General features: G+C 39.5%; 1 protein-coding gene and 2 long non-coding RNA genes across 5 annotated transcripts; 2 read left to right on the forward strand and 1 right to left on the reverse strand.

Moving 5' to 3' along the window:
- Nucleotides 1–30,707: 30,707 nt before the first annotated feature.
- NFIA (nuclear factor I A) lies at nt 30,708–387,028 on the reverse strand. 3 transcript variants are annotated; one of them, XM_081306357.1, is made up of 13 exons: nt 386,835–387,028; nt 386,021–386,078; nt 380,128–380,659; nt 203,309–203,374; nt 152,574–152,648; nt 136,076–136,193; nt 130,019–130,146; nt 109,778–109,906; nt 87,855–88,033; nt 85,536–85,701; nt 66,354–66,445; nt 31,594–38,239; nt 30,708–31,448 (listed from the first exon to the last, which is right to left on the reverse strand). In XM_081306357.1, the coding sequence occupies exons 1-12, from the start codon at nt 386,936–386,938 to the stop codon at nt 38,222–38,224; spliced, it is 1,665 nt and encodes a 554-aa protein (XP_081162483.1). In that variant the 5' UTR covers nt 386,939–387,028; the 3' UTR covers nt 30,708–31,448; nt 31,594–38,221. The 3 variants fall into 3 exon arrangements, with proteins under 3 accessions (XP_081162483.1, XP_081162481.1, XP_081162482.1); XM_081306355.1 differs by lacking the exon at nt 386,835–387,028 and having other exon boundaries at nt 386,021–386,653; XM_081306356.1 differs by lacking the exons at nt 66,354–66,445; nt 386,835–387,028 and having other exon boundaries at nt 386,021–386,778.
- LOC308655925 lies at nt 289,381–306,238 on the forward strand. The gene is made up of 3 exons (XR_014023541.1): nt 289,381–289,493; nt 292,434–302,199; nt 303,101–306,238. It is a non-coding gene; the product is annotated as an uncharacterized lncRNA (long non-coding RNA).
- A 55,406-nt stretch (nt 387,029–442,434) lies between the features above and the next one.
- LOC308655926 lies at nt 442,435–477,421 on the forward strand. The gene is made up of 3 exons (XR_014023542.1): nt 442,435–442,503; nt 462,765–464,516; nt 477,300–477,421. It is a non-coding gene; the product is annotated as an uncharacterized lncRNA (long non-coding RNA).
- The last annotated feature ends 99,295 nt before the right edge of the window (nt 477,422–576,716 follow it).

The following is a 576,716-nucleotide window of genomic DNA, read 5'->3' on the forward strand; positions in this document are numbered from 1 at the left end:
CCATAACTCTGGGCTGGGGGTGAAGCAGAACATCATGGTCAGTGGGCACACAGAAGGAAACAACTCAGGACATGGCAACCAAGAAGGGGGCAGGGAGAGGGAGGGAGGGAGGGAGGGGAGGGAGGGAGAGAGAGAGAGAGAGAGAGAGAGAGAGAGAGAGAGAGAGAGAGAGAAAGAGAGAAAGCTCTACTCACCAGGAACAAAATATAAGCCTCAAAGGCACACCCCCACTCCCAGTAACCAACTTCCTTCAGCCACATTCTACTTGCCTATAGTTACTACCTAATTAATCCATATTAGTGGATTAATCCACTCACTAAGCCATCAAATTATACCTTTCATAATCTAATCATTTCACCTTGGAAAATTTTGCATTGTCTCACTAGAATTTGAGAAGGACACCTCATATCTAAGCCATAAAACCAATGAAGATACTGGATTGCACTTTGGAGCCTTGTGATACCTTGTGATCTTTGGTATTAGAATCAATCAGTTCATTGACACACTAAGATGACATGAGACTTAGAGAGATGCCCCGAGGAAGAGCAGCACCAATCTCCCCCTCTCAGGCTGTCTCTGGGCTACACATGTTGAGTGTGTGCTAGTTGCACAACTCTGTGGATGTGCTGAAACCCATTGGATTATACACTTTCAATGGGTGAATTGTATGGTATGTTAATTATATCTCAATAAAGCTATTATTTTAAAAACATGACTTTAGTCATTCAACTGTTTAAAGGACAAGTTTTCAAGAGAGGACATCAGCACCACTATTAGATTCAGACACCTGGGTCTTCTCTCCTGGGTCCCATACTTTTGAGCCCCGCCCCCCAACCCACTTTTGACACTCTTATAGCTGTACTCTCCCCTCAGGTTGAGATATCCATGAGGTCAAGGTGATGTAATCACCTAGGCTCCTCATTCTCTTTTAGAGGCCATATTATTGATTCCAGGAACTTTGAAGTTTCTGCTCAAATGGCCCAGCTTGCTTTCATAGATAACACAGCCACTTCACTTGCCCATCTCTTAGAGGTAATGGCAGGCAGGTGTATATAATCCTAATGGTAAGGAGTTGTCTTTGCACTGAGAGGGGTGTATAGACAGAACTTGGATATACAGGTTGAGATGTCCAGGAATGTGTACATGATCCTTCTATATTGGTCCGAGTTGGAGTAGGATGAAAAACAGGTTACTCATGAGCTAGGCACCTCTGTCAGCACTCTTATTCCAGGTCCCTTGTGTTTTGGGACATGCAAGCTATGATGGAGCAAGGTCTAAAACTAGAATGTGTGCATCAGCCTACCCTGGTACTTTCCCAACATAAGTGCATTACTTCCATTTCAGAAATTAAATAATGTCTTACTTTTTTCATTTAAAACACATTATCTCATTTATTTCTTACAGTAAAGTGGGCACTGTTATCACCCCAGCTTTTCTAATGAGAATACCGAAGCTTGAAGAGGTTAAGTAAATAGCTGAGTCAGAATTTGGTCATGGGACAATCTGACAAAAGCCCACTGAGCCATACTACCTCCTAGGAATGCCTGGCTCATAGATAAGATTGTGTTAGCAAGAAACAGGCCTCTTTTTATCTTCTAACAATTCAGAGAGTGATACAATAAAAAAAAAAAGTGGAGAAAAAAAGCATGCCCTCCAACAGAATAGTGACTAAGTCCCTTTCATTCAAACAAGACCAGATAGCAAAGAATGTACATAAGTATTGTAATATGAATCACATTGGAAGAGGACATTTTCATTTTCTCTGCAGCCTCAGGCAATGGGTTGTCAGTTATTCCTTCTAAGATTAATCTTTCTGCATCAGAGATATGGAGATTAAGGGTTCAGGGCATGATGACTTATGCACAGATGAATTTGATTTTCTATATGTTACTAAAAATTTGGTTCACAAAGCATTCCTTCCATCTGAAATCTCAGCGCTCTGGTTACTTGAAACTTACTGCTGTGCCTAGGGGTGGTTTTCTTAAGGTTGCAAACAAGACCTTCCAATTTACCAGCTCAAACTGGTTTTATAACAGCTGACTCAATTCTAGCATGGATTCAGCTAAAAACTATTTAGAGTAAATAAATCTGAATGAGCATACACCATGATTAAGTGACATTCTCCTTTTACAGATGGGGAAACCAAGGCTCAGAGTTCTGTAGGATGTTGAAAGTGACAGGAATCAAATTATTCCCCGGACCCTACTTTGCAGGTCATGTCCAGCAATTTATAGGTAGAGGGCACTGCTGTCTTCGTGCTCTCATGTGGTTTTGATGTTAACCTAGGACCTGTGCAGGAACAGAAGCCACATGGTGGATGCTTCCCAGCTTCAATTCCTCTATCTCCTTCTCCCAGAAGTAGTACCCAGATCTTCACTTGGAAGAGACTCCCTTCCAGGGCTCAGCTGCCCTCTCTGAACAGTTAGGCCTCTCCCTTCCCTCCAGAGGAGCCCTGGCTGCTTTTATATGTTCCGTGTAACTATTTATTTAGGCTGGCCATGTGACCTAGGTGCGTAGTGTGTGGAACAGAAGCCTGAAAATACTGCTGTGGGGTTTGCTACCAAGAGAGGGAGTAGCCAGAAAAAGGGATGGGAGCTGGGGGAATGGGGTGGGTGGGAACTGACCCCTAGAGAAGGACAGAGCAGAGAGAAGGACAGGGACAGAGCCATGGCAATGTGACCTCATGATCAAGCTACACCCCAAACTGGTTCTTTAGCTTAATTAGGATCGCATGCTATGATTGGGGAGCATCTCTCCTTAGTTTGCTTGTAAGAAACTGAAGTTCAGAGAGCTTGAGTGACTTTTTGGGTCCCCACCCTAGACAGATGGACACCTTTGCTTCAAGTCCAGGGCTTCTTCAGTGTTTCTAAAGACATACAACAAATAAGAGTAAGAGCAATGTTTCTTTCTCTTCATCTGGGATAAATAAGCAAACCCACACTCTATGAAAGAAACCCACATCTTCTATGAAGATGGGGCAGAGGCCAGAAGAAATAGAAATGAACAATAAAGTCATTGTAGCAGAAAGAGTTGTGCCAAAGCCAATATACCACTAGAATTGGAAATTGCCAATCTTGGGCATTCAGAATAAGTCCCATTAAAAATGTTGATTGATTTGTTAGAAACCAGGGAGGCCATTTTAAATTTTTATAATTATTTGAGACCTCAAAATATTTCCATGATATGCCAACAACTGTGGAGCCAACAAAAATTTAATTAAAAAAAAGTATAAAATATGGCCTTTAGAACAGACCTTAAACATCATTTCATTTTTATCTTCTAACAATGGGGAGTTCTCTTTATTGCATCACTAGTAGATGGACATCTGCTTCTGTTTGAATACCTCTGTTGATGGAGATCTCACTACCTTATAAAGTAAATTTAAAAAATTGTTCTTTTTAGTTATACATGACAGTAGAAATCATTTTGATATATTTATACGAGTTTGGAATATATCTTATTCTAATTAGGATCCCAGTCTTATGGACTACACGAAGGTGAGATTCACTGTGATGTATTCATATACACATATAGGAAAGTTATGTCAGATTCATCCCACTGAGTAATTTTGGCTTTTAAACTATAATGTAATTTGATTTAATGAATGAAAAAAATTAAAATACACATTAGCAAAAACAGGAATGTTGCAGGATAGTACTTTTTACATAATTTTTTTTCTTGATATTTCCTATTGTTCTGTAATAAATGTTCCTCCAACTGACAGGCAGCACAAATGTTGTGTTTTCTGGCCAATGTAGAATGTAGAAAAATAATTTAATTTCATGTCTTCTGAGTTTCAAAAGCCTAAGTCAGGACTTAGCAATACACAGATGTAAAGCCAGACTATTGTGCCTTGAGAACAAAGTAAGAACAACAAAAAGATACCCTTGATGGTGAAGGTAAGAGTGTGTGTGGTGGTGGGGGGTGGGGAGGCGGGGGCAAGGAGCGAGGAGACAGGGCTGCCTGGGGAAGCAGGCTGCAGCCTGGGTGAGCCGGGACAGCAGAAGTTCCAGATCAATTTGAAGGAGTCAAGGGCCCGATGCCCTTTGCTCAAGAGAGAAAAGGGAAAATAGGGCAGAGTAGGAATGGCTAGGTGGACTGTGGAGGGCAGATCTGTGTCATCCTGCAGACCTTCCCAGGGCCCGAGTGGTGTGGGCAAAGGGATGTTTCCTATGCCTGGAGACAGGGAAGCAGGTGGCATGTCGCTCTGTTGTTGTGAGCTCAGCACATCAAGTGTTAACATCTAAGTTAGCCCATAGAAAGGAACGTGACCTCCCCACTTCCCTCTGCCATCGTCGTCATGGTGCTGTGTAGCACCCTGAAAGAAAACACATTCTCAAAATATTGACCATTTGTTGCTTTTTGGCTTCCCCAAACCAAACTTCTTTCTGGAAATCCTTAGGGGAGTTCACTCCCTCTCTCCACTGCTGGTTTCCCTGTTAGAGCGAAGGCAGGTGATTCGTGCAGGATGCCTTTGTTTGTTATTGGATGAGGCTACATCTTGACCAATTTTTCCAACTGCCTAGCCTTGCCTTGTTTCTGACAATTTTCCAAGTCAATGTGCTATCCAATACCTTCCAAAGAATTCCTGTTTTAAGTTAGGCAGAATCTGTTTCTGTTTCTTGCAGTTCACAGATACAGAAATTTGTGCCAGGGAATATGTCTCAGCCTCTTCAAGTCAGAGAAACTCTATGGTAGCAATCTGTGGTTGATCACATTGCCTTGGTGAGGAGCTGAGGACAGTGATCCATCTTTTAGGATTCAGAAACAGGAGCTCATGTTCCCTAGTAGCAGAACCTCTCATTTATCTCCTGTGGTCCTGTGGAAGAAGCACAGAAGAAATGCAAGGCAAGTTTCAGAGCAGCACATAACTACTGTCCTGGGACACATATCCATCTGTGTGCAAGATGAACTATTCAAGGGCTATGGAAAGGGCCTCCTTCTAATGACCCAGGGAAGTCCATTAACAAGAGAATGACAGGGTTGGGGGCATAAGTTAGTGGTAGAGCACTTGCTAGCATGCACAAGGGTTCTGGTTTGATCTTTAGCAGAGAGAGAGAGAGAGAGAGAGAGAGAGAGAGAGAGAGAGAGAAAATATGACAAGTTAAAATCCCCAAATTCTCAATTGAAGGCATACATTAGCGCTCAGGAACTTTCTATGTATTGCTAAATGAATTTCCAATCTTTAAAAATACAGCTGAGCTGGGCACAGTGGCACACGCCTGTAATCCCAGTGGCTCAGGAGGCTGAGGCAGGAGGCTCAAGAGTTCAAAGCCAGCTTCAGCAATGGTGAGGCACTAAGCAACTCAATGAGACCATGTCTCTAAATAAAATATGAAACTTTTTTAAAAAGTACAGCTGAGAGAATGGAAAACCAAAAACAAAACAGTGGACTCTGAGCTTTGTAGAGTTACATTGGTTGAGTTCACAGCCTTGTCGTGCCTCTTTGAAGAAAGTTAAGGCATTGATAAGGTAAGACTTGCAGTGAGGATATATGAGAACATTGAGTGAGTTCACTGATGTTCTTGTTCCAGCCAAAGCAGCACTCCTCCTTCACTGCTGCCTGTGATTTTTTTTCTTAAAGATACTGTCACTCCCTTTCTCCAAAGACTAACACTGATGATGAGGAAAAGAAGAGGGAATGGTAAGTACTGGGGAATGAAGTTGATCAAATTATGTTGCATGCATGTATGAATACGGCACAATGAAGCCCACTTTTCTATATAATTAGTATGCAACAATAAATTATTTTTTAAAAAATAAAAATCGAAAAAGAATTAAAACAAGAGTCATGCCAAAAGACGGATCTGTTCTGTTTACGATCTGCACTGTGGCATACCTCCCTTGTCTCTAGGATCTGACCTACATACCTGTTGGGGAGGTGGGGAGTGAAAAGTCAAGGCTGGGAGCAGAAGGCAAAGATAACAAACGATTTACAAGGTTTTGTTAATTTACACCTTCAAAGATCTGGGGAATATGCGTGGGGATGAACTCTGCAGGCTCTTGACTAGGGCAGAGGAACATAATTTTAGACCACGTTGAAGTCGTTGACATGGATGCACTTAGCAGAGACTCCAGATTCTGTTGCTAGCTCGGAGCAGCTGGGAGTAGACACCGTTGTTTGTTCAGTTGGTTGACAGAATTCTGGACTCATTGGTGGCCAACATTAAACAGAGTTGAGATGTCATAAATTCCTTGATATCAAGGAAAGGAAAGAATCCAAAGACTCCAAGAGATAGGAATGCTGGAGTGAATTTATCATGTGCACTTACCCTCCCACCCCCTAACCATGTCTCCTGGGAAGAGTCAGAGGACATCCCCTTTGCCAAAGTCTTGAGAAATCCCCTCATGAGGGGAACACCAGCAACCACTCTCCAGGGCCAAGGGCAATGAGGAGAGATGAGGTGAACAAAGGCTCCCTGGATTCAGCTGGAGGGGAGGGCCCAGGCCTCAGAGCCCACGTGGCAGGTCTTCAGGGCAGAGGGAGGGGTTCAAGGGGGAGTCCTCCCTGTCCCCTCCCTGGACACATAGGGCTTTAATCCCGGCACTGATAACTCTAGTCCAGAATTCTGAAGCTGAGTGAGTGAAACCAAGATGACAGAGTAGCACTGTACCAGAGGCCCTTAGGATAAAGGTCCAACCACACAACGCCGCCGTGGAACTCAACTTTTGATAGTTTACAAAGCCGAACGCGACCGAACTCCTCCTTATCCTCCAGTTCCGTCCTGCTCCACCCCTCCCCGGCCTTCCATAAGGCTCTCACCACACTGACCTGACTTCACTTCCTTCACCCCACCCCGGTTCCCCACCTCAGGATTTTCATAGATGCTATTTACTAGACTTCAAATATTTATTCTTTTCTCAGCTCTGGCCTGGTTAACTCCACTCATCCTTCAGGTTTCTGGAAAAATAGCCCTTTTTATTAGGCCTATTTTTTAAATACTTTATTTGTTTTCTCCTATAGCTGTTATCACAGTGTTAACTACATTTTAATTTTCTATAATGTCTGTCTGCTCATGAGCTTAGGTTTTATGAGAGGAGGGGTCATTCCTGCCTTGTTCTTGAGTGCCTGCTCAAAAATTATTTGCCTCATGGATGCAGTTTATATGCTATTTTGATTGGATTTCCTCATTTGTAAAATGAGGAACATCTTTATATGTCAGTAAATATATATCTATAAAGGCATTTTTAATGACACCATAGTATTCTGCAGTAGGCATGAGGACAATAATAACTGCAGTTCTTTATTTGAACATTACTACCTTCCAGGCCCTCTTAAAAGAGCTTCTCATCCTCATGGGGTGTAGACATTTGTATTTCTATTTTAAAAATGTGGGAATGGAGGTAGAGAAGAGTCAAGTAACTTTTCTCAGAGTCTCATAGTTTGTGTCCTGTGCACCCAGCATTTGATACAAGGCATTTTAACTCTAGGTCTATGCTCTTAATCTCAATGTTAGGTTGCACAGAAAATTCCACTTCAATTAATACCCTTATTGACATGCATTTAAGTAGTTTCTAACTCTGGGTCATTACTGATGCTGGAATTCATCCTTTGATCTAAGCTTCCCACCATTTTTCATTAGCAGCATGAGAATATCTCCAAATCTACAGGATAAATGGGGGGGGTGGTATTTCACAAATAAAAATATAGAATATCAAGTTAGCATTGCATTCCAAGTGTAGTAACAATGAGATACTTCTGCCATAGTTTAAGTATGGTCCACACAATTTCTGCAACTTACACTAAAAAATTGTTCACTGTTGATCTGAAATTCAAATTCCAGATTCACTGGGCATCCTGTGTTCATCTAAGGAAAAAAGAAATACTTGATTTAAATTTTTGGGCCCACATTTCCACAATTAGTCATTGTGCAATAATTAATGAAACAGGAGTTGATTGCCAGAGACTGTAACTATAAAAAAGGACACATAATCCCTGACATCAGCTAGTGCACTGTCTAGTGAAGAAAACGGACCCACAGGTAAATCTCAGATAAGGTGGCAAGACAGCAATAAGACACACAGCAGATTCAATGGCAGGCAGCTAATACCATGGGCTCAACTCTTAAAGGGTGAAGAGAATCTAGTCACCTTAAGGCATGGTAGGGTATTTCACCTGACATGTGTCTATATATCAAATACTCACAAGCAATAGAGATACATGGGTGACCAGATGCAGTTGCTGTCCAACTGTGAGGCAGAGAGTGATGAGAAATGAGGAGCTGGGGAGGGAGGGAAGAGCTGAGTCATGAATATAGTTCTTCTTTTTTTAAAATATATTTTTAGTTATAGATGGATACAATACCTTTAGTTAATTAATTAATTTTTATGTGGTGCTGAGGTTTGAATCCAGTGCCTTACATGTGCTAGGCAAGCGCTCTATCATTGAGCTCCAGCTCCAGCCCATATAGTTCTTCTTTTATGCAAGGTTACTAAATAGAACAAGATTTAAAGAAGGTCAGCGCCAGGGACATCCTTATCTTGTCCTGATCAGCTACCACCTGTCTTCTCTGTCTCACCTTGGTGTTTGCTCCTCCACAAACCTTTTCCAACCACCCTTGATGGCTTAGGTACCTCTCAGGGATGCTCTTGGTCCCTGACCATGCTTTATCAAAGCACTGACCACCATGTGTCAGAAATACCTGCCCACTGCCCTCCACACCAGCCTTCCTGGGGTCAGGAATAAGTTCTTCAGCACCTCAACTTAAAACAATATTTTGATTTTCTTTGAATCCTCGATATTTGCACCATAGGTGGGTGCTCCATCAGTCTTATCTACCCAGCCCGTGTTCTGTACTACTCGATTGCATTCCATCTCTACACAGTATCTCCATTGCCCAAAATCTACTGTCAGTAGCTTCTCTAGTGTTGACAGGCTTCAGTTAATTCCAATGAACTTTCTTTCCTAGATCCTTGTCATTGTCCCTATCAGTCTTCCTGCAGCAGGATAACTTCTGCTCTTGGAATGCCCAGTGAGAATGCCTTCTGCTAATGACTTCCTACACAAGGGTCCTGGCAGCAGGGGAAAGTATTTGGAATGTCTAATGGCCTCAATTTTGACTCTCTCTTATGTCCGTGTCTTCCCTTCTAAGACTTTCCCCTCTCAGACCATTAATTAGACACTTAGGCTTGCTCAGATCGCTGGGGCCACTGTAGCATATAGGTTGGCTCTCAGGGGTCAATCTTACTTCCCTCACTTCCAATTTCTACCATTTCCACATAGCAGGTATATCCTTGCTATCTTCAAGTCTGTCTAGCCGCTAAACTTGTTGGGATCTTTCTTGGTCCTGGATAATTCTGCTCTATCTTGTTTGTATGTTTTTGTTTTTGGTACCAGTGATTGAACCCAGGGGCATTTAACCTCTGAGCCACATCCCAAGCCCTTTTTATTTTTTATTTCGAGACAGAATCTCTCTAAATTGCTTAGGGCCTCACTAAGTTGCCGAGGCTGACTTTGAATTTGTGATTCTCTAGCTTCAGGCTCCCAAACCACTGGGATTACAGGAGTGCACCACTCACCTAGCCTCTGCTGTCTTCGCTTCTCTCCATATGGATCCTGCTCTCTGCTCCTTGTTTGGCCCCTTCACTGTTCTGCATTTGGCATCCTCTGTGTCTCTTCAGGGTCTTGGGTTTCTCTGGTTTAGTCGTGAGCATTTTGGAGTCAGGAAAGCCTGGCTTGGAATCTCATCTCAGTCCACATTCATTTTATTTTTTGATATAACCCACCAGAGTATCTTGTGATGCCCGACTAGGTTAGCTCCCTTTGTTGACAGATGATAAACACTGGGCATAGAAGGTTACATAATGTCCTCGAAATTGCCCAGCTAGTGAGGGGGTGCCTGGGTTTCAAATTCTGGTTTCCATGTTTCTCAAACCCACATTCTTCCTGCCCCTTGGCCTCCCTCAAGCACAATGAATTCCAGTTTCCTCCTCTCTAAAATCAAGTAGTAATAGGTTAATGAGAGCTACTTCTTGAGATTGTTGCTAAGATTAAACAAAATTATGCCAATGAGGCACCTAGCTCAGAGCCTGATAACTGTGCAAGAAATGCTACCTTCCCTCCTGCCCAGTCCTTCTGAGTAGACTTTCCTTTAGCCAGAGAGCAGCACGAGGAAGCATCAGCTGTGTCGGGCCACACAGGGCAGAGCTGCTTTCCCCACCATCAGGCTGAAGTGGGCCCCTTAGAAACACCTTCAATCCTGCAGGATGCCCTGGGACCTGCTCCTATTGCTGGGAGGCTAGGTTTTCAGCAGCCTGCGGCAGCCAGAGAGAGGTGGCTGCTTATGGATGGAGCCACTATTTTTTTTTTTGGGGGGGGACTTTTTTTGGGGGGGGATAAATCTCCTTTTTGGTATTCCTTATTTCCCCACCCCATCAAAGTATGCCCACAGCCCAGCCTTGAGTTACGAGGACATAAATCTCCATCACAAATTTATTGCCATCATTTATCAGCTCCTGTTGTTCAATGGCCAAGTAGTTAATTTTAAAATGAAGTGGGGCTGTTTTCATTAATACCCTTGCATTAACTACCTATCAAAACACTCAGAGACAATTAATACCATGTTGCCGAAGTACTGAACCAATAAATATCTCCAGTCTTGTCTTGACTCTGGCAGATAAAAGACATTAGACTTGTCCCCTATTTCAATAATATTCTCCCATTTTCTTTCTCCCCATGGTATTGGGGACATTTACACTTAAGAACTAGGTTAAATAGCTGGATCAACTCATAACATGAATATAAAAGGCTGCTTCATGACACTTAAGTAATGCCTTCAGGGTACCGGGGCAATGAGAATGTGCCTGGAGAGTAGATGGAACATCTCTGAAGATGATACATCATTCATACCAATGCCTTTTGGCTTCAAAGACTCTGGGGAAAGCAAATGCTCTTAATCTGCTGGAGTCTAGAGTCTGGGTTGGTCAGCAGTCTGAGCAGTGAGTAGAAGCTGGAGTTCACATTACTCCTAAACTCAAAACCTTTGTAGAAGGAAAGTTCTAGATTTTGAAAACTCTGGAACCACATCAGGGATTCAGAGCATGTGGTAATTTGTTATTCTACCAAGACATGACTTTATACCTCATGTCAAGGTTGCTCTGTGGAAGTGACTTCTCGTTCTGAGGGACACTGCATAATCCTCCTGGTCCACGGCATCTCATCCAATCGTTTTTTTCTCCACCATTGACTGTAGGCCTACTGTGTGCTAAACGCTGCTCTAGGCCTTGGGGATGGAGCATGGCACCTCTGCTGTCTTCTCCATCTGCGGGGAGCAGACTCACATGTCCTTTATTATTTTCCACGTGACAGCATCCTTTACACAATGACTTTTAGGAGGTCATGAAAAATCGTTCTCTTTAAGCAAAATGGTTCTGAAAAGAAATCCAGGTGGTGCATTAAAATTTTTTTATTGCTTCCCCCCCTCTTGTTGCTTAAATAATATGTTCACTGTGGCAAAAATTAGAAACTATAGGTAAGCAAAAAGAGAAAAATGAGCTCCCTCCCTCCCACCACCCAGAGATCACCGCAGTTAACCTTTGTCCCCCAACGCACACATACTCTAGAGCCCAGTCCTCCCTTTTACATTTGTCTACCACATTTGTTTTGTAAAAAAAGAATAATTATTCTTTGTATAATTGCCTGCCTCTCATTTCCTCATTTTGGGCTACACCATCGCACAATTTCTCCTAATAAACATGTTTCCATAACTACCAGCTGTGTGCCCCTCTGCACAGGTATTTTAAGAACACACGATCCTTGGTTTAACAAGGCCTCCATTTTTTGGATATTCATTTTATTATTAAAAAACTATGATTTTGTTTGTCTAGCAGTGTTTATTACTGTGGACACCCCTAATTATTCCCTGGGATAAATTAATTGAAGTGAAATTTTTAAGTCAAATAGCTGCACATTTTTGAGGTTGTTGACATATGTGGCCACACTACCCCCAAAATGGTTCTACTTTATATTTCCAGATAAAGGCCTATGAAGACCCACCAGCTTCCCACACTTGAGTTACAGAGAAGTAGACTGCAGTGCCCTCTTGTCCTCCTTCTTCCTCCTACTGCCCAGAGCACCCCTCCCTGGGCCCAGCACCCACTCTGCCTCAGCCCAGAGATTTCCTCTAGCAGTTGTTCTCTTCCTCTGTGGGCTCTTTCCACAACTGCTACGGATTGTCTCTGGACAGTTCCTGTGTTGGAGGCTTGGTCCGCAGTGTGGTGGTGCAAGAGGTGGTGGGGCCTTTAAAAGTGGGTTCTAGTGGGAAGTTCTTAGGTCACGGGGGGGGGGGGGGGTGCTGTCTTCAGAAGGGATTAAGGTTGTTTTTGTGGGACCTTGAACTCATTTTTGCAAGAGTAAATTTTTCTAAAAGCCAGAGGCTGGCCTCTGAAGTGTTCTTGGCTTCCTGTGTGGCACTGGGATCTCTCCCTCCTGCGGGCTCCCACCATGATGCCATCTCTGCCCTCACCAGAGTCCAAACCAATGGGGTCACCTGATGTTTCAGCCTCCTCCAATCTCATATATTTTGTTATAGCAACAAAAAAATGGACTAATGTAACAACTTTTGAAAATATGTTTCTTGCATATTAAAAGAAAAAAAAATTCCTTGATCTTTGTTATGGGCTCAATTGTATCCTTCAACCCCAAATTCCTATACTAAAGTCCTAACTCCCCGTACCTCAATGTGAATATCTTTGGAGACAGGACTTTTAAAGAGGAAATTAAATTAAAATGAGAGTCTTAGGGTAGGCCATAATCTCATTCAACTGTTGTCCTTATAAAATGGACATTTGGAAGCATTGAGAGGCCAGGGATGTGTCTGCACAGAGGACAGGTCATGCGGGGATACAAGAAGGCAGCCATCTGAAAATCATGGAGAGGGACTGACGAAGAAACCAAGTCTACTGACACCTTGGTCTTGACTTTCAAACTCCAGAACTTCAAAAATAATAAAAATAAAATTCTGTTGTTTAAGCTATCTGGTCTGTGGTATTTTGTTATGGAAGCCCTTGCAAATCAATGCAATCTCATTTTGGAAAACTTCCTACTACTGTCCCAATACACCCAACACCTTGATGGTTGTGCTCATGTGCTACATTCTCTTGCCCCTTCTCATGCCACAGCCCAATCTGGCTTCTAACTCCACTTTGGAAGATAGACAGCTCCAACTAAGGTTACCAACCACCTCCATGATACCAACCCAAAGAACATCAGGCCCAGCATGTCCTGCAAATGTAGTTGCTATTGCTATTAAAAATATTTGAATAAGAGATGCCAGCTCAGTCTGCCAAATTAGGAAAGAGGATAACGAACATATCCACATAAGTCCTTCCAGAGAGTTTTGCACTTTTCAAAATATGTGAAGAATAGGCATACAGATTTTAGATTTATTTAGAAAATAGGATAGGCATAAGTGTCCTAGATGATTTGGGAAATACAATGTGAGGTCTTGGTTAATTTTCATCAGGTCTTGTTTCTTCATGCAGTTGTTGCTTGCATGCTATGGGTCTACAGAACATTCTCTGTACAATTATTTTGAGTCTGTCTTTCTTCCTTTCTAGGTAATATTATAATAGTGCCTCCTCCAGCTGTACTCAGGCTGTTGAAAAGGAGCATGTAGTTCACAGGTCTTCCTGATTCTCCTTTCAGCTTCCATACACTCAGGTTTGGGGCCCAGTTTCTGGGGATACCTTGACCTCCACAAAGATCAAACACTGGCAGGTCAATAAGCAACCCCAGCATCATGAGCCTGGTGCCCACACGCCCCGACCTGGCCTTTTTTACCTTATCCTTAGATGTCCCAGGTGTGGCCACTGAGGGCTCCTCAGGATTTGGCAGTGATGCAAAATGCCATTCAGAAAGAAGGATGAGCCTTGCAGTGACCGGCAGCAAGCACCTGGCATAGGCAAGCGTGGGAACACAGAGTTGTCTCTTTCATCAGCTGGGTGTTGTTTTCCTTTATAGAAGGAGGGACTTTAAGTGACCTTTCATAGGCTCAGGGAGAGGTGGTTCAGGGCATCTGAAAGCATATTTATGGACTCAAGGTGCAGAGGCTCCCTGACCTGCTGGCACAGAGTAGATGCTCTCTGATGACCAAAGAGGAAGGAATTCAGATCCTCCTTTAGGGTGTGGGTTGTTTCTATCACACTCCTATAGTTACCTGGGGCCAGGTGTGGCAGGTGGGGTTGGTAGGAGGTGGAGGGACTTTCCTTGCCAACCCATCAATCAAACTGTGTCTCCCAAGAGCCACGTGTCAGAGCCTAAAGGGAAGAGGACAGTCTCAGCCCAGCTGGCATCAGCCTCCTCTTTGAAAGCTCCTCCAGTTCCCAACATCACACCTGCCTCTGCAGCTTCCCCCCTTTCTCAGGCTCACCTGCTTTTCCATTGCCTGACCAAATTTCTCCTGGCATCCTGCTTCTTGACATCAGTAGTTCCAATAAACTGGTTTTTGAAAAAAGAATATATATATATATTTGCATTCCATAGTAAGGATTTAGAAATGTTCCTTGCCTTAAATTGAGAGGGGAAAACAGGCACATAGTGAAAAATGCCAACAATAACAGAGAGAGCTATGGCAGAAAAAAGCACAGAGCACTAGCCGGGTTTGAGCTCCTGAGGGCAGTCTTCCAAGACCTATGCCAAGTTCTGAGTTTCAAGTTTTAAGATTTCCAAGTTTCAATCTCAACCTTGTGTTTCCCCCTGAGCCTCAGATATTTAACCACCAATTGTCTATTTGACTTCACTGTCTCACATGCATCTTGAGCTTAAAATGTCCAAAGTTCAATGATTAATCTCCCACACCCTAAATTGACAGGCAGTAACACCCAGGGCCCTGTCACTTGTACTGCCACTGCAGCCCCCACCCAAGCCTACTACAACATCCACCTCATCCCTGGTCCCCAGCGTCCGCTCTCCTTCTATACCCAGAGGATTTCTCTTCCAAGCTTTCAAGCTCAGGCACACAATTAATTTTTCAAAATGTATACTGTCTAGTATCTTCAGTTATAAAAGCTGTCAATTTCAGGGTCACCTAGTCTACCTCAAGTACCTTCACTCTATTAATTTTTTAGATTATGAGATATAACACATATATAGGTGAGTACAAAATAAATCTACAACTTGACGACTTATCCTATGCAAACACTCTCCCTAATCCTCTCGATGTGGTGAATTACTTTGATTTGTGAATGCTCAGTTAACTTTATTGGAATGAAACCAATATGGTCATACTAAACGCTCTTTTACTATAACACTGGATTTGATGATATTTGTTTTGTTTTTTAAAGTTAGAATTTTATATTATTATTCTATATAGTTCATAATGGATACAATTTTTTTTTCTTCATTTATTGCCTTCAATGTGTTGCTGAGTCCACCCCAGGGGCAGATATATTTATATATTCAGAAGAAAAATATATATATATAACAACCAATAATAAAATAATTTAAAAAAAAAATATATATATATAATGTATTTATGTGCTTCTGAGGATTAGAACCTAGGGCCTTGTGCATGCAAGGCAAGCACTCTACCAACTGAGCTATATCCTCAGCTCAGATAACATTTGGTTTTAGGAGTTTTATATCCATGTCCAGGAATGAGATTAGCTTGTAGCTTTCCTTCAATGTCCTTTTCAGGTTTTGATATTTGGTAAAATAATTAAAAGAGTGTCTCATCTTCTGTTCTCTAAGAGTTGGGAGCTATTTGCATTCCCTTCCTTCTGTGCCTGGTGATATGGTTGAAGATATTAGGGCCTGGCACTTTCTTAGTGGGAAGAATTTTAACTGGTTTTCATTGTGATAAGACAGGTCAGATTTTCTATTTCACTTTGTGTTGGAATCTTTAAAGAATTTGTCTATTTAGTTGGTATTTTCTAGTTTATCGGCATAAAATTAGTTCACGAACTTCTCTTATGATTTTTAATGATGACCACATCTATAGCTATGTCCCTCTTTTCATTACTGAGATGGCATATTTGTGCCGTGGACCAGTCTCCTTAGGGAGTCTTCAGTTTTATTGTGTTTCAAAGTACCAATTTATAGCTTTATTAATTTCTGTTGTGTGTTTCTGTTTTCTTTCATTACTTTTTCTCTTTATCTTTTCTATCTACTTTCCTTAGGCATATTAGTGGCTTTGAAATTTGTGTTGAATCTTTAATGCAATGATTTCAACCAATTTGCTAATGTGTGCGTTCCATGTTGTAAAATATAGTATCATTTAGCTAAATTTCTTAAATTTTTAAAATTTTATTTTTAACTGAAGTATGGTTAAATTTATTTCTCTTTGATGAAGTGTCTGTTCAAATCTTTTGCCTGTTTTTAATTTGAGATATTTGTTTGTTATTGTTGAGAGTTGAGTGCTCTTTATATATTCCAGATACAAGTTCCTTGTCAGATGTATGTTTTGAAGTAATTTTTCTAGTCTATAACTTATCTTTTCCATCTCTTAGCAGTGTGTGACAAGTCAAAGATTTTAGTTTTAATAAAGGCCAATGGATTGTTTTTTAAATAGATCATGCTTTTGCTGTTGTACCCAAGAACTCTTTGCACAACTTAAGGTCACAGAGATTTTCTCCTATATTTTATTCTAGAAGTTTTATAATTTTAGGCTTTACATTTCGTTCTATGATCCATTTTAATGTAAATTTTGTACAGAGAATGAAGTATGCATACAAGTTGTTTTCTTCCTCCTTTTCCTCTTGTTCCTCTTTTTCCTTCTCTTCCTCCCCTTTCTTCTTCATGCCAGTGGACAGCCCATTTTTCAGCACTGTGTGTTTAAAAGACTTTATCTGTTTGCACATTTGTGACAAACGAGTTGACTGCATTGGTATGGATCTGTTTCTGGACTCTAGTCTGCTCTATTGGTCTTGGTATGTATTCCTTGCTAATACTGCACTGTCTTGATTATGGTAGCTTTAAAGTCAGTCAGTCTTGAAATCCAATGGAGTGAAACCTCCAACTTTGTTCCTCTCTTTTGAAAGTATTTGGTCATTTTGCCTTTCCATATGAATTTTGCAACCAAACTACTGATATGCACACACACACAAAATGATTCTGGGATTTTTATTTAGAGTACATTGAACTCTACAGATAAACTCATAGAGAACTGGTATCTTAACAATATGGAGTCCTCCGGTCCAAAAATATGGCATATGTCTCCACTTATTTATTTTCATTTCATTAACATTTTGTAGTTTTCAACATGCAGATCTTGAACACATTTTATTAGATCTGTACCTAAGTATCCTGGGGAGGGCATTGTAAATAGTACCTCAAAAAATGAATTCCAATCATTCATTACTGCCATTAATATGATTGATTCTGAATGTTGACCATGTTGCTATTGTGGATTGAATGTTTGTGGTTCTCCCTCTAAATTCGTATGATGAAGTGTTAATTGCTCAATGTGGTATTTGGAACCCTGGCCTTTGGGAGGTAGTTAGGGTTAGATGAGGTCATGAAAATGGGGCCTTCATGCTGGAATCAGTATCCTTATAAGAGGAGACACCAGAGAACTTGCTTGCTTTCTCCATGGCATATGCACAGAGCGTCCTATAAGTCTATAGTGAGGTGGTGGCTGCCTACAACTCGAGAGGAGCCCTCAGAGTGAAACCCAGCTCACTGGTGCCTTGCTGTTAGGCACCCTAGTTTCCAGAACTTTGAGAAATAAATTTCTGATTTTTTTTTTTTTGTGTTTGTTTGTTTTTGTTTTTTGGTGCTGGGGATTGAACCCAGGGCCTTGTGCATGTGAGGCAAGCACTCTACCAACTGAGCTATATCCCTAGCCCTAAATTTCTGATGTTTAAGCCACCCCGTCTGTGGTATTTTGTTATGACAACCCCAGCAGACTCATACCCTTGCTATTCTCATTTATTACTTCTAAGAACTCTTTTTTTTTTTTTTTTAGATTTTTTGAATTTTCTTCAGAGACAATCATGTAGCCCGTGAAGAAGGACAACTTTCTTCCCTCTTTTTAGGATTAGCGGCAGTGACATGCAGAGCCACACGGGACAAGGGCCTGAGGGAAAAGTAAAAATCAGTAAATCCAGACCTGTTTATTTAAAATTTTGATATTTTGTCATGAATGCTTTTTTAAAAATGTTTTTTAGTTGTTGGTAGACCTTTATTTTATTTACTTATTTATATGTGGTGCTGAGGATGAAACCCAGAGCCTCACACAAGCTAGGCAAGGGCTCTCCAACCCTGTTGTAAATAATTTTACATTAATTGTTTGTTTTAGAATGTTGCATAAAAATATTATTTCTATTGATTACTGAGTGTTTTTTACACCTTCTTAAATTTTGCACCCTAGGCCTCACTTGCTGTGTTCCAGCCCTGGCCCTGGGTCTACTCTGGATTGTTGGGAGCCAGAGTTCAGGGGTCCTGTTTATCATCCGGGAAGGGTAGGGGATGAGCAGCTCCTATTCCACCAGGGGCCTGGCCTCCAGCCATGACCTTTTCTTTCACCTCAGCTGATATGGACTGAGTGAAGAGGTTACTAGGAAGGAATGGTGGTGTGGTCCTCCTTCCAACCTAAATCCCATGGAGTAATCTCTCTGTTCTGATGCAGGATATAATTTCATCTACTTAAATAAAACAACTTTTATAAATGGTGCACACAGAAAAACAAACAAACAAAAAAAAAAACCAAAAAAACAACAAACGAACAACAAAAACTGGCACAGGGTTCTCAATTTTGGTAGCAATTGTTATCATCTTTATTATTTTTGTATGACAACTTACAGGTATTATTTATGGCTTCTCCTCATTGCTACAGGAAATGCAATAATTTTTCCTTTATCATTCCCAATGAGGGAGTCATTGTTTGTGTCCCAGGTCAGGGCTCCCTGACTACTGCTAACTAACAGCTGGAGAAAGTCTGTGATGACTGTAAAAAATGTAACTGTATTTCGAAAGCTGACTTTAATTTTTGATTCTAAGCTCCCAAGGTGTCTTATGGCAATCAATTTCACTAGGCACTTTTGGGTAGATTCAGTCTAGTTGGTGATTTTTGTCAAATTTAGAATGATGGGTCTGTTTAGTCAGTTATTTTGCTGCTATGACTAAAGGACCTGACCATCACAATTATAGAGGAGAAAGAGTTTATTTGAGGGCTCATGGTTTCAGAGGTCTTATTCCATAGAAGGCTGGCTCCATTCCTCAGGGCTCGAGGTGAGGCTGGACATCCTGGAGGGAGAGTGTGGCAGAGGGAAGCAGCTCATATCATGGTGATCTAGAAGCAGAGAGATATACCCAAAGCCACTCCCCAATTCCCACCTCCTGTAGCCATATCCTACCACTTCAGTTCAGGGGATTAACTCACTGATTGGGCTAAACTCTTACAACCCAATCATTTCTCCTCCAAACCTTCTTGCATTATCTCACATGTGAGCTTTTGGGGGACACCTCACATCCAAATCATAACAGGGTTCAAGTTCAGTTCAAAATCACCTCTGGTCTCCCCTCTCCTTTCCTCTCTGGAGTAGATTCCAAGGCCAAGGAGCCGGGGACAACCACAGCTGGGCAGTAGGGGTGCAGAGTCCAGCCTCCCCTACTTCTGGTTCTCGTATTATCAGGGATGCCGTGGTCCTTCTGGGTCTCTTCTCCTGGCAGGATGCTGCCTGAGGGCCAGTCTGCCTGGGGGCACCTCCAGCTCCTGGGCAGTCCCAGGCCAGTGAGTCATATGGAAGCACCTCTTCCTTTCTCTTCCCCCACAGGCCCATTCCTGGTGCCTCCTTGTTGTGCACGGTTTGCCCCACACGTGCCCGCTCTCTCAAGGTCTGTGTCTCCATGGGCACCATGGAGCTTCTCGCTCTTTTTCCCTGGGGACTTTCCAGTATTTGTTTCTCCTCCTCCCCTGCCATCCTCTCCCCACCCTCCTATTAGGACACGACATGGGTGAATTCCCAAAAAAGATTTCTCTCTCTTCTAAAAATCCCTCCTACCCAGAGCCCATTTACCATTTCTTCTCTGGACAAGGGAGGAAGAGAATTTGGCCTCTTTGGGAGCCTGGGTGAATTGGTTGAGTTGTACAACAGAGCGAGGCAGCTCTCTCTGAGCTGAACGTGTAAGACACCAGGTCCTGGGTTCCATTATGGGCACTGATTGCAGCACACAGTTCACTGTCAGTTTATAGATGCCTCTTCTTTTTCAGGGGAGGGGGGAAAAGCAATGGGAAGCCCCAAGGGGACAGATGGGAGCATGTGTCTTTACTCCTTCTGGAATCTCAAGTGAGAAAAGAGTTTAAAGGAACTTAGCTCAGTGCCTGGCACGTGGTCTTTGTGAATGCAGGCCAATTTACAGTGATAACAATTTAAGGTTTGCTCTTCTTGTTATAACAGATCTGGAGGGAAAAAAGAAGAAATGCTGGGTTCTCCCAAACCAGAAGCTCCAGAGTCACCCCCTGCACTGCCTCAAGGAATCATTAACATTTTGTGTGTGTGTGTGTGTGTGTGTGTGTGTGTGTGTGAAAACTTCTACCTAATTAATGTATTGGAAATTCCGCCTCAGTACCATGGATGAAGGCAGGAAACCGAGAAAGTAGAAAAGGGCAAAGTGGTCTTTTGAGAGAACCTAAGAAAATGGAAGTCCGGTGTGTTCTGTCACTTGGACCTCCTGTAAAGAAGTGTGAAGATGAAGAGATGCTACCTGTGTGGCTGAGGGGCTGGCTGTGTGCCACACAGCTCCAGGTCCTTGGGAAGGACCCTGGCCTAGGCTGGCCTGGAGGGAGCAGAGCTGCCCACTCTGGAACAAGACAATGAGGCCTGGCCAATGAATGGCAGCTGAAGTGAGCCAAATGTGCCCAAGGCCAGAGAGCCCTCTTGTGACTTCTGGGGTAGGCAAGCAGGGTCACTTCACTGCAGGGAGAGGCAGGAGATACTCAAGACCGATTCCCCCATGCAGAGGCAGATTCAAGCACATCATCTCTTTCTCCATTTCAGTTTCTCCAAATCATCCAGGAGAAACTGAACCTCTGTTTTCTGGCTGTATAACCTCGGTGTTAGTTTTATTTGTCTACTTGCCTGGATCATGGGACACCGGGCTATCTGGTTAAGCATTATTTCTGGTGTGGCTGTGAGGGTGTTTCTGAAAGAGATTAGCCCTTGAATGGCTGGGCTGAGTCTCCAGTGTGTGTGGGCCTCATCCAATCCAGTCAGGGCCTGAGTAGAACACAGAATTGGAGGAGGGCTGGATTTGCTGTCTGCCTCGGTGCTCAAGCTGGGGAACCCATTTTCCTTTGCCCGTGGAGCTCTTGATTCATGGACCTTCACACTCACACTGGAATCTACACCAGCCCGTCCCAGCTCTCAGGCCTGTGAACTGCATCACTGGCTCTCTTGGGTCTCTGCTTGCAGAGGACAGATTGTGGGACTTCTCAGCCTCCATAGTTGTGAGAGTCAATACTTTATGATACACCTCTTTGCATATAGGTATGGATGTAGATATATAGGACAGAGACATTGATATATAAAGGTATCTGTCTTATTGGTTTTGTTTCTTTAAAGATTCCTAACTAGGGGCTGGGGTTTTGGCTCAGCGATAGAGCACTTGCCTCCCACATGCAAGGCCCTGGTTTCGATCCTCAGCACCACATACAAACAAACAAACAAACAAATAAATAAATAAATAAATAAATAAATAAATAAATAAGATAAAGGTATTGTGTCCAACCACAACTACAAAAAATAAATATTAGAAAAAAGAATCCTAATACAGTCGATACTAATCTCAGCTCCAAACTGGATCCTGACAATACCACACTCTTCAGAGAGTGTGAACCTCCGATCTCCTCTTCTGTGCATTGGCAAATACCTTGCTCTCTCTGCAGCAACTGGGGATTTGCCCTGATTTAACAAGAAGGGAGCTCCTGAAAGACGACTCCCCACAGTGTCACAGACGTGACCGTGTCCTCAGGGGTCATTCTTCCCACTCACGGCCCACGCTCCCTGTAAATGGCACCCAGAGTAGCCAATGGTTCAGTGGATGATACACGTGCTGGTCACTACTTTCAAAGACAAGTTTTTCTCTAAAGTTTAGCATACTCACATGGTATTAAAGTTATTCAGAGCTTTCCTTAATTGTTCTGAAAGCACTTAAGGGTTGTGAGGTGACTACAAAATGTAATCATGAGCACTTTTGGGGTGTAAATATTTAATAGCATTAGTGGATAGTATTTCTCTTAAAATGTATTTTACTCAGCTCTTTGGGCTCAGAAGAGGCTTCGTGGTTCACATTTACTAACAGGGCGAATTCCACCTCTGTCTTCTGATTTCTTCACTAACTGAACATAACTAGTAAGATCTCCCTGGCCAGGTTACTAGGAGGATGAATGATTAAATGAGGTGGCCCAGTGATGTAAGAAAAGCCCCCATTATAGTGCCAATGCCTGGGCTACAGAGCCGGGCATTTAAGTGATATAGGGGTACATGGGGTGCAATCCATTAGCCAGTGTTGCTTTTGTGGGAACAGGTCAAATTCCTTATGTGAACACCTTTACCAAGTAGGAATGAGAATAAAATAATGTATGAAGTTAGAAAGCACTTCAAAGATCTGCATGAATAATTTAAATATGTCATTGAAATGTGTGTGTGTGTGTGTGTGTGTGTGTGTGTGTGTGTGTGATGGGTGGGGAATGTATCAAGATTTAAGGGAGAACCTTTTTTAAATTTTAGGGCAATTATTTTAAAGCAATAGTCTGTGGGCTGTGTGGTTTGTTAGATTCTAGGGATTATTGCTGTTCCTGGTTCATAGCTGACTCAGCTCAAGTCCTACTGAAAGCCCAGTTGGGAGGTGATTGCTAAAGGGAAGAAGTGGAGTGTATTGGCTGAACTGTCCACCTACCCCCATACCCCTAAATTCCTGTTTTGAAGACCTCATACCCACCACCTCTGAATGAATTTGGAGCTCAGGCCTTTAAAGAGGTGGCTAAATTAAAATGAAGCTGTTTGGGTGGGCCATTATGTAAGCTAACTGGTGTCCTTGTAAGAAGAGGACATTCGGACACATAGACACCAAGGCTATGTCCGAACAGAGGAAAGACCAGGTGAGGCTGCAGGGAGAAGGAGACTATTTGCACATCACAGAGAGGGACCTCAGAAGAAGCCAATCTGTCAACACCTTGGTCTTGCACCTTCAGCTTCCTGAGACATAAGAAAACAGATTTCAGTTGAAGCCACCCAGTCTAGTGGGGCTTTGTCATGATGGCCTTGGCAGACTAATAGAGACCTACAGGCGGACCTTCAGTGAACTTCTGGAAGATTTGTTTGCCGAGTAGCAATCTTTAGTCTGGGCCAGTATTTACCAGCAAACCAGCACCCTCCAGGATCCAGGCTCAGGGAAACAAGCAGAGAATAAATGGCCAAGTAGATAAGAGTCAATGGAAGGAGAATCAGCCTCACTTCCGTGGGGAACCCAGCCAGACACTGTTGGTGGAGAATGGGCTCCCTCCTTCCCTCCCTCTGTGGAGCAACCTTTCAAACCTATTCTCATAAATGTTAGTTACAGTGCCAGGTTCTCCTGGAACGTCCAGGTTGACTACTTGAGACCGGTGTGTGCAGATTATCTGCTTTCATTGATCTGCACGTCAGAGCTCGAGAAGGGTAAGGATGATTTAATGCCTATTTTCAAAGGATGAAGGATCTTTTTTTGTAGCTTTTGCCAAGGAGCAGACAAAGGAAACGGGCTTCACCTGTAACAGGAGGGGGTCTGTGTTAGACTGGAGGGAGATTTATCAGGCAAGGAGACTGAAGGCAGTCGAGTGAGTTATGGCCTCTCCTTACCTGGAGATCTTCAAAGTAAGATATACTTCTCTGTGACAGGAGCAGTAGGGTGGCGTGGGGTGGGGGTGGGATTCCTCACTGGAGGCAGGGAAATGGACTCCAGCGACCTTTGAAGGTTGAGTCTAGTCTTCTGAATCTAGGATAAACTAAGATGGGAATATTTATGGTTTTGACATCCATCATGAGAATAAATCTGAGCCTCTGCTGGAATTTGAGGAGAAAGAAGATTCCGGAAGCCTGCTCTGGCTTGACCACTCTTATCAGTCAGGGTTCCAGCAGGAAACAGATGGCACATTCAACTCTAGGTAATTTGAAAGGGGTTTAATAAAAAAGACATTTGCAAAGGTGTGGGCAAGATGAAGAGAGATTATAAGGGATAGAGCTGAGCTCCAAAGCTCTTGCTACTCCATGTTTGAAGGGGTAAGGGGAGAACAGTTATCAGAAACTAGAAAGAGAAATTAGTGGGCAGAGAGCCATCTTGAGAGGCACTACCTCCTGCTGTGGAATTCTGTCAGCTAGAGAGGACACAGGGAGATGGCCCTGGAAATAAACACCCTAATGTCATTCTCCTGCCTCCCACCAATCTACTCTCAGGGCTTTTAATTTGTTGATCCCAACTGAAAGCTGGAGGTTAGTGGAGCCCACTGAGATGGTCCAAATGGGCGACTTCCTGAACTCAGGAGAGGGGTCAATCTGGAGAGGTACTTCCAATGCTCCCCCCTTCACAGTATGGAGTGCCATCCACATGCTGAGCTGGGTGCTGGGAAGAGGCCAGTGAATCAGACTTCTGTTTGTGTCCAATTGTGATTAACACACACTCTACTCTTTAAGCCTCTGAATGTTTGCATTTTAGGGTCTCGTGTAGGTAATTATTAAAATTCGTAAGAAAGGAATGTTACTGAAGCTTTCTGTGCCTCAGTATCCTCACGTGCAAATGCAGTAACAGTCATCTCTTCTCCATGAGCTAGAGCCTGGAAAGCACTTAGAGCAATGCAAGATGTCCAGTAAGGGCCCACTCAGTGGGTGTCACTGTCCTTACTATGATTACCATTATTAACGTGAACACCATCCAGCCCGTCTCTTCAGCTCTTCCTCATCCTAGAAGATCTAGATTGTACACCACTTCCCAGTGGCACTCAGCTATGTTTCGAATGTGTCCCCCAAAGTTCATGAGTTGGAAACTCCATTCCCAAACTCATATGTGAATGGCATTTGAAGGTGGGGCCTTTGTTTGACAATGAGAATCAGATGATCACGAGGGTGGAGTCTCCATGGCTTTATAAGGAGAGAGATCCAAGCCAGCACCCTGGCTCCGACTTGCCATGTTATGATGCAGCAACAGGGCCTTCATCAGATGCCAACGCCGTGTTCATACTTCCCAGCCTCTAGAACCATGAGCCAAATAACATTCTAATCTTTATAAATTACCTAGTTTCAGATACTCTGAAAACAGACAGACACTACCCATCCCTCAGGTGTAGTTCATCCCCAGATGACCTGGCACAGGGCTGTAGTCTGATTATTTGTTTGCATATCTTCTTCCTCTACTAGATCTGCACTTTTTTGGGGATGATCTTGGACTTATCTCCTTTGCCAGCCCTGAGAGCTGGCTCATGGGAGACACTCAATAAAGTTTATTGAGTTTATTTTTGAATGACTTTCCATAAGGAGCTGTTATGGTTTAGATATAAGGTGTCCCTCAAAAGCTCATGTGTGAGTCAATGCAAGAAGATTTAGAGGTGTAATAATTGGTCATGAGAGCCTTAACCTAATCAGTGAACTAATCCCCTGATAGGGGTTATCCGAGTGGTAACTGAAGACAGGTAGGGTGTGGATGGAAGAGGTTGGTCGGGGTATGACTTTAGGGTATATATTTTGTCCCTGGTGAATGGAGTCTCTCTCTCTCTCTCCCTCTCTCTCTCTCTCTGCTTCATGGTGCTGTGATCCCAGCTGCTTTCCTCTGCCACACCCTTCTGCCATGACGCTCTGCCTCATCTTGAGCCCTGAAAGAATGGAGCCAGCCTTCCATGGGCTGAGAACTCTGAAACAGTGAGTCCCCACCCCCCAACATTTTCCTCTTCTAATTGTTCTTGTCAGGTCTTTTGGCCACCGCACAGAAAAGAACTGACTAAAACGGGAGCTTTTGTACCTGGAAAGGAGTGTGACCCAGGCCAGTGTTCAGAACCCAGGACGGAAGAAGTGGTAACACACATGAGCAGGATGAAGTGACCTTAGGGCCAACAAGGATCCAGCCCTGAGGACGTCACAGAGGCTCGTCAGAGGATTTCTTCTTCGTGGACTTGCAACTGACTTCTGGGTCCCAAAAGTACATCCTCTCAAGGGAAGGAGGGTGACTAATAAGCAGGAAGGCACCAAAGGAATTTTATGTGATTTTCCCATCAGAATTACTCATCTTGTTCTCATTTAAGATGGAAACTGGCTTTAAAAAAAAAAAAAAAACTGTCCGCAGAAAGGGGCAAAGAAAGACGGATTTTATGTCATTTAGCAGGCTGTGCTTTAGCCTCCACTTTCCCTGTTGGGGAAAATAAAATCAGCTGGGATGGGGTTAGTGGAGAATAGCTCCTGCAGCACCTTTTTCTTTGGCCCAGTTATTTTGCCCACTGTTTAAGAGTCAGGGCCCAAACACAAGGGGGAGTCCGTTGGTCCATCCCATGAACCATATATGCCTTGGGGTTGCATTCCATAGGGTCAACTTCCAAGGTCAGGAATATGTTTCCAATTTAATACTAGAACATGTTGAACAATGTCATTGGGATGCAATATACAAAATCATAAGTAAAGCTCTTTAGAATAAATGACTCAGTTTCTGCAGCAAATTATTGCAAGGAAATAACAAGATGGGGGAGCATTCTGTAGATTCAAGGACTTAAGATTTATATGAACCACCTAGTGTATGAATCTTATTTGGATCTGTATTAGACAAACTATTAAAAACTGTAAGAGAGTTGAAAGCATTACTTTCAACTCAATGTGTTACTCAATGTGTTACTTGATGATATCAAAGAATTATGGTTAATATTTTGAAGTCTGAAGTGTACTTTGAATGTACATAAAAAGTCATTGTATTTTAGAGATATATTCTTATATATTTGTAAATAAAATAATATTATACTTGAGATTTGCTTCAAAACAATCTGAAGGTAGTTAGGACTGGATGGGGTGGAGTGGGGTGCAGAAGTTGATTACTCGTGATGGATAGTAGGAACATATGAGTTCATCTGACAGGTTTTTCTATTTTGTACATGCATGGTATTTTTCCATAATTAGAAACAAGTAATGTGATAGTAGAAATCAATTTGCCCTTTGTTTGACCAGAATTCCCTGTAATAGGATTTAAAATACATACAGAGTGTGCCAGATGGAGAGCAAATACGGAGTGGGTGACTATGCTTTGGAGATGAATTAGAAGCTATTTCATTCCTCAAAAATCAAGGGACATCCTGGTTCTTCCTAAAGGCTGATGGGACCTTCACTATTCAGCCATATTCTTTGAGCAAAGAGCCAGAAATTGAAGGGTTAAAGCAATAACTAACATCATTTCTCTTGGCCTAATTTACTTTTCTATATGAATGATGGCTCCTGTCAATCCTGTTGAGGAAAATAGGAACCAGCCAGGTATGGTCCTTCTAGCTGGGTACTATGCAATCTACTCTTGTGCCAATGCTTGTATTTGTATTTCCTAGCACATTTTCATCCATGTTCATTAAGTCATTTGGATCTCTCCCTCAAGGGAGGAAGAGGTTACTGTACTCATTTTACAAGTGAGGAAACTGAGACTCAAGAAGGAATAATAACTTACTTAAAGCTGTGTGGCCTCTAAATGGTGGAAGTGGGACTCAGGCCCTGTCCTCTGGTTTCAAGTCAGTCTTCTTTCACTATATAATACTGCCCTGCAGAGTGTCAGGGCTCCTCTCCTTGGGGATGAACCAAATAGTAATAGTTGCTACGTCATTGATAGTTGACTGGGTATTCTACACATTAACTTCATTTAATCCTTTTAATAATCTTATAAAGCAGGTACTATCCTTATTTCCACTTTACAAATAGGAAAATTGAGGGCCCTCATGTTGCAGAACTATGAGAAATTTTAAGCCTAATTTGTTTGGTTTGAGATCCGGGACTCTTTTTTTTTTTTTTTTTTTTTACTTCTTCCTACTTAGTTGAGGCAGGTGTTAGGTGAAAGGTTTCAGAATTCACCCAAACAGGGGTTGGGGATTTAGCTCAGTGGCAGAGCGCTTGCCTAGCATGCGTAAGGCCCTGGGTTCGGTCCTCAGCCCTGTAAAAAACAATTACTAAAAAAGTATATAAAAAAAAAGGATTAAAAAGACCAAAAAAAAAAAAAAAAACAAGGTAACAGCAGAATTCACCCAAACAAGTTATGAAGATGACTATAAGGAAGGGTTATACCATCAGTGTAATGAACGAATGCCTTATCTCGACATTTTGGAATCCTTTATTTAGTTAGAGCACTCACATAGCATTGAAAACATGCCAAGGCCACTGCTAAACCACTGAACAAATTTGAACTCATCAAATATCCACAGCAACTCCTTTAGGTAATTAAGTGTGGTTATAGTTATTCCCATTTTACCAGTGGGGAAACTGAGGTGCTACGTGTCAACACCATAGAGCTAATAAAGTGCAGAGCTAATAAAATGCAGAGCAAGGACTCAATCTCAGTGGTTTGCTACTAGAGTCCATGGTTTTGATCGCTACATGGTGATTCTCACTCCTCCCCCTACTTCACACTGCCTGTCCTAGAGTGTGGCAGTACAAGCGTGGTTTTGGTTCGCTTTAATTCCAAATTCTAAGCCTTAAATCATAAAGACCAAAATGAGGTACTGGCCAATTTGGTCCAGCTTAAACTGCAAGGCATGTATGTGTGAAATTGCTCAATTCACTTGAGTCAGAAGTATGTTCTAAGGGCTGACTACACCTTTTTCAGAGCTGCAGTAGGAGAGGAATTATTAAATTTAATGGGATAAATCACCTACAGCACTTGGCATATGAAAGAGTTCAAAACGCACTATTAATATCCTTATTAATCTCTGTGACCTGCTCACTTCTCTCCACTCCACCTGGGACTCCATGGCCCTCTCACAGTGCATCTCTCTGAGTTGCAGTAGCTCCTCAAGGGCCTTCTCCACTCAGCCCCCTGCGTTCACCACACAGCTTCCTTCTCTCCTCACATTAGTCTGCAATAATGTTCTCTAGCCTTGGCTGAGGGCCGACTTTCCTTCCTGGTCCTCTTGGACCCAGGCATGGCCATGTGACTTGCTCTGGCTAATGAAATGTGAGCAGAAGTGGCAGGTGTGGATTCCAGGTGGGACTGTTCAACAATCCCCTGTGTGTCTTGCCAATGCATCCAGCTGTTTTACACCGGGGGTCTGAGAACGACGAGGGCCTGTGCAGAAGCTCCAGGCGATGCTTGACAGATAGGCAGAGATGAAAACCTTTATTGTTGAAAGTCACAGAGATGTTGGGCTTGTTTGTGTAGTGGCACATTTGGAGCCTAATCTGACTGATCCATATTTGATACAGCTCTCAGAGGGGGAAAAGTCCTTACGTGCTGCAATGTCTTGACCTCAGTATCAAGCTTCATCTCGGACTGCATTTCCCTCCTTTCTCTGGTTCAGTCTTTCAGTCCCTAATAGGTGTCAAGCTCCCTTTGACTCCTCCCAGAGAATTCTTCCTCCCCTCTTTGGCCTGGTTCTCATCATACAGTCTCATCAGGCCCACACCTCCTCTGTAGCCCTCCTTACAGCTACCTGCTTCCCTCTACTGCGGTGCTTATTTTGTGCATTAGACTACATTCTTGCTAAGAATCAATGCCCAGTCTTTATTTATTCGCTATTTCCGGCCCCTGGCATAGTTTTCCGCATACAGTAGGCACTCAATAAGTATTTTTTTGAGTAAACAATGGAATTAATATATTATGGAGACAATAGGATGGCAGCTGGAGCCAGAATTCTTGAATTTGAATCCCACTCTGCCTATTAATCTCTCTATGCCTCATCTGTAACAAGGGGATAAAAATAGTATCTCTCTCACAGGGTGGCGGTGAGGCCTAAACGGATTAGGATGCACGTGCTGCTTATTTGCTTCCTGTCTCTGTCTTCCAAACTCACCCTTTTGCTGCTTTTGGGGGTTGGGACTGGTATTCCTCTCAGTATAGTTTCCAGACTCCCTGCCGGGTGGCTATCACTAGATGCGGCCAATGGAAGGCCCTGGCAGGCACCCGGGAGGAGTACGGAGAGGTGGAAAGGCTTCCTCGGCCTCAGGTCCTACTCACAATGCAACAGTCTCAGAGGACAGTTGTACCCATGGCCTCCAGCTCCTTTCAGCACCAGCTGTGCCTTGCCTCCTCAGAAGTTCTGGTACTCTTGACCTTGTCCCCCAGGGTGGTTCTAGCACCATTCACCATGTTTCCTCAGAGGTCTGAGTACCAGCCATGTGGCATCCCATCCCTCCTCAAATGATCCAAGTATCAATGGTGTATACTCCTCAGTGCTTAGGTTCTGGTGACCCACTTTTGGTTGGTAGCTCCATGGTTGGTGGCTATGCTCCATTTTATTAACATTTAGGCTAGGTTAGAGGCCCCTGTTGGAAAACCTAGGGAACCCTATTCCTGATTCCTGATTGGGCCCTAACTGATGCCATACAGAAAGCCCTTAGAACAGTTATCAGGCACATGCTAAGTACTACGTGGGCAGGGAGTCCTATATTTGTCCTACTAGGTGTAAAACAACACTACCCATTAGAACACTGATAAGGACACTATTTGCCAGCCAGCCGTCAAGGCTAACACAGATCCATGGTGCAAAAAAGACTGTTTCTGGGAGAAGATTCAGCATACACCATAACTGTCACTCAACGACCCAGGCATGGTGTAAAGCAAATGACAACACAGCTTCCATAGCATTAGCAATTTTTTATTTTTCCTTTTTTGTTGCATAGGAAATGCAGTACTTGCTTCCAGTAATTGTATTGTAATGTGAGAAGGTGGTAGCACTAATGGTTGAATACAAGAGTTAAACTAATCCACACCAGCTCAAAAACCCTGTGGAGATTTAGTTGAATAAGAATGGACGCCCACAGTGATTCTCAACCAATTACAAATTTTCACAGAACACAGTAAAACTAAAAGGGTAACTATGAGAGTCAATACAAATATACTAGAGGCACAGGGGGCCCGGCTCATAAAAACGAATTTTAGACCAAGTTATTAACACGGGGGGAGTTCAGTTTCACAATAGATTTCTTTTGCCACCACTGGAAGTGTTTAATCTCCTCACCCCAACAATTTGAAATGAAAATCAGAGGTATTTTGAGTGGACAGTTTCCATGTGTGGTGGGAAAAGTCTCCAGTGGACTTTTTCTGGGGATAGGTCAGGGCGGGTAGGGGCACCATGGACTTGCCCTTGGGTATCTTCCCAAGGACCTTCTGGAAACCCGTGGACTCCTACTCTATTCTGTGAGTGTTTCAGTGGCAAGGCTACCAAATGCCTTTGTGGTCACAGACTGTGGTCTGAAACTAGGGAGAAAAAACGGAGCTGGCAGCTCTTTTACAGTTTCATCCCAATGTGGCCAGAGGCCTTATGACCTTTAATTGAGATATTAAAAAAAAAATTAGACTATTACCAAGAAAAACACTAAAATTAAAAAAAAAAATAAGGTGGAAGTGTAACCGATGTGACTCTGCAATCTGCATTTGGGGTAAAATTGGGGGTTCATAACCCACTTCAGTCCAATGCATGAAGTATGTTATGTCAAGAGCTTTGTAATGTTGTGAACAACCAATAAAAAAAAAAATAAGAACAACACAAATACAGTCAAAGATAAAATAATACTTTTGTCATTTTGAGAAACTGAGCATCAAGCAGCAGGAATGATGTCCCAATTTGCTGGACACTGTCCTTGAACCACTGTAGAGATATGAAAGTTCACATTGTATAAGCAGAGGGGTGTTTTCTACCAGAAGGTGCTCTGGTTAGATCAGAGGGAGCACTGTCACCCTATATTTCTGTGGTCCAGACACATTTTGTAAATTTTGGGTTTTGAACCAAGTTGCTTAATGAGTCCATATGGGAAACTTAGCACACAAGGAAGGTCTTAACCTCATGGGCTGGCTCAACTGTAGGGGGGGGTCCCCCTTAACTTTCTGAGCATTACTGGGATATTTTACCTATACCCCGTGCCCTTAGCATCTGTTTAATGTAACCCTTTGGGGAATAAAAGTATGACTTAGGAGGAAAATAAGATAAAATTTATTTAATTTGGGAAGCAAGTCATTTCAAATTTAGAACAAAAAAGTATATTTTAAAAAAATCCCGTGTTAATAGCAAACTTCTTTTTCTTATGAATCGGGCCCAAAGTTTGTACAGAGTTTTATTTCTGAAGAAAATATTGCAACTGTGCATGAAACTAAATAGCCATGTGATTTCTTAAAGTTTTTTTTTTTCTTTTTCTTTTTTTTCCTTTAATGTGAGAAGGTCTGGTGTGAAGACAGATCAAGCATGGGTACCTGGCCGAACACTGTCCATTGAGAAAATGTTTCTGTATCAGCATAGCTTCCAAAGGGTCAAGGAAATGTCCCTCACTTGGAAATGTTCTCAGAGTGGCTTCATAGCAGAGTTCTTGAACTTCAAATGGTAGTTTTGAGACAAAAATCTTGCCAGGTACTGATTTCTGAAACCAAACACCCATGCTTGCCCCTAGGAAAAAGAAAAGAAAACAAACAAACAAACAAACAAAAAAACCCCGAAAACAAAACACAAGTAATACTGAATTTAAGTCAATGTATACCTCCAAAATACTGAAAACAACCGAAATCAAGAAAAGACAGAATTTGCGTTCTCAGTGAAATACCTTTAAACCTAGCTGACAAGAACCAAGTCAGAAAAAAAGACTAACATAACTTTGAGTAATATTCATACAGTTCACTAAGCATTATGGATAGCATGCATTAATATTGTACGGTTATTTTACATCACCTATACCAGAGGTCCTGACTGACAGACAGCGAAGGCTACCGGTGTAGAAAAATCTTACTTCAGAAGAGCAATATAATACAGATTTCACAGGCACTACATTTTAATATATCAGGTATTATGCTGGTTTTCTTATATTTCTTTCTGTCCTAAAGCTGGCATTATAACAATGACCAAAAAGGCAAGGATTGAAGTAAACGGAAAGTAGATACCAAAGTTGATATAGTTTTTTTTTTTCTTCAGATAGATTAGTGCATAGTTCTCATGCAGATAAACACTGCTATGCATTTACACTGTTGGAAAGCAGAGTGAATTGAGCCCAAGTTGTCACATTTGTGTAAATCATTTTGTCAGCCTGTAATAGCACCATGTAATGGATTTGCATTAAACATTAAATTGATCTCAGAATTGGTGACACAGTATTCACTACAGTTAAGTGCTATGGAATAGCTTCAATGTTACCTGCTATATATCAAAGCAATTTTCATCCCACTGCTTTTTTTTTATTGGAAAAAATAAAAGGGAAACATACATGACACTAATTAGACAAATGCACAGCCTTGGACGTGGAGAAGGCAGAGCAGGTGGACTGTCAGACAATAAGTACATGCATTGACTTCAAGACAAAATGGCCTCGGCAGCCAATGGGGATGAAAGCTGTGCCCACGGGCGGAGCAGCTTCTGAGACCACCTAGGACAGGTCTGGAGGGTGGGCTTCGAGGTGCCCCGACGCTCTCCTTACATTACCATGCCAGTTGTGTATTACATGTGTCCTATGGAGGCCTGCCACCCAGAAACAGAAAGAAAGGAAAGAGAAGCAGAGAGAGAGAGAGAGAGAGAGAGAGAGAGAGAGAGAGAGAGAGAGAGAGAGACCACCACCACCACCACTGTGGACAAAGATATTTCCAGACATGGATGTAAAGTATGTTAGATGACATTCTTAGAAACCACTCCCCCCAAAAAACAGTCACAGGGGAACAAATGTTTTTCTTAATCCAGATTTCATAAGTACTTCCTGGCACGGTCACTATAATAGAATCAAAGCATGCGGGGATCAGGGTTTGAAAAAGTGAAAGACAAGATTTTCTGAGATGGGTCCTGCATATTCCTGTGGGCTGACTGAATGAGTGACTAGAAAGTTTGGGTCCTTCACACTTCGACTGTCAGAAAATGAAGAGCACAAGCTTCAAGAGGTGTAGCCCCGCAGGCCACCCAGGAGCCCACCCGGACCTAGGCCAGGGTAGGGAATGAGCTGACAAGAAGTAACTGTCCTGCCAGGGGGTGAAGAAACAGAAAGCTCAGAAGGACGCAAAAGGCTGGGGATGGGGGACAGTGAGTGGCAATAGGGGTGGGCCTCTGCCCTGGAAGGATCAGAAAAAAAGCCTTTGATGGTAGCAAGGGAAGGGGCCAAAAGAAAAAGTACATTGATAAATGATAAGAATTAGTGTTTGTGCCTCTGACTTCAGTTCCCAAAGAAAAAAACATGGAGTCACTTGAGGGACTATCTTTGCCAATCTTGCTAATGCCATTTGATGGGGAGAAAATTCAAATGTGTCTCAGAATGGAGGGCTGGGCCTTCAAATGCTGATAGCTCTCAAGTCTGTCTGTCTGCACACCCCAGGTAGCAAAGTCTTCCTCAAACATCTTTGCTCAGCTTTTAATCTAAAAAGCAACACACTCCCGATTGTTGGTGTTTCTTTTTTCCTGCTTGATCACACTGAACTACAGTTTCCTGCTGCTTTCTGGACAATGGAACATGAACAAAAATGTAACTTAGTGTACTTAATACTTAACCCCTGTTTGTTATCACCCTAGACTGCCTCCCTAATGTTTTAAAGCCTTTAAAACATTTTTTTCCTGCAAATCTGTTCAGAGTTCCCTAATTTTAGCTTCATCAAACTTAATACAACAAAATACCTTCAAAAATACAGCATACCTGTAAAGTCCATTTACAATGGTTTTTCAGTAGACCTATGCTTCTCAAGCATAGGAATATGCTATACCATTGAGAGAAAAAAAAATAACTGTATTTAAATACTTACAAAAAAAAAACAGGAAACAGGAAAGTTTTAAACTTAAATCCAGTTCCCAAAGGGGGGGGGGGGAGAAAAGCAATTCTATGAACGCTGCCTTTATAATGAACAATCAGAAATTTCACTAGGCTAATTTGACAGAAATTTTTTCCTCATTTAAACAACATTACAAAAGTCCTGCATTATAAAATAGGGTAGAATAAATCAGTGTAATCAATAAAACTATACAACAATACAAATTACATATCTTCTGAGTGGGCAGTTTATTCTCTCTCTTTGCAGTCATGACTACAACATGCGCACTAAAAACAACTAGAACTGCCCAAACTATTGCTTAGTTTGTTTTGTTTTAAAAAAGGGTGCAATTTTATTGTATATACAACCAATTTACTGGTAATACCTTGGCTTATTGCAAGGTTCTGACAAAATGTTTGTCTAGGCTTTTTTCCCTTCACTGTGAAGCACTGAAAGCTGCTATTTTTTTTCTTTCTTTCTTTTCTGTTTTTTTCTTCCTTTTTAAAAATTTTTTTTCTTTTTTTTTTTTTTTAGTGCACATATGTCATAATAAAGTAATGCCCAGCTAAGTGCTATAGGGGAAGGCAAAGTATGCTGGCTGGCTATAGGAAGTGACACCGTACACTGACAACCACACCATACAACAGCGCCAAACAACTATTCAACCACTTATCAGACACATATGAAAATCCAAAATGTTTTATTTTATTTTTTTTTCCTTAAATAGAGATAACCAGTAAACAATTTTCAGAACTTGGAAGTTTAAAAACGTGCATATAAAAATGGGCATTATATACTTTTTATTGAATGTGGATTGACTGCAGTCTGCTAAGAAAAATGGGGTGTGGGAGCTGAAGAAAAAGGAAGTTGTCTTTTTTTTTCTTTTTTTCTTTTTTTTTAAGGCTTGCTTGTGAAAGGAACAGTTGTAAAAACAAAATTGCTTGAAGCAGGGTCAGCTTAGTGCTTCACAGTTTGACTGCTTCTCTAAGAGGAGCCCTTCCTGCGCACGTGCATTCAAAAATCACAAAAAGTACAAAGACAAACACCTAAAACACACTGCGTCAAGTGCAGCACTGACTTTGGTCAAATTAAAAAAAAAAAAAGGAAAAGGAAAAGAAAAATTAATAATTGCTAAGCTTTTTCTACATGATATAAGCAGGTATTGCATATTTTCATATATCGGGGGGGGGGGAAATAAGGAAGACTCCAAATAAATTGTAAAATGCAGCAACATCCAAAATACTGACATTCTAAGCATCTATAGATCTCAGCAATGCACTGCCACTGACCACACAGGACAATAACGACTACTCCTATCTGCGGGACAACTGACTTTCTATTGAGTTCTAGATGTTGAAACTGACGATGGCTGACATAAAAGTCACATTTACAAAAAGTGTCTCCAAATGCTTGATGAGGGAAAAACCCCTTTCAATAGAGGAGCATGTGCAACAATTCCACAAATAATCGCTATCCAGGGCAAGGCACATTGATATGGAATTTTTTGTTTTCGTGCAAATTAAGGAAAAAAAACAAAACAAAACAACATTGTTGGGGGGGGGGAAGATGAGGAGCAAAGTGTCTTCCCAAGAATTTCAGTTACTTGATTGTATAGGACAGTAGTAGAACCCTTCTGAAGGGCTGAAAACAAAGTTTAAAGGCAAGTGCCTAGAGGAGGGTTACCATATTGTGTCTTAATGCACTCTACTTTATCCTACATTAACTATATAAAAATTAGTTACTAACACTAGAACATGCAGAGACTTCCTCTGATCAGCAGGGCCGCCAACCAGAACGTTTATATATGTATAGTTTAGGGAACCTTCTTGAAGTTGCATGGGAAGCAAAGGGGTGCTTCGCTGTCTGGTAGAAAAATCACTTGCACTTTTTCTTGTTTTTGTTTGTTTGTTTCTTTTTTTCTCTTTTTTTTTCTTTTTTACATAAGATACAGGACATTTGGGGGGTGCAAACTTTGTTTTTCCCTAACAAGTGCCCTTGATCTGAATGGGCACCAGCATTTGTGTCAGTATTGGTTTCATTATTATTATTATTTTTTTCCCATAGCCCAGTTCAGGGACGCAAAGGTCTTTAAAACTTCTGGACAATCTCTGGTACCATGAGGTGTCTGATAACTGATAAATCCTATGTTGCCAGATACATGTAAAAATCTTCAGAATTGGCATAATTCATTATAATGACTTCTAGCTTATAAAATTAACAGATACCATGATTTCATTTTAGTTATGTGCTTTGATAACAGAAAATAATTAATTAGCATTTAATGTAGTTAACATATTGTGGTAAAAGCACCATTAGATTTGTTTTTTTGTTTTTTTTTTTTTAAATTTTCCTTCAGTTTTTAAAGGGATACAAGTTTAACAATAAAAAACATAAAAAGCAAAAATAGCTCCCCTTTTTTCTTGCAAGGCTGTTTTTTACCCCAATAATTTAGAGTCCTGGGGTGGAAGGACTTGAAAAACAAAAATAGAATTTTCAACAATCTCTATCTTACAAAGATATTTAGCTATCCAATGAAATTGCACTTTACTCAATTCAAAATTCGATTGTTTTGATTGATTCCTGTCAGTTTCTGTCAACACAGACCATCTTCCCCATTTCCATGTGAATTTTTGTGTCATTGTTGAAATTGTTGAAAAATGTTGTTGTTTTTAATGTAAGTGCAGCATTTCAAAACTTTTAAAAAACTGAATAGTAGTAGTAGTTTGCCATTTTCGGAATTGTTCTGCAATGTGAGTGGATTCATTGTCCTTGCGGGCCATGTTATATACTTAACTGCTGACTGCTGAACCAAACCAAACTAAAAGAAAAATAAAAAAGGAACATAACTGCATTTTCTTTTTCCAATATGTTACAGAAAAACATTGCCCTTTGACTGTCCCGTAAGTTATATATTGCAGATCTCAGCTACTACAAAAGATTTAGTTCTCCATGTGCCTCTTGAATGCTCAAGAAGGATCACACCTGTGTGGGTAAATTCATGAAATACTGTGAAACAGCCAGGCTCTGTAAGGAAAGTGTGTTACAGCAGGAAGTCAGTGAGCAAGGGTAGTCCTCCGCTAGCCACATCACCTAATGCTCACGCTACCACGGAAACACTCCAAATGTTACAAAGCCCAACCATTTCCAGCACCATATGAGAAATTACAACAGTCCCTAAAGTATTAAAAAAAAAATCCCAAAAGGTTATGGCCTTTGCTGTTTGACCATAATGCTTGCTGTTTCCATGTACAAGTTGATTTGAATCGGTTTTTCTCCCCTTCTACTGACAGTGAAGTTGTAACCGCGCTGGGTTGAGGTTGCGTCCATGTTACAGAGTTGAGAAGGGGTCAGGTGGTCTGTCTGGTGGATGGTGGGACGCTGCAACTTTTATCCCAGGTACCAGGACTGGAAGACAAAAGGAAGAGTGCAGTTAGAAGGGCAGTTTGTGTGGCTGGGGTGCAGCTCACTTACACAGAGCTTGACTGGTGTGTGTGAGGCCCTGGGTTTTATATCCTTGTCACAAAAAAACAGAAGTCCAGTTTGCAAAACAGCCTATTTTAGAAGTTGACCATCTTGTTTCTCATTCAGTTCTCATCCTGGAATACAGAATATCTTCACCCAAGAAGAGCTGAGTGAATGGAGAATGGGAGAAAGAAGAGGTTTCATGGGGTAATGAATGGCTAGGTGATTTGGATGATTTTCAGTGTCTCCTTCCAGTGAGTGGGCACACATTGGGTGCCCACAGGGTGACTGCAGCATTCTTTAGCAGGCACAGGTGTTAGTAACAATGCCATGAGTGAGAGGAGGTAAAGGGGGAGAAGCCCTTGGTCATCTCCTGGGTAATTTAGGGAAAGCCACTCATTTCTCTTACTCTCTCCTTCTTCGTATGTGTGTGAGGTCGACTTCAGGAAATAAATTAAAGCTCCTTTCAGTCCAATATTTAGAAAATAATATTTTTAGAAAGGACACATAATCATCAAAAAGGAGCAAGACTTCGCCTTGGTAACTGCCACTAGGTCCACAGGGTAAATGAAGCTATGCTTTTGTCCCTTCAGCATTTAAAGGTCTCCATGTCTGGGCCCAGCTACCTTCTCCTTTCATGAACCCATAGATGATCAGCTTGGAGTCATACTCCAGTAGGACATTACTTTATCTGCTGGCATTTCTTTGTCAGCAAGGAAAGTTAAGTTCGCTAAACAAAGTGACCAAGTATAGACTAATATCAGAGTCTTAAGTGAATTAGAAAGTATATGGCCTTTGCCAACTTTCCTCCGGCAATACCCTGAAAAATTCACTACATTTGTCATTAGTCACTGAAAAGTGCCTCAGAGTGGGTCATGTGTGGATGATTCAGTCAGGTGAAGGCCTGGCTTTGTCTAAGAGATTCCATTAGGTAAAGTCAGGACTGGCTGAAGAATGGCTAAAAAAAGAGCTACCTGGAGGTTGGTGTAAGATTTCCTGGTTACACAAACTACCTTTGATTTCCAGAGGAATTTAAAAACCCTCAGACTAAAGTGAACAAGTGCTCATCATTTGATGTTATTCTTCATCCACATGCTTTGAGGAAAACAATAGAGCCTCTTGTGTCCTGAAAGGAAATCATTCTGGCAACTACACATGGCCTACATCTAACTAGACCAAAGAAAGAAGAGGGAGAAAAGAAGGAGAGGGAGTCAGGCCCCAAAGTGTTTTTATTTTTAGTAGGCCTCTCCTAAATAGCGGATGCTGATCCACGTTAGAACTGCATTCACACTTTAACAGAACACTCTCAAACTCTGAGTGCGGCAAACAATGCTCACAATTTCTGTTTGCACACTTTCTAAGGCAGTTGTAAAATTCCAGACTTCTTCAATGTGACAGACCGGTTAATTCTTAAAGCAAAGGCCTGGGACTCAAGTGAGTCGGCAGGGGGAGCAGTTTTCCATACCACTGTCTCTGGACGAGACCTCAGGGCACTACAAAGATCTGCAGTGCCTCTGCACTTCTCTTAAAAAGCAAAGCAAAAAAAAAAAAAAAAAAAAAAAAGTTTCTTCACACATCTTACTATTCAGTATGTGCCTTGCCGACAAGGTTACCCCAGAGCAGCTCTGTAATCCTTCACTGAAATAGGCTTTATTGATTGCTCTGGTCTATTGTTCTCTTTTCAAGTCCCCCAAGTTCAAGTTCATCCTGGTGTTACATCATGTCTGGTTGCTAAGAGCAACCAGACAGACCCAGACGTGACTATCATTAGCAAGAAACCCTCCGCTCTCCTCCCACCAACCTTCCAGTGGTTCTGACGTAGCAGGCCCACTGCAAACACATTGAAGTATTTATTCTGCCTAATTTATGACCTACACAGCAAGCAAGACCCCCACTCCAAAAACCAACACTGTTGTATATTTAATTAATCTGTCTTTCTCTGGCACTTGGGAAAGTTAGACAAAGGACTAATTATTGTGTTTCACTCTCCACGCTTTTCTTTTGGGGGGTGAATATTTGCATGGGAAAGAAAACTACAAGGCCCAGCTTTGGGCCCCTCCCCTTTTTCTTTTTGCCCTATTGACATTTCATGAAATACTTTAGCTGCTTAAGGGAATTAGGAAAAAAAATGCGATGTGAATGTTACTCCTTCTGAGTTGGTATTCAGTAACACAAATCAACTCATGACATGTTTAAATTTAAATGCTAACCACACACTCTCAGAGTTACTTTAAAGGTTAGTTTTTAATCAATAGAAGTTGCTGACTCTGGGTTTTTGAGCTGCATGCTGCAACTCTTGGGCTTTTGTCTAACGTTAAAGCTTGCGAACTTTCTTTCCTTGAGATGATTTTAGCAATGATTTGCAGACAGAAGGCTATTGTGTTCTGACCAGCAACATGTCAATAGAGGAGCCAAGCTGCCCTGTGGTGGGGTGTCAATATGACTCCTGAGGCAGGGGTTGGGGGTCTTTAATAACCCGTGAAAAAACCTTAATTAACCCTTTCAGGCCCAAACCAAAACCTATTCTTCAACTTTTTTACTCCTGTAATTTGACCATTAGTACTTATTTCAACATCACACTAATCTTCATGACAATTAACCCTGCTACTTGACCAGGATCTTCCAGAAGGGGAAGTCAGGGAAACCACACCAGGAACCAATCTTTCTTTCTTTCTTTGGCAGAAATAGCAGATAAACAGTTCTAATAATAGTAAATTCGTCCATTTCACCAAATTTCCTAATGATCAGTTTGCACTTGAAGATTCTCATAATCTTTCTGTGACGAGTGTGACAGTCACACATGGATTAGCCTCTTGACTTCTGTGAACTTCCATGAACTGCAGAAACACCAGATGGACAAGACAACTTTTGGAAAAGCCTATTTTCTTGTGTAATATTTTCTTTTAATTTTCATTATGCAAGCAGGGAAAGTTTCAAAACATTCATTGAAGAATGATTCTGCCTATTTTCTTCTTGGGCCATACAGGAAATATATAAAAGAAATCTGAGATTGTTAAATTGTTGGGATTGAATAGCAAATCACTGGGAAAATGTTGACACATTAAACAAAATTCATTTATGGAGATTCAAAAAATTGTCTTCAGACATTTACTGACATAAGCTTAGGTTTCATATGGTTTCTGCCTTCATACTTTATAGCCCCTTAATCTATTCTACTGTAGCCAGATGGACTACAAAGGAATCTCTGTCCCTTATCTCCTGTGAGTTGCAATATTACAATACAATATCGGATGATGTTATCTTGATACATTTACATTAAGGAAGTAAACACAGAGCTTTGATCTATTTTTTCCCCTCAGGAACATTCAGCTACAGTTGTTTTGGAGGTCCATAAATCCACACTCCCACAAAGTCTCTGGTTGGGTACAATTAGTCAGTTACATTCCCAATGCCTACAGCTTGTGATGTACTGGGGGTGGGAGGGGGGAACTGTCCTCTTTCAGTGTTCAAGGTGAAACATCAAAAGAAATCTGCAGTCCTGGACAAGAGCTCAGCTTTCCTTCTCTCCAGTCAGATGAAGAAGTAATCTCATCAGGTTGGAAAGTGCTGACTAAGGATTTAATAAAGTGCCTGCAGATGTGGCGTCTCTAAGGTATTCAACTCATGTAATGCAAAACAGCTCCACGCTGAATGTGCTTATAAAATTTCATTTAACCATTGCAGCGCAACATTTTTTTTCCCTTCACAGTTCTCTATGGAGTTTTACCACACCTCCCGCCCCTTAATTTACAGTTCGAATCCCATTCTGCCTGAATTCTGGAATACTCACAGTATTTTAGGAACCACAAACAGTATCTATCCGACTGCATCCTAAACAGGAAACCTGGAACGGCAGGCCAATCTAACAGTGCCAATCTGTTTCATTTCTTATGCCTCATGGAGAGCAATTAGGACACTGAGACCATTTTCCAAAGTTGGGTCTTGAGGGTACTGAAGACGAGGTGGGTGAAGCCAAGGGACTCAATTCCTTAACTAATGACACACATTCCAATGTGCAACTTCTGAAAAAGCCTTTTATAGCTTTTCACAGAGAGGACAGGATGCACATTTTAAAAACAAAAAGAAATATGTCTGTCTGAGATAGTTATATTTTCACTTGAACCAAAAGGGGAAAAAAAAGATAGGGTGCTGGGGGTGGGGGTGTGTGTGTGGAACAGACTGTGACAGGGCAGAATCTGTTTTTCAAATTAAAAAGTTAAACAAAAGGCCTCAAGGGCAAAGTTTAACACTGCGGAAGGAGGTTGTTAATGTGGAATCCAGAACTGGGTGTGACACTTTGCTTTCTTCTCCTGGCAAGGTGGGTTATTTAAGGACATTTACACACATAAAACGGAAACACAAAAATACAGGGAGCTTCTCCCCCACCTCCCAGGCTCAATTCCCCACCGACCCCCAAAGAGGATGCTGCTAACTAAGACTGCATGAGTCACAGTCACCATTTTGCCTTTTCTCTCAAGGCTAGCTCTGCTGGGTCACACTAATCCAGTTAGCTATTTTTGGCTTCCTGCTCTTATTTGGATGAACTAAGCTCACTACTGATTATGAATGAGTTGTCCTTGGCAAACCAGTCTCAAACCTGGTAGTCCCCTCTCCCCGCTCCAATACGATGGAAGTAAATTGGGCCTCGGAGTAGGCTTCTCCCATTAGTATCAATCACTTGGGAGCATTAGTCACTCATTCAGTGAGCATTTAGGGCTGATTGTGTGCTGGGTGCTAGAGATACAGGCTCTGGGGAGTCTGTGAATAAAATACATATGGTCCCTGCTCTTGAGGATTTTATTGTCTAGCAGGAAGAAGGGGCTGGATTTTAGACTTCCATACTCTTCCCAATACCAGAAATCTTGCTTTCCTCACAGTAGGAGCTTTGTAAACTGAAGAGGCTGATATGTACTGTCAGAAGGACTCAGACTCAGGCCCACTCTTCCCACTAACTCCCTGTGTGACTCCAAGTAAAGCAGGCCCTGTTCCCGGGAGCCCAGAGGATGGCTGTGAGGACCATTCTGCAGTTGGATGCAGAATGTGAGAGGAAGGTGGTGGCTTCCATGAGTTCCTTCTGAAGAGAGTGGCAAGCTATTCTCAGGTGTTAGTTATTGGTATTGCCAGCCTTGGGCTTTGATCTCCGTGGTCATTTTTCTTGTCTGATTTTATTTTGTTAATTAAAGAAAGCCTGTTTTCAATAACTCTAAACCAAGACTTGTTTATTGTACAGGAAACTATTAAAACATTAATGGGCTGTGAGTGGCCCTGCTCACCTTAGTGGTCTTATCTTTCCACCACTTGTACTCAACACTTGTGCCCTGTTAAATTTCTTTTAGATCCCCAAAGCCAAGTGCTTTCTCCCTGTTGGGCCTTGGAACATTCTGAGCCTCTTCCTTGGCTTTTCTAGCACTTTGCTCATCCTTGGGTTCCAAGTTACATGTTCCTTCCTCTGAGAGGTCTTCTTAGGGACTTTACCCACAGGGTTCACCTGTCATGGTGGCTGGACTAGAATAACCTGTTTTTTTCCTTAAGAAAGATGCCTCCCTTCTCAGGTGTGGCATCCCCCGTGTCCGGCACACAAGGTGCCTGACAAACACCACTGAATAAGCAAGGAGAAACATGCTGCATACAACTTCCCAAAGCCAGGCATCTCTCACCTAAGGAGGGTAAAGCAAGGCCTCTAGATGAGTGACTCCTGGCCTGGTACGGCCACTCACACCACATGCTCATGCCTCCCCAAATAACAGGCACTCTCTCTGGAGAAACACAAGACTCCACAAGCTGCCCCAGGCAGTTCCGACGGAGGAGCTGCTGCGCGGGGCCTGAGCATGGCCCAGTGCGTCAGCAGCATGTGCAACAGTTCTGTAACATGGACCGCTGCTTGCTTGCTATGAGCACAGAGCCGTTGTCCAAACCACCGCTCCCTGGAGAATGGCTGTGCTGCTCCCAGCCAAGACCTCCGTTTTGGTTCAAACCTCAAGATGGGAAAACACTAATCTTTTTACCCAATAAGCCATCCGGTACCTCCAAACCTTGAGAGCACACACAATCCAATTATGCAGACAGTGTTCCAAGGTCGGAATCTTTCACCATATCCCAGGCTGCCCCGGTGTTCCTTACCACCAAGTCAATTTTTCTTTTGGTCTCCCTTTATGTTTTCATTGATTAATCTTTTACCTCAGGAAACCAAAGACTTATGGATTAAAAATCGTACTATGACCCACTGGCATGGCTCTGAAGACTAACTGGAGGGCTGTGTGCATGGTGCAAAGATCTAGAACTCTGAAGTCCACATTACAGGAAGACTAGCGCCAGCACTGTTATGGGTTAGTTAGATGACCCTAGGGAAGCTAGTCAGCCCCTCTGAGTCTCAGTTTTCCATTCTATGAAATGGATATACCAACTTTACCCATCTGTGGGGATTAGATGAGATGATACCCGGTTAGGGGCAAAGACAGAAAACCAGAAAGCTTAGTGTTTTCCCATCTTGAGGTTTGAACCAAAACAGAGGTTCTCTAACTATAAAATGGGTCTGGGACCTTAGGATCCCCCTGAGACCTAAAGAGAACCATTTTCCTAGCAAAGTTATCGCTTAACAAGGCACTTTCTCTTATTTAATGATATAATTTATTAGTTAAAAGTAGCAGCTGCGTCAGTTCCCTTTCCCCAGTCGCAAGAGAAAGTTCTTGAGAAAATAAAAATCTGTCTTTAATTGCAGTATTAAAATCAGAGCGGCGAAACCAACAGCACAAAAGGAATTGGCTCAAGTTTATGAAAGGCATTTGGGCCCTTGCCTTGCAAGGCTAACTGAGCCTCGGAGGTTGGGGGTGAGGGGGAAAGGGGAGGGAGGGAAGGAGTAGTCAGGCAACCAAGTGGGACAGAAACAATCCTATTTTGGTTTTTGTTAGTGAATGGCATACTACATAGATCAGAGACTTCTTATAAAATACAAACCCCCACTGTACACAAAGCACAGGAAAATGTGAGGAAAAAAGGGAAAAACTAAAAGCAGCTTAGGGTGTGTTAACGCTGCTATTCTGTCAGCTTAAAGAGTATTTTATGCTTGATCAACAGCTCTTTTTTATTGTGCTTTTCTTTCATTCATTCAAGACATCAAAGCCGGGCACCACCAGCGTACCTGCCCTTCTGGAGCCGCTTAGGAGGAGGTTCTAATGAAGCCCGACTCTGGGAGCCGGAGACCCCCGTGGACACGGCAGTTCAAAGGGAATATTTCAACAATGATTACATTTTGTAAATCTTTTTATGAAAGAGACAGCTTATTTCCTGCTTTTTCATGAAAAATAGATTCTGTCCATTAAAGTGAGCCCGCGCCACGGAAGCTGCCTGAGATCTGAGGTGCAGCGTGGAGATTAAGGGGACAAGGACCCGATGAACTCGTCCAGTGCGCCCATCTATTGGGCCAGGATGGCACTGCCGGATGTGCTGGGCGGAGCCCAGACAGTGCGCTGGATGCTGGGCTGTGGGAGAGGCGGTGACAGCGGGGCTGGGTGGTTGTCTTCTCACCTTGGGCCTTGTGTTTATGATCCGTTCTTTTTTAACTTTTTTGACTCCACAAAGGCCAACAAGATATCAAGAGGCATCAGGCTGCCCCTTCTATCGCACAAGCGCAAGACCAAAGACTTTAGTTATAGATTCATTAAATGCTGTATTTTCATGCCCTGAGATGGGACGAATTCTTCTCCGTATGGGAAGTTGGCCATAAAAAGCTGGCTCTGCTCTCAAGACACAATGCTGGCTTCATTAGTGCCTAATGTCTGCCCCAAAGGCAAAAATAAAGGAGCGGCCCAGCCCTTTGTAAGTTTTGATTTCACATTAAAATCATCTTTTCCCTAGGTTTTTTTTTTTTTGGCAGGGAGAACACTGTGGGGAGTGGGGAAGGAAGGGAATATGGTTTCCTGGGGAGCTATGAAATGAAAAAAATGTATGTTTTCTACACATTGGATTCCAATTTTAATTAAATGCCTGTTGTCTAACAAGTGCAGACAGTCACACTTGGGGTTGGCCCAACGGTGGCCCAGGGAGGTAACCTTTATGTTTAAAGAGAGAGGCGTGGGAGTGGAGGTCGGCGCTCAGCAGAGCGTAGCCCCATTATAATAATGATTCTACTGTGTGCTTCCTCACTCCTGCTCTTCCCAAACATGGCTCAGGTCGCAGCGGATCCATCATGAGATCCGACTGTTTGCACTGTGCAGGTAGATACAGTCCAAAAGGGGAAGAACAACATTACCGTGGAAAGTCCAGTGGCTTCAGAAATTCTCCAAGAGACACCCTGTAATAGAATTCCAGAAGAGCCGCTCCCTTGCCAGAAACAGATTCCCAGTCTAACCTTTCCAGCCGGGGAGACCTTCCACACGCTGGGCAGCATCTGCCCCTTTGGGCTTCTTCACCCCACTGCCCCCACCCCCACACCCCTTCCCCCACACAAAGGTCTTTGCTTCTTCTGTACTTTAACCCTTCTCTGTGCCCTGTCCCTGTCCCTCCCTTTCCTTCCTCCTCCAAGTCTCTCCTGCCCTCCACACCTGTGGCTGAGCTGCCCATGAGAATGAGGTCAGACCCTTGCCCTCTCAAGGAGTGTCCAAAACCGACAGTCCTTCCCGGTCCACTCACGGCAAGGAGAAGGCAGAGAAGGAGAAATGGAGCTGCCAGCAACAGCCACCTCCCTGAGCAGCCGGAAGAGGCTTCCATAGTGAGCCATGGAAGTTAGGCTGGGAGGCGGAACCCGGCAGAACGTGGAGGAAGCTGTAGCACGGCAGTGATCAGATCCATGAGAACAGAGAGTGGGGGACTGCCGGGCATGGGTGCTGGACCAACCCCAGCCCAGATCCTGGTGCTGTGGGGCCCAGCACCTCCTGAGACCTCTCTGGTTGTACTACACAGATTCCGTTCCTTTACCTTTCTTCACCTTGCTTTAGATTCTTGGTTGTCTGTGACTCATTCTCAGTGTTAGATGTGTCGCCAACTGGGGTGAAACTGGGCATATCCCTCACTGAGGTTAGAGTGAGCATGACCAAGGGAAAAGTCCGATCATGGGCTCAGAGACCTAAACCCTGCACTGTGGGACATCAGGGGTCCAATTTAACTTCTCTGCACACCAGGCCTCAGTATCATACCAGTTATACAGCATCTGAGGGAGGAAATAAAACGCAAAATGGCTTTGAAATATTAGCCTAAAATTTAAGTAAGCAGCATCATATGGGAAGCACCACTGTGATCTGGATGGGGGGCTGGAGGTCAGGGTTTCATCTGAGCCACAATTTTTCCGTAGTGCGTCCCTGAAAGCCCAATCCAGGAACTGGTGAACAATGCTTTCCTCCTCCTCCTGAAAATGTGGTAGGATTTAGGTTTTAACAACAAGACTTGTCTTTGTTAAGAAGTGACTTGCAAAACAAACTTACATGGGAGAGTTGCAGTTTCAAATGACGGTATTTTTTTTGTTTTTAATGCTGAAATAGCAAATGCTTTTTATGTTTGGATTTATTTCCTTCTAAATTTGAAGATTAAATTTACAACCAAGCAATATTCATTATTACAAATAATTAGATTCTTTCTAAGTATCTCCAGGATGTAAGTGGACGGTATCTCGATGGAGATGGGTGGGTGCAAGGTGAAGTTCCTGCAAACCTGCACCCACAGTCTCTTGAAGGGTCTTACCAGTGATTTGGACACGTATGTAACATATGTGATTGGTACAGCCACTTGGCTTTCCTGGAAGGGATTTGCTTCTTGGAGAGAGGTAATATCATTCTAACACAGAAAATTTAATTTATTTTTTACCTTTTTAGTAATGACTTTTGAGATGGAGGAGATCATGCAAGCAAAAATTGTTGAAGACAGATTCAAGAATGTGTTTTCTAAAATCAAGCATACAAGCAAATTTGTTCTCTCTTGGTTTTTGATAAATTCCATTTGGTTAGTGCTCTATCAGTAACTGAGATATAGGAATCCACTCAGAACACACACACACACACACACACACACACACACCACATAGTGCTAGTGTGGAATAGCCCTACACTTCTACTGTCGCTTTATTATCATTTAATAAAACCAATTAGGAATTACATGACAGTCATATGTTTATAAGTTCTTCATGATCTTTTCCCCTTGTTAAATGACCATATGGATAGGAGATCCTATTATTTATTTTGCCAGAATGTGGCAGGTTCAAATGATATAGATTCACTTTCATTCTGATTCGGCAATCACAAACATCCTGCAGACATGCCAACTTGTGCTCTTCTAGAAGACAGTTCAATTAAAAAACACTTCGAGATTTTTCTTTCTGTTAAAGAAGTGAATCATCTGAGCTAAAATATGACTTCCTGTTTGACTGCATCAGCCTTTTTGTATTGTTCTCCAGGAACACGTTTACGAGTTCAAGTTCAGGTTTAAACTAAATAAAACACTCCTCAGGAGTTTATAACTGAGCCTCATTTACATGTGCTCCTTCTGAACTCTGCCGGCTCAGTATGCCAGTTTCCAAGGCTTGGTGAAGGAATGTTTTACAGTTGGAATCTGGACTGCTTTCTCAGGCATTGCAGACCCCTCAGAGGCTGCGCTGCATGGAGCTCTAGTTGGTATTAAATGTTTCTTCAGATCTACCACAGAGGCAAGCAAAGAGAAAACAGGGCAGGAGCCAACAGAACTGGACCTTCTCAATTTTCCCTGTAAAGCTTTTGAGTTAACATTATACTTAAAAGGTGAGCCATGGATTCTAGAGGTATATTCTAGACTTCCATAGCCAGTGTGATTTCAAGTTTTACTTCAGTTATTTTCATCTCTTCATGGATGTGGCCAATGCACATTTATTGTCTTCAGATGTAAAAACCAGGGTTTGCTAAACTCTTTTTCTGCCTTTAAAATGAAATTGAAAAGAGCTATGAAGAGAAATGCTCCCAGCCCCAAAGCGATTCCATGGTATGTTTACCAAAACCCTCAGAGATTTGTGAGGTCAAAGAGAGCTCAGGATTGTCCAGTTAATAAAGGTGGGCCAGAGAGGAAGAAATGGTTGTTTTGGGTCTAGAAACAGGATAAGCCAAAGGAGGGATTCTGGGCACCCAAAGGGAAGTAATCTGGGTAAAGCTCATTTCCTTGTTGGTTGAGGCTGAGAATCAATCTCATCACTAAGCAAGGGTCCAGAAATTCAGAGAAGCTAGCCATGGTAATGGAAAGGCAGTAGGGAAAAAAAAAAAAAAAAAAAAAGACAATGGACTCTTTCTCTCAGCTTCTTTCTGAATCTGAGTTTATCAAGCAAGACTGGATACATCGCTGACAAACTGGCCAAGCTAACAGTAATTGTTCCCTTAGGGCAGTGCCTAAGGGGAGCCCTGGTTTTTACATCTGAAGCATCTCTTTGTACCAGAGCAGCTCTGCCCTGCACATGAGCATCCTCGGCCAAAGCCCACCCCTTAGGTTGTAGAGCTCGCAGTTCTCAGGTTCAGCAGCTGCATTCCACAGAGTGATATGAGATGACTTCAATAAATGGCTGGAAAATAAACGCTGCTATGGGGTTCAGAGAAGAGCCACACAGCTGAGGGTGGAAGGGCTCAGAGTCCACGGTGAATCTAGATCTCAGTTTGCACCTCTGTTGAGAAGGGATTAAGACCAACATCCTAGCTTGGTGGTGGAGAGGAGGAAATGAAACAATATATAAAAGTGTTCTATCTTGTGACAAAAATCAGTTCCAGGAGGCCAGAGCTGATGCTTTGTTTTTGAAGTGAAGGGAAGGATTCCTTTCTGCCTTGGGGAAGACAGAAATCTCATCTTTATATGCCAGCTCAGGGACTTTTCTTATCTTAGTATAATAACAGCACAAAGCATACTGGCTCTATGCTGGGATTCGATTCCTTCCCCCTGCCCCCCCCTCCATTCCCTGAACTCAGTCTAGTTCAAAGGCTGAAAACGTCCAGGGGTTCTTAAAACCAAATTATAGGCAAATATGCTTCCAAATCAAATCCTTTCTATGAACATGAGGAGTTTCTTCTGTGGAAAAAAAAAACATGAATAAAAGTGGGACTGATTAGATGATGTGCTGAGAAGCAGTGACACTGGATTCTTTTGGGGCATCAGTTTAGATATGGTGATTGGGCAAAATCAGGACTCACAGCTCTTAGTCTCAGTCTCAGTCTCAGTTTCTCAGTCTTTACCCAGGACCGATTGACCAATCTACAAAAATAAGATAATTTGCAGGTAACATATTCTCCACATTGGTCAAATCCCAAATGATTTTTTGTTAATATTTCTCTTTCATAAATATTGAAATAATTTTGGTTCATTCTCCACTGCTCTTTGGATCCCTGTCATTAAGGGTTACTGTTAGGAAACAAATCAAGCATAACTGCCAAAATAGTTATTATTATTAATAACAAATAATAGCAACAAATAATTTTAACAAATAATAGTAATTATTTTTAAAACAACTCTGGAAAATGGTGGATGGGAGGTATTTGAAACTCAAATGGTTTGCAGATTTTCCTAAGGATTTAATTTATCCATGTGGATCCTAATTGTTTTGAAGACAAAATAATTTGATATTTGATAGTTCAAAAACGTTCTGCATTTCTTGATGTGTAGGTAGGTAATTCATATCTCATATTATTTAATTTATACTGGATCTTTTGGTAAAATAGTAGTCTCATCCTTCTATAATTTTATTTAAGTAACAGAAGGCACCAAATTTGGAAACATGCTCGATTGATAGAGCTCTCTGGAAGGGAGTGGATGAAGAGAGCAAGCTATTTCTTTGAAGCAAATTAGGAGTGGCCTTCTCTTTCAACGTAGCTTAGATTTAGCAGGTGGTTGGAATTTCCCATCTTACTCTGGGGCTTAATTCTGTAGTTGGTTCCTATACAAACCAAGCAGCCAGAAAGGGGTGCAAGGAGATAGTCCACATTTGACAGTATTGACCCCAGGGCTGAGAAGCATTAGTGAATTCCATAAGGAGTTTCATCCAGCAGCTCTTGGTTTACAAAGGTCACTGTGATGCAAAGCCCAGGGGATGAGCCAAGCAAATTGTCTTCCTGGAAGATGGTGGGGCAGGGGAAAGGGCAACCATGATGCTACTAGGAGGGTAGTGTGAAGAGAATCTGGTCCATCTTTAGACTTTGGCAGAAAAAAATATTGGGGTAGAGGCCAACTAAGAGATGCAGCATGGCTCTAGCTGAATGGTAATGATGTAACAAAGAGTAGCATTCAGCACTATCCAGATACCAGAGAGAACAATTGACAGATATTAAAATCATTATAAGATGTGAAATTAGATCTCTCACTGCTTCATTATCACTATATTTCATAATATTTGTCTAGAAAGGCACACAAAGCCTATCAGGTTAAATTAATCCTAATGATCAATTTTAGTTTTATTCTAATTAAACAATTTCAATTTAATTAATGCAAGCACAGAAATTAGTCAAAATTACAAATGTAAATGTTGAACTTTAAATCAAAGGTCCTCCCTACTCCCTGGCTCATGCAGAAGCACTTTAAAGTGCTTGCCCATGAAGGTGGATGAGAATTTTAACCTTTGTCTGCACTGTGAAGGACAGAAAAAAAAAGTGCAACCAAAGAGACAGCAGCACAGGCTTCCCTTTCACAAACACACACACATGCGTGCACGCACACTCGATACCATGAGGTAGTCTATGCACATCTGAATATCAAGCTTTTGTTCCTCAGGATTCCAAAGCACTGGGATCAGTTTAATGGGTACTGGACTTTTATAGAAGACTTGTAATAGAAATCATGCACTTATTTGGAGGTGCTACTTTAGCAAAGTGATAAGAACTTTATTCCAAAATGCACTAAAAGCAATATCAGAAAGATGACAGGGTCCAGAGCAGATAATCTTTAAGGAAATTACCAGCTTCAGCATACATTATTCTTATAACTTCAAAAAATACTGGCATCTTAAAATGGATTTGAAAATAGTATGGGGTACATGTGTCTGAGTCATCCTATAATGACATTTAAAGAGTCTTTCTCCCCCTTCATAAAAATCCACAGTAGATGGAATCCAGAACTCTAAAAATATGAGGAAGAAAAAGATCTGGAAAAATGAACTTTTTTTTTCCTTTTAGGGCATACAAATCTGAAAGAGAAATACACGTTGCTTTCCTTCTCTTTTTTATATTTAAAAAATTTGTACTGGTGAATCATACTGAATACCAGATCTGTACTTCTCCCAACTCTTAGTCTTAGAAGAAAATTTTATGTTATCACTGTTATCAATAAGATAGTCACAACTTCTTTTCCCCAAAGGAGGCCTTCATCCATGGTCTTCAATCTTGTTCTTGATTGTATACGAGAATTATCTGATAGCAATCAAGTCACTATTACTGTTTGGGGACAGTATAGGAGAACAGCAGAGTCATTTAATAATATAGTTGATGAATATAATAATCATCATTAAATTTAGTAGTGATAGTGGGATTCTCCTTACCTTTGCTAATGATCATGGACAATTCATTTTTGGACTGCCAGGGGTAGCAATGGTTTCTGAAATATTAACTTCTACCCCATGGGAATGACACTTAGCCCATCACATTTAATTTCTGACCTTCACTGAACAGCATGATCCTAATCCCTTGATTTCATAATCTTAACTAGGAAACATTAAAATATGGATTGACTCCAGTTGGCAGGAATCTTTATGTTCTTTTCACTAAAAAAGCTATAAATTCAATGGCTGACCTTTTATTTCCAGGTCACAAATGACACCCACTCAGTTTTGTCCGTTCACATAGGATTTATGTTAGGGTCTACAGGTATAAGCCATGAAAGTTGAACTTTAATGAAATGTCTTTCAAAGATGTGCACTTAACCAAAAATTTTCCACAAAAAAATTAGCAGGTGGCCTTTTAAAAACAGCTATTATATCCTCAGGTTCACTGCTCACTTCGACTAAATCTATTTTCACTTGTAGTAAGTTTCTCCTAATATCATTTTTCTGGGGCTACAGATTATGTTTGTGTGTGGAAGATAACAATACCTTAGCTCCCAATTTAGGTTTCCAAACTGAAAGATTTCTGAAATGCTTTCTTTACCATCACCATAATTCATCTACCTCCAGCTGAAAAACGTTCCTGTCCTTTTTCACAAAATCAATTGTATTGATGGGAGGCATTCTGGGTTGTCAATCAGGGAAATGTGATTTGATGGGACCCCAAAGCAGCGAGATAAGGACAGGAATAGCAAAACCTGCTCAGGCCCACACCATCAGAGTGAGATCAATGCTTCCCATAATACTCTTCCTGTCATGTAGCACCCTAACTGTCACAATTAATAATGTGGAAGCAGCTGATTAACTTAAGTAAAGTGCTCTCTGCTGTGTAAACACATAAAGATCTATGAGGTGGGGGGGGCAGGGGCAGAAAAGAACAAAATGTCATTTTTATTTTTCATGTGGACACGTTCTCACTTTCCATTCTTCTCTTGTAACAATTACTGTACCCAGCCCCTCTGACAGAGTCAATAAATTGATCTGGGTCTTGATGCAGCAGCAAGACAGGCTGATCTGATGCATCATTATCTGCCATAGGAGTGGGGGTGGGGCGGGGGTGCACCCAGGTAACAGAGGGCCAAGGGGAGGGAGTCTGGAAAGGTGAGCCAGCATGGCCCTAGGTAGGTAATCAGCGCTTGACGCGGAGCTTCTGGAATAGGCAGTTGCTCACGTGGTGTGTGTTGGTGTGCATGCGATGGAAAGGGGAGAGAGAAAAAGAAACCGCTGACTTCCACTTGGCTGAAGGATGCAGCCTAAGTGATATGGTATGCACCACTTATTTGGGTCCCTGCGGTATTTCTGTCACTCACACAGATCTGCAATTCAATGAGGATCACCACCCCATTAGGGCGATCATGTCAGTTGTATACCTGACAAAATAAACATTCAGAAACTGTGCTCCCAGGTTCAAAGCTTGGTTTTGCACTGGGATTTGTTCCCTTCCTCTCTCACCAGGCAGGCATAGTGTTTAATTGTTTTTTAATATGAAATTACACACAGAGACTCCCCGTATGCCATTCCTTGGTGTGTTTGTCCTTAAGTGGAGAAACTACTGCTGTTAGTTGAGCTTTAACTTGCTCCTTGGGAGAATGCTAAGCATTATCTTAATAAATAAATATCATTCATTGTGGCTAATGAGAGAATTCGTGGCACAACGTATGGAAAACAGATGTGGGGGATGCAGCAAGAGGAGGCTCAGCTCAAGAAGGGAGTGTTTGGGGGAGAGGCTGGGGTTGTGGCTCAAGTGGTAGCGTGCTTGCCTGGCATTGGGTTCGATCCTCAACACCATATAAAAATAAAATAAAGATATTATGTCCACCTAAAAAAAACTTAAAAAATAAATATTAAAAAAAGAAGAGGGTGTCCTTTTCAAATGAACAGTCCCCCGTTTCTTCTCCCCCAGTCATAGGACCCTTGTCTTGAAGATGAAGGAAGTACCTCTATCTTATCTCCAGTGCTCACATAAGTTTGATTTGAGGAGAAATGAATCAGCAGCACGCAATGGCATCCCACATACTAGTACAGGGTGTTGGGGCTTCACTTAAACTCGATCGAACCTTTACACAACTCTAAGTGGAATGCAGAAGTTAATTCATAATTTTAGAAATGTGACATCTGAGGTTCAGAAAGGGTCCAAATGACCTCAAGTTTTTTCAAATTTGGATGTGCCTTGCCTGAAAGCCTATAATTTCTCCACTGGGTCATACCACCCAGGACTTCGTGACCACACACCTTTACTGCTTCTACAGCCTGTGAAATCCTACCTCTGGTAAGTGTAACACCGTGCCAGGTTAAGGTGTCTTCACATATGGAGATCCCGCTGTGCCCTGCACCTGTCTTTGGCTCCCACAGAATAAAGTCCACGTGCTTCACCACTGAATACAGGCATACACATATTCATGGGCGCACCCTGGTCTAACCTTCAGACCCACCACTCAACGTCTGTTGCCATTTATTTAAAACACTGACAAACACACGGAGCAGAGAAGAGTTCTGCAAATGTTCCTTTGCAGGTGCTGTTCCCCAGGGGGAAAGAAAGGGTCCCCCACCAAGTATATCTGTCACCTTGAAAACCAGCTCATGTGCCTTCTCCAGTAGCACACCTTCCACCATCTTAGGGTTCTCCCCAGTTAATGAGCTACTCTTCTCACCCACATGTAGATTACACCGGTTTCAATGGTCTCCCTTATGGCCCTCACTGTACATGTTTGCTTTTCTCTCTAGAAGCCTGTGAGCTATGTATGGAGGGAGTGGATTAAACACATCTATGACTCCCCTCCCAGCTTAGTGAGGTGCTAGGAATATAGAAGGTGCTTAATAAATTCTGGCTTCTTCCTCCTTCCTAAGATCAATCACAAAGCTAGCAAGTGGACAAGATGAGCTAGGAATCTGGTATTCTGACTTCTAACCCCAGTGCTTTTCCCACGTGATCAAGATGACAGGCCCCTATCATGGCCAGTTCCCTTACTAGACCTCTCCAAGGAATTGTCCTTCCATTCCCTAGTCCCATTCCTTCCCCATAACACATATAAGCACAGCCAGGGTCACTGCAAGTGGAAGGGGGACTATGATGACAGGGGCAGATGCTGTGGGCCACAGAACTGGTTTTAAATTTCCCTCGACTGTGGAAGGCCACTGGGGAGGGCAGCCTATGTTGGCCTTGAAGGACAGCACTGTGAGGGCCTGAGGTTGACCTCATTGCATCGTGGCACATCCAGACTCTGGGGAGGAGGCAGGGCGCCAGGGCAAGGAACACAGAGCTGGGACAGCCTGTGTTAACCCAGGTCCCGGCTTTACGCACGCAGCCAGCCACTTTCACGAGCTCTGGTGATTCATCAGTTAATGAGCACTGCTCCGGGAAAGTGAGAACCAATTAGGAGTGTTAAGTTATTTCATCTCTGCTTGAAGGAAGCACTGTGAGACCTTGGGAGAAATCTTTATGCAAATATTTTTTGGGGAGAAGTGTTCTGTGGAGTGTATGTTAAGTGAACCCCACTGGAAGGCAAAAGGTGTTTCCCAAACAGAGAGGCCAACGATCAAAAATGTGCCTACATCCTCAGTCAACAACCAGGACAGTAAACAGGAGGGCAATGAGAAAAGGGGACATCGAGGGTCACCGAGAAATCACAGGAGGTCATCCCTGGATCTCATTTTAGACAACAGGCCCTGGCCTTGACCCTGTGTGTGTCCCTGGGACCTTCAGGGTCTTAGGCTCATCAGAAGCCCTGGGAAGCCTGTGTCCAAAGGGACCCCCGAGGCTGAGCCTTTCATAAATATAAACAATCTGTCCTTTAGAGCAGGGGACCTTTGGTAAAGCCGGTTGCTTAGGCCCAGGGTTCACAAGCAAGGACTCCAGGGCAAGAGAAGGCCACCTGTGCTCACTGCACCCTCAGGCCAGGCGGCTCCTGTCCTCTGACTCCCCTGACTCCAGCTCAGCAACACCAGCCTCTTTTCTTTTGCAAAGGAAGCATCTGGTTCCAAGTCAAAGAGAAGAACCCCAGAACCTGTGGCTGACTGTCGGATCAGCACCAGGAGGGCGCGCAGAGGGCACCCTTTCACAGTGCGCTCCGTCACAGAGCCTCAGTTCTCCAACTCGGCCTTCCCAGCATCCATGTTGACCCAAACCCCCTCTCCTGGAACCTGTGTGCACAACAGCCCAGCAACTGTGCCCCCATCTAGGCTGCAAACAAGGCTGAAAAGAGGTAAGGCTTCACTCACCCACACAAGCCTATATCACCTAGACATGGTGAGTGTGTGGAGGACAGGCACCATGGGAAGACAAGAATTCAGAGAGAAAGGTCAAGTGCAATTATGGACATTGAAACGTGCATGGAACTCACCATGGGTGGAGAAAAGGGACATGGCAGACACTGTCAGCCTGCTCATTATCTATTGCCCCTTCTTCCTTGGCAGGATTTTGTTTAGGGAGGAAAGTGTGACCAATATTGGGTAAATGGGTAATGATTTAAGTCAATCAAAATAAACTTGTGCTGCTTTCTCCAAATCCTTTGTAGCTAACAATTAAAATTTGATCTGTTTTTTTTTTTTTTTTTTTTTTTTGCCAATGAGACCTAAGTAGAATTTTGTTAGTAGGTTACTGAGGTGGAGTACAGCAGGGCCTTTTTTCTTGATATTAGAGGAATAATGGGGTATGATATGGGTATGAGGTCTGGTGCTGCAGCAGCCATTTTGCAAGCAGAGGAACCAAGCCTGTGAATGAAAAGATAACATGCTAAGGATGATAGAGCAGAATGTTAGTACGAGCGTGGGTTCCTGCTGGCATCCTGTAGCAGTTGAAACAGTGCCAATAAGCACTCACAGATTTCTTATTATGTTGGAAAAATAACCTGATTGGTTTAAGCCATCCTTAATTGGTTTTTCTCCTAGGAGTTAAATGCTATTATTGCCTTCATTTCATAGATGAGGAAGCTGAATTTTAAAGGAGAATGTACAGAAGATCACTCAGACAAATGGCAATGCGAGGATGTGAAAACAGGTCTACCCTATTCCACAATTCCCTTTTTCCCTATTCCCCTCAAAATGACTTCTTCCCCTGGTCCCCCAAAGAAATCAGACTGTGAGCATCAAGCACATTTCCCTTATGCTCCTGAAACTTCCACACATCAGAAGCATCATCATCAAGATGATCGGAAGGTTAGAAATCTGAACGGGGGACCCTGCAGTCAATACTACGTTTCTCTGAGTTCCCTGCAAGGCTGTCACCACACTGTGATCTAACTCCTGTCAGTTCTCTACAAGACCCACAGCTTCTTTCTTCTACCTTTCCCCAACTTCATTTTCTCTACCTGCCCCACCATCCATAATCCCAGGACCAGTTGATTGGCCAGATCCCACAGTACGTCCCTTAATTCTTACACCCATCATCAATTTGCTTTAGCTAAGAGGTTTCCCCTTCTTCTTCTTCTTCTTTTTTTTTTTTGGATTATAAACAAAAAGGCTAAAAACCAAACCAAAGCATATGTTCAAAGGTAACAGGATTATAGTAGAACTGAGAGAGAGGGGCTGGGGTGTAGCTCCATGGGAGAACACTTGCCTAGCATGTCTAGAACATTGCTGCCAAATTAAAACTTGAAAAACAAAGGTTCTGTTTATTGAAAGTCTTATTTTAAGAGTGTCTCCTAGCTTGCCAGTGAGTCAGCCACGGGGGCATGTGAAGAGAGCGTGTGCAGCACTCAGGTTGGTGTGGGAGACGGGGAAGCTGTAGGCTTCACTCCTCGGGCAGTAGCAGGAGCGAGGGAAGCAGACTGCATGAGCAGCTCATCCCTGCACAGTGTGGCTCACCATTCAACAACAAAGATAACCAGGCACCACCTCCACAGAAGTTCCCTTTCCCGTCAGATTCTGGGGGCACTTCTGGCCAGTCCTTACCACTCCCAGAGATGCCAACCCCCTTGGGAAGACTCTTCTTCCTTGGGGTGCATTTAGCTTAAGGGGAATACCGAAAGACAGATGTGCCCAACTTCACCAGGTGTTTGGGGGTATCTTCAAGGCAAACACTCAAAGGGACAATTCACAGGGTTAAGAACTTGAGAGGTTTTGACCTAATTTGCCAGGGGGTTTGCTTTAGACAGTAAGTAGGTTCTGCCCATGATGTGCTGGAAAGCTCACAGAAGTCCTTTTCTGACAGGACACATGGAATCAGAAACCAGAAGTGGGTTTGTGTTCTGGCTCTACTACCCCATAGCTATTCGGTCTTCGGAAGTCATTTTTCCTGTTTCAACTTTGCTTCCCCCACCCTCTCCCTGCATGATGGGGATAACAATAATATTTCTACCCATTAAGGCCAAATGAGAAAATATTCTGTGATCCAGAAAATATCTACTCAATATAATAATTGAAACTAGCACGTGTGAAGCCCTGGGGTCACCACACACACAGACACACAGAAAAAAAAATTTAAAAAAAAGAAGAAGAAACTATCATTCACTGAATGTTTAACAGGTACTAAGTATTTACTTTTTTCTATACTAACAGAATTTAAGTCTCAAAACAACCATATGAGGTGTGTATGTATGTGTGTATGTGTAATAATTGTGTATTTATTGAACACTGTTTCACAGTTAAGAAACTAGGCTAGAAAATTTAAATTACCAAGAAACAAAACAAAACAACAAAAAACAAACCAAAACACCACCATCAATGACAACAACAAAAATAAAATACACATCATCCTGTTTCTAAGTCATGGAATAAAGCCTCTATCAAGATCTGAAAATAAATCCCGGGTTCTTAGTAGCTGTGCTATTTGGTCTCGGACAGAGGCGAGCTGTTCTCACAGATGCAGACTAATGTCATTAGAAAAGGTCTTTTTCCAAAGCAAGATGAGAGGATAAGTTCAGCCTTGATTTGACAGATGTATGGACTGATAGGAAACTGAGGCAGCTCTTAAAAAAAAATCAAGTTCAGTATCATTGCCACTGGACCCAGGGAGTATTGGGCCTAATTTCAATGGCCGGATTCCTCGATGGAAGAGTCATTCTCAGACCATCTCTTTTTGTTTGTTTGTTTTGGTATTGGTGATGAAACCCAGAGGTACTCTACCACTGAGCCACACCCCCAGCCCTTTTAAAAATTTGGTTGCTGGAACTTGGGATCCACCTACCTCAGCCTCCTGAGTTGCTGTCTATCTCAGACCATCTTAAAGAGAAAATGGTCAGTCATCTTTCACAGTAAACAAGAAGGACGCAGATGGGTATTTGGGAAAGAGAGTTTTGGAGACAGACTGGTTCGAATCTCAGTGACCTTGGTTATCATGGGACAAATTCACTTTTCCAGAACTTAAAAGTTTCCTTATCTGTAAAATGAGCACAGACATGGGCATGGAACCTGGCACACATGGACACTTAATACAGAATACCAACTTGGCCACTAAGGTTTCAAATTTTCTCACAGTTAAGAGCAAATGGAATTGTATCTGCTCCTCCTCTCCAATCCTGGAGGATCTTTCAGCTGTGTGGGCTTGTAACTGAAATGAACAAATTCAATTCTAACTAGATGGTGGGGCTACATGGGGAAGAGAGACACTTTTTTTTTTTTTTTTCTATCTCTCTAAGGAAATCTGAGTTTCTTGGTTTTGTCCAGCTGATCCTTGCAGTTCTGTGTGGTGGTACCTAACCTCCCACAGGAAGCGGGCTTAGGGAGGGTGGGAGACGCAGAGGCTTCAGCTGAGACATGATCTCAGGTGAGCATGGTGTGGTGGGTGAGAATGTGGCACCCATGGGGCCTTTCTTGCAAAAGAGGGGTGAGAGAGTTCCTGGCTGAAATGTCTGCAGTAGAAAAGGATTCTAGTTTTATCTGCTTGGTCCAGAGAAGACACAATTGAACTTATTTCTTTTCTTAGCCTGGACTAAAGTTTCATGACTGAATGGCAAGAATTAAAAGCAGGGGATTTAAAAGATATAATGGACAAGAACCATATCAGCAGACCAAACTTAGACAGGGGCAGAAAAAGCTCTCTGAGCTCTTTTGCCCTTTCTGTTCTTTGGAAAGCCTCTTGGGCAAATCCCTGTAGTGTTGGTATCACACTGTACAATTAACAGTGTTGTCAGTACTGTGGTTTCTTTACATCTGTTTCCTTCACTAGGCTCTGCACAACTTGAAGGGAGTTGTGATTCCCTGCATTTTGTAGGTGTTGGGGACACAGTAAGCAATGAATAAACATTAGGTGATTAAAGAAAGGAGTTCCCGGAAGAGTTCTGCAGATCTCCCTAGCTTAGGTTTCAGGTTTGGGGAAACATGGCACACAGAACGGCAACAGAAGGAGATGAACTTCACCTCTCCACCTCCTCACATTCCTTGGGTACCAATGTCCAAGGTGGTATGATGGGTGCTAGGAGCAACGGGCAAAGCAAAAGGCTGCTACCTGCATAATTTAGCGCTGAGGGGACCTCTCAGATCAGTGGATTCCCCGGACACTGAAGTGTGAGGTTGTTCATACATTTGTAAATTTCAGGAGGCAAAGGCAGTCACAGGACTGGTGAGTCAGGCGGCTACATGATTTATTAAGCAAAGGTTACAGCACCTGTGCCTTTTTGTCAACAAATCAGGCCCATGCCACACGGAGCGATTCTTCTAATAGCCCAAATGGTAATTTGGTTTTAAATAGCATTTCAGATACCACAATTCTTTGATACAGAACAGTGATAGATTTGGGTGTTAGGGAGGAAATGCCTGTTTTTAATATTGTTTGCACTCATTTTTCATTTTAAAGAATTAGTCCTCATTGGAGTTCTGCAGGTTAAGCATTTTATTTGAGCATTCTGATTAAAGTAGAACCTGAATCAAAATGAGTTCTTTGCTTGGTCCTCCTGTGTGGGAACTGGTATTTCTGTTTATTACCTGATGATGAAATCCTAACATTTTTTTCTCTAAATAAAAAATGTCTCTTCTTAATGGCTCTTGTTTTCAGAGATCAGATTATATTATGGGATGCAATGGGAATGGCCACTGTCTTTCTGTTTGAGACCATGGCGTGTTCTCTGTTATTGCACCCGATCCCTCGGTGGACAAGGCAGGGTGTATTAATAGTGTCCAAAGTTATAGAAACACTTTCATGGCCATACTCTTTGTGGTGTTAGTATCAACCGTCATGGAGAAAACGGTCGGTTTCTCAGGACTGGTGGTGCTTGGAAGGCCGCAGGGAGGGAGGTAGCTGCCTGTCCTGTTGGTGAGGAGCTTCAACATGGAGGTGGAGGAGGAAGATGAAAGGCAGTTAAAGAGCAGAGGTGGCGAACAAGCCAGGCAACAAATGGGACAGAGGCCTTGCCAGGGATGCCCCACCCCAGCCAAGGCCAGGGTAAGATGAGCAGTGCCACTGGCAGCAGTGTGACAGGAACGCAGCTCAAGGCAAAGCGAGGGCAGGTGACGCTACCCCAGTGAGGGAGGAATTCTCTGGAGAAAAAAATAAACTGCAAGAGAAGGAGGAGAAAAAATGGCTTTCAATTATCCATGTTGTCTTTCCCCACCAATCATTACAGATGATGAATAGGTGCAATAAAAGCCAATATTCAATTCTTCCAATTTACATGGAAAGAAGGCCATAATATATTGTTAAGGGGAAGAAACAGCAGGCTACCGAACAGTGTATATACTAGGATCTCATTTTTGCAATATTATTTGTATGCATAGAAAGGGTTAGAATGGATTTATATAGAAATGCTAACAGTAGGACTACAGGTGATTTTTATTATTTTTCTCATCTGTATTTTCCAGAATTAACATGTTTCAGGACTGTAATAAGAAAAACTCACCATTTTAAAACTTTCTTGTAAATCGTTAAGATTCAGTTGATGTGTGCAGAGTAGCCACTCTGTGCCAGGTGTGAGAATTTGCACTTTTCTCAGTCATCAACTGTTTTGCATTATTTCAGACCCTTTAGAGGTAGGGGGACCTTTAGAATTGATCTAATCATTACTTTTTAAAAATGGTGGTGAAATATATCCAAGCTTTACCATTGAGACCATTTTTACATGTCTGGTTTGGGTCACTTTCACACTGCAATGCAGCCATTGCCATCTTATCTCATAAAATGCAAACCCCAACCTTCAAATGCTAACTCCCCATTCACCCATCCCTCAGCCACTAGCAACTACCACTATACTCACTGTATCTATTAGTTGACCACTTGAGGTACCTCAGGTAAGTAAGACCATAGAGCACATATCTTTTTCTTTTCTTTGTGTGACTGGGGATTGAACCCAGGTCCTTGTGCATGTGAAGCAAGCATTCTGCCAACTGAGCTATGTCCCCAGCCCCTAGCATGTATCTTTTTGAGACTGGTTTATTTCTATTGTAAATGAAATAAATGTCTTCAAGATTCATCCACCTTGTGGCATATGTCAGTATTTCCTTCCTTTTTAAGAATGAATATTATTCCATGTCATATATAAACCATATTTTAATTATCCATTCATCTGCTGATGGAACACTTAGGTTGATTTTATCTTTTCGATACTGTGAATAATGTTGCAAAAAATGTGATTGTACAAATATCTCTTTGAAACATTGCTTTCAATTCTTTTGGGTACATACTAATAATGAGATTTTGATGTGGTTTCAGATATAAAAGCAGAGAACATGCCAGTAGTTTTCCTGAGAATTGAGTGTCAGTCTCTGTTTGAATATCTCCAGGGAAAAGTGCTCCCAAGCTTGTGAGGCAGTGTGGTACAGTGGTCAGAGAGCATAGGACTTGGAGTCGGATAAAACTGGGTGCAAATTTTTGTTTCGCTACTTATGTCCTTGGGAAAATCAACAATCTCTTAAAGAAGAGGTTTCCATATATATATATATATATATATATATATATATATATATATATATATATATATATATATATATAAAGTGGAGGTAATCTATCCTATTGGGTGGCTATCAAGATTTGTTGGATAGTGAACCTAAAACATTTAGTACACAGAAAATGATCAGTAAATATAACATACAATCAAATACACTTGTTCTTAAGAAAGGCCTTAATATTAACTAAAAGCCTGCTTACAATGTCTCTGCACTAAGTTCCCCCTTATAGGGGAAAAAAAAAACAGTACAGAATATGTCTTATATAGGATGACGCTTTAGGCATTTTAAGAGCTCTCCGCTGGGAACTGGTCTTTGGGAGAAAGAAAGGCCATTTTATCTTGCATCTCTTTATGGACTAAAGTGAAGAATACCTCTTCTGCATTTAGAAAGCTCAAGTATCTCCAATTTTTACTGCTCCAGAGTTAGGAAGATAAATTTTGCTTTCCCAGAAAACTCCCCTGTGTTTCAATTAATAAAAATTCCGTGCCTTCTAACAAAAGTATCAGTACAGCAAAAACACAGCATGCCTAGGAAATTACTAATCTGCAGGTCATGTTCAAATTTTGTTTTTAAAAATTCCTGTGAAAAAGAGTTCCTTCTTGGAACTAATGTCCTTCTGAAAGGTAGCTTGTATTTACTATTTTATTATTTCTCTATACACAAGTATCTAACACCAAATAGTTCCAGAAAATAGTTTCTTTTTTTTTTTTTTTAAAAAGTGTTAATACATCTTAAAAATTAAAACATGTAGAGCACACAATTTTTACCGCAAGACGTATCGTATCTATATCTATGGGAAATTGACCATTCCATTAGCATAATATCTTATAAGACATTTGGGAATGTCTTTCTTCAAGCCAAATGTGGCAGGTGTCACTGTGGTAAGAAGCATTTAAGCTATTGTCCTCCTGAAGCCAAATATTTAACGGAAACCAAAAAAATTCAGCCAGATGCCAATATTGGGTCTCTATGACATCATCCATCCAGATGCGTGGAAAATCTGGATTTTTAAGAATTGAATTTTTGTGGTCAGCATCACACAGACTCAGTCTCAGGGTTAAATAAGGCATTTGAGAAACAAAGTGATATTGTAATATACCACATTTTAATTAGAAATAAATTGAATGGAACAAAGGATACTACTTCAGTGCTGTGAATCAAAGTGTATATAAAAGTTACTATGTAAAATACAGACAGGACATTTCAAAGCTGTATTTTTAGGGTTTTTAATGAAGTAACCTGAATACACTAATGCTCTGAGAAAAGGAAGTATTCATCCAACAGAGAGCCACAGGCCACAATTCTTCACCTCTCCTGCACTTGAAAACACATAGCCAATAGCACTAAGTCAAAGTATGTTCTATTTTAAAGTTTTCAAGGTAAACATTTAACTTCAAATTCACCAGGAAAACATTTGAGTATTTGAAGGTTTGGGGAAGTAAGCAAATAACTGAAAGAGTTTTATGGGAGGAACAGAATAGGAGACTTTAATCCCAGAAACCATGTGCAAGCCAGTATCAGAAGAAACAACAGAGGTGGGAAATTCAAGCGTTAACCCCCCCCCCCCCACTTCCTCCAGCTCTCCCTTTTGGCTGGTGCTGTACTTCCATGGGCCTGCTTAGATGGAAGGAAGGCTTCAGAGGCCATGAAGTTGAATCTGTTCTGTTGACACAACGATAAACCAAAGTCCTATAGACAGGGAGCAAATGGACCCAGAAAGGCAAATCTATTATGGTCATAAGCACCTGGCTATAATTTTACAAACAGATGAATAGTTACAAATTAGGCATCTGGGGCTCACATACCCAGGCACATGCACAAAATTGCTCAGATAATATTTCAAACACCACATGAAGAGCCTTACAGAGACAATACTTTCCTTGAGTCAGCTATGATAATATATGGTCACATTCTAATTAGGAAATCAGTGTAGCTTCTTTTAAAAACTTGAATCTAATTCTATTTCACAAAACTACAAACATGTCCTGGAACTCAAAAATGACCATTGCTTCCAAATTCACAGCAGCCATTCCAAAACTTTTTAAAAAGAATTCTTCACTTTTACCTATACCACTCCCAAACACACCCGTCTACTGACAGACAAACTCTGGACCTCATGCACATGCCTCTCTCAATTGCTTCCCTCCAGAATGACACTATGTCCTCCCTGCCCCGCTCCCTGCACCCCAGGGCCAGCAGCCACTATTCCAAATGCTGATTTCTGGACCAACACCAGCAACTTCATATGGCTCATCAAGCCTGTCTCCTCTTTCATTTAGAAAGCTTGCCAGGTTCCTGGGGACCCTATACTGAATACAGAGGAATGGCTGGTCCCCCCACTTCCAGCATGCACTCTGATGTCTCTGCAACCAGATTGTGTGGAGCCCACTTCTGTCTGCTTGCATTTAGAGAGCCATGAACTCTTTGATGGGAGCGGGGGAGGGGGGGCACCGGCCACCTCACCCTGCACAGCAAGGGCCGTCATGGCACTGACGCCCTCCTCTTGTACACCCTGAATACCACAAGCGAAACCTGCAGGCACATTTTCTAGGATTCCTGAGAACACAGGGAACCATGGCTGGAGGGCTGGGAGGGATGGGGTTACGGGGAGAGGGGCTGAAGTGGGGCTGGGACGTGCAGCCCGGTGTGCCAGAAGACAAGTTAAAATGCACCTGATGAATAATACAAGCTGCACCACATACAGAAAAGATGAGAGCGGCCCACCTGTGTCTGTTGAGGGATATTTACAAAGCTTGGATCCCGTGGTCCAACACTGACGAATCGGTTTGCGGGGGAGGTGCTGGGTGTCGAGTAGGCTGTGAAGGGAAGGGACACATGCGTTCAGGAAGCAGCACGAGATTGCACACACAAACAACACCAAAACACACAGTCTCAAGCCTAGGCAGCTGATTAACAAGAAATGTGCGAACGCTGTAGCTAGCACAGGGCTCCGGCTAGCGAGGGCATTTTAGACAGTCCAAAGGGTAGTGGGGGACTGGCTCCCAATGCCTGCTGGGGTTCATCAATGTCAAATCAGTGCTTGCATGAGCTGTTCTCTCCTTCCATCTATGCATTAGAACACGTAGGACATTTGCCAGGTATTCTTTCTACATGAAACACAAGCTCTGGGGTTAGAAGGAGATACCCTGATCTTTAGAGCACAGGGAGAAAGAAATTAGGGAGGAAAGGGAGGAACATAGTTCATTTACAAACTTTCTTTCCATGCTGTTACACTCTTGAATGTCATTAACTGGTTCTGGGCCTTTACATGGAAGAGAAGTCCTTATAGGAGGAACTGGTGGGTTCTCCAGGAGGAAGGTGGAAAACCATTTGGACCAAGTTGCCCTTCTAGGCCCAGTGGAGTATCTAGAATATTTATAATGCCCAAAATGTGCTTAAAATCTTCACATTGGTTGTCTTCCCTTCCTAGCTGCCTTCTGTCAGGCACAAACTGTCCGACCTGGTGTAACTGAAGATAGCCCACAGGGACCTCAGGTGCCACACTTCATTCTGCTATCCTTTCCACAAAGGATACGTGAGAGTTTTCTTGTTGGATGGTATGTTTATACTTAAGAGTGTCTCTAGTGAGTGGCTTTGGTGTCTCAGCTCAAAAATCTGAATGTACATTTTATTTTCTGGTGTCTTGTAATTCACTTTTTATACCACAAACTGCAAGGATTTATTTCGAATGCTTTGTCTAGTCTAGAATCTCTAGACGATTGCTTAAAATAATTCCAGAATTCTTAACAAATATTTATGAAAGGCCTATATTTTTTTGGTACTACTGCTAGTACACACATCTAAAAGACAAAAAGGATTTAGACTTTCTAACTTCTGCCCTTATTGACATGATCTGCTTCTCTTACTTTAATTTTCTGTTTCTCAGAAAACTGCTCATACTTCTTGTCCCCCTTGTTAAACACATCAAGGGATAAAATTCCCACAAATGTGATCCAACTTCCATGGGTCATCTTTGTTAAGAGCTAAGCCATCCAAATAGATCCGTGACGGTCACGTGGACATGGCTGTGGTGGTGTTAAACTGGACAGAGGAGCATAAGGGCCCTCTGATGTGTGTATTGTAGGAAACTTTCTGTTGTGACAGTATTTGTCTTAGGAAGATTTATCTAGTAGTGACTTTGTATTACATGATCTAAATGTACGGTGTTTGGTGAATCTACTGGGGCCCCTCCCACCTTATCCTATATGTCACACTAGTGTGAACAGAGTTGAAATAGCTCTGCCATTCTATAGGTGTCCCTCTCTCACTGGTATGGGGGAAATTTCATTTTTGAAAAGCTCAGTAGAACACTCTAAAAAGACCCTGACTTTGCTTCGATGCACTTTAAGAAACATCAGCAAAGTTTTACATTGAAGGTGATGGACCATAACCTCCCAGTAGTGTATTCACCCGCTGCTAGAGCACAAAGGGGATGAAGGAGAGATGAGGAGGAAGCCAGTAGGTGACATGACCTGTCAAACCTGTTAGTGGTTAGAGAAAAGGTGCTCTTTTTCAGACATGAGTAGATAGGTAGGGTGAAAATGTATGAAAAGCAATGCAGGGTGTGCTGAAGAACCAAGGCTGAGTGATTGATGACAGATGCTGAAATGGGAGCCCCCAGTTGGATGGTATTGGTCAAATAGCATGCCTGAGCTGGCTGCTTACTCTAGGCATAGCAGAATTTCCTGTGATATTTTTGCCACACTGGTGACATCATAAATGAGTACGCCTATGGATCCCAGCATACACACCACTTGAGGGTGTGGGGACATTCTTTTATGAAGACAGATCTCTGTTGACCATAGCAAGCTTACTAAAGCTGGAGAGGTATTTGTACTGCACCTCACTATCTATTTTTTCTTGACCCCAATTTCATCATTTGAAAGAAGGTTCAGCATATAAATAATTTAACTACCCAGGATCATGATGATGCTAAGTAAGTATTTTCCTTTCTTCAATCATGGTACACAACTTGCAGTCTTGGTTTCAGAACATCCCAGAAAGCCTCTAACTCTTGAGGACCACTAAAGCTACTCCAAAGGTTATTCTGGTTATTAAAAAAGACAGCAGTGGCTGGGTGCATGTCTATGATCCTGGTGGCTTGGGAGGCTGAGGCAGGAGGATTGCAAGATCAAAGCCAGCCTCAGCAACTTAGCAAGGCCTGAAGCACAAGACCCTGTCTCAAAATAAAAAAATAAAAAGGGCTGGGGATGTGGCTCAGTGGTTAAGTGCTCCTAGGTTCAATCCCTGGTACAAAACAAAACCAAAAAACCAAAACAAAAGAGCAGTGGTGAGAGAGATGGCAGTATTTGCATTTTTTAAAACAGGGATATGACAACTACAAAGATCTGGGAAACTTGGGTACCTAAGTCATAGATTAATGCCTTGGAAAATTTACTCTGTAGAAAGTGAACTTCTGGGAGTAATCAGGGACATAGGGAAAACAAGGGAAGGAAGGAAGAAATTCTGACTCATCTTCCATTACGATAGTGACAGTAGGCAGGGTGCTCACCTCTAACAGGATGTAGATCCAGAAAGACATGCCATAAATTGAATCTGATTTTCTCAAAGAAACTGTGGAATTAGGGAGTTACAGTATTGAACAAAACCTCAATTTAAACTTTTTACTAAAACAACCACATACACCTTAGTGAACTGATTCTACATACATGGTTAAGAGCTTCCGACATGAATATAATATCAAGGAAAGGCGACAATGTAGCAACTAATTATTTACAATCGTGTTTACTAGGATAGTATGTCATTTTCAAATCCTTCTTAATTGTAATTCTTGCCCTATTTATAAGAGCAATAATCAAATGTTGCAGGAAGAGCTGCAAGAAATCATGAGATCTGAAAAATATACATACTTTTTTTTGAGATGTCTGTAGACATTTTTGAGAATTTTGGAGGGGAGATTTAGGGGCAATTGATAACTTTTTGGTAAAGTAAACAGAGAAATAAGTTTGGCCATATAATCTCATTGTAAAAGTCCTCATGGCAAACATGAGTGTTAGAAATCAAATCATTGGGCTGGGGTTTCAGCTCAGTGGTAGAGGGCTTGCCTATCACATGTGAGGTATTGGTTCAATCCTCAGCACTACATACAAACAAACATAATGAAGGCCCATTGACAATTAAAAAATATTTTTAAAAAAGAAATCAAATTGTTGATTATTTGGCTGCCTCTAAAATAGAAAGTATTTTAGCAGTATTTTACCTACATTTATAATTTCCTATGACCCATTTTCCTAACAGTATGAAAGAACATCCCTATAAGAAGATTCTACCAGCTTTTATATTAGCACTAATATAATCATATTCTCTCATCCCCCCCTCTCTCATATAGTTCTACACATTATCCAAGAGTCTTAGTTTGGCCTTCAGCACAATAGTAAATATAAAAATCCCAAACTAGAATTTGATACCATGTTCAGAAAAATCACACTACCCCTTTTGTATGCATTGCTAATCCAGGAAGATCAGTTGGGGAAATGGTTCAAGAACAACTCTCCATAAGCACTAAAGAGTTCTACAGGGCCTCTGAGGGTACTGAGATCTGTCTCCAGGGAGGGACATGGTGGGGTAGAGAGGGAGAGTAGGGGAGGTCCCTGAAGCACTGTTCCTTAAAACTCTGCAGGTGTTCCTGGGAGCACATGGTCTCAGTGTCCTCATTAGTGGACACATTGACTGCCCGTTAGCCAAACAGAACTCCAGTTGTTGTTCTTAGCGTGCTGGTTTCTTTTTTCTGTTTTTTTTTGTTTTTGTCTGAATAAGAAGGAATAAGGTTGGGATTAGATAAAGAGAATGAAGTGAAGACAGGGGAATAGGAAAGACAGTAGAATTAATTGGATGTACATTTCCTATGTTCATATAGAATACATGGCCAGTGTAACTCCACACCATGTACACTCACAAGAATGGGATCCTAATTAGACTAAGTTATACTCCATGTATGAATAATATGCCATAATATACTCTACTGTCATGATATCTAAAATGAACAAATGATTAAAAAAGAAGGAATAAGGAAAGTATCTGGATAAAGAAATCACAATATTTCCAGTTGAATTAGTGTTGAGTCTGTAATAGTCTTCACTCAACAGTCATATCTGGTCATGTCATTAAAAACTTGGTCAATGCATTTTGTTAACAAAAACAAATTTGGTGGAGAGGTACTAGGTATTGAACTTGGAGATGATTCACTACTGAAATACATTCCTAGTCCTTTTAATTTTCTTATATTTTGACAAGAGTCTTGATAAGTTGTTGAGGCTAGCCTTCAATTTGAGATCCTCCTGCCTCAGTCTTCTGGGGCACTGGGATTACAGGCGTGCACTACCATGCCTGGCAGTCAGTGTGTTGTGAATGGACATGCCTAGCAGTTTTCCATTTTTGGAAAAAAATATGACTAAAGAAAAAGATATTAAGATATTAAAATATTTGTAGCATTGTCAAATGATGTTTTCTATTAATGAAATCACCCAAATCTGGTAAACTAGAATCTGGGAGTCTGCATTGCTTGTTTTGAAAATAGGCAGTTTGAAAGGTCTAGTTTAGCAATCACTAAAACATGTGGAACCAAGGCAGGCAGAAAAGAGAGAAAAATCTAGATTTCTATGCAGAGGATAACAAAAGAAGAGTTTCCCTTTGAATGAAGACCTCTCCATGGGTCCTCTCTCAGGCTGCCCCTGAGAGGCTGCCCCTGAGAGGCTGAGTGGAGGTAGCAACTTCGGCCACAGGCAGCAGGGTGGGGTGGGGGTATGAACGCAGAGAGAGGCACCTGGGCAGAAATACAAGAGACCAGGTGAGCACTGAGGGTCTGGATTTACTTCAGACTGGAGAAGTGATGAAGTCCCCTAGACCCTGGTGGGCTGGCCTAGTCACTGATGCCAAGAAGAATGAGAAATTTGTCTTATTTTATCAAAGACTCCAACTCCATGGAAGTAGTGAGCCACTCTCTTCTTCATTCCCTCAGACTCCATAAGTGCATCAGAGTGAAATGTTACTACACTCACATGTTCTCTCTTGTTCGCCAAAAGACCCGTATGCCAGCACTTGTCATATGCCAGCCTCTGCTCTGAGCATTACCGAGGTGCGGAGGTGACTAAGATACACTGCTGTCCTCAGAATGTTAGAGCCTACTGGGGAGACGCAAGTACAGAAAATGAGAATGTGAGTGTCTCAAAGTAATATAAATAAAAATCTGTGAGGTGCTTAAATCAAAATCTGTGAGGTGTTAAAAGATAGCAAAGTGATAGCCAGCAGGAGGAACAGAACAGGCTTTGTAGAAGAGATGGAGCTGGCTTTGAGACAGCTGTAAGGGAGGAGGGGCTGACATGCTCCCAGGAATTGGAGGTCACAGAGGAGGCAGCACCAGTAAGGGAGCAAGGCAGGGAAGGGGGCTTCGATGGCTAGGGAAAGAAGGAAAGATGGGACCTGCGAATTACGTTTCACCAAACAGCAAGGGAAGGCAAAATTTTAAGGACCATAAAATTTAAGATTCCAACACCAAGGAAGCAGTGAGCATCCACTCTCTTATCAGAGAGTGATGATAAATATCAGAGGCCTGAATATTTGAAATAAGAGCAGGGAGAAGAGGCCTGCTGAATTTAAGAGGAAGAAATAATTCATAAAGCAAGCAAAGACAGCAAATTTGGATTCTAAGCACCCAGACACCCTCCTATCCACGTTCTCCTTCTGATCTTATACAACAACACACGTTTCATGTGTTCCCTGTCTTCAAAAACCCACAGGGGGTCACCCTCCAAAAATAACTAGCCAAAATTCGATTTCACTCAAAATAGATTTTGCTCCCCGCCCAGAAATGTGCTAGTCAAAAGTCATCAAAACAAGTTCAGGAACACAGACTTAAAGAGAATCCTGTGTATCCAAACTGCAGCCTTATTAAATGCTCATCAGTGATACTTGACAGTGAAGGGAACATGTGTGGAGAGCATGTTTCAGTCTCAGACTTCGAGATGACTAAATACCTAATTGAAATGGTATCCCAAATCTTTAGCTGCACTGTCATGTTCTTTTTTGGGGGTGGGGAGTGGGGGGAGGCCTATGAGAAAATTTTCATTTCTCAAAACTAAAAACAAAAAAAAAATGCAGAAACTGTTAGAAAATAGATTAGCTAAATTTCTGAAGGAAACCACTTACAAACAAACTCATTTAGGGACTTGAACAGCACTATTTCCTGCAAGGTCACAAAAGAATGCTGGAGAATACTTGAGCATTTTTCCTTCAAAGAGCTCTGTCGGTATTGACTAGCTTACAAGGCCTGGGTTCACATTATCGATGTCATTATATAGCTAGGGAATCACACATGCTAAAGCCTGGGAAAGCATAGCCGTTGAGGAGCCTTTTGAAAACACAGCTTTGGCTTACACACAAACCAGTACCCAGAGATTCAGAAATCATGTGATGGAGTGGAGGTTGTGGTGTTCTCCTCCAGATGTTTGGAATCCAGAAGATAACCACATCAAATTTCTATTATTTTGATCACATCTGTGCAGTCAGTTACCTCATTCTATTATCTCTGCAAATCTTTAGTCTTTACAAACAAGTTACCGACAACAACAAAGAAACACAGGCCTTAGGGCATGGAATTAAAGCCTCCTTATCGCTAGTAAATTATTATAGATCCACATACCTACAAGCTTCCTTCCTGAAGAGCTAATGAATCCTAACTTTAATACATTAGCATTACTTAACATGAGATGGTAACAATTTGCATGGAGTTCACAAGAATCCTGAGAAGAATCAATTCAGCCAGGTGGCTGGACTCTGCTAGCATCTCTACCTGTATTAAGGATTCTCAGAAGTGGGACTCAAGCTATATATCATGATTTGGGGTAAAATGGAGAAAGGGAGGTACAAGACATTTCATGCCATTGTATGCACACCAAGAGAAGGGACCAAAGCAACTTTTAAACTGGAGACGCTTTGACCTTGTTATTAATATCTGTGCACTAAGGAGGGACTTCACAGTGAGGGTTTCACATACACACTCTATTCAGACTGCCTATAATGTTCTGTTTTCATATTAATTTTTAGAGGATAAAAATACAGCTTTGTTTCTTTCTATTTCAATTTATTTCTGATGGCTAATCTAAATCCTATAACTGTCATTTATTTTTATGAGTATGTTGTCTGTTATTTCAATTGATAGAACATATTTATTGATCAGAAGCAAGCACATAAATAAGTGGGCACAGGTGAAAGTTATATTAAGTAGCCACAGGGAAGAGACCCTGGATTCAGCTAGGGTTTGCTAAAAAAAGAAATTCAGATCGATATATTGGCTCGCTCTTTCTTGAAAGGCTTCTGCAGCCTCCCAAAAGGCAGTGTAACTCTGGAAACTTACTTCTGGGAATTTATCCTCAATAAGCACTAAAAATATAGATAAAGATTTATGCTCAAGATGTTCATTACAGCATTACTTATAAGAGCAACAAATGAGAAACAACTTATAAGTTAATGCTTCATCCATACATTGGAATACTTTGCAGCCATTAATAATGTTTCAAAGTAATAGTTAATGACATTACAACATGTTTATAATATGAAATAAAATCACTTTACAAAAAATATATACATACACATACACACATACTCAATATCACAATCAATTATGATTAAAGCATATACAGAAAATGATTGGAAAATATGCATGATAAGTCATTGGAAGAGTGGAATTATGGATGATTTAAAAATATCTTCTAATCTTAAAATAATCATAAAGAAATCTGAAAGTCTCAAATATTATGTGTGTATACATACACACACACACACACACACACACACACACACACACATGCAGTGAGATGTAGTCAATAGAACATAAATTTGAGAACCAGAAAATCTTGGATTGAATCTGTTTGCTCTCTTACTGGTTAAGCCAGTTAACCTCTCTGAACCTCTCTATGCGAAGAGTTTGGCATAATAAACATTATTTACTCCAATTTTCCTAGCCCTTTACCTCTCCGTGAATGTTTAACAGACTACCCTATCTGTGGGAGCAGTGCAGAGGCTTCTTTGACAAGATGAGAAACCCCTGAATTTCCCTATGCTTTGTATTAAAAAAAATTGAAAAAATGTGAAAATCATTCTTTCGGAGATTATTGATTCCAAAATGTGATTACAGGAATTATACCTCCAAGATATCTGCCTCCTAACAATTAAAAAAGATAACACTTAACCCTCTTAAGGGTTAGCATTATCAGACTCACAAGCAACTTGTAAGGGTGTAAATTGCACAACCTTTTTGAAAGGCAGTTTGGTAATTGTCTCAAGAGAAATGTACATATCATTTGCATTAGTAATTCCAGTTCTAGAAGTCTGTCCTAAGGAAATTATAGAGTTGGAGAAAAAAATAAATCTCAGGATATGCTGGAAGCATATTCCCTGGGTTAGAACAAAGAGATTAACCTAGCAGGGACACAGGTGTAAATGGTTGAAAATTATTTTCTGACTTATTTTGAGAAAGAAAAGGTATATAATGCTAATTAGGAAAACGGCATACTAAATATTATATGCACTGTGATCACAACCATTTTATATATGTGTGTACACTAAAAAAAGATGGGGAAAAAGATAGTAATATTAATTGTAGTTGATTATGGAAGACTATAATTTACTCTTCTATATTTTCCAACAAAATGTCATACATTACCTTCATAAGAAAAAGTCCTAAAACTCATCTGTCATCTGAAAAAGTAGAAAACTAAGACTAACACCAGGCTTGAACAGGTCATGGTGTCCCAATGGATGTCGTCACCTGTTATCCTGCTCCCTTGGAGTCATTCTTTCTTTACAAAACTCATCTCTTAATCTCTTTTTTCCTGCCCTGGTTCCCGTGTCTTTCATCTAATTCAGTGTACCCAAGGGGCTGTTACTCCTGAAATAGTTAAAAAAAATGTTTTTTATGGAACGTCTTAGGGCTTTCAAAGGAAATCTGCATGATGTTACACCTCTAAACAGGATGCTATCCTGGTAAAGCAGAAAGCACTGGGCTTCAGATTCTAACAGACTTGGGTTTGAACCTTGGCTCAGTTTCAGTTTCATCTTCTTTAAGAGGGTTCACAATTCCAATTTTGCAGTTACAATAACAGTGGTACTTTAGTTAATGCATATGAAAATACCCACCAACATGCCTGATTTCCAATAATGCTTTTTATTCTCCCTTTGCACATTAAGCTATTTTAAAATGGAGCTGTACACAAAATAAAAAATGCTCTGAAAAGTCTTCATAACAAATTATGATTGAAGATAGTACATGTTACGTTTGTATTCAATGGGTTCCTAAAGCAGGGCCTGTGACCAAATAATGGCTACTGTGAATGAAAATGCTAACCTCACACTGAACTCTCTGCTTTCAAGGAGGGGAAAAGAATATTATTCTTTACCAGAAAGATCACACATTTTTGCTCTCTTACTCTAAGTTCAGTCTATAGCTAAAAGCAAGATGTATGAAAATTGCCAAGGATTTTTACAGAGCCCTCTATGTGTGAGTATGTGATTTTGGTCACTGTTAACGACTGAGGTATAAACAAGATGATTAGGCCACAAGGCAAATACTATAAGAAATGAAGAAATCATTTTGTTTAATATAGAAAGGTGATTTCAAATTTAATATCCTTCATTTTCATTGGGTAAGGCACGAAAAATTATCCTTCTAAAACTTCATCCTCTTCCTGCAGTCAGCAGCAGTTACCAGTTTCCGGCCCTCTACGCAGTGAACTGAGCATGTGCAGCACCCCCCCAGCACACACCTCTTAGCATTCGCCTTTGATGACTTCCTATAACTCAAAGATTATCCCATGACTTCAGACACACCTACTTCTTTATTTTAAAGAGTTTGCAATGTATAACACATTACATTACATTAGTATATATTTAGGTTATCAATATTTCATTATAATTGATGTTACTATGAATACTTATGTACAACTTTGCTTATATGTCCAACTATATGCATGGTGAACACTTAAAATTTATACACACAATTGTAAATTGTATGGGTAAACATTTAATACTTGCTATAATATCTGTATATAATTACATTTATGTATGTTTGTGTGCATGCATGTGTGTGTGTATACACACTAAATTGTCCTCTAAAGAGGTTGAACCCATTTGTAGTGCTCTAATGGTATAGAAAAGTTCCATATGTTTACCAATTAGCATGATACTTTCTTATCTTTGCTAATACATGAAAATCTTTCAAATTTTAATTTGTATTGTTCTTACATTACACAAATATTTTAAATGTTTTCTTTTGCTCTGACTATATCATTTTCTTGTATTTCTATTGGATTGTTGGCCATTCTCTTTCTGACTTTAAAAAGTATATATCAGCTGAGAGCAGTGGCTCATGCCTGTAACCCCAGCCACTCAGGAGGCTAAGGTAGGAGGACCCAAAGTTCAATGTTAGCCTGGCCAACTTAGCAAGACTCTGTCTCAAAATAAAAAACACAAAAGGGCTGGGAATGTAGATCAGTGGTAGAGCACTTGCCTATCATGTGTAAGACCCTGGGTTCAATGTCTGGTATCACACACTCACATGTAATGTTTTATATATTATATATTTACATTATATATTGATTTACATATTATAATGTATAATATAAGTATTAGGTATGTGTGTATATATATATACATGCACACACATATAATATATACACACATATATATTATATATAACAATATATAAATCAATATATAATATATAAATAGGCATATTTTATATATTATATTGACTTATTATATATATATTTTGGGTATGTTGTATATGTATTGCATAATTTAACCTTTTGTCACATATGTTGCTAATTCTTTTTCTACTTTACCTCCTGCTTTCAACTTTGTTTATGGTGGGTTTTTTTGTGCATTAATTTTGGACAGTTTTAGAGTAGAATTTATCACAGATGCTGGGTTTCTATATTCTTTAGAAAGGCCTTATTTTTCTTCAACATTATGTTTTTTAAATTGTCCTACATTTTATTGTGGTATTTTGTGGTTCAGTATTTTATTATATTTTTTGTTCTAGTGGGAATTTATTTTGGAGTAAGGATTTTTTTTTCCAGACTGCTAATCATTTTTCCCAGTACACTTTCTTAAATCCCTTTCCCTCCTCTGAAATGCCACTCTTATCACAGGATAGAATACTCTGTGTATTTGGGTCTCTTTCATGACCCCGAAAATATAAAAAACTAAAATATAATGCAGAAGCAGCACTGATAAAAGGATTAAAATCAATGCGGAAATAGAGCAAGGCAAACTTTGCTTGCACTGCCTGAGATGGGACATTGACTTTGAGCTGGTAAAATTGATGGTGTTCTTAGAATTGTTCCATATCCTGTCTGTGGTGTTGATGTATCTATGATGTTATAAAAACTCATAGAACTGTACAACCAAGATAATTTTATGAATGTAAATTTAAAATTAACAAAGAATAATGTCTAGACATCAGTAAGAAGACGTGTTTTGTGAAAAGAAACCACGAACTTATTTCTTTCTCATCCTTTCCTTTTCTTTCCTTCCCTCCCTCCCTTCTCTTTCTTCTTTCTTTCTTATAATCTACTACTTGTTCTATGAACAAGGAAAACATTGTCTTTATGTCTCTTTAAATTTTTTTTGCTTTCTTTCTTTGCCTGCTAAGAAGACATACTTTCAGCAAGAGAAACCAATTCATACTAAAGTATAAATGACTGCCAACATCTTCCTCTATTTAGAGTTTACACTTGGAGTGGGAGGAATTTGGGGGGGGGGAATTCAGCTAAAGCAAAGATCGTCGTGCCACAGCAAAGCATAAAGACTCCAGGTTCAAGGTTGCTGGATATGAATCATGCCTCTACATCCCCTTTCTGAGTGACTTTTAGAAAGTTACCTATCTTCATTTCTAGTCCTTCTCAAGGGTAACAAGAAAGTTTATTTTATGTAATTAAAACAAGGATGCAATGAGATAATACATGTAAAAAACATTCTTAGAAGTGCCAGAGGCATTAGTAAAAGTTAACTACTTCATTGTTGCTGTTAATTTCAGGCATGAGCAGACAGTTGTGGCTTCCCACATAACCAGAAACCTGGTCACTGCTTTGTCACAGTCACAGTATGAAGCAGTATGAAGAGCATAGGATGCCTGTGTTTGAGTCTCTACAACTACCATAAAAGTATAATTTTGGGTAAAGTAGCCTCCATTTTCTTTTTCTTGTTTTCTCTTTTTCTTTTTTCACCCCAGGGATTGAACCCTAGGGATGCTTAACCACTGAGATACATCCCCAGCCTCTTTTGTATTTTATTTTGAGAAAGGGTCTTGCTAAGTTGCTTAAGGACTTTGCTAAGTTGCTGAGGCTGGCTTTGATCTTGCGATCCTCCTGCCTCAGCCTCCCAAGCTGCTGGAATTACAAGCATGCACCACCACACCCAGCTAGTTGACTCCATTTTCCAGTCTGTTTCCTTGTCTATAAGATTCTGACCTCACAGGAGTTTTGGGAAGAATGAATAAGATAATATATGTGTGAAAAGCTTTGCTAACCTAGAAGCATCTAACATGTTGATTATACTAGAAAAATCTCCATTCCAGCCACAGATTATTGTTATGTTCTTGGTTAACACACTCACATTCATTTATATAGTGAACCTGTATAAGATTCATTGGAGATATAAAAATAAATAATAAAGGTAACTTGCCATTATACGCTCCTACAGAATCCTAGTTTTTTAAAAAATTAAAAGTTCATAGTGAAGTAGGCATGGGCACAAATGTTTATGAGTCTTTTATGCATTTTTAAATTGAGTTTTTGTGTTCCCAATTAATTAAAAAAGAAAAATATGCACATTTTATCTTCCATTATAATTCAAAAGCATTTTTTTCTTTTCATTATAATTCTAGGCTATGATGCCAATCTTCATTTCAGAAAAAAAAATATGGAAAAGTCCATTTTTATAGTATGATCTTGGTCCCAAGATACCATATAAAACTGGATCATATAGTACAATTAACAAAAACTATCATGTTGTGCATCATCATGCCACAAATAGACCTAAACATAAAAAAAGATTTTTTTCCTATTCTTGAGATGTTGTCCTCAGGACTCTTAGAGAAACTCATTTACTGTATTACATATTTGAAAAGGAGTCCCTTATTAATTAATGAGATGATACACACTGAAAAACTTGGTAACCAGGTCAGTAACCTGCACAGTATGCTGCCATAGGCAAGATGCTCCTGTGATCAGTCTCAGCAATGTCTAACAGGCATCTCAAAGGTAACCTGGTTTCCACCCTCATCCAGAGCTGCTCCTGCCATCTTCCTATCTCAGTTTATGGCAACTCCATCCTTCCAGTTGCTCAGGTCAGAACCTAGCAGTCATCATTGATTTCTTTCCTTTTTTTCTCAATCCACATTGAATGCATCAGCAAATCCTGTTAGTTCTACCTTTCAAATATATCTGGAATCCAACCACAGCTCACTGCCCTGACTGCTCCCACACTGGTGCCGGTCATCAGCAACTCTTGCCTGTAAGATTGCAACAGTGTCCCATCCACCCTGGCCTCTTTCAGTTTTCTGCACTGTATCTACTGGTCCCTAACTTACAAATGTGCTTATATTTTGATTATTGTTTGTCCCTTCCTGCTGGAACCCAAGTTCTATCAGGGCAGGAAATTCTCTGTTTCACTCACTTTGGTATCTCTTGTGCCTGGAATAGTGGCTGGCATGTAAAAGACACTCATTATATTTATTGATAAGAAACAGCTTCTTAATGGGTCTCCTTGCTTTCATTCTTGCCCCTGGCCATCTATTTTCAACAAAGCCTTTTGAGTGTTTCTATTAAAATCCAGCCAGCAATACTCGGTCCTCTGTTCCCCATCTCACTGGGAAGAAATGTCAAAGTCCTGACAATGATCCTACATGATCTGCACTCCCAGCCTGCAATTGCATCCCCACTACCTCTCCACCCTCCTCCAAGGCTTGCTTTGCTCTCCCTATCCTCACCTCCCTCCAACTTACCAAGCTGTCTCTGCACTGATTATTCTCTCTGCTTGGCAATCTCTACCGGCCTCAGTCTCCTGGCTCCCTGCTCACCCCTTCAGCTCTTTGCTCCAATTTCTCCTTCTCTTACAACCTACCTGCCTTTTACACTCACTGTTTTGTTTGTTGTCTTTCTTTCCCTCTAGAGAATAAAAACTCCAAAGTCAGCATTTTTCTCTCTGCTACTCTTTGTGGAAGCCTAGCACCTAAGAGAGTTCTTGGCACACAGCTGTCGCTCTACGAGTTTGGGCTGAATGAAGGTTGGTGGTGGTGTTCTCTCACTGGGCCAGAAACCCACAGCGGCAGCTCCCAGTGAAGACGGGACACTCTCAAGCTGCTCTCACAGCTGTGCCTCCTATTTTTCATGACATCCTGGAGTCCTGGCATAGTACATCAACCTTTCTCGAAAACACATGAATAGTGTAAAAGTTCTCCTTGAGAGGGAACAGAACTGTCATTTCCCTATACACTTTCCTGCCTTTTTTTTTTTAAGGCACCGGTAAGGATTTTTCCCATTAAAATGTATTTATTTCATAGGCAAATTTTTCCCCCCAGATCAGCCTTATCCCTGTTTTTCTGGCCACAGCTGCAAAGTTTAGTATTAGTGCCAGAGGCAACTGATTAGTTAAAAAATATATGCTCTGCCCTAGGCTGGCAACCACTTGTATTTCATTATAAAAGGATATTAAAAATGATGCCTTGGACTTCTGTCTACAGCATGGTACAACACATCTGTCACCTGGTTCATGCTAACACTATGCTTATGAGAGTGAGCGGAAGTTGGTATTGTTCCCATGAGCAGATGAGGGAGTTGAGGCCCCCAAAAGTTGGTAATTTAGGAGACCCTTGGCATGATTTCCTATTTTTTTTTATCTTTTTAAAAAATCTTGTTTTATTGTAAGTTGTCTCAAACCCTTCCACAGAAAGGCTGTCCTAGGTTATGTGACTGATGTTTCTGAAAAAGGTTTCAATTCTGGACACTCTGTTGGCCTGTGGAACATCTGTGCTTAATGCCCTGTCACGACACTGCTGCTCATCAGAATGGGAGCTCTAATAAACTGACAGAGATAAACAGGATGCAACCATCTTGTGATTTCAGCTTCTAATAAAGCACATGATTTATAAAATTATAGTTTTCACCCTATATTCTTATCTAGTGGAAATCCAATTTTAGACCCCATCTCAGGTCAGTTTCTGAAGAAAAGTTTTTACCTTTTCTTAAAACACCAGAATGTCATTCTACTAAATAGCTTTAAAGTCACATCCCTAAAAGAATCTTTCCCTGAAGCCCCAGACCCAGACCTCCCTCCTACACCACCAGGGTACTCCTTTATCCAATGTTCCCTCTGCACCTGTCTATTTACCAGCTGCATCTCTCAACACACCCACATCTTACAGCAGGATTTAATCACCTCTGTATTCCAAGAAGCTCACACAGCCTTGGCGCATGAGAGATGTCAATGCAGGATGGCTGAATAAATGATTGAAAGACGGTAGCTATTAAAGATAATGTTAAGGGGGATGTTACACTCCCGATATGGACTCCATACATTCTTGGTTCCTCTCCACCCCCCTCACATACTCCAGACTGTTGTGCTATGAAGTGGAAAAATAGATGTGACCAGTCCTGCTCCTTCCTTGCTTCTTTCTCCTAAAGAGACAGGTGCTGGAGGGGAGCGTGCAGCCACCTGTACCTCCAAGTCATCAGTTTTATATGGGAGGGCGGACCCCATGGTGGAAGGCTTGTGGTGGTCTGGTATTTCCAGGGATGGGTAGATATGTGGGTGTAATTTGGGAGCTCCATATCAGGACACACATTTTCCCACAGTTAAAGCTAAACCCTCTAACACTGAAGTGGTATTCTATATTCCATCTAATTTTGCCTTGCATTTTATTTATAAATTGGTTCAGATATAAGGGTGTGAGAGGTTTTCTTTCTGTTTTTTGTTTGTTTTTCCCAGTGGGGGTCCTTAAATGCCCTCCCAGGGCAGACCTGTAGGCTTTGAGATTTTTTATGTGAAAGGCTTCTCTGAGGCTACAAATTACTGCTATGACTCTCTTATTAATAAAGTAGAAAATGGCAAGCGATATATTGCTGGGAACAACACATTCCTGTGAATCCAACATGCTCACAAGGGCTAACATTTGTGATGATAAAAACTTCTCTGCCATCCGTAGACTTCATTTTGTTGATATTCCTAGAGTCATCTGATTCAGAGAGTATCTGATTCCCTATATCAAACTCAGAGACTCTCCCCTGATCGTTTCCCTTTCTCCCAAACCTTTAAATGTCACTCTCATTAATGCAACCACATGAGCTAGAAGTGCCAAGACCCCCTCCACCTTCCCTCATTCAGAGTTGACAAAAATGTGTTAGGGTGAGTGGCATCTTCCTGTAAAAGGCGTTTGCTACAGCTCACGGAGTGGAGTCCAGATCCCTGGACCCAAAGGTGTCAACTGGATCTAGCAGCTGAGAAGCTTCTTTGGGTCCTACAGACATCCTTCGTCACTACTCACTAGGGCCTTCCACTGGGGAACAACTTGGGCTGATGATAAAATACTCCAACTTATTTGGGGGAGCATTTATCAGAGTTAATTTCACACAGTCTGTCAGATAAGGTTTCAGATAAGGAAACTGCTTTACAGAGAAACAGCTAATAACTGGAAAGGTGGGCATCTGAGCCCCTATCATTTAGATACCAATAGCCATACTTTGCTATTTCCATTCCTGTATAGTGCCAGAGCTGGGCCTCATCCCCTCACTGGAAAACTCACTATGAAGTATGAGACACTAGTAGTAGAGGTGAGGACACTCTATATGGAATAGATGGTATATTACTATTAGTGTTTTTTTAATTTTAAAATTTTTGGTACTGGGGATTGAATCTAGGGGTGCTTAACCACTGAGCCTTTTATCCCTGGCCTTTTAAAATTTTGAGACAGGGTCTCACTAAATTGCTTAATGCCTTGATAAGTTGCTGAGGCTGGCCTTGAACTTGTGATCCTCTTGCCTCAGCCTCCTTAGTCACTGGGATTATAGGCATGCACCACAGCACCTGGCTACTACCAGAGTTTTAAAGGACTGTGGCACTGTCCTGCACAGTTGGAGAGAAGAGGAACAGAAAAATGGTCTTCAGGGATGTGTGAGGACACATAAGTATGTGGCCACCCATCAGTAAGCTGATATCCCCAGTAAGTAGATATAAGTAGAGTTTGGGGACAATTAATTCTCTGGCTTATTAGCAGATGCTACATAAACACAATGAGCAGGACACTCCCATGAGCCTCTGCTTCCCAGAAGCTATTTTTCTCAACTGAGGTTTCAGGATCCATAGGACAATCCCAGCTTCCTTCCCTTGTCATTGGACACTTAGGGTTTATCCTCTTGTTGACAAATGTCTCACTGAACCACCTCTTACCAAGAGAAGTACATCTCCCCCAAATTGCCCCCACCCATCCTCACTCTTTTTGTTATAGAAACAGAATTCACACAGAATGCCACTCACTGCTACATTATCCATATGATTAAATACTAGATGACCCAAGGTCCAAGAGGGACTCTAGTCATTCTGGATTCAGTGTCCCCAGAATCAACTCCATGAACATGATCTAAACAGAGGCTCATATTTCCTGTTTCACCCTTTTTCTTCTGTATCCAGTATCATTATGATTCCAACACTGGATGTGAGAAAGCTGAGAGGCCAGGACTCTTCATTCACTAAACTGAACTGAGTAGCTGCCCAGTTCCAGTGTTGTCTACAAAACATCCTGCCCCCTACTCTTTTCCACTCAATTCCTATTATTTTGCTAATCAAGTTCTTGACCTTAACACTCCTTTCCTAGTCTGTTCTTATATATCTTTTCTCCAGTATATTCTCCAGTCTCGCTTCCTTTAAGGACACCCCTGAAAGCTCTCCCTAGGGTCATGGACACAGTTCCAACCCTTTCCTATATGCTGATCCCTCTCTGAAGCATTAGGGAAGGTGCTCATCACACCATCAATCAAGGGCAGGCCATCTGTCACCTGGAAACTTCAGCCATCATTCTCTTTGTCATTATTCCAGGCACTAATAAAAGCCACATTTGTGTGTTTAAGTTATTTCTAGCTCCTCCATCTCTAAAATATCAAGAAAAATATGGAGAGTTGTTCAATCTCTAGTTCATCAAATAATCACTCCCATCATCTAAAAAGGTTTTGAAATCCTATATTCTCTGATCAAATGGTCCCAGACTGTTCAGAGAAGAGCCAAGAGTTCTCTTTCCATCTAGTTCTACCTTCTATTTCCTTCCCCTGCCAAGCCTGGCCATGCAACTACCATGGCTTCTAGCTCTGATCTTCTGCCAGGCTCTTCCTCTTGGCACTGTTCAATGTACACACCTGTGAATTGACACTTTGATCTAAACTTCCTTTCCTATTTGATGTGTAAGGTATATAACTTTTATATCTCATCAAGTGCATATCTCTTGGACCACAAGTTCCTGGAAGGCAGGGCTATACAGAAAAATCAGGAACTTTTTGCTAAGAAGAATTTATGCAAGTAGATGTGATTTGGTGCTTATGGGCATAGCATTTAAAGCCACTCGAATTATACACCAAATTTAACAGCTTGTGTCTAGATCTCAGTCCTGGACATGCAATTTCATCATCTTATCCACCCACGTGTTCAGTTGTTTCTACATCTGGTGCAGTTGCTGGGAGTGGTGTTCACTTTGACTCTGGCCTTGATTCTGCAAGTTCAGGCTATGACTATGGCTGGGATCTGCACCTACTGCTATAGTCTCTACTGCAAGGGACAGAGCTGAGGTGTGGATTCAAGTGCACACAGCTAGATGAGTGACCGGCGCCTTGTCTCAGCAGTACTTACTTGGTGAGGTGGGGGAGGCTGCACCTCCTTCTGCTGACGTAGTTGGAGGCTTCGTGTCTGGCACCGGCAGAGGCACAGGCCTGGCCATTGGTGGTGGTGGTGGTGGCGGCAACATTGGGGTGGGAAGGAATGGGTTGTGCACCTTGCCTTGGCTGCTCCCATTGGGCTGCAAGGGTGGAGAAAAACACATGCACATACACACACACAAACAAAAGAAGAAACAAAAGATGTCAACTATTAGCTGCTTCTGAAAATAAGATTCATTAGGCACCTTCTAGGTAAATGACTAAGTATTCCAGCTGCCTGAATTCTTGCATGATCACATCTGGATGAAGAAGTGCTCGGTTCTGTTTGTTCTTAAGGCATTCCACAAAAGTGCACTTGGGCATAAATACCGCTGTATCCCAAACTTCTTTCTTGAACTACATTGTCCTTTTTTTGCATTTGACTCCATAAAATAATCTGCTAATGATCTGTATTTGTCAACTTTATTTTCACTTTTTAAAGCTGGCCTTTTATAACATATAATAAATGTGTTCAGTGAACATACATATTTTCTTTTACATATTGCATAATACTAGACATAGAAAGTTTAGAATTTAGCTATCAAAATTTTGCTAGATTAAAATATCACTTCCAGTTTTTATTTAAATTATATAAGTAAATGCTGTAAGAATCATATTTCTTTGTTTGCCTCATGTTAAAAAAAACAAGTAACAATTCTACGACAGAAGAAAGTTTCCCTCTGAAGCAAGCAATACAATCTATTTAATTTTCAAGTTTTTCAAAATAGCTCCATGAAGAGACCTGCCTCAAGCAGGTCTTTGATCAAAATGCAAAACTGGGCAGTTTGTATTTTGACAGCTATATAGGATGATGTCAGGACTATTAAAAAATAAGTTAGAAATGGAGAAGTCAGTTGCCTGGTGCTGAAGATCAGATCCACTTTTCCCCTCACAGTTTCCCAAATGGCCTTTAGACTACATTTTTAAACTTCATTGACACTGATCAACTAATAGTAACAGCTCATATTTAGGCTGCAGTCCCACACCAAAACTCAGCTGACAGAGGTCCTGGTGTTCCAGGCTTTTATGTGTAAGCTTCATAATTCTGCAGAGGCAGTTTCATTCCACCATCAACATTCACTGATATATTTAGGATTGTTCCTCAAATACTATCTTGTCTGACAATCAGAATGCTACACTTTCTTGCTAGCAACTTGCCTGTGTATTATTTCTGAGTGGACTGAAAGTCCTTAAGTGAATGGTTTAGAGTAAGCCAAGCAAATGAATATACAAGCAAAAAGAAAAAAAGGCACCATATTGATTTGTTGTCTAGACAGAAATGTATCTGCTAACACATCAGCAGACATAAGTCAAAGCTGCCTGTTCTGGCTCAGATATGCAGAATCAGGTATTTCTGCAGGGGGAGAACATCAGTGATAGAACAGTGTGACATAATATCCTAAATGGAGCAATAATAATTATGGCTAATCTGTGGCTTCATGTATGGCTACTACAAGAAAAGGAAAACCAAGTCTGGCTTTATGCTGGTATTATTTATTTATTATTATTGTGATTATTGGCCTTGGAATGAAGCTATCCACTGTAAACATTTAATTCTCTATTAGTAATGCAATCTGTGATTTTAAAAAATCACTTTTACATTTGGAATGTTATTTCAAATTGTGGTTGTTTGGTTTATTTGTGAAAAAAATGAAAACATTCATTTAAAGCGATTGAATATGGTTTAGCTTTATACAAAGATAAGTGGGGAAGATAACTACTTGCAGAAATAACAAACCATAATAAACTGTGCTTCTAGCATCTTGAGTTCAAGTACTGGTCAACTTGATCTAAAGTGTTACAAGACTGTATTTTTAAAAAATATCAACTATGTTGATCTGAAACATCTGTCCCTCTCTGCCCCCTACCTCTCTCTACCATCCCAAATCATTACTTAAAATTATTCACTCTTTCTTTCTATTTTGTTAACTGTATGAGCCCTGGGGTAAGAATGCAGGAGGTGAAATTATCAGCCCTTGAATGTAGAAGGTTATATGGTTCACCCTCAAGATGATTTATATCCATAAACTTGACAGTTGCAAACTTAACACAAACACTGTTTTTAAACCCTGGCCAATCACTCTTAGAGAAAGTTAACTTTCCCACAATCTAGAATAAATATGACATTTGCCTGCAGTCAGTCAGCGCAATGTTAAAGCACAATGTCCTCAAGGTCCTGAGGTCTCCCCTTGTTATTTTTAAATTCAGTTAACATTTCTAAAAGAAAATGGAAAAAAAAAAGAAGTTTCCTTACATTGAGGAACCCCACCTGTCCAGCTTGCTGACCAGCGTCAGGGCAGACAAGTTGGACAAACTCTTTCAGCGTCTCCTGAGGATGGTAGCGGATGGCTGGGTGTGAGAAGTAAGGCCCAGGCTGCTGGATAATGGGTGATGTTGGAAAATGAAGAGTCGATGGTGTTGCATGCGGACTTGCTGTAGGAAAAGAAAACACGAGTGTTAGGAAGGGAGAGACTTGCTTTGCCACAGCTGAACCTGATTTGCCTCCTTTTCCATTTCTTCTCCTGGCCCAATTCAGGGTTCTGCTCATGTGGCTGAATTTAACACTGGATAGGTCTGATAGATTTTCTTCCTTGAGGCTCTAAGACAAACATGGAAGCTAGATTAGGGGAGAGTTTAAAGCTGTCTTTCTATTTTCAGAGGACATGAGTTATAAAGGCATTAATAATCCTTGGTGAAGATGAAGATTATTCATTACTTTAAGAGCCTTTTTAATGAAGCAAAGCAATAAAAATGTATTTGGTAGATTAGACCTGATTTAACTGACATTACATATGACAAATTCTAGTTTGCACATATGGATCCCCTTTCACGCTGAGCTATCCATAGACAATAATTCATTGTTAAAGCTCTTATACCCCTTTCAAGGAGATTTCTAGGGACTAATTCAGGAAGAAATTTTTTGAAGTCTATAGTAAATGATCACTTAATGAACCCATGCAATTTGGGTGCCTCGCTTTAAGTGGAAAGTTTATGTCACCTTCCTTCCCACCACCACCATTTTGAAGACAAACACAGAAATGCATAAATGTCACAACTGGGGAATGCACAGGCCGAGCAGGCAATGACCCCTGCTAAAATGTTGGTCCTCTGCCCATAAAAACTGATGAAAGACTCAGACGACTACTACTCCCTTACATGTGAACCCTGATAAATTTCATTTGTACTAGAAGATTAGATTAAAATACTTATGTTTTTATGTGCGATGCTTAATAATTTTTTTCTAAGAGAACTTTGCCCTTGAATTAGAAGGATGATTGATAAAATCAGCTGGAGAATAAGACCTTTCTAATACTAGGAATGGCACATTCTCTATTAGTAGAGCAGGACACCATTTCTATCACTATGTCCCTGGCACAGCTGAGGGCTGCCTCAAGGAATGCAGATTGTGGGGGATGGGTTCACTGTTCCCTACTGGGATCTCCTTACAATTGGGGCATTTTCTAATTAATGACAGAAATGGCTAAAACTGTGGTTCAGAGTGGTATCTGTTGCTCTTTAAAGAGTGGATATAGAGGACTAGAGTAGAAGCAAGAGTCCAGTCCATCTTACAGCTGATCTGATGGAACTCTCACATTCATACAACTTCATATTTACAGGCCCCTACATGGGCTCAAGAGTTAAAGTTGAGTCAGAGTAGATGAAGTTTTTCCCTTATTCAATCGAGGACATCTTGAATATAACCTCTTGGAAACAAGAGCTTTCATTTTTTTTCCCCTCTAAAACTTAACTCTTTCCCCAGCCATCTCTATCTTATAAACAGTGTTTCCATTTACTTAGCTGGTCACTGTTATATCCCCAAAACTCAGTCTGGCACTCAATAAATACTTGTTGAGGGTACAATAAGTGGCCAAATACATGAGTGGTACAGAAATTAAGAAAATAACCATTAAGTCTGCTAAGAATGAAACTTGGGTCTCTTCACTTGGTAAAGAGCCAGGATTCTTGTTGAAAAGTTGGTAAAAGTTAAGACTACATACAATGAATAAGAAATATCGGAATCCCTGGAATCCATTAAAACCCAGAAGCTAAAAGCTGAATGGCTCTGGTTAGTTTTTACTTTGGAAATTGTAGTACTGGCTTTAAAGAACCAGGAAATTTCTTTCCCTGTCTAATGTGATACAATTGCCCTTGCCCATAGCAAGAAACTTTGACCTACAGCGTGCACTGGACTGAAGAATTTCTGGTAAAGGAGGTAAGGTGGAATTTCTCAAACTAGGCTGGGAATATACTGAAACTAACAATGACACACTCAACTTTTGCAGCATGTCAAACACACAGGTGGCAACACCATTGTCAAAAGCCCCTAGGAGGCTGACCTTGATGATAAAGTGGCATTGCCTCAGGTGTTCAACGGAAACTGATGAGTGACTGTGAGGTTAAGAAACTGCACTGGCCAACAGAGAATACTGCCCAGAGAAAAAATTCACTTGAGCAAAGATCAGTCAGATAAAAGTTAAAGAAACATGACAGAAGAAACTATTCAATAGGGCCTCGGAATTTCCCCATTGATTGTTAAAAAACATCCTTGCTCTCATTTTGATGTTCAATAGGTAAGATAAAAACATAAACAACTTCAATTTAGGCTTTAGTTTCTTTATTATATTTCACTAGAAACAAAATTTTTCACTGTTTCCTTATGACATAGTTCAACACAAACCTAAGAATATACTTAGTACTATGTGGAATTCTGTAATGACTGTTTTATTAGGATCAATTAATTCTTAATTAATTCCAGGAAATAATCTAGCCTGTAGTTTCAAATAGATAATTGCAGAATCTGTATTTTAAAGGGTCATTCTTTTCAACCTTTACTTTCTCATGCTTAGGACATTTTGGTTCAGCTACCAGTTTGCTATAAAACTCATGCAAATTCAAGATCCTAAGCTTTAACTTCTTTTACTTTTTACAGAGCTGGGAAATGAAGCCATAGTTTTATACATGCCAGGCAAGGGCTCTACCAGTTAGCTACACCCCCAGTCCATTTTATTGTTATTCGAGGCAGGGTGTTCCTAAGTTGCCCAGGTTGGCCTCAAACTTGTGATCCTCCTGCCCCAACCTCCTGATTAGCTGTTATTATAGGCACATGCCACCATGCCCAGCCTGAACTTTAATTTCTTGAAACCGAAAATAATTGTGTTACAGGCACCATAAAGATCTGTTAATTATTATTAAATATCTATTATTTTTCTGGATAACCTGATATTCACCTTCTACTAGAAGCTCAGAATTAAGACTTCAATGTCTAAGTTTTTCTTCTTTCCTCTCTATTTTCTTGTTTTCTCTCTTTATTATAGATTTGATATTTTTAATGTACCTAGATTTTTTATCTAAGTCGTCTCAAATTATTTTAGAAAGAGTCACTGGGGTTAAATCAATCGAATTCATTAAATGTATTCTGAGATGGCCAGTTAGGGCCCTATGGAGAGAAGCTACCATTAGGAATCTGGCATGATGCTAATGGAATGCAAAAAGAATGGTATGAGTCCAATTTTTTGATGAAGAAATACATCTCTTATGGATGTGTGTGTGTGAGAGTAGTTGACACAATAAAAAATTATAGCACATTATGTAAATGCATATTTAGATCCTTTAAAATGTGCATTATTTACTTGAGAGTCAATAAAGGCTTTTCTCAAGTGGTTACAGTTTATTACAGTGCATCCATCTGTATCCATGTTGATGTTAATACAGTTTTGTGTATTAAAAGACCCTACAAAATTGGCTGCTTCTGGGGCCTAATACTCTTAGTACCCTAGGCCAGGAATAGCAGGGTGACAGAAACACTTCACTCTGGGTAGCTCTCACGACTAGTTTAACATTTAAACTAGCAGCCAAAAATGGTTCAAAGCAACTGCTTAGGCTTTTCACAAAGAATACAAATAAGATTTGTATTGAGAAGGAAGGGAATCTGATCAGGTTTCTTTGGTTGGAATGGCACTGCCTACACAGTCTGAACGAAGTAGCCATGATTAAAGAAACAGAGAACCAGAATTTCCCAAAGGGCATAGTGTTCAGTTATTTATTACAAAATGATCGTATTACTGAGTACTTAGAAAAAAAAAAAAGCAGGTCAGGCAGGTTGGTTTACTCATTCGCTCTCTACCCCCATCGGAGAACCCCCTATTCTTCAAAATACTCTTTGGTTTTGGTTTGGAGGGAAAAAAGCTTAAAATTCAGCACAACTATATATGTATATATTTGTATTTTTTTTTTCAAATGTAAAAACGCTTCCTTCTTTTGCAGAATTGATTAAGACTGGGGAAGGACAAGGTCAGATTCACTGCTGTATTGTTTTGTATGTTGTATATGATCCAACAATGATTCTTGGTCTGAGAGTTCACAATAAAAGAGAAATGTAGACTCATATTCCAGTGGTGCTCCCAACAGGAGCTGGAACTAGTCAGAACACACAACAGGAAGCTGTATAAAAGAAGATGGCACAAAGGAGAATGGGGGGAGGGGAAGGGGGATGGGAATAGAAAAGACAGTAGAATGAATCGGACATAACTTTCCTAAATTCATACATGGATGCATGACTAGAGAATCTTCACATCATGTTCAACCATAAGAATGGGAAGTTATACTCCATGTGTGTATACTGTGTCAAAATATATTCTACCGTCATGTATAACTAAAAAGAACAAATAAAAAATGTATTAAAAAAAAAGATGGCATTGGAAGGGTATGGCTGGATAGGCCTAGAATCTTTGACTTTCGTGGGTTTTCTTTCTTTCTTTTTTTTTTTTTAATGTAATCTTAAGAAAGAAAAGAGATAGAAGAAAGTAGTCTCTTCTAACCATTCCCAGTGGTTTCTCTCAAGCTCAACCTCCAAAAATTCTAAGAACCCTACCACATTTTTCCTAGAACCAAAATTTCATGGGTTGAAATATGTTCTTCTATATAACCCTGACATTGCCTTAATTGCTTCATTCCTTGTCTATGTTGCAGATTCTCACAGATTGGACAGATACTTGGATTCTTTTCACGTCAGCAGTTGCTCTCTGGCACCAGACTTTAAATTCTAGTCTCTCTTCTTTGGGAAGCACTACAAAAAAGCTGTCCAGAGGCAATGCAAACAATAAACATGAATCCTCCTCCCAGTGCAGCATGCTCTTAAGACAGCGCTACCCACAGGCTTCATCTTTCACTAGAACACATGATCAGCTCCCAGGTCCTGGCATCTGCAAAAGCTCACAGTCTTCCCATTAATCTGTATGTAGTTAGTGGCAACAGTGAGATTCCAAACTGTCTCTCTTAGCACTGTCAAAAAAAAAAAAAAAAAAAAAAAAGCCTGCAGCAGAAAGATGTCCTTTACACAAAAATAACCATTTCTAGAGTAAAAGGTGACACAAATGGCTCCTAACTACTCATATTTAGAAGTAAAGATTTTAACAAGGCAAAAGGAGAAGAAAATGGAAGGAAAAAAAATCCCACTTGCAAAAAAAAGAAGCCTTCCATAAGGGCAAATGGAACTTGAATTGTTTGGGTTGTCAACTACTACAATGCTTTCCTTTTTCAGAAATTCAAAACCACACTATACCATACCATGACAGCCTACCTAAAGCTGAGAAATCTATCTTAATGGTCCATAGCTATAATTTATAAATCATGCATGAATCAGGCCTGCCATTTATGAAAGCTGAGAAGTTGGGAGTTACGGGATTTATTTTAACAGAGACACAAGGGAAGAAGAATTGGCAATGTTTTTCAAATCTCTAAGAGGTGGAGTCTTTTCTCAATAACAAAGCTTTTGACTCAAGGCAAGCTAATGTTTTCCCAAACCACTTTTCCCAAAATACTTAGTCTGTATCTTTAACATCATTAAGATGTATGTGAAAGGACCTGGGTATGTCAACTGAAAGAAACAGATGATATTATGTGATGCTTTACAAAACACTAGTAGTTTTACATTATTGCTACCAGAGGAGGTAACTTTATGCTGCAGCAGGTTTCCAAGATGGTTGATATACTCTGTTCCATTTGAATTAAGGGGACTTTCTAACTGAAGATCAAATTCCAATGTCTTTTGAAAAAGCAGATCTCCCCTCCCCCTAACAAAAAGAGACCAAGGTCTTTTAAAATTTTTATCTAGATCAATTTTAGCTACTTAAAAACCTTTGATGTTAAAAGACCCTGACTTCTAGTCTAGACCATGTTGGCAAACATTTTCTGTGAAGGCAGAATTGTACACTATTCAGACTCTGCAGGTCCTGCGTGGTCTTTGCTGCAATTATTCAACTCTTTTGCTATGGTGCAGAAGCAGTCATGAACATTTAATTGATAGATAAGTATGACTGTGTTCCAATAAAACTGTGGGCATAGTTTGCCAGCCTCTGTTGTAGACCCATATATTTCCTGTCCTCTTTCAACACCTGCCACTCTGCATTAGGCACCTGACTGTCACTGATGATCACCTTTTCTCCACCAAATGATGCCAAGTTCCCTGAAAGCGTTTCTTCTGAAGCCCCAGATTCTTAAAGTTTCCAAGCCAATCAGAGTGTCTTCTATTCCTCCACTCACTCTCCAATGTAGCCTTTGGCTGTGGCTCTTCACCATTATTTAACATGCCTTGGTCTGTGCTAGTAACTGCACCCATGTGTATCAGTCCAAGTTAAGCATGAGTTAGAATAATAGTGTGGTATGATATAAGGACCATGGGCTTTGGAATCAGATAGACACGGTGTGAATTCCACCTCTCCCACTTACCAGCTGTGCCTTCTTTTAGTGTCTGAGCTTTTCTCTCAGTTTTCCATTTACATAATAAAGGCTAATAATGTCTCATAGACTTACTGTGAAGATTCAATGAAACCATATGTAAGGTTCACAGTGTAATTTCTTATCATACAGTTAAGTAGTCAATAAATAGCCTCTTTTATTGGTATAACTATCATAGGTAAGGATGGGGGTAGGCCATGAATAAACTGGAATTTGTTCCTGTGTGCTAGGACCAGTTCTGAATGCAGAGAACATGACAGGGTGGTAGGCGGACCAGGGTTAAGGAATGGTAGAGTATGAGGTACCTGTTGCTTGCCTGTCTCTTGGACAAAGGAATCCACCACTATTGGTGAAAAGGTATTAGTATGAGTATAACATGAGGGTATTAAAAATAATTCCACAAATGACAAAATGCAAAACCAAAGCAATAGCAGTAGTCATGGAAACCTAGACACAATGTAAAGATTCTTTGCTGATCAAACATATTTGAATCCGTACTTTTGCTTACAACTCAGATGGAGAGACAATTAGCAGCTTAGAACTGTAGAACCATCTCCCTCTGGATACTTTTCCACTTAGACCCACAGTCCTTGAGGATCTATTCTGACCATTCATCCTGACCTCCCACGGTGCCATGTGGAGGTCTGCCACCCAGGCACACTTCTGGCCAAAATAGATTCTGACCATGGTCGCCCCAAATACAGACACAAGGGAAATCTCTGTCATTTCCCTTGAAAAATTATCAGTGATCTAACTCATGAATAATAAAAGAAGATTTTCAGAGGATCTGGAGTATTCTTTTAGTAAAGCTTTCTGACTAGATAAAAGACCTGGTTTTGGTGCAGCTTCTGCTACTAACTGGCTTACAAATGTGTACAAATTCTCTTGCCCTTGGCTCTCTCATCTCAGAATACAAGGTTGAAGAAAAATATTCGGGAGGTTTGCCTAGTTTTAAATTCTAGTGGAAAGCATACAATTCAGTCTCCAGGATTTTATTAACAAATGACTCCATATAATTGATTGATTGTAATAAAATCTAAAAGATCTGAAACAAGGCAGCATGTGCTTTTAAATTTATTTTTAAAAATGTTTCTGGGATATCAAGTTATAGGGTCTATCTGGACTCACTCTTGAAGATACTTTGGCTTTGGGAGGGCTATAATATTTAGAGCTTTGAAAGCCCCGGAGCATGGTTGTTCCAGCTCTGTGAGACAGAGCCCCAGTCTTTGTCCTGACAGGACCTCTCTGAATTGACCACATTCACGCACTAATTGCCTAAGCTGCATGATGGCTGATGTGTAATGTGTTCAAACACCACACAACAGCTGTGGTTATTGCAAATATGAAGAGTGATAATTTAATAGGCAAAGTTGACAAGAATCCAGTTCCATGATGGGAACTTGAACTTCTACATAATATGCAAGTGATATTGTGAGACAAGAGATGAAGGATGAAAAACAAATCAAAACAATTATTTGAGAAAAATCCAAGCACCATAGATTGGATGATTATAGAGGTTAACAGAAACAGGCAGAGAATCCTCCAGGGACCCACTGGAGGAGCCCTGGAATAACAAACTCCAGTCCTGTAAAAGACAACTTCAGACCTGTGCCGATGCTACAGCCTTGCGGACAATGACTAAGCACTGGGATCTATCTCTGCTGTTTGCAAGTCCTTCCCTACATTAAAAAGGCCAAAAACAAGCAAGCAGACATAACATCAGAATAAATATTAAAACATGGGGTGATGTGCAGCATCTCCCTCCACCAAACGTTCAGGTTTACGCCAGGTGTGGTGGTGCACGACTGTAATCCCAGCAGCTCAGGAGTAGGAGACAGGAGCATTGCAAGTTCAAAGCCAGCGTCAGCAAAAAGCAAGGCACTAAACAACTCAGTGAGACTCTGTCTCTAAATATACAAAAAATAGGACTGGAGATGTGGCCCAGCGGTCGAGTGCCCCTGAGTTCAACCCCAGGTACTTCCACCAAAAAAAAAAAAAAAAAAAAAAAGTTCAGGTTTACATTGAAGTTTAAGCCCCTATTTCTGAGTGACATGCCTCAATGTACTTGATTTCAATACTTTGAGGCACCAGATAGCTCATTCCTTCTGCTCACCTGGACAAAGTTATTTAGCCTTTCCAAACCTGCACTCCCTTACCTGTAAATTGAGCTCAGCAGCACCATTTTAAAAGACCTTTGGAGGATTAAACATATAGAGGTACCTGGTACAGAGTGGGCTCATTCAACAAATGTGCCAAATTTAAAATATCTTTCTGAATTCACATCATAGGATCTGAGGATTCCTACTGTTGGTACATTTCGGACAAGGGGATGAAACATGAGAAGAATCTTCCAGCGTGTGAAGCTGTGAGGCCAGGTTTTTCTCCTAGCCTGGATATCAACAAGCCGTGTGCCAGCTGCCTCCATTCCTTTCCTCTATTCTAGAATGGAAACATGCATGGTATGGTTTTAGAGTGCAACTATTCTGGACTTACACTCATTCCTTCTGCTCACCTGGACAAAGTTATTTAACCTTTCCAAACCTGCACTCCCTTACCTGTAAATTGAGCTCAGCAGCACCATTTTTAAAGGCCTTTGGAGGATTAGAGTAAACATATAGAGGTGCCTGGAACAGAGTGGGCTCATTCAACAAATGTGCCAAGAATCTACTGTGTGCTAAACACTATGCTAGACTCTGAGTTATTTATTTTTCTTAGGATTGCTTTAAGAATACCTTAAGAGACATAAAAAGGAATCAGGATCATACAGTACATTGAGGCACCAGATAGCTGTGAATCAAGAGCTGAACTGTTTTCAAGTTACCTTGCAGGCCCCTGGCATGAACAAATGGTCATTTTCTAAGCCTGCATTTTACTTGTGTTCTGCCAGTGCTAACTGCAGTCAGGAGTCAGGCTAGTGAGGAAGCAGAGCATTGCCCAGGCACTCGGAGCAGCCTGGCTGTTGGCTCCTGCAGTCCCTTGCCCCTTCTTCTGGAAATAGAGCTCTAATGTTCCTTTGGAAAGTTTTCCTTTCCTTGGCCTCAGTCTATGTGATTAGGGTAGACTTAACCCTAGCCCTGGTTCTGTGGGTGGGTGAGTTACCCAAGCTACACCAATGAGGCAACCATTATCTTTTATGTTTATTTCTTAAACATAAGGCTTGTTTAAGAAGTGAGTGAGGGGCTAGGAATGTGGCTGTGTGGGAGAGCACCTGCCTGGCATGAGTGAGGCCCTGGGTTCAATACCTAGCACCATAAGAAAAAAAAAAAGAAAGAATACAAAATGAGCAAATAACCCAAACCAGGCCAATCAGAGGCCTAGGTATCCAGGAGTAGGCCCTTTACTAGACCTATTGTAAAAAGAAGGTATTCCTTCCCTCCTTAGAATTGTTAAATTGGTGGGATCAAGCCTGAGCCATAATCTGGGAGATTTAACTTGCAAATGATGTTCACACAGGGCAAAGAGAAGGTATCATCTGGGCACCTTGATCCATCCATCTCTACCTGAAACCATATACCTAGACATTTTAGTACCTAAACCAATCATCCACTATCTTCTTTAAGGGAGAGGAGCGATGGCTAAGCATTGGTAGGGGTTCTTTCTCTTAAAAGAGTCCCTCTTAATACATCTCCTGTTCACTATCTGGTATATAACAATATAACAACTCCTAAGTGTTACTCAGGAATTTGGGGCTTCCAGAAGACCTAGAGATATCCCTGATGGATGCCAAGGTTTCCTAACTTAGTATTGTATACTCCTATTTTTCTTCAGAGCATAAAAATCTTTTGCCTTTTACCAAATTCATATCAAGAGTCAACAGAAGATACCCAACAACCTGACATATAAATTCAAATCTCCACCAATACTTCCAGTGCCGATGCTATATATCCTTCAGTCTTCCTGTATCCTTCTCACTCCTGTGACTCTCAACACAGGAGTCATTATTTGTGCTGCTCAATTTTAAGGGCAGATTGGGTTTTCTTGACCATCAGGGCTGGGCACAATGCTTGGCAAATAAATGCTCAATAATTATTTGCTGAATCGCTCAGCCCTTTGGCAAGAGCCAGGCTGGGTGTGGGCTTGTGCAAGTGAAGCCTCTGCCATGGCTACAGGGCCACCTGTCATGGGAGGTGGACACTTGCTCCCTGGGGAGAATCTCTGACCACACAAGAGCAATAGGATGGAGTACCTGCACTTGTTCACTTCCTGAGACCACACCTCCTCTTCCAGCCACAGGTGGCTCCTCCCCAAAAGGAGAAACACACTCTACTTCTAGATCAATAGGAGCAGGTGGAAAGGGAGAATCAGGGACCGTGGTGGAGTGAGTGAAGAATTAAGGGTGTGGGGATTCTTTCAAGAGAGACAATTAACATTTACTGGATTCTTGCTGCATACCAAGACCTTTATTATATAGGTCCTTTTGCTTCCCCTCCCATTAAGTCTGTCCAGTTTTGTGCAGGTGGCAAAACAAAGGTCAGCAGAGGATAAATGACTTGCACAAGTTTAAACAGACCCTGAGGAGCTGGGCAAGACTTGAATTCTACTCTGGCAGATTCCACCCTGGGCATTTCTCTGCACTCTTATGCTCCCATTTAAATCATATTTCCTTTCAGAATTTTTTTTGTTGCTGTTGTTCATAGGCCCCTTCTTACTGTAGTTGAACCTGGAGGCTCTGATGTTCCTCACAGTGTTTTGCACATTAAAGAAACTGGTGGGCAGAAAAAAAAGCAACTAACATTTACTATGAAGAAATGGCAAATGACGAGTGTAAGTTTCCTGTAGAAATATACATTTTAAAAGACACAGGGGTGCACATGGGTAATGAAACACACTAGTTTCCATAACACAAAAGATGCAGCCTGGGAGGCAGACTCCCAGTGATCTGATTCCACACAGATCACACATTGCATTCCCACTTCCAGCGTCAGGGCTGGCCCCTTGTTCTACATGGATGATAAGCTGGTGCTCTACAAGCACTGGCAAGCCACAGCTTCATGCTGCAGTAATTTACTTAAGTTTAACATGATTTATGATTCTGTCAATAGGGGAGGTTGAAAACCCTGCATTGACACTTAAATGTGAGCTTTATATGTAAAATAGCAATTGCATGTGTGTGTGTGTGTGTGTGTGTGTGTGTGTGTGTGTGTCTGTGTCTGTGTAGGCAGAGACAGAAACCATTCTGCATAAGATACAAGTTCAATCTTAAATTTTTATTTTATGCAGAAAAAAGGAAAACAAATAATGAAAATAAACGCGGAATCCGCATGATTAAGCTAAACCAGAAATGGATTTAGCAGATTACGTGAGCTACACAGCCCAAGTGTCCGGCTGGGAAGTCCCATCAACAAGGGGGTTTCTAAGCAGTCTTGCTGAGAACCACCTCTTTCACTGAGCATGAAGACACAGGTCCATGTTATGTGCATGTGGTGGTGGGGAGTGGAGGGGCTGTGGCTATGTGTGTGACAGAGAGAGAAAGGGACAGGGAACTCCGAGGGGGAGCAGCTTCCTCTGTCAGAAAGAATTTCAAAGCTGGTCCCCTTGGCTCAACAAGCTGGTCTCTTTAGCACCCCACCCCCCACCCCAGGGGCCTTTGCCTCTTGAAGAGATTAAGGAGCCAAGTGGTCTTACTGCTCTAACCTGTCCCTCCCCAACAAAAACCACATTCACATGATTCCACTCCAGAGGAGCTCTCTTCAGAAGTTTGCTGCAGGGATGACAAATTAACCCAGCAGGGTGTCCCACACATCTATCTTAGTACAAATTATTAGTGTAATAGAGCTTTTAGTTATGCATTTATCTGGTAATTATTGAACGGTTACACAAAACCAAGCTGAGCAGCCATGGCCCTTTATGAGCCTGGCTCAGTGGGTGGCCTTACAGTTAATTTAGGATGGTTCTCCACTACGCAGTTCACTTGCAGACAAATTAGCTAAACAGCCTTCTCCTTTAAATATTTTCCATGTCACAGTGAAACTCTTTACAATACAATAAAGGTACAGTTTTAATTACACGCTTCCTGACTTTTGTTTAGTTGTAGTTTTAAAACATTTGCTGGCACTGTTTTTTCCTTTGGCTGGGCAGTAATAGCTGGTTGTAAGTATCTGGCTAATGAATTTAATAATTTCCTGAACTGGGACTTAAAGAGGCTGTGCTAAAATGCTGCATTTCCTCTTTGCCGTCCAGTTACTTCCAATCCCATGGGCAATGTCTCCCATTAAGCTGGGCATTGCACTTCTGCTAACCTTGACCCATGTTCCCCAGTCTTCTTGCTTCTCTTTCCTGAGCTCCTCAAAGATGGGACTTGTTAAGTCTCTGATGCCTGCATTTGAAAATCAGTTCTGGCAATTCCTATTGGAGAAAGACAATGTAATGTTCTCCCAAATGACATACTCCAATAATAAACACCTTGCATCTGTCTGTTGGCGGATTATTTCAGCGCCTTGTTAGCAACAGGTATTTAATTGCTTCTCATTTTCTTGAGATGATTCAATTGCACTAAACCAGGAGAGACAAATTAGATTCAGTTGAGCACCAGCATGTTCTACAACTAAGTTAAATGCTTTCCTAAGCAGCAAAAAAGTTTGCAGATAAGATAGGAGAAAGCTGAACAAACCTACCACTTGGGGTCTATGTCAAGGGCAGGGTATCATGGTTAAGGCAACAGGGAACATTCCTTCCTGAGGGCTCTTTGGACAGAAACACTGACAAGGCCACAGCAAATATTCTCTAAACAAGGGACCAAATAATTTTCAGCTCATTTTCTCTAAATACCCATTAAGGTAGAGACTCTTAATTAAAACTAAAGAGATACATGTGGATCACTCAAACATGCCACCAAATACATGAACTTGAATATTTACTATGATGATGATTATTTTCATCATCATCATTATTATTACACAAGAGAGATGGAAAGAACTCCATGTTATCCCAAACTTTTTCTCCATTTCAATCAAACCCATGTATGAATTCATTTATTCAACAAACATTCACTGAGTGCTTTCTTTACATGAGGACAAGACTGAGGGATTCAGGGATGAACAATGGAGTCATGGTCCTGCCCTCTAACCATTACTGGTGCCTCCGAGTTGTACCTCTCCTGTCTGGTCCTCTGTTTTTGTCTATGAAGAGTATGAATCCACCCTCCTCCAGCCATTCCTGGTGACCTCAACTTCCTGGAAGGTGATCTTAATGCTCATAATTCTCCTCAGTATATTTTTCTTGGCCAAACTGGGAGATATTGTTAACTTCAGACCCTCAGATGTTTCACCATTAAGAGCAGGATCCCTGTTTGGGCCAGGAGGATCATGGACTTAGAGAGGTTTATGGAGCTTATAAACTTCTGACTACCTCTCTAAACAGAAACCAGCATGACTCTTTGAAAGCTGCACAATAAATCTTTGGTTTATATGACTATTGTTTTAGTATATTTTATGCATATATCATCAGAATCGGGACAATTTTACTTCTAAACTTCCTTTGTGCATGTGTGTGTGTGTGTGTGTGTGTGTGTGTGTGTGAGTCTGTGTATGTGTGTATAATATTTTATTATTTTTATATATATTTATGTGTATATATATACATATATATATGTATGTATATATATATATATATATGTGTATATATATATATATATATTTTCCTCTCACAAAGAAGTGGGGATTTAATCTCATGCTCACATTTTCTAAGTCTCAATTTCTCAAGACTTAATTGCCTAATAACATGACCTGTCTGCTGCTGGTCTGTTCTGCATACTCAGAAATAGAAGGCAAACTCTTTGAAAATATAAGTTGAGTTGCATAATTTTGGGCTCTTGCAGTGTCAAATGCCACTGCAGTTCTCCACTAGCGTGCCCGGCCCCTTGTTTTCTACAGGTGAAGTATCATTTTTTCTGAAATATTTGGGACCAGGAGTTTTTCTGATTTTGGATTGTTTTGTATTTTGGAATATTTATATAGACTTTACCAGCTGAGTATCCCTTATCCAAAAATCCAAAATCCAGAATGGTCCAAACACTGAGCACCAACATGACGCTCAAAAAGTTCCATATTTTGGAGCACTTCGTATTCTCAGAATCAGGCTGCTCATCTTATAATACAACTGCTGGTCTTGTCCTCTCATCCACCAGGAGTCAAACACTCTGAGGATGGAATCCAAACTTCTGTGTTCATTCTATTCAGCAATTAGGACAGCACCCACTTGATCAGAATTTGAGGGAAAAATTAATGAGTACCAGAGGTAATGGGAGTTTACAATTTAATTTCAATACTGAGAAAAGCCAAACTGACCTCAAAAATATTCTTTGAAGTGATATGTACCTCACAGAAACCCTGCATTTACCAGGAGCAAGAATCATGAGCTTAAAAAAAAATAGCTAAGTGATGTCTTTATGACTGCTATAAAAAAACTCAGTGTGATAACACAGGTTATGTCATGATTATCAAAGATCTAAATGGCCATGTTATGTCTTTGACTAATAAAAAGTATAAAAACAAACTGATTGTTAAAAATAAATGCAGTTTAATTTCTTACAATGGGGATAACAAAGTAGAAAACCACTGAAATGGTAGAAAAGGCACAAAATTGGAGACTTAATTCTTGGTCTCAGTTCTGACAAGCTTAGATTCTTCATCTGTAAGAGTCATGTGAAATATTTAGACTGTTAACTAATATATTTTCACTTATCAATTCATTTATAAAACTAATTTTATACACAGTGGCAATATGTTCAGTAATATACTTTGTATACAACCAGAGATATGAAAAATTGTGCTCTATATATGTAATAAGAATTGTAATGCATTCCTCTGTCATATATAAATTTAAAAAAAGACATTAAAAAAACCCCTAGAATGTAGACTTTCAGCTTTTGCAGCTAGAAGCAATTTTTGGCATAGTACTAACCCTGCTATATAAGATTCTATCAAAAGTAACAGAATGAGCTGGCAGGTACTTCCCCTGCCACCAGCCTTCCTTTCCCTTCTTTCTGCCTGGGATGCAGACATAAGGCAGGAGTCCAGTATATACACTGTGAAAAAATGACCCATGGAACCATGGTTGCTTTGGTCCATTTTGTGTTACTATAATGAAATACCCGAGGCAGGTACTTCCTAAAGTATAGAAGTTTATTCAGCTCCAGATGCTGGTGGCTGGAGGATTCAAACAGCATGGTGTTGGCATTCTGCCTAGAGTCCCCCGGTCCTGTCATAACATGGCAGGCAAGTGGAAATGGAAATGGGCTGTGTGTAGATGAGCACATAAGTGAGCAAAGAGGCAAGAGACCAGGGAAGGTACAGGCTAGTTGTTTTTATAATGGCCCACTCTCTTGGGAACTAATTCACTCCTCTCAGACCTGACCCATTCCCAAGAGAAAGGACTAATCTATTCATGGAGTGGAGCCTCTATGACCTAATTACCTCTCACTAGGCCTCACCTCTTAAAAGCTCCATCACCTTAACACTGCTGCACTGAGGACCAAGTTTCCAGGACATGAACTTTTGGAGGGCAAACCTATCCAAAGTACATTAGCCCTGGGTCATATACTTATTTTTTTACATGAAATAAATGCAACACCTAATTTTCTTAAGTTACTATTTAGTCAGATTTTTCCTTTACTTGTAGAAAAACATGTTCATAACTAACAAAGAAAAGGCATTTGACCAGAAGATTCCTGGAGCCCAATCCTTTCCATTATTTTCAATTCTGCCTCCCAATATATGATGGGAGCTCCTACTCATTTCTAAATCTCCAAAGCACAGTTACTTAGTGCAGAGCATTTAAATAAAACAAGTACCATTCATTATCCTATTGTTTTTGAAAATAGCAAAGACTTTAGGCATAAAGATAAGTTTCAGGAACTTAAAGTTTCCAAGAAACTTTAAAATATCACTGATGATTACTCCAAATAATTCTCAAAAGGAGTTTGACATTCTAGCTCATCAGGCAAACTTATAAGTCTTGAAAAGACAAAGGGAAAAACAAAGGTATTTTTTCCAATTGCCAATTTTCCAATTGTCATGACTACATACTTGATGATGGTTACAATATTAAGTAATGGTACAAGGAAGTCTCTGAAAGGCCTATCTTTCAGCTCAAAGTGTCCAGCAAATGTAACAATAGATAATGACACAGGAATGCTTTTGCTGAAATTAAATAACTTCCCCCATCCCAGGATATTCCAACACGTTTAACCCTTTTACCTAATTCTAACCACATAGAGAAACAGGTGGCAAAGTACTGTTCCCATGGTACAGATGGTCAAATGAGGCCCCAGGTTAAGTGATTTATCAAAGTTACAAAAGAAAGCCAACTACTAGAGAAGGGATTAAATTTAAGAGACCAAGTGCCTCTATCTTTATAATAATGATCAGAATAGCATGAACTAAGTCCAACTAAAGCTTTTAGTATCAAAGCTTTACTTAATCTTTCCGTTTTCTTTTTGCAGTAATAGGAAATGAACCCAGGGTACTCTAACTTGACCATACCCCCAGCCCTTGTGTTTTTTATTATGAGACAGGGTCTCACAAGTTGCTGAGGCTGGCCTCAAACTTGCAATTCTTCTGCCTCAGCTTTCTGCGTAGCTGGGATTATAGGCCTGTACCACTGTTCCCTGGCTCATTTTGCAGTTCTCTGCAGATGAAAGGCCATAGCTCTTCCCCATCTTGGACATTAGTTACAAAGAAATACTGCATAAACTGCCACACATTTTCACCTTTGGTTCTTCTGACGCAATGAGAACCTATAGGGTGGTAGGCTGGGAGTGGGGATGAATGTCTTTTGTATGAAAATTCAATTTGACTACTTTTCATCCATCCAACTCACATACCCACTGGGTGAGCACAACGAAGATAGAAAATGTGCAGATGAAAGACCTGGAAGTTCCAGTTCGGGAAAGTGACCCAATATGAACATTAACTAAGGAAGCAAGACAAGGCTGTGGAATGAATGTGTGGACCTAAGGAGGGTGAGTGGATGGTAGTGCTGCAAAATGGGCTTCATGTCAAAAGTAGCATGGGTTGAGTTCCCTAATCTGAAAATCCCAAACCTGAAAAGTTCCAAAATCCTAAACTTTTTAAGCACCGACATAGCACAAGTGAAAATTTCACACCTGACTTCACATGATGGTCACAGTCAAAACACACTTAAAACACTGTGTAAAATTACCTTCAGATACGTGTGTAAGAGGTATATAAAACATAGATGATTTCTGTGTTCAGACTTGGGTCCTATCTTTAAGATATTTCATTATGTATATGCAAATATTGTCAAATCTGAAAGCTCTAAAACCTGAAACCCTTCCAGTCTCAAACATTTTGGACAGGGGATACCGAACCTGTACTTGGACCAGGCTCAGGCAAAATGTTGATCGATGAAGGTAGTGAAGACAGCATGTGTCTGAGAGCATGGATGAAAAAGGATTAACTGCTTGCACAACCAGTATTCATGGACCACTTCCAGATGCTGTACAAATGTCTATAATTATGTGGCTTCTTTTACTCCTTACATACACCATTCTTTCAAAGTAGAGATTAGGATCTCCAGTTTATAGATGCAGAACCTATGGTTCAGACAGGTAAAGCAAAGTGTCAGGTTGCATAGTTGAAACAAGTGGTGGCAGAGGATTCAAATACAGGTGCATATGAGTCTCTGAGCTTGTGTGCTTAACTGTTGCTACAAACTGGAAGTCTGTGTCCCCTCGAAATTTGTGTGTTGACATCCTAAATACCAATGTGATCGTATCAGGATGTGGGATCTTTGGAAGGTGATTAGGCAGAAGAGTGGAGCCTTTGTGGATGGGATCAGGCATCCATGAAAGAGACCACAGAAAGCTAGTTAGTGCCTTCCCAGGAAAGATACAATAAGAAAACAGTATTGAGTCAAGAAAGTGGATCCTCACCAGACACTGAATCTGCTGGTGCCCTCATCTCAGACTTCTTGGCCTCCAGCACTATGAAAAATAAATTTCTGTTGTTGATAAGCCACTTGGTCTATGGAATTCTATGACAGCAGCCCATACAGCCTAAGATGGCCCTTATGCTGTATTGCCTCCCTTTAAGATCTTATTTTTCTGCCTTTGCAATCTCAAGAGAGAGGATTCCTTTGTAAATAGCTGCCACCATATTTCCAAATATAGCTTATATATACAGTGAAAAATAGGGCCATCACGTGTGTGTGTATGTGTGTATGTGTTGACCTTGCTTTGCTCTCTGGAAATACTGCCTCCATCTTTAGCATAAGAAGCATCTGCAGTTATTGCTTGCTGACTGTTGCTTTCCTGGTCAAGGCATTCCAGGGAAAGATGTTAGGAAAGGCAGCAGAAGTCTTGCAACCTGGTGCTAACCACGGGTGAATTTACTATGTGGCCCTGGGCAAAAGTGCAGTAAACAGACCTGGAGCCCACTCTTGTGTCCTGAACCTGATAAAGGACACATTCTTTGTCGTGTGTTCTTTTTCTTTCTTCTTCTTTCTTCTTCTTCTTTCTTCTCCTTCTCCTTCTCCTTCTTCTTCTTCCTCCTCCTCCTCCTCCTTCTTCCTCCTCCTTCTTCCTCCTCCTTCTTCTTCCTCCTCCTTCTTCTTCTTCCTCCTTCTTCTTCTTCCTCTTTCTCCTCCTCCTCCTCCTCCTTCTTCTTCTTCTTCTTCCTCTTCTTCTTCTTCCTCCTCCTCCTCCTCCTCCTCCTCCTCCTCCTCCTCCTCCTCTTCTAGGGGCACACTTTTCTTCAAGACCTTTTTTCAAGTTTGACTTTCTGGTTTGTCATTTCTGGTTGTGGTAACTCTACAGATGAGGCATCAGAGGCTTCATTCTCCATTATAAACACATGCCACATCTATTCCACAACGAGCCACTCAGGAAGACTCTCCCTTCTCAAATTTGGCTTCATCTTTCTAAAACAGTAAATCCTAGTCTCAGATGGGGTGTAGGTGCACACATGAGCCTTCTGACTGGCACAGAGGAGGATGAAAGGGAATATAGTACCTGTAGAGGGTACTTCCTAAACAAGGAGAGGCTGAATTTTAATCTTGTAAAACAATACCCTAGCCAAAATTTAAAAAGAAAGTCTCCTGTTATCCTGTCTCAGCTGTGATTCTTGCCACAAAGTGCAACTGAAGAGGGTCAGCACAACCACTCCAATGCTCTTCACAGACCACTAAGGAGGGGGCAGTGAGAATGGGTACCTGAGCAGACATTGCAGAAAGGAGAACCAAGGATGCTGGGAACCACCTTGAATTCTGGTGAAAACAAAGAGTCTTTGGTATTCCACAATTCTTCAACTGGGTGTCTTTCTCTTTTCCTCACACACAATTTTATGAACAGAAATAGAAGATCTAAAGCTGGGTGTGCTATGGGCTAACATGGTCCAATCGGGTTCAACCCAGCATGGGCCACTTGTTAGCAAATGTGCTTAGCCATCTAACATGAAGAAGTTCTCAAGGAGATACCTTTGGATAAGTACTAGAGAGTTTCAATAGTTTCTACAAGAATAGTTTTAAGCTAAGACACACATGGTAGGCCCTTTTAACATTTACTAAACAATAATATATGTATATTGCTTTATGCTTTTTGAAGAATCTCCAAAAATAATGTTTTATTGTAGTTTCTATATAAGAATATGAGGCTGGGAGAAAAGGCTCATTCTACAGTGTTCTGTCCCCATTTTATTGAAGAATGAAAATACGTGAATCACCCAGAGGTAAGTAGAAAGGCAAAGATGCAACTTGCCCTGCTCTCCTGATTGCTCTTCCCAGTCTTCATTACCTTTGCCTGGAACCTTCACCCACATAAAAATCTTTTAAGATTGGACTGCAAATCTCTACTTTTAAATCTCATAATTGATACAAAGTTCAAAGAAATATCCTATTCCACATCATCTTTGAAATGTTTGTTTTCTTACATGCTTCTCTCCTGCCCTAAATTGCATGTCCTGTGAGGACAGGAACCACTGATCTCCAGTGTTTATACAGTGACAACTACTCAGCAAGTCCTTGTTTCCTCACTGAATGAACAACCCTCCATAGTTCTCTCCGGTGAATTCTTGTAGAAAATTTTTACTTTAACATCAATTTAGCATTTGAATATGTTAACATGACCATTGAAAGTGAGAAATAACACATGTCTTATCTCCCTGGAACCGTAAATATCCTTACTTGAAAGAGTTTAGTATCTCTGATTCCCCACTATGGTTTAGATGCTCAATGAATGTTAATGATGAGAATAAAATTGCAATGCTACATCCCTTAAAGAGGCTTATTCTAGCACTGTATAATCCAATTTAGATGTGGGTTTTCCAGATATATACACTCACACATATATTGTAAGCATCTCTGATTATACTACAGACACACAAGGTAAAATTATAAAAGGACCTTGAGAAAGTCCTCAGTGATCACAAAGTGTTTAAAGATGAAACAAGTAAGTTTTCATAATTGTTGATGAAGCGGTTGCTTCACATCACAGTTACAGTGCTCACTTTCCTCCATTCAGTCTCCCTATATGCATCCCACAGCCCTCTCTACTGCTGTATTTATCCCTAAGATGCACAGAGTATTCATAAAGGGATTCAGATTTGTGGGACTAACACTAAGATTAATGCAAGAAATATCAGTTTCCTCAGGTGTATGTCAAAGTAGACAAGAGACCATAACTTTCTAGGATGCTTTATGATACCAGCTGGTAGGTCACAGACCTACCTAAACGAAAATCGGATGGAAGAATGCAAACGTGGTTACAATTATTCATACTCCTACTGTGGGAGTTTCATAAACAAACTAATAAATATTTTCATCTTGCAATAAGATCAAGTTAAGTGATTTGCTGACATTCTCTTGAGGTTTAAGGCTTGTCTTTAATGTGAAATACAAATCGTATTTCTTGTGGACACATTTTAATAATAAACTTAAAAGCACACAAGACAAAAATAATGAAAATGTTGCAATGAAAACCAGACAAACTATCTACCACTTCAAAAGGAGTGAATGAAGACCTCTCGTCAACACCCCAATGCAAACAACCTCAACACAAAATGCCACATATTGAAATCAGGTTTCATGGAAAGAGAATCAGCAGGGATAGAGGCGGGGAAGCTATTACTTGAAAACAGGTAAATGGCCTCATGGAAATATACTCATCTAACATGCACAACACACACACATGGCCTCTCAAACAACTTGGGGGGCAGATTTAATTTTGGTTTGATTTAAGCTACTTTCCACCTCTTTGCAAAATCCCACTAGCAAGAAAACAGGTTTGGACCCTTTTCTCCTTAAGAAAGTAAGGAATGGAGATTTTAGACCAACTTTCTTTGGTCCCTCAAATTCCAGGCTTCCCCCAAGATAAGAAAACGGACCACAGAAGCATTCTGAGGGAGCCCTCACCGCATCCCACTTGGCTATTCTGGTTTCACAGATACCACACAAGTACTCCCCAAGGGTCCCTGTGGAGCGGCTCACCTCTGGGTCCTGTGATGACTGGTCGGTGATGCTGTGTGAATGCCGTTCCCAGGGAGGAGGTCTGCGAAGGGGAGGGGCTGCTGAAACCAGACTTCTCCGACTTCTTCAGTGTGGTTGGAGACGGCATTCCTGGCAAGAGGTATTAATTGGTAAGTTTGGTTCAATTCATGGATCGACAGCCCAACAGCCCGTGCAACCTAAGAGACAACTCTTACAGGATTAAATTGGCAAACAACAAAGAAAGGTTCTACTTGTGAGTGGAAAATTTATTTTGAATGCTTTGAATTTGTCACAGGAACACACCGGTGACAGAATCACCCTCTGATAAGTGAGTTTGTAATTGATTTCAGTTTATTCTACTAACTCACAGTCCATTTGCTGATTACTGATCCTCTTTATAAAGATTCGGTATAGTCTGGGTCTCTGTAGGTGGTGGAATCTTTAAGACATGGGGCCTGGCAGGAGTATTTGGGGGTGTGCCCTTGAAGGGGCTTATGGGATCCCTGTCCCTTCCTCTTGCTCTCTGTAGCTTTCTGGCATGAGATGAACAGTTTGGCTCTTCTGTATACCCTTTGCCTTTGCTATCCGGTACCCCCATCACAGACTTAAAAGCAATGGGTCTGCCTGATCATAGACTAGAACATTTAAAACTGTGAGCCAAAACAATCTTTTCTCTTCATAAGTTGATTATCTCAAGCATCTGTTATAGTATCAGAAAGGTGACTAACAAAGGGTTCAACTTTTCCAGTGTTTCCTAAAGGTTGTTTTGTGTGTCTGTGACCTCCAGGACCCTTAGGAAGGAGGCTACCTAAGCACACAAAGACCTCACATGCAACCATTTTTGCCTTGTCAGTTACCTTACTTCAGCCCCAAAGCACTTTCTCCACATTTTAAATAATTTAGCTCTTTTAACATAAAAATGCCCTCAATAATAGCAACTCTGTTATTCATTCAATGAATTATTAATAATAGAAAAAAGAGGAGATCAAAGTAAAAACCTTAAATGCCCAACAACTGGGGACTGGTTAAATAAATACGGTATAACCAATGCAAAGAATACTGTAAGTGAGTAGTGACACACAGAAGTATTTATTATATAAGATTAATTGAAAAAAAAAAGAAAATTACAAAACAGGATGTTGTACTATGACATCGTTTTAAAAGGCAATGCTATACACAGAGGAAGGAGTAGGAGGAAATATGCATAAACTGTAACAGTAGTTCTCCCCGTGTTAGTTTGGGTGGTTTTCCTTGACTTCTTTTTGTTCACCTGTCTTTTCTATGAGAAGTATAGATTACTTTTTAAAAAATTTTTATTGCCTTTTAAAATAAATGACAGTGGAATGCATTACAATTCATATTACACATATAGAACACAATTTTTCATATCTATGATTGTATATAAAGTATGTTCACACCAATTTGTGTCTTCATACATATACTTTGGATAATGATGTCCATCACATTCTACCATCATTGCTAACCCTCTGCCCCTCCCTTCCCCTCCCACCCCTCTGCCCTAACTAGAATTCATCTATTCCTCCCATGCTTTCCTAGATTACTTTTATGTTAAGAAAACACAGTAAAAATCTTGTTTTTTAATTGTTTTTTTTCTCTATACTATCTAAAGTTTTCATAGAATTTTCAGCTTAAGAAATGTTTTAGAAAGAAAAACAAGGAGAAAATAGCCTCTTGTAATTACTGGATTTGTAATGTTCTTAATGTTCTTAGCAACCACGCTGACACACAACTAGAGGCATCTATCCATTTGGTAGGGTGCCAATTAAAACAATAAAATTTTGGATATAAAATAGAGGAAATGACTTCTAATCTCTACATTGCAGGACAAATTTGGGGTCTCTTAAGTTTCTAGCATAAAAATGGTCAGCATGTGTCAAAAAAAAACTGAATTTAATTTTACTTTTACATGTGTTGTTCTCTATTTATGAGCAGAGACTTATCTGGGTGAAATGGAAAAAAAATAAAAAAATAATGACCATTAGTATGTAACTGATATTGAGTAATTTCTAGGACCATGCACTGCGCCAAGAACTTTACAGGCATAGATATGTCCAGAAATTTAGTTCATTTGATCTATGTCTAAATATGTCCTTGTTATTTCTGATCACATATTTCCTTAATGCAATTCTACAACATGACCTTCTAGTATGACTACTTTCAAAGATTCTAAAGAGAGGTAGCGTTTGTTTTGCCCCTCTCTATGTTTAAGACATCTATATATCCATGTCAGAAACATACCATGTAGTTAAAAAAGATATTTAAACTACTTAGTACAGATCTCGGCTTTAATGTGGCTTTACCAATTGATGTTTAGACAAAACAAAACTTGGGGTTCTGACCTCAGAAAAAATAAAGTGCAAATTGTAAACATGTTTGCATAGACATAACACAGAGTGAGTGGTGTGTGATTTCATATTAATTTGACACATCTAGCTCAGATACTTTCTGAATCTATATCTATGTGATTTGAATTAAAAACAAAGTCACCAAACCAAGTAGTTTTAGGTATATTTGTAGTCTAAGTTGAGGTATCATCATGAAATTAGGGAAGAAATTTCAAATAAAAAATAATTGGAATAAAAGCTACCAAAATGCAGATAAACTTCCAACTTCTTCACAACTCTTTTACAAGCCAATTTTCAGCTGCTTGCCAGTCCACTAATTTAAATTCAGTCAAATGCCTAGATTATATGTCATGAAACTGAGATAGAAATAGAATAGAAAATGAAAAATGTCAAAACTTGCAAGTTGGCTATGATTTCAAACAGTGAAATTATCAATGAAATTTCACATATGAACTAACCTTATTGAAGAAAGCAAATGGTTTGACTCAGAAGTAGTCATTTTGTTTGAAATGTTCATGTTTCTCATCCATGCCATTCTAAATTCTGCAGAAATATTGGCATGATTTTAATCCAGTTTACTCTTTCAAAGGAAGAATTATAAGTAAAATTTGGGCAATGACAAGCATCAAGTATGATCAAGTTGGTAAATGAGCTTAAAAAGAGCAAAATTTAAATCTTCCTTGAAAGAGTTAAAGTGGGAAGAAGCACTGTTGGCATGCAAGAGCAACAAGCCAAACTATGTCTAATCTTCTAAATTTATCACAGTCAAGTAATATGAAGCCTGAGGCTGTCATGAATCTCAAAATTACTTTGTGTTTTCAATTTTTAAAGACTTGTATTGAGCACATTTCCTTATTATATACTTTAATATTTTCTCTACATGCATAATGTATGTTTTGGTTAATTTGCTTTGTATACTTAATTGACCAGATGAAATTTCAAAATGCTAGTAAACTGCTCTATGTTAAAAGCTAAAGAACATTAATCTTGTCTTTTATTTTTGAAATCAAATTTGGCTTCTGTACATTACTTTAAAAATAACTTCCTTGTTAAAATTTCTTTTGTCAATTATCTATGAACAACTGTTACACAATTACTGGATGAATTAATGACTGATTGGCTTTCTCTTGATGAATCAAAACTTTAGTTTCTATGCATTTTCTAGGAGCAAAAGATCTTTTTAAAAAAGAGAATATAGATAAAGTAATGCTACCCTTTTCTGGACCAGACTAAATGCCACTTTGAAGTTCAGTAAAGAAAAGTAAAGAATTTTATAGAATCAGAAGCAGAAATACAGCATAAATGTTTTGTTTCAATGGAATATTTCCTTCTTTTGATTGCTATAAAAATGCAATGGTGGCAAAAGGAGAGAGGAGATCGTTTTCAATAAGCATTTTGGCTTGTCACTGGTTTTCTAAACATCGAGACTTCCTGAATTTCTCTCCAATTTCTCTTCCTGTATTTCTCTCCTGTTTGCCATTTTTCTAAGCTGCCTGAGTCATTCCAAATTGTATTCTGTACCAAACTGCAAATATACATAGAAATCTAGTAACTCAGGGGCTCTGATCCCTAAAGATAGTTAGAAGTATGAAGCCCAACAAGAACACTTTGGAAATACAGGTCATATATTCACAAAGATTTCAGTAAATTAATTATTAATATTTATGGTAGTCAGAATTCCAAGATGACTCTCCCTGTTGTGCATACCTTGTATAATTCCCTCCCCTTGCATATGCAAAGTACTTGGAAATGTTGTTTTCTGATTAGGTTTTATTATACTGCAAGGATGAAGGGACTTTTGCAGATAAAATTAAAGCCCCTAAGGGGCTGAGGTTGTGGCTCAGTGATAGAGTGCTCGCCTAGCATGTGTGAGGCACTGGGTTCGATCCTCAGCACCACATAAAAATAAAATAAAGGTTAAAAAAATGTAAAAAATAAAAAATAAAAAAATTAAAGCCCCTGATCATTTGACCTTGAGTTAAGGAAAGGAACATGGTCCTTGGTGGGCCTACCCTAATCAGGGGGACAATGTAAAAGAGGAATTAGAAGTCAGAAAGATGTTTCTTCAGAAATTGAAGAGTAAGCTAAGAGAAACTCCCCCAAATAAGCAATTCTATACTTCAATTTTAAGTTCAATACACAAGCAGACAGGAGAGGACCCTGTATCCTGCAAGGTTGGTTCCTGGTGACTTTGGATATTCCTTTTCCATTGTCAATATGGGATCCCCATTGACCTACCTACCTTTATGACTCTTATTAGAACAACTATCACATAGGATCTAAAGACCTCTAGAAGCCTTCATGTTGAGTGGCTCCCAGAGAGCTAGAAGGCAACTGATGAACTCATACCCAATTTCCAAAAACCAGACTGAGAATAATAAAATCTTCAAATTGTGGTTTTACATTTCATCTCAGGGAGATGGGTATGATTATCCTTCCTACCTGTAACTTAATGTTGCAGAAGTTGGATGGAGAGGTTAAGCAACCTGCCCAAGATCATGCAGCTACCAAGTGGTACTTCAGAGCCAGGCTGTGGCAACTCACTGAATTTGCAGCCTGGACAAACTTCTGATGGTAGCCTTACGAGACCCTGAGCAAGGGCCCAGTTAAATCAGACTTAAGGCAATTATTAATATTTTAGGACCATGGTTGACTGTGGGTAACTGAAACTACGGAAAGTGAAAGCATGAATATAGGGGTTCTAACTATAATAAGGACAGCAAAGGATCCACTGGCTTTGACAACATGGATGTTTCTGACAATCTTGGAAAACAACCTCTAGGAGAGCGAGGCACGTGGAAGGTAGGATGGAGTGATTTATAAAATCCATCATGGGAAGTGAGGAAGCAGGGAAATGGTGTAGTCAGCTCTTTGATCAGACTAGTGTGTAGAGAGCAGGAAATAGGGTGGTGGCTCTAGGGAGGAGGGAGGCCAAGGAGAGCTTTGTGAAGGGGAAGGAGGCCAGTGTGCCTGAATGTGGATGTGCACTGTCCAGCAGGTAGGCAGAAGGCAATGCCTGGGAGGAGAGAGGATGCTGAGCAAGAGAAGCCCCCCAGAAGGTGAGAAGCCACAAAGTCAGTGAGTGGCAGAGCCAGGACTTGAACCAGAGTTGCCAAGGCCCCTGCTCCTTTCATGTACCACTCTTCCAAGATGCCTGCTTCTGAAGAAAAAGAAAAAGTAGTACTTATCTGCCTTATTGATATTAACCTATCACGAGCTGGTTTAAGTCTGAGCTTAATAATGATACTTACATTATTATCATTTTGTGCAAGTGTTCCAGTCTCCATGATCCCAGCTGCCATGGTGAGTGCTCTTCTTGCGTGCAAGCACTCAGACTTCCCTGCCCTGCCCTTCCAAGCCCAAGTGTGGGGAACAGATAGACTCGTGTCTGTCAGACTAATGGGCTCAGCATAAATTCCAGTGACATTTCCCAAGCCCAGGATGAAAGGCGAGTATCAGGACCATATTTTGCAAGTCATCCACCACCAACAGATTTATGCTCAAACACATCTCTTCCAGATGCAGAAAATTCTCCCAGTCAACAACAGGACCTTTCTAGAACCATTTCAGCTACCCCTTGTGATTAGCTTATCTTTGACCCTCGTGCTAAATAAAAGCAGTGATTGGGTAGAGTAATCGCCCAGCCACAGGATCATTGTATTCCTGGGGGTATAAACACATGCTATGAGGTAGAGGGAGGAAGTTGAAGACACAGCACTTTTCTTAGATTTGTGTCCTAATGATAAAATCCATTAACGTTCACTCTAATGTCATTTATTATAATTAACACACTTGACAATAAAAAGGTAAAACATTCAGACTATTTTGACTTTTAGCCTTTGTCAGTGAATAAAAGTGTTCTAAAATCATTTTTATGATGGAGAGAATAAAATGCAAGTTAATAAAGCTTCTGAGGTTCATGCTTCTTGCTCTGCATGCAACCACTTAAAAAGAGTTGCAAGGAGCCCAAAAAGAATTGCCACATCATAAAGAAGTTCAGGTAACCTAAATGGCTTGGTGACACAAGTGATTCCTTCAGCTTTTAAAAAAGGAGAGTATGGAGTAAAATGATGGGATTATTTAGGAGGAAAGAAACGCTGAATTCTCTAATGTATTCCAAATGTTCATTTATAAGTGAAAATTTACAACCCAGAGAGAATAAAGAATAGAAATGAGGAAAATGTCACATAAAAATCCAGTTTCTAGGCCAACAATAAAGTTAATTGACTCTTTAGAGGACTTCCTCTCTCTTCAAGGTAAACAAATACCCCAGTGACAAAACTGAAATAAGAAAATTGTGTACTTCCAAGAGCCTGGCGATTCCCCAATGAGCACATCTGCCCTCCCCTTCCCATCTCCACTGGCCCTACAAGGAAGGGAAGGATTGATTTTTGGCTCAAAAGAGCAATCACACATATTCACAGAAGGTCTAGGGTAAAGAAAAAAATTTTGAGAAAAATCAACTTTCTTTACACAAAAATAGGTAACAGCACAATATTTCATTCATTCTACTTAGATATCTAGCTGAAAAAGTGAACAACTCCACCATACATTTATTTGTTTGGTTTACATCTGTATTGACCAATAGGGGAGCCACTAGCTGTGGGTGACTACTTAAATTTAAATGAATTAATATTAGATAATTTCAAAGATTCAGTTGCTCAGCACAGCCATGGTTCAAGTGTTCAATAGCCATATGTGGCTAGTGGCTACATGATTGGACAGTACAGATAGAGAACATTTCCACTACTGCACAAAGTTCTATGAACAGCTCTTGTCTATGTAACACCAAATAATTTTCAATTTTTGGTCCTACTGGGCAACAGTAGGCAAACCTTACTTTTGTATCTTTGCAATGTTTAGTCCTTTTTTTTTTTTTAGGTTCCAAAAGCAAACATTATGTACTATACAAATATAGAATTGTAAAAAGGGGGAAAAATGGAAGTCTTTTCCTCTCCATCTCCAACAAGAGTAGATAATCCAGTGCCTGAGTTTTGTAGATATTTTCTTGGCATGTAACATTATCCTGGATGATGTGAACTTAAGTGTTTATTTAAATATGTTCCTTTCTGTCTCTTAAAGCATTATCAAATACTTGGATTTTGAGAATCCAACTGGTGAAATTTAATTTGAAAGATAAGTAGTCTATGGTGATCTGTGTTTGGGATATGCTGGCCCTGGAACTCGATTAGTCCCAATGTTCCTTGGATACATGCAAAGCACCTAACACTTTATTTAAAGTTAAAAAAAAATGTGAAACTGATTGAAACATTTCATAAGGGAAAAAGAATATCATTTTAGGCCTCTTCAAATTGCCTGAACTGTGAAATCAAGTAATAAATACTAGAAAAGGTTCTGTCAGCTAGAATCTAGGCTTGGTGTAGTCAGCATTTTCTTGCTAAACCTTATTATGGCAAAGCATTTGATTTTTCATCTCTGCACTCTGCTCATCCCCACAAATAAACGATTTTGACCTCCACCTGTTACTTAGTAACATCTGCCTGCCATCCTTCAGTAGCCCTATTCTTTGCCTTCAAAGGCCTTTGAGTGGCTGGGAAAGTGGGAGGATAGAGTTGTGCAATGAACTGAGCTGCTATCACTTTATAACTATTCAGTAGTTCACAGTTCAAGCTAGAAGCTGCACAGCAAAAGAAAATGGCTTTTTAAAAAAGACAGTGCCCGTGGATGCTGGAAGGGGGCAACACATTTCATCATTTGAACATGAAAGTTTTTCTAGGAAGAGGTTTTCTCTTAAGCTGTTACTTAATGCAGAAAACTTCTAGACCATTCCTTATAGTAAAATCTCTTAGAGCTATCCCTTCATTTTAGATAGATGAACCCAAAGGTTATTTCCAAGCTTAAAAGTACTTCCAGTTCAAGTAAGTACATTACCCTGATATTTTGCAAAATGATATGAACAACCCACCTCAAATACAGTTTCATGGATACAAAAGAACTATACTAATATTAAACATTATTAAACTAAACTGAAAGCAATAAAAGGGAAATAATCATGCTGCTATAAATCATACAAATAGATATATGTCATTGTCCAAAACAGTGTCTGACAAAATAGTTTGCTTTTTTTTTAAACAACAATGTCATATCAGAAAAGAGTATTCTGTGTAAAGTTGTACTTCTAATGATTAATGCTACGTTCAACAGAAGAGATGGTGTGTAATTATGTTAAATACTTATCTGAGAGGGATGAGCAGGATATTTCTGCTCACTGTCATTCTTTGTGACAACATAATGATAGATCCATTTACTTATGAGTGCAATTATTAAAAATCATGCTGTTTTCCTAAATGTCTTCATATCTTGGAAATATTTTATTAAAAATTACTTATCTGACACTAAGGGTAGATGCTTGGCAGAGTCTTCTTTATCAATTAAACAAATGAATTAGTTCCATTCTATCCATGACTCTGTTGTAGGTCTTTTTCAAGTTTGGTGAAATTTGGAGCTAATGATTCATCCATTTTTCTCCTTGTCTTTCTTGTCCAAATTTTAAAGTTTGGTTTTCCTTCAAACTAAAAACTGCTCATGGCCGACATTTTCTCTGGAGTCATGCTTTAACACTTCTTTTTCAAATTCACACCTTTTTTTTCCTTTTGGAACCCAACACAAGGATCCAATTTTAAACAGACAACTCCATACAGGCCAATCAGAATGGCTTACTAGCTACATACCATCTTTCACAGCTTTTTCTACTCATGTGATGAACTTTATTTAGCACCTGAGAGGAAAAGGTCTTCATAAAAGATAAAACCAAGAAAGCAAAACATGATCGGCCCTGCAACGAGGTGGCTACCTCCAAATCAAAGGACTATTTCCATGTGTCGAAAGGGAAAAATTAGGTTCCTCTTTATTTTTTCCCCTTCACTCACTAGCTCACAAATGGCAATTGCTACCAACACTGTCTTTGAATGTGAAAGACAACCCAACATGGGTATTGGATTGACGTTATTTACTAGACTACTCCCACAATGGAGAGTTGATTATGTCCCTGCTTTTAGTCAACTCTCAAGTAGTCTGAGTCGCAGATAATGACATTTATGATACATTATGTTTCTCCCAAAGTCTCCAAATGTGTGGCTAGTACAAAAACTTATATGACCCAATATAAGGGCTATGTGTTACAAAGATTTCTTTTCTTTTAATTTAAAGGCCTGTTAAGGCTTCAGCACTGATGGACAAACTCATAAAAATATCAAGCACATCAAAAGGATAAAAATTACTAGTTAAGTCTTTTGAGGATAAAATTTCTGAAGGGGGAAAAAAATCACCCACTGGAAGAAAGAACTCAAAATTAGAAGCAGGTGTCGCCATCATGAAGTGATAAATATCAAAGAATAACTGGCCCTGAAAGGCATTCCTAAGCATCCTTTACTACTTTTAATCCTTACACATGTATTGACATCAGAACATATAAGTGCTGCTTATATAAATTCCTAAAAAGTGTCCAAACATGAGAGATCCTGCACAGCCACTCAGATAAACCCTCCCTTCACCTGGGTTCATGCCACGGCTGAAAGGCAGATGGCAAATTCTGCTGTGCCCCAATACTCACTAATCTGGGAAGCTAATCATTGTGAAGCGATTTCCATATTGGACTAGCTAACGTAGCAGAATAAACTGACTACAGAGGATGCTTCTGAAGTGGACACTAAGCTGCCATCCCTGGAATTTCTTAGGACTTGAGAGCACTTCCAGCCAGTCAAATGGGAATGTCAAGAATATGTGTGTTTCCTCCTGCACAAAGTGGAAGAACTCTAGAGATGGGAATGTTTGTTCAAATAATAATAATGATGCTGGGCCCCCATTAAAAGGTGGAATCTTAGAGCATTTAATTACATCCTGAAGGTCCATAGCTGTGTTAACCATCTCCAAAAGGGGCTGGAGGTGCTAGACCACGAGCAGTTTCTCACTCCCAACAGACCAGAGAATCAAGAGCCACAGTATTCTGCATTTAAAAATCCAAAGACTTCAGAGAAGCTGCTAATTGATTAATAAGAAATTTGGGTCAGTAATACTTTTATTTTGAAGAGAAGCCAAAAGACTGTATATTTAGTGGGTTTCATCATTTTAATTTTTCATTAAGTTTAAGAGACATTTCAAAATAAAGTAACTTTTTCATTTTTGAAGTTTTCTCCCATTTGAGAGACATATTTTGTGATTCAGTGCTGGAGGGAACCAGCTCTCTTTTGGCACTTAGTGTGCTGTTAAGGAATCCACCAGGAAATAGTCCCTGATTTATTACATCAGTGCGAGCATTTCTCGTCATCTTCTAGGATGTAATTCACCCATCCTCTTGAAATGGGTGCCATGTCTTTGATTAACTGATGAGCATATGATGTACCTAAAAATCCATGGTTAGATAGTGTTGAATAAATAGGCCTTGTCATAATCCTCTGCTGAGCAGGAAAGCAATTGGGACTTGCAAGGCTCCACCAGAACCTGCTCACAGGCCAGGCAGAACAGCTATGGACTGCAGGCATCAGCCTGGACCAACGGCTTCTTTCTTCCTTCCTCTCATTCCCCATGTAAAGCCCCTTACTCTGGAGCACTAAAGAACTCCCTTACTGAAAACATCAATGGCCAAAAAAAACTTTAGTCCCACATAAACTGATGTGTTACACTTTGGATCCAGGGGTCAGAATACAGCCTGTTTGCTGGAGGAGGGTGGCACTGTCTTGGACCTTCCCAGGGATTTCCTGGCATGGCAGCCTCACACATGCTTCCTGTGGGTCAGGAAAGAATAGGCTGATAGGGAGAAGAGGTGGGAACAGGGGCAAGCTCTCACTGCCCTGAAGCTCCAGCTCTTCTCAACATACGCAGAAGAGGACTGTGGGGAGGTCAGTGGATAAACTGCCAGCTTGATGATGCACCTGGCACTCTACATGTTGAGCCAACATCCTGGCGCTTGTCTGTCCAGCTACCCTCCTGCCTTCACAGGGCTGTAAGCTCTTTGAGGGCAAGCACCATTTGGCTTATTTTTACATTTCCTGTATCACCTTGCACAGGGCTTGGTGTATAATAGATGCAGCTCTATACAATAGGCTTTCAGTTAAATTTTATAGAATATTAATTCATATAGTACTTTAGAGTTTTCAAAGTATTTACATATGTAATAAATGTATATGTATGCATAATATTTCTTTAAAGTGTTATGGTTTATTAAGTATAGACTTTACATAGAGTAAAAATACCCCACATATAATGGCATGCAGAGTACTTTGCACACAGATAGTATTCAATAAGTGGTAGTTCTTATTTTTACAATCATCTCTTTTCATCTTTTCAAAGCTAAGAGTTAGAAGGCAGTGCTGTTTTGTTATCCTCAATGTTTACATATGAGGAAGCAAAAATTCAGACTAATTTGCTAAAAATCCCTGGCTTGCTCATGGTAAGATATGAGAATTATAGATTTTTTTTCCCCTTAATTTGTACTCTTTTCTCTTTAGAATAATTCTCTTTTCCTCTTATTATCTCCTCTCCAGCAAGCCCTCAGAGATTATTGTGATTGAAATGAAATTTGCTTTCAAGCTCCTCCCTACCATAGCTGCCTCCCAGCCATACCATGAGCCAGCACTTTGCTACCTCAGCCACTGGGCTGCTGCTGAGGATGGGGACAGGAGCAGGGCAGGAGGAAGATTTCACATGTAAACCTAACATCTAAGCTTTATCTCTTTCTTCCTTCCATTCTAGAATATTTACACAGCCCCATTTTCAAACATGAAATTAAAAATTTGGAGATTTGGGTAATTTATTTATTTATACAAGACCAGCTGAAAGGCAGCATTTGTTTTCCTGGGAGCCTCCCCATTTGCAAAATTGTGCATCTGGGTTCTCTGATGCAAGTACAGCTACACTCATTCCCTCAGCAAATGCATGCAGCTCTCTGCTTTCTGAGAGCTTCATCACATTCAAAGGACAAGATAAGACATGTGTGGTTTCCATCTTATTATTTATTTATTTATTCAACAAATATTGATTGAATGGTTACCATGTTGCCAGGTACTGTAATAGGCTTTGGGAATAAAAACAAAAATTTTGTTGATCCTGCTTTTATCAGATATGTGAATAGGACACACACAACATAAAAGCACATGTGTATATGAAAATAGTTCTTTTCTTCTAACAGGTAATGCTTTAGACTCTAATTACAAGAGGTTGTTTTAAGCCCAGTTCTAGTGTTAAAAAAATAGATTTGATAAAAAAATAGGGCCATTTTTGAAGAGTGGTTAGAGTGCTCATTTTGTAATATAAATTTACTGTTGTAACCCCCTTTTTAGGTGAAATTTCTCTCATAAAGAAGGGTCATTAACAAACAGGTCCCTTGTTACTGAACCAATGCTCCCTGGCACACCAGTCTCTAATGAGCAGGTGCCAATACTAAAGACATAATGGAAAAGAATATTGTCACAGAGAGATGCTTTCCCACTGCTGCATAAATGCAGAAGAAAAGCCAAGACATTGATCTTATGGCAATGTTCTGTAACAGTGACCATTCCCATTACGGCAGGAGATTGTGGGAGATTTAATCATTTTCCCTAATATATGCTAGCGCAGCAGAGTGTCCATGATCAATGTACTACCGCTACCAGGCTGCTGCCTTTTTATTGGCACTGATAATGGGCCTCCTGTGTGTCTCAGCCAGAAGTCCATGTTGGTCAACTTCCTCAACTCTCACAACTGATGGATGACGGTGGCAGTCAAATTCAGACTGGCAGAGTTGTGAATCCAAGGGAACCTGATATTTGATTTTTTTTTAAATTATAATGAACTAACACAAGTCTGCAAAATTCAGCTGTGATCCTAGTGGTTGAGACATTGAACCCTACCTGCAAATGCCCTGGGCTACTGGTTGACCATATGTTTACCAAATACTCGTCTACAGGTGCCTGCCTTTAAGCAATTTTTTTTTAAATGTATTTCTTTACTTAATAATTGTGATAGGAACAGAGGGCATACTATTAAAGTACTTTATTTTGACTTCAAAAATGAGAACAACTTACTCTTTGAAAAAAATTTTATCTCTGAAAGAAGTTTATCCCTGAAAATATTTTTTTAAAAAATTAACTACAACCAGAACCGGGGTTGTAACTCACTGGTTGAGCGCTTGCCTCACATGTGTGAAGCCCTGGGTTTGATCCTCAGCACCACACAAAAATAAGTAAGTAAATAAATAAAAATAAAGATTAAAATAAAGACTACAACTAAATTTTACTATTTATTTATACTTATCAAATTTGACTTTAAAATGTTCATTGAACTGCTGAAATTTCCAACATTTTGGTTAATGAAACTCTGTTAATAGTTTGATAATACCAATATAATTATACCAGTATAATTATAAAACAATATAGTCAGACTATGCATATTAACTATAATTTAATACATTAGAATTTTGAATATTTTTGTGCAGGAGAAAATTTAAGTAGCCTCTTACTCCTGCATTCAAACACAGTACTAAATTTCACTCTAAAGTGCTATCATTTCATGTCTTTATTTTAAAAAACAATAAAAAATTAGCTATATTTCAGACCTGCTGCAACTGACACACATGTTTGTGCCTAATTCAGATGGAGTCTCAACTCTGGAAGTGGGGCCACCTGGTAACCCGGGAAGCCCACAGGACCCTTGGGAGAAGCCTTCAATTTCAGGTACATGAAGAACCTGAGGAAGGTTCACAGGACAGTCAAGGAGCTACCTTGCAACCAAGGAAGAAATATGTATGAAGAAAATTCAAATTTATACATAACAATTAAAAGGTTGGGATATCAAATCTTATGTTCAAGCATGTGAGCATTTCTCAGTTGGGTTACAATCAAAACCCAGTTTAACTGCCATCTTTTTAGGAAACTGTCCCCAACTCTTCAGCCAGATTTAACACTGCTTAACCTTGTCTGCTTCCCACTACTGTCAGCTGGGTGAGCTCTGTATCCCCAGTAATCCCGCTGAGGATGGTTCACATGATCAGAAGATGTTAACTTTACAAAGGACTTTGGCTTTCAATACACCATTTGATTTTCCTAACTTTGTGAAAGAAACGGGACAAAAACAACAGTGGGTAATGTTGGCGAGTAATGACTAACACTTGAAGACAGTCAGAGGTTTGCCCTTGGAGACGTGCCCTTGACAGAGTCATCTTTGTATCCACTTTAGGATGTGCACATAGTTGGCACTTACTAAAGATTCAATGACTTGGCTTGATTTGAATTATAATGATTAGGTGACTATCCATTCTTCTTCATGCAGAGGCACTGAAACTGGAGGAATATGAGAGAGATGAGAGAATTTTCTTTCTGATAGTGAGGAATCTGGTTTCACTTGTGTACGATCTTCTCTAATCTGCAGGAAGATAGGTCAGATCTCAATTTTTCTAGAAGAGCTTTAAAGACACTCACACTCAATCTTGGGAAGAAGGTCAGGAGCATAGTGTTTAATGTTCAGTGGCTTCCAGAGAACCCACCTGGAAGCTACCGTGGGCAGCTTCTGTCAGTACTTTCCATACCTGAGTGTGCAGAAGCATCGCCTACAGCTCTTGTTGAGATTCTGCGGTCCAGGTGGGGTCTAAGATTCTGCAATTCTGAGAAACTCTGTGTGGTTCTCAGGTACAGGTCCTCAGATGACCCTGACTGACATGGGTCTAAAATGTCTTATACAGGTGTTCTTTACACGTGTGTAAGAGAAAATGTGAGCAGTTTCTTGAAAATCTTTGACATAAGTAAATCAGAGAGGTGATCTAAACTACAAAAAAAAGTGTTCCACACAAAGTTTACTCTTAAGATTCTTGACATAGGGGGCTGGGGTTATGGCTCAAAGGTAGAGTGTTCGCCTAGTTCACATGAGGCACTGGGTTCGATCCTCAGCACCACATAAAAATAAAATAAAGATACGTATTCAACTATAACTAAAAAATAAATATTTTTTTAAAAAGATTCCTGACATAGTTCATCATAAAAATTATCATTAAAATTATCCTAAAAACAGTTATATTTTTACTGACAAATAATTGTACATATTTATGAAATAAAGTGTATATATACACACACACACACACACACACACACATTGTGTAATGCCCAAATTAGGGTATTTAGCATATCTATTATAGTTATAATTTCTTTGTGGTAAGAACATTCAAAATCCTCCCTTATAGTTATTTTGAAATGCACAATATAATATTTTTAACTCCTGTCACTCTTCTGTGCAATAGCACATATTTCTATTCTCTAACTTGATTTTGTACCCTCTGGCCAATCTCTCCTCCATGCTGTCCTCCCCCTATTCTTCCCAGTCACTACTAACTATTATTCTATGTTGTAATAACTTATTATTATTTTTAAAAAGTCTGATTCATTTAAGGGAACACCCTTTAAGGAAATACAGTAATACAGTAACACAGTTTGATATACTACTACAGGTCAACAGGTCCTTGGCTAAGCCTGAGACATCATTTTACTTTCTACTTGCTAATAACTGGCTTCAACTGAAAGCCTGCAGATCAAAAATATAGTAAATATTGACGCAGAAAGGATTACTGGTAGCAAATTCTGCTTTTAAATTTATTAAGAGCACCCAAAATTCTCTGCCTCATGACTTCATTCATTTAATCAATTAGTATTTGTTGAGAACCTATTATGTGTTACATACTGTTATGAATAGTAGTGATACAGTAGTGGAAAAGACAGACTAAGTGCTACTCTTATAAATCATATATTCTAAACAATATTAGACAACAACAGTAGAGAGAAGTGTGAAGAAAGGAAAGCAGTGTATGGATTATGAGATGAGTGAGGGAGAATCAGTAGATATTTTAGATTGGTAAGAGCCTCCATGATGAGGCATTATTTGAACAAAAACCTGAATGCCAATAAACATTTGATATCATAGATGAAAATGGTAGATATTTCACTTTGTTAACAGTTGCTTATACATAGTGTTCTATGTGCATTCAGTAGTCCAAATCCCTTCCCGGGCTGGGGTTGTATGATAAGGTTTGGGATAAGAAAAATGGAAAAAAAACTGGGGATTTGCAGCTCTTTCTGATGAGTTATTTATTGTTTGCTTTTTAAAAAAAAATATGTTTTTAACTTAAGTACAAGTCCAGGACAGGAGACTTTAACATGCAAGCATAAACATTTATGGTAAATGAGATTATTGAGTATAGAAGACAAAATTTACACTCTGAGGTCAGATTTGGTTTGAAATATGGCTTTTGGATCCACAAGTTGACTATCTGTGTGGGTTTGGGCAAGACACTTAACCTTTCATGATTCACAGTTTTCACCTACAGAGTGGCAGAATCATTAAATCTTGCATATTTTAAAGGAGGTTACTGAAAGGAAAACTGGTACACAGTAGGTACTCAATTGTCACTAGATTTTTACCAGATATATGAAAGCATCACACATAGTGTCTGACTTAATACAGGCTCCTGCTTATTGGCTTCCTTCCTATTTACTTGCATTATCGGTTTCTTAGCAAGTTTTCATTTGTACAGATAAACAAGAGTTGATGGTATATGCATTTTTGCTTGATAGAATTTCATAGGACTCATTTCATCAGTGCATGATTAGCTTCAAAGCTTTCGAATCCAACCCATCTTGGAGATAACTGGGAAATGAAACTAAGTGGAGGGAACAAACGCAGCATTGTAAGAGAAGCAAAAGTCAGCCCGAGGTTGTCTAATGTTTTCAAACTAACATCATCTTTAATCTCCTGTGCCCTTCTTCCCAGATAATAAGAGCTGTGCACTAAAAGTGCTGAGATAAACTAATGGGGAACAGGATACTACAACAGACGTTTGAAACAGCCCATGTAATTTACTGCATGTCTGGTTTGTTTTACTTTCCAAAGTCTTCCTGTTACTCAAGGAAAAGTGTCTCCTCTGGCAACCTTCGGCCCTCTGTTGGCCCAGGAGTCCTGGAAAGGTGGTGGAGGGCAGGTACCCAGATGCAGAACTTTGAGGGGTGTGAGCACAGGCTGTGCTTCCTGTGTTGCATCTGAAGTATGGACAAAGTTTCCTTTGTACTTGAGAGAATTATCCCAAAGTAGGCAAACCAAGAGGCTGCCAGTGCATTCGCATATACATAATTCTCAACATATTTCTGAATGTAATTTACATGAGTGAACCACTAAAAGCCTCCTACTCAATTAACTGTACCCCTGGGGGAAAGCTATGCAGGCCCAGATCAGTGTGGGAACAACATAAAGGTGTTCTCTGTGCCAAAAAGGGGATTGGGCTTGATGGAAAATCCCCCAAAAAGGACCATCTGGCAGCATAAATTATCCATTTAAAATGGCTGGTGTGAGTTAATGACACCAAAGTCACCATGAACATGTGCAACATCCTTCAGTTGAGTTTTAATGTCCCCTCAGGCCCTGTTTCAATTATGACTTTCTATGCTGAATATGGCCAAATGTAAATTTATCCATGTCCCCCCGCCCCAGCCCCCACAAACATATACCATGAATTGCATTTTTATTTAATGAAATGAAGACATACAATGGACAGTCAGCCCAGGAATATAATTGGGGGCAGGGTGGCGGGGGGTTCTAGAAGAAGAACAAGAAGAGGAGGAAGAGGAGGAAGAAGAGGGGATGAAATATATAATTATATTCCACTTTAAGAGGATTCTGTCATTAAACTTGAGTTAATGACTACAAAATATATAGGTATTGAGATTAAAATGTATGATCCTATTTTTGAATCATAATGTGCAGATAGAAATAGGAATTATTCTAAATAAAAGAGTCACTGGGTCAAAGTACTCTCCAGTGAACCGACCCTCATGGTCTGGAACCCACCCACCCATAGCAGTCTGGGTAGGGGAAGAGAGAACAGCCCCAGGTGAAGAGCTGTGAGCACATCAACACATAATGTGGCATCAGTGGGCACGAAGTGCACGGGTGCAACACTCAACCACAAATGGACAAACCTATATACTTGATTCTGATTTTCACTGAAGCAGGTAAATTGGCTAGGACTAATTAGCCTTTTAAAAAGAGTTCAAAGAAGTTTTACATCTTTTAATTTTTTAATAGCACATAAACTTTTCATTGGCGCTGTGCTGAGGTCATGCTGACGATGCAGGTAATGGCAACGAGCCGTCAGCGTTTTGTTCTCATTTAGGCTGGCTTTATTTCGTAGTCACTTTAGGCAACTGACGTGACTGGAAGTGCAGAGAAAAGCAGAGGTGTGACCTTCATAGAAGAACCACCACACTGTGAGCGCTGTGCTGGTATTAATTAGAGAAAGAAGGCACTGGAGGCTAACATCATATCCCTGCATGTCCTGAACCACTGGGTAGTGGTCTGTTCGTGTGCCTGTTTCCCACCCTTGATCACAAAGTCCCTGAAAGCAGGAGCCACAGCCTCCCCATGTTTCCTGGAGTTCCCAGAAACTGGCATGGTGCACTGTACAGGAAGATCCAGGGAACATTGCTGAATGAGGGAATGCGCTCAGTGGGAGGGTTATATGGGAAGCGAGGCAGAGAGAAATGTGGGCAGTTTCATAAAGGCAGCAAGATAAAAGACTCTGAGCAGTAGGGCCTCAGGTTCTTAAATTTGTTTTTAATCATGCACAAAAACGAACTTGTGGAAGGAAGGATGCACTCCTGTGAATGTTAAAACTTGTGCAGATGACTGTAACTACTACCACAATCACAGTGCAGAAGAGCTCCATCATCCCCCAAATCTCCCTTCTGGTACTCCTTTATAGTCAGACCCTCTGAGGGTTGTCTTTTGAAAGAATGTTGGGGAGGAGAGGAGAGAAGTAGGATTTGAAGATGAAGGGGTTAGTTCAAAGGATTTTCTTGGTGCTTGTCTGCTCTTGCAGGGAATTGCTCTGAGACAGGAGTGAGGAAGGATGGTCAGAGAAGTTTTTTCCATACTTACTTTGCACTGGGTATAATTCTTGGATGGATTATGCATATTACCTTACCTAATCCTCAAGAGCACTGAAACAGCTATTATTACTGTCAGTTTATACAAATGGGGACACGGGCTCAGAAAGGTTAGGTTAGTTGCCCACAATCACATAGCCAGCAGGAGCTGAAGTCAGGATTACACTCTAGCTGATTCTAAATCCCTGAGTCTCTCCTGCATACCCATTTGACTTGTCGTGGTGGCTTGAAAGGCACTGGAGAAAATCTCTCCTCACGCACATCAAGGTCAGACATTGATTAAGGTTTCAAAAAGCTTATGCTGTTAGAATCATTCATATTACTCTCAAGACTCCAGAGCCAAGACTAGACAACCCCAGGAGGCTGAACCAGCAGTCATCTGCCTGGGTTAGTACAGATGGACATAAAGATAGCTGTTGCATTAACAAAATGTTCACAATGATATCCAGTAATAGAAAAAAACATAACAAAGTACCCTTATTTTAGAACTCCAAATGTAACTGGCAGCCCAAAAACTCATTCCTCTCCTCCCTAGTGTTCCCAACCTGATTGAAAAGTAGATAGCTTTTATCACGATTACTAAAAAAATAAATTTAAAAAATTAACCAAGAGGTATGTAAGTATAAAACAAAATCACTGTATTCCCAGCTTCTTGGGAGAAGGAGGCAGGAGGACTCCTTTGAGCCCAGGAGTTTTAATGCCTTCTCAAAACAAATGGACAACAACCACCACCTCCTAAAAAATACAAAAACAAAAGCCAATGGAATGCTGGATCATAGTGTGGCTGAAGACGTGCGCATAGAAAAGCACACACCACTCCCACATCAGCGGAGCTGCTGCTGATCCGGTACCTCGGATCATGATGCAAGCACATGCTCACGTTATACAAGTATACCACCCAGCATCTTCTCTTCTCTCTCATACACGGCATGGGAAACCCTGCCTCCCCACCTGCTTACCTGGCTCCACTTCATGCCACCCACTGGACTGGCTGCCGCTGCCTGGGGAGCGTCCTTGGCCTGTGTAGAACGGCTCCTCACCAGGACTGTCCATTTCATCCTCCACAGACTTCAGGCGCTTCGTGGAGCTGAAAGAACAAACACATGCGTGTTTACAAGCAATCCAAACCACCTTTCTCTTGGACATGGCCTCTCAGGTTGAAAGAAGGCCAAGGGAGGAAGCAATTGGGCAAGTGTGCATAGTTCTAGAACTCTCTTTAGGCTCTTGTTTAGTTGGGTGAGTCACTGGAGGTGGAACAAAGTCTGGGGTCTGTGTTGTTCCAAGTGTCTGCGTTCGTTTTTTATTGTTCCTTAAGTTGCTGCTGCCCATCCTGTGCCTTTGTGCTTTGAGGAACTGGTGGCTGGCTCCAGCTCCTGCCTCCACCTGGAAGCAGTAAACCCACATGTTTCCTATCTCCACGGGTGGTGGCTGGGGTTGGCCATCTGCAATGTACCTAGACATCGATTCAGTCCCTGCTGGATCCCCAGAAAGGGTTTTTTAAAAATCAGGGCTCATAATCCTTTTGAAAAAGCTTGGACTACTTTTTTTAAATTTTTTATTTTATTTTTTTTTTTTTGCACATTTTCTCATCTTCAACTTGGATTTGTTCATTCAAACAGTATTTACTGCACAGCTAAGTAGCCTGGGTATTGATCCAGACACTAGAGCAAAAATAGTGAACTGCAAAGATAAAACACGAGGAAGGACTGTACTATCTCATGAGAATGAAGGACATGGACAGTACCCTGGTGACTTTTATGCCATTCCAGTACCCAGTGATTACTAAAATGAAGTTTTATTCCATCAGGGTAAAGACTTCTGTTTTTTGGAGAAGTATGACTGAGGAATTTCCAGAATGCATCTCATTTTCTCCATTTGAAGGGCTGGATTTTTTCTCCCAGGGTAAAACTTCAGGAGTGAAAAAGTAGTGACACATAACCTGCTTCTGTTCTTGTTCTAGCTGCCTCAGCAGAGGGGGCCACCAGCACAACGATCTTATACCCGGTAGGAGAGCTCACTGGGGAACCACCTCCTCACATGTCAGGGTACAGAGTTGTTCATGGGCTTCATTCACCGTTCACTCACTGTGTGCCTCCTATGTGCCGGGTGCTGTGCTAGTGCTGGGATACAGGGAGGAGCTGGACAGGGCACCTGCCTCCATGAACAGAGACAGAGAAGCAAACAAAACTGCTCAAAGAGGTATTATGAGGGTCCACATATAGAAATGGGGGTCATAGTGGAGGAAGGAAACACTGAGACTCCTGGAGGCCACCGAAGGCCTTCCAGAGCAGATGGCTCCTGAGCTGTCTCTGAGTGTTGAGAGACCAGGAAGAAGAGGAAAGTGCAGGGACAGGCCATTACATGGCTGAAGCACCACTGGAGCAGCCTGATGGTTCTGGAATATTGACAGCATCCCATACCCATTTGCATACTGCCATTTTCTCAAGCCCCATAAGTTTCCTTTAATCTTGACATCCCTTAACATCCTTCCTTTGCCTCATGACACCCTCACGATCTGGAAACCTAAGGGTAAACATCTGGCCCCTCAAGGGCCCTCCTGGACCTGGCCCATACCCATTCTCTTTTGTGCCCAGGTCATACAGGTGACCAGATGCTTCAAAGATATCCCCCAGGAGGGAGATGTGTGTCAGGCAGAAGCAGCAGCACACCCAGCGTGTCACAGTCAGAACGTACAGCTGCTTGCAAGGCAGAGGCTGAAGGAGGGGCACAAGGGAGTAAAGGGTGGAGGTTACAGAAGGTATGGTGGGTCTGGACTTCATCCGAAAGCAATGGATTGTCCCTGAAGCCCTGTAGGCAGGGAGTGATACTGGAGTCATATCTTACAAAAGTGACTGATAATTGTGCAGAAAATGGACTTAGAAAGGAAAAGAAGGGCATACAGTATAGGGTCATAAAGACAGTTAGGAAGTTTTGCAAAAAAGTCTGAATTTGAAAATGTGGAGGGCCCCATGTAGGCAAGAAATTCTACTTATTAATGTTGGCATTCCTGCATTCTAAGCTGTTAAGTTCTATTCTCATGAAAGCTAGACCACAGGAACAATACATGCTAACTTGGTAACCAAAGGAAAGGCTTTTAATAGCTCATTCAATGTTCTCTGTTTAGCTTTACTTGAAGCTCAGTGAAAAATAGCCACTTGAAGAACTTTTCTATATTTCATGTAACTATATCTAATAGAAATTCTTTATGAGAAGGTACACTCAAAAAAGCCCCTTCCAATTCTGAAAAACCAGAAAAATCTGGTCTTTCCAAATGAATTTCTACTGTTTTCTTTCACTAGAAAATACAAATTACATAACATGTTGCTTCCCCTTCTTGTCTTGACAACCAGGAAACTCAGGGCCAGATTTAAGGGAAAATTCTTGGTTGAGGGTCCTGATATAATAATCTCACCTATTTTTCCAGACAGGTTGTGGCTTACCTTTCTATATGTAATATTACCTGTTGGATTGGGGTTAGGGCTATAGCTCAGTGTATAAGCACTTGCTTAGCAAGTATGAGGCACTGGGTTCAATTCTCAGCACCACATATAAATAAAATAAAAGTCCATCAACAACTAAAAAATATATTTTAAAAAATTACCTGTTGATTTTGACATTGAAAGCCATTTGAAATTGTTTTGAAAGGAGAAAGAAAAACTTCCTTATGCATCCTGACAAATAAAAAGACACGATCTGTATGTTCCAATGGGACTGTAAGATCTGCAGGGAAACTGATTATCTTTTTATTAATATTATTTTTAAATCTCTAGTGCCCACCGCAGCATCTGGTTATCAGCAGATGCTCCAAAACTGCTGCCTTGGGCTAGTTGCTTAGAAACTAGCCATATGAATACACATGACAAGGATCCAAGCATCATGACTCAATGGTATCAATCCCAAAAGGCCAATTCCATTGTTCATCATTCTCCTGTTATTAATATTTTTCAGAGTTTTTAAAGCTTTTCACTTCCTTGACATGCTCTAATTTCATACCCATGCAGGTATGAAATCCTCAAAGCAGAAGATGTTGCAGTTAGTTATCTGACACCTTAGTTTGAAAGCTAGGACTTTCAGGAGCTGATTACAAGATAAACATCTGGAGAGTAGATGTATGGAAAGGAGGTGAGAAAAGATCTGAGACTGAAGAAAGGCAGCAATACCCGACAGGGCAGGTAGGGGATTTCCAATGCAAAGTTTATGGATTTCACACACTTGATAGTTTATCTCAATGAAGCTCCTTAAAATTATATACATATTTTATCCTGGTTTTAAAACTATCTTTTCTATGATTTTGGAGATGTCTCCCTGAAGCAATGCAAAAGCTACAGAAAATACGCATCAATGTCCTTTACTTATTTATTTTTAGTTTTAGAAATAAATTTGTCCTTGATTTTTTTTTTTTTTTTGCTCTTTCCTTTCTAACTCCACTGATTTTATCCTCCCAGAAACATCTGAGGAGAACAGAAAAGTACCAGTAAGTTCTGTTCATATAAGGGAGAATGATGTTCCCCAAAGGAGGGGTCACCTCTCTTCTAATATGTGAAATTTGTTTCTGTGTTCCTAGAAATTCAACCTAAACATTAAGGGGAAAGTAATATTTGAATTCCTAATATTTCCTGAATTCTCGCCAAAAGGGAGGCCTTACTTTATATTCACTGTATGATAAAATGCCTGTTTCTTGAGTGTCCACAGTACCCTGAGAACTGAACATTTCCATTCACTAGGCAGTCTCTACCACCAACTAGGCTATGAAACTCCTAGGAGTTGCCTCTGTACTCAGAGTGTTGAGGACAATACCCTTGGGGCTTACTAGTGAGTTAGATACTGCTCTTAGGGGGACTTAAGAGTCCAGATCGGGAGCAAGACAGTACATACCTCAAAGATAGCAGCAGTAATTCAAGATAGCAAATGCTAAGCATCAAAGAATGGTGCAGATGCAGTGGTATTCAGTGTGAAAAGGCCAGTTCCGTAAGTTCCAACAGAACCCCAGTTTTAATGTAAACCGTGCCATCACTGTGACCTTGGGCAAGTTATTTAACTTCTCTGAGCTTTGTGCTGCTTCACTGTTTAAGTGTGATACTGTCTATGTTGTAAGCCAATGATGAAGATTAAACCAGATCAGGTATGGGAGGCACCTAATACTGCACCTGTGGCAGACCAATTAATATTGGCACAGCTTGGACAAACATTGATTGATTGATGAACTTTTCTATATGGAAATCTGGGATAGTCTTCTGGGCACATTTTCTAAACTGTACACAGATAATTCTGCAGAGTCTATGTATTCAAAGAATTTTTCTAAAAAAATCATCCTAGGAAGAACCTAATGAGAGTAAAACAAACATATTACTGAGTTATTAACTACTGATGGGGTTTATAATTAGCTCCTTATCATGGTTAGTTATTTGCAGAATATGAGAATGACACTAGCTTTTTAAATGACATTAATAACCAGCTTTCCACTCAGAGAGTCACAGCAAAAGATAATAAAACATAGCTGGAGAAGTGTGCGGATGGATGCGAGGTGAGGAACACTGGGAGGTACATGGGACATGTGCAGCACACATATGAAAAACAAACAGCCCATAAACTTTTAAATTAATCACTGCCCACAAGTATTTGCAAAGCTTTTTCATGTTGACTGAGAGCAGTTACACACAATGTCTCTTCCCTCAGCAAACATTCAAAATCCTCAAAGTGTATTAATACCCAAATGTACTCACGATCTCTTTCTTCTATTATAAATGCACTTTGGATTTGAGAATGATTTTTTTTTCCTAAGGAGCCGATACTACAGTGAATTAAGGGGAACATTTAAATAACATCAAAGACGCTGCTGGGATCTGGTTCTATTTAGCAAATAACTGTTTCTTTAACTGCCTTCACGGTATTAGAAATGGCTAAGTTGACTTTTTTAAATTAACAAGGTTTAAAATGCTGTATATAAAGGCAAAATAAGAATATTTACCAAGGAAAATTTCTATAATCTGGGCATTGTTTTAAATCATAAAACTCTGGTCTTGCTTTAGGAAAACTATACCTTTGACAAACATTTTTCTGCAAAATACACAAACATGAAAGACTGTTCTGCACCGTTCTTTCCTTGTCACAGTCCAGTGCTAAAGCCAATTTGTAAAAGAATATTGTGGGTTTAATGCCTAATCCCTTCCCCTCTGGTACAGGTTATCTAGAGACAACAGGATCTGCAAAATGCTGCATTTGGATTTTGGCTTTGTGACCCAACTTAAGGAGCTCAATAACCCTGCAACTGGGATCAGGCTGTGCTCTTCTGCTTCACCTTTTTAAGGTCTCCTGGAACATCAGAGTCTGTGGCCTGGTCCCATCCTGCTGCCCAACTGCATTTGCTTTTATTACCTCACACCAGGATATCAAATAGGTTTCTCTTAGGGCAACCCCAATGGACTGGATTTGAGACCTTTGGAGGCTCAGTAGGAACAGAACAGAGACTGAGCTGTACTATCTGCTATGGGAAAGGGGACTAGGTCTGTGTCACCAGAGTCCACTTCCTCACAATAAGCCAAAGCCCACACCCTCCTCTTCCCTGGTCAAGTGTGCCCTTCCTTTCCAGGGAAAATGCTTACGTTCATTACCCGCCCTCCCTCCGTGTCTTCCTCGTGTTCTCACATGACCCAGAATTCCATCCCTTTCTTCTCCTTTCTCACCAACCCTAACCAACATTCAGAGCTCAGCACAAGTCATACCTTTTGGGCAAAGCATTTTAAAACTCTTTTAGCCCATGACACAAAGTTAGCTCAGTGTTTTCAACTGTCCGGTAGATATGCAGGTATGTACACATGTAAATATGTATATATTTTTTTCTGCTTCACATGTGTTTGCCTTGTCTCCCCAATGAGACTGACAGCTTGCTGGAGCTGAACCCACTTCTTTGGTATTGTCTATTATTATTGGCACATTGCTAAGTGCCAAGCAGGCCCAGAATTAAATTCAAAGTGTGCAACTATGTGGCATAACTTCTTTAAGAGCCACAGAATTACCTCGTAGAGGATGTGCTGGGTAAAGACCTCCTCATTGCTCCTGGACTCATGCTGTAGTACGAAGAGCTTTCCAAATCTGAGAGAGAAAAATTGGGGCCAGTTCCTGCAGCTATTGGTGCTAGAATGAAAAAAAAAAAAGACAAAAAACAAAAAAGAAGAAACATCAGTTAAGTTCTGTGAAAAGAAGATCAATGAAAGTCTATTCCACTGTTTCATTTAGCACCTTTCCTTTTTGCATTTATCTCGGAAGCTTATCCAAAATAATAAGTAATCAACCCTGACTTCAAAGGAATGTTGACAATAAAAATAGTGTACACCAGAAAGGCATGTTTTTTCCTATCGTACCTTTCATCTTTTCTCTTTTTGATATAGTCAACTGTCACCAGTGTTATAACATTCCTGGACGCTTTAAACAAAAATGCTTCTCTGTGTTTTGGTCTTAAACTTTTCTTGAATGAATGAAAACAACATTCCCTATGCTTTTCTAACTTTGATCCTGACAATTTTTCCTCATCTATATTTTGGAATTCTGCTCTGAACTTTGGTGAGAGCAAATTTCTCTCTAGGCCACCCATGCCCAATGTCTTACGAGGTAAAATGTGCAACTCTTCCTTACTCTGGGATCACCTCAGCACCCCGCCTACCTCCTCACACTCGTGTTTGTCCTCCCTGGTAACTTATTGCCCACACCACAGTTTTTGTAACTAAAGCTTTACTGATCACTAGCATACTGTCATTTACGTATCATCTGTGATTGCTGTGCCACTGTAATATCAGAGGACATAGCTACAACAGAGACCATGTGGCCCACAAAGCCAAAAATATTTATTATCTCTCCTCTTATAGAAGAATTGGCCAAGCTCCGGTTCAATTTTGATAATATGTGGTTTTCAAGCTGATCCTCACTGAGATGTGATCCTCTGTATTTGTAAAAATGTCCTTTAGATGCCTTGTAAAAAATTTAGTGAATAAATAACATCTACCAATCCTATAAAACAACTTACTGTGAAATTATCATGAGACTACCTTAGTGCAAATAATCTCTTTTTTCAAAGATTATGCAAAAGCAAGAAAACAGACCCATATATTATTGTACATTGCACAGCGTTAATCCCTTATATGTAGAAATATAAATAAGTATAGGATAATATCCATCAGAAGAAAGAATAATTTAGGACATCGTGAACCAGGGATTTTCATAACCGAGGGCCTGTGCTGGATGAGGAGGGTAACTGTGTGAACAATATGGTCCCTCCATAAACAGCTCTAGAGGGAAAGTCTGGCGGATTAGTTTAACGACAATCTGAAGTCCTCTGACAGTTACTCCTAAAGTGATATAGCTGCAAAGAAGAGGGTGCCTAACCTAGCTTGGGACTAAGAGGTTCAAGTGAATAAAAAGGCCTCGAAAAATGTGATGCTTGAGAGCAATGCTGATAAGAGGAGGAGGCTCTATGCAATTGGGAAGAAAAGAGGGTTTCTCAGTAGAAGAAACAGCATGAGGTGTACAAACTGTTCACTGGATTTCTGACGTCCTCATGTGATCCAGCATGTAAGGCATGGAGGGGAGGGTGTGGCTGAGACTGGCTCAGGAGGGCTCTGGCAGACTTCTTTAAGGAGTGTGGATTTGAATCCAGCACATTCCCAGGTTTGTAAGCTATCAAGCATTTACCCTCCCCACTGTGAGTAGAACTGCTGGGTAATGTTGTCAAGCACCTGACATAATCCCTGACACCAGGAGGCAGCAAGTAAGAACTGGTCAAATGGACTTGCAGCTGCCAGAGTTTTACCCACTGACCAGAGGTAATGGGTGGGAATGCTACCACCAAGTTTGCACTGACAATCTTAAAGTACCACTCTTTCAGAGAGATGGAGGGTGGCTGAAGAATAGACTCAGTAAAAACAGAGAGGCCACTGGTGTCTTTTAAACAAGGTAAGATGGGCACGGGGTCTCAACACAAAGGGAGAAAAGGAGCCTGATGTAAGTTACTCAGAAATTAGAACCAAGAGAAGGTGCTGACTGTTGACTGTGTTGTAATAATGGGATTATTCCCGGGATCACTGCTCAGGAAACCGGATGAAGTGTGGTGCTGTAAGGAAACCGTGGAATCCGACGGTATGAGAGCACTTATTTCTAAGAATAAACACTGTGTGGTTTGATAATAGCAATAACCAAGCCTTAGTCACAACTGTCATTACATAAGAACAGTCAGTGTGAAGAAGTGGAAAACCCTGAAATCCACATATGCTTTTTGATATTCGAACCCACCTCAATGACAGGCTCTTAGGGAGGGAGGGCTTTCGTGCAAAATCAAATGACAATAAGTGTAAACAAAGTTCTAATTAATAATGTCACTCCATAATTGTCTTTGTATATTAAATTCATTTTATTAAATTCCTATTCTAGCTCATGGCATTTTATGTTTGTTTTGTGACTGCCCTGAGCCTCCTAGAACCCAGAGAGTCACACCTCTCCTTAACTAACAAAGAGTCGGGGACAAAGCCCCTCAGTGACAAAGCCCTGTAGTTAGATTTTCACAAATTTCAGAGTGGAGCTGAGGCCTCATCTGGGTGGAGAAGCTGCTTCATTCCCAAGTGTGGAGGGAATAGCAAGATCTTCTACAACCTGGCTCTTGGAAGGAGAAAGAAAGAGTGAGATGTGAGAGAGAAGGTCTGACATGGACTAAGGGGAGAAATTTCAAGCCCTCTACCTAGTGGTGAATATCAGCAGCACTTCTATTGAACTCTTTACCTACCCTAGAAAAGGTTCTTTTCTTTCAATTACCTTTTAAACATGTGAATAGGTGAAGGAACAAAAATGCAATGTGAATATGGTAGGCCCACCTCAGACAGATGAAAAAACCCAGTATGCTCACATAAGTGCTCCTTAGCTTGTCCCTGTCTTTACTTCCTGTGAGCCACTTAGTGCACTGTAATGGTAATGCAGGAAATGGCACTAGGTGGCCCAGCAGCGTGGTGCTCCTGCCCAAACGGCCTACTGGGTTGCTGGCGGGTAACTGAGTGCTTGGCAAACTGGTTTGTGCATGTCTTGAATTTTAAAACATCACTAAGTTTCTGAAATGAGACTGAGTTTCACAACCTGGGTTAAGTCACCCTACCAATACACAGACACAACTTTGCCTTCTTCAAGGGTCTACACAAGGGAACATAGCCCTGTTGTTGCCTTTGTGTAGATGTCATGTGGAGGGTCAGCCCATAGGGATGGATTTTGACTCAGTGACGCCGTTCCACCAAAGAGAAGACTCACACCTGAGGGTAGGAGTCCCTGTCAGAGTGTCCCTGCACTGGGCTTGGCATTCTCAGTGTCTCCAACCTGGATATAGGAGAAAGAGCCTCTGATGGGTCACACATTCCAGAGGTAGCTGCAGGCAGGCTTCTCTGAGTACCTGTAAGGCCACATTTTGATGGGCACTTTATTTACTACTAAATTGAATCCTCAAAACAACCTTCTCAGGAAAGTACATTTTCTAAATCAAGAGAACTAAGCCTCAGACTGAGGTTAAATAACTTGCCCTCTGTTAGAGAAAAGCAAAAGGGAGTCCGTGTTATAATTTAAGCATGTCTGCCCAGGGCCTTTCCTACTGCACCACACTAACTCTTCTATATAAAAACTGTCTTCAATGTAAGATAATAAAAAAGGCCTATGGTGTCTCAGTCCCTGAAATGTTTACGACTAAGTGGAACACTGAAATAACACCTGAATATCTAACACAACGTTGAACATGCTACATCTCACAGGAGAAATGCAAAGAATGTGTTGGGAAAATTCAGAGGAATCACTGATCCCACTGGCTTGTGAGATCAGAAACCGGTTGACGCTGGGAAGATTGGGCACTTATCCAAAGCCTTTGAAGGTGTGCAGATTTAGAGACACACAGGAGATAGGAGAGGCTTTCTAGGTAAAATGATGAAGCATAAGTTTGGAGATAGGAAGTAGAGTGCGTGATCTGTGGAATCCATGACAGTTTCTGAGCAGGTAAATAGTAATGGTTGAATGTGAGGAGCAGTAGCAACAGTATACAGACGGCATGAAAAAGGCTAAAGGTTCTAGAAGAAGGGAATATTGATGCAGGCACCCTAGTGAGAGGGAAGGGAGGCCAAATCTATGCTGTCCAGAAAGACAATAGACTTTTTTTACGATAGATACCTGATACTGCCTCCAGATAGTCAGCAGGCCTAAAAGACTTGTTCCTAACTGTACACTCTGAAAGGACATAAATAAATGATTGTATTGTTTTAACAAATATATCAATAAGATGTATGTAAAACAGTGCACTTCTTAGCTCACAGTGGCATTTTATCCTCTTTTTGCAAAATTAGGGAACTCATAAAATTTGTGAAGAGTTAAATGACTTGTCCAGTGTCAGTTAATTTCTGGCTGTCCAGAATATCACATTAGACTTCTGTGGCTAACAACTAACTACCTTCTGGTGGTTACAGAGATTATGTGGACTCTGCCAATTGAACATGGGGACACTAGACTGACCGCAAAAGCTTCATCCTGTTCTCCCATACATTGTGAAATCTGATTTTGCTGCATTGGCACTTGGTGATAGGCTTTATCATTTTTAAAACTCTCAGATGTAATATTTTCTTCCTAACTAGAGTGGTTTGCATTTTGAAGGCTCTAAAGATAGACACCATGTAGGATTAAAACAAAGTGCTAGTCCAGTACTGTGAGAGATTGTGTACAGTCCCATGCTTTCCAGTAATCCCCTGCCTAATTTGGTTAAGTCATTGAAACTCTTGGGTCTCATAATTCTAACAGTAATTATGATAAACATGAAAAAGTACCATTGTCACCATCACCCACCACTGTTACCATCATCACCATGGCAATTTATTAAATACCAGTTATAGGCCAGATGCTAGACTAAAATTTTGAGTATATCAACCCATTTAATCCTTCCACCACCACTAGGAAGGAACTGGGGCAAAAAGAGGCTAAGCAACTTTCCCAGGTCATGAGGTCAGAGGCCATACCACATGACCTTTAATCTTGCAGATCCTGGAGCTGCTTTTATGTTCCTAAACAGCTCACTGCAGTTTTGTGTACACAGTTGATGATCAATAAATATGCTTTGAATTAAGGAAAGTAAATAGTTATTCTCCTCTTTTGCCCCCTTAAACCTTAAACCATGCAAAAATGATACTCAGAGTTGTACAAATGGGTATAAGGAGTGGGGACGAGCTCCACATTTCTTAAGCATTATTGCAATGATTCTGGCCTGAAGTTCCACCAAGGAGTTTTTCTTAAAAGGTTAACTTTTGGAAATTGTATCTTTAGATGTTATTTCTAGTCATGCATCCCCCTCCTGTTGTCAGTAGAACATTCTGTGTCATTTCTTAATAAATGGTTTGCTATTAAGGAATCATTATAGTAATGTGGGCTATTGGAAGAGAGGGGTTACTTTAGTAGCCAACCCTCTTAATGACCTGCTCCTCTGTACACATTAGTAGCTGGATAAGGTTGTGGTTATTGAACTTCTGCCATCCACCAGAGACAATCTGCTCAGGCTTGCATTGTTGGAAACAGAGGAAAATGGAAGAAAAATTCTATCCAAATTTTCAAGTTACTCTGCCTGGGAGATGACGTGCACTGGGTTTATAACTTGTCCAACAGGAATCATCTGGGAGCATTAACTAAATGACTATTGTGTCCAGCCTATTGCTAATGGCACCTGTCCTCTTGGGCTGCATTCAATAGGATTCAATGCATATCCATGAAGCACTTTCAAGGCCCAGGCATGGTTCCAGAGCTCAAGATACGCCAGTGGACAAGATATATGAAAACTCCTGCCCTTGTGGGGTTTACATTTTAGAGAATAATCATCATCACTGTCCATCCCTCAAATCTGCATGGCCATTAAATAATATGGAATAACGGCAACAGATCCCTTCCCCAGGAAGACTATCAGGGTCTAGCATTCAATTTACAACTTATAAAATAACTGCAAAAAAAATTGAAGTGTGTTTTTCTTCTGATTACATAATTTAAGACATTCATTGAAAGCTTGTGCTTTGAGTCTGGCAGGGATGGGGGGTGGGGAGTCCAATGGCAGCACAGAGTTCTATGGGCCCAGAACAATTTAGTGTTGTTTTGCATTCCGGTGGCAAAGATCTTGTAAGAAAGTCCATGTCATTGGCACAATAGGAGTGAACATGGGAAAATACTTGTTCTTTCCATCAAAGGCAGAGTTGTAAAATGCATAATGCTATGAAAACTCAAGCAAATCTGGAATCATCATTAAAGCGAATTAACTTGGAAAGTAATTTATGGCAAGAAAATCCAACTCCTTTGTTATCTTCCTTTTACTGTAATATGCTTCCTGAACACTGCTTATGAGAGAGGGCTTTTAGAAAGGAAAAAAAAAAGTATAGTAAAATTAACTCATTTTATCAATTTGTGTTCTCTGCCAGAGTTTCCTGACTGTGGCTACAAGGGGCTGTAAAACTGATGAATTTGCATGGAAAAAGAAACCAGTGTAAGTAATTTGTGTAAGAGGTAACACGGACATAGACTGCTATAATTCAGACACCCTGCAGATAGCAGACTGCTGCAGTGTGAGCAGTTATGGGTTAGAAAAATGACCACACTGCAGTCAGTCTGACTTGAATGGAAATCAATCATAAAGGTACTTTCTCTGCAGCTTCTACGCCACAGTCTTCAGCAACTCCTTTGCCAAGCAGATTTCTGGTCTGTAAACCCTGTGCTGATCTCCTCTTTCTACCCTTGCTTTCTAAAAGATCTGACCAAATGCGGGCCAGGAGTATGGTTTTCCAAACAGGAACATAAAAGAAATACACTGAACTAAAACATGGATTTCCCTCTTGTGAAAATGAGCTTGCCTTCTATTAAAAGATTTAAGCAATGCTTTTTATGAAATGTAACATTAGGTGCCAAAAGTCAGCAGAATGTTTTTAACCCCATGAAGGCATCTGCTAACACAGACCACCATGTTCATACAACTACAACTTGTGGATACAAGGAGTGAATGTGTGTGTGTGTGTGTGTGTGTGTGTGTGTGTGTGTGTGTGTGTGTTTTGCCAGGAGGGGAAGAGGGAGTAATTGTTATTTTGATAAAATATTTCCATTTTATTAAAATGAGAACAATTCACTAATATCCTCTTCTGCCCCACTCCACATCATGAAGTTGGTTTATCTTTGACAGATAATTATTGTGAGTTTAATTTGTAAACCAGGCATAGTCTGGCACTTTATTGCCATAAAGAAAGCTCAGTCTTGGGTCTCAAGAAACTTAGATATATGGCCTAGAGGAAAGAACTTCCTCCTGCTTCCTTCTATATTCCTCTCAGCACACAGCATAGGTTGCTTCATATACTACACATGCAACAAATGTTTGTTCAATTGAACTACAATCATATGAGCTTGTTAATGAAACATAGCTAAGAATTAATACTTATTGACCTTTTATTACATGACAGGCAATGTACTAGGTGTTTTACTTGAGTGATCTCATTTCATCCTCACAATGCCCCTATGGAATATGTATTTGTATTATTATCACTTACAAATAAGAAAAATCAGCTGTGAGGTTTAGTAACGTGATCAATATCATACAGCTAAATAAGTAACAGAACAGGGATTTGAATGCAGGTATTTCCTACATTATCTGCCCAAAGAAATAGTGATAAAACCCACATATCTGGTCTCCCTGACTTTTCTTTGTCATGAACTACTAGGCAGAGGAATTGAATGACATTCAAATAGAAAAATAATTATCTCCTACCACCTAAGTGGCAAAAGTTCTATGCCATCCTCCTCCTTCTCACTTCTTTGTTTTTATGGGTCTTTGGTGTGAGAAGTGTCAGCTAGTGCTCCACTGGACATAGGGCCCTGACACTTGGTCTAGTGGAGCAGTCACGGAGGGGTGAGCAATGCTGAGTGATCTCCTGCATTAGTGGCTTCTGCCTTTGGGACTGAAATTGATTTTCTGCATTTTAGAGTATCATCTCATCTCGGCTTTTGGTTGAGGTCAAAAGTAGTACCCGTTTAGAATATAGCCTTAGCCACAGGATTCAGTCTTCCCTGAAAGGGTATGGATTTGATGACCTAAGATGTCTTTTCACCATGATGATCTATAAACCAGGGAAGGGCATCTACCCATGAGCCCCTTTGCCAAGAATACCCTGGGGACTATCTGACTATTAGCTATTAGGAAACAAACTATAACAACAGAGCCCCTTCCCAACAACATAGTAATCCAACTGTCTACAAAAATAATCAGTTTTCAGCATTTTCAAGAAGAACTGTTTTAACTTTTAAATCACACTTAAATCAAATCTAGGTTTACTAGAAAGCACTTTGTCAGTAATAACCTCCAGAATTATTGTTCATAATATGAGTAAAAGAGAAATTTTAAATACTTTAGAACTAAGTACTATTTTTAAAACTCTGATACAAATAGTCAAAACCTGGAAGGCCGTTTTAAAAAGTTAAAATTGTGTCAGTATTAGATTGAGAATTTTAAAGTACTTTGTTACCTAATAGAAACCCTTGGAGAGTAGCTTCCAAAATAATGCTGAAATAAAGGCACTGGATAAAAATGTGAAGAATAAGAATTTTCTGGCTTCCCACAGCAGATGTAGGGGCAGATGAAGGGTAGGATTGGCATGCTCTTGTTCTATTAGAATTATTAGCTCTGAAGGGGTCACTATGATGTCTTTTTCTAAATAGAACATAATACTAAAATTGTTCTTTTTAAACTTATATGCAGGCATATTTTTAATAATAATGCTGGCAGCGGTCTGTTCAAGGATCTGCTCTGAGCACACAGTGAAATACCAGGGGCAGAAGCTTCATTCAGGAATGGTCACAGTAGTTGCCATTATTGAGCATTTACAATACATCAGACATTAGATAATTTCTTACTTAATCCATATAACACTCCTGAGAGTTATTACTATTTCAGCAGGCAGACTTAGTCGCCTCACTCAGTTGAGACTTGAATATGCTTTGATTAACTAAATGTTTATAACCTATGAGGAGGACACAGCTCAAGGAGTTAAATATTATCCAAAGTTGTGTAGTTCATAAATGGCAATGTTTGATCCCTGACTCTATATCCTGAACTATCTTGTGATACCCTGCTGCCATCTTGAATATGGACTTTATATGTTATACATAGGAAGCATAAACAATGGATTACTTGGAAAAGATTAGAAATAGATGAACATAGAAATAGACACCATGACAACCAATTTGTGTGTTCATCAGGTATCATGTGTTTGCTTTTCCCTAGGTCAAATCTTTATAATAAGAGTATTCACAGTCTAGTAGATTTAATGGGAGCTTTAGCTGAGAACAGAGAACAGAGAACAAAAAGCCCTCAAATCCTGCCGTGAGAACCTTCACTGCCGGCTTTAACCAGAAAGGTGGTAGGAGTACAAGGGTAACAAAAGAGCCAGACCTTCACAAACAGCATCACCAGAAGCCCTGCTGACGTCATGAGCTCCTTCCTGCCCTACTTCTAATTTCAGCCAGTACAGTGGCCCATGATACAATGGCCAGGCTCCTATCCAGCACAGGAATAATGCACATTTCAGTTGGCAGGGCCAAGTCAGCTGAAGACAGCATCAGCCTAAGGGTGCGGCTGCCTCTCACTCTCCATGGGTGAGGAGGGCAGGAGAGGAGAAATCATGTTTGGCCACCCGTATTGTGAGCCGAGACTCAGAAGAAAGGGTAGTTTGATGTAATGATCCATTACTGCCAGGCCATTCCATTGGCTGCCAGCTTGACTAGCCAAGTATTCATCCCAAATATGTCAAGGAAAAAATCATACAACAAAACATCCTTCTGAACTAATTTAATTTCAATATTTATTTTGAAAATTTATTGAATTATAGTAAAGGAAACTCATTCAATTAAGCCAGTCAGACTGATGTTTTTCCTTCTAAGAGTGTGGCAACATTTATTATTGTGTCTCTTTATGAGGGGTTGACTAAAAGTAGAAAATGAAACAGTTGCAATGCCATAATATATTCAGAATAAGGTGGTTTGGACAGGAAAAATGCAATATATATATATATATATATATATATATATATATATATATATATATATATATATATATATGGTGCCAATCAGCATTTTAAAAACTGTATACTGGAGATAAACATCATACTTTTTTAAAGGGCTATCCACCCTTTTGTGTGCTATACACCATACCCTCATTCCAGAAGAGAAGAGGTGCCACTGACTTCTACAGAGACAAAATGTGTTATGTTCATTTTAAAATTACTAGTAGAGCCTGCTATTGACCATCTAATTATGCCGAGTTCCATTTATAAACATAGCTAACCACTAAGTTTATGGAGACTTTTTGTGCTGCTTTAATAGGATATTGATCGAGAGCATAGTTTGAGTGGACTGCCATTGAATTGTGTAATGGCAGACAAAAGGCAAGGTCACAGCAACTGTTCGTGCTGGGGCTGCAGTCTATCTTTTATTATCATCTTTTTGTTTCTTCCTTTAATGCTCAAACCCAAATGGTTTCATTCAAAAGAAAATCTTGCTTAAGAATACAAATTATTTTAAAATTAATTTCCATGCCACAATTCACAGCTACCGTGTTACTTAACAGAGGAACCAACGGGCCACTTGCTCAGACAAGAAAGTTTCAAATCTATCCCACTTTAATAAAGATCTAATGTACTGCAAATATTTAAATGGCACCCCCAGAGGACCGGACGTCTGGAATTTCTTATCTGAGACCCATTTCCTCCTTAGGTCTTCTGTGTAAGAACATTTTGTATTTTCAAGTTTGGGCTTGTTCCTACCAAAGAGTTTCATTTTCTTACTGTGCCTTGCAGCTGAGTTCACTCTGCTTCAGCCACGCCATCATGTCAGGCTAGACTATGGCCAATCATTAAGCTGCTGGCCTGAAAATCTACGTGTGTGGATATGGACCCTTGAAGACATGCCAAGGACTTAGAGACTTAAGAAGGAATTGTTAAAATGTACAGCATTTGGATCTTCATGACGATTCCTGTGTGAAAATCCAGAGTGCACATTTCCAAGGCAGAAAACAGCCACTAGGGTGCCACCTCATGCCAGGCTGAGGCATATGCCTGGTTCCATTCACTTCTACTCTCATTGACAAACAACTCGGGAATCCTGAAGTCCACCCAGCAGCCGGGCTTTGTGGCAGGGCCAGGACAATTCAGCTGCTGGATTTTAATAGATTCGGCAGCAGTGCAACAGGAACCAAAAATCAGTCTGGGTAACTGAGAGTGGTTTTCACACCCAAAGACGCTAAGGCTGGCCACAGTGTACTGAGAATCCCCAGCTTTTCAAAATTCCAGGGCCATGAAGTCATCCTTAGCCACGAAGTTTACTTAACCCTTGCAGCCAGCTTGGGTATACAAACCACTGCTAGAAAATTAGAACACACCAGGCCAGAGTCACAATGGCCTGTGTGTATTTGTGGTTTTCCTCTTTTCCAGTGAAGTATTTAAGGTTTCAGAGTCACTCCACCAACTTCAAGTAAAATAGAGTCAGCACTTTAGAAGGAAATGGCAATAAGGAGTGGAGTTTTGGGGAGAACTTTCTGAGTTCATAGTAGCAGGGGTATTTGACAGCCTCAGAGCACATACTTTGAGGAAAACACTGGCTGCAAAATAAACAAAAGAGCTGAGAGCTCTCTAAGCGGCATGACTTAGCAGCAAGCAGAGTGAGCTCTTTGTAGCAACTTGAGGGAAAGAGACCAATCTGAAAATGCCTCTAGAAGGCTTTGTTTGAGGATGCAGCATCATGTAAGAGCCATCTCAACAGATGGTTCCTGTCTCCTTCCTCCCAGTATTATGCTAAAACAACAGGAGTGATTCTGAACCTCGCGGCTAGCACGCACCACCTCTCCTCCCCTCCTCCCTCTGGCACCATGTCCAGTGGTCTGAATTCTCCCCTCCCAAGGGGCAAGGTAATAAAGCAACTAGATCTAGTGTCTGATGGCCTTTCCACAAAGGGGGAAAGAAAGCAAAGGACAAATACAGAGTTATTTTTATTCTGTGGGACTTTCTTTGTGGCAGTAACAGATCTCTCCTTTTTATGCCTTTCATGGACTTTAGATGATAATATCAAAAATTAAAGGGTGGTGGGCAGAAGGCAGGGGTGAGCTGGGAAGCTTCCGTCAACCAGCAGGAATCCTGATGGGTACAGTTTAACGTCAAGCACCCTGGCTGCCTGGTCCTCACCTCTGAATCTGTGAGGCTAAACCAAGAGCCTTCTCTGCCATTGCCACCTTGGTAGTAACACTATTACAAACAGCAAACTTGGCACATGGTTATTTCAGAGTCCTCATGAGGAAACACTGAAATAGCACCTTCCTCCTCTATTACAGTTAAAAGGAGGAAAGCTAAAAACAGAAACTAACTGGAAACCTGGGGAAAGTAAATATTTATATTTTCAAATGTAAAACTGAATACTAAGTAGAAAGAATGTTTCAAGGTAAAGCTATTTTAGCTGGGATTAGGGGGTGAAGGAATGGATGGGGCTGGGACACACAGGAGGAGGTTAAGAAATCGGCAGCACAGGGGAAGAAACTCTAAGACATTAAGGCCACTGACAACATCCAGGTGAAAGGCAAAACTCCAGAGAGAATTAAAAGATGGTTAACATGAAAAGGTGGAGCATGGCATTTTGGGGACAGTGAAAGTATTGCCCGTGATACTGTAACAGTGGATACACATCCCTATACATTTGTTGAGACTGGTAGAAGGTATGTGAAGAAAAGCACAAAAGTGAACCCTAATGTACAACTGTGGGTTTTGGTTTATATTTATGTGTTAATATTGACTCATCATTTATAAGATATAGACCATACTATTGAAAGTTCTTAGGGGGAATTGTTGGGGGAATATAAGGAATTTCTGTTAACCTAAAACTATAAACCTCAAAAAACAGCTCTAAAAAATATAAAGTCAAGGCTGGGGACTTAGCTCAGTAGTAGAGTGCTTGCCTACTATGCACAAAGCCCTGGGGTTTGGTTCGCCAGCACTGAAAACAAAATTAATCAATATAAAATCTATTCATCAAAAACAAAATCATACCTAAAAAACATATCCAGGAAAAAAATATTAATTATTTTAGATTTTTTGGTTCACATAAAAATAGCTTTAACCGTCTTTTTGAAACGTACAAGTTAATAAACTAAAAGTTTATCAACTCATTCAGAACTGATTACTCAATAAAAGCACAGACTCATTGGATTATATTTAGTTCTGTAATGCAGTTATAGGAGAGGTCATGACAAAAATGCCTGCAGTCAGCCAGCTGAGTTCAGCAAAGTAAAAGGGTGAGATGCTTAACCTCTTGAGCATCACGGTCTCCTTCACCTGTAAAAAGGGACATTGACACCAACCGTGCAAAGATTGAATGAGTGAGTGTTTATCAAGTGCTTAGCATGATGCCTGGCACCTGGTGTGCATTTGAGAAATGCTAGCAACTATAGTTTTTCATATTGATATAGCATCATGTTCCAAACAGGACTACCATCATGGGTTTAATCAACTTATGTGCCAATTAGTTTCTATTTCGGGGATGCAGAATGTACCTCAGCCCTACGCTTCTGAAAAATGTGTCCACTAGCAGCTCTGAAATGTGGGTGCTGAAGGCAGAGGGCAGTGCTGTGAGGAGTGTTAAAGATCCCAACACTCTCACATGGCTTGAGTGCTAAGTCTTTCAAAAAGGTGTGTAGGCGAGGAAACATGAGCTTGAGGATCCCTATCCCAGCAACCAAGGCAATTTGTAAAATATACCCTGACAAACCTAGATTAAAGATCTACAAGGAAGAGGGGGTCTCTGGAATACAATTGACCAGTTTGGCCTGAAGCCATGATTTAGCTGACACAGCCCCGTTCCATTCTTGCCAAACAGTTTCCGTCAGCACAAGGCCATGTGTGAGTGAGTCCCAGAGCGATTACACAGCAGTGTGCAGAACTGAGAAGCAGGAGCTGAAGGATGTTCAGGATGCCAGACATCAGCTACAAAACCTACATGGGGACAGGAAACAAATCCAGGTCCCTCTGCAAATTCAATCCCAGGTCTGTTCAAACCCTCTGGCAATTGTAAAGGCAGGTTTAGAATTCACTTGGCAACCATGTTATCTTAGACTGAATGGAGGTCTAAGCACGTACTGACACACTTTGGGAAATACAACCTGAAAGGGAAGCACAGGAAGTAGAAGAAGGATGAGATGCTGGGGATTATTCTGAGCAGAGTGGACCTTCTACAATCCTAGGCCTGAGCAAATCAATGGTAGTGAAGACTAAATGTAAGCATGACAGCAGCTAGGGAAGAATAAAATGGTCTAGTGCTCCAATCTTAAGAGTCAAAAGGATCTTTTAACTCTTTAATATTTGGATCTTGATAAGGATTCAATAAATGTATCTTCCTATAATGCTATGATGGCAGGTATGCTCTTCACATTGTATTATTAAACTTATAAGAAAAATGTAGAATATTAGTCATTTTCAAGAATCTTTCAAAGTTAAAATACATATACACATGCATTGTTATTTGTCTATGACAAAGAGCTAGCTAATCAGATGTGTGATAAGTAGGTACATATTCCCTCCACGTTAACAAAGCAACCTTGTCTCTACTTACCTGGTGGGTACTTTAAGCATACTTCAGTAAGACAGCTGCAACTTCTCTGTCTCAAGTGCTAACCTGATGCTCTGAAGGTCTCATTCCCTAGGACTCTGATTTTCCTCCACTGGAACACCTCAGTATCAGCCTGGGTGTCCCTAGCCCCCTGAATTCTAACACCTATAGTTATCTTCCCACTAGAGTCTATTAGACTCACACAGTAAGTTTTTCAAGTTCCCTTGGGCCAGACTAAGAGTACAGATTCCAGCATTTCCTAAAAGCATTCACCTACTGTTCGATTCAGGTAAAGACTTAAATAGATCCTCAATTTAGCTCATCTGTAAAAATGGAGGCAATTTCATATCTGAAAAGTTTATTGCAAGAATTAACTTACGTAATATACACAAAGGTCTAGAACAGTGCCTGGCAGATAGTAAATGCTCAACAGTCTTGGATTCTCCTCTACGGCCATGCTCTATCCTACCTTCTTAAGACTCTTCCAGCCTAGGAATGACTAAAATAAGAAAAAAACAGAATCTGGGCTTAGACGATCAAGATGGCTTGACTTGCCTGACCTGAAGTCTAATGATGGAGTTGATTGGCTTATTTGATCAATCTTGCCATCCTATAACACAGTGAATAAGGGGTAGGAACTTGAAATAATAGTATGTATGCTCGCCAGATATGGTGGTGCACATCTGTAATCTTAACAGCTTTCGAGGCTAAGACAGGAGGATCATGAGTTCAAAACCAGCCTCAGCAACAAGTGAGGCACCAAGCAACTCAGTGGGATCCTGTCTCTAAATAAAATACAAAATTGGGCTAAGGATATGGCTCAGTGGTTGAGTGCTGCTGAGTTCAATACCTGGTTTAAAAAAAAAAAATGTATGCTCACTCTACCTCATTCCACAAAGGACTTGATATCAATTGAAAGCAATTTAAACAATGTTAATTTTCTCTACAAGCAGTATTTTGAATTAGGTGTGTGTGGGGGGGATAAAATTATTAATATTGGATATTTTTCCCTATTGGGACCTAGAGTATCATAGTAATTGTAGGCAAGCTTTTATTTTTTTATTTTTATTTATTTTGGTACTGGGGATTGAACCCAGGGGTGCTTAACCTCTGAGCCCCATCCCCAGCCTTTTTTATTTTTTATTTTGAGACAGGTCTCTCCGAGTTACCTAGGGTCTCCCTAAATTGCTGAGGCTTGCTCTGAACTTGTGGTCCTCCTGCCTCAGCCTTCCAAGTTGCTGGGACTACAAGTGTATACCACCAGGCCCAGCATAGGCATGCTTTTAAATAGAAACAAAGAGATGTTCTTGAGGGAATTCAACTTGGCAAATGTATACGTATGTGTGTAAGAGGGACAGATAGACAGATTCCTATACTTTTTTTGGACTATCTGATTATGTCATAGCAAAATCACAATCAATAGGCCTTTGATCAACAGACCAGGGTGGTGACAGGTTCTCTTCCCTCACTGTTGTTAGTCATTATTGACAAACTGGTAATGATCATGCTGTATTCTGTCACTCATACTGAAGGCATTAGCATTGTTTAAAGGTCAGAAACAAATTCTTTTAAAATGCAGAAGTTCTTAGAAACCAGGGAAGATTCAGAATTTTTTAAAAATTAAGTTTGTATTATATACTGGGGAATCCATAAAATTTCAGTCCTTTCCCATAATGCCTCACATTAAAAAAATTTTCCTGATTTAAAACAAGGGATTTCCAACACACTGCAAGGCAAAAATAATGAGAAGAACAAAAAGTGGGTTCTCAAAGATTTTTATGTCTCTAGGAGCCTAGACAGAAAGTAAACACAAATTCAAGGCAAATCTGTACCAAATCAAAGCAAAATTACACTTACTCTGTGACACTCTTACTAGCTCAGTCACACTGAAAACACCTGATGTGACAAAACTGTCCTGGAAGCCCAAATGTCCTGCGGAAACAAAAATAAAAGAAAACAAAGTCATAAATAGAAGACATTTGACAACAAAACTCTAAATATTACTTTCATTATGATTAAGAAATGGGCTGCCTAATCTCATACATGGCTGCCTGGTTAGTTCATGTGGGTGGGCACAGTCATTTGGTTATGAAGCTGGCTTTTGGTTTGAATCTAGAGGTTGTGGAAAGCTATGACACAACAACTGGGTGATTTTTGAGATGGTTAAAAAAATTCAGCAGGAAATCTTCATCAAGACAATTTAAGAGAAATGGTTCCCGTGAGTGACCCCTGAGGCCTGAACAATTGGGATGAAACAGCATACCTAAGGATCAGTTAGGACAGCCAAGTTCTAGAACAGTTTTGAAACATTATTCTCTCCAGAAACATCTGATCAAGATTAGTTATCCATTCATTTAAATCAAATAAGATCTAAGGATGTTCCTTTCATTTCTACAGGTACTAAAGGGAGAATTGTTTTTAAAGCCAGGATGGAAAAAGCAAGCTTAAACCACATAATGCCCAAAACAATTATTTTGTGCACAAATAAAAATTCAGATTTGTTTAGAGAATAAGAGTTAATGCTTTTTGTGAAAAGAAATAAAATGGTTCAAAACTGTTTCATCTTTATATTTTGTGTCTGCTTCTTTTTTTGTTTTGTTTTGGGGACTAGGATTTAAACCCAGAAGTGCTTAACCAATGAGCCACATCCCCAGTCCTTTTTCATATTTTACTGAGAGACATGGTCTCATTTAGTTGCTTAAGGCTTTGCTAAAATTGCTAAGGCGGCTTTGAACTTGCAATCCTACTGCTTCAGCCTCCTGAGCCTTTGGGATTACAGGCATGTCACACCATGCCTGGCTGTCTGCTTCGTTTTTGCTGAACGTAATTAATTTCCTTTGAAATACCTGATATTATGTCTATCACCAATTATATAATTTTATGGTATATTCAAAAATATAAAACATAAAAATGGCAAGAAACCCATATTCTATGGCATGTAGTTTCACTCTCTGCCTCTAATAAAAGTTTCTGATTCTAAGAGTCTCTCAGAGGTAGAAGTCTATTTGAGAGATCAATCTGTGAGGTCAGCATAATCTTTACTTGCTTAAAATCTGGCTCAGACAAGAACTTGTTGGCAAAGGATTCTTGAAATAGCTGTTTTGGCCATAAGAAACATACATTTTAGAAATTCAACATAAGAAACTAGACTAATCTGAAAATATAACAATCCTTAACTAAAAAGTGAGTATTTTTTTTTTAGTTTTAGATGGACACAATACCTTTATTTTATTTATCTACTTATTTTTTATGTGTTGCTGAGGATCGAACCCAGAGTCTCACATGTGTGAGGTGAGTGCTCTACCGCTGAGTCCCAAACCCACAATATCTTTATTTTATTTGTTTATTTATATGTGGTGCTGAGGACTGAACCCAGGACCTCACATGTTCGAGGCAAGCAATCTGCCACTTAGCCATAACCCTAGTCCCTAAAAAGTGAATTTTTAATGAAAGATTTTCTATATTACTTAGAAGAAGCAAGTTTACCTATGGCACAGTTTACGTACCAATAAATTTATGAACTATCAGACACACAAATGTGAAAAAAATTACCATGTTTTAGAGGATTATAAATGGATCTATGAGTTCTTCTTCTGCTTTTTATGGTATTTTTGTATGTAAGGAAGATTTTTGCTCAGATTTAAAGGAAAAATTCCATTTAACATTTATATCAAGCACACACTATGTGTTTGTGTGTGTGTGTGTTTGTGTGTGTGTGTGTGTGTGTGTGTGTGTGTTGTGTGTGTGTTTTGCTAGGGATCCAACCCAGGGCCTCATGCCTCTGGAAAAGTGCTCTGCCACTGAGCAGTGAACTTAGCCTTATATCTGGTACTTTGACTAGAACAGCTCTAATTTTTAGAATATGGAATAATTGTAAACTTCTTTATAATAAAATGGCAAAATTTCACCTTAAATTTGCTAAGAAGTTTCATCAGTCAAAATAACTCACATCCAGGCATTTGGTTGGCTTTTATTTGGTAAATGCCTGAGGTCTGCCTCTTGGATTAAGAGAACTGAGAAATAAAAAAAGATAGTAAATTTTTTAAAATTCCCTAAAGAGGTCTTGGCAAAATAGACCATAACACCTCTTTCTTTTTAGGACATTGTTAAGATCTCATTTATCCCAGAGATCATAACAAAGGAAATCCAGTCACAATGTCCACTAAAGTTGACTTAAAACACATATAACAAAGAAATTCATAGCTGAATAAAGATCTAGTTTTGTCTCCAGCCCTTGCTTATCTCTTTCTTCTTTACTTGACTAACGGGCTGATACTTGTTTCAGTTCCAACCTCTGAAATCCCTTATTTTAAGAAAGAATTAAGAAGAATTTTTTTATCAAGTGAATATAAACACAGGTACCTTAATCCTGCCACCAAACAAGCAAGGAATGTATTTCAAAGACTAAGTCGAGTTTGATACAAGAACTTGGGCGGAGGAGCCCTTGTACTCATCCATTCAAACTCACCCTCACCTGGGTGTCTCTTTTCTTTGGTCCACCTCTTAAATGTTGGTATTCTCCAAGGTCTGTGTTCATCTGTGTGTGTGTGTGTGTGTGTGTGTGTGTGTGTGTGTGTGTGTGTGTGTGTCTTACTAAATTATTTTATCTACTTGCATGACATCAGCAATCAGTTTAGACTGTGATAGTTATGGAAACTAGATTAATGTTTGATTTTTCACCACTGTATGTTTTATGCCTAAGACAAAGTAGTTAGTGAACATTTGCTGAATGAGTGAATGACTCTCTGGCCAAGGATGCTCCAATCTTTATCTTTTGCCATGATCTCTCTTCTCGGTTCCAGATCCATAAATCTAAATATCCACTGGACATTCTATCCAAATGGTCCAACTTATATTGAGCCAATCTATATTGGAAAACTATGACAATCAGCCATGCAAATCTTCCCTTCAACTAAAGAGGACCAGGGCAGGAAAGACAATGTGTTTAGGTGAAGCTTCTGGTCAAGAAGGTGCCATGGGTTTCACTAATGAGAAATGCCTGGGAATGTTCTATTGTTATCGTTATGGTTCACAGTTTTGAAAGATTAAGTACACATAGAGTTAAAGGGTAGCATTATTTGATGGGCATTATAGCCAAAAGAAAAAAAAAAGAAAGAAACTTCTAGCCTTATACTTAAGCTAGGATATTGTGTGATCCTGAGAAAGTCACTGCAAAAATAATGTCCTCTTTCTCCTACTGGGAACTTGTCTCTGCAGGGTATCTTAGCAGTATGTGTGTAACTTCCAAGGTAAGACATATGTGAATGGTTAATGATCAGAAAAACTAAAATTAGAGTACAAGAATTTCACAAGTGCCTATGTAACCACATCTTTACAGTATTATCAAATTATCAGAGAGTGTGGGGCAGTTTATAATTTGTCCCAGACAAAGGGTCTGGTTGAACCATCCACATAGCTTTAAGTGACTGCAAAACTGGTTTTGTCCCTTCACCAATTATTTGGAAACCTACTGATGAACTCTGTAAAAAGGCAGCCATGAGATGTGAAACCTAAGAAATGATGGAAAAAGTGATGTGGCTAACATAGTTACTAAGCAAACCTGAGCAGATTAATATTTCATTCTCACTGACACAAACCAAAGCATAAAAATGACTTTCAGGGAAATTACACTAATCTGGTTGCTCTCTTTTATTGCAAAGTGAGAGAAAAGTGGAAAGGAAAATGAAAAGGTAAATTCAAGCAGTTGAGAATTTAGATGTTATTAGCATTAAAAGATCCTCAGTTAGAAAGCTGATTAAACATTTCCAAAAGGTCCTAAGATTTACATTTTGAGTAGGGCCTCTCAGAAATAAGCACAAACATATACTTTTGTTAAGTATGCCTTCAATGAAAAGCCAGAGTGCTGGATGATCTCTCTCTATTCTGAACTGCCCATTCAGGAGCAATTGTATAGGAGATTGCAATGTGAAGCAGATCCTTTTCCATTTTATATAAAATGGCTAAAAAGTTCATTCACTGAAGTCTTGTTCAATGAATTCCCAATTAGAGTACAGATTCAATGCCCTGAGTCAGTCACACTCAGTGGGGAGAGAGGAGACATTCTGGGAGAGGCAGAGATGTAAAAAGCTAAATTCTTTCATGGGTAGTTAGGAAAAGCAGCTTTCTGTGCCACAATGATATCAGCAGTTATTATGGAAAATGTCATTACATGGGAACCAAATCTCATTTCACAGAGGGTGGGGACAGGGTGGGGGGGCTGAACATCTATCTACCTTTTAACAGGCAAGAAAGGAAAAAGTTAGATTTGCAGAGAGACAGGTAACCTTGCAGAACTGCTCAAAGGTCGGAGAAGAGACAGCTGGGAACAAAACATCCAAAGTACTGGCCATTAAACAAAGTTGGAGTGCCCACTACGCAGAGTTAATTTTGTTTTTTGCCAGGTTAGAGACCAAACCCAGGGCCCTGCACATGCTGGGCAAGCGCTAGACCTCTGGACTACATGCCCACCCCAGAGTTAATTTTGTGTCTGAGGAGGAGAGTTTAAACTCAGGGCGGTATGTTTGATTTTACTGTTAGGAAGCCACGGGGCTCTCAGCTCCAAGTCATCAAATCTCATCTGCTTAATGGATGTAGGTGAACTGCAATACCCAGGTCATTTCATCAAATAGGACCTCTCTCTCTCTCTCTCTCTCTCTCTCTCTCTCTCTCTCTCTCTCTTTCTTTCTCTTTCTCTCTCTCTCTCTCTTTCTTTCTCTCTCTCTCTCCCTTTTTTCCCCTTGGGAATTGAGGTTCTGTCACTAGTAAATAACCTGCCCAACACTGGACCTTTCTATGCTGTGTGCCTGGCTGTTCTGAAAAAGGGCTCCCTCCTTCTTGCACCATGTATATTCTACTGGGCTTCTGCACTGCCTGGGAGGAGCAGGCCCTGGGCTTATTAGGCCTCCCAGACCTTGCGTTCTCATCGTTCTAAAGAAAAGACTCCCATCAACCAAGCTCCTCCTTGGGATCTTGATTTCTCCTGTAAAGTCCCCAGTGGCTTCTAAGCCACCTAAAGGAATGTGGTTCCTTGTCTTCCCTCTTTCCCAGGTCAGTATATTTTAGATGTGCTCAATAAATAATGTAAAGTTGTGGAGGACTTCCACTCTACTTATTTTATGTCACTAGCTTCTTTCTACCTTGACAATTACTTGTTCACATGTCTCAACTCCACTCCTACAACAAACCAGGAAGGCAGGGTTACGGTTCATTATCTTATACTGTCCATAGGGCCCAGCTCAATGCCCTGTTCTAGGTGGGGAATAAATATTCGTTCAGTGATTTCAGATGAGTGATTTGAGGTATCCTTATTTGGTGGCCCTTGAAGGCACGATGTAAAATATTACCTCACCTATATAGTGACATGTGACTTTTATGCTTTCAATTTGGAATGTCCTAGAAAACAGGATTTTTACAGGTTAATGGGAATATGTTTCTGTTGATTCATGAAGAAACAATGCTAAATTTTTGGTTTGATTTGTGATTACCTACTGACTAGATGATTTTCCATTCACTGGTGACACTTGAGATATTTCTTATTTTTAGAATAATTCCTTATAATAAAATTGCAGAGAATTCAGACATCTACTAAAAAAAGAACATAGGAATAATAAAAAATTCATATATATTCTGTTTCTGAGATTAACCTTTATGATGATGGTGAAAAAAATCATTTGGTGTTCTGTTTACAGTAAACATGAAAAGATTGACATATGGTGTTGGACTGACAAGAACGCTGAACTATTTCTATATCTATCAAGGAAGTTGTAGAGAATTTCCCAAGAATTTGTAGAACAAAACCATGATATTTTTCAACTAATCATATGGATGAAGTGTTTTCAGTTTATCAGATGCATAAATGGACTGTTACAAATGCATCTGTGATACCGTTACGATTGTTATCCTGCTTCATCAGAACACATTAAGGAATTGTCACCACTATGAAAATAATGTCCTCACCGCTGAAAAGAGAACGGGGCCAAAGAGGGTGGAGAAGTAGGTCTCATGGGTCCTCACACCCTTGTTCTCTTCACCACTTCCTCCCTTGTTTACCTGGCTAGACTGCTGCTCCCCAGTTTCCTGGCTACTCATTTACTATCACTCAATGCAGACACCTCATCTGTGTTTTTGGTTGGTTGGTTTTGCCATCATTTCTCATTCAGCAATTTCTGCCATTTCTAGACAGTCAATATTTGGCTTACTGTTTTCACCCAACAAATACTTCTCGAATGTCTGCAATGAGGTCAGCATCCTCCTAGGTCCTGGGGATATAAGAATTAACACAGGTTCTTACTCTCAGGTCCTTGTATCTGCAGTCAAGAAAGATATTCATGCCAAGATTTTCAGGAGTGTGTTTACGTAAAATTGTGTCTTTTTACAATAACTTTATAGGAAAACATTAGAAGCTAACAAAGACTATTATAATATCCTGTGTGCCAGGTGTGCTGGTTGTTCACAAGTACCCATAGTAGGCAGCTAAAAAACGTACTTCCCAGCCTGTCTTCAAACTAGGTGTGGCCATAACTAGGAATCAAATACAATCAACTTCTACCCACTTCATACCTGAAAGAAAATTCCCCACCCCCAAAACCCTCTCTTCCCTTTCATGAGATGCACTTTCAACCATGCAGACAAAGGCAGTGCCTGTGGGGTAGCAGAGCAATAAGGCAGAAGGAACCTGGGACCTTGAGTGACAGCATAGAATAGAATCACCCCAGCAACTCAGGCTGCTCATTTGGAAGTATTAATGTAGAGAAAAAAAATATATTTTCACTGGGAGTGGAGGCATAGCCTGTAATCCCAGCAATTTTGGAGGCTGAGGCAAGAGGATTCCAAGTTTGAGGCCTGTCTCAGCACCTTAGCAAGTAAGACCCTCAGTTATTTAGCAAGAATCTGTCTCAAAATAAAGCATAAAAAGGATACAGCTCAGTGGTAGAGCATCTTTGAGTTCAATCCCCAGTGCTGACAAACGAAAAAATTAAAAAAAGGTTTTGATGTACTTTTAAATTTTTATTACATTTAAATAAATATTCAGATATATGTATTTGTTTGCTTTTTTGCTATAGTAGCTTAGCACTTATCTTAACAAACATCACAACTAACTTTTCCCTTTTGAATCTAAAGTCACAAATTAGCAGCTTATAGGTCCATACCAGTCTGTAAACATATTTTGCTTGGCTAACTCAGTACTTACTAGCTATAAAATTGTTGCACAGGAACACTTTTCAACTGAACATGAGCAAAATTTACCACATTCCCTAATACTTTTTATTCTATTTCACTTATTTAAATAATCTATGAGATGCTCGTAGGCATATAGATTTGTGATGCCTGCCAGGGATCTTCACACTTTAATTCACTAGCATGGTAGAAGAAGTATGGGTGGGTGGCTTTAATCTAGAAAAAAAGCCACCCAATCATATTCCTTGAGAATTAAGTTTAGAAAAATCTAGCCTGGAATATACCTTTTGAACATTATCTTCTAATGTGACCCAAATGAATACTTTCTATGTTAAAGTCAAAATGTTCTAACTTCTTTTCTTCATGTTTTTCTGATATGTTCCTTCTATATCAGGTTTCATATCAGTGTCTCCAAGTTCTATGGAATAGTCCCCTGAAATTCTCCATTTAAAACAAAAACAAAAAGCAAATATGCAAGTATATGTGTGTGTGTGTGTGTGTGTGTGAGTGTGTGTGTGTGTGTGTGTGTGTGTGTGTGTAAAATCTGAGAATTTCCAGAATAAGATAAATTTGGAAAACATTATCTCACTCACTCTTGGAAAAATGACAAGGAACTTTTACATTTTAAAGCCTCTGAGAATTCCTGCAATATACAAACTAACTTACTACAGCTTAGCTCACTACTTCTTCAATAATCTGACAGGGATAATGCCTTTTTGGGCACAAGTTTTGCAGCACATGGTTTGTATTGCTCCTTTTCCTCTTTTCCCCATTTGGCTTAATGTGCTGGGGGAAAGTGGAACCTGAACCCATGGAGCTGATCAACGCTTTTAATGTATAGCCCAAGCATTATCCACATCTTCCCGTGCCACCCTTAACAGATCCACATTAGAAAATGGATCAAGCCAAATGGCAGGCACCCTAAAGTTAGGCTCCTATCTGAGTTATATGGAATAGTCCACATAATAATCATTGGTGGAATGAAACAATACATTTAAAAATGTATCTGTAGAACTTCTCTGTGTAGTATTAATTTTCATCAAAAGTATAATTTATTCAGCATTAACTATGTATTTGGCATCCTGCTAAGCATTTTAACCACATTAGCCCTAATTCTTACTGCAACTGTGTGGTTGGCAAAATCATGATGTTCTAAAAGGGAAGTTTAAGCAAAGAGAGATTAAGTGACTTGATTAAGGTCACACAGAGGATGGTAGAATTAGTATTAAAATGGAGATATTTAGTTCTCTTTATACAATATATGGGTATGTACAAAATAAGTTTTATCTTATTTTAATGTATCATAGAAACATGCATTTATTATTTGAACTACAAGTAGAAATAGGTTGTTCTATAAGTAGACCCAACTACATATTGGCATTGTAGAAGCACACAGAAGCATTTACTTTGGGGAATTGTTTTCAAATAAACCATTACAACAGAGAAATTTTATCATCACGTTAGAAGAGCTGTTTTAACATAGTATGATCAGTATTCTATAAGTTTAGTCTTTTAAATGTTAATTTTGATAATTTTCAATGCACTATAAACTTAAAAATTACTTTTTAATTAACCTAGTTTTGAACTAAAAGTGGTTTTTTTTTTTTTAAAGAGAGAGTGAGAGAGGAGAGAGAGAGAGAGAATTTTTTTTTTTTTAATATTTATTTTTTAGTTCTCGGCGGACACAACATCTTTGTTGGTATGTGGTGCTGAGGATCGAACCCGGGTCGCACGCATGCCAGGCGAGCGCGCTACCGCTTGAGCCACATCCCCAGCCCCTAAAAGTGGTTTTTAAAGCAATGTTATAATTATGTTCTGAATCAAAATTTTCTATAAACTTGGACAGTAACAACTGGTATCCTACAGATGGATCAAACCATTTGTAATAGCTTTAGATTCTGCCATAAACCCCTACATATACTGGAGGAAAAAAATAAGGAAATTTATTCCCTGACTACAACAGAAACTGTTTACCTTAAACGAAACAGACATGAAACTGGATTAGCCGAGGGCACCCTGGTTCATGGATGTAAAACAGCAAAAAACCTTAATGGCCCACTGCTGCTTTCTTCCTTTTTAGGTTTAATTCACATGACTGTGAAACCACTAACAGAGCCCTGCTTGCTAAACCACCTGAGGACACATGTAATGACAAGGAAAGAAGATGACCAGAGGCCATGTGCTAATTTTAAGACACTTAACAGTGATTTTGGTTCACCAAGCAGGGAAAAAAAAATCATTGATGGACTAAAGCAATACATTAAAAAAAATACTTTCAATTACATTTCCAACACTACAGAAAAGAACTAAATATATAGGATACACACACACACACACACACATATAAAGTATATATATATATACACATATATGTGAATACATATATATATATATATATATATATACATGTAGGTATATGTAAAATCAGTTAATAACTTAAAGCACAAAATGCAAAGGCCTTTCGTCTTTTTGGTTATTTGCTTTTTGCTCACTTACTCTGCAATTACTTACTGATGCATAATTCACACTGTTCATTACAGATTCTATATTATACATTTCTGTAGAAACTATGGCAAGTCACAAATGATGTAGGCCACAATACTTTGATGTTTGCTGGCCTAGCACAAACACAAAGTATTTTAAAGGTACCAGAAAATTCTTTGTGAAATATAACAGAATGAATTAGACTGTTCGGGCCATGTCGTGTTAGCACAATGGAAGAACACTTTTAAGACTTTAAAGTCATGTAATGCAATTCTCGGCTGGATTTTTCTTGTTAAAAAGAAGTAGAATGGCAGTGATTGGAAGAGAAAAGGGCCAATATTTGACAACAGAAATCAGCATAACCTTTTAACTGCAGCAGCCATGGGTGACTGCCCTTCGACCTTGGAAGATTATGTGGGATTTCAATGACAACAGCTGGAAGTGAGCATGTGTGAATAGAGAATACAGATCTGAGGCCTGGTACAAAAGACTGCACAATCTCTGGCCAGATCAGAGTGCTGATTAGAAATTGTTTCCTGGTCCTGGCTTAATAGAGTGTGATCCTGAAAGTTGGTGGGGTTTTTTTTTCTTTTAACAAAATTCTTCCAGCAAGAAATGATGGTAGATTCCTTGTATACCTCTCCTCAGCCCTTCCAACCTTCTGGACTTTCATACAAAACAGCTCCATCTTTCTTAAGAACATAGTTATAAGCAAAATTTCATTTTCCATGTTACTTTTCAAGACAAATTTCTTCACGTTTTTGAATTCTTTCTCTGAATTTTAAAATAAATTTTAAATAAATTTTAAAATAAATTTTAAAGGATCTGACACAGACAGACACACATACACACACACACACACACACACACACAGGGTTCAAATGAAGACTCATTGAAAGTAGGAACTACATCCCTCTCGTCTTTCCAACATGACCATTTGCATAGATTATAACATATGGCAGGTCCTCAGTATATGTAGGATGAATGAACACTGTATGCTTATCCATTCACTCTTTCCTCTCTCTTTTTTTTTTTTTAAGATATTAAGGTAGAGTCTTGCTACTACACAAACATGTAATGATTTCACTTTTTTCTTCAGTCAACTTCATATATACATTATCAATTTTTATTAAGTACTTAGGGGTGCTCACCAAACAAGAACATATGAAAAAGATGATTAATTACTTCCTTCAAAGTTAAGGTAACTTAACCTAGTAGAAACAGAGATGTGGCTGCTTGGTAAATGTGGTCATTTCAATCCATAAGCTCTCAATGAATTATATGCCTTGTACTGATGTGCATGTACTGACGCAGATGCCCTTTCACTTTACATAGGATCCCCAAGCTTACTGACATCGCTCTGAAACCACCAGAATGATGACATGGTTACAGAAAGGACTTGGGGTTATGACTCATTTATGTTGTTTTGGTTTTACCATACACTATATCTTACCTTCCACTGCTCTGGATTTTGCTAACTCTTCTAGCTCTATATTTTGCTAATTATTCTAGTTTCTATGTCAAACTAGCACCTACTTGGCTTCAGTAGAAGGTGGCCTCTTTATGCAAATAATAACCTGAGTGGGGCAAAAGCCAACCTGGCCAAGTGGTAAGGGATAAACTGAAGCTGGTAAAACTATCTTCCAGTCTGCTTACATCCTTCTACAGCAACTCTAGATGTTATTTCAAACATGCCACGAGACAGGTTGTTTTTTCAAAACAGACCAAATCCATTTGCTGTTTCAAAATTCTATAAACAGAGTATTAAGGCATTCAATTCCCAGAGCAACTATATGGGTGTTGGCTTCAGTTTCATGGGAGCTTCTGCCAAACTCACATATTTGTGAAACTATTGGTTTGGAGTGTTATTTGCAGCTTAGGGCAGAATGATCACTGCTTGTGATCTCAGCTCACTTTAAGGACTGGGTCTTGCTGGTGACAGGTACACATGATAAATGTTCCAGAAGGCTGACCTAATTTCCGTTGAACTGAGTGTTTTGCTAAGAACATTCCCTCAAAGTGTCAGTTTGCAACTGAGATGCAAACCTGCCAGTGTCCATTACCTTGCTTGAGAAACTACTTAAAATGAAGTTAGTTTTGCCTCACTTATCAAACTTCTCCAGAATTAGCTTTGAATTTATGTAAATCATACACCTAATTTAAAGATGCAATTATCAAACATAACATTTCATAGTTTTTATTAGTTTGTGATTAGAAAACAAACAAACAAACAAAATGCCACCACTCTGGGCTAAATATAAATCAGGATAAGCCTGCAATGTATTTGTCTTTTCTCTTGTAAAGGGATCATACGACAAATGTTCATTTATTTAATCATTCAAAAAAAATCACATTTTCAAGGTATTATTATTTTTCATATAATAAACTAGGAGAAGAAATATTATGAACATTAGAATCTTAAGGATCCTCAGTCCAAATTTCCCCATTTACAAAATTGCACTAATATCTGTACCTACCTCATAAAACTGGTTCTTAGGATTAATGAGATAGTACATTTAAAATACTAATAAAGGGGTGGGGCTGTGGCTCAGTGGTTGAACACCTGCCTTGCACATGGGAGGCACTGGGTTCGATCCTCAGCACCACATAAAAATGAATGAATAAAATGAAGGCATTGTGTCCATCTACAACAAAATAAATAAATAAATAAAGTATTAATAAAGAATCTAGAACAGAATATGTCCCCAAAATGACAGATATTATAAATTATAAATATTTTCCCTATATCTTAGATCTTGAATCATATAGAGGATTTTTCATAGAAAAAATCATTCAGGAATAATCATGGTTTTTGACATGGATTGCTACATAATGTTGATATTCAAATAAAAGTTGTGTGTATAAATCAAAATATTGATAACAGAATTTGAGTGTATTTTTAGTAAAAATATCTAAAGCAAGTGACACAAACTTATTTAAAAAGATGTAGCTCACTTGCCCAGTATATCTGAGGTCCATCCTGAGCACTACATAAACAGACACAAAAAAACAAATCCTCTGATTATTTTAGGTTTTTCTTAAAAAGAGAGGGAGAAAAATAGTATTTAGTCTCTAAATTATTTTTAAATAAATTGGGCACAAGTTTCAGGAATCTAATTCCTAAATATACTCCTATCACCTATAAATATATTTATAATATTTATAAAAATAATAATTTATAATTTCAAAAATAACTTTAAATATAAATCTTGCCTATTCTCTAAATGGATATTGAACACCTACATGAACAAAGCATTATCCTAAGTATACAGATATAAATTTTGATCTTATGTTTTGGGGTTATGACTATTGATACTCTAACAATGGACTTTAGGTCAATTTTCTTGCAGCAGATCAAGTTTTATAGAAACAACGAAAAATCACTCTTTGTTGTTGTCAGTTTCACTTATTTTTTTTAAAGAATTTGGTTTGCTGAAAATTCCTGTTGGTAACTAAATGTGCCATATTGTCTGCTCTAGAAAACAGGTATTTAGAAATCTAATTTTGTTTTTCACATAAAAGATACTTACACTATTTAAATAGGAAATGCTTATGATGGTATTAAAAAGCACGAGAAATAAATAATTATTATTCACATCAAATGAAGAACTACCCTTTTGAAAAGAACTGCTCCTTTTCCAGGCCTGCACACACCAGCTCCTGACTTCAATGTAAGTGGAGAGCCATCAGAAAGCATCATTAAAGACAGGGTCTTGATTCCTTATAGCCTTAAATCAATGCTAAGAGAATTTGGCCTTTTAAGCAGGAGAATGATCGACATGTTTCACTTTACTGACTTTGATCACTGAAGCAATTTGTGATGCAGGTCATTTCCCTGATTTTAGGGAACAGAACCTTTGTTAAACTCTCAGAATGGACCCCGGATATCTCAGACTCAGCTCGAAGGCAGCACGCTCACGTTGTTCTTGGAATTAGTGTGGTGCTTCTCATCAGGGTTATCAGCATTTTGAGGGAAACTATTTCCAGTGTTCAGAACTACCTGTTGAGGACACTTAGCGTCCCTAGACTCCACTACTGAATGCCAGCAACACCTCTTAGTGACAACCAAAAATGCCTTCACACATTTTTGAACATGCCCTCAGAAGGACCATACAGTCCCTGGGTGAAAACATTCTGAGTGCATGAACACTGCCTCACAGACCTTATTAGGTATTTCATACTGAAGAATCTTGCCCACCAAGACTTCTATCTGTGTAATCATGACGTAAACTCTTATAAGCCAAGGGGTGATTAGGATGATTCTTTTGAAATAAATACTCTTCCTTCCTCAGTCATGTCCTCTACCCTTATCAAGTATGTAGCTCGGATTTTATAATGAGAACTTGTGTTTTTGAAAACTGGTTGTATTTGAATTACTATCTTGGAGGGAAGAGCTTTGAGACACATGGTCTATAGATATGAACAATACATTTTGAACTTTTTGGAAGAGTCTGTATTTCAAATATTGGTTCATTGATCTATATGTATGTGTCAGCATGTTGGCCAAGATGTCCTGAACTCATGTGGTTGCTGAGCAGATGTTCCTTGTATTAATAAATTCCCAGGAATTTACTCACACAGCTTCTTGTTTGTTTAGAGCAGCATTATGGCACCTAAAAGTCCACAGATTCTATGGAAAAATGAAATAACATTAAAAATGGAAAAAAAGTATTCATTCTGTTCTCTCCTATCAATGCAAGAATATAGGTGAAACAGGAAACACAGGGCCAAAATGATCTCAAGTTCCATTGGTAAAACCAAATGAGCAACCTCCTGAAAGCAGACAGAAAAAAACCTAAGCAACAACAGGCCGAATGCTGCCAACCAACCAGGAATTCCAATGAGTGCCTTTGTCTCAGCTGCTTGTTCAGAAGTAGGGCAGCTTGTGCAGCTCTGTCTAGTTTTTTTTTCCCTCTAATCATCAATTTGGTATTTTATTGAATTTCTTTCATTTTTCCAAAAGTAAAAGCCAAGTGCAGCTACCACCACTAGGTTGCACAGAAGTTCTTCTGCTTTGTGACTACCAAGGGGTGCCCCCCTTGGTTCAATTCCTGTCCCTAACATCAAGAAATCTATACAACCTTCCACCATTGTAGGTAATCACAGACCATATGGGAAGCCCTGTATGTGTGTGTGCATATGTCTACATACGTGTGTACACGTTAAGCTTAGTTTACTCCTTAAAAAACCCACACAGAGAAATAAATGCACTTTCTTGTCAGATGTCGGCCGGCCGTGAGGGGCATATGAAACACTCTTCACTACCTTCGGCATTTCTGACACTCAGTGTTACCATCAGCAACAATGCCAGGGAGGACATGATTTGTGACTAATGTGAATGTGGAGCCCTTCTGGCCACAACTGGTAAAGTCAATAGTATTCTGCTTTATTTTACAGTAAATCCTTTGAAAACAAGTCAGTAGGCCCAAAGGCTAAATTCTAAGGTTCTGATTACCATCAAAAGTGTTTTCACTAAATGTGGTTTGTTTCTTAGGTGCTTTAATTATAAACCTACACTTTTCTCTACAGTCTGATTTACTCATTCAACAAACATCTGTTGATGCCAACCTATGAACCAAGTACAGATGGTAAACTCAGAACAAATATCAACATACTTTGTGTCCTCAAGGGCTTAGTATAGTAAAAACATCTTTCAAGGCAGATGTAGCAGGGAAGACTTGATTCATTCCCAGAATCCCATCAAATGTTACCACCTTTTGGTATAATTTCTGTTTCCTTACAGCATCATAGAACTCTAAGTGCAGGTCTCAATAAGTGCTAGTGATTGCTTGGGGGAAGGAGATAAAGGTGTAAGTCAAAGGTATGAGGAACAATGAAGATGACCCTAGGATGGCCTGTCTGCATATACTGGGGGCAGAAAACATGGTAGATCATTGCTAGGTGTAGGAAAGAGAAGGCCAAAATTTGGAGGGTTTAGACATAAACTTTGAATGAATAATGGTCACCCTTGAATCATAATTTATTGAATTATTTTAGTGGAATATTTTCAATTACAATTTATTATTTATTCTAATTTCAGACATGGGTCCCACTCAATGACGAGCTCTGTGACCTGAAAGAAGTTAATTATGCTTTTATTAATTCATCCAAGAAACAACTGTTGAATCTCTATCTTGCTTCAGGCAATATGGTAGGACTAGAGATGTAAGTCTTTGACCTTGAGGTGCCTGCAGTGCAGTGGGGGAAGTAGGCCAATGTGGAGACAGTTATGGTACAAGGTGACAAGGGCTCTGGAAGTGAAAGCAGGTTGTGGGAGCAGCAGGGGAGGGCTCAGGAAGGCTTCTGGAAAGAGCAGCGGTGGCCTGCACAAGTCCCCAAAGACCTGCTGGATTATTTATATAAAAAGGAGAAGAGGCAAGAGTTTCTTTGTGGGTGTACCAATAAAAATAAAGTGATGTGAGGTAATATTTACTGAGTGCTCACTCTGAGCCAGATATTCATCTCAGCCTTTTCATGTGTAATTTCCTGTAATCTTCAAAGTGCTCTGAGGGAGCACCTTGTTTTACAACTAAAGTACAGGGTTCAAGCAACTCACTCAAGGTCACACAGACAGTAACTGGCAGAGCTGGGATGTCAACTCAAGCAATCTAAGGGAAGAACTTGTGTTCTTAACTATGACACTGTTCCCACATTGCATGTTGGTAAGAAAACCAACTCCATTCCCAATTTTCCAAGAAATCTCCGTACTGCTTTCCATATTGGCTGTACCAATTTGCAGTCCCACCAGCAGTGTATAACCCAGCTATCCCTCTCCTCGGTCTATACCCAAAGGATTTAAAAACAGCATTCTATAGGGACACAGTCACATCAATGTTTATAGCAGTATAATTTATAATAGGTAAACTGTGGAACCAACTTAGATGCCCTTCAATAGATGAATGGATAAAAAAGTGGCCTAAATACACAATGAAATATTACTCAGCAATAAAAGAGAATAAAATCATGGCATCTGCAGGTAAATGGATGGAGTTAGAGAAGATAGTGCTAAGTGAAGTCAGCCAATCCCAAAAAACCAAATGCCGAATGTTTTCTTTGATATAAGGAGGCTGATTCATAGTAGGATAGGGAGAGGGAGCATGGGAGGAATAGATGAACTCTAGATAGGGCAGAGGGGTTGGAGAGGACGGGAGGGGGGCATGGGGTTATAAATGATGGTGGAATGTGATGATCATTATTATCCAAAGTATATGTATGAAGACATGAATTGGTGTGATATACTTTGTTTACAATCAGAGATATGAAAAAATGTGCTCTATATGTGTAATAAGAATTTTAATACATTCTGCTTTCATATATCAATTTTTAAAACCCTCAAAAATTAAAAAAAAGCAAACCAACTCCAGAGGTCCCAGCACTTGGAAAGGGCTCAGAAGAGGACAATATGGTTATGCTGACCATTGTTATCATCAATGTATATGTACAAATCCCTGACCTGCTGATATATATATACAGATTTTTTTCCCATCAGATGATGAAACCTGTAGATTCTGCCCAAATTGAAACTCCATCTTTATAGTCAAAGGCAAGTGTCCTTCTCGATATGTTGCTATGTGTCTGGACTCGAAACAAGGCCAGCCTCAGCAACTTAGATCCTTTCTCAAAATAAACAATAAAAAGGGCTGGGATATGGTTCAGTGGTAGACTGCTCTGGGATTCAATCCCAAGTATAGCAAAATCCCCAGTATGGCAAAACAAGAACAAAAATAAAAACTAGGGAAGTGTCTTTCACCAAATAACACATTGGAAGGGTTTTTCTTCCACATCAAGACTACTAAAACCATGATCTCTCAAAACCCTCAGTATCACTTAACACCATCCCCCTCCCCTCTTCCTTTTCCACATTACCATGCTTTTGATCCCTCCTTGTGCATTATTTAATTTACTGTATTTAAGTTTGTACTCACCCGTATAAACGTAAGGCTATACCAACTTAATAGTGAAAGCTGTGAGAGAAACTTACGAAAAAAATGTTTTGGGTGTTAGTTTGATTTGTTGGTTTGTTTTATTGTTACTTAGCATCAAAATGAGACTCTGAAAAAAATAAGCCTTATTGTAAATTAGCCCCAATGTGAATTTTCTTTCCAGGTCAAAATATTAAGGAGGTAGTCAGCAGTAAATGACAAAGTGCCACTAAGAACCATAATTTAGGAGCTTATCTCTCTTTGCCAATCAAGTTAGGTAATAAAGAATTCTAATGAAGAGCAACCCTGGAGCAATGTTGATACCTGTGTTTTCGCCTGAGGGCCCCTTAAGGGATGTGAATACTGTACTTGCAAAGGCCTAATGTGTATAAAAGATGAGGGAGGGTACAAATAACTCCATGGGTATGATTAACCTCCCTTAATTTTACTTTCCACTGCCCAAAGAGCTTGCCAACTTGACTGTGCACCCACAATACCACATGGCCAGGCCTGTTGTTATCAGATATGTGAGGAGGTAAAGCTTTGATGCCAGTCATATCCGCGACTCTTCTCCACTACATGACTAAGGACTTCACGTAAGTTATGTGGCTACTCTGGGCCTCAATGGATGCCCATGCTTTTTAAAAATAAATAAATAAATAAACACACACACACACACACACACACACATTAATTGCAGATGGATACATGCCTTTATTTTATTTACTTATTTTTATGCAGTGCAAATGATCAAACTCACACATGCTAGGCAATTGCTCTACCACTGGGCTACAATCCCAGCTCTTCATGTTTTATTCTATCTCTGGAGTGAGGATTAAATTAAGTAATGTGCAGACTCCAGCACAGTACCTGGCCAAGTTTACAGCCACAGGAGATCAAGGCAGTGGGCCCTCTGTCCTAATACTGCTGATGCAATTCCTAGTCACCTAAGACTTCGGGGTGACTCTAGAGGACTCTTACCATGAGCATAGATGCCTTATCATTTTATAATATATATATATATATATATATATATGTTCATTTTATGATACTGAAATGCTAAAAGGAGGAAAAGCTCACAGAAACTCAAGCAAACAGTAACGAGTATAGTCTGATAAATTTGAAGAGAACTCCACATATGCTTACAAATGGATGGATGAACTATTGATGTCATAACATATATACACTTTGATTACTAACCGGAATTCAACACAGGTTAATTCTTCCCTTACCTTAATTCAATGGTTCTCAGCTAGGGGTGATTTTGCCCAGAGGTGACATTTGGCAACGCATGAATACACTTTTGATTGTCACAACTATGTATATGTGTGTGGATATTCCTGGCATTTACTGGGCAGTGGCTAAGGACACTGAGTGCTGAGAAACCCTGACCTGATTTTTACTAAAACATTCCATTAAAAAAATATTTCCAGGAAATAGCCATGCAATTCTAACTGAACACGTACTATTCATTAATTTATTCCACTAAAACTTACTAAGGGCCTACAACTTGCCAGAATTGTGTTAGTCTAGAGACACAGGATGAGGACCAGGTACCTGCCTGCCAGGAGCTTGAACAGGCAGATAAGAGCAGATATGCCCTTGGGGGATCACCACAAACTGGAGCACTTGTGTACCAAGGGCAGTGGCAGCACAGAGGAAGTAGCAGTGAGACCTCACAAAGGCGGAGACACTTGAGTTGATGTTTGAAGGAGGTTCAGGAAATTCAGAGGAAGGAAGCAAGAGAGAAAAAGGAGAAGAAAATGGGAGGGGCAAGGAGAAGAGAGGAGAAGGAAGGAAAAGGAAGAACAAAATGAAGGCAAGTGGCACTTTTGGCTCCTGGCTGGAGCGGGGACTTCTGGGAACAATGACCAGGCTGGAGGGTCTGGAAGGTCCCTTCTGCACAGGGACACTACTGGCACTGGGGAAAACCCAGTTCTTTATTGTGTTGGACTATCTGGAGCTTCACAAGGTATTAGCCTGCCTCCTTTTACATTCTCCATCCTGCACAGGCTGAATGGCAGCGGGACACCTCCTTCCTGGGCATTCAGAGGTGCACTGCCTCCACACTGAAGCTCATTTAAAGCACTTGGGGACTCCCAGAAGTGTTAAGCTTGCATTACCAAGTCCAGAATGAGGGTGAAGATGGTAGCCCTGGAGGGACTGAAGCAGGGTCTGCCCCCTCCATTCCCATCTCCTACTGCCATATCTCGCCCTTGCCATGATGGATTTGCATAGCACACCTATATCACCAGAAAACATGGCCTCCAGCCCAGCACACTAAAGAGAGTTCCCCAACACAAAGAAACACAGAATTGATTAACATTTCACCTGAGATGCTTCCTGACTGAGCAACTCCAACTGGATCTTACTTGGCAAAATATCTGTCACAGAAAAACTCTCTGGGTACTCTTAAAAGCCAAAGGCTTTAAAAAGAGACTTTCACTGTATTAAAAAAATGGAAAAAAAATAAAAAGAAGCAGCAAGCCACTATTTCTACTTCATGCAATTGTTCTATAAAAGAGAATATTAAAGGTAGAAGAAAATATTCATCTAAATTTCTATACCTTAGTTTTACCTCTTATTTTTATACCTCTGTAAACTGATGAGAACCCAATCTTTATATACAGAAACTTCTGTGCAAATTTTCCCTTTGTTGAAAGCAAGTGAAAAAACAAAGAGGGAGGGAGGGGAGAGAGAGAGAGAGAGAGAGAGAGAGAGAGAGAGAGAGAGAGAGAGAGAGAGAAGGAGAGAGAGAAGGGAATGAAAATATGCCCAGAAACATGAGAAAAAAAAAAAACTTGAGCAAGGAATAATCATATATAGATCCATGAGCTTTTCCCCCCCAGGGAAAGAGGGAGCCCACATTTTGCCACAAATGAAAGACAAAAGCAGGGACTTCTGGGAACAGTGACCAGGCTGGAGGGTTTGACACTGAAGAAAGAGAGAAGACTCCACAATTCATAGGAGGCAGGCAATATACATTATGGTCTCTTTACATTCAATTCTGACAAACCCCCTCAATTAAGACTATTTGGTGCTGGGCGCCACATAATTAAATAAGATACACAGAGTCACAGCTCAGATGAAGCAGCAAAGGCTTTGTCAGGGAAATTACAAGAAAGAAGAGGAGGAAGGGGTAAATTCTACAGAGTATTCACAGAGAGAGTAAACAGTTCCTCTCTATCTCTTCTAATGATTGTTGTGTAAATGGAAAATGGTTTTTCAGCTTGGCCCTGCAGTGGGTCCCTTAACAACAAAGTGAATTTCTTCTGGCTTCTGCAGAAATGCTGGGACCAAGAGCTTTACATCAGCATTGATTCTCAGTCACTCAGAATAACTAGGCTGAGGTCTACTTGGAATCTGGCACACAATGATACCACCGGCACTCTTGAATTAAGGCAATAGCGACAGCCACAGCAAGAGCAGGACCACCAATGGGGACCACTGATTGAAGACTTACTATGCACTTGAAACTAAAGCCACCAAAAAAAAAAAAAAAAAAAAAAATTGAAGTCAAGACACTAACTTCTAACTTCTTTGCTTCCTAATCTAGAAATCTGAGACAGAAAGTTTAAGTTATTTGCTTGAGGTCACATGATGACTTAAGGACAAAGCCAGGATGTAAACCTAAGTGATTCCAGGCCTATCTTCTTTATACAGGGGCCACTACCTAGGCTACCTTGTATTCCCTATAAATGTAAGTCATTATTATTATTATTATTATTATTATTTAGAGAGAGAGAGAGAGAGGGAGAGAGAGAGAGAATTTTTAATATTTATTTTTTAGTATTTGGCAGACACAACATCTTTGTATGTGGTGCTGAGGATCGAACCCGGGCCACACGCATGCCAGGCGAGCGGGCTACCGCTTGAGCCACATCCCCAGCCCTATTATTATTATTATTATTATTATTATTATTATTATTATTATATCTGTGTGTAAAACTGTTACTAGCTCCAATAGCTCACTAATAAAAAACAATTCCATTTTACATACAGCTATTAAAGTATAAACCTGGATTATACACACCTGGGATGCAAGTCTCCTCTCACCCATTTTAAAAATAATTCTTTGCTCTTTCCTGTAGTATAATAATGAGACATCAGTCATTTATATTATCAATGATGATGATGCTATCCTATGGATTTTTCCACTCATTTAATCGTTTGATTCAAGCACTAAAATAGCAAAGTGGAAGAGAACTCGGGTTCTTTGTTTTGTTCATAGACTGTCACTACCACCTGCCTTCTACCACTACCACAAAAAAAAATGAGATCCCCTTCCTTTCTGTCCCCCCCTGCACATACAGATAACCAGACTGCTACTCCATTTTTCCAGCTTAAAAATTTAAAGCTAATAAATTCCAAGTAGGACCAGGTTATTCTGGTAGACTTGCCCTTCATCTGGTTCAGCTACAGAAGGGAATAATGGTCTGTCATAAAGGTAAATTCATTACTAAGAGATAATATCATCATGCTCCTACTGCCTATTTTCATAGCCAGGTGAGCTCTCTCTGAACCCTGTACCTCAACTCTCTGGGGAGCAGTTTACTGCTGACACAACAACAACAACAACAACAGCCACTTACATTTATAGGGAAGACAAGTCAATCTATATTTCCTAACCCCTGACAAAGAATAGCTCCCAGTTCTACTTCAGAGGCATCAGTTATCATCACAAAAGGCTGAAAGAAATCTGAAGTCTTTACAGATGCCTGCAAATGGTTCTGCCAAAGGTTCGTGAAAGTTTAGCTATCACAAGCAGGTGACTCAGTTGCCAACCTCACTGTGCTAAGGAAACACCCACAGTGTTACTCCAGAGTAACTTAAAAACACGAGAAGGAAGCCTACTCATACTTAGGTACTGGACACTAACTGTATGGGCTGCTAGCTGATTCACTTGATCACTCCACTTACTTATCCAAGTGACTGATTACGGTGTTTTTTAAAAATCACATTTTTTTTTTTTTTTGGTGTTGGTTTGAGAAGTTATTTGAGTCTATTCAGGCTGCTATAACAAAATACCATAAACTGAATGACTTATAAACAACAGGAATTTTCTTCTTACTATTCTAGAGGGTAGAAATCCAAGAACAAGGTCCCAGGGTACTTGGTATCTTGAGATGGCATTATTCCTCATAAATGGTACCTTCTAGCTGTGTTCTTACAAAAGGGGTTGGCTAGCTCTCTGGGATCTTTTTTTACTTTACTAATCCTCAGGGCTCAGCCTTCATGATCTAATCACCTACCCAAAGGCTCCCCCTCAAAATACCATGTCTGTAGGGGTCAGGAGTTCAACATATGAATTCTGGGAGACACAAACATCCAGGTACAGGTACTATAGAATGCATAAACCCTTCCATCTAATGCCATGCCCCTGAGACACTGCTTTAACCTAAAATGGGTAACCTGTTCTCCACTTATCAACCCCATGCTTTCTAAACTGCTGTATGGACAGGACTCGGCAGGATACGATAGAGAGAGGCAAGCTGAACTAGAAAAGGACTGTCCCCCAAAAGACACTAGAGCCTAGTGGTTCCCAAACATGAGGATAAAACAACTCCTCTTAGAGCATAACTGTCTTCCATAACCTGAAATGAAAGGACAGACAACGTTTGGCTGTGTATGGACTTGCTGACCCTATAGAATAATTCCTCCAGGATTCTAGGCCAGGATGTGACTGCCATGTGTGTGAGAGGTTGGATGGTCCTGGCGAAGACAAACCTGATTGTGCATGTACCTAGTTACCAATGATGATGAGTGCTAAAGAGGAAGTGGGTGAGTGAGAGGAAGGTTTCCAGAAATAAGAGGTGAGTCAAACAAGAGGTGAGTCAAAGTAGATTCTATACCAAATCCTACAGTTCCTACCCATGAGTTTGAGGGTGATGGCAAATGGCTGAAAAGCAGGCAGGCAGACAACCAGGGAGGTGAAAAGCAAAACGGATGAGCATGAATCCCTAAAAATAATCAGGAGAAAACAGTTTCTTGCTAATGGGAAAGCAATACTTCGGAGCCAGGCCCTGTGTTTGAATTCCAGCCTTACTCCCTCCGCCCCACCCCCCACCCAGTGCCAGGGATTGAACCCTGGGGCTTTGTACATGCTAGGTAAGTACTCTATCATTGAACTATGCTCCCAGCCCTCCAGACCTACTCTTCCACTAACTGAACCTCAGAGTTTTCATCTCTTAAATGGGACTAATAATGTCTCTCTGCACATTAAATATGAGGGCAGGCCCGGAGGGCAGAATGGTTTTCCTTTTTAATTCCATCCCACTACAGGAGCAGTTCATGCTGGGTTTGGCCCCAGGCTGTGTGTAGCAGAAATCCTAGTCCCAAAAGCTTAAATGGAGACTTACAAAATCTGTCCTGGCTCCCAGGTCTTCAGGGAGATCACATCCATATCCACCTTTCATAGGCACATAGCTATGTAGTCTCCAAAGTCTAACCTGTGACCTCTCTGGTATTACTCTTATTTACTGCTGCTCCTCAAAAATGCAGAGACTGCAGTCCAGCTCATGGCTATCCTGCATGTAATGAGCTCCCAGAGGCACATCTGGCCTGCTGCCCTATGGGGCACAGTAATAAGTTGCCTCATTGTTAGCCTCTGCCCCATAAGAGTTTCCAAGAGTTTGTGGTTCTTTCCATCTTTGCCCACCCTCTTTTTTACATTGCCTTTGGCTCTCTATCTTACTATTTTCTCTTACTCATTCTCTATCATATCTCCATTTTCTTTCTTTATTTTATTTTTGATTAACACACATTAATTGTAGGTACTCATGGGGTACAACATGATGTTCCAGTACATACAGACATTGTGCAATGATCAATCAGGGTAATCAGCATTTCTATCACCTTCAACATTTAGCATTTCTTCATAGCGAAAACATTCAAAATTCTCTCTTCTAGCTATTTTGAAACACAGAGTACATTTTAGTACAAAGGAACATAGGGAACTTATTCCTCCTATCTAACCATGACATACCTGCTTTTCCTACCCTTCCCTCCTTTCTCTCCCATGCCCACCAGGCATTTAAACATTCACAGCATTTCCAGATGTTTGTCTGTTTGCCCCTGACTTCCTCTACGTTGTACTAGTTTTTTGTACAGCAAGAATTTTGGTAAGGGACAGTAAGTGTCCAATTTGAAAAGCTAATAGAATCTGCTTTATTGTGATAATTATGGTTACAACTACTATTTAATTAATACTCTAATATTTAATTAATACCCTCACTTGACTCTTGCTGTGTGACAAAAGTACTACTACTGTTCCTGTTTACAGATGAGATTAGGGACCTGGGCAAAGCTGTTTCTTTTCATTGGGTTTCTTTCTTTCTTTTTGTGGTGCTGGGGGTGGAACTCAGGGCCTCACTCATGCTAGGCATTAGCTGGATATTTGTAACTCCAAGTTCAACTTTCCTTTCCTCATTTGCATATGAGGAAGGAAGTACAAGGCAGTCCCACATTTCAGTTCAGTTACTCCCCAAAGAATCAGCATCTCAGGATTTATATGTATTACAAACAAGAATCTCTTGGAATATTGGGAACTTTTACCTGTCCAAGGCTGCTAAGGATCAGATAGTAGGTCAAATGGCAACTTTGGCCCCCTCCTACAGCCTCCCCAGGGATACTCCCTGAAGTTCCACACTCATCCTTGTCGATCATATTGAAAAACTATTCCAATTCTGAACTACCCCTCTTTTCTATTTTTTCCTCAAACCTATTGACAAGCTCTTTGAAAAAAAAAATATCTACTAATTCAAGGTAAAGAAATAACCAAAGGAATTTTAGGTTAACAAAACTAATGTACAGCATGCTTTTGCTTTAGGAGACAACCTCAAATAAACTGAGAATGGAGATAACACAGTTGAATGATGTTGCCAGGATCTCTTAGCTGGATTACTGTAGGAATGCTCTAACTGGTTCCCTTTGGTTGCTCTTGTCTCCTATAGTATTCTTGGAACAGCACAAAGAACTCCTGTTTCTTCTGTGCTAAAATCCTGCAAATGATATCCACGTCACTGCAAGTAAAAGCCAACATTTTACAACAGCCTCAGTGCTCTCAAAGCAGCATTGGCATCGCCAGAACCTTGTTAGAACAGCCAAATTCTGATGGGAGGCTCTGGTGCTGGTGTCCAGCTATCCGTGTTTTCGGAGGTCATCCTGGTTCTGGTGATGCTGCTCAAGTTCAAACTGCCCCACTCCCAAGCCCTCACCTGAGCGCTTCTCCTCCTACGCTACTTGTTCACTTCATTCCATCTATGACTCTTCCCCAGATATCTGCCTGAACCATCACCCTCACTTTCTTCAGGTCTCAGTTCAAATGTTAACTTCTTAGTAATGTGTCAGTGTCCATCTTCTTTAAGACAAGAGCCACTCCTGACTCCCCACGATTCTTCCTTTCATACTTTGTCTCTGTGGCAATTATCAACACCTCATACACTATGGGTTCTTCTGATTTATGTTTTAATTCTCTGTCTGCATCAACCAGAATGTAAACTCCTTGAAGGGCAGGGCTTTTAGGGATTTTATTCACTGATGTTTCCCATAAAACTAGAACGCTGTCTGGCACAAAGCAGGGCTCAAGAAATATTTGCTGAAAGCTGAGGAAAGAATCCTTATGTTCTGCCAGTTAAAAGCCAACTGGCCTCTATGAGGTATTCAATCTCTCTGAGCCTCAGTTTCCTCATCAATAAAAAAGGATTAAGAAAGATAAAAAGCAGACATAGAGCACAGCTCATTTAGTTATTCAATTAACAGCAGCAACTGTGATCATCAGAATAGAAAAAATCATTTCAATATCATTAAAACCAAATGAAGGGCAACGGTCTGAACTTTTAAAAGCATTATTATGGTTTGACAACCTTGGGAGGGGGTACAAGAGACACATTCCCCCTTTTAAGAACAAGTTGTTGAAACTAGAAATAATCTTCCTACACTGAAATCATTTTCCAAAAAGGCAGTATTTTGATGAATTAAGAACAAAGGAATTATAAACATTCTACTTAATTATTCTTCAAAAATAAAATTCATATTGAATAGGAAAGATATTGAAAACTTAGCTTTTTTTCCCAAAATATTGCAATAAAATGTTTGGGAACATCTAATAAAACTAATATGCAGCTGTATTTTCCTGCCCCCAAACTAATTTGTGCTGATTACAAGACAGGTCACAAGGTCTGCATGCTTTATTTTTGATGCATTCATTATAATTGTTACTATGGGCAAAGACTAAACACAAAAAATAAAACATCCTGTTGGAGAATGATTTACCCAACACACACCACATGTTTTCTTTTCTATCATTAGTCTAAAGGGGATTTCCATAAAAACAAAATTCTTAGAAACTAAGCTTTCACTCGTCATTGCTGCATATTCCCACTTAGTCACTGTCCTGGGACCTCCCAGTTGCTCTCCGATGAAATCAATCTGAAGTTGTACACTAAAATAATAACTGCAGCTATGAATTAAGTCTTTGGAGAATAAAACTCTCCTTTCATGATATTGTTTTTAATAGTAGAGAATCATAATAATCAGCTTCACAATTTGTAACCATTACAACATTTCATACAGCATCTACTATGAGCAAGAGTTTTTCTGGACCACGTAGGGTGAGGGGACCCTAGAGGTACCAGCCCATACCTCCTTCTTAGGAACAAACAAAGTTATAAGAGGAATTCCACTCATTGCATGAGAAGAGAACTGTTTTCAAAACACATAGCTTCACACCTACCATGTCTCACCTGTTAATAACACATTTGGTCCTAAGCAACGGTAGTGTACCCAAGTGATATCATAAATGGGAAAGTCCTTTCTCAGAGAAATACTAAGAACAAGACCCAGAGAAAAGGTCACCATGCCAGCAATGGCTTAGTGCCCCCAACAAGTACCTAGGTGACATGATTTGGACAAAACCTAGCCATGTTTTACCCCCCTTTAAGAGTGAAACTGCTTTTAGACAAAAATCTAAGTCAATCATTTCTATTTGGAGACAAATTTAATCAGTATGTTCCTGCCCCACCTACACTTCTCATTCTAAACCTGATTTTTCTTTAAACAACAACAGACATCATCCATGCCTAAAGGAATCTTTAAGCAACTGGGAAGATACTCAAGAAGGATTTTTTTTGGTACCTTTAAAAATAAGCACAAGAGGAGGAAAGGAGAGGTGCTGGGGAATGAAACTACCCAAAGCAGGTTGTATTTGTGTTCAAATATGTAACAATGAATCCTACTATTGTGTATAATTATACGCACCTATAAAAAATTTTTTTTAAAAAGTAAGCACAAGGGTAAAAAGCTGCTTTCCCTGTATCCAGGTGAGAGTCTTCCTAAGAGTTTCAGTTTCTACCCTTTGAGACCAACACTGCTTGTTTATTCTGGAAAGGATATGGATCTAGTCCTTAAGCAAATATCAGTTCTTGAAAAACATCAATTTCAACTGTCTGTGGCTCAGCTTTAATAAAAAATCTAGCTGTAAGAAATATTTAAAATCATTTGAAGATAATGAGACCTACCTACTTACCTAGATTTTATAAATTGAAAGATAAAAAAATTCTCTAGTTTTAAAAGTTTTCCTGATAGAGTAGAAGGAAGTTACCTTCATAGATCACTCAGAATTATTTTAATTGAGTTACAAATTTGCATTGGGTTCTCAGCCTCTAGTTGGTGGGCCCTAAGAGAAGCTCTTACCAAACCTTCTGCCTCTACTTCGGCCATGCTGACTGCTACCGTGTCCCTCGGTGTCTCCCTGTCTGAGTTCTCTGTGAGAAAGTTATGTTAGAACTAAGTGCCAGGGAGAGTGCTCTTGCCTTGAGGTACTGGCCTTTACTTTCTCATGGATAATGAGAACCACATAATCAGTCCTGTATGGTTCTCTTGTTCCTTTTGCTATCTGGAAATTTGGAACCAAACTTATATCTCAAAGTCATTGATCATGTAGAATTGTATGGTAGAGTCTTTACTCAAGTTTTTCTCTGATTTTACCTTTCTACTTTAATTTCTACATTTCTCAAGACTCACTTTTCACTTATTTTTTCCATTTTACTATTATCTAATTTTGTAAGTAACCAATATTTTAAATATATTTACATATACATTTATGCTTATATCCATTACTGTTTATATAAATTGTTTATATATATATGTGTACACATATATATAATATACTCATGTATATTTGTATGTAAGGCTGATAACCAGAAAGATTATATTAGAATATTTTCATGAAAAAGAACCATTACAATAGAAATGAAATTGGTTGTCCTAGATTAGTCATCTCGGAGGATTATTTTAATGAATTCAACAAATCCAATGGGCTATCCATAAACATTTAGAAATATCCATGTTCAATGGGACTTTCTATAACATTATTTTATCTAATAAATATTTGGAGTTCTTTAGCTTTAATTTCTAAATGGCCTTGTTCTTAATATTTTTCTTATGTGTCAATTTTTAAAAATTCAATATGCTTAACACTCGTACTCTAGGGAAGTAGGCATAGATCAATGTGAATATCATGTTATTTTAATTAGAAGATCTGCAAGAGACCCCGTGAGATAATGCATAGGAAAGTGTTTTGCAAAACTCCAATGTACAATATCAATGTTAGCTATTATTCTATTGCTCATAGGATATAAAATATGATCAAGAAGAACTATATTTTATTGGTAAGCATGGCAATGCTGGAAATGTACAAAATAACTGGAAATAAGGTGTAGGTGTGTGTGTGTGTGTAGTGTGTATATGTGTATGTGTATGTATGTGGGATGCTGGGGTTGAACCCAGAGCCCTTTGCAAAGCTAGTGCTCTACCACTGAGCTACATCCCACTCCCACCCCAATTTTTTAAAAATGTTATTCTTAGTACATTTGCTTGTTGAGAGGTCTAGTCTCCTCATGGAACTGAGGTTTGTATAAGCTCCCTAGACCTGGCTGGGACTCAACAAACTAAGAATATACTCAAGAACCCTCATATATTTGAAAACTCTTTTGATCTCATGAGTATGGGATTCAATATCTAATTTTAAAATATTCTTCATATGAAACAGAAATTAAAGCCTTAGAGATGAGAAATATTCTTAGTGGAAGCACTAGCCTATTTGCTCTGATATTAAATACAACTGAGCTAATCACTAATAATCCAAGAAGCACAAAAAAGAAGACATTAACCAGTCTGTGTTCCAAACTAAGGCGAGGTTAAAAACACAGCATTGTAATACAAACACAGCTTATAAGTACAACGTGTGTACCTACTGTTCTGCCATTTAAACCTCGAGTTGCCATACAAACAAGTCTATCTTGAGGAAACAGACTGAGTAATTTTCCATTTGGACTGTCAGAGATTTCACAAAGCACTTCAAACTTGCAGAAGTCTCTGTTGCCAGACATTTTTGTCAAATTTGTTATCAACATTTCTCCCCATTAAGATTTCCCTTTAACAAAAAACGCTTTTCTTAAAGGTTGGGCTTTAAGTGAAAGTTTCCCTGGAGATTAAGTTAAAAAGAAAAATTAAAGAGGCAGTGGCCCCATTTGGGGAATGTCGGTTTTAGACTCACTTCTCCATAGTCAAAGACAGACCCAGATCAAGATTTCCAACACTTGAGTCTTTTCAAAGTTCAGAGGAGAGTTCAAAACATTGGAAAGAAAGGTAAAATACTCATCAATGAAAAGATCAAGATGCAAAATTGCTACAGTGGCAGTAAACTGTGACAGTGACTTGAGGAATCTTTAGAGCCATTAGATATTGGAGGGGAATCTGTGAGAGAAAGAAATTTCATCACTCAGAATGTAACTAGAAAAGATCATGTCCTTTCAGTGTCTACAAAAGCACTGGAACAAATGCAAGAACAATTATCAAGCAATGAACAAGAGTTCTATTATACTGTTATTTTAGATATGCATGAAAGTATAGCTTCACTAGCTCAGATCTCAAAAATTTCAAAATACCTGCTCTACAAACAAGCAAGTTTGTAGAGGAAATAAATCGGATCTTATTTTCAAATTAATACAAAACAAAAAAAAATCCACTTCAAACAGAAAGATTTTTGCCCAGTGTGCTGTAAGTTATCAATAACTAAAATAAAGTGCAATTTGGTATTAAAATATTTTCTAAAAATTGTTTTGTTTTTGCACATTAGCTATGGGTTAAACACTTTTTCTACATTATCTCATTTAAAACTCTTAACAGTCACAAGGCATGTACTGTTATTATCTCTAATTTATAGAAAAGGAAACCCAAGGCTCAGACAGGAACAGTTACTTGATACAATATCATAGCTAATTTGTGGCTGAGCCAAGGATGAAAGCCAGTTTTCCAGGTTCCCGATCCAATGCTTTTCTGTCAACCTTCTGACTGGTTGAATGCTAGGATAGGGTTAAGGCTCAAGCTCAGGTGACAGTGAGTCCATGGCCACGTGTGTACTCATAGTCCTGATTACACCGCAAGGCGTATGGAAGAGAGTGCAACACAGGTGCAGACTTGTGGACATTCCTTCCTAGGATCTACTCCTTTTACCTTGCACTGGTCAGATCACAGTACTAGGATATTTTCTGAGCTCACCATAAACTTTCAGACCCTGCTGTGCCTTTGGTGGTACTGATTGATTTGGAACATGCTTCTCCCTCTACCCTCCTGCATCTCCTTCTCCACTAGTTGAGATCTAACTTCCCACTACCAGTCCCCAAAGTCCAAATTAAAGCATTTCCTCCTCTACAGCCTCAAAGCACCTTGTCTGTTTCACTTTTAACAGCACTTGGCATATTTACCCTACATTATTATTAGGCACATACCTGCCCATCACTTGCAGAAAAAAAAAGCCTGGCTCTTACAGACTGCATCCGCAATATCTTTGTATCACCCATGTGTCTTTAAACAGCACCCTGAACACAGCAGGCACTCAATAAATGTTTCATGTAGAGTTAAAAGAGAAAACTCAGGTACTACTACTGCAATGCTTATATCAAAGAAAGGGCTATTCCCAAAGGATCTCGGGAGTATTTCTGCTCTCTCTTCTTTTTGAAAGGATTTTTTTCAGACAGCCTATCACCATTCCAAGGAAGGTAATGGGGCTATTTTTCTGTTTAGGAACCAGTGGTTTAAGTAATGTAAGCTATGGATCAGTGGTTTGCAATGATGGGGCTGATCGAAAGACAATCACACTCAGCACTGCTAAGGTTAATGGCATTGCCTCTTATAGAGGAAATATAAAAGTGGAAGATAGGGAAGAAACCAATAAAAACATTTACACACACCTTTAATGGTATGCAGAGTAGGACCCACTTAAATGAATACCAACTAATGAAAACATCTTGAAAAGAGAGTGATTTTGAGAGAAACCTTTTATCTACAGGTCCTATATTTATAGAGCAAACCCTTTAAATGAATACAGGAGGAAAAAAAGAATTAAACTGGTAATTGTTGTGATTCATTGTGGTTCATATAACTTTCATCGGACCAATGAAATAAATGAGCCATTTAACCAAAGGAGGCTCTTCCTCACCAATTTATGTCACACATGTCAGTAAGAACCTCCTCAGAAGGCACCAGAGAGCAAAAACCAGTCATGGGAATGACTGAGCATACCCATTCTACTGCACCTCTAGCAGGGCACACTGGGAATGGGAAGTGAAAGAATTCAGTTCAATAAGGAAAACACATGAAAAGGCAAACATGCTCTTCCAACATTAGATATTTCCTTTCTATTAAATTGGTGAATTTTTTTTTCTTTTTAAAAGAGAGTGTTGGTACCTTGAATACATAGGTATGGGGTGGGCAGGGATTTTGATGAGGGAGTAGAAAAGGAGGTTCAAAAGCAGAGATAAGAGATGAACTCTGAAAGTCCTTAAATCTTCTTTCTAAAATATTAGAAATTGGGACTGGAGTTGTAACTCAGTTGTAAAGTATTCATCTAGCACGTGTGAGGCACTGGGTTCAATCCTCAGCAACACATAAAGATAAATAAATAAGATGGGTATTGTGTCTTCTTACAACTAAAATTTTTTTTTTTTTTTTTTTTAGAAAAGAATGTTGTTTAAAAAATACAGTAGAAATTGTCAGGTATTGAAATTCTGTGCTCAACAGACCTTTAAGACCAGTGTCTTAAGAAAGCAGACATTTCCTTTTAAGATTATGAAATACAAATAACAACCGCTAGAGACAACTGTGTTCTTGGGACCCCTGGCATCTAACAAAATGTCTCTATTAGAGAACTACGAATATTCGTGGTTCAAGACTGCTTTGTCTCTGAACTGAATGTCCCCCAAAAGAGACGTTGAAGGAAAAGTCAATTAAAAGCAGATATAAATGTCAGTGGGATTGAATATGCTCATTGCAAATAAGAAAAAAAATCTGGGGATTCAAGGGAGTTTGAGAATAAATAAACTTAAGTCAATCTGAAGTCAAACATGGATATACTAACAGAGTCTAAAAAGATTCCTCAAATGTATTCTGGATTAGCTGCAATATCATTGTTAGAAATTGTGGGTATTTATTTAGACTCTTTGAGACATTTGTGGGTGCTTACATTTTAAAAAAAAATTACCTTGGAACACCTTGGATTGCCATACTAGTTCTGAGTAGAGGGCGAGAGTGGTGTGCCACAGTAAACACAGAAATGATACCTCTAGGTATCCTTAGGACTGTAGGCACAGAGGTGAAATTGTGTAAATCCAAGCAGTAAGTATGTTCCCCTACAGAAGGAAACACTTATTTCCCATGCAAGAGCTTTTCCCATTCAACCTGAAAAAGTGTATTGCTGGGTGGAAAAAAATGCAAAGTATATCATCAGCCTCCTAGTATTTTTCAGGCGACCAGAAAGAAAGGTATCTGAAGGCACTTTATAAGCAATCAAGCCAATATACAATGAGCTACTGTCATAGTTCCTGATCATTGGGAATTCCTTCATTTCTATCTCTGCTCTGCATTTTAGATGAGGAAACTGAGGTGTGGAGAGATTAAGTCACTTTCCCAAGGTCAGTTACAGTTAGTAAGTAGTAAAATCAGGATGAGACCTTTTATTTTTGTTTTTTGCAGTGCTAGGGATTGAACCCAGAGCCTCACACATGCTAGGCAAGTATTCCACACTAAGCTGGAACTCAGGCCACGGGTGTGAATACATGGAAAGCATTTCATAGCTGGGAAAATGGGAGTCAAGGCTCTGGCCCAGGTTACCCATCCTCTTCTATCATTCGTCTGTCAAAACTCCAAGTGGAGGACTGCACACATCCTTTCAAAAACATTCTCCTCCAGTAAGAGCAACTATAAAACTCATCGTTACCCATATTTTGCATCTCATAAGACCATAAAGAAGAGAACAAGACAGAGAGACACTGTGACCTATATTTATGTTGGAAACAATACCAGGTGGGCCCTGCCTTTCTTTTCACAGGTTTTGCTTAAACTCTAATGCAGCTGGCTCCTATTTGACTCTTGTCTCCCTTGGCTCTGCTCAACCTCTCACACTGCAAAAATCCTTTCATGTCAATCGACTTTGCCATGTGATGAGCATTTCTGCCACACTCTGACGAGTGACACCCAGCTCTGTCTTGTACAAAATATTCCATCTGAGTACTGCTCTTAGGGAAGCTTCTGACTGTGGGCAGATGAGGATGGTGGTGGTGATAAGAACAGAAGACTATCCAGTGTGGAGCCTGAAATCCTCCTAGACCCACCAAGTCCACCCTTTCCTCCATGGCTGGCAGCAAACTTCTCATGCCCTCCTTCAAAACTCTCCAGCAGTCTGAGGGCCTCCAGGTATCAAAGGAACACATCACAATATAGCAGGTAAAGCTTCATGCTGCTTGAGCAGACACGTAAGTGCTGGATACAGGGTTCTGCAGAGGAGATGGGTGGGAACCACACGCTCTCAATGGAAGCCCAGTGAACGTGGAAAACATCAGATATCGTCTTATCAGCAGCAGGCTTCTGTGGAGAACCTCTGCTGCACACACAGTGCACCAGGTAACAGGGACACAGTAAAGCACAGTAGAGTCCTTGTGCACTTACAGTAGACATTATTTATGCACCGTTATGGGGGAGATAGGCACTGTGCTAAGGAGAAAATGGTGAGTGAAAAAGACACAGTCCTCGCCTTCATGGGGTTCACCATCCACCAATGTCTGCCTTTCAGGATTATTCCAAGAATCATACAAATAAATGTAATATGAAAAGTACAATAAATGAATACAAAATTCTAAACAAATGACTTGAGTAAACTTCACAACTTGAAGGTAAGTGGAAGAAATGATTTCAATAACCTTTTAAGTAACTTTTTGATTTCAGTTTATTGAATTTTGGAGAAACAGTAAGTCTAAGAAAGCAGAGTAATCATGTGGTGGAAACGCGAGGGCTGGACATAGAGGACCTCCATTCTACCGCTAATCGGAGTGTCATCTGAGGCACATTGCTTTACATCTCTGAGCTTCCTCAGTCCTGTCACTGACACCTGGAACAGTTTCGGGCCTTCAGCAGATGTTTAATAAATAAATATTGGTTGAGTGAGTGAATGTAAAGTGAAGAGTTTTATAGTTCACTGTAAACTGTAAGAAATTGGAGATAAGAACAGCCAAATGATAAAGATGCATGAAACGTGCTGATACCCTGAACGGACCTCACTGCTAAATAATGTCAAAGTGGCCAGCAGAAAAACGTGGGATTCTAACTGCTCTAAATACTTTCTCATTGCACCTCTCGGATTTGAATTTTATTATAATTTTTAACTCAACAAATGGCCTTTTCCGAGTCTGGCTCCGAAGGCTAGTAACCTAGCTAGTGAATCCACCACTGCCATTCTAACTAAGCCTTCTCTTCAATATTTACAGAATAAAAGGCCATTTTGGTTGGAGCTTTGAGCACATTAGAAGCTGACAGCTTGGAAATGTCATTCTCAAAGCAAGGACTTTTCACATGCGTAGAATCCTGGCTCTAACTACCCTATAAATGCAAATACAAATATCCTTGACCAGAAAACCTTGAGCATCATGTTCTAAGAATGTTAGTGAGATTACATGAAGTTCTTTTTAACTGTATTAGTTTCCATCTGACATCTACTAAATTGAATTAGAGTAAAGTGGGGAAGGCCTAGGTTCGAAAGGTGGATGCCAAAGAAGTCACATTTTAATTTCATCTCCATCTCTCATTTACGGAGGCTTTCTAGCTGTCAGCCAGGCAGTCAGCAAGCTTCACTCCAAGGGAAACACGCTGGGTGACTGGCCATCCAAGAATTAAACATGATACGGACTGGTGTATTAGAAACAGTTCCTAAACACTGTGCCTTAACTAAATGCAGCCTCCCATGCTGGGTCCTCAATGCCCCCAGGCCTCTACTCATCATGTTCCTTTTGTTTAACAAGGATCTTGCATCTTCCCTCTCCCACATTCAGAAAATGCAAATCTTGTTTATTATTTTATCAAGAATACTAGAATCTGTCCATTAGGAAAATACCCTTATGGTGCATTTCTTCTTTGAAACGGAGATCTCCAAGAACATAAATTTACAAAACTCAAGAAAAAAAGAGATAGTGAAACTCCTCTGCATTTAGCACTAAACTAACCTGGAGAGACTCAGAGAAGACAGGAAAAGGAGAGAAGAGAGAGGACCACAACGGTTACAGCAGTCAGTCCGGTGTAAGTGCTTTCATGAAGAGTTGGTTACAATCCACGTGAAGTTGTTTATGTGTTCTGAGACATTAACTAGGTGCACCCTCCCCACCCCATTTTGGGACACCTTCACCAAAGTCAGCGACACACATAATCCCTCTGTGTGTGTGTGTGTGTGTGTGTGTGTGTGTGTGTGTGTAGTATGAAAACACAGAGAAAATGCAGCCTGTGGGGCACAGGGCGTGGAAGAGAATTTTGTGTGGCTGGGAGATCTGTAAACTAAATCAAGTCAGCAGGTGTGGGAACTGAGAGCCAGAGGGAAAGACAGCTGCAAGGACTCCCAAAACCAAGTAGAAATCCTGGGGTGTGCTTTAGATTCCCTTGGGTTGTGCAAGGGTGTTTGGAGTTAATTCTAAGGACAAGAAGGCCCTAACATCTGGGAGCAACCATACACTTCAGAATTCAGTTCAAGTACCTAATAAGCTCTTCTGTGAACACATGTAGCCTCAGCATTGCTGCCTCCCGCTTGGCCTTTATCACTTGCACCTACTCCACCACCTGCCCCAAACACAATCCAAATACCTCCAGGAGTCCACAGCCACATTTATTCAAATACCTACCTAAACATCCTTCACTAGAATCTGTACATGATGAGCACTGGGTCTACAGCTCATTTATGTATATTCCCACACATGGCATAGGGGTTAGCACATATATTAACAAATATTAGTGATTAAGAAAACATGAATTGGAGGGACAGGGAATAACCTATGATTATATATTATTTCCCTTTAAAAGACTTGAAACTCCTGAGAGCAAGATTCATTCATCTACTCATCCATTCACTTCAAAAATATTTATTGAGAGCCGGACACTGGAATAAAACAAAAACATTAGTTTCTGTCCAAAGAGTATACAGTGTAGAATAGGGGTCTCCTCAAAATGCACATTAACGGTACCCCCCACAAAACACTGGGACTTCCTTTTCTATTTATTTTGAATCTTCTAGAAAATATAAATAATTAAGTCTAGACTGGGGGTATAGATCAGTGGTAGAATGCTTGACTTGCATGCATGAAGCCCTAGGTTTGATACCCAGGGCACTGAAAAATTAAATAAATGATTAAATATATAAATAAATCTTCATCATACTATCTCCCTCTCTGGGCACCTGTTTCAGATGGTCATATGCCCTCCACAGCATGTGAAGCACCTCAAGGAAAGGGAAGGTGGAATTCTGCAGATCTTCTCTTACTGGTTTTAACTCCAGCATATTGTAACATATTACTGTTTTCATTTGCTGGTGTCCAGTTAAAAGAACTGATGAATTATCTAGTTTCAACTAATTAACTGTTTCCACTACTACCTCTATAATTATATACCACTATTATATATTATTATACATTATAACCTAGTGTACACTGTATGTTATATATTATTATATGACATAATTATATGTTATTATAAGGCATGTTATTCTTTAAGTTTTTGAATTTCCTGGGTTTGGGGGACAGGACACATAGAAAATATACTGAAAAGCAAACAACATAAATTAGTTGAGATGATTATATTTGTTGCTTATAAAGCTTTTTAAAACTTTCCAAAGCACTTAACTATCCATAATTGCATTTGGCCTCAAAGCTCAACCATGAAAGATGACACAACTCTTTACCTTGCCTCTCAATTGTTGTTGACCATGGGCATATGCCTCAGCATCCCTGAGCTTTTTCTTCCTCACCCTCTACCTCTTAGAACTATTATGGCAAGATAAGATAACACACTCAAATGATGTCAAGCATGTAATGTATTTGACTACAATCAATTTTCTTGCCTCTCCTATGCATGCATAGAAAGAATCCACACAGAAAGAGGTCTGAGCCCCTAAACTCACATATTCTACACAATTCCATATTATCCGGCTGTCAAACTTTGTTAGGAATCCTGTATTCCAAAGTTAGGCTTTCCTTGTCAATTTCTGTGGGCAAGTGCTGTGTGAATCTACTTTCAGCTGCCTTCAACATTTGACCTCACTATCAACTCTGCTTAGATGGATCTGAATTCAACAATATCCATAGAAAGAATGAATGAAAGGAAAACAGAGAGGATGGGCAGCCCTTACACACAATCAATATTTTTTTTTTTTTAGTTGTAGATGGACACAATACCTTTATTTTATTTATTTTTATGTGGTGCTGAGGATCAAACCCAGTACTCACTTGTGCTAGCAAGCGCTCTACCACTGAGCTACAACCCCCACCCACATACAATCAATCTTTACTGGCTCTTACTGGCACCTGCTTTTCTCTTTCCACTCCTCTAAGAGAAAACTAAAGGCTCTTAGTCATAGGTCAGTCTGTAGCAGAGACTTTTGTATCTCTCATAATCAACATCAAGGACACCTTGCAAAAATTTTCTCTCGTGGTGTCATTTCTCAAAGTATTCAATATACCATCCTTATTAAGTAATTGATAATCCATCTCTTCCTCCACCTTTTATTGAATTAATCTAAACTATAACTGCCAAATAGGGTATCTGTAAGGATAAGAGAACCAGTGAGTCTGAAAGCATAGAATCAAAAGCAAAACTCTTTTGCCTCTGTAGCCTTAGGGGGAAGGCTGCATAATTACTCTAGGGGGAAGGATGCATAATTTCTTTTCAGATTTTTCTTTCCTTTGGCTTCCTTCAAAGACTACAAGTTGGTAACGAACCATGCTAAGGTCAAATCTCATGCTAAAGTTTCCTTGTTACAGTTCATGACAGCGGTCACCAAACCCACTATAACTGAAAGGACATACGTGTGAATCTGTGTTGCTACTTTTAGAACTGGCTAATGCTCAACCAATAAGGTGCCTCATTTCCCCCCCTTCTATCATGAGGATCTTCCTTATAGTTCAAAGCTGTAACAATGCATTAAATTGAAAAGCTTTCAGTTTAGACAGCATTTGCAATTTTAAAAGAAGATAAACCTCTCTATGGAGTTAACATGATCTGTGGATGTGGGACATGCTAGGAATCAGATATCCTAATGAACTTTGTCTTGCTCACTTGAAATGGAGAATTAACCAATTCTTTTAAATAATTCAGAAATCTAAAATGAAAGGGATGAAGTAAAAATTTCTACTGTGCTGCACAAAAATGGGGATTGGAAATAAACATTTTATGTTTTCAATAAAACTACATTCCTGCATCTTTTGCAATTGAAACACTTTCAAATTTACTAGCAACCATAATTGTTTTATGCCATCTAACAAACATAATGGCATTTGCTATAAATACCTTACAACTAATCTCTTTCTATACTCTCCACCTCCAGGAGAAAGATCAAATGAAAATTTAGTCCACTGACTAAAAATAGCCACTAATGAACCACATACTCACAATATTTGAGACTGTAGAACAAGAGAAAAGAATGTTCATTAAAATAAGAATGTAATAATTTTTCCATAAAAATGTTATTTTGCCAAAAAAAAAATTGAAACAAGGACAAGATGTCTTCTAGCACAAGGTACACATCCACAAGGCAATAGAGTTATGAAAGAGAAGCCTGACTACGTTCTACTGAGTATCTGCTAGAGGAAGTTGCATGTGCTGGGCATTTTCTACGAATATACATAATGCAAACATTCACACATGCAAATACACAATTCTAAGGATACAAGTAAGCATATGGGCACAATAGGGCTGAGGCAGATATGCAGGAAGATGAGATGAGGAATAATGAAGGAGTGCCAATCCTAGATGACAGAAAAACAAGAGGAAGGAAAACGAAATAACAACTGTTTGAACACATAAGAAAACAACAATAAAAACACATTTTCCAGGGAGGTGATACCAGGAAACAAAGATCCAAGAATTTCAATTATTTGCCTAAATTTGTAAAATCAAGAAGTTAATGGGGCTGTAACTCAGTGGTACATTGCCTCCCTTGCACGTGTGAGGCACTGGGTTCGATCCTCAGCACCACATAAAAATAGATAAAGGTATTGTGTCCATCTACAACTAAAAAATATTTTTTTTTAAAAAAAGAAGGAGTCAGAGTTTGAATTTCACTCTTTCTATAATAATACAATGTAATGGTTAAGCAACCAGACTCTGGAGCTGGAATGAGTTTGAATAGCTTTCTATCTCTGGATTATAGGCAGGGAATTTAAATTCCTTGTGTTTTAATGTCCTCATCTGGAAAATAGGCACCCAATAGTATCTATCTCCATAGGATTATATTAGGAATAAAAAAGATCACAAATATAGAACTCATAGATCTCTTCCTAAAACGAGCCACTCAGATCATCTGCTACAAAGATAATGGTTATCTGACAGCCCCACTTGCCACTCCTCTGGGTCCAGTACACATTTGAACTCCACACTTCTTCCAGGCTGATGACTGAGGAGGAGGAGGATGCTAATGCAGTCCTGTTCCTATGGGACACTGAACACTTCTAACAGTTGACTTTGGCTCAGGGAATCTTCATCAGCCTGGCCAAAACTTTCTTATAAGCTCCCTATTGTCTGAGATTCTTTCTACCTAATCCCAGCCTTCCCCCCTCCTTTACTAGGTGTCTGAACTGCATTGCAGTCTGAGGGTTCTCCCAGCCTACTCTTGCCTTCTTCCCGTTATATCTCATAGGTGTTGCCCCAATATCTCTTGTACATCTAATCCCATCAGAACCTACAACTCTTCAAGGATTCAGACTGATGTACTAGTATGATATATTATCATGAAAATAACAATCTTTATTTTTATCATTATCTGGCTGTAAATCCCAATAGAATTTAACTATATTTTCCAAAACTACCTTTCTTAAATCTATGAATATTATTCTTTCTTAAAAGTAGAGGATTCAATATCAGACCATATTTCTCTAATATTTTCAGATGAGTTTTGTCATCTCTAGTGAAATACTGTCAATTACACATGAGAACACATGACTTGGTTTCCATGCCACACAGAGCATGAGAAATATAGCACCTCTGATTTTCAGGTTTATCTGGAATACTTTTTCTCTACTTCTCCTCTGAAAGTGGAATTTCCCAGCGATCTATTATTTGACTTTTTTTTCCTATTTTTATCATTTTTATGAAGCAAACAGTCTGCCAATAACTAGATGTTGTGACTATACATCCTTCCTTATACTTGCTTTGGGAGAATGACTCACATATCATCCCAATGGCTTACTCAATTAATATCCCACTAATTAAGCTCCTACACTTACTCGAACAGGTTGAGTGACTCTCAACTTTCTGTATTTTACCTATTGACCATACCTGACAAGTGGCTTATTGTTCCAAGAAAACTACTGGGCTAGATACCAGGAGATGCCAGAGGAATGGAATTTAAGCAGCCAAGTCACGGGAACTTGGGAGTACTCTTTCCAGATTTCATTTTTAATGGGTTAGATTCCAGTGGTTTGACCCTTTGTGATCAGTGAAATCATCACAGACTAATGAAACCTTTCTACATGCTGCTGCTACTGCTACCTATGTAACCTTCATGGGAGAGCATGGAGGACCAGGCCGGGTAGCCAGACAAAATACAAGACTTGTTTAGACAAACAACAAATACCTTTTTGCCTAAGTATATCCTACATATTACGTAAAGATTATTCATTGTTTTTATTTGAAATTCAAGTTTCACTTGGCATCTTGTATTTTCTTTTACTAAATCTGGCAACTATTAAAAAAGCAAAAACAATCTTCACAGTAAATGTTCTTGAGAACTGGGGACTTAACAATTCAATGGTGTCATGAGATCAAGGTTAAGCTGAAACCTCAACAATTTAGACCTTCATTATGAAACAGGAATCATTTGCAAGAGTGGGTATGTGAAGCCAACTAGTCCACACAAGTAACCCAGCTGTTAGCAAAATATGCACAAGGGAAAACTTTGGGGTGTTCAAACATATATTGCAAAGGGCAGACCAGAGAGTCCTATCTCCTCAACAACGTGATGAATTAAGACTCTGTCTACAATGCCACCCTGAACTCTACCCTTGCTTTGCCTACCTTGGGATACTTAGTATCTAGTACAGTGACTCTCACATCACAGGGGCTCAGGGCATACCTACTGCATCAATAAACGAATGGTTTTGGAATGAGTATAGCACATCGCAGCATATCAAAGATTTACCTAGTCCTTTCCTTGGCCTATAAGATCCAGTTTGGTGTGACTTCCTGCTACCTCCTACTGCAGCTCCTCCTCCCTCATTCATGCCCCTCAAGCTAGACCAACCCCTGACTGGTCTTCCAGCATGCCTCAGGCCTTTTATACTTATTAGAACAAAAGTCCCTAATATTAGCAGAATTTACTACTGAATAGACAGGCCTCAGCTCAAATGTCAATGGACCAGAAGGGCCTTTCCTGAACCCTTGCAGAATAGCAGTACACTCTCCACTCTTTATGCCCTCATCTTGCTATGTTTCCCTTCATAACATTTAGTATAACTTGGCATACTGCATGTTTATTAGTTAGACTATGTCTGTCTTCTCCTATGAGAAAGTAAGCTCAAGTAAAAGCAGGATTTTGTATGTTTTGCCCAGTGAAATGCCTAAAATGATGCCTGCTTCTTACAGTGCACTTGATAAATATCTGTTGAATGAATGAATGACCATTTATTTTCCCTCTTACTAGACTGCCAGGTCCTTAAGAGCAGGATGCCTGATCCATCTCTGTGTTCTCTCAACACATTCAACAAACACATGGTCCCCACCGACCCAGTATATTCTTAAAAATTATCTGTTGAACTGCTTATGAGAAAACTGAGGTACTAGTCTTTAAGTGACTTGGACAACTGATTTCCCCTAAACAGATGCTCAGTGTCAGGCTTTTAATGGCAACTCTTCTTGCTAATCTGACCTATTCAGAAGCTGTGACTTGGCTTCTTCTTGTTCATCTCTGAGTTTACAAGCGCTGCTTGCTGAGAAGCTCTCTGGTTGCAAAATACCTACAGAGATCTGAGACAACACGGACTCCTTCATGGAGAGATTGTTGGAAGGCTATTCCTGTTTTGCTGGGCCTTGCCACAATATCCTTTACACTTCTCTCTTTTGGATATTCTCCATATGATGCCTGTGGATAAGGCATATGAGACTCCCTTGTTCCCTTTGGGTTAAAATCAACCAAGTATAGAAATTAACAACTGAGATGGAGCAGAGTAATCTGCAGTAAATACCACTCCTCCCCCGCCTCTATTTGAGACATCCCAGTAGATTTCCTTAACGACAAGCTCATGCCAGGGGAGCAGAGTTGCCAGGAGCTGAGCAAAACCTGAAGAAGAGAAAAAGAATGAGGAAGCTGGAAGGAGAAAAGGTGCCAAAAATCCTTGTGGCCACATGAATTTTTCTAGCAGACAACTAATCAATCTGGATTAGGGACTCCAAATCCCCAAATAAATTATTTATATTACATTCAGCTTACTAATATTATCCACAAATGGATAACTCCTTCCAAAAAATAATATGCATGCTTAAAAACAACACATTCCTATTCAAATATCAAATCAGAAATGACCCTATTATTTGTAGCAAGGAAGGCTCATATATTATTCCTGACTCCAAGTAACCCCCTGATATTTCGCCATGCTGAGTTTTAATTGATGGGGAAGTATGGGAAAGTGACTGTCAGAAGTAGTCCTTCTAAGGTGGCATTGTCAAAGGGACCTGTCACACTGGCACCAGGCATAGATCACAGAGAAAACAGCGATGGCAGATGGAGCTGCAGCCAGCACCAGGTGCACCTTCCACTGCACTATGATTTGATGACGGCTCCTTGTTTGATTTCTTTACTGTTCACGATTCAAATACCTCACGAATTGTATTGCTTCCTATTTTCATATTTTTAGAATCCAGATCTATGGATATAATTGTATGATCTCATGTAAACCATAAATAAACACACAAAAATATTTTTCTACTTGGAGTGTTATATTCAATGAGCACTCCTGAGTCTATCTAGTCTGGATCAAGAGTCACAACCACAAATGATTTGAGAACCAGAAAGAAACTCACTTTGTTCTTCTTGTATGTGAGGGGCTGGAGATGGAGGAGGAGAAGATCTTTAAAATAGATCATTAGCCACTCTATTTCAAAACTTGAAAATGAGGGGGACAGGGTTTAAAACAGTCCCTACTTTGGTCACTAGTCAACCATGCTAAAGTCTGGCCAGCTAGTTATCCTCTATGGGAGGACAATAAAATGCCCACAATAGCCCAGGAGTGGTAGCAATGGCCTGCAATCCCTCTGCTTGGGAGGCTTAGGCAGGAGCGTCACAGGTTCAAGACCAGCCTCAGCAACGTAGTGAGATCCTATCTCAAAATAAAAAATAGAAAGGGCTGGAGATGTAGCTCAATGGTCAAGTGCTAAACTGGTATATGTGAGGACCTGAGTTTAATCCCCAGTACCACACACAAAAATAAAAATACCCATAATATCTCAGGGTATAATTATTTCTTTAAAATTACTATAAATCTCACCTGTCCCCATTTTTCTGTTACAAAGGCCCCTTAACTACCCAGGATTCTGTGTAAACTCAGCACACACCATTGCATGGTGGAAGCACACGGGGGAAGCCCTCAGCCTTACCCATACCCCATCTTTCACAAGGCGAGACTCATGGTGTTCCTTTGTCTGGAGGCCTTTCTAAGGAGTCTCTGAACAAGGATGGGTCACACCTGCTAACAATACTTGATAGAGCAGATTCATCTATTTTCAAACAGAAATTGTAGATCAAGCCACATTCTAGTTTCCTTGTCTCTTAAAGAAGAGAGACTGGCTCCATCACATTGCTGAAAATTCATCAGTTAGAATTTAATTACACTGAGCTGGAAACCAGAAGGCATTTAGGTTTTAATGTCTCCCTGAGTTGGGACCTTTACATATTTTAGAATATTGATCATTACTGTTATTGCCGCTATTTTGGTGGTCACTCTACTGTGTCTGTTCCTGCAGGGTTTTTTGAAAGAACACTGCAGAGAATAACTGTTGCTAGGTAATTGTAAAAGAAAGTCATGCAAATTATAAAATATTGATAGACTGTATTTACAAGTCAATGGTGCTAGAACACTCCTGCTTTCCCAATAAAATGAAAACTGTAAGGCTGCATGGCCTTCGACATTCTTAAAATGACCCAACTAAAATAACACGTTAATCAAAACAGCTCCTAAAACAAGAGTCCCTTCAGCAGTGAGGACTTTTACATTTTGGAATTATCAATTTTATTCTGCCTTCCCACTGTTTATTAATATTACAATATGACATTACAGTATATCTACTATATATTTGAGGAGATAGTAAAAAGCAATTTAAAACACTAAGCAGAGGGTCTGCATCTTTAAGAGCATATTAACAGATAAAATAATGTTTATCCAAAAGAGAAATAGAGGCTTATAGCTTTCTTATCTCATCCCCAAATTATAAAGTGAATCACACATATAAATCTTAAGTCAGGAAGTCGGTAGCCTTATAAGCTATTTTTTAAAACATTAAAATATTCAAAATATGCACAGAACAGAATTAAATGAAAAACTAGTGAAATACTGACAATTATGGTTGAATACAAGAACATTCCTGGTTTATTTGGCAATATTTAATAATGATACCGAGTTTAACAATTCAAGACAGGAATGACATAAAAAAAGACAGTGAGCATGAAAGCTAGATCCAACCAATATTCCAGAGCGATTTTCAAATTGGCAGGTAGAACTGGAAATTTTCAAAATCTGGGGCAAGCCTCATGATTAATGGCTTTCCACTGATTGCAAAGGCCCATCTGAAGGTTGATGCCACCAACATATGCACAGCTATCAGACAAATGAGGAGGAATGAACACAATTAAAACAGAAGAAGAAAGTAACCCAAGTACCAACTTTGGTTTCTTATTATAAACCTCACACTTTAAAAACCACTAAGATAAGTTTATTATTGGCTGGCTAAGCAGATGATTAGAGATAGTAAATGCCTGTGAACACAGCTGTTCCTTGCAAGGAAACCTTACATTTTTTAGTTAAGGGCAGTCTCTCACTGATGATGGTGGATCCAGTGGGGAGCATGTATTCAGAGTGCCAACGCTGGCCTGTGCTGTTGCCTTGCACACTAAATGCACATGGCCCTATAGAAGCGTGCCTTACCCGGACACAGAAAGGTATGCCTGTAATCCCAGCAGTTTGGAGGCTGAGGCAGGAGGATAACAAGTTTGAGGTCAGCCTCTGCAACTTAGCAAGAACCGGTCTCAAAATAAAAACTAAAAAGGGCTGGGATGTGGTTCAGTGGTTAAATGCCCCTGGGTTTAATAATAATAATAATAATAATAATAAGAAGAAGAAGAAGAAGAAGAAGAAGAAGAAGCATGCATGAATAAAGTAGGAGGGCTGCTCCGTGAGCTTTCCCTCCCTGATGACTGACCTGATGCACCACAGAATGCAAGCTCTGGAGGTCTGTGCAGAGGGCTTATAACTATCGAGCCAGTGCTTCAAATGTTCAGTCCCACAGCTATTTTTAATGGTCACCTAAGTACATCATGGGAATCCACACAGGTGGATTGAATAAATGTACAAACTCAAAATCCAAAAACTAAGACGTAAAGCCTTCATGAGCTCTTAAAAAGCTAGAGTTGAAGTTTCGACAATAAGCCTAAGGATTAAATAAATGATCCTCATCACAGCTGGGAACTTCATCTGCACTGCATTCCCTTTGATAAACTAATATGGCACTATTCATTTGCTGACCACACCTGCTCACGGGAGAGCTTACCTTGATCTGCAGTGGCCATACTACCTTGTGCCTAACTCTGGCATATTTATGCCCATGTGTCTGTATAGTTTTCCCCACATCCCAATTACACTGTCAGCTTTCCCAGAGGTTCTTTATTTATTTACCTTTTTCCTCTTAAAAAATTTTTGCAACTCAACATTGAGTAGACAGTCAAAAATTAGTTGGGGATAATGACAACACATTCATCTATTTTTTAAGTTTATTCATTGAGCAAGTTAAGTACCAGATACCTTTTTAAGTTCAAGGCAAAGAGCTAGCTGCTGTACGAGACTTGTTTTTTAAAAAACGATTTTTTCATGAATCCTACCCTTGATCAGTTTATAGTTTTTAATAAGCCTGATTCTACTTGGTTTCTGGGTTTCTTTTCTTTTTTTTTTTTTCTAGAATCTCCTTCTAGAGGGCGCACTCTGAAGGTTCCAACACCTCTAAGTCACTTCTGCAGTTTACTAATTCTCAAACTCACGGCAGACAAGCAGAGTGTGAGGACAGAACCGAATAGTGATATTGCTGTGGCGTTGTGGGGATTATGAGGATTTAGGAAGGAAATTTATGTTCTGACCCCTCAGAGCAGAGTAGGTACCTACAAATGATGTCTCTCAAAGTCTTGGTTTATTTCTGACACCATACCCTTTCACTCCAAGGCTCCCAGCTGTTGGCCTCCCGAAGATGTGTGCTCATTATGTTTATGACAAGCTACAACTGGAGAGCAGTCCTGGATATCCTTGGTTCTTATTTGAACCAGGCACTGTGCTGTTGCCCATGCATATTCTCATTTTAGTACTCAGGAGGTGGGTTCTTTCAGTATTTCAATCTTACTTACAAGAAAACTGAGATTAGAGAAAAAGTTCACTCAGTCAGCTAACCAGCTACTTATTTAATCTGTACATTACATAGGTCTGTTTGACTCCAGAGGCAGAATTTTTAACCACTGTACCAATTTTGAGTTTCAGAGATTCTCACATTTTATCTGGGCTTCAAATAATTCCCTTGAAATTCCCATTTGAAAACAAATCTGGACAAAGATTTGTTTTCCTTTACAGTTAGGTCTTAAGGAACTTCAAGTAAAGAAAGCAAAATTTCTACAGGAAAAAAAAAAAAAAGACTAGTTGGACAGGGAAGAAACAGCTGCATCCACTTTAGGTAAAGTTTCATGGCCTCATTTTACAGTTTGGATGGAACGGCATGTTACCATTTGTCTGTTCAGTCTCCGTGGTTTACTAGGGGAAAAGCATTCGTTTCCCATTACCTTTCTCAAGAGCTGGGATAAAAGGATTATTTTCCCATACATATATGGATTTATATGGAAGGAGTAATGTGTTCACTTCATCTGAAGAGCAGAGTTTGTCACTTCGTCATCCAGCAAGATTCCAAAACTTCATAGAGCTTTGTTGATATACCTATAAGAGTTCCCGCTTTCAAATCAAAAGCAAAAACAAACAGAACTCATCTTCACAACCTGGGGAAATGAAGAAGGGGGAGCACGGGCTTGTTCAAAGCAATAGAAGAGCAGACAGTCATCTAAGGCCTGTAAATACCTTGCCAATCTTCATTTATTCCCTTTAAGGATTCTGTGTCTATAAGGAAGACACAGAGAATAAAGTAATTTTTTATCCAGTAACTTCACCTGAGGTGGACAAGGGGCAGATGGAGGAAATCGAGTATGCTGATATTTCTCCAATTGAGGTTGTTCAAGACAAAGCAGCTCCTATTTCTTTTTCTTTGAAATACGTATAAATTTGAAAGGTAGGAATCTGTTACTTTATCCCTTCCATGTTAATACTTTCTTTGAGCTTGCATGATCTCCCCAAAATGGTACCATGAATCCTTGGGGTAGCACCAAATAATCCAGGGTTAAAAGCAAACTTGGCCAGTATAGCCATGCCTTTGGCCTAAAAATCCAGGCTTGATCTTGGTTGCTTTTTGGAATAAAAACGCACAATATCAGTATTGCAGGCAGCTCCAGAAAAGCATGCCAGGCTCTCCTGCTCTCAATTTATATTTGCATGTGAACAGCTTGTCGGCCATTTTATGAAGACAGATGAATCGCAGGCCTGCTAGAGGGGCAGCCAGACCAAAATACGTGAACCGCACGCCCCTAAGCCTGCGAGGTCCTCAAAATGAAAATAAAACAAGTATCTCTGAACACATACTCAGGAAGATTATGTATAAATACAGTCCATCATCCATAACTCAAGTTGAAAATAAAGAACGAAACTAGTCTATAAAAACCACTCTTTAAAATGTCAACAAAAAAATAATATGTAGCTATTTATGACATTGAAAACCAACATTCAGAGGTCTCCCCCACCCCTTTAAAAAAAAAAAAATGCCTGCTCTAAAAAAAACATGTTTGATAAAGAAAATATCACCAAATACCAGGGTTGGGACAAGTAGATCCAGAGATTTTACACTTAATGCTAGAGCCCAGTGACAGAATAAAGAATTTCACAGGTGCAGGAAATGAAGCATATTCTCGGAAATCAGTGATAGGCTATCTGATGTGGTAAGCAAGTGCAGTCCTCCATCCCACAGTTTACCTATCTTTTCCAAAAGATCAGATGGAAATCAAAGTGGAAAAATGTACAGGAAAACAAAAGGAAGACAGATACAAGAAAATGAGGACATTTGAAGTAGATGAAAAACAAAGTATGGTGGGATTACAGGACAAGAAAAGTGGTAAGAATAATACCCACTCACTGCCAGCATATTTCTTAGGACACAGTCTACCAAAAATGGCATGGTAAGCAAGTTACATATGTTATCTTATTTAATTCTTCCATAGACATTTAATATTACCCTAGTTTAGAGAAATAAATCCATAACCTGAGAGGTTTCACATCCTATTCAACATTACAGAGGTAAGAACACCATTTTGGAATTTTATGAGATGGTATCTGTGAAAGCACCTCACAGAATGTTTAGCATAAGAGAGGGACTATTAGTTCACTTCTGTTTTCATTCAAACTGATGTTTTTCTCAATTTAAAATTCTAACCCAGGATGGTCTTTATTATACTTAAAGTATATGTTAAGTAGGCATTTTATTTTAATAAAGTTTTTGCAACTGGAAGTTGATGTATTTGTGCAATTGAGGAACTTCAGACTCTCCTATACCCTTACTCTTTCATCCTTCAATTACACACATCTGATAATTCGAAGTGGAAAAATCCTTCAAAAGTAGAGAGATGATTTCTTCAAGGAAAGGGTTGAGGTCTTAAAAGACTTCAATAGTACTTTCCCATGAATGACTTTAAGTCACTAATTAAGATCATTCTGCATTTGTCACTTGAAAAGGGAACTAAAATGACACGAAAAAGCCATAGTTTCCCCTTTTTCACTGTAAAAGCATCAGATTTGGTAAAGCAACCCTATCTCTTGTAGTTTAATTAGGTGCCAGTAATCATCTTTCTTGAGAATTAAGGTCCTCACAGTACCCAGACAGTGTTGCCTGGTAGGGCTGCCAGGCTGTTAGGGTGATCCAAGAACGAGGAATTTGCCCTTGTAAAAGAAATCTCTACTTGAGTGTTTTTCTGAATCCTCAAAGTTGTTCCTGCCATGGGCCACCTGTAGGGCAGAGCCCAGAATCCAGGTGCGGGGCCAGCTGCTGGCTGCTGTGCACTCTGATAGAACAGCCACAGCCCACACAACTTACCATTTTCTGGCTGTTCCTTAATGTCAGCATCACTTGGCTGGCTGGGACTTTCAGATTGACTCGAATCTGAAAAACATAAAAATACAGCCAAACATTACAGGGTCTGTGAGGGAAAGTGGATCAGGGGTGCCCGGCCTCCTTAAAAGGTTCAGCCTATACACCAAGAATGGGAAACTAGAGAAACAACATAACAAATGAGAAGAGGAAAGATGGAAAGATAAACAGGGGCAGGGCAGGAGCCAGTGCCGGAGCCAGTGCCTTTTGAGAGGACTCTCAGTTTCTTTTCCACCTCCACTGGCTTTTGCTTGGTGCCAGATCAGAGCTCGACACTCTTAAAAGCCATCTCTTATAGACAGACCGTTTGCAAACCACTCTTCTCCATTATTTATACACTGGAGTCTGATAAAGACTTCATCCTTCATTACACACATCTGAAGCTTGATCCAGAACATAATAAAGTGTCAAAACATATTTTGAAACTGGTATATAAAAGCAACCCAAACAACAGTAACAAGCTCTGTTGATATTTAGCTCTGTATTGCAGCAACAGATTATGCAGACTAACACCATTCAGTACCAGAGTTCTAATATTCTAGCACACGCACTTGAGATAACTGTATAACTCAAAAAGGGCTTTCTGAAAGTACACGTTTTCCTCTGATGTTAAAAGTACTGTATTCCTATTGCACTGATGCATTAGGTAGGTCCTAAAGGGCTTTATTAGCAAAAACAGATTCCTGCACACCTTTATAAAATTAAAACAATTTCTTCTTTCATAATCAGATTTTAGAACTAAAAATTTTTAATTCAATTAAATTAATTTCTTAATAGAAATTTAAAATAAAGTAACATTTAGTTTTAAAATTAGATTAAAACTAAATTAAAAGAATTGCATAGAATTAGAAGCAAGCATATTTATAATGGACTTGGGAGTGAGGGAGAAAAATCAAGAAAAAATATTTCATAGGGAAAATTTTTTTATGTGAAGCACTTTTGGGGATTTAAGATAGTTTAAAACATTATTTTAAAACCAATGTACACAAAGTCTTTAAAACAAAATTTCAAAACCTTTTATAATCTGTGGAAAGGCTGGATCCTGACTTTACATTGACTTCACAGGGTTAGAATCAGGTCTCCGAAATTTTGACCACGTTTCAGCAAGAAGTTGAAAGTAAGATCGAAAGTTCATGGCACTTAACTGTGATTAAACTGAAAATGTTACTTCTGTTGCAACAGACATATAGTATCACCAATCTTTCTGGGAGATATTGCACAAAGTGACTTTAGACTAGAAATGCTAATTTATTATTAAAACAAAGACTTCCTGCTTTTAAACAAATCAAGATTTTAATTCTAGAAAAGTACTATAAAGAACATGTATATTTTGAAATTTTCAGATAATCTTAACCTTGATGATTACATCCAAAAAAAATGTTTATTTAAGGGTTCAAATTACAAAAGTAAAAAGGCAAATTTTTATTTAAGTCTGGCAAAATGACAGTTTTAAATTTTCTTGTAACAACTGTGTAATAAAGACAAAAACAAAAGTCATGATTTATCAAAAAATTTTAGAGGGAGGAATCCTTCAGAAAAAAACTATAAAATTAAATACAAAGGCCTGCACTAAAAATTGGAAATGCGAACAAATTTATATTATAATCACATTTGAAATTTTAATTGTTAATATTACACGTAGAGCATACAATTTTTTAAAAATCCCATAATTTCCTTCTTTTTTCCTAAGGAAGGGTCCTATCACTTTGCCATTAGAAATAACAAATTAAATATTTTAAGAAATAATTCAGCATATTTTAGGAGAGACATGCCTCCATTATTTTTGTTCTAGAAAGTCTTGAATGATTAATATCTGTACCCAAAATTAAAGCAAAATATATAATTTCATTTTAAGAGAACTAAAGTTCTTCTGGATCAAATCCCCAAACAGGTATATAAAATTTTGCCAGATACAATGTTTTCTTTGGAATAATACTAGGAAATATAATTCTCTATCTGATAGCTTAGCCAACATTCTACTTCTAGGTGTAAAACCTTTACAATTAATTGCTTCTCCATGAACAAATGGAAAACATCTTTCATCTCCATTAATTTAGATATATAATAGTGAATGACTTTTCTAATATTTATCCAATAATGTTAAGACAAAAGGAATAAAGAGAGACCCAAGTCTTTTTTTTTTTAATAATCCGAAAGTAGACTTCTTTGTTCTTTTCACTTTACATTTATTTACCTTTATAGAAAAATAACAAAATGATAGAAAATATGACACAGCAATAAAAGATTAATATTAGGTATGTTTAAAGTTAGTTTAAAAATTCCAAAGCCACAGAAAAACAAGCAAATCAACAGTGAAGGACTGAGTGGCAAAAATGTTCAGAATTGGTCTGTAAGGGGCCGCGGCGCTCTCGTGAAAGCTCAGTTACAAACACTGGAGGAGGCATCTAGCCAAACTGAAAACAGAATGTAATTTCTTAGTTTTTATTCAAGAGCTAGAGACACTGCTATTCACCCAGCGGCTGCATACTAAAGTATCCCATCCTGGTAAGGGTTAGGCAAAGCCAAAGTTCCACCAGAAAATTTGAATGATCTAAAAACGTCAGTAACTTTCTATCCTGCCCATTTAATACTGTCTCCTTTTTTGAACCACCAGGGAGCAAAACTACCGGATCCTGTAAGTATCCTATGCTGAGGATGGACACATGGGCACTTTTTCTGATACAGCAAAAGGTCATGGATGCTGTTAAGAATGGAGCCAATCAGATGGCCAGAATCGCAAATGAATTTCTACCCATACATAATTGATACAAATGAAAAATCTCCTTCTTAAGCATTTGCATTAAAATACTATCAAGAAGGTTAACAATTAATTTACTTTTCTATTTTATATACTTGGTAGAGACCCGTCAGAAGCCAATGCAACTTTATATCTTACTATTCTGGATAATCATGCTGTGGTTTGTTGACTCCAATCACCTCTGAAATAATTAGAGGCCCCAGGAAACAAACAGGTGCATAAGATTAGATGCCCCTCTTGTATCTGAGGCCCTGGGACAGTGAATTTCTCTTGTTCCCTAGTTGAAAGTCAAAAGATAGATAGATAGATGGAGATATATAGACACACACACACACACACACACACACACACACACACATATTTGGTGGTGCTGGGGAACCCAGGGACTTATACATGCTAGATAAGCAGTCTACCAACTGAGCCATATCCCCAGCCACCCCCGAAAAGATTTATATTTTACAATAAAGAGAGTATTCCTTAAAGTGTATTTAAATGATGGAGATGGAAAAGCTATTGTGAGGAAGTACATTAGGATTATCAATTTTTTTTCCCATCTAGGGATTTGTTTTTTGTTTAAAGAACCTTAGACTTCAACCTAACCTTGAAAAGCGATGTTTCTTTTGGTTTTTTAAAAATTTATGAGCAGAAATTTAAACCTAAAATAGACAGCGTTTGCATATAGGAGGCTGGGTTAAGACCTCTTAATTGGACTGGTAGCCATCCATCTATGCATTTTTATGGCGCCTAGCTATATTGCTAGAGTACTCAGACAAAGTTCACTATCAATATAATCACTAGGGAAAGGAATAAAATAAATCATAATGTCTACAAATCAGTCTCCCCTTCTTGTACTAAGCTTATGCAGGACAAGAGCAGAAACCTTGTGCTAGATTTGCTACTTAGGTACATATTGGGGCACGGAACCTCACACAGCACTTCTCTGGGCAAGGCAAGGAATGGCAAAGACATGTGGATGCAATAAAACTATTGCGACAAAAATGCAGGTAACACTTCCTTCTATTTTATGTTCTTTAAGCAAAAAGCATAGATGGAATATTGCTAAATCTTCTCTGTCCTTGACCTAGAATAAAGCGCTTTCTCCCCTGCAGTCCATCTTTCATCGTCCACAGAGCTCACATGGTTCGACTGATATAGGTGAACTAAGGTGATTTTAAATGATCTCCTATGAGAACCTGAGCTCCTAAAGAAAAGAATTCCTTCCTCTTTTTCTGTTGCCTACAGTTCCTCCGACAGGGTGCCTGGCCCGGCCACAGAGTTCAATAACTACTGAACTGATGAATTTTCCATTGTCGTTCAGCTTTCTACCACTGAACCACTGCCAGCAACACTGAACCACTGAAAAATATACTAATCTCACACTGGAAAAGGGAGTGTGGAACTTAAAAAGAGGGGAAGAAAAGGCCTCTATCTCTGTTTGACATTCCCCTCCTTGGAAGCCAGCAGAAGAGGTGAGGTGCAACCCTCCAGTTTGTGGGTGATTCGGAAATCTTACAGTGTTTGAAAGTTGCAAACAGTCATTTCCTATGACCCCCTGGCCCACAAACCACAGAGGCTGAGGCAAGGACAGTGTTTGAGACACAGGAGGCCCTCCAGAAATGTACAAGGGCTAAAATGACGGATGGCAGGACTATTTTGTGCATTCACAAGACACAAAGGTTAGGGAAAGCCCCATCCTGGGGTGTCTGCAGAGTGCCTCGGAATCCTAACCACTGCTATTGTGAAGAGCCTGATAAAGAAGAGCAGACACTTGGTGGTGAAGAATCTGCCCCCCTAAACACACCAGTGTAATTCCTATTCAGTCCCCATGTTATCAACAAAAGTCTATGGCCATAAGGCACAAATTCTAGTTCCACTAGAAAGATAATTTTGCCTGAGTTTCGCCTAAGTTTCCCTACACCCCAAATGGTTGGGCTAACGAGGTCTGAAAAGCCTTTGTTAGAATTTTGTGCCCAGTCTGAAATTTCCCAAACTAAATGATATGAAAAACAACAACAACAACAACAACAACAACAACAACAACAAAAAAAAAAAAAACAGAAGTCACCCAGTCATGAAAGTATGTTAGTCAAGTGAAAGAAAAAAAAGTGAAAATTTTACTGGAAAGAGTTGGGATTGTTTATAGTGTAAAAAATAATGATAATAAATAAAAGGCAAAGAAAGAATGGATACTTCCTTGCAAATTAATGAAGAGTTAGGAGAATTCTGGGGGCAAAAGGAAATAAAGAATAAGGGTAGTGACACTCTGTGATAAACAGTTATCCTGGGCAATTGTAGCCCTTGAATATGTTCAAAATTTAGATATGTTTTTGTGTCTTATGGTTTGAGAAGATGAGTACTTTGCAATAAAGGCAGATCAAAGAATTCGTTTTTCTACATCCATTAAGTTACAATAAATAAAAATAATATTTCTGATTAATAGTGTAAGGTTTAGAATTATTCTATTTTGATCACGTACTATTCTACCATATTTATTACAGTAAAGAAATCTAGAAAAGCAAATTACTATGAGAGTCACATTTTGCTTACTGATCTCACAGTTGCTGTTATTCAAGAGATTATTGTTGTAATGTTGATAACATTCAGGAATATTTTATATTTTTTCCAGTAAGACCACATCCTTAAAGACTAATGTCAGAAGAAATATTTGAAAAACTTTATTTGAGAATTCAAAATGTCAGGGTACAGGTGTGCATACGTATATATAATTTGTAGCGTAAGTGTAAACACTGATGAATAGAAGACCACCAGCCAAATATAACATTATTCATCATGGTCCAATGAAGAAAAGACAGAAATCTGTAATACCATCCTAAATCTGGACCGCCAAAAATATGCAATTATTATTAGCATTTCTAGATACTAGATAAAATCCTTTATACACAGTGAATAACCAAACCGATATTTCAGGTCAATTAATGTACATAACTGTGGGTCACCTAATGAAAAATTAATATGCAATGACCTAGTTCTTAAAACAGAAAAATTATGAGGCAGGTTATACCATTTAAGTTTTCTTTATGTTTTCACAAGGAAACAGTCCATGGTTCTTCAAATGGAAAGTCTTATTTTTACATTTAAAATACAAAATTTAGTCTCTACCACTTCACTAGCAATCCCAAACTGCAGGTCTACGTGAGAACTGCAGTAATTAAAGCATGCAGAGCAAGTCCTTCTTTGTCCAAGGGAGACAGGGAGATGTGGCCTAGGAAGTCCTAGCTCCAAAAGAACTCAGCTAGTTTGCACACGTGGGACTTGGCGGAGAGGAAAGGCTGTATTCATGCAGCAGCCACTTGGAAGGGGTCCACAGGACCACCCGGGGGCTGCCAGCTGCTCTGGAGCTTCACCCCTTAGCCACACCCATGTATGGCATTTTCAAGGCCTATTTAAGATTGTTACATAACCTACTTTACTATAATTTTCTTTCTTGAAAGTATTCTTTTTGTAATGCCTTTTTGAACAAGAAATTTGTGAAATATTAAATTTGCAGGAATTAGATTTTTTGGCATTAACGCTGGTATTCAAGGCCCATCTGTTTAGTGGGACTGTGTATCAGGATGGGACTGTTTAGGTTGAAGAGTGATTCAACTGTCTTATCACCTACTCATAAATGTGTTAGTTTTCTATGTGCACAAGGAGGTTGCAGAATGATACACAGTTTTAACACGCTAAGAAAAAAAAAATTAAATGGCGTAACTATTGTGAGATGACAGTGAGGGGGACTCATTTCTAATCTTTAAAAATGCTAAATTCAGTCACTCTTAGAGTAAAGACAAAATGACTCAATCCTTAAGCCTTTGGTCTTCACATCAGGCTGATTTCAAGGAGTGATCAGCTTTGTCAAAGTTGGTGATAATAGAAGATATGCAAGCACGATACTTGGACTACATTTATCACTTCTCACATTTTGTTTGACAAAATGTTTAGACCATGTTTTTTTTTTTTTTCCCCCATTAGAGGGGCTGTGTTGACTTGTGATGGTGACCTGCTGATTAATTTAGAACTCAAGTAGCTAAGGCGACCTGGTCATCTACCCACTCCAATGTAACACAGACCTACATAAAAGGCCTTTACAGTAAAGTCATCACATATCAGAATTGTGCTCCACTTCACCCTTTTAGTCACTTTTTCACCATTAAAATGAACCACAACACTAGGTCTTGGGATATAAATATACTTGAAGACTATTCATATAGTCATTTAGATACAGCAGAAAATGCTTCTATACATTTTCATGTTATAAAATAAATATATCAAATAAAAGTGATACATAACTGAATTATAATCTGTATGTATTATTTGCATGTAGATGTCCATAAAGTAATCTATTAAAATAATCGGGGCTGGGGATGTGGCTTAATGGCAGAGTGCTTACCTACCATGCATGAGGCTTTGGATTCCATATCTAGTGCTGCCAAAAATTAAAATACTAAAATGCCCTCTGTTGAGAGTAACCATGCCATTAAAGTTCAGGTAGCACCATAAGTAATAACTTTGTTGAAATTGTATTCAGTATTGAAAGGAGTATGAAATGGCAAAAAGATAAGATCCTAAAATTTTCATCTGTATAATTTAATTACACTAGATCTCACTTTCTTCATCTGTAAAATGGGAACACCAGTGATCATTTGCCTAACTTAACAAGATAGTTTATGAATCAAATAAAATAAAGCAAGAAAACCTGGTTTTGAAATTTATAAATGGACAAAAAGAAACCAGTTATCTCTGCCATTCACATTTTCTCATCCAAACAACTTTTTCATTTGCTTTTAAAAAATCAACCCCAATCCACACATGATGTGATTCTAATATAAAGCATCCACATCACAGACCTGGTTTTAAAGAAAAGGTTCTTAATTCCCATATACTGGGAAAGAGATTATCTCTGATAATGGAAATGTAAATCTCAGCTTGCTGTTGTTTATTCCAGACAGACATTTGTGTGTTAAGTCTGTTTATCAGGCAACACTTTGTCTAAGCCAGGAAGTAGTCAGTCTTTGTAACAAGATGTATGCAAATTAATTTCCCATGAGTCTCTGCAGCAAATTGTAGCAGGAAAAAAAAAAATTCCTTGTTACTTTACCAGCAAGCAGCTACCTCAAAAGTAGAATAGGACAGAGGAAGACCATGCTGATGAGTTTAAATGAGTCCTAAACATGTGCTCACAGTCTGTTGCTCTTTAGTCTAAGCAGACGTGGTGCATTACATCTGTTTATCAGACAACACTCTGTCTGGATATTCAGGCTTTGGAACCTGTGTGAAAATAATCCAAGAAAGTAACCTGTCAGTGGCAAGACTCCAAACCTCCTGCCACTTTAAGAATCTCTACCAAAGGAAGTACCCCCCCAAACCTTGGAAACTTAAAAAAAAAAAAATCCAGCTCCAACTTTTTATCCACTTTCTATCTGAAAAAAAACTTTTCCATTTTCATTGTATTCTCTAATGGTATGACAGATTCCTGTCATAATAGTAAACTTTATCATCCAAATTAAACTGATAAATACAATATTTACTAACAACACCCTATATAGTAACCAAAGCCAGGAAGCTTTTAAAATAAAACAATAGAAGAGTATTTATTCTCTACTTCTATTATTAAGGTATCCTGGAATCTTCTTTAGTTTAGTCCTAAAGTAACTATTTTTTTAAAAATCTATACATGAAGAGTTGAACAGTGTATTTCTTTTCTTTTAGCCTTTCTTGTTGGTTTTCAACCGGGTTTGAAAATCTCACCAAAGGAACCAAATTGGTTTAGCTTGTCTTCCTAGACAAAATAAACACTTTAGGACTCTACTTGTTTGTATTCTCCTCAGTGGCGCCTTATGCATCAGCAGCTAAAAACAAAGAAACTTTTTAGCTGCTCAGACAAAATGCAGAAGCTTCCCAAACAAGGTGGGGGAGGGGGCGAGAGCCCAGGGAGGGTGGGGTGGAGGAGTGTGCAGCAAGTCTGACAGTCCATTCAATATAGGGATGATGGCTATAATGCATCCAGGGTCCCCTTGCTAATTAAATATGCATTGGCACAGTTTTGATCGATGCAAGCCATGGATCAGATGACACACCTGCAAAATCTTGAGCACAGAGCTCCCAGGAAAAGGGAAAATACAGTCTTGTCTCCTTATCTTTGTTTTCAAAGGCTCTCAATTTCTGTGCTTAGATATCTAATTTAATTCTCTCACCCCTCAGCAAACTGGATTAGGGAAGTCAATACTGCCTTTGTGCATCGACAGGAAAACACAGCTTTCCTTTTATTCAATTTAGCTATGACCTTTAGACAAAGATAATGACAACTGTCTAAAAGTAAGGTTAAGGCCTCAAGAAGACCCTCAGAGCTAAGGCTCCCTAGGAATTTTGGGTGACAAGGTGGTGGGGTTTACGGTGACATTTTCCCTCCTGGTCAGGATTTAGTGGTGTCTGGTATAATAGGGACAGGAAAATAAAGGGAAGAGATTTTAAACCACGGATAAAATGATGAAATTCTCAAAAATCAACTGAGCCCTTTTATACACATACCCAAAATAATTTGGTGAGAGGACAGAATGAGAATGACACAGTAACAATTTGCCCCCAAAGTAGAGTCACTTAATAGAAGGTTGAAGATTCTGTGGTTGGGTAAGTCAGGAAGGTTTTTTGGTTGGTTTGCCCTCCCCACCCCTGTGGAAGCATTTGAGAAAACAAGTCCCACCACTGCTGAAAGAGGTAACTAGAGATTTTGGACAACTCCGGGATTTTCTGCAGGGGTAGCAATGTTGACACCACTACTGTAACCAAAGGGGAAGTGATACTGGATCATTCTCCTAAAACGGCACAAGTTCCCTTTTAATTTGGGGGGTCTACTGATTGCATTTATTCATCTATTATTTCACTCAGCTTCCACTATGTGCCTTGTGTCCTATGTACCTCCTGATACAGAATGGAGAAAGGCAGGCCCGTGCCCTCAAGGAGCTCACAGTGGATCAGCATGATTACAGAACCAAGATTCTGTGCCATCCCTTCTTGACTGAATCCTGTCTGCTGATGAAATTAAGGTAGAGCAACAAGTTATTGTGCACCTTTGTAGTTGCCTGTGTTCTTTTAGTGTTAAAAGCAATTGGTTTCATTAAATGTATCCTCAAAACAATATTTGTAGGAGCCTAGATCCCAATTGTTAGTGGTAATGGTTAGAGATAGCTTTTCTAGTGAGACAGACAGGTTTAGACAGAGTTCTTTTAAGTGAAATATTGGACTATCACTGCAAAATTAGCATTGTTGGAAGTGGTGTCAATTATCAAACTAAGTTTAAAAAATAAGACTTTACTCCTCAGAAACAATTTCATACACAGTTTTTGAATGCTAATCCTGATCAGGCCCAGTGTCCTCCTTTTTACAGAAGTGACAATTCTAGCAGAGGCAGCTGTGGTACAGTGAAAAGGGCAAAGGACTTGGTTTAAGAAAATCTGGGTTTGAGCCCCTTCTTTGCCATTTCCTAGAACTGTGGAGCTGGGCAAGCCCCTTCACCTTCCTAAGCCTCGATTTACTCATCTTCCAAATATCTGATCCTCCAGACTCTGAGAACTGAATGGCATGACTTAAAGCACCTTGTAAAATATGAGGCACTGTAATTCTGAAACAGGACATTACATAGGATCAGGTTTTCTAAAATATATAAACTACTTAAAGAATCACAATGCCTATTTTTATTTCTTGTCTTATTTTTACCTGCAGATAGCGTAGTGTCTTGAATATATAGATCCTAAGCCATATTTGTTAAAATGGAATTGAAAGAAGTGAAACAACAGCTCTTCTGAGGCCATGAAATACAACAGGCCATATCTTGGGAGATGTCCACAGATCTTTTGGGGTGGATTTTCTGGCGTTGGGGAGGCTGCCTGGCTGGAGGGTGTTGTACTCCATGTGGTGAGGATAGAGTGTAAGGGTGTCAGAAAGCCTGCTTTCTGGTCCTGAATTGCCCATTTTTTTTCCCCCTTGGACATGTAAATTCTCACCTCTCCAGGCTGCAACAGCTACAAAGATGAAGGTGGTTTTGTATCCTGTGAAAGTTATCTCCAGCCCTGGAGTTCTGAGTTTGAGACAGATCATTAGCAATGGCGTTGCGGATCTGTCAGCTGCATTTAAGGCTGGGACCCTCACTTCATCCAAAGGGATTGGGTGCTATTAGCTTATTTGCTGCTGACCATAAGCACAGTCAGAAATAACGTGAGTGCAAGAGCCATTATAAGTCAAAGACTGTCTCTACTTATAAATGACTACAAATAGCCCACGAAGAGTTGTAAATGTTTATCTGCAGTAACTGGGCCAACGCCTGACCACAGAAGCCCACAGTGTTTTCTCTTTATAACTTGACCTATCCTGTCATCTAAAACATTAGAAAATGTTTTGTTCTAACAGCTACTGAATAAAGTATCCTTTAAAGAACTTAGTGTAGGTGAAAGGTCCTAGAATGTGGGGTAATACTTTTTGTTTTGTTTTGTGGAGGTGAGGATCAAACCCGAGGCCTGTATATGCTAGGCGAGTGCTCTACTACTGAGCTACAACCTCAGCCCCTAGGACAATACTTTGAAGAACTATTTCAGATTAAAACATCTCAAGTGTCTATCTTTAAAGTAATGTGACTTCATTTTCCACTTTGACAATAACTTTCCCTAATCATTTGATTTTTTTAATCTATAACAAATATGCACAAATATAGAGAGTTACTGGTTTGGTCAATCCAAAAACATTCCTCAAGTTTCCCAGAGTGAAGCTCGGGTAAAATCTGAACATTTCAAAATGTACTCAAGCTTCTTTCAAGTGGAAATAGTCACATATTTTTTGCTTCTATATCCTTATGATAGATAAAATGATTTAAATGATTTCAGTGAATCATTCTACTTTTAGGAGTTTCCGTTTGTAGTCTATCATGGCTTTCTTCCTGACATATGCAGTGCTAAGTTATTTAAAATTAATTGCAGTACAATATTTTAAAATTTCTTCACATGGTGCTAATCTCCAGTGCTTTGGATGTTTGAACCACACTTGGAAGCCATCAAGTCCTGTGTATCCTCATAGCAGTTGAACATGCTGAAAAGATTAGACAGTGATTCTCCAGTGAACTTTAATCTATAACCAAAGCTAGACAGGATTATAAAATTTCAAAAATGTGTGAGTTGATACAAATGAGAAAACTGCAAACATTCCTTATAATAAGGGGGAAAGATAACCCAAACACATGATTTTACTTATTATTAGGTCTGAAATCCTGAAAAAAAGCTTTCAGAAATCCACCACTGATCTGGGGATACCACACACTCATTCCCTCACCTTCATCTAAAGTTCATTTTATATGGCGTTCTGGCTTTCATTTTAGGATGCAATCTCCTTTTTTCTCCCTGGGACTATGTTGGGTGGGAGATAAAAGTATTTTCCATCCCAGTAACTCAGTATGGATGAGTAATTTGCTCAGTAATAATCCTAAAATTAAATTGTCTGCCATACAATGCCTCCTAATAGTTTGTGTAGGATTAGCCAAATGAACTATCTTCAGGATGTGATTTTTTTAAAGCTTCTTTTTCATCAACTAGATTTATTTTAATAAAAAGTCATGTTTACTAGGAGGTCTTTCTCTAATATAAGTACTATTTCTACATCTCTCCTCAGAAAACAAGTGTAAATGGGTGATTGGAACTTTGCTTCACTTTTCAAAAATCAGCCCAGATCCCTCACTCCCAAGAATGACTCATAATTAACCTTTCTTAGGAGGAAGAAGCTTGTTATTTCTCAATCAAATATTTATCATCACCTGTGGTCTGCAAAGCACTGTGAGATGTTGCTCAGTCCTGAAGGAGCTTATCAGGCGCACTAAGAATTTCATTCACTCAACTCTGTCGTATTTATAAAAGTGTACGCCACTTGTTCTCTAAGAGTAGTTACTTCCCATCGCCTCCACTGTTGGAAACATGGAGTTTCTACAAGTTAGACCCCTTTCCAGAGTCAGGCAGCAATGGGAGGGAGAGGCAGAGATTGCTATAAGTCAGAAATGCCTCGTTTGTTTTTTATTCAACAAAAATCACAAATCTCCCAATCTGGAGTTTCAGATATTTTGGTCATGGTGGAGGCACATGCATGAGCAAAAGCTTATGAGAAGGTGAGGGACCAGCGTGGAAAACAAAAGCGGGTGGCTAAGCATGCCCACACTTGCACGACCTTACCCACACCCACCCCTGCTGGGCTCCAGGGCGATGCCTACACCCCACAGCATCAGCCCCAATAGAGCACTGACCTGTGTTCAGGGTGAATTCAGTATCACCTCTACCTTTTCAGGTCTGCAGTCTTAAATAAGCCAAAAATCAATAGAGACTCAATCATGTTTGATTGAACTCTATGAATGTCCTTCCTCAACTCTGTCCTGTTTGTTTATGTTAATATATATATATAGTTTGAGTGGAAAAAATAAAGTCAAAGGAAAAATGATTTAAAAAAAGAAAGTAGTGCAGGCACTGCAGCACATGCCTGTAATCCCAGTGGCTTTGAAGGCTGATGCAGGAAGATCGTGAGTTCAAAGCCAGCCTCAGTGATGGCGAGGCGAGGTGCTTAGCAACTCAGTGAGACCCTGTCTCTAAATAAAATACCACAAAGAGCTGGGGATGTGGCTCAGTGGTCAGGTTCAATCCCTGGTACCAAAAACAAAAGAGAAAGTAGTATCAAAAGACATAGTATCCTTTGATCCTTTGAGCAGGTGACATAAATGTCACTCTTGAAACAAGATAGGAAATTTTATTTGCTACAGACTTGGGAAAATATTCAAGTAAAAATCAGAATTTATTCCGGAATTAAAGATGAACTCATATATGGCATAGTGTCTTTGAGCTACCAGGTTGGTTTGGGAGATGGATGAAACAATAACAGAAGAATTTTTTTTTTTTTTTTTTTTTTTTTTTATGTGGGCATCATCCAATTTATTGAGGATCCAAACAGAACAAAACAAGTCAGAGAGCTAGGACAGCCTTCTATTCTTGGGCCTCTGGGGCTTATGCCATAAGCCTCCTCCCCATTTCCAAGTTTCAGTCCTATAACAGAAGAATTTAACGTGGAGATGATCAAAAAGAAGGACTGAACGCCCTTTTATCATTTCCTTTGATGCTATCACCTCCAAAAGCAGTACACAATTCCTTAAGGAGGATTTTCCCTTTAGTAACAGCTCTGGTTTGCATATGGTCTGTCCTCCAATGATTCACATGTTGGAAGCTTAGTCCCCAGTGTGGCAGTATTGGGAGATGGTGAAACCTTTAAGAGGTGGGGCCTAGTGGAAAGTACTTAGGTCACTGAGGGTGCTGTCCCTTGGAAAAAATAATGTTGTTCTTCTGGTACCCTGGTTGCCTGGCCCCTCCCTTGTCTTTCTCTGACTTTTTGACTTATCACATGACATCTCTCTCTCTCTTGCATATTATCGTGTAATGCAGCTAGGGATCCTCTTCTCAGAACTGAGACCATTACTGTTTGGCATTCAGACCTGTGAATAAAACTTAACAAAATCTTTTCTTTATAAGTTACTGGCCTCGGGTATTTTGTTATAGTAATGGGAATGGACTAACAGTATTTGGGGACAGTATTTTCTTCTTACTTTTACCCAAATTATTTCAAAGAATCATCAAGTTGGCTTTCATTTTCTACTTTATACTTTAACAACTCATCTAATGATTTGATTTACTTATCTTTCTTCTCTAAATAAAACTCTTGTAGAAAGGGGAAAAAATTAAAGTCTTAGTCAACAAAGCTGCAAGTCTATCTACAAAACAGCCTCATGTCTACACCACTACAAACATATGTCCTCTCAATTTTCCTTACTATCACACACATTATGCTTTAATACCACCACGCTAATATTGTAGGGACATGCTTAAGACTTCCCAGGAGAAGACTTTAAACAAACATATTTGTAAGGTCTTTCATTAAAAACATTAGGCAAAAAGAAAATTTTAAATTAACAGAAAGAGTAACATTTCATCAGCAGAAGAAAAATAAATTATTCAAATTGCACACACTGACATCATAATGAATAGGAGCACGTTCTTAGGAACCTTATTGAGGAAAGCTGGTATTTATACAGAAATTGGGAGCAAAACAAAACAAAAAAGAAGAAGATCTTATCCATTGCTTTTCCTAACCCAATCAAAACTCCCTATTATGGCACTCCAGAGGCACAAGCTCTCCATTTCCATAAGGAAAGAAACCAAAGAACAACATTCAAAAGTCCCAAGACTCTTTTTTTTTTTTTAGAGAGAGAGTGAGAGAGGGGAGAGGGAGAGAGAGAGAGAGAGAGAGAGAGAGAGAGAGAGAATTTTTTAATATTTATTTTTTAGTTCTCGGCGGACACAACATCTTTGTTGGTATGTGGTGCTGAGGATCGAACCCGGGCGGCACGCATGCCAGGCGAGCGCGCTACCGCTTGAGCCACATCCCCAGCCCCATTCCCAAGACTCTTAAGAGAAGAAATTCTTGCCGAAAACATCAAATGTTACTCAACATTTTCAAGTAACCATGATATGTCAAACAGACCACATGATGCAAGTACATTTAAATATAAGTTTCTATTTCTGTTTTTAAAATAAAAAAGATCAGAAATCTGAATCTGGGAAAGCAAATCTCTTGCAGGTTTAGAAAGCACAGACAAAACCTGGCAAAAGAAAACACTCTTCACCGCCACCATCTGCTTTCTGGCACACGGAGGAAACTTACTAACAGCAACGTTTTCTTACATTAGAAAACCCACTAATTAGTTTTGTTGTAATAAGGAAAATAACCTTCGCAGGGAGGCAGGTCGCCAGCTCGCCTTCTTCTTGCTGCTCCGGCCCCTCACGTGAGGCCTGTGGCATCCCCTGTGAGGTCAGCCTCCAACTCCCCTCTGCAGGGGGACTCCATCCCCCCTGTTTAGTCTAGATAAGCATTCACAAATGTGAGAGCAGCAGAGGAGAAGCCTGGAGGCATTTGGCTTCACATCCTCCCAGAACTGATGGTTAGAAACCTGGGTCTCACTCACCTCTAAGTTAAGGCCACTAAGCTAGGTTAGCTCTAGGTTTCCCCTAAAATTCCTCAATTCTTTGAGTTTAAATCTTTTTCTTTTTTCCCCCTAAGAGTCACACATCCCAAGAAACTAATGATCACAAAAAGACTAGATGGAACTTGGGATGTCACCAATAAACCGGAAATAACTTTGGAAATATTGTCATCGATGTACTGACTTAAATGTTACAAATCATTTAGCAACCAAAGAAATGGAAGCTACTAAAATTCCTTGATCATCTACTCCAGCTACTCAGTCCACATAACTTTGTTATGTGCCTTTGGGGTGCCAAGTCCTACAGTGTGGACTGGAGATGGAATGCCAGAAGGCTCACCAACTCTGTATCACAGGACATTTGCAGGCCGGGGTGGATATTCACCCTCAGAAGACCCACTGACCAACTGCAAAACACAACACGGTATAGAAGAGCAAAGAAGCTACCGTGGAAGAGAGAAGCTTACTTGCCTCACTGAGACATTTGCTTAAAAATTTATGTGAAAAGAAAACAGATGGGCACAAATATTTTTCTGAAAACTGATGTGGAAAATAGATGTCCTATCCTTAGAAGTAGTTGGGAAAGATGTCTGAGGCCTAAGTGGCCTCTGCCCTGAGCAGACAAATTCACGACTGCAAAAAACTCACCTCTCTCATCCCTTTGATTTTGTTTTCTATAGACTCCAATTTAGCTAAGTTTAAAACCCAAACTGCAACACAGGATCATCTATTGCAAATTCAAAAGTTCCACTGCTTAAGGAATGAATGATGGACTATGGCAAAGTTTAATTAACACTCTGATATTGCACAGACAGGCCCATACAATTATTCTCAACTGTAGAACAACAATATGTTGATATATTCACTCATCTTAAGGACAAGTGCCCACTGGGTTTATTAACTCTCAATTGTCATTAAAATACATTAATTAAAACTGTAACACTTGGCCCAATGCTTTCTATCAAACATTTGAAAAGATTTTGGTCAATTTGTATAGTTCTGGTTTTGCTTTCACCCTATTTACATCAACACCCTTCTCGGGCAAAGTAATTATGTCCTTTTCCCATTCCTGTTATCTCATTTCTATAGCACAGATCTCTCTCCTGAAATCAGAAGGCTATCCAGTGCAGAAGAGGATAAAGTCAGAATCCTTTTCCTTGTCTTGGCAGAATTAATCACTCTTTCCTCTGGCCCTCTTCACCCTGGTGACTGAGACTGGAGCTCTGAGCCTATTACATTTCTGTGTGTCTAATTCCCATGTGCATTCCATTGCTGACCAGGTGTGAGCACTTGAAGGCACACTGCGTGCACAAAGTAAATGTTCAATAAGCAAGCCTGAGAGGGGATCAGAGGAAGCTGGGCAAGACTTCTCAGCAAGAGCCACTCCAGAGATGGCTTACAGACTTACCTCTTTAGAGAAAGAAAGTCCAATCTGGAAGAAAAGCTAGTTTTTCTAAGGAAGGCTAACATTCCTGAAATGGCTAGACATATGGGAGCAACTTCCTTCTGTCAGAGATGGAAAACATTTTACCTAATATTCACAATAACCTTATAAAATAATGTAATATGTGAAACATAAACCATAAAAATTGGAATCTAAAAGGAAAGTGGATTATTCAACTTATAGGACAAATCTGACAATTTGAAAAACTTTTAAATACATTTTCTGTTTCTATAGTAGGAGGAACAAGGTGAAGCTTAGAATTAATTTTTTGTTTACAGTGAATCTGGTTAGATCCTTCCCAAAGAAAATTCCTAGGTATGTGATGCCTGGCCTCATATCTATGGCTGCATAATCACCATGTTTAGACTTATACATCAATAAGGCTGCTGTCACGGGGAGGAGAACAGCAACCAAGTAAGTAATGAGAAGTGTCATTTAGATAATTACAAATATAATATGGAAAGCTTCTTTTGGTTTTCATTCTAGCTTGTATCTAAGAATATGGACCTCAAACTGTGTTGAAAATGTCAGCTGGTGACCCACTCCAACCTGTAGTCTACTTGCCACATGCTATTTCCTTCAACTGAACTGCTTATGTCATTGGCTTCATAAAGGCACAATTTCAAATACTTTAAATTTCTTTTTAAAAATATCTAAAGTTGAGAATGCCATTTCCAAAATTAACCAAAAGTTCTGAAAATGGATATTTTTATATATCCACATGGTTACTGGATGCTATTTATTAACAGACTATATTTCAAATATCCATAAAGTGATGTGATTTTTATACAGATGATAAAATAACATAATGCATGCTTTCAAGGCAGGTCAGTACCTATGAAACATGATGAGGAACTAAGAATAAAGATTAAGGAAATACTATTAAGTATTCAATAATGCAATGAGAGAGAGAGAGAAAAAAAAGCATCACTTAAAAACTAAAAACTTCATGTCCAGAGACAACGTTCCAGCTTGACAGAAAGTGGTCACTCCTGAGCTACCCCAAGGCAGCACAGACAAACCAATTCCCGCTTTATCTCCTAAATATGCGATCCTCACCCCTCTGGGTAACTGGAGTAAAACTCAGCTAAAGAAACTGGGTTTCCCTCTGGCTCAGTAAACGATCAGCCCTTGAAAACTAAAAGTAAAATGTATTTGCAAATTCGCTACAATAGGTGGCCTGTAATAAAAACAACTGGTTGTCCTTTCACTACAATATTTGAATGAGCTCTAAAGTTGGAAGGCTTTAATTTTTATTTACCAAGTATGTAAAAATGGTGCAACTTTCTCTCAAGCTTTGTGATTCTCTTCTAGGCCACCATAAGTATACACATACACAGTCACACCCAAGCCCACAAACAGCAATTATCAATTGACTGTCTGGTTGTATTTCCCTCTTGATTAGAAATAAAAGAAATGTAGAATCTGGGTTCAGAGAATTCTTATTTTCTGATTTAAGAACAACACTTAGGGACTAAACAGTACGCCAAGCTAAGGACTAGAAGTGCTTCCTACAGAGCTTACACTTGGCCTTCTTGGGGGCAGACTAGCAACAGCCACATGGGTGAATGTGGGACGCCTGAGTCCCAATTCAAAATCAACTACAGGGGGACAGGATGGGGAAAGGCTGGTCAATGGGAACTAAGTCACGGTTAGGAACAAGAAGTTCTGGGGTGCTACTATATAGCAGGCTGGCTCTAGAGAACAATAATGTTCTGTAAATTTCAAAAAGCTAGGAGAAAAGATTTTTGCAAGTTTTCACCATAAAGTAATGATAAATGTTTGAGGAGATACATGCTTAAAATGATTTAAACATTACACAATTACACGTGTATTGAAATATTGCATGGCATCCCCACTAATCCACAGAGTTTTTATGCATCGGTTAAAAATACATTTTTTAAAAAATAAAAAAGCAACTACCAAAAGGTCTGTATTACCAAAGATTTGTATCACACAGCAAAGAGCCAAAGCTATTTCTGGGACATGGAAACTCCATGACAGTAGGACGTCTAGGATCCCTGTGTGATGCCAAGAAAAGAGAGCCACTTTTTTTTTTTTTTTTTACCCACACCAGCAACTGTCAGTCAGGTTCCTGGGTGACTACAGACCAAAACCTTCCACCAAAACCCAAATCTGAGTGGGGAGTCTGTTTTCATAGTGGAATCCAATCAAAATCTACTCTCTAAAGTTTCTGAGTCTCCTAATGTCACATACTTGTAATGTGACCACATTTCAAACTGTTTACCCATCACAACAAGATCTGAATTACATATGGCATGTCTCCTGGCTCTGTTTCCTTTATTATATGTGTGGCTTCATCTTTCTAAGTTCGGACTGCTATCCCATTTTAGAAGGTCAGGAGAATGTGATGCATGATGCAAATGAATTTCAAGCCATCGTATGATATCTATGCTTGATAATTTTTCCTGGGTTTACACCAAAAGAATCCCTGCATACTGAAGATTAAACATTTTTTTTTAAAATGCTAGAACACTGAGCCCTCCTTTCAAACAATTCAAAGCACATTGCTGACACAGCAACACTGTGGCCTCAGAGAGACTGTGGGAAATGTCAAATTTATGGTCCTGGGGGTGATTGGTGGATGGTTTTGTGGTGTGTATGGTGTTTTGTTTTGTTTTGTGTGTGCTTTTTCTTTTCTCTTTTGAGCCTCTGACAGAAACAGAGCTCTACAAACTTTCTGGCGACCTCCCAGGAAAACAGAAGGAAGCTGTACCCCGTACTTCCCCCTGGGATCTAATGAAATATACAGCCTCTGGGCTTCTTTCAATTTGGACTTTCAGATTGCTAAGCCAGTGAAAAGGGGATCCTAGCTGTCACAAACGTCACATGGTCAGGGTCACCTGCTGCTCGGGGTTCTCATGCCAGTTGTTGACATAATAAGCACCCCTTACACTTTAATTACAATTCACAGTGTGCAAACTATGCAATCTGCTTTAAGGCAGGCTTGTCTTTTAAATCAACGCTAAAATTCTATTACTAATATGGCAATGAAATGTAGCAGAGGAAGGGTGTGTCCAGATGACTAGTTTTCTGCTGATATCTGCCATTTGAGGGAGAGATGGCAGCATTTTCCAGAATATAAAATGGTGTTGCTCCCTCTTATTATGGGAGATGATATTTTTACCCTGATATCTGAGCAGGCCACCAAGATGTAGGACAATGTGCTAAACAGATAGCATTTTTACATTTGTATAACTATCATAGTTTTTTGTTGTTGTTGTTGTTGTTGCTGTTGTTGTTTCTCCACATGGGGCACTGAGCTATTCTATCTAGTATCTTGCCTTCCAACAGGACTACACAATTGTTAAAGGACAGGGAATTTCTACTTCCCTCCTCTCTTCCCCTTTAAACCTAGGGCAGTGCTAGAGATTCTAACAGGAGCTTAACTAAGTTGTGTTGATGCTCTATCATTTACTGGACCCTCGTATTTTGCTAACTACGGATCCTGCAAGCTATACTCTTGCAATCAAAACATGAAAGGTCATTTTAGAACACAGCCCATTTAAAAGAATATGACAATATAGGGAGCTGTTTAAAAAGTGCTAACACATAATTATAGTCTACAGTTTTCTCCAAAAACAACAGTGGAAATTAGTAACAATTCTATTACAGAGACCTACTATAAACTAGGTGGGCTAACCTTTGAATGAACTATCCCAGCACTCTGGGAATTGCAATCTCATTTTCAGTGCCACAAATGACGTAAGATGTAACACATGAAATAAACCATGTAAAGTGCTTAAATGCTGCTGGAGTCTTACTCAAGCACCTCAGTTGAGCTCCACTGTAAAGCAGCAGTACAACCAGCAATGTCAAATTAAACAAACAAAAGAACTCCAAACTTCCAGACAGAGTAAATAGATTAAAAATGATAATAATAAATAATAGTAACAATAATACCTATCCTTGCCTTAATGAAAGGATGTACCCGATTACAAATGCATGGAGAGGTCACCTTAGTCAACAATTGTTCATTATTGTTTTGGGGTGCCAGTCAACACCAAGATATAGTCAACAATTGTTCATTATTGTTTTGGGGTGCCAGTCAACACCAAGATAAACCACCACAACAAAAGACAAAATTTATTTTATTTAGATATGGTTATTCTAACACAGGGGGCACATACCTCTTCCACTGTCCTCTCAAAAACAGCAGTTTCTCTGGGAAAACTTTCCATACTTTGGCTACTGGGTTTCATATTCTGTTTCTTATTTGAACACTTTCAGTCCTCACCTGGCTCTCTGCCATCCCCACTAAACCACTTGACCTCTAGTTGCACAACAGTCCCCATCTGTGAGTCAGTCATTCTCAGGAGACAAAGAGGGGCTCTGAGAAGTTCAAGTTCACCATGGACATCAGCATTCAGCCTCCCACTGTGCTCCAATTTTGATATAATAGTTTATATCATGTTCTCCAAAAGGTAATCTCCAACAAGTGCCAGCTCTGGTCCCTGTACCTGATCGGGTACCCAGGCCCAACTGGAAACGAGACCCTGACTTGTTTTTCCTACAACAAAGTTCTGATACTGGAACCCAAACGATCACGTGGAGCCCGGAGACCTGCTGACAGACTTCTCTGGTTGCAGCCACTTGACAGAATAAGTGTCACCTTCTCATGTACTCTGCTTCTTGGTTTTGCTCAACTTTGGGGACATTTATCCTCTCAGTTAGACCTCCAGGTTGTGTACTGCTCCACTAAGTCACCAGCAAACGTCTCTATTTCGACCATTTGGAACCTCCTTCTGGCTATACCTAACCACCTTAAGGAATTTCCAAACTGGGTCAACCTCAAAATATATCAGACTCCACTTATTAATTTCAGGTCTTGGCTCTTTATACACCTCACTTTCCAGAATATATAGCCCATCTACCAATTCTGTCTTCTTTTCCTTGGAAGGAAGGAAACAGAAATTTTCTTAAAACTCTGTAAAAAATGTGAATAAGAACTAGAGCCGAAGCTCTCTATTCAATACTATTAGAGTTAGATAATTAGTTATTAAAAAAAACCTTAGTAGATTTTTTAAAATATACCCCTTAAACATTTTAGATTTGACACATATATGTACATCCTTTAGCCAATCTTTTTAAGCCAAGACCCAACTTTAAGAATGAGTTTTAACTGGAGCTCTGTAGCATCCTTGTTACATAAACTGCACCTATAAGGTATAATATAAGATTTTCAGTTTCATCTGTATAAAAGGCATATTTAAAGATGCTTCTAAAATAATCTAGGCAAAGACAGTGTTTATATTTATACAAGTTCCTCTAATCTTTTACAGTAGTCTGTCTCACATTTAATCTGACAGAAATTTTTGTAACTCGCCTTTCCTGTCTTTCTAAAGTACTGGCTTAGTGTCATAGGAAAACAAACAAACAAAAAAACCTTTCTTTTTCATTTTGTACTTCAATGAAATTAGTTCACATAAATTAAATTAAATTAAATCAAATTAAATTAAATACCATTATCAATATGAGTGTAAGCCAGTCTGGGAATAACACAACTGACATCTAGTAAGCACACAACTGGTAGAAACTAAAGTGCTAGGGTGTGCTAGCTGGCACTGGCCATGAGCACTCAATGTGCTACAGGTATTAGTTGGCATATATAAAGAAAACAACTATATTTCTTAGTGTCGAAAGCTGGTTAATACTGAGCTTCTACTACGAGGGTCATAATTCTAATAGTCACTAAGTGAGTATTATGAGCAGGTACAGCTGCTGCATACATCATGCCTGAAGTTGAATTTAGTGTTGAAAAAGACATCTTTCCCAACATTGTAGCAAAGCTCCAGTTTTTAATATTATTAAAAAAGTTAAAAATAATTAGAATAACTTCTCATTGGAGCTACTATTTAAAATGGTAACTGAGTCAATTCTTCTAAATGCCTGCCATAAAAGACTTAATATTTAAGTTGATTCAAATGTATTTAAAGAGCAAGAAAAATAATTTGACAGTTTAGCTCATTTTCAAATTCTAAACTCTATTTATATTTTTGTTATTTCGGACCACTATGAGAACACTATTATTTATATCGTCGTTTAAATCTGTGATGGGCAAAACATTTTTTTAATTAGAGACACTGTCTTAATTGAAAATTAATTCCCATTTTAACATCAGTTAGTTTGACAATCAAAAATAATCACATAGGGCTGGAATTGTGGCTCAGTGGTAGAGCACTTGCCTAGCATGCATGAGGCACTGGGTTTGATCCCTGCACCACATTAAAAAAAAAAACTAAGTAAACAAAATAAAGGTATTATGTCCATCCACAGCTAAAAATAGTTTTCAAAAATCACATAAATTAGATGGTTGTGAATTTTTAGCATTTTATGATCTTCAGGTTAATATAATTATCATTTTTATAAATGATAAATTATTTTATAAATAATAGTGTTTAAGATTACTCTTTCAGCAGCAAAAACCATTACTTTCAACCTTCTGTTTATTATTATCAATGTACTTATTATCAGCTACAAAACAAGTGTACTGCATAATTGTGTACATATGTGATGATAATGACAGTGACAGCAACATCCAGCATTTACTGCCTGCCTAAAAGTAACAACAATGGCCAAACTACAAGCTAAATGATTTACACACACCCATAACTTTCTCAGCAACTTCTGCAGAGTAAATATAATTATCCATTTCAGGTTCAGGAGACTGAGACAGAACTAAAAGAAAAATCTGGAACTCAAAAACAGATTGACTCCAAACTTAGGTTTTTCCACTTCAACAAGTCTGTGTGTGTGTGTGTGTGTGTGTGTGTGTGTGTTATTTAAAGTAAACCAGAGATCACAGACTTTCCTTTCTAGTGAAATTTTATTTGTACAGATGTGTGTACATGTAGACACACATGTGCGTGTGTATGCGCGCGTGCGCCGCACACACACACACACACACACACTTTAGTTAAATCAATTACATATGCAAAAGAAAAGTGAGCCAGGGCTAAGTTATTAAAAGAAGCCTTTGAAGCAAGGAGCGATGATGTGTGAAAGACATGCCACAAAAGTTTATTTAAACAAAGAACAAGTACAGAGGGATGGAACAAAAGTGAAAATAAGGGAAATGAAAGCACTCCATCTCTTTTCTGTGTATACAGATTTCTCATACATAGCAAAGACAGAAAGAGATGCCTGGAATTTATGGAACATCCAAAACTGAAATGAGCTCCATCAAACTAGAGTTTGAATGAACCAAATCCACACTGATTCTCAATGAGGTTTTCTATGTTAAACACAATGATTTTAATCCTAGGAAGATCTTTAATATTAAATGTAATTTCTTACTTACAAGGACAAAATTTCAAGCTAAGATTCTTAAAAATATTTTATAGTATCTTTCTCAGTGGAAAGTTATAAAAGCAAAATCTCTGATTTCACTTCAGAATAGAGATTAAAAAGTCTTTTTACTTTGCATTCATAATGCTCTGCAGAACATTTCAATATCCCAACGTACATTTCAATAGACACTAAACCAATCCAGGTTTTTCTTACAATTTAAATTTTTGTCTGTTTATCTTAATTAAAAATGAAAAATTCAGCCAATAACACAGATTATATTAATGACACATAACTATCCAGGTCATATGGAACCTGACATGGTATTGCCTGAAATAAATATTTCCTTTTTAGCAAAACAAAAGGCAACATTTAAATTGCCCTTGGGAACAGAAAGAGTGGCCAAAAAGTTGTAAAGGAGAAAGGTGGAGTTGCTCCTTTAATCTGAAGTTAAAAATAATTTTGTCAGCTTGAATTTAAACAGATATTATTATAAAACTCTTCTAGTGACTTCATGCTTATAGAAGGCACTACTGCCTTTGGATATCAATGGAAGCACATTTCTAGCACTTATATTATTACAAACACTGAAAATGGCCTCCAGAAGCTTTTAGCAACATACTTTTTGTCTTGTTTCCAAAGAAGCAATCCAATTAAAATGATTATTTTCAGCACAGAGGACTAGGACAAGGAACTGCACCTTTTACTCAGCATCTTTCAAACACTATGGCAAAGGATATAGGAAAATACATTTGAAAAGATCCACATACTTTCTGTGTACTTGTATTAACCAAGCATAATTTACAAATATTTTTCTAGAAAAGAAATTGTGTATTTTGTTCTGCCCCTTTCAGTAAGAATCCACACATAATGAATCCAACCTCTTACCATGCTTCCTTACTTTAACTATTTCATAAAAAATTGGGACCTTCAAACTCATCAACAGGAACATGGTAATGAATACCATGATACACTTTAGATTGATACATTCCTTCCACCTCCTAAGTCACAATTCCCACATTCAATAGCAAATACTATGCTAAGCACACAGAAGACACTTAATAAATGTATTGGCCAAATTAATTTTCTTATAAGAGAATTATTTTTTGTTTGCTCTAAATGTAACAATTGGTTAGTAAATGTTTTGGTTTATAGAATAGAACTATTTCCTTATGAGAAAAATTTATTAGTTTATCAAACTTCTGTTTAAAATTTTTTCCTTTATTATTTCTAAAAACTGAATTTGTGGCCATTTTTTTTCAATCAACAAATATTTATTAAGCATCTTTGATAAATTGTGCTTTTAAACGGCTTACATTATGATGCTAATCAGATTAGAAAGTAAAAACTTAGTGTTTTATACTTTCAGGATGCATGTCATGTACAAGATGAATGCCTTCCTTTTAAGATATCTGAATGGATCACCAAACGACTACTACTTTTCTCATACAACCCAGATAAATAATTAAAAGGAGATATACACAGATTGGTTGCATACTTAAGAGTCAGAATCAATTAAAAACAAAATTGTGTGTGTGCTCTTCCAATAATAATCACTTCAGGGACCATGATGCTACCTTTCTGTTTGCAAAACCACTGTGGTCTGGTTAGAGCCTTGATGTTATTTCTCCAAGAATGTTTAGCAAGTGGGTGTGTACAGAGGTATATGGAATTTGGGATGGGATTAAATTGGCAATTTTTCAGTTACTAATACTTTTATAATTAAATGCTTTATAAGTTTCTTATAATACCTAAAAATGATCATCAAATATGTATTGAGCACACCTAAAGTGGATGGTTCTTGTTTAAGTTGGTATTTAAGTCAGGATTGCAGTTGGATATCTTCCACGCTGAAGAATTCAGGACTGATTTTAAAAATCCCCTTTATTAATGATCTCAAGAGTTTTCCTATGCAACTTAACAATAGGCAGCAGTCTTGCGCCAAGCAAAAGAACAGAGCCTAAGAAAGATGCCACAGTTAGAGACACAAAGGATCATAAGGACAGGTGGTTACTCTTAATTTAGGTCCATGAGGCAAGTCAAGTTTGGGGATTCCAGACAGTCTGAAACTCTCCCTCTAAAGGCTGAGTTTTAATATCAGGAAGCTGATCTGTGCATAACAAAGTTTGGGTTTGAAGTTTTCCAAAATCCATGTAACCCTATCTTGCATTACTATGCAGACAGGTCATAATTATTCTCAACATTATAATTTTCCTTCATTTTCACTTGAATCCACCACCATATGCTATGGTTAATGGTGCAAAGATTTGTCTCCCAGTTGGAGGAGAGCTAGTTAAGGTCAAACTTTTTTTTTTTCCTGCACCTTGTTCAGGGAACTGCAGACTAACATTTGCTTATCACCCTATACAACTCCAAGAATTTTTGAAATTCTCAAAGAGGAAAGTTAGCCTATAATGCATTCAGAAACAATGATGTAAGATAACATTCTCACCAAAACCCAAAAAGTTCAAAACCAGGAAACACTTATTATCAAGGAAGTCATGAGGATACTTATTCACTCTCCAATTTAACGGACTCGAGAAAGTTCTTAGGATTATGTGGGCAGTAGACTGTTTCTGGCCCTGAGATTAGTACCCACCTCTCAAGCTAAAAACATTGTCCAGCTGTGAAATAAATGATGGCTGGAAGGAATAAAATGGTGGCAGCACACTAACTCAGAGGCTCAACGTTTTGTAGGCAGCAAACAGATATTGCAGTGAGGCAGGACTGGTGACCAGATGTCAGTATGAGCCTGAGGGCACCTTTTCACTCCTCTCCCCCAGGATTCTGCTTTCTTCTCCCACCCATTAAGGGTGGCACCAAGAGTAATTACAGCATGGCCCAAATGGACTGTGCCAGGCAGGCAGCTGTAACACCTGTCATTAGGTCTGCACGATGTTAACAAGAATCCAGAAAGTAGCTTTAATGAGCTGTACCTGCTACAGACAGAGCCTAGTGTGGTGCTGTGTGTGTCTTGAATGCTCCAAAGACATTCCTCCCCCAGCGCTGGGCTGAACACACACATTCCAAAAGTCCATTCTTCCGAGGGCCACCTCATATCTGGGAATGGATACTGCACTCAAGCGTCAGTTCAACCATCTGCCTGTCTGGAGATATTTATCAGTGTCAGGGTGATGAACTTATGATGTGTCATGACACTTTTTTCATGGACCTGTAGCTTTAGCAAGCTCCTTAAGACAAGGCACACACCAAGAGGCATAGACACAGAGGACAAAAGAAAGGATGGATGCACAGAGAGACAAAGTGTGAAAACTGCTCAATGCTTACAAAACTTATCTATTGTGAGAGAAGCAGTAGAAAAAGTACAATGGTAAAGAGACTGGAAGAGTCCTCATTTTGGTTTACTGTCAACATTGACAGACAAAGGGAATGATTTCAGGATTCCTGAGCATCTAAGATGCTAGCCTATAAAAATGGTCCTGCAAAATGCTTGTTTAATATAATAGAAGCATTGATATTCTAAGACACTACATCGACTAACTGAGAACCGAGATGGACCAATGAGCTAACTCATGTAAAGAGCTCAGCACACAACGTCTAAGACAGAATGGGGACTCAGTGCATGGTAACGACTATGACACCTCCGGTTATGGTGATCGATAAGGGAAGCTGGACTGGCAATTTACAAAGTGTCCTACATGGATCAGTCATTCTACCTTTAAAAGGGACACAATGGACAATGACACAAATACAGTTGCTTCCAGATTTTTTGGAGTTGTAAAAGAATCTGACAAGTCATTTTAGTCTAATCCTTTCATCTTTCAGAAGAGGAGACCGATGTTTCCCCAAAGTTAATATTACCTGTATTTAAAGTTGTGCAACTCAGAAGCCACATGCCCTAAATGATTGGCAATTTTTTCTCTCTGAAGAGATCAATAATACATAGCTCCAATCACCTCACACTATTGTATAAAAATGTAGCAAGAGTCTTATTTTAAGTATTTTGGCATAAAAGTTTGATATAAATTAAGAAACATTATTCTTTCCAAATAACATTTTTGGAGATATCTGCTATTAGTGCCACTAAACACCAGCTTACTACTACTACTACTAAATTTGTGTCTTGCCAACTTGAAAGATCCTGGGAACACTAATACTTCTAAAGAGAGGTTCCAGTCCCTCTTTTTACACAGCAGTATTATTAGCTCTTCACATCAGGATAACTATATTTATATACTAAAGAACTCATGATTCATACATTCCAAGATAAAACAGTTCACTTCCAAATGCAAAGTCTGTCTTCAAACTGTGGACACAGAGTGCCACTAGAAAACAGCATTTTTAGTTCACCATAACAGGTTTCTTTATTTTGATTATTTGGGGTATACGTGGGGTTTACAGGACTTTAGTTTATGAGGTTCACACAGGGCTCAGCTGCATTTAGCCTGGAACTTTTCACATGGTTTGAGCATTAACCAGGAATTGAGTGGTTTATAGATCATCCAAAAGAATTTCTGTCTTGGAATCTTGCTGTAAACTCTTAAGTATTCAAATCCTGAATAAAGTGATATCACAGAGTGTCTACAGATTTTTAGTAATTTCTATTTTCTTATTTTTGCTATTTTAAATGAAAACTATGAAGTAAATATAGGTACAGTCTCACAATCCGAAGTTTAAGAAAACAAAAAAAGAAATAAAAACTTCAACATCTTGATATTTATAGAATATTTTACAGTTTACAAACGACTTTCACAGACATGAATGTTCCTGAATGCTAACCACTATCCTGCATAGGACATGACTAGATCAATGATTATATTAATATTATCTCTGACTATTCACCTTTGTAATTATATGTATTGTAACTGAAAAATTTATGAGAAATAAGTCAATTATTAATAGAACTTGTTTTGTAAACAAAGTGTTAAATAAAGCCACTTTGACAGCATTTTTTGTTCCCTAAAGAACAAAAGCTTGGACCAAAATAAATGGAAAATATTTTGGTGCCTACAATTAGGACTTTCAGCTTTGAAAATTTACTTTGTATTTATGGAAATGTTTTCGGGGGATGTTATAATGAAGTTTTACTGTGTACACTACGTTTAAAGATCTAGCACAATAAATGGATACTTACAAAACAAAAGCTACACACCTCAATTTAATTCTTCATACACAGTTTATTAGATTTCAGGATGGTATTGTAACTTTAGCTAACAAAAAAACCATCCAAATAGCTGGGTTTCAAGTCACCTAAGAGGCCAACCATCTCACCTCATTTTCATGTATGAAATTTATTAAATTCATGAAATTTGCTTGTATTTTGAAGACTCAGATTATCCCAGACATCTTTCTATACATAATGTGTATTTGAGCTGAAGAGCCTAGTAAAGGGACCGGGAGTCCTCCTTACTTCAATTGACTGAAAGTATTTAATGAAGAAAAAATTCTTTTAATCTCTAATACATCCCAGACAATAGACTGCAATTCACATCTCTCAGTCCATTTGTAAGTGACCATTTAAATCTAGACAGGTAGAAATAAATTTGAGGATTACTTCTTGAAGCCCATTAGGCACACACATAGGAAAAAAAATGCATATGTGAAGCAAAATATGGCACTTATAATGAAGGGGATGGTAGTCTTTTGTTTGAGAAAAAATTCAAGATTTGGGCCTATAGCCAGAACTCATGAATAATCTAGGGTTTTTAAACAATCAATTATGAAAATCACTAAAACACTGTCACATTATTTGAATGCCACTTAAAAGGAAACAATACCTACTCTTCTGAGAATTTCTGACCCAAACCCAGGTGACTGTAGTGCACTAGATTATCGAAGACCACCATTTTATTTATAATTCATAACTGCATAATTAAACCCACATATTCATTCAAGGTTCACAACAGCAGAACCCTGGCCCTCCCGCTTCACTGCGCACTGGTGCTGGGCGAAGGGTAGCAGCCTCTCTCACCTATCCTGGCAGACCCAGGCCTCTGGCTGTGAAGGAAACCACAATGTGGGGAGGAAAGCCTACCAGAGAATGAAAACAGAAAGTGTCTAAGGCCTTGGCAGAAGGACACTAAATAAAATCGAGAGTGGTGACTCATGTTGGCAGTGAATCCACCTCAACCCCTTCAAAGCCTTTGGCAAGAGTCCTCAGAGGAGACCCCAGCCTTTTGCCAAGCCACAAAACACCACAATTATTATCGCAGCAGTCATCAACAAAACAGATTTTGTAAACTGACTTGTTGGCACATAGATTAAAGAAGCTATAAAAAGGAATAACAGCTGTTTGGGTTGCCCTATGCAAAAAGCTACTATATAGAAAGTAAATTTTATATCTCTATACATACTTGGGTAGACACAAGCATACACACATGCCCCATGTACTAATTATGCATGTGTGCTGTGTAGAAAGGGGTAAAACACTACACATTCCACTCCATAAATTTTAAACACAAACAACCCTTTCAAATAGAAATACTTACACTGGAAGGATTAATAGATAAATTTCCTAAAGAAAAGATTTTGTAATTCACTAATCTAAGAGTACAGACTGTGGCAAAATGAATAGTTTCTCTTAAAATACTGAAAAGTACTGTGCTTTTTACATAAGCACGAATACTGATGAATTCTTTGGGAATTTGCAAAAATATTCCTTATTCTACCTACATAAACATTACCCTGCTGGCATTTCCTACTCTAAAATTTAGAATTATCTCATGCTTCAGGCAATCTGAGAAAAATCTTACTTGCTTACATACTCAGGGATGTAATCTGTTATGAATAAAGTCGAAATTGCATATTTTTACATGGTGTATTTTTTTAACATTTGCTACAACAGTATTATTCCCCTGAAGAAGTAATAAATCATCAATGAATGTGTAATAAAAATAAAACAAAAAAAATGACAAATCCTAGTCAGTACTATTTACATATTTAAAGCTCAAAATGTACTATGATTTATTGTAAAGAGGCCTGAACCCTTGATTTTTAATTCAAAAAGAAAGATTTTATTCAGGTCCTTTTCACTAACTTTCAGTAAGATATGTAAGAATTATCAAAAGACTTTTAATTAAACTATTTTACTTTTGTGATATCATATATCATTACAAATATCCTCTATAAATCTGTACCAAGGGATCAGCTATGCAACTTTCATATCATGCATTTACCCGTTAACCTCTAAATGCCTCCATAGCTCTCTGTTGAAATTTCTAGTTCTGAAGCATCTTAATGGACATTGATCTTTTGCATTGAAGGATGCAGAGTTCAAATTTCAGTACTGTCAATAACATTTGGTTTCACCTACTGAATGATTAGGCCTTGGTTGGCAATTGCTTACTGTGAAAGAAAAGACTGGAAAATGAACACACAAGAAGCTTAGATGGCTGCAAACATCAGTAACTAAATAGCAAGAGAAAATCAGTTCCAAAAGAAAGGGAAAAAAAAAAGGGAAATAGCATGCAAGCAATGAAAAAAACATCTAAGGACCAACAAATCCTGTCAATAGCCTTCCAAAAACTCCAACTACACAAACTCTATTACTATAACATTATCACTAGCGAATTCCACTCATTGTTGGCAAAAAAACAAAACACCACTACCTTCACAGCAACCAGTTTTTTTGAGTAGCTACTTGAGCATTAAATAAACTGCTATATCAATGAAAAACGATCTTTAGGAATGGAGGTCTCAATCGGAATATAAACCAAATCCACAGCTGATAATAAACAAAAGCCCTGTTTAAGGAATTCACTGACTAAAGTAACTGCCTGGAGAAGTCAAATCATCTGTATATTTTTTTGAAGTATCACAGAGAAAATTGTCAACAAGTTGTAGAAATAGATTTGCTATTAAGTCATTCTTCCAAATACCACAAACACTATACTTTTTCCACTTAGCTTAATATCCATTGTTTATACCATTAACCAAATCACCCAGACAAAACTGCACAGGGTTTAAACAAAATTCTGTCTTCTAGGTTTTGTGTTTTAAGTTCAAACTGTTCTCCCATATTATCATTTCCCCTGTTTCTTCTGTCTACCTTGGAGTCCAAGCACATTATGCAGCCTGCACAATGAACCAACATGCCAGAAGAAGTAGTCTGCTCCACCTATCCAAGAATTTTAAAAGCATCCAAGTGCACACACACTGTCTCCTGTGTAGCCTGGGGATCCCTATTGAGCTCATGCCAAGTGTCTGAAAAGTTGGACCCTGCATCCGGTATTTACACTAAGCTAAAATTCTAATCAGCACTAACAGCAGTATGTTTTAATTCACCCTTATGATTTTATTTCAATCTGCTAAGTAGCACAACTGCCAGAAAGCAATTGCTATAAACTTAAGTAAACAAATGCAAAACTAAAATAAATCTTAAACCTGTTGTATCTAAAGTTTGTGCCACTTAAGGCAAGCAGTACAAAAAGGCACAGCCCCAAAATCTTGGTTCACATTTTTCGATCTCATTTAAAAGGCTCTTTGCCTTGTCTACTCTGCCCCCCACACACACCAAAGAATTATTTGGTGCATATTAGATAAGGTGGAGGAAATGGCCATGCTATTTTACGGTGGTTCTTTCACCTCACGTACTCCCCTGAATTGTCTTCTGCCAACCATGTGAAACAAGTAGTACACGGTGACTACTTGAATCTCTGGATGGCACGACAGCCACTCGTGCCAAGGACAGGGTGCCAAGTCTTGCATCTTCGGGTTGTTTATTTTCTCCCCCTTCTTGTCAGGTGGCAGTGGTATGGGGCAGGGACTGGCAGTGGGGGCTCTGACCAGGGCATTCTGAGAAGATGGTCCCCATTTTGAACCTGCTCCCGTGCGCAGCCCTTGGCAGCCATCTTACAGCTTGGCAACCATTTTGAGAATCGCCTGGCAAGCTCTCAAGAGTCCTTGACACCCTTTACACAGAGCGCTGGTTAAAAATCATCTGCACCCAACAATGCCAGTGATACCAGGTAGAGTGACCCCTGGTACGTCTTGCAGCAGAACAGTGTGCAATGTCTTCACCGAAGTAATGACATCCCCATTTCCTTATCTGATGTGCATTCTGCAAGAGCAGCTTAAAATCTGGCTCCTTAACCCTTTAGCAGACAAGCTCTTATGAAATAGTACTGGAGGGACATCCATAAGTGGGAAAGTGAAAGGTATAAAGAAAGAAAGATGCACAAAAACAGCCACAATATATGCCACAATGTTCCCAAGTCTGTTGGAATTCAAGACAGAAAGTAGAAGTGAGGGATGCTGTTGTCAGTCACATGCCAGGGGTAACATTCTAGAAAATGACCATGTAGTTTCAGGGACTGTGTCCCACTTCCTGTTTTATGAGCTCATGGAAACTCTCTTAAGGAGACAGGTGGTCAAGACTCTCCTTGGGTAAGGAACTATAGAAAAAAAAAAAGAAAAAAATATATATATATCGAATTTTTAGAACTAGCCAGAAGAAAAAAACTTGTAGATACTGATTATTCCAAAACTAAGACCTGTTAATATTCATCCTCACTCTTTCTCCTTAATTTTCAATGTTTCTAACTCAATAAAAAACAAAATAGGGGCTGGGGTGGTGACTCAGTGGAAGAGTGCTCGCATAGCATGCATGAGGCACTGGGTTCGATCCTCGCACCACATTAAAAAAACAAACTAATGTATCCACCTAAAAAAACTAAAGATACATAAATAAATAAATATTTTTTAAATATAAGTTTTATCCTTGAAAACACTTATTTTTTAAAAAATATTTTTTTTAGTTGTAGATGGATACATTACCTTTACTTATTTATTTTTTATGTAGTCTGAGGATCGAACTCAGTGCCTCACATGTGTGAGACAAGCACTCCACCGAAAACATTTTGATGTCTAAAAATCTGAAATAAAAATGGTAATTGTGCATTGCTGTGACTCTGATTTCATTACCAGCCCTATTTAGTTTTGTAGAGGCTGAATTCACCAAAATGACACTGGCTGAAAATTTTAGACCATAGAAAAAAGAAAAAAGACAATCCAGTAATATAAAAATATCCTTTTCCATACTAAAATAAATAACTCCTGAATGTACAATTCAATATCTTCCCTTCAATGTTAGGAATACATTACTACCTAATTGTTATAAAAGGAAAGACTTATAGTAAAAAGATCATATTGCATATGGTTTTATGAAAAAAGTTAAATGAGCTAATCTTTCTATGAGCCGACTATTATAGATAAATCATTAATCTGATGATAAAACCTAAAAAATTTTGAATTTTGTGATAGTCAAAGATAAATATTTGAAGTCATTAAAGTCCCCAGTCAAATATTTAAGTTTCAGTGCCTCTTTGGGCATGATGGATACCTGGTTTATATTCTAGCTCCAATTGTGGTATAATTCATAGTGGTACTAAAAAAAAAAAAAAAGTTTAATGCCATGCACTAATAACAATGCTTATACTCTGCAGTGATTTTAAACTTGAAGACTGCATTTTTTTTCAATTCAGAAAATATTTTAACACAGATAATACCATACCAAGTGAAACAATTAATTAAAGCATGTTCAAAATTAGAACATTACATAGGAAGACATTATGCTGAAATGGATCGGTCTAGTCTTTATACTATTAGATGTCTCTTCATTGAATGACAGTATTTGCAGTGGTATGACGTCAACCAAGCTGGAACAGTTTGGAATGCATTGATAAATTGCTCTATCGATCCTGTTCTGCTTCACTTACCATAATTATAGCACAGTAATGGAAGGCATGAATGATATATTTTCACTACAGAGGAAAGCCCAGAGTTTGCCTGTTTCTTTATGAGATTATACCAAATCCTTTCAATTAATACAGCATGATTGATTCCTAACACTGTCTAAGGATGAGGCCTGATACTAATGTTCTTTCTGAAATATTATTGTTCAGCTATTTGACAATTATTTCAAATAAGTGTATTTGGTGTTCTAAAGATATATAGCATTTGCTTCTCTGTAAGATACTGTTTCAACATGATGTTATGGGAACACTTTTATTCCAATCAGAAATCTACTTTTGAAGACTTGAAGACATCTTACAAACACAATATTATCATCTTATATTCATTGGACATGCCAGAAGGTACCTCAAAGCATTTCAAGAATAATTATATAATAAGAGTTATTATACTGATAATGAATAAATTTTAGAATAGAACAAAAATAGGTAACTAAAATAATTTAGAAGAGAAAATTAATGTTTACTAATCCAGATAGCAAGAGATTCAATAGAAAGAACTCAAATATAAATTTAATTGATATCACTTATAATGATTATTCATTATCCCTAATTATTCAATATGCATAAAAGTCACCATACAGTTTTAAAGAAACCTAAATCTTCATTAAAACTATACAAGCATTATAGCAGACATTATGCCATTTTATTCTTTCTGATCTTGCCATTGTAAGGTATTACTAATACAAGACTGTGGGTTTTCCCAAATGGATACATTTAAAATTAAAAGTGCCATTCCATGTCATGCAAAAGGAATGTGAGAAATTCCAAAGAGGAAACAACCATACAACCGGGTCTTAACAACTTAGAGCATGATACCAAATGCTTTTTATTTTTAAATATTTGTTAATGAAAAGATCTCATTTTTTTTTTGCTTTTGTCGTTTAGAAGATAAATATGGTAAATTTTTACAAGAATAATCAATTGGCAGAAAAAAATTTCCCCCAACTAAATGGTGTAAAAATTGATCTATACATCCCTTCTCAAATGACAAAAGCTATCCTGGGAATCAAATGTAATCCAGGAGGGCTGTGACAGCTACCAACCTTCCCTGACACATTATAACGTCTGAAGCTCAGACACCAAAGGTTTATATCAGAAAAACTGCAGCACAGAGCGGACAACTCAAAACCAACTATCGACCATGCTATTGATTTTTAGTGGGGAAACCAAGAAAGGAAGGGCACCAGAAAAGATAGAGTTTCCCTTTTCTCTTCTCATCCCCAACTCAGTGGGCGGCCAAGCTTAGGTCTTCTCCGGCTTGAGTCTTGCATTGCAGCTAGCCAGGATGTCTGCCTGAGATCATTCAAGCTGAAAGTGGACAATCTGCTGTGGGGAGCTGATTCTCCACTGACCTGCAGCATAACCTAGCTCAGACACAAGTGCAGCTTCTTGACAGAGGGTATAGGAGGAGACAAGGGAACACTGGAAAAATAATATATATGATTGCTATTAAGATGATATTTGACAATATCCCTCTGTATAAGCTCACAAATTATGCTTGACTCAACAACTGATAGGTAAGCCAATCATACTTGAAATGACTTCCATGTATCTTTTGGACAAAGTGTTATAGATAGATTTACTAGGAATTTAGGGAATGAACCATTCTCTAATTTATGAATAATTAGTTTGGAATTTAGGGAATGAACCATTCATTCCCTAAATTCCAAACTAATTATACATAAAAGTCCAAATTAATTTTTTAAAAGCTCACTTTTCTCCTTTCACATAAATTAACATGGAATGGGTCATCAACAAGCTGAAAGGTAACAAAGCAAAGTGCTTGCTTTAGCTCCTTGGGGTCTTAATCACGTAATTTTGAATTGGTTGAGGATCATTTAGTTGGATCATTATAATCATATCTTACAAGTATTCTGCCATTTAATTTGTGAAATGCATGACCACAGAGCGTGTACAAAGAAAGAATTATTAGATGCATTCATTTTATTACTAAATTTAGAGATGGTTCACAGCCATTCAAAAATAATAACAATAATAATAATGATTAATAACAATGCACTTCCATTCTGACTCACAGAACTGTCTCAAGGGGTTTTACAGCTGTTCACTAATTAAGTCTCATACCCCCCCTTACTAGGTAGATGAGTATTGCTATGCCAATTTTGCACCTGGGAAAGCCAGGGCACAGCAAAGTGGTGGGGAGATCAAGACCCTAGAGCAAACCCCAGGATGACAATGAATGTTGGAACTTACAGGATAGTCCATCTTTTGAAATTTATATTGGAAAACACAAATTTATATATGAAAAAACCACAATAGGTTTTACTTGTTTGTTCGCTTATTTACTTTTACCTTGTCTGCCCAAGATGAAACCTTATTTTTATGTGATGCTAAGATTTCAATCCAGTGCCTCACACGTGCTAAGGCAAGTGCACTACCACTGAGCCAAAACACCAGCCCCTCAATTTTAGTTTTAATATACTTAAGTACACAATATTTTGCCCCTTATAGGGACTTAGTTATCTACCAGTCAATTGTCAAAATAATTCCATCACTGATGTAATCCAGTGATACTGAGCTTCTCATTATTATCTTTGGTTTAATAAAACTATCTGGAAATTATAATAATGGGCATATATTTTGTAGAGCTGTGAAAAAGACTTGAAGTATAACTATGCAAGTCTGAGGGTCTCAATAATACAAATTAGAAACTACAACATCACTGTTGTAGGGGAAAAAATGCTTTGAACTCACTTATTCAGTCAACACTGGGGACAGGAGGAAAGAGATATCTACTATGTCTGTGTCTGTGTCATGTTTTAGATACAAGGGACACAGCAATAACCAAGAGATCAAAGTGTGGCCCTCTAGCAGCTTACACTGCACTGGTATGAAGAAGGAAGATTCTAGGCATGCAATCGTGCATTCCTTCAACAATCATGAACATCGAGGCACCATGATAAAAACATAAAAAAACACTGACTTTGGCTTTAAAGAAATTATTTGTTTTGTTTTCTTCTTCCAAATTTTAATTTTCTTGAGATATTCTCACTGGTGGCAAGCAAAAGAGTAACTGCCACAGCTGCCTGGGTTTGGACACAATTAGAGAAACAGGCCTTATTAACCTATGGATATGCACATAGCCCCTCCACTGTGCCACTCACACATGCAGGTGACCAGCAGACACCCTGAGCCATTCTAAACTCATAGACAACTGGGAAAAGAAACTGCAAAAATAAGTAACAAGAAAGGTCCTTTCAAGGAAAATCCTTTCTAGCACCATTTAAAATATATGCAAGTTAAGCTCTTCAGCCAAGGAGTGGCTTGAAGGTGTCTAATGCTAGCCCTCCAACTTTGGCCTCTGCTAGTTTTGTCAGCATTTTTGTGTGTGAGGATCATGATTTGGGATTTGGATTTGATAGAATACGTTCTCATAATCACATCAAAGAAGTAACATAAAAATTATTTAAAACACCTGCCATAAAAGCATAGAGCACATGTTGTTGTCTATTATTTTGTTCAAAGACATCTTGTGCCATATGTTATGGGATCTTAATACCAGTACCCTCAAGATACGGCCTCCGTTTCACACCTATTCAGCTCAAGAACTCTCTTGGATGACTATTGTGTCTGTCAATTCTAATAGAATAACTGCTCCCATGCTGACAGTCACCTAGAAGAACAGACTTCTCCCTACCCTCTCCCTATCTCTTTTAAAAAGATGAATTATTTGTGAAATGGTAAGTGTATGTTGAACTGGATACAGATCGTGTGCCCATTTCAGGCCACCTTTAATGTGCTCTGAATCAGCAGTAGACATTAAGAGCAGCCCCAATGTTCTGTCACAAGTCAGGTTTAGAGGAGGAAAAGCAGCTCAGGAATCATGTGAATAAGAGGACACCATTCCCGCGATCTACACTGTCAGGGTGGAGAATGTATCTCAGTGGTAGAAAACACTTGTCTATCATATCCACAGCCCTGGATTCAACCCCCAGCATCTATCTATCTATCTATCTCTCTCTCTCTCTCTCTCTCTCTCTCTCTCTCTCTCTCTCTCTCTCTCACACACACACACACACACACACACACACCCCAACACTATAAAAAACCTAAACTGACACAACAGCAAAGCTGTCTTCCATTGAGTAGAGGGAACTCAGTCTTCTTTCTTGCAAGTCATAACTCCCCTCCCCATCACTATGATGCAGTGATTTCATTTATCCTTCATTTATCCTTGAGAAACTCAGGTCCTCCTGTGGATGCTCATCATCACAGTTACGACTTCCCTTTGTGAGGATGGCATCCTTCTCCAGAGTGGAGTCCGCTTGACTCAGATCAGGATGGGAGGAAGGGACTAAAACATGAAGCCAGGGGAACCAAAAACAGACATCAGCCAATACGGCCATCATGACTATATTTTGAGGAAATAACCTAGCTGTTAGCATCTTTAAAATCAGAACAAACAAATGGTAAAAAATGGTCAGTCTTCTTGAGTAACTTGAAAGTCATCAGCTCTCAGAAAATTAAAGCAGCACAGCTAGAAAAATGGGAATACTGGTGGCCTTATGGTCATGAAAAAAGCACAGTCCCTCCCCACCCCAAAAGTGATTAAATTCCGTATCTACTACTGGGGTTAGAGACAGCCGCCAGCTCTGTCTAAGGAACTCATTTCTTTACCTGGCGGTATTCACTAAGGGCGAAACGGGAGGATAGAGACAAAGAAAAGAACAGTCATTCTACTCAGAGGATCTGGCAGTCAGGGAACATAGGAGGGAGTCGTAATGTACAAAATGCAGGATGGATCAGCATCAGCTGTTAAAAACTGCAAAATGGGAATTACAGTCTAAGCTGCTTTTTCATTAAGAACTTTGAAACAGGCCCTTAGAAGCACTGGAAAGAAAGGTCATGGTCTCCCTTTCCCTCTGACCAAATTGTTCAAAATGAGAAACAGTTATGAGTTCTACAGCTCCCTGTACATTTACCTATCGATTCTTAGTAGAAAATAATAAATTATGCCAAGCAACTACTGAAAGCCATTTAATGGAACTGGCTTTGGGGATACCCTGACCCATAGTGGCATACCCTCCCAAGAATAGATCTTTTGGTATCCCAGGAGGCTGCTGGCACAAGAGCGAAAAGGAAATGATTGACCCCTACTTAAATGAATTCAGTTCACTCTTGTGAGCCTCTTTGAAGTGATTACTATCATCCCACTTCTATAGATGAAGAGAATTTAAGGAATTCACTTATGAAGTCTCAGATTTCAACCACCTCAGTCCAATTCTAAATTCAAATATTCATTTTTCTATTCAGCAAGTATTAAGCACCAACTAGGACATTTGTCTTCTGCCTTCCCCAAGTTCAGCAGATGCTCTTCCTTGGGCTCCTTAAACACCTGGAGTGTCACCACAGTATTTTTCAAATAGCACAACATTGTGATGATCAAATCTCCCAACTCTCTTCCAACCCCTACAAACAGGATTGTTGAAAAATAAGTTCTATGGGATCTCTGCCTCCAGATCCTCTGGTGTTTAGGAGGACACCTAAACACCTTTAGTTCCTGTGCGCAAGGGTTAAGAACAGGCCTCCTTAACAGTTCTTTCCAAGAAATTACTATGCACACTCTAGTTTAGATCACATAAGCTCTTTTCTGGGCTGCCTGTCATTTCCAATATGAATGCATAGGTTAGACAAGACCTTAAGAGACAATCAGTGTCTGTGGAAAACCACGAGGAAGAGGGAAAAAGAAAATTAAGCTGGATGTGATGATTCATACCTGTAATCCCAGTAACTCAGGAGGCTGAGAGAGGAGAATCACAAGTTCAAAGCCAGCCTCAGCAAAAGCAAGGCGCTAAGCAACTCAGTGAGACCCTGTCTCTAAATAAAATACAAAGTAGGGCTGGGATGTGGCTTAGTGGTTGAGTGCCCCTGAGTTCAATCCCCAGTACCTCCCCCACAAAAAAGGCAGCACTCTAGGGCCCAGGCACAATATAAGGAAATTTAATATGTGGTATAAGAGCTTAGAATTTACTTGGGGAACATGATATGAACTCCATTAAAAGTTTAATAATGACAGACTTTTAACAATAAAACAGAAGCAAAAGAATAGTTAAAATGAATAAAAACTATTTGCCCAAGGGCTGGGGATGTCGTGCAGTGGCAGAGCTTGCCTAGCATTCACAAGGCCCTAGGTTCAACTCCCAGCAGAGGGGAAATTGTCCAATGAACTTATGAGCAAGATCTCAGAATAGTAAAATCAAACTGCAGTGACTTGTGTATCCTCAGACAGCTTCTTAGAGATGGGCTCCAGATGGATTTTAGGGGAGAAAGATTTAGATAAAAAGGAGAAAATACTGACAGCTGCAGCAAGAAAAATTGAACTCAACTTGGAAGAAACATGTTTTAAGAAAAGACCCCTGAACCCCTGTCACAAGAGTATTTTTTAAAATCTCTGTGCATTAATTTTTGTCACAATTAATGGAACTAATATTTACAGGCCAGCAAGTTTGAAATATAGTACCAATAAAAACTTTTACAACTCTGGAAATTTCTAAAATTGGTCGTCTTAAAATTTGTAGCATAGGCAGAATACTGGATGATGCGGTACAGTAAAAACATTTTATTGGCATTTCGTGGAGATGACCTGCATAATTCACTTGTGGCTTTGCCACTTGCAACATGTCATCCCAAACTCATGGCAATAAAACTTTTATGCAATATTGCTTTACTATGCTTTACATAAATATCTACATTTATAATATAGATATAGCTTAATTTTCCCTCTTAGTTGAAATGGATCTAGCTCAAATCACTCAGAGGAATATTTGTGAATTTAGACTAATTAGTGGTTGCAGAATGCCTACAAAATATAAGAGCTATCCAAGGACATGCAGTATCACTCAGCTATAACCTACTCAATATTCACTTCTATGAATGTATAAGCAAAGCAGGGGGAAACAATTAGAAAAATAATGAATCGCTATTGTGTTTCTTGATCTTTATGGAAGTGCTTATGTCTTCCCAATTCATTAAGTTCCTTTTTAGCATATGAGACTCTGTTTTGAACCTTTGATAAGGAGATTGAAAACGTAGGCTCCAGCCTCACACCCATCAATGGTTACCTAATGATAGTAACTTTGAAACTCAGTTTCTTCAAGTATAAAATGGGGGTGATGCTACAGGCTGCCTTTTTTTTTAAAGTTATACATAACAGTAGAATGCATTTTGGCATATCATACATAAATGAAGTATAACTTTTTTATGGAGTATATACTCCATAAATTGAGTATAACAATTTTTCTGGTTGCACATGATGTAGAGTTGCACAGGTAATGTAATCATATATGCACATAGGGTAACAAGTCCAATTCATTTTACGATCATTCCTATCCTCATGCCCCGCCATCCTTCATTCCCCTCTGTCTAGTCCAAAATACCTCTATTCTCACCCCATCTCCACTTACTGTGATTTAGCATCCACATTATCATAGAAAACATTCAGACTTTGGTTCTTTGGGATTGGCTGATTTTGCTTAGCATAATATTCTCCAGTTCCATCCATTTAATGGCAGCGGCTACAGGCCTTCTTAGAAAGCAATGCTGTTGTTTTTATCTTGTCTGGGTTGGCTATAAGCAAGCCTGTATTCTGTACAATCTTCTTAAAAGCTGAGCTGTTTTGTATCTTTCTGGAATACAATTACACCAAGTCCTAAACATATAATAGAACCTGAATAAATTCTTTTTAAATTTTTTAAATTTGTTTTAGATATACATGACAGTAGAATGCACTTATGCACTTTGATATATCATACATAGATGGGATATAATTTCTCATTTTTCTGAGCATACATGTTGCAGAATCACATTGGTCATGTAGATATACATATATATAATATATATAAATAATGTCTTCTTCATTCTACTATCTTGCCTATCTCCACATCTCCTCCCCTCTCCTCCTCTCCCTTCCCTCTACCTAATCTAAGGTAACACTATTCTTCCCTAGTGCCCCCTCACCTTATTATGAATTAGCATATTAGAGCAAACATTCGGCCTTTGGTTTTATGGGATTGCCTTATTTCACTTAGCATGATATTCTCAACTCCAACCATTTACTGGGAAATGCCATAATTTTACTCTTCTTTAAAGTTGAATAATATTCCATCAAGTATATATACCACATATTCTTTATCCATTCATCTATTGAGGGACACCTAGGTTGGTTCCATAATCCAGCTATTGTGAATTGTGCTGATATAAACATTGATGGGGCTATGTCACTATAGTATGCTGATTTTAAGTCCTTTGAGTATAAACCAAGGAGTGGGATAGCTGGGTCAAATGGTGGTTCCATTCCCAATTTTCTGAGGAATCTCCATACTGCTTTCCATAGTGGTTGCACAAATTTGCAGTCCTACCAGCAATGTATATCTTTTTCACCACATCCTCACCAACATTTATTGTTGCCTGTATTCTTGATGATTGCCATTCTGACAGGAGGGAGATGAAATCTTTTTGATTTGTATTTCTCCAATTGCTAGAGATGTTGAACACTTTTTCATATTTGTTGATCAATTGTATTTCTTCTTCTGTGAAGTGTCTGTTCAGTTCCTTAGCCCATTTATTGATTGGGTTATTTGGGGTTTTTGGTAGTAAGATTTTTGAGTTCTTTATATATCCTGAAGATTAATACTTTATCGGAGTTGCATGTGATAAAGATTTTCTCCCAATCTGTAGGCTCTCTCCTCACATTATTGTTTCCTTTGTTGAGAAGCAGCTTTTTAATTTGAATTCATCCCATTTATTGATTTTGATTTTGCTTCTTGCGCTTTAGGAGTCTTGTTAAGGAAGTCAGATCCTAGGCTGATGTGATGAAGATTTGGGCCTATATTTTCTTCTATTAGGTACAGGGTCTCTGTTCTAGTGCCTAAGTCTTTGATAGACTTTGAGTTGATTTTTGTGCAGGGTGAGAGAAAGAGGTTTAATTTCATTATAGGCTATCTTTTCTCCAGTCAATGTTTTTGGCAACCTTATCTAGTAAGAGATAATCATATCTATGTGGGTTTGTTTCTGCGTCCTCTATTCTGTACCACTGGTCTACAAGTGTATTTTGGTGCCAATACCATGCTGTTTTTGTTACTGAAGTTCTGTAGTATAGTTTAATGTCTGGTATTGTGATGCCTCCTGCTTAATTTTCTTGCTAAGGATTGCTTTAGCTACTCTGGGTTTCTTATTTTTCCAAATAAATTCTATGATTGCTTTTCCTATTTCTGTTAAGAATGTCATTGGGATTTTAATAGGAATTGCATTAAACCTGTATAATGCTTTTGGTAGTATGGCCATTTTGACAATATTAATTCTGCCTATCCAGGAGCATGGGAGATCCTTCCATCTTCGTAAGTTTTCTTCAACTTCTTTCTTTAGTGTTCTGTAGTTTTCATTGTAGAGGTCTTTCACCTCTTTTGTTAGGTTGATTCCCAGGTATTTTTTTTTCAGGCTAATTTTGTTGTTGTTGTTGTTGTTTTTAATTGGTTGTTCAAAACATTACAATGCTCTTGACATATCATATTTCATACATTTGATTCAAGAGGCTAATGTTTTAATGGATCTGAATTTTACATATTTATGATTCTGTATCATTTATAAGTTTAAATAAAATATTGTTATATGATTGCAAATAATTTATTGACCTTAATCTGAGCATAACATCTAATTAAATTATACCCTAATTCATAAAACTTTATTTTTATTCCTGAAAAAACATTAAACATTTATCAGCTTTAAGCTGTGACATCAAATGTGTATAATTAAACTTTATATCCAGTCACTGTTTAGTTCCAATGTGCCAAAAAAAAAAAAAAAGAATCTCTAAGAAATTTCAAAGCTGTTTTTCCAGAAAAAGTTATTTAACTATAAAATTATCTCAGAAACATAGAACTTCATGAATATCAAATTTGTTAAAAGGAGACTTAAAACATATATTTCAACAAATAATAATAAGCACCTACTATCTTCCAGCCAGTGGGCTTCTGGCTAGAGCTGCAATGAGTTTCATAGTCCAGTAGGGGTTACTAATAGCTACAGGATAGTGTGACAAGTACTGTGGTAGAAGGAGACAAAGCTTCTGAGAAAAGATAAGTCCCTGACTTTGCAAGCAAGTGTCCAGAATGTTTCCCAAACAATAACAATGCTTACACTGAGAATGGCAAGACGGGCTGGAATTTTCCAGGCTGTGAGGCCATTTGGATGGAGAGCTTTCTCAACAGGACTAGACTATGCAATGGTGCCATACGGATAGCGCAGCTCTGGGGCACTGGTAAAGAACAGCACCTGGGGAAAGGAAGCACTTCCACAGAGTGAGCTCTGATAGCTGGAGCATGGTATAACAAGTGTGAAGGTGGTGCAGAGTAGACTCTATATAGCAGGTGCTAGGAGGTCAATGAAGGGAGGCCAGCGAGGGAGCGATAATTCCTCTTTGGAAAGATCACCCTGGCAGTAGTGTAATGAAAGAATGGATGTAAAGGAAAGAATGGAGCAAAGAGAGGAGGCTATAGAGATAGTCCAGGCTAGAAATAATAACAGTCTAAAGCAAAGGGAAGTGTGGGGCACGATGGGAATTGATTTGCATGCTAATAAGAAGGTAGAGTTGGCAGAAATTGGTGGCTGATGAGACAGGAAACATGAAAGAGGAATAAGAGATGGCTTCTAGGTTGTGATTCGAGAGGGATAGATTAGAGGCAATGCATTGATTTCTTTTCATATAACCCTCTTAATTCAGAACACCATCTTCAAAAGACCTTTTTATCAAATTGCCAAAGTATTTTAAGGTTATTCCTATATATTTTCTGTTTTTTATTGCTTTCTTAAAGGAGATCTTTTTTTCCCATAGTTTCTAATTTTTCTCTCACTAAAACTTATTGCTCTGGGGTCTTTGTTTTTTCATAGATATTCTGCTAAGTTTTCCAATTAATTCCAAGTGGTTTGGGATGAACTTTGTCTAAGTAGATAATTCTGTCATTTTACAAATAGGGATAATTTTTGCCTCCTCTTTTCTTATTGCTGTAACACTCATTTCTGATTAATGCATTACTACTTTAGCAAAAAACAGTAAACAAAAATGGTAAGAGTCATCTTTGTTTTATTCCTGATTTAAGTGGGGACAACTCTAATATATCATAATTCACTGTGATTCATTCTTTTGATAGGACATATAGTTTTATCATACTATGGAAACTGCTTACTGGTTTTCAAAGAGTTTTTAAAAGTTGGCAATCAGTGTTATATTACATCAAATCCTTCTTGTACCATATGATTTTTGTTTTATTTATTTATTTATTTATTTTTGGCACTGATTGAACTCAGGGGCACTCAGACACTGAGCCACATCCCCAGCCCTATTTTGTATTTTATTTAGAGACAGGGTCTCACCGAGTTGCTTAGTGCCTTGCCATTGCCGAGGCTAGCTTTGAACTCCCAATCTTCCTCCCTCAGCCTCCCAAGCTGCTTGGATTACAGACATGTGCCACTGTGCCCAGCCCATGTGATTTTTAATAATGTTTTTAGACCTCAATTCTAGTAGAAAATTCAACATTTAAAGCATTTCTCCAGAAAATTAAACTAAAAAGCTAATAGATGAATGTTAGAGAGGAAAAAAAAGACACATGACTCTTGAGTCAATCACACTTTGATCTTCCATTAATCGTGCTTAAGATTTTTAGCCCTTAACGTTGTTAGGTGCTTAATAAACAAATTGATAATTTCTTATTAAGATGATGGTTAGTTCAACATTCCATTTTTTAATTTAATATGCTTGTATAGTTTAAATAAACCAAATATAATGTTTAAAAATACATTTCTGAGGATCTTGTCCAGGGCAGCAATGATGTTTGGGGGGCCTCTGTGTATGGGAAAATATTTAAGAGATGGGATAGGAATTTCACTGTACTATAAATGTATCACAAAATTTCAGGCATAAATATGGGTATTTCCCAAGAATATCTTTTAAATGATATGTGTCTTAGTTCAGTGAAATGGTCAAACTTATTTGCAGAAAGAAATTAAATCTAATAAAGGAAAGAGTCATGCAGCATTTTATAGCATTTTTTTTACTCTGCTCCATTAATGACATTTCAGACAATTCAGACAAAACACATTCATTTCTTCCTTCGTATTTAAAAGAGTAGAAGAATTTTTGTATTATTTTGGGGAATATCTGCATTCTGGGTTGTTAATGGATTCTTATGAAGTTCTTTTAACATTGAAATAATTAATCTTCAAGGTACAAATAATTAACAGCCTTTTCCCCAGTTATTGAGCTTATTCTTGTACACAGGTGTTTTTAATGGAAAAATTTATATCCCCAAATAAATGAAGAGATAATAAATGTTCAGGGACAGAGCTATATAACATGGCTACCTAAGGTGGAAAGCTCACATCATGAGAAGAAAACCTCCATCAGAGAAGATGCTCTTCAAGCTTCTTTTGGATTTAAAATTATGCTAAAAATCTTTCTGTATGCATAAGAAAATAAACTGAAAGCCAACTATTTCCTTTTAGCAGAATCCAGAAAAACAAGCAATGAGATGAATATTGTAGAGATTTAGAATTTTAAAGGTGTCAAAGGCTCAGTCTTACAGTTTGTAGAATGTTAAAGATTTTTTCTCTTTGAACATTAGCCCTGTCACATTTTGGCCATTATTATTTGAACCACACCATCCATTTCTTTTGAACATCTTTCTTCAGGGTAAGTGCTCAATACTGAAGCCTGGTCCAAGCCAAGGATGCACAGATGGGTGGATACAGCTGCAGCTCCTCTGACAGGCTGTAAAAACCCGCTGGGACACTTTCCCCAGCTCTGTCTATCCATCTTGTGAGCTGGTGCAACTCCACCTTGCTCAGGGCTTTGTTGAGTATGTCACAGGACTTTGGCCAAAATGTTACAATCCGAATGGGTCTTATTAATGGAATGAAAAATGGGCTCCCAGAGCACAAATCAGCACAGATCACATGTTTTTCCTGAAATGACTGACAATTCTAATCAAAAAGAACATTATAATAGGGTTTTTTAAAAAAAAAAAACCCTCAGAAATAGTGTATTCAGACTCTCTTCAGCAGGGTGAATGAGTCAAGTTACTCAATAGGATCCATTCAGACTGATTAAATTGGAACCAAGCCAAAACAGATCTTCAAGATCTGAGAGATAGTGGTCATTGAGCCAGGAAGAGGGAACTGGCCTCAACTGAGAATATACAGACCACAGTACTGATGGGAAATAATAAGCTGGACAGTCCAAAGGCTAGCACAGAGATTTATAATAAAGCTCTAGACGTAAATCATCATATCTCACCTTATTTAAAACATAGGATAATTAAACTGAAACACCTGCTTATTCTCCCAGCAGAGTCCATTTAAAGATTTTAATTAGGAATAGATCAGAGTTTCTATTCTGAAGTTTTATTTACTTATTAGTTACTTTGTCTGACTTTCAAAAAATGGTTAGAGATGATTCACAAACATGTTAAATATACCCATACACATACATATAAATTTCAGGCCACAAAAGAAGAAAAATATGAACCCAAACTGCAAGATTTAAAGATGCAAAGTGTGTGTGGGGGGGGGGCAGGGGCAAAATCCTAGGCTGAAATAATCTGCTGAGGTTTAGAACTAAATTTATCTTAGAGTTCCTTGGGAGCCAAGGCAAAAAGGGAAATAAGATATTATATAATTCTTTTGTTCTGATCATAGAAGGCATAGCATCTTTCCAGAGTAAAACTTTCTCTGTTGTCACTTTTAAAGAGAACAAATCAGCCTTCAAGATTCCAGCAACAAATCATGCCTATTCTGCACGATTCCTGACCTAGATTGCCAAAGATTACGAAATCAAGCTTGATAAATAAATTATGAAACTGCTCAACTAATTTCTAAACTAAACAGAAAGGGAAAACCAAATGAACAAACGTTTCCAAACATTGAAAAGTTAAAACCACCCAAAATAAAAATTGAAACCAGTGGCAAATAAAGCCAACCCAAATCTCAGCGAACCAGAATCACAAAACCCTGTCGCTACAGGCTTGGGAATAAAATGCAGCTTGTCAGTCAAAGTGTCTATCTATGGCATATGGGTAAAGGTTTCAGTCTGCTATCTCCAGGCTCATCTTATGGCAGTGGTTCAACACCAGTGAATGGTGCTTTAAACAAAGGAGAGCTCATTCAAAATGGGCATTTGTGAGTTACCGGTCAGTGTCGCCACTTCGAAGTTTGTCTGAGTGAAAACTATTGGCATGGGAGAAATGAAGTGCAGCTCCCAGGCCTTTGGAGTTTCCTAAGTGCTGAAAAGCAGCCGGGAGGTTAGAGCTGGCTGGTCAGAATGGCACACTTGGCTGAATGCACAGCCAGGTGGCTTGGGCATATTGGCAAACAACTGGCAACCTGCCCAATACATATGGCTTAGATTGCTTTGCTCTTCCCACGAAGCCTTCTTAGACTCTTGAGCAAGCATTCGTTTTAGAACAAAATAAATCTGAATGTTAAATAAAATCTTTTAATAATATCTGTCTGATGTAAAAATTCTTTTACCAAAAATAAAAATAAAAATATGGTATGAGGTTGTTGCCAAATGCATAAATTAAAGCATTTTTTTTGAGGGGGGAGCCTTAGCAGATCCTTTTCCAATTGCCTTTGAACTCAATTATTTGAAACTTTCCATTTCACAAGGTTAAAATGACCCCTGAAATCCCTGGGAAATAGGGTTAATGTAACATTTAGGGAAGGCTGCCAAGGGGTCAGGTGACCATGAATTCTTAATGAATACATAAAAATACAAAATTAGTAGAGCAACAATGAAAATGAACACCAGATACATTTTATCAAGGAACATTATTAAATTTTGATTGACAGATAACACTGAAAGGTGTTAGTATGGTCTATCATGTAAATACATATCTGGAGACTTGTTAAAACACAATCTTTAAGTGCTAACTACTGAGGCACATGTTATCCTAGAATTCACCAAGAGGCTCTTTAATGTTGATAGCATGATGAAAACTTTAGGTTTAATAATCCCAGCTGGTCACTAATCTCCTATAATGCTACTATAGAACCACATTAAATATTCCACAAATACTGTTTTCCTTCTGGAGTTGGGTTTTCCTTTGTCACGTGTGTTTGCTGGACATACAGCATTTCATTTTCATGTACTGAGTATCTTCAAAATATTAACAACCGGGAGCTGTATATGTGGCTCAGTGGTAGAGCACTTTCCTAGTGTATGTGAGATTCCAGGTTCAATTCTTCAGCACCCTTCTACCCCCACCACACACAGTATTAACAACTGATACATTAGCTAATTAGATTACACAGAGTATTGTCAGGATCCTGTTCCAGTTATAATAATTTTTAAATATATGTTCATGGTCTCTTAAACTTGTGAGCCATTTATCTAATAGACTGAGTTAAACCTTCTGGAATTACTATAGTCTATCCAGTAAGAAGATTAGGGTTGGTATTGTACTGGGTGTGTGTATGTGTGTTTTTAAAGATATTTAGATCAGTAATAGCTCAAATACCAAAATAAATTCCTCTCTCATACTAATGAAGACTTCATATACTCATGAATCTAAAATTTCTTATATAGATGAAAACATATACATTATGGTAGAAAAAGAATCATTTGTGCTTATTTAGAAAATACTGACAATGTCAATCTTAGATGAGAACAAGCAAACTTCCTTTTTGTGAGAAAAAATAAAATTTCCTGCAACAGTTGTTCCATCTGTTTCTTATGGAAAAAAAAAATAATCTAGGCACAAAAAAACTCATGCAATGCCTTTACACTGAATACTTACTTTTGAGTTTTAGGTTAAAACCTTTCAATCAATTCCTTTTCACAGACTCCCCCCATGTGAGGGTAGGGAGGGGGAGAGAGGGAAAAAATGAGGGGGAGGGAGGGAGACTTGTTTTGAGGAATGGGGCAACTTAAATCACAAGCATTCAATGAATTCCTATGTCATAAATCTGGAAAATATTTTTAAAGTCCGTTTCTTGGTAGAAATAACAGAATAAAAGAGCTTCATTAACAAAATCTTTCTAATACTCACAATTAGAGGGTGAAAGGAATGGAGACCTTTTTAAAATGGAATTTGGACCATATGAAATGACCTTTGTAACACCATATTTTCAACAGTCTCATCCTCTCCTCAATCAGCAAGTAGTAGTACCACTTAAAGCTTTATTAGAACATCTTTTTGCCGACTTGGAAGAGCTCCAGGCAACTCTGTCTTCCAAGGACACAGTCTGAAGTCCTTAGAGTACATTGTAATGGACTATATGGAGAACAGAGGAGGTGAGACAATGGAGCCAAGCACACTGCCTCTGGGACAAAGTCCACAGTCAGTGAACACTGGTACTCAGTGGGGACAGGAACATACTACTTTTTAAGAGCTCCAGATGAGCAGAACAGTCAGAAGAAAGGTGATGTTTATACCAAAGGGCCTGAAACAGAGTAAGTTTCTTCACTCAAATGTACAGAAAGACTAAGGGGTATATAATTTTTTTCCAAGTGTGATATGGAAGGTTAATGGAGGTTAGAAGAAAAAAAAAAAGAGTTCTACTAACAAATAAATTTGGCCACTGCTAGGTTAAACAAAGTTACCAGACCTTAGACCCTTTAATTTATTATGTATACCATGACTCTCCAAGAGGGACAACAGTATGCATATATATTTTAAACTTATTGCATAAAACAACAACAAATTTTTCCATGGAGTATGGCATAAGACATAAGTATTATGAAACATTTTGATTAGTGTTGATTTAGAAGTTTTAAAAGTTAAATTTAAGTAAAAAATTGTTTAAAATTAAAATGAAAAGTTTAGTTCAAAATTAAAAAAAAAACTAATTTAGAATCTTAAAAAAAAAAACTAATTGAATTTCTTTGAAATTTTCCCTATTTTAAACTCAGCAACTGACCTTTCTGTTTTCTCTCTTGATAAGGAAAATGCTATTCTATCAGCCTAAAAGTCCCTTCCTCACCCACGAAGTCTCCAACTCAAGCTTTTTCCTTCATGTTAGGCAGGAACCATCTGGTAGCCTGTAAGTGGAGAGGCCAGTTTTCAAACATGCTGGTTTTTGAATGTGAGCTTTAATTACTTAAAACAAAATTTAAGGTTAATATTTCTAGGAGGTTTCTGTAATTATGTTTTAGTTGGTCTCCTCAGAAAACCTAAGACAACCTTGATTTTGGTGGTAAAATTGGGTGATGAGAAAACGTGAATTTGAATAAACAGAAATACAGAATAGGGGTGGAGAACAATAATTATTTGTCTAAATAAAATTACTGTTTAATACCAAATGAGAATCCCATACTCTGAGACAAAAAAAAAAAAAATTAGAAGAAACAATTTTGGTATTATGTGGAATCTAAGAAAAAAGTCAAAAAGTAAAGGAAAAAAATCTCAATATAATTTGAAATGTTTATCTTACAGTTCTAAAAATTAGTTAATTTGGGGAATTTAAAGTAACCTCATTTTATATTCTAAATTCCCTACTTACCAGACTTGAAAAGCTAAGTTTGTACAGGTACAGCATCAAAATCCAAACTGTCTCCTGGCAGAAGTGGAGGGAGAAGTTCTCCGGCTCAGAGCTGCGTGGGGAGCCTTTCATAAAGCTACTTCTGAAAAACTGACACAAGAATATGTTTGGATCACAGCTTATTTTCCTGGTAAACATTTGTTCTGTTTTATTTTTGCCTCTGGACTCTGCCTATTTCCTGCCCAAAGACTAGTCTCACCTAATGGTAATAAAGAATTTAGTTCTTGGTTCAGACTCCCGAAGAAAATGTCCTTTCAATAGGGCAATTTTATTTAACTTAATTTTAAAAGAACTGCTGTTAAAAAAATTCCAGTTAAAAAGAAAAATTAAACAGTTCTAAAAATAAACAATACTTGGTTAAACAAATACACAGATTTAAAGCATATGGGTAAAAATGAATGTTAGTATAAACATGCAGCAACGTTTTTTCCCCTTCAAAAAATCTCAGAGCAGAAACAAACAAAAAAAGTTATTTGGATTTAAATTGTGAGTCCGTTTTAAATAAGTAATCATCTTTTTTACTCAAGAAAAAAACATTTGTATAGCCTCAGAAATCTGCTTCATTTCAATCTTTGTGTAAAACTGCACATGAAAAGTATATTTATAAAAGAAATACCAGACTTGGAATTATTTATGTCATTGTTGCACATATATAATAAATGAGAGCTCACTGGAGATAGATATATATTTCTGTCCTAAAACTTATTCTAAAAAGTTTTCATTTCTAATTGAATCACATTTTAAAGTTAAAAAAAAAACTTTTTTCAATATAATTGAGTTTTTCCCATACTTTTGCAAAACAGGATCTAGCTTTTTAACAGATGTGCTCAATTTTAAATATTCCTGATTAAAGTTTTTAGTAAGTTGTAAAATACATGTTCTCAACTCAGGCTCCATTCTCTTCTCCAAGTTAAAGGAAGACTGTGAGAACTGAACCCTTCAGCTCTTGTTAACATTTACCCCAAAAAGGAAAACTAGAACTGTATGAATCTGCATTCGACAGGTGCTTCAGGAACGAAACAAACAGGTTGAAAATATAGAGAGGAAAAAAGACAAGATACACAGACACCCAGCTGCAAGACTCTGAATGGTACAACAGAAGCCCGAGACATGAAATGCTAGTCACTTCACTTTCTTTGCAATCGGATACCCTTGGTTTTATATTTAATATTTTACATCATTGCTATGAGAATGTTCTTTGAAGGTATTGCTTCAGCCAACTAAGTTAAAAAAGATACATAAGAAGAAACACATGAAACTTTTTAACTCCTTTGTAACAAAAAAGAGCCCATACGATCCATTTCTACAGTAAAATTTAAAACAAGTCGATCATTTTAAAAACTTCTTGTAGTGATGATATTTGATGTAACTTTCAAAAAAGTATCTTGTTTTAGTGAACATTTTGAATTAAAATGTTGTACCGAGTTCAGAGTGCTTTTGAAGCCCAAAAACCAAATGTTCAATTTTAACAAACCAACAATGTCTGTTCATTTTGCCCAAACCTTTTCAGCTTAAATATTCACAATGTGCCATTATTACTGAATCATTATCTGCCTTTAGCTCTGACAACAGCATCATACGGGCTATGAAAGGCTCCTTTCTTCTCGTGATTAGTCCCTAAAACATTTCCTCATCTTACAGTGCTTTTCAGCTTCCCAGAATGCATTGCTCAATTACAGTGCTGAAATTAACTGTATGCCACTCTTATTTATTGAGAAAAGAATAATCAAGTACTCCAAACCATGTCATGGGTTGCCCAATTTTATATCAAATTTCAAGAAATAAAAATATTAACTCTTTCATGATGTCAAATTTTATATCCACCATTTATATTTAATTTGGGGGTTATGTCTTACAACAGAATCAAAAGTTTGGATTTCTAATGTTCTTTGTAACGTACAGCTTTTATAATAAATTCTAAGTGCCTATGGAAGGTTTGTTATTTTTAAAAATTTATGAGTATCTTAAAGTAAGTTTTCATTGGGGTCCTTCTTAAAATCAATTCTTCTTTGCTTAGCAAAGTCAGAGTTCCAGTTACTTCTGCTTGCACTATGTGGAACTGTTTCAGAAACTTATTTCTGAAAGCAGGAAACAGACATAAATGAAAGCATTGAAATTAAAGTTCCAATTTCTCAGTAATTTTGTTTATACCACTAGATAGCACCTCTTCCTCAGTAATAATAGTAATGTTATTAAGAAGAGAATTTAATTTTTTAACATATGCTCTTCAAATAACTGTTCCTCTATTATTATTTGAACTCAACATTATGAATTAAATTTTCCAACCTTCAGATATTATTGTTTTTGTTTTGAGAAGCTATCTTCAAGTACTTAGTAAATTTTAAAATAGATTTTAAAATAGATTGCATATCAAATACTACAGTTGAAATATACTTAAAAGATGTCTTAGGTAAACAAAAACAAAAAGCACAGAAAACAATGAGTTAAAAATATGACTGTACTCATATTGTGAATACATGTATGAAAAGGAATGGGACTATGTAATACATGGATCTTTATTTATTTGTTTTATACCTTTAGCCAACAGAAGATTGTAAATAAAAACACTTTTTAAACCTCAGAGATACTTACTAACCCATGCATACATTAATCATTCATACCGCATGATTATTGTTCAGTATTTTCTGCAATAACAAATTGGAGGGTGTGGGGGTTATTGTGGGTTTCAGCAAACCACATTCTATTTAGGCAAAGCCAAGTATTAAAGAAAGGCCTAACTTGCCAAACCAAGATAAATACATGCCATTATTATGATTACATAAAAGCCACTGTTCTCAGCATTACAATTTCTCTTATAATTGGCACTATTATAATTAAATGGATTCATATGTTTACAATTCTTCTTTGAATTGTAAAGTGATTTAGCAATGATAGTGTCTCTAATTTCTTTTAACTATACTGACAAACTTCACTTAATCAGTGGTCTAAATACCACATTGCCACAATAAATTAGGTAAATACCCAGTAAAGCTGAATTGCTATTGAGTTTAAGTATGTTATAATAAGGTAGCAAGTAACTTCTTCAAAGCCTGTTGCTGGACTAGCCCTCAAACCCACAAATTGGAGAGGATGGAGCAAAGCATGCCAATGCCATTTAAGATATTCTTTGGTGGACAGGGAAGCAACATAGGGAAAGTACATGTGTACATGTACAAACACACATGTATACTAACAGGGTTAAAACCCCATGGGATTGGAAAACAAACAGGAAGTGACAGATGATTACAAAAACTACAAATACTGATATTGTGGGTTTCATAGTCCTTCTTCTTAAAACTCAAGGAATCCTGCACTCATTTTTCACGACCCGGGACACAGAGGCATTAAATATACCCTGTATTACTGGAGAATATCAATGGGACATGCCATAATTTTACCTGCTAGCCCCAAATGGAAGCTATTGTGCTTCATTATATTATTTAAAATAATGTATGACAGTTGATATTTTCTTAAATATAAGATAGTTATAAGCTTAATAACTGGATTACTAATACATGTTTAGAAATAACTGAAGTTAGTAAACTGAGAAAAATATTCAAACAATGATAAAGGGTACAAAGGAACAGTTGATTAATTCTGTATCTGTTAGCTTTGTTTAAAAAAATGTATTTAAAGCACAATTTAATATTGCTTTTTTATAAAATGACCAGTAAATAAACAATCATAGTTTTGCTATATGGATATTAATGCCACATTAATTATTATAGAAAACTTGCAAACAAATTCATTATCCATCACAGAACCGATTTCACAAATAATGGTAACTTATATATATATCATAAAATACAACAAAGTTACTAAAACAATTCTGTAGAAGAATACATAGCATGAAAAGGTGTTTATGAAACAGCATTAATTTTTTTAGAAAGATTTCAAAACTACACATACACACATATTCAGAAGACTAAATCCCCAAATAGTAAAATTTTAATAATTATTTTTCATGGTAAATTTATTGTCTTTTCCTCTAGATAATTTTATCTTCTTCTTTTTACTAGAATATATGTTACAAATTTCGTATCAGGACAGATAAATTATGTAATATCAAACAGAAATAAGGTTTTGTTGTTTTTAAAAATAATATGAAAAAAGACACTTGTGCTCTAGACCTTTAAATCACTTCTATGAAATTTTATCCCAATAGTAAATGGGTTTTAGAAAAGTTAGCATTACTTTGTGCGTGGTAGTATTAATTACCATTTCCTAAATTGTATTATATTTCCAAATGCTACAAGGAAAAGAAGTCTAGAAGACCAGTAGATATGGACTGCTATTAGAATACTTCTGTGAAATTCTTTTTTTAAAAAATCTTACCATAAGATTCACACAGAAAAATGAAGTAGAAAAAATTTAAAAACCGTCAAGAAGCACACTGAGAGCCAGAAAGATTATGTGGTTTTACCCAAAGGATACATAATTTAGTTAACACTCCTAGTTGAAAAATATATGATTACTGGATTGGGACTTGTTCTTTCCTCGATGGTTCTTCAACTGACTTCTTTGTAGAGTTCATAAGAAACAAGTAAAATTAGTCAGTAGTAATTTAAAACAACCCAAGTATAATGAATACATAGAAGTAAGGCAAAACATGCTTTTTTTTTTTTTTTTTAATGTTCTAAACGATGAATGAAAGCTCAAAGCTGTCTGGTTTGGTTTCCAAGTTTCAATGGAGACACCAAATTTCCAGCCAAAATTGAAGCAAAAATTTTTTAAATCCTCTAAAAATGCAAATTCCTTTAAAAAAAATGTAAAGATGGCTTTAGAAAAACAGCAGTTCCACCACAAATACTTTACAATGCAGGCTCCCTGCAAAGTTGTGGGACACCATGTGAACTGGGAAAAGAGGAGCCAAACAAGTATTTAATAGTCATAATTTTTGATGTTTGAACATTGACAAAATTAACTAAATTTCCTTGTCCTCTCACACTTATTCCCCTGGATAAAACAGCTAATAACTACAAAAACAATATCTAGATATTTACTCTTTAAAGCAATGAAAAAATACTTGAAATACAAAACTTTCTTGAACATCATAGTTGTTCAATACTTATACACTAGATGAATGCAATGGATGGATGAAATTCAGGGCAAATTTACAGAAATCATTGGGACAGTATAATGCATGTAAGAATCACACTGGACATCTGATTTGCATTCAGAAGTGACCACCCTGTCGAGGTGAAAACCACCACTAAATCTGACTTTCAGTGGTGTTATGTCTCATTGACAGTGTTTCAAAAACAACAGATATGAACATGCTCCAGATACAGAAGAACTATCTATTTAAAAGTAAACAAACAAACAAAAAACAAAAACACCTTTCCAAGTGAGGCTGGAAATTGTAATCAAGGCAAAAAACAAACAAACAAACAAAAAAAAAAAAACACCAAAAACCCACTACTTCCACTCACAAGGTCTGAATATTTCAACCTATGTATTGAATCATGATGGGTCAATCCAACAATGATGTAGAAATTTACTAAGAGCCTATATTAGAGTTCCACAAACTGGTGCCCAGCTATTTAGCAATGTCTTTTATTGCTAATTTTCCCAACTGTAACTAAAATATTTCAATGTAAAGTCAGTCTCCCATGGCTTTTATGATCAACCTGAGTCTTCCATGGATACCTCCACAACACACACACATACATTCTCTCTCTCTCTCTCTCTCTCTCTCTCTCTCTCTCTCTCTCTCTCTCTCTCTCTCTCTTCCCCCCCCCTCCTCTCTTCTCCTCTCCTCTCCTTTTCCTTTACCCCCTCCACCACACACTTTCACAGGATAAAAAACAGGAGGAGGGAACTAATCTTTTGAGCAACAGCAGAGTCTTCATGCCTGTTATGAAAATAAATAAAATAACCCTCCCCACTTCCACCCCATCCACCCAAAAAATCTGAGGTTAATAATCTATGGTATATTCCACACACTATGATTAATCTTGTGCTCCCTCTGGTTTGTCTGATGAGGGATCTAATGGACAATGTGTCCTGGGCACTACCCTGATGGGGTTGCTGGGTTCCTCCAGTGCTCCATTTAAAGTGGTAACTCTAATAAAATACCCTTTTAATAACATACCTTATAAAACCTTTTATGCCTGGTAATTGTTGATAGATCAAACAACAACACCATTATTAAGTTACAATATTCACATATTTTAGAAATTATGGTAAAGTGAAAAGCAGAATTAATTAATTGTCAATCCCTGGTTTGGATCATTGATTTCCCATTGTTGAATACTATAAGGTGTCTCCAGGGAGTGCAGGGTTCATGCAGTCTCAGTTTCCATTGGGTAAAATATAAAATGAACTCCACTCACTATACAATAAAATTTCAGTGAATATCAATATTGATATTTTTATCTTTGGACAAATCAAAAATGCAAGCATCAGGGTCATCATTAGGATCATATTAAACTTTTGGGTCTTCTCTCTCTTTTGGAAATGATGAAATCCATGGCCTCTTTTTCCAGAAAAATAAATATACTTCAAACATAGGCCACTTTATGCATCAAGTAGGGGATTCTCATATCTCTTGATGTCAGTATATGAACATTAGGCAAAGAACCTGATTTTCATCAGAATACCCTCAGAACTTCAAACACATCTTACAACTGTAAAATATTCAGAAGATGCAGAGGCAAAAAGTGAATCATCAATGCATTACCAAAAAGAAGTGGTACCTCAACTATAAAACATGTCTCTGCATATTTAGATATATGTGTCCCTCTGTTTTAATTACATAGCAACGGTGGTAAACATCCTTAGAAAGTGATACTGAAGTAATGAAACACTCAATTACTCAGGAGATTTCTGTCTTAAGCTCTTGATGAACAAAAAGGAAAACAGGATTCATCGAGTATCTTCTATGTGCCAGTAATTGTGTTACACATTTTTTAGGTATTGTCTCATTTCTTCTTAATAACAATGCCATTATATAGATATCAACATGGTCCTTTTTAGAGTTGAAGAAATTGAACTTAATGGATAATAAGCAGCCTGCCTTAAGTTCTTATGTGGTGGAGCTCAGGGTGTATAATGTCCAATCTTAGGCCCATGCTCAGCCTGGTTTATAAACCAGAAGTGAGATTTATTCTCATTCTGCAGTAAGACTATAAAGAAACCTTTCCCCTCCAAAGTAAAGGTTAATCGTGTATAGAGTTGTGAGACAAATATTTCGTATCTTCTTTTGACCTGTGCCTGCCAAAGTTCCATTTCCCAATCTTGAGCTTTTCCCAACAAGATCCAGAGGGACCTTCCCCTCCTGGCTACAGTTCTGTCATGGGTTATTAACCAAAACTTGCACTTTTGAACAGCTCTTGGAACACAGCTGAGGGAATGCCAGAGAAAAAAAATACAGATCACCTGTCCTAACCATAAATTTCATAATTACTCATAGTTCTCTTCCAGGCATAATTATGCACATTAATAGAGGTCATACAGTAGATACTGATATTCAAGAGTTTCATCAATCCCCTTTCAAGAGAATATATATACAGTTAAACAAAATAGAACAGTAGAGATAACTGCTACATGCTGATACCAGAAATCATGAATGGATTCCATGGATTCCACACATTAGTTTCAGAGGCAATTCATTTACCTGAGCAATCAGCTGTTTTGCTAAATTGATCAGTTTTTCAAAATAAAATTTACTATTCAATCTGGCTGAAACATTGAAGCCTCTTCATTTCAAGGGCCAATTGCGACAACTCCTATGCTCTGCCATGACACTCCATCTGCCTGTGGCTCAAAATAAGGAGAGACCTTTCTTTGAAATTCCTATAGCCACTTAGATATTCTTCGCATATACTTCTTTATTTGGAGGTTTTGGTGTGGGAGATAAAAAACGAAACCCACAGTACTGAGTTGGTAATCCCAAGAGCTATGCAGATGTATCTTTTAGGAAAATATGATGTGATGACAGCACTGGATGATGACACAAACCCCAAAACTCTTCAAGAAGTACAAACCACATATTCACCCAAACTACACACAGTGGTGCTCAATAAAGGCCCAAGTTTCTGATGGAGGGAATGGGTAAGTAAACTAAACTCCTATGAAAAGGTTCAAATGTGCTAGACATCACCATCAGCACCATCCAAAGTTCATAACTGTCAATCTTTCTCCTAGTACTTTCTATCATCAGCCATCAAGGGGAATTACACTTTTTAAAACTTTTTTTAAAAATTACACTATTTTTTAAAACCCATCAAGAATATGAAGGGTTTACTTATTCAAAGCAAGCTCTATATGTACTGACCACATGTGCCTAAGTTTGGGTCCTCATGCTTTTCTGTTCAGAGTTCCAGTTTGGGTCAAAGGGCAGAGTTTGATGTTGAGTCATCGTAAAAAGAGGAGAACAAGTGTTAAGATCCTTACACTGGCATATTGCTGAAGTTAATAAACAGTTATTTTGTATTTACCTGTTTTGCACAGGAAATACAAAAGAGAAGTCATTTATAGGTCAAATAGCATCATCCTATTTCACTGCATCTTGATAGATATGAAATTATTTATTGCACCTACCTGAATAAGTTACATTTCTATGATAATGGTGAGGTTTACTTTAAAGGTCTTTTATGTTTAATGGGCATGACTGGAAAAGACCTTTTACCAATCACTTAGAGCAAAAAACTAAATTTTTATCAGCAGGGCTAGTTTTGGTGTTTGATCTAGTCTTTGATTTTTTTACCTAGTCTCCTAATAAAGTTCCCATCTTTTTCCTTCAATGGTGGAGGATTTAAATGCTTCTGTTTTCAGAACAGGAAAACTTGGAACATGCTTATCAAAAATTTACAGGATTACACAATCAGTAATTGCACGGACACGGCCCCATTAGAATTTTCCAGCTGCGCTACATATAATGGAAATATTCCTGTAAGCAAAATAAAAGATTTTATACCTCAAAGAACAGTAGAATCATTTCAAGCAGTTTGAAAATCTTGAAGAATCCATCAAATGTATTTTTAAATCTCTTCATTAAAAATACATTTTAAAGCATTGCTAAAAATTCTGTTTAGATCTTTTTTTCAGCTTTAAAAGAAATTTATGGGCTGAGAAATACCTGCATTTTAGTAAATATTTCACTGTTGGCCATTTCTTTTGTTAAAGACTCCAGACATCTGGTATCAGGGAGGTGGAAAGTATGTAATTTAACCTTTGTTGTGCTTTACAAACTTGGAGTCATTGTTGTTGTTATTATTATTAACTTTTAGGGTAACTCAGAAGTAAGGCCTATTTCACAAATCAGTGATTCTAAGCAAGCATGATATATAACTTCAGTGCTGCTTGCTATATGGTCTACTGAGGTACTACACATTACGTATTCATAAAACATCTTCAATTTTGCTACACTGTCAAATATGATATAACACCAGACAGGAAAGGCCTCGGAAAGAAGTTTTTTATTGGTAGTCATGATGTTTGTTTTGTTTTTTTCTTTGGTAGTAGGATTGAACCCAGGGGTATTTTGTTACTGAGGTACATCCCCAGCCCTTTTTATCTTTTTATTTTGACACAGGGTCTCACTAAGTTGTTTAGGGTCTTACTAAGTTTCTGAGGCTGGCCTAGGACTTGAGATCCTCCTGCTTCAGCATCCTGAGGCACTGGGATTGCAGGTGTGCCTGGCCAGAAAGAAGTCTTAGTACAAAATACTACAGAGGCAAAACCTCTGATCTGGTAACAGAGATACTGTCCTGAGTAAGACAAATAACAGCTTAATAATTTTGGAGAAATCTTTTAAATTCTCAGAGCCTCAATTTTGTCATCTACAAAACAAAAAGTGGTAAAAGAGATAATGGTCGTAATAATAATAGCAAAAGCTTTTCTTCCTCAGTAAGTATAAAGCACAAATATTATGTGAAACATCTTGCAAGCCATTTATTATTAGCCTGACTTCTATCAGCCATACACCACTCTTTGGCTTCTAAGTTTAAATTTCATCACTGATACTCTACATCATATATTATCAAAATTATTATTCTACTGAAATTTTCTTCTTCCTTTTTTTTTTTGTTTTTCTTTTTTCTCTTGCAAGGACTGAAGGTAGAGCTCCCTTTAACTTAAGTAGTTGAACCCAAAATGGAAAAGCAACTTGAAGAAAGGAATATCCTGGTAAACACAAATGAGCCCCCTCCAAACTAGGAGGGTCGAATCTTCTCTGACACAAGTCATGAATTTACATCTCTTAATTACCTGTGCACTCAGGCCTAGGGGTAGTGAGGAAATGACATCCTTCATGCACTTTTAAGAAAGTTGTCCAACCATGGCCACTGTTCTGTGGGTTTGGGTTTGATTGGGGAGCATTTCCAAATTCCCATACTTCTGATTAAATTCAGTGTTGATTATTTTTTTAATTATATATACACACACTCATATATATATGCATGTGTGTGTGTGTGTGTGTGTTTTAGTTGTCGATGGACCTTTATTTTATTCATTTAGTTATATGTGGTGCTGAGAATGGAACTCAGTGCTCACACATGCCGGGCAAGCACTCTGACACTGAGCCACAACTCCAGCCCCCTCAGTGTTGCTTCTTAAGTCACCTGAGTCAACAATTTGGTTCCCACTTTCCTGACATACATCCTTCTCTGCTAGTCTTGAAAGGAACAACCATGTCCCTAACATGTGCCTGATGCATCTGCAGTACTTACACTGTTTGAATAGAGAAAAAAAACACACTTGCATGAGCACTTGTGCATGTGTGCATGTGCTCACGCGTGCGCGCGCGCACACACACACACACACACACACACACACACACACATCTGCTATGTGCAGTGTGAAAGGTCAGGAGCAGCCAGGAGAAGTTGAGCAATGTGCACTCTGACCATTATTTCAAGTCACTGGATTGCAAGGCAGTTGGTAAATTCTGGAGAGAAAAAATGATTTTACTTTATGAAATCCCTGCTGTCCTTTTCAAGGAATTTTACTCAAGCAATAATAAATACTCCACGTATAGTATGTGATATCAAGGGCATCTGATCCAGGGAAAACAGTAAAATAAGATCACTATGGAGCTGAGGTTCTTCTAACTCAAGTTCAGTTTGGGTGGAAAACCATGCCCATGTGCCGGTGCAGATTTAAATGGCATATCACCAACTGGAGATGAAAACAGAAAAGGAAAAAAACACAGGCCCTGTCATGAACAGGGTGACATATACTAGCTCATCCTTGGAGACGTGGACTCACAGTCTGTCCCACATGAACACTTATCTTCACAACCCTCGTCTCCTGTTGACATCGAAACATTCACACATAATCTATATCAGGCACAGAGCGCCTCTAACTCAAATGGTATCCAAGTCTGGAGAATCAAGACTGATACATTAGTGGACTGAAATACCAACAGCCCACCAGAAATTTTTAAGGGTCTGAATCAAAGTATGTGAAACAGTTGGAGAAGTCAAAGTGTTTTCATATGCTATATAAATCAAACATGGGTCATTTTAAATTTAAAATTTCATCATTGCTATCCTCTAGGTTTTCTGATTTTTGTCTTTTTCTTCTGATGCAGTCACTGCAACTGATCCAACTGCCTGACACAAGAAAGCATAGCTAAGTAAGGGAAAACACTGGAATGGGCAAAGGAATAGTTGAAGAGAAGCAATCGTGAGGCTCCTCACATGTGTCTGCCAGACCACTAATGGTGAGCAGGCCACAGTGTGAAGAACCGGGCAAGGCTGCACACTTTAGTAAAAAGCTAATGCAGCTGCCAAATTGAAAATAAGTATGGTCTACTTTCGATTATCCACAAGTGGTTTAACCACAGGGCCTCCTTCTTCCTACAGCTCAACCTCAGTCTGGGCTGCAACCCAGACTTGGAGTAGGGTGGGGGTCTGTGAGTCTGAATGTTGTGTCTGTGTCGGAAGGTGTGGTCCCGGCTACACTGAACTATGAATTTCCTTTTATGAAACAAGCCACAAAGTTCTCCTTTACCAATAAGGACAACTAAAATATACATATGAATGAACATCATTAATGAAAACTATGTTTGTATCTTTTTTTTAAGTTGTAGATGGACACAATACCTTTATTTTATTTGTTGTTTTATTTTTATTTGGTCCCAGGGATCGAATCCAGTGCCTCATGCATGCTAGGCAAGTGCTCTATTATTGAGCCACAACCCCAGCCCTGTTTGTACCTTTTTTAATACTGTATAAAATATCTTTAAAATACATAAGCAGATGTTAGCAGATGATAGAAAACTTCATATATGTTATTCATGCATCCATTTTCTCAGAAAGCTTTCTGAAGTCCTTATCATATTATCTCCTGGACAATGTTCTGAACACAAAGATGAAGATAATTCAGGATCTCCCTCATGGGGCTCACAGTCCATACTGAATAATAAACACCTAGAATTCAAAAGTCATGTTTTTCTAAAATCTAAAATATCTTCACAGATTAATACTGCACTGTCCTTGAAGCAAATTTGGCAACTCTAAAGAATAATGAGCTTTAGTGTGTATAAAAAGTAACATACACGAGAATTTTCAATGGGGTAAAAGGTGAAACTTTAGCAGTAGATGGAATCTGTCTTTAATGTTCTGTAGTCTCTTGTGCCCCAACCTGCAGGCTTATCTCTCTTTCACAAGCAGACTTCTATGTTAACCATCATCTTTCCTTTAAACCCTCCCACACACAAACACTTTTTCCTACAACTATGAATCCAACAATCTGAGACATTGTAAGTGCATAAAACCAATGAAGACTAAAGCCTCTAAGGATTTTCCCATTTTTTGAAAATGGGAAGCTTATCCAAAATTCTCTGATAGAATATGTAAGAGAAAACATGTTTAGTTGAGGGGTATGTTCCTGACAGACTATAATGATTCTAGGTATCTATAAATTTCATTCTAAGAGAGAATTGTTTAACTCTCAACAAATTTAGTTCATTCACTTACAAAAACGAAATTCACAATAAGATTTTAAAAGTTTTAAGAGGATTAAATGAGGTAATTCATGAACACATGCTTTTAAAAATCCGTTATTACTATTTTTCATCATCATTACCATTAATATCATCATTACTAAAAAAATCATAAGTTGGCAATTTGTTTCTAAACTGTGACCAACAGCTAATTAAAAAAAAAACTCAAGAAAATCATGGAATTAAATGTTCTAAATACTATTGAAGCATAGTCAGGTATCAATGACTGGGAAACATAGTTTTATTGTACAATTCTTTTCTTCTCATTTAAAAAATGGGTACTGTTTCCCACACCCCTTGGGCTAACACACAATTCACTGCAAAGCCCCAGAATGTAGTAGCTACAGAGACTACAGTTACTAGGAGGCATCTTCAGGATCTCAGAATGTTGCAGTTCACTCACCCAGGGAAGAGGGAAGAAGGTTATACTGAGACACCCATAAGCCACAAAAGTGTGCAAACTTCCTTCCTAATACAACATACTCCCTGTGATCCATTTCCTTACTTGAAATTTATTGCTATAAATACAGAGCATGAAAAATGTGAGATGTTGCCAGTTCAGCCATCACTTTGGCCCCAATCCTTTGCTAAATTTATGCATTTCTCGGGTTTGTTTAAATGCCAAAGAGCTAGGCAAATTGGAAGAATATTACACTCTTCTCTTCAGTAAAGAAGTCCACCTGAGCACTGTATGCAGATGGAAACAGGGAACCAAGGGAAAAAGGATAAAAATGTTCACTTTGCAGATGAGAATAGCAAGTTTGAAATGTTTAATCAGGATGGATTACAATGAGTGTATCTCTCAATACAAGTGATCTTTGGAAATCTTGCACATTTCTCAATGCTATATCCATTTTCCCAGTCTTGTCCAATAATGGATAAATTTAACAGAACAAAGTATGACTCAGCATGAGAAATGTCAAGAGATGCATAGGTCATACTATAAATAAAGATATAGCTCAACAGAAAACAGTCTTTCAAGATTCAGGTCCATGATAAATGCTATAAAAATTTGCATGTGCTTAACAATCCTTCACCCTCTCATGTTGAAGTCTCCCAGTCCATGTTTGAAGTTTGTGATAGTAATTTAAACTGTAAGGATAAAAGGTCTGGGGGTGGGGGAAGCTACATTCAAAACTGGACTGGTTGAAATTATGTTTTTTCCTGAATTCAGAAGGTCCATAGCACAACAACACTGGGTTGCCCTCTACCACAGTGACAATGTAAAGGGTTCTTTTGAGCTCACTTCTTTTCCTTTCCAGTCTTTTTCTACTTGAGGAAAACCACATTTCTTACTGTAGAGATGAGAATGCTAGGGCTAGTGAACTCAAGGGCATCACATCCTCCCTGGGACTCCATCATCTTGTGTCGACCAGGGTTCCTGACTACCGTCGATTTCTGTCTACAACACCTGCCTGGACTTAGTGTGAGAGGTTTTTGAGAATAGATATATTTTATTATAATAAATATAATAAAATATCTAGCATCATACTAACCCTTATTAAAGAAGTCTTAAATAATGGGCTCCAGTCATGTTTATTAAAATTTTTAGATCATATCCAATAATGAAGCTGATTATGAATTTTATAAACATTAACAATGGAAGGAAGAGGCTGGGGTTGTGGCTCAGTGTGGTAGAGTGCTTGCCTGGCTCATGTGAGGCACTGGGTTCCATCCTCAGCACCACATCAAATAAATAAAATAAAGGTGTCACATCTGTCTACAACTAAAAAGTATTTTAAAAACAAAAGGAAAAAAAAAAGGAAAGAAATGCCAGAATAATCTTGTTAATCCAAGTTTAATAGCAAGTCACTTCCCATGTATAAGGTCCTGTGCTACAGACCTCATGGGCAATGTCTCACTGGAGACTCCTAATAACCCCAATGATAGACGTATGCTGCTATTCCTATCATACAGACAGCCTGCTGTGTCTTGGAAGACCAAGTAGTTTGTCTAAGGCCACCACACATAGCTTCAAACTCAGATCTTCTTGACTCTAAAGACCAAGTATCTACTATGTCAAACTGTTTTCCTTTGAATTAAAAAAAAAAAAAAGTTTGAGTTTGAGTCTTTCCAAATCTAACAAACAAAACAAACACCAAGACAGAAATGCCACCAGAATGATCTTTTCTTCTTCACGTTCTTAACTATATATTTCTCCCTCCCCTGTTGCAATAAATCTAAGCCTGGTATGGATCATACTTTTCAAAGCTCACAGCTCTTAGAAGAAATAACAGAAAGAATGACAAACTATACAGAACAGCTTATAGCAGCATTTTCAGATGCAAGAGCTTACTGATGTATAAGAACAAGAGTACAATCATGTTGTGCACAGGGGAAAAACAAAAAAAGTAAAAAATGATCAGTTATAGGAAAGGGTTCAGAGTAGCTAAGTGGCTTCTCTTAGCCAAATATTAAAGAAAGGAAGCACCTGACATGCTCCTGCAATGTGGTAGGTCCACTGGGAGGTGGCAGTTCTTACTTTTTTAGAAGTACTTCACACATTGCAGATACTGCTTTGCCTTATCTGTTTGTGAAAAGCCACGTTAGAGAAAGGGAGAGAGGAAAAAAAGAGTTAAAAAGAAAGAGAAGGAGGGAAGGGCTGGAGGGATGGAGAGAGGGAAGGCTCTGTGCATTCACAAGGTATACCATCCATCCAGCTGAGACTTCATTTCAATCCTCTATTCCCTTTCCTTAGCAACAACCCACTACAAACACCAAATAGGAAAGTCTACATTTTACCCCAAATGTAACTTATGGGAAATCATTAACATGAATATGTTCTAATTAAAAACAACAACAAAAACCCTTGATCTAAATAAGAAGGGGCCTGTGCCTGACAAACTCAAAGGGTGGCGGGGACAGAAAGCAGTGAAGGCAATGACCACACCAGAGAAGGCTTTTCATTCATGAATGGCTTTGCTGTTGATGCCACACAAGTCCCACTTCACAGTGGAGAGAGTCGCAGGAATCCATCTGGGCATGTCTGGACAGTGCTTCTGTGGTTAAAGAGGAGTGCTTACAGCTACACATATCCCTGGACATCTCCCACACTTCAAGCTATCAAATGAACTCCAGATGTCCTAGGAGCATCCAAGTTTGTGATGAAGCCACCAAACTAGGAAGTTGGGAGGGAAACATTATAGGATGAAACCATGAAGTTAAAAAAGATGAAAAAGAAAGATAATAGTTTCTGGCTGAACAATTTAAAATCACCTTGTGGTCTTGTTCTTAAAAACTATGAGGAAAGAGAAAATGCGGATGTAGATAAAATGGGTCTATTGTGTATTACTCAGGAATAATTTCCCAGTTGAGTGTCTACTTGAATTTGAGAAAAATAAAATGGCCAAGGATAAATATCAGTTCTTCTTCAAACCAATAATTCACTAACCTTTATTTCAAAAAAGTTTCCAGTCCATCTCAGCTATCAAACTCTGAACCAAATTCACAGAACCAACCCCTCCCAGCCTCTCTACAGCCCAATCCACTGCTGATGTTCTTTGTTACAATGACCTTCTTCACAATGACTTGACCTGTCTGTTTTCTAACTCCCATTAGTCTTGGATGTATATCTAAAGACCTACAGAGCTCATTTACTTTTTCATGGTAGCACTTCAGACCCACAGAGATGTTGGTCCCAGTGCATACTTTTACAAACTGGGGGTGGGAGGAAAATGGGGAACAAAATAGTTCTGAAAGACAAAAAGGGAAATAACAGTTCTAAAACCATCTTCTGTCTTTTCCAAAGTTAGTACCCAGTGAATCTATAATTATCTAGGATTCACCTTCTACCTTTCATTTTGTGTTGTTTGTTTGTTTTTGGTACCAGGGACTGAACTCGGGGGCACTCAGCCACTGAGCCATACCCCTGCCCTATTTTTGAATTTTATTTAGAGACAGGGTCTCACTGAGTTGCTTAGTGCCTCGCTGTTGCAGATGCTGGCTTTGAACTTGTGATCCTCCTGCCTCAGCCTCCCAAGCAGCTGGGATTGCAGGCATGCACCACTATGTCCAGCTTATAGCTTGCATTTTTAATATGCTTTTTGATGAAATTTGAAGAAATTCCATTTGATCAAAGGATGCACAGGAAGGGAGACAGTGTGTCTCTGTGGCTACCTGACAAGAATTACCAAAGTTGGTGAAATAAACTCTTCAGATTAATCATGATTATGACCCAAAGAGTTAAAATGTCAGTTGTTAGTTTCAGGGTAAAGTTCATGGAAGTTCAAGCATTCTCTGTCCTGGTCAACACAGTGAACTGGTCTGATCTGAAGACTTGCTCACAGCCAGGGTAGCACCTGGAGTTTTCTTCCCAACAATGGCTGTTACCAACCATAAAAGCTTCTCAGAAACTCTGCATCCAATCTGATAAGAGTCCATGTACTTGCAAAAAGACTAATTCCATATTCATAAAAAATATTTAAAAATAAAACTCTTTTACCCATGAAAGTTCTTAAATAAATGAGTTTTGTTTCTTAAACAATGCTGCAAAATAAGAAGAAATACCTTATCATAGGGCACTTGTTGAATACTGTAAAATTGTGAGTCTACATCAAATACTGTGACCCATATCAAAGCCGAAATCATGTTAAAAACAGCAGCCCACTTCTGATCTCTCCAGCTGATTCAACAAACCTCTTGGCCCTGCCTGTTTGATAACCAAGAGTTCGAACACTGTCTAGTTATACAACTTTCTCACTTTCCTACTTTCACTTTTTAAAAAGAATGATACTGGATCCAATAACTAGATCATCAACAGGAGTTCCAGATTTGCATGATTCTAAAATTTTCTATATTTTAATACCATCTCTGCTATGCCTTAAAGAAAGCCCTGCCTCTAAGAACTAACGTTTTAAACAACTGTTGAGGCAGTTGTGTTTTATGATAAAACATGCCTTTTGAGCCAAAAAATTCTGATCAATGGTCTGCCAAAGAAACGGAGATGCTCTGTATCATGTAAGCCAAGGCTTATTACAGCTCTTAGGCAATTCAGTGATCAAGACTATCTGGGTTCAAATCCACTTGTATAACTTATACCCTAATAGTATGACCCACTCCTTTGTGCTTTTGGTTCCTCATCTGTAAGGCGGAGATACTAAGAGTACTTCTTCACAGGGTTTGCCATTAAGGACCTAAGTGAATTGACAGCAAAATCGATCTATAATGGACAACAGCTTTAAATTAAGCAATGTGTCCTAGAATTTGTCTAGCACTATACTAAGCCCTCTCAACAAAGAAAAATACATTTGAGTCAACAGAATACAATCCCAGTGCCTAGAATGGTGGGTGCCAAGGAAATAGTCATTAAGCGCATGGATGTGATCTTAGAGAAAAAAGCTCAACCTAAATGTTTTCAATACTATTGCATATATATCAGAGGAATGCTCACACAAAACAGAATCACAGGCAACAGTCATCCTCAACTCGTCATCCCTGGTAGGCAGGTTGAGTTCCTTCTGCTGAAGTGAAGACCAATGTCCAATCTCTAGAGAGTTCCCTTATATTTGGTAACAACACTGACACAAGAGAGACAAGGTAGACTAAGGCAAATTCACTACAAACATCCACAGCTAAAAATTAAATCATATTTTAGTGCATTTTTGCTGCTTTGTCTTTGTAAGAAATAAAGATGGATCCACATAAAATGACACTCAGTGAACCTTGCATGAAAAGGCCTTCTTATTTTTCTTATTGTAGATCCTCCCACTAGGTCTCATATTAGTTATATAAATTCCAATCCACCTGCTAATTGGCTCCACGTCACTAATCAAAACTTAGGTTTGATTCTGATCCTTTGTGCCTATGCCTAAGTAGATAAGAATCTTAAGACAAGGGACTAATCAGAGGTTCTTCTGGACTAGATCTACTTCAAGAAGGCCACAGGAAATGAGGGCATTTTGAGGCAGGTGGCCAGGGTGGAGAAAAACTTCTGTTCTCTTTCATCATTTCATAAATCTCCAGGAAGCTGTCAACAGAAAACACCCTTCAGAATACACAGGAGAGGGAGTCAAACAACACCTGGGAAGAGAACAGTGTAGCTCTTTGGTCAAAAAATAGTAATCATGCCCCACAGCAGATACACCAAAAAGTCTACCCTGAAACATGGGGATAAACGGTCACATAGTCCAATGAGAGCCTGGTGAATGGCACTGACCTTGGTAGGAGACCAGCATTTCCCTTAATGTACCTTCCCCATTTAAAAGCCTGACTACCATGAAAGTTTAAAAAAACAAAAAAAATCTTTTTTTTTTCTTTAATTCAGTCTGAACAACAGTTATTGAGCATTCACTGTTACAAAGAACTGTCACAAGCACTAGGAAAACACAGTCCCAGTATTCAAGAAAACACAGCCTGGTGTAGGGGATGAATTCACACACAGCTAACGACAATGTAAGGCCAGACTTGAATACCATAAGGCAACGTAAACCATTTGCAGTGGGTAAAGGAGGAGGAAGAAGGCTAATCAAGGAAAGCTGGACAGAAGCAGCCGGTGCTCCCAGCCTTATTCCGTAAAAGATCTGAGGCAGCACAAAGGATAACCAGGACTTCAACAGCCAGAACAGAAACTGGGCAACATAGTTGAACAGCATAGTAAGAGAAGGTGGACACATTGGATACAAAAGATCTCTTTTATAAATTGGGGATGGAGGAGGTAGGCTCATGTACCTCTATGCTTTAATTTTAACAGGTACCTTTAAGCACTTGAAGTGTGAGCCCTTACACTTTCTCCTGATTGATAATATCAATGATGGGTTCAAAGGATTCTTGAGCCTATTCCAGTATAAAACCTGCCTGCCTACAGTGTCTTTTCCCTGGCTTGACTCCTTCACTTAGGCAGGGCAGGCTTTAACATGTGGCTCATGGGGGAAAGTGAAACCACAGACACCAATGGAACTCAGAATAAAAAACACATTTTGAAATAAAATAGAGGTTAAACTCTCATACCAACAGACCTTGCTTGATCAGCAAAAATGTAGGTGTTAACAGGAAATCACTATATTGTGTAATCCCCATTTCACCCTCGACAAAATTGCACTATAATTCAAAATAAGTGAAGCAACAATTGGATGGATGACCAGTTTTTGTTGTTTACATAGTTTAATGTACAAATGTGCAGTTTCCATGACTTTCAGAATGACGTGATTTACATGAGGTTCTAACAATAAATAAACTTGAAGTGCTGTATATAGTTAGCATATGGTGAAATTTTTAAGCAAAGCTCTTTCTTCTACTCCCTAAAAGACATTTAAAATATTCTCCCCGTTAGGGTCTTTGCTTTTACATTACACCCTGCTAATTCTCCTCTTATGTAAATATAAAATTTTTGTTTTATAAATAAAATGTAAGGATGGAAAATAAAACAAAAAAACATGTTCCTTACACATTAATGCCACAATAATCAGTAACAAATGCACATAGACTTTACAGATATTTATAACTTTGCCATTTTAAAAGTTAGTCATGGATACCAGAAATACTTATATTACCATGTAATAACTTATGGCATTTCTATAGACCTGGTATGCATCATTCTATTTTAACCACCTGGCATGTCAGAATATCTTAGATAAGATTAACAGAATTATTTGTAATAAATCTAAAAAACATACCTTCTGTGGAACATACACAAATAAATCCTAATACAATAAAATATTCTCTTGTCAACTTTCTAAAAACTCTTCCATACGAATCTTATATATGGAAAGATTTCTTAGAGTCTTAGGCAACACATTTTAACCAAAGTTAAAGTCGTGGGGGTTTTGGGGTTGTTGTTTTTTGTTTTAGAATCTGTTCCCAAATTTCACCAGTGTTCTCCTTCTTTTTCACTTACTTGAGATTTATTTAAAAGAACCCTGATAAAGTTTATGACCACAATTATACTATAGGGAGAGAACACTTTAATTCCTTCTTACCAGAAATAGGAAAACATGTGAGAAGCAAAATCTCAACCTGCAGTTACCAATAGCACCTACCCTCTAGAATATTGGGGCAATCAGCAAGTCTGCAGTGCTTTCTAAATCATGGTGTGACAACTCCCAGGATGGGAAGCCAAGGGAGGACAAGACTACATACAGTTCAATACGTAAAACCAAGTTAAAGAACACACTGGAATCTGAGTATTTTTTAAGTTGTTTTATATGTGATATTTGTTCATTAAAATCATCCTGAAGAAATACTAGCATTCGGTTACTTTACAGAGTACTCTTAGCCCAGAAATTGCTACTGGAGCTATTTGACAGTTTTTATTTTGAGCTACATTTCTATTCACACCTGCTACAAATCTTTTACCTGAAATACTTTGTGTGGAAACTCATTAAAATGCTCTTGTAAAAGAAGAGCACAACACCATTGCCTTCTCTTTGTCTAATGGCTCAGGACCTTTCTCTCATAAATTCATTCTAATTAAATTATTCTCAAGGTGCTCTCTCTCCTGCAATCCTTATGTAATTGGACCTAATATTTTCTCCACAATTGATGTTACATTAAACAGGCTTTTACTACCTGCTATCCTAATGACACCCACCCTTTCTTTTCCCTCCCTTCCTCCTTCTCTCCATCCCTTCTCTTTCCTTCCCTTCTTCTCTCCTTGCTTCCTGCTGCCTTTCTTTTAGTTCGAAGAGACAGGAATCTTACCTGACAAACATTATTTCAAGAGTTTGCCTTAAGCTTTCATCAAGTTCTTTACAATTTTCTTAATGTGATACATAAAACACACAAAGACTCAAACAAGTCTCTCTCTTTAAGCACCAGAAAGAGCATTATGTTTTAAAGCTCAGTGGAAGAAAGAAAACAGATCAGTTGACAGGCCATAAGCCAGTTTTATCTCAAGGCAGTGATGCTATAGAGGAGAGCTTGTGTCAATTAAAATCAATACAATAATCTTACAAAAATTACAAAAATTATCAATAATCGCTGTGTTTTCCACAGATGTAGTAAAATATATTGATTCTTTAAGCTATCAGGATGTATCTTCATGTGATACTTAAGGTAACAACAACAACAACAAAGCCAAATCTGAGAAAGTGCATGAAATCTTAATAAAAATCCTGGCTTGTGTTGCAGATTCTCATCAGAATTGCCTATTTTTAAATAAAATGTAGAGGGAGTCATCGTTTTCCATTTCACACTTTGTTGTGTTTCAGCAACCCTATGGAACAAATGGTAGTTTTACAAGAAGTGAATCATTTGGAGTTGAAAAGATCATAGAGGGTAGAATTCTGTCACTTTGCTAAAGTATGTAAATAACACGTCTGGAGCCACAAGAGAACTGTCTTCAATGTGTACTGCTGTCTTCTATTACTGACATTATCATTGTTCAAAATATCACTAATAGCATTATATATATGATTAAAGTTTGTGGAGTCTTCTTGGTTTGTTTGTTTAGCTTTTCTTCATTTTTTGTCATTATTTTAGTATACATTTAATTATATGGTTGTGATAACTCACTGAACTAAGTACATAAACAATCTACAGCACTCTTTGAAACACAGTTAAATGAATATGTCTTGTCTACCAACATGACTGACATCTTTTCAGGGTTTATGATCCTTTTTCATTTTGGAGATTCCATACATCACTTTGCAGAATGATTGTTGACCAACAGATCAAATCATGAGAGTGACTCATATTTTAAGAAATGCTATAAAAAGGTCAATGGTGGGCTGGGGTTATGGTTCAGTGGTAGAGTGCTCCCCTAGCACGTGTGAGACCCTGGGTTCGATCCTTAGCACCACATAAAAATAAATAAGTAAAATAAAGGTATTGTGTCCAGCTACAACTAAAATTTTTTTTTAAAAAAGGTCAATTGTTTAATATCAGTATTTTCTGTAAAATGTATCAACTAATTTTTTCTAGAAAAATACACTCTTTTTTCTGTGACATGTAAAATGTGATGACTAATTTTAACTAACATTGATTGGATCCTGTTAATATTCTATGAAGGAAATTCTAGGTGTTTTATATAAATTAACACATAATATTACTATCCCTCTCATACAGATGTAAAAACTGAGGCACAGACAGGTCAAGTGCCTTGCAAAGGCATTGGAGGCATGTCTGTAGTCCTAGGTACTCAAAAGGCTGAGGCAGGAAGATCACTGGAACCCAGGTGTTCAAGGCTAGCCTGGAAAACACAGCAAGACCCCATCTCAAAAAATAAAATAAATCTCTCGGTCCATTTTGCCAAGAGACAACGTTTCCAACCTGGCTAAAGTTGAAAATATCCCTGGTTGTCACCACTTCCAATGGTGAATAGGGGTCAACAAAAAATGAACTGTAACATTCTAGTTCAACTTTATAAACACATGCCCAAAACGTACTAAAAGTACATGTTGAGCATTCCTAATCCCAAAATTTGAAATCCCAAATGCTCCAACATCTGAGACATTTTGAGAACTGATATCATAAGTGGAACATTCCACACCTGACCTTATATGATGGGTCACATCCCAATGCAGATGCACTATAATTATTGTATGAAATAACCTTTAGGTTTTGTGAATAAGGTGTACATGAAACATAAATTAATTTCATGTTTAGTCTAGGGTCTCTTCCCTAAGAAATCCTATGTGCAAATCTTCCAAAATTCAAAATACATCCCAAATCTGAAACACTTCCACTCCCAAGCATTTTTGATAAGGGATACTCAGCCTATATATGCAAAAATAAATAAATACTTGGAGGTTACAGTTTCCAGTATCTAGAAAGCTAGAATTATAATAAATCGGGGAGAGGGGGGGAAGTTGCATATTTTTCCCAGAGAGAAAGCAATACAACATGTGTAGTTTTGAGTCAAACAGATCTGGGTTCAAATCCCATTTTTTTATTGTACACTAGATGTGTTACTTTGGAAATGCTATACAAGTAAGCCACAGAAAGCTCACTGCTAAAATGAGGATGTCAGAGTTGCTGAGTAACAGAGAAGGATGAGAAGAGAATGAGAGGCACAGGTAAACTGATTTGCGTTTTGTTAGAATTTTGTAAATGATGGATAAATGGTAGCTATTAATAGAGGATCCCCTCAACCAGCAGTATGTAAGACCTACTTCTACAGGATTTTGTTGTACTGCTTTCCAGGAGGGCTCAATCTAATCCCTTTTCAAACATTCAAATGTAAACACAGAGTCATATATATGCACAAAGAGAGGACAACACAAAAGAAATGCACATACTAATTAACACCACTTCACATGGTCTAATCCTAAAGTATAACTATGGCTCATATCAAACAAGCTTCATTTCTAAAAGTTTTACACTATGTTTAAGGGATAGTAATATTCACTCTTTTTCATCCTAGAAGACTGAGGGCATAAATGGCAATCTAAACGAGCCAGGGAAAGCAGGAACATGCTCCTGATTTTCAGAATTCTAATCAAGGGCTCCAGTCACATTTCCTCAAACCCTTCTCCTCCCTACAAATAGGGGCTATTTTTACTTCAAAATGGGAGTTGAAAACATTTGAGAATAATGTGTTTTGTTTTGTTTTGTTTTAATAGGGAAAAGCCACTTTCCAACCCATTCCTAAGGATGGCAAACAAAATACTTCGGAGAGATGAAGGAGAGGATGCTGGGGTGGTGAGGTCCCTGCCTTTTAAGCAAGCCAGCCAGCAAACACAAATGCATGCAATTTGAAATTTTAATTAGGGTGCCATGTGCTGGTGACATATGGCGACACACTGACAGCTGGGCATCCAGGTTCAGGAACAGACCTGGGTTCTGAAGTCACAGTTGGCAGAAGCAAAGTTCTCCGCTTGTGCGCTAGGTGCTAGCATGCCTGGAAAGTGCTCTGCCAACACCACCCCACTCCACAGCACTGCCTTCCTGCCGCTCACAGGCATGGCCTGCCAGAGGTCCACGACTGTGACTCAGTGAGGCTCAGACAAAAAGACATAAAAATCTAACCCCAGACCCCACACTCGGTGTCCAGGCCAGAACCTGTTCACAACAGCAAACATGGCCATTGATTTGGGTGACCCTCGTATGTTCATTCCAAATGGTCTTTGCAGGCGGCGCCCTCTCTGTGGCTCGAAATATACATCAGGGCACCACCATCAAAAACTCTGCAGCCTGCTCTAAAATCCAAAGGAATTAAGCTCTTCTATAAAGCTAAATATGATTTAAAAGTTAGATTTACATAGATTAGAAGTTGAATCATGCTAGCAAGGGATCAAGCTTGAAAAAAAAAAACATTTTAGGACAACTTGTTATGCATTAAAGGTCAAGTTTCCTAACTTTTTTCTTCTACCAGAATTTTTTTCCTGCTATGAATTAAACAGTGGTCAGTTTGACCTTCGAAGCTTAACAAGTTGCCTGAAAATGTCTTTAAATGGGTTAATGAATTGCCTTGTGGCTTTTTCATCTGCTTTTCCCTTACCCCACTGTGACTATTTACTCTATTTGAAGTGGAAATAGTCTGTCTGCTGTCCTCAGGAAAGCCCAGGACCCACAGCAAGCACAATAACAAGAAGCCTCTTAGCCAAACCATGCAATATTAAGAGAATCTTTATTTGGATCCTCTCTACCTGCAGACTCCTGAAATACAAACTTTGACTGTAAATAACTAGAGAAGTAAATAAACATGCCAATTTGTACCCTTCTGTGGAAAATTGGAGTTTGTAGCCATCAAGCAATGAAATTTTTCTGGAATATTATGAATATGGGGTCCAAACCCTCATCTCTTCTTTGCATTACAAATACTGCTATCAAATCAACCAAGTGAATTTAAGGTAGAACTCTCATTGAGATAAAAATTCAAAATTCATTAGCTTGATTGAAAGTCATTTTATTGCTTCTCTCTGCTCAATTACACACACACACACACACACACACACACACACACACTCCGTTAAAGTTTTAGAGTGCAATATAAGAAATTTCACCTTTTTTATTTTATTATCAGTACTTTGAGTACGCAGAGAAATAGATTTACATCACATTTTATTCTGCTTTATGTTAATTTTTGGATAGCAGCAGAATAAGCTGGAGATTAACATCAGCAGTTACAAGCTTCAGACAGCACTGCTGCAAGCTGGAGAACACAGATACTAGAGTGTACACCTTCCAGTTGTAAGCCCATTAACTAGTTTGGACAGCAAATATGCATCTGCACATAGCTACTCAAAAAAAATTGTTTTCAGCATGCTGTTACAAAACAAAAATATAGTAACCACCCCTACATATTAGCAGGAACTCTTTGAAATAAAATACCACTGGTCAGTCACATTGCCTTCCAAGTTTGTTCTACACTGAGAAATGTACCAAAATATACCTATAAGAACAACAGGGGGATGGGCTGTGGTTGTGGCTCAGAGGTAGAGTGCTCACCTACCATGTATGAGGTACTGGGTTTGATCCTCAGCAACACATAAAAATAAAATAAAGATATTGTTATAGCTAAAAATAAATATTAAAAAAAAAAAGAACAACAGGGGCAAAACCCACACTGAGGAAATATACTCTTAATCCTCCTCCATATATTTCAAACTTATCTCAAATCAGTTTTTAATTAAAGTGAAGAGTTCTTTACCTTGAAAAAGAGCTCCACAGCCATGATCTAGGACTCACTAAACAGCACAGATTATTGTGTTGAGGGATGCTCACTTTGTGCCATGCTAGAATGCTCTATAAAGTTCACAGAGATTTCTTTTTCAAATCAAGTATGGGATATTGATTCCCAACTCTAGGTTTTCAGCAGCATATCACAGTTATTATTTTCTCAGAAGACACCACTAAATTCTTTAAAACAGACCCACAGCACCTCCAGCACATCTACAAAACACACTTAATTTTCTTCCTAAAATTAAGAACTTACAAAAATGTGAACAATGACATTTAAAATACATTGTACAATCAACACTAGCAGAATCTGAATCCCGATGTGAAAAAAATAAAGCCAAATCTAACTACAATATCAAATTTCTATTACAAAAAAAAATCAGTTACTCTGTAAGAAAACACAGGCTCATTAAGAACTGTTAAATATAGCTATTTATTTTGCTTTATTTCTATGGGAAATTTTTTTCAGACACCATAACCAGACTAAAATAAACTGAAGTTGAACTTCTGGTACCTGGAAAAATTTTATAAAGGGGTAGCATTTAAAAGAGATATTTCTTGAGGTCCTAAAAAATATCCATGGTTAATTAAATGTAAATTTTCATTGAATCTTTAATAGAATAGAAAGTTTGTTATAAAACATTTGCAAAGAGCAAGCATCACCTTTGAATAAGCTAAAACTGTTAGAGGATAAAAGAATTTATAAACCTAATACAAAAGTAAATTTCTCAAATCCAATTTAAATATGGATAAAATGGTAAGGCATCAAATTACATTTTAAAATGTCTTAGTTTTTAGGGACACAATATAATAAAAAATAGGAAAAAGAATATATAGAGGAGAATACAGAAGAAAGATCAGAAGAACAATATTGTTTAGGGGGGAATAATTGACTAGATTGTAATACAGAGGATTCAAGCAAAGGTTTAGATGGAAGACTATGTTCCTTGGGCTGCATTTCACATACAAATTGCATGCACTGATCATTTTCTTATGTGGCTGAGAGGATATTAACTAGCAGGGGAACATATTCATAATAGCATAAGACCCTACAATCAGAGCAGTTTTGATAAAGGAAACTCAAAAGAGCAAAATTACCATTCCAAAAACTACAACAGAAAAGGGAAGTCTGTAAATATATACCTGGAATGCCTGAATTAACTGGAGATACTTCAGTACAGAACCCTGGTTATCGTTATTTAAAATGTGGTAACAGAAGTAAAAAAACAAAACAAAACAAAACAAAAACATGCAGCAAGAGATGGTGACAGAAAGAAATCAAGGTCTGCAAGACTGACTTCTCAGAAGGTTACAAAAAAGGGCCACGATCTTAAAGAGACTAAGAAACTTATGATGGCTCCTAGGCTGTGTACTCAGGTTATCTCTGAAACTGAAAGGAGCTCTATATGGTCAGAGTATCTGGATTTAATCCAGATAAACTCATTAAACATTTTTGAGAGCCCTAGAAATTAAGATCTGTGAGCAACCTGTCAATAAGAGGCCAAGAACAGGGCATTTTTAATTAAAAAGAAAAGTGATCAGCGTGGGATAGTGGAGAGGGCACTGAGTTCAAATCATCTCCAGTTACTACATCCAGGACCTTCACCTGCAGGACAGTGGGGTGGACATGAGCCCACCACACTTCCTTTCAGCTCTAAAAGTCTTTCTGCTTTGTCTACTTTAAGAGTTTTTATAAAAATCAAGATGAGCACTGTGAAAATCATCATTTTTTAAATAAAGAAACTATTATCAGAATTTACAGTTGATGTGAAGAAGAGAGGGAGGAATGTCTCAACTGCAAGAAGGTGGGCTAAGCACAAATGATGCCTTGCTGCTGGTGTTTGCAGAGAAAGAAGCCACTCTCTGTTCACTCACAGAGAACCCTCCACAGCAATCTGAGACATGGTATCAGTCAGAGGACACATACTTTAAGAATTCTAGAATGTGACAATAGGTACTATTGTCCACAATTGACTTGGGGCCAAGTGTTGTGCTAAGCACTTTACATGGCTTACTTGTCCAATCCCCACAGCAACTTTATGAGGCACAGGCCTTTATGACATTTTAATAGATGGGGGGAAAGTGAGACTTTAAAGTTTAAGACCAAGGTCACCTAGCTAGTAAGGATTTGAACTTATATCTCTGATGGACACAAAATTATCGTGTGAATCAAATTATTTAATTATCAAATCAAATCAATCTTGTTCTTCTTAACCACCACATTATATGAAGACTGCTCCTCTGTGCAAAGCACTTCTTCTATTTTAATTAAATTAATCATGCCAATCAGTTAATTGGGTCAAAAAGTTAAGTTGACTTTGCATGTACGTAGACAAATCCCTGAGTAAAAAGATCAGCATAAGAAGACATAGCTTAAGTACCTGCATTGGAACTATGCATCCTATTAAGACAAGAGACTCACCTTTTGGTATTCCCAGTAAAAGCAATGAGAACAAAATGGGGACATTTTTAAAAGGGGAAAAATTTTAAAGGGAAAGTCTTTATGTTACAAAATGCATGCATTAACCACCAGAACTGATTTCTGGGATCTGGTGGATCTGCAGGTTGTTCAGTAAATACTGGTTTATCAGAAACAAAATACGAGTAACCACAGATGATGATCCTACCCCACCCCCGACCTTTTATTTAAACAACTAATGGACAAAACATTTGTAGAATAACACTGAAAAGTACCTACTATACATTTTACAAGTAGAGGAAAAATTATTAATTTTGACTACATATTAGAAGTCACTTGTTTCTGTTATACCTAACTCAGGAGCTATTCTATCTTTTGGGAGGGGGGGCTTGGAAGTCATTAGGAAAAAGCAAATCACCAGAGTATATTCCAGCTCTCAATAGTTGCAACTTCACCTGAGAGACCTAAATAGAAAAGTTGAGAACCAAAAAATGATCCTTCTTTTAGTGCCCAATGATCAAAAAGAAACACTAGAATTCATAGAGAAGCTTCTTTTCTAATTGTGCTTTTCGGCTCCCTTTCCTACGCAACTAGTTTGAATAGCAGAGATAAATTTTCATAAGCACACAAACACTTTATAAATTAGTCCAAACCAAACACGTGGCCACTTGCTAATGCTGGTAGGTTTTGGAGGCACATTCAATGATAATAGCATGTCTCCCTAACACACAATACCAGAGGATCTTTGACCATTTTTTAAAAAATTTTTTAGTTATACATGGACACAATATCTTTATTTTGTTTATTTTTAAGTGGTGCTGAGGATTAAACCCAGTGCCTCACATGTGCAAGGAAAGCACTCTGCCACTGAGCCACAACTCCAATCCGACAACTTTTTTGGTTTCAACTTTTTACAAGACTAATCTGAAAAAAACCCTAAACATAGGATTTCAAGAATCTGAGTAAAACTTTTCAAGAGTGATTAACATAAATGTTCAAATTTTGAAATGGAGATTAGGGGCAGGTATGGGGACAGACAAGGGCAAAGATGCCAGATGAAAATTACCAACACCTCCTTGGAATGGTAAATGTGACACATTCCCATGGGTGATTTATGGAATTTCCTCTTTAGATCAGAAGTACCTCCCAAACCACCTCAGCATTTCCAGTAAATGAAGTAAAAAATGAAAATATACACAAATCCCTTCTTATTTTAACATTTCAAACCTCAATAAAAGCTCCATTCCACATGGTGGCCTAAAATTAGACAGTAGACTAAAGAAAGAGAAGGAAGTTTTTTATTGGGTTATTTTTAAGATGCTTCAAAGCTTCTTTGGTCCTTTTTTTGTTAAGTCTTAAGTCACACTTTGGAAAAAGGATATAGATCCTGCAGGGCAAACTGAACTCCAAACGCACACACTCAGAAGAGTGCTAGGATTACTTGGCCTCAAGAAGAAAATGTTTGGTTTCCTAATGACTTAGCAATATTTGTCAACCAAGGCACAGTGAAATATACTCCCATTTGGGGGGAGCCAGGATGGGGCCAGGGGACAGAGAGGGGAGGAGAGGGAGCTTGATTTGAATGCCACTGGGTCACCAGGTTGAGGAGGGACCAGAATCTGAAGATGCTCATCTCAACGCCTCTCCAAGGTTTCCCAGCGCAGCTACTCCCTAGCACAGAAGCTGATGGGAACAAAAACCTTCAGCACCATCTCCTGCCTAATTGAATCGGGGCCTGTAATGGGAGGAAGCTGTTTCTCAGAACTGAAATAAGTGGTGCTGGGAAAAGGAGAAGGCCAACAAACCAGCTGGAGACAAACAGAATTGGTGGAACAGGCACCCGGATTCTCCAGGGAGCAAATCCCGTTTAGCATTTATCCACCCAGGTCACGGTGAAGCCTGTATCGTAGCAACTTGCGACTTTAAACACTACTATTCATTTGGTCATTAGTTTCTCTTGGTTCCTTTCACTTTCCTGTATTTTTGATAGCCAAATCCTGAACAGAAAGCAGAGACTATGAGAATGTTGTCAAATTTCAATAATGCTCAAGGGGGGAAAAATCACCAATCTCCTAATGGTTTGGTCTAACATTCTTTCTGGAGTTACCCAGTAACAGATTAATGTAGCTAAGCACTGTAACACTGAGCTGAAGTACTAAGAAAACATGCCTGAAATTTATAAGTAGGCCTTGCTTGCTTGCTTGGGAAAAAAAAATCCCTCATTTTCACTGCCAGTTTCTTTATTTATTTTTAATTTATCGTGGTGTCAAAACCCATGTCTGGTCTTGGAAAAATTCTGGCACAAACTTGGCTTTTTATAGTCCCAGACCATTAAGATTACAAAACCTCAATTAAAAAACTGCCAGAAGAGTTAGGGGGCTCACAGGAAAAAAATGATACAAAGACTGAGGGAAGAAAAGGAGTTGGTGTTGCAAGAAATCCAGTCTAAGTCATGTAACCAGAACCCTGAAAGCCAGAGTAACTGAACAGAGCCCACGTTAGGTATGTTCAACTCCTATTCCTAACCCAACTTCCCACATGGTTTGATTCCAAACTTCAGAAGTCAGAAAATATTTTTGGTTGTTATTGTTTCAGTGGATGCCCCAAATTGGACACAATTATATCCTAAGATGTGAAAATGATAACATGCACAACAAACTCTGAAGACAGACGAGCTACCACTCTGCCCTACTCACAATTAAAATGTGAATCATTCTTGTGATGTAACATAAAAATGAGACAAGATATGTTTATCTGTTTTACAAGCAAAAGATAAGAAGCCAGAGACAGGGAACTTCAAATCCAAATTCTTACAGCAGCCCTACTCTGGAAAAGGAAGGACCTGGCCTGCAGGAGTGGTCCTGTGTTCCAATTCCTGCCTAGCACAAGGTGGTAGCACAGGGGTGGAAATCTGGCAAACAAGGGACTACCCCAAGGTGCTGTGGCAAGAATTGATCTTAAGTACCAGAGAAATGGAACTTGTTCTGATGGAGGCAGTGTCACGTGGTGACTAAGACTCTGGCCTCTGGAATCACCTGCCTGGTGCCACCTCTCTAGTCAGTAAAACCACGGTGAAATACCATCACCTTGCTCAATGGGCAGTCTGAGAGACTCAGAACACTACTGTTTGCCTGTTTGCCACACAGTAGCATTCAATAAATGCTATTATTATTATTATTATTATTTGATATCATTAATTTAATTTCTTTCATCCATTGATTTAATATCATCTTTAAAATTAAATGGCATTATAATCAGAAATAACAATATATGACATTTTCCCTTACCCTAAAACTATAAATGTAAGCTAAAGTTCTCAGAATCCAAGATGTGATACAAACCCAGTCCCTCCATCAGCCAGCACTTAGCAATTGCCTCATATTCAACGTGCCTGGTACTACTGTCAGCTGGTCAGAGGTAAGAAGATGGGAAGTCTTTCTAGCACAGGCAAATTGTGTGCAACAGCACAGCAATAGTGAACTCACTCACTTGAGTCTACTTATTCAAAAGCTGGGGAAGCAGCCTATAGCATATCTTTAAGCCACACCTTGAAACCCACCTTTCAGGCTGGCAGGTCCCGAGGCCATGTGCTCCCCAGGTAGACAGCAGAGAGGTTAGAGGGACAAGCTGCTGTCTGAAGGCCTGGCCCCACCCAAGATGGGCCCGAACCTACAGGGCTGGTGGCCTTCATCTATCACACCTGCTACATCTGTCGCCTCCACTCCCTGCCTGCCTGGACTGGCCAAGGCTGCTGCTTTCTCTGATCCACAGAGAACCACTCTCTCCTGGAGCCCTCAACCTGCTCCACCTCTGACTTCAGAATTTTGACTTCATCACAAACATCTGCTTGGTCCCTTACTTCCCTGAATGCCCAACCAGCTATGATGCCTCCAGATTTTCAAGGGGCATCAAATTGATCTTTTTTTTTACATTTATAAAATATCATTTTCAAAATTAGTCCATTTAATAGGTTATGACTATCCTTATTCTATAGATGAGGAAATACGCACTGTACCTAAATAATTTGCCCCTGGATGGAATCAGACAAACAGGGCTTTGAATACCAGCTCAAATTATAATTCATATGACCTTAAGTCATTTATTTAACTTGGAAAAAATACAAAGTAGATACGATAGCAATAGTTAATGGGAAAATGATGAATAAAACTGTCCCCAACTATTAATGAATGAAATTTTCAGATATATTGCATAGTTGATTACTACTACAGAAGAATAGATTTCTACCACAATGCCCTTTATTAATTTACAGAATTCACCTACGTGAAGATGATGACGACAATGATCATAGCACAGAGTTCAATAATGTGCCTGATGTCAAACAGCAACTGAGAGCAGGGTGAGGATTTGAACCCAGATTAACAGGTGATTCTGCCTTACGATTCAAGAGTGAATGTATCAACTCACAGGGGAAAAACAAAAATTTTTTTTCAAGCCAAAATAAAAAAGAAAGAAAAGAAAAGAAGAAAAGAAATCTCTAGTATCTTGTTCTTAGTTCCCAGTATATATCTTGCTCTGCAGTACACCACACAATAGACGCTTTTGTTCAGCTCGGCAGGGCTATTTATACCTTGTAACTCTGGGTGCTTTTGGGGACTGTGTTTTTCCTCCTCTGAAATCTAAAGATGGTCATGAAAAAAAGTTCAAGGATAAGCTAACTATGTTTCAGGTCACCAACTGGCCAAACCAGACCCACCATCTCTGGGAACACAGACTCCACCTCCACCAGGAAGGAAAATAAGAAAGGTGCTCCGCCTCCCCAAGCAGGGGTCCTCTTCCTGATCCCACAGAGAGAACAGGCACAGTCCACTCCCACTCAGATCCACCTCAACCAGAGACAAGGACACTGGGCCGAAAAGAGTCAGCCATGTTTATTTTATTTATTTATTTAAGGTACTGGGGATGGAACCCAGAGCCTCAAACATTAGGCAAGTGCTATACCACTGAACTATCTCCTGGCTCAATAATAATGTACTTTTTACCATTTGGGGTGAAAGGGTGCCCGGGATCAAATCAGGGATTTCATGAACACCAGACAAGCACTCTATCACCCCAGTCCTTCAACCCTGGTTTTCAGCAAGCACAGGACATTTGAAACAGGAATATCTAAATAATTATGAAATCTTCCAGGCAGGGAAGGCATTAAATGCTTTTTAAAAATCTCACACACAGGAATAAGACTCAGAGGCAAATCATGGCAATCAGTACCTCTCTACTGTTGTAGATAAGCAGGCACAGAGGACCGGCCAGTCTGTGGCACTGAATATGTGGAGGAAAGGAACAGATCTTCCCGAGACTGTTCTCTGACACCGCTGAGTGAGTGGGTGGCAATACTGAGTCTAAAGAAGTGCATCTCCATGCTACCACCACAGCTCCTCACACTTCCCCAGGAAAACAAACTGACTCACAGATGCATTGATTTCTGAGTTGAAATATAAAATGGGAAGGGTAATTTTTAAATTACTAAGGCAGTTTCAGCAGTCAGAGAGGCAGGCAGCCAAGGTCGCTGCTAGCAACCTGGGCAGCACACCATTTCAACTCTGGAAACTTCTGTCCTTGGAGGCGGATATCTCCGTATGGATGCTAACACCGAAAGGGACTCAGCCAGGTCACAAGGATCACAGATCCCATTTCAACATGGCATAATGATAACAATGGTGGTGGTAGTAGTTGTGGCACACCGTCGTTAAATGCTTACCATATGTCAAGCACTTTACCTGAAGTATCTCACTTAATTCTGATCACCACCTTATAAAAGTTTTATGACAGGTGACATGCTACCAATAAAGCAAGCAGACTTACTAGGATGAAGCCACTCTTTACAGAATCTTTCTAGGGCTGCCAGATATTCTGAAAGCAAACTGTACCACTACGGTCAGCCACGGTGACTTGGCAAGGACAACACATATGTTCCAACAGCAAGAATGGATGAGATCCGAGCACTGACATTTAACAACTGTGTGACCTTGGACACACTACTTAACCTCTCTGTGGCTCAGTTTCCTTCTCTATAAAATGGAAGTGATAATGGCACTGCCTCAGAGGGTTGTTGCAAGAATTAAATGAGCAAGTATGTGCAAAACACTCAGGGTCTGATGCATTAGTAAAAGAATTACAGAGTTACTAGCTGCGATTGTCTTTTTACTATTTCTAAGGAAGAGGTTTTACCTAAAAGGAAACTTTAATCTGACTCAAATCCTACTTTCTCTAAGGTGTCTTCATTGTCTGTTAGGAGAGGCTGTTCCTCCTGCTTCTCTGATTTTAAATGTTCTATTCACACACTAATAAAGTTCTTGTCACAAATGACTAGTAGGTAATGCACCTGTTAACATGTGCCTTCCATTGCTGAATGATTTGCAACTTAAATCAGTTGTCTACCCACTGCCTCATACTGGGCCTGACATGGTAGGAATGAACCGTAATGGCAGCAAAAATAGTAATAGTTAATATTGGTGTGATAAAAGCTTTACAATATTAAATTATATTTAACCCATTTTATTCCATCATCCCAGATGTAGAACACCTACCTGTAAAAACTTAAGAGTAATAATATATAAAAAAATATTACATATAAGCTCTAGATTATAAAGTCCAATCCATTTTAATGTACACTGTGTCAATTTCACTGAAATATGACAGAAGCAAAACCACGGGACTTAATGGATCTATATTAATAGATTAATCTTTCCAGTAAACATACGATGTAGGCACTATTCATACATCCTAGACTCTAAAAGTGAGAAGACAGACCTGTAGAGTGGTAGGAGGGCCTGCTGCAGTTGGTGAGGCTGGTTAATGGCAGACTCAAGTACAGGAGACTGTCCTCCATAGCTCCACCCTCTGCACCGATGTGCTCTCTCAACGGAAAACTGAAAGCATTAGCTGAAGAAGGTCTTTTAGAAGTCTCCTGAGTATTGGTGATAAGTTATAGGATTCCTCACTGAAACTTAAGGTAAATGATGTATTTTAGAGTACTCCCATTTGCCCAACATTCCATTCCCAAAGCAATTAGGTACCATACAAAAAGTACAAAAGATAGTAGTTAAATATGACTCCCTGTGCTTATTAGGGTAGAGATAGAATGGAAAATAGTAATAAATAAATAAAAATGAATAATCAAATGAATCAACAAGAGTCTTTCAGATTGTTATAAGAACTATTGAAAATACAACAGGAGGGCCAATCTTTAGAGTACTCCTCTGGAAAGAGATCATTTGAATTGAGAACTGAAAGAGTATGCCATCCACAGCAGGGAACCAGGAAAAATGCATTCTAAGCAAATAACAGGATATCATTATTTGGCAGGTTCCAAAAATCCAAAGGAGACCAGTATGGCTGGGAGCATCCAAGGAGTCTGCGGAATAAAGTGAGGCTGGACAAGTGAGTGCAGAAGCCAGATCATACAGTGTCTTTGTGGGCCATGACAACAGGGTTGGATGCATGCATGGAAGCCACTGCATGTTTTTAAGCAGAGGGGAAATATAAACCACTTTAGTTCTTGGAAATGCTACCCCAGATGCTATGTAAAGGAGCAATGGAGGAAGAAAAGGGAATATGCAGGATTACAGAAGCAGTTTGAGTAAAGATAATAGTAGCTAGAACTAGTGGTAGTCCATTTTTTTTCCTTTTGGTTGAAAAATTTCACACACACACACACACACACACAAAATGGAGATGTGTTTTATACTTATTCCGGTTGTTTATTCAAGTTCAATTTCTAACGTCTTTAGAGCCTAGAGGAATCTTAGATCTCTTCTGTAATGACCTCATTGCACAGATGTGGTATAGAGGACATCCATGACTTGCTAATGTCATACACAAAAATTAACAGCAGACTTTAGTCAAAGTCAGACGTCACAGGACAAAGGCACAATAAAACAGGTAAGTTGACAAAAGTTTTCTGTTGCTCCGAACAAGTCTGCTAAAATTCCCACATGTGGAATTTGCAACTCTCCTTAGATTTTAAAATCTTTTCTTGGTGGTTAAATGTCACATTGTTTTTCATAACGACACATAGATGGAGCCTGCAGGGTTAAAAGAATGCAAGTGAAGTCAAGTCAAAGAACAGGGTGCTCTGTCTGGGAAAAGTTCATAAAAGTAATTTTTAAACTCCTCCGTTTTCCTTCAGCTACTTCCTCTGGGTTTCAGTGCAAATTATACCTTACCCTCTAGGTTGCATTTTGCCATTTTCCTCTCGTTTCCCTAAGAAAGCTCTCGAAAGTGACAATGCGTTTGTCAAAGAGGCCAGTATGAAGTTCCTGTGAGTTCCTGCTCTCTTGGAGCACGGCTCCTATCACACAATAATGTGTTATTTTGTTGAATTTTGGCATCCATCTAGCTTGTTTGGTCAGAAGCCAAAAAATTAGAGTGTGTCGGTCCACCAGTTTCTCAGCAGAGCAGCTCTCTTCTCACCCAGCGAGTGTGCTGTACCCTTGGCCTCTGGCCAAGAAGGGAAATCCATTTTACATAAAGAATGCACAAAGCTCAAGTGCTCAGAGACTTTTTACCTACTAAAATAACTTTATGGACAAATGCCAGTCTGCTAGACACATTCTGCAGGAACATTTGGCATGCAAAACAAGGTAAAGCACTCGAGGTGGCAAGGCTCTGGAGGCGAGGAAATGGCCGTGCGTGCCCTCGTGGCGCATCACGTGGCCCAGCCCGGCGGCCTGATTGGCTGCGGCCCGGAGCTCAGCCGCCATGTAAGGAGCGGCACGTCGCCCTTCGCCGGCTGCTTAAAATGGCGGCCGGAGACCACGGGGCGGCCTCTCTCGGCCTCCGTCCCCGCCAGCTTTTTGTTGATGGTGGTTTTGTTGTTTTTGTTTGTGTTTGTGTTTTCATAAACCTTGCGGGTTTGAGTAGAAACAGATTTCTCACGACTTGCTTCTCCGGCTCAATTTCACAGTTCGGCATACACTCAGGCTCTGTCAAAAGCTTGACAGTGTTCCAGGGAAAATATTAACTGTAAACTTTCCAAGAGGAATTAAAGGAGCAGGCAGGAACGTCGGAGGAGGGCGGCCCGCCTCGGGACGCAGCTCCCCGGGCTGCACGTGCACACGCTCTGGGAAGCAGCACGCAGCCGGCGCTCAGATGACCTCTGGAGTGGCCCCACCTCGCCGGTCGGTGGGAAGGAAGGGGGAAAACAGACGCATCCTCCTGGGCGAAAAGGCACGGAGGTCCCCCTCTCCCTCCCAGGCCTGACCAGTTGAACACTGCACACTCTGATGTATAAATATTTGCCTCTGGCTAAAGTTCAAGCAGCCCTGTGTGGCTGCCAGACACAACAGAAAACCAACATCCAAGGGAAAGTGTTTACTGCAGTGGTGGCCAAAGGAGCAACTGCCAGCAGAAGGTCGTATCTGATTGGCCTGGCCTGGCTGTGGTGTTATCATAAAGCACCTGGCCACCAGCCACTGGCCACCCGGGTGCTCCTACCCTGTTAGTAATGACCATGTTCTTTAATGCACAGCCTGGCCACAGTTAACACAAGGCCAGAAGACCTACTGATGGCTTCACAAGTGTTCCTCCAGAGCAAGGGGCAGGAATGAGCCCAAACCAGGCAGCACAACTGTTACCACTACTGCAAAACAAGTGTTTGCTCCTCGAGACTCCCAAGGTACGGCCTGTGACCTGAGAGGCCCACTTCTCAGGTGCAGGACCCTTTACACATCTCCCCATTCCCATCCCTGAGTATTCTGCACTTAAATTCTTCACTGATTATTGGACAAATTGAAGCACTTTGGGAAAATCTTGAAAGAAAGGAAATTAAGAGAAACCTTTTGGTAAGGGGCTACAAGAAGATATTTAAAATAAATTCAGGCATCCTTCAATTTCTGTCCTCATCACTAAACTCTGCAGTGTGCCATTTTACCAGTTCTATAATTCTGAAATAAGAAAAACTGGCCATCAAAAGATTAAGATCTCTTACTGGGATAAAGGAACTGAATGAAAAAAAAGATCCTGGAAGAAAACCTTTTCAGAAAAGTTATGACTTCATAGTTAATGCTAAGCATACAGCTGACAGGGCAAAGCCTTTTCATGGTTTTCAGTATTCAGGGAAGAGTTTGAATACAATCAAGATAAGTCATAATATTTTTAATCATTGTCATCCATAAAACATTTCTATCTTCATAAACAGTAATGCACAAATCGAACCTTTCCTTAATGCTGCAAATGAAATGAGTCTGTGTAGGTGAACTGGAAAGTCACACAGAAAATAAGACAGAAAAATCAAGGAATGAAGATAAGAATTCCTTTTAAGTAACTTTTTTTTTTAATATTATGGAACGATAATTTAGGTAAAGCAAGCCAAGCTGTTATGTTTTCATCTGTTCCAAATAAAATACGCATTTGCTTAATTGAAACATTTGTTGTTTGTGGAAAATAAAGATTTTACATCCGTACACAATTTAGAGTTTCTAACTTTGAAAATTCCTCAAGATCCTGAATCTTGATTATTCCTAGGCTTAAGGAAATTTCTAAATTTGCATTTGTTGAGAAACTAAAATCATGTATCAAATAATCCTATTTTCAATTGCTTGTGAAACTTTCGACAACTACATTGATTTTGTCTGATTCTTAACCAAATGCGCCACTCAGTTTGATTTGTGTTTGACATCAGAAGCCCAGGACTTATAGTATGAAGTCCAGCTTCCAAGAGATCACAGCAAATCATGAGCAGGGAGCAGGGGGGGGGGGGGGGGGGGATCACAGAGGAATGTTCTGTTCCCAGCTGTGAACAAGACAGAATTAACTCTGAGGCGCTTCCTCCTGCTGCCCTGGTGAACAGAAAGGTCAAGATGGTTAGCTCTTGTAGTCTCAGTATGAACCGTCAAAACAACATGTGTGTTAAAAATAGATTGTCTATAGGCAACCAAAATACAAATGCAGAAATAATTTAAAGTAAAAATAGTTTTAATATATTTAAATTTCAAGTACTTTCAAAGGCTGTAACCTGAAACCAAGGAGAAAAAGGACAGAGCAATACGTTCCCAAATGCACTAGCTTTACAAACTCTTAAGTCTTAAAATTTAAAAAAACAACCAATCTGACCCATGGATGACACTTTGTTAAGAAATTCCTTGGATTCGCAAGTAATTCATTGGGAATTAAAGCACAAGAGGCAAATTTACCACTTTTATTTGTTTATATTTTGATAACTGCATTTTTCTCAGCCCAATTTCTATGGAAATAAAAATACTGTTTACTACCAGAGGAATTCCTTTATCTATCAGTGGGGAATAGAGTTGAAATATTATGAGGTTTTTTTTCAATGCAATGAAATAATCAAGACATTCCAAGGTGGTATGATACATCAATTCTATCACAATCATGTTTTTTTTAAAAAAATGGGATAACTGCTGTTTTATATGTAAGTAGATACTTAAGACATATCACAGGCAGCATGTTTAATAAAGTCTGGAATTTGTATAATAAAATGTTAAAACAATAATAAAACTAAACTAGTGATGAAAGTAATTCTATCTTACAGACTTTCACATTGAACAAAAATGTATCTTCTAAATAAAAATATGATACAAATGTAAATATTCCTTTTAAAGCTGCTGAATGCATCCCTTTACTAGGAAAGGCTTAGCTATGTTATTTGCAATTCCCTCATTGCACCACAATGTACATTACTGTCTGTAAGCTCTAATTTGGCATGGCGCATCATTAATGACCTGAATGGTGGCTGTTTCACACATACATATTTAATTACAACAGCTGAACAAATTACATATTTATGCTTTATAAAGGGGATTGCCAGTCTAATTCATTTGCTATGCATGCAGGTACAGGACTCCATCTGCAACAGCATCTGCACAACAAGAGCTGACAATTACCCATTGTACAGCCAGTAAGCATATCTGGGGAAACCTGTAAGGGAGGCAGTGGTATTAACTATTTCACTGCCTCAGGTCCTGGCCCCCCCCCCAGGTCAAAATCTGTCAAAACCCTAAGCAGTGACTTATTTAATAATAAAAATCATATCCCTTAATGAATGACAGCCTAGCTATGGAAGAGAATCAGCCAACCCTCTCATTCATGCTAACTTCCAATGAGTTTTAAGATGAAAGTGACAAACAGATTTTAAACCTATATTACAGTGTGGTCGTAGTTTGGCGTCTTATGGTGAGCAGACATCTTACAGAGTTAGATTTGCAGCCCCAGAACTCAAGCACTGGTCCTTTAATAGCCCAATAACAGCTCCTGCCAAGGGCCAATGGGGCTTATCATCAGCCACTGGAGAAGTTAAATCTTTGTTACCATACTCCCAGCACACCATGTACCTGGGTGCTTTATAAAGGATGGGCCTGAAGCACTTCTCTAAAAGAAAGCACACTCTGAGCCCCTTTTGAGAGTCCCAAGACCTCTGCTGAGCGTTCTTATCATCAATGTACTTTCCAGCTAAGCCACAACTAAAAGCTGCTGCTGTTTCTTTTGGTAATAAAGTCCTACTCACTAGTGCTGCAACCGCATCTTAAATGGCTGTAGGACTTTCCTATGTTTAATTTAATATATCCAATGAGTAATATAAATATTCTGGACCATCACTTCTACTTCAAAACCCAAAGAGGAAGAATTAAGAGTCAGCCAATCAATAGTGAGGTTTCCCATTATCGTTTAAGGCTTTTGCTAGGCAATAAAGAGGCTCCATGGTGATGGCCCCTAAAAGCTCCTCACGGCGTCTTTGCCTCCTCAGGCCGCAAAATCAAAGCATGAGTCAGAGGTGTGGGTATTTTTAATGTCCCCTCTTGAGTGATGGAGTTCAAGCCAGGGGCTAACTGGGGTGGGTAGGGTGAAGGAACAGAAGACCCTGCATTACCCTGGATGGCCAGGGACACAGTCAAGTACTGGCTGCTTGCTGTGTGACACCTAGGAGGTATGCAAGTCCTAAAGAAAGGATACCAACATGCCCTCTCTATTTCTACAATCCCTGAGGCCCAAATTCACATTATGTGTAAAGAATCCTGATTCAGGTGCTATCAGCCACCTATGAAAAGAGTAGACCTTTGGTTAGAAAATTAACTCAGAGTGATAGAGCTGAAAATCTCTCTAGCCTCATTCTAAAGGCCAAAGGACCTTTAAGAGGGCCAGTGCTTGGTCTATTGGATATAAATCCAAATCAGCTTTCACCAGAAAAAAATCTCTGCGCTCTCAAGAGGGAGGAACAGGAGATTCACTCTCACCCTGGTGCCAGATGGAAGTTACCAGCTCTCTCTGGGCCAGAAACCAAGCCAGGAAGAGCCTCCACTGGGTTTGAATTCTCTTACCCTTGACTTCCAAAGTGTCAGAATACTTGAGAATAGGCTTTCTGAGCTGTCAAGATAACACTCTTCAGATGCTTCTCCTAAAGCAAAGCGATGCCCTCAAAATTCTACCAGCACCTAGCACTCCAGCAGATCCAAAACAGGGGGCCCAATGTGAGCAACACGAGGACTGCACATTGCTTCCTACCTGACCAAAGCTTTTATGAAGGATGCTGCATTTGAACCCTGCGAGGCAGCTATACCAGCTTTACAGATAAGAAAACTGAGGGCTGGGGATGTGGCTCAAGTGGTAGCACACTCGCCTGGATGCGTGTGTGGCGCTGGGTTCGATCCTCAGCACCACATACAAATAAAGATGTTGTGTCCGCCGAAAACTAAAAAAATAAATAAATAGATATTAAAAAATTCTCTCTCTCTCTAAAAAAAAAAAAAAAAAAACAAGAAAACTGAGACTTGGAAAAAATTAAGGGATTTGCCTAACACAGCTAATCTGGGGCAGAAAGAGGACCAGAGCCCCAAATTGATTATAAATCTTGTCTTCCTCCTCTGAGAATAATCTTAGTTTCACTGTCTCCCTGGTGCTTTGCTTATTTAACAAAGCTGTCAACACCCTATACCTGAATCCCCAGCCCAGATGCATCTTTACCAGCGTGGGTGCTGCCTTTCTGGCAGAAACTATCAATGGCCTTCCCACAAACTACTCACTAAGCCCTGGAGGTCAGTGCAGCTGGGACACACCTGCTTTCCACTCTCAGGCATAAACACTTGAGTCTGTCTGCCTCCAGGCCTTCTCTGTCCCTCTGTCTGTGGGGCAGCAGTGCAGGAGAGCAATCACACTTAAAAGCCACTCTCAACCAAGGAGGGAAAGAACTGCCTCTCAGCAAAATCATCACAAGTACATTGTGCTGACCCTTGGGGGATACCCAGAGAGACTGCACCCCAGTTGCTCTCAGTGATAACCTGCTCACTACACTTAGAGGCTTACTCTCACTACATATCCTGGGATTATCTCCCAAATGAACTACTTGCACCTAAACATCCATCTCAGAGTCTGTCAGAAAACCCAAAGTATAAAAGCAAGGATTATCCCTATTAGCAGTGAGAGCCTGGCTTCGGGGGTCACTGCTAACTGTAACCTCATACCAGTGTTCCACCTCAATCAATTTGTTACCAGGAAGTCATGTACATGGTTTGCATTGTCCTTCTAAACCATGGATGATTCCCACAAAGCAGCAGCCCTACCGTGGTCCCAAAGGCAAATGCTAAAGATACCTGGCTTCAAATCCTGATTCTGCCCTTCAGTTATGGGTTCTTCAGCAAGTTTCTTAACCTCAGGGATAAGCAGTTCCTCCTACATGAATGGAAAATAATGGCTGCTATATCATGATAGGATTGTGGGGAAAAAATAGGGTGTTTTTACAGAATCTAGCATATAGCCCAAATGCTTAACAAAAGTTCATCATCATCATAATATAGAAGTTAACTATGAGGCCCAAAGGATGCCAGTGATTCATCAAATGGCAAGGAGGAAAAAAATTCTCAGGTAACTCTGTTGTGTTGTTTTGTTTATTCTCAAGCCACCTTTAGTTAATCAAGTGCAATTCAAAGGCTTTAACACTCCTCTCCTTTGCTTGCACAGTGGTATCACCCCAAAAGTTATGGGTGACACTCAGCACTGCCCCCCGACCTCAGTCATGGCTGCTGGCACCTCAGCTGACCTTGGCAACTTCAAAGCACAAAGCCATCATCCACTGCACTTCTGTCTGATCTCTGGTGATCTAGGGGAAGTGGGCAGAGGAAATAACCACGGACCCACGTAAGATAAATGAGCTCTTGTAAGGTGCCATATACCGATTCATGCGCTGGAAGGAAGAGATGAATTGTGTCTTGAAGGAGCTGATTTACTATCTAAGGATAAAGTCTCCTATAGATCTTCATTAAGAATGCTAACTTCCCAAGGTTGATTTGCAAGTGTGGCTACTGCATGGGACAAAAGACAAAAAATAAAGTTTGCAAATGTCAAGGTCTTACAGAACCAATGATAGGGATGGTTTATCAAAGCTCCTCTTTATTCAGGATGGCTCAAAGTTGAGGAGGGAGATCATGGAAGGGGAATCTGACTAGCTGAAAATCAGGAGAGACTCACCTACAACATGGTATTCCAAAACACACACACATACACAAAATACAACACAGGATAGAAAACTATAAACACTAAGCAAAATATCGCCCAGCCTTCTTTATGATTAAGAACCCACCTAGGATCTAAGCACACCATGGGGTTGATTCATCATGTTCAGCTACTTTATCTTTAGAGCACTGATAACAATGGTTGTAAGAATTAACAAGATAATATACAAAACATCAATTGGTAAATAGCAAAGTGTTACGCAACTAATTTTTTAAGTAGGAATTATTATAACAGTCATCATGAATTCACTAAATACTGTTTACAATGTATATAGAAGGTGTAGGAGAGAATAACTACCCAATGACTTACACTTAAAGCTATTATTGAACTAATTCCTGATAGGCTTCTTTTTCATAAGTGCAGAGAGCTAAATATGGGATGGGGAGAAATAGTCACTTCTACTTTCCTGTTTTGAGTATTCCCAGTAATTGCCAGAGTTCCCTATAGAGAATTCAAAGGGTTTGTTTTTGCCAAGCAAAGAATGACTATAAAGCAAAGAAACAAAATAAAACAACTATCTTTTGAATAGATTTTTCTCCAAAAATCGGTCTACTGCAAATATGATTCTGCTTGTGTTAAAAATGTGCACGTTAGTGAAAAAAAAAGAAAAAATTGTGAAAAGAAAGAATATATACTTATAATTTTATAGTAGACTTTGAATAGTAACATCAGGGTTAATTTTATTATTCATCTATGTATTTTGTGTCTTTTTCCAGATTTTCTATTATTAAAAATTTCCCATTTATAATAAGAAATAGTTTTTAATATCAACACATATTATATTTAAAAAAAAAACTTTAGAAGGGAGAAAATCCACTCAGCCAAATGTTTTATCTTCTGGTATTCCAAAATCAAAACAGATTTTATATCTATCCTATAAAGTACCTACTGAGATAGAAGGAGGAGCCTGGTAGAACTGTTTTATAAGGTGATTTCAAAGGCCTTCACCATTCTGTGATTCATACCTGCCCCCCACCCCCGCCATCCTACAAAGTTTATGGTCCAATTTAAAATGATAACATTTGGAAAAACAAAAATGTCAAAATTTAAAAAAAGGAAAAAAATTAGCACCTAGGAAAATGACCCTTCTAGTAGCCCTTGGCCAGCAGCCAGGAAACTACTCCCCACAGTGACACAGTGGCTGGATGCAGGCTCCTAGGCAGACTCTGGCTGCCCTCCTCAGCCCCATGCTGAAGGAACACAACTGCTGGAATGCACCCCGTTCTTCCCAACAAGCACTTTCCATCTCCTTCCCTGGCCAACACTTTGCTTCTCGATTCTCATCCTCTGACCCTCTGACATAACCTTGTTCACAAAGTTAGTCCTAAACACTTTGTATTTAATTCTACTGCAAACCAAGCCTTGTGATTTTTCACTCCCCTCTCTCTACTGGACTAGGAGCTCCTTGATAGCAGGTGTGTGGGTGGCACACAGTAGGTGTCAAAAACTTATCAAATAAACAAGTGAGGAAATGAGTGGATATGCCGCTGTCACCATGGAGGAGACTGAAGCACCTGCAGAAGGCAGTCATGAGATGACACATGATAATAAGTAAAAGGAAGAATCCTCTGCAGAAATCCTGGCCAACCAGCCTCAGGATTCCTCTGAGGTGGGTCCATTTTTAAATACCATCTTTTTGGGGGAAAAAAGGGAGGGATAAGGCATCACAAAGATTTAGAAAAATCATGACTAAATACCACCTTAGTACTCTTCCCTGACAATTATAACGGTAGAAAACAACCACGACAATCAATAATAATTTTTCCCATTTGTAGTTTATACATATCTCATAATCTCAAAATCATAATAAACATCCGCACAGAAAAGCTTAGTTTAAAAGTCAACTATGAATAATGTTTTGATGGCTGAGTTTTCATATGCCATGTTTTAAGATATCTGTTTGAAACTCTTTACAATGGCATCGGAGAGGAGGTCACACTACCAAGAGTACCAGGATTTAAACATGTTCTTGCTACAAAGGGTGCTCCTCACTGCACACCAGGATGCTCTCAAAAGAACAAGTCAGGTCCTATTGGGTCCCACAGAAAGTTCACCCCAAAAAACCCACATTTACAATTCAAAGTCTGACTCTAGTTTCACTGGATGTGTCTCAGGCTAGTAAGACAAGACGACTATCTTCTCATCCTTCTACCCCAGGCACCTACCTCAGTGCCTGGCACGGGGTGGTATTCCAGGTATATCAAAAGGAGCCCAAACAATCTGTCTTTCCACATCATCATGTGGAATCAAAGACAGGAAACAGGCTCCTTTTCTCTTTCTCAGTTTTCAGAGCAAAAGCAGGTCCTGGCTACTCACTAGTTTTGGACCCTACGATAGCAGCTTCATTTACGCACTTCCTCCTGCTTACCAACTCGCCCCAATGCCAGGTGTAACCAGGAGTAACAAATTCTTCTAAAAGATGCATGCCATATCTCTGCCCTTTGCACTGGATTCATAATTGCGTGTGGAATTCCCCAACCCATTCCATTAAAAGTCCATTTCATTTTTAGACCACATGGAGAGCAAAAGAAACCATCTGCTACGTGAAATGGGTGTAGGCATGCATATAGCTTTCAGGGCAGGTAGTGCTGCCTGGGAAAAGCCTCCACAACAGCTTTGCCACCTAGCCTGGCCTGCTGAGAGTGCATGTGTTTCAAAATTGAGGAAGGCTGGGAACAGACCCAGGGCAGGGCTTCTATGTCCACAGAGAGCCAGGGACCTCTCCACCTGCCTAACGCCCTCACTTCTCAAGTCATCTCTTCAAGAGACCCCACGTCTGAGGAAGAAAAAGATGTGAGGAAAAAAATCAAAGCAGAAAGATAATGTAACAATGCTTCAAGTCCAGAAAACGACAGCATCCCAAAACCATCCACTTCTCTCATCAGCGCGACCCTCATCGTTTCTCTATTCACAGAACAGTATTTGTTGAGAGCTGACTGAGTACCAATCACTATACTGAGGACTTTACATCCATTACCTCACTGAACTTAGGTATGACCCTCATCCCAGCTGTACAGAACAGAAACTGAGGCTGACAGAAGGTGCCTCCTGTGCAAAGTGACATTGCTGGAAACCGGCAGAGCTGGGCTAACTATAAACCTGACATTCCCCCATGGCACACCCCACCGTCAGACATCTTTACAGCCCTGAATAGAGGGGCGAAGGAAAGCAAACCAATGGGAATAAGGAAGAGTAAGGAACTGATTGACAGCAAATACAATTACCCCTTACTCTTCCCTTTAGGGTAGATTTGAGGTCCCTATAAATGGAGAATGACTACTTTTTCACTCAAATGCAAATACCAAGAACATCAATATTGATACCACCCTTCATTTACAGAATATGCATCTTCCAAAGAACTCAGATAAATTACTGCTCTATCGTCTTCACCATACATCTGGGAGATGACAAATCAGACTGGAGAGTACAGGAGAAATTAAGAGAAATCTGAAGTATGAAGAAGTTAAGTGACTTGCCCACAGTCACACAGTGAATGAACCAGGGCAGCATGCCAGGGCATTGACTTCCTGGGTCCTTGCTTATTTTAACGTATTAGCCAATACAATTCTTGGACGTCTCACCTAGCAGACTTTCAAGTTTCCTACCAAGAGGCCACCATTTTTTCTTTCCTAGATGATAAGTGAACTTTTGAGAGGTACCAAAATGCACAGTGGAAAGAGCACCAGCTTTGGGGCCAGCCTAATATCGAGGGAGCTTACGTCCCAGGCAATTAGCGGGTATGAAAGTGTGGACAGGCTTTATAAGCGCTTGGGATTCAAGTCCCTCATCTGTAATTTGGAGGTGACAATTCTTGCCCTCTCTACCTCATGGAGTTGTCAGAAAAACTAAAGGAGAAAATGGAATGTGAAGGGTTCCTTATAAAACTGCAAATACTGTACAAATATAAAGGATTATTATTTTTGGATTCAATAGACTTTCTCAATTGAAGGAAGCCCTGAGTAGCTGGATGGTCAAGTTATGTTATAAATAACCAAGAAAAATGTTCTAATTCTCGAAACAATTTTACCAGGCTGCTCTCTCCCATGAAAGGACACTGGTTGTAAAATGAATTAAATCAGCACTCTCTGCTATCTTCAGGACATAAATTGTTACTAGCTGAGGACAGGTGGGGGAATGGCTATTTTCAAAGGCATACAACCTCTGTCTATAAAAAGCTGACCTTCCCTAGTCTAGAACACCAGGCATGGGGCAAGGTGGAAAAACAAAGGGGTTGCCTGCTGGTGTTATGACAAGAATCATCCAGCATGGACTGCCTTGTCTCCAACAGTGGTTGGAAGAGCTCACAGGCTGAAGTCAGCTTCTTGCTAAATATTTCAAGGATGCTAATGGACCCAGAAGATCAGCTGTGCTGTGCATCAACAGGCTGCCTTTATCCTAAAACCAATTATAAATAAAACTCCAAATATGGTCTGCTTTAAATATGTATTTAAAAAATATATATTCCCAATCTCCATGCCATCCATAACCAGCAGGCATCTGACTTATCTAAGACTCACTTTCTCTGGGGATGATGCAGTCCTGTGCTCTGATGATCATTTGCCATCAGAATCACAGCTAGTATAGCATTAATTCTAATAACTTCTAAAGGTTCCTTTCTCCTTAGGAGGCAGAAATTCACTGCCAAACACACTGCTCCCATTCACAAGATTATTTATGGCACTGATAATTGAATTCCGGTCACATGACTAAGGAAGACTGGGTTGAGAGGGGAAAGAACCCAACCATAATTTCTAGAGAGATCTATAAATTACTGCTTTTCTCCCCTGGAGGTGGAAGTCCTTGGAGCTCTATGGATTCTTCCCTAGCATTTATTCTAAGTTAGGAATAATCACACCAATTCCTCTCTCTGGGCTCAGTGACAAAGCTCCTACAGGAAACCCTTGAAATTATTCTGCATCAGCCCCTCAGAACTCATAAGGGGGTTCATAGAAAATCTGCCCCCTTTCTCATTGACCAAATGTTGCTGTCTCTGTTATAGCACACAGTTCCTAAGGGCATCACAGATTAGAATTGAGTATAATGGTATAATGGTATTCCACTGCTCTCTGTCCCCCAAAGCAGACACAGCACTCAGCCACAGCATTATGGGCATGGTAGCCAGACGGAGGCAGGTTCCCACAATCCTTCTCAAGTTGATCAGCTGGGCATTTCCTTCATGATTTTTAAGGAAGACCTACCAAAAGCCCTTCCTAAATAAGGAGCTTCTCCTCCCAGATCCTAAATTCAATGCTTTTACAATGATAGGGGCTTCAATGATTCAATGGAGCCTGCATTCCAGATAATATTTATCTCTTTTTATCCCTTGGCTCAAGCAGAGAAGAAATGTCACTAGAGTTACTTGGTTACTTCCAAAATATTTTCTAATTATGCTTAAAATACAAATGCAATGAATAATGTCAGTCTAGAAGGTACATCAAACATTTTTTTTTCTCCTCTAAGAAATAAATGCCTTCTTAAACAGATCACATTTCCATTTGCTCGGCTTCTTGCTTCAAGTAGACGGGCTAAACAACGTCACCCTATTGTAATACTTTTTAGCCTTTAGAATAATTTTAGCATATAAAAAAATTCTCTGTGGTCCCTTTTATTTAACAGCTTCTGAGAACACACAAAGAATTTGATAAAAGATTGAGAAGAAAAGAAACTGAGAGGGTAAATAAATCTTCCCAGGGTACATAACCAATTTGGAATCCATTTTAAGGCCCTTTGCTCTAAATATGCACATAAGCAGGCATGTAAGCATGTCTGTGCACATATGCACATGTGTGTGCATGCATGCATACACACACACACATACACACACACACTTACTCTCTAGAGAAAGGCAAACTGCACTAGCAACTTGGCCTACACACCTTCTATCCTTTGGTACTGAAGGAAGAATGTCTCTTATTCTATTTTTATTTTTTTATATGAAACTGAAAGTCTAATAACTGTTTAAAGAAACCAAGTCTGCTTTTTTAGAAGCTTATCAAGACCAAACACCTTTGTGGGTGCTCCATCAGTGATGCTGGCCTAGCTTTGTGATAAGTGTCCAGCCGTTAAGAGGGCAGTGATACTCATTCTTGTTCAGTTCAGACTATCTTCTAAAGTTCCAAAGTAAAGAAATATTTCCTATCCCACCCCATGAAGAACACAATTTTGCAGGGAGGTTCAACATGTTGCTGACAGTTATCCTTGTCCTGTAGATAGAGAATGGACTGGTAGAGGGGAGAGCCTATTCCCAGGCTAGAATACGGGACTGCTATAGTCCTCAGCATGCAGAAACCCTACACTGGCTTAAAATACAGGGAAATGCCAGGTGCTACATGCTAGGCTGTTAGCTACCTGTCAAGGCCATTTATGAGCATGGTGGGTTTCTGGGCTGACCTCAACAATGGAATCCTTGACCAGAACTTGCCCGGGAGACTTCCAGCTTCCTGGAGACCAGCCCAGGCTATATTCTGTGCTTATCTTCATAGGCATTCCTCATCCCCTGCCTAGGTAGAAGGAAGCTCTGGAGAACTGCTCTGAGTCAGAATGGCTGTTAACCTATCCAAATGCCGCCTCCATTTTAGAAATCCTTAGGGGAGGCAGGTGTGAGATTTATTCTTTTAACCTCTTTTAGGTTATGAATGCCTTTGGAAACTTGATGAAAGTCACAGCTGATGGTTTTCAGAGGCTGTACTCATATAGCTGTGTATGAGACAGGATTTCCAGGACAGCTCTACAGGCCCAGGTGAGGAGACCCAGAGAGTGCCTACCAGTTCAGTGAAATTCAGATCACCTGACTTATGCTAATTGTTCCCATGCCTTCCAATATAAATGAGAAACACCTAAAGAGTACATGGTAAGAGCAATGGAAAAATCTACTCCCCTCCAAAAAAAAAAAAAAAAAAAATCACAGTGTTACGGCAAATGGAATACATAACACAATTTTTATTTAAACCCCAAAGAGGAAAACCAATCTTTCCTGTTCAAATGATCAAAAGAAAGTTGGTGTAGTCAACTAATTTGACTCAATGAATATTTATTGAGCAGCTACCTTGTGTAAGAAGGCAGGATCTGCAGAAGACACCAATGAATCTAAAAACTGATGCTATCTTTTGCGAATTCCAGACTAAGATGGGTAGAAAAAAAGAACAAGAGATTATTGACATCACAGACCATGTTACAAAACTTTTGGTTTCTCAGGTAAGTCGTGTCTAAAGAAAGCCAGCTTTTAGTAAACGTCCACTTAACACTACAAAATACGCAAATAACCTTGAACACAAGGCAGAAAAATACAGAGCCCAATCCCACAGCAGGCAAGGTTGGGGATCCTGAACCCCTTTCTACAGTCAGCTGGGCAGTCCTAAAGAGAGCAGGGAGGGTTGGCCTTGGAATGCAGACTGAGGAACAGATGGGATTCCCTGGATAAAGACCATGGGGAGGATGGAAAGAAGAGAAGCATTCCTGGAGAACCAACTGAGAGAATGCAGGGTAAGCGGCATCCCTGAGACAAAAGTAAGACATCAAGCCTGAGGAGCAGGAAAAAAGGAGTGAATATTTAGAATCCGCTCTTTGGTGCTAGTTATACAAGCTGGGGGAACCAGACTGAGACCTTCTACGCTGCTGCTTAAGCTTCCAACAGCTGGGGGGAAACTTTCAGGAAAAACTTTTAGTATTTTCTGAATGCTTTCAAGATCCACTTAAAACTTTTTTTTTCCTGCTTTAAGGAGGAATCAACTGAAGTTTACAAATTAAAGGTCCCCTGAAATAGAGTTAGGGCTAAGTTTAACAAGTTGTTATACATGCATTTAGGCTTCCCCCAAACAGAGGCCTGATACAAGCAGCAAAACATTCACAGGTTGGTTCTTTGTTTTATGAAGGCTCATCTTTTCTCCAACAAAATTAGGATAAAACAGACTTTGTTTTCTAAACAAAGTTGGGGCCTTCCATAAGCAAAGGAAGCAAGTCTTGGTGCAGGAGAGAAAATGCTGATAAGTCAGTAAATGAAAAATATTTAGTAGCTATAACCAGAGACTTGAAAAAATTGTGCTCTATGTGTGTAATATGAAATGAATTACATTCTGCTGTCATATATAACAAAATAGAATAGATAATTTAATAAAAAAAGAAAAAAGTATTTAGAAATATATATATATATATATATATATATATATTTAATAGCTGTTTATAATTAAGCTCAAAAAACAAAGCTGTGGGCTCATAAGAAAACATACAGATTGCTATAGCCAGGGCTTAACTTCTCAAACCTTAGAAAAGAAATATGGAACCTCCAAACCAGAGGCATGAAACAGTTGTGGAGTATCCCACACAGATTGACATTTAAAGAAAATAAGTAGAATTTTTCATTGAATGTCTTCAAGCATCAAGGTCATAAGAAAATGCTGGTGTCTGTAATCTCCATATGTCTCCAGTTTAACAAACTAAAGCTATTCTTTAAGGGGATTTCAAACAAAGGCTCACCCAGCTGTATATTTATTATGAGTTAATGTTTAAATAATGTTCTTTTGCTTTTATTTAATCTTTCCCCATCATAAAAATAAAAGGGCAATTTACTGTAGTATTTTTCATGTCAAAAACTATTACCTTGTCAACTCTGTCTCTCAATTTATACCTAGAATATACATGCATACACTAAGATAGACCATTTAGGCAGAAGTGGATGTCCCTGAAATCAGCTGCTTTAGAAAAAATTATGTAAACATAATCAATTCTTGCAGTTCCACAAAAGCACTAGTTGCTAAGGATTTTACAAATGGCATTTGCAATATTGATTAAGGGCTTTCTTGTCCTATATCTGTATAAGTCTACAAGCCTGTATGATTGTTAATGCTCCAATATCTAACACAAATATATTTGCCTAACTTATTTTGAAATATGAACATAAAGTAACGGATCTTTTCATGAAAGGCCCTGACAACATCCCCTATTAATACACTCAAAGCCCAGACCTGTAAGCCCTCCAGTGGTCCTTTATCCAATCCATCATGCACATGCAAGGTTTCAACTGGCACAAACCCTTCATAATCTTATTAAGTGTACATCAAAATGTTTATAGGCAGAGAACACCGAAATAACCTTCAGGAGTTTAGCTAGAGGTTTTGTGAGGCAAACCCAGAAATATATTGGAGATAAGGAGAAACTACAACATGCTTTTGAAAGCTTGGTGGTCTATAGAGGAAATGAAATAAAAAGAACATTAAAGGGATCCTAACACCTAAAACCTGCAAATGTTTTAATGGGAAATAACACCATTTTTGGCACAAAGAAATAACAACAGGATTAATAGTTTTAGATTTGTTCCTTCTACTAAAATCCTTTTTCACACTATTTCAAATGAATATGTGAGGGATTGATTTTTAAACCCATGTAAATTCTTAGAGACAATGCAGACTGACTTAATCAATAAAATCTACAGACATTGATGCAACCCAGCTGAAACACTGCTACCAAAAAGCATAGCATAAAAATCACTCCATGGCTCCCTTTGTACACAACAGTGATATGACCTTAATAAATATTTCATTCCTTTCACTGAATAACCAAGCATCAAGATAGCAAATTTTAATAGCTATGAAATAATATCATAATGACTCTACAAAGAAAATGCCTCCTTTAGAGAACAGCATCCTTATTCTAAAGGCTAACTTCTAGTCTTCATTTCTCAAATACATTCCAAATCAGTACATAATCATAAATGAGAACACTTATCTATTCCTTTCCACATACAGATTGATATATTGCTTAAAGGGTTTCATAGGGCACTTTCTCAACTACAGCATCATTAGAAAAGTCATATGGGAAAAGGTGTAAGTTCTTCGAGTACAAGAACATTATCTTTCATCCCCACACAAAGTAAGAGCTCAATAAATACTCCTGGATTGATGTCTGCTCAGGGAACAGCCAACAGTGATGTGGAGGGACAACCCATAGAGTGACTCCAAGGGTTCTCCCAGGAGTTAAATTAATAGCTATGAGTCCATATCCTGGAAGTACTTATGGATTGAATCCTTGCTAAGCATATTATCATATATTTACCCACATTTAATTCCATCTGCTATTTTTCTTCTCAATTACCCAGTGAATCTTATGTTTCAAGGGAAAGAAAATGAGTATGGAACACAGAGCAGGATTCAAAGCTCAACTCCAAAATGTTCTAACTACTGTCAGGCATGGTGGCACACATCTGTAATTCCAACTACTCAGGAGATTGATGCTGGAGGAGTACAAATTCAAAGCCAGCTTCAGCAACTTAGAAAGACCCACAGCAACTTAGGGAGATCCTGTCTCAAAAAAAAATAAATAAATAAAAAGGACTGGGGATATAGCTCAGTGGTAAAATGCCCTGGGTTCAATCCCCAGTATCCAAAAACAACAACAACAACAACAAAAGGTACTGACTATATACCTTATGCAAGTCACTTAATGCAAAGATTTGTTATCCTCGAGGAATCAGGAGTAAGAAATAATACCTTTTCCTTTTATAAGATTATCACAATGATTATTTTCATTAATCTGGCACAATATCTCTCACATTATAGGCATATACTAGGGATGCAGGTGTAGCTCATTGGTAGAGCACTTGCCTAGTGTGATGAAGCCCTGGGTTTGATGCCTAGCAAAAAAAGTATAGACTAAATGGAAATATACTATATTTTCCCATACAAATATATTACCTTGTTCTTTTTTCTTATCTCTATAATAGTTCTCTATTAAAAATAAAACAATAATTACAAATTCCACTATAAAGTATATTTTGACATAGCATCTGGACAATATTTTTATATCTTAGGTAGACTATTTAGAATACTGGATGGTTCATATATCTATATTTAACTGCCTAAATAATTCTAAAAGCTTGTCTAAGCTTAGTTTCACTGATAAATTCAGTTTCATCTTCTGCCCTAAAATTTAAATATGTAAGTATCCTTGTACTATTAGGGGCTTCATGATCTTGCTGAGCCTGTCACAGTGATATACTGGAGTCAATGTTGTTAAGGTTTCCAAGCTCCTGGGTCCTCAGAAGGTGGACAGACCCTAAGTCCATAGCCCTATCATATTGAAGAGTCACCTTTCCAAATATTTGGATTTCTTTTTATTATTATTAACATGGAGATCATGAAAACACAAATTTATAATCCCAAGAAGAAATGATCAAGATCATATTGGCAGAAATATTTTCTCTCAATTTATCCATACATGGTGGCTTGAATTTTCCAGGGACATGAGAGAACAACTGACTCAGCAGGAAGATGCAAAAAGGTGTAAGCAAAACTACTACGCCTGAGCTGATGGACAGCAGCCAAACAGCCATGGCTCCCCCTTAGTGCATTCTGAGCTGTGATTAAAAGTTCTGCAAACTTCCATAATTAACTAAGTACATACTTAGTTTATGAACATTTCAACTATACACGTACACATAAAACACTTTTAGTCAGCTTAAAATGGCTGCTTTGGTAAAGCATTTTGGAAGAGAGTGTCCCAGTGTTTGAGTTACATACACAGATAAATAAAGACGGAAAAGATTTCTTTCTAACAAAGGTTATAAAAATCAGATGACAATGATTTACAAGCAGAGATTTATTTCAGAATAAAAACAAGGGAAAGTATAGTTTATCCATAGTTAAAAAGCATGTATGGGAAAACTTAGCTAATACAGTATAATGTAGCAGAATAGAAAAAACTTAATGCTATGTTCTTTTCTAACTTCTCTAATAAAACTCTACAAATTTACTTCTTAGAAAACTTTATATACTATTTCCTCAATAGTTTTGTTGGCCATGACCTCTCCTGTACCTATTATATGTAACCATTTACTATTTAAAAAAATGCTCGGGCCTCTCCCACCCCCACTTCCCATCCAAATGATGCTCTTACTTTATAACCCTCCTATCTGAGATAGGAGATCTGGGATACACAGTGGAGGTGGAAAGGTCTTCAGGCCCAGCAGTGGGTTTCAGGCTGTGTTAGTTGCTGTGCCAGACAGACACTGTTCACCAGTAAATGCAACAGCCATTGACAGTATCCTCGCTGCCTCCCACATACACCCTGGAAAGCTGGCTGTTCATTCCCCCAACCTCCTTGCAGCCAGAACGACTCAGTGTTTGCCAATAGATCATGAAGAGATGTCTTCTGTGTAGTTTCTGGAAAAGTTTTAACTTTCCTGATAAATAGAGCAAATAAGACCAGTTCAACTTATCTCCCCTCATCACCCTGCTTTGAATATACATATGGCAACCATAAAATGACGAGCATTTAAAAAATCACCCAAAAAACATCAGGACAGAAAAATGGAAAGTGTCTGGATTCTCGTTGGTGTTAGTGAGCAAATAAAACATTACTAGCTCTTATGTCTGGACTCATTGTTATGTAAGAAAAATAAATCTTTGTTTAAACCACTGATAAGCTAAGATTTTTGTTTCTTGCAGCCAACACCATTCAGCATTCTAAGAATATAGCTGAAATTATTTAAAACATTCTTCGATTCACATAAAAATCCAGCCAGGCATGGTAGCGCATGCCTATAATCCCAGCAGCTCTGGAGGCTGAGGCAGGAGGACTGTGAGTTCAAAGCTAGCCTCAATAACTTAAAAAGGCTCTAGGCAACTCAGCAAGAACCTGTCTTTAAATAATAATATTTTTTAAAAGAGCTGGGATTGTTGCTCAGTGGTTAAGACCCCTGGGTTCAATCCCCAGGAGCCCCACACCCCCCAAAAATCTGGATTTCCAGATTCTGTGGTGGGGGAATTTAAAACCTGAGAACATAGGATCTAGGTTCTCACACTGCATCAACTAGTTATAGCTATCCGGCCTGCAGTGGATCATCAATGGGACATGGGTACTACATGTCCACAGTCTACCTATAGTCACCTAGCTGCTTTGGGCACTGAATTTGAGACCCTAACATACAAAAATATATACTAGGCTCTGTGAAAACAAGGCACCAGCCAGGAATGATGGCACATGTCTATAATCCCAACCTCTCAGGAGACTGAGGCGGTATGATGGCAAATTCAAGGACAGTCTTGGGTAACTTAGCAAGATCCTGTCTCTAAAAAAAAAAGAAAAAAAAGTGTGTGTGTGTGTGTGTGTGTGTGTGTGTGTGTGTGTGTGTGTATATATATATATATATATATATATATATATATATATGGCTGGGGATGTAGCTCAGTGGTAGAGTACTTGCCGTGTATACATAAGGCCCTGGCTTCAATCCCCAGTACTACACACACACACACACACACATATACACACACTCACACACACATACACAGCACCATTATAACCAATGAAATATCTTCTTTTTTGCTGTTTAGAATCTAGCTATCCAACATAGACAGTCATGGACTCACTTATGAAAGTGTATTTTTTTTCACAACTACTGACTTTTTCAATAGGCACACCAATTTTGGTTTTGCTTCCATAGCATACCTGCACAGGGAAGACACCATTTCACCAAAGAACAACACAATACTAGTTAGGGTCAAGGACTACATGATGGTGAAGACAATAATAACAGCTACTCTTCACTGGGACTATGAAATTCTAGGCAATGTGCTAAATGCTTTATAAACACTATGATAACAGGCCTTTTAAAAAAAATAGGTGCATCTATTGCTTACGTTTTAAAATAAAATGAGTCTCAAAAAAAGGAACAGATCCAAAGTCACACGACTAACAGTAGAGAGAGAGAATCTGAATCTAAGTCTTTCTGACTCTAAGATACATAACTCTTAATCACAGGTTACATTGTGATTCACCAGGTAAGATGAAGTAACTGATTTTTAAAAGAAATATTTCATAAAATATCTTAGATCCTTCATTTTATTCCTATGTAACTATATTTCAAAATGAATAGTATGTCAAATATTTGATTTCTAATGCCCATTGGTATAAGTCTGGATTCCTGTATAGGATTTTTTTTTTCCCAAAGGCACTTCCTTCTTAAGTGTAACTGAACTGATACAGTAAATTCTTGAGATTCAAAAGTGACTCATTTCAAAGCTCCACACATTAGCAGCTGGTATTATTCAATCTGAGATTTAAATTTATAATGTACTCTTGATAATGTACTCTCAATACATTTTTCACTTCTCTATCTCTTGAATGACACAAGATAAAAGATCTTTAAGGTATAAATATTTTATATAAACTTTCACTCTGTTTTTCCTCAGCCATTTTCCATTTGCAAACACTAGACATCATGCAAAAAAAAAAAAAAAGATTGAAAGAGTATTATAGATTATGTTGGGGTCACTGAGAACTGCTTATCCATTCTGCTGTGGCAGCAGATACCCAATGAACAGCCCTTGCTGGCTAATCCAAATGTTCCACCATAAGTGGGGTCTGGTCTGAAGTACTGTTTCTCCATGGGGCAGACAGAAGACAGGAAGGGAATGAGTTCCCAGTACCATCTATTGTGGTAATCTAAGTCTGTACAGGACATTGGTATTGCCAATGGGACCCTGGTGCTGAGATGCCTCATTCGGACCAAAGGGCAAGGACACAGCCATCCCACCCAGAAAAGCCAAGGCTGCCTTACACTCAGAACTCTAGGCTTAATCTTGGTTCTGAGTCTTTCTTTTTGTACTGGAAAAATGAAAAAGATAACCCATCAAAGATTTTCAAACTATCTCCACAGACAGATCCCCCAGGGCCTTGCTCCTCAAATATGATCAGTGCACATCTAACATCTCAAATGTTTATTCTAAATGCAATCTCTGGTCCTAGCACATACCAACCTGTATGTAACAAGTTTTCCAGGGAATTCCTTGTCCCAGGGTCCAAATGGGACTTCCTCTGGAAAAAAGAACAGGAAAGCCAAAGCTAATAGGCTTCGTACTTATTCCTCTTAAAAGAAAAAAAACAAAGGAAAAAAATATATATACATATGACTTCTCCATGGATTCAGAATATCTGAAACCACTAGATAAAATGATTTATAAGGTCATCCATAACTGCAAATGTCCATATGTATGAATTTACAAAATTGCTTCTCATTTGCCACTCTCAGGACTACTTGCTTTCTATAACATCTCCTCCTGAAAAGACATCATCCATAATTTATAACTCATATTCTTATATCTAGACATTCAATTTAATCTTTTCCTAAAGATGTTATTGAGAACATAAGTTACCATAGTGTGAATATTTAAAGAACTATTTAGGAACATAAGTATATAGAATATGTCTACATGCACATATAGAAATAAACATAATATATATAACATACACATATATGTATATCTTTACACACCTATGCCTATGTACACAGAGTGTGTGAGCATGGCTCACACCACCATTCAATCTCAATCTCCTTTAACAGTGGCTCCATGTCTTCCTTGACTGTCCAGCTATCAGCTAACACCTCTTGTTTGTTTCCCTTTCAAATTCAAGCAGTTATCTACTACAACTTTATTGGTTGCTCTGGAATGAAAAGTCAGACTTGTGTGTAGAATGGAAGTTGCTAAATCTCACTGCAGGTCTCTTCTGTGTATAAAAATCATGCATTTCCATGCCTGAGCCTGATAAAGTCCAAGTGGATAACCAGAAGTTGGCTGTACCTTTTTCCCCTATTGTTCCATGTTATTTCCAAATATTTAAAAAAAAAAAACTGTAGGTACATGAAGTCTCACTGGAAATGGCTATAGAGGAAAACATGCACTTTTTATTTTCTCAGTTCTCCACATCTCTGCAATGCAAATAGATTTTTATAATCTTTTTGAAAACTCTAAGAAGCATGAGCTGGTGCTGTATCAGATGGCAACCTTTGGAGAACAGGAGAAAGTTCAAGAGGAAAGTGAAAGAGATGTTCCATAGTATGTGCAATGGTATGCACTGGTGAGTTTTCATGGGCCACTGAGGCAGCCCCCAAAGCTGGGATAAGACAGAAAGGTGTAGGCCAACGCAGATCTAGTTTGAGTTCCTGAGAGATGGTGTTAATCTCACTCAGTCCTCCTTACCATGTCCTCAAGGCAACACAACTGAAGAATGCTCAGCTCCCAATTCTTGTCTCCCTGTGAGACAAGAAAGTCTCTATAGATCACACAAACAAGCATTCTCTGGACTAAACCTACACAGAGAAAGCTTAAACATCCCATTTCAAAGTCCAATGACACTCTGGCATGGTTCTCAAAATGTGGCATGTGCCACAATACTTAAAAAACTCCTTGAAAAGCAGATTCTGGACCCTACCTCTAGAGTTTCTGATTTCCCATGTCTGGGAAGGGATTGCAAATTTGCCTTTCTAGAAAGCTACCCAAATGATTGCACTGCTGCTGGTCTTGCCATCACATTTTGAGAAGCACTGCCCTAGGTCAAACCCTTACTTCAAAGATAAGACAAAAGGGGACCGGAGTCTACAGTGATTTGGCCAAAAGCACAGAGTGGGTGCTGGGGAAGCAGAGATTCCAGGCCCTCTCTCCCGTCTCCCAGTTCAGGGCACTTCCATCAAAGAACAGCTCACACTGACCTGATGAAAGGTATCCAAGGAATGTCTTTATCTATAAACAGAGATTCTCTCTGCCTTTACTTATGTAGCATTTTAAAATTTCATCTACGTTATCCAATTGTATTCTCATAACAACCTGATAAGGAGGGAGAGCAAAGATCCACATCTCTATTTTAGAGATTAGAAGATTGAGGCGCAGAGTTGTTAAACAGTACATCCCAAGCCACAGAGTTAGTTAAATGCGATGACAGATACTCTAGCTCTTCCAGGTGCATTCTGAGGCCCTTACAGCATGGATGTCCCAGAAAGCTTGTGAGAAATGCAATATCTCAGGCACCATCACAGCCCTACTGAACCAGAACCTGAAGCTTAACAAGGTCCCTCGTTGATTCATATGCGTATTAAAGTTTGAAAGGCATTGATACAAACCGGCCCAGAAACCAGGTCATCAAAATCCAAGATCAATGCTTTCCTTTCCCACTTTTTTTTCTCTTATTCTCTGAAACATTTTGTTTTCCAACATGGCCTAATTGAGAAGTTCACCAAAAAAATTCTAACCAAGTAAAGGACACTTATTTGTCCTAAAAAATATTATTCTAGGTTAAGTTACCTTTATGACCAGTCTTCTGTAGCCCTTTTCTTGACTGATGTATAGACCCCTACGAAAGGAATCCTCCGAGAAGAAGATGGGGGGAAAAAAACCAAACAAACAAGACAGTGATCAATGGATTCAATTAGTTACAGTATAATTCTACCATCATGAAAAAAGAACAAGATGCAATGCAACTATTCCAGGGTGGCTAAAATACTTTACCCAGAAAACACACCATTTCTTTCCCACATTCTTCACCTATTAAGTTCAGGAAACCCCAAAACAGATACTCCTAAGACTCCTGAGAAAACAACAACCACAGTTAATGTAAGGCTCCTTATAACTCTAAGTATTTAAATACTATTGCAATGATCTAGGCAAAATGACAACTGTACCTCTTCACACACAGGAAGTGTTAGGCTGACTGATTTTTCTAATGATGGCAAATAAGCCCTCTAGAAACATATAGTCAACTGAGAATTCTCCGTGGTTACTGTGAGACCACAATTTTGAAACATGCATGCAGGACTTTTCCTTCAACTTTTCAAATCAACTCCTTCTATCGAGGTTTTTGTTAAACAGAAAGGAGAAAGCTGAAGTGGCACACTTGTGAAAAGTTGACTAATTCAGCATGGCCAAATGTAATTGAAAAGCATTTTTTTTAATCTATATTAATCCTAGACATTTAGATGAGTAAATATAAACACCTAACGAAGTTTTTTTTAACTGTTGTTCTTGCTTTTGGTAATTTCAGTGTTGCTTTCTGCAAACACATGATTAGTTAATCAGAGTAGTAAGGTGCCCATCATGACACTAGAACACAGAAACAACCATTTCTAATACCTAAGTAGACCAGTATATTAAGTAGAACCATCTGCAATGTAAATATTATTATTTTAAAAAGATGTGCATCTATTTAAAAAAGCCTTTTCCTAGTTTAAAAATAATTTTAAAACAATGTAGTGGGCTACAGATGCAGCTCAGCAGTAAAGCACTTGCTCTAATGTGTACGAGGGCCTGGGTTTGATCCCCAGTTCCATAAAAAATAATCATAATGTGGTTAATTAATAAAGCTGATTAAAAGAATTCACAATGTTAGTCTTATTGTTTTCAAAGATGAAAAAGCTTTTCTGCCAAGAGTCAATTGTCTCTATTTGCTTCAGGACAATAAAACCTGATTAACTATGATCCACCTACTCTATCTAAGATAATTTGGCCTAGCCATACCTTTAATTCTCCTTCTATTTCTTATAAGATTCACAAAGCTGTTAGTGGTTTATCCCTCTGAAACCTGGGGATTCATGTAAATAACTTTTAACAGTGGGATCACACATAACAATTTACAGAGCACTGTGGCATAATGCAATTCAAAGTTGGGCTTGATTTAAAATGTTTAAAGTCCAACCACAGTGTCAGTCTGCCCAGAGAAATCTCTTATAAAAGTTTTCACACTCTGCTGGGTTAAGAGACAGTGGGTATTAATCCTATGGCTTCTACACCAAGCTTCCTTTTTGTGGTCAGCAGAGAAGCTATGTGGTTGGTCTGAAGGAGTCCAAAGTCTTTTTTCTGTGTTAAAACAAGGGAAAGTGGGCCGGTGACAGAGTAAAAGAAAAACCACAGCCAGCTCACTCTGCTGTAGCTTTTCCCTTAAATGTGGCCTAGAGCTATTCTGCTTTCCAAAAAAAGGTTTAATTTAAACCATACACTGTGCTGCAGGCTGCCACGTTTCCAAACTCAACATTCCTTTCTAATCTGTGCACTTCAGAACCAACGTACTCTGTTTCCAATGGTACTCAGACGTGCTTTAATAAATAAAATATCACTGCCCATCCATTACTTAATTTGATAATAATACGCCCTTTTTTCCCTTCCTCTATTGACATTATTCTAAGTGCTTATTCAAGTGTGTTGAACTGTTGTAAACATCACCTCTAAAAAGCCAGTTCTGTTCTCTTTTGGGGAGTGGAAGAAAAAGAAAAGAGGGAGCTACCAAGTGAGAGAATTTAGGAATATTAGCAAGTGGTCCAGAGCTCAAGAAAACCACCACTTTGTTGAAGAGGGTGTATGTGTCCAAAATAGCTTATTAACTTCATGCTAAAAATCAACCAAAAGCCAACCCCCCACAACAGAAAAGATTTGTTTATTCCATGGAGATGACAGTAGAGCCTGCGTTGTTATTCAGAATATTACCAGGAAAGACAACAATCATCATACCCCCGGCCACAGAACGGCCATATGACCAACATGAGTCACTTCGGCCATCGGTGTGGCTGGTGCTGATCGCCACACTGGCCACAGTGAAAGCATGAATACTCCACAGCTGGAGAGCTTTAATTTTTTTGCCTCAGTGTATTCACTTGTACGTTCATTAAGAACTGCAACCCCAGCAGGCAGCCGCACGAGGTCTTCTATGTGAGTTGCCATGCTCTATTATACATGACACTTGTCAATTAAAGAGGAAACCCTTTTAAAGCAAACTGAAGTTAAGCTGGTACTTTCTTCAACATCTGATTTACCGCTGCTGTTATCGTCCAAAAAGAAGTTTGTTTTAGAACAATGATAGCAGTAGTAATCCTCCTATTTTGGTAGTGAGGGATTTAAACACATTCAGGGCACTGGGGACCAGTCAAAAGGTTCCTTTCAACAGAACTATGTATTTTCAGTAGTAAAAGGAAGGTCTCACTGATGGGATAACTGCCAAGATTGGACAATTTTTCAGCCTAACAGTTTAGAGACTATCATTTTAAACTACCTGGTATAATACAAATTTGGCACAATAGATCAATGCAATGAATTCTCTATAGTCAGTAAAATGCTTTCCCAAATAATGGAATCCATTAATAATGATTACTGTCCCGGTGCCTTTGCCACTAAAGTAATGCCCAAAGCTACATCTCAATGGTCTCTAATAAATACATATAAGTCCCACAAAAAGAACCTAATCATAATAAGACAAATCAGCGCAGACTGCCATTAGAGTGCAAATTACAAAGTCATTATGTGGGAATAACTCATTTTCAAAACTTATTTTACCTGGTAAAATACACTTTTCCTTATCTGTAAAATGGGGCTTAGAGTAGTCGTGTCTTAGGTTCCTTCCAGCTCTAGGATTCCTTGAGGATTTAAAGTTTTCTCAAGGGTTTTAATTCTTAATGAAGTCACTTTAGGACTTTTACCAGCACACCAATAATAATTAATGTCAGTATGAGTCCATGAAACTTTTGCAATGAAACTTTAATTTAGATTGATCTGAAGGGGAAAAAAAAAAGTAAGAGAAGATTTCAAGTTCAGATCTCTAAAGTCAGCCATCCTTTGTTTCCTGAAATTCTGAAAGCAGTATCTTCGGAACATACAATTGCAAACACAGTGCTAGAGCACACAACTTCCTGGAAATGTAGGTGGGTGACTCAGCATGTATGAAAACTCTTTTAAGAAAATAGACCTTTATGCTATTCTTAAAAAGAAAACCTCCAAAACTCAGAAATATATTTCAATTATATTCCAGCTAATAATGATAATGAGTATTCCTTGTTTATTCTATGGCCATCACGATAAAAAAAAATTCTTTGTAATGAATTACTCTTATTTACTCCTCATGACAAATTATTGTTATCCCCATTTTACAAATGAGAAAAGCAAGATTTATAGAGATTTAAGTAACCTCTCCAAGGTGACCAAACTGACAAGTAACCAAAAAAGTTAAACCCAAATTAGTCAAAACTCAGAACCTAAGCTTTTTAGCAGTAGTGTAGATACTGTCTTTGCTTTTTAAATTGCATGCATGTGATAATTTGGTTATATTAGGCTGCTTTCTTCAAAAGCCCTTTATTTTTGTGTGATGTTGACTACTTAAAGTACCACAGATCAAGTCTCAAGATTAGTTTATATGCAGATTATTTACCAGTAGATCTTTACTCTATTTAGATGTATTTGTTTTAAGTTCTCAGTTTACAATATTCACCAAAACCTGAATTGAGATGAAATAAAAAATTCTTTTGAACTTGAGAGTGAAGTATCAAACTGGCTTTCAATTGTTTTTAACGAATTTTCCAAAATGTTCTTGACTATGGGGAGGAAATGTAACAAGGGCCTTTGGTAACTCCTAACTAGGAAGCTCTTTTCATCTGACCTAAAAGGGAACAATTAAAGACGTGAACTGCAAGTGCAAACAACAACCTGAAGCTAAGAAACAGCAGCTCAACAACTCAGAATAAACCAAGCCTCAGGAGGATAGTGCATGCCTGTGATCCCAGCTCAGGAGGCTAAACAAGAGGATTGCAAGTTCAAGGCCAGCCACAGAAATTTAGCGAGATCCTGTCTCAAAATAAAAAACAAAAAGAACTAGGAATTTGGCTCCAAGGTAAAGCTCCCCTGGGTTAAATCCCTAGTGTTTTTTTAAAAAAAGAATAAACTTATCTACAAACCTTGGACCATCACATGTCTAACAAGACAGAAAGATCCAGGAGCTATTTTTAGTATATCAAAACACATTCAGCCTGGAGTTGTGGCTCAGTGCTCACGCACTTGCCTCGCACCTGTGAGGCTCTGGGCTCGATCCTCAGCACCACATAAAAAATAAATAAATAAAAATAAATATATTGGGGCCGGAGTTGTGGCTCAGTGATAGAGCACTTGCCTGGCAATTGGGAAGCACTGGGTTCAATTCTCAGCACCACATAAATAAATAAAAATAAAGATATTGTGTCCATCTACAACTAAAAAATATATATATTTTTTTAAAAAAGATAGTGTGTCCATCTACAACAAAAATTAAAAGAAAAAACAAAAACAAAAACACTGACCCGCAAAACAACGGCATAAGTTGACTCAAACATCAATCAATTCATTACACAAAAACTATTTCACACGTTTACTGAGATGGTTCAGTTGTATGTTCAGTTACATGGTTCTGTTTGCTTTAAAAATAAGAAAACTAAGTAATAATTAACCCATGAAGTTTGTCTGGAGCACAAAAGTTTTCAAAACATGAAATAAAAAATAATAGTTGAGGTTCCTGATGATTAAATAATTGTAAAACTGTAGAATTAAAGTTACTGTGAAAGGGGTCACCAGCTAACCTGAATCTCAGACTAAGACCCTTATTTACTATAGCTGCAAAAAAAATAACATTATAAAGAAATCACTACAAGAATTCTAAACACTTAGAGATCTGGGAGGCAAATACTGGAAGCAGGCAGCTCATGCAACATACCTAGTAGGGAACCGTGGGATTACGGCAAACTAGAAAGTGCTTATGCCACAGAAAAACATTCAAGTTCAAATGTTTGAAAACACTATGCTGGCAGCTCTGAACCCACAGAATACTGAGGCACCAGGCCTGAACCCACACACTCATTTCATTGATCAGGGAACTTGTTTTCAGAGAAACAAAGTGACTGGCCTAAATTCACAGCCTGTAGTCATTCCCCACCTTAAAGAACTGGGCCAGGATGGAGAAGAGAATCTTCCAATTCTCTACCAAGGGCTCACTTACTGAACAAACCAAGGGCTTACATTGGGCTAGTCCCTCTGGTGAAAGCAAGGCCAGAAAGACAAATGATTTAAGATCTCTGTCTCACTCTCCTTAGTGTTAGAGTAAGACACAGACCAGGAAACAAATGTTACAACACAGCAGCTACACTTCAATGATCCTGTGTTCTCAGGAACTGCAGCAGGAACACAGAAGGCAAACAGAAGCCACTTTAGGGGATGCAGTGCTCAAATTTTAAAGTGGCCAACCTTTGTATGCATGTACTACTATGTCACAATGTTTCAGGACTTTTTTATATCTTCAAAGAAACACATTCCATGTAAAGGAGAGAGAGAGAGAAAAAAAAAAAGGGTCTCAGATCATGACACTCTTGGAAAGTCTTAGCTTGAGAAAACTTTAATAGCCCAGTTATAAATCTTCTAAAATGAGAATGTATAATAGAAATACTGACAGACCTTTAATTATGGCAGCACTATGGAGCTTTGTATAATAAAGCCCACATATTTTCAGCTTAGATCATTATTTATAGGATACCTTGGAAAGGATTTTATTTACAAGTGTCTGCCTGAATCAATGAGGTGAAGTTTTACACAAGGAAAGGAAGTGCAAAGTACACTGTTTGAAAAAGCAGGGATTTACCTCCTGGGGTTCAGGAGGCCCAGGGACCAGGGGTTTCAGGCAGTGAATGATGATTTTGACTCCTCCAGTTTGTATAAAAGGTTGAAGTTCAGTCTGGCGCAGTGCAGCATTCCACAAGACCTGCTGCCTCTTTGGGCAGGCGATTAATCTCATGATCGATAGACCATATGATTAGGCACTAATAGCTGATAGGAGGAGAGAATAAACAACCATAAATTTGCTTTGTACCGAGTAATCCAAGTGTAAGCAGGGTCGTTTAATGGCCACATAGGGTCATGTTACCTAAGGGGCCATATGGAATAAAAATGGAAGATACATACATTTTTAAAGATCTTCAATTATTATTGAGGGATAGGGATCCAGGGTGGGATGATCTGAGCAGCACCTATTAGTTTTGTAATCTTTGCACAAGATGCCAAGGTCTCCACATTCCAAGAGAGGAAGGCGATTGCGGAAAGAGTAATAGAAAAGTCCCATTGTTGAAATAATTCCTCTATAAGCACCATCATCAACCACCCTCCGTATAGCTGAAGTGGCCTTGGGTGGTCCAGATCATCACTAGTGTGAACCACTGGAATCTGTGCCTAGAGGAGAAACTAGAGGCAGACAGCATTCGGGGCACAGAGCAGCACTGCGCCTGTCTCAGCCAGAGCAACTGCTGAACTGTTTAATTTCGCCTTTGCATGCAGATCACTGCTCTGAGGTCCAGGGCCGTTTCTCAGGGTGTCATGAACTTCCAGTATTGGGAATGGTTGCGCGACATAAAAGCTGGGATCCAGGTCATAAATCTCATTCTTTCTTTTCTCCTTTTCTCTGGCTTCTTCCCTTTCTAAGATTCTGACCTCCTCCATCAACCCCTTGAAAGAAAGAAATCAATCAACCCCAGACTAAAATGAAAACCTGAGCCCTTTCTGCGCATTGGACGGTTTTTTCCCCGTCTGACAAAATTCAAGAAACTCTGCAAAATGTCCATTCCCCATTATGTGTATCCTTCTCTCCACCCTATCCTGAGCCCTGGAAGCAAAAATCCCTTAAGCTCTTGCTATCAATGACCATGAAAAAACACAAGGAAGACACTTTGTTAGTCTAAATGGAATGTGAGAGAAAGTAACTGTTGGATAAAAAAAGAACATCAACTGGTCTTACACTGCAGTCTCAGCCCCACAGCCAACTACACAAATCTCTTTTCTTTGAAAACTATCTGGGAAACAAATCCCTCCAACCACCCTCTCCACTTCTGAATTGCTCCTCCCAGCCCCCACTTCTTCACCCCTGCCTCCCCAGTCTCACTGATATGGTCTTTGTTATTTCCAAGCCTTGGGGGAACAACTGTTCACAACCCTTCCTTCCAGTCTAATTGTTCAATACAGCTGATAGTTCTTGAGTCCACAGAAGAATGCTGGATTGGCTCTTTGAGAAGAAAGCAGGCGCTTGAGACACTCTGGGGTTTGTTGAGGGAATTTTTTTGGTCGGAGTTCCCAGGAAGCTGGAAATTCATTCCCTTCAGAAACAAGCATTTTCAATATTCCCAAAGAAGTTCAGACTTACAAGGTGTTGCTAAAGCCAAGTCAGATGAGAATTTTAAAGTTTGCTCCCCCAAAAAAATATCTTTTCCATTTATATTTATTCCAAGAATTTCCCCCTCAGAATTCCTGAGTTGGAAGATATTCTTGGCCAGGTATGGTGGACCACAAAAGGATGCTCCCAAGTGCCAAAGCACAAGGATGCTCCCAAGTGCCAAAGCACAAGGATGCTCCAACATCCAGCCACTTGTCTGCTGACACTTTTTAGAATAAGACCAGCCCTGCTGGGGGCCACCCATTCTAACTCTCAGTGAGGAGGAGGCAGTTGCCCAGGAAGGAAACCAACTAGGAGGCCAAGACAAGTCCCCCAGCCCAATATGCTCAGTTCACAGGGGAGGGATATGGAACACAGGGACAGAAAGGGGCTTGGCAGAGAACACAGAGCCGATCCATGCTGCATGGATCAGTGCTCTTTCATCTGCACCACCGACTCTTCAAGCAGGTGTATGTATGGTTTAAAGGTCTTATCTAGTAACAAGTATCAATTTTTGGCCATCTCTGAAATACTCAGAGCATAGGGAAGAGACTCTCAGTTTCCTTTTTACGTTGTTCTGAATTCTTTCCAGAAGAAGAAAGAAAATCTCCTTTGAAGTCATAAGGAGACTACAGATCTAACTCAGATGTTCTGCCCTGAAGGAGGTGACTGCCTGTCAGCTGTCCTCATGGAAACCTAAAAGGGCCCGTTGCCAGTCTGGTTCACAGTAATAACAGTAATCATAACAACAACTATCATTTCCTAGGCAACATAAACTAGGACACTTACAAAGTTATTTCTAATTGTCAAGTCACTTCGAAAGCTCATAGTGCCTCCACTTTCCAAAAGACTGAGATGAAGAAGCTCCAGAGCAACTCACCCAAAGTCACAGCCCATCAACACCAGAGACAAGACTAGTATCACACCTAACTGACACAAAAGTTGATTAGTTTTTCATTAGTTTATGCTGTTTTACACACTGGCTTAATGACTTAAGGGTAAAATTGCCCTAAAGCTCTCAGGAATTAGTTGGTATCACTACCAATAGCTGGCCCTTTTGGTTTACACTTTTCTGAGCATAAAAGTAATAAAACACTATAAAAGCAACACTGTTCTCTCATGGATACCAAAGTCTTATATCACTAAACCAATCAGAAACAAAATGAGTCAGTTCTAGCAAAAGCACTAAATACAGACTTTGTTTAGCATATAAGGACCAAAAGGACCAGAAGAGAGACTAAATATTTTTTTGAAATATTTTTAAGGCAAAAAAGAGAACCTAGTATGCACCATACTTTGCTAATTTGAATTAAAAAGGAAATGGTTCAATATCCCAATTTTTTTCCTATTTAGATGCTTTGGTATCAGCCACACCAAAGATAATTCATCAACAGTACCCCTTCATCTTCCCATTTTACTCTGATATTGATGCTCTGTGAATGGATCTGCAGGTGACTTCTTTCTTTTCCAGTTACTGTAAGTTATGCTTTTTCCATTTCTAAATAAAATGTACCCAAAGAGTAGAGTTTGGGATATACATATCCAAATGATGTGAGCCTCTGAAATGACCCCCATCTTCCTAGAAAGGTTCAGATACATAGATTTCAACAGTTCCACTCATTAATAGTTTTAAAACTTTTTTTAAAATATTTTTTGTTGTTGTTGTAGTTGGACAAATACCTTTATTTTATTTATTTATTTTATGTGGTGCTGAGGATCAAACCCAGTGCCCTGCAGGCGCTAGGCAAGTGCTCTACCACTGAACTACAACCCCAGCCCCTCATTAGTAGCTTTCTGTTATTTCTTGGAGGTATGGAAATTAGCTAGGCTCCCAAGCAGACTCCCATAGTGAGAAATCTACTAGAAGGTGATAAGATATAAAGCACCAGTTGGGAATTAGCTAGACCAAGGGGATAGAAGGGATGAAAGGGTGTCATCAGAGGCCAAGGAGATGAAAACACTGAGATCCAAAAGCAAAAAACACCAAATAGTCCATGATTGTTAGAAGGCAGGAGGTATTCAGAGAGGTAAACAGGGGCCAGGATTTTTAGGCGGCCTTGCAACAGTGACCATTCACTCATTTCACAAATGCTAATAAGCACCTACCACATACCAGGCTTGATGCTAGGCCCTGGAGATTCCAAGATGGGTTGGCAACATCTCGGGATACCTGTTATCACCACTAGTCAACAATGAGCTGTAACTTAAGCAGCTGGTTAATGTCCAGTGTGTGAGTGTGCTATTGAGTGTGTCATGTAAATTGGAATACAAGAAAATGCCCCCTGCTTTTCCTGATCAACCTACTAAATTAAACTATTCTCAACCGGAGAGGAAGGACTCACTTGCATCGGTAGTAGACTGAACATTAGTCAACTCCCTAGGATAATGCTGGACTTCTGCCCGCTTGTCAATATTAATTGCAACATGTACAGATGCAACCCTATGTTCTCCCATTTCACCAATTTCAGCTGTCACACCAAGGTACTTTCTTAATCCAAATAAGGTTTCAGGGTACACACTTCAGTGCAGCTGAGACTATAAAAATTCACATGGTATCATTAAGCACTACTAGGTTAAAAAAACTAAATGAAAATTATATGCTTTCCAACAATATAGAAAACCCAATGTCTATTTCCAAAAGGGGCGGGGGGTGGGGGGCAATCTGAATGCTGTTAAAGGTGGTGAAATAATTTTTCAGAAACAACTAAACGGGACTCACACTTTCCCACATAATAGGAACCTACTTTTAAAATAATAATAATAAAATAAAACATCTCAATACCAGGACTTTACTCCATTACAGTAACCTTAAAAGTTATTAAAACACAGAATATTTTTATGACTGAAACTAATTTTAAGACTTTAAAGATTCATTTAGGCATTCAACTGGATTTCAAACATTCAGAACCTACCTGGTTTATGGGAAGATTTATGGTAACCCTGAGGCAAGAATGGTGTGGAGCTTCAAGACTATATTCACTTGAAAAGAACCATCCTTAAGACCCACTGACTCATAGGTCTGTCAGTGCCCCAACAATGTGAAATACAACTTGGGCAAGCCACGGATTGCCAGTCCTTCCTGAACCCAGCCTTGCCACACTCCAGTTTCAACTTCTACTAAATACTTTTCTAAGTGAAATTAAATAAAATACACATAAAACTATTTTTTAAAAAACTTTAGAGAACAGTGAAACCATTCATTAATACATAAACTTTGATTAGGTGTCTTCCCTGTGCCCAGCAGAAGCAGTCTCTGTGAAAGGCAGACCATTTGGAAGGGGACGTGGGGAATACTGGGAAATAAGCACATCCATACAAATGTAACAGGAATGATGCAGTCATAAGTCACTCACACAGAATCACAAGTGAGTAGCATCAAACAAGCCCATGAGAACCCAGGAAGGCTCCTTGAAGGAGGGGTTTTTCAACCAAGTCTTGTGAAACAAATGGGAATTATGAAGCACATTTTTAAGTACTTATGCATAAGTAATTAGGCTTTGCCAAGTTAGCAATATTTGCATTTTAGAGTGATCTCTGTTGAGTTGGATTTTGCAGAATGGGAGAAACTGCTTCATTAAACCTGCTTCCTTAGTGGCTCAGCTCAGGGATCCCAGAATCTGACAAAGAATGGCTGGATAACAGTGTCTGCCTAAGACGTCCCCATGTCCTAGATCCCAGAACCTGTGGACATGACAGAAAGGACAGTGTAGGCATGATCAAGTTAAACAAGCTGAGATGGACAGAGTATCCTGGATTATCCAGGTAGGCCCAATGAGGTCACCACCAAGTTCCTTGCAGAAAATCCCGAACATGGGAGAAAGAAGCAGAGAGCTGAGTGATGCACACCAGCCTCCAGATGAGATGCTGCAAGAAGCAAGACGCAGGTTCTCCTGCAGACTAAAAAGGAAGCAGCCCAGAGATGCCTTGATTTTCCCCAGTAAGATGGGTTTTAGACTCCCCCTCCCCATCAGAACTACATGAAATTAAATTTGCATTATTTTAAACCACAACATTTGTGATAATTTGTTATAGCAACAAAAAGAAACTAAAACACAATGATACAAAGAAGAGCTGAGTAAAGTCAGCACTGACTTGACCCCACCAGTCCAGGGCACCAGGATGTGACAGAGAGACAACAAGGCAGTATTCACTAATAAAGAGTTAATCTGCACACATAACATTTAAAAGATGAACCACGAGTGGTTCATCTGGTTTATATCACTGAGAGTGAGCGGTCATCTATGGCCCAGGGAATTAATATTGAAGAGCTGTGTCCATACCAACCCCCGGGCATCAGTTTCTGCATAACTCACTACTCCAGAGACACCTAAACACATGCTCATGTATGAAAAGAAGATGACTGAGTGCCAGGAAGACAGGGATTCACTGTTACATCTTTAGCACCTTAGAACAATGTTCGGCACACAGTAGGTGCTCAATATACTTAGTGAATCTGAAGATAAAGCTTAAAGAAACTAGTCATCCAATATATGTTTCTCCCAGACCCTACAGATTTTGAGAAAACACTCTCCTCACAATTGCACTGGTTTTAGCCATGCTGTGCAATGTGTAACAAAAAGGACAGAACAAAAATTCAGAGGGAAAAGCCAGTGAAGTCAAATTATATGGTCAAACGTTAGCTCCGTGTTTCTACTCAGCTTGGGGGAAACATTAATTTCCTTGAGAGTTCTTCTCCTTGGCTTTGCTGAAATGGCACAAAATAGGCAGAGGTCTGACTATCTTAGATTTACTATTAATGCCACAAGCATTTCAGAATAAAATATCTACAGGCAGATCTGGAAGCCCCTTAGTTGAATGAAACCTCATGGGCTTTGGAAATATTCCAAAGGACTAAAAGGGAAGGCAGTACCCCACTTAAGACAGAGGAGGAGAGGGCCCAGCAGGGACTAAACTGAGGCAAGCCAACACACATTTCCAAGAGGGCACTGTGTCAGGTGCACCCTGTGGCTGGGTCACATTATTCTTCTGGTTTATTCTGCTAAAGAAGAACCTATTGGAGGAATTAGCTAGCTTAGGGCTCTGGGCTAATGGATGCCACAAAGAATACAAACACCCATCCACTCTCTCAAAGAATGCTCCCTGAGTATCTATACTATGCAAGGCCCTAGTAGTTGGTAAATCAATATATAAGATAGGCTCCCATTACTACCATTCTCAGTGTTCACAATGAGGACACTAAGGCTGAGAAGTCTTGAAGTTTCATAAGTTCATGGGGCTAGGTCTGGCCAAGTAAGAATCTAATCCAAGTACATGCAAGAGTCTAGGACCCATGTCCTTATCTACAAATATCTAAGTGCCTCTGCTCCATAAGGACCCAGCATCTAAGCTTAGAAAAGCTCATAGCCAAACCCCAAATAAGGTCAGACCTCAACACACACACACACACACACACACACACACACACACACACAACTCTGGGAATAGATATGAGACAAAATTTTTCTGCAGAGTTACCTGCCACAGAAACATAAAAACATTATTTGAAACCCTCTAGAATAGTGGCTCTTACACCTAAGCACACATCAGAATTACCTAGAGGACTGGTTTCAAATTGGACCCTCTTCCTCCTTCCTCTCCCAGAGTTTATTTAGTAGGACTGGAGCAGTGAAGAAGAATTTGAATTTCCAACAGGTCCCCATGCAATGTTCATGCTGCAGATGATGTCAAGGATCACACTTTGAGAACCACTGACCTACAAATCTGCATTATAAGATGATAAGATTTTTGTCTTTTCTGTTTGCTATATTTAGAATAATATAATTGACAAATAATATTAATCAGAAAATATTTACTGAATGAATGAATCTGCTTTGTATCTGGTAATGGTGAGTGTTCGACCAAATTTATTAGAAAGTACATAAATTAAGCATAAACAAGTTCTCACTGTGGTGTAGGAAAATATCCCATGACGAAGGACCTCAGCACCTTCATGAATATTCTGACATATCCTGTTTGCTCGGTGGCATGATGCCAACGTATAAGTACTGTTATCACAACCTTTCTCAATCACAGTGACACGGCACGCTCGAAAGAACACAGAGCCAGTGCCGATTCTATACTTACTAAGCACAGATCCCACATAGCTACTCTTTGTGGCTGTGTGTCTTGTTGCAAGTTCCTGATCTAGTGAAGCTTCGATTTCTCCTCTATACAATGGGTTCTCGGGAGCATCAGAAATAACATATACTTAGGGTTAAGCTATGTGTCAAACACAGGGTGAGAATTCTTAATTGGTAGCTATGATCAACTTAATCTCAAACACGTTTGCCCAGGTCATCACAGAAATCTTGATCTTCAGTAAACACTCAGCATTATTTAACAAATATTTACTGAGAATGCCACTGACTCTGAGGGCCATGTTGGGTTCTCAGATGTCACAATGAGTAACAGGTTTTAAAATGAAAAAAAAAAAAGTCTCCTCCCTAGATTCTTGCCACCCAAAAGGGCTTGTTCTTCTAAAAATCCTGTTGAGGAAAGGACCCAAACAGCATTCTGCAGGAGTTCAGGGACAAGAATCGACACGTGTCATGCAGAGAGGTGAAGCCAGGTGTTCCTCCACTCTGTGGAGGCATGAAGACAGTTGAGTCAACATCCTACTTGCTCCTGGGCAAACAGTCGCCCCACAAGGGAGCTACTGCCCACTGTGAATGTATCAGAAGAGGAGCTGCTTTGACTGTAAGCCACAGAAGTGGCGTTTCATCCAGGCTCTGAGTCCCTGGCACAGGCATGGACACCTTCCACATGCCACGAGTGCTCTGCGTCTTCCTGCCTCTCTACCTGAAAAACCAAGAGCACACATCTTGCCAAATACCCCTCTGTCCTCAAAACATTTCACTGGAAGTCAGTGTGCTCTACGAAGGTTTGCATCAAGTCATACACTCAAGAAGACGGCAATGGCAAGGACAGGAACCAGAGAGCGGAAAGTAACCTTTACAATTTCACATCCCATGTTCATTCATAACATACAAGACTTAGAAAGGTACCCATTTGGACTCTTGGGAATAGGAAAATCCCAAAACCATAGTTTACTATTTTCAAAGGAGTTTCAATATGGGCAGAAATCAAGAATACTGTTCTTCAGGCTAAGTTTATATCCTGAAATATGCTTCTTGTAAGAAATAATTTTAAAATGTGGAATCTAAAATTAAGCAAAAATAACATACAGTATGTTCAGCTTTGAAATTTGCCGGGACTCAGCCAAGTTTACCATAAACAGAAGGCAGAATTGTCTATTTTTAACTTTACAGCCCTTGGGTGATTAAAATTTTGAGCCATAATAAACAACTTTTTTCTTCTTTGCAACATAATTTCTCATTTTGAAATTGCAGTCTTTTTAGTTGTTTAGGAGATATGGATTGAGCACTTCATGTTTTTAAATTCTTTCTTAAACGGAAATTTCTTGCAGAGACTAAACGCATGCATTAGCATGCCAAAAGCACAAATTAAAAAAAATTTTTTTAAAAAGAAAAGGAAAGAAAGGAATTAAAGAAAACTTCACCAGGGCCCCAAATTCAATTGCCTCTCATCTTTCTCTTTTAACAATGAACATCTTTGGTGAATTGCCTTTTAGGAGTGCATCTCAGTAACAGATTCCTTAGTTCTGCCTATATAAGTCAATCTTCCCCAAAATACCTTACCATCACCTGGCAAATTATTTGGCAATTTGGCATTTTTGCACACCTACTATGTCAGCAGAAATCTATCTTCCCATCAGGAAAGACACTGCATATGCAATAAACCAATGGCCTTTGACACGCCAGTTAATTACATCGGTTAGCTACAATCTCCTGTGCATGATCACTGTGTTAATGAAACGATTTTGGTGTGGAAACGAAACAGGTAGAGACAAGTAGATCAGGAAATAGAAGGGATGTAGAGTCATATAAAATGTCAATGTGCTGAGTCACACAAAACTTAACCTTGGCCTGCAGAGAGGATATAAAATTTTTCCTTCTGCTGTGAGAAATGTTAGTATTCTTTTCATTCCGCATTACTTAGTGCTAAGTCATTAAGAAAGAACTCTTCAGAAATCACCAGGTTCAATAGTATTGCCACACCATCGAGGATGATTAACAACTGAGTTAGTGGAGATAAACCAAAGACCAGGCCCCATAAGTGGTAACTTTAAACATTTCCCACCACCATCACCCCATGAGGTGAAGGGACCCAAGACAAGGTCAATTTCTGGTCTGGACAGTAAGGTGAAGTGCAGTGACAACCACTGGTTTTCAAACCTAAAAGGAAGAGCAGATGTTGGGAAAACAAGTCAGGCTGTTAACTCGAGGTTTTGTTTCGTTTATTTTTAATATTGAGTGGGGGTTTGAGGCTCCAGTAGAAGACAACTACTGCCCCACCCCACTTTCACCTGACCCTTAACTACTGCAAATTGTCACTGAGGTCATCTAAGGAATCTCCTCTCCAACTTCACAGCCTGCTTTCTTCAATGCCCCTCACATAATAGGGTTTCCTCACCCATTAGCATCTGGGTCTCCATTCTGTTGGCATTCCTCTTCACATTTTATACCCAAAACTGGGCAAAAACTCCAGCTGTGGTCAGACCACAGCCCAACGCGGCATTAGCTTTTTAAATGGCAATGCCACACTGCTGCCCCTATTAATCTTGTGGTCAACATACACTTGGGTTGTTTTCACATGAACCGCTGTCAAATTAGAGTTCCTCCACCCTGCTTTTGTATAATGAGGTTTCCGATTCGAAATGCAGGATGGCCCATGCCTAGCCTGTCTATGCTTAAAAGAAAATGGGGATTTTCTTTCCGTTTTCATCTTACCAATTCTTCTCCAACAGTGCCAGAATGCCCAGAGGTAATAGTTTTGGAAAGAGTTTTCCCATGCTACATTCCAAAACAGTAAAACAGTCTGAAAATGTGCTTATTCCTTTCATCACTGGATTCTCCCTGTGCCAGGCTACTTTAGAAATAGCATTTTTCCTACAGAAAATATGTAAAGCCACTGGGGCAAAAACCTACACAGAGAAAACAACATAATTTCTCATTAGTCTTAGAACAATATAGGTCTACTGTAAATTGTTTTATTTCTTATTCTGAAGCGCAAAATTTGCATTTTATAGTGTAAATTCATATACTGGGCATTTGTCTTCTCCCACCCACAGCCCCACCATACACACAAACACACAAACACACACAAACAAACACACACGCACACACACACACACACACACACACACAAACTCAACCAGATATTATTTACCAACATCCTAGAGGCCAGTAAACCGTTTAGTTTTTTTTTTTTTCTATAAGAGTAGTATGGAATGCTGATTGCATTTACTCAGCTATCAGTATGTAACAAGCTGTGCAGCCTTTAGGGCAGGGCTATAGAAGAGTGTAAAGGAAAGAGTTATTTAAAAAAAAAAAAGGTTTACTGGCCAATTTTCAGTACTTATCTCAGCTTTGCAGCACCACTGTCTGGCTGTCTCAGGGTCATATAAGGATTCAGAGTTTAGAGTGAGTGGTCTCAAGGCAGTTACTTCCTTGGATATCCTATCATCATTTAGTGAGTATCATTTTGAGCTTGATGGAGCCTAATGTGTGGATTTCCACCAGGTCATGGATCGGCAGGGAAAAGTTATTTTACTGAGTTTTCAAAACATCCTGCTAATTCAACCCATTAGCAGATACCAAATTTTTTTTTTTCCTGTAAAAATCCCTAAGTATAAAAAGCAATTGTATATTTCCACGGAAGACGGCAGGAGTAGAAATATGCTTAACCTGATGCTTGTCAATGTTAGAAATGAGAATGAACTTCTTAATAGTTAAGCTCATGACATAGTCATTTAAAGAAGAATGGGAATACATCTGTTCGGGGTAATTTAGATGTAGCTTTGCCTGAAGGCAGGAGGAAAGACAAGATCACTTCCCAACGACTGTATGTGTTCATTAACGGGCACCAACGACTCAGACTAAGACAAAAGAGAATATTGTGAAATCTCACAGGGAATGCTGACATGCATCAGCTACTAACTCCCCAGACTAGCTTTCAATGCAGTTACCCTAACTTTTCTCCTTACTTTCTGGTCTGTAAAATACATAGCCAGACACCTCGTAGGTGAAAGAAGACGTCTTTGAATAGCACCATCCTGGAACTAGAGTCAAGTACAGGCCTTCTTGCTCTACAACATGACAAGCTACTTAGAGTCCTCCCAGCAAATGCCAATCCTGCCAGGGTCCTAGTGCCTGTAGCTCTACAGGTGGGATTCCGGGATACACTCTAAATATTTTTTTCCCTTCATTTTGTCCTCTGAGTAAACAAATGAGTTAAGAATTATTTCTGTTTTGCAGATTAGGAGTCTAAGGCTCAGAGAATTTAAAATGACTAATTCTTTATTAAGGAGTAAGACAGCCAGGAATTAACCGCATATGTGTCAGACCACAGAGACTCTACCTCTAAGGGAGTAGCAGTAGATCATTACATTTTGAGAAATAATTTTTGTTTTATTAAAAATGAGTGAAAATCCAGCAGCTTGGGAGGCTGAGGCAGGAGGATCACAAGTTCAAAACCAGCCTCAGAAACTTAGAGAGACCCTGTCTCAAAATAAAAAAATAAAATAAAAAGAGTTGGATAAGTAGCTCAGTAGTTAAGCATGGAGGGGTGGGGTGGGGTTGGGGGTTCAATCCCCATTACCAAAAAAAAAGAAAAGAAAAGAAAAGTGAAAGTATGCTCAAGTTCTTTACCTCTCTGAGCTAAAAATTTTCCAAAATCACCTTTCACTCCAATTCTGTTTCCTTAAAGAGAAGAAGGAAGGAAGGAAGAAAGGAAGGAAGGAAGGAAGGAAGGAAGGAAGGAAGGAAGGAAGGAAGGAAGGAAGGAAGGAAGGAAGGAGAGGGGAGGGAAAGAGAAAGAGTGAGGGAGAAATGTAGGGAGAGAGGAAAAGGAAGAAACAGAGCTAACAAAATAGTGTTTAATTTTTATATGCTAATTAATGCACAAATAACATCTATCACAACTGAAAAAGATCTCATGGCTTCTATATTTCTTCCTTCTAACAAGCAAGAGGATAAAATTAACCCTGACAGATGACTCCAGGGACTTAGGCTTACAGCTGTGGGCAACTAAACTACCTATGCCTGAGGCAGGTGACTCTTAATGCAGAAGTTTGCAACCCTAGGTGCACACCTGCAATCACTGAGTGAGCTTTTAAAAAATACTAGTGTCGATCCACCCTGGGTGACTTGTAACAGGCAGCCAAGTCTGAAAACCAGGGTCTTAAAGCAATGAAATAAGGGTTGAAAGCAATATAAAATAAAGTTCATTTAAAATTCATCCAAGGATGCAAGAACCCAGGAGGGAAAGACACTTAGTATCCTAGTAATTTATATGACAAAAGCAATTTTTAAAAGTTATAAACACATCTGCACTAGTTTTCTATCCTACTGCCCCCAAGGGTCAGGCCAACCCTGAATTCCAATTCTGACTCCTCTATGTCAAGGTAAAATTCACTTAGCCTTTGTGAATCTTTTTCCTTGTCTATAAAATTAGGTCAATTGTACCAATATTAAATTGTATCATTGTTACCAATATTAAATTAGATAACAAGATATACAAGATGGTTAGCATACAACACTTAATAAACGTTTCAACTTACTATAAACTCAATTTGGCTCCTCTAGACTCCAAATAATTGACTTCTGATGGTTGGGTCACCATTTTTCCCAAAATCTACCAGCTTCTGTCCTCTTGGCATTTTTCTCTTAAAGTTACCATGATCCATAGATTATGTACACAACATTTACACTCATAATCTAACTCTGTAAAGCCACTCTGTGGCTGGAGGTACAGTTCAGTGGTGGATCGCTGGACGAGCATGCTTGAGGTCCTAGGTTCAACCTCCAGCACCCACAAAAAAAAAGAAAGAAAAAAAAACACTCTTAAGTGGAAGTTCCTTTCAAACATGAATCATTTATTATGTGCCAGGCTTTGTATCAGGCATTCTACACTTCTCTTCAAGAAAAGTTTATTCAAGAAAAGAATTATTTCTCTCATTTATGGAGGATGAAATTGAAATTCAGAGGTGAGGTGACATGCATGCACTTAAAAAAAAAAAAAGAAAGAAACTGGTAGGGGAACTTGCTAGAATTTGAACTCAAGTCTACCAAACTCAGACCATGATTGTATCCTATCATGTAAAGATCCATATAATATCTTGTGCATGGGTTAACATGCCAAACCTTGAAAGATTTAAGTATAATCTGTATTTTTATATTTAGAAGAGCACCATAAAACTAACTTCTAAGTCATTATTGAAATTTATCCCATTTCTATGTTTAGCAGTGGGTGTTAATTCACCCCTCATAAGTGTTAGAAAGGGTCTATGGCCCCTCCCCCAGCTCTTTTATACTATTCAAGCTTTTTATTAGCCCTAATGTTGATTGCCTTCCCAGGACATCTACTAGTTTGCGTATAATTTGTCTAATTAAATTTAAAGCAGAGATGTTTCAGGGAGCACCATTTCATCATTTCCTCTTATACTCCATGCTGTGGACTTTAATGAGGACCTAAACCCCATCTTAACTCAGCCTTAGATTCAGCACAGATGAGCTGTGCTTGTTAAGACAGTCTTTGCTTGTCAGGAAAAATAGCTTTATTAAGGTCATGGAATTCAGAGAGTTTGATTAAAGCTAATCAAGAAAGAAAGCCAGGCTTCGGCATGGTGAATCAAGCCTCAGTACAACATGTTTAACATAACTTAACCTAGCCTATCTGTTGAAAGTAGACATAAGAAAGATCAGATTTCCCAAAAGAATGCATGGACAAATGCAGGCACATTATGTGCCGTAATATATCTTCTGCGTTTAAGTTGAACAACTCTTTCAAAAAGCAGTGTATATTTTAAGCCACATGGATGCAAGTGGGGGATTGTGATTTTTTTTAATTGCCCTTAACAAAAAAAAAGGGACAATATTTTTATATTTTTTTAAGTTTTAAACTATGTAATCTGTGGGTATATCCAGCTAAGAATGTCATGCAGATATTTCTGTCTTATAATCTAAAACTTGGGTTTCTAGCTTATTAAACCTGGGTGAGTGTCATTAGCAGATGCGATGCTAAGGCAGCCAAGATTTACAATATTTTGGAACACTCACCCTCCCAAATCGAGACTATGATATTGGTTTACTTCTAAGAAAAATCTAACAGGTATCAGGAAGGAACAGTGGAAACCTAGGAACCTGAAGACATGAGTTATATCCTGACTAATTTAACTGAGGCTCTCTGGGCCTCAGTTCTCTTAAGAACCAAATGAGAGATGTTGACCTAATAGTTTCTTTAAAGCTGAAAGTCATAAAATGCTATTAAAGTCTACTGCAGCCTTCACACCATTTTCCTCCTAACTTAAAGCAATATATTAAAATGAAGGACCATCATATTTTGTTACTCAACACTAAAATGTGTGAATTCCAATTAAAAAAAATAATGGTGGAGAATGGATGGCTGTAAGGCCTCAAGGAGTTTCGAAAATGAGAAGCAACTGTCCTGATGATCTGTTTTCACTTTGTCAATATGACTGGATGTGCAGTTTTGGGAAACATTACTAAAACACACGTGTGTGCTCATTCATACACACACTTCTTTTTTTAAAAAAAAAAAATCCTTACAGCAAGTTCATGACACTGATTTTAGCTAGTCTCTATGCTAAGTGCATGATTATCTACCATATTAATAACTACTTAATAACCTAAGTCATCAAAGAATCTTGAAGTGGTCATAACTGGGAGACTCCAAGTCATATTTACATTATGTGTAGTTCCAATAGGGAATAAACTTCATGAGATTTGCACTCAAGATTTCAGGGTCCCGTGGAGTAAAAAAGAACATGAGAAAACAGTAGACCTTGCCTTTCATGCTAGCCTGACTCACCGCCTTCTTCTGATTTACTGGAGGTAATGAAATACAGAGGCTTAGTAGGAACAGAAGAGAGCTGTGCATAATGGGATTTAAATAATCTGATTTTCCTAAGAAAAGAAATTGAGAAGCAAAGAGATAAAGGATTTTCAGCACACACATACACACACACTCACACATACATTTCTTTAAAGCACTCTATAGTTACCAAAGTACTCTCATTGTCTCCTTTAGCTATCATTTAATCATTTATTTATAAAAACCTACAAAAGGCAAGAAGGGCAGGTACTTTTATTTCAAAAAAAATTTTAATAGAGAAACAAAGAAGTTAAATGACTTCAGCAACTTCTTGTACTTAATTAATAACACGGCTGGAACTAGACTCCAGGTCTTCTAAATTCTAGTTTAATGCTGTCCCCATTATATGATGCTGCCTGGTTACATTCATTCTTTTTCACTCAACAAATATTTATTGAGGGCCAGTTATATGTCAGGCACTGTTCTAGTCACAGGGAAAACAACAGTGAACAAGACCAATAAGTTCTCTTCCTCATAAAACATTCTAGTGTACACATGCATGTATTTATGACAACTACAATTATATATATATGGCTTTTCATACACTTTTCTATACCAGCCAGTTTATGAGACTCATTAAAAATTAAGATCACATATAAATATTTATTATATTTTAAGAACTGTACTCATTAGGTCAACACAGAACAAATAAACCCTAGTTACTCCTGCCTCCCTTCCTTCCTCATTCCTCCACACAGCTAGCCTTTTAAAACAATCTAAATAAATAGCCAAGTAACATCTATTTGAGTTACACACTGGTTCACATGCTGAGAAGCAGGAAAAAAAAAAGGCTATAAAAGTCTTTAGAAAAAGGAGAGGTTCAAAATTATGGAGGGCTTTTTTTAGGGATCATTTTAGGCACACACACACACACACACACACACACACACATACACACAGAGAGAGGATCTTACAGCATGCACATGGACATCTTGTTTGGAAAAAGTTTGTTCTTTTTTTTTCTTTCTTCTTTTTAATCTACACAAAGCACAGTCTTAAAAGCCTGAGGGGAGCAGTGTCTGCTCCCCATCTCTAGTTCTGTGGCTGAATGAAAGATGGACAGGAAATTAACGCAGTGGTAGGGAGTTGCTTGCCAAGACCGAACTCTGAAACAAAAGACCCACTATTGTGTAAGAAAACCTGACATCTACACCCTCAGCCATGTTCTCAACTTCAGTAACCCATTAGTAGGGTCTATGATTTGTTGTAAGTTTTTAACATGTATATTTAAAGTGTTGTGTTACTTTTCATCTTCCAGCTTCTCTCTAAAAAAGAAACAGATTTTAGTTTCTTTGTTCCTCTCTCCCTTCTTGCTCATTGTTTGACTGTCTTGCGAGCCAGCCACAGTTAAGCAATGAATTCACTGGTTGCCTTCTTTTACCTGCCATGCCAAATGCCTACTCCCTTTGCAGCTTACAGGATTTCCGTGGCTACCAAGTTACCTGGGGTTATGACAGGACCTTTGTTGCTTTGAGCTGATGTTATAGAGAATGTTCTTTTCTTGAAAAACTGGTGAACTTCACATTGTTGGTATTTTCTCATTTCTAATAGCCTTTTTATTTTAAGGTTAATATCACTAAAAGATGATGGAAGAAGCTAATGATCTAAGAATTTAATATCAAACCTAGTGCTGCTCAGGTGGATCCCTAGATCTGGATCCATTTATAGGATGAGATTAAAAGGTGAAGTTTCTTTTAGTAATAGTAATACATTGCCTTGTTTGACATTCAGTGCTAAATCCTCAGAGAACTTTTCTCAGGGTTTTTCCTGGCTCTTTTTTTTTTTTTTTTTTTTTTTTTTTTGGTCCAATGTGACATAACTAACATTTGGCAATATCTACACTTCCATTCTCAAAAGGCAAGTAGGATTTCCACCATTTCTACCAACTGGTTTACCTAAATTTAATTGCTTTTGAGGAAGTGTATAAAATTGTGACCCACCAACACAAAATTATGTTCTATTTAAATAGGTGCCATTAAAGCCAGAAGTGGGAACAAGTCACCGAAGTATCAGCTGTAGAAGTTTTCTGGGCACATTCCAAAAGTCTACATCTGCTTGGCAACAACTCAGAAAAGAGATATGGTTACTCTTTTAACAGTAACAGAGCTTTCCCAGGCTTGAGTGTATTAAAAAAAAAAAAACAGTTTGCTCTGTATCAAAAGAAAATCCAACCAGATCTGTAAAAATCACATACTTACAAATTATTCCCCATCAACTTAAAAATTATTGCCATAGATGGAACTAAAATCATCAATGATGTGGTTATCACATAGCATCTTATTCATGTGGTTTGAGAGTCCAAGTGGGAATCTTTTTTTCCCTTTTCTTTTTGCAACATAAACACTTAAGCATTTAGTGATAAAATATTAAAAGCTTGAGGCTCCAGATCCAGTGAGTACAAGTTGCTGATATAGCATCATATACCAAGGAAAGGTGTCAAGTATGTTAAAATATGGCTCCAGCTTAGACATCAGGGGCTCTATTCTTTCCCTAATATGCTTGCCTTGTTCCTACTGTCCACAGTGAAATGTGCACATCAGCACTAAAATGCATCCCCTTAAAGTCCAGGGAGGAAATCCAACACAGCCACGTCAATGAACAAAGCAATTGTCACATTTGTTCATCACAAACAACAGATCTAGACACTGTTTTTAATTATAACATTAATTGATCTTTTGTCACCACTAATTAGAGTGATAGCATCACATTTAGTTATTTTACTAGGAGGAGTTGACTTTGAGTTGCTGGAAAATGCATCACCAAGGAAGAGGTGAAATGAGCAGAAAACAGAGGATTTAGAAAAACAACAGTCATATTAAAGAAATGCTTTACCATGGTCAGTTGCATTTTTATATTTTAATCTTGTTCCTTGTGAGAAAACTTCATTTGGTCTCTTTGCAACGAGAGTTCATACTGGTATTATGTAAAATGTTCCCCCACTGTTGGGAAATTATGGACAAGGAAGAATAGGTCAATGACCGGAAAAGCTACCTTTCATGCCTTGAGAGGAAAAAAAAAACAATCACATGAGCCTGTCATAGCCCTAGTCTGTAATAAAAGTAAGGGACTTTAATGGGTATTTTAGTAGAACCACTTAAAATTAAGTGATGAATTGGAATGGGAAAAGTTATTCCAATAAAAGCAAACAAATTAACTAACCTGACCTTGGTCCACATAAAAGATTCATTTTCTTAATGGAAACAAACTCTTTGAGTCTAGCTCAGGTTTAACCACTGAAGTGTATGTAGAACCTAAATTGAGCTATACAAACATACCCTGAAACTCAGGTGTACGTGCACAAGTAGGTAAGAGTCCTTATAGCTGTGGGATATGCCACTGGCATGGTCTAGTGTGCCCCACTTCTGCAATGATTACCACATGAGTCAGAAACCTGTTAAGACCCAATTAACAAAAATGCTATGCATCACTGATGCGTGTTTTGTCCAGAGCTTAATTCCACCGTTTTCCTAAGTAAATTCTGTCTTTTCTATTCATTAACTTTCTCTTCCCTTGGGTACAAGTAGCAATTTCTCCTATTTTGTTTAAAAAGGTTACGGAAGATCTGAAAGCTACAGGACAATGGGTATATCTTTTTTGTCCAGTGCTCAAAACGAATAAGATAACATGGGTCTTCATTAAACATTTGGTACTTCTAATGCTCTAAAAACACGAGTCTTTCTGATTTCACTAGCAGTCTGAAATATAACATCAATGTTAGTCCAAGTAAACTGGAAAGAGGATGGTCTTTTCCTCCTACCTCTATAACTAAAATTGTTCAATTACAAAGTAAAATTGATTACTGAATAAATCAATCTGAGAGATTAAGATAAGCTTAGAATCTAGGCTGGTAGTCAAGACTATTATGCCTGAAGCAAAGACACGGAGTTTGGCTCTTTGGGGTAGGAGGGAGACAAGGAAGGGTCTTCACACCAACCTAAGAACCACCACACTGGCTCAACTCTCTCATCTACCTAATAGGGCTCCCCAAGGGAGAATCCTCTGAGGGACTAGGAATACCTCCCAACATCCCTAGCTTCATTTGATATTTTTAACATATTCATCATTGCTACACTCCCCTGGGAAAATGTACCTAATATGAAAATAAAGCAAAGAACCAACCACTTCAGAGGAGAATGCACAATGCCTGTATTTCTGTGTATGTATTTCATTCACCTAAAAACTCTCCTACAAAACCAAATTGTAGGGATTTAGAGATGTGGCTGAGGGGTAGAGTACGTCCTAGCATGTGAGAGGTCCTGGATTCAATCCCCAGCACCAAAAAAAAAAAAAAAAAAAAAAAAGTTTGGATTTTTATCTCAATTACTCTGTAAAAGGATAGCTGATATATATATAATAAGTTAATTCTGGGACAGCTGGGCTATTTCATTTCACTTAGAAATGACCTTAATTTAATCTTATACTTTTAACATTTAGAAGATTAAAAAAAAAAAAAAAAAAACACGAGGTAAACACCACCACATGCTGAAAAGAGCACTACTCTTCTGGGTTTATGACCTTAGGAAAGTCATTTCACCATCAGGGCCTTATTTGATGCGTGTTTTGTCCAGAGCTTAGGGTACAAGGGATTGCATTAACTGATCGCTCTAAGATATCAAGGTCAAAAATTCTCTTTTATGTAAGTAAAATAATTAATTCCCATTTCATGCAGCCCAGTGCCCTTTTCCAAAAACATATAAGGGGGGTTGTATTACACGTTTATTTAAGTGAGTTTTTTTTTTACCTCAAATATAATAAAGTTCATCATTTTTGACTGGCTCTTTACTTTCCTGTGGACTACCTCTCACTATTGCCATTGCTGTTTCCCATCATTACTTATCAAGTTTATCAGGAGCTCAATGCAATTGCATTTTTAGACCACTCAAAATAAAAGCAAATTTGGGTGAATTTTTAGATTTGCCCCCCAAAACTGGCAAAATAAATGTGGCCTAAAGTCCAATACTCAAATACTAAATAATAGGCAGTTTCATCTAAAATCACTCTATTCAATGAAAGTCGACAGACCTTAAGGATCAAGGATTTGCTCAATGCAAGGAAGTCAAAGACTTGCAAAGGTCCCTGCCCTTGAGGAGTGCCCATCTCCTGAGAAACAAGACCTGCTCTGGTGGGTAAGTGGGGCATACAGAGGATCTTCTTCAATACCCCTTCTGTTCCTAAAAGGTCCTAAAGACTAAAGGGCAAGGTGCTCGTGAACAACACTTGGTCTTATTATTTAAAATAAAGAAAATAAAACAAAAAAAATGTAACTGCTTTAACATTTATGTTTTTTAACTTTTAAAACATTTAAACTATACTTATTTTTTTAAAGTTATCTCACTTAAGAATACTGCATCCTCTTCTCCATATTTAAGGGCACAATTATTTTTGCTCAACGTCCAGGGTATCAAGACAATGCAGAAAATACTGCCAACTTTAGTCAGACACAAGATCATTTACCAGGTCTTATGGACAAGACAGCATGGTCTAGAGATGGCCAGGTATATAAGAATTCATGGTGTTTGGGAAGCCCTCCCCAAAAAAGCTAATCAATTTAATCTAGAGGAAGTTCTCTTAAATTTTTAGAATAGTAAAATTTTTTTTTAAGATTTGACAATACTCACTGACCCCTTTTCCAGAAATAAAAAAATGCACAGGTAAACTCATCAACTAACACATACCACAGATTAATCTGTTTGCTACTTTTATTAAGGGTTTGAACAACGACATCCTGATAATGGGTTGATGAATCAATCAGGAAGGGATGAAACTAAGGTATGTATAGTCTAAGTTCTCTTAGTCCAGACCTCCAGGATTCAGAGTTCAGCTGCTGAAATCATAGTGAAATGCAATCAATAGGAAGGCATGGGATGGTGGGGATTTGTGTGTTTGCATTTTTATTTTCAATAACATGAACTAAATATGGGATGACACAGACTATACTGGCAGCAATGGTTGCAGACATACCTGTGTGTGGAAAGAGAATTCCATCAACTCTGTGATCCTCTGCGGTAGAACTGGGACCAATGAGAGATGTTAATGGGAGGCAGATATCAGCTAAATCAAAGAAAGCATTTTCAAACAATCTGCATTATTGAGACAGAAAAAAAAAAGTTGTTTTATTAGGAAAGGAGCCCTCCTTCAACTTGGGAGGCAGTGGAGTACACTGTAAAAAGATGGATCTGGCTTTCAATTTCAGTTTTGCCTCAAGCTAGACACATAAGCTGAGGCAAGTTTCATTGTGCTTATATAACTTGGTTTCCTCATCTGTAAACTGGAGGTTATAAAACACACACTCATAAGTCAAATGAGATAGCAATAAAGGGCCTACTCCAGGATCTTGCAGATAACAGGTATTCAACATGAACTCCTGCCAACCTTCATGCATCCTGAACCCCAAATTTCTCTCTTTTGCCTGGAAGTATTTAAGCAGAGATTGGGGTGTCATGTAAGAGGTTCCTAGAGGAGGGCAGTTGGACACTGATGACCTCTACTTTTTAGGTGTAGTGTTTTGCTTACAAAACTGTGATGTTATATCTTCTGTATTTTGGGTATGGCTCAAAAAATGATTCACTTTCACCTATCTCCCTTCTTGGAGCAGCCACCTGAAAATCAGAAATGAATGCTCTTATTTTTCTCCTTAGGTACAGTATGCTTGCTAGTTCATTCCACTGTATTTCAAAGAATTCTCCATAAGCTCTTAAATGCTTCCATATGACACCATATTCTACAGGTAACCTGAGTTCATACCATTCCCCAAACACAAGCCCCTATAAAACTCTAGAGGATCTCTGTGTGCTCTGAATAGAATTTGTGTAGCTTCCAAATCATTTGGTCTTCTCCAGATAGCCTTGTTGTTCCCAACTTGGTTATCAAATTCTTTTATCAGCATATTTTAATCAAAGCCTTTCAAAACAGTCTGAGGGTTAAGAAATACCATAGGTCTAAATGAAAAAGGCAAGAGGGCAAAATGTAACTACCAACTGGGACAAAAGCAAAGGGCTGTTCCGACTTTGCTTTAGAATATAACACGGCGGAAGCTACTGTCATCTTGGGAAGAAAAAAAATGCCAGCTCAAATGTCACATGCGAATAAATTATTGGCTGTTCATAAATAACAACAACAAAAAAGAGAGAGATTCGAGTTTTATTTCTAACTCCTGCGTTTACACAAGATCTTTAGTTAGAATTGTTTGGGAGGGCGAGGAGAATCTCTCTTTTGTCAAGCGATCGTTGTCTGTCACTTACAAATTTTAAAAATAACATGAAAAATTGGAAAAGGAGGAAGAGTCCCTGGCTCCCTGACTCCCAAGGCAGTGCAGACTCGCTCCTCTAGTGGAGAGTAGCAGAGATGATGGGTGTGATCCAGTGTCCCAGCTGCTCGGGAAGCTGCCGGGGGGGCCCCTCCTGTCATTTCAGAAACCTTGCTGCACACAGCCACATTCCGAGCATGGCCACCTGGATTTTCCTCCTCTCCTGGAGGGAGGCCAGGTTTACCGTGGCTCCATCCACTGCTGCTCCCTGAAACCAGAAAGGACAGCCTCCACACAAATGTCGCCACCTTATATGCAAGTTGATTTCTCCAATGGGGCAACAAATAAAAGGGAAGAAAAACTAGCTGCTTTCTCCCACCCATCCCCGATTATATCTCCAAAGGTAATCACTGTTTCTTTCATTATTATTTTCCTTCAACCATGACAATAAACACTTTTCAGAAAATAAGTCATCAGTGGAAAGCTATTCAAAGAATTTTACATTGATAGCACTACAAATGTGGAACTGGAAGGAACTTTGTTGATAATTTGTTCTGAACTTCTCACTATTCAAATACTTGGAATGCCTGCTCCTCTGCCTGTCAAAATAGAAAATCTTTAGAAAGATTCATAACACAAATCTTCCTGTCTACTCCAGGCACAATTTTTCCTTCCTTTGCAAGCCCGTATCCCATATACGACACATTCACAACACTTTTCAATGATAATGTGTCTCCACTGCCAATCCTTGAAAACACCCTGAGCACAGGACCCAGGCCTACTCATCTACAGATGTGTAAGGCCTAGCTAAATGGCTGGCCCACCCAAAACCCTCACATTTGACTTGGGTTAAAGACTCCTAAAGGCCAAAAAGCTGAATGGCTGGCCAATGCTCACACTTGGGTTAAAGACTCCTAAAGGCCAAAAAGCTGAATGGCTGGCCAATGGCTGGCCAATGCTCCACCAGTACTTTTCCTCCTTCCACACTGACTCTCCATACAAACAACAACAACAACAAATGATGATCCCAATGGCTCATTAGTTAATTGTCTTTCAAAACCCAATTGTTCCTCCTACAACACTGAAACAACTCCGCCAATAAGGTACGCAGATTCAGGAAAAAGGAATCTGTTTTGCCTAGGATTAAATAATTTGATAAAAAGCTAGTAAAACAGAAAGGTTTACACATGCAAATCTGCCCTTGCACCCAATTTCAATGCTCTTATTTTCATGATCTATATTCCTGCTCTCCAGATGGACCATCAGCTTTATGCCAATGCCAGCAACAGCTTGTGTATTGTTTGTTTAAAACAAAGATGATGGATTAAATATCATATGCAATGTGAGGAAAGAGGTTAAGGCTAATATTCCTGTTCTGAAATATATCATAAACCAAGACCATGTAGCTTTTGCCCCTAGTGGATTCATATAAGTAAAGATTTAATTTTATTTTTCAGAGTCATAAGAGGAAGCACGCATTCATCTAGAATATGGAGCCTTTCCATGGCTCCAGATTTATTCTTGTTCTAAGGCATCATTACCCTCCAAATTATACAGACTTATGTCATTTCACTGAAACACTCATTCACCCATCACATGCCCAGATCCAACAGTAACACTTTTGTTTTAAAATTATGCCAAAATGAGCAAACTTGAAATTCTTTCACCTATATTTGAGTACTCTGCAAAATGTCTTTAATCATCTCAAGTAAATTCCAACAAAAAAAAATCTACAATTTCAATGCAAACCATATAAACCAGAGAAATCACAGCAGAGGCCTCTTTCTGTAGCCTCTGTATTATTATATAAAGTTGCCTTCAAAGTAGCTGCCAGTAGGGTGAACTCTCATCTCAAAACCTGCCCCACTGTGTAGCTTTCCTACCTTGGTTACGGGTTACAACCTGAATAATTTTATGTTGTTTCCACTAAGAAAACAATTTAAGAAGGAAAAAAAATATATAAGCCAAGATAAAAGAACTATACAATATGGAAAGATAACTCCGTAAGGGGATTCCGATGATAGGATAGCAAATAAGTAGATTATCATCAACAGAAGAATACTGATTAGGGTCAGGAGTCTCAAGGGAAAGATGTAGAAGAAGAAATCAGAGATAGAACTCTCCATTTTTCCTGAATACCTAGAGATGTGTTAGTAGAAATGAGGAGCCCACGTGGAACAGTTAGAATGCAAAAGTCTAATCCTGAACAGTCCAAAATATTAGTTTCTGGACCTAAAGTTGTATTCCTTTGCCATTCCTACCTTATTCAACCAGTCAGGTTGAAACTTTTTTAAGACTGGAATTTGGCCCTTCCCAGTTGCACCACAAAGAGAAAATATTTAAAGAAAGGAGTTTTGCAATTCCTATGTTTGGGATAAGTGATAAAATCCACAGTGCCACCAACACTGTTTAGTTGCCAATTCAATGACAAACATTTTATACGTCAGGACAGAATGCAGGTAGATTGTGTGTCTAATGAGACCCTCAGCCCTATGTAAACTCTGGAATGCATGCAAGTTTACTGAAATCTTTAAAATGTGACCCTCATAGCAATTTAACTTCCAAAAGCCCAATTAATCAAGTCTTACTGCACTATAACCATTACTCAGTATATAATATTCGATTGTCATTTTCTCTAGAACACATAAGCATATTAGTAGACTAACAGGCACATATACAAGCATCCAAGACAAATAAAAAGAAGCTATAATACAGAATGTTCCCATTAGTAATAGAAAAAAAATAGCTACAAATACATCATAGGTAAACAGGAAGAAACATTAATAAATTTAACATTTGAATACAGAAAAAATCTCATAATCAAGCAACATGCATTTTATGGTAGAACCTGAAAGCTAAAATTTGGGTTATATGGAAACAATGATCTCTCATAGCTATATCATTCTATGAATCTTTGAGTCTATATTTGTTTGTTCACTAGACTTTTTTATTGTCATGGAGGGTCACTCCATCTTCCCTTTAGACTCTCTTTCCACCTATGCAACAATAAAAGTTGAGCAGAACACATAATTATGTGACTTGAGGATCAAAAGAAAACAGAAAAGGAGGCAAGTGCAGTAGCGTATGCCTGTTATTCCAGCGACTCGGGAGGCTGAGGCAGGGGGGATCACAGTTTAAGGCCAGCCTCAGCACTTGGGGAGACCCTCTCTCAAAAAAAAAAATTTTTTTTTAAAAATACATATATGTAGGGCTGGGAATAGAACATCAAATGCAGAACTTGAGTTCAATCCCCAGTACCAAAGGGGTGAGGGCATAGGAGGGGATTCTACCCCAGTCCCACATGGTCCAGCTAGTGAACACAATGCTAGAGGCTGCACTAAAATGTTTCCCAATAGGTTTGGTTAAAATTCTCCTTCCTTTGGATTCCTTGGGGATGGGGGATAATCACACTACTGAAAGTTACCAAAAATGATGGCACCTACTACTATAATTTCCTTCGCAATCCTATTTAAGAACAACAGAAAGATTCCCTTTTCCCCCCCCCCATTAAATAAAGAACACAAATTCTTTGTGTCACAAAGTAAATTCTATTTGTGCTAAACGTATAGTCACCATTTCCTACTAATGAGGTAAAAACTGATTCCAGATGAGTAGAAAAATGTTTTAATTTTCACTGAAAATTAATTCCAGGGCAAAAACATAAGGACACTTTTAAAGAAATCTATGACTCTGATGATTGATCAACTTCTAGTTTCTTGCTTACATATTTTACTTTCTGGAATGTTTTTGGAGGCACATCAGCTTTTGATAATACAGTATTCTATTGCTTTCTCAGCGTATAAGTGCTAATTTCTATCTAGAATCCAAGGAAGAACTTAAATGTTTTCTTGCCCCAAAATATTTTTTTTTAAAAAAGCAATAAAATAGCAGTATAAAATATTACCTGAAAAAACAAGAGTTCAAAAAGTCCTGGGAAAAGCAGAGTTAAAGACAATCATCTAATCAACCTTAACTCACACTAGAATATTTAGCTATTGCATCATTTGCAGTACACAAGTCACACGCTGTCCTCAGTCCCCTCCATTGAGTAACAGACAATGCAATGCTTTAAATCTGATTTCCTAATGTCCTGGAGGTCAACTTGAGAACTTACAGTTTGCTAATATACTTACTAGAAACTTATTCAAGATTTTTTTTAACTGTCTGATATTTTGACTAATAGATAACTGCTAACAAAATATAATTCCCAGGCCCTAATTAGACACAAAATACAAAGTCATGTTTTAAATCTGATACAGAAAGTTACAAACTTACAAGCACCTTATGGCCTACAACACTCTTTAACTCTTAATTTTCAATGTTTCCACTTTCTTTAAACTTACAATCAGCTAAAGCTAAAGTGTTTTAAAAGTAGCTTGTGTAAGAGCTGGGGTTGTAGCTCGGTAGTAGAGCACATGCCTATAAATAAATAAATAAACAAATAAAGGCATTGTTATGTTATCCATCTACAACTAAAAAAAAAAAAAAGTAGCTTGTGTGAGAGACACTTTTAGCTCAAAATGGACTGAACTTTAGGTTGTTAAAAACTTCAAAAACCCAATCTGAAGACAGCCTAGTATGTTACAGTGGTAACTTTTTTTTTTTTTTTTTGGTAGATGGACACAATGCCTTTACTTATTTATTTGTTTGTTTATTTATTATTATTTTTTATGTGATGCTAAAGATTGAACCCAGTGTCTCACACATGCTAGGCATGTGCTCTGCCACTCAGCTACAACTACAGCCCCCTTGGTCACTTTTAAAGGCATTTTCAAAACGATTTTAGAGATGGGACCAGAAACAACTGCACTGCTTTCCAAAGGCTTCACTTCAAGCTTATCACTCTTTTGATGGCAGCTCTGTGTTACTGAAAACTGTCACTGTCATGGCAGACATGAAATAAGTGGACATAAGAACAACAAAACGGCCAGAGTTTGCCTGGAATGCTCAACTTTGTGTAGCAACAGACGTTGATTTTGATTCTAACAATATTTCCAAACAATCTTTAAATCTGGCAGACAGAAAGAATACTAATCACCTAGATAAATGTGTTTCTTCTCCATCCTGGAGATGTGCCATAAGAATATATCAAGTTTAGCAAGCTTATGTGAGTGGAGTACTGTCCCACTCGGCATTACTTATTGAATTTCAAATTGTTTTATTAGGATGTGGGTACAGACACTATGTAAAACTCTACAATTAAGTTAATTCAATCTTGACATCTCATGTAATTATAAATATTACAGAGCACACCAAACCACCAGTATACATCACAAAATTTGAGCCCAAGAAATCTGATTTGACCTATAGAAATCATAAAATTAAGGTAGGAGGCGGAATCCCTTCTCCTTGGCCTTGAGCATCCAAACATGCTTCCTGTATAGATTAGGTTCCCTTTGAGATGTGAGTACACCCTACATGTAGAGAGTGAACTACCAACCTTCTATATAGGAGGACTTCTTCCTTCAAATGCTCATTTTTAAAACAATATCCACATTGACAAGACATAGATAAGATGAGCAGAGGCAAGACTGTTATAATCTGAGGGCATTAAACACAAATATCCACTTACCAGGTGTACACCTGCCCCAAGATTACTAAGTCTTCGCGAAAGTTATATTCTCTCCACAATATATATTTCTTCCTCCAAAATGAGGTAAGCAAACATTATCAGGATTATTTATTTTGACAATAATCTAATGATGGATTTTTGTCAAAATTCAAACTTCTCAGTTTCTTTAGTCTGAGTACATGCAAATATTAAGCAAGAAATATCACAAGTTCTTTCAGTCATACAAATTATTTAATAAGCACCCATGCAATCTATGCCAAATGAAAATGAAGGCCACAGAGCCATGCCAACTTCTCTGATTAATGTGTCCTTAGCTTACATTTCCATACAGTTTCTCTTAATTAAAGACAAACAGAAATTTCCTCTCACTAAACATTTTTAGGTTCAAGTTTACTTTCTAGAGCCCTTTGTAAAAGTGTATATCATTTGTTTTGCTGAGTAACTGAATTACCTCATATGATAAAGCCATTAATTATGTGGACCTGGTAACAAAGGAAGAGCACTTGGCACAGAAACAGAGACTACAGGGTCCACCAGTGGGCTGGACATTGGGAACTGGGGAAGCCAGATTTTCAGTGTCACTAGAGGGAAAAAATACATATGTAAAAACTACAGTCATCAGTTCTGCAACCCAAATATTTAAGATTTCACAAAGATTATCTAATAAAAAAGGTTTGCATACATTATTTATTTCAACTGAAGGTCATAATCTATCTGAAAATTAGCCTGAATAATTTCCTGCCTGTATTTCAAAAGGAAAAGATACCAATGGTGTCTTTCATATTCTGTACACTTTTTTTTCAAAGAATGCCGAGTTGTTTTTCTAGATCAAAGTGATTTTCCTCTCCCCTGGATGTCTGTAGCAACTGCTTCCTCTAATTCTTCTGGGCACATAACCTTTGGTGCTAACATCATGCAGTAGTGAAACAGCACTGTATGGACTCAGACGGACCTGGATTTAAATGCTAGCTTTACCACCCTGACACCCTGTGTGACCTGGTGGCAGGCTGTTCTTCCTCCCTACAAGAAACTCAGGCCACTCTCCCCTTACAGTTCTGGCATAATGGCCTTGCTTCTTTCAGTCTCTGGGATACATGAACACACACACACACACACACACACACACACACACACACTCCTAAGTTTTTGCACCTGTTGTTCTCTCTACTTGGAAACTTAAGGTGAATGTGGGCTCATCCTTCTCATCCCCCTCAAAAGCAGGTCCCCTCACTTACTCTCCATCACTCTGTTTATTTGCTTTAGAGATTCACCCCATATGCAGAAATTATTCTGTTTAACTACCCTCAAACTGTTTCCTGCCACCAAGTGTAAACTCCACGACATAAGACTATCTGTACCCTGCTAATATTGTTGCACTCCCGGTATCTAACACAGGGCCTGGAACTCTATGGGCAACCAATAGTAGTTGACTGAACAATAAACTACCTAAAATAGTATTGACTAAAAACATCATTGTATATTCAGTTATTTCCTCCAGTCAGATGCCCAGAAATGATAGGGCTGATTTTGATTCTCTTTCCCTTCTTCAACCAAGAGAAGTTTCACAGTTTGTGCCCGAGTGGGAGGTGCCTTAGGAACTGTTGTCCACTCGTATCAAAGATCATAGGAACTGAGGATAGATTTGCTCCCATCACTAAGCTCTGAGCCTTATGCCCAGCAGGGACGCAATAAACATATTAAAGAGCCTTGATACCCAAATGATAAACTGCAGTCTTCCAGGACATTAAATTAGCAAGTAACCATTATTAATAAAATATATGATGACCTCTTAAGTTAGTATCAAAAAAGCAATAAGTAAAAAGAAAATACAAAATTATAGAAAATACAAATTAAAGAAAACACAAAATTATATATATGCTATATACATTAACATAAAAATTTTGCCTACCCATGAATCCATGAACATGTATGTGTGTGTTTATTCATATATGATATATATGTATATATATTCTTCACAGTATTACAGACTTGAAAACAAAGAATTAAGATAGACAGAAATTAGTTCCTAGACACAGGAACTAATTTTCAAGAGGGAAAAAAATGGTAATAGAAAGACCAAGTGAATCCTGTATCACAACCCTAGCGATTCATTACAAACACTCTTCTCTCTGGGGCTCATTCTTCCATCGCTGTGGAGGGATTTATATCCATAACCTCCATTAACATTAATGGAAGGTAGCCACATAATTTTACCAGAAGTCCACTAGAGAATCAAACCTATAAGAGAAAAGGCTTTCATTTATTAAGTTTATAAAGAATTCCTAGTATAACACAAATAGTCATGTCTCTGTTAACTGCCCTGATGGGTACATTCTTGCTAGAGAGGGTGAAGTAGAACAATTAAAGTAATTCTACTATACTCACAGAAAATATAGTTCATAAAGCTGTATGAACTATACCTCTAATACCTTCCACTCTCAACAAGAGGCTAGCTTTGACGCCCTACAGTAATTTTGAAAGCAAAAAGTAATTTTAAAGTATTTCTTGTCATTAAAAAAAATAAAGCATGCTTTAAAATGGAATGTTCTAACAAAATACACTCACACATACAGGAAATAAGGAATTTACAAGCCAACACAAGGTCATTATTTAATTTTTAATTAGGTTTCACCTAACAATGGAAAACTAAGTCTTCCTTCATCCATTTAACAAAATACTCATTTAGAATACTCCACGGTTTAGAAAGCTTCTAAACAGATGTCTAAAATGAGAATTCAAGGCTCAGGAAAATATGAAACTCACTTTACTCTGTTCTCAAGTGATCTGATAAACAAACAGCCTCGCCCACTGCAGTCATCGTTGATAATTTATTTCTAGAGTCTGACGACTATATGGCAATTCACTTTGCTGATGAAATACATTCTTTATTTGGGTGGGATGCTCACAGATACCAACTTAACGAATGTCATTCCCGCAAGATAATAGACCATAGAGAAGATGCATGCCAGGCAGTACTGCATCAAAAAACCACTTTTCACCTATCAGAAGATGCCTTAAAAACTGACGGGTGTTTATCAAATTCACAAACCTCTTTCCCACTAGGCAAAGTTCCAGAGCCAACTCCATTTCTTCGGTAAGTTCATCCGGACTTTCCAATATCCATATTGCCTGCATATTTGCAGTTAGTGAAAACCCTTACTTTTGCAATTATTTATAGCAGCACTGACAGTGGCAGAGATGTCCTGTAAAGGTATTTTTATTTTGTTAATTAACTAAGGGTCTCACTTTCACAGAATACAAGGGCTTCCTCGAATCCATAAGATAATTTTACTGGTAAGTAAAGAATTCTCCTTCTCTAGGATTATTTGGGGATCTCTGATTTGGGCTTTGCTTTTATTTTCATGAAGTTGGTTAGAGCTGAAGAGCCCTAGGATGAGAAGAAATTAGCATCAGACTTAAACTCTCCTAAGGGAGAAAAAAGGGAAGTCCCAAACAAGGGTAAGACAGAGATGTGACAGACATTCCTCAGATCACATGTGAAGGGGAGGCAGAATCGAGCCACAAAGTGAAGGAAGGGAAACAGCAGGGAGAACTGTGGTCATCATCTTTTGTACGTTCAGCAGTTTCCTACTTTAAGTTCATCAAGGTAATGTGAAATTTTAAATGTACACTTAAACCAAACTCCAAATATGCCAAGGGATAACGTGTTAAAGGGACCATATGTGAACCTTCTTACTCTTTGGGGAAAGAGTAACTGGGAAACCCTTTTAACTTTACTCATGATGTTGGTGAGCTCCTCACAGGTAGCCTTGCTCAATTGCTGGCACAGAGAAAATGGTGTGTTCTTGCTGATGAGTGAGAAGGGAAGACAGTACACACACTATACACCCTGCACTCTACCTCAACCCCATGCATTTAGCCAGAACACACACTGCACACTCCCAGCTCACTGCTCTGTCCATGCATGCCCTGGGACAACCCCTAAAGCACTGCGTTCACACCAGCTCTTTCAGAGAAGTTCTCCTTATCCTCAGCTCGATATCAGTCCGGTTTCCTCTTGGTTGCTGTGGGTGCTCTGTAGTTCACAAAGAACATACCACTTAACATGTTCTACCTCTTCCCCCCCAAACCTTGAGCATCTGGGAGGAAGGAAAGTTTTTGCTTTTCTCCATTATTCTATCAATGTGCACCCTGTTACCTTATTTCTGTTGAGTGATTAATATGTATTGCTGAATGTTTGAAACAGGTACTTCTATTTACACTAAAGCATTTGAGCTTCCAGTCTGAATACAAGATCAATTTTCTCCTGATTTTATTAAAATACCCAAATGTGGTGCGTGAGACAAACCATTTTTAGTCTCTTGAAGGCACTCTCAGATTGCATACTATGAACAAGGTAAATATAGAAAAGTGACAAGAAAAGTGATAAAAGTCACCATGCACACCATGTCCAGCCTTATCAAAGATAAGCCATTAAAAGATAAGAAGAAAAGTCCAGGACTTTCTCCTAAGTAACTCTGACATGACCTCAGCTTCCAATAAAGATCAAATATTGACAATGTAACAGTTTAGCCAAACTTGAAAGAAACATAAACCTGCTTTCTCATTCTCTCTTTCCCTCCTCCACCCCCAACACACAAAGTCACTGAACTACACCAGAGTCCCAGAAATGTACACTTTTAAACTTAAAAGGTGGGGGGAGTGATAATTTAGAAATCGTTTCCCTTTGAAAGGAGAAAAGAGATAAAAGAAATATTCATTTTTTTCATACAGGTCTTTTTATACACACACACACATACGCATGTATAACTGTTATTAACAATAACAAAAGCAATATATACATTTTGTTAAGTACTGTACTGAATTAGAAACCATATTTTTTGTTTTGTTATTGTGATTTTATTTATTTTTTATTTTTTAATTTGTTTTAATTAGTTACACATGACAGTACAATGACCTTGAGACATTATTATTGCTGTGTGTATATATGTGACTGCATGACCAATGTGATTCTACAACCTGTACACTCAGAAAAATAAGAAATTATATCCCATCTGATTCAAATGTATCATATATTTTTTTCAAAAGTGCTCTTGCCACTTCTTATACTCTATTTTGTTTATCACATCACTTGGGACTTAGGAAATAAATACCACCATGGTTTATCATGTTGCACTGAGACAAGTATGAAGGCTACAGTTCCACTGTACCCAACCCTGCTCAGCTCTTTTTTCCAAGACTCTCTAAATGTAAGTCTCAGAACACTTACTGAAACATGACATATCTGTGTTCAAAAACCCTATATGATTTCCCATGGCCTGAATACTTAAACTAGCACTCAAACCCTCCCCCATGTGAATCTCTGTTCTAACTGAATTTGTAGCCAACCTGATGGAAGCACACACTGCATGCTGCTGCTGCTGCTGCTGCTGCTGCTGCTAGCTGCTGCTGCTGGTCACTCAGGCCTGTCCTTGCTTTCTAGCCCTTCTCTCTGTTGGTCTCCACCTCTAATTCCCAAAGATCCTTCAGTACACAATTCAACTTCAGCTTTACCTAAGACATTTTCTAGGAAGTCACAAACCATAAATTCTCCACTACATTCCTACAAAACAGGTTTTTATTTGGTAGTTATATGTCCCCAAGAAGAATGCAAATTTCTTTCTTTCTTTCTTTCTTTCTTTCTTTCTTTCTTTCTTTCTTTCTTTCTTTCTTTCTTTCTTAAGTCAGGGTCTGGCTATGTTGCCCACGCTGGCCTCAAACTCAATATCCTGCCTCAGCTTCCCAAGTAGCTGGAATTACAGGTATGTACCCCATTACCTGATCAAGAATGCATATTTCATAAAGCTAGGACTACACTGTATATCAAAGATGAAATCCTCCACCAAACCTAGAATGATGACTTGTATACAGTTGGTACTCAATATGAATTAGCTCATTATGTCAAAGACAATAATTTATTAATCTTATAAAGTAAACTTTTAAAATATATTTAAAGTAAAACTGTAACAAAGAGGAATAAGCTATATCCTACAAACATATAAAGCTTTTTCAAAAGATGGGGCTGGGAGTTTAACTCAGTGGTAGAGTTCTTGCCTAGCATGTGTCAGAGGCCCTGAGTTCAATCCCCAATGCTCCCCTCTCAAAAAAAAAAAAAAAGGCTTTCCAAAGGTACATGATTTTTAAAAGAAATGTCATCCCAATCCTATTTCTTGTCACAGTTTTAAGGCCAATAAAACATTGGAAATACTATCATAAATTAAGGAATTAATTTCAATTCCTCAATCCATAATTATAATATTAACAACAAATTCTGCAGGTGGCACTTTATTTCCGTATGCATAATATAATTAATGCAAACTCATTGGTAACAACTGTTGCATATGAAATGCACAAATATCACACCTATAAAAGTGAGTGCAGTTGTTTTATGGGTTAGTATGAAAACTTCATCAATACACTGAATGCAAACATGTCCCTAATTTTAAAGGAGTCTTTAAAAAGATAGTTTATTAGTCACCCCATAAGAAATTAACTGCATTTGGGTGGCCATTAAAAAGGAAGTTTTTTCTGGGCTGGGATATAATTCAGTGGTAGAGCCCATGCTTAGCATGCACAAGGCCCTGGTTCAATCCCCAGCACCACAGGGGGTAAAAAAATGAAAGGAAGTTTTTTGACTTTTTTCTATCTTCTGATAAAGATGTGAGCTCTCACATACATACCCAACCACTCTATAAAAGCTACCTTTAACATAGCCTTAATCTTCCTTAATCTTCAACAACAAAAAGACAAATAGAAGATACTGAAAATACCTGGATAACCTCAAAGAGACTAGCAAATACTAAAAAATGTTAATTGACCATTGATAACTACAGGTACATTTTAAAAACTGGTACATTTACAAACTTCTACATCTGTACATATACACACACAGACACACACACACATGCAGCCCTTCATCATAAGACCAAACAAGTCATGTTACTCTGTACAAATACATATAAATGATACCACAACCTTGATTTTAATCATTTGTTCGCACTGATTTAGGAACCAAAGTGTAATATGTTTGTTTTTTTTATTTTGAGAGTATACAAAAGATGGAAGATTCTAAAAAGAATGGAAAAATACATTCTTAAAGAAATTGCAAACACTTGTTTTTAAAATGGCACAGATCAACCATGCTAAAGACATACTCAAGCTGCCAATTTTTGGAGCATAGTTTTTAAAAAAAAATCTTTCTATTTTGGACAAATAGGATTAAGCTTCTTAGACAATTCTTTGTTGTTTTGACTTCAACAATTTATGCAAATGAGATGTTAATTAGTGTAATTGTGACTTAAATTATGCTTGTGTAAACCTCTCCATTGGTAGAAAAGTGTGGGAATCTACACAACTGGTATTTAAAGTAGCTGTACTAACTCACTTCTGAAAGCCCAGCATAGCAAGATCACTTTCATGTCTTTACAATTTGTTTTTATGAGGTGATAACATTTTTACAAATACCATCATTTTTGGTTTTTTATATTGTAAGTGACAGTCTGACATTTTACAACTGGCTTATTGAAAACAAGAATTGAGCACTCTAGCAGTAACGGACATTAACTGCTGAATAGAGATTCAGATGCTAATGAGGTGAGAGGGGCTCCAGAAAGTTTTGATAAATGCTACACACACTCTAACTAGCTGTGAATGTGAGTTGACAAAGAGCATCTACACCAGGGTTCAATAAAATGTAACCCTTTAAATTAATCATACTGGCAGTATTTAATAGAATGCACAACAATCTCCTTTTCTGTTGGCTATAAAGCTGGAGAATGCAAAGTCTTCACAAATGAATGTTCCCACATTCCCCACTCCACACTGCTACTTTCATTTGAACATCTACAGCTGTTTCAAAAGTACTTACTGTAAATAGCAAAGTATAAGCAGATTTCAGGGTCTGACTCTTTCACAACATGGGATGTAATTTTTTTTCATTTTTACACCTAAATTTAAATAAAAACTCCTGAGGAAGAAAAAAACATTAACATCTGAAAGCTGGATACAGACCCAGCACACAGTAGGTTCTCAATAACGTCAGTTATTGTTATAGGAAAGATCTTGTAACTTACAAAAAGAAAAAAAACATCTGCTCACACAGGAAAAAAATAAGAAAATTCAGGAAGCAAAGCAAACATTCAGTCTTCAAATCTACAAACTTAAAGTAGGCCTTTGTTCTTCAGGGACTGTGGGGAAAACTGTTTCATAGCTTTTGTGAAGAATTCTTCTTATATTGAAGGAAAACAGTTATATCCTATTATGTGAAACGCCATTGAATCCTAGTCCCACAAATGTTAGAGAACTTGTACTTATTTTATTTATTTTTCGATGCTTATACTGATCAAAAATCTTCTACTGAGTGCAAACTTAAAGATTTCAACAGACCACAGTTCAAGAGATCACCCTTACACTTCTTAAGCAAAGGCAGAACATTAACATGTTATTTCTTCTTAAAGTGACAATCCCTAATATCCTTTTTGGTTTTTGCCAATTTTAATCTTGGCAGGAAGTAGAAATCTGTGCACTCAGCAACACTGCAAAGCTTGCTGGCTGTCAAAATTATGTCTCAGCCAATGCCTGAGTGGTATTCTTGTCATTTCACTGTGGTAAGAAAGTTATCAGTCTGACATATAAAGCCTCTAAAAGTAGCAATTTATGCCAAAATGTAGACACACTTAGCCACCACCTAAATTTCATTTTTATAACTCCAATTATTATAACTTCCCCAATTTATAAATATACATACATACATGTATATTTATAAATTATACATACACACACACACACATATACACACACACAAAGAATGTGTAGTTATAGCTTCTAGGATGCTTCAAAAAATTTCAAAGAATAATTGACTCAAATAGCTTTAGATTAAAAGACAACTAGATTTTTGAAAGTATACATTTATCTATACTGGTTCATATATATATACATATATATATACACACACATAAATATATTCATATATATATGTATACATACATACCTATATGCGTATATATATGTATATACATATATATATACTCACACACACATCTTTGATAATATTCTTTTGTGTAGGTACTCTATATTTTTTATATCATTTTATCCCAAATAATCTCCACATGAACTACAAATTTCCAAGCCAACAAACTAGTCACTTCTCACTAGACTGCATAAAAATGAAACTTTCACCCTTTAGTGAGCACTGGTTGCTCTTTTTGACTTTTTAAAAGAGTAAAAGCTCGCACTTAAAAAAAAAAAAAAAAAAAAAAAAGAACAAGTAGAGAAATGTGTGCTATGGTTTAGAAATGGCCATTTAGCCAAATTGCATACCTGTGCTGTGTCAGCGCCAGGCAGAGTCATCTCATTCCACTGGTCTAATGGATGGCAATTGAATTTAATTAACAAAACTCCTTTGAGTTAGTTTCATACTGTGCAGAATGTAATGGAATCCTCTCCATCCCACTTTCTCTCTCTCAGTGTCTCTCTCTCTCAACTAAAGAACGTCCTTAACTGCCATCTACTTCAGGAATATTAAAGGCTATACATTATATCTAAAAGATATAATGCAGTCATCGCCTTTCTCATGACTTAAATTTAGTTACTAAATTATATAACATAAAATAATTAAAAAGATACTTTGATAGTGATACACAGTATAGATTCAATTACCACAATGTCTCCATTAAAGGCATTTTTATAGCATGAATACAATGCAAATCCTCTTTGTGGATCAATACCAGAACATAATTCTATTCTTCCTTCTAAAAAGGAATTTAACCATTATAAATCATCTTCACATGAAAATGGTAAAAAAGGTATTCCTTTGAAAGTGTTCTGCTAATTCCAATATATTAAAAAATGATACTTTCAGTATTACACCCATTTAAAAACTATATTTTAGCAATGTTTGATATACTGATCCACAGAAAACTTGTTTACCATTATTTTTCATGTTTATTTAAATCCCTGACACTAAATTCTGAGAGACATTTCAATTAATTAAATAATCTCTTCTAAATAAAATCAACACACACACACACACACACACACACACACACACACACAAATGCTCCTAAGGGATTCTGAGTAAATATTACTACTCTGCCTAACTTTTGCCTGGCTGGGCACTCCGAGACAAGTTCCTATGATTGATTATTGTGGTATCTCTGAATCTTTGACTTTGAACCATAACCTTTTTTGCGAACAATGACAGTTGGGAACTACCATTTGCCATCTGTAGAGATGGAGGGGGGAAAAGGACTTCTTGTACATTAATCAACCAATTAAGAACAGACTTAAACAAAACACTAAAGCATAATAAACCCCTGACTGCTTAATAGCTTTCTACTTTTAATAGTTGTCTTCCTGCAGGCTGCTCACAAGATTAGGAGTAATCTATTCAAGTCTTAACAAAAATTGCATGAGAAAAAGGGAGAAAAGTAACCCATCCAAACCACACATTTTAAGCTGTGAAAAATGATACTTAAGGGTTCTGTTCAAATCAAAATTTAAGAAACTGATCCACATAATAGGGTATCTCAAAAACTTCAAGTCAGTACAAATACGTTAACTCTTTTCCCTGAATACCTAACAGCATTACTGCATACAAATGAGCCTGATTTTGAAATTTTAGATTACTATATTCTTTAAGAACACCATTTGCCTATTAATTAATATGTACTACATTACTTAGCATAAGTAACTCTTATAGGAGAATTCTGAAGTTTCAACTACTGGTAACATAAACCAAACTACAAGATACTTAGACTAATGGGAGCGGGAAATAGAAGTAGGTAAGATCTTGCCACTTGCCTGATTAAAATGTACCCAAAAAAACCTACTATTTAAGTAATTAGCTTATGAGGCCCCTCAGTACTACTGACTATTAAGTAAGGAAGCCAACCTTGGAGAATTGTATGTCAAAAAAAAAAAAAAAAATGTAAGAGGCTGGAGTTGTGGCTCAGCGGTAGAGCGCTCACCTGGCATGTGCAAGACCCTGGGTTCGATACTCAGCACCACATAAAAATAAATAAGTGAAATAAAAGTATTCTGTCCAACTACCACCAAAAAATAAATATAAAAAATGTAAGGCATTAATTTAATCATTCATAAATTTAAAAAAATTTTTACACAATTAAAAAAAAGAGTCATGTTTGCCCACTGTTGCAGATAGGCATTGTAACACCAATCAGAGGTCTTACCCTAATGCAATGAGAGGGGTCAAAGACAACTAAAAATACTTCTGAAAAAAATGTGTGAAGAGGGCTGTAGCTGTAGCTCAGTGGTAGAGTACTTGCCTCGCACATGTGAGACACTGTGTTCAAAACATAAAAACTGGAATCATAGAAATGAAATGTCATTACCTGCATTTGATATAATTATGCACACAGAAAATACAGAGGAATGTGTAGGCAAAAACACATAAATATCACTGGATATGAGATCACAATACAAAAATTAATGATATTTCTATACTAGAAACAATATTGAAAACATAATTTGAGACACACAATTTATAAAAGTAGGTTCCACAAAAGACTTGGGTGAAAAATAAATCCATGTAATCACACAAGATCAAACTAAATGGAGAGGGGATGGGGCTATGGCTCAGCAGTAGAGCACTCGTGTGAGGTGCTGGGTTCGATCCTGAGCACCACATAAAAATAAATAAATAAAATAAAGATATTGGGTCCAACTACAACTTAAAAATATTTTAAAAAATAAATGAGGAGACATACCATGTTCATAGATAATAATATTCGATGGTTTTTTTTTAAAAAAATGTCAATTTCCCTCATCCATAGATTTAACACACTGCCAAAGTCCCAACAGAATTTTTCATGAAACTTGACAAAATGATCCTACAATGCACATGAAATAATGAAGAGTAAAAGACAACTAAAAATACTTCTGAAAAAAAAATATATGAAGAGGGCGCCCTTGTAGCTGTAGCTCAGTGGTAGAGCACTTGCCTCACACATGTGAGACACTGTGTTCAATTCTCAGCTCCACATAAACATATTGTATCTGTCTACAACTAAAAAAAATGTTTTTCTTTAAAAATGTGTGAATAATTTGCTTTACCAGATATCATGACTTATTATAAGTAATTAACAACCGAAACAAAGTGGTAGTGTTACAGGTCGACAAACTGATCAGTGGAACAAAACAGATAAGCCACTAACACACCCATATAGGTGGCACTAAATCAAGAAATAGAAATAATGTTGCCTATCCCAGGTAATTCTAGCATGGTCAAATAGATGATAATACAAATTTGCATTTGATTTAAACTGTATCATCCAGTCTTTTTTTTTTAAATACTTTTAATTGTAGATGGACACAATACCTTTTTCTTTTTTCTTTTCTTTTTCTTTTTTAATGTGATGCTAATAATTGAACCCAGTGCCTCACCTGAACTATCACCTCAGTCCTTCATCTAGTCTTCAAATATTCCATTTCAAATCTTGATTATGTTTGGTTTAAAATAAACTTCTGTGCTTGGGAAGGAGCTAAGAAATGATGAGCAAGGTTTGTGTTTGTTACCCTCCTAATCCAAATTCTTAATATGATTCATAATTTTAGCATAATTTTAAGAAATTAAAGATAGAGATATTTACCTCTTTAGTAGCTGGTTTTCTATAACTTACAGATAACTTAAATCTACAACTTCTAAATATATATTTATCATTTTTGTGATTCTTATCACAAGTAATTAGCCATATATTGACCTTGACCTGAATCTTACATTTCAAAAATAAATACAGAATTTCAAGACGTACAAAAAGAAAACACAAATATTCCCAGGTCTCATTACTTCAAACAGTCATACTAAGATGACACAATTCTCGGATGCTCTGTGGGAAAATCTCATGCCTTGTACCATTTTGCAAAGTGCAGACTGGTACACCATCCCCTGTACAGCTCTGGAATCCAATTAGAATGTAAGTGAAAAAAAATCCATTCTATTTTTATTGCCTTGCTGCAATATCTTTGGTGATTGATCACCAAAGAAGATGGTCATAATCTGGTCTCTTTTAGCACTGTATAAAGCCACAAAAGAAGACTTATTTTCAGTCTCTTTAAAGCAAATTAATTTTCATATGATTTTATAAGTTTTTATTTCTCATTCTATTTAAGGTTCTCATTTAAAAAGAAAGAAAAACATACTTTGTCAAAATGCTTCCATTATCCTTTGCTGAAACCAGTAGCAGCTTTTAGATATGAAAACAGGGCCAGACAGAAACACTTTGTGGGAAAGTCTGCAGTGGAATGGTTTTGATAATGAACATGCCTGGAGAAATAAAATCATGAATGCTGTATGTGTTGAGGGGAAGAAACTCTTATCTTTGGTTGGGTTCTGTTTCCCTTAGAGAGGCTCATGTTACCTACAATCAATAGATCTCCAATTAAACAAAGAAGATTTACATATGCTGGTGCATTTTGGAGTTAATGAAATTGGTCTTAACAGTTTTAATGAGAGTAGAGCATTTAATAGGAAGGGAAACTTGGTTCAACCAAATATAATTGAGCCCAACATCTTACTTTTGATCTTTTACTTTTCTGCTACTACTGCCTGTGGTCTTGACCAACTTAGGATAAGTAACCCTACCATACCATACTGTTAATAGAGGCTATACATTCAAACCTGCAAATGCCCACTAGAGATAAGGAAATGATTGACATACCCTTCCCCCAAAGCGAAAGACAAAAAGTGATTCAAAACCAACAAAAACAAAAAAAGTGTCTATCCTGAGGGAAAGGGCTTCATTTTTAATCAGAATTGTAATTTAATCAGAATTTTCAGAATTAATTCTGAAAATTCAACAGCATGAATCCTTTATTACCCCTTCCATCAGTGTAAAAAAAAAAAAAACTAGCACATAGTAGGCATTTGGAATTGACAGCTGGTATAAAGATGAGTTCCTCATAGTTGAGCTGAAGCAATGGCTTTATTACTCCATCATTCACAGATCATATTTTCTAAATGAGAAGTGCAGATAAACATCAAGACCAACCTGGGTGTGCTGTGGCATGCCTATAATCCCTGCAAAATGGGAAGTTGAGGCAGAACACGATCAGAAGTTCAAGGCCAACCTTGGCAACTTGGCAAGACCATGTCTCAAATTTTAAAAATAGGGCTGGGAATGTAACTCAGTGGAAGAACACACCTGGGTTCAATCTCCAATACTATTTTTTAAAACAGTCAAGACCAGGATCTTAGAAGCAAAAACAAATAGCCTAAATAGTTTTCTATAAACATCTAACACCACTGATCCTTCATTTTCAGAATTACAATTATTCATGTCAATAATGTGCTTGGGTTAATAAGAAACTGGATTTGGGTGAAGAAACAGAAATCAGTTAATATGGTAGAGTGAAAAGGGAGAATCATTCTCACAAAGGAAAAAAAAAACAGGCTTAACCTTAGTCCAAAGGTGAACACCCCAAAAACTGCTTTGTGTAGTACCTGGTTTTTAAATTTATTATAAGCTTCTCAAGTTCTTATTTTTCTCAACCCACATTCTCCTTCCAGTCACCAGCTTAACAAAACACTGAGGGAATACATACTAAAGGCCAGATCCCATGCTCTCCCATGGAGGGTACCCAAAAACAATACAATGCAGTCTCTGCTCAGAACGAAAGCACAGCTCAATCTGGAATATAAATGTAGATGGTTTTATTATGATACAGGAAGTGCTAATGGCAAGTACTAACACAGTGCTAATGGATGCTATGGGTACACAGGGAAGGATCCTTAGCTCAAGTTGGGATGAAAGAAAGCTTTCTTGAAGAAATGAGGACACAGCTGAATCTTAAAGTACACATAGCATAGGCCAAGTAAAGGTGGGTGAGGACCTTCCCAGTAAAAGGAATAACACAAGGAAAGGAGCAAAAGCATATGTACATATGTTACAATAGAAAGTCCTGCATGGTAGCTGTGTGTTCTATTTAGAAAAATCTTCATTTATGTAGTTGGACATGCTGTCTTCAGTTTCAAGGTCAGTTGTGTTCATTGGTTAACTCAACCCAGAAAGGTCACTGATCCACTTTAATCAGCCCATATGTGTTGAAATCCACTTACCCTTGTCCTGGTTACAAATAAGAACACACAACCTCAGGCAGCATTTAAAGGACCCCGTCACACCCACAAGTTGTTCCATAACACTAAGTTCCTAAAGTCCTGATACCCCCTCTCCAATTTCAGCTACCACCTCTCAAAGTTCAAAGAACCAAAGATCCATTGGTTTATTGAAATGTCATGCTGGTGGGAATATGCAGATGGGAATTAATTCCAAATTTAAAGACAAGCAATCTTTTTCCCAGATGTTGGACAGTTAAAGAATGAGAATACTTGGAAACAATTTCCTTCAAAATAAAGGATCAAAACACAGAAAAGGGTGTCAGTATCATTATTACAGACTCAATTCTAACCTGAAAAAGCATATTTAAATCTACAGCATAGCATTAGTGAAGGCTGTACATCATCAATATGTTGAGTTTTATTCACATTATATAAAGAAACAGGGGCTAGGGATGTGGCTCAAGCAGTAGCGCACTCGCCTGGCATGCGTGCGGCCTGGGTTCAATCCTCAGCACCACATACAAAGATGTGTGTCCACCGAAAACTAGAAAATAAATATTAAAAAAAAAATTCTCACTCTCACTCTTTCTTTAAAAAAAAGAAAGAAATGGCAAATGAACAAAAATAGAATAAAGCCAGAACTATAAAAATACTATTCAGAATTACAAGAAAACAAAGGGGGAGGAAGATTAGTAGCAAAAAAAAAAAAAAAACAGAGAAAGCTTTTAAACTTTTTAAAACTTTCATAATTAGGAAATAAGACACTCTTAAAGGAAATGTCAAATATTGCTAAAATCACCAGGTACACGCTGGTGTTTGTATATGGCTTATTCAATCTGAAGGTGATGTAGTTTCTCTTTCCCTAGAGGTACTGAACTGCTAACATCCATGGACTAGATCAAGTTTGCTTCACTTTTCTTACAGACTGTTAAACAAAGAAGTGTGTCTTGAGTTTCATGATGTCCCACATGTTACTGTGACTAATCCCCAGCCATTTTTATTTACAGTGCTCAGAATGAGTTTCTATGACAATCCCCTACCACTTTTTAAATGCTACGTACACATTTTCTGCTTTTTGGAAATCATTTGTTCTATACTCTATCCAAAGAAAAGCACACACGTTAATGTCTGGAGAAGCGGATTTCATCTGCTGATTGAACAACAAACAGATAAAGCAGAAAACAATGAAAAATCTAATATACACTCTTTGGATGACTAGTTCTTTGTTTGTTTTCAGGTATTCCATTTATGATACCTGCAATGGTGGAGGTTCTTCTCCTTCTTTATCAAGCCCCCTCCCCAGGCTTTCTAAAAGACCCTCACAGCCATCCCATTAATACACTTCACACTTGCACACTCTCCAGGACCCCTCACAACTTCCTGTCTCAAAGTAATACTTACCTTCTTTTAACAAGGGGCAGGGGAGGGAGAAGCAAAGAAGCTCAAGACCTCTGACAACTTAAAATCCACTTCAGTGCAAAAGCCTCAAGATTGCTAACTATTTTCAGAGAAGAGCAAAAGAGAATAATTAGGTGGGTGCACTACTGGAACTTGGCTATGTTTTAGTAACTACTACCAAATGCCAAATGAATTCACTACAGCCTGCTCTCCAAGGTCTTCCCTTCCTTTCTGTTTTTCACTTATTCTCCTGCTGTTTAGTTTTCCTGTAACTCTGTTTTATACTTCACTATTACTAAAAGAATATCCTTAAAAAAAAAAAGACAGAAAGAAAGAAATGGATCTTTTCTGTGCCTTGACAGCTTTCCTTAGAGAAAACATGCTACCAGGGTCAGCTATTAAATAAGAGAAAGCACCTGCATCCTATTCCATATCCAACTGGATTTTCTGAACATTAAATAGATATTTTTATATGTAAAAAGCAAAACTGTAACACTAAATAGAATTATAGTCAAATGATGGAATTTCTCATATATCAATATCCTATTTTTAAAAAAGCAATACTTAATAAGTAATACTACAAATGTTTAAAAACTTCATATGGGCTATTAGTTGAAGGGACCCCAATTTAAGAACATCAAAAGCTTTAAAAGCCTAATTTCTGAGGAAATTATATCTAAGATGGCATCAACTCAGTTATTCAGTTCTGAATCTTTGGAACCTATCACAGTGTCTAAGAGGTAGTAAGAACAGAAAACATGTTTGATAAACTAAGCTACTAATGACATGGCAGAGTTTATCAATAAAGGCTGCCAGAACAAAACTTCTAGTCCAACACCAACCAAAGCACATGGATCCTAATTTGAAGCAAATGACAGTGGGCTACAACAGTTCTCCAATGCATACAAGAATCTTCCATCTCCACAGCTCTGGGGACACATGAACTTAGCTTTCTCAACTCTTCAATGAGAGTTTGTTTGGTGCACCCAGTTTCCTTCAAGATAGGAGACCCTAGATCTAACACCAAAACAGAAAAAGCTCTGGATTCTCACTCATTAAACTTCAGAGAAAACAAGAGCTTTCAACACTGTTATGCAGTTCAAATGCAGAAGCAGGGGTCTGACATACTGGGGACACTCTGAAGATAACCCAGGCCACAGAAGCGCAGAATGCCTTGACCCATATAACAAGTCCTTCTACCTGTTTTCTCACCTACTTAAAATGTAGGATTTATATGAAGAGTTAATGATGTATAAGAAAAGGTTATTTAAATATCGCATTTTAAGAGCACAATTCTGGGGATCTGAGGGATTTGGCTTCAATACTGGCTTTGTCAGTTACTAATGGTATGACTTGAGTGAACTACTAATGCTCTTTGATCCTCTGTTTCCTGAATAAAGACAGTAATGCAGTCTCCATTCTCTCCCTCTACTCAACATAAAAAATTTCCCCAAACTTGAAAAAGTAAAACAAAACAACAACAAAAGCTACATAAAACCAAATAACCCACGTCCACAATTTCCAAAACTCAAAGCCGATTCTAAGAAGTGGCACCCAGATATGTAAACTCTTTGAACGGCCCAAAGTTTTTAAAGAGTTTACAGCAGAACACTCTATTACAAAGCAAAATTAACTGTTAAAGCTGCTCTATCCTCACTTTTGAACTAAGTGATTTGGTAGTAAAGAATCAAAAATGTGAACCAATCTTCCTGTCCTGTCCATCTCCAGTCTAACCTCCAATTCTGCTGCCTCAAGACATGGCTTCACTTATTATTCTCCCACTCCCATCCCATCCCAGCACTTCCCCAGCTCAACTGCACATAAAATAAAAAGTTATGCATAATCAGGCTTTATGTAGCAAAACTGAAAATGTCTGTCTTTGAAGAATTACAAAGCTTTCTGTCTGAAACCTCTGACCTTTCTAGAGAAATCAGAGTCACTGTAGTTTAAAAATGTAGGTGGCAAAAGTACAAAGGATCACATTTATCCATTTTGCATGTTTGTCGTCTTTTCTGAAAAGAAGGACAAATATCTTTGGAACAATTACTTCTCCGACCTTAACATTTCAGCCTGCAATATCCTCTTTCAGGAAAAAAAAATATATCCTGAGGCCCAATAAGATGACACTTCTTTTGTTAATTTTTATCCCCACCACATTTTACTGCAACTAGAAAATATATAAATTCCAAAACATTTTTAAAGAAATGTCTATATAGTGAGATGGCTAGGAAAATAATAGAAGTTCATTTAAATCATTTTCAAACCATTATAATTCTTGATTGAGAGATTTCCAAAAGTACACTGAAGAAAAAAAAAGTGAATTCTTAATAAAAGTTCTTGTCACATAGGAAGAAACCATACAATAAAAGTATTGCAATGACTTTCCTTCCCTAATAGGAGTACATAACAATAGTTAGGCTGTTGAACAGCATCTTACAAAGACTTCATTCTCAGAAGTTACTTGAAAGTACACTCCAAAAGAGAAATTTCTACCATTTAAAAGAAGGGAGGGGGAGTCAATTAAATGAATCCATCAGAAACTTTAGTAACTGAGTAATTTTTATTTGATATGCATCCATGCAAAAATCTTATCAAAAACACAAAAATGCAAGCATTTCTCATGTAAATAAGCTTTTAGCCAAATTCTTATCAGAATACTTGCTTCATCTTAAATGTTTGTGACCTACTTATCTTTAACCTCCAATTACTTAATGTTGAAAATATATTCTCAGATGCACAGTTTTCCATCAACAATTTTAATATGTAATATGAATTGCACTCAGCATAATAGATATCTACAATTTTCATTGCTAATGTGCTACTCTGAGCCTGCACAACTGTTTAATACTACGTTACAAAAAATAGTATGTTACAGAGGTTTACATGCAGATGCACAATGTCTTAATTACTCAGTGTATAGAAAGCTCTTTAAGCATCTACATTCCTCACCCATTCAGAATGCTAAAAAATGGCATGAAGAAGGGCTTGATGTCATCTCACTACTAGAATTCCATCTGTCTATGGCCCTTCTTTGACTTGACTCCTTCTGCAGCCAACATTTTCACAAAGTTGATGAGAATTTGTCAACCTAAGGACTTGTAATGTCAGCTCCTTTGAAAGGCAATGTTATATTTGAAAGTGACAATGAAGGATCCTGTACGTATATTATTCATTTTATGTAAGAGCTTAAAATTAAATAAATAATCCCTTTAAGACTAAAATACACAGAATCGTAAATGCTTCCAACAGGGGCAAGAGACAAGTACATACCCACACGGAAGAGATGGCTTTAAATTCTGACATTCAGTATGATGTCTCTGATTTTGAAAATAAATGAAGAACGACATTGAAATACCACAGTTCCTACTACCTACTGGCAAATACCTTTCCCTACCAAAAATTCCCACTCAGATCAAGCTCTGTGACTCACCACAGATATCTTCTCCAACAGCATGAATGCAATGCACTACCCAATCATGAGCAGGCAAAATTACAAAAGGAAATAAAATCACCCAAACCATAGTAACAAAGACAACAGCCCGACAAAGGCAGATGCTACACAGACATTCATACAAATTTTTAAATAGTATTCATTTTAAAAATATGTTTTAATTTCATTTCACTTTTTTTTAACCCATAGAGCATTTCAAACACTGCCATTAAAATTTTTAAATAAATTATATGCTCTGAAAACTGTCTAGGTTTGTAAAATCACAGATTATTTGGGACTACCACAGCACTTCCCAGAGACAAAAAAGGGTGGGCAGAACGGACCTGGATGCAGAAGACAACGTGGGGTGGGCAGAACGGACCTGGATGCAGAAGACAACGTGGGATGAGTTCCGTTGGTTTTATTCTAATCTTCTTTTGTTTCCAATCTCCGCTTTACTCACAAGCTTCAGCTTTCCCTTTGCAGCATTAACTGACACTTCACCACCCTAACTGTAAGAGTTTATCACTTCCTAAAAGAAAGTCCTATTTGTTTGATTCAATATAAGTTCAGTAGCTTATTTTTAAATATGCCTTACAAGAATTAATATGTTCAAGAGTTAGTTAATATAAATTGCATTTGCTTATTTTTTTTCTATTTACAATCATAAAATTTGCATCAAGTAAGGGTGTTAGTTTTTGCACTGAAGTCATTAAGAACTAATATGTCTAAGTTTTTAAAAATGAAAACAAGGCTCAGTCATGTAAGGGCATTTGTCCCCATTTTAATTTTTTTCTTTCTATTCTAAATTTAAAATTTTAAACTAGTAAAATTTCTTTGCTCAAACATGATTTTTGCTTTCTGTTAAATAATTATATATAAGGTCATAACTAAGGAATCTTTCAAAACAAAGTTTAAAAGGTAATCGTTACAGAAAGAAAATATTTATTTCTTGTATATATAATATATATATGCAAAGTAAAATATTATATGCAATATGAATTTTTTAAATGCTTGATTTAATACTCAAAGATTTCAAACATCTATAACCCATTTGTCTAATATTATTTTACCAAAAAAAATCTTAAATCTGTGTCATAATGCTTGCGTTCACTAAACTTCAACATTCTAAAAACAAGATAGAATAAGTTACTCCGAATTTTTTACCCTAACCCTGACCCAAGTAAGGCCTCCTTCTTTGGCTAAGATTTAGACTCATTAGTAAAATGCCTCCATGAGAAGGTTCAGATTTTGTGTATTTCCCTTTTACTCAAAGACAGGTGTGTGATGGCATTTAAATAATATTCAACTCAAGGCAAGAGGTTGTAAAGAAGGATACAAAATGTATTTGAATTCTTTTAAGAGCATACTATTTGGAATCAGAAGACTTGGGTTTGAATCTTGCTCTGCACAAGTAACCTGGCCATTCTAAGACTCCCTTCTCATTTGTTCAAATACAGAGTGCATTATTTATTCATAAACTGTGTGAAGGGAGGAAGGAAAGGAGAGGGAGAGAGGGAGGGAGGGGAAAAGAAAAGAGCAAGCTACATATATGGCAAAACTTAGTGCAGTGCCAGATGCAGAATAGACACTCAATAAAAGTTCTTTCCCTTCCTTCCTTCCTTCCATATCCTTTTCTCTACTCTCAATTGATCTAGGTCCAAAATATCTACCACTAGGGAAGTGTCTGAAAGACATGAAGAGGAATAAATTTAAAGTTCTCAAAGAACATTAAAGCTATTCCACTTTAATCTTCAGTTATTATGATCATCCTAATCAGTCCAGAGTTGGCCCACACTACATTTTAAAGAACAACCCTCGTCAAAGCACATAGCACAAACGAACTTCTTTTTCTCCATTTTATCTTACTTGGCTTGATTTGCCAACTGAACAGCAAAAATGTCCTCTGCTATAGAGCTGCTGCAGTTGTCACTTGTTGCAGTTACCATTTCTTTGCCTCAAAAGCCATGTTTACTTAACTAGAACGTTAATGGGAGGACTAATTCCACTAGATAAAATGTGCTTTTTACATGGTGCAATTACCATAACAAAACATGAATAATTGTTTTCTAATATTTGGAAGAAAACTTAAAGAAAAAAGGCATTTCTGTCTAAGGAGCAGATAAGAAAATTCTGTTAAGTTTAAGGACACCAAAGTTTTGATGAATAATATATCTCTTACAGTCACCTTAGCAGAAAAGAAACTAAAAGCTAGCTAGCACTACTAGCTTGCAACTTAAAAATCAAAATAGTGAAAATAATAAACGACAAAATTTCCTTAATCCTAATCCCCCAAACCAAGATTATATGTACCCCAAAGTGACTAACTGGACTCTCAAAATCTGAAAGAATTTTTGCTAAACTTTCTAAAAATTTCTGCAGAAAGTCCTGAACCCCTAAATAATCTCTTTAGTCTGAAATAAGTTATATAAAACAAAAATCATGGGAAAATGGATTATAAAATTCTCTACTTTTCATCTCACTGCCCCAGATCTCTTCACAGTCATTATTTAAACCAAAACACTTTCAGAGCATCTCCGTTTGCCACTAAGTTCACGGTTTTATGTTTCTCTTAACAGAGAATGCCAGTTCATTCATTCTGTTCCTCCTCCACCTGACTTCTTCCTCCCCCTCTCGCCCTAAAGGATTTACAATTTATAATATATTTAAAACAGGCTCTGACCGCTAAATAACCATGGGGAAATTACTGTTGGAATGGTAATAAACCAGTGTTTAGCCCATTTGCTGAACTCAATCTGTGTTTTATGTTTTTTTTTCTTCTATTCTAATCCTCAGAATTGTTTTCAATAATCTATATTGACATTTGTGAGCAATTAGAATTGCCACTGCTTCTGTGCAAGATTTAAAAAGCCGGCAGACTGTTCTGCATCCTCTAGAAGCAGCTTGAGGCCCTAACCAAGTGAAACACCCAGTCCTACTGTGTACAGCACTGACCACAACAAAGGCTGTGGTTTCTCCCACACTAGCCTTAAATAGGTTTAAATTAATGCTATTCATCACTGGGTGGAAAGGAAGACAAGGCAAATCCATGCCAGCAGCATTGGGAAATTTTCTAACCCATACACTCAAACCTCTTAGCCATAAATGAACTGACCTCCATTCAAAGACTTAACTCCAGAACAACTTTTTCTCTCTATTCCTATATACTCTCTGCCTTTGAACTTCCATCTTTTTCACTACATTCTAGGTGAAGGATTTTATTACCACATTCTAGACAAAGGATATTGTCACTGTCCTCAAGTTATGCAGAAAACACTCAAGGATACAAAGCCATAATTATCTCAAGCTTATTGGTTGCTAGTGTTATTTTTTAATAATTACAAGATAAACTTAAAATCTTAAAACATGTGCATGTATTTTGAATAGATCCATCAGCCACAAAATCCACCTTGAGTTTATCTTTACAGTAAGAATTTGAAATACAACGAAATTCTTATTCTTTATTTTAAATATCGTGGAATATTAGTCTTACCCTGCCTTTTCCAAACATACTTTATCACTATAAAGCATAGGATCAACTTTCTGCTAAGGAGTTCATAAAGGGACTGAAGAAGTTTAATTATATAATGTATAATTCTAGACTTGAGCATAAACACACACACACCTGCTAACAGAACATATTGAATATATTTCTACATATGTAATACTTCTTTAAACTAATGTGGTAAGTTACCTAAAAATTAAGACATTACCATAATTAAGTTGGCATACAATTATTATGAATAATCATAACAATCTAACATGATTCATTTAAATTTTTTAAATGATTATTCTATATGTACTGGTAACCTTATCCATATACTTATTCTGTATTTAAAATACTAGCTTTTTTTAAAAAAGGAATCATTCCCACTGCTTAAACAGCACTCTGGGTACAGCCTGGATGTGCACAAACACGCACATGAAGCGCACGCGCACACACACACTCACAGACACTCCTAATCTTACACCTGCTCTGAAGCAGTAGGAAGTGAATTCTCAATCTGTCAACATGACCATCTGGTCTATCTGCATATCACGGCTTTCTCTATTACTATATGAAGGAATGGCAATCACGAAGCCAAAATAAAACTAAAATGCACCTGAATGGGAGTATCTCTCTTTTGGTTGAAATGGAATAATATGTGGCGTATCAGAGCAAAACTAGCAATGCTCTAACTAATTTAAAATGAGCATTCCCGACAGCATAATTAAGTGAACAATATGGTACAGGTAATATGGTAATCATTAATGCTGCTGTACAGGTTTACTGTACCAGTATCAAAGTTCTGAGACCCTGAAACATCTCTGCTATTCCTGGTGCAAGCACAATCAAGTGTAGGCCGAGCAATCAGTTACCACTGTAGCAAAGATTACTGTACAAGTAATCTCCACCTTCTACCTTAAAAATAACAAGTGCCCAAAATGCCATTAGGACAATATCAGTTAGCTTTGGTTTTGGCTAGTTAACAGTTACAGAAATTACCTAACAAGTTTTGGTCACTTACTAGTCTTTCAAAGTAAATTTTAAGATCACTAAAAATACTTCCAATCTTAGAAAATTCTTTACCTGAAAAAAGAGAAGATGGCTCATTGTGATTCAGCCTTGGGGTCTAACCCAGTTGAAAACTAGCAAAGGCTCTAGATGAATGAAATATAATTTCATTTGTTTTAGTTTTTAAATGTCATCACACAGCTGCCTCAGAGCTTTCATCCTGCCCCACAACAGGTAATAACTACCAAATATAAATTGGTGACACTGTCATTCTATGGCATAAATACAGCAATATAGATCAGTCCAAGAGAAGAATCCTTAAAAAGTCTAACATCTTGCAAAATTTAACTAACTCTAATGAGAATCTTTGTAAAATCTGATTACATTACCAGAAGTTATAAGAAGCAGTTTAAAAAAAGAAAAAACTCTCCAGAAAGTTCTCGGTTGAGTGCCTACTAATGAACAAAGGTTAACTTTATCTAAAAGGTCAAATGCCTGGTGGCTAAGGTTATGACCTTAACAACTTAAATTGTGACCTTGCCACGTGCCGGGTATATTGTAGATTCTGATACAGATCATCTGGTAAAGACTGGTCATAAATTAGCTTTACTGTTACACGCCCACAAAGAAAACCATTTGCCACAAAACCATAATATCTCCAAGTTGTCATATGATCCATGGGAAAGACAACTCAAATAGAGACCAAATTAAGGGCATAAAACGATTTTGTTCTTTTATACTTTTAACGAGATGAAATTCTCAGGCTTATGGAATCACTCCGATTTCACTACACATGTTACTGTTTATCAGCCACAAAATTCACACAGTTCTAATACCACTGGATTTAAGGGAAAATTTTGGAATGTAGTTTAGGTATTATACTTTAGCATCTCAATAAGCCTTAGAATAAATCACTTCTGCTTTTAAAAAATGATAGATTCTGCATGTGCTTCCAATATTCTTTAAGATTTCAACTTTTTTCCCAAACAAGCAGCCAACGCACAAAGCCCTGATTATTGTAGATATTTTTAAGAAGAAAAGATCTCCTTTCTATAGTCATGGTGGGGGTGAGGGGGTTAGAAGGAAAAAATTCAATATTTTCAAAGAAAGAAAGAAAAAAAAAGTGTACTATAGGTGAAAAGGCCACAATGGTTTTGGCATGTATCTCAAAGCACGTTTCAGTGTCTGCCTCCTGCCAATACTGGCAAGTTCTCAAAACTTTTAAGGAGGTAAAAACATTGTTTAGTGTTTACAAATCTTCAGTATTATAACAGATGCTTGTCACATCGGTTGTATGGAAGTTGACCGATCTACCTCATATTTGTATTGGCAGCTTCCCTTCAACAAATAACAGGTCTCTAAATCTTTTAAATCATATTTGAAATATTTTCGGACAAAAGGCCCTTACTATTCTCTTTTGCAACCTTCCTGTTGCTCTCACAGAGAAGCAGCCATTACTGCGGTCTTGTGGAAACCAATGGCCAGACATTTGGCTGGTGTTCAGGCATAACGAGGGATTCTGGGATACATCAGGAAAACCAATCCTAAAGGTAGTCTGATCCACACTGCTGTCCATAAATCTTTCATAAGCAATAAGGATGCTAACTCTCCTAAGCAAGCTTCTAAATGTCATTTCACCAACTTCGCCCCTCCAGGTATCACAACCGGCAATTGCAACCCGTTAGCTCAAGGATTTGAAGCAAAAGCATAATAATAAACCATCAACAAGGAAAGGTAACACATGCAATGGGAATAGCTTAGAAAGGTTGCATTTCTTTAAATCTAATGGAAATGCTTAAATCGAAAGAACAGGTACTGCTTGTGCTGATAAAAAAACTTCACAGGCATTTCATTTTCATGTTATCTTGTAAGGAAGCAAACAAATGATCTATATCACCTGTTGGCACCCTCAAGTTTATGTTGGCCAATTAAAGAATTCACTATAATTTATAAATCATTTTTCTAAATATCTAAAAGATAAACACAAACTTTGAAAGAGTGCTCCATGAAAACCCTTGTGACACATATACTTTTTGCAATCTCATGCACTTACATATGCAAATAAATAAAAATAATTTTTAACTTTGCTTTTGTCATAAACAAAACAAACTAACAGCAGGGTAAAAGAGGGTTAAGGAAAGGCTATTTGTTCCTGTTTAGAGATCATTTGAGAAGTATTGCTCTTACATTTTTGCTACCCAGAAATGGCAAAAGCAACAGGCACTTCTTATAATTAAGTATACATTTTCAAAAACCCAAATATTTGAAACGCTTACAGAGCACATCTTCTAAAATACTCATCTATCCCCTGCCAACAGAATGCAAATGATGATGTGACATGCTTGCAAAATTAATTTCTCCAGTTTCTTAAGTAAGGACAGATGGATAACAAAAGTTCTTTCTAAATCGTATATCGAAAAAAAATAGCAAATAGAATATCAGCTGACTTCTTTAAAAATCATCTAACATTTATAGAACTTAAAAATTTTTATTAAACAGTGCAGTGTTGACTTTATAGATATTATCTTCTCTCTCCTCTATGGACAAAGTACGTAAATAAACAAACCCCAAACAATCCACTGGTAGGATTCCACAACTTACTTTCTTCCATCTGGCTCAAGTAACTGCCATGAAGGCAATCTAGCAAGACCGATATGTACATATAAAAAGTCAACAAGTTACACAAGACCTGAGCTCTCCCATAACACAATGAGCCTTTTGTCTAAAACAAGATGAAAGGAACAAAGTAAAAATGCATTATTTTATCCAGTCCTCAATAGTTTTATCCCGAATGTTGTTCTAAATACTGAAACATGATCAGGTGAAACATGCCTTAAAAAACAATAACAAATTTCTTTAAAAAAAAAATCAAAACAACTCATTGCCTCAATTATCAATAGTGACTTCTCAGCATTTTCATGCATTGTACAGGCAGGTTATTTTTAATATTAACCCTTCCATCATTTATTTACAGAGTTAGTTTGGTTCGTTTCCCTTAGCTATTGGAGAGGACATTGAGAATTCCTAAGTACAAACCTACTAAGCTTGGGTATTAATATGATTATCTTTCCTTCATAAATGATCAGCAATTTGATAGCAATCTTACTTCCAACTAACTTCTTAATTGGCAGGGGGTTCAAGAGGCCCCAGTGGGTTAAATACATTCCCCACAGAAAAGCAACTAAAAAGATTGCCTCACCACCAAACTAAATGCTTTTTAAATAGATCACATGCCAGTTAAAACACACTATTTATTACAAAGGTTTTTCACTAGGCTTCCCTCACCCCTCAACGAGAACTGTGACTTACACTTCACACCTGTCTGATACAAACACCTTGACAGCACCACTTACCCAAAGAACTGAACTTGGAATTCTCTCAAAGCTAGGCTTTTCCACCTGAATGAAGGCTCAGACACAGGCCTTCAGGCTTCTCTGACTTTGGTCTACCTCTGAAACCATAATGGCTTTATATAAGCGGCCCGCAAGTTGGAGAGCTCAAGAATGGCGGAGCGCGCACACACACACACACACACACACACACACACACACAGGCGGTCAAGAAAGAAACACATAAAAGAAAGCAGAAGAAATTCTCACCATCGCACTTACCTGCTGCATGCACAAAGTATGCCAAATATAAATCGAGTTCCTTAACAGAAACCCCTATGTGATGGGGTTGGACACAGAGCCCTGGATTAGAGCATTGTGGGGACTTTACAAGGCGCTCGCCATCAGTACTTTCCAGCGGAATACCTTTAAACAAGATGACCATAACAAGGTCCAACCTCCAGACTTTATCTGCCTGGCGGAGGCAGTCAATTCTTCGCATCTTGCCTTTCTGGTCTGGGTTGGAAAGAACACAACATGGAGGTTTTTTCCCTGTAACTGTAAGAACAAAATCCTCTCGATACTCAGGTCGGATATCTTTCCGTAACTTTGCCAGAAGTCGAGATGCCCACTTCTGCTTGACCTCTGGTTTTTCACTTAGCAATTCATCCTTCACGGCTCTCTCTTCTTCTTTTGACATACGCTTTTCATGTTTTTTGAAGTATTTTCGTTTTCGGGCCTGCAGGTTGAACCATGTGTAGGCGAAGGCTCGGACATGGGGCAGAAGTGCTTCGATGAAAGGATGAAATTCATCCTAGGGAAAGGGACCAAAACAAAAATATGAATAGCCTGAAAAGAAGAGAAAACAACTTTCTTCAGAGAATTACCTTAAAAATATTCCTCGTTTTACTTGAAATTCAATTCGAGCATTGTATTACCTAAATCATACACAAAATCCCTAAGGGAAGTCAAAGGGAGAGGGGACAAAACTATCAGTATCATTTCTCATGATTGGTAAGAAAAAATTGCTAATTTTTTTTTTAATGTTCTCATATGTTCACTAAAGCATATCAGCTTCTATTGTTGGGCCTAGTCCCCAAATCCCTTTGATAGTAAATGAAGTTCATGTAAATGCTTATAAAAATATATAATCTTCACCCTATTTCAAGAAAGGCATATCTAATTTTGTCCCAGCCTTGACCTCACCACTTGTAGTACAGCCAGGGCCCAGCCGCCAGATTGGCAAATCCTAAACATTTAGATGCCAGTCAATGTTTATGGAAGTCTAGGAGCAAAAATCATCTCCACCATCAATGAAAACAAAGGCTTTCCCTCTAAAAGTATTGCACGCAGACTGTTCCGTTTCTTATTCATTTTGGTAATATCTTGATTCTTCTTTTAAATATTATAGTTGCATATAATTTTTGAGTCAGAAAATTAGAAAAATTGGGCAGATCCTTACACAAAAGAAGAATTGGATATTTATTAGGCTAAAATAAAAAAAAAATGTATGCCCAAGACATAATTGCTGATAATATAGGAATTAAACAAAAAGAAGAAAAAAATGACAAAGAATAGTGTACATGCCAGAGAGTAAACAGAATTCGTCACTATGACAATACTGTTACAACTAAATGCATTAAATTTGCTGATGTGATTATGAAATGCCTTCAGTAATGATCGTGCCTAAAAAATGGATCATTTAATTTTGGAAATCTATTCCAGCTTTTTCTCATAGAGAAACAGAGAACCTAGTATATTCCATGCTCATGAGACTCCAGAAAAATCCTCTTAAATTCAGGTAATTGGGAAATAAAATTGAACTTAAAGCATTTAAATTGTTTTTCCTGTTTTACTCAAAATGCTGGGTTTTATACTGATATTGGGTTAAGAAATATAAAAATAAAGAAAAAATTATACAGTAACCTCCACAAAGCTTTCAGAGTACATCTAACTTCTAATTAACTAATCCATGCTAACCTTATATGACTTCTTTCTGCCACATAACTGCCCGCAAAAGATAAGTTATTTACTTTTAAATAATTGAGGATGAGAAAACCAAAGAGATATTTGATGACTTTTAAAGGCTATAAGATAAATATTGTAAAATGTATTTTTTTTGGTTTCTTATAATGATTTAAATATATACTTTTGATGCACAAGTAATTGTAATGTCTAAAATATTGTTATTATTAAAGCAATTATTAAATTGTTTAGTATTCAAATGTAAACTGAGAGTAAACTGGTAAAATATTTTAATAGTCAAATATGTTAAAATTTTACAAATTATAATCAGTCATCAAAGCACCGTATATGACTGGTTTTTTTAAAGCAAATATATATAAATGTAATGCATAGTAAATCACTGCAATAATTGACATTAATTTTTTTTCTCCCTGCATGAATTTTAGGCTCTATGTTTCAAGTTTAAGTTTGAAAACTGTTCTTTTTCAATAAAAGAATCCAGAAGAGAAGTAGTCAGCTTTCATAACACATGTGCATTCTTCAAGTGAAGGGAGAAAAAAGAAAAATATAAGAATTATATTATTTTTACCAAAAACCATTAGCATTTTTTAAATTTCTGATGTTGGAGAATCTTTCTTATTCCCATACTTTAGAAGAAATAGGGGGCGAGTCACAGTTTATCTGCTAAAGGTATATGCCAAACCACAGAGCATTTAAACATTACTAAATTCTGAGCTCATCCTTGAAATGTTCTTAAATACACAAATTTTAAGTTTGAAACAGTCCTTCACATTGACTGATTTTCTTATATATACAGGACATGCTGGGGACCAAGATTCTATGGCGTTACGCAAAGAACTACTGGAGTCTCCCTTCAACGACACAGTGAGCTTTCACCAAAGGGAGGATTTCATTTTAAAGTCTCAGCCCCATTTTATAATGCAAGGAATAATTTAGCTCCAAACAATTCATATCTATGCTAAAACATTACCTGAAAGTTTTATTAATGCTAATAATATTTTAAATAAATATTATAATATGGCATTTTATTTGTCCGAAGACATATTTAAAACGCTCCTCAAAAAACTGCAAACTACAAACTCTGTTCATTCGTGTTCAGAAGCATTTTGTTTACCTGCCAACCAAATGCCCATATATCTCATCATAAAAATCTGTAAAGGAGGCCAACTATATCAACTAGTTGTTAAGAATAATCTAAGTCACCAATTTTGCACCAAAATTATTTATAACATATTATTCCCCAAAGGTTTCTAGAATGTGCCAATAAAAGTGCACAATATTCTGTATAACTTTACTTACATGCACAATTACAGTGCTAGTTAATTTTTTAAAATATATCTTTCTCGACTCATGGTTAGAAATATTCCAGAACATCAAACTAAAGAGTGTCACTAGCTTGCAGGAAACGTCCAGGGATAAAATAAATGATTGGTTTTAAAGAAAAAATTACATGCCCTCATAAATCACATGGCTGAACAAAATACCATAAGCTATATAATATTTAAAATTATTCAAGAGAAAACAAAAAGAATAGTTTACATAAGTAGTCGGTGAGAATGTTACAGGCCACCAATAAAAACAAACCTAAAAACCTGTTCTAAAAGCAGTATTACTTTGAAACAGCATCTTAAATGTTGATCTGTTTGAAAGCAAGCCAAGTTTAAGAACCACAAAATAGTGATATTTCTGGAAACTACTTTTTTTTAAAGGTTCACCTATAAATTTGTCCTGGTTATCATTATATAGCCAGGTACATGTTTTAGTTATAACATGCCCATCCTTGATTAAAATAAGCTGTCTGGTATTTTCCTGGTAAAGTTTTGTAAAATTATATACAAGTAAGTGGAGTTTGTTCTTTCACTTAGAGTACTTTCATCATTGTGCTTACTGGATTTTTTTTAAATGAGCAATAAACTACTAAGCTTTTCTTTCTACAACTAGCTCTAAAGTATTATAAATAGTCCAGAATGTTAAATAAATTGTAAATTATTTTTAAAAGAACCTCCCATAAAATAAATGAGCCTTTATCCACTACTTATTGTACATTTTTCCACAAACTTTTACACCAAATAAATGTTTCTATTAGTGGTGTTTTAGAAGAAGGCCTAGTGAATGCATCAATCAATGCTACCAAATATGTAGGAAGGAAAAAAAAAGAAAAGAAAACTTTCTTAAATGTGATAATAGGTCAGGTACCAATAGAAGTCAACTTTGTCAAATACCTGACTACACACCCTGGGCCTGCATGGATACACAGGTATTCTCACATATGCACAATCCCAAAATACAAGTTTATCACTTCAGAACTCACTTAAGGAGACACTAAAGTATCTGTTAAGGTCCTTGCTTTCTGTTGCAGCACACTGGTATTATCTACAAGTTCTATGTGTTGCAAACTTTTGCCAGCTAGAACTTCAGCCTTCGAATCTCAGCATTTTCACTGCAGTCTTTAATTCATTCAAATTATCTTACACTTTGCATCTTATCCATATGCAATTGTGAACCTTGCCAGAAGTGGTTGGAAAAGTTTCATTCCACACTTCCACAAGTTACTAAAATAGGAACTTTAAAAGTTTGTTAAGGGGGAAAACTTTTACAATAACTAAAAGCAACTGCTATCCATTATTAATGCTAGGCCTAAATCCCAAACAGACCATTTCGACATAAAAGATGCATTTAAGAGTCTTCTGAGATCAAATAGCCGGCATTATTACTGTTAGATATTGCAATAAGAAGGGTTGTCATGTGGGAAATAAATCCAGAATCGAGAGAGAAAAGAGAAAACTAGTGATACTTTTTAGCCTTCCAAAGTATTCCGGTTAAACCGTTATCTCCTGCTGAATGAAGGCAAGAAGTGGTAGCAGGTTTTTTTTTTTTTTTTTAAGGGAGTGGTGAATAAACATTTTATTTGAAACATATAACTTCATGTAGGTGATTAATGGTCTGATTGAAATGTACCAAAGCAGTATGAAAGCTCACACTTTGCTTTAAAAAGAAAAATTTAACGCAAAACCACTCTGAGTTCATGCCTTTTAGTCAAAGAAAATAAATAATATATTCAAAAGGGACCAGATTTGGGGCCGCGAAGTAGCAATATTTTGCCTAGGGGTGGTGCAGACAAGGGAGGGATGGACTGGGAGGGCATGGAAAGGAGGGGCGGTGGGGCGCAAGAGCCCCACGCTCCGAGTTGAGTCGGAGGGGAAAAGTTGCCCCCGTCCTGCGCGCGGAGCAGCCGGAGTAGCGCAGAGGCATCGGCGGGGGGAGTCGCGTCCGGCCCGGGCCGCTGCTCGGGCTCGCGGCCGGGAGCCCAACTCGGCCCGGAGCTCCCCAGCCCGCGGCCTCTGCCGCTCGCCGCCCTGCGCAGCGTGGCCTCGTCCCGGCTGCGAAACTTTCACTCGGGGAAAGCGAGTGATAGAGCCACCAGAGAGGGGCGAAGACGAAAGCTCCACCCGGCCGGTGCGGGGGGACGCGTGTCCACGCAGCCCGGCTCGGCCGAGAGCTCGCCGCCGCCCGCCCGCGTCCGAGGGGCGCTGTCCGGGCTGGGGCCGGGACGGCGGCCCGCGTCCCTCCCGCGACCGGACCCCGAAGGCTGACAAACAATAAACAAAAGTAAGAGTTTGGGGAGGTGCGAGCTCTGCGGCGGCGCGGGCTCCGGGAAGCGGGCCATGGGTAAGGGCACCCGCCGTCTCCCCGCACCCGGGGGCTGCAGCTGCCCTGAGCTTGCGGGGTGCGCGGTGGGCTCCGTCGACGGCCCCCTCCCCGGGCGCCGCGGAACTACAGGAACCCTGCCCTGGGCAGCAGAAACGCTGAGTCCAGATTTCAGCGTGTCATGGGCTGCAACCCGGCTGAAACACGTGCGGGCGTCCGAAAACACCGCCGTTCCGCAGTCGGTCGCCCCGATATTAATTAACGCATTAATAAGAGGGCGCCATTAGCCATGTGCCCACACAAATGGCCGTGCAAGAGGAATGCACCCGCATGGAAACAAAGTTACTTTCTTAAAGCTGTAGCCCCCCCCCCGGGTACACGCGCGCACACACACAGAAACACGCGCAGACACAGGCACACACATGCCCCGGGCCGAGCTTGCGTGACGGTCCCGGGTTCCCCCTGCCCAGACCCAGACAAGCCCCCACTACCAGACCCCCCCCACCCTGCTCCAGTCCTCCGCATCCAAACAGCTGCTTACCTGGGTGAGACAGAGCGGAGAATACATAACTGCCGGGCGGTGTGGTGTGCGTGTGCGTCTGGGTGTGCGGTTTGGAGGTGTGCGTGAGTGTGGGTGAGAGAGGAGAAAGAGGGAGAGAGGAAAAGAGAGGGAGAGGGAGAGAGAGAGAGAGAAGGGGGGAGAAAAAAAAATCAAGCCTGCTTATTGCGTTCACATTTCCAACTCGGCTCAACTGCAGCCAGCCAGCGCTATTGCCGCTCCATGAGCTGAACTTTAACCCCGCCTAGAGTTTCCCTACACTCCACTATACATGTCTACTGTACGAGGGCGTTAAAGGCATAGCGCACCCTTTCCCGCTCCCGCGCCGGCCCGGCCGGGTGCCCGCCAGCTGCCCGCGCGCCCGCCTCCGCCTCCGCTCTGCACCGCACCGCACAGCCGCCGCCCGCTCGCGCCGCCGCCGGCTGGGGGGGGGGGGGAGGTGTGGGGGAGGGGGCGGCTGCGGCGCCGCGCGGCCAGCCCGGTCCCCAGCCTCCGCGGCCGCTTGCGCTGCCCGCCTGCTCGCTCGCTCCCTCGCTCTCCCCCTCGCTTGCTCGCTCGCTAGCTCTCTAGCTTGCTCTCTCTCTCTCTCTCTCTCTCTCTCTCTCTCTCTCTCTCTCTCTCTCTCGGCCCCCCCGCCCCCCCTTCCCCGCTCAGCGCATTACTGGGTAACGCAGTGAGGAGCAGTTACAGTCTGTACTCCCGGGCAGCTATAGGCTGCCACAGGATGTGCTTAAGCAAACAAAACTACTTTTCCTCATCCCCATCCCCCCACCCCCCGCCGCAGACCTTCGCGGACCTCGGTGGAGGATTTGGGCAACTTTGCCAGGTCGCCCTGCACCCCCTGGGCCACGGTGTGGGCACGAAGAGCACCGAGGAGGAGGCCGGGCGACACATTTGCATGTATGCAAATTTCTTTTAAAAATCAGACCTCCTAGGTAACTTTTTTTCCCCTCTGAAATGCGGTACGGCTCAAAGCATTGTAATCTCTCCAGCGAAGCTTTCTGTGGGAATAGATTCGTCGGCAGAGGTAATTATGCACAAAATCCTGCAAACTTTGGGCAGCTTCAGTCCTATGGCATTCAGAAGCGGGGGTGGTGAGGAATAATTTCACACAGAAGATTCACCACCGGATTGGAGATGCGGGGGGGGGGGTCTGGAGAGAGGAAGGCGGAGATTAATGAGCGTTCTCCCTCCCAGGACTCTGTAACTAGTGGGTTTGAACACAGATGCCATACAAAAAGTTCTGTCACGTTCAGAATCAACAGTGGTTTAGCTGGGACATCTTTTTTTCTTTCTTTTTAGGAGGAAAAATATATATGAAAGAATATCCCCGTAGGGAAGGGATATATTCTGATCTACAAACAGTATGCCCAGAAATGGACATGGGTTATCCTTATGGTCCATTTACCTGGGACATAACTGGAAGGGTGCCTTTTTGAATCCCCTTTTTCCCTCCCCCAGGTAATAGTTCTTAAAATGGAAAAGAGCTTCCTGCAATTATTTTAGGTTTGCTAAAGTATTGTTTTGGCAGAAAAGGGGGGTGGTTTTTAGGGTTTGGCAAGTTGCCAATAAGCCTGCTTTTCCAGTTTTTTTGTTTTTTTTTTGTTTTTTTTAACTTCATATTTTCTCTCTAGGCTCTCCTCTCTCCTGGAAAAAAAAAATGTATATATATATATATATATACCTGCCTCTTCCAAAACTCCATCCCATCTTCTCCTTCTTCTGGCCCTAAGACAGTTTGCTGCCTGATGCATTTGCCAACCCTTCTCAAAATTCCAAAAGGAAAGAGGAAGGTATCACATTGAATCGGACACTGGCACACAGACAGGGGAATCTGTTCCTTGGTAGAGGTGACATAGCTAGAGAGACTCTGAAAAGAGGAAATTCCCACTAGGCAAATGAGGGTGAATGATGTGTAAGGCCACTTTCATTGAGGCAATTTTCTTTCTTCTTCTTTTTTTTCTTGTGAAGGAGCAAGAAATGTGTTTCTTGCTCTAAATAAAATCCTCTGAAATAATTCTGCATCTGTCTAAAGTTATTTTATGCTTGTTCTCTAGTTGCTTTGCTGCTAAAATAATTCCCCAATACTCAGAAACAATTCTCCACCCCCCACCTCTCCTCCTGAATATCCTTGAAAATCTCTCAGATTATTTATAAAGTAGTGAAGGAAAATAATTTCAATCTTTAATTGGAAAGTTCATTTTTCCATACTAATCAACTGCATTTCCTTGGTTCCTCGTGGTTTTCAGTAAGGGAGAAACGTCCTAAAAGCCAAGTCCAGTTACAGAGAACATCCCTGGCCACGAAAACATTTGCTGGGATCTATAACTAAAACGCGCTCCAAGTTTCCTAGATAGAAGTTTCTGGCTGACGGTCCCAACATGTAACTGAGGCACAGTGAGAAGTTATTGTTTTGAGTGTGTACTCTTGGGAAGCTCTCTTCCAGAGCAGATTAAAATCTTTTTTTTTTTTTTTTGGAGGGGGGGGTGTATTAAAAGACACTTCTGCCTCTTTTCAAAACAGCAAAGATTCTTACTTTTGATTGAGTCTCAAAGAAAAAAAGATTTTTTTTTTTCAAAAAGGGACTGGCACGTCGCCCTGTTTTTTTTTTTTTTTTAATGGGGGAAAGTAATTTAATGCTGATATTTCCACTTTAAAAACTTCTTTTGTTGCAGCAGTGGATATGCCCGCGATTTCCAGCTTTCTGCGGTTAGCAATATTATCTTAAGTAACTTTTGGCGCCCTTCGTAAGACTTTTGGATATGGGACGATTGTTTGCGCCCTCTAGGCAAGGGCTGGATCCAAGTTCAGCACCAAAGCCCTTCACATCCGCTCCTGCTTTCTCTCCTATCTCCGCCAGCTCCCGCTCCCTCCCCCGCGCGGGAGGGGGGTGGAAGGCGGGGGATACACTACAAAGCACAGTTCCAACTACAGCCTTTGGAAACTAGACTGAGAAAAATACAGTAGAAGAGTTACAGTTACAGAAAGGCTTCTGGTAACTTTCTCTCCAACAGGCATAAATTTAAACACACACACAAAGAAACAGATGTTCCTCAAAGGGCAGACTGGGGGTAAAAAACATTTCCAACTCTCTCCTCTCTTCCCAGGTTGCAAAAGTAAATCCTTGTCCAGAGTTCACAAAGATACCAAGATACATGAGAGAGCAGAGATGGGGTTAAGGGAGACTAGACAGGGCAGGGTAGGAAACACAGGTGAAGTATGAAAACTAGTTTACTGCAATCATATAAATGGCCCATTGTTAGGAAGGATAAACCCCTTATTGGAAATAACTGCTCCAATCATTTATTTTGCAAGTGGTAGGAGGCTGCCTTGAAATGGGATTGTCTCTGCGCAAAGGAGGCTCCTGTCATGCTCTCTGCTATCCATATTCTTCCTGGCACAGAGCCCAGCCTTGCATTTACTGTGTTTTATTTGCAGAAACGTTACCTTGCCAGCTTTAGTGAAATCCTCTTAGATATATAAATTACGTCAATAAGGTTTCACTTATATGTACATCTCAAATACCTCTCCTTTTGGAGGTTACTTAATAGGGAGATCTTATTAATATGATTTAGATTTTAATGCCCAAAGTAGTGAAGATAGCACTGGGATTCATAAGTGACAACACCATTTATTCTGTAGTTCTTACCAAGACTAACTTTATTAACTAGCATTTTCCAACATTTTCTTTCTCTAGTTTCAACCTGCTGGTCACTTGCAGACTTTTCTTATATGCATATAAACCTAAATTGAATCATGTTGCTGAACTGAGCATCAAAATGAATTCTAACATCAAACTGCATTTGATTGGAAGGCCTAAAGCCTTGAGAAATAAATGGGAATTTAATTAAAAAAAGGAAAGAACCCATATAATTTTCCATTCACTTTCCAATAGAATTAGGTGTCTATAATGTTCATAGAGGAGGAGGGAAAGGACACATCTTAGAAGCTGCCAGTTACTGTCTCCAAGACAAGCTATAGTTGGTTCCTACTGGACTGGCATCAAGGACTTGAACAAGAGGCCAGACTCCAGCTAATAGGTAGGGATTCAACAATCTCCCACACTTTCACCCTCCACAGGGGTTGTGACAACAAAAGGAAATGTGAACATTCTTACTGTTTTATATGCTACTGACCATACAACCTAAATAGCAGAATTCAAGAAAATATACTCCTTTATCCTTTTCCTTCCAAATCTATAAAACAGCTTTCAGTCCACCTATGACACATTCTCTCTTAAAACTATTCTTTTGAGTTCAAGGGAAGATTGCCCATTTCTTCAAAGGATTTGAAATGCCAAAGCTACTAAGAGAATCAGGGTGAAAAATTCTGTAATACTGAGTATGCAATATCTTACTTCCCAAAGTTCACTACAGTCCCAAAATTAAGGCAAGATTTAGACACACATTTCCTAAATAAGTTGAACCTCTACTTCCAAAATAGTTTCTAACTTCCTTAAATGTAAAAATAATAACTAATGCAAAATTAATTTTTTCCCTGATAGAATTTTTCCGAGTTTTCTTTCTCAAAGAGAAAAGGAGAAGGCGCACGATTCATGCAAAAAATTCCCCAATCAGCTTTTTCTTCTTCTTAAACTTGCAAACGCTTTCCTATTGTGCTTGCTAAATCCGGAAGAGCTTGTAGCTTTGACAGCTTGAACCACACCATCCCTTTCAGAGCCGCAGAGAACTTCAGATCTCCTCTGCCCCGCCCCCTCTGGCTATTGCGAACCATTGTACACCCAAGCTTTCTTGTGATTGGATAAAACTTTTGTCAATCTCTCAGGTTGTCTCATTGATTAGAGGATCGAATCGTCAATTATTCTCCCGGTCCAGACATTTCTTTTCGTGTTAGGTTGACTGCTGAGGCCAGACGTCTTTTACAGAACAGAGCACGTACAGGATTTCCCCCCACCCCTTTCTGGAACCGAGCAAGCGCTAGGAGGAAAAAAAAAAATCTGTTAAGCTCAGCAATTTTTTCAAATCCCGAAAAGAAAAAAAAAAAAAAAAAAGGAAACCCGGTCTCTGATCCACATAGCAAAAACACCATCCGCAAAGCTACATCTTTAAAACAAAACCATCACAATCGACATTTACGCAGCAATCACTTAAGTGCATATGCGAGCTAGAGAAATTTTAAAGTCTTAGTCATTAAGCAAAATCATTCTACCATTATTGTTTATAAAATGCATATCGTATAAATGTAAAATAGAAAGTTTAAGATGTACCACGTACCATTGCAATGTAAAAAGAGTACGTGAGAAACTTTAAAATGCTCAGACGAATTGCTTCATTTGTTGTCCCCCTTTTTTTGCATTTTAAAAATATCTAAATAAACTTGGAACCGTTGAAAACCCGGAAGAGGTTTTTTTTAAACGCTGTTGGCCAATTGCAGGCTTCTTGGAGAATTTTTTTTTTTAACTCCAAATCAGAAGTCTTTTGCAATGGCAATGCACGCTGTCTCTCTCTTTCTCTCCCTCTCTCTCTTTTCTCCTCTCAACCCTCCCCCGCCCCTCCCTCTCCCTCTCCTGAAAAAGATCCAACCTGGACTGGCTGGGTCTCAGATTCTCTCTGGTTATGCCTTGTGTGCTTTGGATTGTACGAGACTTTGCAGAAGTTGCAATCCATTCGGCAGTCCCTCAGTTCCCTCCCTACCCTCTTGTTTATTTCCGCAATCGCTGCAATTTGCATAGTAACCACGCACTAGGCGGCGGCGGCTGCCTGCGGAGGGGACCTGGAGGGGGGCAGGGAAAAGGCCTTGCCCCCTTCTCCCCTCCTCCCGTCTCTCTCCCCGCCAGTCTCCTCCTCCCCCACTGCGTGTGGCCAATGGGAGCCCCTGCCTTCAGCGCAAGCTCGGGTCGGGACTGGGTTCGGAAGAAAAGCCCCTGTGTTACTAGGCCCCGCTCGCGGGATCGTGTTTTTGGCGCAGTGGAAGTTCCCCTGCTTATGGATCCCGCAGCGAGTACTAGGAGATGTGAGGATATAGTACCTTCGCCTGAGGTTGTGCGGGTTCTGCAAGTTTTAATCAAGTCTGCACACCTGCTTTCACGGTTTCTTTTTCCAGAGCCTCTCGTGAGTTATTAGGCTAGTTCATGGTGTTTAGTGAGAGATTTAACCTTTATTTGCACTAGTATAGACCAAGAGTTAAAGATCCTCTTTGGTGCATTAAATCTAGAGAATGCAAAATGTCACAGAGAACTTACAGTAAGATAAAGCATCCACCCTGGGTTTTGGAAAGAAAAAAGACAGTGGCTCTATTTTCTGCAGATGGCTGAGCATAGAATTGCTAGGTGGGCTCCCTGAAGAGTAAAGCCATTCCTTTAAAGCAGAAGATACAGTGACAGCCTACTGTAACTGCCAAGCATCTAATTTGCCAATATCCTTACAAATCCCGTGTTCCACAAAGTGTAAGGCAAGCCCTCCCTCCCCACAAGAGAAGAGCTGTTAAGAGTTTTGACATGGGGGGCGGGGGCCATTAAAGATAATTATTGGAACATGGAGTACTTCCTTTCACTGGTTTGTCTTATTTCATTAACCCAGACTCTTTCTTTAAGACCATGTCATCTGGATATTTCAATGTCAAAGTTTTTTTTTTGTTTGTTTTAATCATCAAGATAGCCATTAGTGCAGAACAAGGGACAGACAGCTCTAAAAGGAGAAAGTATCTCTTTAAATGGAAAGCGTCACAACCAGGCTTTTGAGCTTTGTGTTGTTGCTTTTATTAAAAAAAAAAAAAAAAAAAAAAGTGTTTGTTTGCTTCAGTTAAGTAGCTTAGGACATTTTGCTGAATAACTAAACGAGTTACAAGAAGAATGTCTGTTTAGCTAACTTGATAAAAATTATCCAATAAGTCAAAAAGAATAGAAAGCAACCTGGCAAGTTGTCAGATTTTCTTAATATTCTTGTAAAAGGACCTAATTAATAATAAGAATTTACACAGTTGAATTAGAAGTCAGAGACATTTCATATTTTATTTCGAATCACATTTTGGGTTTTAGTTTTGCACTTCACAAGTAGTCAACCGATCAGCATTTCTGGGAGTTTTCATACTGTGCTGTCCTTGGCATTAGACAAGCTTTGCTCTTCTGGCCTGCTTTTCACCCAAGCAGGTATTCTCTTACTCTACAAAGCCTGTGGCATTTAATCCAGTCCTTCACGAAGCATGTCCACTTGGCATACTACTTTCACCTAGAAATACACTTGATGGCACATAGCTGTTTAAGTAAAAGAAAAAAAATGTGTTTCGAAGTAACAAAATTCTAGGCCTAGTTCAGCTGCTACCAGGTCTTGTGAACTTGAGACCATTATGTAACACTTGTAAAATAGAACATCAACTTATTGGGAGAGTGGAGGGCTGTTTGTCAAGAGTTAAGAACCTCTGAAATGGGGCTGGGGATGTGGCTCCAGCGGTAGCCGCTCGCCTGGCATGCGTGCGGCCCGGGTTCGATCCTCAGCACCACATACAAACAAAGATGTTAGATGTTGTGTCCTCCGAGAACTAAAAAATAAATATTAATTCTCTCTCTCTCTCTCTCTCTCTCTCTCTCTCTCTCTCTCTCTCCCCCCCTCCCTCCCTCCCTCCCTCCCTCCCTCCCCTCTCTCACTCTTAAAAAAAAAAAAAAAAAAAAAACCTCTGAAATGCAAGAGATATCAAGTTGTCTGTGTATTGCATTGCCATGGTCTAAATAATCCCTAATGCTAAGTAAGCCAGGCCTTGTCCATAGTTGATAACAACGAGTTTTCAGTACATTGTCTTTAGCTCATTAACTTGATTTACTGGGGTAGGTTGGCACCATTTTCAAAGTGACCTTTTATATTTCCATCTAGTCAACAAAAACATAGGCTTTGGAGTCAAACTTAACTTTTTAATGTTGGTCATACCATGGAACACTAGTCAAATTATTTAATCTCTGCAAGCTTTAGCTTCCCCATCTGGAAGATGAGAATTATTAAAATAATGTATGTAACATGCCTAGGGTATTTAGTGTACTCAATATGTGGTAGTTATAACAATACCACATTCTAGGCACCATGAATGAATAGAGAAGAATAAAACATTATCTCTGCCTCCAAGAAACTTTCAGTCCTATGGAAGAAGACACAAAGCTTAATAATAATATAATGTGATAAATCCATTTTAGGTATATATAAAGAACAAATGGTAATAGAATGATTGGTTTTCTGTAGGTGTGACAATAATCATAGAGGCTAAAAAAGAGCAAATGATGTTTGTGTTGGGCCAGAAGTATAAACTTGTCAGGTGAGCAAGGGAGAAGCAGGGCATTCCTCTCTGGGAAAGAACAGTGGTGTCAATGTATATAATGGGCAAAAAAAAAAAAAAAAAAAAAAAATAGGAATGTATTTCTAATATTGCCTAACTTGAATTAGCTTGCTTTACAGGAACTAAGGGTGAAGTTACAAAAGCAGGCCTTGGCAAGAGTCTTAAGAACTATTTAAACTTTCACTTGGGAGACTGGGAAGACATCAGAAGTATTTAGCCAAGAGATGTAAAAGGTCAGATTTGCAAATTAGAAAGATCATTCTAGTAATGGAGACAAAGAGAACAGAAAGAAGAGGATATCTTGCACTATGGCACAGCTGGCATGAATAAAAAAAAAAAAAAGAAGGAAAAAAGAGTGGATGGCAGGAGAGAGGTGAGGAAGCAAGGGAAATCCAACACTGATATTATCTTTCAGGGATTTTGATCAACAGGAACAATTTAGAAGTGAAATATTTCTGGATCATGCCAAAATTTAAATATCCAGATGTACAGGATGGTCAGTAGTGTAAGAGGTTCTCTCTAGTCCACAAATTGCCACTTCTATAATCTTAAACCTACTAATATTAAATAATATTAAAATAATACCAGAAACAATAGCTTTTGTGGATTGTTTACATTGTTTTGACATTTTTTTTGATTCTTCTTACTCTCTGAATTTTCATTCTGGTAGCCTCAGCTCTACCATGCCCTTGGAAATCAGGTGCACATCAAGTAGGGTGACTTTGTGTTGCCAACCCCATTGAGAGCCTCAGGTTTCCATGTAAGTTGGCTTTATGCCTTGAAAATAGTAGGCTCTTCCAGGAATTCTGCTTTGTTGACCCAAATAAAAACATAATCCTCTTGTAAGACATTGATATGGAAACTAGAACATCAGAGTCTTACAGAATTAGAGTAATAATTCAAAATTGCAATATTTTAAATAATCAATTTGTTTAATGTATAAATTAAACAATTTTGACACAGAGATATTACTTTACATTTTCTTGATTTGCCTAAATCCTATATCATCCAAAGCACTTTTTAAACAAAGTGACCACCACAGGCATTCAAAGGACTAACATAGCAATTTAAATAATAAACACTGCAAGTAAAATTAAACACAGGAATTAATGAGGCCCTCAAGTAACCAAGTTGTGGCAGACAATTGTCACTCCCCAACCCCCAATCTGTTCTTTCTCTAGTGCTGAATATATAGATGAATAGTTTAGAGTCAGCATTTCCCAGGCTTCCTTGCAGTTAGGTACTGTATTTCAATGCACAATCATAGCTTGCGCTGTTTTTTTTTTCAATTCAAAACTTGGTTTATAACCTTTCATTGTGTAATCATCACATGATATCATTCTGTTCATCATGCCAATTAAAAGGGAAACAGATCAGAAGTGCATTCACCAGTGGCATGTAGATGTATGTCAAATTCTTTTTTTCACACCGGAAAGATGCTTGCTAAATTGTCAGGAAGAAATGATGTACATCAACTTGGACTATTCAATTTTAATGTGTATTCACAAGTATTTTGTGCATCCTAATCTTGCACCAAAGACAGTTTAGTAATAAATAATTCTTTTTTTTTAAGAGAGAGTGAGAGAGGAGAGAGAGGAGAGAGAGAGAGAATTTTTAATATTTATTTTTTTTTAGTTCTCGGCGGACACAACATCTTTGTTGGTATGTGGTGCTGAGGATCGAACCCGGGCCGCATGCATGCCAGGCGAGCGCGCTACCGCTTGAGCCACATCCCCAGCCCCAATAAATAATTCTTAAGTAACATTGGCACAATAAAAAAAAAAAACAGCTTTACATAATGGTTGCACCCCTCTTTTTGCAAACAAAAAAAAATTGGCTTAAAATCGGCAATGTTTATGCAGTGAAAATATGGTATAACATGCAAGTAAGTTCTTCCTTTTTCTTTTTTTAAACTTCTTAATGAAATGTGAGCAGAACTGTTGAGTGCAACTTTCATGCCACTTGCTTAGAAGAAATTGTGCTTGTGGCTCTTTCCAGAGGCTGCAATGAGGCCATCTTAGAGCCCTAACTTCAACTATGAAGACTAGGACAGTGGCCTGGGAGAGAAGACAATGATAACAAGGAAGGAACTTGAGTCCCTAAATGACCTCATGGCGCAGAGCTGCTTCTACAGTCTGAATCATATTTAAGCCACTTTGTTTTGGAGTTTCTGATACAACAGCTTGTCCTTTACTCTAGCTAATAATCAAGACTATAAAACAATTTAATAATAACTTTGAGTAGTTTTCTCTCAGAAATCATATGGCCTTTCCCTAACCTGGTACATAATACATTTGATTTTATTATCAGTCTTCTTCCCCAGATTCCCTCCTGCTCAGTCTCTCCCCCACTGTACCCTCATCTCAGCTCCAGTAAATGACTCACTTTTCGCTTTTCATCACTTCCTAACACACCACGCATGTTAATCCCTCTTTTTTTCCCTTGTTTGCATGATTCCTTCTTCCCAGAAGCCCCTCAAAAGTTTTTCCCTGTTCCATTCCTTCTTTCAAGAGCCAAGTGCTACTTACCAACTTCCCCCAGAAGAACTGGTCAATCCCTCTAAGCTCTTTCATTCATCTACAATAGCTCTGTTCACATTACACATCCGCTATTTATTTCTTTCTGTCTACTAGACTATACGCTCCTTTAAAGTGCAATCATTTTATTCATCCTGTATGCCTGGAAGCAAAGTGTCAAAGTGAGTATCAAACCCTCAATTAATTGGTGATGAATTAATGTGTGAATTAATACATGAACAAATGACTACCTTTTTCAGCCTTGCACTCTGATAGAAAATAGGGTCAGGAGTAAGATCAGTGCAAGATGGCATCATCATAAGAGGATATTTCTAAGTATAAATAGCAAAATATTGAATTTGCCCTTCATAGGACATGCACATGTTATCATCTGTACCCTTCCTGCTGGGTCAGGCATTGCTATCACATCACACAATGGAGGAAACTGAGGCTCAGGAAAGTATGGGGAGCCGCTCAAGGTCATTCACTTAGTGAATGGTTGTATAGAATATTCAGTTCATTTAGAATCCTTCTCCAATGCTTTAGCTTGTGTTTAGGCCTCAATTTTTTTTTTTTTTTTTTTTTAGTTGTTGATAGACCTTTATTTTATGTGGTGCTGAAAATCGAACCCAGTGCCTCACACATGCCAGGCAAGTGCACTACCGCTGAGCCACAGCCCCAGCCCAAGGCCTCAAATTTTTAAAAGTACAATTTTGATGGTTAGCTGGCTCTAATTGTAGCCTAAGGTAAATATATGGACTTGGTTTTTGTTTGTTTTTTGGGCACTGGGCTTTGATCCTGGGGCCACTCAACCTTTGAACTATATCCCATCCCTTTTTTATTGTTTATTTTGAGACAGGGTCTTGATAAGTTTGCTGGGGCTGGCCTGGAACTTATGATCCTCCTGCCTCAACTTCTCGAATAGCTGGGATCCCATGTGTACAACATCACCACACTTAGCCGGGACCCATCTTCTTATCTTGTATACACCACAATAAACTGCACAAGACTGAAAGTGATGTCCTATAACTGAGCTGCTAGGAAAGCCAAAGAGGAAATCCTGCCTGAAATAGAAGCAGCAAAGTATGAGTTGACAATTTACAGGAGAAAGCTGAAAGAGAGCTCAGAAATTTCCAGCTACCACAGTTTACAGATGACAAAACTGAAACTACCAGAGTTAAGGAGCTAGCTCGTGGCCAAACAGCTGGTAAAGAATTAATCCCCAGTCCAGTGCCAGTTTCATTACATCATGCAAAGGATATTTTTCAAGAATGAGAAAGGAGTGAGTAACTATCTCTGGTATCAAAATAAGAAAGAGGCCTGGGAAAGGAAAGAATTACTGTCAATGAATCTAAAAGAGGAGAGGAAACAGTTAATTGATTGAACAAAATCCAGGCTAGTGCTTAAAGATTTACCCAAATGTGTTTAGATAGTTAAAAGATAATTTTCAGGAGAAATAAATGAAGGTGAAGGCAGGAGTCTAGAATCCTAAGTAGAGTCATGACTAGATACTTAGAGCTGTCTGCCGACATGGGTTCCAATTCTCTACTCCTGGTGGCCTTGGGCACTTCAACTTCTCTGACATCCCCTCAGGCTTTCTTCTCTGTAAAATGTAAATAGAATCAGCGTGGCTTGCTTCAGGTAGTTTTGTGAGGACTCAAAGAAATCATGAATGTGAAACTGTTCAAAACATTTAAGTTTCTGTTCTATAAAGGCCTGTTCCACCAATAGTTGTTAGTAGAGGTTTATATAGAGCAAATGTGGTTATTTAATCATATTTATCCTGCCTGTATCTTGTCGGCTTTAGAGTAGAAGTATATGTGTAACACACACAAACAATCTATTAAGATAAAAATAAAGAGTGGCATCAAGGACAACATTCAAAGAGATTCATACTTTGTTAAATTTGACTTAAAATTGTGACTTTCAGGGCTGAAGCTCTAGCTCAGTGGCAGAGTGCTTGTGTAGCACATGTGAGACACTGGATTTGATCCTCAGCACCACATAAAAATAAACAAACAAAATAAAGACATGCTGTCCATCAACAACTACAAAAAATAATTAATTAATTAATAATTGTGACTTTGAGTTTCCTGCCAATGAATTCAAAGAGGGAAAAGTAAAGACTTAGGAGAGGTACAATATTAACATGATTTTACAATTCTAGAAAGGTTATCCAAAAGCAACACAGATGTTCTGAGGTCTGAAAAAGTTTGACACATGATCTCCCAGCACCACCTTTTCCAGTGCCAGGGTATATACATAGACCCTGTGGTCATGTCCAGGTCCAGCTTCCTCTGATGCATTCAACCAAGTGCTCAGTTGCTGTGTAATAGTCCAGCCAGGATAGAACCAGAGAGAGTGGGAAGGATGGGAACCCCTCAGCTACAGCTCAAGGGCCTTGAGCTATTGGTACTAGTGCTCTCACTGAGCTAAACCAGAATGTCCATGCATAGCTATAGGCCCAGAAAATCAGCAATAAAGAAAGGCAAGCACTGCTGGAGACTGGCTACTTGCACCGGTTGTCTTCACACATTTGTGATGATATTCCTAAGTCACATTAGACCCTCCTCAAAAAAAAAAAAAAATTAGGAAGGAAATGGGAACTTGACAACCCAGTTGGCATGGACACTGGCTTCCAACTCTCTTTTCCAAACTTCCCTCATAGCTCTTCATAAGGTGACCCAGGATGCAGTCGGCAAAGGAACTCTAACAAAGGATACTGTAGAACTGAGGTGGTTCTTGTTTGATACAACAAGCAGAGTAAGTGGGTAGCATGCCTCAAACCAGGATTACAGATAAACTTAGAAACATAACAGGAAAAAAAAAATGCCTATGTAGATCAGGGTAGGGAAATAGGATACAATCTAATAATGTGGGTTGTTTGGTTCTATTTTTTTATGTTTTCTACTGGAAATTGAATCCAGGGGCACTCTGCCACCAGCCCTTTTTATTTTTTATTTTGAGGCCGAGTCTCCCTAAGTTGTCTGGCTGGCCTTGTGATCCTCCTGCCTCAGCCCCCACCAAGTTGCTGGGATTACAGGTGTGCACCACTGTGTCCAGCTAATCTGATATTGTTTGGATGATCTCATAGGGAAATGTCAACATTTTCTTGTCAAGTTGTGGTAAAGTATGTATAATACTACATTTATTGCTTTAATAATTATTAAATGTACAACTCTGTGACACTAAGTAGATTCACATTGTCGCAAAACCATTACTACCATCCATTTCCAGAACTTTTTCATTTTCCCAAACTGAAATTCTGTATCCATTAAAAAATTCCATGCTTCCTCCTCTTCCTCTTCCCAGTGCCTGATAATATCATCATATTTCAATATCTATGAATTTTACCACTGTCAGTATCCTATGCAAGTAGAATCATAAATATTTATTCTTTTGTGACTGGCATATTTCATTTAATATAAAATGTCTTCAAGCCTCATTCATGTATAAAATATGTCAAATTTCCTTCCTTTATGCAGCTGAATAATATTCCATACATGTCTATACAACATCTGTTAATGGACACAAGCAGTTTGCTTCCAAAACTTTTGGTTGTTTTGAATAATGCTGCTATGAACATGGATATGCATAAACATCTATTTGAGTTCCTGCTTTCAAAGCTTTTGGGCATAGACCCAGAAGTTGAACTGCTGGATTACATAGTAATTTTATTTTTTAAATTTGAGAAGGAAGGAACAATCTTATTTTTTTTCTTTGGATAAAATATTGAATAATTTCTTTAATTAATTGTGTCGCTTATGAATTTGATTTTATGAGCATTAGGAATTTTGGATTCTGGTCCCAGCACTCCCACTAATTGTGTGATTTTGAACATATCTTGAGTTATCATGACCACTTTCAGTTTCTTCATCTGAGAAATCTCCCAATCTCTGCAACTCTCCTCTTCTCTAGTAGTGCTGGGGATTGAACCCAGGACCCATACATGATTGACAAATGCTGTACCACTAAGCCACACTCCCAGCTCTGAAAAATATCTTTGAACTACTTGGATATCCAAGATCTTTTGAAATTCTGGAGATCTATAGTTCTGTATAAGAGAACTATATGTATATAGGCTCATTCATTCATTTCAGAAATATATTTGAGTGCTGGAGCAGTTGCTTTCTCAAAGATAAATAAATATGGGGCTGGGTTGTGGCTCAGCGGTACAGCACTCACCTAGCACGTTAGAGGCCCTGGGTTCGAGCCTCAGCACCACATAAAAAAAAAAATAAATAAAATAAAGATATATATATATATATATATACATATATATATATATATATATATATATATATATATATATATATGTAATAAGTGTTATCTAGGAGCTATGGGAACCAGAAGGAGGTAGGCTAGGGTGATAGTTAAAAGAAATGGTTAGTTAAAGAAAGAAATGATAGCTAAATAAAATGGCCTGCTAGCTAGTGGGAGGCTGAAAGGTTGAACTTGAAACAGAACATACTGGTCCTTGTGATGAGATTTTAAGATCATAAACTTTACCATGACAATTATGGGGAATCAGTAAGGGATTTTTAAAAGGTAGCAATAGGAGGAGTTTTTGTTTAGAAAAATTACTCTAATAGCACTGTAGAGACAGATTGTGGAGGTCCAAAAACAAACTAGCTAACCTTTCTTGCCTTCATTATCTCATCCCCCCCACCTTTTTTTTTTTTTTTTTTTTTTTTTTTTGAAAATGGGAAAGTTAATCAAGCTGTCCCAGAGCTTAACCTGGAACAAAAGACACTTGATTGAACTCATTTAATCTTGATAAATAACACTACACTATACTTCTCTTTACCATGAAAAACATGGTCACCACTTCTCCCAAAACTATGTAAACTGCTCAGCTGATCTCTTCACTATTGTTGATAATACATTAACATCTTCAGGTCATTACTTTGCTAGCTAATGGTTTAGAACTACAACATTAGAACACTTGAGATAATTCTGATGGGAGTTTATTATCCTTTTGTAACATTAGAAAGTAAATACTGTGTTGGGGAGGGGGTGTATAGCTTAGTGCTAATGTGCGTGCTTAGCATGCTTGAGGCCCTGGTTTGGATCCTCTGTACACACACACACACACACACACACACACACACACACACACACTCATATAATCACATATTAATATAATACTTCACATTTTATGAGAAAACTTTACAAAGTACATATTTGACCAGGTAGAATTTTTCCCTAATTGTGATAAGAAAAGTAGTTTAATTCTGGCTTTATCTATTATTATTTATATATACAATGCACTGTTAAAAAAATCATAGAATTACACTGTGATGCTATTTTCCTCTCTTATATATCTTATTTTCTATGCTATTAAAGTTACAAGTTGGGCTGGCATCAGCAGAATTCCGTACCTATGGAAACAATGAATAATCCCTCTAAGGCCAATATTTTTAATGGGTCAAGAAAATAAGTCGGTTTCTATCTCAGATCACATGACTGCAGAAATAGGGCGTTTGGAAAAATACTCTGGGTTTTAATATGCAGGAATAATGCCTAGGTGTATTGCAGATGTTAAGATTCATTTAATCAGTAATGCCTTGCCCAGTAATAATATAATGCTGGAAATAATGGAATTTACTTTCAATACATTTTGTCAGCTTGGCATAGTTTTTATTTTGTGTTTACCAAGGAAAGAAAACCAAAATGAGAGCAAGGAGAACCAATTATAAAGAGTGCCTAAATTTGGCGACGATGCTTGAAACTGCCAGTTGGTTGCAAGCAGGGTCAGATTGAAAGCTGAAAAATTAAAGTTTGTAATCTAGTTGGTATGCTTATAGTATATTGAAGAAAGTGTGTTTTTTTTTCAAAAAGAGGCCAAAGAATGGTGCATGTTTCTCGTTTTAACATTATTCTTATTAGTTTGCTAGTCCTTGCATGAGCTATAAAGTTGACAATAAATCAAACATATTTTAATTTGTTGTGAGATAGCAGATAGAAGCAGAATTTTCCAAGCTGGTCCTCTGCCAAAGTATTTCTACTAGCCCTACTCTCTACCAAAATTTACGCCATCATAATTTTTTTAAAAAAAATTGAACTATCAATTAAATTCAAGTTTGAAAAACATTTACTGAATGTTGCTGGTCTGCCAGGTACTACATTAGGTTTGGGGATGCAGGACAAGTAAGGGATGATCTGGTCTTTTAAAGCCTGTGATTTTAGGCAAGTTTGGGTTATATTATTTGCCATAAAGCTAGGTTAGTAACAACATATTACATGTGGCATTGCATCAAATAGAAAGTTGCAACCCACCTCTCTGTCCCCCTTCACATCCAGAACCTTTTATTAATAGGACTATCTTTTTGAAACACTTATTTGAATATCAGATAAACAGTAAGTACTATGTCCACACATCTCAGCATGTCAGTAAATTCTGAAAATGTAATATGGATGATATTTGCTGCAAATCAGATTAAAATAGTTATTACTGTTGAATTTAGTTTCTCAAAGTGGGAAATTGAGAAGACAATTTAACTCTATGTTACAGATAATCAAAAGAAACACTCACTGCAATATCAAGTGTTAGTTAAAATACTGTTTGAATCTGTTTTTGTTCTTAGTTTTTGTAGCATGTCCAGAAGGGAACTTTTCGTAGTAGAGAATTAAGTTCCCACAGTCACCTGTTGTTTCCTGAGCTAAATGCTCTTAACTCAAAAGGTATTGAAGAGCTTATGAAACTCATCCCCCTTTCCTTCTTTTTCTTTTGTAAAGTTAAATAAAACCCATGGTTTTACAAGGGTCTATATTGTTTTCACATTGTTACTTGATCACTCTAATTGTTTCAATTTGCTCAATACTTTTGCTTTAATTTTTTCAGATGTAACATTATAACCTTAACTATTATAAATTGTTGTCTTAGTGTGTATGACAACAGCAACAGACTTCCATAGTCTGTAGATAAAATAATTTCATGAACCACACATATACACACAAAATTCCTCAGCTTTTAGAGTAATATATAAATTTAATAGAAGAATACTAACTTGGAATTAACAAGCACTTCAGTGATGGAATAATCCCTATACGAGAATTCTGAAGTTTTTTTTTAACCATGATATTTTATATCAAAACCCAAATCAACTAATTAATAAAATGTTATAATTAATATTTGTAGTATCAGGTATTTATAAATATCAGCAAATAAAATATTCATTTACCTTAATAAAAAGTTCTAAAGCAACAATACAGTAAAATTTTTACTTAACTTTTTCTACAATAAAAAGTTTGGTTTGCCATTTTCTTACCCTTTAAAAAATCCATATCAAGAAAGTTTTTAAAAGGCAATTTTGTTACCTGACTCTGTCATGGCAAAGCATGGCTACATAGAAGATACCACAAAAGGTATTAACTCAGGGCTGGGGTTGTGGCCTAGGTGTGGTATAGCACTTGCCTAGAACATTTGAGGCACTGGGTTCAATCCTGAGCACCACATTAAAATAAATAAATAAAATTTATTGTGTCCATCTACAACTAAAAAAGATTTATTTATTTATTTTTTTTTTTTTTAGAAAAGTATTAACTCAGATTAACTGTAGGGGAGCATTTCACAAGTTCTGGGCCCTGCCTTATGCCCAACAAAAAATTCTTTGCTAGTTTTTGTATGTTCCTATGTGAATTTACACATTGTGATAAGTCACATTTATATAGCTATAAATTAGACTCATACTCAACTTTGAAACCCTGAAATCTGGGTGTTTAAGAAGAAAAGGACAATGAATATCTGCTGCCTGGAAGAGTACTGGCTTCCCTTGAGTTGGTAGACCACCTCTCTGTAGCCCTACATGTTAACCTACTTCCATTTGTCTCTTCTCTAGTGGCTAAATTATAATACCCCTCTATTTCCACATCATGATAACATGGAAGTTGTGTACTGTCTATAGATTGTGGGTTGTGAAACGATGGCTCAAAAACGTAACCAACTTACTATGTTTTAAATGTTATTTTCCAATCTCTCCCCTCCTTCCAGGGAAATAGAGGTCTTCTTGCTTCTACTATCTATAGGTTGGGATCACATATTAAGATGAGACTGAAAGAACCATCTGGATGTCGCTGCTGGCTTTCTTTAGGGCAGCTACTCATTTGCAATCTACTCTGTACTTAAATCCTTTAAAACTACAAATATACTTTGAGAAAGTTACATCACTGTAAACAAAGACACCTTGCTTAAGTTATTATTATGCAACACTGTGACATTACTTACACATGACACTGCAATTATCTTCTCAATTTGACAAATAACACTATAGCTGTGTAGGCAGCTTCAGGAGAAGTAAAAACATAGGATAAACATGTCAATGCTAATGTTTATGAATGAAAAAGGTTTTCCTATGCCTGAAACATACTCAAGTTTTGTCCTGAAAACAAAATAGGATGTCAAAATTGTCCTCCAAATCTTCAGAATACTAGTTTTTAAATGTAGATTAGCAGTCTGATATAATCCCTATGCTTGGCTACAGAGAATAGGGACATAGTATTATAGTAAAATTCTGGATGTGCTTTTTAAAAATTTACAGGCATCATTACACATCTAGCAATAAATTTGTTAATTAGCCATCTCTCTCTCTCCCAAAAACAAACCAAATAAATAAACAATAAAATAAGAAGGTGTCTGTAACCCCTGGGTTATGACTGCACCAGGTGATCTTTATCAGATCTGGGAGAGAAATTGCCTCCCGCTGCAGTTCAACTGCTGCGGTGGCTTGCTGTTTAAATAGAAGACCAAGGAAACATATTCTGGACACATTTTTATTAAAAATCTGATAAACAGACAAAAAGGATCAGTTTTTAAAGGAAAAAAATGATAACCACTTGTCAGAAGAAAAAAGCAAGTGAGGACAAACGACCCCCACAAGTGCCTATGAACATTTCTCTCCGGTGGCTGTAGCAAAGCTCACAAGGACGGAGAACCAACAAGGAGGAAGTGAGAGAAGGAAGAAACAGGATTCAAAGCGTCATCTCCATATCTGCAAAGGTATGGCCTCCCCAAAGCTCAAAAAGCAAAAGCGGTGGTGGCCATTTCATATATATATATATATATATATATATATATATATATATATATATATATATATATATATATAAACAGAAAAGCTTTATCTCCCTTTCTGCACTACCAACAGCTTGGTTCTTTCCCGCAAAGGTAAAAAAAAAATATTTATTTATTAAAAAACAAAACAAAACAAAAACAAAAATGCAGGTACAAAACCCAATCCACATACATCCTTTGAGACTTCTGCAGTCAACTCGTTTCCATTTGGCAAGTTGCACTCAAGGAGACGCGATCTTGAAAAATCAATCCGTGCTCGCGCATCCGCGCCGCCGCCGCCGCAGTGGCCACAAAATTAGCGGCTCCGAGGACATTTTTGCCGCAGTGCACGTCCGCCGTAACCACCGAACACTCGGATGAATAATGGAAGCATAGCGTGGAGACAATCAAGTTGATTTATCACGCAAAGTAATTCACTGCTTCAGTCCGGCTCTTGGTTCTGTCACTTTAAATCACAAACGCGCGCATACACAGATCCATAGGCGCTCACACATGCACGGTACACGTGTGTGCGTGTGTGTGTGTGTGTGTGTGTGTGTGTGTGTGTGTCCGCGCGCGCGCGCCAAAGCCAAGTGGAACGATTCCAAATTGCTTCACGTATATGAAGGGGGTGGGGGAGAGCAAAAGAGCCCGTCACCCCAATCCCTGCCTCCACCTTTTGCAGCGTGGACGAGTGGCTTGTGATGCAGCTTGGCGCAAAATAAAGTCTGAACAAAACTAGACTGTGAGACTAGCACGTCCCGGAGTGAAACCAACTGACGTTAACGCAGACTCTGTAAAGACTCGGATCATTTGCAGGCAAAACTAAAATTCCCCCTCTTTAAACAGGAAAAAAAAAAATCATTAATTGGGGTCAAATCTAAAACTCAGCTTTTAAAATGCAGGCACATGCGGGAGACTCCGCTTTTGCAAGTTCCTGGGTCAACATCTGGTGAAGACATTCCAGAAACACATCTGAAAGGAAGAAAGGAGTAAGACAGCCCCTTCTTTATATCTCTTGGGCCAAAAAAGGTTGTTAAAACTTTTTTTTAAAATATATAAGTGTGCGCTTAGTCTAAATACTTTTATAGTCTAAATACATTTTGTCAACTCTCAAGGCAGTCTGGGGTGGGGGAAGAGGAATGCACTTGGTAAACTAGAAGTAGGGGTTCTTTGTAAGTTTGGGAAGGTCCTTTTTCCATGGTCCTCTTTGCTCATCTGCAGAATTGCAAAGGGTAAATAAATGATGTGCTTTCTAAGGTCAGTTTTTGTACATACACACCATGATTCTATCTAGGATGGACTGATGATGGGGTGATAATGTAGAGAGAAAAAGAGGTCAACATTCTTCAGGTGGCATCCGTTTAAACTGATGGTGATAAAAGGGATGAAACCAATAAGCCTGAATCTTTAACAATAAAGAGTGTGTCTATATTGAGAGCTGTTATTGTCCTAGTTCTGAAGTGTGTGTGTGTGTGTGTGTGTGTGTGTGTATATCTTTGAGAATGTCAATGTAATCTTACAATTATATTTTTGAGGAAGGAAGAAAAGACTATTTTCAAGGATCAGCCAGAAGGATTTGGGGATTAGCACAATTTCAATGTACTTGTTTATTAATAATCTGTAATACAAAATGCATCAAAATACTTGATAATTCAGGGGAAAATAATTTTTTTAATGCACAAGAGCTCTGTGCCAGTTTGGCTGTCTAGAGTGACCAAATTAATAGGATTAATTACTCCCTGACACTTTTCTGGAAAACAGCTCTCTAAGCAGGGTCATATGCAGGGACTACTGTTAGATACCCTTCTCATCCTTATGGAGAGTGGTGGAGGGCGCAGGTGCTAGAGTCAACCACTAGCTAGTTTTGACATACACTAGTTGAGTTATCATAGCAAATTAGTTAGTTTAGTTGTGCCTCAGTTTCCTGCATTTATAAAGTAGGGATTATATCAGCAACAAATTCATAGGGCTGTCATCAGAATTAAATGAATTATCAAATCAGTAAGACCAGAGCATGGCACATGTAACAACTCAATGGATGTTAGAAGTTATTATTACTCCCGTGTAAACACAGGGAAAGCAAGGTCAGATATAATAGAGGAATTTTTTAACTGCTCCTGGATTTCAGCTGAGGCCTCTAAGCAGTTTATTTTATCTGGCTTTTATGATGTCAGCATGAAGAAAGGAGCTCAGCAGACTTTATTATTATTAAGAATAGGCCAGAACATTCCTTACCAAAACTCCAATCCCATTCATACAAGAGTTAAGGTACTGGAAAAATTTTCACTTGACCAGATCAGTGGAAATATGCACCATTGACTCTATATGTTGAGTGCATGCTTATTAATCAGTGTCATGACTATCCAGGTGGGAGGAAGCCGAGGTTTACTTTGGAGAGAAATTTCCAAGGCATCAGTTTCTGCCTGTTTCTCTTGTGATGCTTTCTTTCCTACACAACTTGTTACCTTAGGCTTAGTCTCTGTAATTGAATTATGAAGTCAAAACAATCTCAAATCTGCGGAGTGCTCCTTTGTGTCATTATTAGTTTAAAGGGAAAGAGGGAATCCTGAATTTCTCTCCCCTCGTAAGGACCCCCAAGAGTGCAGACTTCAACCAAGTTTTAGGAAGGGTCACAGGAATGGAATGCTTAAGGGAGAAATTCTGCTAGTGTTTGCAATTTGGGATTGGAGGAGAGCCGCAGTTAAGCTTTATAGAGGAAGTGGAGATTAGGTGTTTCCAGAACAAGGTAGGCGCTGGCAGGCTTAGGTCACTGCTTGTAGGAGAGTAATGCCCCACGGCTTTCCTCGGTGCACTCTGAAACCCTAGTTGCATTAACTGTTTTAGCAGGGGCGGGTAGAGAGACTGGCCCTGTCCCTGGCGGCTGGCCTGGGATACTAGCGGGATGGCTTCCGACGCCAACCTCAGCGGGTTGCAGGCTCTGGGGTTTTTCTCCTTCCTCCCGAAAGTGTCTGGCTGAGAGGAGAGAAAAGTTCATTTAATTTAAGTGCTCGCGTGAACGCACGACTCTACTTGGTCAATCTTATTAACACAATTTCCAAAATAAATGATTAAAAATACAGACAAAGGTGCACTGCCTTCTACTCCACCTGCTTGCCTTCCTACTTCTCGCTTGTGAGGACGAGGAGGAGACCTCCGCCCCAACTATCACGATCACACACGGCGCAAAACTTTCCTTCTAAAGAGCTGCTCGAAGTTTCGAAAAGGAAACCCAAGATACCCACATTTTAAAATTTTTAGAAGTTCAACTTGGGAAACCTAGCGAATGTCATTCGTCTCTTTCCGCAGCAACTGGGCACCCAGGCGCTGCACATACTTGGCCTCCAAGAGCATCCCGAGACCTCAGGAGTATTCGGGCTTCTGGGGGAATTTGAGCTTAAATAAATTCCTTTCTGCTCTCCATCGCCACCCACCCGGACCATGGGGATCTTCCACTTCAGACCCTAAGAACCGGCTGGGATGGGGGTGGTGGTGGTGGACGATCCCAGCTGGAGGCGCAGAAGCTGCTGGCAAGGTCATGACCGAGAGGTTGCTGGAGGAGGCGGTGGGGCGCAGCGGCTGGGCGCCGCCCTCTGGCCTGGGAGCTGACCTCGAGCCGCGCCCCCTTCTTTATCGCTGGTCTGGGCGCATCCCTGGGGAAAGGAGGAGGCGATGTAGCAAAACCGTGCAAGTTTCACCATGCAAGATGAAACCCACCGAGTTCCCGGGTGAGTTGTCCAGAAGGAGATCAGTTGCCCAATGAATTTTCAAAGTTCTCCCTGCACTCTCCTCCCTCCCCCAACCCAGACCTGTGGGAAACCTTTGTCCCCTCGCTCTGCGACTTCCACTTCCAACTGGGGGAACCTTGTCCTTTAAGGTCTGGTTTTCTACGTTATTCGTGGGCCCACCAATTCAGCAACTTGTCCTTCCATCCTGTTCTAGGGTGTCATGAGGAGAACAAATTTAATTTCTTTTTCTTTTTGGAGAGAGTATTGCATGAATTTAAATTTTCCTAGGCATTAAAAACTCAAGCCAAATAAAAACAAATCAACACATACACATAACAGGAAAAACAAACAGCAACACCTTTCCTGTTCACAAGAGTGGATAGTGGGGTCAATCCAAACTTTCCTGGGCCAGTCTTAGCAGAGATCCTCAATCTTTCAGGAAAACAGAGCCTCTTTCAAGGACTAAATAAAATTGCAGTATATTACCATGTTTACAATGTTTTGCAGAGGCAAGATTTCCTAAAAGTGACTTCCCAGAAATATATGGAAAAGTAAATCTGCTTACAGGAAGGGCCTGCTAAAGAGGAAAGGGGGAAAGGCAGGACCCAATCCCAGTTTAAAAACCACATCTTCTAAGTTTGAAACCACAGCATTTGATATTGTGGGACCACAAGGCTAAAGAGATGGAGTGAAGGCCTCTGGAGCTGACAGGTTGCAGACCTTCATTGCTGTTTTTCACTGCTTGTTGGAATTCCCCAGACTTTTTTTTTTTTTTTTAAGTAATTCTTCCTTCTAGCACCCAGCATTACCACTCCATCCTCCACTCCTCCTTCACCTTTTATGTTTGTGGTATATGTTTGTACCCTGAATCAAGTTTGCTCCTCACACATTTAAAGTGGATAAGCTCTTGTTCTTTAGCTGGCAGCCTGTGGACCCAGAGTGGGAATGTTGGTGCCAATGTAGATGACAGTGTGTTTGTTCCTGTTATGTTATCTGGGGGAATCCGCCACCTTAATTATTTTACCCTTGAGCGTTTGTGATTTGTATAAGGAACTCAAGAGAAAAGTTGCAGAGTTTGCAAGTTTAGTGATTTGTCAGGCAGGAAAGCTTGTGAGAGTCTTAGACCCTATAACTCAGGGGGAAATGACCAAGAGTGCTTTGCTGAGAGAGTATATCCTTCTGGCTTCATGAAGATAAAACTGCTTTCTGTAAATTTTAAAATATTCAATTACCAGTGTACCGAGTCTCCACCCCACCAGGTCTTAGCAAATACAAATGTACTCCAAGCATTTCTGGTCCTTCTGTGGTTACTATGCTATTATGCAGTATCTTATTAAACTATCTCTTTGAATAGTGACTCCGACTTTTACAAAGTTTCTTGCTCTTTTGCACCTGATAAGTTGCAAGTTGTCCTATGTGCAGTACAACTTGCCTTTGAGCCCTTGACAGGCTTTCAACCTTTGAATAGGGAGTATTCTAAAGGCTACATTTTAGTCTTCATGGATAAAAATGTTGCTTTCATTCTGTATACCAAATGTACCTGGTGCAAAGTGGGGAAGTTTATAAGAGAGTTTCAACATGCCAGGCCAAGCCTGCTTAAATGCCAGGGCAAGTTACCCAGAACTCACTGCCCTGTTGGTTCCTCTGTTTCTCTCATCCATCAGGTCCTGGCTCCAGAGCTGGGAACAAGCCTTACACCTGCTGATTTTAAAGCCGCAAATTCAGCTCAGGCCACCAGCAGCAGGAGGACCCCCTTTTCAGTTGGAACTACTGCATCAAACAAGTGCCAGAAGTTCACAAAAGGAAAAACATTTTGCTTAAGTGTCTGTCCTTTCTTGTGATACACTTAGAGACCAGATCCGCTTATATTATAAAGTAAACTCTACCAAAAAATGTGCAGGGCATCAGGACTCCGACTTGGGACTCCTTGAAAACCAGAATGTTAATCTTGCCTCTCCTTTTTGTTTCCGAAGCTCTATTTTCCTTTCAGTCTCTTTCTTTCTATGTTCCCTACCTCCTGAAGTATGAGATTAATAATAAAAACCAGCCTATTTTACTTAAAAATAAAATTGCCACTAAATTTGAGAGCTGATGTTGCCATCAAACTCTTCATTAATCTACCGAATTGCTCACCATAACTTTGCTGCCAGTAATGTCAGCCACTGTTGGCCTCTTACAATTCACTTCATTCTTTCAAGGACTTAGAGAAAAGTGTGATGAACGGGAATGGGAAGAACACCGCCCCCAACTTTTATGTATTTTACTTTCTCAGACCAAAGAAAAGGACTCCAAGCAAAATAATAAACTTTATGTAGTTTACTTTTAAATTATTTCCCTCCTTGACTAGATTACTCAGCTTTATTCAATTCCACACTGTCTTTCTCCACGTTCTCACTAACCCACTCTTTAAGCCTCACCCATTGAGACTGCTCAAAGTGGGAAGGAGGCCCCACATATTTGTTCTCTGGTTAAAAGCGCTCAATTTCAGAAGATCTGGGGGGAAAATGTCTTCTTCAAAAACTACAAATGGAGCAAATGATTTACCTAATTTATTCAAGAGCTTCTATAGGAAGGACTTTGGAGGACGATGATCCTCATAATGCGGTACTAATGAAAATCCCCTTAGTCCGTCTCTCGCCGCGCACCGGACGGCCTTTACTTGGTGTCTGTCGCAAAGCAGTCAGGGCTGGCGGCGGCCGCGTGGCCTCTGCCCATCCACCCCCAGGTGGCACAAACGGGATGCCCAGGGACACCCACTACTCCCGACACCTCCGGGACCTCTTTCCGATCCTCCACCTTGTGACCTTTGCCGCCCTCGCTTCTTCCCCCAGCGCGGGTCCCTCCTCTATTTTTCCCTTCCTTCTCAGTCTCCCCAGGTTTTATTTTTTTCGGGGGGGGGGGTTGTGAAATGAGAATATCCTCCATCGCGATGCCCAGTTCCTCATCAGTCCCCCACCCGGGTGGGCTGGGATTAAAATCTGGAAATTCGGTTTTGCTGCTTAATCGTGGGTTCCTAGGGAGGGCCGGGAGGAAAGGAAGACCCTGCAGGAAAGGCGCGGGCCAAAGAAACCCTCGCCCTCCCGCGACTGCCCCGTGGGGAGGCAGGGTCCTGGGCCAGGCCAGCGACACCGGGTCACCTCCTCTACCTCCCTCTCCCCAGCGGGGCGGCGAGCGCCGGCCGGGGCTTCTGTACTCGCTAGTGACTCGGCCCCCCTTCCCTTGCGGCGCGCTCCTGCCCCTGCAGGTGCACCCCCGCCCCCTTTTAGGCCCTTCCGCGGAAACCGCCTTCCGGCCCAAGTTCAGTCTTTCGAGGCTTTGAACGAGGCCTTTCAGAAGTTTTAAAAGCTGCCTCGCCCCGCCCAGCACTCACGGGGGTCACACTCCCACATCCCTCCACCTCCGCCACAGCTGCGGGTAAAGGGGGTGACGGGAGTGAGCGAGGGGAGTGGGGGCGGTCGGGCAAGACCCGGGCTCTAGGATCCAAGCACCGCCCTAGAGCTCTCGGCGCGGCCTCCGGTGCTTGGAGATCGCGCTCCCGAGCCCTACCTCGGGGGAAGCGCAGGCTAACCTCTCCTCCGCCCAGCCAGCCCGAGAGGGGGAGGGGAACCGAGCAAGCGGAAAGGGAGAAACCCGGGGTGGTGGTGGTGATGGTGCGACACCTTCTTGTCTGCAAGCTTCCAGTGTGAGTTCAATCCCAGGGACTATTTAAATTGGCCTTTAGGAGAGGCAGCTGGTGACCCGTGTCCTCTCCCTCCAAGTTCCCCTAAGCGAAGCAGGGCGCCACCTACAGGCGCATTTCAAGGAGCAGGAGGGAGAAAGAGAAGCCTACAAAATTATCCGGGCCCTGTCCAAGCAAGGCCCTGTTTTGTCCAGAGCCATGACTCTGTTCCTGAGCCTGTCCAGAGTTAGGAGTCTTTTGGCAGCAGCAAGAGTCAAGAGGACCCTGAGAATGTACTTTGAGGGAGTGAGGAGCCGGGTTGGGGGTGGGGTATATATGGGAATTCCATAACCAAAGTAGCACTTCTGATTGGACTGGCAAGATTCGCACCCTGACAATTCTGGCTGAACTTTGACTCCAGTTCCTCGTTCAGGACATAACCAACCACGAAGTGGACTATGTTTCATTAGAAGAGTAGCTGTATGGTCCTGGATAAGTCACTGAGTTTTTTTTTTTTTTAATTTATTATTTATTTATTTATTTTAGTTGTTGATGGACTTTTATTTTATACATTTATTTATATGTGGTGTTGAGAATCAACTCAGTGCCTCACGCATGCTAGGCAAGTGCTCTACCACTGACCTACAACCCCAGCCCAAGTCACTGAGTTTTTCTGAGTCTGTTTCTTCATCCTTTAAAAGGTGAAGATTGATACCTGCCTGACAGGTTTGTTGTGAGAATTAAATGTGATAATGTAAGGAAACTGAAGGTGTTTCTAGGGAGCGTTAACCTATTTCTAATATGAAAAGACATTTTTCATCCTAAAAAAATTAACTTATAAGACTTTGTCCATCTTCTTTCTGTTCCTTAAAGATTAGGCCCTTCAAGGCGGGTAGAGAGAGTTGAGAGGCTTGAGTGTCTGATTAGGACACACAATAGGTAAGTGGAAGTTCTGATAACTGTTCTCTCTAGCTAATCTCCTTCTCATAGACAAATAACAAGTTATATTTATGGAGAGCTACTATTTACTATTTATCATCTAATTTTATTAAAATTTTAATTGTTTTATTTTCACAACTTTTAAGGGGATACATTATCCCCATTTGAAAGATAAGGAAATAAAGATACAGGGATACAAGTTACAATTGCTACATATATTTTTCTGCTCTTTAAAAATTTTCCTATTCTAGTAGTCCCAGATCTATATTTCAGAAGCTACCTTTGAAATGAATTTATAACCTACCAACTCTGCTAGGAGACTAGGGTTAGAAATTTTACATATGAGGTCTCATGCAGTTCTCACAACACCTTGGTAAAGTAGGACCTGACTTCTCTCTTCACACAGAGGAAACAGTTTCAGGTAGACTAAGGGAACCACTTAAAAAGAACTAGAGACAGGTCACAGAGAGCCGTGATGTCTGATTACACATCTAGGTGCCTTTTACTGCACCACAATTGAGGATGGCACCATCTGGCTTTGGGGCACTTTTAAAAATTACCAGAAAGGTCAGGCAGGAGAGGTAGCTACTTTGCTGATTTTGTCTTACTGAAGGTGTTGGAAAAAGGCTGGTGTTTATAGTCTCAATTAATGGTAGATTATTGTAGCATTTCCTAAGAAAATATTACTGGTGGCAGAAAAGAGCAGGGCAAGGTGGGAGAAGTCAAAGAGTGAGTTGCTTTATGTTTATAAATATGAATAACATTTGCTTAACAACCAAAGCAGCCAATTTTGTTACAATAAAAAGTTTGGTATAATGCAGCTATTGCTATCTTTACATCTGAACTATAGCAGGAGTGATATTGATCTGGTTATGAAAATTATATACACTCAAGCCTTTTTTGCTTGTCTGTTTTAGTGGTACTAGGGATAAGAACCCAGGGCCTTACACATGCTAGGGAAGCATTTTTCCATTGAGCTATACCCCAAGCCCAACACTAAGTAGTTTTGTACATCAAATATTTTTGCTGGTTTGTGTCCATGTAGTAGTAATATTTCATGATAGAAAATGGGAAGAAAAATCAGGGAAGCAAATTACACTCTTTTTAACACTTGCACTGCCATTGTGCAATGATTACTCATGAGTTTTTCTCTTGCCTAAGTTACAAACTATAATCCTATTCAGAAGACTCCTTTTTCACACTTGAGAAAATAAAAACTCATCAAAAGGATGGAAGAGTAAGCAACAGAAGTGTTTGAGTTGAGGCATTTGATGTAAATGTGTACTTTTGATTTTCTTATTTCTCCTATTGGGGCCAGCCATGATCATTCTTCTTGCCAATGCATTATCTAAAGCTCAGTCTTCAGCAAGTCATCTCCAGCTTCTACACAATGAGAGAGTTTCTAATAATATAATAGGTTTTCATTTTGAGAGACATGCTACAGAAGATTCAGTAGGAAAGTCATACTAAAGTTATCAAAATTTAAGGTCAGGATTGTCAGATATTGAGATCAGTTGGCAATTAGATAAGAAGATTTTTCTGAAGAAAAACCAGTTGAAATCACCATATATTTTTGGAATATATTTTATGTGTTCCACGCTGTTCTAGATATTAGCAGGCAGAGAAAGAAACCCAAGGGTGTTTCTCTTGGAATTTATGTTCTAAGCTTTAGGGTTAGAAATAGTTCCCTGCCTTTCATTCCCAGGTCTATGTCTTAGTTTTGTTATAATAAAATGATAAATTAATGTTCAAAGAACATATATCCTAGCTCAAATTTTGAGCTGACTCATTTCCTTTTTGAAATTATTAGCTTCATCCTAGAATCTTAATGTTACTTATTTCATCATCTTTAGGCTCTATAAATAAATGACTTGGAAAAAAAAACTTTTAGGAAATTTGGGAACGATAGCCATACCTCATTTTATGTGCAACTACAATACACACACATTGATGAGATGGCATTTTACTTGGGACACCTGTTTATTCTGTAATTTATAATTGTGTTTCTATGTCATGTAAACATATATTGATCCGTGTAAGTTTGTTTATGGGTATGTTTCTGGAAGCCTTAACTATTCTTGATAACTTTATCCAACAGTGAACAACCTAGGGCACTATTAAGTACAGAGCTGTGATATATGCCATGCAGAAACTCATTAGTGTTCTTAATATCACCTGCTCTGAGTCAGAGTCTTGACCTTCCCAAGTCTAGTCTCAGAACTTCTGAATATGGGTATCTTCCCAAGTCAACTATAGGTCAGATGTATTGTGGAGTCTCAGCTCTAGGAAAGAAGATACTTATTAAAATGAAAAAAAATGTTTACAACAGATGGGTATGAGATTTGAGAAGCTGAATGCTGCTTCTGATCATGGTAGAATGAAGATTTCAGTCAAAGTCATTGGTGAGAGCCTAATGAACCAGTGTTGCATGTTACTGACTTCAGAGGGACTAGTCTTTTGGGCCAATTGCTCAGAAAGCCAATTACTAGAAACTTGTGGGACAGACATTATTTGTGTTCTAAAATAATTTAGATGCTACAGAAGACACAAGTCCAATAGCATGGACTCCTGAGTGTCTGAACAACAGAACTGTAAACAAGATAGATATAGTTACATATTTGTTTGAAGAACCCCTAAAGGTGTCCTGAACGAAGCTTAGAAATCATGGGAACAATTTTGAAATAGTTGAGAGGAAGGAGTTATATTAATACTAAATATATTCAGTTTCAAGGACAGTACTTCATTAAACCTTGTGTAATTTTCACAACATCAAGGCATAATTATACATATTTCACAGAGGGACACAGAAACTCATAGTTAAATTTTGTAAAGGCATAGATGGGGTTTAGAGCTACACCAGTCTAGCTCCAAATTGCATTCTTTTCTTATTTTATCCTCTAGATTCTGGGTCCCTCAGCCTTCTCAATCTGGGCTTGATTTACTTGCCCCACTTTCTCTTTAAACACAAATGATTGGCTCTCTTTCTTGGCATCAAAATTTCAAACTTCTGGGCCTGCCCAGAATAACCTCTCAACTGCAGGAGCATTGCAGTGATGTCCACACAGATACCTTCTGAAAAAACAGCCAGTTCCAATTTTACCCATCCTTATTTGTACACCTAGCTTGGTGCACCTAGTTGGATACTTCATTCAGTTTGTACTTTTCTTTTGCATTTTACTCTCTCAGCTGGAAATTTTCTGTTTTCATTTTTAACAACTACCAGTAGTGCCTGGTTCAGTGCTTCACAAATTGTGGGCTTTCCAGAAATATGTTCTGGTCACCTACAAGGCATCCAACCTACCCTTCCTCCTTTCTCCCTGCCAATACCTCCTTCCAAACCAAGGCTGGTGCAGTAACACCATAAAAGAGTCCAGTTTCAGCATGCTGGGTTCCCTTCTTCTGTCCCCTGGCTATCACCTCCCCAAACCTCAAATATAAAAGGTGAAAGTCGATGCTACAACCAGAATCTCAAAATAAATCAAGGGTCCACTTTGTCAACCAACAAACTCTTAACTTTCCTGTGATCAGAACGTTTTTCGTGCTGGGACTCAGCCCTCTAGCAACTGAACTTAGACTCCAGACTGGCATCCAGACTGGGAAAGAGAAAACACATGCAGTCTCTCTCCCTCCCCCCCCCCCCCTCTCTCTCTCTCTCTCTCCTCTCTCAGTGAGTGGGGGTGAGGGGGTGGGTGAGGGAGGGGGTGTGCTTGCGCGCGATGAGAGACGGGGGAGGGGTAGCAGTGGTGCCAAAGGCAGGGACGGGGTGGGGTGGGGGGAGGAATGTACCCAGGGAACCCGGGAGCTTCTGCTCTCTAGACTCCACACTCTCCTAAAGAAAGCGGGCAGGCCTAGCTCCTTCGTCAGTGTCATATTTCAATGGCAGCCCTGGGCCAGCCTCGCCTAGGTGCCCGAGCGCTTTCCGATTTGGCTACTCAGAGAACCAACCAATGAAGCCCTAAAAGGTTCCCTGCCAAGGGAAGTTCACAATCCCTCTGAACCTGTCCCTCCCCTTGCGGGCCCCGGTTCTCCCGAGCTTCCTCAGCTGGCCACTTAGCAGGTGCGGCCGAATTAGGGACCCTGCGCCCAGACGACGTTGGGAGTTGGAGGTTTTTCCCTCCCTTGCCTCGGGGAGATGAGGGACCCCCTAGCTCTCTACGCCGGATCTGCGAGGGCGTCGCCCTAGGGTCACAGCACATTGGCCCTGCCAAGAGGGACTTGGACTCTCCCCTCGCCCGGAGACACAGCCGGGTGCCAGGGTCCTTCTGCCAGCCTTGCTCGACAGCGGCGGCCGTGGACACAGCTTCCGCAGAATAGCAAGGCATTTTTTAAAGTTGGTGAGTTTTTCAGTCCAAACCCGGTGACAAGTTTAACCCGGCTCCCGAGCGCCTCTGCCTTGACCCGGCGGGCTCCAGCGGACACCAGAGGGCGCCGTTTTAATGCGCTTCAGTCGGGAACCCGCTCGGGGACAGCTGCGGCGTCTAGACCCGCCGGGTCGCAGTTTCTCCGCAGCGGGGCTGGGATCTCAGGGTGACGCCTTGGCGTCCGGGTCCTCGTCACGCTCACGCTTGGGTGCAAAGCCGGGCGCTGGCTCTGCCCGACGCTGAACACCCTGCGGCGACGTCCCCCTTTTCCTCTTCGCGAGAGGAGGTCTACTGCAACAGATCGCGCCCTGGCTTTTTGTCATCGCCTAAGGGTTCCCTGCAGCCGTTGGGGTGAGAAGTAGGAGTGGCCCCTAACCGAAGCCGTGCCCCACTCTAACTGCTAAGGAACATGTCTGCAGGCGTTGTTCAATTGCGAACGACTAATTAATTTTCCAGCACTTGTGCAGAATACTTTAAAATGGAAAAATGAAGGTCTTCGATGAAAATGAAGCTTGATAGTGTGCACCTGCCACTAATGTACAGTGCACGGTAACTTCCCCTCATTAGAGAGATGACTTGGGTTGAGAACAAGTCATATAGTGAAAATCACTTCAACACGTGCCTGTTCATATGCATAAACTCCTGTGTACCAGATGGCAAAATATAATGACATCTTAAACAGCTAATTGCATAAACCTTGTAATGCAGATAATTGCTGTACCAAAGTAGGAGTTAATAATTTCCCACTGTATTGCCTGGTTTCAGAGTAATCCTTAAGGAAAGTTGTGACAATTCTAACACACTAAAGTTCACCAAGCGGTAATTAAAACTAGCACTTAAATCATTTGACTTTCAAACCCTTAATTATGATTCGTAAGAACTGCTTTGTGGAAACCCAGAATTTATGGATGCTTTATGTGATAACATTTAATGCCTGTATTTCATCAAGTTTTCTTTCATAGGTCTCATGTGGCATAATATTATAGGGAGTCAATGGGAATATATCATAGTCCCTTAAAACTATTCCAATAGCAGGAGGTTTGCATTTGAGGGCATAAGATGAATCTTTTGATCATTTTTAATTTATGTTTATTTATAGAGCCCCTGGTACAGTAACTAATTCTAAGCCTTACCAGGTGCTCAGCATTGTTCTAAGCACTTTACAGGTATAATTTCATTTAATCCTCAAAACAACCATCAGAAACATGTACTATCATCATCTCCATTTTCCAGATAAAGGAGTCCAGGTAGAGATACCAAGTAATTTGCTCAAAGTTAGGTAGAAGTCACTGATGCAAACTCAGTCTGACCTGAGAGCCCATACTATTTACCACCATGCTGTACTGTCCCGTGGGTTAAGCCAGGACCCAAATAATTTAATATTTCTAACTGTTTGACTTTCTAATAATATTGACAAGTAAAACCAAAATAATGCAATTGGGCATAAGACAAAAGTTGGTTGGAAGGCAATTATCTTTGTTGAATTAGATTTCTTAGCTTATACCATGATAATTCCAGAAATAGATATGTATATTCACAGGTAGGTAAGTCAAGAAGAACAAACCTCTGGAACTAAGTTTTGATTTCATCAATACCTAGTTTGAAAAGCAGGTGTGCCTTAGTGTTTTGATTTCTTCATCTTCAAAAGAACTAAAATAGACATTAGCACTTTAAAGAGCATGTATAACAATGAGCATAGGACAAAATTCTCCTTACCAAATGAACAGTGAGTTATAGTCTTTTTTCCCCCCTCTAAGTTGATATAGAAGACTTTTTCTTCTACCAGTTTGGGTTGAGGTATGTGGCACAAGGTGAGATGACAGCTGTTAGGGCCACAACATCTGGAATTCTACCATTAAGAGGGCCTTTTCTGAGTTGTGTCATTTCCTCTGGGCTGCTGCTTGTAAGACCCTTGATTTATTGGAAAGCATGTTGGCCTAGTGATCAGAAGTCCTGCAGACTCATTCTATTTCCATTATGAACTTGCAGTATGACCTTGGATAAGTCACTCAATCTCCCTGAAATTAAATTTCTTTAATGTAAAAACAAAGGATCTGGCTTGTAATTACTTACATCCCTCCAGTTTTATTATTCTAGAATGTTATGCAACTACATCTAACTATTACTCAAGGGAATGCATTTTCTTTAATTAAAGGTTGCATTAGGTTGCATTTGCTTTAATAAAAGTAAAGACCTAGTTTTCCAGGACTGACTGAAAGAATGTCTATAGGGGAAGAAAAGACTTACTTTAACAAGCATATCTCTAGTCCTTGTTATTTTTTGGTGCAGTGCCCTGGACTTAAGGGGAGAAATGTAACATAGTCCGGAGTACAATTACATCCTGGAGTGATACATGCTGTGACAGATACTGATGTGAGTGTTGTAAGAGTTACTCCTGTGGCAGACTAGAGTCATGGAATGTCTTAGCGGAAGTGACATTTGGGCTAAGTTTTGAAGGAAAGGTTGGAGTTAGTGAGGAACAAGAAAATGAACAGGTTATGCAAAGGACACTGTATATCCATGGTATAGGGGAGAAGAAGAAAGTTATGGTGATTTGGGAGTAAAGAGGGAGTCAGTATTATAGGCTATTAAGGTGTAAGAGGCAGGAATCCAGGTAGTAGAGGTAAGCACAGGTCAGATCTCACAGGGCCTTGTTAAGGGGTTTATTCTTTGCTCTGAAAGTAATGGGGAATTCAAACCAAAGCTTGTCTATTCTAGAGTGTTACTCAGGTATTATAGTAATTTCTGGGTCACCTAGATTGTAGGAAGAATTTCCCTTCATTCATGTTGTTTGCTTTTGGATAGCAGATATTCAGCTACCCTACCCTGTCTCTGGTAATTCTCAGTAAATTAGGTTTTGTTCCCAGAAGAGGAAATGGTTGTTCTCTATTTCTAAACTCCAGATCCTCTAGTCTCCAAGTTGGTATCTGATTTTATACATCAAGGGAGAAATCAGAATCGCAATCATAGCAGAAAACTTTTGGAATGCTTTTTTTTTTAATTTTCTTTCTTTCTTTTTTTTTTTAAACATCAGAAATTTATTAGTTGCTCAAAACATTACATTGATCTTGATGGAATGCTTTTTAAGTTGTTTTAAAATGGTAATCTCGTTTATGTTGGTATGGGATTAAGTGCTCAGAAATTCTAATCTGTTTTTTCTAATCTATTTTCAAATGTGGCTAGTAGAAGTATATATTAATATTACTCTTCTGGCCAGACTGGGTGTGCACCATCATAATCCCAGCTACTCAGGGGACTGAGGTGAGGAACAAAACTTTGAGACAGGTCTGGGCACTTAGTAAGACCCTGTCTCAAATTAAAAATAAAGGTCTGGGATGGAGCACAGTGGTAGAGCACTTGCCTAGTGTGTATGAAGCCCTGAGTTCCATCCCCAGTACTACAAAACCCCAAACCTTCTTGAGGACAACTTGGCAATATATGTAAATCATCTATCTTCTAACCAGTAAGTCTCTTTCTGTAATTTTTTTTCTTTGTGGGGCTGGGGATAGAAGACAGGGCCTTGCACATGCTAGGCATGCAGTCTACTACTGAGATATGTTCCCAGCCCTGCGTCTAGGAATTTATTCTAAGGAAATAATCATGAACTGTTTAAGTATAGTTAGGTCTCCATATCTGTGGGTTCTGTGCCTGCATATTAAACCAATCAAGAATCCAAAACCTGAGAACTGTACTGAACATATACATGCTTCCCTCTTGTCCTCATTCCATAAATAAAAGAATGAGGACAATAGCAGAACAACTATCTACATAGCATTTATATTGTATTAGGCATTAAAGTAATATAGAGATGATTTCAAGTATGTGGGAGGAGGTGCATAGGATATATGCAAATACTATGTCATTTTATGAGTGACTTGAGCACCCACAGGTTTGGTATTTGCAGGGGGTCCTGGAGTCAATCCCTTCCAGATACTGAGGGATGACTGTGTTTGATGAAATCATGTTTGTGACAAGGGTTTTATGATATTGAATAACTGGAAAACTTTTGATATCCAACTTTAGAGAATTGTTTACATGAATTGTGGTATATATATATTAGAATATAACACAGCTATTGAAATATTATCATATATTAAAGGTATATATCATGTTGTAGAATAATAAGTATGGAGTGATCTAATTTTTGTTAAAAATGCTTGTATATATTCATAGAAAAAGACCAGTAGGAAATACATTATAAAGTGGTGAAATTGTAAGGGATTTTTTCTTCCATTTTTTGTTTACATTTTCTAAAAATTTAAAAGTGGGAGTCTATATCTTTAGTAATAAGGAACAAATCATTATGAGAAAAATTATACAAATTGTTATTTATAGCCAGGCATGGTGGCCCATGCCTGTAATCTCAGTGGCTCTGGATGTTGAGGCAGGAGGATTGGGAGTTCAAAGCCAACCTCAGCAACTTAATGAGGCACATCACAACTCAGGGAGGCTCAGCAAGAGCCTGTCTCTAAATAAAAGATAAAAAGGGCTGGAGATATGGCTCAATGCTTGAGCACTCCTGGGTTCCATCCTCAGTACCAAAACTAACTAAATATTTATATTAAAAACAAAACTGTACAAGCATCCTTGTACATCTATCTAGTTATGGAAGACTGATCATCCCACTGAGAATAATAAAGAAAGCTTAGAAAATATTAAAATATCTGCTTAAGTAATTCTCCAATGCCTTAATTGGCAAGATAGTAAACAATTACCTGACCAGGAGGGAGAAAAGGGTGAAACCTAGAAGGCAAGGTCAGCATCTGGGAAGTGGCCATCTAGCAAAGTTGACTGAGGTTTAAGTTTGGAAGGACAGAGCTCAGAGATCAGGAACTGCCTGGGAAGATCCAAGACCTGGGAAGATGGGTGAACCAGACATAGACAAGACCCACGGGGATGAAGATCAATTTTGAATCATCTTTAAATTGGATTGAAGGGATGATAGCCAAAGGGTGGAGACATGTCTATCTTCTCTGGGGATGATAATATCATCCAAGATTTCCAATTGATTCTACAAACAAATCCTCAAACACAATGACTACTGTGAAATAAGAAAAGAAAATACCTGGGCATTTAAGTAGAGAAGATGTCAGGAACCGGGCAAAGCCAACAGGCAATGGATCTAGATCCATGAGGATATAGGAATTTGAAACACTTGAAAATTATTCAGCCTATCATGTATGTGAAAGACATACCTAAGGCATAGACACGTCTTTTATGTACACAAAAGTTGAAAGAAAGGAAGGGAAAAACAGACATAATACAAGTGCTAGCCAAAACAGAATTGTTGTAGCTATACACATTGTAAAGGTTAACTGAGGATGAAAAGAAATATTTTGTACTGAAAAAAGAATTTAGTTTATAGGAAATTGTATGGATATAATAATAGCACAAAAATGCATAAAGTGAGGGTTGATAAAACTGAAAGGTGCAAAATACTAGTTCACAATTATAAAGGGAAATGTTAACTGGTATTTTCAGTATCAGAACCTAAAAAAGAAAAAAGAAAAAAGGGGGGGGGGAAAGGAAAAGAAAAAGAGAAAAAAAGAAGAAACTGAAAACCTTAAATCAGAAGAATACAGAAGATTTGAGTAATATTTTGATCACATTTGAATTAGTAGGCATATGTAGAATAAAATACCTAATAATGGCAAAATAAGTATTTTTTTCCAAATACATGTGAAACTTGCTAGAACACAAAGTCTCCAAAACTTTTGAGAATACTCCCTTCCAGGCAATGAAGCTAGAAATCAATACCAAAATGATAAGAGGAGATCCCCAAATATTTGAAAATGAATAAACAATAGTTTATATATACAGTTCCATAGTCTCATAGTTCAAAGAAGAAATGACAGTAGAAATTAGAAAATAATTTAAGGAGAAAAATATTGATATTTGTATCATACAGCTAAATTTATGCTTAGATTAAATCTGTGGCTTCTAATACATAATATTAAAAAAGAATAAAGGCTAAAACCATGTGTTAATCTTTAATTTCAAGAATTTAGAGAAAGACCTATAAACAAAAATAAAATAATATAGAATAAAAGAGCAGAAATGAATTAATATCAAACAGAGGAGAAAGGAACAACAAATACAAAAGTTTATTTGAAGAGGCTTATAAACTTGATAAACCCCCATGGATAAAAGGAAACTGAAAGAAAGGAAATAAAACAGAAACCACAAATAACCAGTATCACTAATGGAAAAGCACAAACACTATGCATGTTAAAAAGTTTAATGAAAGTATAATGTGAGTAACTGTAAATATATTGAAAATTTAGATTGAGTAGAAAAATACACCGAAAAAATACAATTTATCAAAATGCATAATAGTAGAAGAAAATATGGATGGTTCAATGATTACTAGAGAAGGTGAATCCATAATCAAAATCTTTTTTTATTTTTACTGGGAATGAAACCCAGGGGTGCTTTACCACTGAGAGACAACCCCAGTCCTTTTTTCATTATTATTATTATTATTTTTTTTGAGACAAATTTTTACTAATTTGCTAAGGGTCTTGCTAAGTGGCTGAAGCTAGCTCAAACTTGTAGACCTTCTACCTCAGCCTCTTCAGTCACAGGGATTACAGGCATGCCCCATTGTGCCTGGCTCAAAAATCTTTTGATAAAGAGAATCTAGACCTAAATGCCTTTCCTAGAAAATGCTAGATTATCACTTAGAGAATTAATAATGCCAATTTTCTGAAAATTATTCCAGAGAATAGTAAAAGTAGCATTATCCTATTTTGATTTATGAGACCAGAATCACCTTAATATCAAAACCTGGTGAGGACAGTCTAAGAAAATTACATACTAATCTCTTAAGAACATAGATGTAAAAACTCTCAGTAAAGTATTAGCAAAGGAAATTCAGTAATAACATAGAAGGGTAATAAATCATGATCAATTTGGTCTTATTTCAGGAATTCAAGGTTAGTTTGACATTTAAAACCCTATCAGAAGCTGGGGATATAGTTCAGTTGATAGAGTGCTTGCCTCACATGCACAAGGCCCTGGGTTCAATTCCCAGCACCCCGCACCCCCCCAAAACAAACCCTATCAGTATACTGCATTAATTGAATAAAGGAGACAAATCATTTAATCACCTAAATGTATGCTCTAAAACATCTGATAAGATTCAATATCAATTTGTGATTAAAAAAATTTAGCAAACTAGTAATACCAAGGAACTTCATTAATCAGAAAAAGAGTAACTCCACAAAATGAAATAGTAAACACTGTGTTTGGTAAAATAGCAAACACTGTGTTTTTAATATTATGTATTAGAAGCCACACTTTCAGACTGGGGACAACACAAGGCTGTCACTATCACAATGAGTAGGGTACTGATCCTAGCTACTGTAGCCAGGCAACAAAATAAATTATATAAGGATTGGAGAGGAAGAAAAGAATTATCATTATTTGTATATGATATAATTGGGTATGTTGAAAATCCAGAATACATATGAATTGTTAGAATTAATAATTGACTTTAGCAGATCACTGGATATAAGATCGACATACAAAATCATTGCACTGCTATATTCCAACCTCAAACACTATGAAAATGAAAACTTGAAGATATGATACTTTTATTAATATAAAGACTCTCAAATTCCCAGAAATAAAAATAAATCTCTAGATCCATGAATAAGAATATAACAATATTGAATAAAAGCTGTCTAAATAAAGGAAATAAATGAAGACTATATAATGTTCATAGTCAGGAAACAAAATGCTGTAAGTATGTTATTTGTGTGCAAAATGACCTATAGATTGAATATATTCCCAATAAATAGTAGCAGTTTAAAAATAGTAACAGTTCCATTTAAAAATGGAACTTAAAAAGATTATTCTAAATGCATATGTTGATGCAAATGACCATCAATAGTTAAGATATTTGATGAAGAAGAATAGTGGGATAATTTGTTCCACTGGATTTACTGCAGAAATCCATGTCATTACCTGAATAAAAAAGTAATGTAGGGATCCCAGAGAGGACTCAGGCACAGATGGCCACTGATTGAAAATAAGTGGTTTCAGAGCAGTGTTGTTCCAGATTTGGCCAGTTGGCCATCCTTATTGCAAAAACATGAAATCCCTTGCTGCCTCATACTAGAACCCCAAATAAACAAATTCACTTTTTAAAAATAATTTTATTCTATTTATTTATATGTGGTGCTGAGGATCGAACCCAGGGCCTTACACGTGCAAGGCTAGTACTCTACCGCTGAACCATAACCCCAGCCAACAATTTCACTTATCCATTCTTTCATTCATTCCAGATCTGTAGATAAAGACATGAACGGCAAAACAAAGAAGGTTCCAGAAGGCAACATAGGACAACAACCTTGGGATAGGAAGAATTTTCTTAAAGTGGACAAATAAAAGCACTAAATTTGAATTGAAATATCAATATAGTGAATTACATAAAACCAAGAGCTGCTTTTCCTGTGAAGACACCATTAGGAGAGTGGAAAGCCACCAACAGGACAAGATATTCACGAAAGGTGTAACTGACATAGATACATAACTCCTGTAGTTTAAAAAAAAGATGACGAATCTGCTAGATGAGCAAAAGAGTTGGATAGGCACTTCATAAGAGAGGTTATTCAAATGATTAAAAAAACTATACATAAAACATTCACATTATTCTTTAGGGAATACAAATTAATCATCAATAAAATATCAAACACATGTCAGAATGGTATAGGCTGACAAAATGAACTGTAAGATTGTGCAGCAAATGACATCCTCTTTACCTTGCTGGGTAGAAATGAAGTTGGTGCAACTACTTGGAAAATGGTGTTATCTACCAATACTGAAAATAAGGATATCTTATAACCCAGCAATTACTAGCTAGGTATAGATCCTAGATAGAAATATGTGATCTAGGGCTGGGGTTGTGGCTCAGCAGTAGAGTGCTTGCCTATCACGCATGAGGCCCTGGGTTCGATCCTCAGCACCACATAAAAATAAATAAACAAAGTATTTGTGTATAAAAAAAAGAGATATGTGATCTAAGAAATGTGTACAAGGAATTTCACAGCAGCATTTTCAAACTAGCTAGAAATTGGTAACAATCTAAATATCCATCACCTGTGAATTAGATAAATAAAATGGCTATATATTTATACATTGTAATACTATACAATTGTGAGAAATAAATGAGCTATAACTACTTGCAGCAAAATGAATCAATCTCACAAATAAAAAATGAATCAAAAGAAGTCAAACAGCCAGGCATGGTCGTGCACGCCTACAATCCCAGCTACTCAGGCAGCTGAGGCTGTAGGAATGCAAGTTTGAGGTGAATCTCAGCAACTTAGTGCGACTCTGACTCGAAATAAAATAAAAAAGGGCTGGGGAGTAGCTCAGTGATTGAGCACCCCTGGGCTTAATCCCTAGTATTGAAAAAAAGACCAGCTGGCTCTGTGGGAAAGTGTGCCAAAATCTATTGGTGATGTCCATTGGCAGCAGATGAGGAATGTGGTGATTAGAATGTACACATACTGTACCTATGCCCTCCCTGAAGCCATTGCCTTTAATGTGCCTTTCTGAAAGTGGAGATAATGTCACTAGTGCATTTGTCTTAAAGTGGCATCACAGTGAATATCAGAAGGGAGGCCAACCTCTCTCAGTACTGTGCTTGAGATCAATTCTAGTGATTGAATTCTGATTCTGAGCCTTTATCCAGTCCATACTTTTTTTTTAAAAAAATTGCTCATTCCATGCTATCTATACTTGGTTTTGTGCGGTTTAACATTTCTATCAATTATTTGCATGAGGAATGGATGTTTCATTTAATAAAATCTTTAGATGACAGAGTGATGGGTGGAATAGCAAATACCACAGATGATAGGATCACAATTTAAAATAATCTTGACAAGCTAGAACATCGGTCCAAAACCACAAGATGATATCCCAAAGGAATATATGCAAAATTCTTTGTTTAGATTTAAAAACAAGATCAATGGCACAAGTATACATGCCTAGCTTTATGTCAGTAGACTGGAAAATTATTTAGAGGCTTCTGTTGATCATTAAAGGAAATCATAGGCATCAGCAAGACTCCCAAATCCAAACCAAAACTAAAATTACAAAATCAACACACATAATGGTTGGGGTTAGATATATGCGAAAACATCTTTGGGGGAGGGGGACTGGAAATGCAAATGGAATATGTAGCTTGATCCGTGGTATTAAAAGAGAAGCTAGTAGTTCAAAGTTAGAGAATGGATGACAAATATAAAACAGAAAATGAAGACCCAGCGTGAACCAATTAGAATGGCATTAGAGGCTAGGAGTCTTTCAGCAAGGTGTAGTTGGTGGATACCAACATGGCTTTAGGTCAGCCAGCTGCCAGCTTTAATACCAAGTTTGCAAGTGCTAATTATGAAACTTTGGGACAAGTTATTAACCCTTCAGAGATTCTTTTTTTTTTAAATATTTATTTTTTAGTTATAGTTGGACACAATACCTTTATTTATTTATTTATTTTTATGTGGTGCTGAGGATTGAACCCAGGGCCTTGAACAAACTAGGTGAGTGCTCTACCACTGAGCTGCAACCCCAGCCCCTAGAGATTTTTATCTATAATAGAAGATTCATAATCCCTACATATGGGGTAGTAACTATTAAATAGAATGACATGTGATGGTGCTTGGCCTCAGTCAAAGTTCAACACATGTAAGTTGCTATTATGATTGTCTTCACTGTAGATTAATGTGCTGGCTCTTTGTGTTTTATATCAGTCTTTTGTGTGATTCTATAGATGATTATTTCAGTAACAGCCTGCTTCATTTTTAGTGAGCTGAAAAAAAAGATCAAATTCCTGAATGTTTGACCCTAGAACTACAGTCACAGTTATTTTAAAAATAATATTCATTATACATAGTAACCATGTAATGATACCATGGTAACTATGCTAAACAGACCATAATGGGATATTTTATTAAATTATAAAAATATGCACTCTAAAAATGGCATGAACAAACTGAAATATGCCCAGGGACCTGCAGACTAAGAATGGTTAAGAGCTAGAAATGCTAATGGAACAGGTATCCTCCACCTTGGAAGACATATCTTGACTCCTCTTAGAACTTTGGCCCCAAACCAGCAGGTTCAAATATCTGCTTTCTTAACTCTTTGGAAGGAGGCCTCTGTGTGGAATGGAGTTGCCTCAAGGCACGTGTTGTAGGTCCCTGCTGGGGGAGCCATGGAAGAGCTCTTTGGATCTATAGTTGTGTAAGTTTGGATACAGGCTAAGAACTTTACCAGCCTTGGTACTCGTGGGTCCCCATGAAAACCGTATAAAATAAACAGGATCTATAACTTGGTTTTTGGCTTCTACACTCAATTTCGTTTAAAAAACATGAGTTCTAAGGTCACCTGCATCAGAATTACCCACCTAAGATATTTATAAAAAATCTGGATGCCTGAGTCGTATTTCTAGAGAATCTGATCCAGGGATTCTGGAGTGGGGCCTGGGAATTTTCACTGGTTCCCATTCAATGTTTTCCCCACTGCTCTACTAAACTTTCTATTATAATACCAATTTTATGACTCTGTTCTTGCAATGAAGACAATATATGTATATTTTGGTGGTACTTGGGATTGAACTGAGGGCATTGCACATGCTAGGCAAACCGTTCCCACCAGTCCCTAATGATGATACTTGGAACCATGTATGAAATATCATTTCAGAGGCTGGTAGATACAGTGGTGGATAAGACCATATTGGTTCTTTCTCACTGGAGCTTATATCGGGGGGGGGAGGGATGCATTTGTGAAATAAATCAATAAAAATCCAGAATACTACAAGACAGAGAGGCTACTGCCAAGAACTAAACAGGGTACTGTTATGCTGTTACTGAGAGTGTTGAGGTGGCATTTTGTATTGGGACACCTTAGTAGGAAGCTGAGAACTGAATGATAAGAACAAGGCTGCCATGCAGAGGGCAGGGTTCCAGCCAAACAGTTATATGATGTCAAGACCCTAAGAGGAGAATGGCCCTGTAGTGTGTAAGTGGAAGATACCAGGGCTTTGTGGTAGAGTGTTCTGTCCGCCCCCCCGCCCCCCCCCCCACAAAAAAATCTACATTTAACAAATCTAACCAGTTGTATTTCTTTTCTTGGGCTGTCATAACAAAGTACCACAAACTTGGTAGCTTAAAACAACAGATTTTTTTCCTCTCAGTTTGGAGGACAGAAGTCTGAAATTAAGGTATTTTAAGGGCCCTTCTTCTCTGACAGGTCTAGAGAAGAATTCTTCCTTTCTTTTTCCTAGCTTCTGATAGCTTTTGAAAAATCTTAGTATCCCTTCACTTGCATCTATAACAATCCAATCCCTCTGATTTCAGAGTTTTCTCTGTGTCTCTCTGTGCCCTCTCCTCTTATAAGGAAAGGATTGGATTTAGGACCTATTCAAATCAAATATCCTCCAGATCCTTGCCTTGATTGATTGTAAAGATACTATATCCAAATAAAGTCCCATTCTGACAGTTTCAGGTTGCCATGAAAATTAAATTAGGAGTACACTATTCAACTCATAGCACTGACTTAAAAAGTTTCAATATTTCACAATGGGGGGGAGGTTAGGGAAGAATAGAGTTACTTTGGATTAGGCATAAGGGAGTGAAGGGAGGGAGTGGGAGTGGGGGTAGGAAGGATAGAAGAATGAATCAGACATTATTACCTTATGTGCATATATGATTACATGACCAGTGTGGTTCTACATCATGTAGAGCCAGAAGAATGAGAAGTTATACTCCATTTATGTCTGATATGTTAAAGTGTTATGTATAACTAATAAGAACAAATAAAAAAAGTTTCAATATTTCATTCAACCTTATGTGGTGGAATATTCTAAGTGAGGGAACAACAAGGAATCAGGTGAAACCTGTTAAAGGTATCCACATCATATAGAGCTTTGACACCAAGGGAAACATTTCAGTGTTTGAGATGGGAAGCCATTAGTGGGTTTTATGCTGGGGAGGGCATAGCTTGATTTACATTTTAAAAAGTTCTCTTTTCCTACTGTGAAGATCCTGTAGGTGTATGATGCCCAACCACTCAATCTCTCACCACCACCACTGGAGAGAACTCACTTTTTATGGATTTCCCTGTCAATACGGTGCAGCACTAGATAACATAAAGCATTTTATTTATATTTTGAAATGCAGATGGTCAAACCCAGGGCCTCGCTCATGCTAGGCAAGCACTCTTTGATGAGTAATCCCAGCATTATAACACATTTCTCTATAGCCCATTTCATTAGATTTTCTCAAAAAAATCCTGTGAGATTCCTATACCTGTAACCCTCTTACTGATGAGGAAAACAATTTATAAAAGTTGGGATTCTTAGGCCATGTGTCTTTCAAAGGCATTCATTTGAAATGGGAAGATTTTACATAAAACTCCAAATCTTCCTTTTAAGTTATGAATATCTCCTCTACCAAGTCCCATTCCTCATGGAGGCAGAGGGCTGAGCCACTGGGGGTCGCCCCTCCAGTGCAGTCACACCAGCTCCGCTTCAGTCTTCTTTTACTACTTGCTTGACCCCTGAATACATCGAAGTTCCAGAACCCTGCTCTCAGTTGTCCTCAGACTGCTTTTTTGGAAGCTTGACACAAGCCATTTTCTTCTTTCTCCATTGCATCTGTTCCCAGAAAGATGGGAAGGAAGCCTGAGGCAGCCTTATTACCCCCATCAGGGAACTGTGAGCTTGTTCTCCTTCAAGCTTTGCCCATGCACCCTGTGTGTAATAGAGATTTCTTTTTCTTCTTTCTTAAATTGGCAAATAAAAATTGAATGTCTTTATGATGTACAACATGATGTTTTGAAATATGTATGCATTGTATATGGCTGAGATAAATAAACATATGCATTACCTCATACATTACCTTTCTTTGTGTTTGTGTGGAGAACACTACAATACATTGTTATTAACTGTGTTAATCACTTGATGTGTTATAGTCACATGGTATCTCTTGAACATAGTCCTCCCAACTGAAATTTTGTGTTCTGTTACAAACATCTTCCTAGTTCCCCTATCCCAAACCCTTGGTAGCCACAGTTCTATTCTCTGCTTCTATAAGTTTGACTCTTTTTTTTTTTTTTAAGATTCTACATGTGGATGAGATCATTTAATACTTGTCCTTCTGTGACTCATTTAATGCACCTCACTCAATGTAATGTCTTCCATATATATATATATATATATATTGTGTGTTTTTGTATATATATAATACAATACACATACCCACATATGCTTTTTTAAAAATATTTATTTATTAGTTTTCGGAGGATACAACATCTTTGTTTGTATGTGGTGCTGAGGATCGAACCCGGGCCACACGCATGCCAGGCGAGCGCGCTACCACTTGAGCCACATCCCCAGCCCCCCCACATATGCTTTTTAAATCCACTCATGTTGATGGATACTTGGGTTGATTCCATCTCTGGGCTACTGTGAATAGTGCTTCTGTGGCCATGGGTGGGCAGATGTCTCTTCAACATACTGATTTCTTTCTTTTGGAATTATAGTCAGTAGTGGAATTGCTGAATCATAGGGTAGTTCTATTTTTAGTTTTCTCAGGAAAATCCATACTGTTTTCCACGATGGATGTACTAATGCACATTCCCATCAACAGTGTGCAAAGGTCTCCTTTTCTCCACATCTTTACCAAGGCTTGTTATCTTTCAATTTACCAGTTTCTTTGACATATATACTTTGGCTTATAAATTGATGTAAAATTGCCTTCACTCATAATGCAGTTATCTGAGCTAATAATTCTTCAGGAAAAAAATGATTGTTTATTCTCTGCTTATCTATTATTTTATGCTCTAGATGGCTAGTCAGCCCCCTACAATTTAGGGAAGAGGTTCATATCCTTATTTAAATTTTCGAAGGGAATTATAGTCCAAAGTGTTGCTTCTGCATGGGGTTAAGATTCAGCCTTATTGAGCATGATCAGATTTTACTTTTGACACTAAGTAAATCAGAAGTCTCCCAAATCTCTAACCCTCATTTTCCCATCTAAAAATTGGTTTATTAATACTGGACTTAGGGAGCAAGGTCTAAATGAGATGAAATATTGGAAGTGTCTGTCTTTGTGTCTGGCACACACAAGACATGTGATAGGAATCACTGTTATCCTTGGCTCTGCCTTCTCCAAGTGAGTCCTGGATGATCGTTATATCTGAATGCCTGCTCTGGATTGAAATATGTCTCCTGCTGAATTCATATGTTGAAGTCCTAGCATAAAATGTAACTGTATTTGTTAAGAAGGCTTTTAGGGGATAATTAAAGTTAAATGAATCATAAGAGTAGGAAACTATTCTGGTAGGGTTGGTGGTTTACACAAAGGGGGAAGAGGGAGAGCTCTCCTCTTCAGGTGCACATAACAAGGAGGGGCCATGCAGGATTCAGCAAGAAGGAGGCTGTTTGCAAGTTAGGAAGAGAGCTCTCACCAGACCCTGACCATACAGGCATTCTGATCTTGGACTCTTAGCTTCCACATCTGTAAGAAAATTAATTTCTGTTTTTAAGTCACCCAGTCTATGGTATTTTGTTGTGGCAGCTCAAGCTGAAAAAAAAAAAATGCCCAAGCCCATCTCTTCGAGAGCAGGAATGACAGGGGAGTCCCTACTCCATCCCTGGGGCTGAGGACAGTAGGGAATTGGTCTTTCTACTATGAAGGTTGGGATTCATTGTGCCCAAAGTTTAAGGGAGGCAGTCACCAAGATGTAGTTTTCTTAATGATTGGCCTGGACACACATACCGAGGCTTCTGACTATTTTTTCCATGGAATGTTCTATTCCCCCTGTTGACTGGAGCCCTATCCTAGTTATCAGACTGCTGAAGAAGCATATGATTTAATGATTAGAGATGTGCACTCTAGAGCCATTCTGCCTGGATCAAAATCCTGTTTCAGATACTGACTAGCTGTCTAACATTGGGCAAGCTACCTAACTCTCTGTGCATTAATTTCCTCATGTATAAGATGGGGTTCCTAATAGTCCCAGAGTTAAATATTGCTTGAGGATTAAATGACTTAATATATACACAGTGCTTAGAAAAGTGCTTGTCACATAGTAAACCCTCTATAAAGTTTAGTCATTATTATAATTATTTGACTTGGGCTGCATCTCTCACCTGCCTTTGGATGGCTTCCTCTTCTTTTTTTTTTTTAATTATTTTATTGTTGGTTGTTCAAAACATTACATAGTTCTTAATATACCATATTTCACAGATTGATTCAAGTGGGTTATGAACTCCCATTTTTACCCCGTATACAGATTGCTGTGTCACATCAGTTACATTTCCATTGATTTACAAATTGCCTTTCTGGTGACTGATGTATTCTGCTGTCTATCCCATTCTCCACTGTCCCCCCTCCCCTCCCCTCCCCTCCCCTCCCCTTCTCTCTCTCCATCCCCTCTACTATAAATCGTTTCTTCCACTTATATAATTTTTCTCCTACTCCTCCTTTCCTCTTATATGTAGTTGTGTATAACCCTGAGGCTCACCTTCCAATTCCATGCAATTTCCCTTACCTCTCACTTTCCCTCCCGCCTATCATCCCTGTTTAATTGGCTTCCTCTTCTGATGGCCTGGTACTTGTTTCCTATTAGAGCAGCTACCTGCTGGAGTCCTATTCCAAGGGCTTGATGATAATTATCACCTCATCTGGAACCTCCAGTCTTTATAACCCACTACTTGAACCTTTTGGTAAAGATGTAGATTAATGCTGGCACAATACATTTATTTTATTTATTAATCTTTATGTGGTGCTGAGGATTGAACCCAGGGCCTTGCATGTACTAGGTGAGAGCTCTACCGCTGAACCACAACTTCAGTGCAGGGCAATTATATTTTTAATAAGTGCTGCTGGTAATTCTAATGAGTCTGTTTAGCTGACACATTTGAGAATTACTTAGCTACATAGTCTTTCAAGGTCTCTTTTAGCCTTTGCAATATAAATTCCAGAATGAATATAAGGCCTGGGGAATGTAAGGAGATAATTTAGGAAGATACTACTTCACCACAATATTACACAGGTGAATACATCCCTAGCAAAACCACAACCTGGCATGCATATCTCAGGTTTAATCTAGATTACAATTTCAATGGGGTGCTAGATCATGGTGGTTTACAGCACCCAAAGATCAACAGTGGCCAGCTCAGGAAACGGAATCTCATAGTGAGTTTTCATAGCTCCAATATGTGAATAGTGTGGGAAGGACTTCTGGAAGGGCACTCTCATTTAACTTACCATAGGTTACCTCCGGGCAAAATGAACAACTGACAACTATGGCAGCGTTTGTTCAGAAGGATGAGCTGTCTGTGGTAACAAAGATCTTCTACGTGCTGACTAGAATTTCAGGATTAGCTGGAACAAGAAGAATCCTTGCAGGGGAGACTTCAATCTTGGAAATAAGTGCTAAGGAGATAAAGTGCCATCCTCGTGCATTCAGCCAAGACAGTCTGGGATTTGTTGAGAGAGCTAGCTAGTGAAGGAAGGCTGAAGGCCCTGCATGTTAAAAGTCTTCTTCTTTTTAAAAAATAGTTTTTAAAGATGTTGATGAACCTTTATTTTATTCATTTATTTATATTCGGTGCTGAGAATCAAATCCAGTGCCTCACACATGCTAGACAAGCGCTCTGCCGCTGAGCCACAACCCCAGCCCAAAAGCCTTCTCCCTTTTGATGAGTGTTTAATTTGGCCTTTTAATGCTTATGAAGTGTAGGCATTTAATTTTTTTGACAGAAGCAAGCCCAAAGCACCTCCTGTAATATGGAGCCACACGGTTAGGCAGAGACTCCATGTCTGTATTAAATAAGCATCAAGATGAAACACTAGTGTGACAAAGGTCTGTTATAATGAAAAGACACAAACCTCTTTCTTCTGAACAGGACAGAGGGACATGAAGAAGCACACCATTTCCCCCCTGGCTTAAGGAACACATCACTCTTTCCTGTAAGAGGACAAAGATGCTTTGGAACAGGCAGGTGGGGATCTATCAGTGGGTCTTAGCATGTCTAGTGTTCCTAGCCTCCCTTCACATTCTCTTTCCTTCAACAATACTGGCTCTTTGCCATCATATCAATTATCTCTAGCTGAGACAGTAATGATCTAGGATACCACTTTTTCAATATAATGTTTTAACAAACTAGAATTAGGAAACTCTACAAAATTCGGGCACTTTGACATCGTGTGCATTAATATCCAGCTGCTCGTAAATCAACCATATTCATCAAGCTTTTCCACCTCAAGCATATTAAGTGTCTGTCTTTAAAAATATAGCAAATACTCCTCCAGCCTCTACCTGCCCTGTCATCTGCCTAAGCTAGGGCATTGGTGCACAAGGAAAAAGCAGCTCCCTACTCCTCTTGGAGAAGTGTGAGAGATGACAAAGTGGGCTATACCTAACCTGAAATCACAATCAGTCACTTGGACACTTTTTTGAACTATCCATGCTGAATTTTCATTTCCTTGTTACAGGGTCCAATCTTTCCTTCCTGTCTCATCTCCTCCCACTTTCCCCTTGTTCTATTCTTTATACTCCAGATACATGGTCTTCCTGGTTCCTTCTAATGCTCTATGTCTCTTCTGCCCATGATCTTTGAAAGGGGCATCTCTTTATTGAGAACCACCTCTCTCTGCTGGCCCCTGACCCACCTCCCTCCTGGCCCCTTCCATTAGTTCTTTGTTCCTTCATTTGTTTATTTATTTTAAAAAAATTTTAAGTTGTTGATAGACCTTTATTTATTTATATGTGGTGCTGAGAATCAAACCCAGTGCCTCACACATGCCATGTGTGAGGCACTGGATTTGATTCTCAGCACCACATATAAATAAGCAAGTGCGCTACCGCTGAGCCCCAGCCCCAACCCCCTTTCATTTGTTTAATAAGTATTGATTGAGAGGCAGTATATATGATCTGAGTATAACCAATTAACAAACCATCATAACATCGACATTCTAAAGGGGTGTGTGTAAGTAAACTATCTAGTATGTTAGAAGAAGATAATTAATATGAAAAAGTAGATAAGGCTAAGGAATAAGAAAATTACTTGAAATTTTACTTATTTTAGAGATGAAGTCTTGCTGTGTTGCCCAGGCTAGCTCCAAACTCCTGAACTTGAGTGAACACAGCCTCCTATGCAAGTGTGCCTCTGAATCCAGGTCAGTGCTTTCAATTTTATTTTATTTTTTTTTTTGCAGTGTTGGGGATTGAATCCAGGGTTTTGTATAGGATGGGCAGGCACTCTACTACTGAGTTATATCCTCAACCCTTTTAAATTTTTTGTTTGTTTGTTTTGAGACAGGATCTCACTAAGCTGCCCAGGCTGGCCTAAAACTTGCAATTCTCTGTCTCAGTTCTTCCAATTTTCCAATTTTAAATAGGGTGGTAGAGAAGTCTTTATTGATATGGTGCCATTTAAATTAATTCCCAGTTGTCCTTAGAATTTAGCTCAAATCAATGTCCTCAGGGACCTCTTCCAAAGTTGGTCTATTTGTAGATCCTAGAATGTCTGACCAGGCCAGTCCCTGTTAGATACTCTCATAATTCCCAGGGCATTTCATTGATAGCTCTTGGCACCATTTGTAATGACATACTTGTGATATTTATTAAAGAATGTCTATCCTTTTTGATTACTTATCTTTCTTCAAAGATAGCTGAGGCCAAGTACTTAATACATATTTGTTGAATGAATGAATTTGTACAGTATGATCAAAAATATACATCCACTCTATATTAACAGAAACAAATGAGATGATGAATATCTAAGTCATTTTTATTAATTGCAAAGCTCTATGAACATGCCAGTCACCATTGCTCCTGTGGATAAGAGACACTGTTGTGCCAGTGTAGTTTTGTATTCATTGACATTGTATGGCCCTGCATCTTCTTTATGGAGGCATTTGGTTTAGTGGATTATCAGACAGCCTCTGATGACTCTTGGGTCTTCCACTTACTCTGTGACCTTAGGTGCCTCTAGTTCCTCATCTATAAAATGGGATGATAAACCGGTGCAGTGGCACAGACCTGTAATCCCATCTACTCTGGAGGATGAGGCAGGAAGTTCATGAATTTGAGGTCATCCTGGGTGACAAAATGAAACCCACCTCAAAAACAAGTAAAATGGGATGATAATAGTATCAGCCTCAAAGAGATATTGTGAGGATTGAATGCATTTATATCTGAAAGGTCCTTAGGTGAAGGCCTGCACATAATAGGTACTCAATAAATATCATTATGATTACAGTTAATAATATTTGCAAGTTTTTAACTGCAATCCAGGCATTTATTAACTAAAATCTTTCTTAGTTTCTTCCAAAAGAAGGAAAAGCTAGTAATTCCTAGGTCAGTGATGTTTTATTTTTTTAAAGTAAGTCAAAAGACTAAGGATGACTCTCAAGCCCCCTCCTATAGGCCTCAGCATCTGTTCTAGTTTTTTGATGACTTTTATTTGATCTTTGTGGTCCTTTTCCAATGGTTTTGGTATTTGTTGATGGCTGGTTCAAACACTGGTTCTTGCAGTTACTGATTGAAAGGTCTTTGGCAAGTTATTAGTTGCTTTGAGGTTCAAACCCCTATGGGGTTTGCCATGAATATTGAGATAATGTCCATGAAGGGCCAACTCAGAGACCTCTGCAAATATTAGTTCTGCCTCCCTAGCTCAGGACCAAGTCTACATTTTAAATGGAACCTTCTTGAGAAACAATGACACTGGTGGTCTGTGTTGCAGTCTCTGACAAGCATTCTTAATCAGGAAACTAAGGTCAACATATCTGGAACATGAGTGCCAAATACTATTGGCAGATCAGGGCAAGAAGTGTAGTGTTCATTTGATACCCTATAATCTGTGGAAACTGTTATTTAAAAAAAATTTGTATTATCAAAAATGTTATATCTTGTGGATTACAAAAACAACTTTACAAAATTACTTATTATTGATTAACATATATTAGTTAGGAATATTTGATAGTATTAGATCATAAGTGCTAAGGATATTCTTCTTGAATGTTCATAGTTACTGTTTTGATGATTACAATTAGGAATTGCCTCATTGTGTGTTTGTGTGTGTGTATGTGTGATTGTGACTAAAACAAAAATAAGCCCCAAACATTCTCTTTGCATGCACAAAGTTTTCAGACTCCTCCCCGACCTTTTCTTTTCTTTTCTGGGTGTTTTTCTAACCTTACTGATGATTTTTACCCACTGTTCACTTGCAAAATAAGCTTTTCAATATGTCACAGTTAAACCCTTCAAATTATGCTCTACTTCAAAAAGCTTGGTTTCAATTTCCAAATCTTCCCTTTCCTCATGTTTTAGATTTTTGATCAACAAATGTTTACTGAGGCCCTACTGTTGTAAATGGAAGGCTCCCAGAGCAGATTTTCTAATACCCTTGGTGTTCCAGATGTTGGATAAATTGGAAATCCATGAATCCCAAGTTAAAGGAGAATTAAAATTATGTGTGAACATGAACCGGGTAACCAGAGGGCAACATGCTGTTCACCCCTGGTAGCAACAGAACTGAGGGATTTGTTTTCAACCTATTGGCTTAAAATGTGAAATCTGGGTGTGAGGGGGCCTAGCCTACTTGTCCTTAGGGAATCTTCACTAGTTTCTTGTTTAAGTTCACCTGCCATTCTTCTTTACTTGATGTCCCAACCAATGTTTTTCATGATGTTTCATGGCCCCCAGAACAAAATTTGGCATTCAAGGCTCTTCATGGTAAGAATTATGTTTACCCTTCCATCTCTATTTCCTTTTGGTTCTCTGCTGGCTCCCAGTGGTTGAGCTAAAATCAACTTCTTGCTGCTCCTCCTCATTTGCTGAATATCTATTCTTGGCCAAGGGCTGTTTCATTAAGTTACAAATATTAAAACCCCTCCATTTTTCTGGGACATAGTTATTGTCATCTGCATTTTACAAGAAAGATACTGGCTTTCAGAGATATCAAGTGACTTGTTCAAGTTCATGGGCTCATATGTGAAGAGTTGCTATTTAAGCCCAGGTCTATAACACCAAAGCCACAGTGGAAGGAGCTCCTCCTATCATACTCTGATGCCTTTCTCCCCCAAACACCCCAGTGCAGTCTCATTCTGCACCTCTCTTCCATGTGGCAGCAGAATACTGACACTTTCCCCCAAAGATGCCCATGCCACAGTCCCTGGAACCTATGAATATTCACCTTATATGGCAAAGGGGAATTAAAGTTGCAGATAGAATTAACAGAGATCATCCTGGGTTATTCTGATACAAGCACAGGAGTCTTTAAAGGTGGAAGAGGGAAGGCAGAGAAGGAAACTCACCCATAGATTCAGAGCTGGAGATGGGACAATGGAAAGAATGTCCACAGAGAAGTAATGCTGTGGAATCTGAAGGTGGAGAAAGGGTTCACAAGTCAAGGGGGCTGTCTTGGGTGGTTTACAGACAATGGGAAAGACAGAGAAGTGAATTCTTTTCTGGAGATTATAGAAAGGAAGGCAGCCCTGCCATCACCTTGATTTTTGAGCCCAGAGACATCCACATATACTTCTGACCTATGAAATGGTAAGATAATACATTTGTGTCTTTTTAGGCCAATAAGTTTTTGGCAATTTAGATTAGCAGCAATAGGAAATGGATATACTCCACAAGTAGCATTTCTTCTCTGCCCACTTCAGCTGTCCATGTGTTATGCCCCTGTTAAAATTCCCCATTCCCTCTGACCCCCTTGCTATTGAAGCCTGTTCACCAGTAAAGTAACAGTTGACCCTGATTAACCATCCTAGCCAGAGCTGACAGAAATGGTCTAAAGCAATCCCCTCATCACAGAGAGGCTGAGTGACTTGTCTAGACAGGATCACACAGATGGCAGGGATAGGGTCAGCATCCAAATCCAGAACACCTGACTTCTAACAGCTTCCTAGGAAGACTTCCCAGAGCTCCAGCATTCTTCAGGGAAATGTGACTTGATAGTTAGCTATTAATTGTCTAACATCTGAATTTTCACAACAGTGAGCAGGTTGTGGATTATTTTTGTGATTGGATTCTTGGAGGTCAGACTAAATAAATTTGTGGAAAAAAATCTGTGACTGAATAGAATTAACCTACCCACCACCGTCTTCATTCATTCAACCAATAGCATGTGCCAGGTATGGTGCTAAATCCTGAGAATTAAAAATATAGTCTGTTCCTGTCAGATATCATGGTTTAATGAGTCTGGGTGAGGGGAGGCAGATATAATAAGTAGAAATTGCAGTGTCTGTGAGAAATGACATGATTAAGTGAAGACACAATCACCAGGCAACCATCTGGCCAGGTCCAAGGCCTCTGGAGGAGATAAGGCCTTGGCTGGGTTTTGAAGCGGGAGTAGGAGTTACCCTGTGGAAGTGCAGGGGGCATTCCAGCCTGGAGCAGCAGTAGGATTGGGCTGGTCAAAGCAGTTAAATAAGTCGTGGAAGTTTTCTGTGCTCTGTTTCCTCTTCCAAAATCCCAAAGCCAGCTCTGAGAGTTGTCTAGTAATTCTGGGATGGCCTGGTTTCATTTGTGAATGGGCACCGGGCCCTAGATGGTGAGTGTGCAGCATGGGAGAGAAGAAGCAACCATTAGACACAGGAATGAGTCTTGACTGCTCCCTCCCTGCTGTGTTGACTTAAGTATATTTGTTTTGAATTAGTTTCTCTGACATAGAAAAAGAAATTCCCCCTTTGCAAGAGTTAACATGAAGACTAGAGTCAATGCACATGGGTCAGTTGACATAGAGTGGTGTGTAGCTGGTAGCTGTTATGGTAAGACTTTGAGGGCTCAGGTTTTTAATCTGGCTTTATCTTATTTTACTGTGTTACAGTTCAGATGTGAGGTGTCCCCCAAAAGCTCATCTGTGAGACAGTGCAAGAAGGTTCAGAGGAGAAATGATTGGTGGTAAGAGTCTTAACCCAATCAGTGAATGAATCGACTGATAGGGATTAACTGAGTAACTGAAGTGTGGTAGGGTGGGCTGGAGGAGGTGGGAATTGGGGCATTGCTTTGGGGGTTTATATTTGTATCTGATGAGTGGAGACCTCTCTCTGTGCTTTCTGATCACCATGTGAGCTGCTTCCCTCTGCCGCACTCTTTTGTCATGATGTTCTGCTTCACCTTGAGCCCTGAGGATTGGAGTTGGCCTTCTATGGAATCAGACCTATGATCTGGTCCTTTAGTCACAGCAGCAAAAAAAACTAACTAAAACATATTGTAAGCATTGTGATTTTTTTTCAGTCTGTGGATAATTTTAATCTAGTTTCAGGAGTTCTCCCTGACAGGCTGGGGAAGGAGGAGCTAGAGAGGTCTTTAGCCAGAAGCATGAAGTCTCTCATCTTGTGGTCCATTTTCTGTATAGCTTCATGTTTCTCAACTGTAAACTGCCCGTACTTAAAATCCTTGGAGGGACCTCCTTTGCAGTCCCTGGCTGCCTGTGTGGTGTGACCTGCTACTCTTCCACCACAGACTCTCAGTACCTTTGTTGCTCCTTACTTATCCTTGACGATCTCTCTGTTCCTGTGGCTGTATTGCCCAGAATCCCCTGTCTTACCATATTTGCCTGGAGAACTCCAATTCCCTCTGAAACTTAGCCAAATGTCCCTTTCTGCAAAGCCTTCCCTGATTTCTCCTCTACCAGTCAGACACTCCTTCCTCTAGACTACCATAGTGACCCATACTGATGTCCTAGTACTGGTGCACATTAATGATTTATTCCGTTGGACTGAATGCTCCTAGAGAGCAGTTTTGCATACCATTCATCTCTGCATTTCTAGCACATAATAGGGACTCGATGTATGTTTGTTGAGTGACTGACTGACTACCAGATGAATGAAAATGAGACACGTCTTCAGAGTTTTCTAGAAGCTTACTCTTGCAGAAAGGTGGTTTGGGAGTCCTATAAGTAATTACACTATCACATTTTGTAACAGATTGGTGCTGGCCAGGGAATGACAGTATGTTCAAAAGGTAATGAATTAAAACCTCACTTTGGCATATCCCCTTTCAGAAATGGGAGCAGTCTTTCAAGTGACTTGAAAATTAGGCTTCAGGAAAAGTGTAAGAAAATATGTGCAATTAGACACAATCAATAAGGTTGTCTTTCACTAATGTCTATATTTAAGGGAGTTTAATTAAATTATGAAAAAGGGCTTTCTGATTTAACTGTCAGTCTGGTTCATCATGTATGGACATGAGCTTTGCATTAGGTTTTTTTTTTTCCCCCCATGATTTCTAGGCCTTTGATGGACACAATGACCCGGGGGAAGTATTAGCTCATTGCCTACAAGGGAGGTGAATTTGAGAAATCAGGGAATCCAAAGCAATTTGTTGGGCAATGCTGACAGAAATAGAAAGCCCGCAAAATGTTCTTTCTCCTCTCCGTCATTCATTCAGGAAATATTCACTCAGCATGTACTCTATGTCAGGGCTGTGCTAGATGCTGGCAATGCACTGGCATGGAAAACTTAGACATCAAACACCCACCTGTGTGTATATACAGTTATAAATTATAGTTATGATGCTTATGCTCCCCCCAACCCAGAATGCCTTCTCTTCTTTGTTTTATTCATATAAATTTAACATCCTTGAAATAAACCAGAGAACTGCATTTAAGGTAAAAATATATGTTGAGTCCACTATATGTCAGATATTGTGCTAGTTATGAAGGGACACAAGAATACTTTCAACGAGCTTCCAAGTCTAGTGGGAGAATCAGATGTAAAAACAAACAAACAAACAAACAAATCATGATGCAGCATGAACAATAGTGCCAGAGGCGAGTACATTTGCTGCTGGAGGAACAAAGAGAGCAGCTCCCTGTAACTCTCCAGATCCCTCCCACCTCCTTGCAGCCTCTCCCTCACCTCAGCGGCCACCTCCAGCCAGCCTAAGCATGGGATGGTAGAAACTGATATCAGCACCTACACTTTTTATGTCTGAGATCCAGCTTGGAATTCTGCACCTCTGCCCAACTGCTAGCCCTATATAAGCAGAAGAAAGGTGAGACTGCAGGTAGGGCCCTCCATCTCAGGAAGGTGGGAGAGACATTGAAATTACGGCAATTAGGATCTCTCCCAGTTAGAGCCAGGGAGCTGCCCAGGGGTGGTGGTTCTGAAAGCTATGGGAGTGTTCCAAACCCACCTGACCTGGCTCTATCACACACTGCTCCAGGCAGTGGGGACTGATGTCAAAGCCCACAGCAGAACCAGTCAGGCCAATGGATGCTCAGTTAGATGTTCATACTTGAAATATATTTAATTTCACTGATTTTATTTCAAGTATTCTAAATACTTTTGGGAACAAAAGGACCACTCAATGAAATAAGTACTAAAATATCAATATTATCATTTTGCTTTAGCGCTGTAATCGATAGCCAAGGCTGATAACTAGCAGTCATAGAATGAATTTAGATTGCAGACACATTTTGCTGCGTAAGCACATTTTAAAATTTTAGAACAAAAATCTCTTTAGGAGGAACAGCCTTTCTTTTTTCATTAGGTTTCAAACACTCTTTGTTGGCTGACTCTGTCATGTATGTTACCAGCCAGGTCCCAGAGAGCATTTGAAGTTGCAGTCTCTGATCTAGGTGAACCCTTTCATTTTGAAGACAAAGATACTAAGGTTTGGAAAAAAGGTGCTGTATAACAAAGTAGAGTTAGGACAAGAAATTTCCAGGTCTGCCCCCTGTCCCTACTCCCACAGCTCTTCCTGTGACAGGGACTGCCTCTCAGAAAAGCATTTTGTAAACACAGCATGCCTGGGCTGAAGGAAGCAGCATCCAGAGCTGCCCTCTGCAAAAGAGCAGTCTCCTTTAGGACCAATAAATGCAGGTACTAGAATTTTGGGAAGACTTGGGGTGACTTATGTCAGCTTCTCCACATGCTATACAACTATTGGGCCTTGCAGCCTAAGACAAATGACAGACTTTCCTGTGTAGGATGGGCACATGAATCATCTCTTTTTAGGGTGTCCATGCAGGTGAGCGATAGCTGGGTGTCCATGGAATGGATCATGGGTAGGGTTTGGCTAGGGAGGAGACACCATTTAAGAACCCTCTGAGCTGGGGTCACTTTGGAATGTCTATTTGCAAACTCAGATGTGGATGGGTGGGAAGATTATGCATTAGGGCTTATCTCGTACTCTCAGCTGGTTTTCTGTTACCCATGGGCACAGTGGTGGGGGCTGGTGAAGGCGATGACCTATTCGCTTGGTGGGTTCCATCTGCATGTGCCTGTGTTCACCACTCCCAAGGAGCAGGGTGGTGATGGGGGTGGGGCAAGTGTGGTGAATATGATAGGGATCCAGATAGGAGAGAGAAATCAAACCCTGAATTCATACCCACACTTACAAAAAGGAAGAATTAATCACCCATCCTAAGTGTCCAAGGAAGCTGGGCCAACCATTTTGGGAAAATGTACTTCTGGGAAGGTGAGGCAAGCCATAGCCTTTCTCCCACACCTAAATGTGCCCTGCCCTTGGGACTTTTCATTTCCACTAACACACAGTTCCCCCCTCTGGCTCATTCATTGCCACTGTCTATGAGAGTGGGGGAGTGGTTTCCCCAGCAGGCCTCACAGGATTGTGACTCCCTAAAACTGGGTAAATCTAGAGATGCCCCCTGACATAGGCACCCTGAGAGGTGATTAGCCCATTTGTTGCAGAGAAGCTTAACATTTTTCTCAGAGGGTCACAGGCTGAACTGTCACCTACTGTACAGAGACCTTGCTAAGTAACTGTCAGTTCTTGCCCTCAGCCCTGCTGCTTGCCTCCTAGGACAAGTGCAGGGGATGGGTCTGGATCTGCATTCAGCATTCACACTGTTGTGCTGACAGAGGGCTCCTGAGGCAACCTCTGTCATCAAGCCCTAGCCCTGAGTGTCAGGCCCCTGGATTCTGTGCTAGCGACAAGCTGCTTTTTTTTTTTTTTTTTAGTGGGGAAAGAGGTTTCAAATAATTTATTCTAGAAGAGTAGCAAAGAATCCTGTGACTCCTAAGAAGATAAGGAACTCCTTTCCTAGACTGTGACATTCCTAAGGGAAGACAGGCTGATTTATATATGTCTTTGCTTTCTAGGACCCCATGCTAAGCCTCGCATATGATTGGCGCATAGGGAAGAATTCTTAAATTCACAGAGTGCCGATCAGGTACTCAGCACGGGGCTAGAAAACAAAACAAAACAAACAAAACAAAAAACCCCACAGATAAGGTGTACTCTTCACCCACAAAGAACTTAAAATTTAATAGGGAAAATGTGCACATGAGGCGTTCCCCGCATAGAAAGACAGAGCAGAGGAGCCCTATGGAAAGGGACCGCATGAGCGAGAGTTTGGACCCAATGGTTTCCCCCCGAACTTCTTCACAGACATCTCTCTGCTTGCTTATAAAGAAACAGCACACACATTGCACCCTGAATTTCCCTTTCCCAACAGAACTGTGTAGAGTCAGGTCATGGGTGACATGTCTTGCAGCCCACCCTGCTGTGAGGTCAGAGTTCCTGGTATTTGGACTCTGGCTGGCTTTCAGTGTTTCCTAGAGGTTGTCACTCAGCTACTTGACCTTCCTATGGCGATCAGATTCACTATGATAGAAAGTTTTTTGGGTGTCTTTTAGAGCTCATTTTTGAAAAATGGTCCACCTGGTGCCTGCTCCCAGGTTCTGGATGAAGGCCAGGGGATAACAGCAGCATGAACTTGCTGTGGATAACCAGTCCTCTGTTATGACTGGGAGCGTTGGCAATGCTATAAATAACTCTATCAATATTGTGATAATGGCACTTTAAGGAGGTCTATTTTACAAGTGCTGCATGTAAGAGAGACCACAGCTGCACTCATTAATTCTGAAGTGTGCCTGCCTCCATGTACAACTTGCAGGTGTAACAATAGGGGTGTTGACTCAGTGTAGGTCTAGATAATGTCTAGATTAAGAAAAAGGTTAGAGTAACATTGTTAGTTTCTCCATTGTGTTTGGTATAATGAAAACAAATTATAATAGCTTAATTGGAAATGGGGAAAAAAAAAGAGCAAAACATAACTTTGTTACAGACTTCAGAGGCTCACAAATAGCTCCTCCCCCTCAAGAGCAAGCATCATAATTGACAGCAGTAGATCTTTTGATAATTAATTGCAGTAAATTATCACTTGGCACAAAGAAGGCATAATTGCAATTAATTTGCAACCTTCGCAGCATAACACTGAATTAGAAATGGCACTGCCGTAATTTTTCCAAGTGAGGAAATGGAGGGTAAAAACAGTGCGCCCTTTTCCTGTGACATGCATTCAGAGGAGAGCTTTACTTACATTGTGGCATCTCTGTGACTCTCTTGGGTTAGGGGTGTTTAATTTAGTATGTGACTGTTGAATGAGAGTTACCAAGTGGGGTCCCTTGCTAAGTTCTCCCAGGGCCTCTCGTCACTTCAGCTTTGCTCAGTCCCACAACCTCAGCCCTGTTCTGTGTCTGGCTTTCTGTATTTGTCTCATTCATTAGTGTTGGGAGACTGGATTCATTCAGATAATAGAAAACAATATTGTTATATTCTATATTATTATCTTCTATTTCAGGAAATGATATTATTATATTCTTATTTTTAAATTTTAATTAGAAGAGCTTTGTGGAGATATCAGTGACATAAAATTGTATGTTTCAGTTGTGCAACGTGATTTTTAAAAAAAATTTATTTATTTATTTTTAATTAGGTCTACATGACAGCAGAATACATTTTGATTCATTGTACACAACTGCAGCACAACTTTTCATTTCTCTGATTGTACATGATGTAGTGTAGCATCGCACCATATGTGCAGTCATACATGTACTTAGGGTAATAATGTCCATTACATTCCACCATCTTTCCTGCTCCCATACTGATATTTTGATGTACATATATGTTGTGAAATGATCACCACAATTATGTTAATTAGCATAGCCTTTAACTCTATATAGCTATCATTTGTGTGTGTGTGTGTGTGTGTGTGTGTGTGTGTTGACTTAGGATCTAGATTCTAAACAAATTATAGGTATAGAAAATGGTATTAACTGTATTATAGTTGTAGCTTGGTCATAGTGCACTTGCCTAGCACTTGTGAGACACTGAATTTGATCCTCAGCATCACATAAAAATAAATAAATAAAATAAAGGTATTGTGTCCAACTGCAACTAAAAAAATATTTAAAAAGAAAATGGGGAGCTGGAGTTGTGGCTCAGTGGTAGAGCGCTCGCCTCACATGTGAGAGACCCTGGGTTCGATCCTCAGCACCACATTAAAAAAAATAAATAAATAAACAAAATAAAGATATTGTGTCCATGTATAACTAAAAAAATATTTTTTAAAAAAGAAAATGGTATTAACTATTGTAACTGTGCTATCCGTCAGGGCTCCCACAGTTACTCATCTTGTAAAATTGAAACTTTGTGTTCTTTGATCAATATCCTCTCACCTTCCCCTATTATATTTCTAACTAGATGAAAAAAGGGTTTTCCTCAAAATGTTTCACTTTTTTTTTTCAATGAATGCTATTTCTGGGATGATACAGATCATTGTTAAGAATCTTTGCCATGATACATACAACTTTGTAGTGATTATAATCAATTAAATTTCAATCTAATTTCTCAAGAATTACTTAGAAATAGAAATGAGGCATATAAACTATTTTTACTGGGTCCTAGAGCTCTGTTTATATTTCATCAGAGTGCCTAGAGAATAAGACATGAAGCTATGGGACGTGACATCTAGGGTAGAATTAAAGTCAGGCAGTCATTAAGCCCAATGGTGGCCCAGAGATGAATGCTTTGGCTTTGCTGCATCGGCCAGAGGCTCCAGGGGTTATGCACCCTTCCTTCTACCACTACATATATCCACTTGAGAGAGTGTGGAGAGTGGCACTTTGGGCAGTCAGGGCAAGAAACCCATTCCCAAAGTTCTGTACAGTGATTGGTCATTAAAAAAAAAAAAAGATAAAGATCATAGCCTTATTTCAGGCAGACCCATATAACAAAAATAAGCCTTGTTAAATTATTTTTGACACTCTTTGAAGTTCTTAAGCCTTTTGTTATAAACAGTGAAATAAGATGACTTTATAGCCAGAGTTCTTCCCTACTGCTGCCCTGCCATTGAACTCAGGCTTGACCTCTGTGTAACACCTTCTCTGGGGGTTAATAAATCATTCAATCTTATACAAGGTTCCTTTCTCAAGAACCAATGCTTTAAGTAATCCCTGGTACCCTACACTCCCAAATAACTTCCTGCAGTTGGGTTGAATTGATCATGATACTTTTACTGTTTGAGTTAATATTTGCCAGTGTCAGGGTTCAAACCATCCAACATATTTTCAAGAGACTGCAAATTGAATTCAAACCTTAGCTCTACTTGCCATAGGTCCTAATGTTTATTTTACTGAACTCCCTACATGAGGACCTAAAGCACGTAACAAGGAAATGTGGGTACCATTTACAAGCCCTGGGTTGAGTGCTCATCTACCTGAGGAGTTAAGACTCCAGTTTCACCATCTAAAACTGAAGCTTGGTTTTCATGGGACAAGTGGAGGTAAGAAATTTCTGACAGATTCTCACTTGAAAGAGGAAGTAGACTTACTCTGTATAACCTTGAAGGTGTAGAACAAACATTCGTGAATGAATGCTCTAGAGAGATAGTTTTGGCATAAGGAAGAATTGTTTTAACATTTAACAAAGATGCTCATCACAAGACAGGCTGTGAGTAGATTGGAGATCAGTAGGCAGGGAGGGGGAATTTGGAAGGAGGTATAGCCCAATGCCCAGAGCCTGGGAATTAGTATCCAGTTCTTGGGGCAGAATCACTGATATAATGATGATCAAACCAAAGACCATTCATTTATTCTTCCAGTCATTCATTCATGCAACAGATGCCTCTGGAGTATTCCAATACCCCAGGCCCTTTCTATGCCCAGGTGCTCTGAAATCATTCAGATATCCTCCCTACCCGGGGCTGTCCTTGGTTGGGCTGGCCAATGAGCCTCAATATTTTGGTATTTTTATTTCCCATACTGAGCAGTGTTCACAGGAAGAAAACATATTTGCTCACAAGAAGAAAATGAAAAGCCAAACTTTTTGAATCCTACATAAGACTTAGCAGAAACATAAAAGCTTGGTCTGGCTCCCACCTGCCCCTTTACCAACCTCATTTTGATTCTCTCTCTTTCTTCTGGTTATATTTGCCTTCAGGTCACACTGGTCTTCTTCCTTCCTTCCTTCCACTCCATGCCTTTTCCTATCCCACGCTCTCCAAAAGGCTGTTCTGGTGACCTTAACTGACTCTTGAGTTTAGACATAACTTGCTCTTTTCCTGTTCTGCCAGTCTGGGCCCTCCCATCATTGAATGTCCTCCAGGCATCTTGTAGTTTTCTTTATAGCATGTAATAATAGTTTAAAAATAGTTTTCAAATATTTGAATTGATCAAAGAATTGAAATGTTAAAGAATTCCTGAAATCACAGATTGAGATTCAGTGGTAAAAGATGGGGCTGGGGGCAGAGGGTACAGCTCTGGTGGAGAGCTGGCTTAGCTTGCTGGAGGCTGGGTATGATCCCAACAGCACATGTGTGCACACACAGATAGGGATAAATTCATAGCCCTTCTGAGAAGATATCAGATTTAAGAGTAAGATAGAAGCAATATTATATTATATTTTATATACTTTGTTTTTATTTTTGGGAATACCAGGGATTGAAACTCAGGAGCACTGGACCACTAAGCCACATCCCCATCCCTATTTTGTATTTTATTTAGAGACAGGCTCACTGATTTGCTAAGTGCCTTGCTTTTGCTGAGTCTGGCTTTGAACTCAGGATCTTCCTGCCTCAGCCTCCTGAGCCTCTGGGATTATAGGCGCTTATCTTTTATATACATTTTAACACACATATTTTCTCTTTTGCTTCTTAAAACAGACTTACAACAGGCATCTGTTAGATGAATTGTCTGAGATCACACAGCTGATAAAAGGAGGGCAGGTTCAAGAAAGCAGACCTCCTGACCCAAGTTCAAGCTCATTCTGTGCACAAAGGCACTCTCCTCTACCAGTGTTTCACATTGAAATCAAGGTACACATCAACTGAGCACTGAGAGGTTGCTGTTTCCTCCTCAATATCCTCTTCTTTCATCCTAAGCCCCCAAATTCTCCCATCTTCTGGGATGCAGCCAGGCTGACTGGGGGCAAAGGAGAAGGAGAACTGGGATTAGCCCTGTGGCTGGCATATTTTGGACTAAATCTATTGTCATTCTTTAGTCCAGTGATTTTTTTGAGCTGTGTTCTGTGGAGCTCTGAGTAGATGCTGCTCCACTGCAGGACTCCACGGGTGCCACTATTGTGCTACCCTGTGTGAATGAAAGGTGCTCCTGCCTCTGGTCTGTAGCAACTTAGCACTGCCATGGTCATCTCCACTTTACTCCAGCCAACTCTGCTTTGTTCTCTTTTGTTAGTTTTGAGGTGCCAGGGACTGAGCCCAGGGCCTTAGGCAAGCTAGACAAATGCTGTGCCACTGAGCCACACTCCCAGTCCCTGTTTTCTTTTGTATATTGGGCTTTTGAATAAGATCTCATTTGAAGAAAGTGTTCCGCCTAAAAAAAGCAAACCAAATCCAACCAATCCATACCCCTTCTGAAATGTCACTGTTTATGACCGTACCAGCTGAGGCTTGGGTCACTGAATGGGAGTCATACAGCCAGAACGGGGGAGAGCAGAGACTTGCACTCGTGCTCTGGACGCAAGGCTAACACTGGCCTCTACTCCAGGCTGCTTCTCTTAGGTTAGAACTGGCAAATTAGCGAGGTAAGATGGCCAGAAGTAAAACTGGGCTGGGCACTGGAAGAAACCGTGTGAAATGAAAGGATGCTATTTGGGGTTCTCCACCTAGTCATCCTTGGGGGCCTCACTACCTTGGTTAGTTGTGCACATTTCTTTAGTCTTCTCTATAAATAGGCTCCATCTCTGCTCTCACCCAGCCCAGCTAACCCTTCTCCATGTCCACCTGCTGTCTTCTCCCCAGGGAAGCCTTTCCTCTCTCAACTTTGAGGACACTGGTAAGGAACATCAGGGTCCCTTGTCTGTCTCCTAAAATGTCTGGGTGTGCAATTCCTTGAATTCTACCTTACTCTCTGGGTGTACTCACTGAAGTCCTCCCATAAAGCAGGGATAGATCTGTGTCTAACTCTAGGACACTTCTGATAACCTTTTCCAAAGAATGGAGATGTTTGTTGTTATTATTGTTCTTGATCATTAGCAAGCAAGAAAGCTAAGTATTCTGAGCCTCTTCATGCTTTTGGCTTTGGGGTGAAATAATCATTTTCCATGGATCTTGTGACTTCATCTGGCTCTGAGAGAAACTTGGTGTTTTATTTAAGGTTTTCTGGAATATCCAAACCAGGCAAGCACAAATGCATTAAAGAGAAAGAAAGTTACTGTCAGTGTGTCGAAGTTGTAGGCAGTCAGCAACTGTTGCAAGCTTGAATTAATGATGGGTACTACTTCTTAACTCAGAATCCTCTGACAGTGCTGGCAAAACCTGTGAGACCATGTTAGATGCTCTGGCTAGGGGATATGTAGGCTGGACTTCAGGTGGCACTTCTCTGCCTATTTAAGTGGGGGAGAACACAAACCTAACCTTCATCTCAAGGGATGTGAAAACACTAAACCATCCCCAGATCATGGGACCTCACCTTGGGTCTGTTGTTCTATGGCCTATCCTGAAGCTGAGCTCTGATTTAATTTAACCATCCCTCTCTATGCTTTTTCTCTCATCATTTTTATTTGTGTCTGGTTCCCCACACCCCCCTGAGGTGGAAGCCAGCCCTTTTTCCTGATTCCCACTAGGAAAGCTATCCCTCAAGAAGTCATGCAGGTATACAGAAGACTTCCCTGAAAGTGGAGGAAGAGGAGGAATTTTGATTGCAGCAACACAGATAACTTGAAAATTTCACATTACAGATTTTTATTTCTAAAATCCCTTTAGCCAATTGGATACACTGGACTCCAGCCTCCTGCCCTGCAAAATGTCTTTCTTCTCTAATGTCCTTGCTGTTACCTCCAACAAACAAAGCAAAAGAGCAAAACAGAGGCAGCCTATTTCCTCCTGCAGTGGAATTAAGCTCTCTCAAACTTTTGTCCTCTAGATTCAGACTTAAACTCATCAAGGTGTTTAGCAGGATAAAAGTCCTTTCATGCACAAGTTGTCTCCTTCTCAGAAATTAAAAGCACAAAGTCAGACAAAATTTGCCCTTGGCTTCATTTGGAATTAGCGTGGGTTGTGGGGCATAAGAAAAGCTCTGTGGGATGTTGGCTGGTACAGGATGCCCAGTTCCCAGGAAAAAGGCCTGGGCTTCAGCACAGGATGAGGAAAGACAAAGGGGTGGGATCTCTGCAGGGTCTCTGCAGGGCCTTTGCAGGCAAAGTGGCTTCCCTTTTGCTGACTCTGCATTCCAGGCGCTGTCACCACTTGCTCTTTGGAAAGGGGACCGCAGAAAAACGTGCCCTGCTTAGAAATGACAAGCTTACCCAGCCTTGCTGGAGGCGGGAGGGCTGCTGAAAGACAGGCACATCCTGAGGAGGAGCCCTCGTCTAGAGCCCGTGGCCTGTGTCAAGCATTGTTGTGACCACCAGCATGAATGTGATGCTGTGTTGTGCTTCTGGGCAGGACTGCCTCTGTGCACTGCCTTCCAAAGATTGGGATTTGAAAGATGGTTGTTAGATGTATGTTAAAATGGCAAAGCCAAGTTCAAGGAGCCGCTTCAGGTTCTAGTCCTGGTTCTGCCTAATACCTGCTGAGTGACCTTGGGTAAGTCTTCCCTCACCCTCAGGCCTCAGTTCTCTCACTGAAAAGTGAGGAGTCTTTGTTTTCAAAGTGTGTTCCTCAGGGATTCTGTGAAGCCTTGCAAAAGGGTGAAGAGGTGAGGGAAGAAAGAGATCCCCACCAGGGCAGTTTGGTTTCCCTTTGTTTTATTGCTAGTGGTGCTAAGATTTTCCTTGCATAAAGGATTTGGCCATAAAAGTCTGAAAGCAAGGCTCAAAAGGATGGCTGTCTCCGGCCTTTTCTAACGCTGACGTTACATGATTCTAGATGGAGGCATGAAAAAAGAATGGATGCTGGGAAAGACGCAAGCACAAGAAAAAGAAATTCCTGCAACAAATAAATCCCAGGCCAATATCTCTTAATCTCTGAAAGTTTAAAGATTTAAAATCTACTTTAAAAAGAAAAACCTGCAGTTCTCAGCAAATAGAGGCTACTTTAAATTATTCAGGTTTGTTATACCCACAAATCACCTATACAGTACATTCTAAATAAAAAGCTAATAACTCTCTTTGCAAGAGGTGTCCCTTTCAGGGGCCATGTATAAAGCATTAACCTGCACTGGGAGGAAATAATACTAGTGATTTTCAAATTACACTCATTTTAGGAAATAACTTAAATAAATGAATCTGGCCAAATGCAGCCTCCTTATTTCCTCTGCATTGAAATGCAGGGGTAATATTTTTCTGCCAGCAAGTATTGGAAACAAAAATCACTTAGAGCCATAAGTACTTAAAGTAACATTTTGGAATCTTTCATAAAATTAGGTTAATACCTTTCCAAAACCTTTTGCTTTCTATAGTGCTTAGAAGGATTAGGGAGGGGCTGTTGCAGGGGTAAGAGGGAGAAAGAGGACACACATCAGATTCATAGTTCTGAATTTGGAGACTTTTGTAGTCATTCTAGATAGTTCCCTATCAAATGCTTCTGTCTTTCTTGCTAGGCCCTCATCCAGCCTCCAGAGGACCCCTTCAGGCATGGCTAAGAGTCTGTTCTCTTTTCAGATAGGTCCAGTTGTTAGAAAATACTTGACATAGCATAAACCCTCCATGTTTGTGAATTAATGCAAATATCCTGCCCTCTGGTTTTCATCACTGGTCAAGTCAGTCCCCCACAAGGGTGTACAGGACAATATTCCTTCAAGGGTGATCCATAAGAGGGGGAAGGGTGCTCACTGAAGCCGGAGGTAGGGGGGATTCTCAGGACACACTCTATCTTCCTTGTGCCTTGCAGGATATAGAGCTGCAAGGTTAACCAGGGTGTCAGCTTAGACTGGAAAAGCCAAAGTCAAATGAAGCATCCAAGGCTGAAGAAAACAAGGAGGAAGGAATGAGGGTAGGATGTAGCACAGCAGCTGGAGGTGTGGGTTCCAGTCCGCTGGGGACCTTCCCAGCTGATTGGGGTGATGTCTGTTTAGTGTGTCATTTCCTCATTTGTAAAATGAGAACAATGTTTACTGTATAGGATGGTAGTGAGGATTCAATCCGGGAGCATTTATTGAGAGCCTACAGTTTTACCCAGAACTGTGGCACATCATGCCTTTGAGTGTGCTATCTAAAGAAGAGACAGACAAGCATGCAGATGAGTGCAATGTGGTCAGGAAAGTGCTGCAGTCAAAGAAGTATGGGGTGCTTGTGGGACACGGCAGAAAGACCCCAACCCAGCCTGGGTTGGGGAGGGTGAGTCTGAGCAGACTTCTTGGAGGATAGATAGGTGAAGCAGGGGTTGTGAGCTGTGTTGGGAGGAGGACGAGCCAAAGCCAAAGGCAGGACCAAGATCATGAGAACTCTGTATATTATGCTAAGAACTTGGGTTTCATTCCTGGTGACGGGAAGCCACAGGAAGGTTTGGTGCAGTGATAAATTTTGCTGATGTATTGGGAAGCACCAGCCACAGAGCAATGTTCATTTAAACATTTTGAGTTGAGATCATTTTTCTCTCAGAAGAGTCCCTGCATTTCTTAGCTCCGTGCATATAAAGAAAACCTTGATAAGAGAGACTTAATGCCATAAAAAGGGAACTGAACCAGCAGTCAGGAGACATGATCCACACTCCCCTACTTCCTGGCTATGTGATCTTGGGAAATTTACTTAATATCTCTGATGTTCAGATTCACAAACTCTCAACTGGGATTAGCAGTACCTGGTCCGTTTAATCAGAGTGCTGTGAAGGGTAACTCCCTGTGTCAATATCAGGAGTTCATGTTGTGTTTTTTGGAGCTCACCAGAGGATGCCAGGGATCTAAGGTCATGGGACAGGGAGATATGTGCAGGCAGGGTCATGAGAAAACTTTTGAGAGGAGGCAAACGTACCTCTTCCTTTTCTTTCTCATCCTGCACCTCCCAAGCAAGTGCACTGTACGCTGTGTGCATCTTGAGATGGCTGAGCAGAGCGGCTGAGGATGGAAACATCCCAGCTGATTTATGAGCAGCAGGAAGATTTGCTTTAGTATTGCAACACAAGAAAGTCAGGTCTCTTAAATAATATGGTTTGCAGATTTACGGCTGTGCTGCATGCTCGCGCCGGTGCTGTCTCTGACCATGGATGGTGCTTTACTCTGGAAAGGCTGAAGTCAGCAACTTTAGAGACACTGGGAAATAGATTCTGTGGCAGCAGCCAGTCCACTGGGTCAGCTGTTTTCAGTGGGGCTCCTCTCCCTCCCACCCCTTTGTTAGATGCTGGCAGGACTCTGGGGACCTCCTCAGCAGACTGTGGGCTGCTTGGGTTCTGTGAAGCCAGAAGGCTAGTGGAAAGAAAGGGCTGGTGCATACAGGGCACTAACTGGGAGTCACCAGTGAGCTCCTCTCTCATGTCCATTACTGTTACTGTCACTGGAATAAGGATTGCTCTCCCTTGGGCTTTAAAAAAAGCAAATCAAGAAGCAGGTGCTATAAGTCACTGGTTCAACAATAATAGTAATGTATTCTTCCACGAATATTTACATAGAATTTATTGTAACCCAGAAACTGTCCTAAGTGTTTACACTTATTCACTACTTTAATTCCCCTGGCAACCCTCAGCATCATGGTTGTTATTATCTCCATCTTTCAGATGAGGACACTGAGGAGGGAGCAACTTCTCCAAGGTCACAGGGCCAATGAGAAATGGAGATGGAATCTGAACTTGACAGTTCGACTCCATGTCCAGGATCAAGTCAACTGTGCCATAAATAAAAATACAATACCAACGAGAGCCGCAGAGCTCACAAAGTATTGGGAATGTTTTTTTCTTTTAATACATCTCATTTCATCTCCACCATAACCTTGTGTGATAGCTGCTATTATAATCATCCCCATTTTATACATGAGAAACCTGAGACTTAAAAGAATATGTAGCTTTCTATAGATCAAATAGGTAGCAAGTGGCAGAGCTAGGATTTTAACTCAGACCGCCTGACTTAAGATCTCACATTGCTATATTTCAATGACTCTTTGGGAAGGTAGAGATAAGAAAGAGGAAGACAACTTTAAGGGTAAGAGTAGGAGTCAGACTGCACTTGTTTTAGTTATTGCTAAGCCCAGTTGGTCCTACCATCAGTAGGCCCATTTGCTTGGTGGGGAGGCAAACTGACCAAGATACTGTGGAAACTGCACAATGTGCCCGGTGACTAGGCTCCTTGCACCCCTTTCTCCTCATCGCAGGGGCAGTTTGGCTTCCTTTATATCCAGGCTCCTCCTTTCATTTTAATAGCTCCACCAGCTTTTCAAATCACCCCAATCTTGGAGTCCACAAGCCTTGCTTTTCATCTCTTCTCTAGATCTTGGACACTTCTATTTGAACTTAACCATCCACTTTGATGATCTATCCAGGTCCCATTTCCTGCAGCCCCAGTTCCTGCTGTACTTTCTCCAGCCTCCCAAATGCTAGAAGTTTGGCTCAGAACTCTAAGTCTGTGTGCCCTATACCTGCTGTCAAACCTTCCCAGGTCAAAGGAACACCTGCTTCTATTGTTTCATTCATTTGGTGCATGTATGTATGGAGCTGAGAGAGCACCCACCAGGAGTTGTGCTGTGTTAGATGGTAGGGATACAGAGGTACCCAAGAATCTGCCAACAAAGAATTCATGACTGGCATAAAACAAACCAGTAGGTACTGCAGAGGATGAAGCCATGTGATAGTTGAAAACAAGCAGCACTTAGGAGAAATACCTTCAGTCATGTGTGTGTGTGTGTGTGTGTGTGTGTGTGTGTGTGTGTGTGTACGTACCTTGGGCATAAGGGACACATGGGGTAATGGGGACAGGTTCAGCAAGCTGAGTTTTGAAAGTTGAGAGAGTGTATAAAAAGTGAGAAAGGATCAGAACTAGGGTTGTGGCTTAGTAGTAGAGAACTTCTTGGCATGTGTGTGGCCCTGTGTTCAATCCTCAGCACCACATATAAATAAACAAATAAAGTGAAAAATCCATTGGCAACTAAGAAATATTTTTTTAAAAGGAGAAGGGATTTGTTCAGGGGGCTATAAATGTTCTCAAGTTCAGAATTGAGTGGCCAGAATTGGGTAACTCTTAGAAACCTGGCATGGCTGGACAAAGGGGACCAAGGAGGGGACATAGAGGGGTGTGATGGCCAGAGGTGGAGGGCAGGTGAGAGAGGAGCAGAAGCCTTGTGCACTGAGCTAAGGAATCAGTTCATATGAGGGAAAACCAACAGAAGATTTTATACAGGGGTGTGCTCAAGTCACCCCTGGATGCTACTCACTCGAACTGGTGGTGGCTGGCTGAAACATGCATCTTGTGCTCAGACTCCCCGATCTCTCCAAATGCCCCATATTCTTACTCTCCATTTACTCCTGATGAACTGTGTTCCTCCCCCTAGGTAGGATGTGCTGGAGGGGGGTGAGATGGCCTGCCCTGTAATAGCCACTGCCTCACCCTTTCAGTTCTGGATGCTTCTGCTTCTGGCCCATTCCACTACTCCTGGGCTCTCTGAGGAATAGCAAGGAATCCAGAGGCTGGCACTGAGAGGATGACAGGGAGAGGAACTAGGACAGGTAGGAGGAAGGTAAAGAAGGGCACACCAGAAGGGTGTGCAGGTCGGGTAAAGGCTTGACTGTGTACTCTTCCTGAGATGGAGAGCCCTTGGAGGATGTAAGCTTAGATGTGACCATGACCCAATTTGATTGATATTTGAGTCAGACCATGCCAGCAACAGCATTAAGAAAAAAACCCCCCAAAACACAAACTATAATACCAGTCTTAGTCTGTTTTCTGCTGCTACAACAGAATATCTGATAGTGAGTAATTGGTGACGAACAGAGTTTTGTCCCACAGTACTGGAGTCTGGGAAATCCAGGAGTATGGTGCTGATATCTGGTGAGGGTATGCATGGTATGTCATCCCACTCAAAAGGAAAAATAGGCAAGAAGGGACAAGAGCAAGCAAGCAAGAGAGGTTGAAGCTCAATTTTACAACTCATTGTCGTGGTAACTATGATAACGACATTGATCTATTCCTGAGGGCAGAGCCCTTATGACTGAATCACCTCTTACTCTCAACACTGTTGTGTTGGTGATGAAGTTTCCAACACATGGACTTTGGGGGGCACATTTGAGCCAAGAAAGTGTTAACATGAAAGCAAGAAACTAGTTAGAGGCTGTTGCCTAATCCAGATGGTAGATGCAACAGCTTAGATGGGGGGTGAAAGCAGAGGAGATGGCTGGATTTGGAGTATTATTGAGGAGGTTGGGATAACAGCATTTTCTTTTCTTTTCTTTTCTTTTTTTTTTAAAGAGAGAGTGAGAGAGGGGAGAGAGAGAGAGAGAGAATTTTTAATATTTATTTTTTAGTTCTCGGCGGACACAACATCTTTGTTGGTATGTGGTGCTGAGGATCGAACCCGGGTCGCACGCATGCCAGGCGAGCGCGCTACCGCTTGAGCCACATCCCCAGCCCCATAACAGCATTTTCTGTTGCATTGGACATGGAGTGTGAGAAAAGAGAGGAGGCAAAGGTGACTCTCAGGTTCATGGCCTGTGCAAGTGAAATCATAGGGCTGCCATTATTGCAATGGGCAAAACACCCAAGCTTAAACCTTTTAGGGCCTCTGACAAATTTCATATAGGTGTGGTGTGACTAAGAGCCAGCACCTAAGGGATTGTAGGAAACTCTCAGGGAGCAGTGTCATGACCCGATGGCTTCTACTCAGGGTGGGAAAGTTGAAATTTCAATGTAGGGACTATTCATTTTTGGAAAATATGAGTAACATTATCACTCCAGTCTCTTTTCCATATCTAGGCATTTCCAGACACCTGTGTGCTGCCTCTGCAGTCCCATTATATCTTCCAGGAGGTGCTCTCCTCTTTGCCTATTGCTAAGTGACGGGATTTACTGTGGCCTCTTATGTCAGACCTAAATCAGGCTCTGTGATGCTGACATTTTGCTAAGCAGAAACTCTGGTGCAGGGACTCAGTAATGAATGGGTTTCTCTCCACAAGCCTGGTGCATTTAATAACTGCTAGGTTATCCCCAAGTGATTTCCATGGGAGTGGACCAAAAATCGCCTATCAGTCCAAATGAAGTAAGCCACGATCTCCCTCGCTTTCCAGTTACTTTTTAATTTCCACGCCACCTGCTCCTAGCTCCACCAGGGCAGACTCTGCCAGCGTTATCATTAAGGACTTGGTCTTCCTGCAGTGTGTAACTCATCATGTCAAGGACCTGTCCCTGTTTAGTGCCTAAAAGAAGTGTTTGCCAGTATAGCAGAATCTCTGGCCTGAGAGGCACTCAATGTGCTGTCCCTGTTGTATCCAGATGAGACTTTGGCAAAATGTAGCACACTGTCATTGCCTTGTGTACGTAATGTATCATGCTTGGCATTGGGGTAAATTCTACCCAGGCACAGTACATGGAAGAAATAGAACTGGGCACAAACCCTAGACATATTACTTAAGTTGGTGACTTTAGGTAAGTTGATTAAGTTAATGAAGTGCTCCTGAGTTTCCCCAACAGTAAAACAGCAACAATATCTACCTCCTAGGTTGTCCTCAGGAAGCAGAGGGCATATGAGAAGCACGAAGAATGACTTGCACATGGTGGGCTCATAGGGCACACAAAATGGGGATATGCTAAACCCACTAGGGGTCAAGTCCTCGGATGCTAGGGCACTTAGGTCTACGTCCCTGTTCTGCTTCTTACAAGTGTGATCCTGGGAAATTACTTAATTTCATTTTACTTAGTTCCTCACTTGAAAAACAGATTATAATAACACTGGCCTCTAAAGGTTGCTGCATGGATTAGGTGAGCTCGTTCATTCATGGAAAAGAATTTAGAACAGTGTGGGGCACAGAGTAAGTTTTTTGTACTTGTTAGCCATCATTATTCTCCAAGGGCCATTTTCCATCCCTGAGATGATTAGTTTGCAGTTAGTAAGCTCTTATGTTGACTTTGCAAAGTCATCTCAGATACTTGATTTCATTTGAGTCTCATGATCCTGAAATGTAGGTGAAGAGCTCCCTCTGTCCTTTTTTTAAAAGGGGGGGTACCGGGGATTGAACTCAAGGGCACTCGACCACTGAGCCATATCCCCAGCCCTATTTCATATTTTATTTAGAGACAGGGTCTCACTGAGTTGCTTATCACCTTGCTTTTGCTGAGACTGGCTTTGAACTCAGATCCTCCTGCCTCAGCCTCCCGAGCTGCTGGGATTACAGGCATGTACTACCACGCCCGGCGCTCACCCTTTCTTTTAACTACTGCATTGTATGAGATACTAAGACATAGACTAAGGAGGTAAATTGCTCAAGATCAAAAACTATGTTAGTGGCAAAGGCCAAGTTAGAACCTATCTCCTCAGCCCCTCTCCCCGGTTCTTCCCACTGCATGATACTGACTTCCATCACCAGCTGGTTGCAGGTTATAGGTCAAGTCCTTGCAGCAGGTGGAGCCTAGTGGCCCATGTGACTCTGAAATCTATGACCAATCCTCAATTGGAATAACAGCGTCACTCCACATTTTTTGAACATCCTCCTTGTCTCAGGTGTTTTACATATAGAGTCTGCTTAAGTAACTCCACATCCTTCCAGATAATTAGGCTCTACCACCCTTATCTTAAAGATGAGGAGGCCAAGGTCTAAGGAGATCTAGTAACTCAACCAAGGTCAATTAGTGATCCTGTGATTTTACCCTAGGTCTGTTGGGGTTAGACCCTGGATTCCAAAGTCCACACTCTTTCCAGAGAGCCACACTTTGTTTCTTAGTGCCCTAGCCCAGTGCTTCAGTGGCCACAGGAGCTTCTCTCACCATGTGTTCTTTTTAGGAAGAGCACTAGACTGAGATAGATCTGGTCCCAGCCCTATCTCATGTTAGCTGCACAACTTTGGTCATCTACATCACCACTCTGGGTTTGTTCATTTTTAGGGTGAAGATTACGCATGCCACAGCTGATATGTAAGAATCAACATGCACGACTCTGTGTCCACATCCTCAGGGTCGGCAGGAGAAGACTAAGAATGAAAACTACATACGAAAGACTGGAGACAGGGATGTAATTGACAATACTTAGTTTCTTTCTTTCTTCTTCTTTTTTTTTTAGATATAATTCACATATCACAAAATTTTACCCTTTTAAAAATATTTATTTATTAGTTTTAGATGGACACAATATCTTCACTTTTATTTTTATGTGGTGCTGAGGATCAAACCCAGTGCCTCACTCATGCCAGGCGAGTGCGCTACCACTTGAGCCATATCCTGAGCCCAAAATTTTACCTTTTAAAGTGAATAATTTAGTGGTTTTTAGAATATGCATAAGGGTGTGCCATGATCACTGTTATCTAATTTCTGAACATTTCCATTGTCTCTCAAAGGAATCATTAGTAGTGATTCTCTGGCTTTGATAATCACTATGCTACTTTATATCTTTGTGGATTTGTCTATTTTGGACATTTCACGTAAGTAAAATCATTTGTGACTCGCTTCCTTCATTTGCCGTAATGTTTTTAAGGTTTATCTACATTGTCATATGTATCAGTACTTCATTCTTTTTCATAACTGAATGATATTCCATTGTATAGAGAGACCATATTTTGTTTATCGATTTACCAACTCATGAACATTTGGGCTATTATGAAGAATAATGTAATGAACACTCAAGCATGTGTTTTTAAAATATGATTATGCATTTTAAATTCTTTTGAGTATATACTTAAAAGTGGAATTGTTGGGCAAATGATAATTTTGAGGAACTCACCAGCTATTTACCAAAGTAGCTGAACCACTTTACATTTCCACCAGCAACAAGTGAGGGTTTCAACCTCACATTCCCACCAATACTTGTTACTGTATTCATTTTATAAGGCCCTATCTTTATTTTGACAACTTCCCATCTTGGGTACCATTAAAAATCCCAAGGTCCTCAGTCAAATAGATAAAAAGAATTTTCAAAGCTGTGGATCAAGTGGGAAAACTAAGTTAGCTTCTTTTTTGGATTTCTAAAATAACATTAATGGCTATATTAGTCAGAGTTTTGTTGCTGTGACCAAAATGCCTGACAAGGACAACTCAGAGGAGAAAAAGTTCATTTGACTCACGGTTTCAGGGGTTCAGTCCATGGCTGGTTGAACCAGCTGCCCCGGGCTCAAGGTGAGTCAGAAGGGCATGGCAGAGGAACAATGCTCACTTCATGGTGACCAGGAGGCAGAGGGAGGAAGGGGAAAAGGCCACAGGGAAGATTCACCTTCCAGGGCACGCCCCCAGTGACCCACTCCTTCAGTGACATCCCACCTGCCTACAGTGACCACCAGGGAGTCCATTCAGAGTAGCATGGACTGACAGCTCTCACAGTCCAGTCATTTCACCTCTGAACATACCTGCATTAGCACAGGAGCTGGGGGGACACCGCATATCTAAATCATAACCGTGGGGAGGAATGTATAATTATTGTATTGCATATTCCTATTTACTATTTATTCTTATCATTTCTCCTTTATATCTCCCATGCTAAGAAACCGTTTTCAAGAATGTTCATCTTGGAATGGATTAAACACGGGACGGTAGGTCTGTGAGACCTCTGCCGCAGCAGCAGCAGGAGCCGCGGCAGCGGGGGTGGTCCTGCAGGCAGGCTCTGCAGAATGACCTTTCACCATGGACACTGCGGTCAATGACTGCCACGTAAGTGACGGTCATCCCATAAGATTCTAATGGAGCTGAAAATTCCCATTGCCTGGTGACGTCATGGCAGTGCTCACATCCTACTGCAATGCGTTCCTCCCGTGTCTGCGGTGACATGACCTAGAGCGACATGCAGGGCATAATTCTTGACTATGATAACACCCAGCTGATTCACTGCTTTAGGCATTTACTGTACTAGACTTTTCATTGTGATGTTAGAGTGCATCCCTTCTATTTACGAAAAGGCTTCCTGCAGAGCAGCATGCTGTGCTGTGCAGGAAGCAGTTCCCACATCTCATTTGTACCACGTTGCATCGTTGCATCGTTGCATCGAGAGCCCAGGTCGGTCCAGAGGTTGACCTGCGCCATCTAGTTTGTGTACATACACACCATGGTGTTCACCCAGGGATGAAATTGCCTAATGACAAGTTCTCAGAACATGTCCCTGTCGTTAGGCAATGCCTGGCTGTTTCTCTCTACTGTGTGCTCTGCATGGTTCTGAGTGCTTTATCAAGGTTAACACACTTGGCAGCAACCTATGGGCTAGTTCCTATTAAGATCTCCATTATGCAGATGAGGAAACTGAAACACAGAGAGGTAAATAAGTTGTCTAAGGTCACAAAGCACAGATGTGCTGGAGGAGAGATCCAAACCTGCAGTTCATGTACTATAATCACTTTTTTTTTTATTGTGGAGCAAATTTAAAAAATTGTTTTCTGTGGTCAATTTATCCTGGGTTGATAAACTAACTATAAGGTGTTTCATAGTCCCAGGGACATGATATCACTATATGTTTGAAAAACACTATGAATGAAACAAAGAGAAAATTCCCATTTAAGATTCTAAATTCTCTTTTCTCTAAGACTTTCTTGATCCCAACATTCTCTTATTGCTCATTTATACTGAGTATATTCAACCCAACAAGACTTTCTGTGCCAGACATAGTAACAGGCTCTGGGGTGCAGAGATAATTAAGCTAAAGTTCCTTCTCCCACTTTCAGTGGTTTGGATTGGTGCTTCTGTTTCTTCCCTGACCTTCTCTAACCCCTTTTCTGGGTGAATTAAACTGCAAATAAAATTTAAATTTTATGGTGAGCATTTATAATCTCCTTCTAACTTTTCTATAATGAACTTTCCCCTCATCTCTCTTGGAGGAGGGAGCATGTGCAAGATGGTTTTGTTTCAGTGTCTTGGCATTTGCTGTTGCTTCTGCTGAAATGCTTTCTAATCTCACCCACTCCTCTCAAAATTTGGCATGTGGGCCTCTACAGGAATTCCCCTTCCTGAGTGTGGTCTTCCCTGACCCCATCTGATAGTCAAACTTTCTCCTACTCCTTTCCCTGCCACACTGTATCTCCTTATCTTATTTAGTTTATATTTGTAGCAGATGTCACTTACATACTACTTGTTTAATGATCTATGCCTGTCTCCTGCATAGAATATCAGCTCCATGAGTCTTATTTATAGCTCTAGTGCCTAGAACAACTTGGTACATAGTAGATGTTCAATAAAATTCCTTTGAATGGAAGGCAAAAATTGAACAACTGAGCATGTGTGGCTCCATTCTTATCCTCTGGCACACTTTTCTTTTCTAGAACCTCCTGTTCTCAGGACACATACTCTTGCTTCTACACATACAGGTAGCTATTATTTATCTCCATCTTGCCAAGATCACTCACCAGGGAGCAAATAGTCATCTACTGGGTCTCAGATTAAATGTGAACTCCTTAAAGGTGCTTTCCCTGGCTACATTATCCATTGTAGCTCACCTTTACCAAAGCCATTCTCTTTCTCAGCATCCTTTTGGTTTCTTCTTTACTATACTTACTATACTATATTTTACTATATTTATATATTTACTATATTATACTATACTATACTTACTATAGTATATTTCTTCTTTACTATAGTTACTCATTTATTTATTTCTCACTGTATCTGCTGCTAATGTTGCAGAACTATTTTGTGCCAAGATCTGTGCCAGGCCCTTGGAGATACACTGTGGCACTCAAATAGCCTTCACTCTAGTTGGCGGGGCTGAGTAAGCAAGATGGAGGGACATTGTTGCAGCAGAATTCTAAAATGTGGAACATCAAGCAGAGGATATTTGTTGTCATTGTTCATACCAGCTAAGCGAAATTCACTGACATCCAAAAGAAGGTGTAAGCCATGGCTCTGCCAAGGAATCACTATGTTTCCTTGTCTATGGTATAAAGATGACAATAACACCTATCAAATTGGAGTAAGGATGAAATAAAACTATATTTGGAGCATCACTATAAAATGGTATGACTGTGTAAGGTATGTGTTAACTTACAAAGCTTGGTGTTGAAAAAAAAATGTTTATTTCCAACTGAGAATCATTTGATCCACTCCCTTCCTGTTATTGGTGCTGACAGCTAAGTACTCATTTGTAGCAGGTTCTTATAGGTGCAGGCCAGGTTGGTGAAGAGGGCACAGTGGTGCAAACCTTCTTTTCCTTCCCACCAAGAATATATTTTTGTCCTGTAGTTCACTCTGACATCTTGGACAGCTGGCTTAGATGTGTCCCTTGGTAGATCCAGATGTTTCAAACTGGGCAGAGCCAACAGGACAATAAATCCGAGATCAGCTATGGTGCATGCTACCTTGCTGAGCACATGGCTGGGCACACAGGTGACAGAATCAGGCACTTATCTAACCTTGATGCAAGAAGGATAGTTGAGGAGGTTGGGTTGCGTTGTTAGGCAATTCAGTATCTCAACAGTCTCACTACTGAGAGCTCTAGTCAGATAGGAATCAAGTTTTCATTTCAGTTTGATAAATATTGAGTGCTTAGTCTATGCCAGGCCTTCCTCTAGGAGCTAGGATACAATGAAGAAAAGGGACAAAAATTCTTGTCTTTGTGGAGCATATATTCTAGTAGAGGAAGACAGGCAATAAATTTAACCAGTGAGGTAGGTAAATAGAGCAGTCAGAGAAAGTGAGGTCAGAGCAGAGTGGAAGGAGAGAGACATACCAACCCTGGGGGTGTCTGCGTGATGGGTATCCCAGGCCATGGGAAGGGGAGTGTCTTGCAGCGTGGGGGGCAATGGGGGTGGGCAGGGGGACTGGAGGAGCAATGGGAGGTGAGGACAGGGAGGATTAAAATGGGCACCAAAATTTGCAGCATTTTGTGGGTAATCCTGACCCTGGGACCTTTGCTTATGTATAAAATGGGGAACCACTGGAGGGTTTTTTTTTTTTGGTTGTAGATGGACACAATTTCTTTATTTTATTTACTTATTTATATGTGGTGCTGAGGTTCAAACCCAGTGCCTCGCACATGCTAGGCAAGTGCTCTGCCACTGAGCCACAACCCCAGCCCCACTGGAGGGTTTTGATCAGAAGAATCACATGACAGGTTTAAAAGGACCATGACTAGATGCTAGAATGAGGCTGGATTGTTGGGGAGGGGCACTCATAGAAAGAAAGACCCATTGATTCTGATGCGCTGGGCTGAACCTGGATGGGAATGGTGGCTGGTGAGAAGGGCTGAGTTCTAGACATGTTTGGAATGGCCACAGGATACTTTCATCAGAGTTATTATTGCTTAATTAAAACACAGTAACCTACTTCAGAATATTGTCTCTTTTTATGACTTTTTAAATGTCTCGGTAGACTACCTCATCTGACCCTTAAGGACAATCTTGCCACATGGGAAACAGCAGCCCCTTCTCAGCCTTGAGAAGTTCAGTGGGTCTCCCAGGGACTCACGGTGTGGTAACTGGCTGAGCTGGGACAAGTTGGCACCTAACCCCCAAATCCCCCTTTTTTAGTCTTTTGCTCTTTCCTACTAGTTGCCTTTGGATCTGAGCGCTTATTTAGCTCCTACCCTCTGTTTTCTAAGCTCTGCTGGACCATCACCAACTTTAATGGCTTCACTCAAAAATGCCAAACCTCAAAATGCCACCGTTCAACAAAGACAATCGGTGACTGGACAGGAGACTTTCTGGCCCCAGCCCTGGAGCCCCCTCCTCAGCCTCCCCTCCCCCTCCTCGGCCTCCCCTCCCTCTCCCCCCACCCCCCAGCTCACCCCTCCCTCTGACACGGGGAGTCTGGACTGAATTCAATTATTCCTCGCACTCTCATTACCATCTGACCAAGATTTATGAGTTGATAATTGTCTGAAAGTAAGACCACAAAGTATCATTTGTGTTGGGGGCTGACCTTCCCCGTGACCTTTAGGATTAAAGGCAAAATGAAAAGTGTGATTTCTGCAGAGCCAAACAGTAACGTGATCCATCGGGGCTAATAATCCAAAGCCTCAGATTTCCCTGGTCGAGGACATATTAAAGCTGGGCACAAAGGGGGACAACTAATCCTACAGGTTCATTTCACAAATTAATTTTTTTTTAAAGCGTCACCACCTCCCTCTCTGGCCTTTGGGTGCATTCTGAGTGACGTTTTCCAAACAGGATGATGACAACAGCTCACACCTCTGGGGCCTTTATTGGATTATTTTTACAGGCCATTTAAAAACACTTTTTTTTTTTTTTGAAAGTCCTAATTGAAAACAGACCTGGCCCCTCTTGTGGGTTAGCGGCCAGGGCATCACTGGGGGTGGGAAATGAATTCATGGGAACTTTCCCGGGTCAGCCGTGGTACTGGCTCACTCACTGCCCTGAAGCACCGTGTACCCAGTAATGGCTCTTCCTCACGTGAACCAGCTACCCAGAGACAAAACTGCCAGGAAAACGCTACCTGGGACTCAACAGCAAGCTTCCAGCCAGCTTGGAACATTGGTGAGGCATTTGTGGATCCCTGTGGGTTAGGAGGGCACTTCCTCAGGGAAGAGGGGCAGTGAATCATAACATGAGAAGGGCTAGCAAACAAGAAACAACGTACAGCCTTCTCTCAGCTCAGGCAGCCTTGGTGTCCAGTTCAGCACCTGGTTATTGAATCAGGCACTGTACTAGGCCCTCTGCAAAAAAAAAAAAAAAAAAAAAAAAAAAAAAGGTGTGAGAACTTCCAGTAGCTCACAGACTAGGATATCCCCTCACAGACACACAAAGACTCAGGGTAGGTTGGGCTGTAGTGGGTGAGCCTGAGTCTGAGGGGGAGCCCGTTTTCTATCCCTGGCCTTGAAGCAAGGAGAATCAAGCGATTGTGTTTGGAGGCCAGAGATTCAGGAAGCAAGGATGGTTGTTAGTACCAAGTCCAAGGTGTAGCACATAAGAAAGGGGGAATAAAAAAAATGGAGCTCCCTAGTGTCAAGGACTACATTTGTATTTTCCACCAATGTATTCTTAGTGTATCTAATTAACCAAAAGTTTAGATCAACCACGACTTCACTATCCTCTCCTCCCGGCCCAGGGAATGCCTACTGATATCTTTGAATGTAGAGATTATTTTGTACCAACTATTTGAACTTTATCTGGAAAACCTGGATCTATTCCACCTGGAAGCGTCTCTTCATGTATTGTTTGCCTTCTTTCTGCAATTTTAAACCAGCCCAACGCATGCGGGCACCTGTATTATCTAGCAGATCCAGCTGTGAGTTCCTCTGAAGCCAGGGGGCCTGTTGCAGCTGTAACCTGAAGCTGTCAGTAGTGAGGTAAAGCATGTGCCGTCATTTGGGTCTTATATGTTGCCTAGTGATCCCTGTGAAAGTTTTGGTCCCCAGTGTGGCACTATTGGGAGGTGGTGGAATCTTCAAGAGAAGGCCCCTTGAAGAGCGTGGTGGGATCCTGGGCCTGTGCTCTCTCTTTTTGCTTCCTAGCTATGAGTTTTGTTCTGCTGTCTGCTCCCACCACACTGTACTACCTTGCCATAGGCCCAAAGCTATGAGGCCAACCAATCATGGACTGAAAACTCCAAAACTATGAGCTAAAATAAACCTTTTCTATTATAAGTTGATTATATCAGGTATTTTGTTACAGTGATAGAAAAGTAGCTAACACAGCATGCAAAACCATAGGTGGTCTAGATTAAATGCTCAATAAACCTGGGCAGTTTTCATAATTATTCACTAATCAATACATGTGAGCAGTGCAGCTCTCACAGATGTATGCAGCACAATCCAAATCTAAAACCCTCCTTACTTTCCTGACCTACACTCACTTTGACCAAGACCTTGACCAAGCTCAATTCTGCTCTGCATTATCTTTGTGGGGTCTACCTCTGCCTCTTGGTCTAGTGTTAGTTTATCTCTTATGTGCCTGGCTTTTAGCTCCCTGTAAATATTGGTTTGGCTGGCTCTGCTAACTCTTAGCACTCCAGATGGCTTCAAGTAAGCTCTCAGCTCACATCGGGCCTCTCCAATCCCTGAAGTCCCCACTCCAATGCTGATGCACTGGTCATCCCCCTGTCCAAGGGGGACCCACCTCACGGTGCTCTGGAGTGACTTGCAACTGCCACGAGAGTCTACTGTTAAAAGTTGCAGGAAATTTGTGAGCTGGTCTTTAAAAATGAATTGCATCAATTTGCAATGAAACAAAATGTATTTAAAACAAATTTAATAAAGTTCAAAACTCATTGCTTCCAAGTTATTTTGTGATATTTAATCATGATCTCTACTCTTGAAGGTGTCACCTCTACTGTAACTATGGTTAGAAGTACGATACAATGGTGAGCTAAGGGGAAGCACTTTCTAACTCTTTTCTGTGACATCAATTTGGCAGCTTGAGATTGTCCAAGCAGAGAACATTTACATTACAGAACTTGGTAAGAGCAACAAATTTGGGCACCCTGTCCCCTAGAGAGTTGGTTGCTAAACACTGACCAGCACACCACCAGGGTCAGCTCTCCTCCCAGTGTGGCATACTGAGGCTGCTCAGATTTCTGTCACCCACACATTTTTTTCAGTGAAGTGAGTTCCCCAGGACACTTGGTGATTTGTCCTCTACAGCAACACATCATGCTAAGCAATCAGTAATAACTGTTTTTATTTTTATTTTTTCAAAATGGAGTAGATGTGAGCGCATGCTCCTGGTGCATGTGGCAGTGCTGTAGATAGAAAGAAAGCTCACATTTTGAAGTGGTAGGAGGGAGAAGGTGAGTGGTAAGGGAGTGGCTGTGTAACATATCTGTTTCTTTCCTTCTTCTTCTTGTTTTGGTTCTGCGGATTGAACCCAGGGGGGCTTTACTACTGAGCCACATCACCAACACCTTTTATTTTATTTTTAAATTTTGAGACAGTGTCTTGCCAAGTTGCTTAGTTCCTTGCTAAATTGCTGAGGCTGGTCTTGAACGTGTGATCCTCTTGCCTCAGCCTCCAGAGTTGCTGGGATTACAGGTGGGTGCCATAATGCCCAGTTTAAACATTTCTTAAAGGATTCTAAACAGGTCTCTAAGAGTGACTTGGTGATCAGATTGTCGATACGAATATTGGTATTCAAGTCTTTTCCCTCCCCTGCACTGGATTGTCTAAATGGTGAATATCAACTCTGTGTAACTGGGAATTGTTGGGGAGCCTAAGAAATAATAAATAGCCCTGGGCCTTGTACATTCATAAATTTCATATAATGATAACTAGTTAACACTTTCCAAAGGGTCGGAGGAAACAGCCAGTATGACCCCTCACATTTAAAACTCAGCTTTACACATTTTATAATTAAACTGCCTTCCAAGTGACTTATAACATGGGAATTTTCTTTTTTCCTAATAGATTGCCTTGGCACCTTTTAGGACTTGGCTGTTAACCTGGGTGCCTGCCTTTTGGGAATAATCTTGAGTTCTAGAGAAGAAAAAGTCATTGCTGTGCTTTATGCAAAAGCACAATTTAAAACAAGAGACCAGAGCTGCCTCCCTCCCCAGTGGCTGAGTCAAATTGCTAGGTACATCTCTGTCAGGAATGTCACAGGCTAAGGTTCTTGATTCTGTGCAATCATAAAACCACCAGAAACAAAGTTAGCTTCCTTTGGAAAGTTGCTTTCTAACATGGAGTTTGGGACAACTGGGACTCATAGGGCCATCGATCTGAATTTATTTTAAAAATAGCCTCAAGCAGGCTGGTGGCTTTATTTCTAAAACAATCATTTAAGTCGTGTCGCTACAGATTGTGGACACATGTCCTGTGTCTGTACATTTCCATACAAAGTCAGAACCAGGCACTAAAATACTTTAATGAACATTAAGGCATATTTATTGTTCTTTTGCTCAAAATAATACTAATGCTGGCAAACATTTCTTAAGAGAATGGCTATAAGCCAGGCATACTCTAAGAAATTTATAGGTATGATATATTTTAGTCCTTTATAAGCTGGGTGTTATTGTTATGAATCTAGTTTTTGCCAGGGAGGAAATTTGAGTCTTAGAGAGGGTAAGTAACTTGCTCAAGTCATACAGCTACTAAGGTAGCCAAAGCATACTTTGAATACAGAGTAGGGCAGGGTAGGCTGGGGGACCAGTGAATCTGGAAGGGCAAACAGAAGATATTTAGCACAGGGTTTTGGTGGGACAGCACTGTTTCTGGAAATGTTTGTTTTGGTTCTATGCATATACATGGAGGAGTTCTGGGTTTCCATGTCAAATATTTCTCTCTTTTTTTTTTTTGGTGATAGGAATAGAACCCAGGGGTGCTTTACCATGGAGCTACAGCCCTATCCTATTTTGAAATTTTTATTTTGAGACAGAGTCTTGCTAATTTGTCCAGGCTGGCCTTGAACTTGTGATCCTCCTGCCCTAGCCTCTCAAGCTGCTGGAATTACAGGTGTGCACCACTGTGCCTGAATGTAAAATGTATTTCCTGATGTGTGCAGCAGGAGAAAATATTTTGAAGAATGTTTTAAAGCCAACAGGGCCTCATAGAGGTTGGGGTGAGGGGGGGTTAAATAAGGAAGTGACCAGGTGACTAGATCAAACCTGCTGCTTAGGGTGATCACCTTGCTGCTTTGAGTAAATGGGTGAAGAGGGTGATGGGGTGCCAGGCAGGTTTGTGAGGAGTGGCTGCAATTGTCTGAGTGGTGACTGATTCCCTCCTCCTCCTGGAAAGATTGTCCATGGTGCATTTTTAGAATATGATCTATTTTGTTCCACTGAGAGGCAGGGGGGATAGCGTGCATGAACATAAATTCTGGACAGGTGTCCTGAGCAAGGGCTCTAACCTCTGTCGGCCTCACGTTCCTCATCTGTTGTCTGGGACCCTAATACCTGCCGGTGGGTTTGCTATGAGGATTAACTGAATCTGAACACATCAACCCCTATGCCAGGGCTGTGTACGTGTTGCCTATAATTTTGACATTGACAGGAATATGGCCATGTTACAATTACGGATTCATCTGTTCATTGACAATTCAAAAGCTGTTTACTGAATGCCCATGATGTGCCTGGAACTTTGCCAGTCTTGGAGATACGGCCCATAGGGGAGACAAAGTGTGATAATAAAATAAAATAATAAAAACCAGAGGACCACCACTATATATGTAGGATGATACCTCACCTGACAGTTTGCTCCATGAGGACAGGGATTTGTTTTTGATTGCTCTTTTTGTTCACTGCGGTATTTTTAGCAATTAGAATAGTGCCTAGCACATAATGCATATTTATTGTTAGAGAAATACTGGCCACTATTTCTAAACAGATGTATATGCAACAAATCACCTAATTTTACAACTACCGTATGAAGTATAGATGGTATACCTATATTAGAAATGATATAGGTGAGCCCTAAAGTGACTCACGAGTAGAGATGATTGGCAACAACTCAAGCCTGTTCTTCCTGCTCTTACCAACTTTGCTATGTAAAAGAGACAGCATATTAGGATGAGCCCAGGAATGTCTCTTAGGGCATGGCCCTGACACACAGGGAAGGTCATTGCATCCTTGGGGTTTCAGCCACAATGATAAAGGAGGATTTTGACCTGATTTCTATTCTGGGTTGTCTGACTTTTAGACACCCGGCATTGTAGGACCATCTTTTTAAACACATTCTTCCTTTCCAAAGTCCTCCAATCCACCAAATAATTAATTTCGCATTTACCATGTGCCGAGCACTGTGCTAGAAACTTTGGGGAAGATGGAAAAATGACATTTTTTGAGTTTGCACTTTCAAAGTTCATACACTGTATTTTAGGAGAAAGGATCTATACAAAGACAGTGGGGGTGTGAGATGAGCTGAAGGAGGTCTGAAGTGAGAGGCCATTGGCATCTGAGTGGCAGGCAAGGACCAGGCAAAGGCCAGGCTTGGGACTTGGAAATCTCCTAGAGGGCCAGGAGACATAGGAAACCCCTCTGTGCATGACCCAGGGAATGGGCATCCACTTTTCTGGCCACTGGTACCTACTGCTCAAAGACAGCTTTGCCTTCTGGAAAGTTCTTTCTAACCAGCTGACATCTGCCTCTGTTTGGTAGGTCTTGACTAACAGGGAGACTAAGAATTGGAGGAGTGCATAGGAGGCCTCCGGGAGGGGAAACTTGAAGAGGGAGAGAGCATGTGGTACCTGGCAGTGAGCACTTGTTGACTGAGGAGTGGATTTCCCGGATGGTAGTAAATGTGAGCTAATGTCTGCGCTAAGCCATGTGCCTTTGAAGAAAGAACGATTACGGATGTTTTCCCTCCTTATTACACGCACTAATTTCCCCACCAAAATAACAAGGCTGGCATCTGCTGAGAAACTGTATCCTCTGGGCCCATTTTCTGCACATAAGTTCATTTGGAGTTTGCCCTGTGCTGGGGAGTGCTGCCTCTCTTGGACTCCTTATTTTCCTGAACAAAGAGGTGAGCTCTGCCTACCCCTTTGTAAGTCTGGAAGCCCCCTGTGACTCTGGGCCCAGCTCTATACTACATTGTGTGGGGACACACCAGGGGTGTCTTCTTGCCTCGTGAACCCTGGGAAGCCCCAACTGTGCAGACAACGAGCTGCTGAGCGGCTTGTTTTGGTTCTCAAGCTGACCCACCAGTCATCGGGCTCTGTGATTGATGTGGGGCCGGTGCTCTGGGTTATGTGAACTCAGGGTGTTTTCAAGGGAAAAATTTGGTCATGAGGCAGAGGCTCGCCAGGTTTGAGATAAGTGTGAAAAACACATTACAAAAGGAAACAGACCCGAAGTTTCCTGACAAGGGAAACAGTTAACCCTGTGTTTGAGAGTGAGAAGCACATGCAGAAACAGTGTGTCTCTCTGTGTGCACGTGTCCCTGCTGGAGAGGATGGTGGCATGTGTGTGACCGACCGTGAGAGTGTGAGTGTGTGGCGTGGATATGCATGTGCGTTGGGGGGTGGGAGAAAGAGAGAGAGAAAGAGAGAGAGAGAGAGAGAGAGAGAGAGAGAGAGAGAGAGAGAGAGAGAGAAGCATAAATGTGCCTGGGGAAGGCAGGGATATTAATCATGCTAAAAGCAATCTGGCCTCATGGGAATTTATAAGGATCCAACTAAAATCAATGGGAAGTTTTATGAGACAATTTTCTTCTTGCTGGCTCTGGGGATTGTTTGAACTCATTGAGCTGAGGGCGGTGCTGGCTCAGAGATTCTCCAATTCTCACACCTGTGTGTGTGAGACAATGTGCATTTCCCATGTTAGCAACTCAGATCTGACTCATCTCAGAGGGCTGCCATGGAGGGGGCCTTGACCTCTTGGCTGCTTGCTCTTCAGCTTGGAGCTGCAGCTTCCCGCCAGAGGTCAGGGGTCTTGTGAGGAGGAGGAAGGGATAGGAGGGCAGGCGGTCAGTGTGCTTTGTCTATGGCATCCAGATAGATGGGAGAGGCCAGCGAGATGCACAGAGGCCTGCAGGCCTCTAATAGCTTCAGAAATCCCCCCTGAGTTTCAGAATCAAGTCCAGATACCTCCATGTGGCTGGCTTCCATTTGCCTCTCCCATTCCTTCCCCACCCAGGAATTCTTTGCTGCAGTCCAAGCCACGCTACATGCTGCTCCTGAACAGGCTGTACTTTCATGTTTCTGTTTCTGCTGATGTTCCCTCAGCCTGCTGGACTTAATCCTCCCCACTACTCAGCCTGTGACAGGGATTCTAATTCAAACAGTATCAATTATGAAATATTCCAAACTTCCATCCAGAAAAGTACAGAAAACATGGACCAGAAATTCCTATAGCCATCACTTGGCTTTGACAGATATTGGTATTGCTAAGGCCCTTTCCCTCCCCCTCCTCAGAAGTCAGCTCCAGGTGAAGGCAGTATGTAACCATTTATAGTGCACTTTTATTATACTTAAATATATCTACAAATAACACATAACCTCATGTGCTTCTATAGCTTGCATAATGGTATTACTCTGGAGTTATTTGGCAATGCATGGTAAGGAGTGCACCAGTGTTCCCGCTTGTGATTGTCCATGCTAGAGAAAGGTCTCGAAAGTTCAGAGCATGTACAGGGACATGCAGGCTAACAGTGCACAAATGGTAGCAATGCAACGGTTGCTTAGTGGGGAGATAAAAATAAGCATGGTTTAATAAAATGAAATATTGTATAATAGCTAAAATAAATATTGTAGACATAATGTTATATAAAAAGGAAGTAAGCTGCAAAACTTTCTGCTCATTTTTCATGGCCAAGTTAATGTAATCCTTCTCTTTAATGAAGCATTCTGTGAAAAAATCACATCCAAATGAAATTAATTGCTTTTTCTCTCCCAAAGAACTTTATAACTTTATTTGCTTAAGGATTACTTCTTACTCTTCACTCTCCACCACACACAATTATGAGCTTCTTAAATGCAGGAACTGGGTCTTACTCATCTTTGTATCCGAAAGTTGGATTACAGTTGATACTCAGTAAGTGGTTGTGCAAAGACAAAAATACACATGTGTGTGTTTCTAAATATTTCCAAATATGTCATGTTATGAGATGTTTATTCTCTTCATTTCCAGTGAGGAAATGGACTGCAGTGTTTCCTGTCAATGACTTGCCCTCCATCACAGATTGTAGTTGGGGCCAGAATACACGTGTGCTGTCTCTTGGCCACCAGAGGCAGGGGAAGGTGAGAATCCAGGTGACTTGCTTTTGCACCATCTCTCTTGCACTTAACTTTCTTGCACTAGGGGTCAAGAAAGTGAAGTGGGATGATATAAATTTTATGTCACTGACTTGATTTCTTTGAGATAGTAGAAGTCTTTCTGGGAGTCAGGAGAAAAAATAGATGAAGAATCTTAGAGATCAAGTGAGATCACTGAAGTCCAGAAAGGAAGAGTGATTTCATTTTCATCAGCTTAATTGAATAAATATATCTGAATATGTGTTAGGTACCTGTCTACAGCTCAGATTCATCTAAGTAGAGAAAATGGGGAAAACACTAGAAAAGTGTCTAGGAAAGCACTGGAACAGAGGGGGTTTCATTCAGCATCAATTATTTTCCTTCTTTAAGGACAGAGCCAGGACTATAACACAGATCTCCAGATTCAAAGTCCAGTCTCCTTTCAACCCTGTCACAGTCATCCAATGATGAACCAGGAAAATGAATCTATAAGGAGGTTGAGCCTGCAGTACTCTTGCTGGTTAAAAAGAATACCATGGGTTTTCTGATAGCTCTTCTGCTGTGTCACATCAACCCCCCATCTGATTTTATGCCCACATGGCCATTACCATCTATTAGCATACTAATAAATGTTTATGAGATTATGCTATATAAATGATAAACTTTTACATATTATTAATTAACCTCATATATTGAATTGGGAGCTCCTGAACATTTACTGACTTGTAAAACAGAATAGAGGTGCACAGGAAGACTTGTCTGCACAAGTGCTCTTATCTGCTCTTCCTGGGAGAAGGAAGGCATTTTAAATCATTTGTGTGATCCTTACCACAAGCCACAGACAGCATTGTATTTGAAAGTAGAAGACCTGGTCCTGCCTCTTCCCACCTGTGACCTTGATTAAGTTTTTTTACTTCTTAAAAGCCTAGCTCTTTGTTTGCAAAATAGGCATAATGATGGCACATATCTATGGGTTCCTTGGCACATGGCAGGTGCTCAGTGAACATAAACTAAATGAAATTGAACCAATGCAGGCTGATGAGTGGAAATGACAGGGAGCCCATTTGTTAATGATGAAAAGACTGATGGCAGGAGTTTCCAAGAGTGGGTGGCTGATGTTCCACATGGCAAGTAGTGTGCTCTCACTGAAGGTGAGAAGTTAGACAAACAGTTGTTGGTATGCAATGGGAGGGTTTCTTCCATTCCATTACCCAAGGATTCTACGACAAGACAGAACTCAGCAGTGTTAGATTCTAATTCTAAGCCAGTCACTGGCTAGTTTTACAACTTAGTCTTGGTTGACATGTTCAAATATTCTTTCGTCTATAAAATAGCCAAACATCCCCATTATGAATCAGCATCCTTATATCAGAGAAAACATTCAGCATTTGTTTTTTTTGGGATTGGTTAACTTCACTTAGCATTATATTCTCTAACTCCATCCATTTACCTGAAAATGCCATGATATATATATAAACACACATGCACACACACACACCCCTCACATTTTCTTTATTCATTCATCTGCTGAAGGGCACCTAGGGAATAGACAAACTCTTGATAGGGCAAAGGGGAGGGAGGGGAAGGGAGGGGGAATGGGGGTAGGAAAAGCAGTGGAAGGAGATAGACATAATTACTCTAAGTACATATATGAAGATATGAATGGTGTGACTCTATGTTGTGTTCAACCAAAGATATGAAAAATTGTGCTATATATGTGTAATATGAATTGAAAAAATAAAGGTAATGTGTCCATCTAAAACTAAAAATAATAATAATAATAATAATAATAATAATAATAATAATAATAAAATAGCCATACAAATTGGGCATGGTCATTAGGAGAGAGAATGAATGACTAAGAAAGCACTTTCAATAATACAAGATTGATCTTTTGAAGAAGATTAGCTGTGAGGTCTATCTCACCATGGTTGGTGCCTGGAGGTGAACATCCTTGCATTCAATCCTCTGCACTACTGCTGAGGTGTCTTGGGAAGAACCCAGACCCAGAAGTTAAAGGGTATGGCCCAGTCTCTGTTACTCATAAGTTATGTAACTTTGGTTGTGTGTTTCTGTCCTTCGCATCCCAAGTAACTAATCACATGAATATAAAATGAAAGCTAATAAATAGGCTATGCAAAAATCACAGGGTGTTCTGAGAATCATATAAAGATAACAGATGTGAAAACAGATTGAAAGCTTTGGGAACAGAAAAGGGTCATGCATCTATAAGGTACAAGCGGAGCACCTTGCTTTACTCCTCATCAGCCATGCTTTTATTTTCTGCCCTGCAAGGCTGTAGATCTGTAGGTACAAACCTATCTTTAACTGTTTGTGTTTGCCAGTGCCCGGCAAAGGGAATTCATTGATTCATCACCTGTTTCTGAAAGGCCCATTAGGGGTCCAGGTGCAGTAGTAAGTGTTAGGATGAGGGATAAAAAAGATGGGGCCTCCACCTTCATGGAGCTTGCTTCTAATGGAAGAGTGAGTTCTAGACATGTCCAGGAGTCAAGTTAAGGGAACTGAGACTGGGGCAGTTTTCAGGGGGCATCCTGTGTGGGACTGTTGCCCTACTGGGGCAGGACACACTTCATCCCTGCTCTTACAGTCTGTTTTGTTTAGTTTTCATGTCACTGTGACCAAAATACCCAACAAGAACTACTTAGAGAAGAACAAGTCTATTTTGGGCTCATGGTTTCAAAGGTCTCACTCTATGGTTGGCCAACTCCATTGTCGTGGGCCCAAAGTGAGGCAGCACATCATGGGGGAAGAGCTCAGCAGAGGAAAGCTGCTCAATTCACAGCAGGGTCAGGAAGGAGAGAGACAGGGGGGCAGGAGTGCAGCAAGGGACACCAAAGAACAGTCCTTCCTGGGCATGATCCCAGTCAGTGACCCACCTCCTTCAGCCATGCTCCATCTGCCCAGTTACCACCCAGTCAGTCCAGTCAAACTAGGGATGGACTGATTGATTAGGTTACAGCTCTCACAATCCAGTTCCTTTACCTCTGAACATCCCTGCATTGACACAGGAGCTTTTGGGGGACATCTCACAGTCAAACCATGACACAGTCAGATAGGAGCCAACTTCTAGGTTGCTGATGCTTGCCTTTTGTGATGACCACACAGTTGCTGGTTTTGTGTGTTTCCCTGCCTGTGGACACATGTGATGAAGTACATGTTGCTAATTGACTCTTAGGATCTGCCCACAAGGCGGTGGCTTGTACAAGATTGGTGAAATGATTTAAATCTTATAGAGATGGGGGAAGTCCCCCCCGGGATGAGAAGGTACTTTCCAAGGAGGAAGAGGACGCTGCTTATAAATACATCACTATTGTACTGTCAGAATCTTTTACCTGAGCCTGTGCATTAGGCCCTGTCTTTATTGCTAGGAGCTATCTCCCTTGCCTTTTGCCTCATATTGCCTCTGGAAGTGCTTCTTCAATGAATACTGTGAAATCCTGGTGATCCTTGAAGAGGGTGTAGATGTTATAAGAGTGTTTTGGAGGAATACGTCAAAACGTGACAATAAGTAACCATTATATGACTATGACATAAGTGGAAAGAAGGGCCACATTTCATTCGTGTTCATCTCTGCATGGTGGTAACAACAGCTAATCTCTATACAGCTGCTTAACAACAAGGGTTTTGAGCGGTGCTCTGCCTGTGGCAGTGTGCATAAGGGACACCTGTAGCTTTTGCATCTAGCATATCTTCCCTTTGCGTCTGATGACAGCACGGTATTTTTCTTTTGGAGACTGGTGCCTTTCTCATTCACAGATCTGGTCTTAGATGTCCCAATAGTGGAGTACTTGACATAGGCATCAACCAACAAATACATTCCATTTTCTGGTCACAGGAATGGGCATATGTTCCAGTTCAAGTGGATGTGAGAGAGTTGGTCCCAGGCTTATGAAAAGACTGACTGGAAGAGACAGTGTTGGGTGGTATGATGTGTGCCTGAAGCTGTCATGGCATAAAGGGGACTACAGTATGAGCCAAAGAATAGGGCCATCACAGGAGGAGCAGAGCTGGGATTTAGATCCTGGTGACATCATTCGACCCGGAGTCAAGCTGCATTCCCAGCCAGGTCTGTTTACATCCCTTTTTCTAGTTTGAGCCAGTTTATGTTGGTTTTCTGTCTTTGCAGCCAAAATATTACTAATATGATACATTATGTCACAACTTACTTCATTTCTGAAACTTATTTGGCTAAACAATACTATATTACATTACTTTATTTAATCATTATGTAAAGTTAGGAAGTAAACTTTATGATCTAATTTATAAATAAGGACACTGAGACTTAGAAAAGACAACTCACCTGAAGGAACACGCCTAGTAAATAATTGGGATAGGAGAAGAGCCTTGGTCCTCTAACCACAGTGATTGTTAAAGACACATTTTCCCCAAACCAAATACTTAAGGGAAGCCAATATACAAGAAATGCAAAGGAAAACACAGGTAATGCTGATTGTTCGAGTTCATTCTTTGTGGGGATGTTTCATTCACTAGTACATGGTTCCATCCAAAGTTAAGAGACCCTCACTGAGTGTGCTTGGTCTTATTGCCTTGGTCCAGTAGATCTTTGCCATTTCACATCAAGTTCACTGGAATATTTTCCTAGGTCATCTTTCTGCCTCCCTTCTCATTCTCAAACTATCTGTCCTGTACACTACGACAGTGCCATTTTTCTAAATGCAAACTGGGGAATGGCATTGCTTGCTTCCAACCCTTCAATAATTCTCACAGCTTTTAAGGTAAAGTTCAAATTCAGCTTTGCATTCAGATAGTTCATGACCTGACTCCTGTGTATCTCTTTAGCTTCATTTCCCTCATTCCTGAGTGAGTGACCTCTGACCTCTGGTTCTGCAAATGCAGACTCATTGCTTTCCTTTGAGGTTGCCATTCTAGCTGTGAGGAACCTGCCCCCCTCAACACCTGCCCTTTGTTTTGGAAAATTCCCTTTTATCCTTAAAGTCACCTCCATCCTTTAGATGTTGTTTCCTCTGGGAAGATTTCTGTGATCCATCAGGTTGATCTGGATGTGATGATTCTTCTGTGTCCCTGCCGCACTCTGGACATATCTCTTAAGGCATTTCTCACATGGTGTAGTAATTATTACATGCTACTGTTTTCCTGGATCATGAGAAACAATTGTGCCTTATTCAGTTTCATATCAAGGGCACAGCTGACTTCTCAGCATATAACAGTCAGCAAATGAATGAAGGAAAGAACAATGGGAGGAAATATGGAAGAAGAGATCAGTACTTTCTCTTTTGTCTGACACTTTAAAATGCTATACACTAATCATAAGCGTTTTCTTTTTCTTTTTTTTTTTTCAAAGAGAGAGTGAGAGAGGAGAGAGAGAGAGAGAGAGAGAATTTTTTTTAATATTTTATTTTTTAGTTCTCGGCGGACACAACATCTTCGTTGGTATGTGGTGCTGAGGATCGAACCCGGGCCGCACGCATGCCAGGCGAGTGCACTACCGCTTGAGCCACATCTCCAGCCCCAAGCGTTTTCTTTAACTAAATTCAGATACTATGTTCTTCTTGACTTTCATATTTGAAACAAGTACTTTGTTTGGTGTTTGTTTTATAAGTTTTTTAAAAGAAAAATTTCATAGTGTTCCAAATTAAATAAATAGTGTTTGTTTTCCTGTGATTTCAACATGCTTGGGAAACGTGGCGTGATGAGGTGGGAGGAGAGGGTGGTGAAAGTTTTGTGGATAATGAGAGAGAAAGTGGACATTTGGAAGCTGAGAGGTGGGGTTCCCTGGTCCCCTTGGTAGCTGGAGCCTTGGATAGGATGAAAATGATTTATGTTTAGGGATATAACAGCAACTAACTTTAGTCTCCATGGACAGAAATATTGCTCTCTGAAACACTTCAGGTCTGGAGTCTCATGATTGCTGAATCTGACAGTTGGTAAGGAATCTTGTCTCCTAAGGACCTAATCTCAAATTTGCCTTCAGAACTTGGGAGGAATGCTTTTTTACCCCCTTGGTTTTATGCATTTCCTTTTAATTATGTTATCTACCTGCAGGTTGTGGTGAGTGATAATGTGTGTATGCGTGCTGAGCAGAAATTTTCTACGTGTGTCTATCTATTAAGTTATGAGACTGAGTCTTAATCACCAGCCCTTGCATCTTCATACAGTTTAGTTTCCATCTCTGATTTGAAAATGCATGCCTCATGTTTACTTGCCCAAACATGTGAAATACGCTTTTGACAAACGGACTTCTTGATTGGGATTCCCTGGGTCATCCATCTATCCAACCATCCCATCATTTATTCCTTAAATATTTTCTGAAGTCCTGTGCTGTTCCATGTACTCTTTAAGGGTAATGAGGAGGGATGCCTAAACCTGGGATGCAAAATGGGGCGGGAAATCTTCTTGCAGGAGTAGCTGCCCGAGGTGAATAGTAAGAAGGAAATGGGAATTAGCTGGGCTGGTGGATTGGATGAGGGCATGGTGGTGGTGGTGGGGAGGTGGTAGTTATTCTGGGCAGAAGGAGAAGGGTATAAAAAGATATAACGAGTCCCAGGGAGTGCAAAAGTTTGAATAAAAAATCATGGAACACCTTTCTTGTTCCAGGTGCTATTTAGGGATCATCTGGAATGAGCTTGGCTGCCTGATTACCACAGTGGAAGTGTAATGCTATGGTGATTATGAGGTATTAGGCTGAGTGGAACAGTTAATAAATAACTGGTCAAGAAGACAGAGGCAATGGAGGAGCTGAGAGACAGGGACGACATTTATTATTTACTATGTGGCCAGAGCATTACACTCAATTGCATTGTGATGTTCCATGTTCTTCTGTAAGGTAGAATCCCCATCAGAGATGAAAGATTAGTAAATGGAATCTCTGAGAAGAAAAGCATATGAAGACTGCCAGCTATGAGGACTGAAATAAATCCATCATCTTTCCATTGTACTGTTCTGCTCCAAGCAAGAAAGGTTTTCTTTTTGAAAAATGGCTCCAAGGACTAGAATTTCCTCCCATTTCCCCCACAGCATTGGAAACAGAGCTTAGTCATGCAATCTATGGTGATCGGGAGACTTTTATGAAAGAAGGGACTCCAGAGGGAGGCTGGATAGAAGGTGGCCATCAGGGAGTCATTTCAGTTTGGTGCTTTGGACCACTTTGACCATCTTTCCAGACTGATCTAAAATCCTCCCTTCTTTGATAAGCCTTAACTGACCATTCCATCCTACCCTACTCTGCTCTGATTTAGGAGCATTGTCTGTGTAATGTATTTAACAATAACTCATTTCTGCCCTTGTGATAGCTATTCTACAATTGCCTTGAACTGAGATTTCACTCTGGTCTGACGATTTGTTTTTGTGTACATATGTCTACCCCAAGTTTGATCATAAGCACCTTAGGGTGGAGACTGTCATATAAATATATTTTAAATCCTTTCTTCTTTACTGATCCTTAGCACAGTGATGGACACATAGGAAAGCCTCAACACATATTTACTCATTTCATATAAATGTCATGCGATAATTTCTGAACCAAAAAATCTGATGGAAACCTAGTTAGCTTTTGAAGACCAGGTGTTTTTATTTATTATCTGTGGTATTATGCAGAATTTGCCATGATAATTGGGAAGTAACTCTCATCAGAGTCTTTTCCCCTTGAATCCGGGTTGGCTTTTTGATTTGTTCTGACCATTTGAATGTGTTGGGAATGATGTACGAGATCTGAGCTTAGGCCTCAAGGACCCAGCTGAGCCCAGCAAAAGAACTGCTTAGCTAAGACCAGCACAAATTGCTCACCCACAGAACTGTGAGTTTAAAAAATGGTTATTACTATAAATCACCAGTTTTAGGGTGATTTGTTAGGCAGCAAAAGTTGACTGATACATAATCTTCTTTAGTTACTGTGAAAAATCCATGAGATATATATTTTTGTGCTCCATTATGGGATAGGAATCAAGGATTCAGGAGTAATGTGAGAAAGACTGATTATAATTAGTCTTTTTTGGGGGGGCTATTGGAGATTGAATTCAAGGGCACTTGACCACCAAGCCACATCCCCAATCCTATTTAAAAATTTTTTTTTTGTTTAGTTGGACATAAAATACCTTTATTTTATTTATTGATTTTTATGTGGTGCTGAGGATCAAACCCAGCGCTTTGCATGTGCTAGGTGAGCGCTCCACTGCTGAGCCACGATCCCAGCCCTCCCCAGCCCTATTTTGTATTTTATTTAGAGACAGGGTCTCACTGAGTTGCTTTGCACCTTGCTGTTGCTGAGGCTGGCTTTGAACTCACGATCCTCCTGTCTCAGCCCCCTGAGCTGCTGGGATTACAGGTGTGTGCCACAGCGCCTAATTAGTCTTTAAGAGCTGTCATGAGTTAGCTTCTTTTAGTAAACATTACCTGGATGGGAAAACACAAAGGCAGCACATGTCAGCCAGCATTGGTCTGATGGGGCGGGGCCAAAGAAGTGTTTGTTGGCAGAAGTCAGGAAAAGTTCAGGCCATGGGTTGCCTACAATAGCTTGAAAGAACAGGCAAAGCCAAACTTGAGAACTCCTGGGTCCGTATGTTCAGGCTGAACTGAGATATCCTGGAGTTCCCAAAGAGGGAAAAAACAACAGGGACTAGTAAATTCACTGAACACATCTTATGTACCAGAGACTGGTTGGTTTCTAATCCATACAATGGAATATTACTTAGCCATAAAGAAGAATGGAATTGTGGATGGAACTAGAGAATATCATGCTAAGTGAAATAAGCCAGTCTCAAGAAACCAAAGGCTGAATGTTCTCTCTGATATGTGGATGCTAACCCATGGCAAGGGAAGGCACGGAGGGGAAGTATAGAAGTTCATTCGGTTAGACAAAGGGAAATAAAGGGAAGAGAGAAGGGGGTGGGAATATGAAAGACTGTAGAATGAATCAGACATAACTTTCCTATACTCATATAGGAACATAAGAGCAGTGTAATTCCACATCATGTTCAACCACAAGAATGGGGTCAAAATTGGAATGGGTTGCACTTCATGTATGTGCACTATGTCAAAATACACCCTACTATCATGTATATCTATAAACAATAAATAAAAAAATGTCCCAGGTGAATCTGAGAGAAATTCAATAGGCCATATAGCTTGTAAGTGATTGAATTGGCAGTGAAGCTCAGATGTGTCTAACTCCAAAGAGGAATAACAACTTAAATGACGCCTCCTTCATAATATTGTCTGGTCTGCAATATCATTTTCTACCTATCTTCTCACCAACTGAACAGGCTTCTATGTCCCACTGCATACAAAATTCTCTGGATGCCTTGAAGTAGAGTCATACATGCTGCAAACTCTTGACTTGTTCAATAGTGGACACAGAACAGTAGTTTCTAAAGCTTGACAGGATCAAGAGTGCCCCTCTGCAACATGATGTATGATAACATTATTTGGCTTATCAAGAATTCTACAAACCAGGCTCCTTCAGAGGGAACTGTCTCCTCTGCTTTGGCAGCAATGTAAAGAATGACCCTCGAGCAGAGGCCTTCAGAGACCCTCACGTGGTATTGTCATCAGGACTAAACAAATTGTAATCCCTTTCATTTATCTAATGGTTCATGCACCCTCTGCCCATCTATCTTATTGAGTTGAGCAGCAAAACTTTGTGGGATTTCGCAAGACAGCATGTGGGATTCCCATTTTATAAATCAAGAAAACTGAGGCTTGGAAGTTCCTTGTCATGCTGGAGGTCCCAAAGTTAATTTGTGGTAGAGACAGCACTGAACTTGGTTCCATGCTCTTCAGTGAGCCAGTGAAATTAACCAAGCCAGCCCAAAAGCACAGGGAGTGCAAAAGAGTGCTGGATGGGGCTCCTGTTCATAGGAACAGAAATGGCTCAGAATTTGCTGAGCACCAGACCCTGCTCTAAACGCTTCACTTAGGGCAGTCCACTTAATTCTCATGACCACATAGGGAGAGAATGTACTTACGACTCTTATTCTACACACGGGGAAATGAAAGCATAAGGCAGTTGAACAGAACTGGGGTTCAAAACCAGTCTAGATTAGAGACCTTTTGCTTAGCACTGTGCCACACAGCCTCTGTGCCAGGGCAGCACTGCCTCTGGGCTTCTCTGGGGAAAGTAGTAAGATGCTAAATAGCGAGGAAAGCTCCTATTGCCTCATGACCACAGGTCTGACTCCTTGGGTTCAAGTGTCTGCCTTAGCACTTAAAGCTGTTTGACCTTATTTCTTTGCTTTTTTTTTTTTTGTGCGTTAGTTTTTCTATCTATAAAATGGGATCTTGGCATTACCTAGTTCCTAGTTAGAGAGGATTGTAAGAATTTGTGTGTGTGTGTGTGTGGGTGGGTGGGGGTGGGGGTGGGTAGCTTTAGAACAATCCCTGGGCCTACAGTTAGTATGATTTGAGTGCATCATTCCAAGGGACCATTCTGTGGACTAATTTCCAGATACACAGCACAGACAAGTGCTACGGATCCTCAGAGGAGGGAGATTTTATTTTTTGGTGGGAATATTTAGGACAGGCTTCAATGAAGAGGTGAGGAGTTGTAAACCAGATTTCAAAGAACAGCACCACAGAATGGCGAGTTGAAGGGATTCAGTATTTGTGCAATCCTGTGGATTTTTCTCAGAAGCACCTAGGATGAGAGGGAGAGGGGACCTCTCCTTGTTTATCTAGCTAGTTGAGGCAGGACCTTGACTGAAACCCAAGCCTCCTCACTTCCCAGCCTGTTCTTTTTCCTGCTCTGCCTCTGAGTAATGCCCCTCGCATCATTCGAGGCTGGCTACAGGATGTCTGCTTCCCCTGTCCATATGAGGAGGGCCTCTCTCAGGGTGGTCCCTGTGGTCCCAGCACCATGGGGTGCCTTTTCTTTGCTATCCCTTTGGGGAGAGATGCCTCATGTTTGACAGCAATGTCTGCCTTGGACAGAGAATAGGGACTGGAAGTACCACAAGAGCGTTGCTGGTCCTGCTAATACCCGCCTGAGAGAGCAGCAGCAGCATCTGGGCTTGCTTTACTCTTCTGTCCCTCCGTCCGTCCATCCATCCATCCATCCATCCATCCATCCATCCATCTTCCCTTTGTCACTTGAATGTCCAGCTATCACTCCATCTAATAAACTTTCATTGAGAGTGCATTTTGTGTAAGGCAACACATTTGGTGGTGATGCGTGCGTTCCCTGTGCCCGCAGACGGAGGGGGTGTGATGAGGAAAGGGCTTGGCCTGAGGCTGAGTGCTTGGGGAGACCATGCAAAGGGAATCAGGCGGGTCGCTCTCTCTTCTGCTTCTGTGGTTGCAGCTGAGTGCCCAGCTGGCCAGCTGGCCACTGGCACAGCCTGCCTCTTTGTGTGAAAACCAGTGGAATCACATATGTGTTGCTTCCAGATGCGGTCTCGGCACCAGCACCTTCCAAGCGGGAGGTACTGTCACGGTGTTGCCTGCCAAGCCTTGTCCTGAGGACTGAGGCCACTTGGCGGCTGAACTGGGCTCTGTGCCTGTGCAGAGGACTGCCTCACCACAGAGAGGATCAGACTGCGGGTGGCAGCGAGGGGCGAGAGCTTCTTTGTGCACATCGTGCCCGAGTGTGCACAGGGCAAGTGTGTGTGTGTGTGTGTATGTGTGTGTGTGTGTGTGTGTTTGTGTGTGTTTCAGTTGTAAGGAAGCCATTTCTCACTGTGTTCTGTACTTGAGCTATTTCTCTGGGAGAGAGAGACAAAGAGGCCTTGTGTGCTCTTCAGAGAGCTTTCTGCTGGAAAAACCCAGCCCAAAGCACCAAAGTCACCCTAAGTTCAAACCCAAATTGTACTGTGTAATGGTTGAAAATGACAGGAAGAGAGGGAGGTTCTGGGGGAAACAGAGAGTCCCAGTAGACTTTGAATAATGGGAGGGCAGTGATTTGATTTTTTTGAGTGAGGTCTTGAGATCTTGTCCATTCCTCATGTATTCATACATAGAAAAAATGTTAGGGTCCACATTTCATTGCCTGAAAAGTAGGGCCCACGTTATACTTTGTTTGAAGATTGTTGTTGCTTCATTTTAGGGTGGGTGTCGGGGAAGGAGCAGGAAGGAGTTGTTCAGATGTCCTTTCCTGTTTAAGCTTCACCTGCTCTTGAGAGCAGCCTGTACTTTGTCAGCCAGAGAACAGAGCCTAGTGTTCAGGCTGGATTCTTGGATATAATTGAATTGCTGGGATGTGTTAAACATTGCAGGGTTTTAAGCTGAGAAATAATTTAATGATGTGGCCTTTAGGATTGTTAATTAGCACTGTCTGTATGAACATGTAACAATAACACCACCTACCGTAAAAGCGAATGTTCTACACTTCAGAACACTCATTTCTTTAGGGCTTCCCACAGAGAGGCAGTCATTAACTCTTTTTTTGACAAACACTTTTAGCCATGCTCTGCGGGGCTATGAATTCATGCTTCCCTCCAACCCCAAATCCTCCTCTGCATTTATTCACCATGTAAGCCGGCAAACAGAAATATGGAGAATTATGTGCTTAGCCCTTCATGGTGACACTGAGCTGGGGGAAGTGATGGCCCTTCCTTGCCAAGCTCCTGAGACACTGTCACTCTGGAGTCCAGAGAGGGATTCAGGGGAAGATGTGGGGAAACTGGAACCTTTCACACTATTGGTAGGAGTGCCAAGTGGTGCAATCACTTACGGGAAACAGTAAACAGTAATTTTCCTTAAAAAATTAAAAATAGAACTTCCATAGGATCCAGCAATCCCATTTGTGGGCATTTTTCCCAAGACTGAAATTAGGATCTTTAGATATTAACATTCCTATGTTCATTGCAGTGCTATTCACAATAGCAGAGATGTGAAAACAAACTGAGAGTCTATAGATGGATAAATGGAGAACGAGAGGATGGTATGGATATACAGACCACAGGATGGTATTTAGCCTTAAAGAAAACAAAGTTCTGTAAAATGCAGCAACATGGATGGACCTTGAGAAAACTAGGCTAAGTGAAATAAGCCAGTCACAATACAATAAATACTGCATGACTCCAGTTGTATTGGGTATCGAAAATCATCAAAAGAGTAGAATGGTCATTACCATGAGCTGAGGGGAGGGGGAAACTGGGAACTGCTAATCAAAGGGCGCAAATTTTCACTGGAGTAAGAAGAATGAGCTCTACTGTACCTATAGTCAACGATACTCTATTGTACACTTAGAAATTTTTCTTAGGGTATATCTCATAATGAGTTTTCTTACACTTACATCATGAGGGCTGGGGGGCAGTGGTAGAGCACTCACCTAGCATGCATGAGGCCCTTGTTCCATCTCCAGCATGGCAAAAATAGATAGATGAATGAACGAATGGATGAATAAACAAATGTCATAGGCTCAGTCATGGGAGGAGAGGTTATTGGCTCTACTCTGCCTGCTCTGTTAGATGACATGACCAGTGGCTGGTTTCTCCACCAGAGTTCAAGTGGGTCAGCCTGAGCCATGAGTTTGATGGAGGTCCCAGTATGTAGCATGCTCCTAGTTTGTTGGGCAAATTGAGAATGGAGGCTGAGGTGAGGCAGCAATAGGTGTTTCCTAGTCTTTTCTATATATATTATAACAGCAAGGGCTTTTCTAATCACACACATTTTTAAAAGTTTGATTTTTTTGAGCAGAGTTTTTTTTTAATTTGTTCTAATTAATTATATATGATAGTAGAATGCACTTTGACACATCATACATAGAGTATAATGTTTCATTCTTTTGGTTGCACATGATGTATGTAGATCACACTGGTCATACAGTCATATATGTACATAGGGTCATAATGTCAGATTCATTTTATGATCCTTCCTATCCCCATACCCCTCCCCTCCCTTACTCCCCTCTACCTAATCCAAAGTACCACTATTCTTCCCCAGCCCCCTCCCTCCATTGTGAATTAGCATTCGCCTATCAGAGAAAACATTTGTCCTTTGGTTTTTGGGATTGGTTTATTTCACCTAGCATGATATTCTCTAGCTCCATGAAATTTTATGTCACAAGTGTCTTTTTCTTCTGAAGGTACCTGTTTTTCTTCAGCGGGACAAAAAGAACAGCATGCATGTATTTGGACACTGGATTGTGCCTTGACTATTCCACCAAATCTTCCCATGATCATGTTCTACGCCTTGACATGTCCATCAAGAGATCCACCTTGGAAACCTCCACTTCCAACATCTTCCTCTGCCCTCGAGTTCACCTCTCTCACTCCTCTACTTTTACAACCTCATCCAGCCCCTCATTCCTATGGTTGTGGTCACTTTCCAGGCACATGGAGAACATTAGTGACTAATTGTGCTGCTTTTTTCCTGTGGTGCCCAGAGGTAGCTTAGGACTCCTCAGCACAGGCTTCTGAGTGGGAGCCGACAGCTGAGATGAAAACTATTCACCATTCCAGCACCAATTCCTTGGCCTGCCTCCTTTCAACCCACCAGGCCAGACCCAGCTGTTGCTCATCTGGACTCTTCATGGCACCGGGCTCTGCCCATTTCCTTGCACATATCTTGCTATGTCTGTCCAGTAATGCACTTTCTCCACTCTCAAGCCCAGCCTACTCGGGATTCTTTGAGCATTTTGCATGTGTATTTATTCTACAACAAATTTGTGGTTTCTACTTCTACTTTTATTTGCTCTTTATTAGTATTCTCCTACTTTTCCCAGAGCAGCCTCCCAGTGGACCCTGCCTTACAACCCCCCTGGACCATTCCCACTCTATGCCATGGCTGTTAACTCACCTTCTCCTTTCCTGGGAAAACTGGCAAAGCCTCCCTCTCCTCCTCCCTGCCTCTCTCACACCCTGAACCCCTACACTTCTCCCTTTGGAGTTGTCATTATTCTGTCCCCCTTCTTTCTCCTTCCATGGTCATGTTTCTTCCCACTCAGTGAAGGGCTGCTCCCTGTACAAGGTCTCCTGTGTGCACAACCCTGGCCACAGGCAGGCTCGGAAACTCCCTTCTCTGTTTTCCCATGGCACTTTCTGTACCTGTGCTGAGGTATTTATCCTGTTAGTTGTCATCTCCTGCTAGTCTGATTTTCATCCCCAAACCTAACAATATTGGAAATAGGGCAAGAATTCAAATTATATGTATGGAGTCAATGAATGAATTGAGAAATTGAGGCAGAGAATAGATTTTGCCCATTTTTTTTTTGATACCTGGGATTGAACTCAGGGGCATTCCACCACTGAGCCACATCCCCAGCCCTATTTTGTATTTTATTTAGAGACAGGGTCTTACTGAGTTGCTTAGTGCCTCACGGTTGCTGAGGCTGGCTTTGAACTTGTGATCCTCCTGCCTTACCCGCCTGAGCTGCTGGGATTACAGGTGTGTTCCACCGCACCCAGCAGATTTTTGCCCATCTTCCATCTCCCACAGGCAGCCATCCTTTTGTCCTTCCAGTTAAAATTCTTTATCTGTACTTCTCCCTTCTTTCATAATATTTATCATCTTCTGTCATTGGCTTCACTTATCTATATATCATCTTTCCACACTGCAGCCTCCTTAGACGGTTGTCCATATCTAATTAACTGTGTGTCCCCAAACATCTAATACAGTAGGTCACATGTTGGCTGATTAATGTTTGTTGGATGAATAAACCTGAAGTTGGCCTTATATTACTTTGCTCCAAATAAGCAAAGTTAATCTTTTATTACAAATATGCTCAAGTATCCATAATATGCCTAAAAACTGACTATATTGTATCATCCTTGATATAGGGATGACCTATCTTTGTTGAATGTCATTCCTAGTAGAATAATGGACAAAAGGTAGGTGCGAATTAAATATTTGTCAATGAGACAATGCACATCTTTCATTCCACCCTTATAAGATAAGCAAACTCGGGGTGCTGAGAATAAGACTAGTTTTACCTTTTATGACATTCCCCAGAATGGGCAACAATTTTTTTTTTTTTAATCCTGAAGCTCTGACATATATTTGGTTTTCCAGACTCACTAGTTCAGACTGACAGACACGTTATCTTTCCTGCTTAAGCACTTTCCTTAATAGGTGGCGTCTGGTGCCCTTAAACACAAATGTACTCCCACGTGGGAGAGTGGCCGTTTTTCAGCTGAAGCGATGGGCTGGGCAGTGCTCTGTCAGATCAATTATGTAGAAAACCCATCTTTTCTAAGGTTCTCTCGATTTTTTTTTCTCCTGACAGTTCACCTTGTGCCCAACCTTCTGTCTCCCAGAAGTCAGACCCGCAGACAATTGCATGCCAGAGGCTGTCTTCCCTCCTGAGAACATGACACAAAGGAACACTTCCCTGTCAAACTCTTCATTATCCTTCTGATGAATCTTCCCTGATTTCTAGAATGGGCTTAAACATGGCAGGAGACAGATCCCTTCCGCGTATTTTCACTAATATGTCATGAGGAAAACCAGCACTCCTCAGTTGCTTTTAAATAGATGAGGTGGTATCTCAGGGTGAGACCAATTTTCTTCTAGTTTGCCTCATTTTCTATTTTTTTCCCCTGAAGTCACTGCTGCTGTGACCACAGGGAATAGGGTAAACTGCCCATGAGCGGTTGAGGGAGGCCAGGAGTCTCTGCAGGCGAGGTTTCTCCTGTCTGGGCCTCCATGAACAGCGCGCAGGGGAGCTGTTTGGCTTCCAAGCACACATTGTTGGTGAAACTTCATAAACCCCTCCTGGGGTGTGCAGAGGAGATGACGGCATAGATTTCTGTTATTTCAGTCAAGTTTTCATAGTGTAACTTGGCAGAAGCCAGCCCAGGCATAATGAGAGCAACTGGCAGGGGGCACCATTGGGGGTATCCAAAAAGTGGTAACTCTTGTCATATCACAGAAGTGCAAGGTGGCAAAGGAGGTCAGCACACCCTCCAAATATATTCAGGATGTGGCTACTTCTTTACTTTTCTTGCTTACACGGACTGAGCCGACATGACTGCTTCAACTGGACTCCTGCAATAGACTCTCCTCTGTCTCTGCATCCTTTCTTTAATTTTTTTAAATTAGCATGTGTTATTTATATATGTTCATGGGGTTTCATGTTATATTTCCATACATGCATATGCATGCATGGATTATATCAAATCACTCTTTCTAGCGTTCTTCCTGTACCCTTCCTAATAGCTGATACTCTCATCTACTTTCAAGTCTACTTCTTTTAGCTTCTGTATGTGAGACAGAACATGAAGTGTCTGTGTTTCTGTATCCAGCTTATTTCACTTAACATAATATCTTCTAATTCCATCCATTTTTCTGCAAATGGCAGGATTTCATTCTTTTTTGTGAATACTCCTCTATGGTGTGTATATATATATATATATATATATATATATATATATATATGATATATATATCATGTTTTCTTCATCTATTCATCTGTTGATGAACCCTAAGCTTGTTTCCATGTTTTTGCTATTGTAAATAGCGCCACAGTAAACATAGGTGTACAGGTATCTCTTTGATATGCTAATTTAATTTCCTTTGGTTATATACCCAGAAGTGAGATAGCTAGATCATATGGTAGTTCTGTTTTTAGGTTTTTTTTTTTTTTGAGAAACCTCCATACTCTTGTCCTTCAGGACTGTACTAATTTATATTCCAACCAACAGAATATAAGAATTCCCCTTCCTCAACATCCTTACCACCTTTGCTATTTTTTGTTTTTGATGATAACCATTCTACCTGGGTGAAATATCATCTCATGGTACTTTTGATATGCATTTCCCTAATGGCTAAAGATATGCAGCATTTAAAAAAAAAATCACATATCCCTGTATCCTCTCTTATCCCCACCAAACAGCAGGTACCCTTGTGTTTTTAAAATGCAAATTGTTTAAAATCCTTAAAAGCCTCCTATGAATTCTTCTCTCAATTAGAATAAAACTTAGCTCCTTCTGGTGGACTGCCAGGCCCAGGGACCTTGCTACCCTTCCTTCCAGACCTCATCTTCTATCCTCCTTCCCAGGACATTGTGATCATGGTGGTCTTCCCTGTCATGTAGAGGCAACAGGTTTCCTTTTTTTTTTTTTTCTTTTTAAAGAGGATATTTATTTTTTAGTTTGGGGTGGACACAATATTTTATTTTTATGTGGTGCTGAGGATTGAAACACTCTAGCTCTGAGCCACAACCCCAGCCCTGATAACAATGCTTACAAGTTCCATTTTGCCATATGTTATCTGAATAACCCTTAGGCAAGTTAATTCTCTAAGCCTCCACTAACTCATATCTACAATGGGTGTAATATAAGAGTGCCAACTCCTAAACTGGCTTTGAAGAACAAATGGTGTCATATTTGATTGGCACTGGCATAGAACAATTTCTCAATAAAAATAAAATTTTGGTTGGCTTATACAGGGTAGAGTGGATCCAACTCAAAGCCTTGGGAGGAAAAATAGATGACCACAAATCCTATCTCCCAGAGAAAAAAAATTCAAACATAGACTTTCGTGCCAGAGAAATCTGGGTTCTAATTCTAGTTCTATCATTTGAAAGTTATTTAATGAGTGTTAGTTTTTCTTCCCTATAACGTGGAGAAAAATGATATATCCCTTTTAGGTCTAAGGTGAAGATTAGAGATAATCCCTTAAAAAAGGCCAAGATGGTGCCGGTCCTGGGCTCCGTGCAGCAACAGGATTGCTGAGTCCCAGTTTCCTGGGTGGTGGGGTGTGAGAGTGGAGGGGAAGGGATGATGCAAGCAGACAATCTAGCAATCAGTAGGTAGAAATTCTTCTCTAAGGCTTTGATGAGCTTAGCCCAAGGACTGTCTCTTGGACTTCCTCTTATTTTTCTGTCTGGTTGGCAGTCACCAGGCTGACTGTCATGCTGCGGTAGCTATGCTATGGCCCCTCACTGGTGGGTTACCATGTTTTATGTCCCCTCAATCCCCTTTAATGAAAAGCACTTGCATTCAGTAAATCTTTCCTTTGCTCTTATTAAAGCACTTGATGTTGGTTATTGAGGTCTCTTCCAAGCTGGGCGAGAATCAATAAGGTGATCCACTTAATCACTTCAGCAATCAACAAGCTCTTTTCTTAGTTTGCACTCTGGTCAGTGCCCACAGAAATGCAAAGACTTATCAGGCCCACAGAGCTGCAGGGAGACACCTCCCTTCACTTCCCTTCTCCCTGTTAGCCTTAGGGAGTCCCAAGTCATCTGAAATGGCCCTGCCGTCTGCTTGGCATTTGGGCTGCGTTTGGCAAGATAATGACCAACCCTGCATTTATGTTAAGTTCTCTTTAACATTAAAGGATCCTCAGGGCTGTGAGGGGTTAACACTTGATTATAGACAGTCTTGCTTCGATTATTGTGTCTTTGTGTACTCTGTGCACAGTTTAGAATGAGAGCTACCCTGTCCCTACATATCAGAGTCTTTCTCCCATTTGAGATGCAAATTCTAAGCAGGGTGACTATTGTTCACAACAATTGATTACATATTTTGTAAAGAACTAGAAGAGTGGCATTCAAAGTTTCCTAATACAAAGAAAAGGAAAATGTTTACAGAGATGGAAGTGTTCATTACTCTGAATTGATCATTATACATTATATACATATGTTGATTTATCCTAATGTATCCCACAAATATGTACAATTATTATACAACAATAAAATATTTCTTGACAAAAAAAAGAAGATTCATATTACACCTTGCTGGGGGAACCTGTAGCTCCCATATGGGTCAGTCATTTGCTCATTTTAAATCTTGCCCATAGGTCTACACTGAGGTATGTGGCACCATGTGCAGACTCAGTCCTCAAGGACTGGGTCTCAGTTATCTTTGCAACATCAGGACCATCCTGATGTCTATCACACAGGAAGTACTTACTGAAAGGAAGGAGAGGGAGGAGGGAAGGAGGGAGGGAGGGAAAAAGAGAAGGAAAGAGGAAGAAAGGGAGGGATGAGGACGAAGGAAAGAAAGAGTTAAAAAAAAGGGGGAAGGAGGGAGGAAAGAAGAAAGGAATGGAAGGATTATTGTATACAGTCCTGGAAATCAGCATGGATTGAAGTCATGGAGTTGCAGATAAATGCTGGGTGGCCTTAGGCAAGATATATGATCTCTTTCAGAATCAATATCCTTATCTATCAATGAAGAAGATAATCACCCCAAATTCCTTCCAAATTACACATTTTTTGATCATGCTTCTAAGCCCTTGGTTCTCACCTTTTTTCTATCCAAAGCCACTTTACATAACAAATATTTTGAGATCCATTTTTGCCAAAATGAAATAAAATGCTCTGATACTATAACTTTCATCCAATAAGAAACAAAGAAATGCCCTAACTTTGATATAAAGGGGGAATAAAAGGAAAATAATTTATGATAAAATCTATGACTTCCTTATGTAAAGGTATGGCCAGGGCCCCACTAGAGGACATAAGGAAGGAGTCAGATCCTTGAGTACTACCTTGAATCACTTTGAATGATGAGAGGGCTACAAATACAGACTGATGCAAGCAGGTTATGTTGGTGCCTCAGATACTGCACATAGTATCACCGTCATTAATGTTACTATTTTTAATGGACAGTTCAAAACAAAAAGCATATAGTCTTTCCAGAAATTGATGCAATAGTCACATTCCTAGAAAATACAGTATATATGAAACAAAGGTAGATTTTAAACTCAGATGATTACAAATAGGCATTTCACTGATGTGAATAGTTGGTGGGAAATTCAAAAGTTCTCTGGAAAGCACACATAGTCTAGCACTGTCTCTGACATGAGGATCTATGGAATCCCTGGTTCCTGTCTACCATGTACCAGCAGGACCTCCGGTTATTATACTAATCAAGAGCCCCCTCCCCCTAATATCCAAAATGCTATCTACAAAACCGTGCCACTCCTGACAAAGACCAGTGCTCTTAAGATTTAAAATGTTACAACAGGGTTGGCTTTGAGGGTGTATAATCTGTGCAGTAGCACAACCCCTGCCTTTGATCTTAGAAGGGCCTGTGCTCAGATGCTCTGTTGTCACTGTCTTGAAGTTCTTAATTATTTTTAAACAGAGGCCTTGCATTTCATTTCGTATCAAGCCTTGTAAATTATATCGCCAGTCTTGGCTATATGTCATGATGGGACTCCTACATTCCTAAGTATCTAAGGGATGTTCTATGCACAAATGAGTATCTGGTTTTGTCTAGTAGTGCTTTATTTTAATTAGATAGGTCATCTCCAACTATTTTTATTGATTGATTGATTAAGTTGTTTTCTTACTAAACCAATACATATTGAATTTCTATTATAAATCAGATAGACTCTGGACTCAGAAGACCTAAGTTTTAATCCTGAAAAAGCTCACAGAATTCTGGATTCTCTTATTTTACCATAGTATTATTAACTATCTTTACTTTGTGTTTTGTACAGAATAACTGAATGCAGAAAGAGACAATGCATTTAGAAGTAAATGAAACACTGTGATATACTTTTTTTTTTGTGGTACAGGGGATTGAACCCAGGAGTGCTCAATCACACTGATCCACACCTTAGCCTATTTTATTTAGAGACAAGTTCTCTTTAATCTTCTTAGGGCCTCACTAAGTTGCTGAGACTGGCTTTGAACTTACAATCCTTATGCCTCAGCCTCTATGATATACTATTAACAAATAAATTTGTTACTGTGCTACTGTACACTTTTAGAATAAAGTTTTCTGCCTTTTCTTTTTTCTTTTTTTTCAGTTAGATAATGTGGAATGTAATGATTTTGACATGACATCAAATATACCCAGTTGTCCCTATCTGTTGGGTTTTTCATGCATGGACTCAACAAACCAGGGGTTGAAAACATTTGAAAAAAATTGTGTCTATACTGAACATGTACAGATTCTTTTTCTTGCTATTATTCCATAAGTAATATAGTACAACAACTATTTACACAGTATTTAAATTGTATGAAGTATTAGAAATCATGTGGAGGTGATTCAAAGTATATGAGATGAGCTGGATGTGGTGTCATATGCCTCTAATCCCAGTGACTGAGGAGGCCGAGGCAGGAGGATCACAAGTTTGGACCAGTCTGGACAACTTAGTGAGACCCTGTCTCAAAATAAAAAATAAAAAGGACTGTGGATGTGGCTCAATGGTTAAAAACTCTGTAAACCCCCACTCCCTGAAAAAAAGGGTTGGGATTTAGCTCAGTGGTAGAGCAACCCTGGATTCAATCCTCAATACCACACACACACATACACACACACACACACACACACACACACACACGGGAAATAAAAAGAAAAGAAAAAAGTGCATGTGAGGATAGGAAAGGTTTTATGTAGATACAATACCATTTTATAGAATTGACTTGAACAGATTTTGGGGATGGGTGTCCTGGACCCAATCCTCTATGGATACCAAAGGGCAACTGGATTAATTTTCCTACGAAAATCAGGAAACAAAGTAATTGGATTCAGCAAAATCTATCAATTATTTATGGTAATCTATAAAAGAATTTTACCAAATTAAAAAAAAAAAAAGATGTTGAGTTAATCACAAAATCAAGGAAGTTGACCTGAAATGAACTTCACAAAATTATCCAGGTCTTAAATCTGCTTTAATACTGTTATTGAGTATTCATAGAGCCAATTTTGGATAATTCTTATGATGAGTTCTTTGGAAATATGGGTATCCTAAGCTTAAAGCATTAAAAAAAAGCAATTTAGCAACCTTTGTATTGCTAACTACAAATAACTTTTATCTACTCATTAAAGCAGGGCTGGGCAGCACATCTTCTACTTGGCAATACTTATTTAATTTAGTTATATTTTATACTAAAATTTCTCTGAAAAGACAATTTATAATTCACATTTTTTACCAATTTTGCTCATCCCTAAGCAATCAATTTTTAAATAGTAAGTTATTTCATATTAAGAGAAATAAAAAATAAGGACTGACTTTTAAAAGTTTTACACTTGGAATCCACTTGGATATAGTTAATTGGTTCAGAGGTCATTATGCAGCAAAATTCTGCATGGGAGGGAGACAAAATCTGGTCCTTCCTTAGTGTTATGATCATGGGATGAACCACAGTGCAGTCCAGGCATGGGGTCATATCAAGGATGATCCTAACCCTGTTCTCTATGAGAAGAGAAAGGGTTATCATATTTTAAGACCGGGGTCCTTCACTTTGTGAAAACACTATAAAAACCAGAATTGACAAGAGTCTAGTTCTTGAATGAACTGATAGCTGTATGTAGTTTATACACAAGAATTTGAAAATTAATACTTTCCAAAAACATTAAGGAGATGAGAGATATTATCTATATAGATCTTACACACATGTGGGTGTGTGTTTGTGCACTCTTGTGATATGAGAGGTTACACAGACACGTCCTTGATGAGACTGCATGGACAGGGATATTAAATGGCTTTGTGTTAGAAGGACTTGAGCACCTTGCAAATAGAATGTGACCCTCTCAGTCCGAGGGGTGTGAAACCCTCCTCCCACTGCTGAAGCTCACAGAATACAGAAGCAATTCAACTGCCTAAAAAAGTAGAGGGGCAGATGGTTCAGGTTAGAAAACAAGAAACTGCAGCAGAGTATGTTGGTGGGAATCAGAGTTTTCCCTAGAAATAAATTATTTAACACTTAGGTCCTAGTGCTTGAAGACTGAGCTCTAAGATAGTGTAGGCAAAGACAAAGGCATTTTAACAAAGGATCTGAAGCAAGAAATGGACATTCCTGTGTAGAGAGCTTCAGTTGAGAGTGATGAGAGCCACAGGAAAGACAGACGGACTGTTCTGTGGCTTCATTAGTGGCAGGATTCTTGAGTGTGGGCTCCAACCACCTGCATTAGGCTCACTGTGGAGCTCATTAAAAATGCTAATTCCTTAGTCCCACTCTGGGTTTTACATATTCCGAAATACGTAATTTTTAAAATAAGTTTTCTGGGTGCATTTTAGTCGTACTGAAGGCAGAGAATCAGTTCTTTCAGGAGCGATTGAGTAATTGCTGGTTTAATATCTGCCTCCCCATGAGGACAAGGACTATGTCTTGTGCTTCTGATAGGTAGTACATTGAGCCTAAAGCCATTCAATAAATAGTTGTTTAAATACATAGATGAGGGAATGAATAAAAAGAACTATATACTGATAACACAGCTTACTAGGTATCTTTCACAGTTCTTTACATTTGGATAGTAGAGGCCACAGATTCTAGTTCTTATTTCAGAATGGGGCAAAACATTTTTGATAAAATCATTTCATGTTTTAAAAAACCCTGCCTTTAAAAACTTTATTATTGTATATAGATAGAATGTCGAATAATGCACCCAAGTAACTCAAGGAGGTAAATTCTTCCCAGTGATCACAGTAAAACTTTGGGCACGCAGAATGGGGTTTAGCAGGTGTGCAGCATCCTTTATAGAATTCTTAATAAAGTTTGTTTCTGTCCCTGCTCTGTATTGCACATTTAGACAGAGATATTTCAAGGAAATATGTATGAACTTGCAGTTAAAACCTGGAGGAGAAAGTTCAAAGACATTGTGGTGGCCTGCACATCTTTCAACTCCCGCCCTGTTGCGGAACTGGAGGGTACAGTGGAGCCGCAACCTAACCCCAAGCCCTTCTTCCCCAGACAGAGGTTTTTTTCATAAAATCCACTCAGGCCCTTCTTCTCAAGTTCTTCATACACTTTTCACTAGAAAAAAGAAATCATTCATATCTAACAAAGAGTCTTGGATGCTTTAGATAGTTTCCATTATAAGTTTTTGGCACCGTTATTACCCTCAGCTCAAGTTACCTTTCTGATCCCTCTTCTTTCATCTGCTGAAAATGGATTATTTCCTTATTAGCTTGAAGCCGTTACTGTTCACTGGGAGCAGGCCTACGTGTGAATAATGCTACCTCTGGAATATTCCCAGAGATTCCTGGTGGCTTGGACCCTTCCCTTAAAGCAAGCTTTCCTCCAAGTGGAATGGAAGCACACTTTCAGGAAAGGGCTGTTATCCCTGGAAAACCTTCCAGGGTCCTGTCTTGAGAAAGCTGAGTACTGTCAACAAGTGTTGGGAAGCCACAGAAAGTCTTTTCTGGGGAGGCGATAACTCATGGGCATTTCCATTGGAGGTTCCTGGGCCTAAGGGGCATGACAAGGAGACCCAGGTGGGTAGGTCTCCAAGTCCTTCACACTCTGTTTTGGTCATATCCCTTCTGCATTAAACTACTTTAGCATCAAAGTTCTGCTTAGTTCATTTGAGAAAAAGAATCCATTTCTTTCTTACATATTTTAGAAATCACAGTTATAGATTATCTCACATTTGAAACATTTCCCTGAGATTTTAACCAGCATCTATGAATTTGGACGAGAAAAAAAATGACATCTTTATGTTAGCTAATCTACAATTGAAACGTATCATTTCTATGAATTACCATTAGAGGTAAGTTGCAGTAGGATTACAAAATGCATGACTTTGTCACTACTAGAAATCAAAGTTATTATTATATCACATTGCAGCTGCCGAAAATATCTTGAAACATTTTTATTTACTACTGTTTGAAAATTCAGCTTATTATTCTCTCCAATGGAACTTGCTCTTTGAGGCATGAATAAAGAAGCATTTATATTACCATAACATGATATTTTAAGTACTTTTATAACTATATTTGGTAAGTACATAGTTTTGCTAATTTAGAGTCAATGACAGCATGATAAGTATCTCTAGTAGTCCAATGCACTTTCTTTTATGTGTTTAGAAAATGATTCTGCAGAAAGGACCATGATTCATCAGACTGTTAAAGGGGTCCATAGCACAAAGAAAGCTAAGAAACCCTTGAAAATAGCTCAGGGTCTGTATTTAGTGGTTGTAGTGGTTAATGAACTATAAGGAAAAATGAAAAAAAAAAGAAATCTAGACTTAAAATTAGAAGGCGTTCAAGTCCCAGCTCTGCTACCATCAGCTGAAGAGCAAGTCTTAAGCAACTCTGAACTTCAGCTTTCTTGCTCTTCTAGAAATAATAACAATACCATGGGGTAATAAGTAGGGTTGGACAGAATTTCTTATCTTTGGTCTGCCCACTTTAGCCGGCAAGCTCTGCTTTGGGCCAGATGGTGAACAGCAATGTCATGCCAGGCTCTATCCTGGGCATTGTACATCTCAAACTTTGTGGGCAAAGTGTAAGTTACACACATTTTTATATTTTACTGATAAAGGAACCAAGGCTCATAAAAGCTACACAATAGATCAAATTTCAGCCACAGTTCTGGGATTTAAATTCTGGTCAACATGACTCCATAATCTCATTCTTTTTCTCTACAGCAAGTTATACTGCACCCCACATTCTTGATCTCCCTTCTAATCTTCGATGATCAAGGTGAGCTTGGTTTCCCACAGACTAGAAAAAATATGTATTCATCTTTAGCTTTATGCTTTCAAATTGTTTCTTCAAATCCTCTATGGATAAATTAAAGACAGTAGGAATGCATTTATAACACATTAACATCTATTGGTTTACAAAATCTATCACCCAGTCATCTTCTTTGACATAACTGCCCCTACCTCCATTTATAAATGAGGACATTGAGGCACAAAGTGGTTAAGTGACTTCCCCAAGGGGGAGATTTGTTCAATCATCAAGATGAGTCTGAACTTTTTCTACTCTGCATTCTGACTTGAAAAGCAGAAAACATGCTCAAGGGGGAGATCTCACTAAATTTCATGTCAGATCATCCTCTTGCTAATTTAATCCTGTCATTCCTAGTTATATCCCTTTGGAAAACCCACCACCAATTCTTTCTCTTTTGATATGTTTTCACTAAAAATATTCCCTGTGCCAACCACCTTGTTCTCGGCTCAATCCCCTGAAGTGTGGTGCACGTTCTGCCCGCATCCCATCCCCCAGGGTACTCCAGTTTCCCTCAGGTTGGAATTTATTCAGAGCTTTTCATTATGGGAGGGAAACACAGGGAGGCAGTTATCTTTGTGGACTCAGGCTGTCCTGGACCCTTTGTCCTCATGGTCGTGTCCCAAGCAGAGTGAAGGGTTCCCGAAGGGGAGGATTATTTTAGTATTGTAAATGCTGCCCTCCAAAACCCACTCGACATAAATGTTTGATGCCTTAGCCTCGGTGAGGCCAGAGCCGGAACATTCAGCTGTGAGGGTGTTTATATTTGTGGAACTCTCTTGAACATTTGCTGCGGGTTTCCAACAGCTGCTATGCTGAAACTCTGGGGATAGGAAGATCATGAATATTCAGGTGGAGCCACCAGAATGAACAGCCGTTAATAGAATAAATGCCTAAACAGTTGTGTAAGGCTTATTAAGACCTATTGGGGCTGAGATAATAAATTCCCAATCTGAAATGTTGCAACTACTGTCGCTTAAACACTTTGGACCACCTCTTCCAAACTGAAGGAAAAAATGATGTTAGTTCTCTGTGCGAACACAAAGAAACACCTGGAAGTCTTGGCAAGGGGATGAGCTTTGGCAGAGATCTTTCCGTGTACCCGCGCATCCTCAGGAAAATGATGTGCTCTTCATTGTTCCTGTTGTCAAGGTTATCTCAATCGACTCCCGGGATGGAGTGGGCATTGTTCTTGAACTGAAGAAAATCTGTCCTGACCCCCCAAGACAGCCTCAATGTCAGCTTAGCACTAGTATATAACCCTGGGGTGCTGATTCTGGCCACCAGTGCTTTCACCTCAACCCCATGGTCTGGGCCTTTCACTTCCAATGGGGGTATTGGAGGGACCAAATACACACTTGCATTGGATTCTTTTCCCTCTGCTCCAGAAATCCATAGCAGGGAACATGATGCAAAGATCGAAAATGTAAAAGTGACCTTTCCAAGTGGCAACACCTGGTGTGTTAAAAAGTCCACTGCAAACTGGGATGGAAATGTGCACATAAATACAGGGAAAGTGGGAGATGGTGGAGAGGGGCTCTTTTCTCCTTTGTATCTGAGCTGTCACATTGTGTTAGGCTGAGCCAAACTGCTCCGCTCTGGCACCTACAGTCACAAGGCATTAACCAAGGGTATACAGAGGAACTCACCCAGGTTCACACCTAGAGGCAGACTCAGAAATATTTGATCAGAAACCTGCTGTCAATTTAGATAAAGAGCATTTGACTTCAAATAAAGGTGACTAACTTAATGAAGGAAGCTTATACATGTACGCAACGTTGGCTTCTCCCTGACCATTGGGGAAGCTCACCCATGCTAGCCACGTTCACTGATTTTCCCCACTTCTAAGGACATGAAAGTGTCCTGTAAAAGGCTTGGAGTCATCAGAATTTTGTCAACAACAAAATAATACACAGAACTCAGTGTGGCTTGGGAGGAGGAATAGACTGGTTGATGCAGGCCAGAGTTTGAATTGCACTCTGCCACCTAAGGCAAGTTATTTCACTTCTGTGAGGTATAATTATCTCACTGGTGACACAACATTATTCGATCTACTCCCAAGCTGGTCAAGGAGCTGGCTCCTGTCAGTATTTCATTAGTGTTACTTATTCATTCATTTATTCATTCATTCAACAATTATTCACTCACTTGTTTATTTCTCTTCTCACTTCTTCTATCAATGACTTGAACAGGGTTAGGTTTACAAATTCCCTTGCAATGTAGAGATTAGCTACTTTTGTACGTACTCTCCAATGTCTCTGTGCCTTCAAGTACTGCCTAAATCAGCAATGTTCCAAGCAAATGAAAAGGGAAAAAAATCTTATGTGTCCCCTTCCCTTTGGCCCTCCATACTCTACTCTATCAATTATGGGTGACCTGGTTATCAATAAAAGAACCAAATCTGTTTTGGAACCTTTTGTGTCATGGTCAAGGTTCCAGAGGAAAGAACAGATGGAATAAATTAATTAGTCCAAGCATGCTTAACTGGAAGGGCACTTATTTCCCAAAGTGGACAAAGTATGGGGGAACATGCAAGGGGCCAGGCGGCAGGAGTGCCTCGGGGAGCCTGAGGGCTGGGTCTGGGCATTGTTCTGTATTTTGAGTAAAGAAATATGGCTTTTGTTTCTATTAGCCCAGAAGTCAGGAGAGGTCTGGCAGTCATTGTTTTTCCAGAAATGGGTCAGAAAATGACTTGAAAATCTGTCCAAAAGGGAAAACTCTTTCAGAAGAGGGGATGGGAAAGCCTTTCATATGTTCTCAATGGAGTTGAGGCAGAAACTTGTCTGTAAGAATGCCTCCTGGCAGGATTTTGAATGGGACTGGCTGGACAGGCTTCCCTTAGGAAGCTGCTGACAAGCCCTGCTTGCTGGGACAACAGTTGGGGCCTGATTGATTTTAGACCAGATCATACCAGTTCTCTTTCTCTCTTGTTTTCCTCCTGTGTCCTGGGCTAATAGTTATTTCATCACCTTTACCTTCTCTGCTTGGTTCCCCTCAGTACCGTCACTCCCTGGGTTCCAATTTGAAGAGTTGTCCTCCAGGATGGACATCTCTGGGAATATCATCTTGTTATTATCATCACATAACAAGTGTATACTCTGGGCAAACCCTTAGTAGCAGACCTTCTCCCAAAGCCCCAGATTATCGATTCAATGAGATAAATACCTTCCCCCATCCAAGATCTCTTTGCCACATGAAGCTACTCTACCATTTCCCTTTCCCTCTGAATTTGAACAAACAGCAAGCAACACATGCTTTTTATTCCTATTCTGGAAAAGAAGAGCAGTTTCCAATGGAAGCCCATGCCAAACAGGCCTTTTTCTGAGAGGTTTTGGGAATAAGTGATTTTTATTTTCATCCACAAACAGGAAAATAAATGCAAAGTGGGGGTTGCTTCATAGAGAGTCAATGTAAGAAGGAATCTCAGAGATGATTAAACCCATTTTGCCAACACAGGGGAGGATGCTTGGGGTCCAGAGGTTAAATGATTATCTCAATGTTTGGGAGACCTGGAGAGAGCTGAAGCTGCCATTGGGAACGATAATAAGAATAAATTACATTTACTTTTGCATTATTTCATTATTCCTTGACTCTGGTGTTCAAGTGAGGAAACAAAGGCTTTGGGCACAGAGAACTTTAGCGAGTAGTCCTAAGTCACTTGATTAATCTCTTATCATCTCTGACTCAAAATTTTTATTTTGCAGTTGTGGTTAGAGATAATTCAAAATATATTCCAGATGTGACTAGAGGTGGGGAGCAGGTCTCTGGGCATGGGGAAGCTGAGCCATGTGTAGACTAGCACCTTGGGCTCAGCTCAGGAAATGGGTCTATCAGTTCAAAGGTAACAAGCTTCCTTTTGCCTCTGGCCAGTGGAAACACAGGGTGGGGTAGGGCTGGGGATCTGTAGCCAGCTTGAGCTGGGTGCTGGTTGGGGAGGAGAGGGCAGCCCTCACAGAGAACATGGTATGCTGTTTCTGTCTATGCAGCTTGGCAGGGTATGCGTGGTTTTTTTTTTTTTTTTTTTTTTTTTTTTTTTTTGGAGTCAGACTTGGGTCTGCCCAAGTAGCAGGGATCTACTTCTTATAGCTGAAAAGTAGATTAATTCCTTCAAGTTTCAGTATTCTTATCTGTAAAATGAGGATCATTATTGTCCTTATAGGGATGTTTCAAGAATTAGAAACAAAGTATGCAAAACAAAACAAAACAAAACAAAACCTGAGACAGAACATGTTGGCTATAGTGTTATTATTTTTTGGACAGGAATAATCATTATATCAGTAGTTTTTTTTAAAAATTTATCTCTAACAGTTTCCAAATTTTTAAAGAGAGTGGATCCCAAAGAGTACTTTTAGTTTCCTTAAGTAGGATTGATAGGTGGGGATAGCAATTGATCTCCATGAAGAAGAGGCCCAAGGGTGCAGGGAAGGTGTTTAGAATTGCAGAGGAGACAGACAGCAGCAGCTCTAGGAAAAGGAAATTTGGGGCACCAGAGAAATTTCCCAGGATGGGTTAGAGTAGGTTTGCCTTGCCATGTGAAAGATAAACCTCCTCTTCAGTCTCCATGAGAATTCTCTTGGTAAAATTCTAAATTATACTTCAATGCTTTGCTATAGACATTGATAAGAGATTCCAGGATAAGAGTGGCTGTAAGTGTCTCAGTTATCTTCAACTCATTTTTCCAGAGTCTGTGTGTCAGGTAGAGTGACTGAATTCTCTGGGTATTTTTCAGTGGACACATGGGCACAGCCATTAGCTGGTACTATGGATGGGCTTGCTTTGGAGTTCTAACAGACTTTCCCCCAGTGACCTCTGTGCATGGGATGAAATTCATGGTATGTATGGGTGAAGGTGAGGAAGTTCAATCTGGGGCACTTGAAACTGGAATCTCTGCCAATTATCAAGTAAAGGGCAGAATTTTTATGACATCTTCTCAGTGGCACATATAGACTTAGGGAATGTACAGAAGGAAGAACTTGTGGGGGCTCTTTTAATCGTGTACCACATGACAGATGAAAGTCCTAGTCTTTGGCAGTCCATGATATTCAGTGCATTCTCCACTGGGCATCTTGGTAGGAGAACCTGTGCAGGGTGGTGAGGGAAGAGAGTGCAAGGCCTGGATGTTCAGCTCTGCCACTCTTAAGGGTACTGTTTCCAAGTCATTCAGTCTCTCAGGTCCCTCTGCCTTAAAGGGGGTCAACAATGGCTGCAAAACATGGTTAACTGTAAACGCTATGCAAATACACTTTACAGTGATGAATCTCTGGCTCAACCCTGGCTCTGGTACTTTATAGATAGGTGGTCATGGGCCCCACCTGTGGCCTCTCTGAGACTCAGTTTCTCTAAATGAAAGGAGAGTCAGAAGCACCAACTGTGCTGGGTTGTTTTGAAGATCAGAAGAGCAATATTGGAAAAAGTGTTTCATAAATGATATAGTGCTATAAACACAATGGTCTACTGCAGCTACTTTTATTGCTTACGAGTTTTAGTATTGATCTCATGTAGATTAAAGAAAAGAAATGGAGCTCTTATATTAAACACCATATAGGACATAGAGCCTTTTAATGCCTTGTAACACTCATTTCCAGTAAGGGGAAGAATGTAAGCCTTTCTGAAATGAAACACTCTTCTAGAGCATTTTATTTGAACTTAATTTTACTACACGCCTGTGTAGACAGGGTTCTTCTGTGGGCAATACATGACTCACCCCTCAAGCTTTTCCAACAGCAGTGAAAACTTACAGCTACTTGATTTCTCCAATAAAGAGTTATTAGCGCAATAATACCAGAGAATATTAGGTTAGATGCTGTGGTCCCTGTTCTCCGAGGATACCCGAGCTTGAGTACAGTAAACACTTCATAATAACTCACTGGCTAAACTAAATAGATGCAGAGACCAAGGGCTCTGAGCCTTGACTGTGGTGATTCATTCACTTTCCTCTGGCTGGGTCATCCCAACAGGGACACTACCTACCTGAGCTTATTAAAAAGAAAAAAAAAACAGTAGGACTGGCTGCAGGACAGTAGGCCTCTCAAGTCATGGAACTCAGCATTCCCAAGTCAAACAAAGTGGCTCTACTTACGATGGGTTCCTCCTCATTAATTCCCTGGCTATTTAGTGACACCACCGTCACCCTCTTCCCTAAGACTCAAGAGATTTCAGGTTGCACCTGATACCATCCTCTCATTCTCCAGGGTCAATCAGGATTGTGCCCCATTCTGCAAGGCTGATGACTTTGTTAACATTTGCCACTTGTCATGTCCCTCCCATGTTTGCACCCAGGGTCCCATTTCAAATTGTCATTCTCACTTGGACAGAGGCCGTACTAGTGTTTCTTTTTTGGGGGGTGGAGGGGTACGGGGGATTGAACTCAGGGGCACTTAGCCACTAAACCACATCCCCAGCCCTATTTTGTATTTTATTTGGAGACAGGATCTCACTGAGTTGCTTAGTGCCTCGTTGCTGAGGCTGGCTGTGAATTGTGAATCCTCCTGCCTCAGCCTCCCAAGCTGCTGAGAGGTGTGTGCCCCCATGCCTGGCTCTACTGTTTCTTAATGATCTCATCTGGATCAATGTATTCTGCCCACTTTAATTCTTATTCCTTTGAAACCTTAATTAAAAGGATTATTATTCTTTATTATTATTATTGTTAAATATATCCTTTGAATAGTCATGCTCGGTTCATGTATCATGATTTTTTTTTAAAAAGCACAGTTATGAGCTTTGCAATACCCTCCTCATAAGTCTTTAATGGCTCCTTAAACCTATAGAATAATATTTAAATTTCTTAGTGTGGCATTCTAGGCCTTCCATAATCTTGTCCCTCATGATGTTTCCAGGACTTCTCAGGCCTATAGAATAGTGTTTAAACTTCTTGGTTTGGTATTTGAGGCCCACCATAACTGCATCCCTTTTGATGGTCCCCCATACCTGATTCTTTTGCTACTCTCAACTGCTTGCTGTTTTCAAGACCCACTTTCCTCTCCTTCCTCCCTTGTTTCGTTCCCATGGTTTTCATTATGTGTCAAGCATTTATCTATCATCCTAGAAGACCTCCAAACAGTGTCTCTTCTACAAGGAGTCTGTAGCTGGAGGTATATATATTTTAACCTAAATGCCCACAGAATTTTCTGCATCTAATGCTAAGCTTATTACACACACTACAGCATGAAGCATTAGGGTCACAAATGAGAGGCAGTGCAATTGATATTTCTCATCTTTTTCCTAGAAAGCACTTAACAACGTTTATAATTTATCCTTGTTCGTATGCTTATCATTTAATATTTGTCTTATACACTACACTGAAAGCTCTTTGGACAGGGACCATGATGACTATTTGTTTATGTCTATCACCAGTTTTTAGCAAAAGTGCCTGGCTCACAGTATATGCAAAACAAATATTAATTCAGTAAGAAAATAAAGAGGGACAGCTCTTTACGGTGCCTTTGTACCCACCCCTCCATCTCTCTCAAGTTTGCTAGAAGTTGCCCAACAACGATAACTGAATTGGATCTAGATATTAGGTCTTCATTTCTTTCTACCGAATGAGGAAACTACTGTGTCTAACTTGTTGGCTTTTGGGTTGTCTGTGAAATAACAGTCAAAGAAAAGTTATGTAATTTGATAATTTTTTTGCTGGCATTCTGGAAGATTTCCACATTGGAGGCTCCCAACATGCTTCTCAATAAAAAAATCTTTTCATGGTAAAGCAGACCAACAAAGTGGATGTTAGCAGTGAAAAGATAATTAGCAAATTTCTGACATGAGTGTGTTTATATTGCTACTGTCAGGAGTAATCATCTTAGCTTAAGAAAGACCTTTTGCCTTGATTCTAAACGTTCACATGAAAATGTTGTCAGGCATGGATTCTGGCTGAGAAAGTAACATGTGTAGAAATTTACATATGTGTTCATATTGTGGATGACTCATAGCTTTAATGAGGAACATTAATTATGAGAACATAATTTGTGTGAGTTAATTGATCAGACACATTACTCAACCATTCATCTATTTGTTTATTATCTTGTATTTTCATTTTTCATTCACTTGTTTGCTTCCTTGACAAGTTTCAGAGTGGCAATTGTGTGCTTAGTAGAGGGAATGATGTAAGCAAAAGCTCAGGAGGTACCAGCACCAGCCCTCAGCGAGAGCTTAAATTGATCACAAAAGGGTCATGGAGAAGTCAGTACATAAGATTTTCCCCTTTGATGAAGAAGGGAAAATGGGATCTTCATTTAGTAATTTTATATTGCTCTTCCTTGTTGGTCCATTTGGTCATTAGTGGCACTGTGTGTATGTGTGTCACTGTATTTATGCATTACATATGTGTACACATGCATGTAGTGAACACCTAAATTCTGATTATGAAAAAGGAATGGTAGAAATTAAATTTTCTAGTTTGCATAATTCAATATTCAAAATTTTTTTTCATTCAAGGTTTAGAACCCATAATTCAAAAAACCTACATAGAAAGCTGGTATGTGGTTATGTGAAAATACTGAAGGACAGCTGGAGAGAAAGGGCAGGTAGTGGAAGGCTCAGCATGGGTCACTCACCCTTCTCTATCCAAAGATTGTCTAGGGCTTTGAGTTATAATGACCTAAAAACCAGTGGCTTGAATCATTATCTCTCTTTCAACTTTTCCCTTTAATTTCCCAAGTTTTGTTTACTGGATATATGTGTTTAATATATTGAGAAGCAACCAGAATACAGCTAGCTGTAGGTATTACATCCTACACAAAAGGTCCCCTAGGATTTTCAAGAACCTACCTATACCCAGATGAAAAGAAAGAGTTGGCACATGCTAAGTCTTCAAACTTGCAAGCGGGGTCATTCAAAGGGTCTTTTGGAATTTTCCCCCAGGTCACAGAGGCAGTGAGCAGATCCCCAAGGTATTCCCAGGGACACTGAGCATTTCAGACCAAACAGTGTGTAAGATGTACCAGCATCAGCACAAGGATAAAGTGCTATAACTGTGACAGGCCTCTGCTTATTCCTTCTTTCATTGAATTTCCTCCTCCTTACTGTCTCCCTTGCTCCCTTGCCCCTTTAGGTAAACATTCTGAGATTTGCAGGTATCACCTTTAGCCTGACATTTTTTTTTTTTTTTGGTACCAGGGATTAAATCCAGGGATGCTTAATCACTGAGTCACATCCCCAAACCTTTTTATTTGTTATTTTGAGGCAGGTTCCTTTTAAGTTGCTTAGGGACTCGCTAAGTTTCTGAGGCTGGCTTTGAACTTAAGATCCTCCTGCCTCATCTTCCTGAACTTCTGGGATTATAGGCATGTGCCACAGAGCCTGGCAGCCATCATTTTATAGATGCCCTATAAAATATTACCATGAGCTTTGGATTCAGTTGCTCAGCAATTCAAAAGAATTTCCAATTCCTTTGGATTTTCTGTCTTGGATATCACCAAGTTCCTCTTTTTAAATTGGCTGATCAGGATTTCTGGAGATAATTTAAATCCATCTGAGGTACTTAAATAGGTGGTTTCAATTGGAGTATGATGCCCCACAAAGACCCTGGTCAAGCTCTCCATTAATTCAGTTCATTTATGAAAAAGAGCAATAAGATTGGGAGGAGCCAGGATGATGTAAATATTGAAACCTTGGTCATTAGTCCTGAGGGAAGGCTAATGGGAAGTTTTGGGGACACAATTGCCATTCTGGGGGCCTCATTCTCCTGACACCTAATCAGTCATCAGGTGTTCTCAGTTCTGTTTCTCAAATATCTTTCAACTATATCCCTCCCTACCTATTTATATGCACACATTCAGGCCTTTATCACTGTGACCTGTTGTATGGTGATAAGTTTACAAGTTTACAACTCATTTTTTGACTCTACTCTCTTCCTCTAATTCATTCCTTTTATTGAACCAGAGAGATTTTTCTAAAACACAAATCAGCCTCCAGTGACTCCCCATGATATTCAGGATAAAGCCCTCTCTTCATGGTCAAGGTCCTGTCTCTCGACACAGCTTTATTAATCACCTTCTCTGCCTTCCCACTTGCTTCTGAGTCATGCTGAGCTCTCTCTAGTTCTTTCTTCTCCTGAACATGTGCCAGCTGCTGAGTCCTACTTGTTCTTCAAGGGTTAGATCTAGAGTTGCTTCTTCTGGGAAGCTTTCCTCCATCACTCCTTTTTAAGTTCTCTTACTATGCATAGCCTCTTCCATCTTTGTACTTGATAAACTGTCTTAGAGGGTTTGACTTGTCCATCACCCTCCCTTGTCTGCAATTTCCTTACAGGATAGAGACTATGCTGTGAAGCATTGTGCCATTCCCCTAGCCTGGTGCAATCTGTGTTTGTGAAATGGATAAATGCACATGTGACTGAATAAAACTGTAGACAAGAATAATGGAGCATAATTCCCCCATTGGCTTGTAAGTGCCAACAAAGGTAGAGTTTTTGTTTCATTCATTTATTTTTGTGTTACTAGGGATTGAACTCAGGGCCTCATGCATGATAGACAAGTACCCTACCACTGAGCTACATTGTCAGCTCTTTGTTTCATTTTTAAATGTAGCTCCTGTACTAAGGAAAGCACCTGGCACATAACTGACAGTCATAAATAGTTGATAAGTATTAAAAACAAAGACTTCTTGTGTGGCTTCAAAATATAAAACTTGGACAATGGATATTAATTCTAGGAAAATGGTTTGAGAGGTCCATTCTAGCCCTCTGACATAGAGGGAGCTTGGCCCTGTGCATGCCCTAAGCCATCAGGTCTGACAGCTTGACTGGTACTCCCTGTCACTAGATAGATAGTTGCCAAAACATGTTCTGTGAACCACCTAGGGAACTACTGTATTACAGTCCCCAAAGATACATGTTAATATTGCAGGTTTCTGGATTCTTACAATTGACTAGCTGAATCCGAATTCCTGGAAGGTAACTCTAGGAATCTATCTTTTCTCCATTTTCCAGGTATATCCTGTGGATACTAAGAAGGTTCAACAATGGTATGGGCTACACCATAAGGGTAGTGAATACTCAGCACTGTAGGTGACCTATGAAGATAGAAAAATCCAGGTTTGGTAACACTAGGCATGTGTCTGATTCTCCCATTGTACCTCCTAAGGAGTCAGTGAATGGCACAATCCCTGGCCTATGAGGCACTTGAGTAACTTGCTGACAAGAATAAATGAATTCAAATATTTGTTCATACAGAATTAGGTAAACACACATAAGTGATGTTAATAAGTGTGCATTACCACTAAGAAAAGACCGAATGATGTATATGAAGCAACAATCAGATCTGGTTATTTTTTGGAAGAAGCTTGAAATTCCTTTTATAGTCTCAAATAACACAACCAATATAAAGTCATTAAGTTTCTTCTCTAACATTTTCATAAAAAGTCACATTTTTTGAACATTACAAAATCCCAATAAAAAGGAATCCTTTAAAGTTCACGTGAAGTTGACCTGGAAAAGGGAAAATGGGGCTTGAAATTGAGGAACTACAGTAATAACTACCTCAATCAATTTGTAAAACACTTTCCAGGAAGGAGGATGTAAAGATATATAAACACGGCTCACACAAAATAAACAATTTATTGCATTTGGCAGAAGCTATCTTTAGGGAGGGTTGTGCAGGGACATGTTCTCTATAGTCCGCATGTTTTATATTTTGCATTTATAAAGCATTGGCATTTGCAAGAATATTATTCAGATCACCTTGACACTTTCATGCCAGAGATCTTCCTTCAGTCAATAAAAATACCAGTGGCAGAAAGTGTTAAGAAATTCTTATTAAGCTGGGAATACCTTTTCAAAATAGACCAGAGGGATTTCCTGATTAATTTTTGTTTTCTATAGGATTTTCAGACCCTGCATTCCTCCAAGAATATACTTTTTTTGTTGTTGTTGTTGATAATACAGGTAATAATTTTTACTCTTTTGAGTTTTATATGTTTTCTCTTCATTTAGATGTTTAAAGATGATGACTAATATGCTGCAACTCACATAATGATCATTTAGTCTTCAAGGATAGAGCCCTTGCCTCTTTCACTTCCTGGAGGTACCATGGAGAGTGGATTGAATAGTGATTCCTCACATACATGTTTACTGGAACCTGTGACACAAGCTTATTTGGAAAGAGGGTCTTTGAAGTTGTAATAAAGTTAAAATTGTCCAGATGAAATCATCTTGGGTGATATGGGTGGGCCCTAAATTTAGTGACTAATGTCCTTAACATGAAGAGAAGACGCACAGGACATGGTGATGTGAACAGGGAAGCAGAGATTCATGTGGCGTGTCTACCATCTGAGGAGCACCAAGGAATTCCAGCAGCCACCAGAAGCTAGGACTATGTCTCCCTCAGGGTCCCCAGGAGGAGTGAACCCTGTCCATACCATGACTTCCAACTTCTGGCCTCCAGAACCATGGAAAAAATAGGTTTGTATTGTCTAAACTATCCTGTTTATGGGAATTTGTTGTGGCAGCTGTAGAACACCAATCCATTATACTTTGGATCCCATATCTCCACCTTACTCCCATTCTAGTTTTCTATAAGGCAAGAATTATATTGACGTTTAAGGCCTTATGCTACAGTGTGAGGAATTTTAGTTCACAGTCTGTATTGGCCACCAGCATCTTTGAAAGCCACTCTAGTCATTTTGTGGTAGAGAAAATAGAAAAATAGCTAACATTTGTCAGTCATTTATTTGTCAGGGGTTGTGTTAAGAGATTTACCTGCATTATCTTATTCAAGTTTTTAATGTAAAAGTTGGTTTCATTATTTTCTTCTGTTTAAATGAGAAAACAGAGGCTCAGGAGATTTCCCTTGTATGTGCTCAAGCATCACAATGTCAAGTGCAGGGTGAGCTCTTAACCTGAGTCAGCCTCAATGCCAATTTTTTTTTTCCAAATCATCCAGAATTGTAGGGAAAATCAGGAGAGCCCCCAAAGGCCAGCCCCACACGGAGAAGATCTGTGACATCCATGAGGGCATCATTAGAGATCCATGTGACTTCTTATATTCTAGAAATTTCTCTACTTAAGAAGGGGAATGGTAGACTAACTCATGAAAGGACTCCTAGGATGAAAGAATTAAATCTGATTCTTATTAATATCCCAAACAAGATTATGAGAAAATCACTATTAATGCTATTATAAACTACTGTAAGCCATAAAGTACTGAAGTTCTCATGAATAGAAGAAACCAATGTTAAATTTCAGAATCTACTTAGTTGGTGAATCATTTTACACTTCAAAATGTATTTTTGCACTAGAAAAAAAATGTTGGAAGACAGCCCTCTCATCTCTGTGTAGGAAGGACTTTTTAAATTTAAAATGAATGGAAGGAATCACATAGGGAAATTTAGGTAGTTTTGATTAGATATAAATTAATAATTGCATGTCAAAATTATTTTAAATAAAATTAAAGGGCAAAAAAATCTGGGGCAATACTTGCCACAAATATAAAAAAAGATTTAATACCTTAATATGTTAAGGTTTATACATATTGGTAAAACAAACAATGTTATTCCCTAATAGATAAATGTAGCAAGGGAATAATGAGGTCAATTATGGTATGTCCATATGACAAGACATTAACTTGCCATGTAATTGATTTTTAGAAAGGTATTCAGCAGCAGAAAGAGTCTCAGTATAATATACCACATCCACAAAGCAAGCAATAAAATCATCTTTAATAAAATCATGAGAGGACAGACACATTCATTTGGGGCTTATGATATCTCCTTGAGTCCCCAGAACAATTTAACAGGGTACATACTGTCACTAATTTCATTTTTTACTTGAGGAACTTGAGATTCAGGGTGATTGAGTAATTGCTTAATGTTACCCAACAATTGCATCACAGTTGGGATTCAAACCCAGCTCTGTCCATCTGCAAAGTTGTAACTCTGGGTTTCTCCTTGGTTACTAAGCCTTGGTGCTGGGACCCTGCCCCTTGACCTTTGTATCTCACATTGTAACTTGCAAGTAATTAATGTTTGCTGAGTTATCAGAGGCAGAGTAATTTATTGATGAGGAGATGAGCCTTAGCATCAGACAGATCTGGCTGGCGTTGTACAATGAAATCCTTTCCATCTTGAGTTACCCACCATGGTAGATTGTGGTGGGGATTCAGTGAATTTATATGCTTAGAAGGCTTAGCATAGCTCTTAGCACATATAAGGTGCTCAGAAACTGGTAGAGAATATGGAATTGAATGGAGTCATATCTCTGTGTATTAAGGCAAAATATTTATTACTTTAACATTTGACACTAATATTGTTCTTAGGAATGAAACCATCTTTTTTTTTTTTTTTAAAAAAAAGACTGATGATTCATTAAGGGTATTTGAGATCTGAGGTTTGAGAGTTGTAAGTCCAAACTTTAGCAACCACCTTCCATCCCTCCCCCAAAGAGGGAATAGTTCAAATGCATCTTGCAAAAAAGATTATTTTCCCCTCTTTGAAGGAGAACAAGAGTACAAAGGGGTAGAGAACTGTGAGGGGTGAGACTGAGTTGTGGGGAAGGCAGTGAGTGAGCTACAGTAAGTCCCAGGGATGTGCCATTTGAAATCCTCTGCTCTTGGGATTGTTCTATCTCCTATATTTAATACTTAACATGATGTGGTGTTGCTACAATATTATTTCTTCCTCCTTCCTAGGGATATTTACCTCTAAACCTACTTAGCACACAAATGTTTTGCATGAACTCTAATATAACTGGAAATGACCTCTTTTAAGATCAGGTAGACATAGGTATAGTCTTCGATGCAATTTACAAAAGAAGCCCAGAGACTTGATTGACTGTGAGAACACAAGCCCCTTCTAGGATGCCCAGAAATCTTTAGACTTCATCAGAGTAGAAAGTGGGGAGTCATACCGATTAGAAAGAGCTGGGGCTCCTATCCATACTTGACTCACCAGTGTTGCCTTCCTGTCTTTTGCAAATACATGCTCATCAAGAATTTGTTGAATAACTGAGAATAATGAACAGTGTGTCTATATCTCTGACCCTAATTAACTAGGAGTTCACAGAAGGGAGGAACTACCTGTGCTCAGGGAAGTGGGGAAGAAACCTTTGCTCACAGTGTGTCCCTTCTAACACCTGGGTAGCTGACCTAACTGAGTTTTGCAGTCATCATTGAGTGAACAGGAACAGATGAGTGGAGAGCGCTGGTGGAGCTATCCAGCACTGTCATCAGTTTGAACCTAGCAGTTGCTATTTTGAGTATCTCTGGAATATATGTGGATATAATCAGATTGTGGTCAGAAAAGGGTGGTCTATTGCCATCACAGAGGAAAAGAACCAATGAGTTCATTTTATATAAGAGCTGATGACTCTAAGATCCAGGTGTAGGTGGTCTGGGCATAAAAGGAGGATTACCCACATGTGCAGATAGGATGGGATTTAGCCATACCATGGTCAGTGTACCCGTTGCCTAGGAAAGGGCACCTTGGATGCCTCTCAGTTGGAAGATATTATCTCCAGATGGAGTCCTTTGCCTGCTGGCAAAGTCAACAGCATTATTTGGTAATATTTTGATGTGCTATTTATGTTGAAAGGAGGTTTATTGACATATCTTTCACATCATGCACAAATAGCTCTAAGTTTTCCTTCTGAGGGGGACTGTAGCAATGAAGATGGCAAATCTTGGAAAGGTGTCAGGGGGCAAAGAATAGGCTAAGCATGGGCTGGGGCCAAGCACATGTGTCCTGGCCAGAGCGTCCAGACCTCGACTTGATTTGCATTCAGGTTGCAGCCTGGTTTGTGAAGCTGGACTTGTTTGTCATTCTGATGAATCTGGCAAAAGCTCCAGACAAGGGGTTTCAATGAATGAGAAAACATTTTGGAGGGCAAAAATAGGGGGTGGGGGGAGGGCTTGGAGAATTACCCGAGGGTTTCATGTCATGCATTTGCCTGTTCATTGTCTCCATTTGGGAAACAATAATTTAATAAAAGCAAGCAAAGAAGTTCATATTTTTGTAGTGACCCCTGAAAACCTTCACTTCTCTGCTCACAAATGTGTGCCTTCTCTCCATGAGGATTTTGTCTTAAGTATTTAACTTCCCAACACAGTTGTAAGTTCACTTGCTGGTTCCCTCTTTCTCTGCCTCTCCCTCTATCACTTGAGTCAGCACAAATTTGGAGGCAGAACCAAACCCAGTAATAGCATATCTCATGCTGCTATCAATTTTCCGCCAGAAGAACATTTCGGGACACAAAGTCCTTTGTCTATTTCCAGAAGCTTGATTCAATGACATTACATGAATGACTACAACACTCTAGCATGTTCTGCACCGTTTCAAATTGTAACCTAAAAAAAAGGGAAGAACTTGGATCTCAGCCAGAGCGTAATGATTTCAGTTCTTAAGAAAATCTAGCAACCATTACACTACATTCAATATTTTCTTGCTGTGGAAATTTAAGAATAGACTCTAATCAAATAGCAGCCCCTCCCCTCCCCCACCCTCCCTTTCGCTATGGTTCCTGTTAGGAACCGGCCTCCCACGTCTGTTTTGGCTTAAAAAAATAAATAAGTTTACAATATGTTTTAAAAAATTGGGCTGAATCAGACAATTGTATATTTTAGAAAATGAAGGCAAAATGTAAAACAGGCTAATCATGATTCCAAATTCAATCTTCAGGTCTCTAATTGATCCCATCCCAAAGGTAACATTCTATGTTAATTGACATGCTGAGATGGTTACAATTATGTAAAATAAAACTCTGGCCTGTTGGAAACCCCATGTCTCCTTGTAGCACAGGAGATGACCAGCTTTCATAATAGTTGATTGCAAAAGGATGCAACCACTTTGCTCATATTTCCTCTTTCGATTCGGCCCTTGTATATATATATGGCAATGAGTCCCCCTCCTTTAGGAAAAGCATTGACCTTGAGTGCAATTCGATGCTATTTTATTTTCCTTGGGGTTGTGGAAGACATGGTAGAAAGGGTCAAAATTTTCAACGATCATATCGGAAGTGGGTTAAAATGAGAAAGCGAAAGAGAGGATGGAACCTAGCATTTCCCCATTTGTTGGCAGAGTGATTTTTCTGTGCGATTGTGACCACACACACGAGCTCGTGCTCAGCCTCGATAGGAAACAGATGGTAGCGAGCGGGCGCAGAACGCGGGGATCACATGACGCTGACCCAGAGGATGGGCCCACAGCCCTTTCAGGATTCTGTAGGGTCTGAACAACCCGTCAACGATGTCCAGAAGGAGGAACTTTCATCCCTCTCACATCCTTCCAGTCCTTTGGCCTCTGCCTAGGGTAGCGAGAGTGGGAGGCCAGGGCTCCCTGGGGCGATACTGCTTGTTGAGGGGGCAGGAAGGCAGGAGGCCTGTTTATGCAATCAAGAGAGGCAGAGGCTTCCTTCGATGGTAAGGAACACCTGTGCCTCTTGGCATCCTGCCTCCCTGGATGGGCGAACCAAGCAAGCCAGGCGCATGGTGATTAGCATTGTTCTTCTCCACATACTCAGCAGCGCTGGCAATCGGGGTGCCGCGAATACCGCCTGGATGCCCACTCACTCCTCTACCTCCCAAGAATGGCAGGCCGTCAGCAACCCAGTCTTGATGTAGTGCAGAGCCTCAGGTCTCTCCTGGATTGTTGCTATGGGTTTTCTAACTGCCTCTCATCTGGCTGTCTCTAATTCACATGGTAGCCAGAGCCACATGAACTCTACAACGTGACTTCCCTTGTGTAGTTATTTGTTTAAGGCTTCCTTAGGCTGCCAGTTTTCTCCTGTATCCGTCACATAGAGACCCTGACAGGCACTGTGGGCAGAGCCTTGGTAAATATCTGTTGACTGAATGAAAAAATCTTCCTTGGGTACCAAGGCTGACTGCCACCTATCGGGCATTAGACAAATACCAGTGCTTAGTAAATATCAGTGCTTTACATTAATCACCTGCCCTAGGCCCAGACAGACAAACCACACAGTGACAGAAGCACTGATTGGGCCAGCAGTCCTGTCTGGGCACTCTCAGCTCCTCAGGAAGGACTTCAGACAGCAATTGTCTGATAAGTAGAGAACATTGCATTTTGCTCTTGCTTTTTGTAGCAACTCAAGACTGCAGAGCTGCATGAGTTTTAGAACATTCAATTCAACAAACTAATTGTCCAGAAGGAGAAACTGAGCCTGGAGAGGTGACCACTTCCTAAATGACCAGTACTTAGTTATAGGCAGGACCACAGGAGAACCAAGGCCTATCATGGTCTTTGGGTTGACTCTCTAGTGTATAAGTCAGATGAATATAGAGAAAATAACAAGAATTGGATCAATGGTAACACAGACACAAGGAGGTAACAGGACCTGGTGGAGGCTCTTGTACCATGTTGGCTAGGAGCCCCAGGTTAACTTGAGAAATAGGCAAAATCTCTCCATGGGACCTCCTTTAATTCCATTTCACGTTTATACTGTCCCTCCATTTTCTATTTTGAAGGTACTTATTATACTCAAGGTCCTCATGGGAAGAGAGGTCAGGAGAAATAGTCTGGGACAAAGAAGGAGAGTGAATTCTTTGGTCAGAAAGACCTGGGCTCAATCCCAGCTCTACAACTTCCTATTTCTATGAACTTGCAAAAATTACCAAGCTCTCTGAGTCTCCATTTCCTCATGATAATAACCTCACAGAGTTGCTATGCGATTTGGATGAGAAAACAGGAAAAGTCCCTGCCATGTCACAGAAACTTAGCGAATATGCAGTGCTTTTTCCTTCCCACAATTTTCTACCTCCTCAAAACTCACCCACCCTGAGTTTCTGTGCCATACTCTCTGCCAAATGACTTACACTGTTGCATTTCTTCCCTTTTTTTTTTCTTCTTTGCCTATATCCCAAGATGGCATATGCCATCTTTCTGGAATAATTTGTAATAATTTGGTTTTCATAATATATAAAAACATGTAATACAAATATAATTATATAATATTATGTATTATATATTACTTAACAAATTTGTGTATAGCATTGTTTTTTATATAAAACATTTCTTATATAAATATAAAAATATGTTTTCTATACAAAAATGTTTCTTATATAAAAAACAAAAATACTTTTTGTCAAAAAATGTGGTCAATAGGTTAAATTAAAAGGACATTATGGTCTTTGGAATATGACCTAGTTTTGAATCTCATGGTCCAGGGAGACATGTCCAAAACTATCAATGACATGTCATTGGGAAAGCTACTTTAACTTTGGAAGTCTTAGTTTTGTCCCCTCTAACATGGGGTTGATAGTTTCTAGCCTCTAAGACTGTGGTGAGAATTAAATGGAGTGATGGCCCAGTGCCTAGTACATGAGAGGCCTCCAGGAAATATAAGGCCCTTCCTATCAGCTGGTGTAGTCTGGAGCCCAGTGAACACAATCTCAACAACTATTGGTTGAATTACACTGAATTTCTAAACACTAGAGGATTGATTTTAATCTGGCATGTGATACAGGAGCTCCCCACAAACATTTCCTGAATTATATTCCTAGACGCAGAGATATTAGATGTATTCATCATTTGGGTCTTGTGATCCCTTAGGGAAATTTATAGTCACCCACTAATACATATAGAGTCACTTATGGGATTTACATTCTGGATATTGACAGAATATATACATTTCATAAGTAAATAACACAAGGTGGTTTAGGGTAAAAAAACCTCAAGGCTGCTCATAATTAAAAGGTTCCTAAGATATAGAAGAAGAGTTCTTTTTAGGTAGGGCTTGTGGGACATTCTTTCCAGTAGGTACTAACCTGTGAGATGGGCCTTGAAGGGAAAGGAACCAATCAGAATTTAGAGAAATTTAGAGAAAACTCATCATTTCTGGGAAGACAGAAATGATGGGTTCTCTCATGTTCTCCTGAAAGAAGTCTAACCATTTTGCTTGAGGCAGAATTGATAGTCTTTTCAGAAGTTGGTGGAAATTGTCCATAATTAACATTCAATGATTCAGTTATTGCTAATCCCAAATGTCTTGGATATCACTCTTTTAGTTCTACCATGTTTATTAGAGTACTATAGGAGGAGAGGATTGCTGAATAGTATCAAAAGAAAGGCACTGGTAACATTACAAATCAACACCAGTAGAATACAGGAAATAATTAAAATCAGAACCAAAATCAATAAAATTGAAACAAACAAAATTTTTAAAAAGTCAATGAAACAAAAAGTTGGTTCTTTGAAAAAAATAATAAAATTGATAAACCTGTAGCCAAGTTAAAGAAAGAGAAAAAAACTCAAATTATTGTATCCTGCTGTCATATATACCTAATTAAAATAAAAACTCAAATTATTTAAATTAATGATGGACATTACTGAAATACAATGATCAGAAACCATTTTGAAAATTTATATTCCAATACGTTAGAAAACCTTGAAGATATCAAAAAATTTCTAGAGAAATATGACCTACCCAAAATTAAACCAGGAGACATAGAAAATTTTAACAGATCAATTTCAGGAAATGAGATTGAAGATATCACCAAAAGTCTACCAAAAAAAAAAAAAAAGAAAAGAAAAGAAAAGCCCAGGACTGGATGGATTCTCTGCTGAGTTATTTCATACCTTTATAGAAAACTAACACCAATCTTCCTCAATTTATTCAGTGAAATAGAAAAGGAGAGAACCCTTCCAAATTCATTCTATGAAGCTCGTATCATCCTGATACCAAAACTTCAGACCAATATCCCTGATGAATATAGATGCAGGAAATCTTAATAAAATACTGGGAAATTTCATACAAAAATACATTAAAAAGATAATGCAGCATGATCAAGCAGGTTTCATCCCAGGGATGCAAGGTTGTTTCAACATATGTAAATCAGTAAATGTAATTCACCACATATATAAACTTAAAGACAATAATCACATGATATTCTGAATAGATGCAGAAAAAAGCATTTGATAAAATACAGCATCCATTCATGTTTAAAATGCTAGGAAAAACTAGGGATATTAGGAATGTACCTCAACATTTTAAAAACTATATATGTCAGACCTAAGGCAACATCATTCTAAATGGAGAAAACTGAATATATTCCCTCTAAAAACTGTAAAAAGACAGGGATGCCATTTTTCATCACTTCTATTCAACATAGTCCTTGAAAAATCTATCCAGAGCAATTAGGCAAAAGAAATAAAAGGTTTACAAATAGGAAAATAAGAGTTCAAACTATCCCTATTTGCCAATGACATGATCCTATATTTAGAAGATCCAAAAAACCTCCACCAGAAAACCTCTAGAACTCATAAATGAATTCAGAAAAGTAACAGTATATAAAATTAACAACCATAAATCAATTACATTCCTATACAACAATGATGAGTCAGCTGAAATAGAAATTAGGAAAATTATTCCATTCACAATAGCCTCCAAAAAAAAAAAAAATGGAGAAAGACTGCTACAATGAAAACTACAGAACTCTAAAGGAAGAAATTGAAGAAGACCTTAGAAGATGGAAAGATCTTCCATGTTCTTGGATAGGCAGAATTAATAGTGTCACAATGGCCATACTACCATACTACCAAAAGGGCTATACAGATTTAATACAATTCCTATTAAAACTCCAATGGCATTCTTCATAAAAATAGAAAAAAGTATTGAATTTCATTTGAAAAAAATAAGAAACCCAGACTAACCAAAGCAATCCATAGTGAGAAGAGGGAAGCAGAAAGCATTACAATACCAGACCTTAAATTATACTACATAGTGATAGTAACAAAAACAGCATGGTATTGACACCAAATAGATGTGAAGACCAATGAAATAGAATAGAAGACACAGAGACAAACCCACATAAATACAGATTCCTCATACTAGAAAAAGGGGCCAAAATCATACATTGGCAAAAAAGATAGCCTCTTCAACAAGTGGTACTGGGAAGACTCGAAGACTCCTAACATACAAGAAGTAAAATCAAGAATCAATAAATAGGACAGTATCAAGCTAAAAAGCTTCTTCACAGCAAAGGAATTAAGAGTATGAAGAGAGAGTCTATAGAGTGGGAGAAAATATTTGCCACCTGCACCTCAAAATATACAAATTTCTAGAATATACAAATAACTCGAAAAGCTTACCTTTAAAAACAGACAAAAACAAACAAAATACAAACAAATTCAAATAACTCAATCAATAAACAGGCAAGGGAGCAGACTAAACAGATACTTCTCAAAAGAAGAAATGTAAACAGTTAACATATATTGTTGTTCAACATTTCTAGCATTTAGAGAAATGCAAAAATAAAACTATACTTAGATTCCATCTCACTCCAATAAGAATGACAATTATCAAGAATACAAGTAACAATAAATGTTGGTGAGGATGTGGGGAAAAAGGTACACTCATACATTGCTTGTTGGACTTATGATTGGTGCAACCCCTCTGGAATGCCATATGGAGATTCCTTAGAAAACTCTGAATGGAACCACCATTTTACCTAGTTATCCCATTTATTGGTACATACCCAAAGGAGTTAAAATCAGCATACCACAGTGAGGTAGCCACATCAATGTTTATAGCAGCTCAACTTCAACAAATGAATGGATAAAGAAAATGTGGTATATATGCACAGTGTAATATTATTCAGCCATAAATAAGAATGAAATTATGGCATTTGCTGGTAAATGGATCTGGAGACTATCATGCTAAGTAAAATATGCCAATCCTAAGAAACCAAAGGTTGAATGTTTTGTCTGATATGTGATAATAAAACACAATAAGGTGGGGGTGAGTGAAAGAATAGAAATTCAGTGGATTAGACAAAGGGGAATGAAGGGAAGGGAGAGGGAATAGGAATAGTAAAGACAGTGGATTAAATCTGATATAACTTTCTTATGTACATATATGAGTATACCAGTGAATATCAACATTGTGTACATTAGCAAGACTGGGATCCTAATTAGAATAAGATATACTCCATGTTTGTATAAATATGTCAAAATAGACTCTACTATCATGTAAAACTAAAAAAGAACAAATTTTAAAAAAGGAAAGGTATTGGTGGGTGAACACACCAGCCCCAACTCTTGTTTTGTTTATGCAATAATATTTTCAATCATATTTTAAACTATCACATGGCAGTTATTGCCTTTGACCAGTGGAACAACTAGAGAAAATTGGATCTTTGTGTGTGTGTGTGTGTGTGTGTGTGTGTGTGTGAGAGAGAGAGAGAGAGAGAGAGAGAGAGAGAGAGAGAGAGGGAAATCATAAGTGTCCTTGTATGTCAGGCTAAGTAGGATAACAATACCTGAGATTGGTAGGGAAAAATTGTAGAGTTTTAAAAAAGGGAACAACATTGACCACTGAGAACCCCAATGTCAATTTCCTCTGAAGGCAGTCATGCTTCAGATCTCATTTCTGACACCAGGTATGTCAACCTAAATAACAATTTCATGTGTATATATTTGGGAATCGTAGAGCATTGCAATGGGAATGTACATGTTCTGGATATATTCAGAGAGGTTGACGTAGAGGGAGTTCTTAAAGCCAAATTAGAAGAAATTTAGGTAAACAGTTTACATCAAAAGTTCACTGATCTTGGAGACTCAAGGCAGAAGTTGGCATCAGTTCATTGCTGGGCAAGTTTTCTGTTGAGAGCCACTGTCTGGATTGTTGCAGTTTTAACGAAAAACTGTGCATACATGTGAGTTGTATGGGGTGCATGTAGAGCTGGAAGGAATGTCTGGTGAGGATTTTAGAAAGATCTTGAAACAGTATTTATCTCAAAAAGGCAGGCATGAGCCTTCTCCCTTCATTATTTCCCAGCTCCAATTTTTGTCTGGGTCTGACAAGAAGGATTTTATCTTGGTATCAGCAACTTTCACATCACGTTTTCCTCTTAGAAATATAACTCTGGCTATAGGAATAAAAGATGACTCTGGCAACTGGAATTAAGATGAATTGGAGGGAGAAAAACTGTGCAGTCTTGAAAAAATCATTTAACCCCTCTGAGCCTTAGTTTCTTCATCTTTAAAATGGAGATGTTACTTATCTAGTAGGGTTTTGTGACATTAAATAAAGTGAGATCCATCACATGGCTCTGACATTACCTGGTCCTTTGTACTCTTCATGTTTTAAGAGGATTCCTTTTTAAGAAGTCCAGGTGCTGAGTGGATTTCAGGGAACAAACTTTGGGAGAGGAACCAGGGTGGGGTTACAGACTGAGGTCAGGGGCACAGACATTCAGCACTTGGTTCAGAAGAGAATTAGTAACAGCTGCTCTGTGTCTAAGGATTATTGCTGTGTGTGTATAGGGGAGAGGGAGAGAAAAATTGCTACACCGAGACAAATCATTGTCCAAGAGGGAAAAGCCTGTGTTTTAGAACATACTTTCATGGGAACATTCAATCTCAAAGTGACTCTGTGGCATATTCCAGAAGAATTCTGGGAAAGAGAAGAAGGGAGATCTGGACAGATACAAAAGAAATGGGGATTTGGAGGCTTGGGAGCAGATAGGGAAAAATTGGGGGTGAGGGTGGGTCAGAGAGCCAGGGATTCTGAGAAGAAATTATGCAGTGAGAAATTCCCAATTGCAGGGGATTTCAAATCCAGAAATGTCTATTGGCCTAATTATGACTCAGGTTATTTCCTGTTCTGTTCTGTTTTGTATCCATCTCTCACTGTTTTTCTGTATTTTAAGTAAACTATTCAGGAGTGATGTTTGGGGTCAATCAAGGAAAACAAATGGAATTTTGCTTTTGAGTCATCACAGAACAGAAAGAAGATGGCAGGTATAGAAAGAGTAAGCAAGAATGGGATCTGAATTCAGCAGATTAAAAAAGAGAGAGAGAAATCTGAGATTAAGAATGTATAAACTCTGGAATCCCCAGACATTTGGGGGAGAGGATTAGCTCTGGAATAGTGTGGGCAGAGCAGAATTATTATAAGTTGAAAGGACCAAAGTAATTCCAACTGACCTTTGAGCATATGAAATTTGTCTTGACTATTTCAAGAAGCACAAGGACTTTGGAAAAGATTATGTGGCCTTTTGGGGAAAAGCAGCATACAAGTGCCTAAGTTAGAAACTTATCCACTTTATGTACAACTAAAAATGCCTGCCATCCATCCATCCATCCATCCATCCATTCATCCATCCATCCATCATTTCTACTTATTTCTCTTATTGCTCTCTAGACTCCAAACTGAAACAAATGAAAAAAAACAAAAAACAAAAAACAAAAAAGCAACCAGGAAATCCTCTCCCAATCCTTAGAATTTCCACTGAAACATGTGAAACTGGAGACAGTTTTGGCCTCTTTCCTTGTTTTATTGAAGAGTTTCCTGACAGTTACCCACACTGCCAATAGTATCATCCTGAACTAATGTGGTTGGCTTCTTCCTTCACAGTTTGTGGTCTAGATATGGATTAGACCTTAGGATTTATTTAGAACTCATTTCTGCTCATTTTAAGAAGCTATTAAATAATATAAACTACATCTTCAATTCTCTTAGCTAGACCTGAATCTGTTGTAATTTTTCCTTAACTATTGAGATGGGTTTCGATATTTGGAAGATTATGTCCTAAAGCTATTGAAAGAAAATTATTATTTTTTTCTTGAAAAAAAACCCCACTCATATTTTTATCCATCTTCATTTCATCCCAAACTACTTATATGGATGACCTCTTTTTCTTTACCAAGTCACTGAAGCTCCCAGTGTGGGTTTGAGCCAATTGTGGTGAGCAGATTTTTTTTTTATTACTCCATGAGTCTAATCTTGGACTTGAGACTCTAAAGCACAAATAATTAAAAAAATAAGGAGAAGCCATGGTTTTGGACTGGTGTTTGGAATGTGGAAATCCATAGTGTGGGAGCCTGAGGTTATATAATAAAGGCAGCGGCAAACCTCAGCAAGGCCAGGGGAGAGAAGAACCTGGAAGCTGTAATGATCAGCTTCCCTTCCTGTCCCTGCGGTCTCCTAATCCCCCAGGTGCAGCCACTTAGTCTGCACCTGTGGGCTCAGCCTGGCCTAAGGATCTGGAGGAACTCTAGGCCATTAGTTCAATCAACTAATGACTATTACCCAGTGACTCAGATTGGCATCCTGATTCCCCTGGATTTTCTAGGGTTTATTCCATCTTGACCTTCTGGTGCTGTCTAAAGTCCAGTTTCCTCAGAACCTGTTCTCCCTTCCCCCACTCCAGGCCACCTGCCTGTCTGGATATTGCCACTGTTGTTGAGAGACCCTACTAAAACCAGGATGTCACTTAGAACTGAAGTTTCCAAATGCTAGCTGCTTCTCAGCCTTCGTTTCCCCTACCTCAAGCATCTTCTTTATTTGTCCCCTTTACCTAGGGTTTGCCTGATCTCTGGGTCCTAATCCATTTTCACCTCTTATTTGGAAATATCTATGACTTGACCACTGTGTTAAGTCTATGGATACAGAAAGGAAGAAGACTTGTCCTCTGGAAGTTCCCAGCCTGGCCGGAAAAACCAGCCATGGAAGTAAACAATATCACCCAGTGGGTGAAACACATATAAAATACAAGGGAAGACAAGAAGGAGTGTCCTGTCCCTTGGAGATCTTCATCTCTATAGAGAACACTTGAGCCTTGGAGGATGGGTAGGAGCTGGCTACATAGATAAGCTAGATGAACATTTCTGCAAAGGAGCAATAGCAAGCACATGTGTTTGGAGGTATTCAAGCAATAGGGAAAGCTAAAGTGTGGGACTGGTGGAAGGTGACGCTAGTGAACTGGGAAAGGGCCAGGCCCTTGAATATAATAATAATGACTTTAGCAATGGTAAGAGTAGAGATGGATGTTGTTAATGGCACCAAACCCAATGTTTCTTTCCACAATATTAATATAAAATGAATAACTTATAGCATAAAAATAAATAGCATTTATTTCCCCAAATGAGTTTCCTGGGACATTCCTGGGTATTTCCAACATCCATGCTCAGATGTTTGGGAATTGCTGGGTTAAGCTGAGTTAGGCTTGTCAGAACCTTTGATGTATGGAGGTGCTTTGTCACAGGGATAAGCCCAACTTATTTGACTACCTTGTTCTCTCTTTTTGTAATATTGCAAGGGACTAGAGTTTAGAGCAAGATACTCTGAGGACAGAATTAGGGTGTTTATCACAGTCTTGTCCAGTTCAGAGCATTTACAAATCGCCAATTTAGGAGCCTTGTAAGCCGGAGGGCGCTCACCTCTACCTTGCTTTGTCCTGTCATTTATATCCTGCCTAAGATGCCACTGCTAATCTCTTTGACATTGTACAAGGCTAAGACTGTTGAGAGTCACAATTTCTAAAAGTGAAATACTGGAAAAGGAGTCAAAGAGGAAAGAGGTGAACTTTATAAGAGGGCAGTACTAACAGGGGAAGTAGAGAACGGGGAAGAAACTTTAGAATGAATAAAACACTACCATTGAAACTGGATATGGAGCCCATGCCCCAAAATATATTCTATGTCTGGGCTTATAACATCTGAGTAAAAATGATTAACAAATTAGTGTTTCCCAAACCCTGGAAGGGGAAGATGCTACTTTACTCATTTTTGCAACTCCAAAGTGATCCCCTGTGTAAGGTAGGTGCTCAATAAATGTGTTAAATTAAATTTGGATTTTGTCTCTGAGATTCAGTCTTGGGTAGGCTTTCCGGTTTCTGTTGATGTTAAAAGTAATCTTTCTTTGAAAATAGCAATTATCTTTGGGAGATAGGATTATGACAGATTTACATTGTGTTATTTTTTATATTGATTTGCATTAACCATTTTATTATAATAAATGAATTACTTTTAATCAGGAAGTAACAATGATTTTTTTTTAAAAAGATGTGACATTAGTTCTCCTTTCAAGCAATTTTTTATAAGTAGGAAGAATGGAAGATTGAGAAAACTCAAATGAGTCCAACCATTCCCCCTCCATTTGGTTGGGAAGGGAGGGTAAGGCTAGGGTCTTTGGATCTCATATTTCCAAATATAGAGGCCAGTGTAGAATCTGGCATGCATAAGTGTTCCAGAAATATCTGCAGAATTAACAAATATCAGGGGAATTGGTAACACTTACTACACCATCATTCATTTCCCCTCCTAAACATCTTGGCTGTTACAGGATTCCTCCCATGCCTATAGGTGGAGAATGGGCAAGACCTAAGGCCTAAGCAGGTTAAGTGACCTGTTAACTGCCCAGGTTGGGAGACAAATTTAGTTTCAGAGCTAAATCCAGAGATCTGGGCTCAACCGTGGGCAGGCCCACCAGGTCCTGGAGGGTCTTCAGCCAATCAGAGCCATGCATTGCTACGGATCCTACGTGTGTGCTGCTTTCCATGAACGGTGTTGTTCCAAGCATAAGGCTGCTTGTAACAGATCACAACTACACAAAACACGAAACAAAAGTAACTTTGAAAAAAAAAAAAATCCTCGCACACTAGCACCCTTTCTGCCGGCCCTGTTGTGATTTTGCACCGAGGGTGCATTTTAATTGTTGGAATGTGCTACACAGCCCAACCAAATTGAAAAGTAACAACCCTCACTTACCATTTGGAGATGTGACGGAAGTGCCAGAAGTTAAACTCTGAGGACTAAGTGAAATAACAGAAGCTCCCTATCCTCTCTTGAAGAAGCTCATTAGTTTTTGCTTTCTCACATTCTGTTTGCTGTGGCCTGTTGCCAAAAAGGGCGACGGCAAAGATAATAAGTGAGAGTTAAAAATATGCGGAGAGGAGCTGGCTATGTGGGACCCTAGACAGCTGGGGGGAGTGGCTCAGGTGGGGAGGACCTGGGAGGGAGGCACCAGGGGAAGGAGGGCTGAGAGAGACAGAGAGACAGAGACAGCCACACACAAAGACGCATGCAGGGCACTGGAGAGATGGCATCAAGGAAACAGAGAGACAAGAGAGGGTCAGAGACAGGTGGGAGTAGATGAGCGGTGGTGTGCACTCTCAGATGGAGAGAATGAGCTTGCTGTGAGGGTGGGGGACAGAGAGAGACATGGGAGATTGAGTGTGCTCTGGGCAGATGTCCACAGCACTCAGGGCAGGTTCAAAGGTCAAGGACATGCTGTGGGGACAGGAAAGGGCAGTCACTCACATGATGTTGATCTCTCCCAGGAAATTGGACTTAATGTGACTTTTAAAGGTAATTATCAGAATGAAAAGTAGGAAAGAAGACGTCTCAAATGTGGCAAACGGACAGCTGCACAGCCAGCCATTGTCCCCTCATCTATGTTTAAATTTACATACAGTGCTCCCTGCCTTCCCTCTGTCCTCACCAGGTAAGCTGAGAGGCTCACCTGTGGCTCGCCTCACCTTGCCACTAACTCCCTGCATCCTCAAGCCCTGCATCCTCCTGGACAGAGCAGGCTCTTGCTAAGGAAGTGCTGGTTAATTGACACACGATGTCTCCACTTCCTTCCTTCCTGCAGCTTCCTGCTGCCCCAGCTTTCAGCAAATGCCTGAGCATCTACACTGGCAAGCAGGCCAAGTCCTTTTCCCCAGGGGACTTGTGTTTTCCTGAGAGAGACACGAGAACATCAGGAGCTCCCATCACGCACACAGCACACAGGTCCAGTTAGTGTGATTTGGACCAGACTTTGAAGGATTGTATGTGCCTTTGACAAATGCCACAGTGTTCAGGCAGACTTGGGTCTGAAAGGAAATGTCAGGGAACAAAAAAGGAAAAGGAAAAGAAAGGAAGAAGCCGCTAGCATTTACTCTCGTGCCAGGCACTGTCACATATGTTATTTCATTGAGTCCACACAGTAACCCTAGCATGTGGCTATTTTTATCCTTACATTTTTTTTTTTTTGGTGTGTGTGTGTGTTTTGTTTTTGTAGATAAGGAAATGAAAGTTCTGAGAGGTTAAGGAACCAGTCCAAAGTCCCTCAGCTAGTCAGTGACAGAGCTGCTAGCTTGGGTCCGTTTTTCTACTGCCCCAGATTTCTCCCGAGGCCTCATGAAATTCATCATCTACCCAGGAGACAAAGGGCTGCCGTTAACATCGAGGCAGGCCCGAAACCCAGCCAGGCTCTGGCTGCCACTGCCCTCCCCTCCCCAGAAATGTATTTTTCAACAATGAGGTTTTATTCCTACAAGTTAGTGATTTTATGGCTCTCAGCAAAAATCTGTGACACCAGATGTTAAATGCAGCAAGAGAAAGTTATTTTCATCATTGGTGAAATCTTGCACAGTGCACTGAGTCTGGTCACAGATCTGACTTCAGGCAACATGTGATCTGATTTCTGTTCACAGAAAGAGGCCTAGCAAGGGCTGTCAGAGACATGCACGGCTGTTTGGGCCTCTGGGTGTTGGGAAAGGAGGCAGCTCAGCCCGAGACTTCTCTTGTGACTGGCTGGTAAACAACACCTGGCTTTGTCTGAGGAACCAGGTCCCTTGGCCAGAAATCCCACAATTACTTGCAGGGGGCTTGACAATAGTGTTCTTGGAACTTGTCTACCCTATGGTCATCAAGTCCTACTGTTGTGTCAGTTTGACCCCCTCCTTTATCTCACCTCCGTCTTCTCTGTTCACTCCTACCAATAAGTTCAATCTTATCTGGGTTCTTGGGCCAATGCTCATAGAGACAAGAACTATGAGGCTGAACCACATGAAATTACCATGTTTTTTTTTTTTTTATTAAGTAAACAATAGCCAGTTACTGCAATTGCCTAACATTCATGCTAATATATTGATAATAGTATTAGGCAGTTTTCTGTTACTACAATAAAGTACCTGGTATTATCAATTTTAAAAGAGGAAAGGTTTATTTCAATTCATAGTTTTGGAGATTTCAGTCCACTTTTGGATGGCCCCATGTTGAGAGCCACAGCCGAAGGGGCCCCAGCAAACTTCCAGCTGCCAGCTGATTGGCTCCTCTGCAGTGATGCTCATTGGGCTGTTTCCCCGCCCTTTCAGACCATGGAGCTGCTCATTGGGGGACTCTTCTGGCTCTGCCCACGCGACCCAGCCAATCAGCCTCAAGAGCAGGAGGAGTGGTGGGGGGGGTTGAGAGGCTTGTGGGAAGCCCGTGGTGGCAGTTGGGCTCTGAGGGAATTCCTGAAGAGCTTGTGTGGTGCTGCGTGTGTGTGTGTGTGTGTGTGTGTTCTAAAAATAAAGTTCGTTTCTGCTTGATAAGTGGCTCGTGAATTGTGCCCAGCCAGACTGCGGCATTTGGTGGCCCGCAGGGAATGACTGAGGGTAAATGATAAGGTAAACTGCTCGCCCCTGAGGGCAGGGCAAGAGGATGGGTAGCCATTTTAAGATTCTTCTTTCGTTTTGTTTCGCTTTTGTTTTAAGTTGCCTGTCCCTGGAGATGAGTGAGATGGAAGAAAAACCGCTCACATCTGAGGAAAATCTATTTGCGTCTGAGGAACAGATAGGGAGAAAGGACGAATGGACATTTCAGGAGGATAGAAAGGCTGTCATAATGATTTTTTGTTGTTCCATTTTTGTTTCATTCTGTCTCAGTTTTGTTTGGCATCATCTTGTTGGGCTGTATTGTAGTAGAAATATGGGATCAGAAATTAGTAAAAAACAAACCAAAAGAGTCCCCCAATGAGCAGCTCCGTGGTCTGAAAGGGCGGAGAAACAGCCCAATGAGCATCACCAAAGAGGAGCCAATCAGCTGGCAGCTGGAAGTTTGCTGGGGCCGCTGTGAGCCAATCATCAGCTGGCAGCTGGAAGTTAGCTGGGGCCTCTTTGGCTGTGGTCTCAACAGCCCCATTGCATTTGGGCCTGTGACAAGACATCACATCATGGTGGGGAGCACATGGTGAAGCAAGCTACCTACCACTTGGTAACCAGGAACCAAAAGAGGAAGAGGAGGGGCCATGGTTCCAATATTCCTTTTAAGGTTCCCGTGACCTACAACCTTCCATTTAAAGGTTCCAGCACCTCCCAAAAGTACCAATCTTAGGACAAAGGCTTTAACACATGGGTCTTTGGGGGACATTTAAGATACAAACTATAGCAGCAACCTTAATATTGTATCCAGATGGCTTCCTATTGTAAATTGGGGCTCTGCTGTTACCTAGAGCATATAGCTATTGAAAAGATACATTAGATAATGCCCACAAAGACATTATGATACTGATTGGAGCATAGTCAGTGCTCTAGAAGTCAGTATTGTTTGGAACATAAATGTTCAATAACTAGAAGCCAGTATTAGAATATGATGATTATTGCCCTACGTTCTTACCCCATCTTTTCCCATACAAAGACCTGCGCCAAACTCCCGCTTAAGGCTTACTTGTCCTATTCTCCATGATTTAAGTCTGTCTGGTAGCCAGCCCAAGTGTCAAGTTCCTGCTTCAACAAATGTCTCCAGCCTGTCTGATTCCCTTGGCTCCCTTGCTGAGTAGCCCACACCTGCATCAAGGACATGCCTTTATCATCCGACCACCAGCGCATAGTCAGCTTCTGGGCTGGGCCAGTTTATTCCCTGAGTTACGAGTCTTAGGTTTGTTTCCCACTGCACCCATAAGAAGCAAGGCAACAGTGTCTTGGTGGTCCTTCTGGGGGGACCAGCAATCTCTCAGGGCCTTACCAGGGTGTGTGCTTTGCCGAGTCCAAAGGCCTGGTTCTCAGTTCTGTAAATTTAGAAACATGGTATTTGTTCTTAAAGTCAGAATAGAGCAGGGTTTCAGGACAGATTCCTACTAGCCTGGTGGGTGAGCTGGGCCAATTTATTCACTTTCAATGAGAAACAGAGCTGCTGAAGGGATAGGAATGCTTAGGTCAGCACATGGTCTGCCTTTAGGAAAATCTGCAGAGGAAGTTTATGGGATGCTTCCTGAAGAGTGTATCTGAGGAAAGGAGGCCAGCATCTTGAGGGATGAAGTGGCCTGGTAAATGGCACATGCTTGCAGTAGGGACCCCTCTCCAGCAGCCAGCTCGAGTCCCTAATTCACTCACTTTCCATTCAGACAGACAAAACCAGCCAGTTCTTCCCTTAAGGTTTTTTCCTACCGTCCTTCCTTCCTTCCTTCCTTCCTTCCTTCCTTCCTTCCTTCCTTCCTTCCTTCTTTCCTTCCTTCCTTCCTTTTCCCTATTCCATGACTCTTCCTCCTCTTTGGTAAATACCATCTTCCATTGCACATGGAAATGCTATTTAATACCACTCACTAATGATTAGCTTTCCAGAATACAATTCACCTTCAGTGCTGCCTTCCTGTGATTATCCAAGTCATAATTCAACCCCCTGTGATAGATATTTACTGTGCACCTACTACATGCTAGGCCTGCCTGTGACTTTGCAGGTCATATTAAATTCAGTCTCTTCAATCAGCTTTCAATTGGAAAGCTGATTGAACTGGGGCCTTATTAGGCCTTGGGGATTCAGTGGTGGACAGTGTATGTGCCTGTCCTCACCTAGTAGTACTGTTAGGGGGATTAAGAAGGTAAGCAAGCCATTCCACAACTGTGTAGAAGGGACCAGATAAGGACAAAGTGCTACAGGAACTCATGAGAAAGGTTTTGAGTGTACACTGAAGGTTACTTTGAAAAGGCTTCCTGGAAGAAATGACATGTGGCCTGGTGCCTGAAAGAAAAATTGGAATAGGAGGGAAGGGTGTGTTTGTGCAGGTGTGTGCACCTGTGTGTACATGGCACAGTGGAGACTGTAACTGGAGAACTAGCTGAGGCAAGATTGGTAAAGTGGACAGGGACCAGAGACTATGAGTTCCTGTCACTGATGCTAAAGAGTCTGGACACTGGGAAGCTAAGGAGAAGTTTAAAAAAAATTAACTCTAATTATTATCAAGTATTTCTTAGGCCAAATAATGAGTTTCTGAGTAGCATTATCATATACTCATATAATGGACTTTGGTCATACTCATCCTCCCTATTACCCTATCTTAACCCTCATCCTCTCTCCCCCAGTCCCCTTCGTTGGTAGTTCCCCTTGTACTTTTAGATCATTGTTTTTCCTCTTGATTCCACATATAAGACAAAATGTGATAGTTGTCTTTCTGAGTCAGTATTTCACTTAACATGATGATCTGCAGTTCTATCCACTTTCTTGCATATGGCATGATTTTCTTTCTCTATGGCTGAACAATACTCCATTGCATAGACATACCACATTTTCTTCCCTTTATCTGTTGATTGGCACCTCCACTTGTTCTATAACTTGGCTGTTGTGAACTGTGCTGTGATAAACATAGGTAGACAGGTACCTTTATTGTATGATGATTTTTCAAAAACATTTTTTTAGTTGTAGATGGACACAATATATTTGTTTTATTTATTTATTTTTGTATGTGGCGCTGAGGATTGAACCCAGCACCTCATGCATGCAAGGCAAATGTTCAACCACTAAGCTACAACCCCAGCCCTATGTGCTGACTTTGATTCCTCCTAGGGCAGGAGTAGAATAGCTAGATCATAAGGTGGCTCTATTTTTAGTTTTTTGAGGACCTTCCATGCTGACTCCCATAGTGGCCATGCTAATTTGTGTTTATGGAAAAGTTTTAGGCAGGTAGTGAAGTAATCCAATCTGGTTTAAGAAGATCAGTCTGACTACAATGGGCTTCAGGGGATTGCTGGTGTCCTTTACTAATACTTTTATAGACAAGCCTTCATTTCTGCTACATATGTTCAATTTGTGGATTTTCTATTGTATTCCATGCATGATTCTGGAATTTGTGATGAGCTGGGGTGGGGCTGGGAAACACTCTGTTCAACCCCTGAATGGGCAGATGTCCCTGATTCCTCTATCTCCTGCCTGTTGCTAGAAATGACCCATAATGCCCTCATCTGGGACTAGTAATTAAATATTTGAATAATGCCTGCACAAAAAAAGAAGTATTTCTATTAGTGTCACAACACTTTTTTGGAGGGAGAAAAATGGCCCTGAAGATGACATTAAAATAGGAATTATTAACTCTGTATTTGTTTGTTTAGTTTACTAAATGATTTCTTTGTTATAGAGGAGTCCAATGTGTGAATGACAATGACATCTCTAAATGAAAGGTCATTGATTACTTCATTAATGGAACAGACTCTGGGGAAGGACAAAGATAATCCTGTTAGAGAAATCAGCATGTTCTAATTACTTCCAAGTCGCAGGAGCATCGAGCACTGCTCCTTCCCTTACAGTCAGCAGATTGAGGAAGCAAAGCTGGGAACCTCCTGCCTGGAACCAGGTTTTCCTTCCCCAGGAGGAGAAGAAGGACCTGACCCTGACCCTGACCCATCCTGCACCATTACCTGCCTGGCCTGGTTCTCCATGGTGAAGTGGGAATAAGGAAACAAAGCATAACTGGAACCGAGCCAGTCTTCATTATTGTCCTGGCTTTAACACATGGAGGAATACCTGTGTCTAAATTTCCCTTCCTCTACCTCTTTGTTAGCCAGAAGAGAATAGGTGTGCATTTGTGCAATTGATGCACATGGACAGCAAGGAAATAGCTCCCCATGGAACTAGTTCTCAACAACCCTGGGAAAATGGGTTGACAGTCCAGCTTTTTAGGCTGTGTGGGCCACCATCCTTGGCTTCTCTTCTTCCACCCATTGTTCCCAGGGGTTTTCTTCTTTTCCTTCTTTTCCCCACCTTTTCTTTTCTTTTCTTTCTCCCTCTTTGCTATTCTCTCTTCTCCTTCCTTCCCTCCCTCCCTCCCTTTCTTTCTTTCTTTCTTTTTTTCTTTCTTTCATCTCTTTTCAGGAAATATCAGTAATTCCAACTTACACCCATTCCATATTTATCTATGGAGTACCAACTATGGGGCTATAAACATGAGTGAGACGTGGGCCATTCCTCCAAAGGGAATACACAAATTCTATAAGGCTGGATGCTTTGAGGGTTCTATGAGGAGAAGCACTAACATTTAATAAGCACCTAGTATTGACTACCTACTTTCTACACATTAATTCTTTGAATCCTTAATTCACATAAAGTAGGAATTTTAATACCTTCGTATTCATGAAGAAGTGATGTTTAGGGGAGGTAAATAACCTGTCCAATGTCACAAAGCTGGGATAAGATCACAGATCCATTTGACTCTGAAACTTGTGTCTCCTAGAGTTTTAAAGTCCACATATGATAGATTCATCTTTTTATGGGGAAGATAGGTATCAGTAAAGGCTTTATAGAGGCATAGTACTGGAGATGGACATCAAAGAGTAGAATACTATTTTTTAAAAATTTATTTTGAATTTTTTATTTTATTTGTTCTTTTTAGACAACATGCAGTAGAGTGTATTTTGGCACATTATACATACATGAGGTATAACTTATTCTAATTAGGATCCTATTCTTGTGGTTGTGCATGATGTGGAGTAACCCTGGTTGTGTGTTCAAATACAAGCCTAGGAAGGTTATGTCAGAATAATCCTACTGTCCTTCCCGTTCCCCTCCCTGCTCCCTTTTGTCTAATCCCATGGCCTTCTATTCTTCCCCTCCCACCCTCCTTTGTTGTGGGTTAGCATCCACATATCAGAGAGAATATTTGGTCTTTGTATTTTGGGGACTGACTTATTTTACTAAGCAAGATAACAGAAGAAGAAAAACAAATGGTCAAAGTATATGAAATATATTTGAAAATATATATTTTTTATATATTTTCAAATATATGAAAAAATGTTTAACATCTCTAGCAATTAGAGATTCCATCTCACTCCAGTCAGAATGGCAATAATTGAGAATACAAGTTACAATAAATGTTGTCAAGGAGGTGGGGATAAAAGTACTCCCATACATTGCTGGTAAGACTGCAAAGTGGTACAATCATTCTGGAAAGCAGTATGGAGATTCCTCAGAAAACTTGGAATGGAACCACCATTTGATCCAGTTTTCCCATTCCTTGGTCTATACCCAAAGGACATAAAATCAGCATACTACAGTGATGTAGCCACATAAATGTGTAATTCACAATAGCTCATTTGACAATAGCCAAGCTATGGAACCAACCTAGCTGTCCTTCAACGAATGAATGGATAAAACAAAAAGTTATACATTGGTATATATACACACAATGGCATATTACTCAGCCATAAAGAAGAATAAAAATATGGCATTTGCCAGCAAATGGATAGAACTAGAGTACTATTTTAATAATTGAAATTTTAGGGGCTAGGCTGTAGTTCAGTGGTACAGCACTTGCCTAGCATGTGTGAGGCACTGGGTTTTATTCTCAGCACTGCATATAAATAAATGAATAAAATAAAGGTCCATCAACAACCATATATATATATATATATAAAAGAGATTTTATAGTGGAATTAGCTTTTTAAATGAGAGAAACAAAAAGCATACAGGGAAAAATTTCATTTTACATGCATGTTAAAGGAGGGAAAATGTCAAATATACAGTTTGTTATGCAAATTGAATTTCTTAGCTGCAGCAAGGTATATTGGGAAAAATAGACTTTAAAGTCACCAAAACCTAAGTTCAAGTGTCAGATCCACTGCTCATTATTCTACTTCTGGAATCTCTGACAAAAGAGCTGCTCTGAGACTTAGTTTCTACGTCTGTAAAATGGAAATCATAGTATCTATCAAAATATCCATGAAGATTAAATGAGCAACTTATTATAACATGTGTGGCAATAGCAGCTCTTAGTCAATGTTGGTAACTCTTAAGATAACAGCTACACATTGGGGTCCATGTCCATGAGCTCAGTGGATAAAGAAGGGGAAGAATTCTCAGACCCTGGGAGTGTGGGTGACTTCTCTCAGAAGCAAACATGGCTCTCTTTGTCTATGGAAATGTCACTTGGTCATGTCTGAAAATTTATTTACACCTTTTACTGTATAGTTACAGAACTCAGTTTCCTAAGAAGGCAGTTTTTGAAGAGCTTGCTGCCTCTGGTGCTGGCTGAGAGGCTGCTTCACTCCTCTTTGTACCTGAGCTACAATAGGGAAATGAGGGGCTAACTAGAGTCCCATGTTGGGAGCGTTGAAATGCTGTGGTTTGTTGCAGCCAGTTTGGTGTGTGCAGCAGAAGGCCTGTGATGTTCATCACCCAGGAGTCTGGGGAAGTGGATCTGTGGAATACATGCAGTCTCCTCAAGTCCTGCCTTGGTGCACCAGGGGCTCAGGCCAGGGGTTCAAGGCTGTGAAAGATGGAATGAGCTCTGTGCATGCTGCAGAAATAGACTGTAACATCATGAGCATCGATTTCTTTATCCCAGAGACAAAACTTAGAGGACACCAGGTTTTCACAAACCCACGAAGCCAGATTGTGCATGCTGAAAGCACTCCAGTTGCTCTCCTTCCTTCAGTGGCTTATGCAGATAATTTGCCTCTCTGACACTCACCTGTCTGACCTCATTCCTGTTACTCTCCCCTTTGCTCATCTGGCTCCATTCACACTAGTCCCTCAGCTTTCCAAGAATATTCCAGGCCCTCTCCTGCCTTAGAGCTTTTGCTCTGGCTTTTCTTCCTTCCTGAAAGAGGCAGGGAGATAGGCGTGCCAGGACTTGAGGGTGCCCTATTAAACAGAGTGGTCAGGCAACCCTCATTCCTGGCACTCCCATCTTCCTACACTCCCATCTCCCTAGCCTGTTTTGTTTTATTCATAGCATTCATTACTTTCTAATGTTAGAGGTTGAATTATATCCCCCCCAACCTCCTATGTTGAAGTCCTAACCCCCAATAACTCACGATCTGTCCTTACTGGGGGCAGAGTCTTTACAGAGGTAATCAAGTTAAAATGAGGTCATTAGGATGGGCCCTAATCCAATCCGACTGATGTCTCTGTGAAAAGGGGAGATGTGGACACGGAGATCCAAACAAAGAGGAGACAATGTGAAGAGATGCAGGTTGTCTGTAAGCCAAGGAGAGGAGCTGGAACAGATCCTTCCCCCACAGCCTTTGGAAGGACCCACCCTGCCAATACCCTGATTTTGGACCTTCAGCCTCCAAGCAAGACAACCATTTCTGTTGTCTAAGCCACCCAGTTGTGTCACTCGTATCATAGTCCTAGCAAACTCCTGTATATTTTCTGCAATTTACTTTCTCAAAATTAAATTTATTCTCCAACTCCCCTGGCTAGAACATATGCCCCATTGGGGTTTTTGTTTTTCTTTTCTTTTTTTTCTACTGTAACCCCAGGATCAGAATAATACTTGGCATATATTTCCTGTTCAATAAAAGCTTGTTGAGTGAATTTATCAGAAGACAGAGAATTAATGAATGTACTCTCAGAGAGCTTCTATTAAGAGTGTGACCAGGAGGTAGGTCTCTGTCATAATTTGCTCAGTTCATCTCAGTAAGGGTGGGAGGCTTGGGCTGGGCTGTGGCCGGGCTGTCTTTCCTTTGAGCAGGTTTGGGAAACCTGAGCCATTCTTTGGAGGACCTTTATAGACAAGGAGGGTGCAGCCCTCATCAGTGCTCAGAGAGAGTGGCTCCAGATGGAGCATTTAGCACACAGCTCGGGATCCAGTTACACTCCACCGTGCTGCCACAAGCGCTAATGAGGCCCGACGGCTGTCCTGTGGTGAGGCTGTGTGGGGAAGAGGTTACCAATAATAAGGTTATTCTCTTGATGGTTAGCTTGGCAGGGGTGGATGGTGTCAGAAGTGGAGTTGAGTCAAGGTGTGCCGGGCTGGGCTTGTGTGGGATTTCTGGGCTCCCAAGCCAGTTTCAAAAGGAGAACTGTCTTCCCCTTTTGCTAACTGGAACATGCAATGGTTTCATGCCTTTAAAAGAGTCCTTTCCTTTCTTTGCCTTTTCTTTCATACTGACGCAAGCAAAGAACTGAAGGCATTCTTAGAACAGCGTTTATTGAGCATCTACTGTGTGCCAATTGCTGTTCTACATATTAGCTTGAAGTGAAATAAAATTAAATAGAGGATTAGGGATGGTGTAAAGGGCCCATTACAAGTCAGGGTTGGGTGAGCATTAAAAAATATACACTTTTTTACCCTCCTCTTTCTTTGGTTTCCATGGAGGGTAACTACCTGGACTAGGAGGCATGGCACATAGAAACAAGCAAGTTTGTTTTTGGTGTCTCATGGTGGCAAAAACAATTTTGTGTTATATGGCATCAGAAGGAGATGTGCCAGGAAGAGCAGCATGGTTATGCTGAAGAATGAGAGGGGCTTTGGTAAGGGAAAAGGCACAAAGGCATTCTGGTCATCTGAAGCCTATGTGTGCCATAGGGACAGAGGCACAGCCGTGGGAAGTATGTGAGTATGGGAGGCCCTAAGGTGAAGCTTAGGATTGGAAGATGAGGAGCTAAGCTTGGAGCCAAGGGCTTAGTGTGCCCTGATTCTTTAAGAAGTCCCTCATAGAGGTCAATTGAATAATTATCTCCATTTTATACTTAGAAAGATGAAGACACAGAGAGGGAAGTAACTCATCCCAGGTCTCTCAGTTTCAATCTTGGCCTTCTGATTCTAAGAACAGACTGCCCCTCTATAATTTGAGACTATATAAATATTATTCATACAATTTTCAGTTTATTCATTTACTTATGCCTATACAGATCCATGGTTTATTTTATTGAGTGTACTGTTATTTGTTAATGCTATTATAAAAATTCATTTTTATTTCAGAAATATTGTATTTTGACAATTTTAGATTTATAAAAGTTTTATAAATTGAAGAAATCCTATCGTGTATTTAAAAAAATAAAATCAGTAAAACAAAACAAGAAATCCTATGAAACATTCCCCAAAATTTAACATTTTATCAACTATGATTTTTCTCTCTTTCTAGTAAATATAAATATAGGTATACAATAAAGTTTCTTTTTTTTCTGCACCATTTATAAGTTGCAGGTATGATGTTTTTCATTGCTGAATATTTGTATTCCTAAAAACAAAGAGTTATCTTACATATAGTGTAATGATCAAAATGAAAAAATTTAGGTCATCATAAATATCTAATCCAAAAATCGGATTCAAAATTTGCCAATAATTTCAGCAATATTCTTTATAACCAAAATAAATCCAAATCTTGGGAAATTAAAAAAAAAAGTGCCTCTCCATTTTTCTGTTAGTTGCTGCCTCTTGTGAACTCTGTATTCTGCCCTGGGTGACCTCTCCTTCACTGAGACTGAGCGGGTACCTGTGGGTTTGCCCAGTTTGTAGGCTGCTGTCAAGCACCACATAATGTGGAGCTTAAAGCAGTGGAAATCAATGGTCTCACTGTTCTGAGGCTGCAAGTCCAATTCAGAGGTTCTGCAAGGGCCATGCTCCCTCTGAACCTGTAGAGGAGCAACCCTCCTTGTCTCTTGGCTTCTAGTGCTTTCCTCGAGATCCTGGGCATTCCTTGGCTAGCAGCTGCCTTGCTCCAGTCCCTGCCTCCATCTTCGCAAGCCATTCTCCCTGTGTCTGTCTTCATGTGACATTTTTCTCTTATAAGGATGCCAGCCATTTTGGGATAAAGGCCTTCCTAATAATTGCCTCTTAACTTATCACACCCGCAGTGACTATTTTTAAATGAAGCCTCGCCCAAGGTACTTCAACATATCTGTTTGCAGGGCACATTGCAATCCATAATGAAGTACCCTAGCTAAAGTTGCACTGCTAGCTGGGATTCTATATTGAACTAGATTTTGAATTCTGAAATTTCCAGCATGTTCTTAGTACTGGTTCCCTACTTTCCTCTAAGCTCTGGTCCTTTCCCACCTCCTTGCTTTTGCTTATGTAATTCACGAGTGGGCTTATCCTGCTCTTTCCCCTCTGCTAGAGTTGGTCTCCTCCTTTCAGCCCCACCACTGCAAAGCTGTCCTGCTCAACCCCAGCTGGCATTGGCTACTTCTTTCTCTGAACTCTGTTAATAGTTAGGGCCATCCTGAAGTTAGGTTGCCTCTTTTATAGTTCATGATTTCCTGCTTGCCGCTGTTCTTATTTGCTAACCAAGTTATAAATTCTTGATTCTCAGAGATAGAGACTAGTCATGACTTTGCAGCTTTAGGAGTTAGCATGTGCTAAGCACATAGTAACTCTCAATAAAAACCCTGTTTTCTTTCTTTCCCTTTCTTTTCTTTTTTTCTCTCTCTCTTTCTTCCCTCCCTCCTTCCCTTCCTTCCTTTTCCTTTTTCTTTTCTTTCTTGGTATTCATTTGTTTCGGATGCTACCTGTAGTCCAGGATCCTCTAGAATAATCTGACCACCCAGCCTGGTAACAGAGTTGAGTATTGATTTGGTCAGGCTAGTGCTTACAGGAAGCCCAGCTGTGCATTCAGGTGTATTTGATGTATCTGAATAATTACCTTAACTTTCCACCTGACTTAGCTCAGGGCCAACCTAGCCCAAATCGCTAGAAGTTTGGGTTTGGCTCATCTAAGGACTGGTAAACTAAAAGCTAAACCGATTGCAGAACAGTGCAGGCCCCAGAGAAAACTCTAAGGGCCCCTTTGTTTCAGGTGTCCTGAGAGAGGCCCCGCCCCTCACTGGCATCCTCCACTCCTGGGGAGCACAATGCTTCTCTCCCCTCCCCAAAGGCTGGCAGGAGCCCCAAATACTGTCATTCTGTCCTTGCCAGCTGTTTCCCTTGCCGACAGCACATCCTCTGTGGGGCCCTGGTGTATCCTCCTTCTTCCTAAGCACCTCCCCTGAGACTTTCCAGGGATGGCAGCAGGGCAGGAATGAGCAGAGCAGATGCTCCATCCTTCTCTTTGTTAGTGGAAGTGATTGTCCCAATATTCATGACTCCCAAGGAAGTTAGCAAGAAATTGAAATTTAGAATCTGAGAATTTTAGGTTGGATGGCATCTTTGGGATGACTTGTGAACAAATGATTCTTGTTTTGGTGGAGGGAAACTGACGCATCAAAAGATGAAGTGGTATGGCTTACAAGGACGGTGGTGGATCTGAGGCTAGGACTCAGGTCTGCCACCACCCAGATCAGCACCGCTTCTCTCCCACATGCTTTGGAAATCAAAGACACGCACACCATAGAGACTCAACCCATAACAGGGATGTGGGGAAAGGTTTCCTCTGTGTATAGGATTAAATCCACATAAACTGCTCTCTGTTCATCCTTCCATCCTTATCTTGCACCTCTCTTTCCCTGGTTAACAATCTCTAGTCACCAATGCCTTCTCTCATTTCCAAACCTGCCCCACCTCTGGGCCTTCATGCATGCTACTCTCACAAGCTGGAACAATCTCTGGCTCACACTTCCAGTCACCTGGATAATGACAATTTATTCTCTGAGTCTTAGCTTAGATGTCACTTCCTCAAAGCAGCTTTCCTTGAGCTTTGCCAGATAAATAACAACACTGCTAATTGCATTTGTAGGACTATGCATTTACTTTCATGAAATTGTCCATTTGTTTGAAATCTGCTGCTTCCCTGCCTCACCTATACTGTAAAACTCATGAGAACAGGAACCATGTCTACCTTGCTGACTGCTGTATAATATGAGCCTGGCACATAGTAGGCATTCAATCTATATTTGCAAAATAAATGAATAATGTAAAAGACTGGGTTTTTAAATATGATCATGCCAACCTTTCCATCTGTTCTATTTTGTAATTCTTACCATGTTATAGAGAACTTACTAGATCTCTGCTCAGGTGGGTCTGTGATGTGGGTATTAGTATACTCAAGTTTCCACGTAAGGCAACTGAGGCTCAGAGAGGACGAGTACTTGCCTAAGTTCATCCAGAATGTAAGTGCCTAGGCTCGAATGCAAATTTGGTAGGTTCTCAGCTGATTTTTTGAATTATTATTTAACAATGACTCCACTGTCTATCAGACACCTCTGTGTGTCAGAATGTCATGATGTGCTCTTTGCACATCAACTATCTCAGGTTTGACTTTTGCAAGATTGTGCACTGGACCAGTGTGAGAACCAGGTCTTGGACAAAACTTTGCTCAATCTCAAATCAGAGCTCTGCACTCCAGCTTCACATCCTGGGGTACTTTCCAGGTATGCATTCATTGGGGTCACAAAATTCTCCAGAATCCTGGGTCATGTGGGGCAAAAAAGAAGCTATCAACCTCTACTTACCCTGAGTCCTATTTTAAAAATTTTACTCTGAGTGACTGAGAACAAAGCTCATTTCAACAAAATGTTCTGGTACTAGGGGTCCCAATGAGACTCCCGTTTTCAATCACTTGCACGTAGTTAAGTGGAGACAGTAAAAGCAGCCTAATTACTGAGCCGGTGGGTCGCCCTGACACCTGTAAGACATTTGGTGCAGTGCAGGAAGTAATGCTTCCTTTCCAGTTTACATCACCATTTAATCTAATTATTCCTTCCAGTTTAGCTTTCACGTATTCCATCAAAGAAGAGATTGCTCATTTCCTTGCGAAACCATATACGTCCCCTGTAATGCTATTTTTCGCCTTGCATAAGTAATCTGAGATTTCCTAGCCTTCTCCCCCTACTGTATTCTGTGGCTAATGTATAAACTTGGAAGAAGTTTCTGGACTGAGAAGTCAAGAGGGTCTCACCTGTGGGACTAGCATTTACATTTCAGGAATTTGAGAGCTCAAAGGGGCCTTTCATGTTGTCCGCTTTAAGTCCCTCATTTTCTAACTGAAGAAACTGAGGTCCCAAAAGGGGCAGCTGATCACTGGGCACACTCTTCCTGAGTTCTGGTAGGAAGGAGTGGACAAATGGGACAATGCTCCTGTCCTCAAGGAGCTTGTAGACAGAGAAGACAGAAATAACTATCATTGAAAATAATTAATGAATCGTAGTGTGGAAATCAATGTGTAAATGAAGTATAGTTTTTTTTTAAACAAACAGAAGATTCCTTGATTAAGTGGTGCTAAAAATGAGTCATAAAAAATGAAAAATATTTAACTAGGAGAAGAGTGGAGAACATTCCAGGTGAGGGATGGAGCATGCGCTTGGAGCAAAGGAGAGACGTCAGAACAGTTGGAGTGGGCAGAGATCACAGTTGAAGAAGGTGAAGAAGCAGGTGGGGGCTGGTCCACCAAGCCAGGATGCTTCTAAAGGATATCTGCTTGAGGCCACAAGGACACATGTTAGCCCGTCTCCTCCCAGGTCCCACCCTTTTGCACCCTGGTGTGCCCTGGGAGGCTGAGCTATGAAAGCCTTCTTGATGGGTCTCTCCTGCCCTTGACTTCCCTTGGGTCTGTCCAGTAGGAGCCCCATGGGAGACTGGAGAATGTGGGGTCTCCCACCATGGTGCCTCCTGATGGGTGTGTGGGTTGGTAGGGTGTAGTACTGCCTGAGGCTTCGGCTTCTGTGGGGTCATCACTCCCTATAGGTTTCTCTTTGCCTGTCCCTTCAGGCTTGGGGTGGTGACAACTCTCTGCTCTGGCCAGGTTCAGGCCACTCTCTTGTTGATCTGATATACCCTGCCCACTCCTCTTTAGCCAGTTCATCATTAAACTCCCTTTAGTAACTCCCTCTGTTTTCTATCTTCTCCTGCAGGCAGGTTCTTTACAAAAGGGCCTCTGCTCCAAAAGGCCTGCTATGGAGAAGTCTCCAAAGCCAGGACATCAGTGGTACATATCAGTCACTTTGGCTGAAGAGGGTCAGAAGCAGCCAATTGATGGTGGGGCATGAAATCAAGGGAGAGGTGCTAGAGGACCTCAGGGAGGGACCCTCTGAGTCCCCATAAAAAGGCAGCTCTCAATTCCTGCTAGACCCAGAGGTCTCAAAGCCATCGAAAAAGTACATGGTAAGGTATGTGCAAGCCCAGGGAAAGCCAGGTACATAAAGCCAGACACCCAAAGTGCCAAGACAGGTTCCCTGCCTGCAGCAGCCACAGATTGAAATATCCATTGATAAATTCCAGTGTCTAAGTTGAGTAATTACCTGTGATAGGTCAGAAAATCATAGGTTTGTCTGAAATTTTGTCCAGGGCCAAGGAATGATTACTATTCCCACCAGGCAGATTTATAGAAATCATGGGAGATGAAACACCCATAATTGCTTTCAGGATTACCCTCTATGAGGTCTTTCTTTCTAATTCAACTGACCAGTTTTATAATTTTTAGAAAATGCTGCAAACCCAAACTCTATTATTTACAAGTTACCTATTTCACTGTTAAACTTATTTCACCATGAAATACCTTTTTGGACCAACTCCAGTTTAACTTTTGCTCCTTGTAATGTATTTTGGAAAATGTTGCTTTTGATACCAAATACACAAGTAAATAAAAACAAATGTCCCCCCACCCCCCTCAGGAATGACATTGGAATGACTGGTTAGAGCTGATGTGATGAATCTATACCAAAGCACAAATTTATTCTACCAATAAAGTTATAAATAAAATATCTGTGCTTAAGATCAGGCCGTTATAAAAAAGATCATCAGAGAACACTCTGCATGCCTGACATATTATATAAATGATAAGTCACACTAATAATGTGCATACTTTGTGTTCCTTTGATGGGCTTTGGGGCTCCATAGCTCATGCAGAGTTCAGGGGAGGGGCTTATTGGACATTAAAGGGAGAGTTTAATAGAACAGTGAGTATTTGTCTATCATTCAGTGACCATCACAATGAAATAGGGTAGACTTTCAGTTTATAAAGTGATGCAGTTATTTTATGACCAATTTGAATTACTTGCTAGAATCACAGCAATGAAGCAATAAATAAAGCTAGGAAGAAAAAATCAGGTCCAACCTGGCCCCAGAGAGGTTTTGGAATTCACCTATGTCCCAGTGCTGGAGAGAGGCCAAGCCGGCACACTTAGTCGCCTCCTGAAGTCCCCCAAACTTCCATCCTTTATGTTTTTTTTTTTTTCAACAAGGAAACAAATGTTGAGGCTTGTGGTGTCAGTGCAGCAACTATATCCCAGAGAAGGTGCTCACAAGATATTTGCTGAATGAACAACCCAGCCAATACCTTTGTTTCATAGAAGAGGAGGACACAGTCATTACTAGCCCAGGGACTTCTCAGCCTCTTCATTTAATCCCAGAGACTTTATAGACTTTAAGTCTAAAATCACAAGATCCTCACAGGCAAGGGTTAGGATTCTTATCATATGGATCAGAAGACTAAAACCCAGAGAGATCACATGACTGCTGAGTGATAGACCAAAACTTATCACCCTGGCATAAAAGCAAAACCCAGTGAAACTTGGGTTTGTTGGACTGTTGCACACTTAGCTGGAGGCAATAACCATAAAGCATAGAGGAAGAACCTTGGTCCCTTCCTAAAAACATTGTCTGTGAGAGTTTTGGGCTCAGTAGCTCTGACCACTCTGCAAAGCCAAGTATAATAATCCTCACCGGGCATTTCCAACAGTGCATGTTTCCAAGGTACTGGAAAGGAGGCCTTAGAACTGAGAGAGTTGACAGAGGATGAGGCATATTCTGATATAGGACATTTTGAAATAGGTACAGTTTGTCATCTTCATTTGCATCTTCAGAACCTGAGGGGCTGTTAGGCATTTGACAGTGAAATTCTGGGTACTACACCAGGCAACGGAGCCATCCTTCTGGCTGTTAAATGCTAACGGATCCTTCTGCTTCCTTCTTATGAGCATAGCCCTTGCTATTCCTGTGGAGTTGCCCCATTTATCTTTCCACTCAAGGCTCAAGTCCTGTAGTCCTAGTATTATTTTGCAAAAGCAAATCCTGAAGCTTGGAGAGCCAAGCAAGTCAAGGTAAGGGGTCAAAGTCATGACCTCTGGGCTTGTAAGGTCCTTGGCTCTTAGAGAATGCCATCATTTGTATTTTGTTCCATTATCTGAGCATGCTGGGAATGTCTCATTAAATGACACTTACATGAACAGATCGTGGTAAAATCTCTCCCACCTCCCTTACCACACTGACTGCATCTCTTATTAACTCTTCCCCGGCTCATTGTTTTAGTATCTCAGGCTTCCCTGATATTCCTCAAGTACCCTGGTGTGCTTCAGCTCAGGCCTTTGCATTTCCTGTTCCCTAACCTCTCCCCAGATGCTCACATGGCTCATGACTTACCTCCCTCAGCATCCTATCCAAATGCCATCTTTTCAGACTCAACTCACCTGACACCCTAAAACCGAGGGCTTTCCTTTACCTGCCACACCCTATCCCCTTCCTTATTGCTCTATCCTTAGCACTCAAAACAATGACATGGAGAAGGTGCTCAGTAATTATTTTGAATGAATTCAGACATGTAGGTAGCTTCTGCTTTAACAGTATTTTTTTTTTTTTTTTTTTTTTTTGCGGCCACTCAAAATTCTGAAGCGTCTGTACTTAGGTGGTGTCTTTACTCATATATATATCAAGCTCCTTTCTATGAGTCAGTTTGAAGTTAGAAGAAAGAGGGACCTTCTCAACCAAAGTGAAAATGCTTTTAATTAGTCAACTTTCACTTATATCAGTCTTTACTTTTTGGTCAAGAGGGCAGGTTCTGGGGCAAGAGCATTTGGGTTTACATTCTTGTTCCATCACATATTTGCTGGGTGACCTTAGGTAAGTTATTTCACCTCTTGGTGCCCTCATCAGCAATATCATTTGTAGGGCTGTAGGGAGAATTAGCTGGGCTAGTATGCATGACATGCTTAGAGGTGCCTAGAGTAAGTGTTCAGTGTTAGCAATTTCCCTTCTTACTCCTCTGGTGAGGACCCCAGTGTCTCCCCATTGACTGTAAGTGTCTCCAGCTATCCACATCTGCTTCAGATCCTTGTTCTGAACACGGGGGTAACAGTAATAATGTTTTGGGTTTTGTATCAGTATAACTAAACTAAACAAGAAAACAATCATGTCCAATGATGCTTGCTACTTAAAAATACAACCCTCTGGCCAGATGGGCAGGTGTGGGGATCACTCCTGCCCTCTAGCATGCTCTGGTAGCCAGTGCCTAGGTTGACCAGAGAAAAGACCAACCTGTGTTTGTGCCAAGGCATGGGTGCCTCACCCAGCCTTGCAGCACAGGAGCCTATTGCCCCAACTAAGATAATTTTCTTGTCACCAGGCCTGAAATCCTAGCTGGAAGTCATCTTCAAACTGGTGTTCTGAAACAGGGCCAAGTCCCCAAGCCTGAGTTTCCGGGCTGGGGAGCGGGTGTTCCCTAAACTGCACCTTTCTAAGAAAAAGAAAAAACTTAATACAGTTTGCCAAGGGGAATTAAGTGTCATTGTCTTTTTCTTTCTTCTTCAATTTTTTTAAATGGCTATTTGGATGTAGACAGGAAGGCTCAGAATCTTTTGTGAAAACAGAAAAAAAAAAAAAAAAAGGAAAGAAAGAAAGAAAAATAAAAGAAGGGAAGAAAAAAGAAATCCCTCGCCTCCCCAGGGAGACATTTGAGGAATAGTCAAGCCGGAGGGAAGTTTGGATGCCAAGAAAACTGCATTCTGAGCTAGTCAGAATGTGGACAGGGTGGGCAAGATTTGGGCAGCTGCACAGCTACCGAGCAATTTCTATTCAAACCCACTCTGGCAGAGGGGAAATGTTCTTTCTTTCATTCTTTCAACACTCTTTTTTTTTTTTTTTTTTTTTTTTTTTAAGGGAAGTTAAAAAAAAAAAAAGCCACAAAAGATCCAGAGACATATTGATGTCACCGAAAGGGGAGACCCAGGTCATAATCAAAAGTGGGTTTCAAGGAGCACCCCCCTACCCCACCCCCAACAAAAACAGCTTAGCTCTAAAAGGCAGCCTAGACAATGGATCAGATGCCAAACCATGTGAAGTGCCCAGAGGCAACTCTGAAACACCCCGCCCACCAGAGGGTGGAGGCTGCCAAGGAGCCAGATGCTGTAGCTTTAAAAATATCTTCGGCTGCTTGGCATCTGCAATTGCAGGCTGCTGTCTCCAAGAAGGAGCCGGCTAGCGCTGGGACAGGCCGGGCAGGCGGCAGCAACTGTGCTGTAGATGTAACAGAGAGTGCCTCTAACCACGGGCTGCCCATTTGGCCTTGTTAAATCACCCCCAGCATATGGTGAGAGACATCTGCCCAGAATTTGGACCTCACAGACGGAAGAGGAGAGCTCAATAGAAGCATGCTGAGGCCCGGGAGGCTGCAGGGACCTGGGAGTCATTTCTGGAACCCGGGGCCTCATTTGACAGAGACTGAACTCTGAGAAAAAAGGCACAGGTTGGGGGTCATGAGACAGCATGTTGTCCACATGATTGGGAATGATGCTCCTATTTCTTTGAGCCTCTATTTATTTAACTGTGGAATGGGGTAAAATACATACCTTATGAGTTTGATATGAGGGTGGATAAAATAATACGGGCGACGGCCTCCAGTTTCATACATTTTAGTTAAATATCCTAATCTTCCGATTATAAAAGAAGGAAGCATCCTCTGACATTTACATTGTCAGGAAAAGATGCAGTGATTTCCCTAATCCTATCTACCGAGGACTGGATGAAATTCACCTGCATGGGAACTGTACCCCTTCCCGATTGCTATTAAAATGTATCCTTGGGCTGGGGTTGTGGCTCAGTGGTAGAGCGCTTGCCTAGCATGTGTGAGGCACTGGGTTCGATCCTCAGCACCATATAAAAAATAAACAAAATAAAGGTATTGTGTCTCCATCTACAACTAAGAAAATTAAAAGAAAATGTATCCTCATTTCCAAGGTCAAAACTTTGCACAATGGAGAGTTTGTCCTGGTGGCAGATTTCTTTTTAGGGATGGCCAGGAGTTACACTGTGTATTTATTTGGGAGACCTATAAAAGGTGGGGCCGGTGGGGGAGGGGCAGGACTAGAAGGGGAGCCAGGACTTCCTTAGAAAACAGCCCATTTGCCTCTCAGAGCCATTTAACTCCCCTGTACTTCCTACCTCAACTCCAAATAGCAAAACTAGGGTTTACTTTCTTTCTTGTTTTGGCTTCCAGCTACTGGATTATCTTTGTACTATAAGCTTCCCATTTTATGAAACCACCAATCAGCGAGTCCTTCTGTGAGGCATAGGTCCAGCCTGGAAGGCAGGAAATTAATGCAGATATCCTTGTGGACACTGGCCCTGCATACTTGAGGTAGCTGGAGGTATACCACTTTTATACCTAGCATATGACTATTTCATAAATATCACTAAAGACCATGACATATCTTTGAAAGCATTTAAAATCTTTTACAAATGAAATCCAAAGACTTTCCATTACTATGGCATCACTGCTCTCTCTTCACATCAGTCTTCATTCCCACTGATCTCTGATCCCAACAGCCTCTGCTTGCCTTTTGGAGCCTCAGTGGTTCCAGATCGCATATGGAACACATGAGTTGGTTACTTCAAGAAGTGTCTTCCATCCTGTGGTCCCAAACTGAATGACTCTTAGGTTTTCTGCTGGGAATGCTAAGACTTTTTGCTGGAGATGAATAGGGAAGTAATGCAGGAAGACTCTTGCTTTAAGATTCCAAGGAAGGCAGAATGTAGGAACTGGGTGAGTTGCTGGGGTCAAGCCATGACAATGCAATAGTTGAATTTTTAAATAAAAGTCAGTATGGCCTCCCCTGCTTTTTTGATAGTTTCTATGGTTTTATTTAAACACTAATGAAATGTGAACATGAGCCTTCTACAATGAGAATTTGTAGAATTTCTTCTACAAAGAAAATGATTCTTTGCTGAGCAGCCTGACATTGGGATTGGTGACTGACGGGCCAGCTGAGCTGCTCTTTCAATGATAGCTTGGCAGTTATTGTAGGGAAGATCATAAGCAATCTGAGCACAGTAAGATTTGTTACACAACAACAGGAGTTCCAGCTCCTTGATGTTGTAGGCCAGAAACTTCCGGAAGCCACTGGGCAGCATATGTTTCCTTTTCTTGTTGCTCCCATAACCAATGTTGGGCATCAAGATCTGGCCCTGGAATCCTGTCTGCACCCTATTGCCAATAGCTCTGAGTTTCGGCTAGTTATGCTGAGATTTGACATATCAGACTGATGGGTGCTGGACGAACTTTTTGGTCCTCTTTTTGACAATCTTGAGCTTCACCACAAGAGGTCTGTGGGTGGCCTTAACACCGAGTAGGAGACAGCTGTCCTCTTTGTAGGGAGAGCTGAAGTAGGCTTTTATAGTACATGTTAAGCCTCTATATCATGTTTTCCATACTTAGCCATTAAAAGCATCCAGAGATGCTCCAGAAAGTCCTAAAAAGTTGTACTTACAGATATTTGGCCTTGACTTATCTCCGACTGTCAATAAAGACTCAGTCTTTTTTGGCTTGCCACAGGTGGTAGGTGACAAGGCCATTAGAGCTTGGAGCAGATAAGGTTGTCTTGCCTTTACAGCATGAGAAAAAGAGCATCCCTGGCCTGGGAATGAGGGTCTATGCAGGCAAGCCTTCACTCACCATCAAATAATACTGTTGGGCTATTCAGTTTCTTGCTGGGATTGACAAGCGCAATGTGTTAAACAAGTTTGTTGAACTTCTGTCTTGCATCTATTATCCCCATAGTTTTTTTTCAATATTCACCTGTGTTACTCAATATTTTACTTTAAGTCAATTCACTTTTTTTTTTTTAGTTTTAGAAACCATTTAGGAGTAAGATAAAATGTGGATCATGATAGCAAATGGGAAAACCAATATTTAACACACATTTAAAGAAATATTTCATTAATAAAAAGTGTTTGTGGACCACTTAAAAGAAGCTTAAACATGATCAATTTCAAAAGTCTAGGAGTAGATCAGTGCTTTTGTGTTTTTTTTTTTGTTGTTGTTGTAGAAGATGTAGATATGAATTTCACTTTATAACATATTTTAACTGTTTTTTAAATTGAAAAAAAAATCCATATTTTAACGTTAGTGTAAGTTTTGGGTTCCTTATGTCTGATTTTCACATTTCCCTTATAGAATATTCTTAAGTTTATGTGTATGTAGATATATGTGTATACATAACATATATACATATATACATGTATATGTACAGTATACATATATAATGTTTATATTAGAGACCATCAACATAATTAATTGTTCAAACTGTTAAGCTAATAAATTTTGTATGAGCTCAGAAAATAACTTCAACAATCTCTGTCAATATTTTAATTAAAAATAATTTTCATCATATTTTTAATAGAGAAAAGAAGAAAGGGCCAACAATCCTATGCCCCATAAAATCCCTTTGATGTTAAAAAAATAACAATATGTCTGCATATATCTTCTAAGTTCCTGCAATATGTCATTGATTAGGAAGATTGTAGTCCTGCAGTGTGGTCATTCTAGAATTCCAACATTTAACCTAAAATTTTATGAGTGAGTTACAGATACCCCAGTAAACATCAGGCAAATAGCCCATAGGTTGCTTGACCAGTTCTTCTGTGACACTTTAATAATCGAATTCATTTTCCTGCGACTCATGAAGTCTGATCCCCACAAATTGTTCCTATAGACAAATTAGTGCAAGTTTGGGGCTCCTAATGTCCGAGTGTAATATATAACAAGAAATAGAGCCATCATAAGTATCATTACAGGTTCAACTTTGAAATGGAAATGTCTCACTCCCCTGCCTCTGAGCTTCTGGCCCCAATAAATGAAGAGTATCTTGAGATTATAAGTCAAGCTGTTAACAAAAAACAAACAAACAAAAAGCCTACAGATGTTACCACTTTCACTACTTATCAGTGCAATCAATTTGCATGAGACAAGGCATTCAAAACAAAGTGCTGAAATAAAGTCAATACTGAGGCTGATCTGTTGGCGAATATTATCCACAATTCCAACACCCAGTGTAGGAGTTAATCAGAATGAACTAATTTCTCTTTATGGTTGAACTTGAAAAAGTAAACATTATCAATTTAAAATTCTAAAAAAAAAAAGCTCAGTGGTAAAGCGCTTGCCTTGCATATGTGAGGCCCTGGGTTCAATCCTCAGCACTACATAAAAATAAATAAAGATACTGTGTGTTTATCTACAACTAAATAAATATAAAAAAATTTTCTTTAAAAAATTATCAATAAATTAGGAGCACACATATTATTCCACAATATCTGAAAACAAGCGGATCAGATCCTATTTAAAATGTTCATCCCACTCTAAAAAATAAAGCCCTTGTTTCCCCTTGGGCTGACAGCCTTAAAGTTGTGGCTGTGAAAAATAACAGGGGTATGACTTGAATCAATCTGTGAAATATGGTATATTAAGAACTATGTAATGTTTTGAACAACCAACAATAAAATAATTTAAAAAAAAAAAAAAGAAAAATAACAGGGAAGTGACAAGTAACATTTTCACAGAGCTTTGAAGATTCACGAAGTGCTTTGACGTAAGGGAGGAGTATGAATTTCAGTCCTCAACTCTAACCTGGAGCTTTCTGTGCTGTTTTCTCTCAGTGTTATGAACTTCACTGCCTAGGCTTGCGGGCCCTTTGAATCATAATTTTGAACTGTCCTGCTACTCTATTTTACAATTATTGCTTCACATGATTGCCTCTGCCCCTGGATTGTGAACTTCTCAAAGGAACTGTGAAAGAAATGTGAAAGTAGACAGAATCAAAATGGAGTCGCTTATGTCAACCCTCACACACACAAAAAGTAAATTAAGCTAGGAGGTTATGAAGGAAAGGTTCTCACACATGATTGCCTGATAGTAACTATCACAAAAGACTGCCAAACCACAAGCTTGCAGAGAGGCCACCGCAACCTTATATAAAAAGTACTTCTACAAGGACATCTGCCCAGCAACTGTCTGTTCAACCTCGATTGACGCCACTATTGTAATTAATCATTGTGGCTGAGGATTATTGTTTCAAAATAGCTGATGTAATCCTCCTCATTTTGGCCTTTAAAAACTTCCCCTGGCCCCAACCTCTTTGAATATACCCATAGTTTACTCTGATGTGTGTATTCCTGCTGTAATGCTCTGCTGATCCAAAATAAATATCGTTATTCTTTGGAGAATCTCTAATTGCTTGTTTTTTAGATTGACAGAACAGACTATGTCTTGCTCATTTTTGTATTTTCAGTGCCGAGTCTAGTGCAGAGGTGCAGGGTATTTGCTTAATAAGTGTTGGATTCCTTGGGAGCCCATAAAAAGACTGAGCATTGGGTAATTTTTTTTTTCATCAGCTCAGCACATGCCTTCCTCATCAGTAATATTTATTAAGTAACAGCATATGTTGTCCTCATCAAGGAATATTTATTAAGCAACAAATTTGTACATAAAATTTGGCAAGGTACCACTGCCTCTAACATCCGTCTTCTTTCAGTCCTTCCGATCTCCAAGTTTGTGTGCTCATTAGCTTTCTTTGGGTCTGTTGCAAGAACTTTGAACTCTGATCAGCACACACCTGACCCACTCCTACCTGTAAGCCTCTGCTCATATGTTTCTCTCCACCTCATCATTTCTGCACACTCATTATCATCTGCACTTCAAGCCCTTCCTGATGGTCTCTTCTGGCACTGTTCTAGCGGGGCGGGGGTGGGGGGGAATGGAGGTCAGAAATACCATCTCCTGATATTCCCTAATGTGCTATGTTACCCCCCCCCCCCCCGTGGCTACTTATAAACAGGCTTTCTTTATTCTTGTAGATTTTCTCATTGAAGGAAGAATTTGTGTTGAATTTTATATCTATCAGAGCATCCAAACCACATAGTCAGTTTTGAAAAAAAAATTAGGTGAAAGACTAATTTTTGTGATGTTATAGCTCATTCTGTCTCTTCTGAAATAGCTTATAGTGACTCTTAGTCACTGTCAGAATTGGAGTAAAATCCTAGAGTCTTGGATTGAGAGAACAAAAGGAAGGGATTCCTGTCTTTCATTGATTCGGACATACTCCTAGCTGCGTATTCCAGTGCAGGCTACTTAGCGTCTCCAACAGCCTTTCCAGATTAGTTTTGTAATCATGCTTAAAAGCATACTTGAAGAATAAAATGAGATAATAGTTGTGAAGGCATTATTACAGGGCCTAGCTCATGGAAAGGTTGAATAAACTGTCATTACTTTACAATTGTTGTTGTTACTACGATTGCCAAATGATGCTGTAGAAAATCTTATAAAAATTGGAAATTAAAAGGCATGTGAGCGGAGGAAGAACGTTGCAGCTATTTTGTGGTTGTTGAATCAGTATCTGCCAATGGAGAACTCCCTGAGGGCCAGTTCTGTGTCAGGTCTCTGCATCCTTAGCTCTTAGTTCAGTACTTGGTACAGAAAAGGATGCTTTAAAAGCCTTTTGGATGCAACCATATGCACTTGTTGATTGTGATAACAATAACCCTAGTATATTGAGTGATCACCAGATGAGTAGCCTTAGACTCTTTACAAAAAATCTCACTTAGACTACACCACATTTTTGTTAGAAATGAGCTACTCTCCTCTGGGTTTCCATGCCTGTAATCCCAGGGACTCAGGAGGCTGAGGCAGGAAGATGCAAGTTTAAGGCCAGCCTCAGCAACGTTGTCTCAAAAATAAATAAACAAATAAACAAAAAGGGCTGAAGATGTAGCTCAGTGGTAAAGGGCCCCTGGACTCCATCTCCAGTACCAAATAAATAAAAGAAAAAAAAATGAACGGTTGTTCTATTTTGTTATTTTTTTGTAGAGGCTGCATAACTCACCCTGGGTCACCCAACTAGGAGTCCAAGACTGAAGAATGCAGGATTATCTGATTCTAAAACCCAAGTTCTCAACCACTGCTAGGTACTGTGGTATGTCCCCACATTGTTAGAAGGTTCATGCAGGGTTCTAGGCCCTGAACTGAGAAGCGGATAGAGGTGAGGCTGAAGAGGTGAGGCTGAAGAGGCAGCAGCTGTCAGTTGACTTTGGTAAGGAAATCCGGGTTGGGGTGGGAAGAAGAAAACCAAGGATCACCAAAAGAATTCGTGCTGGAGGCGGACTGGCAAGCCTGATGGCCCAGCTTCTAGCCCTATCCACTTCCCAGCACCCCAGGTTGGTGGCGGTTTCCCCAGGCAGGTTTCCTAACAGGCCAACCACAGTCGGCCTGGGCAGGCTGCAAGGCAGACCCGAGGTGTAACAGCAGTGCTAATGGGAACTTGGCCCTGCCCCAAGCCTGTATGGAAAGAGGCTGTTGGCTCTTGTAAAAAAAAAAAAAAAAAAAAAAAAAAAAAAAAAAAAAAAAAAAAAATCCTTGGTCCAGGCCATTTTTCCACAAAGAGAAATTCACCACCCCCCAAAGAAACGCCATTGCCTGCTCCCAGTGCCAAACTTGAGGAAAATCAAGTCGTGATTCTCCCCTGCCTGGGTGAAATGACAGATAGCAAAAGAGCTTTCAGTTTCCTCTACCCCAAAAAAGTCTGCCAGAGATATAAATATTTAAAAACAGGAGCTAGACTGAGAGGGTTCGCTTTCACGGTGTCTTCTTTGGCAGGCGCGATCCTCCCACCAGATATCATTTTATTCCGTGTAATGGAATGGCAGTTCTGGGTCGCACATCCCAACTTCTGACACGCTAAGTGGAAGGAAAAAAAAATGACTGTGACCCTCGTAAACTATTTTTGTAGTTTGAAACAGACACGCACCCTGGTTGTGAATGCCAGATCGAGCAGAGCTGTGACGGCTTTGCTCTTATTTTTTTTTTTTTTTCTCCTCCGGCTGTTTCCTTATTTTTATCTCCTGCTAAGAAGTCCTCTCTCAGATTTTGGCCAGTAGGATGACTTCCTTTCCTTGATACAGAGGAGGGGGGTTCTCATTTATTTATTTATTTTACTTTTACATTAAAAAAAAAAGAAAATCCAAAAACCAAAAAAACAACCACAAAAACACACCCCAACTGTTCTCATCTCAAAATGGTTGTTATGCAAGGAACAGTTCTATAAAAGAATGTAGTCCGCATCTCTTTGTTTCTCCCATACTGCGGTCCCCTAACCTGCAGATTCAGAAGACAATTCAAAGTTATTAACTCTCTTTCCGTATAGAGAAGTGGTTACAACCTCTGTGAAATTAAGTAGGTTCGAGCGTCCCAGTTGACCTTCACGATCTAGGCCTTCATAATTTTAGGTGGATTAGAGGAAACTAATGAGGATTTTGAAACAGGCTTTGGACTAAAACTCTCATCATGCAAATCCACTGAAAACCCCCATAACTTTAAAGCACAATTAACCTGATCCCCTGTCCTCCCCCTCCTGTCTCTGACTCACTTTATTTCCTCTTATTCTGTTTTTCTTAATCAAACCACAACATCGGCATGGTGGATTTTTTTTTTTTTTTGCTATTTTTCATTACATTCCGCAGCCCTTTTTCTTTTGTTTCCTTCTCCCCCCCCCCCCACCTTTTTGTTCTAAATTGCTCTGTCCTCAGAGTCTTTTTAAATGTGGTTTAGGACTCACAAGAGTTAATAGGCACAGGGGGAGGAACCCACTTGTTTTAAGCCTGGAGCCTGTCACCTTTTCTTGGCAATTACACTGCTAATGGCTGGGTCCCAAGCAAAGTGGCAAAGAATATCTCTTCTCACGTTCCCAACTCACAGTGCATCCCCAAATACCAGATGGTGTTTTTGGAATCCATTTCACTATGTTTGATATGACAATACTTTTGTATAATGTTAAATTATATATAACTATTGCAAATAGTTGAGATCAGAGCAACCAAGAAGCGAAAAATTAGACACGAGAAGGAAAGATAGAAACTAAAGACTGTGGACTTTCATCTGCCCCCCCCCCCCCAACCCTGTCCCCTTGGATTTTCTTTTAATCTGGAGAGGAATGGCAGGAGGGGTTGGGGTGTGGGATGGAGGGGGTGCAGCATGGGGGGGGGAGCATGGGGGATGGGGAGGAGCAAAACGTAGCGCTGCTGTGTCGTTGCGATGAAATAACACCAAATTGGGATCCTCTCCCTGCTGGAGTTTGGTACATATCACGAAAAACTTGCCAGACATTTCGCGAGCAGCGTCATCTCCTTTCAATGGCCAAAAACCTCAAAATCAGCTAAAGAAGCCTGATAAAGCCCCACAACCAAACCCCTTTTTGGAAACCGTGTGTGTTTTTATTCTTTGTTGAGGGACATACAAATGAATTACCAGACCTGAAAACCTGAGTCACTGCCTTAGGAGTCATTAGAGGGACAGTGAATGAGAAAACAAATAGCGACTCAAAAACAGTACAAAGGAATTGGACAGAAGTAGTGCAGAGGCTTCCCCTGTTTGGGGGCACGTGGATATACTATTTTTTTTTTTCTAATGTCAGTAGATGGACCTGGACCCTTGCAGTAAAAACATCTCAAAGAGTGCTCCCTTGAAACACGTGAGTAACACCCATTGAGCGGTATTCCTACCCCAGCTGGCCACATGGGGTAAACACATCTCCTTAATTTTAATTTTCTGGCTATTTGACAATAGGCAACCTCTGGTCCTCTTTCCTCAACCTTCAAACAGGCCTTATCTCCACATTGCAGGACTTATTGATTTCAGCCCAGAGCGAATGCATTACAGCCAAGTGATAAATTGCTTAAAATTATTCTTAAAAAAATGAAAATGCTGGAAACCTCTGGTGCTGCTTTTTGAATGGAGGGTGGGCAGGACAATTTCCAAACTGCATATATCAGATTCTTTCAGCCGACTGATTCCTTCTTCCTCAGTCACATTACCAACCTTCAGAGCCCATCCTCAGAAGCAAGGGCTCACCCTATTCATGCTACTTGGGATTTACGTTGCAGATGAGCTTCCCCTCCACCACCAGTCCCTGCTTCATACCGGACCCCTTCTCTCAACATCTCACCCTCCCCCACTTGCCTCTCCCAGCATATAGCAGCACTGTCCTCCCCGGAAAGCTCCTACAGCTCCAGTGACTACTACATAATTAACAATAACTTGTAGCAATGCAATTTAAGAGTCCTTTTAATGGGCAGCGATGGTAGAATGTATAGCCCATCTTTCTTTGTCATCTGAGAAAAGCGGCCCCATGCAGAGCTGCTGGTTGCTGAGTGACGCTTTGTTGTCTGCACCAGACACAGTACCAGCTGCACTGGCAGGTAGCCGAAGTGCAAGAAGATAGCTGCCAAACTATGCTATACAAAGGGAGCCGTGCCAGAGAGAAAGGGACCTTTGCATGCAATGACCTCTGACCCCTGAGCCAGCATGGATCCCATATTCATCCCTTCCAGACAATTGCATCTTTCATTCCACCACAAACTATGATTAGAAAGGGACTGTTTGTGATTGGGGTTGGTTAGCTTATAAGTTCCCACCAATGGAGTTATTGCATTTTCCTTCCATTTTTAACAGTGACAATATTTTTCTTAATCTGGGGGTAAGAAGAGATAAGCAATTAAACAAGGGGAAATAAGAAAAGCAAAACTATAACCCAGCCAGTGGTATGGGGTAGGTATTCAAGGAAAGTGAAAAGGGTTTAGATAATGACTATATGGCATTTAAAAAGTCAAACGGAAATTGAACTCTCACCTGATCAGGGGGAAGCTTCCCATAAGGAGACCAATGGAACTGTGCATTTTTAAGAAAATTGCTAGCATCCTCGACACTGCTATATAATACGTCTTTCTTTCTACCAGCAGAGCTTTTGTTTGGGCAACTTAGATTAATGAGAAACTAACAGCTTGTATTTGAATATGTCTTAGCAAGTTCACTTTTGTTCTTCTTTGAAAAACATCAGCGATCTTTGGAAAGTGGCTTTTATTTCATATTTTAAAGCCATTCTACACCAGGACCTATGAAAAGAAGCCCACAGGCTCAAGTAAGGACCACCTGAAAGCCAGAGCAGCCTTTTTGAACCCCAGTCTTCACCGTCATCCAGTGGGCAGAGAAACTAGTTGTTAGCACTTTACACAAACACAGCTGCATACCACGGTGCACCTAGGAAACACTCTCACAGTGGCCAAAACATAAGGAACAGGGGTTTCCAATTCTACATCTTCCAGGAAAAAAAAAAAAAGAGTCTATGGTATAGGTGGGGGTGTACTCTAAGAGCTTTTCCAGCAGCAGAGGCCTTTCTGGAATAATTCTTCTTTGATCTACTTCCCTATCAAAGGCCCTGTTCCTTGGAGGAAACAAGGAAAAGAAAAACAGGTACCTGCCCACCAGCTTGGAGGAGCTGCACCTGACTTCAGACTCCCACACGAAGCCGTCTGTTCTTTATTTTCACTCTGTATGAAGCTAATGGAATTTGCAGTTGATTAACCTCAAATCTGGAGAAGTGATCCAGTCTGGAACTGCAGCTGGCAGTGCTAAGGCTCCTTGTCCTTCCTAACTGAGTCAGACAGCAACAAGTGTTGCTCCCCAGAAGCAGAGGCCCAGAGACATGGGTATGAGAGGGAGCATCCCAGGGGTTCAGGGACAGCCAGTAGGAGCAGAGGCAGACCGTGGCTAGCATCTGAGCTCCAAAAATAAAATGCTGCTGTCTAGATGACAAATTAAAGCAGGAACCTGAGAGTGCATAAGAAGAAAAACATCCTTCTGTGTGGAGTCTCAGCTCTATGGAGAGGCAAATGTGGTTAAAGCATGAATGTTGGGCTAGACTGCCTGACTTTGAACCCGGGCTCCCTTACCTACCAGCTGTGTGACTACACAAATTACTGAACTTCTTTCTCTGTGCCTCCCTCTCCTCATCTATCAACTGGGAATAATTATAGTTATTGAGGAATTGTAATGAGAGCTAAATGGATTGATATTTATAAAGTGCTTAAGAATTGTACTTGGCCAGTGTATGTATGTATGTGTGTGTGTAAATAATAGCTTGTATTTTTTGTATATGTGTGTGTGTGTGTGTGTGTGTGTGTATCTCAAAATTTTTTCCTTAAAAATCCATGAACTTATTTTTAGGAAATATGCAAATATGTATTTTTCTATTAGAGTCATTAATTTTACTCATATTGCATTAAGAGATGTTAGGTATCTTTTTATCAGCTTATAAACCTAAAAGACAACAATAATATAGGTATCTTGATATTCTGCTAGACTAAAAAAATTTACAAAACCAACTCTCATGTTAAAGCAGGGGTATAAGCAAGTTAAAGCCATAGGGTTGTTCTGTATTGTTCTGCCTCAGACAGTAAAGGTTGCTGTCGAATTTTCTGAGGGGAAGCTTCCACATATGGTATATTTAGTGCATGAAATGTGGCAGTTGGATTCCTGTGTGTTTTTTTTTTAAATTGTCATATAAACAAATAATTCCAAACATATTTCTTCTTCGTGGATTTGTTTCTATTTTGCAAATTGTTTCAGGCATCAATAAACAGGATTACACAAATGTGCATACAACTGCAAAACTCATTTAGTTTAGCAAGTGCTTCTCACATATTCATTTACTCAACAATGCTACTTTCAAGTCATGTCAACATTACTCCATTTCTGCCTCATGACTAATACAGTGTTGCTTAAACCCATTTCACATCTTACACCCAAGGAACACCACCAACCTTTTGGTGGGCACCACCTGGTTTCTAATTAAAATCAAATTAAGAAAAGAACCTTCTGCAGAAGTGCAGATTCTTCCCTAGCACTCTTACAGGCTGGTGTCCTTGGCCAGAGTCTACAACGTTATAACCACGAATGCGAAAGCTCATTATAGGGAAGAAGCAAGAAGTGAAAAGCACAGTAGACCAATTAAGGGGCTGTTAGTGAGAGGCATATGGCTATCCAAGAGGGCGATGTTTGCATTGTCTGTTCTTTTTTATCAAGGAGAGTGAAATGAATTTTTCACTTGTAAAGTAATACTCTGCCAATTTCAAAATACCCCAAGCTGGATCCCTAGTATCTGTGGATGAGAGAATGGGGAGTCGCATACTAAAGACTCTCACCTTCCACAAAATCATGAGAGAATGTACTACTTTGTGTGTTGAGTAAGGGATTTCTAAATGCACACAACTATCCTGAGCCTGGCCAACAGGAAAACAATACCCGTTATTCACTCAATTTTCTTAAGCTAAAAAAGGCGAGTGATAACAACATATGCTCTAAATGTGACCCATGCAGTTTAGCTTAAAGGCAAAATAAGATAAAAGTCAGCCTTGCACACAGAGTTTTTAAACAGAAACATACGTATCTATACACTTTCCTTCCCTCTCCATATGTTACCCTGTGGTAGGAACCTAATCCTGAGCATCACACCTTTTGCTCCTGGATCCCCAGCTCTTCTCAGGAAGGAGTGCCAGCCCTGGGAGCAGGTGGTGAGGATGAATGTGACGGTTTCACAGGTGGAGACACTTGGTGTTCCTGACTTCTAGTTGATTGAACTCAAGGTACTGCCACTCTTCATTTGGGAGGCAGGAGAATGTTGTCTCTCTTTGGAATCTCACTGACAATGCAAATGAAATGGAGTACTTCAAGGTGGCCTTACTCAAAGATAACACTGTGAAAAGGTTTTCTTCCTTTCTATTTAACTTCATCTGCCCCAGAACTGCCAAATATAATTGCAGACTCTAGGAGCAAACTTTCTTCTTTATGTATGTCTTTTGGATAGAGTTTGGAACACCAGGAAAAAAAAAGTCACCATCTGGGGGAACTGAGTTCCTGAAATGCATGCTTTTATAACCAAAAGTAAAGTGTGGACAGCTTAGAATTGAAAACAAAATCTCATCCTCTATGATCCAGACTCCTTGGTGGTGGTTGGCAAGTCCTCACCTGTCTCCATGGAGAGGTAGTTTCACTGCTGTGCTGCCCAGGACCAATTTCAGTTGAGATCTCAGATGCTAAGTTTGTACCCAAGCACAAGTGCTTAGGAACCTGATGTCTCCCAGACATACAGGTTCTCCAAGGAAAACAGACCTCCAAAGTCTGAGAGCTCCTTGTGGCTTGAGGCTTTTCTTTTTTACTGACTTCTGAGGATTCCATGTCCTCTCAAGTTGGGCTTTGATTATAGTCACTCAAGACTATTTGTAAGAAATAGTCTTTAGTGACACTCTTTCTCAAGGTGATAAATTAAATTCTTGGAGGGAAAAAGTTTTTAAAAATTATGAAAGTCACATCGCTCTTCAGTTCATGTGTAATGGAGAAGCAATGATTTTGCTAAAATTCTATTTTTAAAATTTTGACTATGGGACATATTATTCTCATATTCAGGTGATGCCCAATATAGTGTTTACGGATGCTCTCCAGGGGAGGTGTGGGAGTCCTTGACATTTTAATTTTAGGGGGACCTCATGGGGAAAAAACAAACAATCCAACATGAGCCTTTTCTCCTTTCCTGATCAGAAACCAAACCAAAACCAAAAAATGAAAAAATTTCAAATAAACGAAGAAACAATGTATTAATCTAATAGTAATGGTCATGATAGCTAACACATTTGCGTCTTTACTATGTATCAGGCACCATGCTAAGTACTTTATAAGTTCACACCCTTTAACAGTTATTAGAAGCCAGACTCAGTGGCACATACTTGCAATCCCAGTGTTTAAGAAGACTGAGGCAGGAGAATTGCAAGTTCAAAATGAGCCTCAGGAACTTTGAATGCAGCAAAGGGGAGAGGGCAAAGAGATAGGAAAGTTGGTGGAATGAGAGGGACATCATTGCCCTAGGTACACGTGTGGTTGCACCAATGGTGTGACTCTACTTCATGCACCACCAGAGAAGCAAAAAATTCTGCTCCACTTGTGTACAATGAATTGAAGAGCTTCCTACTGTCATGTATAACTGATCAGAATAAACAAAAAAAGAATTCACTATATATTACAGACTAAAAAGTGTTGATATAATAACATATTTACAGATAAAATAATAGATGGTTGTATTTGGTGAAAATATTAGGTATTAACTATGAAAGTCATGTAATTATGGCTCTGGTTTATTTTAGAGCATAGGTTCAACCACACATCATGCAAATTATAAAGATATTATATTTAATGTTTATGTAATAGCATAGCATTTCTTCTAAAATAATAATAAAGGAAAGTATCTGTAATTAAATAAATGCTCTCTTCAATTAATGTAAAAAAACAAAACAAAACAAAACAACAAAAAATAAAAACAAAACAAACCAAAAAAAAAAAAAAAAAACAGCCTCAGCGACTTAGCGAGGCCCTAAGCAACTTAGTGAGACCCTGTCTCAAAATAAAAAATAAAAGGGATGGGGATGTGGCTCAGAGGTTACGTGCCCCTGTGCTCTGCCCCTTGCACCCAAAACAAAAACAAGACAAAACTTGAGGCTAAAAGAGTTTGAGTAACTTTGTCTAGTCACACAGGAAGTGCTTTTGGATCTTGGGCTTTTCATCTTTAGAGCTCATACTCTTAGTCACTATTTATATTGCCCTAGGACATTACTATTTATGTGGATCACTGTGGCCTAATTATAATAAGAATAGAATGAGGTAACAAATAAAGAGCTACATACATATAAAGTCAGGTCTTTGGTCTTCTGGACTGAGCTCATCTGACCCCCATTGACCAAGCCCTCCAAAGGCCAAGAGATGATATTGCCATTGCCTTCCTCTTCAGGAAGCTAGACCAGTGCTCCTCACAAGCACACACTCAAAGTTCTCTTAATGAATGGATAAATGACATAACTCTTGGTTCTCTGAAAACACACTGACCCGTCATTGGAGTTTTTTGGTGACAATTTTTAGAACTGTGGTTGGCTGCCCCAGGCAAAGCCAACTTCCCCTTCCTTCTAGTCTGTGTGTGCTCACAGCCTACAAACTCACTGAGAAGCAGACTGAAAAAAACCATGATTTGATCCCAGGACAGTGAGGCCTCTGATAGGTGACACTTGGAAAAGTATGCTGTTATAGCAGTTAGAGGAGGAATTCAAGAGAGAAGTGTGCCCATTTAGAAGAGGTAGCCACAAGTGAGGGGAAGTTTAGAGAAGAGGCAAAGTCCTGATTCAAAGCCTATCCTCTATAAGCACATGAAATGATGATCAATCAATAATCATTAGGGGCGCTGGGGATGTGGCTCAAATGGTAGCGTGCTTGCCTGGCATGCACAGGGTGCTAGGTTCGATCCTCAGCACCACATAAAAATAAAATAAAGATGTTGTGTCTGCTGAGAACTAAAAAATAAATATTGAAAAATTCTCTCTCTCTCTCTTTCTTTGAATAAAGTCTATCTTAAAAAAAATAATAATCATTAGGGAAATGAAAATACAAACCATGATGAGATACCACTTCACACCCACTAGGGATGGCTATTCATATGTGTGCCTATGCACATACACACATAAAAATAAGAGGCTTTGGCCAGGATGTGGAGACACTGGACTCCTCATGCATTGCTGGTGGGCATGTTCAGTGGTGTGTAACTTCCGGGAAAGGCAGGATGGTGGTTTGTCAAAAGACTAAATACAGATTTACCCTGTGATCCAGCAATTCTACTTCCAGTTATAGACCCCATGGTGTCAAAAACAGGGAATTGAACAGATATTTACACATTTATGTTTTTAGCAACATTTTTTTGAAATATCCAAAAGGTGCAAACAACTTAAATATCCATCAATGGTGGACAGATTGACAAAACATGGCATATCCATGAATGGAATATTACTTATTCTCAATGAGAATGGGAATTCTGACATACACTACAATGTGGATGAACCTTGTGATTCTGCTTACATAAGGCAGCTAGACTAGTCTAATGCATAGTGGCGGAAAGTAGAATGGAGGGAGATTCCTAGACCCTGGGGGTGGGAGAATGAGGAGTTACTATTTAATGAGTACAGAGATTCACATGAAAAAGTTTTAGAAATGAATGGTGGTAATGGTCGGAAAGCAATGTGAGTGTACTTAGCAATATTGAATTGTGCCCTCATAAAAGGTTAAAATGGTAATTTTGTGTTTTGTGTAAAAATGGTAATTTTGTATTTAATCTTTACACAATTAAAAAACAAAAAACCCTATTCTCACAGGCAGTGGGCAGCAGGATCCAGCTTGAAAATGATGGCAAGCTTGGGCCAGGTCTAATCTCTCACAATCCTTTAACAGATTTCCAGTGCCTACCTTCGTAGCAGGAGCGTGTTGGGTGAGAGTGCTGATGGCCCTTGGCAAGCTCCCAGGGTCGGGAAGTGTGTGGCAGCTGCAGAGCCCCAAGGGCGTGGTGTTTCCTGAGCCTGTTGGTGGGGTCCACCATCTGGCATACAGTGCTCAGGGTTCCCAATCTCTGCTGAACACCTTTTGAATTTGAGCAATCCTAGGGATGCTAAGCATAAAATCTCTGGGCTAAAATTGTTCCCTTTCATCATTGCATTTGGCGTTTAACATGGTTTCTGGGCTGGACAAGGCAATGCTTTTTGTCTTAGGCCAACTCAACAGACATCATTTTAGGCACATTCTTCCTAGTTACAAGGGGATTAATAAAGGCCATCCGAATCAGATGCCCAGTGATTTTTTAAAGATGGAGACTAGGTCCTTTTATGCTAAGTAGTACTTGATAGGATTGCCTAGTAATCTAGAAAACTTAAGGTGCAGAACTGAATTTGGGTTAACTTCAGACCTAAAGTATTAGGACTCAGAATTACATGGGTAATGACATTAATCTCTTCCTGTTTGTATCATTTTTCCATGTTGTACAGCTTTGCTTGCACATCTGCTCTTGTCCCTGAGATCCTCACCATAAACCTGTGAAGCAGGCAAGGTGGAGGTTTTGTCTAGTCCACACATGAGGAAATTGCTAATGTGTTAGTTCCTTAGGCCCACAGTACCCTCAGGACCTGGTTTTCCCACCCCAGCTTAGAACATGATAGGTTTTCCATAAACTCTTGCTGAATGGCTCAGGGAATGTCCAGAAAACTTCTAGTTAATTGCTTGAGGTCCAGTAGGAATGAATGGGGTCTGGGACTCCTTTTGAGTTCTGTTTTTTTTTTTTTTTTATAACAATACCTTGATATAAACAACAGTGTTTCCTGCCAAATTCCTTCTGGCAAATCTGTCCACCTGTGAGGTTAAATATGTCTTAACCAATCAGCCTTTAGTTTGGTGGGCTGAATGCCTCAATGGGTTCCCCATAAGTAAAAGGAGCACATCTCCATAGGAAGCTGGCAAGGTAAGGATGCTCCTAGCTGTCTGCTCCAGACCACATGGCCTCTCACAACCCCTCCTTCTCTACCTAGCCCTCTGATACTCTTCTGTCACCCTTTGCTGTCCGGATTAGGGGATTCCATACTCTCCTTTTAGACTTGCTGCAGCAGGCTAGACTTCTTTTATCAGGTGGCTTGATATCACTATCTTATCAGGCAACCCCACTCCTGTTCCATCCTTTCAGGCCTCTGGGCAGGTCCAGGCTGATCCCTTGGTAGCTGGCTGCCCCTCCCCCCGCCCAGCTCCCATTCACACAGCTTCTCTCATTCCCCTTCTCTCTATCGCAGTCTGCTCTGTTTCCTATTAGGGGAGCGTGCATTTTAAATGTCTCGGCAGCGTCTGTCTCCGTGGCCACAGTGCCTCTGCTCCCACCATCCCCCCAGCCCCTTCCCTGAGTCAGACACTAGAGCGGGGAGCATCAATTTACAGTTGCTGGCCAGATACCAGATGTTCTGGGTGGAAGCAAATTGTCATAGAAAATGTTTGTCATTTCAGATAAAGATCAATGCTAAAAGTGGTAAGGATGGAAAGGAACAAAAAGGAGCTGCAGTTTTTATTGCTGTTATCATAATTAATAACAGTCTCAGGCAGTCCTCCACCCCCTTTCCCTCATCCAGTTGGAAATGATTATAAACTTTCTGAAGCTTCCCTGATAGACATTCTTCATTCCATCCTGACATGCCACAGTAATGTGGAGGGGAAGGGGTGTTTTACTAGTTAATGGAGAAATGTGACAGGTAAAGCAGATCGAATATCTCTTATCTGAAGTGCTTGGGACCAGAAGAATTTCAGAGTTTGGCTATTTTTGGATTTTGGAATATTTGCATATGCACAATGAGATATCTTAGAGATGGGGTCCAAGTCTAAACATGAAATTCATTTATGTTTCTTATAGCCTGAAGGTTGGTTTGTACGAAATTTTAAATTATTCTTTTAAAAAAACATTGTGCATGAAATAAAGTTTCATAGTGTGGAATTATGTTGGTTCTCAAAAAGTTTTTGGGGTCTCAGAGAATTTTGGATTTTGAATTTCCTGATTAGAGATGCTAAGATGAATCTCTCAGAGAAACATCTGTTTCAATGAATAAGTGTCATAGACTATTAGAGATGGAAAATGAAAGGAAATGCTGAAAGAATCTCATTTAACCTCTTAATTTTGGAGGTGATGAGACTGAGACCGAAGTTCATCAGAAATAAAGTAACTGGCTCCAGGTCCCCCAGCAAGACTGGGAAGTGTTGCTTACTCTGAAGCAGTTTTTGGAGGATCACAAGGATGACAGCCTACTAGAGATGTTGGCAGACAATAGGTGGAACTCTGGTTAGTACAGCAGATTCCTGTCCTGCTTAGCCATGCAAATTTATTTTCTCCAGATATTTAGGAATTAATGTTTTTCAGAATATGTTTTCATAAAACCTGACTGAATATGAAAAAGACAGGCATGACCTCTAGTCACTTAAAGATATTTAAAAGGTATATTTATACCCAAATAAAGATGCTTTAAAAATACCTGGAGAAAAAAAATATTTTGCTACTGGGGATTGAACCCAGGGGTGCTTAACCACTGAGATACATCCCCAGCTCTTTTCATTTTTGTATTTGAGACAGGGTCTTGCTAAGTTGTTGAGTCTGACCTCAAACTTATAACCCTCCTGCCTCAGCCTCATGAAATTCTGGGATGTGCCACTATGCCCAGCCTGCAGATATTCTTGAACTAATTTCAGGGAGCTTATAGCAAATGACAGTACTGCCTTTCTACATTCTTTGGAGATGGTTGTTGGAGACAGGAAGCACTCAAATTAGGTTCAAGATTTATGTGACCTTCGTTGATTTCATCTTCAAAGGGGGAAAACACCTATTATTTATTGTGGATTACCCAAATAAATGCTGCTTTACAATTCAAACACTCAGACTACCTTGGAATTTCACTTCTTCAATAAAGAAGATTGATGATCCAGTAAACTAATTCACTCATAACGTAAGGGACATGCTGTGCCCACAGGTGGCACTTTAGTCATGTGATAGCTTGTTATAGAAAGAATTTAGAGACTGTATCTCATCTATCGTGTGTAGGTGACTGCCTAACCCACTTATGTGTGATGATTGAGGAAATAATGTAAACAAGTGAAGTCTTTAGTTTTTACCACCATAGACTCAAATAAAAGAGTCAGGCAAGAAATAAATCAAAGAGAGCAACTATCCCCATATTCAGGAATGAAGTTAGTTCAACTGCAACTCTTCAGAGGCCTGATCCACAGTATAGATATGGCACAGTGCTCATGTTCTTTCATGAGCAAGGGAGAGGAACAGAGAGTATTTAAAATGAAAGGGGAGCAAAGGTAACCAGCTCTGCAGTCTTCTGTAGTACCAAAGCCCATTCAGGTGTTCAATACATGAATAAATGAAGGAGGGAACGCAGGGAGAGAGGGATAAATGAATGACCCCTTAATCTACTACTGTATTCTAGCACATAAAGTACAGCATGGTAGGGGTAGAGCAGAGTGTGACAAACCATCTGTGTGCATGAGAGATTATTGATCTTCTAATAAGTTTATAGTGATATTATAAGTTTAAGTTCATATTTGTAAATTTTGTTCAAGTTTAGCTCATTGTCCTCATTTAATCCACAGAACCCGAAGTAACAAGATAATTCATTCTAAAGCAAAGCAAACAAAACACCTTGATCATTTTAAATGGCAATAAGTCCAAATGTGCATTGTTTCTTGCTTGCTAGTTATTTTAATAGGGTAATTGGTAACTGTAAAGATATGAATTGAAATCAGTTTTTCTCAGAAGTGTTACTTGATATATCAAAATAAACTGGGACAACTTCTCAAAGCATTTGTTTTTTCCCCCCTTCCTGCCGCATCCTGGAAATCATGTCAGAATGTGGAGGTCATGGTTAGATTTAGGGAAGTCCCTAGTTACCAGGTATGCTGATGATCCCCTGTCTTGTAGGGGACTTCTCTCTAATTTAGATTCAAACAAAAGATCATGGGATTTGGAGTCACCTTGGAGAGTTTTACAACATGAGAAAAATTGTAAACTCTTTGAGTATCAGTTTCTTTCTTTTCCTTTTCTTCCTTTAAAAAAATTTCTTTTTTAGGAGGTCCTGGAAAACGAGGCTAGCAACACCTATACTTGGAAGGCTGTAGATGAATGTGTTTGGAAATGTCAGGCAAGTGCCTGGCACATGGTACAGTGCTCAATAAATGTTAATTTTCTCCTGCTTCTAAATTTAAAGTCATAAACCAGTGCTCTGGACAATGATCTGTGAACTCAGCAAATCCTCAGACATTAAAAAATGATTCAGCATAACCCCTTGTGGTGGCAGAAAAATACACTATTGTATTTTATAAAGAATTTTAGCATGGAGAGTGAAAACTAAAAGGGTCTCTGGGTTAACTCTCACTTCACTAGAAAGTGCAATCAAGTAGACTTTCCAAAAATACTGATTGGTGTATTTTTACAGATATTGACAAGCACCCAGAAGAATCACCTAAGGCAACAGATTGAGTCAGGAAAGGCTAAAGGTCTGTGCATAACATTAAAGTTCTCCAGAATTAACCCTTTCCACCAGTGTATGCTTCTTTTTAGAAAAGTCAGCATTTTAAGAGTTGAACCATAAAGCAAATATAAAGGAGGGGAGGGTGGAGAAGATGCCCACTGGGGGGAAAAAAACCCATTCAACCTTTCATTTCTTTTCACAGCAATATCCCTAGAGAGCCAATAATTAACTAGTCGACTTAAAGACTTTGAGTAGTACAAGTGGATGAAGCACAGAAACTTAGAATATCACTATTGCTAATTAAATGCCAATTGAAAACGAAGAGCATTTCCTTACCATGGTCTATCCTCTACCTGCCCCACCTGCTCACATCTTGCCAAGTCTTTGAACTCTGGCTCTGATTACTTTGGATGGAATCCATTGGGGCTCTTCTTTCATCTGGATGCTTCTGAAGGTGCTGTCTACTTCTCTGTGCGGTCCCCACTTCTTCCTGGTGAATTTCTAATTGGTTTTCAAGATTCATCTTAGATCCCTCTCTTCTTGAAGTGTTCTCTGAAAGTCCCCAGACTGGGATTTTGGCTTCTTTTTTTAGCATCCCATACAAACCTCTATCATGCCAATCATCATGTTGTGCTACAATTTATTTTTTTCCCCTGTTGGTGTCTCCTACTAGCTTGTATTAGTTCAATCTGTATTTGTAAGATTCATTTAGCCTACAAATATTTATTAAGTACCTACTAAGTGCCATGCACTTTTCTAGGTTTAGAAGATATGACCAGGAAGAAGTCTATGTTGCTGCTTCCTGTCAGCCATACTGAACCGATCGCTCTTTCAATACCTGGGCTTTTTTCCTTCATCTGGAATTTTGTGCATTGTTTTTCTCTAGTAGTGGCCTCTACCCCCATGCAAATTTTCATATAATCCCACCACCCTTCAAAATTCAGCAATAATTATCACCTGTTCTGTTTTTAATCAACCCTCCCCTAACCTTACACTTCCTCCCAGACTTAGGCCTAAAACTAAGTGGAACTCAAACTTTAGCCCTGACCCCAATCCTAACTCAATCCAGTTCTCACTGCCTTGCTAACTCTGTCTTCAGCTGAAACCTGGGCCTCACTCTGACACCAGCACAACCTTAGCCCCAACCCCAATCCCTGACTACATCAGCTAGCTGAGGACACACATGGCTCTCAGTGACATGATGGGGATGAGGTCCAGCACTCCAGCCCTGGGCTGCTGCCAGGAGGCCATCCTCCTCAGTAAGCAGCTGCACTGCGATTATCAGGGGCTGCAGGTTGGCCAGTTTGAGAGAAATCTACCCAGACCTCTTACTTGTTATCTGTGTACGTACATTGGGTAAATCACTAAATCTCTGTCTCAATAATGTCATCTGTAAAATGAAAGAAAAATTAATTTTGTCACAGTTTTTCAATGAACCTGCCATGATCAAAATAGCAGAGAACATGATAGGCTCTTGCATGGTTAGCTGAATCTGCTTCCTTGATGTACTTGGGTTCCCACTGAGGCCTCGGTCTTCTCTTGTAACCCTGAGGGTCCTACTCTCAGTGATCATTCCATATGAGAAACCTAGTATGTTTTATATGGAGCTAATGTTATCCTGGGAACTTGGTAGATGATACTTTATTCAAGTGAAGAGGATAGTACTCTTTGTTTCTTAGAACTATATAGAATCTTGAACTTAAAAATTTATTTTCTACTGTGTAAATTTCGATAAACACCAGTAAAAGCAAATGATCCCAGTACTTTAGGATTTTGATGAAAAGCATTGAAACTATATTTTAATTTGAGGTAAAACTGTTACTGCAGTGTTTAGGATGTAGTGTGCTATATCCCCACACTAGAGATATGTTTATTAAAATCTCAGTCGTGACATAGTTTATTCATTTAGGTGGCATATATTTCTTGTGGGAGTTACTTCTAGGTATTTTATGATTTTGT

This window comes from Spermophilus citellus (assembly GCF_964194105.1).
Source record: "Spermophilus citellus genome assembly, chromosome: 9".
NCBI lineage: Eukaryota > Metazoa > Chordata > Mammalia > Rodentia > Sciuridae > Spermophilus > Spermophilus citellus.

What these genes read in the sequence shown, in the direction of transcription:
- NFIA (XM_081306357.1), bottom strand. Translation starts at nt 386,938, where the DNA reads ATGCAAATGTGTCGCCCGGCCTCCTCCTCGGTGCTCTTCGTGCCCACA. An exon ending in CTCCGCTCTGTCTCACCCAG is followed by an intron (nt 380,660 to 386,020) that starts GTAAGCAGCTGT and finishes CCCTTTCCCTAG; the next exon opens with GATGAATTTCATCCTTTCAT. An exon ending in TAAGGAACAGCCAGAAAATG is followed by an intron (nt 152,649 to 203,308) that starts GTAAGTTGTGTG and finishes TTGTTTCCGCAG; the next exon opens with GACATTTGGGCTTCCAGGAC.